General features: G+C 41.6%; 1 protein-coding gene and 1 long non-coding RNA gene across 8 annotated transcripts; both read right to left on the reverse strand.

Annotated features, from left to right (window-relative positions):
- Nucleotides 1-20,438: 20,438 nt before the first annotated feature.
- Nucleotides 20,439-27,233, reverse strand: LOC142072854 (uncharacterized). Its single transcript, XR_012669457.1, has 3 exons — nt 27,182-27,233; nt 24,977-25,056; nt 20,439-20,511 (listed from the first exon to the last, which is right to left on the reverse strand). It is a non-coding gene; the product is annotated as an uncharacterized LOC142072854 (long non-coding RNA).
- A 52,682-nt stretch (nt 27,234-79,915) lies between these two features.
- CNTN3 (contactin 3) lies at nt 79,916-323,922 on the reverse strand. 7 transcript variants are annotated; one of them, XM_075130255.1, is made up of 22 exons: nt 322,584-322,717; nt 288,491-288,585; nt 264,736-264,852; nt 189,475-189,570; nt 156,442-156,645; nt 155,995-156,097; nt 154,883-155,067; nt 142,777-142,913; nt 141,578-141,707; nt 140,099-140,249; nt 118,814-118,941; nt 117,726-117,901; nt 103,583-103,700; nt 102,064-102,222; nt 101,818-101,967; nt 99,814-99,884; nt 98,744-98,978; nt 98,429-98,544; nt 91,630-91,816; nt 86,152-86,264; nt 83,720-83,888; nt 79,916-82,083 (listed from the first exon to the last, which is right to left on the reverse strand). In XM_075130255.1, exons 3-22 carry the CDS (start codon nt 264,788-264,790, stop codon nt 81,980-81,982), a joined length of 2,787 nt encoding a protein of 928 aa, XP_074986356.1. In that variant the 5' UTR covers nt 264,791-264,852; nt 288,491-288,585; nt 322,584-322,717; the 3' UTR covers nt 79,916-81,979. The 7 variants fall into 7 exon arrangements, with proteins under 7 accessions (XP_074986356.1, XP_074986358.1, XP_048712813.1 ...); XM_075130257.1 differs by lacking the exons at nt 264,736-264,852; nt 288,491-288,585; nt 322,584-322,717 and adding exons at nt 224,881-224,967; nt 227,106-227,173; nt 229,219-229,236; XM_048856856.2 differs by lacking the exons at nt 288,491-288,585; nt 322,584-322,717 and adding an exon at nt 323,705-323,922.
- Nucleotides 323,923-576,716: the final 252,794 nt, after the last annotated feature.

Raw genomic sequence — 576,716 nt, forward strand, 5'->3', positions numbered from 1 at the left:
ACTATAAACAGTCTTTCACAGGAATTGATCATATATACAAAATAAATAGGTCCAAGCGAGCCCTTGGCTTCACCATTTCCCCTGGACCTGATCATCTCCTGCCTTTGAAGGGGCATCTGTCCACTAGTTTAATTCAAGTTTTGAAATCTCAGACATATAGACTCCAGTTCAGCAGGGTGGGCACAGTTCTCAGCATGATTATCGCCCTTAACTCAGCCTGTGGTATGATCCAATGGTTACTAAATACACAGCTGAATGCCAGTCCCTCAGCCTGGGATCCTACAAAAGCATAGACCTGTAACCAGCAGTGAGGAGGCTGCAGGACTGGGCAAGGGGGAACTTGACATGGAGCTGCTCCTTCCCTGAGCTTCACCTGATCTGGCTCTTCTGTGCACACAGCAGCAGAGAGATTCTTCTGCTAGACTAGATCTCAATTAATTGGGGTCTGAGTCTCTAACCCCTGCTCACCTGATCACTTACTCATGGGAGTAGTCTCATTAAATTCAGGGGGCTCCCCAACCTGTATAAGAGATGCACACAACTGGGTCTTTAATTAATTAAATTGAATAGAGACTCAATTAACTGAATGTATACATTTCTTTCCCTCACCTGACTTTTGCTTAGAAGCATATTGTTGCCAGATGGATTTTTGTAAGGGCAATATATAGAGACGTTAAAGCTCTTGATAAGGGCAAAACCCATATTAGTTTCCCCACTGGGTTCCTGAACTTTCACTATTTCTAATTCTTTGTATACAGGCTCACTTTCTCCATGCTGCTACTTTAGCCAGGCATTAGTAAAAGAAACTCTTTCTTATTGCTGGGCAGTTTTTTCCAAAAAGCAACAAATGGGTCAGGTCTTTGTGTAGTTTTCCTTTTCTTAGGAGTTTCATTAAGACTATAGTGGAGTGAATCAGTTCACAAAACAAAAACAGCTTCCAAACTGACAGTAGGAAAGGGCAATAGCCCTGGGGGCTATCTGAACAGAAATATTAAGAAATATTCACTTAACGAGGTACTCTACATAGGTTTATACAAAATTTAGTATTGTAAAAAGGGATTTGGAAAGGTAATAACCACAGGAGCATTGTTATGATTCTCCCCTCTCCTCCTTGAAAATTTCAGTGCACGAACATGATACAGTTCTGTGGTGACCTAGAATCCCACTTTCGACATCTCCGACTCAAGGAAGATTTTCAACACAGCTCTGAACAATATACTAACCCACAGAATCCTTCCAACCAACACTACAAAAAGAAGGATTCTGCGTGGACTCCTCCTGAAGGTCGAAACAACAGACTGGACTTCTACATAGATTGCTTCCGTCGACGTGCACGGGCTGAAATTGTGGAAAAGCAGCATCACTTGCCCCATAACCTCAGCCGTGCTGAAGACAACACCATCAACAGCCTCAGGAACAACTCTGGCATCATAATCAAAAAGGCTGACAAAGGAGGTGCTGTTGTCATCATGAATAAATTAGAATATAAACAAGAGGCTGCTAGGCAACTCTCTATCTCCACATTCTACAGGCCATTATCCTCTGATCCCACTGAGGGTTACCAAAAGAAACTACACCATCTGCTCAAGAAACTCCCTGAAAAAGCACAGGAACAGATCTGTGCGGATACATGCCTAGAACCCCGACCAGGGGTATTCTATCTGCTTCCCAAGATCCATAAACCTGGGAATCCTGGACGCCCCATCATCTCAGGCATTGGCACCCTGACAGCAGGATTGTCTGGCTAGGTGGACTCTCTCCTCAGGCCCTAGGCTACGAGCACTCCCAGCTATCTTCGAGACACCACTGACTTCCTGAGGAAACTACAATCCATCGGTGATCTTCCTGAAAACACCCTCCTGGCCGCTATGGATGTAGAAGCCCTCTAGACCAACATTCCACACAAAGACAGACTACAAGCTATAAGGAACAGTATCCCCGATAATGTCACGGCAAACCTGATGGCTGACCTTTGTGACTTTGTCCTCACCCATAACTATTTCACATTTGGGGACAATATATACCTTCAAGTCAGCGGCACTGCTATGGGTACCCGCATAGCCCCGCAGTATGCCAACATTTTTATGGCTGACTTAGAACAATGCTTCCTTAGCTCTCGTCCCCAACACCCCTACTCTACTTGTGCTACATTGATGACATCTTCGTCATCTGGACCCATGGAAAAGAAGCCCTTGAGGAATTCCACCATGATTTCAACAATTTCCATCCCACCATCAACCTCAGCCTAGACCAATCCACACAAGTGGTCCATTTCCAGGACACTAGTGTGCTAATAAGCAATGGTCACATAAACTCCCATCCTACACCGGAAACCTACTGACCGCTATACTTACCTACATGCCTCCAGCTTCCATCCAGGACACACCACACGATCCATTGTCTACAGCCAAGCTCTAAGATACAACCGCATTTGCTCTAATCCCTCAGACAGAGACAAACACCTACAAGATCTCTATCAAGCATTCTTAAAACTACAATACCCACCTGCTGAAGTGAAAAAACAGATTGACAGAGCCAGAAGAGTACCCAGAAGTCACCTGCTACAGGACAGGCCCAACAAAGAAAATAACAGAACGCCACTAGCCATCACCTTCAGCCCCCAACTAAAACCTTTCCAGTGCATCATCAAAGATTTAGAACCTATCCTGAAAAATGATCCCTCACTCTCACAGATCTTGGGAGACAGACAAGTCCTTGCTTACAGACAGCCCCCCAACCTGAAGCAAATACTCACCAGCAACCACACACCACACAACAAAAACACTAACCCAGGAATCTATCCTTGCAACAAAGCCTGATGCCAACTCTGTCCACATATTTATTCAAGTGATACCATCATAGGACCTAATCACATTAGCCACACCATCAGGGGCTCGTTCACCTGCACATCTGCCAATGTGATATATGCCATCATATGCCAGCAATGCCCCTCTGCCATGTACATTGGCCAAACTGGACAGTCTCTACGCAAAAGAATAAATGGACACAAATCTGACATCAGGAATCATAACATTCAAAAACCAGTAGGAGAACACTTCAACCTCTCTGGCCACTCAGTAAAAGATTTAAGGGTGGCAATTTTGCAACAGAAAAGCTTCAAAAACAGACTCCAGCGAGAAATTGCTGAGCTTGAATTAATATGCAAACTAGATACCATTAACTTGGGTTTGACTAGAGACTGGGAGTGGCTAGGTCATTACACATATTGAATCTATTTCCCTATGTTAAGTATCCTCACACCTTCTTCTCAACTGTCTAAATGGGCCAACCTGATTATCACTGCAAAAGTTTTTTTCTCCTGCTGATAATAGCTCATCTTAACTAATTAACCTCTCACAGTTTGTATGGTAACTTCCAACTTATCTGTATGTATATATATATATATCTTACTATATGTTCCATTCTATGCATCCGATGAAGTGGGCTGTAGCCCACGAAAGCTTATGCTCTAATAAATTTGTTAGTCTCTAAGGTGCCACAAATCCTCCTGTTCTTTTTGCGGATAGAGATGAACCTGGCTCCTGCTCTGAATCAGTGCAGACAGATTGTTTAAACTTTGTATTTAAGGGATTTCCCTCCAGGGGTCTGATCTTTCAACAGAGTCACAGGAGGCTGCCTGCAAGGATCAAATTGCAGAGTTGCAGCCTGGCTTCACAACTTGGACAGGACAGCATGGTGTTAGTGCACAAGACCAAGCCACTGAAATTGACTAAACACAAAGTGAAAGTGACTAGTCTATTTTTATTGACCAAGCTGGAGGATTTTTTTTAAAAAAGAAAACAAATAGCACAAAAGGTGCAAAGTAAATTAGATATTTAAAATTATTTCAGATAATATCCCTTTTAGGGGGTTATTGGTAACACATGAAGGATTATTTAAAAAAATAATTGTCTTTTAATTTGATAGATTCTCTTTAACTTTTTATGAATTATTTTTATTGTCACACGTTTGCACTTTCACATTCCAGCAAGTATGAGGACAAGAAGTCAGGCTATGTTTGTGGCATCTTGGACTTCCTGGAAACAGGAAGTACCAGAATTCTTACAAGAAAGAAATATCTAGCTAAATTTTGCATACTAAAGAAGTTAAGAGAAGCATAAACACTTTCAGGCGGTGTTCCAAATGGACTCAAACTGCAAACCTACTGAGATCATTCATTGCTAATGAAGGGGGCTACCTGCTTGTTCATTGAGGCATGTTCTTCATATTTACCTCAGTGAAAATACCCCAAACTATTCTAATTAAAAACATTTTTAAAAAATGTAGTTTGTGTAAATTGGAGCCCTTTTCCTACAAGTCCTCCCTCGGGAGAGGCTAAGAGACACGTGATCCCCACGAGAGAACATCTGTTGTTGTTTCTTACAAGTTTGTAACCACTTTTGAATTAATACATTGCTTATATGGCCTTTGCTACATTTTATAACAGAAATAAAAAGATGAAGGATGAGATAATCAGTGAACTGCTAATTTAATTGTAATCAATAACATCATAACGAGTGCATATTATCGAAGGAAAAACAATGAATCCCTACTCTGTAGCCCATTACTATGTACAGCAATGAGCATTCTTACTCTTAATAAAACAGACAAGAAGTTTATTATAAAGATCTTGAAATAAGTTATATTCACCTCCGACTTGAGTTATTTCTGCTGCCTTCAATTGATATGATAATGGGAGCGTGTTTCAAGGCTTTCAGAGCAGATTTTTATGCCATAGACTAGAAGGTGAATTTAACTGACACTTTCCTGATACTCAGACTTGCCTCATCTGTGCAGCTTACACATGAATTTTCAATCCAATTTTAACCTCAAATGGAAACAGCCACAAATCTGAATACCTCGTTGAAGAGCACAAAATGAATTATGTGGATAACAATATTTCATCAAGCTAGGAACTCAACTGTGTTATGTCCAAAGCAGTAAAACTGTGTAAATGAATTGCTAAGTCACAGAGATATTGAGGACTGATACCTCATCTTTTAAAAGCAAGATGACTAGTGGGAGAAAAAAATTGCCTCTCTCCCCTTGACAATTTTTCTTTTATTTATAAGTGAAAACAAATATCAAAAATTGATCCGTTCTTCTTTGACTTAAGTAACTCTAAATTTTTGCTGCGAAGGTTTCCATAAATATACACGAGAGCAGTAGAAGTTGAAGGTGTGGGATACAGATTATAAATATCAGAATTGTAAAGCCGTCCTTCTTAGTGTAACATAACTATGCCATGTTTTTGATATGCATTATCAATGGAGCTGCATTTCAGAGACAGTAACCAACAAGTTTCTCCTAGCTAAGATCCATACCATTTGCCCATTTGAGTAAAATCTGCCAACAATCAAATCACCAAGCAGCAGGACAATTCAAACTGTTCCCAGCATGGGAACTGCTGAGATCATAAGATAACATTCAGAGTGGGATAACTGCCCCATCCTCGCTTTCGAAATGATTTTTTTCGAAATGTGTGCGAGCCACAGCCTAACTGTCAGACTCAGAGGAAGGGAGGAGAGTAAAGCATCACATTTTTTTTTTCTATTTTTGGGCTTCTCTGTCTCCCATTGACGTCAATGAGAAAACTCCCACTGATAACTAAGCAGCACTGAGCCCCATAAAGCATTCACTACTCTTGACTTTTAGAGCAATTGGGAGCATGGACTGAACTCCAAAAGAAGAGCTTGTAGCAGAAATGATCCAGCAAATAAATCAGTATGTTACTCTGGAAAAACATGGCAGAGTAACAGTAACCCAGTCTGCCTAATTTGCTTAAATGTGCATATGAACATGTTCCGAGTCCAAACTTAAAACCTCCATTGCAGTACTTGAGAAGATGCTCCTTTTAAGAAAGGTGTTCCTGTGTGCGTAGGATGCGTGTGCAACTCCAGGTGCAGGAAGAACACACTTTACAGCCTGTAGATAGAAGGTATAGTGTGAAAAAATAAAAACATATCAGGTCTAATTGTGAATCCTTTGAAGGAATGTTCCTGGAAGACACCTGATATTTAGTTTTGACTTTCTCTTTCCAGGTTGGGCCTAGTTCCAGGCCCATGATAGCTCTCACTGACTTCAGTGGGCTTTGGCTTAGGCCCTTTGGTCTCCCAAAGCTGGTACATTTCCCACACTGTCTCGCAAATAGCTACTTGGCTATTACTTTTAGCCTTATTTTTTCCCTGTATATTATTTCCTCTTTTACCAGCCAGGTCCAGCCTGTCTAAATGGAGTTCTGATTCGCGCTCAAGTCTTGACTGAGCAAACATTGAGCTCATAGTGAGACCATGACGTATTTCCTATGAATGTAAATGCCAAATGTGACTTCAACTTGCATTTTAAACCTCTGTTGGCTCATAAGATAACAGCCGCTCTGTGGGGTTGCCCTTGTGCAATGAAAACAGAGTCAGTCCTGTTTCATTTCGGTCAATCCATGTACCATGCACCCTTAAGGCATAAACTGGCTTAGTCAAATATTATGTATGGAACATGCATCTCAACTTCCTACCTTATAGTGGGAATGCTGCTGCCACCTGGTGCAACTCAAGAAGCGGTACCCTGGCAGCTGTTTCTCTTTCTTTGTGCCACAGAGTGGCAATGATTCTAACCTACTTTTAAAATGTTTAAATTATTTTATTTTCAAAGTCTTACATTTTCCAGTCAGCAAGATTCAAGTTCTCACCCTTTTCTCCCACAGGAAGACATTAGCATTGTGGCTTCTTTTTCTAATTTGTTTTCTTACAATAATAGGTCTGTTGGGCATCAGTTTAGAGTATTTTTCAATATTTCCATCGAAGTAAAAGTTGATGAATTGTATGTTCATACGTTGATGTCTTGCATTTATTGTAGAGCTAATCTTGCAAGGCCCTACGGGCTCATCACCAGCTGAGATCAGCTTAGGGTCTTGCATCCCAAAGCATTTTATAAATGGATTTTAACATCTATTGATATATATATATATATATATAGATGAAGCACTTCAACCATGACTTTAAAAAAATCCCTCTGACTGTGTAATGACAAGCTAGAAAGGTGTCATCTCAAAACCAGAAGGTTTGTTTGGAAGGCAGACACGATCCATGGAAAATTTCCTTTCGTCAAAAATCCAATTTTCCATGAAAAAACAGTTTTGACAGAAAATTTTCAACCAACCCTAGTTCTAACTTCCAAAATTGCCATAGACACTATTCCCACTGATTCCAATGGAGCTGGGCTTTTGCCCTAAATGATTACAAGTTGTTTGTATGCTGCCTTCAGCTGTGTAAAGCCTCTGACGCTGGAGTATTTGCTGGATGGTAACTTTGGGAGAAGAGTTCTATCCCTGAATCACTAATATCAGACTTAGCACAACCAGAACTGGCATAGACTGCATTTCCTGGAGAAGAAAGTCGTGCTTACATTCACACACAAAAAGTTGTGGTAGGATATAAGCTTTTCTTAGCAACCTCTTAGCTGTTGTTTGTAATGAACAAAAAAATTTAATGAAGGTCTAGCATAGCCACTTGCTGCTCCAGGAACATGAAAGAGGTTTTACTTTACTTCCTGCTCCCCTGGGTCTAGAATAAGCTTGTTTTGTTGGGGTGGGGGGAGTGTTGGCTTTTAAAAGGGAATGGGCACTAATTGCAAATTGATTAATAGGTTTTAAGGCCAAAGGAACCACTATCATCATCTAGTCTGACCTCCTGCATAACACAGGCCAAAGAACCTCACCCGTAATTTCCACATCAGGAGCATAACTTCTGGTTGAGCTCGAGCAGATCTACTGGAAAGATCTTGATGTAAAGACTGTGAGCAATGGGACTAGTTCGTGCTGAGTTTAGGTTCTTGATTCAGAGGATTGGGAATCTGGAGTTTCATTACCGTTAAAAATGTCTGCCTTGTTTGAGATGTAAAGCTAGCTCAGACTAGTTCTGAGATCTCTAAACACTGGGGTCCCTACACTTTTAATTAGCTATTTAATGAGCTGCTAGCAGCTAGCTACATAAACTGTTTTTGAACTTTATGTTCTGAAAGTTCTATTGATGTTAACATAACTGTTCAAAACAAAGTGAATTGGGTTTTTCGAAAAGTGGGGAAAACATACAGTTTAAATGAATTGTGTGCTGGGTAACAGTATAAGAGAACTCCATGTCTCTAAAACTGTACTAAGAGAATGATTTACAGATCTGCTGCAACTGCAGCTAACATTCATGCAATGTGCATGATAGCTGATTTCCTGGTGCCCCCACCAACTCTTCCCTTCTGCCACTTGTGCTCCTCCCTCCATTTTCTATGGAAGGTTGCCACATCTTTCCTTTTTAACAATTGTTGTTGTGTCTCATGCCTGCATTTACTGATTTTCTGGGGCCAGAGATTATTTGTACATGGCCCAGCACAGAGACATGGCCTTTGCCATCAGCCTATTGTGGCCAATTAGGCCTCATAGTTCTTAAGTTCTGATCTTTGAACCAGTCTTCCACTTCTTTGTGCTATTCCTGGTGGCGGGGGACTTGATTTTACCCTGTTGCTGCCTTCATTCTGTTGGGTGGCATCCTGCCAGCCCTCTGTGGTGCTTATATACCATGTTTCTTCTGTCTTCCCTACATCAGGCCAGCTGATGGCTGACGTCCTCCTGGCCTTCACTGTGTCCGTCTGGGTTTGTTAACTGGGTTTGTTAACTCCGCAGATGTTTTCTGTTTTGTCTCCCCTGCTGTCCTTAGTCTGTAGCTGCTTCTTAAGACCTGTGTCCAACTTCTGCTTGCACTGTTGTTGCATTTTGCCATTACTTGGTGTGGCTACTTGATGTTTGGGCTCAGACCTTAGCTATGCAGGGTGTCCTCAGTTCTTTGGCTCCTTTATCGTAGTGTGTTGCCTGCCTAGTTTGGCATTCTCTTACCTGCTTCTGTGTCCTGTCAATCACTCTTCCCGTAGGTTGCAGCAGACCATCCCTGATGGGAAGCAGAGTCTCTTGGTTCTCCAGACCATCAGTCCCTGTGTTGGGAGGTATGGATCTCTTGCTGTCTGTTTTGCCTTTGTCATCAGTGTCTTGGCTGTCTTTACATCGGACTCAGTCATCCCATTGCTTTGTGGGTAACTGGGGGAAGATGTCTTGCACTCTAATTCCTTTTTGATGCTGAATCTTTTGATCTTTTGCTGCAGTGTCTGAGCACAGTGTGTCCGGTGTGCCATAGCTTGCTAAGTGTGCCTTCAGTTTCCTGATCACAGTTCTTGCCTCAGTGTTCTCCAGACAATCCACCTCCCAGAAATTGGAGTAGTGATCTACTGTGTCCATGCAGTTCTGGTCATTAAGTGTGAACAGGTCTGCTCTAGTCTTTCCCCAGGCTTGGGTTGGGGTTTCATGAGGCTGTAGTCTCCTGTTGTTGATTACTACACCCTTTGCACATCTTGCACTGTTCTGTGTATGCTGGCAACTGGGTGCCTGGCAGTACATAGGCTTTCTGGGCTGTCTCCAGCATGCCTCTGTCCCCAGGTGTGATGCATGTATCCATTTCATGATGTCAGCTCTGAAATCTGTTGGATTTCTGTGCGTCCTCTTTAAACAAAATCCCATCTTGCACAGACAGCTCATCCCTTAGCTGGTGGTAGAGAGTTTTGTCTCCCCTGTGAGCTGTGACACTTGCTCCTTGCGATCTGGCCAGTCCTGGAGTATGAACCATTTCACCATGTAGCACCCCATTCATTTGGTGCTTTGCTGGATTGCTGGGCGCCTCCATCAGAGATGCAACGGTATTGTAGAATGTTGATAGACTCTACCTTCTGTTCCACAGAGCCACCTGTGTTGCGCTGTGGAAGGTATGCCCTGCTCAGTGTACCTTCCACCAGTTGTGACTTTCCAGGATGATACCTTATCCTTACATCATAGTGCTGGAGTCTCAATAAAGTGCATTGTAATCACTGGGCTTCATTCAGGAGTGTCTTCTTCATGATGTTTGGTAATGAGCTGTGATCAGACGGCACGGATGTATGATACACTTTACATCCAAAGGTTGAACTGATGGAATAGTTCCTTTCCTAATAGCACCGCCAATAGTTCTTTTTCTATCTGAGCATATCCTCTTTCTGTGTCTGTCTGCTAGTAAATGCTGTGGGTTGCTGGCATTGCATGAGTGCGGTTCCTAGGTCTTCTCCTGAGGCATCACACAGTAGCCCTAGCTACTTTGCAGGGTTATAGTGCTTCAGGACTGGTGCTGCCCTTATGATTTTCTTTCCTCTTCCAAATGCCTATTCCTGAATCTCTGACCATTCCCCTGCTGCATCATTGCTTGTTAAAAGAAAAGGAGGACTTGTGGCACCGTAGAGACTAACCAATTTATTTGAGCATAAGCTTTCGTGAGCTACAGCTCACTTCATCGGATGCTGTAGCTCATGAAAGCTTATGCTCACATAAATTGGTTAATCTCTAAGGTGCCACAAGTCCTCCTTTTCTTTTTGCGAATATAGACTAACACGGCTGCTACTCTGAAACCATTGCTTGTTAACTGTCTCAAGGATTTACAGGCTCTGGCAGATGAGTGCAGTGTCTGGAAAGATAGTTGGCCATCCCTGTAAGTTGCTGGGTCAATTCAGGGTCAGGTCAGAGTCCCTCAGAAGTCAACTGATGTTTGATAGAGGGGACTTCACTTCCCTCAGCTTCAGTCTGTCTGCATTCAGCCTAATATTCTGCTTTCGGCACTTGTTTAAGAGTCATCAGAGTTTGTCTGGTGTCATGATCCTGGATTGCCTCTTCCTCCTACAATAAGAACGTCATCAGTTCCAATCTTGGTGCAGGAGAGTGCCTCTAGTGCATCATTTGGTTTACACTGGAACTAGGGTGACCATATTTCTTAACATAAAACCAGGATGATCCGGGGCCCACCCGAGCCACCCACCCTGCATAGGAGCTGGGGCTGATGGGGGTGAGTGCCCAAGCCCTGTGCCACCTGCAGCTGGGGCTGACCCCTGGAGCTCCACTATGCCCAAGGCTGGGGCTGAGCACCCAAATCACCCACATCAGGGGCTGACCCGCCGAGCTCTGCATTGCCCAGGGGGTCAGCACTGAAGGCAACACTGCCTGCCAGCAGCAAATTTCTCCACTGCTCCCTGCCTTCACCTGACCCCAGGGGAAGCAGCCGCTGCTCTCCGCTCTGCCTTGCAGCTGGGACAAATGCCCAGTTTTGGTGAAAAAGTAGAGATGGCTGAGATGGAGCTGAGAAAGGGGGCCTATCCCTGGCCAAAATAGAACGTATGGTCACCCTAACTGGGACACTTCTGGGGCCAGGCTGATGCCCACAGGCACTCATACTTAATAGTACCTGCCAAAAGGTCTGGCAAAGGGTATGAGGTGGCTGGATGGCTGCTCTAGCTCCATATGCCAGAACCCCTTCGTGACATCACAGACAGGGAACACTTTGGAGCAGTGACTTGTGTTCAGTGCTCCATTGAGTGGTTTAGGATCAATGCATATTCTGCGTTTTGCTGCTTAGCAGTGTTGGTGGGATTGCATTGCAGATGGCTTCACGATCTGGCTGGAATTGGACTGCCCACTGGAATGGCACAGGTGCAAATATGTTGATAGAATAGCTGGCAGCCTTCTATGGTGCATGTATATTGAGAGGCTTTGGATCTGCTGAAGTCACACGGCCAATCTCCTCCTCCTCCTCAGCCACTGCATGTCTGGCTGCTTTGTTCTTCCTGGGGTAACTGTGATATTGATACAAAGTGATACCCCTTGCACTGTTGCCCATAGGCTGGGCATTTTTCCATCTGCCTTTCGTGGTTCTTTACACAGTACATGCACTGGACCATGATGTCTGCATTTTCAGTCAGTCTATCTCTGTCCTGGTTCTTTGGTCCCGTTATCTTGAGCCTGTATGCTGCTTCTGCACTAGTGACTCTTATTATTTTGATCCTTTCCCTGGACAGTTTGGCCACCCTTGTTATTTGGAGACATTTCTCTGTGGTTAGATCTCTCAACGGCTCCCATAAGCTGGAATCACATGTTCCACAAACAATCCTTTCTGTAATTAGGGAATTTTCAATGTCTCCAAAGTTACCTGTGTATGTCACTGCTCAGCTGTGTATTGTGAGCATCTATTCCCTCAGCTGCTTCTTGGTTTTGAGTAAATAAAAAAGCCCAAACAATATGTCTCTACAGTCTCATTCTGTCTGGGGTCACAGTGCACATCAAAACCCTTTATCAGCTGTTCCAGTGTTCCAAGCATTATTCCTGGCAACAGTGTTCATTCACTTCTTGTCCTCCTGGCCCCCGCCCCAATATACTAAAACAGCTTTACCTTCATTTTCTCATCTTTATCCCCTGTGGTCTGCTCTTTATACAGAGCCAATTTTTGCATCCACTTTTTCCATACTTGGGCAAGGTTTTTTCTCTTGAAATCCAGCATTCCTCGTGGTCTGAGTCCTTTCGTGGTTCCTGTTTGCTCTGTGTCTAGGTGCTGCTTTGTTTTCCTGTTAGTCACATTCTCTTCTTGCTGCAGAGTCTCACCAGTCTGACCACTGCAGCCATGTTTCATGAACTGCATGCTGGGTAATAAGAATACAAGAGGACTCCATTGTTTGTAAAACTAAACTGGCTTTTTACAAATGCCAGAAATTTGTTAATATGACTTAGCTGAAAACAATGGCTTGCAATGGGCATGTGACCTGCACAGATAGTCACTGTGGAGACAGCACTATTGAAACTAGGTACAATATTATGTGTAAAGAGCAGTTGTCAAAGTCAAAGGGTCACCTGTTCATGTTATGCACTGTGCACCTGTAATTAATGGATATTGACTTCACTCGAGATTTACAGAGGTGTGAGATCAAAGTCTGGCTCTTAGTGTCTTTCATGCAACAATTATGGGTTGTGTTAAACACGTACCCACAAGTAACTCAGCCTTATGCCGAAAGAATACAAGTTATTTTATTGATACACTAATGGGTATTTCAATACTTTTACATGTCCATCAGGCCCAGATCCTCAAAGCTATTTAGGCACCTAACTCCCATGGGAGTAAAGTGCCTAAATACTTTTGAAGATCTGGGGCATAATGGTTAAGACCTGTACTTTAAAGATGTACCATTGTGTAGAAGGTATCCCAATATTACCTTGCTAGAACTTGTGAAGCTCAGATCAGCAAAGCTTTTATTTTCCCTGATACAAACTCTGGGTGTATCACTGGCAGAAGGTGATGAGGACACATACCATAAATTGGAGGTGAGGTTCAGCGTTTGCTATAAGGATGAGCTTGATCCATGCATGTTTTTATTTCCTTCTTAGTTTCTGCCCTTGCGTTAAGTGTGGCACTGACGTGTACCCATGTCAGGGTCCTTATATCAACTGCTGGCTAGAAAGAGGTTTGGACTCAGTTCCCTCTATAAGGAATATGGACCTGATCCAAAGTCCAGTGAAATCAACGAAAAGACTCCCATTGAGGTCAGTATGTTTGAATCACACCTTAAAATCTGAATTTTCTTGGAAGAGCTAAACTCCTTTGTGTCATTAACCTGGTAAGGTGAAATTGAAAGAGGAATAGTGCTACAAGTCCTATAGATGGAGGCTGCTATTTAAATGAAGAAAGGTTCTTCTTTCTCTTTGCCTTTTTTGCTCTGATTTCTGATGGTCACTATAGCAACAGGAACTAGCGAAATGAAGAACTAGAGCACACACACTTCAGTATGACAAGTTCAATTTACAGCCAGCTCAGCAATGTAACTCAAATCTATGTCATACTTAATGAGAATCTATACCGCAGGTAACAGATCAGCCTGGGGTTTCTATGGGCTACCATGTGGGGAAACCTCAGCTTGAGTGTATCCCCTGGTCTTCCTCTTTAAGGACACCAGTAAGGGTTGAAGCATTATAATTTCGTCTGGACTTCTGTCACAACTGTCAGATGTGTCACAGATCACATGAATTTTAATGGCTTTTTTTTTTTGTTATGTTCCCGATTTTTGACACTTTGGGTATTTTTCTATGTGAGTGAGCTAAGGGGCAAATTTTCAGCGAGAAGTATGAAGTTAAACAGACTGGACCCTTATGGGCACGTAATAGTGACTGGAACCTGAGTAGCAGCATTACGGTGACACGAATGACCAGATCAATGGACTTGGACTCCCAAGGGTCATAAAAATTTCACAAAGCAATTAATTTGTAGAGGCAAATCGGGTTTTAAAACATAACTCAATGGCAACACTGTGTAAAACAATTAACTGCAGCATACAAAGTCTCTGTGATCTTTAAAAACAGAAAGACGAAGACAACAACAAATGTTGCATGTGACCAGATGGAGTAGTATCAAGTCACTAGCAGAGAGTCACTAGCTAATGATGGGATTGAATTAGTATTCATACATTTGTGTTGAAGAGACTATGTTAATATCAGTGTTAAAGGTATAGAGCATACTTAGGTACAGAGCATACTTTTCAGAAGCCTGAGCAGACTCAGTGAGCAGAGTGCTTGTGGCAAATAAAACTGCTGTTATTGCATGCTTTTATTGCATGCTACAGTGATGGGTATTTTTTGCTGGGGTTCCATGACTTTTGCCCTTTTTCATCATGCACAGCCAGTGCATTCTTGATGTGGTCAGATTATTGCCATTATGGTCAGGGAGAAGCCACTGTTAGTTTTAGAGTGGGTCGACTGGTGCTGCTGTTGACACTCCAATTTCATACTCATTCAGGCTCTGATCCTGTAACTGGACCTGTGCATGGTGCCTCTGCAGAATCCCATTGACTTTAAAGGGGTTCCACAGGGAAGATGGGATCTGCCCATATGGAACAGATGGCAGGATCAAGGCTTCAGATATCATGGTGAGGGCCATTTTATAAGAAACTGAATAGAATAGAATATTGCTGAACTAAGGAGGGGTTGACTTTAGAGAAAGGAGGTGGTGTGTGTGTGTGTGTGTGTGGGAACATATGAAAATTAAGAGAAAATTTGGCAACCCAGATGTATGATCTTGCCATTCACAAACATGCTAATGTCCCAGTGGCTTCAAAAGAAAGTGTGTGTGCATGACTATGAACCTAAGAGTTGATGAGAGCCCTCCATTTAATTTGACTGGCTCTTCTGGATCAATAACCCCCTTCATATATACAATGACCAACAAAGGAAGAGGAAGGAAACTCTCTTGGAACTGGCTTGTAAAGAATGAAACCAGCTGGAAGTTGAAAGACAGATGTAGAATTTCCTATATTTATGCTGATGCAATCACTTTTCTTAACTGATACAAAAGTATTCTAATTAGGTTCAAATCAACTTGATTTTAAAGTAAACTGAAAACTGTTGGATTCTTAATTAAAGCCCTGCTACTAAGAGGTGCCGTGTACCTTCAACTTCCACTGACATCAGTGGGAATTATAGGGTGTTCAGCACCTTACAAGCTCAGGCCCAGGGATTGGACACTGAGGGTTGGGTGCTCATTTAATGATTAAAACATATATCAGTTTGTTAAATACAATATTACATTCACTGTTGGGCCTGTAATTCATTATGACAAGATGCAACCTGGTGTAATGTGTCGTTAAAAGACAGTGTTTTGCGGGGCCCAGTATTGATATATTCAAATTTAATATGAGGGAGGAGACAATGATCTTAGGGTTAAGGTGATGGACTGGGATATAGGTGATCAGCATTCAATTTCTGGCCCTGTCATAGACTTTGTGTGTGACTTTGGGCAAGTCACCTGATCCCTCTGTGCCTCAGTTCCCAGGCGTCTGTGTGTATGTTGCAGCCCTTTCACCTTGACTTTTTCTCAGTCTTGTATATTAAGATCTTTGGAGCAGGGACTGCCTCTTACTATATTTGGTTAGCGCAGTGAAGCCCCAAATTCAGTTGTTGCCCCCGGGCACTACCGTAATACACATAATAGATATTATATACAGTAATGCTCTTGGGCTAGGCTGCTGGGACTTAGCTTTTGTACATAATCATGGGCTGATTTAAGAGGGATTTTTTATGCAACATTATGTTTCAAATGGGGCTGTTAGACTTCAGATTGTTTTGTGGCAGAATACAATGCCGCAAAGTAGGGCAGGTACTACAGAATCAAGATGCCAGACAGTCAAAGGGAAATCAGTTGTTGTAAGGTAACCATTAAATAATCAGAGCTCAAAAGGGCTTATATAAAAGCTGCACAAAAACAAGAATGGCTTTTTAGAGACTTGGTTAAAATACACGCTGCAAGCACTAAAGTAATAAGGCCTCCGCAATCATTGCAAGACAATGTTTACTATATAAACATGGTTGACGGATGCTGTCTTAGTAACCAGGTTGCTAATTGTAAAGCATACTTATTTCACAGTGGTAGTGTGTTTAGGCTGTGCTGTATGTGATCAGAATTAGGGTTAGATGTTCCATTTAGACACAGCCATGTGCTGCACTAGCTTAAGGGGAGCTGAGGGAAAGATTGCACCTGATTTAAAGCTTACTCACCAGCTTTACATTGGCATAAGGCCACTGAGTTCAGGGGGACCACAGATTTATACCAATGTGGATGAAAGGAAAATCAAGCCCATGGCGCCAAAGGGAGGCAGGGCCCCATGACAGTCTCCCTGCTACATAGGGGGACTGAACATTACACTGATGGCATCTGTCACACTGTGGTGGGGGCCCTCATGTGCAGTGTTTGACAGTGTCTGAGACCACCGTCCCTAGGTGGCTGCTTATTACAAGGCCGACACGATATAATTAATTCAGCACAGTGATTTCCAGCTGTGTTTCGGTGTGTCTGCATGCTGGCAGGTGGGGCTTTGACACGTGAGCGTGAATACATTTTCCTGCGGTTTTGCATGAGAGTTATGGGCATGAGAAATGTACAGGTCATGATTCACCAATCTGGACGATGTCGCTACAAATTGTCTGTCTGCGTGGAGTACAGCTACGCTGCAATGTGAGCCCAGGGTAAGTGGGACTCGAGTCAGATGACCAGTGTTAGGGAACCATGGGCTTGAGCATCTCCATTGCATTTTAACCTTAGGTAAAGGATTTTCTGACCCTGCTCGAAGATGGGGTTCTGGTGTCCACACTGCAGTGCAGAAACCTGTGTCGGAAGTAACCATATCCCGGAGTGCCTGGCAACCCCCCGTGATATGCAATGTTACTGCTTTAGCCATAGGATTGTGGTGCACTATGGGAAAATTCTGCTGCCCACCGTCCATGTTACAAGAAGTTTGAACTGCCCACCAACAAAGCCTGCTTTGAGCAGTCAGTTAGTTCTGTGACCTCCCAGCTACTAGAGCCAGCAACATGAAGGAGGCGCCTTTTGACGAACTTCTTTTGCCTGAGCTTTCACTCCTTTGTCAGGAAACTGGCAGAGCATCCATGAGGTGCTGGTGGACCGTTTTCTATCCCACCAAAGGCACCTGACAGATTTCCTGATGGATCTGCAGGAGGAGGCAAAGGAGGAAGAGGAGTACCCTGGCATTGCAGATTCTCACTGGCAGATGTTGCGCAATATAATTGGCATAGCTGCTGATGCCCCTATGTAACCCGCCAGTTCTGGTAGTAGGGCCACCAGCACAGAGTAGTGGGACCACATCATCATGCAGACCTGGGATGCAGAACTTTGGCATGAAGAAAACAATATTTCTGGCGCTTTGTGAGCAGCTTGCCCATGGCCTCCAGCATAGAGAGACACACATAGAGGTCACCCTTGCCGGTGCAGAAGCGCGTTACTATAACTATCTGGAAGCTGGCTATCCCAGACTGCTATAGGTCTATAGCCAACCAGTCTGAGGTTGGAAAGACAGCTATGGATAAAGTGATGGCCACAGTAACTGAGGCAAGCAGGTGGGTGGTTTACCCCAAGGTTGGAGGTATTAAAGCTACTCCAGAGGTAATTGCTGGCTTTGACAGAATGGGGTGTCTTAGCTGTGGTGGGGCTATTGATGGGACTTGTGTGCCCATAGTTTGCCCTCCTCAAGAAGCGACTGAGGACATAAACCGGAAAGGGTACCGCTCCATTGTTATGCTGGCGCTGGTGGACCACTGAGGCAGATTTATAAATGTCAATGTGGGCTGTACTGGAAAAGTTCACGCTGCCAGAGCTTTTTGCCACCTGGGAGTCTACATTCATGGATCGGCTGGGACGCTGTTCCCACCAAATGACATTGATATTCATGGTGTTCCTGTCCCCACTGTTATTCTGGGGCCCCCATGTGCCCTCTTTTGACCTAGCTTATGAAACAATACCCTGATTTCAGAGACCCTGGCCAAAAAAAAAAAAAAAGGTTTAATTACACTCGCAGCAGGTGTAGACTGGTTGTTGAATGCGCTTTGGGCAGACGCAAATCATGTTTGATGTTTACAAAGGCCTTTGGGAGCCAGTGTATTGAAGGCGGTCCACATTGCTGTGGCTTGCTGTGCTCTTCACTGGTTAATACTCAACACAGTCCTCCTATCGCTGCATTTCCCCTGGCCCCAAGTTCTCCTTTCCCTTCTTTATATGTTTAGCCCTCACTTGGGGGTGGACGAGGGGCAGGGGGGTGGAGGTTTTCACCTGAGAGGTGTGGAAAAAGGAAGGCTGCACAGGGTTTAGTTGCCCTGCCCGACTGCTCGTGAGTCCTGAATACTTGGACCACCCTGACATGGAGTTGTCCAAACTACCGCTGGGCGGAAGTTCCATTGCTGTGGTGTGGGAGAGGCAGCAGGGGCCGGTTGAGCTCTGTCCTCCTCTCTTAGCTAGGGGACCATATTTCCCTATGCTGAATATGGGACACCTGCTAAAATTACTCGTATTCAAGCGAGTTCAACCGCAATCAACCAGATTGACATCAAGTTGACTGAGCCCCTGTTAAAAGGAAATACTGCGAGGTTGGATTATTTTTATTTGCCTTCTTATCTTTAAAGCTTTAGGGTTCACACAGGGAGGGTGACACACACAGCCCTACAACCCGCAGACAGACAGACAGACACACACACACACACACTCCCATACATGTCTCTCACACAGAGGGGGTGACTGACTGACCCAACCCTCCCTGCTTGGCACTGTCTGTCCTCCATACCTGGCTGGGCCCCTGGGACGGACCCGCCTCTCCTGGTGCCGCGCCTTCCCGAGACAACACATGGGGGCAGGGGGAGGAACGCAGGCTCCCATGTCCCGCCCCCTGATTTCTGCCAGGGTTCACACCAGAATGTGGCCAGCAGTAGCCTTTCTGCGCTGTGCGGGAGGGAAGGGACGGGAGCAGGAGCCCCTTCCTCTCCTTGTAGCTGGAAGCATCTTGTCTCTTCCTGCCCGCACAGTATCAAAAGGCAGCTAACACCTCTAGGCTGCTGATGGCCACCGACATAACCCATCTGCTTCCTCTCCCCAGGCTACAGCGCGGGCAAGAAGGGGTTAAGCCCTACATTGTGCACCAGGGCCCAGGGAACCTGACTTCAGGGGCTTCAGCAAAGCCGGCCAAAGAGGTGGCTTAGCAGGGGAGTGGCTTAGAGGACGGAGCAGCCCTGGGCTCCCTGAGGGCAAGACACAGGGAAGGCAGTGTGTGTGTGTGTGTGAAGAGAAGGCTAAGCCACTGCCGTGGAGTCCTGCAGGTTCAGGATGGCAACAGGCTGGAAATCGCTTCCCCCCCCCCCCCCCCGCCCACGCCAGACCTTAGCTGAGGGGCTGAGAAGCGTCCCCATGCCAGCGCTGGGCAGGGCTTTAGCACGGGCAGGGCTCGGCTCCTCCTGGCCAGCGCCCCGGGCCAGAGGGTCTTGGGCTTTCCTGGGGCACCGGCCCAGGCAGAGGCAGTGGGGGAAAGAAGGAGCCTGCCAGCCAGGCTGTTGGTGAGCCGAGCGCTCCGACCAGGGGCTGGTTCTCCACACAGCCCTGGGAGCAGGATGTGCCCCGCTGGTGGGGATGGGGAGGGGAAGGGGCAAAGCAGGGGGAGGACAGTAAGAGGGGGAGCCTGTAAAGGGCCGATGGGTGGGCAGCAGAGGTGACGCATAATTGGCCGCTGCCTGGCACCTGCCCGCACTTACCAGCCACCACAGCGCGCAGCCAGTGCCAGTCGGAAATGGGATGACGGGGGACAGGACCATGCTGGCCAAGAGCGCCTATGCAGCGGGGTTTGTGCTGATGGAGAGAGCGGCCTGGCCCCACTGCTGCATCTTTGCCCTGCTACCAGCCCCATCATCGGCCAGTGGACCCCGCCACTCATCGCTGGTGGCGGGCAGTTCATGGGCAGGGATCCAGCCAGCAGCAGGAGCTACCAGTAGTAGCGGGGAGGAAAACAGAAAATTCAGGACAATTTGCTTGTTTTTAAGAAAAAGTCAGGACACCTTCAGGAGGGCTTAAATACAGGACTAACCCTTTAAAAAGGGGTCATCTGGTCATCCTCCCCTTAGCCACCATTCCTGGGCAACATGCCATTGGTCCAGTCTTTTGTTCCTCTTCTTCTGATGCTGGACCTGCTGGTCCACCCTCTCAAGAGCATCGACCATAACTTCATCATGGAAATGCTTCCTGCTGGGATGGTCCATGAGGATACATCGGGCTAGGGATTGAGTTCCTGACGAACAGCAGGCAGTATGGGTTGTGTGTCCTGAAACAGAGGCTTATTGTTTAACATAGCTACGTGGAGGAACACAGACACAATAAGTCTGGAATCTGAAGCACATAAAATGTAACAGCTCTAAAGTGAGCCTGCACATACTGTCAAGGGGAGACTTCAGTGCTCACGCTGACTCTTGGCACAGCCTTGTTAACCGTAGTTATAGAAGTGCAGAGGCAATGGTAAGTTTAAAATTAAAACCTTTACTCTGCTTCATAAACGTTTCACAACTAATTGCCATCTAGGGGTGTATTGCACCCTGGCTGCAAAAGGCTTTTGCTGTCATTTCAGGCTGTTCATATTGTGGAAGACATAACAGCTCTTGTGGTGGCAGAGGGACATGCTATTCCAAGCTGCTGGAGGGGACACTTGCAGTGTATGCAGCAGAAGTATTCAAATGAATAGTGGCTGAACAGCACATTTGTAAGTGGGGTGGACTAGTCAGCTATACAGAGGGGCCTGAAAGAGCTATACCCTCTTCCCCGCAGTGTGACAAGCTATCTGGAGTTCCTGCTTCAGCAGAAGTTTGCAGCTATCAGCAGCCAGGATTGGGACAGAAGCCAGGAGGAAATTGACATGATACTGTGTTAGCATCTACATGGCTTTCCCTGCAACTTTCCTCCACCCCAGCATGGATTACCTCTAACTGAAGTGGACGAGTTTTGAAAATATAGAATACTGTTTCCCAAACACACACTAACAGGCAGCTGCATAGACCCAGGAGGAGCGATTGCAGAGTGGCAAATTTCTAATTAGTGCAGGGAAAACAAGAATGACTGTAGCAAATCTCTGTGATTTACCAGTTAAAATAACTTTTGCAGCTGTGTATGAAAGTTTGCAATTCCGTGTTGCCATTTTAAATTCCACACGGTGGGCCGGTTGGGGAGATGCCTAGACGTTATGATACAGTCTGCCATTAGTGGCCAAACACTGGAAGCCAGGACATAACCATTTTTCCATTGCTTCTTAAAGCTGAAATCCCGCCCGTTACTGTAATAATAAACTTTGAATTTGAATTATACACTTCCCGGGCTCTGGGGTGGCTCCTGTCTCCATTGGGTTCTCTGTCACCCCAGGAAGGCAGAGGGTCCATGGCTCCCCACAGTTGCCCAGGCTCCCCGCGCTGCTCTTACCCAGGCCAAGCTCCAGTTTCTGGCCTGGCCAGGGGGGTTGGGTCCCTGGGTAGGGGGCCAGGAAAGTGGGAGGGCCATGGCCCCTTGGCCTCCCCATTCCATCACCCCTGGCACATACTCCACACTGGCTCTTGGCACTAAGATTCAGGAGGTTCCAGATCCTGGCATACGCTCACGTGCATAGCCAGCACCCCAGAAAGACTATCACATATGCACAGTTTAAGAGCCATTTCACAGCCTTTCCCTTACACTTACTCAGCGGATACCAGATCACTGTCTCTAAACCATCATCAAAGCATTAGAATCCTCTCGTATTCCACTTCTCTGCTGACAGTATCCTCTCTAATAAAAGCCCTGTGTCCTGCTGTTGACGTAAGCTACGCAATTCTGCACGGAAATGAAGCACACTGCATCCTGACGGCACACATGCGCCTCTTCCCTTTCCTCACACACAAGAGGGTAGAAAACATAGATCTCCTCCTGTCACAGTCACATCTCTGTTACAGACCCCAAAATAATCCATGGATCTCACCTATACACCTCTACCAAGCAGAGCTAACGACTGCCTCCACCGTTCAGTACAGCTATATCTGACAGTGACCATGGTCATTTTATCTGGAGTGCATGCCGAGACGCGCTTAGCCTGCTCTTGTATGCCAGCTTGCAGCTGACAACCTGCTTGGTAATAAGACCCCAGTGCCCTGCTAATGAGATAACATACACAATTCTGCCTTGAAATGATGCATAGCGGCTCCTGAAGGCACACATGCAGCTCTTCCCTTTTCTCATTCACACTGGCGGGTGCAAAATATAGCTCGCCTCATATCCTCCTGACTCCTCAAAGTAACCCACACCTGTCCTCATATCACAAACACGGTGTTACCAAACAGGCCCAGATACTGCCTCCACCATTTAGTGTCCATATGCCTAACATCTAAGGCACTGACTGCAACCGGCACGTGTGAAAATCAGTCCGATTAACTACTGCCGGCTCTAGGAGAACAGGGTGCTGCGTGGCTGGGGTTCACTAGCAGAGTTGGGGGATGCCATGCCTCCCACACTTTACCCCGCAACCTGTCTTGCCTCCCCTACCATCCATCCCCCTACCCATAGCCCCAAGCCCCTCTCCCCTTATTCTCCCACTTCTCCACCCCCTCAGACCTCTCCCCTCTCATGAAACATTCGCGTGGCTAATTTTTTCCCCAGAGACTTTGATTACGTTCCACCCAAAGTGAAATTGCCAGCCAACAGCCTCCAGCCACTTAGTCCAAAATTCTGTTTGTCTTCGGTGGGAAGTTATTTATGGAACCTTTCAGGGAAGGGCGGGGGAAACTGCTGAGGAAACTGCTTTTTTGAGGGGTGGGGCCCGGGGGGGGTCTGTAACTTGGGAACCTCCTGCTCAAAGGACTCCAAATGTAGGTCACTAACCCCACGTTGAATCGTCCAGAGGCATAGCAAATTTCAAAGCACTCCAACAACGCATGCCAATATTAGAGGACGTGGCCCAGGCGACCTTTAAACAGGTATCATTTGGCAGCTTCAACTATCGTGATGTTCCTGTGCCACTATAATATTCATAGATTCATAGATTCATAGATATTTAGGCCAGAAGGGACCATTATGATCATCTAGTCTGACCTCCTGCACAATGCAGGCCACAGAATTTCACCCACCACTCCTAAAAAAGACCTCACACCTATATCTGTGCTATTGAAGTCCTCAAATTGTAGTTTGAAGACCTCAAGGAGCAGAGAATCCTCCAGCAAGTGACCCGTGCCCCATGCTACAGAGGAAGGCGAAAAACCTCCAGGGCCTTCCAATCTGCCCTGGAGGAAAATTCCTTCCCGACCCCAAATATGGCGATCAGCTAAACCCTGAGCATATGGGCAAGATTCATCAGCCAGATACTACAGAAAATTCTTTCCCGGGTAACTTGGATCTTACCCCATCTAAAAACCCATCACAGGCCATTGGGCCTATTTACCATGAATATTTAATTACCAAAACCATGTTATCCCATCATACCATCTCCTCCATAAACTTATCGAGTTTATGGACACACACACACAATTTCTGCCCACCACCTTAAGCGCAGACTCCGTGGGTGCTCTGGGGCTGGAGCACCCCCAGGGAAAAAGTCGTGGGTGCTCTGCACCCACCGGCAGCCAAGCTCCCCGCTCCTCACCTCCTTCGACCCTGCCCCCTAGCGTGCTGCGTCCCGCTCCTCCCCCTCCCAGCACTTCCTGCCCCCCCACCCCGCCTAACAGCTTTTTGTCAGCACTTAGGACTTTCTGGGAGGGAGGGCAAGGAGCAGGGACCTGGCTCGCTCAGGGGAGGAGGCAGAGAAGAGGCGGGGACTTGGGCAAAGGGGGTGGAAATGGGGCAGGGACTTTGTGGAAGTGGTGGAATGGGGGCAGGGTGATGGTGGTGTAGCGGCGGGGGAGGGGGTGTCAATCATCCATTGGGCAGAGGGGAAGTCGGCCCCTATGCCCACCACCACCAGTGTAATCCTTTGAACCAAACACTGATAAATATAGCCTGAAACAATGACTTTAGCGAACTCTTTTTTCCCACATGAGATTATAAACTGAATCCAAAGTTGCTAATTTTACCATTTTTGAGCGTTTCTCATTGCTCCTCCAACCCAGGTTCCCTTCCCTCTGCGCGCTCCCTGTTGTGAATGGGAGCACTACAAATCAAGAGGATAATCGTCTTGAGAACAATATCTCAGCAGGCGGATATCATGCTCTCTCCTTAGCTGCGACTTGACTGTGTGTTAGTTGCTAACCAAAAAGCAATGGCTTCTAGGAGGCCAAAATAGAGCTGAATCTACCATGAAAGTTGCAAAAAGGGAAAAAATAGATTTGTTTCCACACTCAAATTTTTGCCAGTGTTGCTTTTATGCTGCAAACTTTTGAGCAGTAACTGGTACCTATATTTGCAGCTGAGTGCAGGGATTTTTGTTCAAGTAGCTCAGGTTATGTTTAAAGTACAATTATTGCAACATTCATTCTTGTCGTGTGTCACAAAATAACCGATTGTTCGTAATAACTACTGCTTATTAGAAGATTAGCATTCACGGAGATGGTGGGATTTATCACATTTGAAGTTTAATTGGGAGAGGTGAAAAGAGGATTCTGTAAAAGCAGGGTTAGCACAGGGAGGGTAAAACATCTGCCAGCAGCGCTAGCTCACTTTAAAACTATAACCCCAGCAGAATTAGAATCCATCTAATATCACATTTTGGCCTCTCTCTCTCTGATCTCCTCTTGGATAGCCTTGACATTGTCATAAATGTAATGGTGCCAAAGCTGAACTCCTACCTTTCTGACCAGTGTCCGCCTGCATTCTTTGTGTCACTGTTACTATCGCTGTGAGTCTTCCCGTCTCTGAGGTCCGTAACCTGCGGGGGGAAGGGGAGGTCATCCAACTCCTTCCTTTCCATTGGCCCACATGTCCAGGCACTGTCCACATCCTGACACTTCTCCTTGCATCACATTCTAACATCTGATCATTTCTTTCTGTCCATACTACTAAAACTTCATGTAGGCACCCACCACCTCCTGTTTGGCTGACTGTGACCATCTCCTCCTAACACCCACCTCACCACACTCCAGTCTATACTAAATAGATAGCTAAGGCAACTTCCACACCTTTTTGCCTCCTTCCACCTACTCATGTTTTCCACTCCAACAAATTCAAGTTTCTTGTGCACCTTCAAAGGCCGTTGAAACTCTTCCTCTTCCTGCCCTCCCCATGGCCCATCTCCTCTGTAGCATTAACAAAGCTGATCTTAATGCCCATGTATCAGCTTGACCCTCAACTATCTCTATGCTTTCCTCAATGTGGCCCTTTCTGCTTCCTTGAACTAATACACATGGTTCCTTCCTCCTTCAAATCCTCACCTTCCTTAAGACCCACACCTGCTCTGATACCTGCAAGAAGTATGTGAGTAGTTCCATAGTTTTCATAGGCACGTGCTCGCTACCTGGCTGAATTGGATCACTGGACCCATTCTCCTTTCTTCTCTCCCTTCTATTGGCTACTATACTCAGTTGTTGCATCTCATTTCAGATTAGATTGTAAGCACAATGGAGTCTTTACCCTGGTTGGAACCACTGGGTATTATTAATATTATTCACAGTATCATAGGAGCATTTTGAGAATCTAGAATGGGGCCCTTCTATGAACCAAGATCACACAGGAAATCTGTAGGGACTGAAGCCAGATATCTTAAATCCCAGTCCAGTGCCCTAGGACCTGATTTTTAAAGGGACCGGGGCACCTGCACATGCAGGTTGGCAGATAGTAGAATTTTCAATTGAAATTCACAGGAGTTAGGTACCTCAGTGCTTTTGAAAATCTCACTAGGTGCCTACCTGCATCTTTAGATGCCTAAGTTTCTTTAACAATCTGTCTCCCTTAAACACAAGATTATCTTCCTTTCTTGTCTCGTCATAATGGGTTTGTTGCTTTAAATTTGCAATGCAGTGGTGAGCAAAGGATTTCCGGCATGTGATTTTTTCCCCCTTAGTTAATGGGAGGCATGTGACTGAAACCACACATGTTGCTTTGAAAATCCACCTTCCAGGTTTTAAGCTCCATTCTGATCTTCTGTCCGCTTCATGTTCCACCCCTCTCTTTCAGGCTCTATGATCATCAACATGAAAAGCACTCTAAAATGGTCTTTTTTGGCTCAATCCAACAGTCCCACTTTCATTCCTCTGTCTCAGAATCTCTGAGGACTCAAGGGAAAATTTGTTCACCATTGTTCTCTTTTTTATTTTTATTTTTGAGTGGTCTAAAGTTTTCCAGCAAAACCTTAAATCACTCTGTGCACATTTGCCAAAAGACGAACAAGTTCACACATCAGGGGCTCCTTACAGTCCTCCATCCTACCACAAGTGCCCTGTGTACAACCCTCCCATCCCCCTTTATTTCAGGGACTCCCTACAGCCCCTCCCAAACCATACCAGGGTTTTCCATTCTCTTCTTCTCCACATGCCCGTGGCTCTTTATGTCCCCCATTCCTCCCCTGCATGCCTCATCCTTACCCCTACATTTGTCATTTCTTTTTTGGGAGACACATCTTTCAAACTGTTCTGGGACAGGAGGAAGGGCAGACCTGAGATGGGGGTATTGTTACGCTGGACTGTGTAAATATTTGACATCAACCAGTACTTTGATCTATAGACAGCTAAAAAGAGAGTTAAACTGCTGGCTCTGTTAACCAGCTGCCAGGGGTTGTGTGTGTTCTGATTTCCCCTATTGGGGTTTTCCATTTTTCACCAAAATCAATAGGATTCAGGCCACTGATGCTTAGAACATTCCCTGACATTTTGAAATTGATCAGATGCAGCATTCAAAAGTTATGTTACAGACAAACGCATAATTGCCAATAGGTTGAGTATTAGGCTGTGCTTCACTTGGCCAATAACTAACCATCTAAAAGGGGCATCATTAACATTTAATATATTAAAGCAGCCTAGCCACTCAACTGCCTGAGGTACTGACAAACAATGCCTTACCTGGTCTATTGGTGAGCTGATGGTTACAGAATGACAACAAGCTCCATTTGCAGGCTCGCTGCATGAACAATCCAAGTCAAGATGGCAGAACCACCAGGTCAGAGTTCCTGAGGGATGGGAAATGAAAATTCACAACCTACCCATTAATTTTCAAACACCTTTTAGTTTGGAGCTAGTTGCATGTTTCTGAACTGGACCTGCTATTTTACAAAGTAGTTGGCTATTTTATTTTCCTTGACTTTAATTTATATTTGCAATACGTAAAAAAAGAACAAAATTCTGTCAAAGTTTTTGATTTGTACTTCAGTTGCTGACATGGCATTATGATGATATTTTAGGTCCTAGGAACAACTCTGATGTTCTAAGTGACAGTGGTAGACCAGAACTGGTAGGTCCTACCCGTAAGATTACGCCAAGACATTCAGCTCAAGATTTGTTTAGTTTCAGTTTCACCTGAGTTTTACTGCATGCACAGGTACAACACAGACTGACAAGGGCACTGGGCTCGGATTCAGGAGTTCTAGGTTCAATTCCCAGGTCTACCATCGACATCCGGTGTGCCCTTGGGCAACTGTTAGAAAGACAGACCTCCTAGAAAACTACCCCAGGCAATCGCCACCCCCATATAAAACTCCATCCTGACAGCTGCCACTGTCCCATCCCCTATATCCCAACCCAAGAAAAGCCTGGTAAAGTGGATAATGTGGACTTAGGTCACTTAGGCCCAGAACTTTAAAGGCATTTAGTTGCCTAATTCCTATGGAAATCACAGAGTTAAGTGCTTAAATACCTTTGAGGATCTGGGCTTAAACCAAGACTTTGCTGAATGAAGGCAGGAAGCAAGTTGAAGAGAAAAGGATCCTTCTTCAAAAATACCCTGCTTCCAGGAATCTCCCTTTGGCACCATTTACAACTGCTAAACTTGTACTTATACCTTTATTCTGCTTTTGGGGGGGAGGGCAGAAGCTTGTAGTCTAAAACATAGTTAAGCCCCATACAGAACATATTGAACGAGAAGCTGAAAATGTGCTGAGGGACTATGAAGTGGAAAGACGAAAATGATGAGGTTTGTTAATCACCAATAAAAGTAGTGAGGAGCATAGGAGGAAGATGACTGTAAAAGTCCGTCATTCAGTCAAGCCAACTACCATGCCATTTAATGGTATTCATCCAAAGTCACTTGATAAAACACTAAAATTAAGAGCCCAACTAATAAGTAAGTGAGGTCAAACAAGTGAGCTTTCAGCCGGAATGTGATAGCTAAGGCTATGTCTACACTGCAGTCTTAAATCGACCTATGTTAGGTCGGCTTACAGCCACCACATCACATAATTACCACTTCTGAGCCTAACCAATTCACTATAGGTTAATGCTATGAGCGTGGCCACATATCTGTTGTTCAACGGCAAATAAGTGGCTTTGACATTATGTCTAAGTTCCTAAAAACATTCGCAAACCTGATGTGATCACCATTGTTCAGTGTGTCACAGGAAGGGATGGCAGCTCTAGAAACAGGTGTGTTTATTAGCAACAGCTCTGCCTCTGGGTTACTGAATTTCAGGAAGCTTTGTGGTACTCAACTGAGTGCCCCTGTTGTGCTGACAGGATAACTGTTCTGAGACTGACTCTGTCCATCAAGACACCATGCTGAAATGAAATGGCCATCATCAGCTGAACAGTGGTCATTCCTGATTGACTGGATAATTGAAATCTGAATGGCGGAATATTTTACAACCCAGAATTGAGGCACTAGGCCCTGGGATGCTCCATAGTCAATCTTATCACAAGCACACAGTGTTGAGGAAAGCACATGACAGTATCATAACTTCTGATTAGGAGTACCTGTGGCACCTTAGAGACTAACACATTTATTTGAACATAAGCTTTCGTGAGCTACGGCTCACTTCATCGGATGCATCCTTATGCTCAAATAAATTGGTTAGTCTCTAAGGTGCCACAAGTACTCCTTTTCCTTTTGCGAATACAGACTAACACGGCTGCTACTCTGAAAGGTAACTTCTGATTGGCATCCCTAGAGCTCCACTCAGTGTCAAAGAACTGGTGATTCCGGCATGTTTGAGCATCGTGTGATATTTGGTGGCATGTGTGTACAGACATCAAGAAAAATGGCCCTTTTGCCCCTTGAGCACAAATGGCAAAACCCCCCTTCTTCAATGACAACAGCTCTGACCGCACCCAGCAGCCAAAATGTTCTTGGCGCTCCTCCAACTGCCTCTCAAGTTGCCAAAAATGTCCTTGTTCTACCTTAAAAGTCACTACTCCCCCTCATCTCCCAACCCACCTCCACCGTAACAAGGACCCCACTGCCCAAACTGTCTGTCAAAAACTTGTCCTGCTCCTCCCAGTGACAGGAACTATTATCTGGCAACATCCTCCCCTTCTCCCAGAAGACGAAATGCCCATCAGGTCTGTAACATCCCATACGGTCAAAGCTTTGTGCCTTCAGAGCTCTGGCATCCAACTTTGGGAGCTTGAGCATCAGCAGAGGTACAGCCCGTTGGGAAAGCCGCCAATCTTTCAAGCACTGCAGGATGGACCTGGGCAGCATTTCAGGGAGAAACTGAGGACAGGAACATGGGAGTCGCTGCTGTGAGTTTGCCAGCAGTCAACCTAAAAGGAGACCAGCTGCTCCTTTGGGCAACAATGAGCCACTCATCTCCTGTGAAGACATCCAACTCCCAAACAGCCAAAGGTAAGAGCAAAGACATGTGGCAGTAGAGGTAAGTCTTTTGGGATGCTAATAACTCTCTGTTCTTAAAATTAAATGGCTGTTTATATATATTTTTTCATAAGGTGGTTGACATAGTTTTGGATACTAGGCTTAAATACCTAGCTTTTAGCTGCTCTGGAATCTGGATACTCTGGCTTAATTATTCTGGACTCTGCTGTTATATAATTAGAGCTGTCTTGTTTACTAGCTGATGTTCTGTTCTTTGCTCTGGGGCGACTTGTTTTATATTAAATTAAGTACCCAGAGCAATTGGCATCCAAACAGCTACAAATGTCAGCACAGAATGCTTACGGTTTATTCCGCCCCTAGGCAATTTTGACGTGTTTCCAGAATGGACATGGTGACTGTTATTTGGTATAGAATCACGTCTTTCCTTCACAACACATGCTTTCTTTCATTCCATGCTGCATGGGGTTATATTTGGGGTGGAGACAGGGCCGGCTCTAGGTTTTTCGCCCCCCCCCCCCAGCAAAAAATTTGCCACCCCAAGCTCAGGTGGGGCTGGGGCTCGCGGGCAGCGCTGGAAGCGGAGGGAGCGATGTCACCTTCTCCCAGCGCCTGCAGGGGCTTTCCCCCCTCCCCTGCCCAGGCGCGCAGAGAAGCCCCAATATACGGGGTGGCACAAGGCAGTGCAGCAGCCCTGGCTCCCTGGCAGGACTCTCCCTCTCCTCCCCAGGTAGTGGCTGGGCCCTGGCAGCTCTGCATCCCGGGCCTGGGGCTTTCCCTTCCCGCTGCAGCCGGGGGCGCGGAGCCCTCGCCCCGTCTAGGTGGCACAGCTCCGAGAGCACAACTGCCCCGAATAAAAAGGGTGGCCGGAATGCTGCTCCTGGAAATGTGCCACCCGCAGCATGGGCTTGCTTTGCTGCTGCCCAGAGCCGGTCCTGGGGGGAGACGGTGCTGAACTTTAGCAGACTTACTTTCAGCTCACCTCATGCTGTGGATCACACCACAGCCTCGGTGGTGATGCTGGCACGCTATGTAGGCCATCCAAATGGCACCATGGAGATGGTGAAGCTATAAACATTGGTGGACAGCTGCCACAGACAGAGCTGGGCTCGGGATGCTGCTGCAGCCCAGAAACTGGAAGTGAGCTGTAGCTCACGAAAGCTTATGCTCAGATAAATTGGTTAGTCTCTAAGGTGCCACAAGTCCTCCTTTTCTTTTTGCAGATACAGACTAACACGGCTGCTACTCTGAAACCTGAGAAGCACTAGTGCTCAAAAACTCAAGATGGAAGATTCCAGGTTGCTCCCACTGCACCCTCTCTTATCAACACTTTCCCTTGGGTTGGCTGCCAGGTGGAGGCCTTGCCCCACAGGGACAGCAAACTTAAATTGTAGGAACAATAAGGTTTTTTTACTTTTTGTCTGTTTTACTGTAAGCTATTCAGGGCCTGGACTTCACTCACTTTGTACGCTAGTTTAGTGTATGTTTACAGTTCTGTCATCTTTATGAATTGCAACTAATTACAAAAAAATGTGTGATTCTTTTATTACAGTCAATTTTTTTTAGAATAAACTCTGCATCAAACTACCATCCACAACCTCCATGCTGAGGATCTCCCATAATGGCGTTGCAGGGGCTAACCCAAAGATTCAATGCATAGCAGCAGGGCTGGCATGTCTCCTTTGTTAATGTTTTTGGTGGCAATATTTCTGTATTTAGCATTTTAATCTTTTCTCCTCTCCATGCCAGGAACACTGTGCGGGGAGCTCCACTCTGTGCACTAAAGAAAGTCAGGGAGGCATGCTTGAAAGTGCTTTTAAATATCCAAACACATGGGAGACATTAGCCTGCAAAGGAAACATTTTACTGTACAGTAATTTACAGTTCAATGAACTTACGGAAATAAATTGGCGTCCAAGTTAGTCAGGAAAGATATAAAAGTGAATTGCAAGGAGAGGTTCATCAGAGCAAAACCAAATAAAATGACTATCCCAGAGAAGGATCATAACAGAGAAACCAGCTAGCAGGATAATAGTTATTGGGGCAGTGGATCTGTGCATATTGGAGCATCAGCTACCCCCTACAGAACCATTCCCGTCCTCACTATGCTAGCTGAGGCCCTCTCCGTTCAAGAATATTAAAGAAACTGGCACAAGACTGAAAGTCCAATAACAAGGATTTTTAACAAATCTGTAAACTTGGGGGTCATACTCTGTAACTGGAAAGTTGAAAATATATTACCTGTATTTAGGAAAGGAAAAAATTTGGTCGGGCAAACTACAGGCCCACTAGTTTGTCCTCAGTTGTATGCAAGGTGTTAATTAACAACATAGAGGTAAACGGTAATTGGGATAAACTACAACATGGTTTTACAAAAGGTAGATCATACCAGACCAACCTGATCTCTTTCTTTGAGAAGATCACTGATTTTCCAGACAAAGGAAATGCATTAGATCTGATCTAGCTGGATTTCAGTAAAGTATTTGCGAAAAGAAAAGGAGTACTTGTGGCACCTTAGAGACTAACCAATTTATTTGAGCATAAGCTGTAGCTCACGAAAGCTTATGCTCAAATAAATTGGTTAGTCTCTAAGGTGCCACAAGAACTCCTTTTCTTTTTGCGAATACAGACTAACACGGCTGCTACTCTGAAACCAGTAAAGTATTTGATACAGTTCCACATGTTAAATTGGAGAAGATGGGGCTTAATAAGAGAATTGAAAGGTGGGTAAGGAACTGGTTGAAGGGGAGACTACAAGGGGGTCGTACTGAAAGGTGAACTGTCAGGCTGGAGGGAGATTACTAGTGGCATTACTGACTCAGGGATCAGTCTTGGGACCAATTGTGTTTAACATTTTCCTCAATGACCTTGGCACAAAAAAGTTGGAGTGTGCTAATAAAATTTGCATTTGACACAAAGTGGGGAAGTATTACTAATATGGTGAAGGACTAGAATATCAGATAAGAAGGTTTGGATGACCCTGCAAACCTGAGTAATAGAAATGGGATGAATTTAATAATGCACAGTGCAAGGTCATGCATTTATGGACTAACAACAGGAATTTTTGTTATAAGCTGGGGACTTAACAGTTGGAAGCGACAAAGGAGGAGAAAGACCTGGCCAATCACAGGATGACTGTATGCTGCCAATGTTATGTGGCTGTGAAAAAGGCTAATGTAATCCTAGGATGCATCAGGTGAGGTATTTCCATTACAGATAAGGAAGTGTTACTGCCGTTGTACAATGCACTCGTGAGACATCATCTGGAATACTGTGTGCAATTCTGGTCTCCCATGGTTAAGAAAGATGAATTCAAACTGGAACAGGTGCAGAGAAGGGCTACTAGGATGATCTGCAGATTCCATCTTATGAGAGGAGACTTAAGGAGCTTGGCTTCTTTAGCCTAACAAAATGAAGGATGAGGGGAGATATGATTGTTCTCTATAAATACATCAGAGGGATAAACACCAGGGAGGACAAGGAGTTATTTATGTTAAAGGCCAATGTTGGCATAATAACAAACAGATATAAACTGGCCATTCACCAAACTAAACAAGTTTAGGCTTGAAATTAGATGAAGATTTCTAAACATCAGAGGAGTGAAGTTCTGGAACAGCCTTCAAGAGGAGTAGGGGAAAAAAAACCCTAACATTTCAAGACTGAGCTTGATAAATTTATGGAGGCAATGGTACTGTACAATGAGGTTGCCTACAATAGCATATTGCCCATCCATGACTGATATTAGCAAATATTTCTAAAAGCTGGAGATGGGACACTAGATGGGGAGACCTCTGAATGACTACAGAGAATTCTTTCCCAGGTGTCTGGCTTGTGGATCTTATCCACATGCTCAGGCTCTAACTCAGTGATTGGCAACCTTTGGCACGTGACTCTCCAGGGTAAGCCTGGTTTGTTTACCTGTCGCATCCGCAGGTTCAGCTGGGGAGGGTGTGGGAGTGAGAGGCCTGAGGCATGCATCATCTCTCCCTGTCCCCACTGAAAATGCTGAAGCAAGATTTCCTTCACCACTGAGGAGCCCTTAACTCTTTGGAGCCATACCCCCTGGGAGATCAGGCAGAGTCCAAGAGGGCCAGGGCTGGGGCCTTGGTCAGAGCCGATTCAAGAGGAGAAGTCCTCTCCATGGCTGGCCCTGTGAATCTGGTCAACCTCTCAAGATCAGTGGGATCCCCAGGACTTGGGGACTGTCTCCCATTCTTCTGCAGGGGATTTGTGTGTATGCTAATGAAGCTGTACTGTTTTGAGCACTCCCTCCCTGGAGTGGGACTGAGGCATGGGAGATCATACGCTCCCACACCAAGCTTCCCTGTGGGAGACAGTGCCTGCCTCATTGTGCTGTACATTTGTCTCTGCCCCCTCAGTCAATCATGAGATTCACATATGAAACCATCACAAAGAGTGGATTTTACACACTCCAGTCCCTCCTTGGAAGAGAAGCATTAAATGTCCTTAGTGCACACCACACTTATGGTGAATAGAAGGAAATGGCACCAGCAGGAAATGATGGTTTAACCTGTGAATCCAGGAACAATGACAAACAAACACCCCCTAAAAGAAGAACAGCCCAAATGCCAGTTGCACTCATGTGCAGAGTTATTCTCCTGGCTCCAGCTAGGCAATGCAGGCTAACAGTACTACCTATTCAGCTTACATATGCTGGCCGCATATTAATTTATTTAGGAAAAATGGGAAGGAACTATTTACTTCACCCCGCTTCCTGATTTTAGTTCATTCTGACAGACTACCCTGCACAGAACTGTACCAACAGCCCAAATCAGATCCTGTGTGAACTTTTGGTCCCACCTGGACTGAATCCAATTTTGATGAATACCACACACTGTACATGCTGCTTGGATGCCATAGAATTGTTTTTTGGGAAAAGGACTGTAGTAACTGTTAGCAGCTTCATCAGCTGAAATTCATTGTATATCATTTAAAATGATAGACAGTTGGCATTTCTTTATTTTAGCACATTGTCTAATTTATGGGGTGTAAAACAATTTAACAATGAGCAGCACTGAAATGAGAGAACACTATCTTACTTTTGAAAATTCAATGCTATACACAGCTAGTTCCAGATGGGAAAGGCACTATCAATTCCTTCCCCAGCTGTAATGAAAAACATAATTGTTGTGGCAAGTGCCTTAGTTACAGTCCGAAGAGTTTGCCAACTCGTGAGCAGAGCAGCTTGGTCAGTGCCTGAATTATCCAGTGAATCATTCAGATTTTAATTGGGTGCAAGCGTTTAGTAGCCTCATACATTTATGTAAATATCGTATAAACAGAAACCAGCTCCAGTAATCGGCGATATCAGGAGTCATTATGATTAGATCACATTAGATCACATTTACAACTGACCAACTAATCGCCTGAATTTGGTTACTGAATAACATACAGCTCTGAGCACTCTGAGCACATGTACAATGCACTACAGCATTTGAAATATTCTCCCTTTACACTGGCTTTAGTGGTGTCCCCTTTCACATTCCCACATCCCATGACCAGCACACAAGAGCTCTCCATATACTGATCTCCCCCTGCCTGGGTATAACAGAGAGGGTTAGCTGCTCACACAGCATCCTTCTTTTACTTCAGAAGCCCCATGTAAAGTCACTGGTGGGGTTGTGGATCTGCATGTGGGAGCGGTGTAGGGTGGGCACCAGACGGGAGAGGGTACTCAACCCTGCTTCCACAACCCTGCGGCGAATCTGCTGGAAGGCTAATGCAGCGTGAGCATCTCCTCCATGTTGTGCAGTCACACATGAGGCGGCAGTTCCAGGGGGGAGAGAAAGAGGAGGAGTTCCTGCTAACATGTCTTTATTGGACCTGTGCTATGAGGGGGACCAGAGGGCACCAGCACTCATGCGGAGGCAAAAGGGCCAAGGTAATCCACATGGGACTATCCATGGATTTGGGGCACCAATCTCTTGCCCATTCCCTAGAAGGGAACAACTCTGGGCTGAGATGAAATTCCAAATGGGAAACCTCATAGTAGTTTTCTTCCCCCCTCAGCCACCTTGCTGCAAGTTTTCCCACGGGGGGCTGATTTAGCCTTTTGAGTGTTCTAACTTTAGGGAAGATTTGGAGCCTAATCATGCAAAGCTTTGGGCCCTGATTTTCAAGTGATTTCCAGAGCAATGGAACTCTGCCAACAAGAAACAGGCCACTGGACTTCATAGGATTCTGACTCACATGAGTAAGGATTTGCAGAATCAGGCCGCTTATTTTAATTTTTCCAGCTATTATTTTGAATACAATGGGACCCAATTGTCAATAATGGGTGCAGACCCAGGCTTCATTAATAGCTGTCAGAGTAGCAGCCGTGTTAGTCTGTATTCGCAAAAAGACAAGGAGTACTTGTGGCAACTTAGAGACTGACCAATTTATTTGAGCATAAGCTTTCGTGAGCTACAGCTCACTTCATATCCGATGAAGTGAGCTGTAGCTCACGAAAGCTTATGCTCAAATAAATTGGTCAGTCTCTAAGGTGCCACAAGTACTCCTTTTCTTTTTATTAATAGCTGTGTGACTGAAAATGAGTGTGTAGATTTGAAACTGGAAGCAGAGACTGTAGCAAAGGTCAGGAGAGTAAAACACACGGTTATCCCCACAGAAATAACTCTGTTCTTTGTGTGTTTAAAAAAAGCCCCACAAAACCTAATCCCTAATCTGGTGGAGATAATCCCAGCATATGACATAAATGCATATTCAATCATGGCCGCAGATCATTCAAAACAAGAGTTACTCCTGCCAAAGTCTTCTAGAACAAACGCCTGTGAGGCCCCCATCAAAAGAGCTGCCATTCTTACATTGGCCTAATGATAATGACAAGCGACACACTTACACACAGGAAACAAATTGATGCCCATAAATAAATTTAAATCCTATTATCTCCTGAAATTCCAAGTAAGTGGCAGACAATAGCATCGTGGTGCAGGGCTGCCTCTACTGTTTCTATTCAGCCTTTCAGCAAAGGATGCTGCAAGCAATGCGAGACAAAACAGAACCAGAAAGCAGATTGGATACGGGAACAATTTCACACAGGAGAAACTTGAAGACCTTTCTGTTAGTCCAGGCCCTTTGTGGGGAATTTCATTCTAGTGCTTAAAAATGGAACTGAAGCATCAATCTAAGGCCAGATTTTACGGAATGGCTTCAAAGGAGAAAGAAATTAAGGGCTGTGTTACATCTGATACACACCAGCCTGCAATAGAGACTGGGTGAGGCCACAGAATAGTTCCCAGGTTGGAAGGGAGGCCAGGCCTTGCTGCGCTGTCCCTTATATGAGGGTGCAACATGCTCCCTGCCGTGTGGCTGTACAGTTATTATAAATATTATAGATATCCTCTGATTTTTAAAATAAATCAGTATATAATACAGTTCCTTTTTCTGTTTACTGTCAGTTTATGGCTTATCATAAGACACAGAGCAACAGAGTTCATCCTTTTCAATTAAATTGCCTCAAACAACTTAAAGAAAAACAATTAGAGCTCATAATTAGCTATCCTCTGTAATGGACTCAAAGAAACCATACCTGGAATCTCATTCCTGGACTGTGTGTTACTGTACACACATTGTAATGAGTATTTATTATGTGTGTTTTGCTTACACATGTAACCAAAAGATGGCCCCTGCTCCAAAGAGTTACGTTTGCAGTCTACTTGTCTGCTGTTTTCCCTGAGATTAATGGTATGTATTTGCTGCACTCCAAACTCTTTCTTACAAGTCTGATTCTACCCTCGCTTACACCGATATAACTCCATTGACTTTAGTGTAGTTACTCCTGATTTATATCAGCATCAGAAGAGAATCACACTCTAGTTCTCCAGTTTCCCTTAATCTTCCTGCTGCTTGAAACCCTTTCCTGCTTGCTAAGAGTTTCAGCCTCCACTCTGGTTGACGGTATTGGGAGATGCCAGTTTACCTGTGAAGCTCATCAGAAAGTGCCTTATTTATATACATGGTTGCCTAAGATCATGAACACATGGAGAAGGAAACTAAATACCAGTTGGGTTATCCCCCTGTGATGCTATGCTTCTACAGTATTTTGCAAATTAGTAAGCCTCAACTGCAGTACAGTAATTGCCGTGCTATTCAAATCAACAGGAAGCGTTAACAATTTCTAGCGTTTGTTTGCAATAGGCAATGGCTGCTGTAATTCCTATGGTCTTGAAACTGCTAACCGTTACTCATGTGAGGAATCTTCCAGCTGACTCTTCATTAAGTACCTACATGGGAGCTGAGTCGTTTTGAAAATTTGGTCTGACGTGTTAAGGGAACTGAAGTCAAAGAGACTAACCCACAGTGTGAGCCCTATATAAGTTATGCTATGAGCTTCCCAAACTGCATCTAGGTACCAAGTGCTCTAAGGAGACTCAACTACTGTAAGTATTATATAAACCAATCTGAAGAAAAACCCAAACTGCTCATATTTAGAACTGAATGATTCAATATTATCATTTTCAGAACTATCTGAGTTGCTTGGATACAAACTGAGAACAACACACTCATATTGCATGGCATACAAGCTATGGAACTGGCTCTCAGGCCCCTTACTCAGATGAGTAGACCTAATCCAGATGAGTACTTCCTAAATTCAATGGACAGATTGCCTAAGGACTACAGTTTTGCAGGACCAGGACCATGGTTTTTTCGTAGTAAGTTTAGAACCAACAACACAGCTATCTATTTTGCATTGTAGCTGTCATTTTTATATCAGGGGTGTAATTTATGGAGAGCTTTGACATAAACACTGTCACGGATGTGTTTATGATAAAGAATTGTAGCATTCTGTGCCTCTGGATATTAGCAGAGCATCTGAACAGCAATTCTCTAACATTTCCATTTATTTCTTCCACTCTCAGATTTATCTTGTTTATTTGCCTCCTGAAATGTCACAACTAGTGTGCCTTCTGAATGAAGACTATTTTACCTAACAGAGATTTAACTGAGATGCCTAAAAGCGAATGCTCAGGGAAATATAAAAGCCCAGCCTGATGCTAATGTTTTTCAACTGTATCAAGTGGCTCCAACACTAATTTTCTGATGTTGTGTCAGAAGGTATTTCAACGGGGTGTAGCACTGCAGTGTTTCAGGCCAGGTACCAAACTGAGGTTGCAGAGTGACAAAGCCATGGAATCTCAGTTTTACAACCTAATGTTGAGGGGATTTGAGCCTTTGGAATAGATAGAAACAGAAATCTGGGAAGAAGAGACTTTACAAACCCTCCACATAAAATGCTATTTTTGCTTTGAAGGCCCAGGATAATTTGGAGGCTAGAAGGCTTGGGGAAGAGGAGTAAGAGGGAAGCACTACATATAGAGATGAGCTAGAAGCAAAGTGCCTCAATAAAACAATCTCAGCCTATGCAGTTGTAACCCTTCTGCCAGCTGATGTTAACTGGGCTCAAGTTTCTATGGGTTTTGATAAAGCTTTAACTAACAACAGCTGACGCCCCCACCCAGAAACCTGGGAAACAATATGCACCCCCTTGATGAGCAATGCTTTCCCACAAGCACTGAGTGCAATGGTTACAACAAAGAGCACTTTATTGGGGGTGATGGAGAAGGGCAGCAGGAAAGCGGGTTGGGAGGGAGGGGGGGAGACAACAGAATGAATTTGGGAAAACCAGCAATTAATAAATCAACACATTTTATGAAGTAAGACTCTCGTGCTATAGTCCCGTGCAATTGTAAGTGGGTGGTGATTCCAGCCACTTTCCCCCGCCCCAGCTCTCCGCTCACAGTTAGCTCTCCAGGGCTGGAGAAATCCACAGATGCTGGCAGGCCACTGCTGCCTGGGCTGCTTTTTTTTTTTGGGGGGGGGGGGGGGGATCTATTGCCTGACCCAGCAGGAGTGATTTCAGTTTTAATTGTTGGATAGGGGGAGGCCCAGACCACAGTCACCTAGGTAGGCTGCTGCATTCTTCGCGGTTTCAGCCCAAGTGCTCCGCACCATCCATGATCTCAAAGTTACCACTTCCCTGCACCATCCATGCTCGGCTCTGCACCATACATTTTTCTACAGCAGTCTCAGATCAGCTCTTTAGAGAAAGATCATTATTGCCCAGGACCCTCAACACTATTTTTACCACCTAGCAGAAAGCTGGCACCTTTTGCCCCCTCTTTCAGTTTTTTTTCTAGGCTCCCTTACCCAGCTCTGTCTGACAGAAGTCTAAATCAGGGTGATCCTTGGCATATTCAGTGTCAGTGTCTTGTCCTTGTATTTCCCAACAAGGTCCCATTTCACCCATAGGTGACAGTAGCGAGCTCTTTATTCTGTAAGGCCACAGGGTTTCCACAGTTGTTTGGAATCCAAACCTGGATCCAGATCTGAATTTCACAGCAGGATCTGGTGGCTATAAAGGACTGGACACTAATATGAACAATATCCCAACTTGTGCTGTTGAAATCAAGATCTGACTATTGTGCCAATCGTCCATGACTAATTAATTAGATTTCAGATTTGAAATTGACATACTGCTTTACACCATTCTTACACCAACCATTAGTGCCTTGGTAGCCCCTTCTAGACCATCCTCTTTAAGCTCATGGGTGCGTAAGAAACAGAGGATTTTGTCAGCCCGAATAGATGCCCAGAGAATACTTATATGTTAGTACAAGACCATCAGGAACAAAGAAATTATAAGAAATGTTGCACCCCTTCCTCAGTGCTGAGATGAAATGGAGTTGAACAACTAGTGCCCCAAGAAACAAAAACTTTGTGGATGATGAAAGTCTTGCCTCACGTGAAAAAGACCCAAAAGTAAGAATCCAGTCAATAAGGTATCTTGAGAGAATTCAGTTAACAGTCTTTCTACATTCAATGAACTTTTCAAATATGTAATAAAAATAGATGAAAATTTTTCCCATCTCCATAGAAACCCAAACTAATATCAATTCTAAGTAAAAGGTTTTCATTGATCAAACAGTATAAAGCTTTTGGCTCAGCAGCTTTAATCCTGCATATATTTGCATCATTTTTCAAAAAGTGTCTGTAAAGGTGAATGACATTAATCCTGGCTAGTAATACCATATAATGAGAAGGGTTACTAGATCCATTTGCACATACTAATGCCTCATATGCATATGCAAATAGTCATTCAGTTGCACATATACAAACATATATCGGCCTCAGTCTTTAACTTTCTGAAAAACAAGACCATGAATGACCACTGGTAGTTAAGGCGTTCGTTTTAATGTTTTAACATCCCATGCTGGGACACTGGATTGATACTGCTTTAGAGGGAAGAACATCACCTCCAGTCAACCCGGCCAATATTATCACCATGAAGTTTTGTACAGCATAGTGCTCCTATCCACACCAGAAATGTGTTAGTTTTAGGGCTGTCGATTAATCGCAGTTAACTCACATGATTAACTCAAAAATTAATTGCGATTAAAAAAATTAATCGCGATTATTCGCAGTTTTAATTGCACTGTTAAACAATACAATACCAATTGAAATTTATTAAATGTTTTGGATGTTTTTCTACATTTCAAATATATTGATTTCAATTACAACACAAAATACAAAGTGTACAGTACTCACTTTATATTATTTTTATTACAAATATGTGCACTGTAAAAATTATAAAAGAAATAAAATAGTATTTTTCAATTCACCTCACACAAGTACCATAGTGCAATCTCTTTATCATGACAGCACAACTTACAAATTTAGATTTTTTTGTTACATAACTGCACTCAAAATCAAAACAATGTAAACTTTAGAGCCTAAAAGTCCACTCAGTCCGAATTCTTGTTCAGCCAGTCGCTAAGAGAAATAAGTTTGTGTACATTTACAGGAGATAAATGTCGCTGTCCACTTCTTTTTTACAATGTCACCTGAAAGTGAGAACAGACGTTTACATAGCACTTTTGTAGATGGCATTGCAAGGTATTTACATGCCAGATATGCTAAATATTCTAATGCCACTTCCTGCTTTGGCCATGATTCCAGAGGACATGCTTCCATGCTTATGGCACTCGTTAAAAAATAATGTTAATTAAATTTGTGACTGAACCTCTGGGGAAGAATTGTATGTCTCCTGCTCTGTGTTTTACCCACATTCTACCATATATTTCATGTTATAGCAGTCTCAGATGATGACCCAGCATTTTGTTTGTTTTAAGAACACTTTCACTGCAGATTTGACAAAATGCAAAGAAGGTACCAATGTGAGATTTCTAAAGATAGCTACAGCACTCAACCCAAGGTTTAAGAATCTGAAGTGCCTTCCAAAATTTGAGAGGGATGGGGTGTTAAAAGAACAACACTCCAATCCAGAAACCACAAAACCTGAACCACCAAAAAAGAAGATCAACCTTCTGCTGGTGACATCTGACTTAGATGATGAAAATGAACATGCGTTGGTCTGCACTGCTCTGGATTGTTATTGAGCAGAACCCATCATCAGCATGGGCACATGTCCTCTGGAATGGTGATTGAAGCATGAACAGACATATGAATCTTTAGCACATCTAGCACGTAAATATCTTGCAATGCCTGCTACAACAGTGCCATGAGAACACCTGTTCTCACTTTTAGGTGACATTGTGAACAAGAAGCAAGCAGCATTATCTACTGCAAATGTAAACAAACTTGTTTGTCTGAGCAATTGGCTGAACAAGAAATAGGACTGAGTGGACTTGTAGGCTCTAAAATTTTACATTGTTTTATTTTTGAGTGCAGTTATTTTTTGTACATAACTCTACATTTGTAAATTCAACTTCCATGATAAACAAATTGCACTATGGTACTTGTATTAAGTGAATTGAAAAATCCTATTTCTTTTATTTTTACAGTGCAAATATTTATAATAAAAAATAAAAATAAAGTGAGCACTGTATACTTTGTAGTTTTGGAGAAAACAATACCAATCAAAATAGCTAGTTCTGTGGTATTGTGGTGTCTCTACATCTATTTGGAAGAAACTTAGATGCCAGGAGCACACAACCATGAATTTCTAGTTCATAAGGGAGCAAAATGAGGAGCAGGATGCTTGCCTTTTTTGCTGGAATTGACATGTGCGTATTGGACTATGCCAAGGAAGTTGGTTATTTCTAGTAACAATATTAGAAATATTGGTCAGTTGCCATGAACAGAGTATACAACAATCCAATTAAAGGATTAATATGCTTTCATGATGAGTAAAAACAACTTCGCCTGGGTTTTTAGAAAAGCAAAAGTCCCTTTTGTCTAGTGCTGTTTCTTGAGTTTCCAGTATAAATACGGTGATTTTTCTAAACTTGAAAACCAACACAAGGAAATACTTCGTTGCACAATAGACACATTGCCAAAAGATAGTAATAAGACAGACAACTTAATAAGATTAAAAGGAGACTGGATAATGAGAACATCCACAGTTACATTAATAAAGAATTTTAAAAAGACCCCAAGTTCAAAAGGGATATAAAACTTCATGCTTCTGCCCATAGGTCAGCCTACTACTGTGGGGGATGGGGAACTCCTTTTGTGCCCACTTATTGGTTTTTGCATCTTCAGGTGAAGCAATTTGGTATTGGCCATTGTCAGAGGGAGGCCATTCAAGTAGGTAGGCCAGTGTTTGATCCACTCTGGCTATTCCTATATTTTGAAATTCTCAAAAAAAAAGAAGATTTATTAAACTAAAGAGCATGTCCCCAAAACAGTCATAAGAGATGCCGAAATTTTCATTTTTGTCATGAACATTTTGGCGAAGTATGAACATATTAAATTGTCTGAAGTGATGCAGCAAGTGGATGCTATAGAAATGGTTAAAGCTGCATAAAGAAATCTCAATAGGTATTTACTGGGTCTCTTATTTTCTATTAAGGGCTCCTCCCACACACACAAACAGACACACACACACATCTCTCAGCTACAGTCCAATAGTACAGTAAAAGAAGGGATGAAAAATGTAGAGCTGTAATACTTACACATAAGGTTACACTCTGAGGACACCTATTTAAATGCATAACAATAACTGGGAACTATAAAAGACTGCCAGATATATTCAAAGGTAGAATAAAACAGACTGAAATTCAAACAAGGAAAACCCAGCCTTTGTGCAAGTGAAAGATAAAGTACTTTCCATGTACAACCAGAGGCTCTTAGGTGAAGAACTCTTTGAGTGATCAAGGCAGCTGGCTAAATCTTCAAGAAAAGATTCTAAGACCTGCAGGATATAGATAGTATCAAAGAGGTAGGTCTTAGGAGGGGGCTCCCCTCAGGATTGATCAAAGAGAAAAACACTAGCACTGCGGGAGAAAGTTCAAAGCAGACCACAATCAGGGTGGGCTACTGCTCCTACTGCAATGGTAGCTGTCGTCCAATAGACGGACGAAGGTGGAAGCATCACTTTGGCTAACTGCCACAGTTCCTGGAGTAACCACAGGTAATCAGGGGTCTTCCACGGATGCAACATTTAATGCCCTCCCCCCCAATTCCTATTTAAGTTAGTACAATCAATCCCAGTGGGATCTGGGAAGAGAGGGGAATGAAAAGCAGCTCACTTTTTTTAGGTATCTCATAGTGTAACTGCACATAAAAAAATAGCTAAGAGCATCATTCTGGCTTCAGACACATGAGGAGAGCTCCCACTGACTTCAATGGGAGGTGTTTCTGTGTGCATCCAGAGCCAGGAGATGATCTTAAATATATAATGTATTTGGAAATGCATATAGGAACACACTTTTTTTTCCAGCTGCTCTGATGTACACCAGTGGCATTGAGTCAATGCAAGGTGGGAGACTCCCTGTTTCAGTTTGAGCATTTTAAAATTTAGTCTATCCCTTTTTAAAGAACATTCCTTATAACAGTAGAAGAGAAAGGAACACAGACAAGAGTCATCAACAGTAAAAGTTTGGGTGAGCTTCTCAGCCTATGTAAATTAGCATAGCTCTTCTGAAGTCAGCTGAGTAAGATCTAGGGCTAAATCCCCAACTTATACCAGATGAGGTTCTGGCCCCAAAGCTTTAATACATATTCTTACTGTGCAAGTTTTATATTATAGAGCAAGGTGGGCTAACCTTAGCTCAGCATAACGGCTGAAATGCAAGTCTGAGGATCTTTGAACACAGCCTGTTTTTCTAATGTATCAGAGAGTCATTTGTGCTAAAATTCACAAAGTTTGATACTTCATAGAATCATAGCATATCAGGGTTGGAAGGAACCTCAAGTAGTCATCTAGTCTAACCCCCTGCTCAAAGCAGGACCAATCCCCAAGTAAATCATCCTTAGCCAGGGCTTTGTCAAGCCTGATCTTAAAAACTTCTAAGGAAGGAGATTCCACCACCTCCCTAGGTAACGCATTCCAGTGTTTCACAACCCTCCTAGTGAAAAAGATTTTCCTAATATCCAACCTAAATCTCCCCCACTGCAACCTGAGAACATTACTCCTTGTTCTAAGAAAAGGAGTACTTGTGGCACCTTAGAGACTAACCAATTTATTTGAGCATGAGCTTTCGTGAGCTACAGCTCACTTCATCGGATGCATACCATGGAAACTGCAGCAGACTTTATATATACACAGAGAATATGAAACAATACCTCCTCCCACCCCACTGTCCTGCTGGTAATAGCTTATCTAAAGTGATCATCAGGTTGGGCCATTTCCAGCACAAATCCAGGTTTTCTCACCCTCCACCCCCCCACACAAATTCACTCTCCTGCTGGTGATAGCCCATCCAAAGTGACAACTCTTTACACAATGTGCATGATAATCAAGTTGGGCCATTTCCTGCACAAATCCAGGTTTTCTCACATCCCCCCCACCCCCATACACACACAAACTCACTCTCCTGCTGGTAATAGCTCATCCAAACTGACCACTCTCCAAGTTTAAATCCAAGTTAACCCAGAACATCTGGGGGGGGGGTAGGAAAAAACAAGAGGAAAGAGGCTACCTTGCATAATGACTTAGCCACTCCCAGTCTCTATTTAAGCCTAAATTAATAGTATCCAATTTGCAAATGAATTCCAATTCAGCAGTTTCTCGCTGGAGTCTGGATTTGAAGTTTTTTTGTTTTAAGATAGCGACCTCCATGTCTGTGATTGCGTGACCAGAGAGATTGAAGTGTTCTCCGACTGGTTTATGAATGTTATAATTCTTGATTTATAATTCTCCTTGTTCTGTCATCTGCTACCACTGAGAACAGTCTAGAGCCATCCTGTTTGGAACCCCTTTTCAGGTAGTTGAAAACAGCTATCAAATCCCCCCTCATTCTTCTCTTCCGCAGACTAAACAATCCCAGTTCCCTCAGCCTCTCCTCATAACTCATGTGTTCCAGTCCCCTAATCATTTTTGTTGCCCTACGCTGGACTCTCTCCAGTTTCTTCACATCCTTCTTATAGTGTGGGTCCCAAAACTGGACACAGTACTCCAGATGAGGCCTCACCAATGTCGAATAGAGGGGAATGATCACATCGCTCGATCTGCTGGCAATGCCCCTACTTATACATCCCAAAATGCCATTGGCCTTTTTGGCAACAAGGGCACACTGTTGACTCATATCCAGCTTCTCGTCCACTGTAATCGCTAGGTCCTTTTCTGCAGAACTGCTGCCTAGCCATTCAGTCCCTAGTCTGTAGCGGTGTATGGGATTCTTCCGTCCTAAGTGCAGGACTCTGCACTTGTCCTTGTTGAACCTCATCAGATTTCTTTTGGCCCAATCCTCTAATTTGTCTAGGTCCCTCTGTATCCTATCCCTACCCTCCAGCGTATCTACCTCTCCTCCGTTTAGTGTCACCTGCAAATTTGCTGAGAGTGCAATCCACGCCATCCTCCAGATCATTAATGAAGATATTGAACAAAACCAGCCCCAGGACCTACCCTTGGGGCACTCCACTTGATACCGGCTGCCAACTAGACATGGAGCCATTGATCACTACCCATTGAGCCCGACAATCTAGCCAGCTTTCTATCCACCTTATAGTCCATTCATCCAGCCCATACTTCTTTAACTTGTAGGCAAGAATACTGTGGGAGACCGTGTCAAAAGCTTTGCTAAAGTCAGGGAATAACATGTCCACTGCTTTTCCCTCATCCACAGAGCCAGTTATCTCATCATAGAAGGCAATTAGATTAGCAGGCATGACTTGCCCTTGGTGAATCCATGGTGACTGTTCCTGATCACTTTCCTCTCCTCTAAGTGCTTCAGAATTGATTCCTTGAGGACCTGTTCCATGATTTTTCCAGGGACTGAGGTGAGGCTGATTGACCTGTAGTTCCCTGGATCCTCCTCTTTCCCCTTTTTAAAGATGGGCACTACATTAGCCTTTTTTCCGTCGTCCAGGACCTCCCCCATTCACCATGAGTTTTCAAAGATAATGACCAATGGCTCTGCAATCACATCTGCCAACTCCTTTAGCACTCTTGGATGCTGCGCATCCGGCCCCATGGACTTGTGCTCGTCCAGCTTTTCTAAATAGTCCCAACCACTTCTTTCTCCACAGAGGGCTGGTCACCTCCTCCCCATGCTGTGCTGCCCAGTGCGTGAAGACAGAGGCAAAAAAAGCATTGAGTACATTAGCTTTTTCCACATCCTCTGTCACTAGTAAGGGGCCCATTCATTCAGTAAGGGGCTCACACTTTCCTTGACTTTCTTCTTGTTGCTATCATACCTGAAGAAACCCTTCTTGTTACTCTTAACGTCTCTTGCTAGCTGCAACTCCAAGTGTGATTTGGCCTTCCTGATTTCACTCCTGCATGCCTGAGCAAAATTTTTATACTCTTCCCTGGTCATTTGTCCAGTCTTCCACTTCTTGTAAGCTTCTTTTTTGTGTTTAAGATCAGCAAGGATTTCACTGTTAAGCCAAGCTGGTTGCCTGCCATATTTACTATTCTTTCTACACATCGGGATGGTTTGTTCCTGTAACCTCAATCAGGATTCTTTAAAATACAGCCAGCTCTGCTGGACTCCTTTCTTACTTCAAATTGGATTATGGATAATAGTATCTATTAAGAAAGGATTGTTCTGTTGAGACTTTTGGGATTAAGATTGTTAAATTACAGACTACTTTTCTGTCTTTAACTCTAGTGCTCTGTACTGGGATAATGTTATAGATTGATATGTTATGCGGGGCAGGGCCTAGACTACTACTTGGCCTGCTAAAACTGGAGCTAAAGGTGTTAAATCTTCATCTCCACTAGGTCTAGTATAAATTTGGGTTCAGCTAGTGTCTGTGAATTCAGACCAGCCTAAACTCAACCTTTTTTCTAGTCAAGGCAAGATCTAAAACTAAAGCTCACTCCACTAACGTCCTGACTAATGGGCCAATCTAATCAAGTTCTTCTTCACCCGACTCCACTGGGCCTGATTCTCCAGGGCCTTCACCTTGTGTCATCAGCTACCCCTGTGCAAAGTGAGGGTAAAATGCTATCAAACTGGAATTATAGTATTTTACCCTCATTTGGCATCAGGTATAAACGACAATGCAAGGTGCCAGGTAGTGGGGGAATCAGGCTGACTCAGATGAATGACTGTTTATGTTGGGCTAGATTGTAACTACCTTATCGTCAGTGGAACAGCTCAAGGAACTATATATGTGTGTAACTGCTCCCAATGGCATTAAGTGATATAAAATCTGGGTGCTAATTAATAGTTTCCGTGTAGCCCCTGTTGAAGTGTTGAAGGCTTTCAGCACCTCTCAGGGCTGGGATTTAAACAAGGTACTTACTCTTCAAGAAGAATACTGGAAAATTCAAGGATCAAACATTAAAATAAATAAAAACAGCATATGCAATTACAATAATTAGGTTAATATTATAGGCAATTATCAATGCTTAGGCTTCAAAGCATAAACTGATTACCAGCTGAGGTCACGAAAAAAATACGTCTCTGACATAGTATTACCAACGCAATTGCAGAATGCGAAGAAAGAGGGCAGGGTGTATGTCCTTCTGATGAAGCATTGGCATTGACTCAGCACGGAACTGGCCTGTTGCAATTTGAAAATTGCTGTATTTCTATATGAGCTTTTTCTTGCTGCAAAACTGTAATACTATAATAGTTCTCTTTTCTTTACCTTGTGGATGTATTATACATCTCATACAAAAGACTGCATCTAAGTTAAATACACTGAAAGTATTTGGATATATTTGGACATGTACTATTGTGCAGAATGTATAATTGCATTTACCTACCTGAAATAAAAAAATTGTAAAGGTGAAAAAAATTACATTTATACAGTATTTTGTTCTTTTTCATACAATGAGGTGTAGGAGAGATTACATTCTTGAGATAAAATTGTAACATAAAAAGGCCAAACTGAGCACTTGAATACATTTTCTTTACAAGGAGAACAAATAAGAATGAGAACTGGACAAACTCACTTCAACCATTTTCTCCTTTCTTTTCTTTAGTTTATTCTATAACATTTATAGAACACTTTCATGACAAAAGAAATGTGTAAAATACGGAGAAAAGGGACAATTGGATGAAGTAATCAGATACGAGCATTACAAAAAAATAGGTATACAGCATTTCAAAGAATGTTTTTCCTCCTTAAAATATAAACAACTCTAATTTAATAAACCACAATAACCATTTATAATCCAGCACAAGTGCAACAAAACAAAAATCTTCATTTCATAGGCTCCAATTCAGCAAAGCTTTTAAGCACATGCTTAACTCCATCTCTATACAGCAATGCACTTGAGCAGGAGCTTAACTTTAAATCTGTGGGACTTAAGCACATGTCTAAAGTTAAGCAGGATCTTAAGTGCTTTACTGAATAGGAATGAGCTGCTGAATCAGGGCCATACTGAATAAGGAAATGTGTCATCTTATTGATAATGACACACTCGGGTAATGTTAGATGTTTACTGCAAATATCTAATAACGTAACCTCTTTGACACAAAAAAATTTTCTGCTGGGAGCTCCCTTTTCCATCCCTGCCTTCCCACTTGTCTTCCCGCCTTTCATCCTCTCTAACATCCTTTCTTCTTTTTCCTATCACTAGCTCTGTCTTTAATCTACTCTGAACCTCCAAGCGCTTCGTCTGATCTCGGTCCCACCCAGCTACTGACCTCTCTGGCCCCTGCCAACTCTTGCAATATTTGGTGGTTCTCTTGCAGCCTCAGCTCGTGTAACTCTGAGAGAACCTCAGCTTTGACCTTTTTTTAAGAAGATACGTTTGTAGTCTTCACAGTCATGGAAGAAATGCAAATCAAGCTCACCCAAAAGGCTCAAAACCCAGAAGGCAAATAACAAGAATCTACCATTCATTACTTTAAAAAAACTGATGATTTTTCAATTAGTCTCATGATTTCTGTGGGGAAGACATGGTTTTGGATCACTCAGGGTTGGCCATATGGCTCATCCTTAGCCTGTCTGAAACTGTCCCCTTGGAATACAAGCACATTCTAGTTTCTCCCTTTATATCTTAACAAAGCTGGCCTTTTACTTCAGTTTTACAGAAACAGTACACATATCCTCAGAGTGGCCTGAAAGGTGCTGAGCACTTTCAGATGGGTGAAGTCCCACTGAATGAGAGTTAATGAAGTTCAGTCCCTCCACCACCACCATTTCAATCTCTTGAAATGAAGAACCATATATTGCAAACCTTTTCTCATGCAAATAATCTTTACTCTGAGGAGACTGAGTCATCCCATTGATTTATATGAAACTATTTATATGAGTAAGGGGTATACTCACATGAGTCAACCTTTGCAAGAATGACGTACAACTAATTTTAACCAGACTTTGGAAACATGCAGTGTGAGATCATGCTACTGTTTATCAGGCAATGGCAATTTTAGAAAGAAATTAAGTCAACAGGGATATGCCAGTGCTATTAGACAAACATTATCTCAGTTTATCATATTTCCCTTCTGCTAATCAGGAAGGTTATAGATCTCCTGCAACTGTAAACCATCATTTGGCAATAAATCCCCTATCTGAACTATGCTTCTTGGTTCCTAATTTGGATAATTAAAACATTTATTACCAATTCACAAATTTGGACTAATGTAAAGTAGAGGATTGAAGGGCGTTTAATTTAATAGTGGGTTGTATTTAAATGCTAGCTACTTGCCCAAATGTTCTTCTTGTACTGTAACATTGGATTGTGATCGGAATGTTGTTTTTGCACTACCAAAGAAGGGTGGGGAGACAATGAATGTATATAAGCTTGGATAAGTTCAGAGAACAATACAATACAATGCAGACATATGCACCAATCTATGAGCTACAGGATAACATTCTACATTTGAAGGACATAATCCACTTATTTGCCTTTAACCGGCAGGGCTAGAGCCCAAGAGGCAGCCACTTACAGGGCCAAAGTCCCAAATTTAGATCCTCAGAATCCCTGTGCGGCTGCCACATATCCATGTAGGTGACTGAAGCCCCGTGGCACCTAAGTCTCCACACATAAAGCCTCCTAAACTTCTGCTGGTGGACATGAGCAAAGCTGCCTGAGGCGACAGGTACACTACAGGTGTTACAGCAGTGCCACACAGCAGCTACGTGGCTGTAGTGAAGACACTCTCCACAGCAGAGGAAGGGGTTTTTCCACTGTTGCAAGAGGTGAAAGTAAGCTGGTCTGGTCCGGTCCGGCATACCGGTAAGAAACAGTACCCCATGCCCGACTGGACCGGCTTCCCCAGGTTGCCACTTTAAAGGGCCCCAGGCTCCCCGCAGTGGCCAGAGCCCCGGGCCCTTTAAAGAGCTGCCCGAGCCCCGCTCCCAGAGCCCCTTGGGGTAGCGGCGGCAGGGCTCGGGGGGTGATTTATAGGGCCTGGAGCTCCGCTTAAGTAGTGGCGGCCAGAGCCCGGGGCTGGTAGCTCTGGGGGTGATTTAAAGGCCCAGGTAGCTCTGGGGTATTTAAAGGCTCTGCCTCTTCTGGTTGAGGCCACGCCTCTTCCGGTCAAGGGCACGCTCCCTGCTCAGGACTCTGGAATACCGGTAAGTCCTTTAAATTACTTTCACCCCTGACTATTGTAGTGAATCCACCCCCTCAAGATGTGGACAGAAAAATTTTTCTGTTGACCAAGCGTTGTCTATACCAGGGCTGAGGTTGGGTTAATTATATCTCTCCGGGCCCTGAACTTTAAGGTGTAGACCAGACTTAAGTCCTGACACTGAAAAGCAGCTCAGTGCCTCCACCTTGGCAGGTGCTTCAACTTACATGTTCCCCCGGCTGTCTTGCCTGCAGGGCCTAATCTGTCTACCAGATTGGGCCTTGCACCAAACACAGCTGAGGTAGGGGGTGCTGCCCTCTTCCCCCACATATCCAATAGCCCAGTGGTTAGAGCTCTCAACCAGAATGTGGGAGACTGAGATTTAAATGCTCACTTTGCCTGGTTCGGAGCAAGGTGAATGTGCCAGCAGGCAAAAGAGTCTTGCCTAGATTTCTCTCTGGCTGGATGAAATATATAAGTATTTTATACAACATAGAACAGCTTCAATAGGAGCGATTGAGCAGAATAGCCTATCACGCAGTAGGTAGGGTGTCACCTGGCTTAGGTGCCAAATTCCAGGAGAGAATTTACAGCTATGAATCCTGAACAGAAATAGGTGCCTTTCTCTAGCTCAGTGTTAGGTGCCTAAGTCCCTTTGATGGGTGGGACCTAGGCCACGAGCCTCTCCATAGTGTTTCCTGCTGGCTACTTTAGGTGACTCTCTGCTCAGCTTGCCAGCTTCTGTGAATTTCATTCTCAGGTGCCTAACCCTCCCCATGCATTGTATAGGGAGCCCGGGCACTTAACTCAGGGCTGTGGATTCCACTGGGTGGCAGGGTGCCTAAAATTAGATTTGCCAACTCTAAGCCTAAATTCACTTTGTGAATGTAGCCCACACTGTTGACAGCCCAGAATGGTGTTTACCAACCAGTGAAATAGTTTTAACTGAGGAGATTATGGGTTTTCAGTCTATTTTTGATAGATGAAAGGTAATATATGGGCTAAATCCTGACCCTCAGCTGGTGTTGGCTATTGCGCCATTAAACTTAATGGACTTCAAGGGAGTTTTGGCAAATTTGTGTTTGTTAAAGATCCGGTCTTTTGACTGAGTTTGTATATTATTTCAGCCATTTGCATGATCATCAGTGTGCCAGATGCTCCCCTACCTGTGTGACGTTCCCTCAGATTTTCCACTTGAACATTCCTCCCCCTCCGCCCCATGTTTCCTAAATGAAAGGTGGATGTAGCTGCCTTCCCCTCCCCCTCAAAATGAGAGGAGGGTTTGCTCCCTAAAAGCCACAGATCTCCTCAAAACCAGCACCATCCACAATAAGGCCTGTGCCTCCTCTCTTTTCCCTGTTCCCCTGCTGTAGTTCCACTATCATAAGCTTCCCTATTGTCTATTACCCTCCAAAGCAATGGTGAGTGTGGGTGGGTAGGAAATAGGCTCATTGTGTGACCCACATACACCAGGATTCTCGTGGGATGAAGGAATGATTGCAGAAAAGCGACTGACCTGCAGACTTTGAGCCTTGTGAAAGGGCTACCATTGGGGCAAGTGGATGAGGAATGATTTTATAGAGTGGGCACACCATGCAGAACTGCTGCTGTTTGCTACTCTCTGCTTGCAGTGGCCCAGGGGAGAGCTCTCAGCCTTTGCTTCCTGACATTTCTGTGCATTTAAATGGAGAGCTTCATTCCCTGTTCACTAATGCACATCATCATTCTTTCAAAGATGCTTGATTTCTGTTTAATTGTTAATTATTGTAATAGTTAAGGCACTTAACTTCTTTTAATTGTTCTTCTTAATTAGATGTAGCAATTAGAATATCTTTTTATATTACCCCTCATTGTAGTTTTAATTTGAGATCATAATCTTATGATTCTTCTCAGCTTCCATATCCTTCCTGTGGAAACCTTTTGTCTTTTATGATTTCTTTCTGTTTGTCTGTTCCCATCCCCCACCCACTGCTGCGTCAGTAAACATGCCTTGCAAGGATACGTTCCTGGGAATCCTGGTTGGAGTTATAATTTCTCTTTCTTTAGTGCAGTGGTTATAGGACTAAAAAAAACCATGAAAATGATGCATGTAAACTGTACTCAATTTGTGAAAGTGCCTAAACGAATGGCCCAATCCTGTTTCTATCACGGTCAACTAGTTAGCTAGAGAACAGGCTCCCTGTGTTGGCTTATAGGCAGCGCACCAGAAAATGGCTTTGGTGAATTAGTTGTCTAGCTTGTCTAATTGTACTACCAACACTGCCCCACATTATATTCATAGACCAATATGAATACACAGTATGAGCCGGATTCTGATACTCTCGATCACGTTGAATCATGCTTTATTCTTGGAAGAGTCCCAGCCAAATCAGTTGGATTACTCACGGAACAAGCTATGAGTAGAAGTATCTGGTTCTAAGTGACCGTTACATCTGTTTTAACTGCACAGTTGTGCAAAATGCTCAGGAAGGAAACTTTTCACATCATTAATCTAAAATACGTAAAGGGCTCAAATGTTTGGAGCTGCCAAGTATTCGACCCATAATACGTGTCCTGAAGCAGTCAAACAGCTATTACAACTAAGAAGATATTAACAAATCATGGATTATTGAAATTATATAGTTTATGTCTCTTCTGGCCAATGAGGAAAACCCAGCCAAACTCAAAATGTCTTCTTTAGTTCTATACAGATGTTTTAGATCTTCTCATTGCAAGGTATCAATATACATAGCCCATAAGTCCCCTTCATGTTAAATATTCCTTATCTGCTTCTCATTAGTCTTTGATTAATTAAGGCTGCAGAATCCAGGATTTTGTTAACTGTTCCCTTAAGAGGAGAGTTTGACTGATTCTTTTACGACTGCAAACAATACTCAAAGCATTTATTCTTATTGTGTCCTTTCAGTTGTTTATTTCACACTGCTGTCATGCTTGGATGGATTTATATGATGCTCTGATGACCTTTAGAAATCCTTCTGATTAAATGCTGTTCTACTTCATTATGACATTTCTCTACTTGTACTACCAGATTTGATGTGTACAGCTTAATAATGCAACTAGACATGAATGTTAATAACTTTGCAATTCATTGCATTGCTATTTTTTAATGTAGATGAAATTTAGTACAAGTTTCTCTGGCTGCAGGCGTATATGAATCATTAAAATTAGAGGGTAACAAAAGAACATATTAGCATTTGTTAGTCTGGATGCACAAATTTTGTAGTAACCATTTTAATATGTACTACAACTTCTCCACCCTCAAGTTTAATATGTACTACAACTTTTCATCCTCAATTCCTCATCCAGCATCATAATTGAATTGGTTTCCTTCTTGCCTAAGGATAATGATTTTACATTGATGGAATCTTTATTAGATTCCAAGGATTATATTGCTGTTGCTTGTTTTGCATAGCCAGGACTAAAAAAAGAGTAATAAAGTCATGCAGCCTAAATACTTTCATAGTAAAAAGTGTAGGTTTTAGAGTTTTAGCTATTTAAGCTGGTCATTATAGATAGACTTTTCACAAGGTCCCTGCACCCATAACTGGAGCTAGATTTTCAAAATAGCCCAGCCTGTTGGATGTTGGGCTCTTCTGGAAGTAAGAGTCCCAATGGGAGCAGGTGCAGGGCTGAGCGTTTTTGAAAATCTGGCCTAACGTTATGCCATTAATGGATTTTGAACCGTGAGTTTGACATGGAATAGCCAGATGGCACTGATGAGACAAAGAAAAATTTTATTCCTGAGACTGCCAAAAAGATCCAAGTTTGGAATATATTGATCAGGTTGCAATTCACTAAAGCTCGTAGGGACCTCCTCCTCCACAGGAGTAGAAGTAATGATGTTCTCTTGTGCAAGGAGCATGCGGAATGGGGAGGAGAAGGGATTTGTAGGGGTTGTTCCATGGAGAGACATGTTTGCATTGATGGGAGCCGGCTAAACAGATCCCGCCACCTCCACCCACACACACTGTGATCTCCAATAGGATATGTCTTCAATGCAGTGTAAACCTGGGATTGTGGGACTTGAGCTTGTGGAATCGGTCTTTCCAAGCCAACACTTGAGTGTCCACACTGCATTGTGAGCCTGGTCTTACAATTACTAGACCTATGTCTCACAGCCATGATGATGTGCCACTATGCAGACCTTCTGACTCAGGTCTGTGGTTTGAGCTACATCCACACTGCAGAATGACAGGGCTTGGACCTGAATTACAGTGTGACCCAGGTCCTAGGATCCAGGTCCTGAGTGCTTACTGACTAGAGTCAGACTGATTTGTGTAAAAAGAAAAGGAGTACTTGTGGCACCTTAGAGACTAACCAATTTATTTGAGCATAAGCTTTCGTGAGCTACAGCTCACTTCATCGGAAAAGTACTCCTTTTCTTTTTGCGAATACAGACTAACACGGCTGTTACTCTGAAAACTGATTTGTGTGTGGATGGAAGGGGGGCTTGGGCTCAAACCTGAGTCAGAGCCTGGGTTTAGTGTGCAGTTACACATACATTGCATTGCATTGCAGACATAACCTATGGGTAAGACCAGGGTTAGTAGAATTTGAGTTAGCAGACCCTGGGTTTGTTAACCTATGGCTTGAGCATCTACACTCCTCTATAACTCCAGGTTAGGAATTGTTGAACCCTGGGTCCCAACCTGGGGCTCCAGTGTCTACACTGCATTATGTGGGCCTGCGCACCACCACTCATAATCCCAGACTTCTTAGCAGCCTCCCAAAATGTGGCCACTCTAGCCCTTTGTTTGTGGTGCAGTGTGGGAAAACTTGACTGTCTAGAGGGCAAAGAAAGTCAGCCCATGGGATTGTGGGATACTTTTGGTGGATTCCCAAAGCACAAGTCTAGTGGGGCTGCATCTTCAAAGCAACAGTGCTTGAACCGTGAGTCCCAGCTTGACTCAGGCTCAGATTCTCCACCCCGTGGGGTCCTGGATCTGAGCCCTAGGTTAGCATGATTTGTATGTAGACAGAACGGGGGTTAACCTTAAGCCTGAGTTTGAACCCTGGGCTTACATTGCAGTGTAGACATACCCTTAGTGACTTTTGTGTTTTGTGTGTGCAGTACAGTGAAGATTGTCCTGACTGAGGAGCTGTTTGAGTACTGAAAAATAATTTCCATAGGGTAAGTGGGTAATTACAGTTTAGACTACAGAAATAATCATGTAAAGCACAGACATTGTAGTCACATTCTTGTGGATTCAGTGGGAGCTGGCTGGAGTAAGAACAAGAGGATTGAGGGTCTTTTGAATAGCTCATCACTACATGACATTTAGCACAATCACTGAGCAGCCAACAGTTAGCATATAATGTAAATAGCTAGAGTGATAAAAATGATGTGTGTGCCTGGTAATGTAGAGTTACCAAAATTCATTTTAATAGAAGAAAGAGAAAAATCAACACTGTAGACTTTACATATCTTGAACATCATGTGATTTTGGTTTATAAAATATATCAGTGCCTGGAACTGAAAGCAGATAAAATTAAAACAATTACCATTTTCCCTCCCACTTCAACATAGCTGGAGTATAACATTAATTCAGAAGTCCTTTATCATCCAAGATCAGGTTACTGTAAATGTCACTTTAAAAGCCCTTAAAATGCATAAGGTATGCCAGTCAGCATAACTCAGATATTCAATGAATTGCTGTTTTACGGGATTTAAAAACCTTCATGCTTCATTAATGTGGATGGCATAAATTCTAAGGTCATAAAGCACAATTGCTTTCCTATGCTTATAGTTCAATCAGCTTCATTCACTATAACAAACAGGAGCAGGAGCAGCACAAATTGTAAACGTGCACTTACTCAACAAATTGTGTGTAGAATGATCAATATTGTGAAATCAAATGCAGTATCCCTGGTGCATTAAAATATTATCAAACTACTCTGCTTTTTGGCTGTTTGACGGTGTAGCACACCACTTCAGCGAAACATGGTTCAATAGTTTCATCAAGCTGCGATGTAAACGTGTCTTTACAAAGAAAGCACACCTAAAGCTGCAATGAATTTGTCTAGACCACATGTAAAATGTTGTTGACACAAGTAACCTTTCATTTTGAAACTGCAGACTATTCTTAGCTAACAAAAAAATTAAAGAAAGAAAACTGGCCCACAGTCTAATCCCAACCATTTCTGCTCTTTGTGCTGGCTGTTCAGAGCAGAGGAAACAAAATCCTATCAAGCTTTTCTTAAACGTGACACACAAGTTTGTACCATTTGCTATGCTGAGTTGTTACATGCCAAGTCACAAGAGAACGATTAAGGTGCCTTCAGCTGAGCTGAGCCAATGCGGTTTGAAGCACACAATTGGGCATCAGGAATTCCATATTCTAACCTTGGCTCTGCCACTGATTTGTTGGGTGGCATTTGACAAATTACTTAACTTCTCTGCCTCCATTTTCCCATTTGTGAAATGAAGGTAATAATGCTTCCTTGCCTATCCCAAAGAATTGTTCTGAGGGTTCATTAGTTAATATTTGTTCAGCAATGTCAACATGGAAAGTCCTATCGGCATCATTACAAACTGGAGTCACTTACCCCAAAGGAAGACAGTGCAAGGAATGATCAAATGTCCCAACGAAATTAGAGTCTATCGGTAACTGATAGTCACTGCTTGTTCCTCTGGATCTTTGCTTGTTATCAAGACTATTTGTATCCTACTTATATGCCATAATAGCTTTAATCCCTGGCAAATGTAAAATATTACTATAGAGTCTATTCTATCTAGGTTTTTATACCACACATCACCATAGTATCTGAGAGACCAGGTGATCCTAAAATCTAGGTGTTCCATATTAACATTAGTCATTATTATTAGTTTCTTTGGATTCATATGTCACCAACTTGTACTAATTGAACTATCCAAAATTCCCATGAAGCGGGAGCACAGAATGGCATTTTAATTGCAGAACTGTTCACCGATTTAATGTCAGAAAAGGGCACAGCTTTCAGAATTATGATCACTGTTATTACATAGTATTCATATTACTGTGGCATATAAAGGGCTCCATTATACTAGAAGCAGTGCAAATACAGTGAAAGATAGAGTCCGTGCCAGGAGAACTTACAACCTCAGATGAGCACCATGCAATGGGTGGGAAAGAAACAACGGGAGAAGGCTTAAGATCAGCTATGTGATTAGTGTTCGTGATCACACTTTGCAATAAAGGTACTCCAATTATCGTGCCAGCCTGGGTACTTAGGTGTTGGGATGCTGAGCATCCTGACACCTCACATGTGAGCACCTAAACATCACAGGGTGACAAAGTCTGACTTAGCTTCTCAGGCTTCCTACCCAATGAATGGGGAGAGATAGGCACCTGAGAATGAGATTCACAAAGCTAGTACACTAGGTGGCTTCCCCACCTAAACTAGCTAATAGGAGATGCCAGGGTATGTGTTAAGCCCTGCCCCTTTCAGGAGGTTCAAAAGTCCAGGCTGGAGGGAGGCACCTATCTCTGCCTGGGAGTCTGAGCTGTGAGCCCTCTGTTAGAGTTAGGCACCTCAGACATCTTTTGCAAGAAAGGGAGAGGAGGAGGAAGAGGAGCACACTTACTGGATCAGGCCTTGCAGGTGAGTTAGGTGGAGGAACGCTGGTCTTCCTCTGGTTCTTAGGCCTCCAGATGCCTGGAGGGAGGCGGCAGTGTGCATGACCAGAGACAGAAACATGGGCCCATACTGCAGAAACCTAGGCACTACGGGAGCGTAGGCACCTACAGGGTTCAGGTGCAGCTGAGCAGGTGTTTTGTGAATCCCAGTGGGACCTGATCATGGGATTTAGGTGGCTGAAGTGGCAGTGAGGCGCCTAAATCCCTTTGTGAATCTGGCCCATCGTTACCATATAAAACACTGTGATTTCTTTTTTCAAACTGTAATTGCAATTAAGTCACATGATTTACTTCCTATTACCTCGTGGGCATTCTTCTTAATACATGTGCTATCCGAGTCTCGCTACAGTATATTAACTACATTGTATTTATAGTGCGATTGTTCCCAGTCATGAAATGAACTTCCCCAGTGTATGACTAAGTAGTAATTCCTGGGACCTGAAAGCATAGCCACAGTGTAACTGCCCTGTAATGACAGCACCCTTACGACAAAATGTGACCATGTTTATTTTCAGCTTAACGTGATAACAATTTAGCACGAAAAATTGTTATATTTCTCATCTCTACATGTCAGCATCAATATTCTTCTTTCTAAGTTAGTTTATTTCAAAGTAAGGAAAATAGCCATAACAAAACCCAACATAAAGAACGAATATAAAGGCTCCATGATTTCGAGAACACACATGGGTACATATACATTGCTAAATAAACCCCGTGGCAGTGAGTCTCAGAGCCTGGGTCAACTGGTGGTAGGCTCATGCTACAAAGCTAAAAATAGCAGTGTAGATGTTCTGGTTTGGGCTGGAGGCTGGGCTCTGACACCTGGCAAAGGGAGGAGGTCTCAGAGGCTGGGCACTTACCAAACAGGAATGTCTACACTGCTATTTTTAGCCCCATAGCATGAGCTCCGCAAGCCTAATCTCTGAAACTTGTTATCATGGAATTTTTTAACCATGTAGATGTACCCATATACTCACTCTGCTAACTTCTATGTGAGCTATTACGGAGAATGTCAGCTGTTCCACATCTGTCATTGCATCAGGGAGAGAGACTGCTCTACAGTTAAAGGTGCAGGAAACAGCATAATAGTGTTTCTTTTCAGTTACAGAGCTACATGCACCAGAAATTCCGGGATTAGTTTCAGGCAGTTTTTCAATATTATGAAGCTGATCATTATGGCTCATCAGCAAAGGTGATACAATGAGTGGAATTCTGGGCCCATTAGAGTCAGTGGCAAAACCCCTATTGATTTCAGTGGGGCAGGATTTCACCCATTATTTTCAATTAAAATTCCAAATGCACTGAGAGAACCAAACTACAATCAGATCAAGGCAGACCTGGGGCTCCACACAGACCTAAGGGGTCTGCTTGCCTGGCTCAGTTGTAGGATTGGAGACAAAAATGTGTCAACTTTCTCTAATCTCAGAAGCTCAAATTTAGGTTTCTACCCAACCTCTTCCTCACCATTAATGTGTATTTCCTCTTTCTAAAAATTGCCCAGATTCTATAGCTCTCTAAGGAGGACTGTTGTTGGAGGTTTCCACAATACAGCTCTGGTTTTATAGTCCATCAGACATCAGCTTGTGAAACACATGTCATTGCTCTGTCAGTGAGGGTGGAGAGAGAAAGAATTTGGGAGACACTGAACGTTGAGTTCTGGGGATAAAAGGGAATTGGCAAACTGTGACAGACTTACACTGTGCTGTAATTAAAGGGACACCGGCAAAGTGAGTAGGAATAAAATTATATCTATGTTGACAGCAGTCCCATCTGGATGGTCTTTATTCTTAATTTGTTTTAATTATGTTTAATTGAAAGGATATATTTGATAGGGCAAAGCCCTAGTCCTGTATTATATGCTGCGAGAAGGTCACGAATATGCTAGGCCCAAATGCTGCTGTCTGCTTATTAGTGCAGAAGGGATTCTGAACCTGGCTTGAGTGGGCATGAATGTAGGGAGTGACAGTTCTGAAGCATATTTGCTCTTTCTTCCCCCTCCTCCCCCAATCTGTCAGGATCCCCCTATGGGGAATGTGCTGGCAGGAGGAGGGAGTGGGATGGGTGGTTGACCACCTCTGCCACCCTTTCTGCTGTACCCTCCCCCACACCCTCACACTGAACTCATTAGTCGTTGCTTAGCTAGATAGCCCAGTGTGTCTAAAGTGCATTGAACATCTCATACACTCCATTAGGATCCTTCAGCTGGTCACAATTGTTTTCTGATTGGAGGACCATCCCATTGTTCTCTGCCAAAACTAACCGCAATCAGTTAACATTTTTCAACTGGAATTTCCACTAAGGACAGAATTAGAGCTCTATCCGAGCCATGATGTCACGAGACCAGAGGTGTTCCAGAGCTACTGTAGAAGCACAGGGTTTTCACATGGATCGCCCTGGCCTCTGGAAGATTTCTTCCATTTCTGTGGTGTGGAGAAAACCCTGCCCTGAATCAGAACCGGGAAGAACCTTGGTATACAAACTCACAGAATATCTGATTTACGTAGCTCTATAGAGGGAAGCATAGGGCATTCAGACGGGGATTTACAAAGGAGCGTAGGGCGTTGGGTGACCAACTCCCAGTGAAAGTTACTAAACTTTTGAAAATCCTGGTCTCAGTCTTTTATGCATCAAATCAGTCCACACCTGCAATAACTATAATATAGCTGCACTTGGATGGACTAAGCAGTCGCATGCCTAGTATAATGATAGCTCTAAGAACAGGTTGATCATTCTGCTAATTTCTTTTCCAAAACAGCATATCAAATGGCACAAGTGTTAACAATGACAAGTATATTTTATAATTTGCTAATGAACATTAAGCTGAGATGGCACATTGGTTTTTAATGTTTAATGCACATAGCTTAGATGGCACACATTAATCACATTCCTCATTCCTTTGTTGTGCTCACGGAAGAAACAACTGTTTTTATAAAGGAGGTAGACATTTTTTTTAAAACAAAAAGATGCATTATACATCAGCAGCTAATGAAGAGGAAATAATGATGACTGTGCACTGTACAATGTATTAGAACACTAATTAGTCTACAGCAGAACTGCTTAGAGATATCTTTTAAACACCTGCTTGGTAATTTTCAACCCCATGTGTTATTTCATTTAACAATGCATGCATGACTAGAAGACAGAGTTAATATTAAATAATTAATAAAACCCAGTACAGGTCAGCATGCACTTTTGTTCTTAATGCTCAAGCTCTTATACATGTTCAAAACCAGGATATTTTCCCTCACATACAAACGAACTGAGATAGATTTAGCCAGCCATTAAGTAGCTCCTTTCCATTGGCTGAGCTGGTCTCTGAGATTGCTACCTGTCTAACCAAAAGAAAGGGCATCTGGTTGTGTTCCCTCCCACATCAGACTTCTTTGTGACCATACAAAGGCATCACAACCACCAGGGCGAGAGCTCTTGTAACAATTCTCTTGCATACGTATTAAGCTAGCATTTTCTATAGTATAGTTCCAACAGCTGTTTATTGCTGACATATGGTTCTTTTCCCACCCAGTTTTTTGGCGACCATTAAAAATTGTCCATCAAGAAAAAAGTGTCATCCTTTACATTTATTGTTATATTTTGAATTCTCCCATTCTTCCAATGTAATACGAATCTGCAGGTATAGCTCCCATACATTTTACTTGGTTCTAATTCAGCAGTTCTCAAACTATGGGTTGAGACTCCAAAGTGGGTCATGATCCTGTTTGAATGGGGTCGCCAGGACGGGTGTTAGACTTGCTGGGGCTGGGGCCAAAGCTGAAAGCTCAAGGGTTTCAGCCCTAGGTGGCAGGACTCAGCTTAAAGGCCTTCCAACTGGGGCGGAGGCCTTTGGCCCTCCCGCCTGGAGCAGTGGGGCTTAGGCTTTGTCCCCCAGCCGAGGGGAGAGGAGCTTGGGTGGGCTCAGGATTTCGTCTCCCTTCCTGGGGTCGTGTAGTAATTTTTGTTGTCAGAAGAGGACCATGGTAAAATGAAGTTTGAGAACCCCTGGTCTAGTTCTTTTTCTTCGTTATGTAAATAATTGCATTATAAACCTGAATAACAAATTTAGGGCACTTAGCAGAAAAAAACATGAGATGATGGTAATAAATAATAATACTTATAAAAGTGGTTTACTCAGAATTCTGTGAGTGACCAAAACTTTATTTGTGGGCATTGTTTAAAACTTGCATTAAGAAGAGAAAATTGGATATTTTTAATTCTTTGTTTATAAAAGGATAATCTAAGATATTAACTCTGTCTGCTTTGCATTCTTGGATTATTATTGAAAAACAAAATTCCAAATTGTTGCCACATTACAATGATCAGATAACACCACCTACAACATGAGCTTTTGGACTTACAAAATTTGTACCTTGAGATCAAAGGCCTGATTCCCTTCTCACCTACACCAATTTTACACTCTCTCTCCTCTGACTGCTGTGGAGGTACTCTTAATTTATAATTACTCCTAATTTATATACAAGGCTGTAAATGAGGGGAGAATCTGGCTGAGTGATTTTACCATAGTTTCCTGTGTGGTTTCAGAACTAAACCCTTCCTCAGGAAAGAGTCTCACACGGCAGATTTATTTGTATAGGCTGGAGAATCTTGGCTCAGGTTCACAGAATCCCTGCGTCTAAAGAATTATTTTCGACCTAAGGTTTAGAAGGGCCTTGATAAGAGCTAGTGGATCTTGGTGTTTTCCTGCTACTGTATTTCATTTCAGAAGGCTTGATCCGCTGTGTTGGCAAAACATGTAATGTTTTAAGCTGATGAGACAAAACCTCAAAGGAAATTTAGTAAAGATGCGCAAACATGTTTTTATATGGATTTCGCTCTGTCTTGTGCATTGAACATGTTTCAGTATAAATCTGAAATTTGTTTTTTATTTATAACAGATTGTGAGCACTTCGGGTCTTTATATTTCGCAGTTGTACAGTGCCAAATACAATATTGAACCTCCATAATAAATGAATAATAATAAATACACACCACTGAATATTTACTTTGAACATGTATTTGTGTATTACAGTAAAACCTCAAAGATACGAACACCAGAGTTACGGACTGACCAGTCATGCGGACACCATGTGAAACTGGAAGTAACCTATTAGGCAGCAGCAGAGACAAAAAAAAGAAAAAAAAAAAAAAGCAAGTACTGTTCTGAGCCTGTATTGCATCTTAAAGGTAGGCACATCTGGGCTGCCTGTCCCCGCTCCTACTCCCACTCGGGGGGCAGCCACTGGTCAGCAAGACACAGGGGCTACCAGCCCAAGGCAGCCAGAGGCAGCAGAGCAGGAGCAGAGCTGGAGTCTGTGCAGCTTTCACCCCTTACCCCTCCCCGAGGGGACGTGCTGTTTTTACCCCTTGCCCCCCAGCCAGGACGGGGGTGCGCTGTTACGAACATTTCAGAGTTATGGACAACCATGGTGTCGGTAACTCTGAGGTTCTGCTGTATGGCATTGCTATTTTGTGATGTGGTAGAAAGTAATAAATGAAGGGGAAATGTATCAGTGTAACGTACAGCATTATGACGAACTGTACGGGACAGCGTGTCATTTTGGAACTCGCCAATGGGAGTTAGGCGCCTAGGCACTTTTGAAAATCCCACTAGGTGTCATTGTGTGCATTGTAAGTGCCACAGAAAGAAAAACAACAGTTCTACCCAGCAACAGACAAATAATTAACTAAGGGCTCTTCTCAGTTCTTACAGATTTCAGCGTATGTGTATAGACGTATGCTATATATTCTCCACATTGTTCAGAAGGGAATAGTGCTCATACCTTGCCTGGGTATTTTGCTCATTGACACTTGAAAGAACAATGACACATATCCAGAGAGGGGAGCAGTTAAGCATGCACGTGATTTCACACACATCCTGCAACTATGGTTATGCTGGTGACTTTCACCATAAAATGTCTAGGACAGGGCCCTAGGATCCCCTCGGAGTCCAGGAGGGCTGTCCTCAGGTGACTACACTACTATTTTTAGTGCACTGGCTCCATGAGAGGTAGCGTGAGCGTGTCTGTACAAGCTGGGAGTCACACCCCTAGTTCCAAGTAAAGACCTGTTTTTCATTTGATCTCTTCTGCTGTCTGAAGTAAAGTGTGTGTATGTGTGTGTGTGTGTCCATCTGGCAGGCTGTCCCTGAAGGATTAAACTGTAAATTGGAGTACCTCAAAAGATAGCACTTTTTGGAGGGTGTGCTTTAAGTTACTGAGGAAACTTAGAGGGTTCACAGCACTGGTCTTGGGGCCTAGGGCAGCTGAACAGTGTGGGGTCCTACTTCTGTGTTTCAAAGAGCAGTAAGTGAAAGCATGATACTGAACTTTTAGCGTGCTGTAGCAGTGTCCACACTTACTCGGCAGGCTGGTGCGTGTAGCTTCACACCCTGGCTTGCTGGAAGGTAATGGCTTGTGTAGACAAGCTTAAAGATATGGCCCCTGCCCTGAAGTGCTTACAACCTAAGTAAAAGATGATAGGCAACAAGTGGATGCAACTAACAAACATGAGCTCAAAAAAACAATAAGAGAACACTGCCAGCATGATAAGCAATGGCCACAGCACACCCACTGCTTAAATTTTTAACGAAGAACATGGAGAAACTATAGCATTTACAGGAACTGTGTGGATGGTGTCATGTTCAGTCCATGGTTGGATGCTCAATAACAAAGTAGGGCCTAATCCTGAGATGATCAGTTACCATGCTTATGGGCATGGTATAAGAACCTGAATAGACCAGATAGAGTAAGATAGCGGCTGAGCACCTCTGAGACCTTATATCACTCCCACTGAACTCAGTGTGCGTGAGTTCAGCATCTCTCAGGGGTCCTTTGTCATACAGTGGACTGACACACTGTGATGATGAATTTTGAACTTCTGGGAGGACTCTAAGCTAACCTTCCACCACTGGTAAGTGGAATGTAAAGTTTATCACAGGGAAAAAAGTTGCAGAATGAAATGAGACTGGCTGTTTGATACACTGAGAAATTACATCAGTGTATTACCATTCAGAACCAGTACTTCCAGGATTGATGTCCCATCATCCAGGCTTAGCAGCCACTTCTCTTTACTCCCCCACTCACCATTTCAGAGTTTTTGTAGATGGGTTTGGTAGTTGGAGGATACTTAATGAATATTTTTGTGCTGATGCGCCTCTAATGTTATTCTAGCCTATAGTTATGATTTCTAGACTAAAGCCACAAGGGATCTCTATGATCATCTAGTCTGACCGCTGCATAATACAGGCCACAGAATTTCACCTATTACCCTTTGCTGTGCAAACAATAATATTACCAGTGCTTAGTTGCTGTGTTGAAGGATGTTTTAGTAAGACCCAAGAGGAATATATTTGTATCTTATAGAGAATTAAGAATAGCTCTTATGATGGGTGGTACCATCCAACTGACCTAGTTAACCCTGAATTCTCTGCAATCTGCTCAAATGTCACAAGGGCTCATAAGAACAGCTATACTGGGTCAGACAAAGGGTCTATCTAACTCAGTATCCTGAATTCTGATAGTGGCACACAAAAGTACGCATGGCTAATGTATGTACACTTACTAAAGCTGTGTGTACAAATTAGGCCTTTTGCACACACAGATAGATATTTAGATGCCTAACTGCCCACTTGTGCAACCAAAATCCAAATTTTCATTCACATCACACATGCAACATAGATGCAAAAATTCACAGGAACCTTGGGCTTCACTTTATGAAGTGGCCCTCAGTGGCTGAGAACTGTCATGTGACATATCAATGCCTTCTGAGGCCAACAATTACAGCAATGTTTACTTGGTACAGCAAACATTTCCTTCGGGCCACCTGGGAAAACTTAATTTTCTATCTCTGGAGCAAAGCCCGAGCATTATTGATACCACATGTTTAAAAGCTCTCTCATCATATTTGATGTCAGTCCTGCAACTGCACTTGTTATCCTCTTCTAATGTTAGACATTTCCCATCCTCCATCAAAAACCTTTAAATCAGCCTTTTGAGCATACCATTGATAACAGTGTAAATTTTATTTTTAAGCTTCTCTGGCTGTTTTGACAAGAAATGGACTTCATAAATTATGTAAGCAATTCATCTACTTATGGATGCTAGACCCAGCCCTGTGCTGTCCAGATAAGAGGTATGCTTTGGGAACTGAAAAATTACCTTAAGTATGCCTCTTTAGCTGTTTTTTTAACAAGTGACTATAGTACAGGCACAGGGTAAACTAATACATGCTACATGCATAGAATAAATTATCCCATCCGCTAGGTCTGGATCTGATTCCAGACTCGACGTTCAGATCAGATGGGTTGGTTCAGGCACATCTCAAATATTAGCTTCTGTTTTAAAATACCATCAAGACTGATGTTCGTCTTCCAAAGTTAGACCACGTGGGAGCTTCAGCCAGTGCAGGAAAAGGCAACCCTCCAGCTTAATAGACTGGTTTGATGTGCATGCAATTGCTTTGACTCTGGAAAGCCCTCTGTGGTTTTGAGCTCTTAGGCCCAAATCCTCAAAGGTATTTGGCAGGAGTGAAAGTAACTCCGAAGGCTTACTGGTACGGGGGGGGGGGGGGGGGGGGGCCTCGGGCGGAAGGGGGCCCAGGGCTCCAGCAGCTATTGAAAGGGCCCGGGGCTCGGGCTGCTGCCAATTTTAAAACGCTGGCCCCAGGGTAGCTGCTCCCTTTGCCCCCGTCAGCGGCGGCTGGGGCGGGGGAGGGGGGCAAAAGGGGCAACAAGGTTAAAGTGCTGCCGCGACAGCACTTTCAGGAGGGTCCTTTGCTGTGGCAGTGCTTTAAGGTCGCTGCCCCTTGTGCACCCCCCCCGGCCCCCCCGTCGGCAGCCCGGCTGATAGGGCTCCTACCTTCAGAGCCGCCAACAGGGGAGGCAAAACGGGCAGGGACATTAAAGCATTGCTCCTGCCGCGCTTTAACGTGGGCTGTGTACGGGCCGGTACTGGCCTCTTACCGGTACACTGTACCAGCCCATACCAGCTCACTTTCCCCCCTGCTATGTGGGCACCTCGCTCCTATTGTTTTCAACTGTTTTCAATGGGAGGTAGGTGCCTGAACACCTTTGAGGCTCTGGACTTTAGAAACCACCTCTTGCCATATAAACAATCATCACTGCCTGGCAGAGGCGCTGTTGAGAGCCCCTATTTATGTACTCTTAAGGACTGGCAGCAGGGTATTCAGGGTGGAGGGAATTCACTAGAGAAGCCAGAGTTGGTTAGCTTTTAAAACATGGTGCAAGCCTCATTTTTTTCAACCAAGCCTTTACCGGACCGGTCTATATTTAGGCCTTGTCTTTTCTTACCACTTCTTGGTTGGACAACTAATTCATTGTGGAATGGACAGTTCTCCTCCTTGCTGAGGGCTGTTTGAAGTTGAAACATAAACGGTATGTGAGCGGGTGCCTCAGCAACAGGTTGTCAGGTATAAATGTATGTGGAGAACTTAGCTCTGAGTTAGTCAATACTTACTAGAGCCGGTCCAAACAAAAGGAGGCACGTCTTTTGTGAAATGTTGTTTGGAAAATGTTTCCCTTCTTTCACTGTTTGAAATTTTACATCCAGCTCTCATATTTACCATTCAGGTCAATCAAAGCTTTTATTAATCCTATTAGAATGTTATGCTAGTTCCCCAGTTAGAGCTGAGGAACACACAGAAGGACTCACATGGGGGGCTTGTGAGAGCTTCTTGCTTTCAGAGAGTGCTGGCTGCATAATTTTGGCTGCTTCTTCCTCAGGAGCCCTGTGAGGACTTGTCAAGGAGAAGCAAGTTGGGACAGTTCTAATCTAAGGCTGGCTCCTTGCTAGGCAGCTTGGACCCATCGCTAGTTCTAAACTAATATAATTCTACCCATCGTAGAATAAGCAAAGGGGGGAAAACCCATCAGTGCTCAGAATTTCCTTGTGCTCTCAAGCTTTGATTTGAATCCACAGCTTAGTTAATAGAAGCTGCTTGGAATCTTACCTGTTCTGCTGCTTTCATGGAAGTGCTATCCCTGGGCTATCTGGAGATACTTTATTCTTTTTTCTCTTGTATTTGAAAATGGTTTCAACAGAAGCTTCCCCTGCAGACAGAAAATCTTGAAAACTCTGGAACTTTAATTTAAATACATTATAAGTTAACTTGATTGCCAGTCTTGTCTCTTTTCTCTTCTACTAGCTACTAGCTAAAAGACTCCAAGATCAAATTAAAAATGTCCCATCTTTTTACAGTTCCTTTACAAGCATATCCATGTGGTAGAAATGCAAACTTCTAGCTTATCTTGTTTTATTATAAAGTTTCTTTGTGCTTCTAGGATAAAGGATTTTTGTTTGATCAAACTTTCCTCTAAGAGCCAATCAGTTTATCCTTCTAAAGAGTAAGAAGATACTTACTAAAAACACCCATGGCAATTATTCCAAAGGAAACTTGGATGGAGAAAAGAGAATCCAAATTTCCAGTATAAATAATTCAATTTTGCACAAGAATTATGGCAATTTATAAGTGGAAAGAACTGCACAGTCGATATGAACATTTATAGTTGCTGGGCAATGGCTACAAACCAGTTTCTGGTAAGTTTTTCTATGTGGGTAAATTGTTTTAAACGTGATCAATAATTCTGGATACCTGCCTTGAAGGAGCCTGACTTTCAGAAAGTGGAGCACTTACACTCTGAAAAAACAGGTCCCTTTTAAGTGGCTCAGGACGAGCACTCCAAAATGGAGGCATCCAAATTAGTGACTTTTGCGTGTGTGTGTGTGTGTGTGTGTGTGTGTGTGTGTGTGGTTTCTAATTAAAATAGCACCAAGTTTCCTCAGTAACTGCTACTCCTCAACAGCCATAAAGTTAAAGCCACTGAACTTTCAAAACCTTAATGATCTAGATGAGAAGCCAGCGACCGGAGGGTAGCTCAACGGAACTCCAAAGAGTGCATTGAACCTATCAGAAAAAAATGCACTGAATAGTTCAGGAGATAACGTCCATAGTTCTTGAAAAGAGGAAAATTGGCATTGTGAGGCTAATCCAAAGTCGATGGGACTCTAAACAGGCAGAGCTGTTCACGCACATGCTATCAATTGCAGGATCAGGTCCTATAATGGTGCAGGATCAGCCCTCATATATCTTATGGTACCTTGGGACATTTAAGTCAAGTTACAAGATGTATATTTATTTGGGATTTGAATTCATCCTTTTACATGTAAAAATCCGTATTAATGCTTTAATCCTCAGTGTTTTTGAAGGAGACAGTGTGCTGTTGTAGATTGACTCGGTTTTTATCCCTTCAGCTCTTCCCTTCCTTTCAGAAAGATAAAGGCATCTCTGATGTGCTTTTAGACTCAGGTATTCATTATTTAGACATTGGCAGACTTGTATGTATGACTAATGTCGGTCCCAGGATATTAGAGAGAGAAGGTGGGTGAGGTAACTTCTTTTATTGTAACTGGGAGTGATTCTGGATTTGCATCATATAACTGAAAGCAGAATTTGCCTTACTTTGTCTCTTGTAAGTGATCTTGACTGTATAAAATAACATGGTACCAAACAGGACAATAAATTCATATGACATTATAGAATGAAGGTATTTCAGAAAAATTCCCTACATTGAAATTGTTCTGATAGTCGATTATGCCCAAACATACTCATAGATGAGTAACCCAGTACAGTGGATAGGTTTCCAAATGAATTCACTAATTCCAAGATTCACTAGGTTGACAGATAAGGGCATTATTGTACATCCTTCGGTTGAAGAATTAGCCCTGCTTTCTTTTTCCCTCTTGTTTAAACAGCATGACCACTGAGCAAAGGCATTTTGTTTAACATCCCAGTCATACCACCAGTCTCTCTCTTCAGTATCTAACACGGCCCTTTTCAAGCATAATTGCCAAACAGTTCCATCACAGAAAAGGAATAATTTGAGTTAGACTGGTTATCAGTAACTCCTCTAATGAAATGATGTTGCCAATGAATTCCTCATCTTAAAATGCTAATTATTCTTCTGTAGAATAATGCCAACAGCAAAAGCAGCTCAGGTGGTGAGAATGGGGAGGAGAGAGATTAGACAGAAGTCAGTGTCCAGCACTTTTTATTCCTCATTAACCTTTTATGTAAAGACATTTGAAATATTGTGTGATGCATTGAGCCTAAAACCTCAGTAAGGACACTTGAAATTCATATATAATAATGCCAGCGTTCAGCAGAGATATACCATTATAAGGGCCCACGCACACAATGGAGGTGCTGTGCTATTGCATTTGGAATGGGAGGAGTCTGGATTAAGTGGTAAAGTCGCTGTTTTGCAGAAGGCTAGATTGTGCCGGCTTGGCACAACCCATTGTAAGGGGCAGAATGGACCCTGTGGAAGCACAAAGGACTATTTTGCAGAAAAGGGGAAAGCTTTCTGAAGCTGCCTGGATCACTATTCCACCCCTTTATAGGCTGCAGCATCTCTCCTGCACATTGATCCCACTTGTGGATGGCAGGAAGCGTTAGATATGGTAAGTCTTGACTTCACTAAGGCTTTTGATTCTGTCTCACATGACCGTCTCATAAACCAACTAGGAAAATACAACCTAGGTGGAGCTACTACAAGGTGGGTGCATCACAATTGGAAAACCATTCCCAAAGAGTAGTTATCAGTGGTTCACAGTCAAGCTGGAAGGGCATATTAAGTGGGGTCCTGCAGGGATCAGTTCTGGGTCCAGTTCTGTTCAATATGTTCAGCAGTGATTTAGATAATGGCATAGAGAGTACACTTATAAAGTTTGTAGATGACACCAAGCTGGGAGGGGTTGCAAGTTTTTTTTCAGGATAGGATTAAACTTCAGAATGATCTGGACAAACTGGAGAAAAGGCCTGAAGTAAATAGGATGAAATTCAGTAAGGACAAATGCAAAGTACTCCCCTTAGGAAGGAACAATCATTTGCACACATACAAAATGGGAAATGATTGCCTAGGAAGGAGTACTGCCGAAAGGGATTTGGGGGTCATAGTGGATCACAAGCTAAGTATGAGTCAACAGTGTAACACTGTTGCAAAAAAAGTAAACACCATTCTGGAATGTATTAGCAGGTGTGAAGTCATTCTTCTGCTCCACTCCACACTGATTAGGCCTCAACTGGAGTATTGTGTCCGGTTGTGGGTGCCACATTTCAGGAAAGATGTGGACAAATTGGAGAAAGTCAAGAGAAGAGCAACAAAAATTATTAGAAGTCTAGAAAACATGACCTATGAGGGAAGACTGAAAAAACTGGGTTTGTTTACTCTGGAGAAGAGAAGACTGAGAGGGGACATGAGAACAATTTTCAAGTACATAAAAGATTGCTACAAGGCAGAGGGAGAAAAATTGTTCTCAATCTCTGGGACAAGAAGCAATTGCAGCAAGGATGGTTTAGGTAGGACATTAGGAAAAACTTCCCAGTTGTTGGGGTAGTTAAGCACTGGAATAAATTGTCTAGGGAGGTTGTGGAATCTCCATCATTGGAGATTTTTAAGGGCAGGTTAGACAAACACCTGTCAGGGATGGTCTAGCCTTGAGTGCAGCGGACTGATCTAGATGACCTCTTGAGGTCCCTTCCAGTCCTACAATTCTATGATTCTATGCTGGCCAGTGTGTAAGGTAAGAATCTTGGTCCTGCTTCCTCCCAGTTCCACGTGGAGCACCACAGCTCCCAAGGGAGTAGAGAGAGAGGAGTTTCTGTACGCCCCCGAATGCAGGAAGTGCAATGCTGCCTTGTCTTTGTGAAGGCTGTGTAAAGGGGATGGAATCCTAGAAGCTAAAGGGACTCCAGACAGAGTTTGACTTTGGCATCTTGAGATACCTTGCTCCACATGCGTAGGCTCATTTGATTACAGGGGTTACTTCCAGAGTCGAAGCTCACATCAATTTAAAAAGGTATCTTATTTTTCTCAAATATTCTTCTAGATTCTGATACCCATGGGCAGGGGCATGCGCCGGAATTTAAATTTGACCACTTTTGGAGGGATACATTAAACACGCACAAGTTATCCACATTAAACCATATCACCACACGCACACACACCACACGCATAGAAATAAATAGCTGTACACTCACCATTTCAACGAAAATCCATAAGCCGTGAAGCTATCTGAATAAATGTATCCACAAGTACTTGGCGGCGGCGCGTCACAGAGCTCCTCCATCCCCAGGGTCACGGTGGGGAGAGTTCAAGAGCTCCTCCAAAAGTGCCCCTCCAAAAGTGCTTCTCCCCCTTGTGCACACCCCTGCCCACGGGTATGCTGAGTGACATCTTAATCCACACATGGCCCCATATAGTGCAGTGCACTCTTTGTTGCATACAGACCCATTCAGCGTGACTATGGCTATCAAAATGTAGCTGGAATTCCAAGCTAGATAAGTCAGTTTTACAGGTACGATGGACAGTTTTACAGGTACGATGGACAGATCCATGAGGGGAAGATGCGCTAAAAATTGTGCTTAGGGTGGCAAATAAAGATTAATGTACATCACAACCAGCCATCAGAAGTTTTAACAGATAAGGAAAAAATGTGTAGTCCATAAATTAGCATTAGTTCTTAAGGAAATTCAGAGGCTTTTACCGAGTTACAGTTATTTATTTATTTTTTTTTAGAGGTTTCCCCTACCCCCCTCAAATTTTCCCTTGGAATAATTTTGTTGTGAGCGTTTTAGCAAGTGTTCTGTTATATTGAAAGAATAAGTGAATAGTCTTTCCTAAAGACAAGGTTAAGAAGACTTGAAACTGTTTCTATTACATACAAAAGGGCTTGATTCTCATCTTTACTGTTTTCAATAGTTCCTCCGGATTTACACTAGGCAACAGATTCAAGACCACTGAAGTAATCACCATTTCTCACTCCAGAGGAACGAATTCAATCAGCTGAGAACTCTAGTGATCAAATAGATAATTAGTGTTATGACAAGAAGAAAAGGAGTACTTGTGGCACCTTAGAGACTAACCAATTTATTTGAGCATGAGCTTTCGTGAGCCACAGCTCACTTTATCGGATGCATACCGTGGAAACTGCAGCAGACTTTATATACACACAGAGAATATGAAACAATACCTCCTCCCACCCCACTGTCCTGCTGGTAATAGCTTATCTAAAGTGATCATCAAGTTGGGCCATTTCCAGCACAAATCCAGGTTTTCTCACCCTCCACCCCCCCACACAAATTCACTCTCCTGCTGGTGATAGCCCATCCAAAGTGACAACTCTCTACACAATGTGCATGATAATCAAGTTGGGCCATTTCCTGCACAAATCCAGGTTCTCTCACCCCCTCACCCCCCTCTCAAAAACCACACACACAAACTCACTATCCTGCTGGTAATAGCTCATCCAAAGTGACCACTCTCCCTACAATGTGCATGATAATCAAGGTGGGCCATTTCCAGCACAAATCCAGGTTTCCTCACCCCCCCAACCCCCATACACACACAAACTCACTCTCCTGCTGGTAATAGCTCATCCAAACTGACCACTCTCCAAGTTTAAATCCAAGTTAAACCAGAACATCTGGGGGGGGGGGTAGGGAAAAACAAGGGGAAATAGGCTACCTTGCATAATGACTTAGCCACTCCCAGTCTCTATTTAAGCCTAAATTAATAGTATCCAATTTGCAAATGAATTCCAATTCAGCAGTTTCTCGCTGGAGTCTGGATTTGAAGTTTTTTTGTTTTAAGATAGCGACCTTCATGTCTGTGATTGCGTGACCAGAGAGATTGAAGTGTTCTCCGACTGGTTTATGAATGTTATAATTCTTGACATCTGATTTGTGTCCATTTATTCTTTTACGTAGAGACTGTCCAGTTTGACCAATGTAAATGGCAGAGGGGCATTGCTGGCACATGATGGCATATATCACATTGGTGGATGTGCAGGTGAACGAGCCTCTGATAGTGTGGCTGATGTTATTAGGCCCTGTGATGGTGTCCCCTGAATAGATATGTGGGCACAGTTGGCAACGGGCTTTGTTGCAAGGATAAGTTCCTGGGTTAGTGGTTCTGTTGTGTGGTATGTGGTTGTTGGTGAGTATTTGCTTCAGGTTGCGGGGCTGTCTGTAGGCAAGGACTGGCCTGTCTCCCAAGATTTGTGAGAGTGTTGGGTCATCCTTTAGGATAGGTTGTAATTCAAAGTGAGTTTGGCCAAGTTTTCCTGGCTCTCTATGATGTGCAAAAAGGAAAAGAAATCCTCCCCATGCACGACCTTTGTTATCGTATTCTTACAATGAAAGTAGTCTCAATAAAAGAGAAGTCAACAAACAAACAACAACAAAACCAAAGCAGATGTTTTGAGTTAGGAAAAATATGTTTCTTAAGTGAGAGATATAGGATAGGTGGGTGGGGGTGGGAAAGGCAGTACATTCTAGACCACACAAACAAATGAAGAGCAAATTTTAAAGAAAGAACTAGTGATTCTCTTTTGCAGGGAAGGAGATTTTATTGAGAAATTGTGAGGCAAAAGGAAGAAAAACTAACACAAGACAATGGGGACAGGAAATGTCAACTCTTCTATGTAAATATACAGTACAGGGTATCAGTCGGAGGGCGGGTGATAGCAAAACACTAATAAAAAGAGAGAAATTAAATGGGAAATTAAACACGAAGGTCCTAATCCTATGTGACGCCCCACTGAAATTACTATGGGATCATGGCTTAGCTTTTGAAAAATGTAATTGCTTTGACTAAAGGTTTCATAAACACAATTTGCCAGTCTGGATATGGGGGAAAGACACCCCTTTGCACTCAGTAGATATATATAAAAAGGCAAATTGGTTCGTTAATGTCAAGAACACGCTCTGCCATTATTCTGTAAGGGCCTGATCCAAAGCCCACAGAGGTCAATGTGAATCTTTCCGTTAGGTTTAGATCAGGCCTTAAAAGACATTAAGGAGAAAAGATTCAGGGTATTACAGGCATCCATCACTTCTGTTTATCAGGGAATTTCACAAGCACACTAAACTTCTTCCTTTCGAATAGACAGAACTCACAGTGTGGATGTGTCTGAACTTGTTCCTTTGGCAAATGCCAGTCGGTGTGAATGTGCTGCACTGACAAACTTGGCTAGGCATGTAAAATGAAAACTATTGCTACAAAACAATCCCGTGTTGGCCTGGCAAGCCGGTGGCTGTACTGCTATCCATGAGACCATGGTTACGTCCTTAAGAGGGAGGCCCATTGTGGAGCGGATGCAATCCATTCCTAGGGAATGCCACAGCCTTGTGTCTGGCAGCTTTGAAAGTCTCCATCGATATATATATATATAGGAATGCACACTAAGGGGTTCGAACGTCCATCCCCCATGACGTTAATGAGAATTGGGCATCCAATTGCCTAAGGCAGCTTTGAAAATCTCATCCAGCAAGTCAAAGGTGATGCACTTACTGGTGCTTGGAGAAAAGTTGAAAATGTAGATCTCCACTATTTCTTATGGCTAACACGATATTAGTTTTCAACTTATTTTGTATTCAGAAAGAGCCCAACTTTCCAACCACACATCTGACAGAGCAAACTGTCTGAGAATGAAATGTGGGATTTAAGTTCCCGCAGATAAATCCGAGCTTGGACAGGACCCATGAACAAGACCCTTAGACTGAGCAGGAACAGGGTTTTCAAGGAGAACCTTGGTAGGATGCTGGTGCAGGGCTTAGAGATTTTGGACCAAAGCCTCCTGTGTTGCACCTGTGTAAATATGTAGTAACTACAGTAATTGATTTCAAGGGAATTATGCCAGATTCACACAGCTGTGAACTGGAAGAAGTGGTCCACTACCATTTTTTTTTTCAATTAAATCTGAACTGGAAACTTGGAGTTTTTTCCACCCCTAATTTGTATGTGTCATTTACACAGAGATACGGGCACATTTTATATAATGACAACTTAAAACACATTCCCTCAAAAGTCTGAAGCCTAAAAACAAATGAATTAAGACTTTCTAGCAGTGCCTCTTGCTACTGTACTTCATTAACAGTTTCTAAAGAAAGGGACACTATTCAGACACCTAACATAGATGCCGTATTTTGATGGCTAAGGTTACCGCTGTCCTGCACACCATGCAATCTAAACACTTCAAGCATGGCATAGTGATTGTTAGGTCTGTGACTACATAGTTACAATACAGATTTGCTTCCATGCTTATAACACCTGCATATCAAAGCATGGGCATGTGTAGTAGGGCCTAAAAGCTGACATATTCCTTTGGCAAAGTTGAAAGAACTCCAAGAGCCTGTGTTTGTGATGCCAGAGCTGAGTTGTTGCTGCTTAGCGGTCTTTGTTTCAGGACCCGTCTTCGAGACTCTGTTTTTCAGACTGAAATAAAGACTTGGATTTATCTTTCAGAGCTTTGGCCAACCTCCCCACCTCCTTTATTATTGTTGATTTGTATTACCATAGCGTTTTAGGGAGGCAGTGTGGCCTAATGGATAGACCATGGACCACTCATGGGTCAGGACTCCGTTGCACTGGGCATTCTATTTTTCAATGCTTCTTTTGGCTTCGGTATAATGTTTTGGAATAATTAACTACAGTACAAGGATACAACAGGATGGACAGCTATTCCCCCCACCCATGCTACATGCTGCCTAAATGAATACAAATTAATGTTTAAATGATGCTATTTATAATAGATTTCTGTTTTATAGCTACCACTCAAACTAACTATGCTCCACTGATGGGGCTTCAAATGATTCATGATTTGCACCATCTTGGAATTATTGATATAATGTAGAATTGGCTAGTTTCTTTGTAAATGCTTCCCCCCCCCCCTTCTTACCAATAAAAAAGCAGAAACACTTTCGCATTCACCCTTCGTAGTCACACAGTGATATCAACCATTTTACATAAATCATATGAATAATTTTCCATGTTCTTTAATGTAATTCCTATAGGATAGATTTTTAAATAGTGGTCTACAACATGGAAGGTGTGTAGAACCTGGTTAAAGTCAGGACGGCAATTTGGCCGACTGTATGAAATATTTCAAAATATTTTGAAATATAATGTGGCTTTTTTTCACATATTGTTACATTTACCATCACTGACCATTTCTTCTTCTCTGAAATACTTTCCTGAAGACCCCAACAAATGCTATTTTCCCACCTCATATTGCATATCGAAGTGAGTCCTGCTTGGATAAATAAATATTAACCTTGCCAGACTCTTGAGCTAAGGTGCAGTTTCACAAATGGAGTCCAGCTTAAACAAAGATTCATCAGAGCCTTTGGGAAACCATGGTGCAAAGGCTCTTTTGGATCTCATTCATCACAAACGTACTTGCCAATTCACAATCCTAGGAACAGGATTCAAAAACTTGCTCATCCAAGAAAATGGCCTCTACGTTGCCTTTTGATTTCCTGTCATACAAGCTTGCACCATTTGGAACAACTATACACTACATGGGTAGAGGTCACATACTCTTATTTGGTTCATAATTGGCTCTTTTAATAGACTGAGAATATGTTGGATTTAGAAGCAACTGGCAGGATATGAAGGCCATGCGTTCTTCTTAGTAACATTGCCTAGCTGTGCCGAATGCCATTTTGAACATAAGGTTTAAATGGCAGAAAAGCCCAGGTTGGATTTTCCTTTAGTTTGGCTTGAGAAGGAGCAGCTGAATTTTCTGAGCAGAAGCCACGCAAACAGGTCTTGCTATTGCTGAGATAGGGAGAAGGATCAAAATATGAGCAAATGCAGCTTCGGGAGGGAAGATAAGAAACTAAAGAAGGGAGTGGAAAAGAATGAAAACACAACATTTATGAACTTAGTGGGACAGTAAAGCTACTCACATCCCTGTTTACAGGACTGGAGTCTTCAAACAGTAAATCTAGCTTCTGTCCCCCAACTCTGCATGTCTTGCATGCCAAAAATGGATACTTTGTTGCTGGTGGCACTTAGGGACATAAAAGGGCTGTCACTTCTTTGCATTTCAGAACACATTCCATACCTTTAAATAATAATAATGTATAATAATAAATTCTTAGCTCCTCTATAATACAGTTTATCTGGGGATCTCAAAGTGCTTTACAAAGGAGGTATCATTTTAATTTTACAGATGGATAAACTGAGGCACAGCTAGGTGATGTGACTTGCTCAGCATCATTCACCAAGCAATAGAAGGGCTGGAAATAAACTCAGGTGTTCTGAGTGCCAATCTATTGCTCTATCTTCTAGGCAAGACTGCCTCCCTTGAAAATAAAATATTAGAAAGGGAAGTGGAGAGTCATCAAAAACTAACACAAGTTTAAGGACTAAATGTTTAAGGAAATGGGCCCAGGCAGATCTATATTACAGTATAAGAAACGTATGAAAAGAGTACGTAAACCTAGTAAAGTCAATGAGAATCTTTCTGTTGACTTATATACCCTTTGGATCCGGCCTCATAAGAGCAGAGATGGGGAAAAAATAGAGAACTGGCAGTTAGCAGGAATGCTGCTAAGAATATAGGCAAGCGTTGTGGTTGGACTTCTTTACAATGTGCTCTTCTGAGTACAAATATGTGATATTGAGAGGGCAACATATTCTGAAATATTCCAATATTGCTTAATGTTATAAATATTTTATTAGAATAATAGAAAAAAATGCATACAGATAACCATAGGATACACACACAACTGAAAGTTTAAGGATAAATTTCATACTTTTCAATATGAAACAAGATACTCAGTACATATCTCATGGAGATATATAACAAAGTTAAATAATGCACTAGAATAATCATGAAAATGACACTGCAGAATTTCTTAAACAAGAATAGAAAGATTCACCTTTCATTGCATGAAACTGAACTATATATTTACTAGGAATGTCTGTTTCCCCCCATGTGTGGCTGTTTAGAAATGTCAATGGTTAGCCATATTGAAAAACAACTAGCCATTCATGTTTTTACTATGTATGTACAGTATATACAGATCTTGCTTGGATAGCTAGCAAAATAGTTTGTGTGTTATATTAATATGAATTTGATATCTGAATGCATATTAAAACATTACTACAGTGATGTCAGAATTTTACTGATCTTGGTTCACTTGAGGTTGACATTTTTGATTTTTTGTCTGTGTTGTAACAATTCTTTGAGATTAAACTGAAAAAAAATCATTTTTATGTCACATGAACATCTGACACTGTGTAATTTGCTATTTGAGTGAAAGCTGTCTGAAAGGCTAGAATAACATATGATCTGGCTAAGCTTTGCAAATGTAGAAAATCAAATGTACCAGGTTTGGCATCTCTTTTATATATTGCTATGGAACACATAGATTTAGAACAATCTCTGTAATAACAAGGACAAAAAGTCTTTGCTTATATATATATCTATATATCTATTTCTATATATCTAGTAAAAGCTACTATTGCCATAGTCATACCAAGAATTATACGATGTTTATGGGATTTATTACAGAATGCCAGCCCAGCTTAGACACAGAGGTCCCTTTCAACAACCAAAAGGAGAAATCTGGGTAGCAGCAATGCTAAAAGGGGGCATAGGAATAATAGCATATATTGAATCAGGCATAGTTTGCAGTGTGATGTGGTAGACAAGGGGCCAATGTAATTTTGGGCTGAATATTCAGAAGAAACACATCCCAGAGCAGGAAGACAACAGTACCTTTCTATAAGGCCATGGTGCATCTGCACCTAAAATACAGTGCTCAGTTCTGGGCACTGCATTTTCCAAAACATCTTGGGATGTGGGAATTCAGAGACGGGCAACAAAAATGATCCGGGACCTGGAGAGATCAGGTTATGAAGACAGAATATAGTGCTAAACACGTATGCAATAACCTGGCAAAGAGATGAATGAAGTAGGAGAATGAGAAAAAAAAATCTATAATTAATTCAAATACATATAAATGGAGAGAAAGAACTTGTGTTCTTGAAGGGAGGTATAAAAATGTATGCTGACTATGAGGAAAAAGAGAAAACCTTTGAAGTGTGGCTCCCAAGAGAAGTGCTGGAAACCCTGTCTCCTGGACTTTCAAAGGTAAATGGGACAAAATATTGACAGGAGATGGACTAGGTCTTTTCCATCTCTAATACCTATGATTATCTGGTAGATTTAGAGTAGATTATATAAAAGGACAGTATGCAAGCTTATCTGAATGTACTTGGTAAACACACTGCTTTTAAAAGATCTCATTGTCCAAGATTTGTCATTAGATTCCAGTTAAATATGCATCCATTTTATTCTGTTTGTGTGAATTAGAATTATTCTATCACAATGACACGGGACATACTCAAAACAATTTAGTGTCGCTGCAAAAAAATGGAGTTCATCATAGAGCTAAGGTGTAACTGAGACTCTGTGAAGCTCTCAAACTGTAACATAATACTCTTACTCTCATTTACATCAGATTTGACGAATGTATTATGTAAACTCCTTTGGTTCAAGTATTAAGGCATTTTAGATTCCTTTAAAAGGATTTGCTGAATTTTTATATGGTGGGGTTGGGTTTTTTTTTTTTTTTTTTACTTTCCTCTACAATGGAATATGAAGTATTTAAAAACACAGAGTTGAAAAAAAACCCATGCATAACCACTGCATTTTTTTTTTAAAAAGCACTTTTGTTAGTAACGGATTTAATGTATCCAATGAATGACAATGTATCACCACAACACTGCATTAAAAGTCAAGAAAGGTACTATCCGTATGAAGCTGGATAAGCTGTAGACGTTCCAGATTGATGCACCAGAACCTCTTGCATCCATACCTGTGACAAATGAAAAAGTTTGGGATTAAATTAACGCAAATATATATGAGGTCTCAAAACATGTTACCAGTAAGGACTCTGGGACAGATCCTCAAAGCTATTTAGGTACCCAACTCCAATTAAAAGCAGTGGGAGTTAGGAACCTAGATACCTTTGAGTATCTCGGTCTCTGTTATTTTACAGATAAGATTTATTACAGTTCTTCATTTCAGCTAATCAAGGCAGGGTTTACTAAATAATTCTAAATATTTATAAAGAATTGAAATACATTCACATTTCAGGAGCATTCATGGAACTGTCTTCATCTTTAAGATTATAAATAAAAAAGAGCCATATGAAAAATGAAAATCTGATTTTTTAAGATACATACATACACACACACACTTATGTATATATATAAAACCTCACTCTCTCTCACACACACACACTATCTAATTTACATGGTAATTTACCTATCCAAAAGAAGGAAGTTTATCATGAGTAAGGACATGTGAATGTTAACTGATTTCCTTTTTAACAACTTATTACCATACAACATACAAGCATGGGTTTTTTCCTTTTAATCAGTAAGGACTCCATTCATATAAAGACTGGTTCCCACAACTGCTGTCTGTGGATGTCAGGCGCAAAATCATGATTCAGTTAACTAAAACAAAATAGGCAGTGTGACAAAATACTGGGAACATATATATATATATAAAATTAGTGGTGCCATTTAATGCCTATTGTTGAAGCACTTTAATCCCAGATGTATATATGATTAACAATTTCTCTGTTAATTTCAGATGCTAGTTAGTGTTACTTTGCATTGTGAAACTCAATTAAACTAAGCTCAAGTCACGTTCGTGATCCTTACGGTATTATGTCTGTCTTGTATCCTGTCATCGGGGTATAGAACTTTTATAAAACATTAGCAGAACAAAACCTTTCATAAATTTTTTTCAGGAGGCACACACTTGGCCAAATCCTCAACTGGGGTAAATCAGTGAAGCCCCATTGACTTCATGTTGAGAAACTCTAAAGCCTAAGCATTCCCAGTGTACTATATTAGCGTTACTTAAGGGACTTCCTTTTCCGAACATTGTCACTATCTGCGTTCTTTCTAGATGGCCAGGGAGTTCAAGTTAAGGTTATCTAGCCAGGAATACAAGTGAGTTCCTCTCTCCAGTCCTTTGATCAACCTATAGTAGGTACTTATGTAACAAGATGACGTCACCCTGAGCAGAGCATCAGCACGACACTTACTTGGACTCTCACAACCTGGAGCAACAAAGATCAGAATTTATGCTCCTTCCGCATCCGCTTTGCCACTAAGTTTTGGAATGAAATGTCAGACAATATGTCAACAGAGGAACCACAGCGTTGACAGGACACTGATCTAGGAGTCCGATGACTTGGGTTCTCTTCCCAGCTCTGCCACTGACAAGCTGTGTGGTCTTGTGCAATCACTCCACCTCTCTGTACTTCTGTTTTCCCCTCACGCTTTGCCTGTTTAAAATGTAAGCTCTTCATGGCATGCATCATCTCTTACTAAGCTATATGTATGGTGCCTAGTACTGTGGGGTTCTGATATCAGTAGGCTTCTAGGCATTACTGTAAGACAAAATAACGACACCTCATATCAGTGACTACATACTAGTCAGTTTGGGAATCCTGATCTGATCACTGCTAATGCCATCTCCACCATCAGTTGTTGCTTTTATTTCTATGATGTAATCCTCATTGAACGGGAGTAAAAGTTCTGCTGATGTCGTATTTGTGTTCAGTTCATTCACATGGTTTTGATTGCTAGTCCTGAACAAAACCTGCAACAACAACAGAAAAAAACAAACAGAATTTTTGGTGATGCTGCATGCAGTGTTTCTTCCACCATGTACTGCTCTGAATTTTGTTTTCTGAAAAAGGGTTAAATTCTAAAAAAAAAATACAGGGGAAAAAAATCTCAGTTTTGGTTGACTTCATGTAGCAGAATTATACTCAATATCTAGAAAGGCAATAAAAGCAGATAACATTAATCAAGCTCTTTTATCCCAGCTTTAATCTAAAATGGCACAATATATAATGATAACAAATGAATAATATATTCTCTTGAGTTTCTTAGTAATTTATTGTTCTATAAATTATCCCTCCACTTGGAACCTGTCATTATCTAGATCAAACACTTCAAGCAATAAATAGAAAGGGGACGCAGAGAAGGGAGTTAATAAAAATGTGGAAATTATGGGCTATATACTGGAATAAGTTCAGCAAGTATTGAATGATTATTCTGTCATGGAACTTAACTGCATGTGTCCTGTTGCATTTTAAATTGGGAGCTATATCCAGCTCTGGGTTATGTTGGCTTCCATTGAGGTAACCCAGGGTTACAGCCCAGTGTTAAAAAATTGTCCTTGGAGGAGAAAGGGTTGTTATTGGTGATGGTGTCACAGTAGGCCAATGTGCCCACAACCCCCTTTCTCCCATAAGGTCTGGATTTGGCCAGCACAGCTTCCAGAGTAGGTGGCCTGACTGGGAAGATAGCACGGGCTGAAAGCCCAGAGAATATGTTGATCCAATGCTTCCCCCAGAATAGCATCCATCAGACGAATTCTTGCACTCAGAGTCATCCTTGGATGCCAGTGGTAATTGCACGAGAATAACACAACTCCCAATGGTATTGGTGGGAATGGAGTGAAAAAATAGCACAAGTCCACTGGAAATGTAGGCATGACATCCCACCATAAGTTGCCAGTGCCTATCTACATTATAGGGACAAGTTTACTGGGCCAAATTTTATTCAGTTGGTGAAAGAGACAAGCTTTTGAGCTACACAGAGCTCTTCTTCAGGTCTTGATGGAGAGCTTGATGTAGCTTGAATGCTTGCCACCAAAGGAAGTCAGTCCAGTAAAAGATATTACCTTGTGTCTCTGACTTCCTGGGACCAACACATCTACAACAACACTATCTACATTATGACAGCCTCCTGCGTTGCCCTGTAGGTTACAGTACTGCTCAGAATCTTTATAGCGTTGGCACACCCCTCCCACTCTCAGCCCCACCTCTGAGCCAAGACATGTCCCTCAAAGCACGACTCGTGCGAGGTGGACCTCGGAGAACAATTTTATGGCTTTCTTCCTTTATAATGGCTGTGCTGGGAGAATTCTCCCCTGGCAAATGTAGGGCTTTCAGGGCCTCTTGATGCTGCTCCAGGGCCCTTTTACTTGGCGTAAACAGTCTGAAGCAGGGGTAATGATCTCTCCTCTAAGTGCCTAAGTCACTTTGTAAAATGGGTTTTAGGTGCTTTTGAAAACTTTTACCCAGTGTAACAAGACTTCAGTAGTAGGTGTTTGTATTGTATTTATTGAAGCTACAGCCAAGGCAACCTAATGCTGTGTCAAATACTGCAGAAGAGCTAGGGTTGAATCTGTGACTATGTATATTTGCAATCCAACTATGACCTGCAAGCCCAATGACCTAACTTTCCAGGTGCCTTTCATAGGCTGTAACCAACCATCAGTCTCTTGTTAACACAACCCAGAATGGTTCGAAAATGCTGCCAGAATTCAGACGTGTGATACAAGTACTGTTTACAGTAATAACATTGAGGAGTGCAAACAAATGTAGCTCTGTAGTAGCATCCTCTGTAATTAACTAAAGAGATAGCAACTGTACAGGGCACATATAGATTTATAGAACTCTCTGAACATTGTTTGCTGCTAGAATACTATTAACAACAAAAGTTTTATCAAGGCAGTGGAAGTTTTCCCACAATAGTTAAAAAGCCATGAAATTATCAGTTTGACACATGGCAATACTAAATCAGTTGGGCCAGCATTGCAGTTGTGACAATTTCCACCAGCCAAGGATCTGGCTCACTTTGTTTTGTTTCAAAGGAAATAAAATAAACAATGGCTATAAAAAGGAGGTGCGGTAAAGATTTTTGGGAGTGGTATCATGCACCCCATGATCAGGAGTTATGCAAAATGGCTGCATCCGCAAGCATTTTAAACTCTACATTTGCTGCCTTGGAAATGAACAAGCTTAAAGTGTGTTGCCATAAAGTACTCTAGCTATACTGTTTTTACCTACCTTATATCCAGTTACTTCGGATTCATTCTCCATTGCTTTCACTTGCTCCCAGTTCAGTACTACCTTGGAATCTGTAACATTCCATATAACGTTTCCTGGAGGCTGACTGGGTGCTTGAAATACAGAATGAAAGCATGATTTTAATTTACTTGGCATTAGTGATTTATTATACATCAGCAAATAATAGTTCAGGTAATTGACTGTCATTACATGTTAGATGTAAAAGCAACTCAAATAGAGCATCATCATTTGTAGACTGTATGGTTCAGAGACTAAATTGGAAAAACAGAAGAGGAGATAAACAGAGACACACAAAAATGTTATTTCTGACTTATTAATCTATGGTCCTTCATTGAACATGGCCAGATAAAAGCTTTTGTATCAAGATATAAAAATAATGAATTAGAACAAATTATAGTAAGTGGAATGATGATACAGACCTTTTACATCTTTAACATTTTGTTAAGACTACAAATATTTTGCAATGAATAACTTGACAAATTTAGTCTTTCTTTATTTGAATTTATTGGTTATGGCAAAAGTATTTGATATTTCTTTTGCTACTTTTTTTTTTTAACTCTGTGGTATGATTATGAAGAGTTATTTGTAAGTTTTCAATAATTCTCATTAGAGCTGCAGTCAGACTGGTCATTGGTCAGATAAATCACATAGTATTCTCTCTGATCCCTGACAGGATAAGGCCAAGATTTTCAAAAAGGACTAGTAAATGTTGGGTGCCCAAATTTTTGAGACAACTCGAAGGGCCCAGATATTCAAAAACAAGCTCACAACCTCTGAAAATCAGGATCCCTTAGTGTCTCGAGTTGTGAACCTAAAGAATGAGGCATCTGGAGTCACCAGTCATCTCTGAAAATCTTGTCCTGAGCACATAACACACTTGAAAAGTATAACAGCCTACTAAAGCTGCCAGCTAATAGAGTTAGCTATTGCTCAAGGAACATAAGTCTAAGCTTTGGTGCAGAACGGCCAATATCAAACTATGGTAATGACCTTTGGTGGAATTTGTAGTATGAGCATTTTGAGTGCAAATACTCACTGGAACAAAACTAAAATTGTTTCACATAAGAAACTTTGTAATTTTTCTATGAACATGCATATCAGTAAATCTGGACCTCACATATGTTCATACAAAGCAGACACAAAAGGTGTATAGATAAGGCTTGAGAATTCATTTTAAAAAGTCAAGCAAATATTCTCTTTTTCCAGTATTTTCCTTGCTCTGATTACTAAGTAGGATTTACCTTGATGAACTAATATCCAATTTCTATATATATAAAAGGAGTTTGTCAAATAAAGTTTTTTATACCCGAGAGCTGAGTGTTATAGCATATTTTCGTGGTTCTCACACATTGATATTAAGATTGGATTTGAGAATAAATAAATTGTTCCTTTAAACTCATAGCAAAATAGTAATATGACATCTGCAAACAAGTGGAAAAATACACAATAATTATGCATGAATGATAGGCCTCTACCACTTGACTTACCGAAGTAACTCACAAGTATAGATGGGCCAATAATCAATTTTTTGGTTCAGTGGATGAACCAAAAAAAAAAAAGAAATTGGCTGAACTGGATCAACAGAAACAATTTAAAAAATATCCACTGACATTAGAAAAGTAAAAAAAAGTATTATTTCAGATCAAATGAAATGTTTTGTGTGACTCAGAACAGAACATTTCATTTTTGAGGGTTTTAACCTTTGTAATGTTTTCATAATAAAACCGAGTGAACTTCCAAAACAAAACCTCTTTCCAAGACAAAAAAATCAAAATATTTTGTTTCAGAAATGCCAATATGAAGTGTTTTGACATTTCTGATTTTTTTTATTTGACCAAAACAATTTGCCAAAATTGACCCAAATCGATGAATTCCTTCATGACCTGAAACAACTGGAACCTGCATTTTGTGCACACACACAAAAAATTGCATGACAAATTTTGCCCACCTCCAAGCATGTGAATAGTTCCACTGACTTCACCGGGACCACTGATATACTTAAAGTTAGTTACATGCTTAAGTACCTTGCTGAATTAGGCCTTCAGTGCAGAACATATGTTCTAATGAATTTTATAAAAATTGCAAGTAATTAAAAAATGTTAAATTGTTTTATCATTTGGGTCTATGAGTGAAGACTTGCACAGTTGTTTATCTGAACTTTTGCATAATTCAAGGTTTTTAAGGCAGAACAGCCATTCTTGATTTTTGGTTTAAAACTATTAATTCGCATAAAGATAAATGCACAATGTAATGTTTAAACCTAAAATATGTTGCAAAAATATTCTGTCAAATATTTGGGATAAACAGACTATAACTTACTGAAAAAATTCAAAACGCTTTTTTCTGAAGAAAAATTAATTCTCCCCAAAACAGTTAATGTCCAACAGCCAGTGTTTGGAATGTGATAGTTTTAGTCCACTATTCCACTGACTTCTCTCCTATGCAAATAACTAAAATGTTCCCTTGCACAATGTCCTTGACTTAACCCAACCTCTATAAGCTGAATTCACAGCTTACTAGCTTTATGTTAAGTTTATAATTAATAGAACTATGGTCGTTTGAAAACGATCTCTGCCTCTCCAATGGCTAGGACAGTAACATGATAACCTAAACAGGAGTATTCTGCTGCAGGAGATATTACAATAACTGATTCCTTCTTGCTTCATTTCAGGACCTTCTTTACCAGTTGCCAAGCCTATACAGAAACTTATATTTGCATCTCTCTATACCACATCAAGAAGTTTCAATTAAGAGAGAGCATCTAATCATTATAGACCAACTGTGAGATAATTGACCATGATGGGAATTATGAGTCCCATGCTGAACTGAAACCTATTAAAAATGAAATGTGACTGGTTGACTTTCCCTCAGAGAGTTTTAATTAGGTTTATTCCTGGCATGGTGACACAAAATGAATTTTACCATTAGATTTATGGGAATTAAAATAGGGGAGTTGCTCTGATGGATCAATATATTGCACCTCTGCTTTTAGTTCTGCCTGATGGGATTGAAAACAATGAAGCTATTAGGGCAAGTTTTAACAGCCTTTGCTAGGAAGTCACCTTCAGTGATACTCTTGCAAGGTTAAAAAAAAAGTGATGATACTCTCTTCGAAATATGAAAGTGTGCATAATATTTAACAAGGGGAAACATATTTTCAAAGGTGGTTGATACAGAACCTGCAATGGAAACAATTTAGTATGGCTTACAGCAGTGTTTTTAACCGGTGCTTTCAGATCCCCAGAAGCAATCAATCACTGGAGTTGTGAGGCAAACTTTATAACAATCTAATGCAAAGAAAATCTTGCTTTCCCCCTTCTCTGAACAGCCTTACCCATGCAAGTCAAGTTTTCTGTCAACCTCGCAAAACACACCCACAAATACATTTATATAGGCTTAGCACTGAAACACTGTCTTTTTACTCTTACTTTTATAAGATATGAAGGGGGGGCACAATTTTTTTTTCTTTGAATAAGGACTTGCCAGCCTGAAAAGGTCGAGGAACATTAGCTTTAGGCATAATGCAGTGATTATGAAGAGAACATTGACCATTATATAGACTGTGAAGTTGAACTCTCATGATCCATGACTATGGTATGTGACTTGTATGTTTCATGTTAGAGGTTAATATTAACTAATATCTTAGAGGTTCTATGCTAAAATGTGGGAAGTGCAATTGTAACATATATAATCATATGCACAATAAGAAGTGCATTATTCAAGAAGATCTGAGGGGGTATTGGTGGGAATTAAAAAGCTTAAAACTGATGGAGCTGATGGAAGAAAGGAACACTTATTTTCAACAACTTTTAATGAAAAATGTGTCCACGTTTCACTGAAATTTTTGAATTTTCAAATTCTTCAAACAGTTCTGCTCAAAAGAAAGTAGAGAATGAAAAGAAAGGGATAAGATGGTCATTCTTCTCTGACGAGGAATGTTTCATGAGTAGAAAGTTTGGAGCAATTCTGAAAAAGCCATGTTTGAATTAAAGTTTTCCTTAGAGAAGATGAGAAGACTTGAAACATTAAAGTTCTTTACATGAGTACTAAAGTTGTGCAGAAAGCTGTTTACTTTCACTTAATCTGAGGGATACAAAACAATCTTAAATTGCCACATACTTCTGTTGCAGCATAATTTATTTACCTTCATTACTCACTACCAAAATATCGGTGTGTAGCTAGAAACTTTTTAATCAGCCCATTCCATCTACCAGATGTATTCATTCAGGGCCAAATCAAAGCCCACTGAAGTCAATGGCATGAGGCCTTAATTCAATAATTACCACAGTCAAGTGGTTTTGTATCACATATATTCTTCCAAGACACCACAATGTCACAAAATTAGGACTGCAGCATCAGTGAATGGGTCAGGCAGTAATCAGCGGACTTAGGGAAGAAAACTTGCACAAAAATATGAGCAAGAACACTCAGTAAAATGATATTTAAACTGGCAGTGGTGTTTTTACTTAACACTTTTTGATACGGGATATAGTAGAATCGACAATACTATAATCTAACCATTCTAATAAAACAATAATAGTTAGCATTTCTATGGAACACTTTTTTAATTCTAATGGGCAAAATCCTGCCTGCCTTACTCATGTGAGTAGCCATAATGATGTTAACTTTATTGGTACTATTCTTCAATGGACAGAGTCTGATAAACTGGCTCACATAATGGCATTGGCCATGGGACTACTCAAGGTAGAATTGCATTAGTAAATATATCAGAGTCTGGCTCTGAGTATATATTTGGCCCTCTATTCAGATTTACTTGTGGATTTATGTTAGTTAAAAAGCAATGCTTCAAAATGTATGGCTTTGATTCTGAACTGTGTTTAAACATCAGAACACACACAAAACATTTCCTGTTCTGTGGAAATTATCACAGCCTTTCTGATTATTTGTGTGTTCTCCGGAGTTAAATCTTGTTTTGGTAGTAAAGTGGTATCTTGTGAGTAATTTGGGCAAGAGAACACAAGAGTCAACATGAATGATTGTTTTGCGTGAACTGCAGTCCACCTCAAAAGTCAGGCTCTAGAGAACTTATATTATAAAGCCATGAAATATTCAGAGAGTCACTTGGTTCCATATAGCAGAAGCTTGTTTTTCAACATAATAAAATTAAACCTGACTTTTGAAAATTCTCCGTCAGTAAGAAGAATTTAGCAGCCCAGATTCACAAATGTTTGGAAATCAGAGGTGGTGACTTTCAGTGAGTCAAGTCCATAAGCATGTTTGATTTTTGCATAACCATGATCATGCACAACATCCACAGAAGTGGGTGTTGGTTCGGAGGTTGAATTTGAAAAATGGTGAGTGTTCTATTTTATATGAAAGTCTGGTTCATTTGTTCCTCTCATCATTCCCAATAATGCACACATTCTCCCTTTTGCCAGTAAATGATGAAAATCCATTATGGCCTTCCCCTCATTTATTTAGACTGATGATACCCACGTGTCTTTTTTGTGGTGGCATTTACTGTAGCGCTAAAGGGTCCTGACCCAGCACTGTTGTATGCCCGGACAGCTGTGTAATACACTAAGTTGCTCTTCAAGCCTGTTATTCTTACTGATGTCTCATTCCCTGTAGCTTTTACTTTATTTGAAGATTCTTCTTTTCCACCATTATTCCAGTACCTGACCTAGGATACAAAACATAGTGAGTTAAAATGCTTTTGTGACATAATGTTCATACACAGTATTATGTTTGATTCCTATAAGTGCTTTTTTCTCTCTTGAAAATGGTGGAATTACCTTAAAGTTCCAGAAGTAATACATATCCTATGAAAATAGCATCCCTATTGCCTATCTGGTTTTACCTTTCAAAGTAATATTTCTCTCTTAGTGTGGTTATAGAAAAGAGGAAACTGAGATGTTAGAGACTATTTGAAGGAAAATGATGACAGAGGAAAAGCATTAGTTCATCATTACATTCTCTGCCCTGTGCCGATTGGCTGTTTGCTCCACCCACTCCCTCCCTTACAGTCTCTTCACCTCAACTTCCCTCCATATGTGCCCCTCTTATCCTCATCTTCCTGCCCTGTCTCCCTAACCTCCCTTTCTCTTCAATGTCACCTCTCCCCTCACTTTTCTTTCCATGTAGCTGGTACCCTCCTAACTAGGCCCTCCACCCCCAAAAATCATAGAACTAACATGACGTTTGCTGCCAACATATTGTTCACTCTGTTTGTGTGTTCTACCCCTTCTCCCACCCTATGTCTGCCTCATTTATTTAGACTGTAAGCATTTCCGGGCAGGGGCTGTCTAGTATTTGGTGTTTGTACAGCACCTATCACAATGGGGCCCCATTCTTGGTCCTTAGGCACTATTGTAACAAACATGATTAACAATAATAAACAAAAAATAATACAACACACATTAAACTCATTAGAACACTTTATCGTATACAACAGTTCCTTTGGAAATTAAAGCTGTCATTCAAAAAATATCAGCTTGACACAGACGGAGAGAGAGAGAGCCAGGACTACCATCACAGGCATTGCTATACAATACATGCCCATTCTGGTGGGCTCTCAAAGATATTCGGAACGAGACACCAAGCTTAGTCAGAGCAAGAGAAAATAAATCATCTCCTATATATAACCAGTACATTGGACATCAGTGTCCCTCGCCTCTGTTTTCCAGAAGCTGGGAATGGGCAATAGGGGATGGATCACTTGATGATTACCTGTTCTGTTCATTCCCTCTGGGGAACCTGGCATTGGCCACTGTTGGAAGACAGGATACTGGGCTAAAGGCTCTTTGGTCTGACCCAGTACAGCTGTTTTTATTTACTACAATGTCAGCTAGAACTGATCCAGATTTTCAAGAAATATTTATAATTTTTTTTCAAAAGACCAGTAAAATTTGCATTCTTCCTTTTCTACCAGCACTAATATAGGCAAAGATTGTGACTAGCACAACTCGGGAGAAGGAGCCATGGTGGCTGTATGCAATCTTTTGTAGCTCACAGATACTGAGGCCAACTGGGAACCAGCCAAGCCCTTGTCACCCTGAATGTTGTTCCAATTAACATCTGGCTATGTGAGGAACCAAGGGCCCATTCTGACAAATGGAGCATCAGCCAGGTGGGATACCCAGCCACAGCTTCTTTCTCTTGTTACTCCTGAGGGAATTCTGCGCCAAAAATTTAAAAATTCTGCACCAAAAATTTAAAAATGCTGTGCACAATACTTTAAAATTCTTCAAAATTCTGCAAATTTTATTTGTCAAAAAAAATGTGGAGGCTCCAGCATGGCACTGGGGAGCACGGGCCACTGGCTGCACAGAGGTGGGAGATCACTGTACAGCTCCCTATCCTGGGACATGGACTCAGTGGTGACTTAGCGCAAGGACCCTGACATAGCGCAAGGACCAGGCCTGCCCCAGAAACACCCCAGAGCCCTGACCCTCTGTGTCAAGTGCACCAGGTGTGGGCAGACAGGCTCAGCAAGGCAGGATCCAAGTGTGGAGAGGCTTAGTGTGGGGGAGAATCCAGGTTGAGTTGAGAGGGTTCTGTGTGGGGCAATCTGGGTGTGGCCGGCTCAGTGGGGGATCCGGGTGCGGGGGGATCTGGATGCACAGGGGCTTGTTGGTGGGTTATGGGTGCAACGGTAATGGGACTCTTCATGGGGGGTCCAGATGAAAGTGGATGAGGCTCAGCAGGTGGGGTCTGCGTCTGTGTGCTGGAGAGACAGAGCTCAGCAGGGGGGTCTGGGTGAGAGAGACTCAGTGGGGGGATCCAGATGCTGGGGGAATGGGGCTCAGTGGGGTTGGGATTCAGGTGGAGCTGGTTGCGGCTCAGTGTGTGTGGAGGGGATCTGGGTGTGGGTGGCTTGTCGGGGTGGTCCAGCTGCAGGGGCAGTGGGGCATGTTGGGGGGGATTTGGTTGTGGGGGGTTGAGGCTTGGTGTGATAGTCTGGGTATGAGAGGGTCTGGATGCACGGGGGTTGGACGGATGGGGGAGCAGCTCCCTGTACAGAGATTTTTCTCCCCTGCAGCTGAGGAGCAATGGATGCAGGAAGCACGGTGGGGGAGGGGAGTTTGCAGAGCTTCCTACAGCCGTGGGAGAAATCTGGGGGTAGGTCTGACCTGGCCCCAGATGCCGTGCAGGGTAAGAGGAAGTACCATCCTCCCCTGCCCATCCAGGACTAGCAGCTGAGCCCGATGCAGGGTGGGAGCCACCAGCTGGGCCTTCCCCAGTACCGCCTCCTGCACCACAGTGATTTACCTCTCTGCTGCATGCCCTGGGCACCTGAAACATACTTCTGGGGAGAGTCGCATGACCGCTTTTGTGGATTCCCTTTGCTTTCCCATCAGAAAGTCATTTTTGTGCAGGGAAACAAAGACATCTGCGGGGGACATAAATTCTGTGCCTGTGCAGTGGCGCAGAATTGCCACAGGAGTATCTTGTATGCATATCACATGCTGGGGAATTCTCAGGGACATAGTTAAGCTAGCTCTTTAGCTGACTGGTACTTCTGGACCATTGCATTAGCAGTGAGAAGAAGGATCAGGTTCTGGCCCCCAGGATCTCTGCACTTTGAATCTCATTACATATATACATTTACACACTATACAGATATCTCTTTGTTCTAATACTGAATCACACACAGCACAGTATAGTAAAAATCCTTTGTCAGCATGAGTTTGGGAGGGCCATAGTCCTCGTTATTGGCAAGATGATTATGTGGGTCATCTTGTCTCTCTCTGAAACAGACCAGCCTCCCCGTTTCTGCTTGAATAGGATGGCCATCTCAGATAGGCTGGACTACCAAACTGGGCAGCTAGATAACGGCAAAAAAATGAAAGGACAGCTCTGCTGTGAAACTTGGGTCCACAGCCAATCAGCTGCTCTCTACCTTGAAGACTCAGCAAGCTATATCCCCTATAATATTTCAAACGGATTTTGGGCCTGGTTTATTTTGTACTCAAATTTCAATGTCAGTTTAAATAAAGATGATACGTACCTGCCATTTTATATATTCCTCTCCAAAGCAGTAGGCATATAATCAGATATATACAGCTGAAGCCAGACCCACATTTGACGAGCTTTAGTAACTAGAAGTTTGTCTTGGCTAGACGAGCATTCTGTGATTAGCAGGAGGTGCAGCAAATATCAAGGCAGGGAGGTATGCAACACCAACAAGTATGGACTGCCAGAAGTTCTCATTCTGGCTGCAGTTTTTGTGAGCTTGTAGTAATTGGTCTGGTGTAGTGCAGCAAATAAGACAATGCACAAGGTCTGCACAAAAATCGGTGACTATTTTGTTCTTGCATTCCCAATACCAAGATTATATGTGATGATAGCATGTGCCCATTTAGACACAGAAGCATAAAGTAAACCCTAATGTATTCTGGCTTTGAATAAAATGCTTCTTAGGCACCTTCCCCTCAGAGATCTAGGTGGAGGGAAGAAACCACAGGATACTTGAGTTAATCATTTTCAAATAAAGAGCTGTTAATGAAAAAGCAGATTTCAGACATAAGGATGGCCTTACTGGGTCAGACCAATGGTCCATCTAGCCCAGTATCCTGTCTTCCGACAATGGCCAATGCCAGCTGCTTCAGAGGGAATGAACAGGACAGGGCAATTATTGAGTGATCCATTCCCGGTCGTCCACTCCCAGCTTCTGGCAGTCCAAGGCTTCGGGACACCTACAGCATGTGGTTGCAACTCTCACCATCTTGGCTAACAGCCACTGATAGACCTATCCTACACCAACCTATCTAATTATCTAGTTATAGTTTTGGCCTTCACAACATCCCCTGCAATCAGCTCTACAGGTTAACTGTGGGTTTTGTTAAGAAGTACTTCCTTATGTTTGCTTTAAACCTATTGCTATTAATTTCCTTAGGTGACTCCTGGATCTTGTTTATTTGAAGAGGTACATAGCATTTATTTATTGACTTTCTTCACCCCAGTCATGATTTTATAGACCTTTATCATACCCTCCCGCACTTAGTTGTTTCTTTTCCAAGCTGAATAGTCCCAGTCTTCTTAACCTCTCCTCACATGGAAGCTGTTCCATACCCTTAATCATTTTTGCTGCCCTTCTCTGTACCTTTTCCATTTCTAAAATATAATTTTTGAGATGGGGTGATCAGAAGTGCATGAAATATTGAAGGTGTGGGCGTACCATGGATTGATATAGTGGCATTATGATATTTACTATCTTATTATCTAAACCTTTCCTAATAGCTCATAACATTTTGTTCGCTTTTTTGACTGCCGCTGCACGTTCAGCGGTTGTTTTCAGAGAATCATCCACAATGATGCCAAGATCTCTTTCTTGAGTGGTAACAGCTCATTTAGACCCAATCATTTTGTATATATAGTTGGGATTATGTTTTCCAGTGTGCGCTACTTTGCATTTATCAACATTGAATTTCATCTGCCATTTTGTTGCCCTGTCACCCAGTTTTGTGAGATCCTTTTGTAGCTCTTCGCAGTCTGCTTTACTATTGAGTAATTTTGTATTGTCTTCAAATTTTGCCACCTCACTGTTTACCCCTTTTTCCAGATCATTTACGAACACATTGAACAGCACTGCTCTCAGTACAGATCCCTGAGGGACACCGCTATTTACATCTTTCCATTCTGACCATTTATTCCAACCCTTTGTTTCCTGTCTTTTAATTAGCTACTTAACCATGAGAGGACATTTCCTCTTATCCCATAACTACTTACTTTGCTTAAGAGCCTTAGCTGAGGGATGGTGTCAAAGGCTTTCTGAAAGACCAAGTACACTATATCCACTGGATCACCTATGTACACATCTTTGTTGCCCCCCTCAAAGAATTCTAATAGATGGGTGAGGCACGATTTCCCTTTGAGAAAGCCATGTTGACTCTTCTCCAAAAAATCATGTTCACTACGTGTCTGATACTTCTGTTCTTTACTATCATTTCAACAAATTTGCCTGGTATTGAAGTTACGTTTACCCGCCAATAATTGCCAGGATCGCCTCTACAGCCTTTTTAAAAAATTGGCATCACATTAGCTATCCTCTAGTCATCTGGTACAGAAGCTGATTTAAGTGATAGTTTACATAACACGGTTAGTGGATCTGCAATTTCATATTTGATTTCCTTCAGAACTCTTGGCTGAATACCATCTGTTGCTGGTGACTTATAACTTTTTAAAACTTCCTCCATCAGCACCTGAATCTGGACCAGTTCCTAAGATTTGTCACCTAAAAAGAATAAGCTCAGGTGTGGGAATCTCCCTCAGATCCCCCTCAGTGATGACCAATGCAAGAATTCATTTAGCTTCTCCACAATGGCCTTGTCTTCTTTGTGTGCTCCTTTAGTACCTTGATCATCCAGTGGCCCCACCACTTGTTTGGCAGGCTTCCCGCTTTGGATGTACTTAAATTTTTTTTTGTTATTAGTTTTTGAGTCTTGCTAGTTGCTCTTCAAATTCTCTTTTGGCCTGTGTAATTATACTTTTACACTTGACTTGCAAGAATTTAGCTCCTCTCTATTTTCCTCAGTAGGATCTGACTTCCAATTTTTAAAGGATTTCTTTTTGTCTCTAACCTTTTTGCCTCTTTTAGTCTGTTTAGCCATGGTGGCATTTTTTTTGGTCCTCTTACTATTTTTTTTAAAAGTTGGGGTATACATTTAATTTGAGCCTCCATTCTGGTGTGTTTTAAAAAGGTTTCATACAACTTCCAGGCATTTCACTCGTGACTGTTCCTTTTAAATTCCGTTTAACTAGCTTCCTCATTTTTGTGTAGTTCCCCTTTCTAAAGTTAAATGCTATGGTAGTGGGCTTCTTTGGTTCCCGCCACCACAAGGATGTTTAATTTCATTATATTATGGTCACTATTACCAAATTGTTCAGCTATATACACCTCTTGGACCAGATCCTGTGCTCCACTTAGGACTAAATTAAGAATTGCCTTTCCCCTTGTGGGTTGCAGGACTAGCTGATCCAAGTATTAGTCATTAATGGTGTCTAGAAAATTTATGTCTGCATCCCACCCTGAGGTGACATGTACCCAGTCCATATAGCCGAAATCCCCCTCCCATTATTATTGAGTTTTCTATTTCTAGACCCTATCTAATCTTCCTGAGCATTCCACAATCACCATCCTGGTCAGGTGATCGGTAATATATTCCTACTGCTATATTCTTATTATTATTTGAACATAGTGCATGACTGCTAAGCCACAAATCAATGATTAGGAAATAAAACATAATTATGGTCATGCTACCTTACTGGAGGGAGCATAGTTAAAAGGGTTTACCTCATAACCCAGTAACCGTCCACTACTCATTTTCCAAGGAATGGCATTCCAGGAAACTTCAATTACTGAAGATGACAAGCTTTTTGCAGAGACACCAGAAGGTGCTATGGTAGGCTCTGTATTTGAAAATAAAAATATAAGAGAACAATAGTAAACAGGAATGGTAAAAGGTAAAGAGGAAAATAAAAATGTCAGCACGGCTTTTGAAAATGGCCTTAATGATATCTGCTAAGCAAATATTCATTCAGCTGTTGTAATATTATCATATCAAACACACATTAAGAAAACCATTCAAGAGATGATTCAAACACATACCCTCTTCAGCAGAAAACACTGTGGTTACTGGGCTAAATGGTCCTTCTCCTTTATTATTATATACACCAACTTTGACTTCATACGGTGAAAATGGCAGGATGCTTTCATTTCTAAAGACATATCTTGGAGTATCAGGAGATGTGACTACAGTCTGTATCCATGTTGTAATGCCAAGAGGTCGAAAAGCAACAACATATCCAAATCCTTCACCGTTTTGTAATTCCTCAGGAACAGGCTGTGCAAAAACAAGGATACAAGTTCATGGGCTATGTACGGTATATTAAAGAGTGCTCCCCTGAGGCCACCTCACAATTTGTACTGTAAGACTGCCTTTAACAACAGAATATATTGTTAGTAACGTTGCTTGTTTTTCACTAAGTAAATTGGATTGACAGACACTGAGTAAATATTTTAAAAAAATGTTGGTCACATTTTATATTAAGGTTCCATTTATAAATTTTTTATAAAGGATTAAAATGATTAATTGATATTTGTATGAAAAATTAATAAGTTCATGAGGACAACACTTGCTTATTACTATGGGTTATAACTATTTAACATCTACTGAAGTGAGAACCATCTATAACACATAGTTCTTATGAATGTAATGTGTTTATAACATTTATTAACCTTTTATAAACAATTTATAAATGAAACCCTTAATATAAAGTGTTACCCAACTGTCTTCTTTACTCTTATATGCCAGCCTGGGAAGTCCAAAACTAGCAGAATCAAGGAGAAGCTCCAGAATGCCACTGGGAGTGGACAAAATTAAAGGCATACTTCTTCTGCTTGACTCTTCAACAATATTTCTACACTTCTCTTAACATTTGTGCTAAGCCAGAAGTAGTCTCAGGCATGTTAACTATATTTTCTGTTGATTCTGTTCTAGGACAGTAACTAATGGAAGTGAAAGCGGGAAGGAAATATGCATTGCTCACATTATAGAACATTACCACACTCATATGTCCTAGATGAGATGCTGCTGAATGCAAGGGGGCTGATCTCTGAATGGGAATTTGAATGAAAAGAGTTATTCTTGGAAGAATATCTCTTGCCAGAAAACTTACATCCCATGTTATGACAAGTTCAGACCTGCTGCCTCCTCCCCCACTTACTTCAGATGGAGCTATTTCAGGAACTGTGAAGAAGAAACACATAGTTTAGATAAACATATAGACACATACTAAACAGATGACATTGTATGACACTAATCTATGCTTTGAAGGGAACTCAGAGTTTTACTCAATTTTGTTGCTCAAAACAGGGCAGTTGTTTCTCCACCGTTGTGAAAGAAAGCACCAAGTACTTCCTGCACTCATTTTGCTTGGCACAGAACTTACAGGAGGAGCTCACTGATCTGTAGGATTGCACCCTATGTCACATTTGTGGTTTAAAATTTAAGAGCCCCCGAACAACTTGAGACATGCTACAAGCCATCATGCTGGGTACGCGACACAGACCACTTGTGCAATGCTCTTACTTAGTGTAACTACCACCTTATTGGAATTCATCAACATATTCTCTTGGGACACATGTCTTATATGTACCAGGTGCACCAAGATCAAAAGGGAAGAAGAAAAGCAAAAGTGACAGAACTAACCAAACTAACTTGATCTATGAATGAAAAAAAATTACAACCTATACCTAACCTCAGGATAAAGAAATTAGCAGTAACCTTGCCAGCATGACAGCATTAGATTTTCATGAGAATGATGATTTTTGAATAATTCCCTCCCATGTCCTGAGCAGAAGAATATTACTGTTAGATAATCATATGTGCATAATTTATGCTCCAACTCTTTGTATACTCTATAAACATTTATGATGCTGATTAAAAAGAAAATCCCACTCTTCACTTATACTCAAGTTTCCAAGTTTCTCTTCACTTATACTCAAGTTTCCTTGTGTTTCTCAAGCATTAAAAACAGGTCTTGTTGGATAGAGTAATTTTCTAGCCTTGTGCTTTGCTTTCTTCTTTTTTTTTTTCTAAAGACTCCTTTAATACTTCAGTGCTTCAGAGAAAATGCAACTATTTAGTGACTTTCTCTAGTAATTCCATCCTGTAGTGATTAAAATTGGTTTTCCTTATCTTAGCATGTGAGCACCAGACTGTGTGCTTTGTTATCCATCAGCTGTGAGTGTTCAATAGCGCTAAGGGCAGAACATTAAGTGTGTGAGGAAGGCAGCGCTCCCATGAAGTACTGTGTAAACAACTGGTTACTGTCTAGTACAGGGGTGGCCAACCTGCGCCTGAGAAGGAGCCAGAATTTACCAATGTGCATTGCCAAAGAGCCACAATAATACGTCAGCAGCCCCCCGTCAGCTCACCCTCCTGCCCCCAGTGTCTCCCACCTGCCGATCAGCACTGAACCGTTCATCCCTGCGCCTCCCGCCCACCGTGATCAGCTGTTTTGTGGTGTGCAGGAGGCGTGGGGGAGTGGGAGGGGGGGAGGGGGGAAGGAGGAGCACGGGCACAGCAGACTCAGGGGAAGGGGCGGGGGCCTTGGGGGAAGGAGTGGAGCAGGACCAGGGCCTGGGGCAGAGCCAAGGGTTGAGCAGTGAGCACCCTGTAGCACACTGGAAAGTTGGCGCCTGTAACTCCAACCTCGGAGTTGGCGCCTATGCAAGGAGACGCATATTCACCTCTGAGGAGCTGCATGTTGCTCCAGAGCCAAAGGTTGGCCACCCCTGGTCTAGTACAAATGATGCTTTCTTCTGGTTGAACTAAGTGCAAATGTGAAGCAACCCCCATGTTGAAACTTGCACTGTTGTACTCCTTTATTTAATGAAATAAAGAAATCCCCTCTACATCCATTGAAATCTTTAGCCTCTACATAGCTGACTGAATACAATGAGATCTCAGCATGCTGTAGCATGGACTGGGATTTTGGTTGATGATAGCAGTGGAGCAAGGCCACTCGTTTAGCTGCATGGAAAAATCACAAACAAATTAGTTATGTGCCTTTATATTGGACAGTTCAAAATTTGTATGAAAAGGATCATAGGTCTGAATGCTGTTTTGTAGCCAAGTCATTTTAATTATAAACAAACAAATAGAAAAACCCACTAACCTGCCTCTTCAGTTCTTACTTTTTCTGAGGGTAAACTAGGTTCTCCACCTCCAATTTTGTTATTGGCAACGACACGAAATTCATATTCAACCCAAGGATTTAAATCCACTACCGTGGCTGTGTAAGTGTTTCCATCGATGACATCAGGGACTATTCAATAAAATCGTGGGGCATTAGAAACTTCTCCCTCCCTTAAACAACCATTTCAAATGGATATAGACACTACAAGAAGATTTCTCGTTTTACCTGTTGTGACTCTCTGCCAGCCCACTGAAAATGGTGTTCTCGCCTGAATGGCGTAAGTAGTGACTGGGCTGTGATTATCTACACCCTCTTGCCAAGAGAGCTGAGCTGTGGTATCCGTTATTTCATCCACTTTCACATGTTCAGGAGGGCCAGGGGAGCCTAATACAATCAGAAAGCAGACTGAGAAGTTGGTGGTATGTTGTGAAGGTAGCAAAACCCTCAAATACAGCCCCAACTGATTCCTATTTTACCAGCACTGTGGGAGGAATAAAACAATTTAGCTTGCAATAAAAATACCAGTTTTCACATTTCCTGAACTTCTGTCTGGTATTTTATAGCTGTGAAAACCAAGTTCTGAAATAGTCATTCCAAAACTATAACACAGATGATTGGTTCTTTCAGGGACTTTTGTTCAGCAGGATTCCTCTACCTTTCCAAACACAATGCCTTTTTCTTTAGTCCTTGATGTCCCCCTTTAATTTACTAATACGGTTCTGTACTCCTCCAATTTGTTATCTAAAGCTGTTTTCTGTATGATGCAGTAATTTTTCAGCACAACATCAGATCAGCACCCTGGACAGCAATTCGCCCAGGTAGCTTCTTGCAGCATGCTGGAAAATCCTGATTCTATGAGACCCTGCAAGAGATGCTGCTTTTGCCTCACACACAACTAGGGTGACCAGATGTCCTGATCTTATAGGGACAGTCCCAATTTTTCACACTTACTCTCTGGTCTCCCTACACACAACAGGAGAGGTAATTATTATTATTATTATTATTATTATGGTGGTGGTAGCACTTAGGAGCCCTAATCATGGACCAGTAATCCATTGTGCTAGGTGCCGCACAAACAGAAGATGAAGACTGGCCTTGCCGAGGGGGTGGGGTGATGAAATGCTCAACAGTTCAGCCACCACTGTAAAATGTCGAGTGCATTTTAAAATACACTGAATGAATATAGATTTTTGAATTTTCGTCACTCTATTATAGCTGTTTTTCTTGCAATAAGTTCAGCTGGCTAACCAGTAATGAGAGTTTATATGGAGCTACAATTCAATCTCTAACAACTAAAATAAATCTTGAGTTAAAATCAATGCCATCAGATTCCATAATTTGGACTAAATTGTGTCTAGAGGACAGAGCCTAAGGAGTGGCAGGTGTAGGAGTGGGACACAATTGCCTATCTGCTCCTTTGGTGGAGGTACTGATTCACAACTGCATTTCTACTTGCAAGTTTCTACACCCCTACCCTCCCCCACTAGCTCAACTACCCACTGAGCAGGTGTGAAGCCAGTACTCCTCCCATCGCTCGCTCCTACAGACTCCAAGGAGAGTGTAAGTGGGCGTTCAGAGGTCCAGGCAGGGCTGTGTGTGAATGCACATGGCAGGGGGGAAGTATTCATACTCTCCCTTCCTCACTTACATGTGTGTATAGTCACAATCTAGCCCCTTCTATGTTTCACAATGTCAGCTACGAAAGTCATTAGAAAATAAGATCAGCAAAATAGCTAAAGTTTACCTCGTACTATCAGATCTGCTGCCGATGATACACTATCCACTTCTGTCTTTACCATGCAAACGTATTTTCCACTGTGTTTCAGTTGGATGTTTCTAATCATTAAGTCTCCTGATGCACTCTGTTGAATATATAAAGTTGTTATATAATTAGTTGTTAATATCATAGAATCATAGAATATCAGGGTTGGAAGCGACCTCAGGAGGTCATCTAGTCCAACCCCCTGCTCAAAGCAGGACCAATCCTCAATTAAATCATCCCAGCCAGGGATTTGTCAAGCCTGACCTTAAAAACTTCTAAGGAAGGAGATTCCACCACCTCCTAGGTAACGCATTCCAGTGTTTCACCACCCTCCTAGAGAAAAAGATTTTCCTAATATCCAACCTAAACCTCCCCCACTGCAACTTGAGACCATTACTCCTTGTTCTGTCATCTGCTACCACTGAGAACAGTCTAGAGCCATCCTCTTTGGAACCCCCTTTCAGGTAGTTGAAAGCAGCTATCAAATCCCCCCTCATTCTTCTCTTCCGTAGACTAAACATCCCCAGTTACCTCAGCCTCTCCTCATAACTCATGTGTTCCAGTCCCCTAATCATTTTTGTTGCCCTCCGCTGGACTCTTTCCAATTTTTCCACATCCTTCTTGTAGTGTGGGGCCCAAAACTGGACACCGTACTCCAGATGAGGCCTCACCAATGTCGAATAGAGGGGGACGATCACGTCCCTCGATCTGCTGTCAATGCCCCTACTTATACATCCCAAAATGCCATTGGCCTTCTTGGTAACAAGGACACACTGTTGACTCATATCTAGCTTCTCATCCACTGTAACCCCTACGTCCTTTTCTGCAGAACTGCTGCCTAGACATTCGATCCCTAGTCTGTAGCGGTGCATTGGATTCTTCCGTCCTAAGTGCAGGACTCTACACTTGTCCTTGTTGAACCTCATCAGATTTCTTTTGGCCCAATCCTCCAATTTGTCTAGGTCCCTCTGTATCCTATCCCTCCCCTCCAGCGTATCTACCTCTCCTCCCAGTTTAGTGTCATCTGCAAACTTGCTGAGGGTGCAATCCACACCATCCTCCAGATCATTTATGAAGATATTGAACAAAACCGGCCCCAGGACCGACCCTTGGGGCACTCCACTTGATACCGGCTGCCAACTAGACTTGGAGCCATTGATCACTACCCGTTGAGCCCGACAATCTAGACAGCTTTCTATCCACCTTACAGTCTATTTATCCAGCCCATACTTCTTTAACTTGATGGCAAGAATACTGTTGGAGACAGTGTCAAAAGCTTTGCTAAAGTCAAGGAACAACATGTCCACTGCTTTCCCTTCATCCACAGAACCAGTTATCTCATCATAGAAGGCAATTAGATTAGTCAGGCATGACTTGCCCTTGGTGAATCCATGCTGAGTGTTCCTGATCACTTTCCTCTCCTCTAAGTGCTTCAGAATTGATTTCTGGGAATATATATATATATATATATATATATATATATATATATATATGTAATGCAAGGTTCATGTTCTATTAACTAATAAACAAGCTGTCCAAAATGTCCAGTGTTTCCAAAGTACAGCCACTCCGTAAGAAGGAGAAAACGTGCTCACCACGTTATAACTAATATGCTTCTGTTGACCTCTGACCTCGTGAACTGATTTTGGGAGGTTTGTATCTAATGAGTTTATCTAATTTATATGTTAAGAAATGTTAAAAATGCCAATTAGGAAAACAAGTAAAGCTGTAATTTAAATAGGGGGAAAGAGAACATTTATAAAAATATTTGTTACAGACTTTGCAAAAGTATGAGGCCTAGTTAATTAGACAATAGTTCTTGGCTTAGGGTTATATGACTAAGCAATATGTAACTTGTGATAAACATGTAATCCACAAAAAGTCTGTTTACGCTTGAAATAACAGATTTCTAAGGGATTTCTGGAATACGTACGCGTAAGGTTAACCACATTAATGTGCTGGAAATATTAGCGAATGTATTGACACAAATAGTTTATGTTAGCAATCAGAATGCCAATTATGGTTCCTCGGAATGACATATATGCAAAAGGGGCTGAAACTTAAAAATCAAATACGGTTCCAGAATTGTGGGGTTGTAAGGTCAAGGTGTAGAATAGAAGCGTATGCTCAATCTCTAGTTGGGACATCAGGATGACAGGATTGTGGAAACTTGAATGTCATCCACTTACAGTGCTTCTCCACTTACTTTTCCTTCCATCTTCTCTTCGGATACATCTGGTGGTCTCCATAAGGTTGTGAGTATACACAATGCAGGGGTTGTTTTGGTATTCAGCATACTGCCAATTGTCCGAATAGCAGGGGTGGGGCTAATAATTGGATAATTGGGAGTTCAGACAATCGAGAAGACAGGAGCCATTGAGCAGTGGGGTGCCCTTCCCCACAACTGGAGGTTCCTCCTCCTTCTTTCAGTCTTGCTCCGCCAGGAGAACTAGACTCCCCTTCCTCGGCCTTTACACCTGCAGGGATTGGGTGTCATCAGCCCTGCAGCAGCACAGTAAGCCCTCTGCAGCAGCACAGTAAGCCCTCTGCTGACACAGCCCTGCTCAGTCACTCCCATGATTTTACTTGTGATTCACTAATCTCATCTCCTATAATACATTAATGTAGTTGCCTGACTCAAAGGACCTCTTATTAGTCACTTGTGGAGTTTGCATTTTAAATTAATAGAAGGGTACACTCCTAAGCAGACTCCTAGTATAGTCTAGATATAACAGACTTTTAGAAAAGGTAGCCATGTGAAACTGGTATGAAAAAATTCAACTTCTTCTGTAGGTGTGTGAGTAAAATAGAATGCAACAATGCAAGAGTGGATTGGTTTTAGAGAGTCAATTTTGCTCTCCCCCCCATCAAACTGTTGTGTCCTTACATATTATAAAATTGTAGGTGAGAATCACAAAACTATTTTTTTCTTTCTGCAGACTTTCCATGGTATGTGTTCCATATTTAATGTCACATGAGTACTTTTTTTTTTTTAAAAAGGAGTTGTACATTTGTAACTCTTTGGCTGAATTCACATGATTTTAAGATTCCCTTGGTGTTATTTTTAGTTTTTAACTGAACATTTCATCCATAGTGCATTCGTCTTTCCTCAGACTGCGCTGTAAGCACTTGTTTTATGTTGATTTCCTCCTTGTGTTGTGGAGAGGGAAGACGTGAGTCTTGACTGATAGCCGTAATTTCAAAATGCACCGGGAAGTGTTAGGTTTGCAACTTAAATTTATTCCTGCAGTACTGCTTTAGGGTTTGATCTTTCATTGGATACACTCTTTTCCTTTGTACAGCCACAGAGGAAGATTCTTCAGAAGAAGGGACATCCCCTCTTGCTAGCTGCTGAGTAACTCTTTATAAGGCACTGCATATCCCATCTTCCCAAGAGATGAGTCTCTAAGTCAGTTTCTAGCCTCAGTTATATGGAGGTAAATCTGGGGTCAAACTGACTCCAAAGGAACTATGCTGGATTTATACTCATGGAGCCAAAATCAGAACCTGGTATCCGTGACTCAACCTGATTATAGCCTGGAAATCCTGCCACTTGCAGAAGAATTTTAAACAGGCTGTCCATGGATCATTTACCAGGTAGAAAAGTTCACTACTTGAGGCCCTCTATTCAAGGGTTATTACAGGAGATTCAGCATTGTCTAGAGAGGTAAAGTGGTCTACTGGAGAGGACTCTGGACTGAGAGTCCTAATCATGGTGCTGCTACTGATCTTCTGAGTGACTTTGGGCAAGTCATTCACTTGACCGTGCTTCTGTGTCTCTTCCCACCTTTTGTCTTGTGTACTTAGACTGTAAGCTCTTTAGAGAAGGACTGCTTGACTGCGGGTTTGCATTAATCTTGGCTGAAACCTCTAATACCAATACAATATATTATTATTATTATTTATTATTATTAATTATTATTATTGACGTCAACCAGGCCTTAGACAGAAACAATCCAGACGGAGAAGAGTAGTAAAGTAGTTCTGAATGGCTAGAACATTTAATAAAAACACACAGACCAATTAGGCCATTGTAATGCTTTGAAATTAGGCCATCAATGCCTTAGAAAACATGACCTGTGAGGAAAGGTAGAAAGTAGATGTATTTAGTTTACAGAAGAGAAGACTGAGCGGGGACATGATAACAGTCTGCAAATACATAAAAGGTTGCTAGTTTACAGCAAGGGAGATTTAGGTTAGATATTAAGAAAATTTTTCTAACTATAAGAATAGTTAAGCACTGGAACAGGTTACTTAGTGGAGTTTAAGAACAGGATGGTCTATGTATACTTAATTTGCCTCAGCTCAGGGGGTGGACTACATTACCTCTTGAGGTCCCTTCCAGTCCTGCATTTCTACGAACTTTCCACATTTAGAGCTGATCCTGAGCGGTGTCCTCAACTCCCATTGACTTCAGTGGGAGGAAAGGGCGTGGACCACATCTTGTGGAGAGTTGTACAGCAACCTGCAGGACTGAGGTTGTAGGACCGTAGACTTTTGGACTACCTGCATCTTTAATAGGAGATTCCTCATGGACAGCGCATTTTCAGAGTGTCTAAGTTTGGAGTGCACTGGTGAGAATTAAGTGTTTTATGTTGCAAGAGTCAAACTCATCTGTAAATGTTCTCCACCTCTCAATAGTTATGCAATGTTTTTAATACACCACCTCTTCCTCCCATTTGGTGACTAGCTTCCTCCTCAGGCTGACTTTTATTCTGAATAAGTTGCCCTTCCACAGAATGAAGATATGCCCCCTTTTTCGAACAGACACATCCTGGAGGACTTGAGAAGTTTCCTTCTTGTTTACAAAAATCTGTTGACATTCCAGGCATGCTTTAAAGCCCATTTGTCAGGCAGAGGAGTGATGCATCTGAGGGTGGGATTCCTGTCTGGTGGGACCTTTCAGTTATATTGGTCACATGGCTGGTGATTTAATGATGTGTGGGAGATAGGAGAAGTGCCTCTGCTTTGGATGATTGTTGTTTTATAACCCTTATTGCACTTACAGATGTATGCCAAAGTCACTCAGAAATGTACGTGAGCACTCTTTGCTAAGGGTTTCTTTGAGACTGCAATCTGAATGAATCAACATTGAAACTCTTTGGGTTGTTTGTTTTATGTTCACAACCATTAGCACTTGTATTTTGATCCTACTATTTCAAGGATCATTTGTTTCCAGAGAGACTGCCCAATATTAAAATACAAGACTCTAAAATAAATTTTACATAAATTTGCAATATTGTTACCGGCTTGTCTCTCAGGGATTATTCCTGCTTCATTCAAGTCAAAAGAAATTTCACTGGTGACTTGAATAAGAGCAAAATCAAGCCTTTACTTTTGATTTTTTAAATTGCTGGTCCAAGCAATACTACCCACAACCTCTTTGTGTAACACAACCTAAAAGCATGTTTTTAACAGCTCCTCTTACTGTACAGGAACAAATAAATGTAATGTTATGTTCACTAATATAATGCAGATGTAAATCATTACAGGAAAAGAATTTACAAGACAATGTTAACACTGGCTGAAATTCCCCACAATATACTGACGGTATGTCTACACTGCAAACCGGGGCGCATGACTACAATATGTGTAGACATATCCAAGGTAGCTTTAACCTACTCAGCTTGGGAACCAATAGCAGTGAAGTGATGGCAACACAGGGGCTTCAACATGGGCTGCATAAGCCCACCTGGGACCCTGCAGATGTACTTAGGTGGCTATTGCTGAAGTACATGCAGCTGTGACTTCACAGCTATTGGTACCTGAGCTAGCTAGATTAAAGCTAATTTGTGTATCTCTGTATGTGCTGTAATCACATTACCAATAGCAGATTAGACATACCCTGAGACTGAACAATGCAAAGGCAACCTGGAGTACAGAAACAACCTGATGTGAAGTGCGCATTCAGCACATATTCTCAACATTGCAATTTATCAGCACAAACTAATCTTGTACTAAGCCTTCTACACATAAATTTACCCAGAGGATTGTCAAATAGAATAATTTTACTTTAAATAAAAGTCTGACTGCTCCCTGGATGACAGTTAGAATGGGCTAAACCAAATCCTCTTTTTAGTTGTCGTAAACAATAGAGTGCTGTAGAATAAGTTCCAATATTTTCCATACATTACCTCCCAAATAATAGGTTGCTATCAAAGTCCTGAAATTTCACATAAATCATTCTGGGATACCTTGAAAATACTGGGCCAATATTGCTGCAACATAGTTGGTGCTTTCTACTGTCTTTGATCCTTAGAGAGTTTGCAACAGAGTAAGTTTCACTGGCATCTCTGGCCAGCACAATTAAATCTTTGCTAGCGTGGACAAGTTAAGGTGACAGGAAAGTCACCTTCCCTGCTGCACACTACCCTAACCTATGGAACACAAATTGGCAGCCCATACTATACAAGCACCTGTAATGGCATTGTGCTCCACGGAAATTATAAGATAAGGCCAGTGTGGAGTGAACCAGCATGGTAAGGGTTAAAAGGAAATACATGCTTCAGCTTTGTTCTGTGTATGTCTGCAAGTGTAAACGTGTGCTTACTGCTCATGGATGGAATTGGACTGAGAACATAAAAAACTAAATCCATCCTTGCATTTCATTTTGCTGGCTGCAAGACAATTTCAACTGCTGCTGGATTGTCTGAACAGGTGATATCTGACGCAGTTTACAGGCAATCTGTTCACAGTTTCAAAAACGGCTTGATTCGCCGTGCTGCTGCTATGACTCATCTGTCTAACAGAAAAGAGATGTATAACAATGTTATATACTGGTATTTTTGGGGTCCATATGGAAGAGCTGTGTGTTGCATAACAGGTGCTACCATAACATTTCCAAGCGCTGCTATATGTCAAAGATTGAAGGCATGCCACTTCCCTCAAGAATGTTCCAGGAACTCCCACTACATTATTACATCATTGCTCATCTCAAAGAGAAGACATCAATTGAAAAGTTACTTTGCATTTGCTGCAGTCACTGCCAGCCACCACCAAAATTGGGATCTCTAGCTATTTTTTCATACAGTGAATAAGAACATATGAATAGCCACACGGGGTCAAGCCAATGTCCATCTAGCCCACCCAGTATCCTCTCTTCCAACAGTGGTTGGTGCCAGATGCTTCAGAGGGAATGAACAGAACAGGGCAACTTTTTGAGTGATCATTCCCCTATGATCCAGACCCAGATTCTGGTAGTCAGAGGTTACGGACACCCAGACCATGGGGTTGCATCCCTGACCATCTTGGCTAACAGCCATTGATGGACCTATCCTCCATGAACTTATCTAATACTTTTTTGAATCCAGTTATAATTTTGGCCTTCACAACATCCCCAGCAATGAGTTCCACAGGTTAACTGTGTGTTGTGTGAAGAAGTGCTTCCTTATGTTTGATTTAAGCCTACTGCCTATTAATTTCCTTGGGTGACCCTTGGTTCTTGTAAATAATAAAGGAGTAAATAATACTTCCTTATTCACTTTCTCTACACCATTTATGGTTTTATAGCTCTCTATCAGATCCCCCTTAAGTCATATCTTTTCTAAACTGAAGAATCCAAGTTTTTTAAATATGTCCTCCCACAGAAGGTGTTCTGTACCCTTAATCATTTTGTTGCACTTCTCTGTACTTTTTCAGTACTAACGTATATTTTTTTGAGATGGGCGACCAGAACTGCATGCAATATTCAAGATGTGGGGGTACCATGGATTTATATGGTAGCATTACGATATTTACTGTCTTATTCTCTAAACCTTTCCTAATGGTGCCTAACATTCTGTTAGCTTTTTTGACTTCTGCTGCACATTGAACAGATGTTTTCAGAGAACTATCCACAGTGAGTAGTAAAAGCTAATTTACACCCCATCATTCTGCATGTTTAGCTGGGCTTATGTTTTCCAGTGTGCATTACTTTGCTTTTAACAACATTGAATTTCATCTGCCATTTTGTTTCCCAGTCACTCAGTTGTGAGAGATCTCTTTGTAACTTCACACGCAACTTTGGCCATAACTATCTTGAGTAGTTTTGTACCATCTGAAAAAAACTTTGCCACTCACTGTTTACCTCTTTTTCCAGATTATATATGAACATACTGAACATCACTGGTCCCAGTACAAATACCTGGAGGACACCTCTATTCTCAAAACTGACCATTTATTCTTACCCTTTATTTCCTGTCTTTTAACCAGTTACTGATCCATAAGAGGACCTTCCCTCTTTTCGCAGGACAGCCTACTTTGCTTACGAGCCTTTGGTGAAAGTCCAAGTACACTATATCCACTGGATCAACATAGTCCATATGTTTGTTGGCCCCCTGAAAGAATTCTAGCTAACTGGTGAGGCATAATTTCTTTTCACAAAAGCCATATTGACTCTTCCCCAACATATTGTGTTCATGTGTCTGATAATTCTGTTCTTTACTACACTTTTAATCAAGTTGCCTGGTACTGAAGTTAAACTTAGTGGCTTTAATTGCCAGGATTGCCTTTGGAGGCCTTTTTAAACCTCGGCGTTACATTAGCTCTCCTCCAGTCATCTGATTCAGAGGCTGATTTCAGTGATAGTTTACATACCACAGTTAGTAGTTCTGCAATTTCATATCTGAGTTCCTTCAGAACTGTTGGGTGAATACCATCTGGTCCTGGTGACTTATTACTGTTTGATTTATCTTTTTGTTCCAAAACCTCCTCTACTGACACCTCAATCTGGGCCAGTTCCTTAGATTTGTCACCTAAAAAAAATAGCTCAGGTGTGGGAATCTCCCTCACATCCTCTGCACTGAATTCATTTAGCCTCTCCACAAAGGCCTTGTCCTCCTTGAGTTCTCCTTTAGCACCTTGATCACCTTGATTGTCCAGCAGCCCCACTAATTGTTTGGCATGCTTCCTGCTTTTAATGGATTTTTTAAAAAAACGGCTATTTGTGTCTTTTGCTAGTTGCTCTTACAATTTTTTTTTGGCCTGACTAATTATCCTTTTTACACTTGACTTACCAGACTTTATGTTCCTTTCTATTTTCCTCAGTAGGATCTGACTTCCAATTTTTAAAAGGCATCTTTTTGTCTGAAACTGCCTCTGTTAAGCCATGGAATGGGGAAATTAATGAATGGGGAATGGTACTTTTCTGGAAAGCTTACTTTTTTAAATTTGAGTTATGCATAGAGTTGGAGCCTCTATTATGGTGTTTTAAAAAACTTTCCATGTAGCTTGCAGGCATTTTCACTCCTATGACTGCTCCGTTTAATTTCCATTTAACTAGCCTCCTTGTTTTTGCGTCACTGCCCCTTTCTGAAGTTAAATGCTACCAGAGTGGGTTTGCTTGGTATTTTACCCCCTACAAGGATGTTAAATTTAATTCCATTATGGTCCCTATTACTGAGCAGTTCAGCTAGACCATATCCTGTGTGCCATTTAGGATTAAATCAAAAATTGCCTCTCCAGGATTAGCTGCTCCAAGAGGCAGTCATTAATGTTGTATAGAAATTTTATCTCTGCATACCATTCTGAGGTGACGTGTTCCCAGTCATTATGGGGATAGTTGAAATCCCCTATTATTATTGGGGAATATGAACTTCAAGTGTATGAATAAGCCATCAGATGCTTTATAAATCAGTATACTGACTCATTTGCTCACTAAGGGCCCTATCCAACTCCCTCTGAAGTCTTTCTATTAAATTCAGTGGGAGCTGGATTGGGCGCCTGAGGTAATTTAGTTTGTCTTGTGGATTAACTTCTGTAGTCTCCAGGTAGCAGAGCACCAGTACCCTACCTTGTCCAAACATTAATGACAAGGCTCCTGTTTCCTATACATACCCTCAACTGTTGCTTCCTTATGGCAAATATTCCAGTAAAAAGCTATATATTTTAGAGTTATGAGTTAGCCAATGAAGAATCACTGGGATGAGTTTTGAGAGGTGCTGAACAGGGCTGACTGAAAATTTTCCATCAAAACTGCTTTTTGATGGAAAATTGGATGTTCAACACAGTGAAAAATTTTAAAGAAAGTTGTCTTCCACTGAAAATTTTGACCTTTTCCTGAAAACCAAAAACTTTTCAGCTGGTTTTGATAAAAAACTTTGGGTTCTTGATTTATCTTTTTCGACGAAAGGTTGAAATTTTCACTGGAAAAAAAAATCAGTTTTCCAGTCAGTTCATATCTACCACTGAAGTCCTGTATATTGGAATAACTTCTTTTATCAACGATATTTAACCTTTCCCTTGTAATTTTAATGTGTTTATGTAGAGCCTGGTTAGGTATTTTATTTGAAACTTAGTAAATAAATAATAACTATGCAGCAATACGGCAAGGTAACAGACTGTGAAATCAGAGGATTCAAATTGTGACGTGACAGATGGTCAGCCCAAATTTCCAGAAATTTTTTAATAAAAAATTATAAGATCTACAAAGGTCTCTTTGCTCTCCAAAAGAAACCTAACTTCTCTTGCATGCACTTGCATTTAATCAAGTGCCAATCTGTATATGGATCCTCTTTTATGTCCACTGATTAAATGCTATGCCTTTTGAGAAAATTTTCAAAGGCACAGAAGGGTAGTTCGGCACCTAAATTCCATTAACTTTCAGTGGGAGTTGGACACCTAACTGATCATTGGTTTCATCAGCAAGAAGACAGAGCTGTAGGAAACAGAACTTTAATAAACCTACCGAGAAGCCAGTGTTACCTGCTGAGGCTGTCTACAACCACCTGGCTTTGGCAGTTATGGCAAACTTTACCTTTTATGCTTGGATTAAATGGATAATTCCAAAGAGCATTTAAAAAACAACAACCTTTTAAATGCATTGCATTGTCCTAAATAGCATTTATTATAAAAATATTTACAAGTGGACATGACCCCTGTCCTTCACACAAAAAGATTTTGATAGTATGGTGATGGCCACACTATAAATACATGAAACAAACAGACATAGGAAAAATAAGGGAGGAAGGATGACTTTGGCAATGGACTGAGACTCAGGAGATCTGAGTTCAGTTCCTGGCTCTGCCACAGGCTGCATGTGTGACCTCAGGCAAGTCACTTTGGGTATGTCTACACTGCAGTTACACCCGCAGCTGACCCGTGTCAGCTGACTCAGGCTCACAGGGCTCAGGCTATGGGGCTGTAAAAATCACAGTCTAGACATTTGGGCTCAGGCTGGAGACTGGGCTTTGCAATAGGGGAGAGTTCCAGATCCTGGGCTCCAGATCCCAAACCACTTAGACTGCAATTTTACAGCAATTTGCAGTCCAAACCCCACAAGCTCAAGTCAGCTGACGGGCCACCTGCAGGTGTTTAAATGCTGTGTAGATGCCTTGGGAACCTAGAATATCACCGGGATTCACAAACTTGAGTAAGGCTTCTACGCTCTCTATACAATGAATGGGGAAATATAGGTGCCTCAGAATGGGATTCACAAAAGCCAGCATGCTAGGCAGCTCCCCACCGAAAATAGCCAATGGGAGATGTCAAGGCAAAGGGTGTTTCCTAAGCCCTGCCCTTCTCAGGTACGGTGCCTCCCTCTGCTTGGGATTCTCAGCTGGAAACCCTCTCTTGGCATTAGGTACGAGTGCCATTTTTGTAAGAAGCTGGGGGTGGAGGAGAAAGAGAGCGAGCTCGCTCATAATTTTTAGCCGAGTGTCTAGGAGACTTACCAGGGATGTGGGAGATCCCCAGCTGAACTACTTTATTATAACAAAACGAAAAGTAAGCTTCAAGCAGTGAAATGGAAAACCTGGAACTTTTCTCGTGTGTGACTAAAAACTAAATAAAACAACTGATTTTATATAGAACTCATCCAAATATGAAGCAATCCTCTTTTGTTTTGTAGAGTCTGGAAGCTTAAAATTTTAGAAGCCAAGTTTGCTCATTCACTGTAATCAACCAACCACTTTGCTAACAAAACAGAGAGCATGACGTTCAGAGACTGACACAATTCAGCGAGTGTCTGAAAATATAGACAAGTATTTTACAAGAGCCAAATGTCTCTGTTAGAAGCCCAGACTGTGGCTTTTGTGATACAGCCCAAAGCAGGGAGTGCTGCAGAACCATATATCAGGAGCATTGGAGAACGTGAGGGCTCAATTAACTGCACTGAGTCCTTAGAAACAGCTTACATGGGCCAGATCCTCAGCTGGTGTAAATCAGTATAGCACCATTGACTGCAATGAAGCTATACCAATTTACACCAGCTGAGGATCTGGCCTCAAACTTTTAATCTATTTTCTTATTTACGTACCTGTATCATTCAAATAAATTATTTCAAATTAGGCCAAAATATGCAGATGACATGGGGTCTTATACTGCCTGCTATGTTTATAACATGTCCCAGCACAGACATAGCTTTGGAAAGATCATCCTGGATTTATGCCATGCTTTAGTCTGTACTGTTGAGGGAATATGGTCCTCCCCTATATGAGTTACTGGGGCAGTAATTTGCACATTCCAGCTTTAGTCTTGAAGGGAGCTCAAGTTGATAACTGTTGCCTTTGCCTGGGATGGAGAGATGTTTAAATCCTCGTTTAGTTCTTTTGGGGATATGAAGCTTGATGACGATTTTACGGTTACGAATTGGAAACGCCTTTCAGATTTATCAAAGGCTTACACAAACCTTCCAATCATCTTGAGCCCATTTATGAATTTTCCTTTGACACTATGTAATGCCCTTGCATAGTGACTGGATGCAAAACCAGGTGACACTCAGCAATTTTTATTAAGAGCTGACGTAGAGCTACACAGGGGAAGCCATTTGCAGGGCACAGCAAATTTTATCGGTCCTACAAAATGCAGGAACTCTGCTACACATTCTTGAGTCTCTCTCTACTAGCACCTTCATTATTTACATATATACAGGTATAGAGCTCTCTTGTAACAGTTATGTTAAAACTTTGTGTGGGTTTAAACCCAAACCTCAGGGTGAAATTTGAGGTGGTACAAATCTACACAGACAAACTTGACACAAGGTTCAAACAAACTTCTTACCAATCTTGCTCTGTAGAACCGCACAGTTGACACATCTAACTCTGATATTGCTCTCTCTTAGGTGGACTGCATAAGGTCAGAATAAAAGGAGCCCTCTTTGATGCTTATTAATGGAGACTTCAGTAATTACAGGCATGAATCAAAGTGACATTGTTTGGAAAAATATATTTGATGGTTAAGTCAATTGGTGGTTGACTGTGGCAAAGACTAGAACATCAAAGTTGCGCACCACTGAGGAATGCAAACACTGCAGATAACACGGGATACGTCTCATGAAGTACCTATTTAAACAGATTTCTGCTTGGCAGCAAACAACTTGTTTTCAATTTATCTGGATCCTCACCTATGGTTCAAAGAGATATTGTGGTTGTGGACTGTAAATAACTTCCTTAAATTTTTAATTCTTTTGTATTACTGGGCTTCAGGTATCTAATATCTGTATTATGGAATATGTAATTATCATGTATTATGGAATACAGCTCTGTATACATCTGATGAAGTGAGCTGTAGCTCACGAAAGCTCATGCTCAAATAAATTGGTTAGTCTCTAAGGTGCCACAAGTACTCCTTTTCTTTTTGCGAATACAGACTAACACGGCTGTTCCTCTGAAACCTGAGCTCTGTGCCTATAATTCTGAACAACTGATCTCCTTTGGGGAAGGCAATTCTACAATACTAAGGGTATGTCTACCCTGCAGCTGGGAGTGGGCTTCCCAACCGGGGTAGATGGACACGTTTGCTCTGCTCAAGCTAGGATGCTAAAAATAGCAGTGTAGCTGGGGGCAGCACAGGTGGGGACTCAGGCTAGCCAACCAAGCATGTGTCCAAGGAGTCCAGATGGGTTTGTTCTCAGCTGGCAAGCTTGAGCTGGCAACTGGGCTACCCCTAGCTACATTGCTCTTTTTAGTGTGTTGGCTTAAGCAGAGCTAGCATGTATCTTCCCAAGGTGGGAAGCATAGTCCCAGCTGTAGCGTAGATGTACTGTAAGAAGAGAAGAACTGGCTATACTTTGGTTACCATGTTAAATTAAAAAAACAAAACAAAAACAAAACCGAAGTCACAAAATGTGCAACATTTTTGCTCTTTTAAGTCAACCTTGTCTTTAAGATCCATGCACCTATAATCAGAGAAACAAATGTTCACAACTTACCCCACCTACTTTCTCAAAATGAGAAGCATCTCTTTTGAAATCGGTGAGCGTTCCATTAAAATACCAAGCAAAGCTAATGTCTAGCAATGGATCGTGCTGAACTTGGCATGGCAAGATTACACTCTCTCCAACAGTAACATCCATGTTTGAAGGTGCCAGAGTTATCCTTGTTGGCTCTGTGGAGAGCAGAAATAGTCATTTTAGCCATCTCAGCAGCTATCTCAACTTTCTGTGTTACTGAGCTTTCTTTAAACATTCATTTCTATAAGATGCACTTGACCGTGGCAGTCACTTTAGGCTAGTCAAATTCTATATTGTAAATATTATTGATTGAATTCTGTTCCTGAAGTATTGTGAGAGCTTATTAACCTCAACAGGAGTTCCTTGTGGCTTAGAGTAGAATGTGACCTGCTGCATAGTTTGTCGTGCTCAACAAATTGCAATGCACACAAAAAAGTACAGTTCTATAGAAAATCTAATACTGCTAATAATTAAAGGAAAAATCTTCCTCTCTGATCCATACTGTGGATTTCTGTTGGATTTTCTTGCATGCTTTTTGTATCATTAGTGGAAGAGCTACGTGTCAAGCAAGTACAGAATGTACTTTTTTAATTTTAAGAATTAAGAATCTAATTTTAGTGATTAATCTCTGTCAATCTCAAAGTGCTTTACAAACATCAGTTAACTCTCAAAACAGGTTGGAACTGCAAGTAAAAATAAACCCATTTTACAGATAGCCAAACTGAGGAAGCATGGTTTAATTTTTTGCCCTAGATTATACAATGAGTCAGTGTGCAAGCCAGCAGTAGTATCCAGATAACCTTACTCCTTACTGCCATGGTCTAGGAAGTATTTCACAATATAGATGAGAGATTTCCCCTCTAAGTTTAAAAAAGAACCAGAACTGATCTCTTTTTATTTAACTATTTTTAAACATACAACTCCTCAGACCCTTTACCTCCAGTCACACACAATAAACGAACTAGAGCCCAAACTTTGAACTCCTATGCTTCTTGTAGATTCTACTTGCTGGATTTATTGGAATTTACAGCCATTTCAAATAATCTTAAAAAAAACCCCAAACATACCTGTTACTATTAAGCTTGTTGTTCTTCTAGCTGTTCCAAACTGATTCTCTGCCAGGCAAGAGTAACTTCCAGCATCTAATTTAGTCACATTAGCTAGTCTTAGGCCTCCATCTTTTAATAACGTTATTCTAAAAAAAAAAAAAAAAAAAAATGATGGAGAGATGAAAAATGCATCACAGGTTTGCAGAAGACATAAATGAACATTCACCTTACTACATCACGACAAAATGGATCCATCTCCAAAGTGATGTTTTAAAATGTAACTGCTATCCAGCGATGATATGCAGCAGAAGAAGCTGGCCCCCTGTGTGTTCGCATGCTACAGAAAACACATTAACAAATCTGTTCTCCTTGGGGAAAATCCAGAACCTTGCCCGTCCCCCAAAACTGATTCCAGAGCCTGAGAGAGGCACGTTTCCTGTTGTCTGCATGAAAGGTTCTTCCCTAGCTCTCCACCCCCCCTATACTGCAGAGCACAGCTCAGTGGGTGTTCTCTGCCTAGGTGTTTGGTTGTTAATTTGGGGACCCTGCCAAAGGAGGCAAGATGGTTGCAAGGGATAGTGCAGCCCTGAAACTGCAACAGTAGTTACTGAGAAGCTCTGCTGCCACTCTTTGCTTGGAGAGAGAAGATCTGCATGGCAGATGTGAAGGAAAGATGTTCTGAGTGCACTGCCTGGTTGTTTCAGCTGTGTATTGGAAACAAAACTTGTCCCTTAGAAAGTGCTTGTTTCAGTGGGCTGCACTGTCATTAATAGTGTACATGGAATTTAGTTATCCTGTAAATAATACACAATACAAAATGCATTGTTTTCTAGGCGCAACAGGGTAATATTCGCTATAGAGTGAAAAAATGTAGCATTTCCAGACTACAACTTATTCTTCTGGTTTGATGGAGTCAATGACCTTCATCTCTACTATGGTTGTATAAAACCAACAATCGCCCGTCATAAAAGATCATGACTAAAGTACTGTAGCCACGCTCCATACCATTGCCACACTGCTCTTAAGCTTAAAGTGGAACAATTGCTCAATTAACCATTAAAACCACATACAGAGGCTGTACGTGTTTCAGGAATGCTCTTCTTTTAGACTAGCTGAAAGGAGAGAATATTTAAATATACTACAGTGCAAACAATTAAACTAACAGGTTTATCCACTAGTACAATAAATAACGAAGCAGCTTTGGATTACAAGAGACACTTTGCCTTGTTAATTTGAGGATACATACAGACAGATGTTCAGGGTAAAGAATATGAAAAGTACTTATGACTAATGCATGGAAGTTTAAAAGGCAAGTGTGATGATGATAATAATGCATAAGGAAATACATGCCTGCAAAAATTAGAGCTTAAATTTATCACTTTAACATTCTCTTGTAATAACATGAAAATGTCAAAATGCATCTGAGAAGATAAAAAATTCAAATTCATTTCTAACTCTAATGAGCTGACATGCATCCCCAATACAAGTTTTATCATTTGACTTTACTCAGGGTCTACTCTCAATTTGAAACAATAATACTTACCTATTCCGACAGGAGCTCCTTTATTGCTATGGCAGACGCTCTCAGCCACATAGCATGTGTGGTGCTCACTGGCAGTATAATACGCCAGAGGCAGTCTGGCTGGCTGGGACCTGATTTGGTTAATGTACCCACACAGTGAAGATAGAGTTAAGGTACCCTTCCCCTGTGGCAAATGTCATGCAGCCATACAAGGAGAGTGTCACTCTGAGGGCTGCAGAAAGATGTGAGTTTATGCAGCCAGAGGATATAGGACGATGACACTGAGCAACCACAGTAGACACCTGGCATCCTTGCAGCAATAGGAAAGGGGAGGGAGAGGAAGGAACTGAATATTCACTGCTGGCCCTGTTTTATAGGGCCGTGCGTGTTGCTGATAGAACTGGTTAAAAATGTTGTCAATTTCCCTCATCCCCATTCCCAGAAAAAGAGGGTGGTTTTTTTAAGTAAAACTGAAATTTTTTGGTGGGGGGGTGGGGAGGGATAGTTCAGTGGTTTGAGCATTGGCCTGCTAAACCCAGGGTTGTGAGTTCAGTTCCTGAGGGGGCCATTTAGGGATCTGGGGCAAAAATAAGGGACAATACTTGGTCCTGCTGTGAAGGCAGGGGACTGGACTCAATGACCTTTCAAGGTCCCTTCCAGCTCTATGAGATAGGTATGTCTCCATATTAAAAAAAAATGTTCATGGAAAAGTGTCAGTTTTTGTCAAAAATTTTCAAATGTTCACTGAAAAACTTAAAATAAAAAACTAGTATTTTTTTGGCAACCAAACAAAAATAGGTTTTAAACCAATTATTTTTGGTTTTGGTTTTTCAGCATCTCAACAGCACCTTCAAAAAATCCTACAAAGAAAAATAATGAAAACTAAACAATGAACATTTCATTAACCTTTTTCTTTGTGGAAGACAAAAATCATTTCCTAATCAGCTTTAGTTTCCACCTTATTGTGAGAAAAAATTATTACCCTATATCATGCTTTCATAATGGCTGTTGCGAGAGCAGGGTTGCAGCGTAACCTGGCATATCTGAGCTAGTGTAGATACTGCATCAGTCCAAACATATTCACATACGAGGGTGAAAATGGGTGGCAAAGAGGCTTTAATTTGGACATTTGGGTTAGTTTCCCTCTACAATACTTTTGCCCCTATTTACATAAGCCACATCTCTTTTCCTGTCTGCATACCCTCCTCACTGCAACTCCAGTTAGGGGATTTAGAACACAGTGATAAACACAATGAACAGCACCAGTATGCAAATGATATTTCCATATTATTTACAAATCCCTTCCATTTAAATCCTTACATAACCCTTTACAGAGAGTACAAACAGAATCCAAAATACTAGTGGACAGACAGATGTAGTCTAAAAACAAAATTAGGATCAGAAAAAATGTCAACAAAAATGGGAAAGAGAAAAATAACTGATTAATTTGTAAAAAGATGTGTAGAGGGGGATATAATAAGAGGATTTTAAAGAGAAGGAGAAAGCATATATTAAACAAATTCGGATTTTTAAGATGTTCACTTAGATTCAGAACACTTTATCTGGCAAAAGCAGTATCACAAATATATTTAGATTCTTGAAATCACGTAGCGCTTGACTACATATTTGTGTGTTGGGGAGGTGGATTGGGACCATGGGTGCCGACTTTTACTTTTGCCCAGGGGTGCTCCAACTCCCACTCCACCCTGGGGCCCTGCCCCACTCCGCCGCTTCCCCAAGGCCCTGCCTTCGCTCTGCCTCTTCCCACCCCGAATTCACCCCCTCCCTGAGGCCCCCACCCACTTGCCACTCTCTGCCCTCCCCCAATCCCTTCCTGAGCCCCCCATCAGCTATTTGGCGGTGCCCCCGATCAGCTCTTTGGCGGCACCCCCAATCAGCTAATTGGGGTGCCACCAAACAGCTGTAAAAGGTGGGTGCTGAGCACACACTATTTTTTTCCCATGGGTGCTCCAGCCCCAGAGCACCCATGGAGTCAGTGCCTATGATTGGGACAGCTACCCCAATATAGCTGCAAACCTTCAGTGGTATGTACTGCTCCTGGGTAAAAAGCTATTTGCACTAGTGTGGCTTAACTTGGTGTGAAACTGGAGTGAGCTGCACCATTGCTAGTTCCTTTTGGTCACACTTCATATTATATGGCACATACATACTTATTAAGGGTTAATACATGATTAATAGATTTTTAAGCATGTTACAGACATGATTCATTGGTTTTATAGATAGTTATAAACACTTCAAGAGAATGTGTTATGAGAATGTTCTCAATCATGGTTAGAAGCAATCTACTGAACTGTTAGACTCTATAACAATCTGTGTCTTCTACACAAGGGGTAGATGTAGATATCCCAGTGCAAAAAAATCCAGTGTTGACAAGGCCTTAGATCAAGCAAAAGAGAAAATTGGATCAGGGTGTAAAAAAAAAAATCTCTATTGCTTAATTAAAACAAATGACATTTAGAGTGCTTTGAGCTATTTGCAAGTCAAGCTTGTCTGAAATAATGAAGGAACAAGCTTATTAAAACTGGATATATTTAAGAATCACATTATTTTTCAGAATTAAACAAATCAATTCTTGAAAAACTGTATTGTCAAAATAAAATCTTTATTGGTAAATTAAAAACCGAGCTCTTTACTTTTTCAATGACTAAGGTAGCAGATACAGCTCAGCTGATGAAGAGAACAGACCCTGAAGTATCTGCTAACCTCCACCACCATCTCCATGTAATTCTAGACAATATAAACATATATATATATATATATGTTTATATATATATATAAACATATATATATGTTTATGTCTCTCACAGAGAGAGAGAGAGAGAAATCTACACTTTCTAACAAAGCAAATATCTTTCCAGCAGGCTGGCTTTCAAGAAGTGACCTAGATTTCTACTTATTAGCTTCAGGTATCAGGGGGTAGCCGTGTTAGTCTGTATCCACAAAAACAACAAAGAGTTCGGTGGCACCTTAAAGACTAACAGATTTATTTGAGCAGAAGCTTTCATGGGTAATCTTACAGTTTAGTGCGGTTTTTACCCATGAAAGCTTATGGTCATATAAATCTGTTAGTCTTTAAGGTGCCACCGGACTCCTTGTTGTACTTATTAGCTGTAATACATAAAAATGAGACTGCTTTCTAGTGTTCCACATATTTATAGTATATTTCAATACAGCACAATAGAGAAAGGCTTGATCCTAATTTTCAGAGACTAGATTCCATTTTCAAATATCTGCACATGCACTTTTGGTGCATTAACATTCTGCCTTTGCAAGTGCACAGGAAAGAGTGCAGTCAAAATGCGCACACTTGTATATATACGTGCAAGCTTGCACAGTCACAACTGGAGGCTAAGTTGAGGTCTCACTGATAATCAAGCCCAAGGTGTTAAAATATTAGAGGTAATTTTTTTTTTTACAAAAACAAAAATGACAGCTCTTTCCACCTCCATAGATATAGAAGAAATGGCTCTTTGATAGTAATCTCTCCTCCAAGTACCAGGGAAGGAAGGAGAAAATGCATAGCTGCCAGCCCATGCCCTTTATGAGACAATCTGAGGCATGGCTTTGTATGGGAAAATATGGCAATAAGTCAGGGGATAGGAAGGTAGGATGGGAACACAGGAATTACCACACTGGATCAGTCCACATAGTTCATTATTGTCTCTCCAGAGGCTTCAGATAAAGGTATAAGAAACCCTTAGTGATCTATCCCCAACATTAGTTGTCATCCTGATCTCTGGTAGTTAGAGACTGGCTTAAGCCCTGAAGCATGAGGTTAAAGATCCCTTCCAAAATTCATTATGATAACTCTCGATATTCACATAAGGGTCCAATCTGTTTTTAAATCTTGCTAAGTTCCTGGTCTCAACAACTTCTCGTCTCCTGCAGGCATAGAGCGGCTACACAGGAGATCTTACAGCAGTGCATCTGCAGAGGGGTAAAAAAGGCTGATGGACCATTACCTGCTAAAGGGCCATTCTTTGGCAGGAAAAGGGGCTGGGGCAAAAATCTATATCTTAGCAAAGAAACAACATGGAGTTTCCTTCTGCACAGACTGCCTGTCACCTTGCTCCCAGCTGGAAATGCTTCTCAAAGGGGGGAAAGGACTATAAGAGGGGGCAGACATTGCAAGAGATCCCTCTTTCTCTCCTTGCCCATCACATTCTCTGCATCCAAAAAGAAAAAGGAAGCAGCCATCGGACTCTGGGGGAGGGGTCCTAACCCAAAGAGTTTGGTCAGTGAGGCCAGGTCTACACAACAGACCTATATTAGTATGACTACATCACTCAGGAGTATGAAAAATCTACCCCCCTGAGCAACATAGTTATAACGACCTAACCCCTTCCCCCCCCCACCATGTGGACAGTGCCATGTTGATGGGAGAGCTTCTCACAGAGGTGAATTAGCTACACCAATGGGAGAGGCTCTCCTGTCAGTGTAGGAGTACCTTCACTTAAGTGCTACAATGGCACAGTTGCATAGGGTCAGTTGTGCTGATGCAGCGTTTTAAGTGTAGACCGGCCCTGAGACAATTGAAAGCATGTGATAGGAAATCTTTGTTTTGAATCTAATATCGTTTGTTAAGTTAGGCACCAATAAGCATTTTATCTTGATTTTTCTTGTAACCATTTTATGCCTCATTACTTGTACTATCTCTGTGCAGTTCATGAACTTGTTTTATTATTTTAGCTAATCCAATGTGTTTAAGTTGAAGTGTCTGGATAACTATTTAAAATAATAAGACGTGTTTTGACAGGTTTCAGAGTAGCAGCCGTGTTAGTCTGTATTCGCAAAAAGAAAAGGAGTACTTGTGACACCTTAGAGACTAACAAATTTATTTGAGCATAAGCTTTCGTGAGCTACAGCTCACTTCATCGGATGCATTCAGATGCATTCACCTGCACATCTACCATATATGCCATCATGTGCCAGCAATGCCCCACTGCCATGCACATTGGTCAAATTGGACAGTCTCTACATAAAAGAATAAATGGACACAAATCAGACGTCAAGAATTATAACATTCAAAAACCAGTCGGAGAACACTTCAATCTCTCTGGTCACTCGATTACAGACCTAAAAGTGACAATTCTTCAACAAAAAAACTTCAAAAACAGACTCCAACGAGAGACTGCTGAATTGGAATTAATTTGAAAACTGGATACAATTAACTTAGGCTTGAATAGAGATTAGGAGTGGATGGGTCATTACACAAATTAAAACTATTTCCCCATGTTTATTCCCCCCCTCCCTCACTGTTCCTCAGACGTTCTTGTGAACTGCTGGAAATGGCCCACCTTGATTATCACTACAAAAGGTTTTCTCCCGCCCCCACCCTCCCCCCCCGCTCTCCTGCTGGTATTAGCTCATCTTAAGTGATCACTCTCCTTACACTGTGTACGGTAACACCCATTGTTTCATGTTCTCTGTGTATATAAATCTCCCCACTGTATTTTCCACTGAATGTATCCGATGAAGTGAGCTGTAGCACATGAAAGCTTATGCTCAAATAAATTTGTTAGTCTCTAAGGTGCCACAAGTACTCCTTTTCTTTTTAAGATGTATTTTGTAATTCCCTTAAAGGAACAGCACACTTAATACATTTGTATTGTCCAGGAAAGGGCTGGGCAGTACAGGACATACATTTCTGGGGAAGATCTGGGACAGGGAGTGTCTTGGGGTCACTCTGCAGCATAACCAAGGCTGGCAAGAGCCAAGGTGTGGCTGGCTGGCTGGCTGCAATAACACAGTCATAGCTGGGGGTGACTTACATGCTGAAGGCTGTTTGTGAGCAGTCCAGGTTGTAGGCTACAGCAACAAGGCGTTGTGAAGGGCATGACAGGTTGCAGGGCAGAGGTAACACAGCTACTCATTAGTCTGGATTGTGCCCCAGTATGGCACAATAGGTATAACTTAAAGGGTTTCAATAAAATAATAATCAGGTCAGGACAATAATGGACAATGCAATAAATATAAGCTCATCACCAACTCCTCAAGACACCCTAAGTAGTTCAGTATCCGTTTGATAAAAATCAGGTTGCTAATCACGCATGAGAATTTCATTACAGCAAAGAAGAATTCAACACATAGGGCCTGATCCTCTACCTGACCAGGGGTATGGCAACACAACCCATCTCTAAAGCCTGTTGATTCATCCATCTGAGGATTCCCCCTGTGTAATCCCTGGGTAGCATGGAGTTCTTATAGCAGCTCTGACAACAGCATTTCCAGCCTTTGGCACTGGAGGCATTCCTGGCAGAAAGCATCTGGGGCCAGGGCATTTCTATCTCACCAGGCTGCTCAAAAATAAACTATGTCCAGGATTAAGTCGATAGGGGTCCTCAGCACCAGCTGAAGCCACTTTTGTGTTCACCCACCTCTCCCCTAGGACCAGTGTGGCTTGCTCAGGGAATCTGACCCATACCATAAAACTAGGTATAAACTGCATATTTTACCCATCGAATTCAAGTTAAATTAGATCTAATTATTCACTAGACCACCACCCTCCCCCCTGCATAAACACACATGATTAAAGCCCTGATCCTACCTCAGCATTTGCTACTGGGGACCCTATGTTTATTCAGTCCCAGACAGGACTGTAGCATGAAACCAGGACCCAATAATGAGACAGTAAGTGAACACAAGCTTGTTACTCTTCAGATCACAATGTTTTATTACTAAAATAACAACAAAGCTAAATCCCAACTGCTTTTTTGTATTTATTAGATTATTCAGCAAAAAAGCAACAAAATTAGACCCCTATTGACATGACAATAAACACAAATGTATTACTTCCCTAGTACACAACACTTCAACACAAAGGATCAGTAGGAAACTAGGTCAACACTGATTTTTATATATCAGTCAAGTTCCAGCTAAATTGAAGCAGATTATTCAACCAGAAAGCTAGCATCATTAAATTCATATTGATGTCCTGGTAAGTAAATGCAAATACATTACCTTTCCAGATCACACAGAGTTTCAAACCATAGACCAAACATAGATAAAAGTTACTTAATTCAAATTTTACTCAAGATGAATCCAGTCACTGATCCCCATCAGATTCATTCAACTTTTTATCAACAATTATCTTATTTTCCTTAATTTGATACCACATCACAATTGTAAGACCCAACTTTTAGCATCTTTCATGAGACTACGTATAGCAGGGAAAATTAAATGTATCAGCCAGTTCCAGGAAAGGCAACACTCACAATATACAGCTTTTATTTGTGTGGTTTTTAATCCCCTTCTTCTAGTCTGGAGAAGCCTAGAAATATCTGGAGAAAAAAAACAGTTACCCATATTTTTCGCGACTGTTGTTCTTTGAGATGGTTTGCTCATGTCCATTCCTTTCAAGGTATGTGTGTGTGTCCACATGCACGGTTGTCGGAGATTTTTGCCTTAATGGTATCCGTAGGGCCAACTGTGGCGCCCCCTTGAGTGCCATGCTTATGCGTCTGTATATCAGACACCACCAGCCCTACACCCTTCTCATTTCCTTCTTACTGACAACTCCCACAGAGGGGCAAGGGGGGCAGGCACTGGAATGGACATGAGCAAAACATCTCAAAGAACAGTTATGAAAAGGTGGGTAACCGTTTTTTCTTCTTCGAGTGCTTGCTCATGTTGATTCCATTCGAGGTGACTCACAAGCAGTATCAATGGAGGTGGGCTTGGAGTTCACGGTCTTGCAGCTTGCAGCACTGCTCTGTCAAAGCCAACGTCGTCTCGAGCTTGCCGGGTGAGCACATAATGAGGCACGAACGTGTGGACAGTCGACCAGGTAGCGGCTCTACAGATCTCTTGGATTGGTACCTGTGCCAGGAAGACCGCTGACGACACTTGTGCCCTAGCCGAGTGTGCTGTCACAATGACCGGTGAAAGCACTTTCGCCAGCTCATAGCAGTAGTGTATGCAGGCCGTGATCCAGGACGAAATCCACTGAGCAGACATTGGACAACCTTTCATTCTGTCTGCCACCACAATGAATAACTGCGTCTACTTACGGCACAACCTTATTCTATACATGTAGAAGGCCAGCGCCCTCCTGACGTCCAGGGTTTGTAGCCTGTGCTCCTCACCTGATGCATGAGGCTTTGGAAAGAAGACAGGAAAGTATATGTCCTGGCCAGTATGAAACTGGGGAATGACCTCGGGCAGAAATGCTGGGTGCAGTCGCAGCTGGACCTTATCCCTGTAGAAGACCGTATATGGCGGCTCTGAAGTAAGTGCCCTGATCTCAGACACCCTGCGGGCCGACATTAGCATGACCAGGAATAAAACCTTCCAGGATAGTATCAGGAGAGAGCAAGAAGTCAGATGCTCAAATGGAGACCCCATGAGCCTCAACAGCATGAGATTCAGGTCCCCGGGGGGGGGATGGGGGGGATGGGATCCCAGACGTGTGGGTAGAGATGCTCCAGATCTTTCAAAAACTGTGCCATCATGTCGTGAGAGAAGACTGACCTGCCTTGGAACACAGGATGGAAAAGGTGAGATAGCAGCCAGGTGGACCTTGGTCGATGACAGGGACAAACCTTGGAGTCTGAGGTGCAGCAGATAATCCAGGATCTTCTGTAGTGGGGCCTGCTCGGCCTGAATATGCCATTCTGAGGCCCAGCATGTGAATCTTTGCTATTTGGCCAGGTAAGTCGCTCTGGTGCAGGGTTTCCTGCTACCCAACAAGACCTGCTGGACATGGGCCAAGCATGCCCGTTCGTCCGCGCTCAGCCATGCAGTAGCCAAGCTGTCAAGTGCACCGCTACCAGGTTCTGATGCAAAAGGCTGCCAGAGATCTGCGAGAGTAGATCTGGCCAGAGGGGCAGCTGCAGCGGGACGGCTACCGAAAGGCTCAGCAATGTGCCGAACCAGTGCTGGCGAGGCCATGCGGGGGCTATTAGGGTAACTTTCGCCCTGTCTTGCCTGATCTTCACAAGGACTCTGTGAATCAGTGGCACTGGCGGGAAGGCATACGTCAGCGCCCCCGACCATGGAACGAGAAAGGTGTCTGAAAGGGAGCCTCTGTCCATTTCCTGAATTGAACAGAACATGTGGCATTTTCTGTTCTGCCTGGATGCGAACAAGTCCACCTGGAGAGTCCATCACCTCTGGAAGATTATGCTGACCACCTCTGGATGGAGTGCCCACTCATGGCGAGAGGAGAAAGTCCTGCTGAGGTGATCCGCCAGGACATTTCTGGTTCCAGGCAGGTGTGCGGCTATCAGATGAATGGCATGCCACACACAAAAATCCCAAAGGCGAAGAGCTTCTTGACCAAGGGCTGAAGACCTGGCACTGCTCTGCCTGTTGATGTAATACACCGCAGCGGTATTGTACGTGCCCAAGACCGCCTGATGGTTCACCACCCGGAATTGCAGGCTGGGAGTGGAATACATTTTTCTCCCAAAAAGGTTCAGTCTTTTGCCCTCTTTATTTCTGGGAGTTGACCTGGTGTGCCCCTGCTTGTCTTGTTCATTGGCTGCAGAGACAACAAGCGAGACCAGAGGTGAGTGGGTATAAAGGTACTCGAACCCTTCGGCCAGGACAAAGTACTTCTTTTCGGCGTTTTTCGAGGTGGGAGGGATGGAAGACGGGGTTTGCCGGAGGGCTTTGGCAATTTTGAAGACCCAGTCATGCCTTAGTCATGCAACACGGATCAGGGTAGAGGATGAGAGGATGTTGAACAAGGTGTCTGCCTGTTTGGCCATCTCCTCCACCTCTAGGCCCAAGTTCTCGGCCACCTGTTGAAGCAGGGCCTGGTGTTCTTTAAAGTCATCAGAAGGGCTGGCCCCCGAGGGTCCTGCGACTACCTTGTCCAGGGACGAAGACAACAACAACTGTACCAGTGCGGGAGGCCTTGGGGCATCGTCCCCCACAGGGGAGGGAGGTTTAGGGGTGGGTGCAGTCTCTTCTACCACGACATCCGAGCGCGCCTCATGCACAGAGCCCTGTGCCATCGGTGCCGCCAACCATTGCTCCAAGGCAGTGGCAGATGAGCAGTGTGAAGGTGGCACTGCCATGACCAGCATGCCCCATGTGCTCCAATCCGGCCACTGCGCTGGCCTCTGACTGTGCTGCCAAGGTGGTGCTATCGATGTTGATGCGGCCACAGGAGCCCAATCATGCTAGTGGAGTCCGGGTGAGGAGCTGAACTGCCCTTATGTGTTGGAGGGATCCCCTTCCAGTGACCACGGAGGGACCGTCGCTGCCTGAGTCTGCCTGCTGACTGTCACCGCCGGAGACCAGTGCCTGGAGTGAGCGGATCGTTGCCGGTATGGAAGGGGCTGGTGCCGGGCCTGGGGGGACCGGAGTCGTGACAGGGAGCACTCCCCCGGGGCGGGTGACTGAGAGGTGCGCCAAGAGGACAACCGGTGGGAGGGCAAACAGTGCCAGCAATATGGAGACTGGTGCCTCCCCTTACGCAATCCGTGTCAAGACAGCAGGGACTGCAATCATGGTGCCGGTGATCAAGGGCGAACCCCAGGGGATCTGGGCTGCAACTGTGGATATCTGTGGTGTGGAGGAGGGCGCTGCCTTTTCTTGGGGGATTGGCAGTGCTCTACTACCCCCTGAGGGGTCTTAGCTGCTGGCTTGCCCTTGTGGGAAGCCTTTGACGTTTCCTGCGGCACATGTCGTACTGGCGGTGCGAGAAGAGGCCTCTGCTCTCTTGGCACCGGGGGAGCTTGGGATGGTGTTGATGCCGCCAGGAGTTTGGGTCCCCTACCACTTCCGGGAGTCAGTGATGGATTCTTTAAAGCGCTAAGGGCCCCGACTGGGGAAGCACGTGTACGTGGCTCCAGAGTGGCTGGGCGGCCTGAACTGGGTCCTTTGCCCAATGTCCCACGGCCCTTCTTGCTCGGTGCTGGGGACCATGCTTCTTTTTCTTCTTTTTGGGCACTGGCGATGGGGAGTGGTGCCGGGGATGCGCTGCACACTGAGGCCGAGATAATAGGCAAGTCTTGGCGGGATGGCTCAGAAGCCAAATGAAGGGCAGCCTCCATGAGGAGAGCCTGCAAATGAATATCCTGCTCTTTCTGAGTCCTGGGTCAAAAACTTTTACAAATATGACACTTGTCCCTCACATGTGATTCCCTCAAGCACTTAAGGCAGCTGCTGTGGGGGTCCCTTACAGGCATAGGTCTGTTACAGTCTGCACAGGGCTTAAACCCTGGAGACCAGGGCATGCCCTGCCTGGGGCAAAGTCCCTGTTGGGACTCAAACTTCTAACTACACTTAACTACCTAACACTAACTACTAAAGCTATTTACAAGGCCCTAAGGCTCGAAGTCAGAAGAGACAAAACCTCTAGCCCTTGCAATGCAAGGAAAGGCGCTCCGACTAACCACCATGGGCTATAAGAAGGAAGCGAGAGGGCGTAGGGCAAGTGGTGCCTGATATACCAGCGCACAAGCGTGGCACTCAAGGAGGCACCACAGCTGGCCCTACAGATACCGCTAAGCAAAAATCTCTGATGACCGTGCACAGACACCTAGAATGGAATCGACATGAGCAAGCCCTTGAAAAAGATACATTTGTTTACTGTTATTACTCTGCTCTTTTTCCCCTTGAAGCCACCAATATTAACACTTTTCCAATCAAAAGATAAATCAAAGTTTGCAATAAACAGTGAAGCCAGAGGCTTAGAACCAGCTAGTAGTACTGATTCTAGAATGATCCTAAGAATCTGGGAACACCAGACCTGGATACAGTATTCCAGCAGTGGTCACAACAGCGCCAAATACTTCTGAAATGTAATCTCCCTATTCTTACTCGGTTTTCCTGTTTATATATATCCAAGGATCGCATTAGACCTTTTAGCCATAACATTGCACTGGGAGCTCATGTTCAGCTGATTATTCACCATGACCCCAAGTCTTTTTCAGAGTCACTGCTTCCCGGATAGTTCAGTTGTTAATCTAATAGAGACAATAAATCAATCCATTTCTCTTGTTTTATTCTGATTGACTACATTTCTTTAGAGGAGAGAATTTTTTGTAGCCATTTATTGGCAGCAGTCACTAACATTTCAAATGGTTATTTATCATTTTAAAAATTCAACAATTCATGGTATTTTCCAGAATGATCGGATTCCTGGGGGGTGGAGTGGCGAGTGGATGGGTGGAAAGCAAGAGTGTAAACCTGGAGTAACTTGCATGAGTTTTCTAACATCTGAGTAGAAGCCTTTCATCTGGGGATGGACCAAGAACATATGAAGACAGTTTCTTATTCCATGGGAACTCTACCAGCATTATGCTGTGTCTATTTTATTTGGAAGACTTGTGGGTGAAAATAATTTTTCACTACTATTCTCTTATACTTAGATTCACAAAGAAACATAGGCTTCATGATGCTGAGTGTCACAAGGCCTAAGTTTTAGGCACCTAGAAAATCACAGGAACTGAATGTGATTCATAAAGCCTCAGTTAGGGACTTAGACTCCCTATACAATGTATGGGGAGAGAGATGCTCCTTAGATTGCAATTGACAAAAGCCAGCACACTGAACGGGGAGCCACCTAACCTAGCCAATGGGAGATGCCAATGAGAGGGGTGCGTGCTAGGCCCAGGCTCTCTCATGGAGACGGATGCCTAACACCAGGCTGCGGGGAGTCACCTACCTCTGTTACCAATTCTCAGTTGTGAACCTTCTTTGGAGTTAGGCACCCAATGGGTTTTTTGCAAGAAAGTAGGGGAAAGGGGAGGAGTGGACCTCCCTCATAACTTTTAGACTGGTGTTTCAGGTACCTGGGATGTAGAAGCCCCCCAGTTCAAGTCCACCTGCCACCTGAGGGGGAGAAAGGATTTAAATAAGGACAAGCTATCTCTCAGATGAGTGCTCTAACCACTGGGTTATGGAATAGTCTGATGTGGGGCTCCCTCAGTCTCTCCTCTTGAAGCAGTTCCACTATGGATAAACAATTAAATAGTCACTGGTGCAGGGGGCTGGACCCTGGGTCTCTCACATTCCGGTGAGTGCTCTAACCATGAGGCTGTAAAGTCATTCTCATTCTTGTGCTCACTCTCTCTTTCTCTCCGGCAAACATTTGTCTTCCCGGATGCCTAGAGTGAGGCAGCACAGTGCATGCCCAGAAACAGAAACATAGGCCCCAAGGGAACATTTTACCACCAAAAAAATTAGGTGCCAAGTGAATTTAGGCACCTACAGGATTCAGGGAGAATTCTGTGAATTGTAGTAGAGCCTAAAACTGGGACTCAGTGTAAGGCACCTACATTACTTTGGGAATCTAGGCGTTAGACTCTAGCTATTTCTGTTCCCTTCTGGCTCTTTCCCCCTCCCCCAGACTAGAGGCAGGGCACTGATCTGCCCATGGTCAGTTGAAGTGGCTCCAATGCAACCGAAAGAAGAGCCAGACTTTTTATTTGTAACTATGTTTAACTTTGAATCAAAGCGGCCAAGTCTATTGCTTTATGACTGAACTGCTGATAAAACAATCTCTAAGGAAGTTTTTACAGGCCTTGTCACCAAAGTTGTCCCGTACCAAATGTATAGAGTAAGGTGATTTTGTCACCCACTGCAGGAGTTCTCACTGGAAGACCTAACTGACGTCAAATTGCACAATTTGTACAAAGTGCCACCAAATGGTTTGGACCGTCCAACTTCTCCAGTTAACACCACACATCACAAGACTTGCGATAAAAATCACACGAATTGGCAACATTGCTTGTAACATGAGATAATTGGCAAAAGACAGAGCTCTTGGCTGCCCATAGCAGGCTAGGGCCCAGCAATGACTGCAATGGGGAATACAAACTGACCTGTGCTGTTATACCAGATAACCACAAAATCAACCAGACTCTTCCTCTCCTAGGGCCTGATTCTGCACCACTGAAGTCAATAGGAGTCTTGCTATTGACTTAAATGAGAACAAGATCAAAATTTTTATGCCCATTGTGCAACTCATTGTGCAACCCTTAAAAAGATTACATCACTTACAGCAGAGGAACACTTCACTTTAAAAAGGGAAAGGAGTATGAGGTTTAAATGCCAGGATCACTACTAGGTATCACACTCCTCTTCTGATCCCACCACGGGATCCCATTTAGGCACTGTATCAATTTGGAACTGCTCAAATTTGCCTTCACTATCCCTCACAGCTTTACCGCCACCTATCTGTCAGAATAGGTCTTCCACTAACCCCTCTGCTCTGGCAATAATGCCAGACTCAATGACTCAATTCATTTAATTCTTCCCATCCCATCCTGATCCATTTTCCATGCAGAGCCCTGTGCCTTGAACACTTTTCTCAATCCAGCACGCCAAGGCCCTGCATTCCTTATTCAAGTCACTCTAAAAAGGGACACTTTTTTAGAGGCTGACAGGAATTTATTTTTTCCACGCATTTTGAGTGGTTTTTTGGTACAGAAGATATTAATTCATTTTTAAATTGTATGCTTTTTCTCCAAGACATTTTTAGCTATTTCAATTAAACCTACGAGTTGTTCTCCAAATCTCCCATGAGCTGAAAATGCAGCAACAAATATTCAAAAATATTCAAAAAATATAAGCAACGATGACATCAAAGTGAAAATCTCACATGTTTAGAAAAGGAATGTGGCTACAACTTCCAAAGAAATATAAATTATTAAACCACAAAATTCTGAGAACACTTTGAAACACTATCAGCGTATTTTTTGATTATTCAAGTATAAGCTTTATTAAAACATATTCACTCTAAACATGTCACTCCAGATTTACCCCAGTGTAACAGAATAGAATTTAGTCCAATATATGTTTAACACCAGGCAAGGTTCTGCCACCTGCACTCAAGCTGAGCGGCCCTCTTTCCACAAGACCCACTGAAATTAATATGGATAAGGTTCTGATGAGGGTGGAAGGATTAGTTGCCCTATTTACCAATATGGGGTTATAATGAGCCTTTACACTCAGCACCATGTAGAGGGGTAGTGTATAGTTGCTCCCAGCCTCCCAAGCAGTTTCAGGAAGGGAAAATAGTGTACTGCATCCCTGGGAAGGATCCAGCTTACTTACCAGCTTGTATCTTACCAACTAATTTGGCCAGTAGGGAGATATGGATGGGGACACAGCTAAAGCTCTGCCTGCTTCCCACCTTCTCTTTCCTCTCCCAACATGCACTAGTGGAGCATATTTGAAGAACAAGGGCTGCACTCTGCACCAGACCTGGGCCCAAAATCCAGGTTGGCTTGTCCTGCCTGCCTCCCCTATGTTCACCAGCTTGGCAAAGAGCAGAATCTAGTCCTGATATTAGCATCATCTTTTTTGCTTGTTTGTTTTAATATAGACTTCTTCATTTGAAGAGAGTGAATGAAAAAAATTTCCACTAATTGGAAACCTTTTCTGAACTGCAATTTGTATATAGTGACAACCCTTTCATGAATTGCAATAGATTCCTGAATTGCAATTATTCACAGGAGACAGTAATGAACTAGAGTGTCTCCTGCAAAGATTCACAATTCCACTCTACTCTGAAGGCAAGTTCATTAGATTAATCCAGGGTTATTGGCTTGTTATTACATTTATTCTGTAAGCCATTTAGAGCATGCTGTCAAAAATGAAGTTGTAGATACCCTGGGCTACAGCTGAAATCAGTTTTCACATCTAAGAGCCATGATTTGTGTTTTCAAGTAGGTGCATAAATCTAGGCAGGCAGTACTTTGTACACAATATATTTTTTGGTGATGGGACATTTTGTATGTTCAATACAGGCCTGGTCTTTTTTCCTCAATAAAATCAATGGGACTTTTTCTCACAAGAACAGTATCAGGCCCTGAGTTTGTGCATGCAAAGCTGTGCTTTACAAAAATGAGCAAGAAGGAGGTATAGAAAACATGCAATAGTTGAAATACGCCAAATTATGAAGGGGACCTCGCAAATTTTGGTGGATATTGAGGTACGACGTTACAAACTCACAGGACAATGAGATGCTGTGACATTTCGAGATGATGGGAAATTGCATGTGGAAAGCATAAGCAACAAGAAAAGAGACTGATTTGAAAGGAGATCATGATCCCAGGTGGGTGTGCAGCCAGCTAAGCAAACGTATGGGGCTGTACAAAGCTGTGTAAGGGTGTGCGCTCAACATCATGCCATACTCCTACACCTGTCAATGTTTAGACTTGACCACAAGTAAGAACAGTGTTTGATGTAAAGAGAGGAGTGAGAATTGCACAGACCAAAAAGCTGCTGACTCTTCAAAGCTCATGGGTGTTGGGTTTTTGGTTCTGGTCCATCTCGAGTTTGATGTATGTAACAAATAATAAAGGTAACATCTCTGAGCCACGTCCACAAAATAGCTATGAAACACCTTGCTCAATTTTCTGGGTTTAAAAATATTTAAATTAATTTCCCAACAAAAATGTGACAGTACTAGCAAAGTTTTATAGGAATAAGACCATGTGATTTTCTCCTGAACTAGAATACCTTGCCAGCAGCAAGTTAAGCTCTGCAAAACCTAACACAGTAAACAAGGTTCCCTGGACGCATACGTACAAGAAATTAGAATCAGCATTCTGAACCACCCCATAAAATCAAAGCCATCAGCACAGCTTCCCTATGCTCATCTAAGGCCTCTCAAGTGCACCTCCACTGACAGTCACATCCCCTCCCTCACTTGATCGAGGACATTTGATGCCAGAACGTTACAACAAACGCATTCTGCAGCCCACCCTTTTTCATGGCTCTCAGCCAGCCCAGAACTCTTTCTGCTTGTCACTAAGTGTCCCACAAAGGTTTTCTTCCTGCCTGTGATCACATCTTGGGGCACCTGCTATACGCAAATGGTGAGGTGTAAGGGAGAATGCTGAGGTCAGCAGTGCTCCCCCAAGGCTTAAGAAACACAAAGCAAATGTACCTCTGCATCTACTCTCCCAGGGTAGAAAGAGCTGCATTTTCCTGTGCTCTGAGTCAGTGGAACTGAACCACTAAGCATGTGCGATTTTTAACTGAACACATAAAAGATCTGGCAAATGCAAACTGATCTGACAATTTTTGAATACCTGTTCTTAGGTGGGGCCTTTATTTAACTATTGTAGGAAGCAGTCTATTTTCTTAGCAAAGTATAAATGAACCACAAAGCTGTCACCAAGAAAGTATAAAAACTCCCTCCCCCTGCCCCACATTTAGTTACTTAGCTGGCACTGCTTATTGTTAATCATTTGGTTTCTGTATAATCTTGTACAAGGGGGCACAGTGATTTTTCTTATTGTTTTGGACATGCTTTTGTTCCATTTTTCATTTACAGTCAGTTATATTTATTCATCCTGTATTTACAATAGTAATAGTACCACTACTGAACTAATTATTATTAATACCCAGCATTTAGACTTCACAACACTTTGAGAACACCAGGCCATATTCAATGCTGTTATAATTGGGCAAAATTCATTCATTTATGTCAGTGGTAAATTTAAGCCCATGTACTAATTTATATATGTAAAACAACTGTGTACATTTTTTCAGACTTTTTTTTTAAATGCAGATTATGTGCACATGGAATTCAGCACATGCATGAACAATTCTGAGTATCTCAATGCTGTGGGAGTCCAATAAAAGAATGCAATATTCGGTTTTAACAGGAGAGGTTGAAATATGTAAAGCAGGAAGATAGTTTGCTCAGGAAATGTATCTGGTCTCTGGAATATTTCAGTGCATCCTGCTAAACTAGTTAGACATCAAGCATTTACAAGAATGTCTGTTGCTTCTAGACTGATGGTTCTTGACTCTGTTAAGTCTGAATGTAGTAAGCAGAGCCACTTGTCACACAGTGAGAAAATGCTGCCTCTTTAATTACTCATTCAGCAGGGATGGCATGGGAGTGGTGAGAGACCTTGAAAACTTAAAATTCCATAACTATATTTCAACTCTCTCCACACCCATCAAAGGATTAAAGGGCAAACATAGGTGAGGGCTCTGTCTCCCCTACACTATGACAGACAGACTGGACCTCTATCACTGAGTCAAATATAACTCCTAATTAAGGCTAAATTCTGTCTTCAGGAAACAGGGACGTTTACATAAGAACTGCCACACCGGATCAGACCAGTGCTCCATCCAGTCCAGTATCCTACCCTCAACCATGACCAGTGCCAGCTGCTTGTGAAAAGGATGCCATAAGGACATTATGGAATTACCTGCCCCCGGGGAAACTCCATTCATTAGTTGGTTTCTGCCCAAAAGCATGAGGGTTCACGTTCTTTATGCATTAGATAGGATAAAAAAAGGTAACTGTGGATGTTCTCATTAGACGTTTATGATACAATGGGATTTTTCAAAGCATTTAGCATTGGCCTTACTCTGTCGCCCTTGAAGCAAATTACCATGGACTTCAAGGGGAGCGGAGTTAGGTCAACGTTAAAAGCTTCTGAAAAAATTGCACCCCTAATTTTTATTTGAAATCTGCTTGATCTCAATGACATTCTGTGGCAGGGAGCTCCACAGGCTCGTCATGTGCTGTGTTAATAAAGTATTTCCTTTTATTGGTTTTCCATTTATTGCTTTTCAATTTCATTATATTATGAGAAAGGGTATACAAAAGTGCCTGATAATCCTCTGCTCACCATTCATTATGTCATCTACTTCTATTCTGACCCATTTTGTTTAGCTCTTCTCTAAATCAAGCAGTCCTAATCTTTTCAGTCTCTGCTCATATGAAAGCCTTTCCATGCTTCTAATCATTTTCATCAGCCATCTCTCATCCACTTCTATTTCTGCGTATATTTTTATGAAAAGGTGATCAGAACTGAACACAGTATTCATGGTAAGGGAACAACATCAGTTTATGTAACAGCATTGTAATATTTTATATCGCATTCTTTACACATCATAATTCTGTGGGGGTTTTTTCTTTTGATGGATGGTGCACGTTGAACAGATTTTTTTCATTGAGCTGTAAACAGTGATGTCCTCATCTTTTCCCTAAGTGGTTATAGTTAAAATTTACAACATTGTGTATGAGCAATTCGAGTTTTCTGTTCCAATGTGTATTAGCCTGCATTACTTAACAGTGATTTTCATCTGCCACTGTTCAACCCAGCTGCCTAGCTTTATTAGCTCCTTCTGGAGTAAAATGGACTAACCTAATTTTGTGTCATCTGCAAATTTGAACCATGCTGGTCACTCCCTTTTCCAGATCATTAATAAATACGTTAAACAACAGCTGTCTTAAGTGCAGGACCCAAGGCTACCCCACTATTAACCTTTTGCCATGATGAAAATCGACCATTTATTCCTGTTTTTTGTTTCTGAGCCAAATTCTCACTGTTACACTACTTTACATTTCTCACCCCAAACCTCTTTTCTTACCCTCCACTTGTGAGAGATTTTGTCTAAAAGATTTTGCAAGTCCAAATATTTGCATGTTATATTACAGGTTTTGTAATTACAGTACATTTCCAAGTCTCACATAGACTTGCCAAGGTGCCACTGCCCTGGGCCAAAGTCCGTTCTCCATTACTCCTGTGAAACAGAGAGCAGAAGTTGGCCCACTGACTTCAATGAAAGCTGCATGCTTGTATCCCAGAGCAGAATATTCTCAGATAGAATGGCAATAAACACGGTATAAAGGCTATATAAAAGCTAGATATTGTTATTATCAATTATTAAAACCTAGACTGATATTAGATAAGATTCTGCCCAGTTACTGTTTGGATTTGAAAGTGATACCATTACTTAGCTGTCCTTAAAAAGGAATTTGCAGGTTATAAACAAATAATCTTTTAATTTGTAAGATTAAAACAAATACACCATTATTGATATAATACCTTTCATTTTCCTGTAGCAGCTCGCCTCCCTTCTTCCAGGAGCAAATTGCCTTAGGGGAAGCTTTTGGCTTGCACTCAAAATTTACTGTGCTGCCTATCTGAACCTGAATCAGTTTCTTCATTGGGTTCTTGGAGAAATCTGGAGCAGAAGCTAAAACAGAGGGAATGTTAACAGTGAAATAAAATTGGTTGACATTATATTAATGATACTACTACTGAGCATTTATATGGCACTTCTCAGCTTCTAAGTGTATTTACAAACATCAATTAAGCAGTTAATTCAAACAGTACTCCTGTATTATTTCTCTTTTTTACAACTTGAGGTACTGGGACACAAAAGTTAAGGCCTTGATTCTGCAAAGCACTTAAGCACATGCTGAGGTTTAAGCATGGGTTTAAGGTCCCACTGACTTAACTGGGACTTAAACATATGGTTAAGTCCTACTGAAGTTGGTCGTGTTTAAGAACATGCATAACTTTAAGTATATGCTCAAGAGCTTTGATGAATCTGGGCTGAAGGGATTTTCCCAAGATCCCTTGGACTCAACACCAGGACCTGTATTAGAACTCAAAGAATTTCCTGACTCCTCGTCTTGTGTCAGATCACTAGTCTGGGCCTCAGGATTATGAAACCACTTGGACTGTAGAAGTATATTCCATATTAATTAACAGTTCAATAAATGGGCATGACATAGAACAATACTAATCACTGAACTTTAAATGGAAATCCAATTTTTAGGAAGCTGAGGCTGGGTTCAGTGATTGACTATGAACCTTATCATTGGAAGGGAACTAGTTTGTTTTCAGAAAACATACATTTTTACATAGGTCTCATTCCAATTAATTTTCCAAATCACTCTCCCTCGCCTTAAAAGTAAAAAGCATGAAAGCATTTGAATTCCCTATGACACTTTGCAGTGTTCAGTGTTTCATTCTAGTAAGTGACTGTCATTTGTTTTTAAAATGAGCACAGACCACCTGAACCATAAAATGACAGACCCTTATCCTGACGATCAAGGAAAGTAGCACATACAACCAGCTTATTGCTTTGAAATGACATTTATCTCCTGGAAATAGTGGAGTCCGGATGCAGAAGGTCAGTGTTACTGACTAATGTGCTGAGCCAACGTGGCTTCCAGATCGTGTGATTAGTTTTAATCTTTGGGCTTGCATCCAAGCCTTTGTCTCTGCTCTCCCCCTAATTAATAATTTGTCTCCGTCTCCTCGGTTTAAAGCAGTGAATGACTGGGCTGTAAATATGGTGGCTATTTCCAGCAAATCCTTTAGAACCAGGTGAGTAAACTCCTCAGCACTGTGGATAAGAAGTTATCTGCTGTAATAAAAATGTTTATTTTGTTGAATGCATCTGAGGGGTTAAAAATTTGAGATCATGTGCATGTTACTCGCTGCAGCAGTAATGGCAAAAAGTTATTTTTCTGTGCCCTCCACCTGCCCCGTAGAAAGAAAAATTAATCTTACCAACAACCCTAAGCTCTGCACTGGAATATATCACTCCATGTTTGTTTTCAGCTATGCACTGGTATATGCCAGAATCTGTCAGATTTAGGTTTGTTATTATAAGTGTACCACCTTCAGTTTGGATCCTCCCCTGGATATGAAGAAAAAAACCTTTAATGTACATTACGTTTTACAGGAAATAAATAAAAGGGGTGGAATTCATTGATGTGCAGAGAGTTTGCGTAAGTCCCATTACGAGGTCCAAAGAGGGATTTATGTAGGGCATATGATCTCTGCATATGGAGGGGTGAACTCCATACTTTGGAAATGATGTAATGATGGTTTTAATGAGACAAATAGAGCTTTATGGTGCCATCTAAGGAGAAAAAGGCCTGAATCAGACACCAAATCTTCCCCACATTAAGGAAATCCAGTTATGGATCTTAACTTTGTCACTTGTGATTATGACTAGCAAAGTGCCCTACTGCCAATGGCAAGTACTCAAAAATTATGAGTTAGGCCTCCCAAATCATGGGGTTTTTGCAGTATAACACATTCCCCTCCTAGTGGTGCAAATACTGTATTACTATTTTCCAGCAGTTAAGGTATAAGTATACCATAAGTCATTTTTAACGCTTCTCTGGACTGTTGGGTTGCCAGGCATCCTGTTTTTGACCAGAAAGTCCAGTCAAAAAGGGAACCTGGCAGTGTCCATAGCAACTGGCCTCCGACACTGGGGGACAGGAAGAGCCACAGCTGCTGCTGGAGCCTGGAGGAGCACTCAGCAATGGCTCCGGTGGAGAGAGGTACTGTGGCTTCTCTGTCCCGCCCCACTCACCCCTCCACCTCCAGAGCATGGCTCTCCCTCCCGCATCCTGCCCCAGTCACCCCTCCATCCCTAGAGCCCTGCTCAGCTGGCAGAGGGAGGGTGGTGGAGAGAGAAGCAAGCAGTGGGTGGGGGGGAAAGAGGAGCGGGGGGCAGGGCCTCGAGTAAAAGAGGTGGAATAAGGAGTGGGGCCTTGGGGAAAGGCAGAGCCAGGGGTGGGGGAGGTTCCGGTGCTCAGTGTCTAGTTTTCATAAATTAGAAAGTTGGCCACCCTACTGGCCTGGTTAATTCCATAGACCTCAATGAACTCTTAGCAGTTAATATGTAGGGATCTTAATTTCATATGACTTTACTTAAAAAAAGTCAAACAAACAAAGAAAAAAACCTACTTTACCTCTAATGCTAGAGTGTTTCCATTCTTTGTCCATCTGTAGGATGGTTTGGGCTTCCCATTTGCCCTACATTCCCAGTATAAACTGTCCTCCACTGCAGCTTCAATATCTTTTATAATCTGGACCCAGTGAGGTTTTGCTACATAAGAAATACAAAACAAGAAAGCCCAAACAAACTGCAAATTACTGTTCAATTATCTAACAAAAGGGTTAATTTAGAAACACTGGATTAGGCTCCTAGGTGGATCAGCTGGTGCCCAAAGATTCTCTATGGTTCTGACCTGGGTTGCTTACTGAAAGAAATATGACTCAATGTCTTTTTTAAATTAATTTGATTAAAGCTGATAAACAAACAAAAAATAAAATTAAGAAAATGCATCACTAAGGCTAAATATATCACTAAGTACTAAAATATTACTACAGTAATTAAGTGTTAAACAATACAGTAAGAAATTGAGGTCAAAATAAGTGTAAATAGACAAATTAGCAGCAATATTGGAATTCAATAATCAGTTTAGTTAAATCATGAAATTAATACACATTTAAACCAGGAAATCTAAAGAGGTGGCTGTCCATTTATTTCTAAACTCCAAGTGAAGGCTTTTTCCTATGGCAGTGTACTCAAAACACAACTGGGTGAATATTTTAATACAGAAACCAAATGATTGTTTTCATGTAAATCACAACATCAAAAGCCAATTTAAACTTTCTTCTCAGATTTCACTATTATGTATGAGGAACAATCCATTTCCTCCTAATACAAATGCAGACTTTAATCAAACTTTCTAATAAGCAAAAGTTTCACAGCTCTCATTTAACATTATATTGCTGACAATTTAATTTCTCTGGATGCTTTTATAGAACTAGGAACACATACAGTCAATGATTTTCAGGCAAAATTTTAGGGCTACTTAAATGTAGAAGATTATTCTTTCCCCATGTGGTCTTTATGGATGGTTACACATACATTCATGCACATAACCACATACTCACACCCTAAAATAATAAAAAGCTGGGACGTCTCTCAATTAATAAAAACAAACGACAAAAACAGAAAATGGATTAAACAAGATATGTAAGATACAAAGGGCTCTGAACTCCCCAGTTCTCATAGTCGTGGGAGCTGTAACTGCAGTCAAGCACCAGACAATGACATTGCTGTCACAATGTTATATGCTTGCAAGCTTCTTTAGATACAGGGAGACAAGTCATGGCTACATAACCTGTTGACATCATGACTTTTTTTCTCATAGTTGATCAGTCTCAGAGTACGGAAACGTTTAGCTTCCTGAACTGGCTTGCTGACCCAAAATGCAAGGCCTTCCACCTTTACCTTCATCTTTATGGTTGATAATGCTAGCTTGCTTCACCTTACAGCACCTCATTTGGGGCTCTCAGGCAGGCATTGTGACCTGGATACAGACAGCATGGTCCAACTATACTGTAGTGAACAAGCTTTGGACTGAATATCAGTTTGGAAAGTCTTGCTTAGACCAAGTAGTCTCCTTAAAATATCCATTGTTGCAACCATATGCAATGCAAACCCCCAAAATAACAAGAACTGGAAAAACACAAGGCATAAGAATGGCCATACTGGGTCAGAACAGAGGTCCATCTACCCCAGTATCCTGTCTTCCGACAGTGGCCAATGCCAGGTGTCCCAGAGTGAAGGAACAGAACAAGTAATCAAGTGATCCATCCCCTGTCGCCCATTCCCAGCTTCTGGTAAACAGAGGCTAGGGACACCATCCTTGTCAATCCTGGCTAATAGCCATTGATGGACCTATCCTCCATGAACTTATCTAGTTCTTTTTTTAAACCTGTTATAGTCTTGGCCTTCACAACATCCTCTGGCAAGGAGTTCCACAGGTTGACTGTGTGTTGTGAGAAGAAGTACTTCCTTCTGGTTGTTTTAAATCTGCTGCCTATTAAAGGCAAGTTGTGAGGAAATTGCCCTACCCTAATGCCCTGGGGTAAACCGCCGTGGGTGACAAATGGCACGCCATCCAGAAGGTGGCCTTAAGAAGGACCGTAAAAATAACCAATTATCTCACAAAAGAAAGGAACCATTCACACTGTATCCTCTTCAGCATTTCTTGAAATAAATTTAGATATCATATGACAGCTGTCACCCCTTTCCTTTGTAAACAAGGGAAATGGGGAACTGCCAGTTACAAGCTATAACTGGGTAAAAGGTAATAATAACCTGGCCCTTTAGCAGCTCTCCACTGAAAAGCAGAAAGTTACTTGTCAGGTTATTATTATGAATTCCATTTGAAACAGAAATAAGTAAAGTTTGTATTAAGTCTGTATTCTCATATATGCTATTTCTCTCACAACAGACAAACCCTGGACTTTGCATTTGCAAAAACCAGATGTAGGGTTGTGTAATACTTAGCTAAAATAAGACTGCCAGGGCTCAAACCAATAACTTTCTTGATTTTATGGATTTTCTGCAATTGTTATTTTCTTCTGAAAAAAGAAGGTTGTCTGGAATTCTCCTTCTTATAATGTTCTGCCAGAACCTAAGTTTACAGAATTGGTACCTTATGTACTTGTCCAGTCTAGCTTTGATTGACTGCTAACAGGAAGGGGATAAGTAATTTACCATTGGAAGATGGCTATCAGTGATAAATGAAAAGTACTTTCATTTTTAACTTCCTAATGTACTCAATCTTACTGGGTGAAAGCTGCATTTTAAAAAGTGAAGTACCTCACACCTTCTTCTGAGCATTTTACATAGAAAATATAAACAGAGTCACTATTAACTTGTTGACCCAGACCCCTAGAGAACCCAGCATTACTGCATTCTGCAGTATAAAATAATGATGGGTGAATATGAAAAGGTTCAGATAAACATCCGCACCAGAAATGTTATGAAAAGAGCATTGCTCAAGATAGATACATCTTTCCACATTCAAACAATGCCAGGTTGTGGGGAAACGAAGAATAACAGTTCCTGGAAATGTTTTGACTGTTGGAAAAAGATTCGGGGTAAAGTTTTTGAAAATGCTGAATGACCTAGAAGCCTAAGACCCTTTTTCAAGAATGATTTGGGACCCCAAATGAGCACCTCACCAACATTAATCTTCACAACTCCTTGGCAAGGTAGGGAAATATCCACATTTTATAGATGGGGTTCTGAGTACAGCTGGCTGGAAAATGGAAATCTATTCCTATGAAATATTTCAAGCTTTTGAAAAAAATCTTAAACGGAGATGAAACATCAACAATTGCAAAATTTTTCATAGGATGGGTTTTCTAAAATAATTCTCTTTTGGGAGAAACAAAATGGGATGTATTGGTCTCCCGGCTGCCTTCTGCCTCTCTGTCCCCAGAGCTGGAGGAAGACCGAGAGGTCAGAGTTAGGATGCTCAGCCTCAGCAGCTTTCTGGGAAAGATTTTGTCAGTTTCATTTGTAGAAAAATAAAAGTGACACAAGCCTCCCAGGTGGGAAGCCATCATTTGGATTTTCCCAATAGAAACATCAAAATTTTTAGTAAAAAATGAAATGTTCTCACAAAAAAAAATCAGTTTTGCAAAAAGGGCACTTTGGGTTGGAAAAATTTCCACTCGCTCTACTACTGAGGCAGAAAGGGCCTAATGAATTCCTGTTGAGATTGTGACTATAATGGAGCTACACCAGGGATGAATTCAGCTCTGAGAAATTCATAACTTGCCTTTGGTCACATAGGCAGCCTACAGGGCAGCTGAGAACTGAAACCAGATCTTCTGATTCTCAGGCCAGTGTCTTAGCCACAGGATCGGTAGTCTGCCATTTGGATGAAGATTTGGGTTGGTATTCTTTTTATACAAAGCAGTTCACCCGTTTCTGTAACATAATATATCTCCAGGTCTATATTCCTTAAAAGATGTTGTTTTGACAGTGTATTACATTGGACTCATTACAATAATTAATTAAAATAATACAGTATAATGTTATGCTAACAAGTGCTAATATCATACCTGTTACAGGTCACTGATGTATAAGTACATGGGATGAAACTCTCATGTAAAGAGTTAAAATTAACCACGCAGTACACATCTGGCAGTTAAGGGGATTATGTAGTTTAAACCACTCTCTTCTGTCTCATCCTCTGTGAAATCTTTCTGAGGTTCATTTGTTTTGCAGACTAGCTGTGCAAACAAGAGTTAATGACCAGACCATCTTTTAGGACTATGTGATGCTAGGTGAGCAACCCTGAAGAAAGGAGTTTCCCAGGTGAAAATCCCAAGGGCTGAGACAGGAACAGTGAATGGGGCTTTTAAGCAATGAGATTCCAGGGGAGTCCAAGGGAGAACTGCTACTGGGAACAGAGAAACTGAAGATCTTGTTTATGCCCTATCTCAGCAGATACCGTTCTACTGAAAAACCTCTTGTAGCCTAAGGAATGCACTTTCAACTGTCCTCTTTATTGAGGCATTCCTCAAATATAACACAGGTTCATCTCTGCTTCACACAAACTTATTATCTTACTATCATCACATTTATATACATCACAAAAGCTAAATTATTAAACTGAAGTTACAAAAAGAGCCATTTATGCTAAAGCTTCTTGCACTATGAAAGCCTGAGCATAGATGTCTGCATGGTTCTTGCACTTTGCATACCTAAATATTTATGTAAAACAGGCAACAGTACTTGCATTATCGATGAATCCATACATGTGCAATATTTCACATCTGCTATATACCCTCATTTGAAAGCATTCCTACAAAGTAGGTTTAAAGTAGCCAAGTTCTTTGATGCTTATAGCTATAAAATTAATCATTTTCTGAATTCCCGAGAAAGGGAAAGTTCTGTCTTGTCTGTAAATTTTCATTCTAGGACACTCCACATCAGTTTTCACCGCAGCTTGTTGTCTGTCTCCACAGCTATTGGGAGCAAACCAGACCTTTACTCTGAGCCTGGGCTCAGGATGACCCCGCAAGGAAGAACTCTTTAGAACAATAGATTCCAAAGCTGAACAATACTAACTATAAGTTCAAAGGCACTATTCAACTCACACCATTTGCAGCAGAGCCTTAACATGAAATTTAAGGAACACCCTCTTTTCTTTCAAACTATTTAACAAATGAGCAATAGCAAGGGGAAAAAAAGGACATAATGCAATCCTCTGAGGGAGGGTCAGACTGACATAGAGGGTCCTAGAATAAAAACTTGCAGGTAAGACAGAATTTTCCCTTTCTGAGTCCCCTCCATGCCAGACACTCTACACAGTAGGATACAGAAAACAGTACATCATTTCTAGACAGGGCGAAGGATTCAGTTTAACCATGTAAGAATGTAAGGGTTACTAGGGTACCCTTTTCCATAATACCCTTCCACAAAATGGTGCATTAGCAGGTGTGAGGGTGTGAACTCCATAAGGTTTGAGAAAGTGTGGATGTAAGACCATGGTAATAGTAGTCTTACGTACTTCCTCATAGCATGAATATGATCTCTCCATCCCCACCCCCCAGAAAAAAACACTTTTTTTTTAATAGTGTCTGGTAATGAGAGGAGTTAAACCAAAAGATTTGAGTATCTCAGCTACATACATCTTTACTCTCCTCTAGGCTCTGTTTGCATTAACTTATGCATTTTACTTGTTTAGGATATTCAGATTCATCCAGAAGGACAACAAACACCACTTCCTATTATAGGAGATAGATTGTGGTGACCTTGAGGATGGAGGCCTGGTTAGTTCACAAAACTACCATGTTTGATAGACCATGGTTTCACTGAGGTTTCACTGAGAACAAACGAAGCTCTGAAACCCCCTGGGACAAGGAAGCGGTGAGTAGACAACACCTTTTCAGTGAGACAAGTAAGAGACCATCACTGTGAAGCTGAAAGTGGGTTTTATTAGGATTTGTAGTATACAGATCAAGATCATGATAGCAATCTGCGTTTTGTCAGAGTTGTGGTCCTCAGGAATTTGTTACGTGACAGTGATGAAAGACTCTTTTGGGTATCTTACGGTGCAATGTACCTGCAGTCTGACTTGTCTTTCCAAGAAACATTGGCTTTGAGCCCCATCATCAGTTGGCTTATCCCGATGTGTGCCCCTTGTTACATCAAGTGATAAATTGATATCATTTGTGAATTTCCCCTGAAATACTAACAGGCTGTGTATCACGTTCTCAAATGCATGACGGTAGTTCAAACCTTCCTCTTAGCTTCCCAGATGATGGGTAAGGCAGTGCTAGATTTTGGTCTGGGACAGGGATAAGTCCCTGTTGCACTGTTATGTGCGAGTGTGTATTGGGAGTTTGAGAAGCAGTTCCAGATATATTTAAATCAGGACTGAGAATCAAGACCTTCTGAGGGTTAACAAGAAGGTGAATAAAATCACTTTGGCCTGTTCCTTCACAATATTCTTTACTCTCAGTGGCTGAGAGGGGAAAAAGGCAGAAAGGAGGCCTTTTAGCCCACTTCTGAGATAACAGAACCACTCTTTTCCTCATGCAATACCTCTTTTGGTTTTCTACCTGGATTTGAATGCAAATAGATTCATAAATAAACTTCCCTTCTGGCCCATGATGTGCCAAAAGGCTGAACGGGACTCTGTCAGTTCGAAGTGCATTTTGCTGAGCCAGCTGACTGTGAGTTTCCTTTTTAGTGCAGAACCCTGAGGAATCAGGTAATACCTTCTTCCATTTCTCTTCTAAAATAAAGTTTTTCTTAGCTGATAACTCAGATGGGGAATTTTGTGAGGGCTTTAATTGGCCCATCCATTTCTTTGCTCACACTTGCTCCCAAAGGCTTTCAGTGTTGGCTGCTGGGCCATGTGTGACATGATGAGAAGTTTGTCATCTGAATGGAGGTATGAAAGGGCATTTGAGAATACCTGTATACCAGTTACAACACTACAAGGGAAGTATTCTATATTGAAAATGCTTCTTGTTGTAGCAAAAGCTAAAGTATCTCTGGCTGACTCTCCCTGATCATATCTTCAATAGATCTCCAAGAAGTTTATTTCCACTTTCTGAAATTTTGGGAAGATAATGTAATGATGGATTTCCACCTGGAATATTGATCTTGTTAGGAGATCTGAGATCTAAAATGGACTACATCACTTTGTTTTCTCTTTGGTACCACAAAATCTTGTGACCTTACCAAAATATCTGTCTCTCTACAGAACTGGTTCTATCTTCCATTATGCAGGAGAAACTATTGGTCCCTACAGGTTTTTCTTTTTGGTACCACAAAATCTTGTGACCTTACCAAAATATCTGTCTCTCTACAGAACTGGTTCTATCTTCCATTATGCAGGAGAAACTATTGGTCCTATGAAGGACTTGTTGATAGTGCTGTTTTATTTTAATTAAAAATTCTGGGGATGGATAAACTTGCCCCCCAGGACAATCAATGAGTTCTATTTTATATCCTCCCCTGATTATGTCAAACATCCATTTTCTGCAGTAGTTCACACCCAGATGAGGGCACACCATGAAACTCCACACATAAACAGGGAAATCTGCCCAGACTTGGAAAAATCAAGAGGAGCTTTTGGAGTCGGATGGTTTTCCAGACAATCTCAGCCTTGGTCTTCCAACTCTCAAGACAGCAATGGCCTCCTCCTAATGTGTAATGCCCCTGCTGGAACCTCGAGAAGCAGTAGCTTCATAGGGAACATTTCCCAAGATAAGGTAATTTGAAGATTCTCCTCTTGGACAAAGGGAGGAACTTATTCCTCTTGTCTAAAACCTCATGAAAACTCTGTGACAAAGGGAGCCATGGAGCCAAAGCAGAGAATGGTAGGGAGTTCCTCCTGAGGGGGATCTTAAGACCAGGCTCTGAGCAAAGATCTGGTCTGTTCCCAGTTGCATAGAGATGGGGAACTCCCTACAGGGAAGACATGGAGGGAACTGGGGTGAAAAACTCAACTGTACTGGCCTGTGTTTTCTGCTGACCCAGTAGTCAGGCAATACGTTAGTAGAAAAATTAGTTACAACAGTTGAACCAAAATTACCACCTTATGACATTTGGCAAAATGGAAAATTTCTTCTCTGCTTTTCTAGATAACAGTGCAATATTTTTCCCAATCTCAGGCTCTGACTCTCAAGCTACTTTACCACCATGTCTATGGAAGTGATGAGCTTATTTGTATATACAAAACTAAATGACTAAGCATTAATTTGCCTCTTTTTTTTTGGCAAAATAAGTGAGATTTTGGGGTTACCACCTGGAGGTGCCCCATCCTCTGTAAACAAAAGCACACCGCAAAAAAACCCCATAAACTGCCTTCAATACCTCCAGCAATCAGACTTATCTTTTGTAATTTTTAATAACTGGGGAAAATGTTAGTACATAAAAAGATTAACAATCTGTGTCAGTAGCAAAGCAATTAAATCATTAGATACCATTGATGATTAAGTTTCAAGTTGATCAAGCTCAGCAACTCACCAATGTTAATTTGTTTATTTCTAGTTTTGTAATTAATGTTGTGAAGAAATCTCTGTGAACAAGACAGAGTGAGGTTATCTGACAAAAGCGCTACTATTTTAGCGTGTCTCTAATTCGATTGCTCTGGTAAAGCTCTATTTTCAAAGATACTGCAATCTCAATGTAGCTTTACCATTACGTTACTGCAGACCCAGATCACCAGCAGCTTATACACCAACAATTTATAAGGGGGTTGACTGTCTCTTGGTCTATACACCTGCATAAGGGTGTAAATCCTCCTTTCACCTTACGCTTGCCAGACCTTGGGTCCAGGTGAGCAGAAATAGGGAGGTTGCTGTTCACCCATTGCTCTCCTAAGTGAGTGGCCAGGGAATGGACAGAGCCTTGGTTTTGCTGCGAATGTGCTGGCCAGCACAATAGTAATGTATTGCTATTATAGACCAGCAGAAAAATGCCGAACCTAAGGAGCAAGAAAGGAAAAGGGAGGGAACTGTGCCCCTCCATTAAGCTCTTTGCCTCAATAATAGTTGCATCAGTTGAGTTCCACTGGCTCATTTTGTGTTTAAAAATGCATTTCCTTTGATCATTTTAAAATGTGTTGGCTACTAATTTTATTTTGTAACTTTTTTTGCATGACGAGATAGGGTAAAGAGGAATTCACAGACATCTATACTTATTTTAGGTACTTTTATCTTGTCACCTCTTATTTATCTCTAATCTATATAAAAAGTAATCTTTTTCACCTCTCCTCATCTGGAAGCGTCTCCATGCCTCCAAACATCTTAATTGATGTTTTATGGGATGGGGGTGATCGTAACAGAGCACAATACTGAAGGTGCGGGGAATCTATCTATGTCATGGTGATATAATAAATTAGAGCAGTATCTGACCTAAGTTTTCAATTTTTAAAAGACAAGGACTGTAGTGTGGAGAAATCAGGTATTAAACATGTTAGAACTATGGAAAGAAAAATAAGTTGTTAACTTGATGCTGGATCATCCCCTAATAAACTCCTTCAGGAAAGAAATAATTAAGAGAATTAATATGATCTTAGTGACATTACAAAAGAGTCAAGAATATTTGTTTTAGATATCTATTTTAATTAGCAACTTCAGAAAAGTGTTGAAAGTAGTGATTAAGAACCCAGTGCTGAATTAGAATAACACCACCTGCTCCATTATTTATACAGTTCCACTGGTGTGCATGGCATTTTTAATAAGCACAAGGAAATACGCTCACCCCTCCAATATAGTATTTACAGATAAAACAGGCCCAGACTCAGAAAAACACTTAGAATATACTTAACTTTAAGCCACAGTCCAACCTTATTCAGCAAAGTACTTAAGCATGTGATTAACTTCAAGCATGTCCCTAAATCTTATTGGTCAATAAGAATTAAGCACATGCTTAAAGTCAAACACAAGACTAAGTGCTTTGTGGAATGAGGGCCATAATTAGTAAAAACATCAAACTTTTTGATGAGAAAAGAGGGCAGGTTAATGTGGTGACTGTGTGAGAGGAGGATATACCCCGCCCCGTGAATCATATTAGATTCTTCATTCGTTATGTGCATATTTCACCACATACGAGTAACAGAAGCATCTCAGAGTCATAAAACCTTTAAACACCAGCCAACCCGCACCACCATGCATTATAATGTATCTTACCAGAGTTGGTGCTTTCTAGCAGATGACTGATCTTTTCTGAATCCTTAATATATTGCATTAGTTTTAACTAAATTTCTCACCCTGTGCTTCTCAGACTAACTTCCTCAGGAACTCCAAATAACTGACACAGGAGTTTACTGGATGATTAAACTGCATATACTTTAAGCTTACATTTCTTTACCAGAAAGATTTCTGACTTGTGATATCACAGTCTGTGACAAGTAAATATCAGAGTCACATGAAGGTAGCATCTTCAGTTACGGAACAGTATTAATCTACAAACAATCCCCCAGCTGTCAAAAGAAAAAAGTTATATAAATACACTTTCCTTAATATAGACTGGTTGGTTTGCTACTTATGTCAACAGAGCAACAGAGTTATTGTCTTAACCATCAATAATAGGGATGAACCTATCCCCAACACTGTAGCTGAATACTAACTCTGAGAGAGTTCAAATTCCCACGTGGATACAGAGTTTGCAGTGAGCATTTTCATCCTTTTATGGTTCTAAGATCAGGAAGGTCAGGACTCTGTTCTCAGTAGTCCCAACCCAGTCCTGCTATCCTTTGTGCAGAAACTTTCTTTGATTCAGGCCCGGTGTCCTCTAGGAGCCCCAATGCAACATAGGAAACAGTGTCCTGTAGGTTAAATTATGCCAAGTAACCAATAAATCAGTTGTCTTGAACCAGTGTGTTACACCAGGTTTGTGGTGGTGTGGCTCATAAATCAATGTGTTTATTACACTGTTGTAAAACTGCTGTAAACAAGTGACAAACTCAATGGATGTACTGTCACTTAATTAAGACTTTGCAAGTTGCTAATGAAAGTCACTCTATGAAAAGCAGTGCATAGAGCCAAGTCTCAGATGTGGTGCTGGCAGATGATTAATCCTAGCCTTTTTGTACTGTATTTTATATATATAATGTTTATTGTAGGATTCATAACTGCAACCTGCACATGGAAAATCAGTCTATCCTTTTTCATTTAATTGAAGACGGGGGAAAATTTGCCTTTCCACTTATTTGTAAAATCACCTTTATATAAATTGAATCAAAATTCAGGAAATCTATGCTGTAGCGCTTTGTGTACTGTATCAAAGAATAAACATCTGAAAAGAATATTTCTGTGATCTTCTTTGAGTCTACATTCTGTCCTTGTATATACAACTTTTGTATCTTTGTTAAAATAATCTTACATGAAGTAAACATTTCATAGCATAAAGTGAAACAATTCGTTTAATTGCTACTCCTAAGGAAAATTACATTTGCTGAGATTTGACTTTTACAAAAGTTGTCAATTGCCAGTTTGCTTGTAAATCACTTTACCATTAAGAAAACACCAATATGCATTGTTGATTTTCAATTGGCTGTATAGTTTTAAATGCACAAGAGACTGTAGCTGTTCTCCAGCTATTAAATTCCACGTTTCTTAATTTTCTAAGTTAGATTACATTCCCTAATTTATTTATTCATTTTAAAGCCTCATTGGCCCTTTTGAACAAAAGGGATTTGAGAGTTTTCTAGAATCATTTTTTCCAAACCAAGATGGAATTTAATTTTCCTGTAAATATGATTTGATAATCCCAAAAGGATCCTCAAAAATCTGCTTATTTATTTAAATGGAAGTATGGCTTCCACATGTAGTCTGCAAAACTATTATGGCCACTGGAAAGCTTTGACGTATGCATCGATGACAGTATAAAAAAAAATTAGAGTTTTAGGTAACTAACTATTCTGTTGCAACAGGCAATTTATTCAATGTAGTTCCTCCCATACCACTTCCAGGAGTGCTCTGAACATGAACTGTTCTTAGCAGGAGAAAACCCTCATTTCCTATTTTTGAAGCTTTAAAGACTGTTTCTCTTGGAATAAAGCCTGTTTAAGCAAAAAACTTCAGAACGGGATGTGGGGATTCTCTCCTTCTCAGGTAGCAATTAGATGGCACCTGATTTTTAACTGCAGGAATTCTATGGTACTGTATTAAATCACATATCAATAGTCTGTCCTACGTAAATTGCACTCTTATTTTGTGACGAGGAAAGCTTCCTACCATAATAGGTGAGACGTCCTCTTGCAATGTTTTTCCCTCTTGAGTTTTCAGTAATGCACTCATAGAGGCCTGCATCCTCCTGCTGGAAATTTGGAATTTCAATCATGCCACTGAATTTCCTCAACTTTACTTTACTTGGAAATGGCAGGCCATCAGTTCTTCTCCAGTTTATCTGAGGCACCGGGCTAAAAAGAAATTTATGGGATTAGTTACTTTTAAAAAGTTTGCTTAAACACACTCATTTGACAACATTATATACATAATATGAAATTAAAATAACCTCAAAACTGACTAAAGAAAAAAAGATTTGTAGTCAATTTTTATCTAATATACAACATATATTAGAGATGGTGGAATACTGAAGAAACTGATCTGCAAATCTATGCATTGTGTTTGGTTCACTATTATTTGTGTTGGCAAATTGTCCATTATTCACAATAATTTGGATGACTGTTCAGTGTTTGTAAAACTTTCTACAAATCCCAGTACTTTCATTCCAGAAATACTTTAGAATAGGATTTTCAAAAAATCGTAGCGTTGGTTTCCCACTGAAGTCAAAGGCAGTTTTATGATTGACTTCCATGGGAAGAGAGATAGGTTAAGGCTCAGCACTTTTGAAATTTGCATTCTTCTATTGCTGTTCATTAATTCTCTGATTTTAAAAGTTTCAGTCACCTATTCAATAAGCACAAGCAGTATTATGTGATTTAGGTTGCCAATCTCACACTCTAATTAATGAATACTTGGCAAAGCTCTCATCAAATTACCCACAGAATAATTGGCAAATACATTTGCATAAATTAAGACTGGTTCTCAAACCATTTGTGAAGAGCAGAAGGGATTAAGTTTGGATAAGAGGAAAGAACCATGATGATGTGGTAAGAAACTGTTTTTATGGATATTTACGAAGTCAAAGAAAAGAAGTATTATGACAGCATCAGTTAACAGTATAATGAGAATTCTATGTATGTGTGTTGGCATGCCACGGATGGTTTGAATAAATTTAATATAACATCATATTGATTTTATTCAAGGTAACTTGAAGTCATATTTAAATTGCTATGTTGCCTAAATACATGTTTTTAAGTATAATAAAGTATATAAGAACTTACTTTCCTAGGGCAAAACATTCCAGTTTCACTGTTGAACCTTTAGCTGCAGGAAGTGTCTCAGGAAACTGAACTTCTATTTTGGGTTCATATTCACCCATAACACCTGTTAATTATGAGAAGGACAAAAGATCAGTAGTTTTTATTTGTATAGCTCTGCCTTTTTCTTTAGCATTACAGCAAGTTAGGTTCAAACTATCCATCTCTTCTGATCAAATGCACACTGTTTTAAAAAAAATGCGTGGGCCTCAGGATTTTCTTCCTATGAGACAAATAATTTTAAGTGTACAGTAGAGTAGTTCACAGTCAGCACGAATCTTTTGATTAGAAACTACTATTCTTGATATGCATGGAAGATTACTCTACATATGACAAAAATGCATGGTCCAGATACTATGTGTATGTAGATAGCAGTTTTAATCAATATACAGTTTCAGATTGAAGTCATACCATCTGTGCGCAGCACTAGAGGGGTTGGTGAACTGAGAACTCTGGTATTTGTTACAGTGCTGGTCCCAACACAGGTGTAATTTCCTACATCTGATGGCTCCACTTTAGCTATGTAGAGATGCCCAGTCTCTTGAGACACAAATCGACGACTGTCCTCTTGTACAAACGATGGATATTTATTGAAGATCCAAGCAAATGACAGTTCTAATTTGTGTTGAAAAAAAAAAAAGAAATATGAATATAATACACACAGTCTGCCTGAAAGCACAAGAAGTGGGCTTCATACTGGCAGGTACAATATTCTCGCAAATACTGGTATCTGGGTGTAGTTAGTTATGCCTCAATCAGGAGGGATTGGCCATTTTACCTGGGAAAACTTATATAGAAATACACCAGTATTTCCCTACCCCATCACCTTCCACAGCTCCCAAACAGTCACAGGCAGGAAACCTTATATCCACTGCTTCACATATGTGGTGTGGTATCCTACTTTACACTGTAGTGAAAATGATATGGAGTCAGTACTTTAACTAGTGGCCCACACAATATTTCTTCCTTAGCTTTTGATGAATTCTGAATACCAGGGGTACACACGCTTGCAGAGAGAGTAAGAGAATAGAAAACCTATTAATATATATGTGTTTGCATGTGTGTGCGTGGGGGATGAAATCAGAATTGCTCACCGGTGTGTCAGAAGCCCTAGCTATAATTACCTATAATTACAAGCTAACAGATTCTGAAGTGATCGGGATTTGTGCTTTTGTAGCAGGAGGGTGCAAGTTCTATCTTCACTGTCACTGAAAAGTTTCCCGGGTGTGCAGAATAGTAACACCTGTGAAATCCTAGATGACCACAGATTTATAAAGAACAGTATTTTAGAACTGCTCCTCTGAACTTCAGGGTTGGATAAGACTTACAAGTAAATTTCCATTGTTTTTGTGGTTTTACATATTTTAAATGTAGTTTGTTTGTCATTTATTAATAGATGTTTATTCTTAAGCCCTGGTCTACACTGGGGTGGTGGGAGGGATCGATCTAAGTTACACAACTTCAGCTACGTGAATAACATAGCTGAAGTCGACGTACTTAGATCAACTTACCGTGGTGTCTTCACCGCGGTGAGTCGACTTTGCTGCTGCTCCCCCGTTGACTCCGCCTGCGCCTCTCACGGCAGTGGAGGACAGGAGTCGATGAGAGAGCGCTCAGGGGTCGACTTATCGTGTCTAGATTAGATGAGATAAATCGATCCCCGCTGGATCGATCGCTGCCCGCCGATCCGGTGGGTAGTGTAGACATAGACACTTCCAGAGCACTATAATTCTAGTGCAGCACCATCCCCAAATTATTTAATGTTTCCATCAATTATTTTTTAAAAAAATCAACTTTTCAAATGGTCTCTTTCTAGATAGGCAGCTTTATTGTACTTAATCATGCAATATGGTCTCCTAACTTTTACCCTATGGAATTTTGTGTACTATATGAATGAGGAGCAGACAGCAAAGACAGGAATATGCCTGGTTGTGTTAATGTGCAATCTGTAATCTCTCACTGAACTGCCAGATTTTGGAAAGAAACAAATATCTACACATAAATAAAGGAGGAGGAAAAAGATGAAAGGAAAACAAATGATTTAAGTGCAATGTCCTGCCCTATAACTCTTTGTTTTCTAATGACCTGGGGTGAATGGAAGGAGGTGCAAATAGCAAGAATGACACAAGCCTTAGCTGAAAAGTTAAATACTAATAATTCAGAATATGGGTCAGATCCTTAAGTCATGTAAACTGGCATAGTTCCACGGAAGTCAAAGGAGCTATGTCCATTTACCTCAGCTGAAGGAAAATACACATCTGTCCAATAGCCAAACAAAAAGTTTGCTGGGCTGGCAGTTATAAAATAGATGGATATGCTTTATAGCAAAGTGAGCAAATTTGACCTGGAATCTCATAATGCCAGTTTCACAGTCACTTTAAAGCACAATTGCAATTTAAACATTAAACAAAAGCTCAGGACTAAATTTGACAAACATTACAATTACAATGTAATTGGTTTACTGATCACCACTTTTAGAGAACATTCTGCTCTGTGTATTAAATTTTACTTTGCAAAACACATTTCCTCGGCAAGCTAATGTACTTGCCTTTTAGTCATATGCCTCAGAATCAGAATTGAAATTAATTATTTTTAATTGTTTTGCAGGCAGCAAACAATTTTTCACCTGAGTGTCACCTGGCTGAAAGCTTTTTTAAAAAGTTACAGCTTCTGTGAGTGCTAATTAGAGCTAATTATAATGTGATTGACCTACCCTGGTATTAAAATACCTTATAGCACTTGCCCTGCCTTTGCAAATAGAGATTGTACCTCTCTGCACGCAGCTAATTAGAAATCCACAGCTGTGCACGTAGTGATCATTTCAATGCAGCTATCAAAAGAGAGAATGTGAATTTAACATAATTTGTAGAACTAAATTCCAACGAGTTCCAAGAGAACAGGGAATCAGAAGAACAATGTCACAACACTGGAGATGATATGTATGGCAAAAGTTGGAATAAAGCAAATTATAAAATATTTATGTACTAAGTAACACAAAGCAGACATCAAAATGGGACGGATTTCCTAATTATGTTTAATTTTCTTTTATTAAAATTTAAACTCCCTCCATTAGCAAAGTCATAGACAATGTTAACAGCAAGACTTTTTGCTTTCTATTGAGCCTGAATGTTGTTTTCAAGTGTTAGGCTTTTGTTATATTAGGAGGCATTCATTACTGAAAGAATATAGCCATGAAACCTAATGAACATTTAGTATGTCTCTTTATATGACGATAATCCCTCACCTAAACAGAAACGTTTTAATCGTGAATTTAAACCAGACTATTTATACCAGTATAATCCCTGCCCCCCACCTCGTGTGGACACTTATTCTAGCGTAAGTGTCCCCACACAGAACAGTTATACTGTAGCCCATGGGGCATTTAGAACTTTAGCCTGGATCCTGTCAGACACAGGTTTCAGCAGTTAGCATAAGGCTTGAGGCCCATGAACTTTGTAGATGGATGTTCAGATGTACATGCTGTATTATCTCTAAATATCTTGCTGGGTTAGAGTGTTTGTAACTTTGCTAAATGTATTAACAAACTACTGTAAATACAGAAGCGTTCTTAAAGTGTGAGTGTTGCAATTGTGCATGTCAGGGTTCCCAACTGAACATTTTTTTTAGTTTTAATAGTTTTAATAACACTGGGCCTGATCTTGGGACAAGAATCTGTCAAACCTCAGTGTGATTACTGTGAATTCTTAAGTAATCAATATAAGTAATACATAATCTATAGATCGGGCTACAAAACTGATATAATCATATGTATATAATACATCAGTATAAATAATACAACTTTTCTTTGTAGAGAAGGATTGAAAGCCTGATTCAAAAGAGCACGGTGAAGCAACAGTCCCACTGATTTAAAAAGGAATTTTGATTAAGTGAGGAGGGCAGCTAACTGAGATTGATGCAAGAATATACTGGGCAAAATTCTATGATCTGTGTCATGCAGGAGATCAGACTAGCTAGTGACAATGGTCCCTACCAACCTTAAAATATATATATGGGCTCAAACTTACCTAAAAGAGCCTAGTTCTGCTCCCAGATTTAGGCAATGGGAACTTTAACATTGACTTCAAAGAGACCAGAGTTAGGTCAACACTGAGCGCCTCTGAAAACGTCCCCCTCTGTATATTTAGCAATTGTTACATGATACAATATCATGTATCAAAATTTATGAGAAGTGGGGAAGAAGGGTAACCTGTGTCCATTAGGCATATAAAATGAGTGCACCTTACACGATAGGTCAGGAGACCAGAGTGGGGCGGAGGAGGTATAGCAGGGAACGCAACTACAAAGAGAGTGCAAAATATTAGAAATCAGCCCATGCATCCCCCACCTTATCTTGTGGAAAAAGGGGACGAGATTAAACCCACTGTTGTGGAGTGCCTCACTCTGTGCCTGCTCAACTACCACTTACAACACACACTTTGCTTCTCTACAAAAGAAAAAGGACACTAAATTATCTAAACCACTACATGCCACAAGGGGCCACAGCAATGGTTCCCTTAACCCACCCAGCAATATTGTTAATCTATCCAACTATACTCTTAACCCAGCAGAAGCATCTGTCCTATCTTGGGGCCTCTTCTTCTGCCCCTCCACCCCCACGAACATGATACAGTTCTGTGGTGACCTAGAATCCTATTTTTCGACATCTCCGACTCAAGGAATATTTCCAACACACCTCTGAACAACATACTAATCCACAGAGACCTTCCTACAAACACTACAAAAAGAAGGATTCCACCCCCACACACAAATTCACTCTCCTGCTGGTGCTAGCCCATCCAAAGTGACAAAGAGAGTGAGTTTGTGTGTGTATGGGGGTGGGGGGGATGTGAGAAAACCTGGATTTATGCAGGAAATAGCCCGACTTGATTATGTAAAGAGTTGTCACTTTGGATGGGCTAGCACCAGCAGGAGAGTGAATTTGTGTGTGGGGGTGGAGGGTGAGAAAACCTGGATTTGTGCTGGAAATGGCCCACCTGATGATCACTTTAGATAAGCTATTACCAGCAGGACAGTGGGGTGGGAGGAGGTATTGTTTCATATTCTCTGTGTATATATAAAGTCTGCTGCAGTTTCCACGGTATACATCTGATGAAGTGAGCTGTAGCTCACGAAAGCTCATGCTCAAATAAATTGGTTAGTCTCTAAGGTGCCACAAGTACTCCTGAACTTTCATGATATTTATTCCCTTTCGGATACTGTGGCTCTTTAAACCTGTTCTGACACTTACATATTTTCACACTGCCAATCTTCCTGTTGGGTTCGAGCTCGGCATAATGTGAACTTTGGAAGTGAAATGCAACGCTCCTAAGGTGAAGCTGCCTCAGCTACACCTAAGGTACCCCCAAAAGGACTAAAGAGGGGTCCCAAAAGTATGCTGAACCGAGGCCATCCGCACCTTTCCAGAAGCCAAAGGGTTGCACCAGTTTGTATACTGATATGCTTAAAAAAATTAAAATTAAATAAACCAAACGAGTTCTGATTTTACAACAGGAGAGCAAAATAAAACAAATAAAATCAAACGGTTTGTCCTTTTATCTATTTGATCTCTTCATTCCTCACTCTGCTTGAGCTGCCATTTCCCCTTTTTGCTTTGCCTTTTTATCCTCATTCCATTTTTTCACCTTTCCCCTTCCTTCTGTCTCTGGTTTGAATTATTTTCTTCCCTTTTTCCCTTTCTCTCTCTTCACCAATCTGCGACACCCTCCCTTTCTTACTGAGAGTCTTGGGTGTATTGCCTTCCAATCCTTATTTAAAACAGCAGAGAAAATTCTCATGTTCCTTTGCTTATATAGTTTAATGCTGGAGATGGGCAAGAGACACAGACTGTAGATCAGACTCTTCAATTTACCCAGTGTTCAGGAGTGTATGCAAAAGTCCTATAGGATGAGATAAAACAGTGAGAGTTCTGCAATTATTTTTCAAAAGCACCCTATAGAATTTTATGAAGAATTATATAATTGCTATAGAATTCTATAGCAGGATTAATAAAACTGATAAAAACAAACAGTGACACACTTTCTATAGAGTAATTCCTTCAGAATCTTATTTCCATACAGCCCTATTGATTTCAGCCCTGTTAAATACTAACATTTTTCACAATAGGGAGGGAATAATGTCTAATGTGGGGAAATTTCTATTTAATAAAGGGTAGGTGCATAAGTATTCATTTTGTTAAAGCAATGAATTTACTCTAACTTTATTATCACAGTATAGCTTGTTTTATACTGAAAGCTGCAGAAGTTAGATAATTAGTATGACGTAAAATCATTCTGAAGAGTCTCTTCAGATGTGAGTGTTTCTCTTCAGCAGCTCAAGATACTAAACACAGCCACCTACATACTATCCTTAAAAGAAATGTTGTTTAAAGTAAATTATAACACAGATTCTTCTGTGAAACTGTTTTCTGTTGACTTTGCTTTAATGCATCTGTTGTATTTTTTCTCCAGAAAAAAGACACCAAAGCAAAAATTAAGGATTTGGATATTTGGTGTAAAAAGCAGAGGCTTGATTCGGCTCTCATTACCCTGGCATAAAGCAGGAGTAACTTCAGTCAAGTCAATAATTACTCCTGCGACAGAGGACAACAGTCAGGTCCAGTATATCCCAGTCTGATCAGACATATAGACATACTATGAATAAACCCTAACTGCCCTTTCAACAGCAATTTTCATTGATTCTTTTAAAAATGAAGTACAACGTTCCTTTTCCCAGCACCCCATAGCCAATATTTCATTTATATTCACACTACCTAACAAAACTCTATTTTTCCCCAATAAATTCATATGAAACAACTTGTTCTGTGACTTATTACATTTACTCGGCTTGCCTTTTGCTGCTCTTACTGTACCTGTAGTGACATAAAATCTCTTCTTTCCTGTCCATTATATTTCTTCAGTTGATTTTTCTATTATAAATTAAAGTAATGCATCCTTTTTTAGGTTTCCTAAGAGATCCAATCCTCTGTTTTCAACCATACCGTTTTTTCTTTCTTGAGCCCACAAGGGGCATAAGGCACAGAGAATTATAGCTACTACTCAATTTTTAATTTTTATTTGCTTAGATCGTGGCTTATTTCCACAGTTTTTCTCCAAGTATGATTACTTCAGTCAAATTTTCAGCATTATTTATCCCTATTTTATTATTATTCATATTACAATAGCATCGAGACGCCCCATCTGGGATCAAGCCCCTCTGTGCTAGGCACGGCATACACATAATAGTTCAATTACAAAGCTTCCAAGTTTAAATTTGTACAGTCTAGAGAATTTAAAGATAAAATAGTCTTAATCAGCCTAATATTTCTAGTCTAGCACTGTCATTTTTGGTCACTTAGGAATTTAAGAGTAAAATTTTCAAAAGCACTTAAGTGATGGGTATGTCTATACAGCAATAAGGAAGTGAGATTAGAGCAGCTCATGTCTGCCAACCCGAGCTAGCTTTGATCTACTGTGTATAGTCAGGTTCTGAGTTCCAAGTACCAACCCTACACTAAGCTGGGCTCAGACTACTAAGAAAGCAAGCTGAGGAAGTGACTGAATTTCCAGGTCAGTGTTTTAAGGCTGTGACATTCCCCAGGGTACAATCTGGACCGATGGACAGCTGTGCTCCCTCATTTCACCAACCTTGGGTGCCTCTTACATTGCTTTGCTATGAGAGCAACCACTGCTGGTCTGCTCACACATAGCCTCCAGCATGTAAATTATTCTCAGTTATATTTTATGAGTGCTATAATCAGTCATTTATGAATTACATTGCAGGGTAACACCAGCAGACTCTCAGTCCCAGACCTTCCTCCGGAAATGTGCATCTTGTACTGCCCAGCACCCTCCTGGACAATACAAGCTCATATAAAGTCTGTCATTTCATTAATAGAAAATGATAAGCACAAACCTTGTTATCTCAAATGAAGTTTGCTAAATTCTTAATCCAAACACACACTGGTTTAGATAAAACAATAAAACAAATGTATTAACTACAGAAAGATTGATTTTTAAGTGATTACAAGTAATGAGCCTTAAAAGACAGAATTGGTTACAAATAAATAAGAGGTAAAATGCAAACTACTACCTAATTTAACAAGCTAAGTGAATTCAAATAAATGGTTTCTCTTGCCACATGCTTTAGCAGTCTTACTGGCTACAAACTTTTCAGCCAGGGATCTATCCCCAGTCTAATGATGCTTCCTTTGAGTTGTTGATGCCATGAGTAGAGATGAAGGGAAAGATGATTTTGGGCCTCTGTTCCTCATTTTCATCCTTTCCTTCTTCTTTAATAATCATCTCCAGGATTCAGGAGACAGAAAGTCTGGGGAGACAGGAACTTCCAGCTGCTTCTTTGCCAAGATGTAAATTTCTTGCCCACACCCTTTTTCCTGCCAAAGAATGGCCACTTAAACGGGTTAGAGCCCATTTGATTTTGTTGACACCTGGCTGATGCATTAGTTTGTCTTTTGTCTTCGAGGGACTTGTTTGTGCCTGTTTTTCTAAACTTGGAATGTCTCAGTAATATTATACAGTAAAATCTTATAACTTTACACACAATGGATGCATCCGATGAAGTGAGCTGTAGCTCACGGAAGCTTATGCTCAAATAAATTTGTTAGTCTCTAAGGTGCCACAAGTACTCCTTTTCTTTTTACCTAATTGTGTATTTAATCCACAAAGAGAACTAAAATGAGGCACCTGAATTTAGCACAACTCACCTAATTTTCCTCTGCTCTCTTCGAAGCACTTTCAATAGACTATTCTAGCCATGACTTTTCCATCTGGTACATAGCCAGCTTTTCCATATGAGAATGTACCCAGACAAAAATTAAATAAATTATTAAATAAAAAATTTAAAAAGTTGTCTCTGGTTGGTTTCTTTATCTAACATCAACATAGGAATTACCATGGATCAGACTCATCTTGTGTCCAGTAACAGATGCTTTAGAGGAAGATACAAGAAACCCCAGAGTAGACAGATGTGGGATAATTTGCAACTCTACTCCATCCCTCCCCCTGCCTTGCAGGTGCAGACTGGCATGAGGTTTTATCTCCCTTCCAACATCTGTGTTTTTATTCCACGTGCCTCCACTGTTTTCGTATCACGACAATGTGTTTTCAAGACCGTATGGAGAAAGACTCATAATGGATTAAGGATGTGTGAGGTGCAACCCCCACATATCCTTGATGCAGTACAAGATGAATTGTAACAGGCATTTGGAAGACACAATGCACAGTAAAGAAACAGTCAATCCTCAGGGAATAGTAGATTTCACTATTTATTAGAAAGCAAGCTAAAATCCACAGAAAAATCAGGTCAGACCTGACACGTTTTCCTGTCTACAGATGCACCCATCTGTCTTTTACATTTTGGCAGACGTTTTTCTGATGCTAACTGCAGCATAATCACAGTGTTAAGTGGAGAAACAGCAGGAGTCAGATTTTCCATATAAACCAGCAACTGCAACTGGAATGGAGAGCTCAGAAGAAACAAATTACCTACCGAGATTGTGGAATCTCAGTCATTGGAGATTTCTAAAAACAGGTTAGACAAACACCTGTCAGGAATGTTCTAGATCAGTGCTTCTCAAGCTATCTGATGTGGGGGACCGGTAATTTTTTTCCCCAATGTGTGCGCAGACCAGCAGCCGATGGCTCGCGGACCGGCACCGGTCCGTGGACCACCACTTTGAGTAGCACTATTCTAGATAATATTTAGCCCTGCCCCAGTGTAAGGTACTGGGCTAGATGACCTATCAAGTTCCCTCCAAATCTTACATGTCCATGATTCTATGCTCTGCCTTTATATTTTTAGTTACTGGACTCAGGAAAAGCTGACAGTATATTATTGATGTAAAATACAGTGCAAATTCCTGCACACTTCCTGTAGTCATTACAGCTGTAGACCCAACTACCATAGACTGGATATGTAAAGCATAGTTATATGTAACTTCAAAATAGTTTTAATCCAGCTGAAAATCCTATTAAAGCCACAGCTGGTTCCACTGACACATTGTCAGACTCTCTCATGCAACCTTCCGAAGGATGTGTGAAAATTGTTTGAAGGCCTGGAGGGGTGACAACCAACTTGTCTGCATATCAGCTTGAAAACACTGTATGATAAGTAGGCATGTGGCAATTCTCCAAAAAGGGCCATATATGTAGAGTTTAATGTACCCATTGTACACACACTCACATCATATCTCAACTGGAACCTTATTTTATGTACGTTTAGATAAGGTATGATGAGGAGCTGTCAAATGGTGCCATAAGCCCATAGGCAAGGTGAAACAATGGTATCCAATATGAAAAAGTTTCAGAGTAGCAGCCCTGTTAGTCTGTATTTGCAAAAAGAAAAGGAGGACTTGTGGCACCTTAGAGACGAACAAATTTGTTTGAGCATAAGCTTTCGTGAGCTACAGCTCACTTCATCAGATGCATTCAGTGGAAAACACAGTGGGGAGATTTATATACACAGAGAACATGAAACAATGGGTGTTACCATGCACACTGTAAGGCGAGTGATCAGGTAAGGTGATCAGGAGAGTGTGTGGGGGGGACCTTTTGTAGTGATAATCAAGGTGGGCCATTTCCAGCAGTTGACGTCTGAGGAACAGCCGGGGGGGACGGGGGACGGGACGGGGACAGACACCACGAGGAGGACAACAGGACCCAGGTTCTTATCAAGTGCTGGAAATGGCCCACCTTGATTATCACTACAAAAGGTCCCCCTTCCCGCCCTTCCCCCCGCTCTCCTGCTGGTAATAGCTCACCTTACCTGATCAGTCGCCTTACAGTGTGTATGGTAACACCCATTGTTTCATGTTCTCTGTGTATATAAATCTCCCCACTGTATTTTCCACTGAATGCATCCGATGAAGTGAGCTGTAGCTCACGAAAGCTTATGCTCAAACAAATTTGTTAGTCTCTAAGGTGCCACAAGTCCTCCTTTTCTTAATATGAAAAGGTGTCATTTTTGAACAGTTCCAGAAACACTGCAACGTGACTATAACTACAGTTTTTATTGTTTACATTAATTTCAACCCCTTAATGAGGCGTTTATTAGTCAAAGCTACCAAACAACAATGTATTAAAAGATTTGCATGGGCGTGGTCAAGTATTTTTTTATCTTCAGAAATGATTAAGCTGTTTAGCACATGGCAAAAATGGTGAATATCAACATTTTGCATTATACAAATATGAGTATTTTCACATCACATATATTTGTTAATTATAATAACTGTCTATATTTTCCGTTGAAGTTTGCTGACCAGTCTCTCACTGAAGGTTGTGCAACAGTAGTAGTGGATTGCGTACCCAGTTTGTACTGCATAGTGGATAGATATAAATGTACACGAATTCAGAGAATCATAGCAAAAGGTCATCTAGACCAGTCCCCTGCACTAATGGCAGGACTAAGTATTATCTAGAATCATCCCTGACAGGTGTTTATCTGATCTGCTCTTAAAGATCTCCAATGGAGATTCCACAAACTCCCTAGGCAATTTATTCCACTGCTTAACCACCCTGACAGTTAGGAAGTTTTTCCTAATGTCCAACCTAAACTTCCCTTGCTGCAATTTAAGCCCATCGCTTCCTATCCTGTCCTCAGAGGTTAAGAATTTTTTTTCTCCCTTCTCCTTGTAACAACCTTTTATGTACTTGAAATCTGTTATCATGTCGCCTCTCAGTCTTCTCTTTTCCAGACTAAACAAACCCAATTTTTTCAATCTTCCCTCATAGGCCATGTTTTCTAGACTTTTAATAATTTTGTTGCTCTTCTCTGGACTTTCTCCAAGTTGTCCACATCTTTCCTGAAATGTGGCGCCCAGAATTGGACACAATACTCCAGTTGAGGCCTAATCAGCGCAGAGTAGAGCAAAAGAATTTCTTCTCATGTTTTGCTTCCAATACTCCTGCTAATACATCCCAGAAGGATGCTCGCTTTTTTTTGCAACAGTGTTACACTGTAGACTCATATTTAGCTTGTGGTTCACTATGACCCCCACATCCCTTTCCGCAGTACTCTTTCCTTGGCAGTCATTTCCCATTTTGTATATGTGCAACTGAATGTTCCATAATGCTCTCCATTTGTAAGCTTTTGCACACACAATGTAGCATTTAGTCTGTCTGGTAGAAGGTTTAAATTTGTAATTGCCTATACATGAAGTACTAGTCTTTGAAATATTCTAGAAACTATCTTTTTAATTCAGTGACATTTATACACAGGTCAATATTAGTGTTACAGATGGCAATACACAGCTTCATATTGGGCTTCAATCAAAGTGCTCACTAAACAAAAACCTAAATTTTGATACTAACATATAGATCTAATTTAGCACAAATCTGTACAGTTGTACAAAATGAAAAATGGCAGTAGTGGTGGTGCTATTGTTAACAATATACTTTGGGAATTTTACCTCTACAGGGAAGTTACAGAATAGGAAAACATGGAGGATATAAACCCCTTAAAGGTTACAACAAAGAGCAAAAGGCTCACCACAAAAGTTGAAAAAACAGAAAAGTTTCAAAAACAGACTCCAAGGAGAAACTGCTGAGCTTGAATTAATATGCAAACTAGATACATTAACTTGGGTTTGAATAGAGACTGGGAGTGGCTGGGTCATTACACATATTGAATCTATTTCCCCATGTTAAGTATCCTCACACCTTCTTGTCAACTGTCTAAACGGGCCATCTTGATTATCATTACAAAAGTTTTTTTTCTCTTGCTGATAATAGCTCATCTTAATTAATTAGCCTCTTACTCTACCTTTTCACTTCTCTTTATCTATCTATCTATCTTCTTACTATGTATTCCAGTCTATGCATCGATGAAGTGGGCTATAGTGCACAAAAGCTTATGCTCAAATAAATTTGTTAGTCTCTAAGGTGCCACAAACACTGCTGTTCTTTTTGAAAAATGTCTTATTTGCCAAGAAAATCAAAAGAATGCAAGTATCAAAAGTCACCAGTAATGGACAGAATTCTGTGATGTTGTCAGCTGGAGCCAGGAGAGATGAATTGTATAGGCAGCTACTGAATGAGTTTAGATGATGGGCCACCAATACCCTACCACAGGGGTTGTTTCAGAAACACAAAAGCAAGTCGAATTTTGCACATGTCAGAGCTGTACTGAACTCAGGAAGAAAATTACTCAGAATCTGATCAGAGAGTATCACGCTCACCTACTTCTACAGTCACCAGAGCAAGCATGTCCTCCACTGACTGGTCTTGTTGTATTGCTTGCTTGAGAAAAACAACACAAACAAGACAAGAAACTTAATAAAACAGTTATGAGAGAGCAACCAATTTAAGGGAGGCAGCATTTCAAGGAGAAGATGATGACATGTTACACAGAATACCTGTGGAAGACTTGATCGCTAAGGATGCAGTTTATCACTCAACATGCCTTTTTTCCTACTTAATCTTAAAGCAAAACCATCTAGTTACTCTGCAACAATACAGTCACCTTATGACACTTCATTTTATCAGCTGACTGGAGAGGTAGACAATGATCTTATGTACAACAAGAAGGCTCTTCTCCTGTCCAAGCCGCTACAAAGCTATAATGCCCTACTTCCCTCAGATAGAGAAACTACAAGCTATTCCAGTAGCAAATTACAGGCAAGATTAGAAAAAGACTGGTTCTGCAATTTCATTCCATAAACAGCATGGCAAGGCAAGTCTACCGTTGTTCTATGCAGCACAATAACATTAGCTGATGCTACCCTAGCTGCAAGTAAATGAATGCAGATGTTCTTCTGCTGAGTGAGCCTGATAAACAGCTTTAAAAAATGAACAAGTGGTTTTATATAATGCTGCTTCAATTCTTCAATCTGAAACAGCCAAAGTGAAAGCCTCAGAATATTATCCAAAGCCAGGTGATTGTAATTTACAGAGGTCAGCTACTTTTGTGCCCCAACTGGTGCACGAGTTTGTCCTTTGGTTGATAGATAAAGAGACATATAATTCAGCTAGCAACGAACATCATCCTTCAGAAAACATTTGGAGAATGTGGTTCTCAGCTGAGGAGTGCACAGTACTGCACAGTTCCAAAGTTATCACAGCACTGCACTGAAACAATCCATGAGCAGAGAGCATGCAGGAAAGTGTACATGAAAGATTCCACAGCTTTCATACAGATGGAGGCAAATTCCACATATTCTGTGAATAGGCTGCCAAGTATTTGAGACAGGTCCTAAAAGAATCTGACAAAGTTAATTTTATAATCAAAATCCTTAAAATGTTTGAAAACAATTCTGTGAAAATTTTTCTATAAATATATGGTTCAAAATGTACCTGAGTGTGTAGGAACACACCCAACACAAACATTCCTTCCTGCTGGAGGCTTTTCCAATGGTAAAGTAGCAAAGTTCTTCACCCACAAAGGTGTGAGGAAGACCAAGCCTTGTGTAATACTCGAGAGGAAACAGACATAAGGATGTTTCAGCATGTTGTATGTGCCAATATGGCTTTGGGGTCTCTTGGTGTCAAAGGATCCATAGCAATTAGATCACCTGATACACGTTTTACTCCTTGCTGTTCACTACTTTCCAAAAATGAAACACACAGACAACATGTGGATTGAAACAGGCACCATTACCAGCACAAGTGACAAATATCTCTTCAGACCTATGCATGCAATTTGTGATGCACTCACTCCTGACTTCTGCAACATACTTCCTGCTGTACGTGCATTTCAAAGATTCGACCCTGTGTCATCCCTATCCAGCATTGTGGAAAAAAATGTGTTTAATGTTGTCAAAACAATAGGATCTTACTGCTTCAGAGATCTTGCCAAATTGGGGGAGAGCTGCAATTTCCGCTGCAAGGAACTTGGTAGCAATGCTGTATGACCAGAATGAGAAAGAAAAGGAGACCAACAGAGACCTGAATTGCTTGCACCACAATCTAGCCATCAAAAAGGACAAGTCAGAGGCCAAACTCCCACCACGCGAGGACAGTTTTGAAGAGCATGTCAAAAGAGCATCTTAAACAAAGATTTGGATATCTTTGCACACAGGCAAACCAGATATTGGATTACCTTTGCAACATAGATGGAAAAAATGTGATGAATTACTTCCTGTATTCTTCAAGGACCCAATGGCATCAGACCTTCTATGAGACCTTAATTATGCCTCTGACTGTAGGGGCTGCTGCAATATCAACTGTGCCTGTAATCAGAACAATGGTCCCTGCACAGAACTGTGAACATGCCAAGGCAGCGAAGACTGGAGTAACCCACACACTCTCCAGAGATTATAGTGATGAACAAGATGATGATGTCACCAGCACTATTAGATTTCAATGATACCTGTACAAATTCTTATTAGATTTTAAATTGGTGTTGCAATGCTTTGAGGTCACAAATAAACCAATTTTATGTCTTAAAATAATACACAGAGTCATTAAACTAACAGAAACTAATGTAAATATGGAAAAGTCATTTTAACATATTGATAGAGTCATTGTTTATGCCCATTTCTGTGGTAAAGGCACCACTTGACAGATCCACATCATAGCTCATCTTAAAGTAGACATAATAAGCTTTCAAGTGATGTCTGATGTGTGTGTAGAGAGGTTACCGGTCGTGTCTGCCGCTTGCTTAAATGAGATGCCCTGTGTAATTGCATATATGACAAGGACTCACAACAGGCTGAGTGCAAAGAAAGGGTATTTCCACTCAGGCCCTGAGACTGCATTCCTTGAGCACTCATAACTCTTAATGACAGAAAAAGGAAAACAGATCCAATTACTTTTAGTTGGAAACTGAATTAGCAGCTCTGTGGGGCTTCCAGAATAGTTCTCGTGCATGTAGTTATTTTATCAACAATAAAGTGAAACAGGAACCATTACTGGATACCATCCCCACTCACATCTACCAAATAGAAACCCTGTGTAGTGTTTTCAAAAAATTTACCCTTTTAGGAACAAAAGGGGCACAGATTAAGTGGATAAAATAATTGCGTCCTTTCCCCTTCTCGTGACATTTTTACAAATTAAATAACTTTCTTTTGAAAGCCTAACAACATTATTTATGCTGCCCTCTACTTTTGGTTGATTTCATTTACATTTTGGATATACAAAAAGAAAAGGAGGACTTGTGGCACCTTAGTCTCTAAGGTGCCACAAGTCCTCCTTTTCTTTTTGCGAATACAGACTAACATGGCTGCTACTCTGAAACCTGTCGTTTTGGATTTAGACTCACAGACTTTAGGGGAGAAAGGACCATTGTGATCACCTAGTCTGACCTCCTGCATGTCGCAGGCCACAGAACCTCACCCACACACTCCTGTAATACATCCCATAACCTCTGGCTGAGTTACTGACGTGCACAAACCATGATTTAAAGACTTGAAGTTACAAAGTCTTCACCATGCTCTACTTTAAACCACTATGTGACTTGTGCCACATGCTGCAGAGGGCTATGCCCTCCCACTTTTTAAGGGCGAGCGGCGAGAGGGATGAGGTGGAGTGGGCGCTGGGGTCTCGGGAAGCAGGGCCACGGTTCAGGTGCCAGTGCCCCCCCCCCCCCCCGAGATCCTAATTCTGTTTCCCTCACTCCTGCCTGGTATTTATCCTCTGATGTATTTATTGAGCCCCATCCTATCTCCCCTCAGGCTTTGTTAGGCTAAAAACAAGCCAAGCTCCTTAAGTCTTATCTCATAGAGTAGGTTTTCCATTCCTCTGATCATTTTAGTAGCCCTTCCCTATATTGCATGATGGAAATTCATATCTGATCATTCCGTGTTTCCAACTATACAGAATATGGAAATTGTACACTGAAATTCCCCAGAGTACCAAGGAAATGTTTTGATTTGAAACTAATATAAATCATTAATCTTTCTGGCATAAAAAGTGAATTGTTTTGCAGATAAAATGTAAAAGATGAATTTTCAGCATGTTATGCAGATTATTAGGCATGCAACTCCCACAAAAAGAAAAACAAAACAATGAAAGTCATGTGAGCAACTACCCATGAAACCTGCTGAATGTTTAACCCTAAATTCTTAGGAAGAATGTTAAAATGCATTTTTTGGTTGAAATTGAGACTTTTGCGTCAAACTAAAGTGTTACGTAAAGTGAAACTGAAGAAATATTCCAGCCTCCTGTCTGATCCTGGGGAAAAGAAGGAGCTGATCTTGGTTTTCCAGTAACAGCACTACCCATCTGACCTCTAGCACCTCCCCACTCATTCATAAATGGGTAGCAGCACACTCATCTTTTCAGAGCTCGTTTAGTGTATTAATCAGGTGCCACAATATAAAACATCATAACTGTATTCAAAAAGTGCCCAGTCCCCATCTCCAAGCACATGGTATGCTCCAAAAGAGCTAGAACACAAAACTATCAATAACAATTAAAACATCCGAGAAGATAAAAGTCAAATGAAATACTAACAAGAAAGCGAAAGCATGGACACAATACACATCCAGCCAAGGCATTGTGAAAGAGAGATCAGGACTTCGGAAGCTGCTTTTAGCTCACAACAAAACTGACTTAAACCTAGTTAGAAAAAGCCATGGAGAGGCTGAGCTCAAATTGCAGTGAAGAGATGGGCAATTTCGAGAGACTGGATTCTGCTTGCACATGGGATATGCAGAGGCTGTGATGTGATTCAACCAAGTGCCCATGTGAGCCCTTCACAAAACAGACACTGGTAGGGCTACCCGTAGAAGAGGACATGTGTTGCTAGTAGAATAGCTTGGTGCTGTACAATCACACAGTAGAACAGGGATCATCAACCTTTGGCACGCAGCCCGCCAGGGTAAGCCCCCATGGCGGGCCGGGCCGGTTTGTTTACCTGCCGCGTCCGCAGTTTCAGCCGATCGTGGCTCCCACTGGCCGTGGTTCGCCACTCCAGGCCAATGGGGGCTGTGGGAAGTGGTGCGGGCCAAGGGATGTACTGGCTGCCACTTCCCACAGCCCCCATTGGCCTGAAGCAGCAAACTGCGGCCAGTGGGAGCTGCGATCGGCCGAACCTGTGGACAGGGCAGGTAAACAAACTGGCCCAGCCCGCCTGTGGGCTTTCCCTGGTGGGCTGCATGCTAAAGGTTGACGATCCCTGCAGTAGTAGGTAGTTCCTGCTCTGATTAGCTCACAGTGTAGGCAGACAAGACATAAAAAGGACAGGGAAAAGAGGTATAAAAGTGATAGTTTGCAAATGTTAAGCTAGTGCTGTGGATTTTTTGTTTGTTTTTGTTTCCTTTTAAATTTTCTACGTTGGGTTTAGTTGGGAGTGGACTAGCTACACAGAGAGACACAGAAAGAAAGAGGGTGTGAGGGAGGATAGGTCTGGGGGGAAGAGGATGAAGGGCAAGTAGAGTGAGGCTAAGGTGAAAAGACTGTGAGGGAAGGGATTTGGAGCAGACAGCCAATTAGCGCAGGAGAGTTGAACATTCACAGTGAAAACTGTAGAAAGCAGCCTGATGACATTATCAATCCCTGTTGCAAAACCTTCTAAGACCAGTTCTGTGTCTGCTCTGTTGGAAGGATAGACTTGCTTAGCAAAAGCAGCTGAAAAAAAGGGGTGGGGGAAGAGACTCAATAATAACAACATATTACAGTTTTTTCCCCAAGTTTTCTTACAAGCTTCAAAAAGCAGCATGTGGCTGCAATTAAAAACAATACTACCACATGTCGATGCTAACCCTCATTACACATGTATCTCCAAGAACCATCTTTTCATTCATTTAGAGTATTTATTAATGCCATATGCATATAGCACAAGGTAAGTAAAAATCCAAACATAAGTGGACATAAGCACTTGGCAATTTGGCACCACTTGTTCTCCTTTGCGTCCTTCAGACACATGGGGGATTTGATAATTAGCTAGCATTCATTTAAAACGGAATGCCCACAACATTGTGCTTTCCTTGTATTCTAACAGGAGGAATAAGATCTGTGAGTTTTCAGTGCTTCCACAACAGTCATTTAGACGTAGGCCAGGAATGAAAAATCCCAAAGAGGGATGAAACTTGTGACCTTGTAACATAGAAGTGCTCCTTAGCTGACAGGTTAAATGTTCCTTGCCACTTGGAGAGAAACTAAAATGCTAATGAAAAGGTCTAACAAAATGCTTTTATACATTTGGGTTTCACCACTGAATAAAAACCCAATTTCATTTACCCTGTAGCTGTGCGTGGATGATGCATGAGTTTCTCTTTATCACATTTCTGAACTAATTGTTTCAGACTAGCAACGCCATTCAAAATGTACTGGCTCTGAGCATATTATTCTTACTTTTGTGCATACTTTTAGCGTAAGAAACTGCTTCGCAACGCAATATTTAAACACATACCCATTAGCCATATCTATTTCAAATGACAAATTGTTCTTTTAATCACCTCCCCACAATTTTATATTTTAATTCCTCCAAGCATTGTGGCTTTTTTTTAACAACTCTGTTGTGCTTTTTCAATGGTTGAAAGTATTTCAAATGACTTCCTACCTATAATAATTTTGAAGGATAAAAAGAGACAATGCTTTGGATCATTCCTCAGCTAAAACACATCTGATTTCTTATTAATTTTAAATGTTAGCTGTATAAAATAATGAAAATTACCTAAGGGTAAATTTTCAAAGGGCTGCTGTAGTATTTAATAGGACTCACATGGCAAACGTCATTTAATAATCCTGTATTGATTTAATAGGACTTGCTTGGCATAACCCCAACAAAAACCACAGAAACTGTATCCCCTATTTTACTCACTAGTGGTAACTGATGCCCTAAAATCAGTGGTAGGGCTGCAGGCTGTAAGCTATCCTGTCCTAACCTTCCCTATAGAGAGAAAAAAGACTGGGGCACTATATTGGAGTGTTTAAAGGGGGTGAGGAAAGCCAAAGCAATCTGCAGGGGAATAAGGGATGCTGGTGGGAAAGTGGAAGAAAAATGGGTACCTCCTCCCACCTCCTCTCCTTTTCAAACAGAAAAAAACGAGGATGCTTTACAGCAAAGGGCAGGACAAGAGAAAATGTTTTTTATTTGACTTCTCTTTTGTGTGATCCCTTCACTGTTCTCTCCAATTCCCAACCTCTCCCCCTCCAACCCAGCTCTTACTCTACAGTCTCTCATTCTCCCCCACCCTGCCCCAATAAAACATCCCAAGCTCAGAAAAGTTGCCCACAGCATCAGAACTCTTATCCCATCTACCTCACACCCACCACCCTCAGGAGCCCCACACTCCGACATCTAAGAAATCATCCCTACAAGCTCCTGAACCTGGAGAAGCTGGACAGAGCCAGCAGGGAAGGACTCTGGGAGCAGGCATCACGCAACGTGTGCCATGGAGACCCCGTGGTCTTCATCCCTGTGGCTACAAGGATCCCTGTACATGTCCCCTGACGCCTGTTCCCACGGAATTAGCCCCACAGAAGCCTATGTGCCCCACTCCTTGCCTCCTTCCTCAGCTTTGTGCAGCTTGTGCTCCTGGGATTCTAGATGGAACCTTCTATATTGCAGCCTCCAGGGACTGAATCAGGTCTCATGCCACCAGCACTCCCCTAATGGCAGCTGATGGTACTGCACCCTGAAGTGCACACTACACAGCGTCTCCAGCGTATCTGACCACCTCAAGTGTTCAAAAATCATGAGTCAAGCACCCCAAAAATCATTAGATGGGCTTAAAAATCATGAAGATTTCAAAAGAATAATAAATGTTGGGTTCTTTTTGGTTTGCATTGTGGTTAGCAACTGGAGTGAACTCAGGTTATGTTTTCAATTTTCCTCAACAAACACAAAGGTTAGAAACTTGCTTTAGTTTTTTTAAATGAAAACTGAAATTCTGATATAATCATTTGACTCCAGGAGGTGGAACTTTAAGTTCAACAAATAGCGTGAGACTCCCAATAAAATAGTGAGAGTTGGCAACACTGGGCATTATTGGTGAGTCTTAGCACCAACAACCTCTAATGGCCTATCGATCCACAAAAGCATCCTTCACCATCTATACATAATGTACAAACAATGTCTTGTGAAAAGCATGGGAATGTAGGGTATCCAATAAGTGACATATTCCTTTGTGCAATGTGAGAGTAGAGATTTTATATCAAACATTTTAATATTAATGTACAAAACGGCCTCTGTGAATTTCAAATTTTGTAAGCATTTAAAACAGTGTTACCCTCTAGTCCCCCTTCTCCCAAACTTGAAATACTCATCCTGTGTCATAAGCTTTTATGGACAGGGAATATATCTCTATGAGTGTAGAAAGTGTCTAGCACATAGAATAATAGGATCATAGAAATGTAGGGCTGGAAGAGGTCATCAAATCCAGCCCACTATATTGAGGAGAGAACACGAAGTCTACCTAGAGCAACCATGAGAAGTGTTTGTTCTTAAAAACCGATGGGGATTCCACAGCCTCACTTAAGCCTATTCCAGAACTTAACTATTCTTATAGTGAGAAAGAGTTTCCTAGTATTTAAGCTAAATCTCCCTTGCTGCAGATTAAGCCTATTACTTTTTGTCCTACCTTCAGTGAACATGGGGAACAATTGATCAGCATCATTTTCATTACACCCCTTCACATATGTGAAGACTTATTAGGTCCCCATGCAACCTTTGTTTCTCCAGATTACACATATCCAGTTTTTTTTAACCTTTCCTCACAGATCAGATTTTTTTGAACCTTTTATTATTTTTGTTGCTCTCCCCTGGACTCTCTCCAACTTATCCATATCTTTCCTAAAGTGTGGTGCCCATGATGGTACATAGTACTCAAGTTGAGTCACCAGTGCTGAGCAGAGTGGGACAATTACTTCCCGTGTCTTACATAGGACACTCCTGTTAATACACCCCAGAATGCTATTAGCCTTTTCACAGTTGCATCACACTGTTGACTCTTATTCAATTTGTGAACCATTATAATCACCCAGATCCTTTTCAGCAGCACTACTGCCTAGCCAGTTATTCCCCATGATGAAGCTGTGCATTTGATTTTTCCTTCCTAAGTGTAGTATTTTGAATTTGTCTTTATTGAATTTCATCTTGTTGATTTCAGACCAATTCTTCAATTTGTCACAATCATTTTGAATTCTAATTCTGTCCTCCAAAATTCTTACAACCCCTACTGGCTTGGTGTCATCCACAAATGTTATAATCATACTCTCCACTCTATTATCCAAAACATTAATGAAAATATTGAATAGTATTGGATCCAGGACTGAATTCTGCACTCAGCCAGGCACTCAGATACCACAGAATATGTTCAGAGAAGAAAGTCCGGGATATACACAATGGCATAGTCAAAACCACCTTCATCAAACAAGGACACTCCACCAGAGAAGTAGATCTCATCATGGAATGGGCCACCCAAATACCCCAAGAGAACCTGGTTCAATACAGAAATGAAGCCCCCCTGACCGTACACCCCTAGTTGTCACCTACCACTCCACACTGGAACCCATAAGGGTTGTCATTAAACAACTAAGTCCCATACACATTGGTGACCCCATCCTGAAAGAAATTTTTCCTGACCCCCCAATTCTGGGGTTCACCAACTCCCCAGTCTCTCCAAGTTCATCAGAAGCAAGCTCCCCACAGACCAGGACACTTAACTCAAAGCAGCACCAGAACCTGCCAGAACAACAGATGCAAAACCTGCAGACATATCTCCACTGCTCAGTGATCAATACCCTCCACTACTCAAATTTCAAGATCCCTGGGTCCTACGCTTGCCTATCAAAACATGTGGTGTACCATATCCAGTGCACTAAATGCCCCAATAGCAACTATGTGGGTGCAACCAGACAATCACTACGCTCTTGAATGAACTCACACAGGAAAATGATAAAAGACAAAACCACTATATCACCTGTGGGCATGGGCGACTCATGGGAAGGATACAAAGGGGGGCACCAGCTAAAGGTGGACATGTGACTCCTCCCCGCCCCTCCCTATCCCAAGTTACCCAAGGAGGAGCTGCTGGCTCTGCCTGTGGGTGCACACTTTTCACCCATCCGATGAAGTGAGCTGTAGCTCACGAAAGCTTATGCTCAGATAAATTGGTTAGTCTCTAAGGTGCCACAAGTCCTCCTTTTCACTTTTCACAAAGTGATCGCTCTCTATCTGCCTGATCGGGCCTCATCCTCAAAGGAAACCTGCATAACATTTTCAAAACATGAGCCTGCCAGCTTAAATTCATTACTCTGCGAGACACTAAAAAGCATCGACTGAACAGAGACCCTGGATTTATGGCTTATTACAACAATCTGTAACCCATTAACTCCCTCTTTTTGTCCTATGACTGCAAAGGTGTTAACAGGCCACTCTACCTTGAATGGACCCTTACAATATGTGCTAACCACTCAAGCTAAAAAAATCTTTTCCACCTTGCATTTTGCTGTGAAGCTGTGAATTCCTTTCCCAGACCTGAAGCAGAGCTCTGCCCGGCTCAAAAGCTCTTCTCTCTCACAGAGGTGAAAGTAAGCCAGTACGGATCGACTTCCCCAGGCTGGTGATTTAAAGAGCCCGGAGCTCCAGTCGCTGCAGGGAGCCCCTGGCCCTTTAAATCACTGCCGGAGCCCTGCTGCTGCAACCCGGGGCTCCAGCAGAGGGGCTCGGACAGCGATTTACAGGGCCCAGGGCTCCCTGCTGCTTTAAATCACCGCCCAAGCCCGGCTGCCAGAGCAGGACCGGCTGCAGGACTCTGGTGTATTTAAAGGCCCCGCCTCTTCCGGTTGAGGCCACGCCTCTTCTGGTTGAGGCCACACCCCCTGCTCAGGACTCCGGCGTACCGGTAAGTCCTTTAAGTTACTTTCATCCCTGCTCTCTCACCAACAGAAGTTGGTCCAATAGAAAGTATTACCTCACCCACCTTATCTCTCTAGTGGGTACAACCATCACTCAAACAAATAAAGATGTGATGATTTTGGTCAGATTTACTTTCAGTTCTACCCAGTGTACAGTTTTGTCAAAGAAAAAGATGATGAAGGATTGCATTAATGCAAGGGAAGAACACAGCTAGAGCGTGTCTCTTTGTCAACACTGATTTGTTGCTGGTGAGGAGAAAAAAAACACGACACATAGAATCAATGTAAATTCTAGCTGTGAACATTGTACCTTGTATGGGCCAATATCAATTTCTCTTGGGTCCCATTTGATTTCAGGCTGTCACCTGAAATTTATGCAAATGATGTTGATACCATCAGGGCCACTGCAATTTATATTTTTAAGTAGAACACAATTTTTCTACATGGCAGAGGCAGACCTGCTAAAAAAGTGCTACAGAACACAATTTTTAAGGCCTTGGTCTTTGATTTTACTTGGCCTTTGATTACTTAATTTACTACACTGGGTGTGCATGCATTTTTGTGTACAAAAATGGACAAGGGGGTGCCCCACACCATGATTTGTATGTGCCAAGTGCAATTTATTCTAGGTTCACCTACAGTTGGGTGTGAAAAATTGGCTACAAGGGTGTAAGTGGGTGTGTGCAAAGTCAGGCCAATTTGCAGCGAGCTGAACGTTTGACCTTTTACAGCCCAAATAACAGTAATGGAATTTGCATTAAATTCTGCAGTTCTATCGCACACGCATACATGCACACACACAAAAAAAGGTCTGAGGTGTTTAACAAATTAAACAAAAATATCCTGGATTGTACTTTGTTGCAAAATGGTATTTGAGCATTCAAAAGTTAGGTAAAATAAAGGTATGAAAATATTCGCGACACATACTTACTCAGCACAGGAGAGTTTTTACACTATTTTATTCATGAAGAACAATTTTGTTGGAACTTATCGGTCTCCAAATGGCAATATGGAGACATGAGAATCAGTTTGCATGTGAAAATACTAATTTGCAACAGACATGACATTATTCATTGAACGATTTGTCACACTAACTAATGAGTGGTAAATTATCTATTTTCAGTGATCTCACATCATTTTGAACTGACATGCCAAGTCTTTAAAATAATGAGCCATGAGCGAGAATGATCAATATCATTCAATATACATTCATTTATCAATTAAGACTGCATCTATCAGTGCTGTAAGTGAGAGGCAGGGCAAACTCGTACTTGCCTTATTCACAAGAGTAGTCCCATTGCAGAGTATGAATGAAGAACAGTGCCTTCAACAGGGCTAATCATGTGAGCAAGGCAACCAGAATTTAGCCCTAAAACTGCACTCACAAAAGTATTTGAATAGGACTAATCATGTTTTAGCAATTTAGCAGCCCAGTGGATTAAAGTAACAGCAACTGCTGTTCAAATGCTAATTTGAGATCATAATCAACAAACCGCCCACCCACCACATGCAATCAAATGCGTCAGGATCCCAGAGGTATCAGCAGGTGTCTCTTACTTATGTCATTGCCTGCAAGGCAGAAACATATCTGCCCAGAGGCTAATGAGTAGAACTGTCAACATCCTCTTGTATACATTTGTTGGTTCAATTATGTTTGCAATTTATTCAAGTTGTCTTGGGTTACTCGCATCCTCCATATGCTAAAGATTATTTGTGCAACTATAGCAATACCAAGGTTATGCAGAGTTATTGAGACTCCTTACCCTCTCCTCCAGCATAAGATCTTAAAGTCTGACTTTTCCACACTAGCATGTACTCCTTGAACAGTTTAAGCAGGGAACAAAACTAACCTTCGTCTTTAAAAATGACAAGTTAACGTCACAAAACAAGATGTGTGCGTTCAGTTTGTTGACACGGCCTTGGTCTCTGACTGGGTCGCAGCAGTTCTGCCCATCTGATTGGGACAATGTGGAAGGATCCTGCTGAAGAAACTGCAGCAGCACCACCATTTATCATAGGGAAAGGCAACATGCAACTCCTGGTGCATAAAGATGATATGTGCAGGGCAGGAGGAGAGTGAGAATGGTAAAAGCAGATAGAAAAACTCTGGCATCACACCTTCTACAGGGACTACCTTACCTCCCACTTTAAATCCCAGGACCAAGAAATAACTCCAGTGAGATTACATCCTGTATCCTAGCTCCCAAGCTATGACCGAATCACTGCTCTTGCATATACCTGGCAGGGTGAGGTTGCTCTTCCAGCAGTATGTGCTTCTTAATGGTTGGCACCAGCGACTCTCCTCTCCACAAAAAAGGCTATAGGTTAGATGCTCTCAGAACAAGGATGAAGATGAGTCTGTGTAGGAACCTTCTAGGGGTGAAGAAACCACTAATGGCAGAAATTACATCTACTGTTCTCACTCCATTACTGTCTTTTCGTGAGCTACGCTCATGCTCAAATAAATTAGTTAGTCTCTAAGGTGCCACAAGTACTCCTTTTCTTTAAGTAGAGAGAGATTTAAATGAAGGCCAGTGCATCTAACTTATCAACTCACACATTCTACAAGAGCTAGTTATTTTCTCTCCTCCATTTCCCAAACCTTTGGCCAGGGCAACATATCAGAGACCCAGCCTCTACTATCAGACATCTTGTTTCATTGTTCTACCTATACTGACTCAAGTCTCTCTGTTATCTCTCTCAGATTATTTTGGCCTTCTCCCTTATGACCTTCCAACTAAAGTACTTCCACTGATGTATTCTCAGTGGAACGAAAGTCTCTCACGAAACATCCTTTGTCCAGTTCCCAAATCCATTCAATATTCTGGTAGTTGCTTGGATAGACAGCAAGCAACTTTTCCTTTTCCTTAGTCACACATTTAAAAACACTTTGGAAAAAAAAATATATGCTCAGTAATGGTCTCCCATCACCACCTTCCCATCTTATTTACAAATCATTGTTGCACACTCCAAAGGTCATTCGATCTTTGTTCTAGCTCAAGGACCATGTTTTTGCATGTTAGTGACTGTAGCTGGAGATGCAGCTTATAGTCTTCCTTTAAAAAGAGACAGGGTTTATATTTTATTATAATTCCCTTTTATCATTAGTCTGCTTGGTGTCGAGTAGGTATTATTGACAGATTAACGTCAATGCATTACAGGTATCCTTGTGTTTTTCCATACCAAAAGCCTGGTGTTTTATTTTTTGGGGACTATTTATTCCCAGCTTTTCTGGTGTTATGCAATATATAATAAAATATAATACAAATATATATATATATATATATATATATCCTTTTGACACCATCTGCTGGCTGTTTGGATCCTTAGAGGCAGAGAAATTGAAGAGCGAGCCTATTTGTTCAACTAATTTTTGGCTTGACCTCTCTCTCCTCAGATGAGCAATGAAGAGAAGCTGCTTGTGCTCAGGAGAATGGCACGAGTGAACCCTGCAGCTATATAAAACACTAACAACTACATTAGAATGTAATTGGAGTAACCAACTTCGTTTTGTTACACAGACACTTTTGTCTCAGTTTTATCAAATTTGTCCAAAGGGGAAAAAAAAAAAACAAGTCTGTAAAGTCAAAACAACCTTCCTGCGTTCCGAACATGTTTGCTTCTTGAATCTGAAACACGTATACAGTGGATAGGAACTGCAACGGCGAAGCTGAACTACGATACACATGAGGCACATACAGTCAACAACACTTGCTTGTACACTTATAATTCTCAATCTTAATCTTCCAGTCATCAAGCTGCAGACACAATGTGCGATAAACACTCAAAATGAGAGACAAAAAAAAAGTATTCATGCAGGAGCCTTTGAATGCTGTAGGATTCACTTCTTGAGTGCTAATAATGCTTTGTATATTCTCAGTTACGTAAGTCTTTATTACTGCAACAATAACAGTGAGGGTACACCAAATTTGTGTGAAACATAGGAGAAACTGGCACTAAAACAAATGATATCACTCCAAATGATGTATATTTGACATGTATTATACTAAGTTGATTGAAAATTTTCCACGTAATTATTTTTTAATGAAAAAACAAAAACCAGGGGTTTTGGAATTATTTTATTTTATCTTATTTTTGTGGAGAGTGTCTGCTTTCCTCTAAAATTTTCAGTTTTCCCATCAGAAGAATGTCCAAAAATCTTAAAGTTTCCAGATGTTTGACAAAAAGCTGACAGTTTCTGTAGGAACACCCTCACCATTCCCCAAGCAACCATCACATTTTCCCAACCAGCTGTAGTGCTGTGTACAATATAATTTAGAATCATAGAACTGGAAGGGACCTTGATCAATTTACGGTCTAATCTGACCTGCCCAAATGGCAAATGCCAAAACACCAAAATTACCCTAACTATAGTATAAACATTCTTCTCCTCTTTTCCTAGTCCTTGATAAGAGACATGAAGTATCCTCCCACAAATGCTAGTGAGTATACAATTCACTAGCAGTTCACGGCACAGTTTAGCTAGCAAACTAAGTCCAGAAACGTAAGTGTTCCACAGTGAGTCTGTTAAGAGCATTTACTGTAAATCACTCCCATCCACCCATCGTAATCCAACAGAAATAATTCAAACAAAACTAGAATGTGAGTCCAGTCCTGCTCCCACTGAAGTCTTGGCAGTCGCTCCACTGGCAGCAGGATCAGTCCCTATGGAACTCCACTCACAAATGCGAAAGCACATACATAACTTTGATCACATGAGTAATCTCATTAACTTCATAAGACTACTCCTGTGAGTAAAATTAGTTACATGCTTAAGAGTTTGCAAGATGACTCAGGCTTTTTAAAAATTAACATGGGCTGTGTCATGGTAAAATTATTAAGTTCTTCCTGAGCTCTAATCGAAGCGAGGTGATACTACATTTAGTCCATGCAGACAGTGTTTTGCTCTTCATCCCTTGCAGGATTTAATAGTTCTTTCCTCAATCTCTTCTCAACATCTCTGGGCACTTAAGTTAATTACTAAGAATACAGGAATAGTTTCTGCAGGGACCTGGGGAAAGAAACCCTAAAAAACGATATTATGAAATGTTTGATGAAGATTTCTAAACCGTTTTGTATAGAATTAGTTTATTTATTTGACAGATCAATGGGAGAGAAATGCTGACACAACTGACTGACAGAGATTAAACTTTTGGCTTGGAGAGCTGGATCAATAATTCATGGATGTTCACAAATCTAACAGAACACCATGATGTTGTGTGAATAAAATAGTCAAAGGTAATGGTTTCATTGTTCACCTGACTTTATTGCTACCTCATGTTTGGCTTATACAATACATTTTATATCAATTGACTCCAAACAACTGTAGATTGAGTGGCAATTCAAGAACCTAACGCTGTGAACGTGTGCTTACCCTTTCTTGATAGTGCCATTAGAGCCAACAGAACTACTCATATATTTAAAAATGTACATAAGTGTTTGCAAGGTCAGGATCCAATTCAAAGGTGGAAAATGAAACTGTTCATGCTTGTGTGCTTCTTTCTACTCTATAGCTTTTTTGGATGTGTGTGTATTAGATCAATTGGTAAAACCTTATTAACTTTGGCTGTGAATTTAACAATATTTATTTTTAAAATTCATTTATCTTGGCACAACTATATCACACAAAAAATAATGGTTACTGGAGTGCAATACATTAACCTGGCTTCACAGAGACATGTAACATAGATTTGCTGGAGATGCAAAACTCAGATCCAGATCTTGACCATCCCAATGTTCAGGTTTGTTTGTGGTCTGGAGCTTAGATTCAGCCCATTCAAAAGAGACCCTGGTCCTATGGCTGTTCCGCTTTGTTCTCATACCCCCAACAACTTTAGACAGTGGTCAGTTCTTCACAAGCCTGGGAATCCTAAATGGATGTCAAGAGCCACTCCTGATTCCATTGGGGTATCTCACTGGCACCTCAGCTGTCTTTCCCTCCATTTTGGTGAATAACATTTATAGTTTGGATGCAAGTCACATCCCATCTGTGGATGATGACAGGAATTCTCACTTTTTCTACGCGTCATTTTGGACAGCGATTCTTAGCAAAATCATCTGGTTTTTTATCACCTTCTGTTTGGCACCTCAGACTTTCACATTCCTGAAGTTCCACAGTGCTGTAAAATACTGGAAGCCAATACACATGGCCTTGTTGAATGACTGACATCAGCAATAAAAGCACTGGTCTATCTGCAGGAATACGTTTTCATTCGTCTATTTCTACAGAGAGATGGGAGAATGCGCCATCTCCTCAGCAACAAGAAAGGGGAAAATGGGTGGGAGGAATGAACAGGAGTTTAGAGTATACATCATGTCAAAGACAGAAAAATTTAACAAGCTCAGCCAGATGTAAAATGGCCCCTTTAAGGCTGCATTTGCTTGGCCCTGTCAAACACAGAGCAATAGTATCTAAATCGCTGCATTACCAATGCCAGCCATTCGCCCATGTCTCGTTTATATTCACCTTGCCTGGGAAATAGCATCCAATATTTAACATTGCAGTACTTCCAAAATGTGATTGCACATCAATAATTAAAACAAACAAGCAAACAAAACTAGTTTCTTTCAGAATCTTAGGGAGGCCCAAAGCCAATTAGTCAAAGACATTTTAAAATACAGCATGAATTATAAAATGCACATAGCCTTTTGCCTCTAATGGAACTTTGTTTTCATGTCTATGTTTGCATGGTCCATCAGAATATTTGTTTTAGCTCTGGTTGAGCATCACCACATTACAGTTTCTCCTCCCTAGACAGAGTCAGATTTATTATTTTATCTGTCACGAAAATAGATACATTCTAGCAAAACTAAGACCAAACCTGCTCTTTCGGGTAATTACAGCTATGTAACTACACAGGCTTCAGCAATGATGCCCAGAAGGCAGAAATTAACCATAAGGGTTATCAATCAATGATTAGAATTACTGTAGAATCAGAGCCACTGAACTCCAAGAAATTAGCTGGAGGTTGGAGCATACTTCAAAATCCCCGTAAATCCATCCTCCTTTCCCTTCCTTCCACCCCTCAGCCTCAGTTTTCTGTGATTTTTCTTTCTCTCCTCTACATCCAGTTCATACATGGGGGTCCTTTCTCTCTCAATTTGTTCAAAACAGAATGAAATGTACTAGATTCTATATTCTGAAATTCCAATACAGAGTGACTCAGACTGGAATTTTAATTAATTTCTCTATGCACCCTCCCATCCACCTCTCAATGGAGTGACATGTTTCAGGTCTACAGGCAAGGCTGGAAAGGCAACCAGGTAAACAATTACTATTTGACTTTTGTTAGCAGTGCCCTTGGGATCACTGAAAGGAACTAATCTTGTTCTAATAAGAGGTGAGTGACTCTTCCACTAAATAGTGCGCCCACAAATAAATTTGCATTAAATCTGAAAGATAGAGTTTTACACTACTGCTTTCAGCTAATTAATAGGCCCAGTGCTGCTTGTAGGATCACCAGGAAAGGCTGCCAACTTAATAGTTGCTCTAAGTTTCCAAAGAACATAATCAAAAGGCAGCCAAGTCTTCTCTTGTGTTATGAGAGGGTAGTTCAGGAGCAGAAAAAGGGATATAAACAATGTTTGAGGCTGTGGACTTCCCTGTAGCAAGAGTGCACATTTTACTTCTTATGAGATGGGTGTCATCTGCCAGTCAGTGTCGCAGGTGTTTATTGTCTGACAGGCAACCATTTAAACAATACTGAACAGAAGTGGGAGACACTAGGCCATTTTATTTCAAAATTTCGTGTCTGGCTAAACCTGATCCTCATGACTGGCCCCATCCAAGTAAATCTGATTCATGTGTTATTTTTGCATCGAGCATGTGTTACTTCCAGTGAGAAATAATACTTACATCCGCAGTAAATGTTACGTATTCAGTGTTTTGGCAGAGAATCAACTGGGCCTGTCAGTGCCAAGCATGAGAGCAACTGCAGGCCTCAAAGGTGAGAAGAGAGACAAAGGTGCATGACACGTGTGTGAGTGGGTAAGGCAAAGCCGTGGAACCCACCTAACAAGTACCCCCACTGTCATGATGGGGTTTATCCCCCCACCCCCACACACACCCCAAGCTAGGACAGAGAACAGGAGTTGACACATACAGACCCTCAAGCTAGCAGAAAGAAAGGGAGAGAGAAGAGAAGTTAAACAGTCCCTTCCTTCCCAGCAGTCAAAAGCCAAGTGACCTTTCTATCCAGTAGCTGGAGGGGAGCAAGGATATGTATGTTTGGCAAGGTGGAAGTGTGGGAGAAAAGGGGGAGCAGAATCTCCTTCCCAGAAGTGAAGAGGGTGAAGAGCAAGGGGGCTTGACACCTAGCTACCAAGATGTGCAGAGCAGGAAAGAGGACATTACTGGCATAGCTGGTTAAGTCAATAAATATCTTCTTGGAATGGACTCCTGTAAGAACAGCCATACTGGGTCAGATCAGTGGTCCATTTACCCCAGTATCCTGTCTCCCGAAAGAGGACAATACCAGATGCTTCAAAGAGAATGAACAGACCAGGGCAATTTCGAGTGATCCATCCCCTGTCATCCAATCACAGCTTCTGGCAGTTGCAGACTTAGGGACACCTGCAGCATAGGGTTGCATCCCTGACCATCTTGGCTAATAGTCATTGATGGACCTGTCCTCTATGAACTTATCTAATTATTTTTTGAACCCAATTATACTTTTGGCCTTCACAACATCCCATGGCAACAAGTTCCACAAGTTGACTGCGTGCCCTTCCTTTTGTTTGTTTTAAACCTCCTGCCTATTCATTTCATCAGGTGACCCCTGGTTCTTGTGTTATGTGAAGGGGTAAACAACACTTCCCTATTAGCTTTCTCCCCACCAGTCATGATTTTACAGACCTCTATCATATTCCCCGTTGGTCTTCTCTTTTCTAAGCTGAACAGTCCCAGTCTTTTTAACCTTTCCTGTTCCATACCACGAATCATTTTTGTCACCCTTCTCCACACCTTCTCCAATTCTAATATATCTTTTTAGAGATGGGGCAACCAGAACTGCACACAGTATTCAAGGCGTGGGTGTACTATGGATGCATATATTGGCATTACGATATTTGTCTTATTATCTATTGCTTTCCTAGTAGTTCCAACAATGTTCATGATTTGGCTCATAAGCTCTCTGGGACATGAACTGGCATTTCCTGTATGTCTGTGAAGTGTAGGATGCATGTAGGAGCCCTAACTTGGTTAACGTCCACTACAACATAAATACATATCAAACAATAATCAGAAAATAATAATCATAATTGACTAAGCACATCTAGCTCACAGAAGGATTTTTAAAATTGCAGGCATCTAAGACAAGTTATAAAGAATGGAAATTATTGCTGAGAGGTATATTAAAAATGTCTCCCAGTATCTACTAGCGTGTATGTTCTCAGATGTTCATTCAGGTCCTTCAAGGTTATCAAATGCTTGTTCACCTGGTACTAATAAGATAAACATGGTTGGGGGGAATCATCTACTAGCATGTAGAGTCCTTACATGGACTAGTCCTAAATTTTTTGTGGAATAGGCATTTCAAGTGGCATATTTATATATGGAACTTCTACTGCAGGGGAATTCTGGTTGGTTACTCTAAGATCCCACAGTGCTGACACCTTTAGTGTAGGGGCTCCAACCTGGCATCATTTAACTATGGCAGCAAACAACAGAGCTGCAAACATTTCTTACCTCCAGAATGAGGTGGTGGTCTGCAAAGCAGCACAACTCCTTGACCTTCTCGAACAGACACTGTAGTTCTCATTTTAGTTTTAAAGTTTTCAGGATCTGTTTTTGAAAGAAAAGAGAAGTGGGTATCAGAACACATACAATGACAGAAGAATACATTCATAGAGGGCCCAAGTCTATCACTCTTGTGCAGGACAAGCAGCAATTTACTACACAAATTAGTTGCACTGATTTCAGTGGACTACTCAGTACAAGCAACTACTCTACATGAGTAAGGATGACAGAATAAGGATCAAATCAGGAATTATTTATGCAGAGATATGAGTAAATAGATACTGAACCTGAATCTGATTTCACTGATGCTGGGTTTAAATCAGCATAACTCAGTCAACTCTAATGATGTTACAACTGTAACTTGGGTTAGAATCAGGTCTCTAATGTGCAGCTATTTGGTACCTAGAGTTTCATCTGAAATAAAGCATTTGATATTTGGGAATAACATTAAGGATCTGATTTGAACGTCCTCTGATCACCAGTAAATTCACACTCAATAGCCAATAGCAGTTCAGAAATTGGAGGGTGTCTTTTTGATACTACTACCTTACTCAGGCAAAATTAGCTTTGAAGTTCATGGTAGTTTAAGTAAGGACACCAGGACTGGGCCTCTGTATATTGGGCTGGATTCTCCACTGCCTTGTACCTTGTACAGTCATTTAAATATCTATGTAAAGTGGGTGTAAAATACTGCTAACTCTGTGAGTAAATGCAGAATTTCAGATCAGTAACATTTTATACCCACTTTGCAATGGTGTAAATGATGACACAAGGTCCAATGGACAGTCAGGCCCTGTTATATTTATCCGTGATGCCAGAAACATCATTTTCTTGTGGAAATCATAACTCGGGGCAGAAGGCTTTCTGTGGATGAAGGGAAAGCAGTGGACGTGCTGTTCCTTGACTTTAGCAAAGCTTTTGACACTGTCTCCCACAGTATTCTTGCCAGCAAGTTAAAGAAGAATGGGCTGGATGAATGCACTATAAGGTGGGTTGAAAGTTGGCTAGACTGTCGGGCTCAACAGGTAGTGATCAATGGCTCCATGTCTAGTTGGCAGCCGGTATCAAGTGGAGTGCCCCAAGGGTCGGTCCTGGGGCCGGTTTTGTTCAATATCTTCATAAATGATCTGGAGGATGGTGTGGATTGCACCCTCAGCAAGTTTGCAGATGACACTAAACTGGGAGGAATGGTAGATATGCTGGAGGGTAGGGATAGGATACAGAGGGACCTAGACAAATTGGAGGATTGGGCCAAAAGAAATCTGATGAGGTTCAACAAGGACAAGTGCAGAGTCCTGCACTTAGGACGGAAGAATCCAATGCACCGCTACAGACTAGGGACCGAATGGCTAGGTAGCAGTTCTGCAGAAAAGGACCTGGGGTTACAGTGGACGAGAAGCTAGATATGAGTCAACAGTGTGCCCTTGTTGCCAAGAAGACCAATGGCATTTTGGGATGTATAAGTAGGGGCATTGACAGCAGATCGAGGGACGTGATCGTTCCCCTCTGTTCGACATTGGTGAGGCCTCATCTGGAGTACTGTGTCCAGTTTTGGGCCCCACACTACAAGAAGGATGTGGATAAATTGGAGAGAGTCCAGCGGAGGGCAACAAAAATGATTAGGGGACTGGAACACATGAGTTATGAGGAGAGGCTGAGGGAACTGGGATTGTTTAGTCTACAGAAGAGAAGAATGAGAGAGGATTTGATAGCTGCTTTCAACTACCTGAAAGAGGGTTCCAAAGACGATGGAGCTAGACTATTCTCAGCGGTAGCGGATGACAGGACAAGGAGTAATGGTCTCAAGTTGCAGTGGCAGAAATTTAGGTTGGATATCAGGAAAATCTTTTTCACTAGGAGGGTGGTGAAACACTGGAATGCGTTACCTAGGGAGGTGGTGGAATCTCCTTCCTTAGAAGTTTTTAAGGTCAGGCTTGACAAAGTCCTGGCTGCAATGATTTAATTGGGGTTTGGTCCTGCTTTGAGCAGGGGGTTGGACAAGATGACCTCCTGAGGTCGCTTCCAACCCTGATATTCTATGATTCTATATTTCCTCTCCACATTGAGGGAGGGGGCGAATTTCATGTGTTTATGCTGTACACTTCTCTGGGCAGTGCAAGATGGTATAATTTTGGGTTTACACTCCAGAGAGGAGTGAGTGAGTGCCTTAGGAACTGGGAGTTGCCCTAACTGTGCCACCCCATGAAGAGCTAATCACAGCATCTGTATGTAACTGCAGCTGGGTATGTACCTACCTCTCTGTGTGCTGGTGCAGTGCAGGCTGGAGCCTGTGAGAGGGATTGGCAGGCTGGTCACAGCAGTACAGTGTAAAGGGAGCCCAGGCTGGTGGGTCAGGGGAGACTCAGTGTTACCCCAGTTCCAGATGGCACCCGGGGGGAACCCATCACAACATGTTTTTCACAACTGTCCCCAGGAGGAAGATCTTGTGGTTGAGATACATGAGAGGGGCTCAGGAACTGGGTTGCCACAGAGTGTGTGTGTGAATGTGGATGAGTCATTGAGGCCCAAATTCTCAGAATAATCAAGTAATTTTTGTTACTCCAGTTGTATTCACACAGGGCCTGATGTTCAGCGGTGCCGAGCACCTATAACTCTGATTTACTCCAATGGGAGCTCAAAGGAAGCTCCAAAGCCCTTCAATCTCAGACCCTCCTATGTTTGTCTGGTTGCCCCTTCCCTGCCTCCCTCAATGTGACAGCACAACTCATTAGCCACCCTAATATTCTTGCACCTTTACTCCTTACACAAAGAGGGGACAAGATGAAGTGAGGGTTAATAATACTTTTCTAAGTTGGGTGAAACCTTGTTATGGGTTGAGTTAAAATCTCATTCGAACTGAATGCGCCCTTCACCCAAGAAACACTTACGGGGCCACACTTAAAACAAGGCCTAATACAGTCTGTCCAGAAACTAGCACCACATGGACAGAATGTTGAAATGGGTATTGTTCTGACTCGGGGTGTGCGTGAGAGCAGAGCACATAAAAAAAGAGAATTACCAGTTTCGTAACTGGTGTTCTTCGAGATGTGTTGCTCATGTCTATTCCATTGTAGGTGTGTGTGCTCACCACATGCACCTGTGCCGGAAGTTTTTCCCTCAGCGGTATCCATAGGGGACTGGCTCTGGTGCCCTCTGGAGTGGCGTCCATATGGCGCGGTATAAGGAGCGCCGGCAGCTCTCCGCATCCTCAGTTCCTTTTTGTGGGAAACTCCAATAGTGGGGAAGGAGGGCGGGTCACAGAATGGACATGAGCAACACATCTCGAAGAACTCCAGTTATGAAACAGGTAACTGTCTTTTCTTCGGGTGCTTGCTCATGTCCATTCCAACTCAAGCAGTGCCACCGGAGGCAGGTAGGAGTTCATGAACGTGTCGATTGCAACACAGCTTGGCTGAATCCAGCGTCACTCTGGCCTGCTGGGTGATGGGCTTTAATTTTGGTAATGGCTACAAGGAAAGCTGCTTTCCATGACAGATGTGAAAGGGAGCAGGAGGCCAGGGAGGCCCCGTGAGCATCGAGAGGATGAGGTTGAGGTCCCATTGCGGAATCGGGTTCCGGACTGGTGGGAAGAGCCACTCTAGTCCCTTCAAGAACTAGATGGACATGTCATGTGAAAACAACTGTTTGCCCTGGACCTGTTGGTGGAAAGCTGACATGTCAAATGCACCTTGATGGCAGGAAGCACAAGGCCTTGTTGCTTAAGGTGGAGCAGGTAATTGAGGATGGCCTGCACAGATGACTGTGCCAGGGAGATGCCATGCTCCTCTGCCCAGCAGGAGAACAGCTTCCACTTTGCCAGGTAGATGGCTCTGGTGGAGGGCTTTCTGCTTTCAAAGAGGTCCTGCTGTACCTGGCTGGAGCAGGCCCTTTCCTCCGGGTTCAACCTCTCAGCAACCAAGCTGTGCAGTGGAGGGAGGGTAGGTTCAGGAGCAGGAGCTGCCCATGGTCTTGCAAGAGGAAATCCGGACAGCTGGGCAGTGGCCATGGGGGCACCATGGCTAGGTTCATGAGTGTGCCGAACCAGTGCTGGTGAGACTATGCCGGGGTGAACATGATGACTCTTGTCTTGTCTCTTTTGACTTTTGCTAAGACCCTGCTGACCAGTGGAATCGGCGGGAATGGGTACATCAGATCCCCCTCTCACAGCAGAAGGAAGGCATCGGAGAGGGAGTCCCTGTCTAGGCCCTGGAGAGAGCAGAAGTACTGGCACTTCCTGTTCTGCCTGGTGGCAAACAGGTCCACTCAGGGAACCCCCCACCTTCGGAAGAGCAACTGGACGACTTCTGGGTGGAGGGACCACTCATGGGGAGAGAGGAAGGACCTGCTGAGGTGATCCGCCAGGGCATTCCGGATGCCAGGGAGGTGCGATGCGTCCAAGTGGATGCCATACTGGATGCAAAAGTCTCACAAACAGAGCACTTCCTGACAGAGGGCTGACGAGAGAGCTCCCCCTTGCCTGTTGCTGTAAAACATTGAAGCTGTGTTGTCCAGGAGTATCTGTATACTTTTATCGGAAATGTGTGGCAGGAAGACTCCGCAGGCTAAGTGAACTGTCCTGAGCTCCCTGACTTCTATGTGCAATGTCAGCTCCACTGAGGACCACATCCCTCGGGTCCACAACATGCCGAGATGCGCTCCCCAGCCAAAGGTCAGTCGGAGGCATCCAATATCAAAGATACCGAGGGTTGGGGACTCTCAAACAGAACTCCTTCCAGGTCCACCCTCGGATTGGTCCACCACCTCAGGGATGTAAGTACCTTAGGTGGAATCATGATGACCTTGTCCAGATGGTCTCTGGACGGGTTGTAGACTGTTGACAGCCATTGTTGGAGGGATTGCAGCCTGATCCTCACGTGGCGGACAACATAAGTCCATGCTGCCAAGTGGCCCAGCACTCTGAGACAGACCCAGGCTGTGATGAGGGGATATGTAGAGACGCTGGCAATGAGACACGCTATTGTCTTGAATCTGTCCTGCGGCAGAAATGCTCTGGCACTGGTGGAGTTGAGGACTGCTCCGATAAATTCTATCCTTTGTACTGAGACTAATGTTGATTTTAACTTTTTATCAACAGGCCCAGAGCATGGCATGTGAACTGCAGCACTGAGATGCCAAGATGACTTGAGACCTGGAGCAGACCTTGTTGAGCTAGTCATTGAGGTACGGGTAAACCTGGATACCTTGCTGTAGCCAGGATGAATGGGAGCACCCCGAACTGGTAGTGAGTGGGACCCACCATGAAGCACAGGAATCATCTGCGTCCCTGGAATATTGATACATGAAAGTACGCAACTTTCACGTCATGGGCATCATACCAGTCTCCTGGATCCAGGGAGGGAATGATGGAGGCCAGGGAGACCATGCGGAACTTCAACTTCTTGAGATATTTGTTGAGATCTCGCAGGTCCAGAATGGGTCTTAGAAACTCCACCCCCTTGGCTTTGGGGATTAGAAAGTACTGGGAGTAGAATCCCTTGCCCCTGTATTCCTGAGGGACTTCCTCCACGGCCCCCACTTGCAGAAGGCCCTGAACCTCTTAGCGAGTAGTTACTTTGAGAAGGGTCCCTGAAGAGGGATGGGGAAGGGAAGTGAGAGGGTATAACCCTGCAACACCGTGCTGAGGACCCAATGGTCCAAAGTTATAGAGGCCTATGCAGGCAGGAAAGGAGACAGGGAGTTGGAAAAGCACAGGGAAGCAGGATCTGGGATACAGGCTGACAGGTCGCCCTCGGGCACACCCTCAAAATGTCTGCTTGCCACCCTGTTGGTTGCGAGTAGAGCTCAACTGGGCAAAGAATGCTGGCTGGTGACCTTGCTGGTGTCTGTAACCCCTGCCCTTTCCGACCTGGGTTGGCTCCCAGAGCCCTGGGCCTGTTGTGGCTTGAACCGCTTTCTGGCCACGCCTGGGGCGTAGAGTCCCAGGGTCTTCAGCGTCACCTGGGAGTCCTTGAGTCCATGCAGTTTTGTTTCTGTTTGTTCGGCAAACAGAACTTGGCCATCGAATGGGAGGTCCTGTGTGGAATGCTGGACATATATTAATGGCACGACGACTGCAGCCAGGATACCCTCCTCATCGAAATAGCTGAGGCCATGATTCTGGCCGCAGAGTCTGCCATGTCTGAGGCCGCCTGGAGGGGTGCTCTGGCTACCGCCTTGTCCTCTTCAAGGATCACGTGGAACTCCTCCTTAGGGTCCTCAGGCAGCAATGTGTCAATGGACTGACACATATTAAAATCGTAGCGGCCAAGCAGGGCCTGGTGGTTGGCCACCTGCAGCTGGAGGCTCGAGGACAAATAAATCTTTCTTCCAAACAAATCAAGCCTCTTCGAGTCTTTCAGGGTGGTGCCTGGCTGGCCTTGCCTTTTCCGTTCATTAATGGCGGAGACCACCAGGGAACTTGGGGCAGGGTGCGTGTATAAAGGTACTCATGACCTTCAGTGGGCACATAGTACTTGCGTTCTGCCCTTTTTGAAATAGGGGGCAGCGATGAGGGGGTCTTCCCCAGGGACTTTGTGATCTTTCCCACCCCCTTGTGTAAGGACAATGCCACCCTGGCTGGAGCCACCGAGATAAGGACATCAAATAGGGAATCCGAGGGTTCCTCCAGCTCCTCAGCATGAAGTCCTAAGTTTGAGGCGACTCTTCTTAGAAGCTCCTGATGGGCCTTAGCATCATCCTGCAGGACTGGATGGGGGGCCCTGTAATTGCCTCGTCAGGAAAGGATGTGGTGGAAGCTGGCACTAGAGGATCTGCTGCCTCTGAAGGTTGCTCAGCTGGTTCCTCCATGGGAGCTGGGTGGAGCTGAGGGTTTTTCCCCCAGAGCCCTCTGCATCAGGGGGCGGGTGGGAAACCATGGCTGATGGTTTATCTGAGGCCCCGAGGCCAACCTGAGGGCTGCGGAAACCCCCACTGGCCCCGGGGCCATGATGCAATGTGCGGGGCCACCTGTAGACTGCCCTGTAGCGGGCCCTGGACCGCTGGTATGGACTCCTGTTCAGTACCGGAGTCCAAAGAGAAGGAATCACATCTGGGAGACCAGGACGGTGCCAATCCCAGTGCTGCGACGGAGATCTGTCCGAGGGTGACGAGTCCCAGAGCCAAACTCCCAGAGACCGACGGCATTCAGCGGATCTGTGACGGTGGCCCAGTGATCGACGCTTCACACTTCTTGAGCAATGCCAGGCCATCAAGCGGAGCGGGAACGAGTAAGCCATTGAGGCGGGGAGCGGCGACCCCTACCAGCGCTCCAGTGACTAGTAATGAGGCTCTCAGGACTATTGGCTTGTGTCCCTGGAGTGGTGCCACGCACTCGGAGAGCAGCTAGGTCAGTCTCACTATCGGGGCTGCAGGGATGGGTGCACCTGCATGGGCCTGCACCAAGCCACCGGCGAGCTGCATCTTGAGCACCCCTTATATCGCACCATACGGGCACCACTCCAGAGATTGCCAGAGCTGGTCCCCTATGAATACTGCTGAGGAAAAAACTTCTGGTATCGGTGCATGTGGCGAGCACACACACCTACAATAGAATGGACGTGAGCAAACACTTGAAGAATTGAGAATTCACAGAAGACCTAGACAGACTGACAAGCAAAGAGACAGACAAAAGAAGGAGCAGCTGAAAACATAGTGTCTGACCCTCCAAGATATCTGAAGAGAGGTTTTCAGGTCAGGGGTGCAGGCTGAAAAGAGTGTTCTTGGTGCCGTAAGCAAAAGAAGCTATTTGATTCCCTATGCATTTAGAGACAGGACTTTGTATGTTCTTTGTAAAGAAACAACACTGCATCAAAGAAATACCTATCAACAATTTCTACTCTCAACTGGAACATCCCCAGAACCCCAAAGTTTGCCTTGTCTCTTGGGTCAAAAAAGAGCAACAATGCTTTTAATATCACCATGTCTCGTTTTCTGGCAATATCTCCACGGGGTCTGAGAGACAGCATGCTGGGAAAGCACATCCAGAGTAAACTGGCTACTGAGGAGCTTCCACCGGTAGGCGTGCAACATACCCCATTGCTTCCACTCCCACCTTCTGGACTTTTTTCTGTGCTGTTTTACTATCATTAGCATCCATCCATACCTCACAGCAGAAAAGGCTGTAAATTATTCTCATAGGTGTTAAAATAATTAGGCAATTTAAATATAGGGATATATTTAAGTTTACACAGAATTTGACCACTTTCGTGCTAAAAGAAATATATATGAGTTGCATTTAGGATCCTGTTCTGCCCTATTACGCCAGTGCAACATCACTTAAGTAATACATTTTATTTTACTTTTACACACTTCAGTATTAAGTATATATTATTGCTTGTAACTGCATATATATACAAATACGTTTCTCTTAGCTCTAAAATGATCACATTCTGTGCTCTCTTACACCCCATGCAACTCATTGCCATCAAAGGGGGATTGTGCAGGATGCAACTCAAAACAGAATATGGCCCACCATAAGTAAGAATATAACACACAACCATCAAGACAGATAGATTTTCATTATCCTGTGGGAACCTAACTGTGGCTCATCACAGTTCTCCAGCCTGCTCTATTGCAATTTCATGTTGCAGAAGGTATTTATCGCTCATTGCAGAAGAGGTGCGTGGAGACAGTGGAGAGGTTCTTAAAGAAAGTAAAGAATAAAACAGAAGAGCCGCACATTCTAATGGAAAAGCTATTTTCACTCAATCCCAGGAAATTCTCAACCTCAGACTTACACAGCAAACACTAGTTAATCACCCAGTTGTAGAAATGGCATCTGTGAATTCCTTTATAAATCTTTAGATTCTCCTTTTGCACTTTTTGTTTGATGTCAATTTGCAGTCAGGTAATAATTAAAAACTACTACATGAAATAAATGTTAAAATGAGCATTATTGTAATGTATGCAGTGTAGCTGTAGCCACGTCAGTCCCAGGATATTAGAGACACAAGGTGGGTGAGGTAATATCTTTTACTGGACCAACTTCTGTGGGTGAGAGAGACAACAGAGCTATACAGACCTGACAGAGAGCTCTCTCTAAAGCTGTCTCTCTCACCCACAGAAGTTGGTCCAGTAAGAGATATTACCTCACCCACCTTGTCTCTCCATTATTGTAATGCACTTCTTAAGGCCAAAATCTTTGATCTTGGGAAACATTCCCCCTGATTAGGAGATTAACTGATCTCAGTTACACTAGAATCAGTTCAGAGTGCAACCAAGATCAAAACCTGGCCCTGTCCTGTGGAATAAGAGGATAAGTTCCTATAAAGGCATCATCCCTGTTCATTCTAATAGTGAGTGTTATAACAACTCCTAAACCAAGTGGACTATTATATGATTTTTTAAAAAATATAAATGAGATGCAGTTCATTAGTTTTGGTCTCTCTCCAACATTAAACATATTATAACATATCAAAAAAATCAACCTTTTTAGCACTCAGAAAAGATAAGAGGGAAAAATAACCTTTATTTTTGCTGTCTTTTAATTGCAACGTTCTGGAAATTTTTTAAGCTTCATGTACCTTCCTGGAACTGTAATTTGTTTCTTGGAAAGGGGATATATTTTTGGACAGATGAACAATTGTATATCAAGGGTCAATAGTAATACCCTTATGATGCAGATATTGTTTGTAAATCTGGGGTCAGGTAAGGAGAATGTTGGGGATTATATTATTCCTATATTAAATTGTGAATTGCATGTTCAGAAATAAGTTACTTTATAAGGGGGTGTCTCTTAATAGAGGCTTTGCTGGGAATATAAATTTGCAGAAAAGAAGAATTCTTGAATTCAAAAATAATCTTAAAGATGATACAGAACTTGAGGAAAAGCCCTGTCGATATTTAGTTTAGAATTAATTGCATTATACACAGGGCCAGAACCTCTATTAAAATGCACAGGACTGTTGTCAGAGGCTAACCATTCACTTGACATTTCCTGTGAGCGAGTCAGCTACCCAGTGGAGCTGTGTCCTCTTCATATTTTGTACTGCATTGCTCCACACTTGCTCACCTGCTTCATCAACGTTCGAGGGAAAGGGGGGTTATGTGGGTGGAAAGTGAATCCATCCAGGGAGGTATTGGCAAAAGTAAAATAAGCCACATGCTCCAATCCCAAACCAGCTATCCTACAGCTATTTGGGAGTCCAACTATTACGTCACCTTCAAACCAGGAATCTGTTTTGGCACTGCTGCTCCCACCAGTGCTGCTCAGGAAAAGTTGAGAAGCCTGTGGTTACAGGGGGAGATCAGAGTTGTCAAAGGAAGAAATGTCATTGATGAGCAGCGGGCAGAAATTCATCTGTCACAGAGCCTACTAATCCTTCTCAGTGTGCCGTGGAATTGGTGGATACAGCTACCCAGGCCCCCTACTCCAGGACTCTTTGATGGCAGCCTTTCTTGACAAGTTCTGAGGAAGAGAGATTTGCTAACCATTCTTACATACAAAAACTATGTTAAAGTAATGTTAAAGCTACAAAGTTGATCATTCAGAAGTTAGGAAATATCAGAATTAAGGCTACTTGTGCAACCTTAATTTGGCCCCTTTCTGCCCATGGCCCCTGCTGCCTGTCCCTGTTTCTCTCCATTCCCACCTGTGGCATCTCATCCCCAGTCCCAGTCGCCTGCTCTGGGCTGTCTGAGTCCCAGACTTCCCCTCATCCCAGCTCCCAGTCGCAGTACCAGTCTCCTCTCGGGCTTCTCAACTAGTTAGTATCAGTCTCTCGGACCCTAATCTACTCCCTACACCCCTCACCCCCCACTCTGGTTCTTGTCACCTCTACATTCCAGTCATGCTTTTTCTTTTTTCTCCTCCATGTTGCCTGGACACCAGCAATGGAAGAAGCTGAGAACACACACACAGCCAGTCTTCCTAGTTTCAGTTCCTCTGCTCCGTGCCAGAGCAGCTCCTGGCTGCCAGTAGCAGCAATTTCAGAGAAAATCCTGTTAAGTCTTTGCACTTGTGGGTTGGAGCGTGTTCTGTGCAAACAGAATCTCTGGTGAATTTAGCTACCAAATTCTCAAAAGTCTCTACTGAGCATGTGCAAACTGAGATTTTTTTTTTCCTGCAAAAGCTTATAACTTGTCCAAATTTGGGCATTTTTTCACAAGACCAACAAATAGCACAATCCTGACACAAAGCCCACCCCTCCATGCCAAATGTTAAGGCCATGTTCCAAAGCATGGCGGTATTAGAATTTCTCAACAAAAAGACAGAAAGAGTTTTCAATATGACAGAAAAAAGTCTCATTCTCTGTAGCTGCGGTGCTATTTTTTTGCTGAAAATTTTCCCAAAAAATTCAGCCTGAAGCAGACACCCAGCATGGGAAATTTCAGCCCAGTTAAAATTTGGCGAAGTTATAAGCATCTCAACACAGCGTCTTATAATGGTGAAGTGTCAGGCCCTCTTAACTACATTCTCTGCCTATAATGCTTGACATGGTTTGACTCCTGTTGTTGTTTGACTCCCACCATTGAGGGATACAATTCTCAGGAATAACTGAATTAACAGACCTTGGGCCCAAATGCATAATGCGGTATAAAGGAAAAAAAACCTTACACATGCGCCATTCACTATCAGCTACAGGTATTGGACTTGAGTGCACTGTATCTGAGCCAGGTTACATGCTGCTTGCCACCTCCTAGAGCTTCCAATGCCCTCTGACAAACAGATAAGAGCAGGGTAAGGACTTGCAAAAAGGACCAAAAAAAAAACCCAACGTTTTTCATTCGCAGAAATCTAAGCCCTGATTTTTTCTTAAACAATGAGATCAGGTCCAAAATGGGGTTTTCATCTAACTAAACAGAAACAAGTGTATATTTGTATACACCACTTTTGAAATGGTCATCTTCTGATGGAATACAATGAATTGTATGGTTCTAAATTAAACCTGTGCTTGGAGTAATATAATTGTCTTTGACCTTGTTTATATAATATCAATTAATTATATTAATTATATAATATGGGGGGGGGGAGGAATAGCTCAATGGTTTGAGCATTAGCCTGCTAAACCCAGGCTTGAGAGTTCAATCCTTGAGGGAGCCATTTAGGGATCTGGGGAAAAAATTGGGGATTGCTCCTGCTTTGGGCAGGGGTTGGACTAGATGACCTCCTGAGTTCCCTTCCAACCCTGATATTCTATGATTCTGTATATGATAGCGGAGCAGCAGAGACCACCTTAATGTTGCAAAAAGCACAGAAATTCTAATTTTTCAGTTACTTTATGACTTTTCTTTCATAGAGTGAAATTTTTCAGGCTTGGTCTCGGTCTAAATATCATGTTTTGAGTTTTTTAAATTATATTTCAGTAAAAAGTGGTTCAGCCAATTTTGAATAGGAGGTGAGTAAAATGCTTGGTTGAAAAACAGAGTGCTTGAACTGGATAATTTGCAAATAAAAAGCAGTTTTATTGCCTTTTTATTGCCTGCAAAATTGAAGTAAGTTTAAAATTAATAACAATCAAGGCAAGGGAAGAGATATACACTTTTCTGGCTTCCAAAACAGCACTCTCCCTTCTTTCTCCATGGTAATATATACATTTTTCATTTGCTTTAGCACTCAATACATACACTGATATCAGTTAGAATACACATGCCATTTTAATAAAATGGTGTAAGAAAATGGAATTCAGCTTTTTGGAAGAGTTTCTTACTCTGCATGAAAAGGAATGCATCAATCAATCAAATGTGTTCTTGTAAAATAAAGCATAAATAGTAAGCATAAAAGATCACATATTCCACTGGCTTCCCTCTATTTAATAAAGTAGGAGTTCAAGTCCTAAGTACATTGCTCAGAAATTGTTGCCAAATATCAAGTTGAATTAAGAAGAACATAACAATCATTTTCATTTCCTTTACTCAGGGAATAACTGCTTATCTGCTTTGGAAAGCAGAACATTAAAAAGTTCATGTGATACGGTTACCCACGATCATTAAATGATACTGATTTGTGAATGGAGAGTGTGGGAGGAGGAAATCAATAATATACTGCAACATGTGAAAAATCCTATACAAGAAATAAGCAGATATATTGCCTGTATTTCCTAATTCTTCTCCTCCTTGACATGTGACCATCTGGAAAGGTTCCAAGGGCAATGCAACACTGGTATCCTGCCCAGTGCTACTAATCAAATGGAAATCTTTTAGAGAATGTGTGGCTTATGATGAAAAGGAAAAATATTATGCAGTAACTAATCACAAGGAATTCTACGATGGTCATCTTGGATGAGATGGTCACAAATCAAAATTTCTGTGTTAAGCAATGGTTATTAGGCATACAATAATATCTCCAATGTTTTTGAAAATGAAACTGTTACTCTTAGCAACCCAGATTACCAGGATCTCATTAAACAAAGTACTCCAGTGTTTCATACATATATGCCATTAACTTTACAGCTAAAACAACTGTTAAAAGATTAAAAAATCACAATTAATTAAAATTAGGAATGACGTAAATAAGACAAACCAAGCACTGTCTGAAATTTTGGATGGTAGCAGCTCATATAAGGTATTCACTCTACCAAGAGAGATGAAAATTGGATGGAAAAATGAATTTTTGTCCACAGTATTATCACTATGTGTACTACTGCATTAATCATTGCTGGATACTGTCATGTAATATGTATGTGACAGGGCTCTTATTAGCTAATCATCAATGATAATGAGATAACACTCACCCTGTCAAAGCGGGGAATGTAGCCAATGGTTTTAGTTTAGTATCCATTTATTGTGAGATGTTATGATCGATTTGTTGTTATATATATTCATTGTATGCTATTTAGAGTTAATTTGTAGGATTATAAAAGTATAAAACTGATCAGTATTTAGAGGCAATAAGTATTAGACATGAGTAAGACAAGCTGAAACGCACGACCTGTAGGTTGAGGCCTGCAAGACTTTAGTTTAGCTATTATAGGCCCTGGAGACAAGAAACGAGGACATAAGTGACCGAGAAATAACCTGATGCCCTAAGATTATGGGAAAAGAGTTATCAACTGGTAAAATTGTGCAAAATTACCCCGAAGAAGAATATCAGATCACAAAAATACCGTAAAGGCGCATCTGTCTCAGACATGTGTCTTAATCATGGGATACACGTTGTATCAATGCTAATGAGAAGAAAGGGAACTTACACCTATAGAAAAGTTTCCAGGGGACACAGACCAATAAGAGAAAAGAGGGTGGACATTTTTATGGACACATGCAGGATGCATTATTACAATCACATTATAAAAAGGGGATACCCACAATGGGAAAACTGAGCTCCCTCTGGGAAACTCCAGCAGGAATCATCCCTCTACTGATGATCAAGCCATGAGAGTCCCATCAGACCCTAACACTGTTAAGACTGTGAATATCACTATATTTGTAACTTGTGCATAGGTCTGTAAAGAATTACTATATGCTGTAACTTTAATAAAACTTATAAAACAGACTAGACTTTGTACTGGTGAGTGTATGTGCTGTTGCTATGCGTGGTCGTTATGTGTTCGTAGAGACTCTAACTCTGAAGCAAGTAGCAGAGGTGACTTTCACTCTGTTAAACCTGAAACTGCAGCTGCCAGAGCTGAACCCACAGTGGTGTAAAACCACATTACATAATTCTCTTTAAATAAAATAAAGGCTACAGACATCTGTTCAGGAGAGGAGTGGGGAAAGCTTTTAATCTGCGAAGAACATGTCTGCTAGTTCCCTTAAGATACCTACTGAAATATTCTGGTTTTCACAAATTTCTGTTTACAAGAGAGAGAGCAATTGGATGATATAACATCAGACCTACTATCCTGTCTTTGTTCGGCAAAGCTGGATGATGCTGTACATGAGAAATCCTGAGACTTTCATTCTTTAATTATGAAGTAGCTTCAGAAATTTGGTTCAGTTTAAAGCTTTCTGACTGGCTGAGAATGCCAAGCAATATCGCCATGCTATCTGGGCAGAAAAAACACATATGCCAATAGTTCTCCATAAATATATATCCATATGTAAATTCCATTGCATACCAGCAGTAGGACTCGTTAGGCAGTTCATTTCTGGATGATGATTGTATTGTACTGATGACTGAAGCTACACTAACTCCTACCACCACTAGGGGAATTAATTAAAAAAAATAGCCACATACAGTAACTCCTCGCTTAACGTTGTAGTTATGTTCCTGAAAAATGTGACTTTAAGCGAAACGATATTAAGCGAATCCAATTTCCCCATAAGAATTAATGCAATGGGGGGGGGGCAGAAATTCCAGGGAAATTTTTTTCACCAGACAAAAGACTATATATATATATATATACACACATACACATACACACACACACACACGCACCAGTATAAGTTTTAAACTAACAATTGAATACTGGTACACAGCGGTGATGATTGTGAAGCTTGGTTGAGGGGTGAAGTCAGAGGGTGGGATATTTCCCAGGGGATGCCTTACTGCTAAATGATGAAATAGCACTCAGCTGAGCCCTCAAGGGTTAACCCATTGTTGTTAATGTAGCCTCACACTCTACAAGGCAGCACGGATGGAGGGAGGGGAGAGAGCATGGCAGACAGAGACAGAGAGAGACACACACACACCGTGTGTGTGAGAGAGAGATGCGCATTGCCCCTTTAAGTACGCTCACCGCACTCTAACTACACTGCCTTTTTAAGCATATCAGCAAGTTGAGACAGAAGCTGCTGCCAGGAAGCTCCCTCCGTCCTGAGCCCTGTCCTGTCCCCTCACACTCTATGGAAATGGGGTAAGCGGGGTGCAGGAGCAGCGGGGAAGAGAACACCCTGACATTAGCCCCCCCTCTTCCCCCGCCCTGCACAGCAAGCAGGAGGGCTCTGGGGAGCAGCTCCAAGGCAGTGGGGGGAGGGACAGCAGAACTGCTGGCAATTGGTAGCCTGCTGGGTGGCTGCTGCACAGAGAACTCAGGGGAATGGGGAGCTGATAGAGGGGCTGCCGGTCCACCCTGGTTCCAAGCTCCCACCAGCTAGCTCTAACAGGCTGCTCTTCCTGCAAGCAGTGGACAAAGCAGGTGGCTGCCAAACGACGTTATAAGAGAGTACTGCACAACTTTAAACGAGCATGTTCCCTAATTGATCAGCAACGTAACAACAAAACAACATTAACCGGGATGACTTTAAGTGCCGAGTTACTGTACAATATACACAATAGCTCCACACTAAAACTAGCTAAGACTTGGATTTTCAAAGTTCAGAATCCAATTCCTATTGAATTCCGTTTATTTTTTAATCGCAGCCTTCACTAATATTGAAAATTAGGTATAACAAGTGCTCCCATTTTTACAAAGATGAAAAAAAGGTTTCAAAATAAGTGCAGTTACACACTGTAAAAATCTTAGAAGTTCTTCTCTGAGGCACGCTATTTTCCCTTCATAATATTGTTCACCAAATCAATACACTTGAATAACAGATATAAATATTTATATCTGGCCGGTGACTTTGGCAATGTGCATACTTTTTATCTGCATTTTATTGAATTTCTAGTCCAGGCAGCAAGAACAAAGCCTTAATTCTTCTTCTGAACCAGCTGTACTAGAGGGGAAACATGAGTGTGGTTTTATCTTCAATAAGTTCACCATCATTGATACAACTCTATGTCATTACATTGGCATGCGTTATGCTTGGAAGCAATTCATCTGGTATGAAATAGATTTTAAGTATGATTTTGAAAACTTTAAGGCTGGGATTGTTAAAGGACCCTAAGGGAGTTAGGAACCAAATCCCACTAACCTTTAATGGGACTTGGGTACCTAAATTGTAAGTTCTTTGGGTGTTTGTACAGTGCCTAGCACAATGAGATACAGGTCCATGACCAGGGCTCCTTGTATGTGTCTATATAGCCCGTGGCAGTGAGCCTCTCAGGCTAGGTCGATAACCTAGGGAGTCTAGGGAGGAGTGTGGGCTGTGTTTTAGAGTCAGAGGTCCCATGTTCACTTCTTGCAGAAGACCCCCTTCCTAGTGGTTTCTACATTGGCATAAACTACTCTACTGACTACAGTGGCATTATGCTCACAGCGAATGTGATTCATGACTCTGAAGACTAGGGTACAATAAAATAAAATAGGGAGAATGATACTCAACCATTGATCAAAAATATTACAGCAAAGATTGCTGCTGCTGCCCTTCTGAGTCATCCTCAGAATTAAAATAATGCATACAGCTATTATGTTGTCTGGAAATGCACCCATGTTGGTTCTGAGCATTTCCCACAAACTGACTTCAGGAAGCCTCTCCAGTGATGACTCTAAGATGTGCAGTAAATATGCCGAAATGTCTGGTATAGCATTGTTGTTCTACGGAATGTAGCTCATGGAACCATAGTGGGTGTTTCTGAGAATGGCATGCAAGTCTGTCTGGGTCAAAGGCAATTAAGTCATTTTCACTGCATATTCTTTACGCTCTAAGAAATATGTATTGAAGTATAGTAGAACATGACAAATTTTAAACTATGAATTTCAGATGTAATGCTCGGGTAACTAAAGTGACCCTTCAAATCAAAGCATTCGGGGGTCACTATGAGGGTTAGTCACTTTGCTTGCTATAAGCTAGCTAGTCAGTCTTCACTTGGCCATGCATGGGAGTAAGACCGAGTAGCTCCCTGCCCACATACACATGCCTTACTCCTCCTGCTTAGCCCTGATTAGACTGTTGATTCCATACAGAATAAGTTTTCAATAAACAATGTTCCAATAGGGGACTGAAAATTACGTTAAACAAAAAAAGACAGAAATAGCAGGATTTCAGTTTCTTTTTGTGTTTACAAAAACCAGGAAAAACTATGCACACAATTAAAGGTCTATTAGCAGTGGACTATTATGCAGTGATGAATGCTGCCTTTCTGCATCCTTAGTCATAAAATCAACAATATTTACAATGTTTAATATCAGTGACATAGTTAACAGACCAAATACATTTTTCAGGGTGCCACTTTCCACTTACAATAATGTCTGAGTTGTAAACATCTGCTCTGAGGGACATGGATACTTAAAATATATACCTTACTGAAGTACAGCTCTAACCAATAATGTACCTAAGTAGACAGTGAGAGGACTTCGACATAACACTATAAGGTATATATCTTCTCTGCTCATTTGCAACACATCACTCTAATATTGGCAAACAGTGACATTAAAGTACCATCAAGGTAAGTTCGCCAATAGTCCCTTATTACAAGGGATGTCCCCCTTATTTTTTCATCTCTGTACAACAAGATCTGGAGTTGCTGAGTGCTGTAAGAAATACCTCCTAATGAATGTAGGTGACTGCTTATTCATCATAATACTAATAATGATAATGTCGGGAGGAGGGGTGGAATGGGCGTGCTAAGAAAACAGTCCCTTATTTTTAATATATTTGGCAACCCAACTTCAGGGGTATGACAAAACTTTCAAACACATTTCATTGGGATATACATTTTCATACAATTTTAGAACCAGGAAAACTTTAATAGTCAATGTTTACATTATATATGCAAAGTTTAGAAATCTTCCACTGGTAGATCAGTACTAAACATAGCTGTCCCCGAGCTGCTGTTGTAGAAAGTGTTAGTAACTTTAATGCTGAGGCTGTTCAGGTGCAAGCTGTTCATGTTGGCCAAATTCACATCCTCGACCAAGGTTTTTTGCATTATGTTAGCAGCACAAAGGGTAGCTGTGGAGCTTCCATCAAGCTGAGGATTGACTCTGAAGGGGGGGGAGGGGACGACTCTTGGATGGTGTAGTCCCTACTAGCTCTCTCTCTCTCTCTCTCTCTCTCTGTAGGCCCTCTCCCTGTGAAGGAGGCATGACAGAAACAGGAAGAGGAGGAATGAAATGTTCAGAGTTCTGCTCATCCTGGGTAATCCCTTAAACTTCTTTAACTTATACCAGGGAAGCATTTCAGACCCTTGCAGACTGAGAAGGAACAGAAAGGTAGACTCTTCTTACTTGCCTCAAGTCCAATCTCAGCATAGCTAACGGGGCTGGTTTTAGTTTAAAATGTTGCTCATGCTACACCACATTGCTCTATTCATTACTGTACTGGGTTACATTATTCTTAACCTACAAAATCTATTTAAACCAGTGGGACCACACTTGCATCCATGGGGCTTTGAACACTACTACCAATAAAATGAAGTAACATTGCCACAGACAAAAGAAAAGAAACATTTTCTATGAATTGCTTCTGTTGCATGCAGACCAATTTCTATTATGTTTCACAAATGACTCACACAGGGATTAACAGATGGTGTGAACTGGGAGCTGTGAACAACGACAAATAATAATAGCAATAAACTTATTTATAAAACTCTTTCCCCCTCCAACTCCATTACGTCACTTGAGTTACGACAAAAACAATAAAATCCGATCATAATAATTAACTGAGAATAATTAAAATATCACAAAACAAAGTATAAATAGATTATAAACAGAAACAACACTAAAAGTGAAACAAATTGGCATAAAATCAATCACCTGAGATGCAGAGACACATGATGCCAACAAAGTGAGTGAAATCTTTCCAGTAACAAGGGGATCAGGAGAGAGAGAAAATAAGAGGGAGGGAGACTGTGTATGAGCTACACAGAATGACCAGATGGAATAGAGAGAGAGATCATAAGGTCCAGGAAAAGGATCTGTATGACTATGGGGGGTTGGAAAGTGTGCACTGCAGGAATTAAGAGGAGGAGGAAATAGCCAGGAAAAAAACATCTTGAAAGAGAAATATTAAAAAATGGTCCTACCCAATCTGGAGCCTAAGAAGAGAAGTATTTCAAAGGAATATCACCCCAAAGCTAATCTTTTCTATGAATTATCCTATCATGCAAAGCAAATATTGTTCAGCTTTGGGCTAAAAAGTTCAAAAGATGCTACAGTAAGGGTCCTTAAAGCAATTAACTCCCCTATAACTGAGTTCTTTGACTTGTTGCCCTCTAAGACTCCCATCCAGCAAAGCATGTGAATAATCTTTGAAGTTCTACAAAAAACATCCATATCACTTTGATAACAGATGTTCTGAAGGCAGGTTTTATTGTCAGTAGAACATGGGACTACTCACTTGCATATAGACAAGCACATGTCTACATGCTTTCCTAGATTTGGGCATAAGTATGAAGGTCTTTACAGGAGATACTATTCCCGAATGAGAAATTCATTGTTAGATGCTGGGAAGAATGAGACATTTTTCATGTGGACATGCTAAGTGAAATCCTGCCCTGCAGAAGTCAAGTGGAGTTTTACCATTGACTTCAATAGGGCTAGGATTTCATTCCTTAGTTTTCCAAAGAAGTCTGCCGTCTTTAAATGCTGGTGAAATGACACTGTACACTAGAGACTTCACAACACGATTGGGTTCTCATTCACCAGAGAGCACTGCCAGGACACTGCCAATGAGTTATATAGCAAAGTGTCATTTGGACCTTGCTTGGTTTGGGACACCTAACAAAAAGCAAGCCTGCTTTGACTAGGACCACATAATTTATAACAACTCAAAATATTCTATCAGCTAACAGCTATGCTAAGCTGTTTGTTAGCATAGATGCCAACAAACATCTGAGTTCTGTGGCTTTAAAGATTAATAGTTCCAGTCTCAGAGAAACTCATCATAAAGCCAGCTAAGAAAATTGTGTGAAATGCACCATTTTAGTGGGTGCTGCAGCAAGGATATGGAACCCGCCCTGAATGATGATTAGCTACAGCAAACCCAAATACAATCATCCAAAAAGAAAAAATATATTTTCAGATATTGCATTTAGGCCGAATAAGACCCAGCTGTGTTACCTTTATAGTTTATATGCCAATTCTACTCCTGTGTAAGACAGATGAGAGTGACTAAATAAGGAAACCTATGGACGCATCTATGTTAACTCTAAGACAACTATGTTAAATAACTGTCCATATAGTTTCATGTACTTGAAGTGGGGAAACATCATCAGTTGGTAGGATGTATACAGTTAACATAGGAGTAGTTCAGGCCCTGAATAAGGAAAGCAATCCCACTCAAGAAAGCACTTAAGAACATGTTTCACTTTAAATATTGCTTAGGAGTTTTCCTGAATAGAGAATGGACTTATGCATGTACTTAAATGTTTTCCTGAATCAGGACTTCTATAAGCGTTCTGCATATAGAGTTTCTCAATAAGCAACAAGTTGGGGCAAATATTGCAGAAAAATGTTCTGTGAATATTCAATCAAATTTTAAGTGAATTTCTTTCTGTTGTGTTTAGACCTACACTGTGACTGCTTCTGATGAACAAACCACACAATTACATTTTACTGGCATGGAGTTCAGGGAAAGAAAAATGTCAACCCCCCCAGGAGTAAATATTGTAAATATCTTTCAAAATGTAAGTTTGCACATGACTATTCATACTGAATTGTTAGCACAATTTCCCATTCAGAGAACAGTAATAACTGCATATCACTTTATCTGACCAATCACAGATCATCATCAGAAGCAAACTTTCCACAGATCAGGACACACCAACTCAATGCAGCACCAGAGTCCTTGCCATAACAACAGATGCAAGACCTGCAGACATATCTCCACTGCTACAATGATCAATATCCCCCACAACACATCCTGGGTTCTGTACATGCATATCACAACATGTGCTGTACCTCATCTAATGGAGTTAATGCCCCAACAACAACTATGTGGGTGAAACCAGACAATCACTACATTTTCGAATGAACTCACACAGAAAAGTGACAAAAGACAAAAACTCCATATCACTTGTAATCACTCCACATCTGACTTCTCAGTCCTTGTTCTCAAAGGAAGCCTGCAAAACACCTTCAAAAGATGAGCCTGGGAGCTTCAAATCATAACTTTGGTAGATACTAATAATCATGGTCTTAATAAAGACACTGGATTTAGAGGGTTTATTACAACAATCTGTAACCCAATAACCTCCTCCACACCTTCCTGCCCCCGCTTTTGACGCAGAGGAGTTAACACCGTGAATGGTGTTCTTAAGATGTATTAACTACTTATGCTAAACAATATGTTCCACCTTGTCTTTAGTTGTGACACTAGGGTTTTGTCTACACTACCAAGTTTTGTCAACTCCACTTATATCGACACCCAAAAGTCAACTTAATAAAAAACAGAAAATCTTGTTCACACTAGCCCCCTCTGGCGACAGATCACATCCACATTGGGGGCACTATCATCAACAGTGTGAGCAATGCACTGTGGGTATGTATCCCACAGTGTAGGGCAACACCTTCTGTTGCTAGGTGTTGTGGGAAGGAGGAGTGGGTTGCAATGCATCTTGGGACGTGGCTAAATGTCCCATGATGCATTGCTTTGTGTCCCAGCACTCCATGGGCTTCTGGCTTTCTTTCATGGCATTTTTGCAATAGCCATTCTCTTCTGTGCACCCTGGCATCTTTGTGAGAAGGGATGGATCCCGCACTTCTCTCCTATGTTCTGTTAAGTATCACGAGGACATCGCACATGGCAGTACAGTTAATCATGAAATTACTGACAGAGGAAGACGCACAGGTGCCCGACTTTCTGCGTGATATGGATAGCAGCAACTTGATATTGCTTTTGGCATTCACAGAGCAGCTGCATAGGGTAGACCATCACTTTTGGGCTAGGGAAACCAGCACTAAATGGTGGGATCGTACTGTCATGCAGGTGTGGGATGATGAGCAGTGGTTACAGAACTTCCGGATGCATAAACCACCTTCTTGGAACTGTGTGGTGAGCTGGCCCCAGACCTGCATCACAAAGATACCAGAATGAGAGCTGCCCTCTCAGTACAGAAGTGTGTGGCAATCGCTGTCTGGAAGCTGGTGACTCCAGACTGCTACCGGTCGGTCACAAATCAATTTGGAGTGGGGAAGTCCACCACTGGGGCTGCATTAAGGCAAGTGTGCAGGGCAATAAATCACATCCCGCTATGAAGGACCGTGACTCCGGGTAATATGCATGAAATAGTGGACGGCTTTGCAGAGATTGGTTTCCCTAACTGTGGAGGGGCAATAGATGGCACACATATTACAATTTTAGCACCAGACCACCTTGCAGCAGATACATCAATAGGAAGGAGTACTTCTCCATGGTGTTGCAGGTGCTTGTGGATCACCATGGGCATTTCACAGACATCAGCGCAGGGTGGTTTGGAAAGGTGCATGACACACACATCTTCAGGAACACCGGCCTGTACAGAAAGCTGCAGACAGGGAATTTCTTTCCAGACCACAAGATTACAGTAGGGGATGTGGAAATGCCCATAGTGATCCTGGGAGACCCGGCCTACCCCTTACAGCCCTGGCTCATGAAACCTTTCACGGGACACCTGGACAGCAGTAAGGAGCATTACAACAGGCTGAGTAGGTGCCAAATGACAGTGGAATGTGCCTTTGGCATATTAAAGGCATGCTGGCATTGCCTTTATGGCAGGTTAGACTTTAATGAGGAGAATATTCCCATGGTCATAGCCACTTTCCATAATCTCTGTGAATCTAAGGGTGAAATATTTGCTCTGGGGTGGAGTGCTGAGGCAGAGCATTTGGCTGCTGAGTTTGAGCAGCCAGATATTAGGGCTGCCAGAGGAGCTCACAGGGAGGCAATTGAAATCAGGGAGGCTTTGAGGAAGCACTCTGACAATGAGCAGCAGCTACATATAGCTTTCTTAAAGTAGCTTCCATGGTGCATTCCATATTTTTTTCCTAGGAGATTATGTTGACATTTGGGGCCGCATATCGCAGTAAGAAAATGATTAAAATGCCTGTACATCTACTTGTAGTGATTGCAATGTGAATTTGTAGAAAACAAAATAAAGATGATTTACCATTACAAAACTTAGCCTTTATTGATCAAGAAAAAGCACAGTGACACTCACAAAACACAGACGCTTGCTGTGAAAGGAGGGACCGGGAAAGGGCAGACCCTCGCAACTGAGTGTAGGTCCAGCTGTCATTCTGAAAGTTGTGTGAGGGGGTGGAGTGATGGGGTAACTGAGAAGTCCCAGACAATGGAAAGGAATATGCAGGCGGAGTGGGTGGGGGTTAAAGAATTGTGTATGTGCTGCTGTGGAGGTCGAGCACAGACCTGCTCACTCTGCAGCATTATTAAAGACTTGAGTATTTCTATTTGCTTCTCCATTACTGTTATCATCCACTCAGTTGCGTCCCTAGCAAACGCTTGATTCTCTTTTCTGTCCTGCCTTTCGGCTTTCCAGCACTCCTTTTTTACCCTTTTCTCTGTAGTGGAGCACTGCAGTACCTCCTGGAACATGTTTACTTTGCTGCGTCTTGTCCTCTTTCTTATCTGCTGGTGATGGTTGGCAGGGGTGCAGGCAAGCAGGAAATGGCAAGCAAGAAACGGCAAGCAGGAAACGGCAAGCAGGAAATGGTCGGCAGGGGTGCATGGGGAGCCGGCAAGCAGGAAATGGAATTTAAAATTCCCGGGGTTTGCCAAGGGGAGAGGCAGATTGTTGTTTACCTGGCTGCAGGGCAGCCGAGTTCAAACTGCTGACCAGAGCGGTCAGGATGGACATTGTGGGACACTTCCTAGAGGCCAAATAAAGTGATTAAAGCAAGTGTGGTGTCTACACTGGCTCTTTGTTGATAATAAAATGAAGTGAAAAAAGTCTCTTGTAGGGGTGGAAGTGTTTTCTCACCGAAACTGGGCATTTTTCCCAACAAAAATTGCATCTCAGTGTGTACACACTCACAGCTTTGTCGCTAAAAGGCAGTTTTTGGCGACAAAACTTGGTAGTGTACAGAAAGCCTCAGAGTACCTTTTCCAGACCTGAAGAAGAGCTCTGTGTAACTTTAAAGTTTGTCTCATTCACCAGCAGAAGTTGGTCCAAGATTACCTCACCCACCTTGTCAATGATAGGCAAGCAATGCAGCTCAAATAAAATGCTTGCAATCAATCTATAGAGCTTAAACATTTCAAATTAATCAATTTTTTTTTACATTGAGGAAATTATCTTCTCAGAGACATCCTGCAACCTTAGAAGAAGATGAATTTGTCAGATAAATTATTCATTGAAATTATTTACTCAACTGTAATAAATAAAAGAAAGCCTGAGAGAGAATATTTTCAAAGTAATAAATCCAAACTGCTGGTATGTTACAAACAGGAGTCAAGAAAATAAGACTTTAATATTATGAAGAGTATAAGTATTTCACAGTGGATTTCAAAGCATATTAGAGCTTTTAATTTTCTGTCTAAGCTTGTGTGAGGTGCCAGTATGTTTGGTATCTGGGTATGATAATTTTTCCATGGAATCATGCTTATTTGGTTTGTAAGGCGTCTAAGACCTTTGTTTTGCTAATTACCTGTTGCATGACAATTGTCAACATGTTAAGTGAATTTTACATTTGACAAAACACAACTCACACTGAACCACCTGAAAACAGCATATTGTACAAAAACATATAGTACTGAAACAAAAGTAATACGATGTTAAAATGTAACATTTCTCAGATGGAGAATTAATACTCTTGCTCTTCAGGTTCTCTTAACAAAAGGAATAGGAAGGTCTCATATAAATGCTGCAGTATCTAAGTTGACTACAAAGATGTCTCAAACTTATAAAATATGTAGTCTGAGAAACCACAGCAAGCAGTTATTAATATAAATCTGTTAGGTTACTAGCTAGAATTAGACTGCATTAACAGGCTCAGAAGGACAGGCTAGGTAAGGAAAATGATCTATTTCTATCAAGGTAATACAGCTAAATTATAACTTAATAGAAGTGTAGGAGCACATCAAAGAGAGGCAGACTATATTTTGTTCCTTTACATTCCAGAAGTGTAAGTTGGCTAAACCATGTGGACTACACAATACTTTTCTCTCACTAAAGTTTTCAGAAAAGCAGTGTTTTGAGAGGGTTTTCGACCAAAATGAGTTTAGTGCCATGATTTAATTTGCAGATAACCAACAGGTGTTGTAGATAATCAATGCCATTGACTGTGCAGAACAACCGACTTTGGTCGACAAACGTGTGACACGGATTACTTCCATGTGTTTACCCATTAAAAAAAGAAATGATCAAAATCATATTCCAAAAAGTAAAACAACAAACAATCTAGTTTGATCACTAAGGAAATTAATGATTCGGTCTTAAGAGAAGGATTTGAATAGTGTGCAGTAAATAAAATATGGAGCCACACGTTGACCAATGAGGATAAAACTAAATATTGTATAGCTGTTCATTAAGTCAGTGCCGTCTATCCTGTGCACCGAATGAGGCAGGGGTCCTGTGGAAAAAATAGTATGTGATTATGTAATTAAAGACTGTATCATAATGTATACACATAAGGTGGCTGAATGAAGGTTGCACAGGCTACCAGCACCTATGGTATTTTATAAGCTAACCCTTCAAGCAAAGTTGCAAAATACTCTTGCATGTGGCAAGTTAAAGGCTTCAAACACAAATTCTGAAATGAGAGAAGTGACAACTCTCCTAAAATATGATTAAGCTATGTTGCTAAAATAGATAAGACTGATAAATACTATCATACCAAAAATAAAATGAAGGCTTAAAATTTTCACTTAGTACAGATGGTAGCGGCTTAGCAAGGGGAGCACATGATTTGTATCTATCATATTCTACTGCTGCTAGAACAGGCAGTTCTCTGTTTCATCCAGGAGCCTTTCCCCTTTTCCAGTGCTGCTCAGTGTAAGACGTTAAACTACCTTGCCCCTCATGCAGATGTATGTTCCTGCAGGGATGGGAAACACATTACAATCCTTACCTAGCACTAGCTTTATCTCCTGGTTGGTCACATCAGCAAACTTGGTAAACAGGGGCCTTGCAAATTGACACCCCTTTTAACAAACTCAGCAAGCCTTATTCACACCCAGACCAACTGTTTCACTAACCCCAGACAAAATATGATTTTACTATAAGCAACTTTGTTTTGCGTTTGCTTCTCTCTTATCAGTAGAAACACAAGTCAACAAAAATAGTTTTGTTTAGGGCAGTGATTCCCAAGCTGCGGCCCAATCAGCACACAGTTCTGTGACATCCTCAGGGCCATACAGGTAGTCTTGGATGCGGCCCACAATGGTAAATAGGTTGAGAACCTCTGGTTTAGAGTGAATACTTGCCATAGGGTTAAGCAAACAGGACACACCTGTCTGGCTGCTGAAGTTCTCAGGACAGATTCCATGGTGCACTTTCACAGGGACACTAACCATGATCTAAAATGGACATGATGTTGCCTACCTGTAGCAGACCTTTCCTTGTGGTGTCTGCAGCTATGTAAAAGTTATCCTTTATCCTTTCAAACAACTGCACTGTACCCTTTTTCCACACACAGCATGTAAGAAAATGCCTGAAACATGAAATCACACAACCTTGCCAAAATCCAGGTTCCACTGAAGTCAAAGCTCCCATTGACTTCAATGGGGCCAGGATTTCACTTCCTCTGCTGTATACCTACTCCCACTCCTCTTAAGATGGAAATAATAAAAATGCCTTCTGGTCCTTGTAATGTAGTTTCCAGACAGTCTGGTCACAAAATTCACCCCTTAATAATAATTGTTGCTTTAGCCCAGATACAATCCAGTTACATTTAAAATCAAACAATGTAATACTTATGTGGAAGATAAATAACAACTGAAATACAAAAAGCATGAATCAGCCTGTCGCTCTGTGTCTGGAAAGATTGACAAGGCAAGGCCCCGTAAACAACATTTTTCTCTTCCCCAAACACTTGATCTTTTCCATAACCAATACCTTTTAAAAAACACGAGGTTTTGATAGTGGGCTAAGTGGGCTGTCTCGCACTCAAACAGCTCTGACAGTCTTCTGGCCTACATACAGCACCAATACAATACACTGTTTCTAACAGTCAAATTCCCACCTTCCCAAAAAATCTAAGTCAAAAGCAAGAAACGGTTATTGGTTTTGTTTTTAAATGCCTCTGCGTACCAAGGACAAGCTCAGAAAGTACAGTGATGGCATCCAAAGTAGATGGTGAAGTGAGGACTAATGAAATAGCTCACAAGGCACCAGAGTGTTCACACTTTAAGGCTCATGATAAATTTTATATCACTGGGTGTCTGTTGGAGAAGACTTACAGCAAAGTATTTTGATTTTTCGATGATGGGGGCATAACAAAACAGAAGACAAATGGATCTAGTATTGCCCCAAAGGAGTTAGTCATGGACCTAGGAGGAAAGAGGAACCTGGGAACAGGTGACTCTGAATTCAGTTTACAATACCAAGGAATGAGCTTGTGGTAAGCAGTCACACAGAGGAAGCTCTACTTCAACAAGTCACATATTTGAAAAAAATCAGGTAACTGAGCTGGCAGAGTCCTATGGGCAAAATTACCAAATGATAAGGAGATATCACGAGGGACAGACCATTCAAAAGATTAATTCCGCTGTATCCTAAAAAGCAAAAGCAAAACACAGGAAGGTCAAAAGCAGGACAATGTAATTTCAAGAAGGGTAACAGCAGCTGTAAAATGAAAGGGAAAGGAAAAGTAACCCATGAAATTAAAAAGGGTAAATAAAAGCAGCAGCGTATGCTCTAAGCAAAGCGAACGTCGTAGTATTAAAACTGGGGTAATAAGAAATATCTTCACAAACATGTGTAATCAAAGAAAATATATGGAGAGTGTGTGTGTGTGTGTGTGTGTTAATTAAGGAGCGAGTACTTTAGGAACAGCTGCACAACTATTTTGTTCTATTTGTTAATAAAAGGGATGATGAGAAAGAAAATTGTCTGGGAATGGTATGCAATTGATTATTTGTGTAAAGCAAGGCAAGTGATTGGTAAGAGAATGCAGAAAAAAGAACACTTGGTAAAATTAGTTATTCATAAATCAAAAAGGAGCAGATGATACAGATCTAAGGTTCTCCGGAAATTAGTGGGGAAATCTGCAGGGTTGCTGGCAATCATGTGTTAGAATTCAGCAAGAAAAAGATAGGTGAAAAGCAACTGCACCACAGAGCCAATCTTTAAAAAGAGAAGCCCAAGGAATGACTGACTTGTTAGATTAACTTAATTACTGAATAAAACATATAATACAAGGAATCAATAAATAAGCACTTGAAAAAGAACAACACTGTAAAATAAAAACCATCAGTTCATAAAGAGCAATCATGCTAGACAAAGAGGATAGCTGCCTTCTTTCATGCAGGGAGTTGGGATAGATGGCCCAAGAGGCCAATTCCCGACCATCAGCTATAAACATTCTTATTCTCTCCAATCTCTCAATTTCTCATCACGTTTCCAAGGTCCCAACACAGCAGTAATTCCAAAAAGAGGCAACGCAAGAAGTTCTGTTTCCGTGAGAGGTTTCTCCTGGAATGGTGGGTCATGAATGTGTATGAAAGGGAAGCATATAAAAGTCACGTGGCTTAGTCATGTGCCCATTGCACCAGGCTTTTCTAAGCATCGGTAAAATGGGGAGCGCTTACAGGATTAGCAATCTTTCTGCAAAGTAGTGTTACAAATCAGATATCTGTGCATGCAAGGCAGAGTTCTCAGTTCTTTAAAGGCATAAGTAGAACATTTTATATATACACATATATGTGATTAGGAAATCCTTCGTGTAAACATGGCTTAATGAACACTAATATGCATGACACTGTTTAAGTGAGGCTTTGCTTTGGTAGTTCACAGTGGGATGGAGAAGGGGAAGGGAGGATTTAGATCAGTCCTCTGCTACTGAATTGAGGAGGAGTGATTATCTATGTGGGGTGGGGGTGGGAGGACTTATACCCCAGCAGTCAGTCATTTTCTCCATTCCCCTTAATTCCCCATGCTGATAGTAATGGATTATTCAATACATTTCTTTTTCTCTCTTTACTCCTCTTGCAGTGACAGAGAATGGAAAAACAAAATGATGGGATGATTCGAGCACATTAACCTCTTTAGATCAGAAGGGAATGAGACAAGATCTTTAGAGAATTGTATTCTGCCCACTTCTGCAGTAATAGCATTACACTTGAATGAAAGCAAACTTATATGAATACTTTTAGTTTACTGACAGGTCAAAGAGATGACAGCTGTGGAAGGCTTTGGTAAACCTTTAATGTACCACGAGGTAGCCAATGTGCACACTCTCCAATTGGTGAATAAATGGGGCTGAGTCCGGGATTACATATGACCAAACAACTACACAGATTAGAAAACTTTCAGCATCTAACCACTCCAAAACAGAAGCTTGAGGAAAAAATGTTCAGAAATACACATTTGCTCCTTTTGTATTCTGTTCAAAAACAGCATTATTGAGGAGGAGGAGGAATTACTAGACTGAGACATATACATATTATCTATCTATCTATCTATCTATATATAAGAAAACAACCTAAAAACCCTATAGGATTTCAAATCTTTCTATTGGTACCTAAACAGAAATCTTAAGTGACGGATGCAGTATGTAATGATTGATCTCCAGCGTTCGCCAAATTGCTCCATGTAGGGTGGCCTAAGCCTCAAAAGCATATTGTTATCTACAATTTTAACTGAAAAAAATACTGGTTCATAAAAAAGAATGAAGATGTCTTAGTACACAGTGCTGAGCCAACTAATAACACAGAGGAAAATAAACACCAAGTATTGCATCTTCTGTCATAAGCAGTGAGAGCGTACTTGTTTATTAAATGACATTCTTGGCAATTCAGAGTCTGTGTGAGTAGTTCTCCTTTTCCTTTCACTACCCTGGAAATCCTATTAACATTTATGTTATGCATTGTTGATAAAAAAAACATGACCAATCCAATTTAACAGAACAGTCTTGTAAGTTCTCTCTCTTCGGTATTAAAATGTCTGTGTGGTTATAGAGTGGTTCAAAAGGTAACAAGCATCAAGACAATAAAGCAAAGCATAACAGGAGCAAATCAGGATCCCAAACAGCCATATATAAGGTAAGCAAAAGATATACAGTGCACCCATCAATGAAAATCACTCTTAGTCCTTCCTACAGCTATAGTTAGGGACACAAAACAGTTGTCATTGTTTTTACAGACACAACTTTTGGTAACGTTCACCTTTTCTGTAGAAATTTTTTCCATGTTGGAAAAAAGTCCAAAGCAAATATATTTAGGAAGTTTGAGCAAATCCCACACCAGGAAGGCTGCCGATGACACCTGCGCCCTAGTTGAGTGAGCAGTCACGATCACTGGCGGTGGCACCTTGGCCAACTCGTAACAGTAGCAGAAGCTGGCTGTGATCCACGATGATATTCTCTGGGTAGACAGTGGGCAACCCTTCATCTTGTCTGTGACAGCAACGAACAACTGTGCTGATTTACAAAACCACTTCATTCTGTCTATGTAGAAGGCCAGCGCACATCTGACGTCTCGAGTATGCAGCCTGCATTCGTCATCCATCACACGAGGCTTGGGACAGAAGACCGTTAAGTGTATGTCCTGAACAGTATGAAACTTGGAAACAACCCTGGGTAGGAAAGCCGGGTGCCAGTGTAACTGGACCTTGTCCTTGTAGAATACCGTATACGGCAGCTCCAAGGTGAGTGTCCTGATCTCAGACACTCTGCGGGCCAAAGTTATAGCGACCAAGAAAGAAACCTTCCTGGAGAGAAGGAGGAGGGAGCAGGAAGCCAGGGAGTCGAATGGAGGACCCATGAGCCTTGACAGCACAAGATTCAGGTCCTAAGGGGGAACTAGGTCCCGGGCATGCAGACAGAGGCACTCCAGACCTTTCAAGAACCATGCTGTCAAGGGATGGGCGAAGACCGTCCTGCCTTGAAACAGAGGGTGGAATGCCAAAATGGACACTAGGTGCACCTTGACTGAAGGGAGCTACAGGTCCTGGAGCTTAAGGTGCAGCAGATATTCTAGGATGTCCTGCAGCGGGGCCTCTTCAGCCCAAATGTGCCAATCTGAGGCCCAACACATGAACTGCTTCCACTTCGCCATGTAGGTAGCCCTTGTGGAAGATTTTCTGATGCCCAGCAGGACCTGTTAGACATCACCGGAGCACACCTGTTCGTCCAGACTTAGCCAAGACATCAAGTACAGTGACACTAGGTTTGGGTGCAACAGATTGCCATGATTCTGGGACAGCAGATCCAGCCGAAGAGGCAGCTGCAGCGGGATGGCTGCTGAAAGACTCAGCAGCATGCTGAACCAGTGTTGGCAAGGCCACGCTGGGCCTATGAGGATGACATTTGCCTTCTCTTGCTTCCCCTTTAGCAGGACCTTGTGGATCAACGGTACCGGTGGAAAGGCATACATTAGCTCTCCTGATCATGGAATCAAGAAGGTGTCTCACAGGGAGTCCTTGACCCTGCCCAGTGGAAGATCAGCTGATACCGCTGGATGGAGTGACCATTTGTGGCGAGATGAGAAGGTCCTGCTGAGGCGATCTGCCAAGACGTTCTTGGTTCCAGGCAGGTGGGTGGCTACCAGATGAATGGAATGCCACACACAAAAGTCCCAGAGGCTAAGCTCCTCCCTACACAGGGCGGAAGACCTGGCACTGCCCTGCCTGTTGATGTAATCATGACATCATGGCGGTATAGTCCGTCAGGACCTGCACCACCTTGCCTTTTAGGTGGGGCAAGAAAGCCTGGCAGGTCAGGCAAACCACTCTGAGCTCCCTGATGTAGATATGAAGGGCTATGTCATGCTGAAATCAATGGCCCTGGGTGCTAAGCCTGCCCAAGTGGGCTCCCCAGCCCAGATCCAACGCGTCTGAAACCAGGGTAAGCGACGGGGACTGGATTACAAAGAGAACTCCTTGCAGCACCGACTTGGGATCCAGCCACCAGTCCAGGGACAAAAGGACATGGTTCGGCACCATGACCACTCGGTCCAGGGTGTGCCTCCTGGGGATACAGATGGACCTAGCCACACTTGCAGAGGCCGCAGATGAAGTCGAGCATGGCTGACCACATATGTGCACATGGCCCATCAGTCACAGGCAGGTGTGGGCTGTGGTGAGAGGATGGCTCCCTACATGGAAGATCAGGTCTGACATAGCCTGAAAACACACGTCCGGAAGGAAGGCCCTGCCCCGCGTGGAGTCGAGAACTGCCCCAATAAACTCTATACATTGAACTGGTGTTAACGTGGGCTTTTGTGTGTTTATCAACAGGCCCAAGTCGTGGCAGGTGGAACGCACCAGATCGAGGCTACTGTGCACCTGCCCTGGAGACCTGCCCTTGAGGAGCCAGTCATCAAGATACGGGAAAATCTGGACCCCCTTGACATCTCAGGTAAGCCACCACTGGCACGCACTTTGTGAACACCCTGGGTACTCAGAACAGGCCAAAGGACAGCGCTGTGAATGAGAAATTGTGCCCGGCCATGATAAAACGCAGAAAATGCCTTTGACCTGGAAATATGGAGACATGAAAGTAAGTGTCCTTTAAGTCGAGAGCGGTATACCAGTCTCCCAGATCCAGGGAGGGGATGATGGAGACCGAGGAGACCACAGGGAACTTTAACTTCTTGAGAAACTTGTTGAGGCGACGCAGGTCCAGGAGCGGGTCTTAGGCCCCCTTTTGCCTTCGGGATTAGGAAGTAGTGGAAATAGAATCCTCTTCTTTCCATGTCCCAAGGAACCTTCTCCACAGCCCCCAGGCACAGGAGTTTTTCGACCTCCTGAACAAGGAGATACTTGTGAGAAGGGTCCCTGAAGAGGGATGGGGAAGAGGGTCAGTGGGAGGCAGGGGCGGCCGTAAATTGCAGGGTATAGCCCAGAGATACTACATCCAGGACCCAGCAGTCCAAGGTTACCCGCAACCAAGCTGAACGGTAGGGGCGAAGATGGTTGAGGAAGAAATGGGGAGGATCCAGGTAGCTGACTGGGGCGTTGCTCTCGAGTGCACCCTCAAAATAAGTGCTTTTGGCCCCCTACATGTTTGGCAGGCCCAGATCATGCAGGCAAGCGGGAGGAAGAAGGGTGTCGACGGCTAAAACTAGTGTTCCTTCTTCTCAAAGAACCCTGACGGGGCTGCCAGGGCCTTGGCGGCTGGGGGCGGCTGGAAGGTCTTATGAGCAGACAGCGGCATGTGCATGCCCAATGAGCGAAGGGTGGCTCTAGTGTCCTTCAACCTGTGCAGACTGGCGACTGTCTGCTCGGAGGAGAGACTTACCCCATTGAAAGGAAGGTCCTGAATCAAGGTGTGCATCCCCTGGGAAAGGCCTGCTGTTTGGAGCCAGGAGATGCGCTGCACAACCACCACCGATGCGACTACCCGAGCCACTGAGTCCACCACATCCCATGCCATTTGCAGGGAGCATCTGGTCACCACGGTGCCCTCCTCCACCAGGGTGCCAAACTCCTGGGCCAGACCCTGTGGGAGGGATTCCTGGAACTTTTTTGAGACTGTCCCAGAGATTAAAGTTACATCTGCCCAACAGGGCTTGATGATTCGCCACCCAAAATTGTAAGCTGACAGTTGAACACATTTTTTCCCAAAGAGATCGAGCCTTTTGGTCTCTTTGTTCTTGGGAGTCAAGGAGGTGTGACCCTGCTTGTCCTTCTCATTGGCCACAGACACAACCAACGAGTCCGGGAGTGGGTGCTATAAAGGTATTCAAACCCTTTGGCCAGAACAAATTATTTACAAAAGGCCCTAAGGCACGCAGTTCATAGGAGAAAAAAACTCTAGCTCTTGCTAAGCAAGGAAGGTGCTCCAACTAACCACCATGGGCGGTAAGAAGGAACTGAGAGAGAATAGGGCCGGTAGCGCCTGATATACCGCTCCACGAGAGCAAAACTCCAGAGGGTGCCACAGCCGACCCTATGGATACTGCTAAGGCAAAAATCTCCGATGATCACGCATGTCAGTGCACACACACCTAGAATGGAATGGACATGAGCAAGCACTCGAAAAAGAAACATTCACCAGAAAGAGAACTTTTAGGTCCCCTTCTCCGCACTCCCTACACACAGTCCCCACTTCAAACTACACTAGGCTGTATTGCCAATGCACTCCATGGGCCTGATTATCTTAAAATTCTGGCCCCTTTATACTGCTTTGGCACTGTAAAGTGGCCTTAAAGGTCACATCTTCGCTAGCGGAAACAGAAGCGTTCATAACTTGTGGTAGCTAACGCAAGGTAAAATCTGAGTGAAGACTCAGCCTGAGTTGCTAACTTGTGTTAAAATTACAAACTGCCTCATCTCCCCAAGGATTTTACCTCGTTAGTTACCATATGTTCACTACCCTAGTGAATGTAAGGTCACAGTGAGTAACTAATTAACTCACTTTCAGCCTCCCTACACTGCCAGAGCAGTGTAGAGGGCCCTTAGTGTAAATGACAACCAAGTCCCATATTTTTTCAGGAGCAGTGAATGGTTATTTCCAGCAAACTTCAGCTTAACACACTGGTTAGCCCAATGAATGCCTCCCTGCTTCATGATAATTGCCTCATCCAGCACCTCACCCCTCCGTAAGTGCACACACTCACCTTGTGACGTAGAGATCGTTGCAGAAAGAACTAGAGTGACTTGAAATGTCCTGAAAAAGTTGTTTGAAGGAAAAATGGCCTCTGTTCCTAAATGAAAAATTTGTATTGCTTTAGAAATGTTCCAGATTTTCAATGAAGAACTGATTTTTTTTTCATTTTCAAAAGCTTTACAAAAATATTAGAAAAGAAAATTTGTATTTTTCTTTCAGAATGTTTCAGCAGAAATCATTTGCCATTTCCATACAGCTCCAGGCAGATGGTACAGAGGGGGGGCCCTTCTTAAGATATTGGCAGCACATCTCACACATGTACACAGGGACTTTGATCCTGAAAAACCTCAAATGCTTCATATGTGACACCACTGAAATCCTGCCACATCTGGTTTGAAGAACAGACAGTGTAGCATCACCAGAGTATGGAAGAGAGAGGAAATTCTGGCCAAGGACCTCAGAAACCATGGCAACTCTTGCAAAAAGGGGGGTGGGATCTTCAGAGAGATCAGAGAGCAGAGAGAACACAGTTTCTTAAGATTTCTTTAGCAAATCAAAGTAATTGTGCTGCAACAAACCAGGATAATTAAATATATGCTACTTGGTGTGTCCCAAAACAAAATGGGAAGTTGCTTCCCATAAAGCAAACATTGGAGCTCCCAATTTCTCTCCCACCATCTCAGAAGTCAGTTTAAATGGGAAGTTAAATCATTATGCTACAAATGCGTAGGGACAACATTTCACTCTAAACATAAAACGCTCAGTCATTTAGCTAAAGATTTACTTTTCCCCCCCTTCTTTTGGCAACTGTGGCTACAGAATTTAAGGATGAAGTTGCACCTGTTCAATGAAGAAAAAAATCACATTTGTAGATGGTCAAAGACATGCAGCTTTAAAAATCAAATCAAAGCCACTATGTTCAAAGACAAAAAGATACCTTTTATGTTTTTAGCTGCACTATTAAGTTGAGGGAAAATGTTACTTTTTCTAGTTACAGGGCAGGACATGCTCTCATTGCTTGTGGCACCATGATCACCACTAACTAGGCTTTGGCAATTTTTCTTTTCAGATGTGCAGTAATTAGATATGCTGTTCCATTCAGGTTCTTCTATCCATCACGGTGGCACCCAATGCAATTCTGGACCGAAACTCTATGGTTCAGAGCCTCGAATGGGGTAAATTGGAAGCTGGAATCTGAGCACTGTGTTGGATCCAAACTCCACAATTAAGGACTATCACTAGCTGTAACTACCAACTCTGGGATTTAGGTTCTCAGATGAAGACCAAAAATGACTAAGAGTAATATTAGATGCATACAAATGATTCAAAATTTTGATTTTCTGACTTCTTTTTTGGTTGAAATTTGAAATTTCAGCAAAGGAAAAAATATTAGATTTTTTCCCCCCCAAAGGAGTTTTTGTAATACTTACAGGTTAACAACTTGCAACATTCCCCAACTGGAGAATATAGTGTGTTATTTTAAGTAAATATTCACAATATTGCCATTTTCACTGATTTTGTATCTGAGTAAGTACCGTTCTGTTTAACCGATATGGTGGGGATGGTGTTAAATTTTCCCATTGTAACCTGCCCCCCCATTTGCCAGCTCCTGGAACTCTGGACTGAGCCTCTAGGGGACCCAACCCTATGGACTAGGACAATAACAGCTAGAGAGCTCTCTGACACCATTCCCCAGCATGCTTGGAACCAGGGGTGGGGACAGAATAGATTGGAAACTCCTTCTGAGGCCAATAGGGAGGCTACTGTATGGGATGATCTGGTGAAGGAGTTTGCACGGCCAATGATGAGCCAGGGCTGCTCAGCCCCCTCAGTGGGCAGGGAAAGCCTGATTCAAAGACAAAGAGGCTAGTTTTAGTTTTGGTGCTTGTTGAGCTTTGAGGTTGTAATTGAGAGCGGAGAAGCGTATGTATGGAGAAGTGGATGATTATCCGTGAATGCCAAGTACTCTGCTGCCTGGGGATAGAAATGAGCAGAAGGCCATTCATGTCTGCTTATTTCGTTTTAAGATACTGTTGTTATTCAGAGACAGTTGTCAATGTACAATAAGGTTAAATCTAGAGCTCAGTATGAAATGACAAAGTTAAAGGATCATGCTTCTTTGGCTTGGTGCTCTGAATGCAAAAAAGACCACCTCAAATTCTAAAGCAGAAAACAAAAAAAATGAGAGAAGTTTAATTTAGTTTTCTTTGCATAGAAGCCACGAAAACCACTTACCTTCATCAGTTCAAGGTTTCTCACAATCGGTTGCTGAAATGTTGAATTTTTAGCAGTGTACAATTTAACTAAGAGAAAAATGGGAATTTGTTATTTATAAGAGATCTTGTTTACATAGACTCTCCACCACCCTTTTGTTCCCCAACATTTGGCCATGGAGTTCTGGTTTAAGGCTTCCATCCCAAGCCCACTTTTTTTGTTCATGCAAACAGCCTCATGCAAAGACAATATCCATGGCCTTCTGGGATTTCTAAGATAAAAGGCTGATGCTCACTTCAATCAAGGTTTGAACCCTACAGTAGAAAGTCAAAGAACCAAATAGTTTTAAAACCCAGAGATCAGAGAAGTGAATAAAAGACCACTGATTTTGTTCTTTGCTGCTGCTCTAATATTAACCTCTCCCTGCCACTATTTAATGTTTAAATGCGATGGAACTTTATTTTGTTTGGCTTCTTAGATCATATTCATTACTGCAGCATCTGATTGATACATAGTTGTGTCCATTTAATTACTTCAGGGAAGAGATTCTCTAATTTTGGTGCCTGAAGTTAAGCACCTAAGTAAGAATGGCTTGATTTTCAAATGCCCCGATACCTATAGCTCTAATTGACTTCATTGAGTGCCAACAGTGCTCAGCACTTGTGAGAAGTCAAGCTACTGATTTAGCTACCTAACTTCTAAGTTTGAGCCTCAAGAACAGCTCTGCATAGCACGAAAGTTTGTCTCTTTCACCAACAGAAGTTGGTCCAATAAAAGATACCACCTTTCTCATCTTGTCTGTCTGATATCCTGTGACTAACAGGGCTACAACACCACTCAAGACAAATTTGAAAATGTCAACCACGTGTCTTCCACTAAAACAGTTGCCTGTGTATCTGCATCATCAACACCATAAGCTCAGCTCTTGGGATAATGTGAAAGTTTCCTGTGTTGGCCGTATTGGCAACAGTTAACACAAACATTCTCCTCTTTATGCACAAATATGTAATTCCCTTTAAAATCAGATTCCGCCACATACTCTGTGGCCAAGAATAAAAGATATCAAGTATATTTAGGATATAAAGGTGAAATATAAATATTAATGTTGCACCACAGGGGCTACACAACCCTTAGGCCTGTAAAATATTCTGCTTAATAACACAAGTCCTTAGGCCTGAAATAGGTTGACACAACTAGCTCACCGAGTAATCACCCTATATCTGTAAACAGCTAAATTATAGTAAAAGATGTGCTGATGTTTTGGAAACTATTGGAAACTATGTCATAATATATCAGTTAATATCCCAAGATGACCAGTGGTAACACCTTAGGGAATTTTCACTTTATGTTATTATAGTAACTATTTGCAATGTTAATGAGTTAAAAAGGAATGAATGTGGCAACCTAAGAAAAATGGGGTGCCCCAAAATGAGTGGAACGAGGGAGCACGGGTAAGGCAAAAGGGGATGGAGCCATTGTATGAGCCTTAGTGGGTGTAAGCGTAACTCAGGGGGAAAAAGGTGTTGCTCTCCCTGCGTGCTGGGTGGGTTTGGAGAACACACAGGACGACGACAGGATGGCAGCCAGAGGTGATGGTGACACCAAAGATGATGTTGAGAAGGAAGACAATGACTGACACTCTGGGGGTCCCCCACCACAAGTTGAGAGAGTTGCCAGTCACAGAGGTAAACACTTCACTATCCCTCTATCTGCTTCTGTATTTCAGTGTTTGTTTATTTCAGTGTTTGCGATTGTGTATCTGCTTAGCGGACTGGTTAGTAGAGGACTTGTGATATAATGCAATTCTTTCTTCTGTGTTTCTAGTGGTTCTCTCATTCTAATGATACTGATACTAATATGCGTGATGCTATAGACCTCAGGGGACCAAACCTTTACTGACCATTGCAGTCTAAGAGATTAATCAATACATCAACCCATTGAGAAGGCTACAGCTCATATTAACAAGAGAAGACAGGGTTTTTTTGTAGGTCCCGCCAAAAATATGGCTACTAATTTCTTTAAATTTCTCAGCAACTGAGTGGTAAATTTAGGTATGTACAATATTTATATCTACAAAGGCAAAGCTACACTTCAGAAGATACCCTTTAGAAAGTTTCATCATGAACATACTTACACTGGGCACAGAGCACATTAAAACAATATTGTAGATTCTGTGTTTTATATAAAAATTCCATTCCTCCCTCTCTGATAGAACAGCTATCATGTACACAACACAAAAGTTGGCTGGAGCTGATTCTTTGAAGATACTCAGCCACCAGGCAAAAATATGTACCTGGAAAATGTGCAAAGAAAAATTCAGTTAGAGAAGATAATTGTTTCTTAATTCAAACACGGATAATATGATAACCAAACTGCATCTCTGGTTTATTGCAAGTAGTGGCCTGTAGAAGCTAGGTAATAGACTGTGGATAAAGTTCAAATTCCATTATGGCTAGAGAACAAAATGTTTACATACAAAGAACTACCAAACGTTCTGATGGTCAACTTGGAGACTTGTATGTCTTTTCCTAACACACAGAAATGCCTTCCAGCTTCATGCAGTGTTCCACTCAAGATGCACTCAGTATGCATCCGATGAAGTGAGCTGTAGCTCACAAAAGCTTATGCTCAAATAAATTGGTTAGTCTCTAAGGTGCCACAAGTACTCCTTTCCACTCAAGATGTCATCCTTTAGCATCCCTTGGAGTCCTGCTGAGACTATGTCCTAATTAACCTCCGAGTACAGGCTTCCAGGCACGAGTGGGGGAAACACAAAATAGCTATGTCCACACAAAATAGTGTGCCAACAATGCACCCAATTAAAACTCTCAAAAAGTAAGTTTCACCTGAGAGTCTCTGAATTTCATCTGCAGCACTTATATGGCCAATTAAGACTTCTTTTCATTCAAACTGACATCAAGATAAGTTATATAAGCCGTCTTATTACAGGCCATTAAGTTTGTATTTTAGTCTCTGTAGGGGTTTTGGCCTCCCAAGCTCTTTGGAACAGATTTAAATGTTGCTCCAACATCTTGCTAAAACAGGTAGAATGTTCTCACTCTTGTGAGGAATTCTGCTGAGAAAATGATGTAATAAACAATGACCTGTGAAGAACATGTTGAGTTTATTATGCATATAATGCATTCTTTCCTTTATTTCCTCTTACAGAAAAAGCTATACCCTCTCCTCACCATACCATGATCTTCATCACTTGTGTATGCTGTTCATGTACAGGCTTGGGAAGATAATAAAAGAAGAGACAAGAAGATTTACATCAAAAAGATTGGGTTGCTATGGGAATAAGATGGCAAAAATGTTACATAATCCAACATTAAAAACCCCCCGACAACTGGAGAGGACTCGGATGGAATTGAAACTGTTGCTTCAGCAGATAAGGTTATGATTAGGAACAACTGCTTTCTTTCCCTAATATACTCTCCCCACCCCCTCTCTCTCTATCTCTCTGTGGATTTTATTTTCTATTTAGACCTCATTTATCAAAGAATGCAAAATGGCATTGCCCTTAAAAAGCATGATGCAACAATATGACAAAGAACTACACTAAGTCGTAATATTTTCCAATATTTTGCATGCTATAGTAATTCACTTGTATAATCAGAGCGAAATCTTGGTCCCACCGAAGTCAATGCTAAGACTGGCATGGACTTGAATGGGCTTAGGATGTTCAAATGGACTTTGACACAAATGGCTGTGATTACTACTTTAAAAAAAAAGTACAGTATTTAAGCTTGAGTCTCCTGTCTCCAATGTTTGCCACAAGCTAGTAAGCAGCTGATTATAAATTCATTATCCCATAGCAACAGTCAGCAATAGCCATTCTGATTACTTTTAAAGGTAACATGCAAAATGAGCTGTCTATAGACTGCTGAATTAACAAAAAATCCAAGCCATTGTTAATGCTACTAGTTTATCTCAAACAACACTGTATTCTTATCAGAACTTGTTGGAATTTCTCAGCAGTTGGCACAGAGTGGCATGTTAAAAGCTGTATCTTTCTTGTTTTTAATCAGCCAGTACAGTGATAACAGTGCTACATTTCTAATGTCAGAGGAGGATGAATGTTGGACTTTTTTTTTTGTTCAGGAAAACACGAAGAAAGTTGATTTCCTCTTGCTATACATCCATGATGGGCTTGATTCATTACTCATAAGTCACATGATTTCCTCCATGCTAAACTTGGAAAAGGTGTGGAGCGCAACGCAAACAACTAAAAAGGTCCAAGTCACAGAATCACTCTTCCTATGAAAAAAAGAAAGGAGGACTTGTGGCACCTTAGAGACTAACCAATTTATTTGAGCATAAGCTCACGAAAGCTTATGCTCAAATACATTGGTTAGTCTCTAAGGTGCCACAAGTCCTCCTTTTCTTTTTGCGGATACAGACTAACACGGCTGCTACTCTGAAATCTTCCTCTGAACAATCCCTGGAAATATGTCTGAACAAAAAAGGAGGAGACTGGCTTAGCTAGCAGATTACAAAAAGAGGTGATGCCATTTGAAAAGCCTGCTTTTCATTTACACTTCAGCCCCTTCACATCACTACCGTGAGGTAAAGATGCCATATTGAGAGTATAAACTATATTTCCACTTCAAGACACTTTTCACTGCCAGGTTGGTGTAAAAGATGGCTTGAAGAATCAGGCCTTAAGTGTCTCTTATTATGAACAATTCTAACTTTGCAACTTGATCAATTATTGCACGTTTTATGGTATTAAAAATGCTTATTTGCCATAGTAATCCATTTAGCAGCCATCTCTGAAGTACCAGGGCATTCTTAATTGTAATCTTACATCAAACTCTTCTGGAAATTACTGTTGCTTCCACAATTATAACCGTATTTATAAGAAAGCAGAATAAAATATTTGTAACAGATGCTTTGGTCTTTATAAATAAAATACTTTTGTTTTTGATTTAATGGGGGAAAGGACATCATTTCTATTTTGGACACTTTCATGGCACAGCAACTGTCAAAGACAAATGGAGTGTGTCTGATGCTGCATTTTTCTTCTGTGCTGTCATTTTCCCCCAGCTGCAGAGGCAGGTGCAGTGGATTATTTGCAAACTATAGTATGAAGCACCACTTTTGGCATACAAGGGATAGGATGGCATTGCTGCATTCCCCAATTTAGGGGGTCGGGGGCTTGTGAATTTTTCAAGATTTATTAGCATGCTTCTTTATTGACCCCACTAAATAAAAATGGTGCTTTGAACTCAGCCAACAACACTTCATGCTTTGCACACCTGGCAGAAATCTTAAGATAATAGACATGAATATTTCTACATGTGTATTCAGGGCAATCCTAAGGTGGCATCTCATCATATTGAGCTGTATTTACCAAACATAACAATTCTTGTTACTTACATAGCTCTTTTCAGGTAGATCCCAGGTGCTGCACAAAGGCATGCACATGTTATTATTCTCTCTCTCACTTTGAATTACACAGACATGGAAACAGAGTTGCAATGATGACAAATGACCTGCCTATAGTCACAATGGAAACCCAGGTCTCCTGATTCCCAGTCTCGTGCCCTATGCACTAGTTCCTTTGGACCAGGGTTTTGGGCATTGTTTTAACCATAAAACTTCCTTGCTTCTGCATCACCACCTTAGCATCACTTCACCATATTTGTCAGTAAAGTTCTTTACCTCTATTAGATTAAAATATTCCAAATAGCTACAGTGATTAATTTGGATCACATCCCTATTCCACTCAAATCTCTTTTCCACTGTCTTCACTGTTATTGCACCTTTTGACCCTCTAAAGTTTTGTGAAAAACTAATGGATAAGAAGTGAATATCTTGTTCTCAGTCTGTCATGTTAAACTATTGTTTTGTTTTCTTTTCCATGACAGCAAGTAGTGCTTACCTGGAAAAAGGTCTCTTTTCCTGCCAAGATGTGTGTGTTTGAAAGGCAGTTTAGCTTGTTAGAAGACTGCTAAAAGTTCCTAAAAGTTAGCATGATTTTTTGGATCTGGAGAGGAAAAACCATCAGGAGACACTCAATTATTATTTTATTATTCTGTTTAATAATACAGAAGTTTGATTGACTGTACCAGTAAGGAGTTCTGGTTGTGCTAATCGTTTGGCAAAATATAAATGGGTCTTTATTTGCTTGGGTTTTCAAAAGCATACCATACCTGTAATGGGATGACAGATAGCCTTTTGCTGCACAACCTTGGGTTATCTATCATCAGAACCAGCAGGTTCCCTGATGAACACTGGCCCTTAAAATACATAACCAGTATGTACAGCATTTATTTCAAAGAGTTAAAGAGCAATATTATTCTATACATAATTAAATCAGAATGAAAATAGTGAATTACTGCACAAAGGAGCTTCAGTTATATAACAGAGATATCTAACTAACTTGTTCAGAAAACAGAAAAGCAGGAAAGCATTCTAATCACATTCATTATGGACCATCAAGAGCCAGAACAAGGTTTGTGGGTTTCTCCCAAAGTCTCTGATGACTTCTTCCTAGCCAAAACTCAGAACTATTACTCCATCCTCATTCTCCTAGACCTGTCAGCTGCCTTTGATGCTATTGACCGTGTCTTTCTTGTACTCCCTTGCCTCCAGTGACTCTGTCCTCTCCTGATTTTCCTCCTACCTCTCTAATTGCTCCTTCAGTGTGTCCTTTGGAAGATCCTCCTCATTGCCCATCCAACTTTCTGTAAGGGTTCCACAAGGCTCTGTCCTTGGACCAATTCTTTTCTCCCTCCTCATTATCTCTGGGTAATCTCATCCACAAACACAAATTCATGACTCAGGCTCCTAAGTGCTACAGAAATAAAAATGATAAAGTTTGCAATGTAGGAAAGGTTGTATTTGTTTTGGGCTTGGTTTTCCTGCACATTTGCCAGGTTATTTGGTCTTAGATTCCATCTTCACTACACCTGGCCCTCCCTTAAATAACACCACTAAGGTATATTTTTCCTTTACAGGGTCTTGAACTTCACCATTTCCCCAGGAAATTGACACTATCTTTGTGTTTACCCTCATGCTGGGAAAAAAGTGAAGTGACCATACTACGAGCAAAGGTGCTTTGGTAAACCTATACTTGCACTCACAAAGTGCTTTCCACCAACACACCCCTAAAAACACTTCACAAACGGGTACATATCAATATCCCCAATGCAAAGGTTGGAAAAGGGTGATTAAAGATGTTACAGGAGATCATAGAAATGATCACATACTGGATCAGACCAGTGGTCCAGCTAGTTTAGCATCTACTCTCCAACGATGGATAGTACCAGATACTTCAGAGGAAACATCCTGGAAAATAATTATGTAATAGTCTGCTTTTAATGAAAGTTTGTTTCTAACCCCCCATAAGTTACCAGTTGGGTTTTGCCCTGAACCATGAGGGCTTAAAAAAATAAAAAATGATTGTTGAATCTAATATAACTGGACATAAGCCACCTCTGCAATCACATAGTGAGTCAGTGCCAGGGCCAGGATAAAACTCAAGGCCTGTTTCCCAGCCCAGTGACTTATCCATCAAACCCTACCGCCACAGATAATCACCACTCTTCCTATTCAAAGCCAAAGCATAACCAGGTCTTTGGTAAGGCTCTGCCTTTAGTGGCTATTATGAAATAAACATTATGAAATATAAATATTTTGAAATAAACACCCCCGTTGCTTTGATGTGTTACAGCAATATATTGGATTTATGTACGGTTTACATTCTGTGGTACTTTAAACTGCAGTGAAGAAAAGTATGGTGTAAACTCTGATCCACAGCTTTGTTTCCCAATGCCATTTGCAAGGAAAAAGGTTTTTTTGGACTAAATTCTTTATTCCAAGTTCTTGTCATAATAGTCCCATGTAAAACTAAAATTGCCACTAGCCAAAATTATTCTATTTAAACCTCATAAAATCTGCCAGGGGTGTAATTTATGAAAGGGGACATGGAGTGTGTGTCATGTTGAAGTGAAAGCATAAGCATTTTGGAGGTATTCTGTTTTAAAACTGGACATTACCTTAAAGCAGAAACAGCTGCTTTTCAGGAGACAAGGTTTCCCTTCAATCAGAGCACACTTGGAAACAGAGAGGGTTTTTCGACAAAGTTCAGTATTAAAAAAAGTCAGCATTTGCCAAGAATTACCTCACAACGGTATCTGAGATTCCAAAGGGTTCCCCTACACTTAGAATAAGAAAAGTCTTGAAGGGAACGTGTCTCTAACTGCACCTATTGGGGTACATGTATTGTGTTTTTTGTTGTTGGTGGTGGTTTTTTTTTTTTTTTTTTGCTGGGGGTGGGAAAGGGGAGCATCTGTAACAAATGCATTTTCAAATTTGCTACAGCAGCCTGGCATTTCTATCCAATGACTGTGCTATCAGCTGGACTGCTGTAATGCAATGAAGACATCACAGTTCTTCATTCCTAATGGATTTTCGGAGACAGGATGCTCATTGTATAGCTCCAACAAGCAAAATTTGCATCAGATTAATAACTTCTTTCAATACACAGAGCATCACCTGAGCCAATAATATGCTGCCACTTTACTATTAGCATATTCCTACAAAGGGTATTTCTGTATTTATCATGATACACAAAAAGCCATATTATTAGCCTGTAAACTGTCATGCACCTTGATAAAGAACAGCTCTCTTTGCACAGCTTAATTCTTGATGGAAACTTAGTTTTAACATGACAATTTTTATATAATTTCAAGTAAGTGGTAGTGACAACAATCCATAGTCCTTTATTTTTAATTAATAGACTCTCACCCATGGAGAAACAACCCCTTCACAAGGGATAAAGGAAAAAGGGACCATAATTATTCTGAATGGCAGCCGTGTTACTCTGTATTCGCAAAAAGAAAAGGAGTACTTGTTAGTTAGTCTCTAAGGTGCCACAAGTCCTTTTCTTTTTGCATAATTATTCTGTTGGCTATAAAAATGAAATACTATAAATAATACCCTGTGGGAGCTGCCACCAGTATTCGGCCATATTCCAGGAAACACAAATCTGCTACTTCCCTACATTTACATTTATGATTGCAGGTATCCCCAAAACAGGGCACAGTTTCAACTTAAGAGGAAGAATTTACCTCAACACACAGGTTATTCTTGGGCTGTGCTCTCACACATATTGAATCAAAAGTGACTTTTGGTGCATTAATTTATTTCAGAGAAATGCTACAGGAACCAAAACTAAGGTACCTCCTAAGAAGTGTAGCAAAGAGGAAGCTGTCTTGCTACACAAGCTGTATTGACTGTCTTATACCTAACCAGCTGCATTCAAGGACATCATGTGACTATGTGACCGACGCCATAAGAAAACTAATGGATATAGATTGCATTCATTATGGAGATCAGATACTACAGTGATACCCCAGATGAATACATGTCTTGTTCCATCAGTATTAGATACAATATTGTGCTGTCCCTGGACCTTGCTGAGGAGACTGTTTTCCATATCAGCCTCTGGCTAGTAAGTGCCTAATGAAACTGAAGTCCTCCACACCACCATCATCCTTCACATCTGGCTGCCAGCACAAAGAATTCCTTTCACTCTCTTCCCATGCCCCATTCACATCACATCATCCTGAGTGTGAAGGAGCGGGTCTGAACTGCCCCCACACCTCGCATCATCTTCATCGGTGAATACCTCCAGTGTCTGTCGCTGCCTTGGCCAATAACCTTCCAAAGTAGCAAAAGATACTTAGTTTTGCTGCTGCCCACAGTAAACAGCAGCAGTGAAACTCACCAGTCTGTTCAGATAAATTGCATGAAGTGGGAAAATAGTATTCTAAAAAGAGTAGAAGCCACTGCTGGCCCCCTTAAATATAGCTAGCAGCCATTATGTCAGTCTCTGCTACATTGTCTTTAATGTGGAACCACTTTATGCAGGTAACGAGTGCATTAAAACGTGATGGAGACTGAATAGCCAACAGCTGAGTCTTTGTGTATAAGAAGGAGAACCACTTGCATTTCAATGAGGTCCCAGTTTCTCAGGTACCAGCTCAAGAATATTCCTCAGCACGGAGTGATACCCCAAGCATATGATCATAAAATAAAATGTGTTGATGGTTTTACTAATTAATCTTGGTCTTAAAATCACTTTAGAAACTCCACTCTTGTATTTTATTTTCAATCCCGGTCATTCTATATTTACTCTCTTTCACAAATGAAATAACACATGCCTTGAGTCTCAATCTGTTTGACTACCAGCAGATCATGACATTAACACACTAACTGAAACTGCTGCTGTACAGAAGACTTAAACTGACACTTTTATGAACAAGCAACTTTTGAAAAAAATGCTAGCTTGGGTCCCAAATGCCATTTTAAATAAAAGATATATAACGCTTTCGAACAAATCTAAAAATCCAATCCTAAAATAGTTCTGAATACCCAGAGGCTACCAGAAATAGTTGCTTTTGTACACAAGTAAAAGCTTCACGAGATCCTAAGGTAAAATCAAATGGAAGACCAAACTGTGGCAGATCAATTCTAAAGGCAGCATTCTACACCACTTTTATGATGTCTGACAATGTAAAACAGAGATGGGAACCTCAGCAGCTGCATTATTTTGCCAAATAGAGATAATATTCCCAAGAGATCAAAAGTTTTCCTTTGAGAATTTGCAGGGCGTGGAGGAGAAGCAAACAATTCCACATGCATTCACTGACTAACACAGTATTTCATGAGTATCCACAGTCACAGAAGCATAGCTTTGTGTAGAGGTAAACTCCAATTAGCAAACACATCAATGGGCAACCAATACTTTAGAGTAAGGAGAGCACTGGATAACCAAAATTTAGTTTGTGAATGAATGTTAGATTCAGGGGAACAAAGGAAATAATGGAGAAGCTTAAAATCAAATTTTAGTCCTCCGAATCAGGGTTTTCCTGTATTCCAAAGGCTGCAAAAGGTGGTTTAAGCTACCCACTGATGAATTCTAAAACAAATGTTAAAAATATTTGTAATTGTGTAAAATTCCATAAAAAAAGTTACACACAAAAGTGTTAAGTGCCCATGAACCTCCAGAGCAATATTTTGAAAGGGTATTGCTGTGATAATTGGGCCTACAAGTTTACCCTATTTGGAAGCTTAATTGTAAAAAGCATTTGAAAGTTTATAAGATGATATAAAAACCTATACAAACAAATGTTAATGGGAAATAGTCCCAAGTTGCTTTCAATAATGAATGTTATAAGCAGGCGCAAGAAAACCAGACAGAAAGTCTAAATTAGTCAAAAAGGCCATATTGATATGATTGAAAGACTGTGTTGAAATCATGCCCTTAACACCCCTGCCCAAAATACAACAAACAAACAGATGTGGAACTGGAAATTGACGAACCAAAAGTTGGTGTATCAGATATTAGGACTAAACTGGTGAACAAAATAATGAGGGGATGGGCTATTCCACCCATCACTCCCTCTTTGGTTCCTTAAAGAAAGAAACTCAGGGAGGAAATATGGAAGAACAGAGTGAGGCTACTTAGACAAGCTTTACCAACATGGCTGTCAACCCCACCATCTCCTGGGACCGTGAACCTTCTTCATCCAACTCCTAACAGATGTTCTGACCTGACCGGGCCAAAGGGACCAAATAACTTAGCCGTCTCCACCAGCATTATTTGAATCCCATGAAGTACCTGGGATGAAATGGGATTGGACTTAAACAGTAGCAACTTATTTCAAAAAGTGGGAGTGTATTAATAAAGTTTGCGGATGATACAAAGCTGGGAGGTATTGCCAATTTAGAGAAGGACAGGGATATCCTACAGGAGGATCTGGATGACCTTGTAAACTGGAGTAAGAGTAATAGGATGAAATTCAATAATGAGAAGTGTAAGGTCATGCATTTAGGGATTAACAACAAGAATTTTAGTTATAAGCTAGGGACGCATCAATTAGAAGTAACGGAGGAGAAGAAGGACCTTGGAGTATTGGTTTGATCATAGGATGACTATGAGCCGCCAATGTGATATGGCCATGAAAAAAGTTAATGCGGTCTTGGGATGCATCAGGGGAGGTATTTCCAGTAGGGATAAGGAGGTTTTAGTACGATTATACAAGGTATTGGTGAGACCTCACCTATCATACTGTGTGCAGTTCTGGTCTCCCATGTTTAAGAAGGATGAATTCAAACTGGAACAGGTACAGAGAAGGGCTACTAGGATGATCCGAGGAATGGAAAACTTGTCTTATGAAAGGAGACTCAAGGAGCTTGGCTTGTTTAACCTAACTAAAAGAAGGTTGAGGGGAGATATGATTGCTCTCTATAAATATATCAGACGGATAAATACCGGAGAGGGAGAGGAATTATTTAAGCTCAGTACCAATGTGGACACAAGAACAAATGGATATAAACTGGCCACCAGGAAATTTAGACTAGAAATTAGACAAAGGTTTCTAACCATCAGAGGAGTGAAGTTTTGGAATAGCCTTCCAAGGGAAGCAGTGGGGGCAAAAGATCTATCTGGCTTTAAGATTAAACTTGATAAATTTATGGAGGAGATGGTATGATGGGATAACATGGTTTTGGTAATTAAATATTCATGGTAAATAGGCCCAATAGCCTGTGATGGGATATTAGATGGGGTGGGATCCGAGTTACCCAGGAAAGAATTTTCTGTAGTATCTGGCTGATGAATCTTGCCCATATGCTCAGGGTTTAGCTGATCGCCATATTTGGGGTCGGGAAGGAATTTTCCTCCAGGGCAGATTGGAAGAGGCCGTGGAGGTTTTTCGCCTTCCTCTGTAGCGTGGGGCACGGGTCACTTGCTGGAGGATTCTCTGCTCCTTGAAGTCTCTAAACTACGATTTGAGGACTTCAATAGCACAGATATAGGTGTGAGGTTTTTTGCAGGAGTGGTGGGTGAAATTCCGTGGCCTGCGTTGTGCAGGAGGTCAGACTGGATGATCATAATGGTCCCTTCTGACCTAAATATCTATGAATCTATGAAACTAACAACTTCTTTTTTACCCCAAAGGACAGTTATTATCATTACCATTTAGATACCATCTAAGAGACTGTCAAGTAAGGGGAGGAGGAGGAGCAGTTTCCTTCTAAAACTCTCTCCAGCTAAAGGAAAACAAAACAAGAAATGTTGCTCAAATGAAAGTCTGACTTAACATTTTACAGTTCAAATCCTTTAACTGATTTTTCCTTCTTTTCTATATCTTTAATAAAAAGTTACAAGGATTTTAATGATGTTTGCACTATGGTACTAAGCAGGCTGAGGTCTCTATATACCAAACTGTAAACCTTGTTTAACACTGTTTAATGCTGGACAATGACTGAGCTATGTTAACACCTTTAACCCACATAATACATCTAAATTAATAAAACAGTACCCTATACTGACTGTGGGTGGCAATTTCAAAAGCATTCAGTGTTGGCCTAACTTGGCTCTACTGGCGTCAACAGATGTAGAGTTAGGCCAATGCTGAGTTTGTTGTTTGTTTTTAGCAATTCCATTCTACTTCTGTGGTAGTGACAAAGTCCAATCACATATTTAAGTACATCACACAATTTAATCATTATAGTTTTTGATGACGAGCACACTTTGCCTCGTTTTCAATAGCTCTCCAGAAGGCATGGATCAGAGTTCACATTACACTCTCCGTCAGTACTCAGCCCAGGTGGGGGAAGCTAATGACATGGGCGTCAGGTTTGTATAATTTTTGGTGGTGCCCAGAACGGGCCCAAGCAGAGCCATCCCATCCATAGGTTGGCCCGGGGCAACTGCTCCAAGCCCTGCGCTTTGTGGGGGACCCACACTTCAGGGGAACACAGGGTCCAGGGTGGCCTGGAGGGTTACCGGGGGACCTGGCGCCGGCAGCAATGAGCAACCTGGCCCCAGTCCGCCCCTCTCTGCTCCACCCCACCAGCTCCTAGTATCATTCGGGGAAGGGGGCGGAAGCTGGAAAGTGCTGGGGCAGGGGTGGGCGCTTGGGAGAAGAGGTGGAATGGGGGCAGAGCAGGGGAGGGGATTTAGGAGAAGGGGTGGAGGCGGAACAAGGGTGGGAAGAGGTGGAGTGGGGCAGACTGCGGCCAGGTCACTCGCTGCTGCTGACACAAGGTCCCCTGCTAACCCCCCTGGACCCAACTCCACCCCTGAACCCCACGTTCCCCTGAAGCGTGGGGCCCAGGGCAGTTGCCCCGGTCCGACCTATGGATGGGACGGCTCTGAAAATATAAGCCCAAACATTGGTGGAGCCAGGCCCACCTTCCTGCATATTGGTTGAGCAAGGGCACCACGGTCCCATATAACTAGCCGCCGATGACTAATGATCCAACCTGCAGACCAAATTCAGTGAATCCTGGTCATGTGCCACCTGAGGCACGTTGTGCACATGCTAAGAAGAAGAACAGCTCTCCAACTTTATCCATATTTTTAATAAACAGTCTTAGAGCCAGTTGGGAATTGTCCAACAAAACAAGGTTTTACTAGAAAACACCAATTTGAATCCAAAATGTTTCATGGGAATATATGGGGTTCAACAAATTCCACCAAGCCAGAGTCAGGGCTCCAGGTGGGTTGCTGGGGAACTCAGGCTTTGTGGATTTGAGAGAGCCATACCATGCAGACTACCATAGGGTCAGGGACCACAGAGCTTCAAGGCTCCTGAACCAGCTTTCTTTTTGGGATGCTTGACTCCCACAGCCTAGGGAGCTAGCTGGCCTGGGAATCAGCTGGCCCAGGAGCCTGGAACCCCTGGAGTCCCTAGCCTGCAGCAGCCTGCATAGTGGGGCTACCCTGGAGCTGCGGACCTTGAGAGCCCATCCTAGGTCTTCCCAACTCCTGTCTCCATTTCAGAGAGCCTTCATCTTGACAGCTTAACTTGAGCCATAGCTCCTAGGTCTGCCAAGCTACCCTGCTGCCTGGAAGCCTTGAGAGCCCCCAGTGTTTCCAGGCTCCCAGACCTTAGAGGTTCCCAGGGATGCCAAAGCTCCTTGGCCAGCTGGCTTCCGAGGAGTCAGCCAACCCAGGAGTCTGTAAGCCCCAAGGCAGTTTACATGGCTGGGTTGCCCTGGAACCACAGATTCTGAAAATGCTGGCAGCGGCTGACTGAAACTGACAAGATTTTTGTCAGCTTCATGGCTACCCACCACTGAATAGCAGGGGGTCAGCTGCCCAGTTTCACAGCTGGTACTCAACCATGGGCAGTGATGAAACTGACAAGAATCATTTTAATTGTAACAAGCAGCTGCAGGGGTTCCAGGAAGTATGTTTCCGAAGAACCATGTGTTGGCCTTTATGAAATGAAACTTTTACAGGATTTCCATTTTATGGAAAACTTTTGGAAAAAAATATGATTTATTCTGAATCAGAACGAAGCCAAATTTTGAAATGTTCAAGTTTCCTGTGAAATATATGTCCCGAGACCCAGCCAGCTTTACACTGTACTGTGCTTTCAGTGTGAATGTACAGAAAGAGCAGGTTGCATTTTTGCCTTGTAACTCACTAAGTAGCAGGCCTGTCTTTGTCATTGGCAGCTCAAGAATTCTATTCCTCTCTGCTGCCAGAGATAAGCTATCTGACATAAGGTCTAAGTTTTAACTTGAGTTTGTAACCTTCCAACTAATTGAACATGCCCTTATGCAGGGGTTTGTAGTTTTTAACTGGGGAAATCAATGCTTATTTCATTTCAAAACATGAGGCATTTGTTCCTCAGCTTTATACTATAATGTGATGTATTAGGAGAAGTGCAATTATCTCCACTACATTGTCTCTCCTTAAATGTTTATTCTAGAATCACTGAGCTAAACTCCCTCTTTGACACACACATTTTTTTGAGACAACTCTTTGCGCTGTCCTTGTCAGATGCCTTAATAGCAACATCAGTAGGAGGTTAGAAGTTATGGGATTCTCTTTCTCCATTCTGTCTTTTCTAGAAAGAATTTCACGGTACACACAGTGTGGAAAAAATTTAAAAAAACAATCAATATAGCTATTTACTCATAAAGAGAAAAGTCTTCCAACTGCCTTCCTGTTATTTTATGATGCCTGCATGTTCAGAAGGTGGAAACCAATAAAGGTATTGTGAAGTTTACTGAAAAAATTGCATTAATCATCGCTATAAACCTCTCTTTTCATCCATGTCTTTCAAATGTTTCAACAGGATTTCTCATTTTATGGTTTGCAGTAGGACTCAACTTAAGTCTTTTCATGTAATGTGTTCGAACGGGCATCAGTAGTGACCACCCTAGCTAAGGTTACCAAAACCACTTCCCATTATAATCCTCTGCTTTCACATACCCATTACTTTCTGAAACCTGAAATTTGGACAGGTATTTTCTCTGTTAGGCATCTCACCGAAAGGGAATATTTGTGTAAAGAGCAAACTAAATCCCTTCACTTACAAAGGTATAAGAAAGTGGAAAAGTATTCTTTTTTTCCGTCCCCAGTTTGTTTCCTGATTTCAGCCTTCCAGCAGCACCTCCTGGTGACATTAGAAAGGGAGCCCTAAATGAGGATTCTTTAGGTCCCTGTCTTGCAAGTTATTCTATTTTGGTACAGAGGTTTGACAAAATGGAGGAGGGCCTTATTCTGGTATCTATAGATAATAAAACAGTATCTATCTGTGCCAACAGACCTACACCATTATGATATCAGAGGTAACAACAAATCATCACCTTTACAGCTAATTTGTATGCACCAACTTAGAATCATAGACTCATAGAATATCAGGGTTGGAAGGAACCTCAGGAGGTCATCTAGTCCAACCCCCTGCTCAAAGCAGGACCGATCCCCAACTAAATCATCCCAGCCAGGGCTTTCTCAAGCCTGACCTTAAAAACTTATGAAGAAGGAGATGCCACCACCTCCTTAGGTAACGCATTCCAGTGCTTCACCACCCTCCTAGTGAAAAAGTTTTTCCTAATATCCAACCTAAACCTCCCCCACTGCAACTTGAGACCATTACTCCTCGTTCTGTCATCTGCTACCACTGAGAACAGTCTAGAGCCATCCTCTTTGGAACCCCCTTTCAGGTAGTTGAAAGCAGCTATCAAATCCCCCCTCATTCTTCTCTTCCACAGACTAAAGAATCCCAGTTCCCTCAGCCTCTCCTCATAATTCATGTGTTCCAGTCCCCTAATCATTTTTGTTGCCCTCCGCTGGACTCTCTCCAATTTTTCCACATCCTTCTTGTAGTGTGGGGCCCAAAACTGGACACAATACTCCAGATGAGGCCTCACCAATGTCGAATAGAAGGGAACGATCACGTCCCTCGATCTGCTGGCAATGCCCCTACTTATACACCCCAAAATGCCATTGGCCTTCTTGGCAACAAGGGCACACTGCTGACTCATATCCAGCTTCTCGTCCACTGTAACACCTAGGTCCTTCTCTGCAGAACTGCCGCCTTGCCATTCGGCCCCTAGTCTGTAGCGGTGCATTGGATTCTTCCGTCCTAAGTGCAGGACTCTGCACTTGTCCTTGTTGAACCTCATCAGATTTCTTTTGGCCCAATCCTCTCATTTGTCTAGGTCCCTCTGTATCCTATCCCTACCCTCCAGCGTATCTACCTATCCTCCAGTTTAGTGTCATCCGCAAACTTGTTGTGGGTGCAATCCACACCATCCTCCAGATCATTTATGAACCGGCCCCAGGACCGACCCTTGGGGCACTCCGCTTGATACCGGCTGCCAACTAGACATGGAGCCATTGATCACTACCCATTGAGCCCAACAATCTATCCAACTTTCTATCCACCTTATAGTCCATTCATCCAGCCCATACTTCTTTAACTTGCTGGCAAGAATACTATGGGAAACCGTGTCAAAATCTTTGCTAAAGTCAAGGAACAACACATCCACTGCTTTCCCCTCATCCACAGAGCCAGTTATCTCATCATAAGCCAGTTATCTCGTCATAACTTCATTGGTTGCAATGAGTCAGTGATACAGGGGAGATTGCACAGATTACTTGGCCCAGCAGCCATACTTCTTCAAAGATTGATTCTCCACCCATACAACAACACAAACCCCCAACACAACCCACACCCCAAACAAATTAACACAAAATCCCTCAGCACACTAGTACAGCCAGCACATACAATAACCCCAAACACACACACAGCCCCTCTCACTAGAATACACGCTCCTCATTCATCACCTATACAATCCAACACAAGTCTCCCAGCACAATACACACCCTTGCTCAGACTTACCATAAAGCCATAAATTTGAGAGGCAAAGCCGCAGGTCACCACTAGTAACCAAATACCCAATCAGTGATTGAGAAGAAACATTAACAGGGTAATACAGTATGGTATATGTACAGTCCACAAGGAAATTAAGTAATTCGTTAGTATTTTAGCTTTCATTGTGCATACAGTGTGTGTCCAGTACTATCTTTAAAATTTTCATTTTCAAGTACTAAACATTACTGCACTATTTGCTTTGTAAGTGTAACTCCTGTTTCTCCTCCTTCCCTCCCACAATGGTTTTTATCATTACTTCTTGACTCAGACCTAAAATTAGATTGTAAGTTCCTTTGGGCAGGGACTGAGTCTGTATTTGTTTAATAAGACAGCCAAACACATTTTAAGCACCATATAAATATTAATAAATGACAAGAAATTGAGCATGCAGAACAAATTAATCTCACTCGCTACTAGAGAAGATAAAACTTGCAAATTTATCCTACCAACTTGTTAACGTGCTTTATTTCCCTAACTGAAATGACAGTTATTTCAGCACTTTGGTTCTGGTTTTCCCTCTGCGTCAGTACTGAAACCCACTGGTCAGAGTTTGTCCTCCTCAGTGCCTGATTCACAGAAGATGTGCCTGTTACAGCTACTAGCTACAGAGTCTCTCCGTTTACTCAGACTGAAGAAATGCTGCTTTTAGGTTTGGTGGGATCCTCCATTCAATTCCCAGCCTCAGCCAAGGTTGTGGTCATTATAAGCGGCAGCTTGTTCAGAATTCAAACCGCTGTGGGCCTCAGACACTTAGGATGAACTTTCCCTGTCCAATATTCTCCAGAAAGCCTATAGCCCACTGATCACTGTGTGTTACGTATCCCACTCTGTGCTTAGTGTACAGAGAACCTGGCTCTGTAACAGGCCCCAGGTTAAGAAACTGGCTCTTTAGCTGTAGCTAGAGACTCATGCATTCAGATCTGGAGGTCCCTGGATTAGAGCTAAGCAATTTTTTTTCTTTTTTGGAGGGTGGGGTAGCAAAAACATTTCACAGAAAAACACAATTTTTATGACTCTGAAAGTATTCATAAATTTGGGTCAAATCTGATTGATCCTTTTGGCTGAAAAAAATGAAAAATAACAAAAAAAAGTTGAAATGTTTCACTTTGACTATTTCAAAACATGTGACTTGAATGGCATTTTGTTTTCAAATTTTGCCAAGTTAAAAGCAAAAGTGAAAACACCCAAAATTGACAGAATCACAACAAAAATCTGAGGAAAAAAAATGTTTTGGGTCAACCAAAAAGTCTCAGTGAACCTGAAATTAGTTTTAAAAAAAGTTTTGTTTCAAGTTGACCCACAAGTGTTTGAGTAGATTTGAATAAAGTTTTTCTGACTTTTTCAAATTGACCAAGAAATTCAGTTAGAATCAATCTGGATTTTTCAGTTCAGCTGCCAAACCCAAAAAATCCATTGTTTCTCAGTTCTACCCGGGATCATTCCTGAGTGTGTCAAGCAACACAGCTGCCCTTACATTACATAGCACTGCTGGACATTCTGCTGCTGGAGCTGCAATGCCAGATCCTTGGCTCCACTAACCAGCTTTTTCAGGTTTGCCCCTGCGTATGGTGAATCTCTTGGTGGTGTAGAGCAGTGGTTTTCAAAAAAATTTTCTGGTGACCCAGCTGAACAAAATTGTTGATAACCGTGATCCAACGGAGCTGGGGAGGAGAGGTTTGGGTGTGGGAGGAGCTCGGGGCTGGGGCAGAGGGTTGGGGTGCAAGGGTGAGGGCAGCGGGGTGGGGCCGGGAATGAGGGGTTCAGGGTGTGGAAGCAGGCTCTGGGATGGGGCAGGGGGTTGGGTGTGGGATGGGGGCAGGGCTCTGGGCTGGGGGGGCAGGCTCTGGGGCACAGGAAGGGCTCCAGGTTTGAGGGGGGGGACTCAGGGCTGAGGCAGGGGCTTGGGGTGCAGGCTTACCTCAGGCAGCCCCTGGTCAGAGGTGCAGTGGGGGTGCTAAGGCAGGCTTCCTGCCTGTCCTGGTACCACAGACCACGCTGCGCCTCGGAAGCGGCCAGCAGCAGGTCCAGCTCCTAGGTGGAGGTGCACGGCTCTCTCCCGCAGGCACCACCCCCGCAGTTCCCACTGGCCACTTCCAGGGCACAGCGCAGTCTCAGAACAGGTAGGGATTTAGCCGGGCAGCCTTAGCCAGGCAGCACTGCCAACAGGACTTTTAACGGCCCAGAGCCACCATGACCCAATGCCTTACATTCCACAACCCAGTACTGGGTCACGACCCACAGTTTGAAAACCACTAGTGTAGAGAGCCAGTATAGCATCTCCATGACACCCCAACTCCTGGTCAACTGACACAGCGGGTGTCCTTGAAGAAAAAAGAGTTATGGCTGAAACACTGCGACACTCTGATGGTGCTAGCTACTAAAGATATTGCTTGTTGATGTGGGCAAATGGATGAATTTCAGAAGGGCCTGGGGCTGCTCTCAGAGCCCAACAACACTGGTCACACCCTGAGAACCTAAAAAGTTTAATGAAGGAACTTTGGCTCATACTCTAGACTTGCTGTACCAGGCAATCTGAGACTCAGAATTTAAATAAACTACTAGATACTTGGTTAATTAAATTCTGCTTCTCCAAATCCCCCCACAGTTTCAAATGGACAATATTATTCAATTACTTTTTTAATCTGTTGTGCAGCGTGTGCTGTTAACACAGCTGCCACGTTTCACTCTGGAGAGGACAAGAGAAGTCCTGGATGAAGCAATTCTGCTCGGTAGTGTGTACACGAGTTTGTTACATTTATAAAGTGTTTTGCTATCCCTCAGCCTGGAGGGGTACTGTGTATCCGATGAAGTGGGCTGTAGCTCACGAAAGCTTATGCTCAAATAAATTGGTTAGTCTCTAAGGTGCCACAAGTCCTCCTTTTCTTTTTGTGAATACAGACTAACACAGTTGTTACTCTGAAACCTGTGTAAAATAGAAGATTATTAAACCACTCCTGTTCCCTCCTTCCTCTAATGTAATGGAAGGATCTATTTGCAAGCAGATAAGAGACGATTACTGACAAGAAATGGAAAAGATCTTATCAATTCCTTATAGCATTCAGTTCACTGTAGCACAGTTTGGAGACAGATTTTTTTTTCCCCAAAAAAAGCCCCACTTCCCTTTGTGCCTTAGAAATAACGGTGTGCTTTTAGTGCCACTTGGACACTTCCCCTTAGATACCGCTTAGAGCTGGATTTTTCTCAAGGACTCACTGTTGGCCTAACTCATCTCATATTAATCTCACCCTTAAGCAATACTAGCTGAATCCACAACAATGCCCAGCGAAGTGACAGGCATAACACAGGATACCAGACTGGGGCTGTGCTGGGGAAGAAGTTAAATGAAGTGAGGCCCTTTCTCTCGTACTAGAAGAGTAGGGCTCCCCAAGACACTTGCCAGCTCATGCCAAGGCCCCAAGGTCTCAACTGAATGCTGACAAATACAGTCTGGCTCACCTGCATCTCAGTATTGTTAAAACAGGTATTAGAGTTTTATAAAAATGTGTTTTGTTTTTAGACTTTATGGAATGCTTGTAAGTTGCTACATACACTTATCTTGTTTATATCAACTATTACCTTATAACTTGGGATACAGATAGGTGTGTGCTCTGTAACTGTAAATCATCAAACAGGAGAGGAGCATTAACAAGTGTTAATACTAGTTTCCAACAGGAGGTGTTATCTTCTGCCCAACAAAAAAGGCCCATCAGCACCAGAGGAACCACTGCAGAACATCAGAGGACAAAAGACTGTTGATTGCTCTCCACTCCCAATTCCCCATGAATTGGCAAATTCCTCCTTCCTGCTGAAATGGCAACTGGAAGCAGAATGGGGGAAGGAATAAAAAGGCCTAACAAGGAGGAATTTAACACACCCTGAACCTTTTGTCCTAATCTAGACATGTCATTAGTGGACTCCCCTTACCCCTTCCTCACACCTTGGAAGCCATGCTAATGTTTAGGTCTCTCATGGTAGCACCGAAGGATACCCGATACCCAAGGTCACCAAGCAAGAATTAGGGTTGACTATGCTGGATACTGTACAACCAACCAACCAATGATTCCTTGCACCCAGATCATTCAGAATCTAAGATGTAGGCAGTACCTAGGTAGTGAATAACCAAACACGGGAAGGGAGCAATTGTAACAAACACAGATAGATGAACTTGCATAGAAGTTAGTAGGCTTAAATAGGCCATGTGGAAAAAACTCCAAAGGGGAACATCAAATAAACAGCTAGATTATGTTCTTCACACAATATGTATATTTCTGACCCAGCTGTTAACTCCTTTTCAAATGGGTTTGAACCTGTGTACACATTGCAGGATTGCAGAGGCAAGAGTTAAAAATGCATTCTCCAGCTCCCCTAGCAAGTCTTCAGTGCTCCATCCGTATGCAGCAGCATCCATCCATAAACACTGCCAGAAGTGGTATCAAAGTCTACCCACCCACTGGCACCTTGTGGCCATTCCAGCAAGTGGGTGGCAATTAGGGAGATTGCTTCCTCTTCAGAAACAAGTGGTCCCATCAGGGGACTCTTGGCACTACTGCTTCTTTTGCTGCTTCACTGCTCTTTCCAAAATGATGAATTTCCTCAATTCCAGGATGCATCCTGTTGTCACTAATGATGATGTCAACAATACCATCAGATCTGTTGTCGTGCCAACCATGGTACTTGGCGAATTTTGCTAATGTCTTTTTAGACATCTGTTTCCCTTCCTTCGCTTTCTTATCTGGAATACAAAGATATCCCTCGCTCCCTGTATATGGAACATCACCATAGCCATTTCACAAGGATTAGAAGTTACGCAATCAAATACAAGTTGCCCTCAGCCCCCACTCGTCATTCCAGGGCTTAGCATATCGCTAACAAGAAAAGAAAGTTTGATGAGTCTCCAATCACTGCAGAATCATAGGACTCGAACGGACCTTGAGAGGTCATCTAGTCCAGTCTCCTGCATTCATAGCAGGACTAACTATTATCTAAAACATCCCTGACAAGTTTGTGTCTAACCTGTTCTTAAAAATCTTCAACGATGGAGATTCCACAACCTCCCTAGGCAATTTATTCCAGTGTTTAACTACGCTGACAGTTGGGAAGTTTTTCCCACTGTCCAATCTAAACCATCCTTGCTGCAACTTAATTAAGCCTGTTACTTCTTGTCTTATCCTCAAAGGTGAAGGAGAACAATTTTTGTCTCTCCTCCTTGTAACAACCTTTTATGTACTTGAAAATTGTTATGTCCCTTCTCAGTCTTCTCCTTCCTGACTAAACAAACCCAATTTTTTTCAATCTTCCCTCATAGGTCATGTTTTCTAGACCTTTAATCATTTTTGTCGCTCTTCTCTGGACTTTCTCCAATTTGTCCACATCTTTCCTGAAATGTGGTGCCCAGAGCTTGGCACACTATTCCCGTTGAGACCCAGTCAGCATGGAGTAGAGCAAAAGAATTACTTCTCATGTCTTGCTTATAACACTCCTGTTAATCCACCCCAGAATGATGTTTGCTTTTCTTGCAACAGTGTTACATTTTTTATTCCTACTTAGCTTGTGACCATTAGGACCCCCAGATCCCTTCTGCAGTACTCCTTCCTAGGCAGTCATTTACCATTTTGTATGTGTGCATGTATTAATTTGTGGACAGACTAACACATTTGTGCCTAAGCATCAGGCTGTGCCTAAGCTCGTTTTTTATATCAACAGCCTTGCTGACCAAGTATTAGTACATTTACTGTTCTATCAAAGTAGTACACAGGGGTTTGGTTTGATTATTTTGGTAACGAGATCCTTTAAAGGGAATACAATGTACTTCTATGGTACATCTAGTTTGGTTTCAGTATATTTTAGTCAGTATGAAGCCCATGTATAAGGTCTGCCCCTTAACAAAACCGATATGCAAGCATTATCAAAGTAATACAATGTTGTTGGCTCTGAAGGCCAGGATGCCTATGGGATTCTTTGCAGAGTTTCCTTGATCAATCACTGCCTTTTATATTGTACCCTTAGAAGCCCAGAATGCTTTACTACAGAACTGCAGTACAAAGATTCTTTGCAGAATCCATGATGTGAATTTCTGCAATTTGTGAAAGGTCACCATTCATTTTAGCAGACACCGCTAACTACATTAAAAAGCAAGACGAAAAAAATATATATTGCTCTTTTGATGTGTTTTGGATTTACATTTCTAATTGTAAAATAATGGCAGCTAAGGTTAGAAATCCCCTTATAAATCAGTAAGAACACTTAGGGTTTGATTTTGTCATTTGTTTAAAGAACACAATTAAAATATAGAAGAGGCACTGCTGTTTATGAAATTGAAAGGCAACAAATATAATACTAATAAAAAGAGATAATCTTTACACAACACTATCAACCTGTGGAACTTACTGCCATATGATAAGCTTAAGGCAATGAGAAGAATGTTTAAAAGGATTAGATAGACATTTATATGGATAGTGAGAACATCTACAGTTGTGCATAGAGGATTACATGTACTTTAATTTAATATAAACCCTGATGTGACTATCTGATGAGGTTAGGAAGAAACACTCCTTAAGGACAAATTATTCCATAAGAATTCACTATAGGAGAATGGATTCTGGATTAGATGGACATCTGGCCTGATCCTATGTTTGAATGGAATCACACATTATACTACATATTGTTTATTTTGACAGTTCTGTATTTGCGTACATGGGCAAACATTTTCTTATCTGGGCTTCTGGAAAATATGATCAATGTTTCACACCCCTCCCAATATTTAGTCTCACCATGTTCTTTTAGCCTTCAAATCTGGAAGAAGTGCATCATCATTTGTGCAGTTCTGTCTTAACCAACTGTTTAGAAGGCAGCATGAGTCTAGTTTACCTCCAGATAGTCCTTGAGCAATGGCAAATACATTTGAGTAATAGAGGACAATTTTAGGATGTTCTCAATCTGATCATGCTGTTCCACTTTTCACTGATCTGTATGGACATATCTGACATTTATAGATTTTAAGGCCAGACGGAACCATTGTGATCATCCAGTCTGACCTCCTGCTTAACAGAGACCATAGACCTTCCCCAAATTAATTCCTGCTTCTGGTCCAATAGTTGTGGATGAACTAGAGCATAGATCTAGAAAAACATCCAATCTTATTTAAACATCACTAGTGATGGGGAATCCACCACAAAATGGTGGATAAATTGTACCAACAATTAATTACCTCACTGTTATCTGAGACCAGAATGGAGCTCTTGGAATCAAATTCCATACTGACAGGCATCTTGTTCCATACTGAGAGGCATTGCTTCAGTTGCATTACAAAGAGTGGAAGTCATGACAGCCTAGGGTGACCAATGTCCCAATTTTCTAGGGACAGTCCCGATATTCAGGGTTTTTTGCTATTTAGACACCTCTTACCCCCAAACCCATCCCAATTTTTCCACACTTTCTATCTGGTCACCCTATGATAGGCACTCAAAACAATTTAGCTTTTAGTGTTTCACTGACATATTTAGCAATGCACGGGCACACACTCATTTTATCAGCAGCACCACAAATTGAGGAAAGTCAAACAGTACTCTAAAGTTTCTCATTTCGAAAACAGCTTTTATTTCGTTTCTCAGATTTCACACAAAATGAAAACGAGAGCTGAGACGATTATCTTATCTATTTCCGGGACTATACAGAGCACAATGGCTTTCAACTGCAAAATTCAAGGTGTGTGGCTCTTCTTTTTTGTACTTCTCTGAAGAGTCATCCAAAAAGAAAATGAACTAAAAAGTGCATCTTTCTGCTTCCCAAAATGTTTTGTTATCTGGGTCTGGTGATCTATATAACATGATCTTTGATGGAGAGTAATGGGAATGGACTTCAACATGTCAGGCACCATTAAACTATTAATCAGTGATGTGCCCGTGAAACTTACCAAATACAGAAGTATAGTGCAATGAAAATGTTCAAACTCACTAATTTAACCAATATTTCGAGATTATGGCCTAGTACCCCGACGAAGGTAAAGACGTGTATAGTGCAGCTCAGAGAAGGAATCACAAAGGTGCCTTTTGAACTCTCCTGAACCTGGGTTTGTCTCCCAGGATAATTTCGTGTAGTCAGAAGGCTGTTCTAAATTACATCAGCTGCCAATGGGACCCTGGGCCATTAAAGCAGCTAGGAATCAACGGGCACAGATAAGCCTTGGTCAAATCAGTACACTGGCTGAAGGAAGGAGAGTGTTATACGACATATAATGCCAGTTCTATGCCACCAGAAGATAACTCTGCAATTGGATGATCATCCCATGGCCAGTTATGCCAGCTCCTCACCCTGGTTCTGCCTGTGATGCACTTACATACAAGATGTATCACCCCCCACGATCTTGGCCAATGCTGCTGCATGCGAGTTTCTTTTAAGCACGTTTCTCTTTTTAATAATTCAAGTTAATGCAGTCATGACTATAGTTTAACTCATGCTGCACAGAAGATTTCTCATAACACGATTCCTTTACTAGGTACTCATGTTTTATTACAGTAGCATATGGTCTCTGTATTCAGGCTGTTTTACATTCACTAAATGTAATAACTGTGCTTTTGGCTGTGGTTGTTCCTTCCAATTAAGCTACAGGCTATTGAATCCTACCCAGAATTCAGCTAACATTGTGCAGCACTTCAGAGAGTGGAACGGAAGGTTAATAGGTAAATAACCGGAACATCTAAAAAGTATGATGAAGGAAATCTAACAATTTATAGAGCTTGTACTAATAATGAATCATTCTTGCCCACAAGCACAAAATGCTTGATTCCATCCAGTAATGACAATCTCAGTTACAAGGAAATACTTTAGCAATGTAGTTTGCCACGCTGGGGGTAGGCAAACAGAGGGGGTCTTCTAAAATTAGTGAAGTAAAATAGTCTTCAATATGTTCGGGTTGGTCTCTTCAAACGGAAGCTATTTACTCAGAGTAGTCTTTTGTACAGGATTCACTGTATTGTTGTCCTAAAATACCTTCATCATTACACTGAAAGTTGCCTCCTGCAGGGGCCTTTTACAAAAATTCCGACAGCCTTAAAAAAAAAGTCTTAAATTGAGGTCAAAATGAACGCTTGAAAGTTCCAGAAATCAAAGCAATCCTCAGAAAAATGAACTGAATAACTCAAGGGATTGTAAATGGGACACAGATCCTTTCAGCTCCACATCCTTGGGTCAAATATGGTCCAGGTTAACAATGGCTGAAAGTCCAATTTAATGGTTCTTTAATGTTCTGAGTGCAGTTTCCTGGAGAGCTGTGGTGAAATCTCAAACCTACTGAAGTCAGTGGGACCTTTTCAATGAGCCGAGGATTTCACCTGAGGCGTCCACTGCACTATGCCACCTGTGGCAGCAACTAACATGACACTGAGCTGGCTGTGTACTCCTTGAAGTGGCTTCTCCATATCTGTGTTGGGGCACGCTGGCAGGATAGTGTTTTGTTGTTGTAAAAAGTCTTCTCTTCACCCTCTTCAAATTTCTCTTTCTGGTGCTTTCTCCCTGTCCCCCACACCTCCCTCTTCTTCCCAGCCTTTAATCCCTCCAAACAGGCTTCAAATCTTGCCCACTTCCTTTTAAGGGTTTGGTGCTGCACCAGCTCTCTCTCCTCCCCTTTCTTACACCTTGTGCCTACACCTCCACTTTTGTTCTGCACTGAGACAGAATAGGGATGTGAAGCCAACAGTCAGCAAGAAGAGGAGGGAAAGTCAGCTGCCATGCATCCCACACACACTGCACAAACACTGCAAGAGCAAAACTCTAGTGTCAAATACTATTTACTTTTTATTTTAAAGTGAACTTCCCAATAGCCCTACACCAGGGAGCAAGACAACCATGCGAAAAGGTAGCAAAGTCAGGAATCTAGTCAGTCACTCTTAGCACAAACACAGGTTTTCTCTAAGCAAGTCCTCTTTTATTTCACTGTCTTAGATACATACATGGTCCCCATCATTGTACTATCTAGCACCTCACAATCTTCATGTGCATTTACCTTCACAACACCTCTGTAGAGAAGTACTATTATCCCCACGTCACAGACAAGGAACGGTGCTACGGAGAGACTAAGTGACCTGCCCCAGGTTACACAGGCAGTCTGTGGTGGAGCATGGAATTGATCCCAGGTCTCTCAAAACACAGGCTAGCACCCTAACCACTGGACCATCCTTCCCCTTTTGTCTCCTTCTCTACACATTTTAACTCAGTCTTATTTTTGGAGAGGTTTACTTTGGCTTTTTTTTCTTCCTGCCTCTTATTGATTTTGTAAAGCACCTTGTACCTTAAAGTGCTAAATACCCATCACTGCCCTCCCTTAGGTAAACTGCAAAAAAATACATACACGTAACCGATGAGATGTTGATATAGCTATCTATTTAAAAAATAAGGGCCCAGGGCTCTTCTTTTCTCTCACTTGGGCATTCTCACATCACCACTTTGATAAACTGTCAAGATTTCAATGGGATAAACCAAAAGCAATTTAAGACTAAGGATATTGCAATAGCAGAGCTAATTTGAAATAAGTGTATCTGTACAAACAAAGAATCTCAAGATTTATAAAGCCAAGATCAATGACATCTTCATTTCTCTAGAAATGATGCTATCACAATGCTAAATTGCAAAAAATCTTTGGTGGTGGTGGGGGGAATTGCAGTGATTTCAGTTTATGGACAAAACACCTAAAATTGCTTCTTCCAGTAACATACTCAGATTCCTCCAATATCTGTCTTAATGATAATTAAAGGACAATTTTAAAAATGTGCTTAATCATGTGCTTGATGCTTATAGTTAATTTTTATTAAAGTCTGTCTGTATATAATCTAAATTGCAGCATTACACAGAAGGTTTTTAAAAGTTCACTTTAAAGGCTATCAAGTTTTCTCAAACAGTTCAAATAAAAGGGCGATGTTAGAATTAACACACAGTAGCCCAAACTCCAGGACTTAGACTTAGTTGAGCTCGGTTACAGCAAGGAAGCTTGAACTCAGCCTTCCCAAATTATGCCTGGCTCTGCCTCAGGTCTTCAGAAATACTGAGGATAAACAGATGCAGTATTACTGCGAACAGCTATTCAGCAGCATTAGGTCCAGTGCTTCTGCTACTGATGCTCAAGGATCCCAGCAGATCCACTCCATCACACCACTTGGGATATGGGAATGCAAAAGCAGTACAATTGCAGGCCAAAGAGGGGCTCAAGTGACACCACCAACACCCACCACTATCCAATTGACGTTATTCGCTGGACACACTCTACAGTTGACTCCACTTCCCACGTTGTGATACATGATGGATTAGCAAACTGCAGTAGGCAACAGTTGTAGAAGAGGCGAAGGAAGGAACAAGTGGAAATGAGACATGGCATAGGGGTCACTGAAGGGAGTCTAAGGGTAACAGGAGGAGGAAAAGGAGAGAAAGGGAGAACAGGAAAGTGGAGGAGGGAAAAGGATTAGTGTCATGTTGAATACCTTTCCTTCTTCCTCCCACCTTTGTCTGGATTATATTTTGCCTTAGTTTATGAAGTCATTCACTCAGGGACCCGCTTTCTAACAAGTACGTAATTTGTATAGAACAATTAATGAGTATAGCATCTGTATTATCAATCCTTTAGGAGCAGTCTCATGCACTGAGGTGGCTATTTGTGTTACGGTGGCACCCACAGTCTTCAGTCACGATTTAAGGCCCCATTGTGCTTGGAACTGTACAAATACACAGTCTCTGCTCTGAAGAGGTAACCATCTAAATGGACAACATAGACAAAGGGTGGGTGAAAGGAAAGTTTGTTTTCCCCTTACAGGGAGGGCACTACATCACAGAGATTGAGTAAACTGCCCAAGGTCACAGAGGGCTGTGGCAGAACTAGAAACTAAACCTAGCTCTCCTGAGTCAGTGGCTTAATCCAGACATGAGTCTTCCTCCCTGTACATCTCAGCTTCCAATACCAATGAGGTAAGAAGTGTCAGTTTTGCATTTAGCTCTGATTTAGATGTAAAGGGCCAAGTCCATTCCTGCTTACCGTAACTCTGCTGATTTCACAACTGCAGCAATAGAGTTAAATTAAGGAAGAATCTGAGCAAATGTAATTGGAGAACACAAATTACACAGTGCGCCACTAATCCGAATGGAACACAAGTACATGCCACGAATGCTGATAGGGCCAGGTTTTTGGTTTGGGCTTTTATTTTTTTTAAATTGATATTGTCAATGAATTAAAATTGAATATAAAAAGCAATTGCTTATTTAAAAGTCTTTTTATCATACCCAGATGATTACTTATAGAAAATTAAGGACTTGATTTTATCTGTCATCAATTTTATTCATATGCTGTTAGAGCTAGGAACTAAAAGAATTGAGTGGCTTAAAAAAAAAAAAACAAGAGTTTCTTCTAAGTCAGTGTTTAATGCTGCTAAAGTTGACAATAAATTAATACCGTAAAATGTTTTTGAAGATGAATAATTTGTAAAAAGTATTAGCTAAAATTGCAGTCTGCAAGAGACATAATATTCTCCACATTAAATCACTTGCACCTCAAGCACTAATGGTTCATTCATTGGCATTGCACTCATAAATTGTAAGTTAAATATTTCAACCCAAAACTTAATTGATTAATAACCACATGTTGCAGTCTGTGGCTAGGATATTGTTCTGTGAAATAACAGAAAAAGGCCCATTGCTGTTGATATAAACTCTGCAAGTCATTGTTTTATTCAGGGAATTGGCTTATAAATAGCACATTTTGGCTTGCTCCTCTCATACTGCATCTTTTACTGAAATTCTCTTTGTACAGAACTAGAACATGCATTTCTATAATTATTCAGTATGCGAGTAGGTATGTCCATTTGAACTCAGAATGCTATATACAACATGGATTAGAACAAATTACCTTGCAGTTTATGCTGAATCCTGAGAATTATAGTTCTCCATAAACAGCAAAACTAAGACTTGCTTTCAAATGTCAGACACCTTTAAAGATAACCCAAAGGGCTAAGATGACATAAAATAACCTTTTTTTTTAAAAGAGCACAACGTTTTTCAATAGATGGACTCCTTTCACTATATCAAGAGGCCATGTACTTCTCCAAATGAAGTCAATTCTAGGGCTAAAAAGCTCAGTGTGTAGTGCTGAGGATGCTAAAGGAATAGCTGTAGAGGATTAGGCATTGAGTTTCATAGTTATTGGAATGTTCATTTGCGCAAGCTATTTAGCTGGTTTTCTCTGCAACTTTCTGCATCTTGAAGCTGCGTGAAGCCAAATAAAATCATCAACAAACAGTGTTGCAGACCAACTGATTGTACCCATTACCAGCTTTCTGGATGATAAAGACAAAACTTTTAGGAAAAAAGAAAAGGAGTACTTGTGGCACCTTAGAGACTAACCAATTTATTTGAGCATGAGCTTTCGTGAGCTACAGCTCACTTCATCGGATGCATACCGTGAGCTGTAGCTCACGAAAGCTCATGCTCAAATAAATTGGTTAGTCTCTAAGGTGCCACAAGTTCTCCTTTTCTTTTTGCGAATACAGACTAACACGGCTGTTACTCTGAAACTTTTAGGAGTGAGTTTATTTTAGGTGCCCCAATTATGGGGGCAGCCAGCTCCAGTCACCTTAAAAGGGCTTAATTTTCAGAATTTTCTGTTTGCTTTGTGAAACTCGTGCTCCCCTCTTCTGGGCATTGTCCTAAAGTGTTAACCTTCGTTATTATGTGTGACGGTCCCCCCCCCCATAAGGCTTTATGGAAATATGCTTATGAATGTATAGATGACATAACTGGAATATGCTTTATGCTGGATATGCCATGTAACATGCCTATGTAAAGGTTATGATCTACTGAATAAATCATCCTATTTGTATGCATGTGTCATTGTTGTATTCGGACTTGTCTGATTTTAAATAACCTTAAGAAGGCATTTGGTTAGCTTCTTTAGAAAGGAATTTGCAAAGTTAAGTGCCCAATCAAGAAGCATTTAATGAACAATGAATGTTGGAAGGCTCCAATCCACGTAAGAAGTCTTCCTGGAGACTTTCAAAATACCATGTGGGGAACGGCTGCTGCCCGTAAAAAACTGAGTCATGCATGGACGTGTGACTTGCCCAGGTGACTCCAAAACTCCATCTTGGAGCTGGACTTTGCACAGGAGAGAGGAGGGGGTCTCCACCCACAAGAGAAAGTCTATTTAGGCCTGTGAAAGACTCCTCCATTTTGTCTTCAGCTGGCTAAAGAGGTAGCCTCTCCACCCCCACGGATACCTGAAAGAAACTGGGAGAAAGGACAGTAACTGCAGGGGGTGTGAGTGATTGCTGGACCAAGACTAGAAGGAGACTAGTCTGTAAAAGGAAGCTTACTGGGTGAGGTTTTTAACTGTATTCAGTTTTCTTAGACATAGACTTGTGTGTTCTATTTTATTTTGCTTGGTAATTCACTTTGTTCTGTCTGTTACTACTTGGAACCACTTAAATCCTACTTTCTGTATTTAATAAAATCACTTTTTACTTATTAATTAACCCAGAGTATGTATTAATACCTGTGGGAGCAAACAGCTGTGCATCTCTCTCTATCAGTGTTATAGAGGGCGAAGAATTTATGAGTTTACCTTGTATAAGCTTTATACAGGGTAAAACGGATTTATTTGGGGTTTGGACCCCACTGGGAGTTAGGCATCTGAGTGTTAAAGACAGGAACACTTCTTAAGTTGCTTTCAGTTAAATCTGCACTTTGGGTCACGTGGTTCAGATCCTGGGTCTGTGTTGGAGCAGACGGGCGTGTCTGGCTCATCAAGACAGGGTGCTGGAGTCCGAAGCTGGCAGGGAAAGCAGAGGCGGAAGTAGTCTTGGCACATCAGTTGGCAGCCCCAAGGAGGTTTCTGTGATCCAACCCATTACAGTATGTCAATGTTATCTCAGCTGTAAAAGAGTTACCCTTCCATTACAACATATTTAAATTCATATTTGATCCACAAAATCTGCATTTGGGCACACTTGTGCATATTAACAAGAGATTGCCCATTTCAGACAATTCCTTTAAACCTTTATGAGGTGTTATTGAATACGTTATAGATATGTTGATCATACTGTAACATCTTGCATTTTTTCAAGCATTTCCCTACTACAGGAGAGCATCTGAGTAGATATTTTCCATAGGTAGAACTCTTAGTAGTTTAATTAACTTTTCCCTTTGTTTCTTTCCTAAGTTTTGGACAGTAGCATACAGTACCTTTTAATGCAATATCCAATTCTTTAAAATGGACAATCAATATAGCATGTGTAAGAAGCCAAGGCTATGAACATTCTTACTGCCTATCTATAAACCATTAGACAGGTGCAGCCAAGGACATAATATATATGAATCACAAATTAGCAGTGTTACTATGGAGCACGAAGTATTCATTTAAATAAAGAGAGTTATTTAAACTTGGACAAACTTTAATCATATTAAACACAACAGCATTGTACCTGCACAGTGCTTTTCCATACACTACACTCTACTGCATGACATTAATTATAAAGCATGAAAGAGATCCCTATGGTACTCTTAGACCTTCTCAAGCCATTCCAGAATCCAATACCATTTATATTCCTGAAAATTAGGATGTAAAAAGAAAAATCAAATTTAATTATCATTTAACTAACATTAAAATCAAGCAGCATAAGCATCATTAATTCCACAAGAAGAGACGCCAGGTACAAGCAATGCAGCAAACAAAGACTTTAAAGCCAAAAATGACTAGTAATTGTGGAACAAAAGGAAAAAACCTAGCTCAGTTGACCTGAAAGCACCACTAGTCCACACAGCAATGCTGTAACTAACATGAATTCATTCATTATCCTATAAACAACACATGTTTCTGTTTCAGGAGAAGTGTCATTTATGACAAGACAGACATTCACGCATAGTTTGTATTTACATAAGAAACAATTTCCTAATGACAAAACAAAATCAACATCCATTGGGAATATGAGGCTCAAACACTACAGTAGGGATACCACTTTGGAATATGCTTAGATTGCTAATAAAGATTTTGAAAACGTTTTGGTATTGACTTGTTCTTTACAAAATCTTGATTATTTAGAGTAAACAGGGTAATTGTAATCTTTGTTTACTTTGTACATGAATTGATAACATTCTGCCTTTGAACGTTAACTCTGTTAAACAGAGAACCTGTAACGTCTTTGAATGTTAACCCCTGTTAGACAAGTTACTGATTATCCACGCATATTGCAGGTTTTTACCAAAATACAACGGGTACTGTTGCATTTGACCCTGCAAGTAATTCCCCAAAAGTAGCAAAGGTAAAAGAATCCTGGAATGAGTTGGCAGGTGGGTAACACAAACTGATTGTTTTAAATTGTAAATATATTTATAATCTTAAAATAGCTGTACATACATTGATTAGACAAATCCTAGCAGGTAATATGCCTAGGGGAGAACTGGTCAGAAAGTGTCTCATCCCATCCCCCCACCATTCCCTATGGGAAAAAAATTGACAAATGAAAAAAAAATTGATTTTATAGAAATTTTGCAGGGAAACTTTTGACTTTTTATTGAAAATGCCAGAAATCTGAAAACTAAACATTCTTGGCTGAAAAGTTTTCAATTTTGGAGTTTTTAATTAAAAAAGTCAAAATTTTCCACACAAAAAACCTTCCTGCAAAAATTGTTAGTAAAATCCCAAACTTTTGGTTTGACATTTTTGACAAAACGCAGCAGAGGGAGAACAGAGAGAACCAAAAAAGGTTGTTCAGATTTCCCCTACCCCACTCAATGAAAAATGACCTCCCCTTAATTTCTTTTGACATTTTCCAGTTTCTCAATGAAAAATTGGGAGGGTTCCTTGATTTTTCCTTCCTTTTTCCTCCTTGTTGCCTCCCCCACTTTTCCAGGGGAGGAAAAGTGGTTGAGGAGGGGGAAAAGAAGGGGAAAGAGAAAGAGAGGAAATGGAAAAAATCAGAACATTTTCATAGACTTTTTTTTTTTAAAGGAAATTTTTAATGGATAAATGCTTACCTCTTTCCAAACTGCTCTTGGGGATAATCCGATGGAAAATTAGCTATCCATACCCTGGCTCCTCCACCCAACCTTTGCGGTGGATGGTCTTCAGGGTCTAAAGATGGGAACTGCAGAGGGACAAGCTAATGCAGACCCCAGGGATAAGGGGGCAAGCTCCATATGCTGGTTTTGAATAAGTTAGTACCCGACACAGTGAGAATGTGGGCCCCACAGCAGAGGATGTGGTGGAACCTTCGGCTGATGGCTTTGGGTTGTAGTTGCAGCCTTTGGCCACCACAGGCCACTGCTCCCAGCTTGATGAGCTCCTCCAGGGCAGAGCCTCATCTTCCAGGTTTTGAACATGCTGCTGAGCAGCAAACCAGGCAGGGTAAGCAGTGAGGAGATCCACACAACAACATCCTCCTCAGCAGCTTCCCAAGATTTCCTGCAGTATGGAAGTGACTCCCTGCAGCCCTCTCCCTTCTATCCTAATGCTATAGGACTTCCTGTGGACCCCAAGGAAGACAGATAGTTGTAGGGCCCCAGACCATGAGGTGGAGAGGAGAGTGTGCCTGGGGGAAGCACTAGAGACACAGGAGAAGCTGACTGCCAGATGGGAACTAAGGAGAAGAAACAGAGAAGGGCAAAGTTATACCCATTGGTCTGCAGGTGATGAGGGAGGGGAAGGCCCCCTAATTTGAGTGTTAATTCATAACCAGAAGGCAGCCCTAAAAAGAAAGGCAGTTCGTATTTCTAAACATCATGGGATTTTTCTTGTCTAATGTTTGAATTCATGGTGTTCGTGCTACTGGTACCCCCGCTTTGCAAATGGGGAAAAATTGAGTCCCAGGGAGGTTACCTGAGTTGCCCGAGGTCACACTGCAAGTCTGCAGCAGCGTCAGGAGCAGAACACAGATCTCCTGGGTCTCAGTCTCGTGTCCTGAAGTGCTCCAACTTCTTATGTGCCCACATCCCTAATCCAGCACACCCTTCTGCACACCAATTAGCACTGCCACCAGCCAAAATATAGGCATATGTTAATAGTGCTTTTGCAGAGAATAAACGCCCTCTGTTTGGTGTAGGTCCCGAATCTGGCCCATAGTCTGCTTATAGATTTTGTTTAGAGCCGCCTTTCATGTTTTAAAGAAAAAACAACTGCATTTCTCCTAGAGAGAGTTTTTGTTCCAGATGTAGGAATTTTGCCTGCAGACATTATTTCTGCAATTAATACACCACTTCAGAAATAACATATTTCTTCTCCTCCTTCACTTCAACAGGCATCAATAGAGTCAATCACCAGATCTTGCTCCTCAGAGGGATCGTCTTTAGAGGCCCAGTTTAGCAAGACAAATGTCTCTAAATCCACATTCATGTGTCCAGATGTAAAAGCCTATGAGGGAGATCATCCGTTTAGGGTTTTCAACAGGGCAGGAATGTGTTTGCTGGAGACTAGCCCCCTGCCACTTCAGATCTCTTCTCTACTTCTGTAGTCAGTCTCTTACCTGTGCTCTGCCTTGACTTGCCAAGTGATTTATTGAAAAGGAATTTGTCTTTTCTCTTCTCTCATTGCAGATTCGAGTACATCCAAGAACCTTACTGAATGAGGTGGCTCAAAATAACACTGAACTTCTTTGGGATGACCACTGATATTAGAACAATAAAAACAAACTGACACTACAATTGTTGGACGGAGAATGTGTGTGTTGGGTAGGAGGGTGGCAGGGCATCTATGGGCACTGTGGGCGAATTCTGATTTTTGCAATCCCAGTGAAGTCAAATAAGCAGTGAAGTCACTGTGGATGTGGTTACCAGGATGTAGCTACAAAGGACAAGATAGGGCTCTTTGTTCCTTTCCACCTTCTGAAATGATTAGAGATTGTAAACAAGAACACACAGAACACAAGACCACAAAGCAAAATTAGGAGCCGCTGCTGACCTCAATGAAGCAAAGAATGAAATGGTAGAAAAGTTAAGGTCACAGCAGAAGAGCAGAACTCTAAGGCATCAAAAGCTCCAGGCACTGTGGATTAGTTAGGCTACCAGAGTGAAAAAAGCCAACCTACAAGTTGTGAACTGGTGTGGTGAGAGTAGTAGTATCCTTCGTGAACAGACCCATTCTGAAGTATATGGAGTTGTAACAAAAGCTGAAGCAGTCTGCCTGGGTAATATACTGAAGTGCAACATTTCCCATCTAAATTTAATACCCACAGGATTTTTTTTCAAAATATTTGCACAGCTACAACATAAGCATAACTAATAACATCAAATCTTTTACCTGTTTGAATAGTGTGGCCCAATGTAACAAATGAATAGAGCAGTTATTTAGAATACTATTGACATTTTAAATTCTACAATGCATGTTTGACTCCTATATAGTTTAGCTTGGCATTTTCAAATTTTTTTTTCCTTAAAGAAGTGACCAAAGTACAGTTCTAATTTAGAAGTTAGAGATTATCATATATCATTACCTCCAAGGCAGCCAATGAATGAAAGCAGGAACAACTGTTTCCACGGTAGCACCATCTTCAATTTCCAAAAGTTAGTAACTCTTATCCAGCCACAGTCTTCCACGCAAAGCCTTTAATCTGTTAAAACAATATATACACACACAAAGTGTGATCACAGGATTCAAATGAAAACCTCGCTTCCTTATGAAAGCACTTTTTAATAATGGCAGATTGAGTCACTTAAATCCTTAGAAATTACTCTCTTTTCTATTTAGGGCTCAATCATGAGCCATAGAAGAGCACAAACCTATAATTAGAAGTGCAATATAGCGCAGAGTTGATTGGAAATTAAGAAAACACACGGGTACGCATGTGAGTTTGTCCCCCCCCCACGTTCATGTAAATAGCATGCTAATATAGAAGCAATATAGATGCAATAAGGCCCCAATCCAGCCATGCAGTTAAATATGTGCACAATTCCAATCCCAGTTTGATTTAGTGGGACTACTTGAGCACAAAGTTCAGTGTGTGCTTTAGCTGCTTTGCTGGATTGGAGCCTAAAACTACACAGACAGATTACACGGGATGCAAAGAACAGCAGAGCTGCCCAGTTCCTGTCACAGGCTGATGGGGGGTGTGCTCAGTTTTAGAGGTGGTTTGGGATTCTCTCCCCCCTCCCCCCAAATTTGCTTCCATCCATTTCTTTCCTTCCACTTCCTCATTCCTCACCTCCTGCTATTCCCGCCACTGGAGACATGGGAAAACTAGCCAGCACCACTCCTCTCCCTAGGGTTAGTATGATCTTCAAGTGTTCTTACCTCTGTCTGACTCATGATAAGAATGGGAAACCAATCCTCACTCAGAGGACCATAGGAGAGGTAAAGGAAAGAACCCTCCACTGATCTGTGCTGATCTCACTAGCATTGGGGTCTCAAGTACTACCAGAGGTTACTTCATTTCAAAGTATGAAAAGGCACGAGAGGCAAATAGCAATGAAACTGAATCAGTGTCCAAGCTGCTGTTACATGCACCGCTCTTATTCCACTTGTATTGTCACCATTATGCTGGTAATCATTGTAACACATGTAAAAAAACAATAAAATTGATGTTGCCAAGGTTTTATTTATGCTTATGTTGCAGAATTTTGCACTGAGGATACATAACCACACTGTAATGGTTGTGGAGGGGGAACTGGAGATTTTAGCAATTGAGCAAGACACAACTGGGGTATGTGGTTCCTTTGACAGGCAGTTTAGATTGCAAGATACATTTAATAGTGCCTTCATCAGGTTTCAGCACCAACATCCCATCTGAGATGGACAGGGCAGTTTGCAAGTCTCCGAACTATTGTTTTAGGATGTCTGTACACTCTGGCAGACAATATCCCATCAGTTTATTCTCTGCTCACATTTGGAAAAACTGTTTGTGGCAATAAGCACCATTTGTTGTGTTCCATATGGACATTACTTTAACGTTGCCAAGTCAAGCACTCAAATATTAGGTTGCCAGAGATTAGGTCCACTTGTGCGCATGTATTATTACACGGTCTTTAAATTCCATTATCACTGACTACTTTTTCCATGGGATCCCTACCTCATTCAGGGCATAGGATGAAGATGCTTTAGGTATGAGTCAGGGCTGTGTAGTGAAGGAGACTTGTCTGTAGGACCCATTTTATTTGGTGCAGAAGTTGCAAGGTATGTAGCGAATGAGGCAGGGGGCTATAAGAAGAGAAAGGATGGTCCTGAGTGATTGACCGTGCAACCTTAATAACTTTCTTTTAACATAGTTCGTGTAACTTCCTAGGTTTCTAAGGGGAAAAAAAAAAGGCAAACTAAAAAACCAGAAATTCCATCCTGTGGCATCATATTGACATCGACATGGGGCAGCAACAGGGTTGGGAACTTTAAATCCACCACACAGACTTCTGCTACTTGAACTAGCAGCATAATTGACAGAGGAGTAGGGTGACATCCTCTGTGTGGACCAGCACTAGAGGGGAATGGGACACATCACCAGTGGCTTTCAGAGATCTGCTGAGAGCAGATGAATGGTGCGACTCAGGAATCTTGGGTTCCAATCTATGCTCTGGCTCACAAACCCTTCTGCCTCTTTCACCCCACGCTTTTCCCCTTCTGCCTACTCCCCTCTAACTTGTCCCTGTCGTTTCTCTTTCCCATCCATCTTTTCATCCCAGTCCTAGTCTCCTTGTCTAGCCAGTTCCAGTCGTGTCCCCTCCCCAATCCACCCTGACTCCTTGTCCCCAGACTCTTTGGACAGCCAGTCACAGTTGCCTCCTCTCCCCACAGCTCCTGTGCCAATCACAGGTGTCCCTAATCCCCCGCAACTGGCCCCTAGTCCCCCGCACTGTTTCTCTCACCAGCTTCAGTCCCCCTGCCTCCCTTGTTCCAGCCTTGTCACCACCACCCCCAGTTCCAGTTTCTCTCTACTTTCCCTCCCACCCCCGGTCTCACCAGGATCCTTATCCCAGTTTACTCCTTTCCTTTCAAACCTCACCCTATACCCTGCTCTTGTGCCCAATATATTTGAGTCAAGCAGATTTCACTGCCTAGGCTCCAGCAGGGGGAGATGTCACTGAGTGCCCAGCAGAGAAAGCTCCCTTCTTTCAGTTCTAGTTCCCAGCCGCAACGCAGCGGAGAGTATCCAGGAATAGCAGTTACAGGGAAAGCCCCGCTGGACCCCCTGGGCTCAGGTATGCTCGATCACTCTGTGGGAACGTTGCATGTGCAGTTTGGTCAGCAGTAGGAGCTGAGATAGGTTCGAATGGGCTCTGCAAGGATGCCATCCTCAGAGATTTCAGTTGTTAAACTCTAAGAAGTTCTGCTGAGCATGTGCAACGGGTGACTTTTTCCAAAGGCTGATAACTTGGCCATATTTGAGTGGTTTTTCACAGGAACAGCAAAAGGCACCTCCCTGATACAAAGGTGCCCTGGCAAATTTCAAATTTCTGCTCTAAAGCATATGGCACTAGAGCATCTCAAAGAAAAGTTTTCCATAATATTTGTAAAGGGCAAAACAAAGTATTTTCCCCTATCCTTGTTCTCAGAAACAGCTCAAACATTTTGGCTGAACTGTTCCAAGACAATTCAGCCTGAGGCAGACATCTGGCGTGGGAAATTTCAACCTGAATGGTTAAAATTTGGCAAAGCTACACAAGCAGCTGAAAATTTCAAGTAGGAAGTGTTGAACAACCTTAATAATACGCAGTGCTAACAGCCCCACCTATAATAAGCTTATATCCAAACAAACAACTCTCCAGCAAGGGTTGGATTCTGCACAAAGCCCCAGACAGGCTTGTGGAACAATCGCCCTCCCATTTATGATCCCTGCAGAGAACCTCCCCTGCCTTTCACAACTGCATGACATCTGTGTGGCAACTACAGTGATTGTCCACATATTCAGGGGACACCATCATAGGGCCTAATCACATCACCCACACTATCAGAGGCTCGTTCACCTGCACATCCACCAATGTGATATATGCCATCATGTGCCAGCAATGCCCCTCTGCCATGTGCATTGGCCAAATTGCAAGGACTCTACGTAAAAGAATAAATGGACACAAAGCAGACGTCAAGAATTATAACATTCAAAAACCAGTCGCAGAACACTTCAATCTCTTTGGTCACTCGATTACAGACCTAAAAGTGGCAATTCTTCAACAAAAAAACTTCAGAAACAGACTCCAACAAGAGACTGCTGAATTGGAATTAATTTGAAAACTGGATACAATTAATTTAGGATTGAATAAAGACTGGGAGTGGATGGGTCATTACACAAGTAAAACTATTTCCCCATGTTTATTCCCCCACCACTGCCCCCCGCTGTTCCTCAGATGTTCTTGTCAACTGCTGGAAATGGCCCACCTTGATTATCACTACAAAAGGTTTCCCCACCCCGCCCCGCTCTTCTGCTGGTAATAGCTCACCTTACCTGATCACTCTCCTTACAGTGTGTATGGTAACACCCATTGTTTCATGTTCTCTGTGTATATAAATTTCCCCACTGTATTTTCCACTGAATGTATCTGACGAAGTGAGCTGTAGCTCATGAAAGCTTATGCTCAAATAAATTTGTTAGTCTCTAAGGTGCCACAGGTCCTCCTTTTCTTTTTGGGGATACAGACTAACACGGCTGCTACTCTGAAACCAGTGATTGTTATGTAGTTCAGGCTAAATTCTCATGCTCTGACACTGAAAGCAAGTTACTCCATGAGTTGTCCCAGTGACATTACATACAGAGCAAGGTGCTGCTCAACGTGAGTAAAGATACCAGAATGTTGTCCTATCTTAGGAAAATATTTAATGCATTTTCATGGTTTTTAAAACAATTTAGAAGTTGGATGTTAGGAATGTTCCCAGCAGCTCTCTGTGGGCCACTACTTATCCTTGACCACAGTTTGAGAGCCACTGATCTAAACTATGGTAGGTACCATATGTAGGTTAGGCTAACGTATGAGGAAACAATTTACCAAATGGAAAAGCCACTAAAGTTTTAGGCCTTATACTATGCTCCTCACTGTGGCATCTGAAAGCAGCCAGATAAATATTACAATCCCAGACAACTCTTTGTAAGACAAAAAAACCTAATAACTCTTTCTACCTCTGAAGCTACAAAATTAAAATCAGATGTAGGCACTGAAGGTACCATATAAACAATCACAGACAAAGAGGTGATCAATTCCAGTATTAATATTTACAGTTTTAAAACCAAGAAAAGAATCTCCTTCAAAGAAGGAAAATCAAAACTTTTTGTTCTTTTGTTGCAACAATGTATTCACATCGTGTTTGCCTTTAAAGTATTCCCTAAATACAATATATATGTTGACAAGCACATCCTTCCAGATGTCAAGCAAACTGAAACACTGGTGACCAAATCACAAAATCCCAACCACGCTGCGTTAGGACTTCCTGTTCTTTTGTGGCAGATGCTTTCTGTACTTGTCCTATACCATGACATACTGTACTGAATTTATGCTAGGGAAGGCATACATAATATATTGAAACGCATTCATAATTGTAATGATGTGGAAGGAATTTGAAATTCAGAATGGGCAACAGCTCAAATGTTTGAGCTCACTTGACTTAGAGCAACCTCCAGTAAAAATGAGCAAAGGGATTAGGGTTTGCTTAAATTCTATTGATGTGACAGTTGCATGACAAACATATTTTTTTTGTACAAGCCAAAACCCTGAAGCAATGTTGTGTGGCAAGAGAATTTACCACACATTTGACTATTTCTCCTGCCTATAAAGGAAATCCCCAAGCCCCATGATTAAGAAACAAATAGCACGGGGAACATTAAGTTATAGAAGAACCCCCTCCTCACGAGAAACACGAGAGCTACGAAACACTAATAGTACTGTGCCATGTACGTTGTTGCTGCAGTGATTTTACACAAATGTATTGAAAAAAGTGGACTAAATACCATTACACATGGAACACTGTGGTACAACAGCATTCACATAGGTCACCGTGCTGTAACTGCATAGTAAGTTTGCAGCGCACAACGAGCTAAAACAGTCAGTGGGTCTGATGTTGTGCAGGGTGAATGGGACTTCAGGCTGCTCAGCAACTTGCTGAGGTTCTAAGACAGTAAAATCAAACACATGACAAGCACAGTGTATCTGGTTCCATGCAGGACATAGGGAGATTGAGGAGGAGGAGCAGGCAGGAAGGACTGCTCAAAGAGGTGCTTTTAAAAGTGGGATATTAAAGAGGACACCAAGCGCTTTGCAGGCAGAGAGAGGGAACTGTTTCAGGCATAGAAGAAGCAGAGTATTTCTGAGGAGGGGCAAAGCAATGAAGGGAAAAGTAAAGCTAAAGGATTGGGAGAAGCATAGGGAATGGAATGGCTGGAGAGGAGAGCTTAAGTCGGTGCTTCACACGGGGGAGGTGGACAGGAAAAAGTGACAGTAACCATAATAAGAGGTGAGCAGAGCATGGAAAACAGGTTTTCGAGTAGGAAAGGGAAGGAAGATCTTCCAAAGAGGGAAACAGAATCAGCAAGCCCTGGGAGTGGGAAGGAGAGGGAAGGTTAAAGGTTACACAGCTTGTGTGAAAGCAAAAGATAATGGAGTTGTCAATGGAGATAAAGAAGGGAGAGACAAACGTTTAATACTTTCCAGCTAATCTTTGGGGAGCGCTCATTTCCAGGGTTTTGGATGGGTTGGACCACGTGGGGAGAGGGTGCAGGGTGAAGATCTGGTAGGCAGAGCGGAGTCAAGGCCATGCTTTCTCCTCCAGCACACATATCAATGATCCTGATTCCCTACTGCTACCTGGTAGCACCTCATCTGAGAGGTTAGAAAACAAAGCCCATCACAGCAGCAGTTGTGGCCGGGAGAAAGGAGGGACCAGCATAATGTTAGCCAAGTGGGAGAGCAGGTGGCTAGCAAGCAAAGAAAAGGAAGGATGGGGATGCTCCCTGGTATGGGAAACTTTATTAGTTTTGTAACTATGGTCAAGAGAAGGTCAAGGGAGACAAAAAGAAAAGCAGTACTTGTGGCACCTTAGAGACTAACCAATCTCTAAGATGCCACAAGTACTCCTTTTCTTTTTGCGAATACAGACTAACACGGCTGCTACTCTGAAGGGAGACAAAGTGAACCCTGTGGGTATGGGGTTCCTATTAGGGTGAGTGTAGAACAGAGGACAGGGAGATAGGAACAGAATTCATTTGGTCCCCACCGCTCAACATGAAAGCACTCACGTTTGCCCTGGGATTTGAAGAATGCTATTAAGACTGGAAGATTTGAAATTAGGCCCACCATGCCAGCTGTCCTTGGGAGATCATGTGATGTAAAAGCCCAAGAGGGAGCATACAGGAGGTAGGACGCTGTGCCTTGCATCTGTCCTTGCTCCTAGCTGTGTTGCCAGTCAGCTGAGAGATTCAAATTTACAAGAATCCTGAACTCGAAAACTCTCTCCCCTGACAAAAGAACAGCGCCAGTGGAGAGAGTGGAGGGATAGTAAATGTGCCCATCGGCATACTGCTCATGTTAGCACACTGGGTTTTGTCCTTGCTGACTTGATTTGCTGAAATAATACCCACGCTGGAGCCCAGCCTTCTGGAGTGATGAGAGCTTTATACAGCATCAGCCAGCTTCTAATAAATCTTACAGGGATTACGACTGTGCCTTTCAACTTCAGCAACTTGCTTTTCCATTTAGCAACAGTGATTAGGGACAAATTCTTATGATGAAATAATTTTACTAGTCATGTAAAATTATACACTGTACAATTATACCCCAAAAAAACCCTCTGTGCTGTGGCACTTTTAACAAAGACTGGAAAAGGGAACTCATAGATAACTCAGAAATGGTTGCCTGGATTCTAGAACCTTTTTTAAATGCTTCGGGAAAGAGGAAAGCATGAAAACTGCGTGAGGTCCCAAAAGCACTGTTTTGAGGAAATTAAGAAATGAAACTAGAGTTTTAGGAAGGACGAGTCACTCTAAACCTTGACTACAGTGCTGCTAGTGTCCTGCAGAAAGCATGCTAGCTTGTCAACTAATTAGCCCTTTGGAGCTGAAATGAAATTGTCATGCTTTGCAGGGGTGGCCAACCTGAGCCTGAGAAGGAGCCAGACTTTACCAAAGAGCCACAGTAATATGTCAGCAGCCCACATCAGCCCACCCCAGCCCACCCCAGCACCTCCTGCCTGTGGCAGCCCTGCCAATCAGCACCTCCCCCTCAACCCCGTGCCTTCTGCCCGCCGCAATCAGCTGTTTCAGTGTACAGGAGGCTCTGGGATGGAGGGGGGAGGAACAAGGGTGCAGCAGGCTCAGGGGAGGGGGCCTTGGGGTAAGGGGTGGAGTGGGGGTGGGGCCTGGGGCTGAGCAGTGGAAAGTTGGCACCTGTAGCTCCAGCCCCGGAGTCAGTGCCTATGAAAGGAGCCGCATATTCACTTCTGAAGAGCCGCATGCGGCTCCGGAGCCACAGGTTGGCCACCCCTGTTTTGTTTGGTCTGCCCAGAAGCATTTTTTTTTAAAGCTTGGCCATCTCTGTATTACCTAAAAGTTCACCTCTCCAGTGTTTCTGCTATTCAAAATGTTGCACTTAATATTGCAGCAAGGTACAATTTCCTGCCATATAATTGCACATCCATGTCTACTAAAAAAATAATTACTTCATATGCATTCATTATACTGTATATTTGCTTGCCTATTTCCCTTTAGCAATAATCTCCCAGTAAGATCTTTTGACAAATAATGAGACATCATGGTAAAAGTCTCTTGAATCTCCTCCTCCCTTTCACCAAAAATAGCAGTTTTCAGATTTAAACAGAGATGTTCAAGAAATCTGTGCTCTATTAAATTTGCCAAGTCAGTGCACTGTTGTTCTGCATATTACAGGGTTCTAGAAGCATGGACATCACATAGCCACTTTGTTCCTACAAACTAACAACACTGTAGGCTGGATTAGACCTTTTAGGAACAGCCCTGATCTGGAGGCAGTGCAGAACTACCCCACACAGAGGTTGCGTGGGGAAGGATTGTGCCTTTAAGGTCAAGGAGAGGTGTGCGGTATAGCCTGCACAATACATAACCCTATCTGAAGGTCAGTGTGGAGGGAGGTGAGGCCCTCACTTCCTTCATGACCAAAGAAACCCAAAAAACAGTCTATCTTAAGCAGGAGGCATTAACTGAAGAAAGCAGCTACAATTACAACAACTAACTGGCTTCCATACAACTCAAGTTCCAGCTTTGTCTTCCTTGTTTACCAGGGGCCACATCTTGTCTGGAACCCTGAACAGCACACGAGACCTCTTACAGCCAAATGATATACAGTGTAAACATCATTACACCTCCCACCGGTCCCTTGTGCAGCTCTGGTCATCCCCAAGGCATAGAGAAGGAAACATCCTTGCACTTCTTTTAGGAGGGACTGCAACTGCCCGTACGTGGGCCACATATGGATAAGGGTCAACAACAATCCAGCACTATTATGTGTCACATTAAAAAGTTATTCTCTTTTCCTCAGCTGAGTAGCAGACACCAATAAGGGGAGGAGAAGAATATTCCAGTATGTATTTCAGTGTAAAGTTTCACAAACTCTGGGCCAAATTCTACTCATTTAGGCCTGAGTAGGTCTATCGAGGAGTATGTCAAATGTACACTGGTGGGACTGCACAGAAACCACCTCTATTTGCTCTTCACTCCACAGTTCTCATTTAATGTTCCTGAACAGTCAGCTAGGGAACAGCATTAGCTTAAATGTCTTTTGTACATTACCTAAGAGGGGCAAAGGAGGGAAAGTCTGGAAGTGACATGACACTCCACTAGTCACAGCTGCAATTGTCCATCTCCCAAGCCTTATCTCGTTCTCCTGGCTTAACTTCACGTCTGTCTGACCCTTATCAAATGCTTCCCCTTCTTTGTCAACAACCAGAGTTTTAAAGATAGCAGGAGCCCAGAAGTCTTTGTTGTGTATTTGCTCTCAGTCGCTCTGTCCTGGCTTCCATGCTCTTTGCTGCTCCTCTCTATGAAGAAGAAACATTCCGACATAAAAAATAAATCCCTATTGGTTGTTTTTCTTTTCTATTGTGTACACTTTCAATCTGAATTCTATTTCATGAGCAAACTCTAGGGAACCGTTTGCCTGAATAGCACACTTTAAAGAAGGTTTAGCATTAGTGTACCCACAGGGCCAAATTCAAGTCAAAGGGTTTCACTGATGCTAACAGAAGCAGAATTTTGCTCAACAGATCTTAGTGGGACACTGCTAGATAATAGTGTATCATGAAGGTGTTTCTGGACTTTTTCCCTGCCCACATCTGTCAACAAAATAGAATCTGTTCTCAGAGATAATGCACATCATCCAAATTCAAACTGAAATAAGGGTTTATTCTTATTGCATTAAACTGAACAGAGTCTTGTATTTATTGTTTTAAATACGTTGGGGTATTTTCATTGGTACATGTTCAACCTAGCCCAGTTTTACAGTGATTGTGTCACTCCAAAGCACTGTTGGAGAACCATCTCCTTTCACCTGCTATTGTTTCCTCTACTGGCATTTCAATTAATTCTGCTGAACAAATATTTGCCCACTGAGAAGCAGTGAAGTAAACCTGTCGTTCAGATGCTACTGGAAACACTGTGCATGTAACTGACATTAATTTGTACAGCTGCATTTTTGAGGAAAGATGGGAGAATATTTATTAATGACTCTACTAAATCACAATAAGCAGTTATGGCCAAAACCAGTAAAAACAAGACTGTTCAGAATTACAGCTGAATCTCTGTTTCTAACTCTCTTCCATTATTAGCTTTTGCCGAGGTCGGAAATATGTGTATCATGTACTATACAATCTCTTCTGCAACAGCTAAAGGCAGGAAGGGAAATTATGGACAGCTCTGCACTGAAATCAGTGTTGTATTTCAACCAGTATTTCATAACTTCTTGGTTTTTGTCACAATCTTATTATCAAAATATTTTTCTTTGTGTTTAATAGTGGTCATTTTGGGGCTTCAGATTGTTCAGACAAAGATTCCAGAACCGGGTCTAGGAATGAGTTTAAAAATATAGGTTTCATTTGACATGGAAAATTGGGTTTGTAAACATGACACTATACTAGGTGACTTACCAAAAGGAAAAAAAAAATATCAACGCACATTCCCAGAGAAGTTCCTAATTTACAGGACAACTACTTTCTTGCTTTTCTGGAACTTGAAAATGTGACCTCTAAATGCTCAATAACCAGAAAGTAAATGAAGATAATCCAAAATGCACCCTTTTAAATGGAGATCTCATGAGTCATGAATTTTGACTGTTAAGCATTGGCCATATTGAAGGGTGTAAACAAGTTTGTGTTTGGGAAGCTTATACACATAACAGAATAAGTCCTTTATGAACTTGATGACACCGTGGTGGCTTTTTCAAAAGAAAAAGAAATAAATATATATCCCTCCAGCAGTGCTGTTGGTTCACATTTCGGTACATAGTCACTCCCTATTTTCAGTTATCCAGCACAAAGAGGTGTATGTGGGGATGGGTGGAAGGGCAGTTAGTTTTATATTTAGAACTCATTTTTCTTTGTTAAAAGACAGACAATGGGTCAGATCATCAGTCCCTGTGGGGCTGTACTGCTCTACCCTCACTGGTACAGAGCCAGCAGTCACTTGTATGCCCCACATTCCAATTGTCTCTGGGGCAGACGGTGTGTTGGAGGATAGGGCCAGCTATGTCCAGCCAGCAGAATGGTCCTTAGTGTGCCATTCCTTCTGAACGTCCCTTGGGCTCTTTTAAACTATGCCTGCCGCTAGCTCAGCCCCAGGATTGGGGGAACAAAAAGGTGACGATCACCTTTCCCCTCCCAGGTCCTCCACAGAAAGCAGCTGTGCCAGAATAGGGGATGCACCACACTTTGACTGCATATTTTTATTTAAAGGTTCAGCATTACAATAAGCTGGCTGCTCAGAAACTCTAAGTGCTCTAGGTTTGTGAAACATGTGGCACTATTCCAGGTCCGTGACATGCTCTGCTGTGAAAAACGTTTTCACCGTTATTCAATTACTTGTTCAAGGAATAGGAGCGTCATCATCACCAGGACACGGCGTTCACAGGTAAAGCCTGCGACATTACAAACATAGGGAAAAATCACTGATTCAATTACATACCGCATGATTACCCAGCTCATGACAAACAAGCAGTTTGCCTTAAGCTGTTAATTGATACAAGTTGAGGATTCCGTACTTTACAAAAGGTTGAGCTTCCTTCATCCTTAACAGGAAGAATAAATATGTCTGTAATTTAATGCTCCAGAAACTACCAAAAAGGAAATTTTAGGTAGCCCAGCATTAGCCTGTAGAAGACACGAACTTTACCAGATAGTGTGTCTTGGAAGTTGAATAATTTAATCAGATTTCCTCCTACAGCACCTGATGCAAGGTGTACAGCAGACTTTGTAACCATGCAATAAGGTGATCTGCAGCAAATTATTAATCCTTTGCCCACTTCTAGCAGCTTCCAGGCAAGGATCTAAACCTGCTTTGCCAACATTAATGAATTAAGCCTCTCAAAACCCCTTTGTGAGGTAGGTAAATATTATTAGGCCAAACTACAGGTAGGTAAACAGACATACGGAGAGAAGAGTGACTTGTCCCATGTCACATAAGCCTCAATTCAGAAAAGCACTGAAGCAGGTGTGGAACTTTAAGCATGTGCTGAAGTCCCACTAACATCAATAGAATTTCAGCGCACATTTAAGTGTTTTCCTAAATAGGGATGTTTTCCTGAATCAGGGCCATAATGGGTCAGTGGCTTGCACTCAGGAGGTTCTTCAAGCCCCCTGCTTTATCCATTAGACTGCATTCCCTCCCTAGTCTTAGTAAGCCGTGTGCTATCAAACTACAGGTGTGGTTATCTTTGTGTTATTTAGAATGATGCTGACACTCTCAGAAACCTCTTTTTTGGATGCTGCATCTGTGTATGCACAGACAGAGCTGTCAAGTAAAATAAAAACAAAAAACTACACCCCAAACAACCTCTTCTGGCCTCCATGGGCTGGCTCTCTCTAACATCAGCATTTCATGATTATTCCAACATTGCACTTGAGGGAGAACATCTTCTGTCATATATTTTCTAGAGTGTTGTGCGTATGTCTGCCACTTCCATGATCTCTTTCCCCAGGGCTTTTACAATTTAGTATATAACCAGAACTGTCACGCTAACACATTTCTCTCTTCAACCTGTCTTCTTTTTTTTCAGCTATTTTATCAGATAATTAACCTAATTTTTCCAAGAGCTATTTGTGCAGCTGAAGACACACACAAACAAACAGGCAGGCACAAGCCAATCATGCAACAATTTCCAGAAACACTTCCTCTGCAAGAAACTATTTTCAGATGCCAGATGCTTTGGGGGCTAGTGCTTTCAAGACTGATGCAAAACCATGTCCGTTCAAACCACGTTTATCAAATTGCACCTCCCAGTTACCAGCTGGCAGGCAGCAGGTGTTAAAGAATTAAGTTAAATGGCCAGACTCCACTTTCCTCACATCTTTGGTCCACTCTTTGCCTCTTGCCTGATGTCGTACAGGATCCTCAGTAGCCAGTGAACTTTTTGAGGCTCATTTTTGTCTGCCTTCTTGTTCAATAATTTTGCTATATCTTTTATTTCACTATCAGTAGGTTATCTGTCACACAGACAGACTGCCACCAAAGAGAATAGTATACAACGAGAACAATCTGGAGTGTAAAATTCTGGCTCCACTGAAGTCAATGACAAAATGCCCACTGATTTCAATGGAGCCAAGACTTCACCTGTCTTCATTAGCGTTTAACTGGTTGAAAACTATCACAAGCAGTCACACAAAAATTAATTTTTATTTTTCTTCTCATTATTTGATTTTGCCCTGTATGTTGCTCACTGTTTATAGAATTCATGACATTTAGTTTGTTTACTTTTAAATCTATTCAGCACCTCTTCTCCTTTTTTCAAGTGATAATTTAATGCCATCTGCAGTACTAGGGCTCATTTTTTTCTATTTTAGCTACTTGATCAACGAACTCTCCGTTGACAATATCCAGCTGGGTTCTTTGAACATTTGATAACCTTGCTCTTACTCTTTTATACCAGAATACAGGGTTCAATACCTGAATAACCTTTTTTTTTTTCCCCTTGTCACTTGATTTTCTGATCTGTCTGAAGAAATATCGGCTTGTGTTTAAATGTGATTTTAACATTTTCTGTATTTCTGACCAACATTTAAAACAAAAGTATTTCTATAAGTAATTCTTCTTGAGTCCCACTTTTATTTTGCTCTGTTTCTAAAAGATAGCCACTCCATAGAATCTAGTTTTTCCCTTCCTTCACCTAAGCTGAACTACATCCTGAAAAGCCAACGACCCAGCCGCTCATTTCTCTGATCTACTGTATCCTATGGAATCACTTTGTTCAGACAGAATTTCAGAACCCACTGATTCCCAGAATGCTCTGTTTCTTAATACCCTTGTAGGTAGAGATACCTTTGTAGGTAGAGAGGAGACTGAAATCCTGGTGTCCCAGTCCAGGGTGTTTGGACAAGGAGAATTCTTGCTCCGTAGCTTGCTTTTCACCTTCTTCTTACCCTCAGGAACCCCATCAGCCCAAAACCCATATGCACACTGCACAAATTGATCTTGGCCAGTGGTGAGAATTAACCTATGTGAATTCTCACACTGTATCCTCTACAATCCTCCACCGATCTCAGTAAGGTTCATTATAAGGCAGAGACAGCTGGGGGAGCATTAGGTAGCATAGCTGAACAGGGCCTCCATGCAACTGACCCTAGATCCTGCTGACCTACTGAAGATCGGTGTCTGAGTCTCCTGCCATTTCCAAGTGGGGAAATGCTTACCACCAGCTGACAGACCTCACCAGGCTGCCATGTTTGGATCCCAGGGCTAGATCCTGTGTGTTTCTAAGCCCACTATATTTGAGCAGTATCCAGGCATGGTCTCTGGCTCTAGCCTCTGAGGCTCAGTCCTGGAGTGCAGACACCCTGTCTGCTACTCCTTCTCGGAAATGGAACCTGGCAATTGAGCTGCCGTAGGCTCAAAGACCAGGGATAACCTCCCCTCCCAGCATCCCGACCATCACACTTGTGGATACCCTGGTTTACAGTTTAACCCTTCAGGGACATATAGTCCTGCCATGAGTGCAGGGGACTGGACCAGATGACCTCTCAAGGTCCCATCCAGTCCTACAATTCTATGATATGTAACAGATAAACCAAGTCCCACAGAGGCTTTGCAATGCAACTTCTTGTGTGCATGCATGCATGCACACACTCTCTTTATTCAGGGAAAGCATAGAAGACTTACTGATCCCTGCAAAAGCATCAAACAACTACATGCCAAAAATTTGCTTGCCAATGGCTTCACCCTCTGAGAGCCCCCTGAGTTTTGGTCCGGCTTTCCAGAGTCTTAAGACCCATCTCTCCTTCTTCCCAGTTTTGCCTTCTTGTTCTGATGGATAAGCGCAGACCTTCTATACATTTCCAGTCCCCTCTGTCATGTGATCCTCCTGGTCAGCCTCAAATTCCCCCTCAGGTGATCAAGGTTCCCCAAACTGGGTAAGTCACTGCTTGGTTACCACACACCTGAAGTCCAGACTGGAAAAACAGGTTTCTTGCAGCTTGGACACCCTCTTTAGCATACCTACTGAACTGCCAGGGTGAACTCATTCCCTGTAAGCAAGCCCTCAGGGCTCTGAATTGTTCATCCTCTGACCTCTTGGAATGCCAGTCCTTTCGACCCCATCTTGGAAAAGAGGGAAGGCACAGGATAGTCTTACAACCCAATACTGCTCACAAAATCAAACAGAGTTTGTAGTTTGATACAGATACGCACAGATATACACTAAATTGTCACACTGTCACAGGCATAGGAATATATTTTTAGTGGGCTGCTACTGAGTGCAAAACACACTGATTAAGACAAGGAGAGAATATTTCTCATGCTTTTTGGGAAAGAGTCTAAAGGTACATCTATGGTTGGGAATACCCTAAAGAAAAAGGAGAACAGTGGCATTACAACATGAGATGTGAACTGGTAGGAGAAAGTAAGAACATGGTTTTAACTGGAAAAAGCTTACAAGGGTTAGAAATATTGTTGATTTTAGATGAATGAGAACTTGAACATAATCCTTGAAGGAGAAAATGAGAATGTGTCCTTTTGGAAGGAACTATTTCAGAATGTTTGAATAATTATTTTATGTGCACAGAAAAGTCAAGTTTAATTCTATTGCTATGCATTTCTCATAATTTTGGAGACAAGCAGTTCCTCAGGAGTTTAGAAACATTCTTCTGAAAACACTAACAAAGAGCAAAAGGAAGAATTTTTGAGACTGATATTTTTCTCTCAAAAATTAGCTATCCAAAAGCTAAGACCCTTGTTTATTAATTAGTTTGTACACTCTGAAAGGACCGCAATGTGGAAGACAGAGAGAGAATAAAAAGTTTGAGAGAAAGCGCAGAGGGAGATTCAAGGTGAAACGGAATTTAGTTCAGGGTCTCAAGATATGACTTTGGGTGGCAAAAATAAGATCAAATACAAACTCAGTAGTTCCTCATAGCTGGGTTTTTATTTGATATATCAGATCTGGCTGATAAATTCAAGTTAAACTTTTAGCTTGTACCGGAGGAATTTGAAGAGTCACTGAGTCTAAATTAATCAGAAACTCCAGGAACTCAAGAGAGCTACACAGAACAAGAACTGATTTTTCTATATTGATCACAAATCACAAAGCAGAAAATAAACGGAGGGACTGACACTAGAGGTCAGCATGTCTTTGGCAAAGGGAAGAGATTATTAGAATCTCATCTTGATAAATTATGAGATGAACTCACAGCCTAACGATAAAATGACATATACACAGGACAATTCAAGAATGAGACTCCATGACTGAATGCCAGGTATCTGTTAGAAATTTGAAGCAGTAGATACTATTTTTAGGTATGATGTTCTGAAAATTTCTCTGGCTAGAATAAACTGAAGTTTATTAAAAAAAGAAGATTTCCCTCCCCACGTTGCACCCCCTCCCCACCCCAACCACCTCTGAAAACATGAGATCAAGGGGGCGGATGGGGCTAAAGAAGTGATCTGGTTTGTAGAAGAAAAGCTTTGCAAATTAAACCCACAATAATTAACGGTATGGTCTTTATTTTACAAATATAAAATTTCTGCCCTTAATTCCAGCTTTCATTCCATAAATTTTGCAAGATCCAAATCAGACAATAGCAAGAAAAGCAAAGTCCTCTATCTTGGGGAGGCAACACATTTCAAATTGTCAATTCCAGATCACAGACCAATTGAAAGTAGAGGCATAGCCCACGCCCCCACCAGTGGAGAATTATTCACACAATATTTCCTGATGGTCTGTCCTGTCTAGTTTTAAGTGTCTCATATGATGCAGTCTCCATTCCCTCCCACAGTGGGATATTCCGCGGTGTAACAGATCTCACTATTACAGCATTTTCTCTATATTCAATCTAGATTTTCTATTTCTTGATTTTATCAAGAAATTTCTATTCGTTATAGCTCCTTGCACCACCCTAATAATTCCTTCTCCCTCCTTGCTATTTATACAAACATTTGTAGAGACTTACCTTTCTACTATCTTCAATTATCACTAACCCAAGTTATTCATACTGGGCCAGATTCTCAGCTGGCTTACCTTGGAATGGCGCCAACTGGCTCCAGTGCACTTAATTCTTTTAACATGTCTTTCTGAGCCAAATCCCTCTTCTTTCTATTGCTGTGATTTCCCCTAAGTCTCTCTTCCTCTCCAGGAAGAGATTGCTTACCTAGTTTTGTTTTTATTAGTGGGAGAGGGTGGATTGTGCTCACATTCTTTCCAGTGTGTTAAGGAAAAGTTAGCATAGGTGACTCCATTTTGGTCTGAGGCCCACCATTGTCTAAAAGCAAGCAAATCATGCACCAGGAGGAGTGTTCCTTAGATACTGCATTCCTGTGGAAACCTCCCTCCCCCCCATTGTCTCCAGCCTGTCTCGACTCCCGGTTTCTGTTCTTTGGCTATTCCTAACTCCCTGCCTCCTGGCCTTTTGATGTGGGCCTCCCATCCTGATAAGGAAAGTTACTGATGCACTGCTTTAGGGCCACGTTGTGTAGTTGAAGTGATGATTTAGCACGGGGAATGTACCTAGCAGGATACGTGGTAGATAAGAAAAGGGTTTGTCTATTGGCTAAGGTTTCCAATGCACGAGGGCAACATGCTTTGCTAAAAGGTATATAACCTTTGTATAACCTGCATTCGGGGTCCCCTTCTGACTAGCAAGGGGGCACCAAGCTCGAGCGTAATAAACTTAATATCTTTGGGAACTCTGCAGTTGTGGTTCGTGTGCCTCAGCCTAGACCCGAACTGCGCATAACCTATCAGGTATAATTCGCAACAAGTGAATAGACAGTATTTCGGATCATAAAATGGACGTAAGTGAATTCTCTAAAGGTGGTTCTGTTGGTTGAAGGAAAATAGTCCATGTACATTTTCAAGTCCATGCACGAACATTTGTCCCTAAATAGGTATATCAGGAGATAAAGGTACTGAAGGTGTTTAAGATGGGAAAGACTTGAAAACGAACCAGTGGCAGAATTTTCAAAAGAACCACCGAATATTACAAAACTCACAAAGTTGCTACTGAAAGAAATGTAAATAGATCCCATGCAACTGAAACACAGGGACTCAACGACCACTAACCAAATATAATCACAACAGATTGAGGAAGTCTACCACTAACAGTGTACAAGGTAATATAATGGTTTACTCAAAAAAAAAAAAAGCGGGGGGGTGGAAGGTTTGCGGGGAAGAAATACTGGCTGCTCTGGTTCCTTTGGGGTCTCATTAGATCTTTACTCCACAGCCACATCACAGACTCGCTCATTAGCAGGTAGCAGTTGTGGGGCTGCCTGTGGCTTACTCAGCCAGCCTATCCCAGCAGGGCTCTCCGCTGTAGACAGATCATTTGATGAAGCTGAACAGCAAACACAAAAAAGAGGAGGAGGGAATTTTAAAAAGAGACTTCAAAAATGGCAAGGACAAAACAGGAGTAAAATCATCTTCAGTGTGTCATTAGCAGCGACTTAATCAAAATGTAAATCAGAGGAGAGCTTTGCACCAGCAAGATTGGATTTGTTTAAAAACAAAAACCTCAAATAAGGAACTAGTAAAAATTAAACATAAAATTATATTAGAAATTCTCTCATGCTATTGCTTTGTTACTGACTGTTAAATATATTCTCTACTGTCGCTGCTGCTAACTTGGCTCATGCCCGCCTTATCTATTATTCACCCCTTGTGCACTGTCTAGACCTTAGACTGTGAGATCTCTCAGGCTGGAGGTTATTTGTTTGTACAGTACCCAGTACAATGGTGGCTCCAATCCTTGTTTGGTCCGTATACACTCCCGCAATAGAAAGAATAGTAATAATTTCCACCTTCTTTATGTACCAGTCTCTCCATTCATGATGTCATGGTTACTGAGCTAGCAGCACCTCTGCCCCATTCTTTTGTCTCTCTGAGTGCACCCCCACAGGTGTTGTGTCTTGTACCTCTACATTTCTGGGGTGGAATCCTCATGCTTAGACACAGTGCTAGGCTTCAGTACTCTGAGCACAAACCACACTTACCCGCAACAGTTCCTACTGGATTTAGTACCTACACTTTTTCTCTCCAGGAGCTCGTGACCAGTGGTGAATATAGTGAACAAAAACAGCCTTCTAACCCAAAGTATTGTTTAATCTTAACAGTAGGAACAAAACAAAAGAAAAAAAGGGTTTCAAAAAATAAAAAGTCTCCATGTATGTCTATCTATCTTCCCCCAGGCCTCTAACCTCTGGGAGTCTGTCCATTCCCCAGTAGTCTCTCTCTCCCCTGTCCTTGAGGCTCTCTTTAATCCACCCAAAGAGATTAGTTCTCTCAGCCTATGCACTTGGACCAGCTGCCTAAAACCAGTTCGGTGAGCTCCCACAGTGATTGAGCCAGAGCATCAGTGGTTCTCTCATTTTCTCTAGTGTCTGCAAAGAACTGTATATCAGGATATACCCCCTTCCTTCTTGGGTGCATTTCCTGACAAATCTGCTATTGCTGTCAAAATAAACATGTACATGGGCCAACCTTGAAAGCATAATTTTTCTTTAACAACAATTCCAAAATTGCTTCCCCATGCACTAGCGGAGATAAGTGTCAGCTGACTACTGTCAGTTAGGTGACAATCAGAGTCAAAGCTTGAGCCCCAGGTGTGTGCAAAATACTACTACTAATAATAATAAAAATAAAAAGAAGGTAGAATCTGTGAACTTTATGAAATGGTGTTTTTTCAGGGGGTGGGGGCAGAGGAGGAGGGAAGGGAGGGGATATATTGCAGCAACTCCTTGCTCAAAATGACCCCATTTTAGGATCATTATCTCTCTACCCCTGGGGTCGGCAACCTTCAGCACGCGGCTCATCAGGGTAATCCACTGGTGAGCCATGAGACATTTTATGTTGACCATCCACAGGCACAGCCCACTGCAGCTCCCGTTGGCCGTGAATGGCGAACTCCGACCACTGGGAGCTGTGGGGGCCGTGCCTGTGGACGGTCAACCTAAACAAAATGTCTTGCGGCTCGCCAGCGGATTATCCTGATGGGCCGCGTGCCAAAGGTTGCCGACCCCTGCTCTACCCCAAACTACCAAATTCAAGACAAATGTCAAGAGTTAGCATGCAGATTTAGGGCACTTTGCAAAGTTAACATTTAAACATAAAGGTCTCTCCTCTATAATATTATGTGAAAGTATTGTATGAAATTAATCAGCTGCAACTGCTTTTTCTATATCTAGAACCCCAGCACAGTTAAAAAAAACTGGGCAAGATTTACTTGGTCCTGCCTCCGGATAGGTGGCTGCACTAGATGTTCTCAAGGTCCCTTCCAACCCTACATTTCTATCCCACAGAGATGAATACAGCCTGAAACAGAAGCTCTGAGACATGCTAACTGCTCCTCTAATTTCAATGGGCATTCTCATCCCCCTCGCCACTCACAGTGCTTGTGCACAATATGCACCAAGCATGCCCATTCTCAACTAATCACCCTGGTCTGACCAACCTGTGCTTGGAGCATGGCTTCCCATAGGCCTGTGCTCAGCCCCTCCACCCAGAGGAGCACGGCTTCCCCAGATGCTAGCTAACTTGGAAGGGCAGGGAGGGGGGCTCAGACCTGCTAAAGAAGCAAGGCCCTTACCAGCTCCCAGAATAGGCAGTGGGGCAGGAAAATGGGCTCAGAGCCCTCCAGATCCCAGCTTACATGAGGGGGTTCAGGGAAACAGCTCAGCCCACTCACCCAAATGGTTAGGGAGTCCCCTACATCCCAACTCATATCAGGAAATCACGGAGAGGGGTTCAGGCCCTCTCTCCCCAGAGCGGCAGGCCACCAGATGCTGACACATACAGGAGGGGGCAATGTGAGGCTGACAGGTAACCCCATGTTCAAATGTCCCCAAATTTGGACTACTAGTCTTACTCCATACCTCCATGAGACATAGCAAACTTCAGGGCAATCTGAGTAAGTGTTGATTTTAGCACATTGTAGCAGAGTTGACCATTCAAGAGAAAGGGCTTCTCAAACTTCATTACAGCAGAGCTGGCACTCCATTAGAATATGCATCCAGTAAATCTCCACAGAATATTCATAAAGTATTACAAGCAGCTGCAAATCCACCACAGGTGGAAAACAATTGTTTTGAGCGTAATTGTTGTAACAAGTAAGACAACCTGGGTTACTTTCGAGCAGTTGAAAGCTAAGTTACAGATGCTTTGGTGCTGGGCAGCTGGCGTGTAACAGATCTCCGACTGCTAACTAGATCTAGATTAATATTTATCTGCTGTAACATTAGTTTAATTTTAAAAATCTAGGATATTACTTGCATGATATTTATGACCCTTTTATATTATTTTTCAGTCAAAATTCACAGGGAACTCTTTGCAAAAGGCAAAAGTAACAAACGCTGATAACAGAAGGGTGCTTGCATATAGGTTCATGCTAGAAGCTTTCACATCATCTTCAAATTCTTTGATTTTCCCCCTCCCAATCAAGCAACAGAAACCATACTGTTAAACATAGGCAACCAGTTACATGCCATGAATAACAAGTAATTAGTCAAAGACATAGTCACAGAAAACAGCTCACGAAAAATATTTGAAACATGTTCATATAAAAGTGTTCCAACAAGTTTGAATAAAAAGAAAAGACTGGCAAAAATCAAACTCTACAAACAGATAATTTGCAAAGAGAAAAGAAGAACCCATACATCAAATAAGGTATTTGCAAGGGCTGCTGCAGATCACCCAGCTGCACAGATGGTAGCGAAGAAGTTTCTTTTTGAGCTCAAGTAGAAATACCTGTGCTTTTGAAAAAGAGGGAATCCAAGCTGTATCCTGTTGCTTTTAGGGACTACTGTCAAATCCTAGGAAGCCACAGGTCCATTAAAACGTTTATTTCCTTGGATCTATGTAACAGGTGTCCTATGTCATTGTCAGAATCAAGCTCACTTCCTCTTTTCACAGTAAAAATGTTCTTTTCCCTCCTGGGCGGCCAAAATTACACTTCAGTTTCATCAGGAAAAAAGAAAAGTGCATGAACCTGAAAATCTGAAACAATGTATTTCTTTCTCTCTTTTACTTCTTTTAAACAGGAGGAAAGTCATGTTGCTTGTGGCAGAACTAGAAACGGTTTTACTTACAAAGAAAAAGCCTCCTTGTCTTATAGAAAGGAAAGCTCAGAAATTCTCACAAATGGTATTAAGAAGTGCTGTGCTTTATGCAGAATAATTTAGTAGGCAGTCTCACACTTGTTCTGTTATTCTGATTACGGAAAGAGAAATTAGTCGACCAGCAACAGCAGGACAAGCCAAACCAGTACCACAAAACATCCAGGCCTAAACTACAATACTGCCAACCCCAAAATCACCAGTTTGACGCAAGAAAATCATGAGATTGGCCAAAATTAAAGTATTTTTAAGGAGATTAAATTACGTGTTTTGTTTTCTTTTCTGATTTTTGAACTCCCGTGCCCACTTCCAACATGTTTGCTAACTTTTGCCAATTGATCCATGCTGGGGTGCTGGAACTCGGGGTGCTGCCACACCTCCTTGCTTGAAATGGTTTCCATCATATAAAAGGTTTACAGTTTGGTTCAATGGCTCTCAGCACCCCCACTAGACAAACTGTTCCAACGCCACTGTATCCGTGGGTAACACTATTTTGACCCTGGTGCAAGAGCTCTGGCTAGAGGACCCAACAGATCTCAGAACTCCACTGTGCCAGATACTGGACAAACATAATAGAGTGTCCCTTCCCCAGAAGGATTTACAATCTAGTGTAAAGCTTCTGATGAGTCTGTGAGGTGGAAGCTGGAACCCTTCGTACTCATTTCGACAAACATCTATTACATGTGTCAGCACAACTGAACTGTGGTGCTAGAGAAACACATTCAAAAGCTTTTTCTTTTAAAGATACCTGTAGGGCATATGAGAACTTACCTCTAGGCTGTATTCCAATATGACTTTATAACAGTAATAAATTTAGACACACACACACACACACACACACCCCTTAACAACTGTGTGGACAGCACATGCTTAAATAGTCTTCCAAAAATGCATGATGATACAAACCTGCACACTCCAATACACTTATGTGTTTAGTTCATTCTATGCATTCCATACACACTTGTTCGGTAATATCCATATGAAGTTACAGATCCCAAGAGATGAACTGAAATCATCATGCCCTTTTGACCACATTACCATGCTCTTGACCACTAAACCCTCTCCTCCGGGATTACCACCAACATTCCAGACCTCAGACCAGCCTCAAAGAGCCTTATTTTTTCAAAAGAGTAGCCTGTCACAAAAATATATCCTCAGTTACTTTCAGTCTGCTATTCCCATTACTCCTGCTCCTCAGACATACCCTATGCAACCCTACCAATGTCACACCACCTTTCAATAACACCTATAAGGTTTCACCTTCGACTGAGTGCCACAGCACAGGTACCATCCCCAGAGGTATTTTTTTTATCATCCTGAAGGACAGAATATTATGAATTATCCCAGAAACAGGCTAAGACTCAAAAAGCATGTTAAAAAAAAACAAGGTTATTAGAAAAATCAGAAGATCAACAATGATATAGCTAAACTATACCATGTGTAGCACCATCCTGAACAGCCCTCCTATCTGAAGTTATAGAAATAAAATCAGTAAATATGATGCTCGTACCATTAGCGTTCTCTCTTTCAGGCTGCCAGAATCTTGCTAACCTTCAGCACCATAGACTTGGAGTGTCAGCTTGTGATGTCAGTGAGCTTTCATCTCTGAAAGTAGGATGGATGTCTGTCAATTATGCTCTTCAGGTTAAAATAATGTAGCCATACAAGCATCCTTTGGATTAACATTCGGAGAGTAAGCTGTTTGCTTTTATTACTTACAGGCTCTTCTGTGACCAACTGCAAACAATATTTTATTTGCTTCCCTGGGCAGGCAGTTTGGGTTCCTATCTCCTGTAACCTATCATTTCGTTGCTTTTATTTGCATAGTTGCCAACTCAAAATGCATAAATTTTCCATTGCATACATAATCTCCCTTTGATATTCTTTGGCTGGAATGAAGTTAATTTGTATATCTTTTCTTGTCCCAGCCTGAATTAAGATCGCAGTTCCCCTCAAGGTGTCTGTCCTCTCCTAGCGGACAATTCCTTAGAAAGCTAATTAGTTTTTTACTGACCTGACCCAGAGGGTTACCTAAAGCAATCTGTCAGTAGCTCAGTCTGCATCATAATTCAGAAAGGGGCTATATTTTCAATAATTCCGTAGCTGTCCATAATACCATCTAGTTCAAATAAGATTGGGAAAACTCTGTTAAGAAATCCTTCTCCTCACTTCCCCCCAAAGAAGTGGAATTTCTTCCTAAAATTACATTGGCCTAAGGTACAAATCCAAAATATTCACTCTTGGACCTATCAGAGCTTTAAGTTCCAATAAATGGAAGCCAATTTAGGCTAAAAATGGGAGATTTATATCCTCAGAAAACCAAGAATCCTCGTTTGCTGATAGGATAATGATTTCAAACACTAGTATGAGATTTTGTAGTCACTCTACCATGTATAAAAGAGCTGTTTAATGAGAGTTCCAAGAAATGTAATAGTTATCATAGAATCAGAGAAGATTAAGGTTGGAAGAGACCTCAGGAGGTCATCGAGTCCAACCCCCTGCTCAAAGCAGGACCAACCTCAACTAAATCATCCCAGCCAAGGCTTTGTGAAGCTGGGCCTTAAAAACCTCTAAGGATGGAGATTCCATCACCTCCCTAGGTAACCCATTCCAGTGCTTCACCACCCTCCTAGTGAAACAGTTTTTTCTACTATCCAACCTAGACCTCCCCCACTGCAACTTGTGCTGTCATTTGCCACCACTGAGAACAGCCTAGCTCCATCCTCTTTGGAACCCCCCTCCAGGTAGTTGAAGGCTTATCAAATCCCCCTTCAATCTTCTCTTCTGCAGACTAAACAAGCCCAGTTCCCTCAGCCTCTCCTCGTAAGTCATGTGCTCCAGCCCCATCATCATTTTCATTGCCCTCTGCTGGACTCTCTCCAATTTGTCCACATCCTTTCTGTACTGCGAGGCCCAAAACTGGACGCAGTTTACAAAAAAAAGAGATTTAAAAACAAAAAGATTTATTAATTTCAGGCTGATTAGGTTAAACGTTAAAAATATATATAGCAACATTTTATTTAATAACCTGATAATGACAAGGAATTGACAGTGTATATAAAACACATGCTTATATTTGAAGAAAGATCCCCCCGCTGCTTCCAAACACATTAATACTTATGTTGAGCAAACCATGGAAGAAAAAAATCACATTGCTATCATTTTATTACACATGACAAGGATGTCATAATTCAAATAATATGTGCAAGAATTTGTCAATGCATGAATACATCTTCTCTGGTTAATTGAAACAGCTCCCCAAACATAAAATGTGACCTTCATGTTGTATTAATCATTTGCTGGTAAAAGCAATCATTTCACACTTGTTCCTCTTCCTCCCATGGAAAGAAAAAGTCCCAATTTCATAACAATGATTTGAGGATGAAAGCACAGAAGTGCTTAGGCTTCAATTACACCTCTCCGGTCGGAATGCCATTAAGGGCCCTCAAGGCTCTAAGACCATTTGGACTTTACTTTTAAATGGGAAAGGCCTCCACATTATACATTTTAAAAGATTTAACATGCTTTAATGCAGTCTTTTCTTACCAATTTACTCATACAAAAAGGGATAGTTTTTCCTAAGTTATAGCTCAGAATCTCATTGCAGATTTGTGCACTAAGTTGACTCCCCCCTTTTGTGTAAATCAGAGGGGAATCATGACAAGGGGTAACAGTTAAAGTATTTTGTAAAATTCCCAAAAAGTTTTAATAATAATCCTAATTATAGAATATGGGCCCTATATGAAAGAGATGGTGCTACCTTTATAACCTAGGAAGCTGGGTGTGAGAATGGGATCTGCCAAAGAATCTTTAACTAGGAGGTTGCTTCCAGCAGGGACATTTCTCTCTATTACTTTCCCGCTCCTCCCTTTGCCCCCTCCCCCATCACTTGATTTTCTTGCCCATCTCCCTTTCTTATGGCAAGGATTCCAATCCGCAAAACACAACCCAAAACCCAGGAAAACCTTGTGTCCTCTGTCACCAAATTGCAACATATCTGCACTGATGCCACAGAGAAGACACGCTAGTGTCATACGGCACAGCACATGTCCATGGTGCGGGGAAGGGCATAATGTTTCTGCTGAAATTCTTTGGCCAAGATCAGGCAGTGTTCGGGGAACTGAGCTGTTTGCCCCGAAGTTACTGGGTGTGACAGACTGAGGTGTGGGAGACAGAGCAACAAGGGAAGCGAGGATGAGATGAGCAGAGGGTCACTGTGGTTGAAAGCAACTATCATATCTAATGAATGCAATGGCCACAAAATCCTTCATTATCTTGGATACAGACACCACATACATTTTAAAAGGAAGTTTTCACGGCTTCTCCATTATGTGTCTATTTCTCCTCCTCTTTCATCGATATCAAACACCATGATCTACGTAAATCTGACTGAACCCCAATGTAACATGACCAATCATAGAATCATAGAATCATAGAATATAAGGGTTGGAAGGGACCCCAGAAGGTCATCTAGTCCAACCCCCTGCTCAAAGCAGGACCAATTCCCAGTTAAATCATCCCAGCCAGGGCTTTGTCAAGCCTGACCTTAAAAACCTCTAAGGAAGGAGATTCTACCACCTCCCTAGGTAATGCATTCCAGTGTTTCACCACCCTCATAGTGAAAAAGTTTTTCCTAATATCCAATCTAAACCTCCCCCACTGCAGCTTGAGACCATTACTCCTCGTTCTGTCATCTGATACCATTGAGAACAGTCTAGAGCCATCCTCTTTGGAACCCCCTTTCAGGTAGTTGAAAACAGCTATCAAATCCCCCCTCATTCTTCTCTTCTGCAGGCTAAACAATCCCAGCTCCCTCAGCCTCTCCTCATAACTCATGTGTTCCAGACCCCTAATCATTTTTGTTGCCCTTCGCTGGACTCTCTCCAATTTATCCACATCCTTCTTGAAGTGTGGGGCCCAAAACTGGACACAGTACTCCAGATGAGGCCTCACCAATGTCGAATAGAGGGGAACGATCACGTCCCTCGATCTGCTCGCTATGCCCCTACTTATACATCCCAAAATGCCATTGGCCTTCTTGGCAACAAGGGCACACTGCTGACTCATATCCAGCTTCTCGTCCACTGTCACCCCTAGGTCCTTTTCCGCAGAACTGCTGCCTAGCCATTCGGTCCCTAGTCTGTAGCTGTGCATTGGGTTCTTCCGTCCTAAGTGCAGGACCCTGCACTTATCCTTATTGAACCTCATCAGATTTCTTTTGGCCCAATCCTCCAATTTGTCTAGGTCCTTCTGTATCCTATCCCTCCCCTCCAGCGTATCTACCACTCCTCCCAGTTTAGTATCATCCGCAAATTTGCTGAGAGTGCAATCCACACCATCCTCCAGATCATTTATGAAGATATTGAACAAAACCGGCCCCAGGACCGACCCTTGGGGCACTCCACTTGATACCGGCTGCCAACTAGACATGGAGCCATTGATCACTACCCGTTGAGCCCGACAATCTAGCCAGCTTTCTACCCACCTTGTAGTGCATTCATCCAGCCCATACTTCCTTAACTTGCTGACAAGAATACTGTGGGAGACCGTGTCAAAAGCTTTGCTAAAGTCAAGAAACAATACATCCACTGCTTTCCCTTCATCCACAGAACCAGTAATCTCATCATAGAAGGCGATTAGATTAGTCAATCTGTGTAAATGAAGTAAGAAGGGAAGACAGTTTCTTCTATCAGGCTCACACAGAAGCTGTGGCATACACATGTGCCCTCTTCTCTCCCATATACAACCCCGATGCAAAGGTAGAGGCAGAAGACATATGCTACAAGCAGACAGACATGAACAAACCTTGCTCAGTGTGAAGGGGTCCACCCACCACACGTGCACCTCCTTGTGGCTAGGACAGGGAATTAGTTCTCTCCCCATCTGCCATCAGTTATTCATGCTGTGACACGCCCCCCCCCATGCGCACATTCTTTGCAACTCAGCCCTCCAGCCGAGTCATTAAATAGACCCCCCGCCCCCTCCCCCAGGGTAAGAAAGTCCCACTGTACAAGCTGTCCAGTGGTTCCTAGTCTCAGTCCAGTGCCACTTTCTCAGTGGCTGGTAAGGGAATCCCAGCCCACCTCTACTCCAGGTTCCAGGGCCCCTATAGCCAGCAATTCAGTTCAGCTCAGTCCCTGTCCCTGTTTCCCTGGGTTCCTTCCTATCCAGCCTCTCTCTTTTCCCTTGCCTGTTTCTGGGTTTCATACAGGAACCTACTCTGTGGCTACCTCATCCCCTCCTAGCCTCTTGCTAGACTCCTTACTCCAGGGCAGAATCCCAGGGCTCACTCTCCCCTGGACTTCTTCCTGGTCCCTGACAGTCTCCCTACTCCCATGGAGTGACTGCAGACTTCTAGTCCTGCAGTTCCCTTCTGCTTTCAGCCTCCTGGCTGTAGAGTGTTGGCCCAGCCCTTCCCCAGCTGGGCTTCACTCTCCATTAACTCTGGTCCTCCTTCTCTCAGGTGAGATCAGATAACCTAAATGGCCTCTCAGGCCCTCATTAACCCTATCAGGGCTGATGTGGGATCTACATCCCATCACACTAAGGTACTTCAGCTATCTTGTCTTGCGCCTGATGCTTACATGGGCAAAGGATGAGGACTACTGGCGTACAAAGGTGCTGCACTTGTTCTGCAGCTGAGCAAGTATTTGTTGCCATTTCAAGCACAAAACAAATAGTTATCACACAGACACTGTGTTATTTATTTCTTGTGAGTTTTTAGTGCACTATCACATTCTCTAGGTGCATTATAAAGTGCTACCCTACACCCTTGGTTCTGAGTAAAGCTCCTCTTTATTCTCAATAGGATTTAAACATACACTACTTTGTGTGGCAGAGGTCATCACAAGTAGTAGTGAGAATGTATTTCTGAAAGTCTTACACTTCTGAAGTTTTTAAATAATTATCCAAACCAAACCGCTGCACCTAGACTCTCTTGGTCACTTCCCCTCAGTACCTTGGTGGTTTAGAGAGCTCCCGTCCAAGCTAAGTCCCCTGCTCATAGGAACAGATCCATGTCACCAGTCTCTAATGCTTCAAGAGAAAGGAGATAAAAATGGGGTTAAGACAATATCTGAAAGATGCAAACATAATTACTCTCTATAAAAATAAAGGGGACAGAGCATTCTGCAACAACTATTGAGGAATATCTTTGCTCAGCATGGTCGGCAAGGTGCTTGCAAGTGTCCTTTTGAAAAGACTTCAAGTCCTTGCTGAGAAAGTCTACCCTGAGGAGCCAGTGTGGGTTCAGAGCTGGACATGTCCTTCATATTGCATTTGTTGCAAGAAAAAAACAGTTGTGAACTGGTGCCTCTCTATGTAGCATCTGTTGACCTACAAAAGGTCTTTGACACAGTTAGCTGGAATGGCTTCTACAAAATTCTGTTAAAAATTGGCTGGCCACATAAGGGGCTCTCCCTAGTCAAGGAGTTTCACAAGAAAATGAAGGCAACCATCCAGTTTGAAAACGAAACATTATCCGAGTTTAATATTGATACTGGTATGAAGAAAGGTTGCGTCTTAGCACCCACTGACTTTGGCATCGGCTTCTCTATTCTTTGTCAGTACACTTTTGGAAATTATCAATCTGGCATACTTGAATCGAGGACGGACAGCAGCTGATTCTAAAGCAGAAGGCGTGTCTCTCAGCTGACCATTTGGGATCGGCTTTTCACAGATGATGCTGCATTTGTCTCCAGTTCACCTCATGAACTGCAAGTTATGAGGAATAAGTCTGTTGATGCATGCACTAAGTTTGGCATGGTAATCAGTATCAAGAAAACATTTGTCACATGACAAGGCACCAACATCCCACCTAATACCTACGTCAATAATGAAGCGCTGGACAGCATGGATCACTTCTGCTATCTCGGCTCAATTCTCACCAGCTCATTCAACCTTGAGAGGGAACTTGATGCTAGAATCAGCAAAGCTTCTGTTATCTTTGTCAACCGTCTCTGGAACATTATGTGTCTGGAACAACAAGTTGCTAAACCTGAACACAAAGGTGTCTGTTTATCAGGCTTGTGACCTTAGTTCTTTAAGATTGTGAAAACTGGGTTATGTGCTCCAAGCAGGAGTGGGGATTGAACCATTTCCACCTCTCCAGTCTTAGAAAAATCCTTGGATTTACTTGGTACCAATGGATCACCAATAAAGAGATTCTTGAGAAAACCATCATACAGTCTATGCAGGCTTCACTTGTTGGGACAAGTGAAGTGCATGCCTCAAGATCATCTCCCAAAGGCTGTGCTCTGTGGCCACAGAGGAAGGTCAAAGCTCTGATACAGTGACAAGGTTGAGCAAAGCCTCAAGGAATTCAACATTCCCATTGACCACCAGGAAAATCCTGCCTACAATCGCTCAGTTTGGAGAAGCTGGGTTAAGTCTGATGCAGTCACTATGGAAACCCTGAGAGCCCAGGCTGAGGCCCACAGGCGAGCCAGGAAGCAGAATGTACTTCAACTTCCATCTGACAAGTGGAAGTGTAGCCACTGTGGGAAGGTTTGCCGCTCACGCATTGGGCTCTTCTTCCATATCACTGCTAAGACCAACTTTGTTGTGTCTCCTTTCATGTGTCAAGATGTTGGATGGATGGATGGATGGATGGATGGATGGATGGATGGATGGATGGATAACAAGCATTATCTGGTCCTCACTAGGACCTCCAGAGCAACATTATCCGAGACAACGAGCATGAGACACCAAAAACTGAAAAGAAGGACTATGTCCCCTACCTAGAACCTGTAGCAGAACTTGTCTGTGGATCTGACACAGAGAGAGAAGCCATACACTAAACAGTGCATTACACCAGATGCACATATTTTCAGGATTTTTTAAAAAAATGTTGAACACAGAAAATGCAGACCAAAATGGAATCACTAAGGAGAAGGAACAACTCCTATATAAATAATATTGAAATAAGAAAATGCACAGGAATAGAAGAGAAAAGTGAAGATGACAAAGGGAGAGAGTAGGAGTAATATTACTTTGTAGAAATTCTGCAGCCACACCATTTTCATTACATTTTAATACATCAATAGTCTGGAGAGAGAGACAGGCAGGAGGTAGAATCTGTCGGTCTTAGAAGTCCATCAGTTTAGTGTTGAACTGAATACCAGTGAATGCAGACCCAGTAAGCCATAATCCACTCTTGCCTCCGATCACCTCATTCAATCGAGATCCACACACAGGCAGATAATTTTCTATACTACACAACGCATAAAACACCTTTCTTCATAATACACAATGTTGATGAGAACAGAAAGTGATGCTGAAATGAATCCACAAATGTGGATCTCTCAGGCAATTTCAACTGTTTTTTTTTTAAAACAAAGCACCAAGGTTTACTCTATATCAATGTCTATGAAATTTCAATTTTAAGTAATAAAACTTTGAGAGTTCTCTATCCTCCACTTAAAATAAAATAGACAAATAAAATTGCCTTTTCTTTTTGTTTTAATAAGAGTGAAAAAAGGGAAGGAAACTATCTTACCCAAGAACTCGAATTCTCAGTTTCAGCTAAATGCAATTAAAATGGCAGAGGAGTTAAACCCCCAAAATGAATCTATAACAGGAAAGACACTTAAACTCAGCTAGCAGGCAGATTAATGCCCATTTGAGAATATTCTAAAGCAGTTACAGATGTTCAGTCAATTAGCTGAACGTTCCAGTGTGCCATATAACAGAAACAGACTGTTTCATGGTTACTGTTGAGGAGACTCCTCACACAGTCGTGTGATTTTGTAAACAGAATAATACCCCTATCCCTTGCTGATGTTTACGTTTCCCCTTCCTCCCCCAAACTCGCCTCTTCTCATTCCCAATGCTCCCTCTCTCCTGATTGCCTTTTCATATTTGTTACTGGTAAACACAGTGGGAAAGGAGCTAAGTCGGCTCCCACAATTAACTCCTCACTGTTGAAAAATATGTTTTTGAGGTGTCGTTTTTTATCACTGTTCAGGGCTAATCTCCACCCACATCCTTATGATGGGTCTATAGAGATATTTTTCATGGCAGGCTTTAGAAATTGCCTCATTCTAATATCCCCAAAACCACCACTGGTTCGACTGTGTTATTGTTACTGATGCTTCCCCACAGGAAGTTTAATCAGATGACGCAGGGCCACAATCTTGGGATAGCTGATGATTATGAATATTCTTCTCAAGTTTTCTCCCACTAGCTAGGTGCTTGTCTCTGGGGCTCTCTAAACTAGAAAAATGAGGGCTTTATAAATGAAAGGTTATAATCTTCAACTCGCTCAAATATATGTCCCTCTAGTGTTAACAACAGCCAACTAATACATTTTTAAAACACTGCTGTCTTTATCTACATTAAATGCTAAGTGGTATTCACATGTCAGCTAACCCATTTCCTAAACATACCTTATTTTCCCATTGTCACAAGGCCTTGCTTTCATACCACGGAGAGGAAAAGACATGATGGTTCAAGTGGTCTTGAAATTACTTAGCGAGAACTCTTTAAATATCAGTACAAGGTTTGATGTGACAAAGATAACAGAGGCTATGCTTGATATGTTGAAGGCTTTGGTTTAAAACTGCAAGAAGCTAAGAGCTAAACTGAAAATATGAAGATAACATTCAATGGGTATGCAGCTATTCCAGGAAAGAATACCCAAGACAAAAAGATACTGAAAAAAAAATGTTGACTTAGATTGGGAAATATCTAGTTGGCAGAGGTTCTTAAAGGCACGAAGGCTGGAAAAGTTTGGATTTTTTTTTTATTTGATTTGCAAAGTACTCAGAATAATAACTTTAAACTCCACATCCAGAATTTTATGGCAGCACACTAGGTGCCCAGAAATGCCAGTCAGCCACCACACTGCATGGTATTTGTACTTGGTGGTATAAGAAACATTGCGGAAATATAAATCTGAATCTAGTTTTCAAGGTTCAAAGAGTTTTATTTCATCCCAATTACAGTCCTGTTCTGAAGTCATTCGTGGTCGCTAAAGTAAGTTTGAAATAGGTCTATATATTATTTTAACCTACCCAGATGAAGCTTATATTATTAACCTACCCAGATGAAGCTTTTCTATGCAAGGCAGGTTTCATTTTTCTTTCCCCCAAAGCCACTTTTATTTTCTAATCTCAAGGGAACAAAACACTTATCCTGTTTGTGCCTGATGGGCGGATGTAGCAAGCTCTTTACTCTGTTGACTATAAATTCCAGACTCTGGAACATTTGGAAAGAGACAGACTCTTCTTCTGCTACTATCCAGCCATCCAGGATCCAGGTATAATATTCACTTTGTTCTTTCTGAATGTACTTGTGTGCCACTCTCACTCATTTTTAATCAAAAATTGAATAGCTGGTGGTAGGCCAAAAGGAAGTGCAAAATGCCAGGTAACCTGTCCAGAAATGATCCTCAAATTGATTCCACAGTTCATTAAAAAAAAAAAAAAAAAAAAACACCACCACCTGGGCTGTCAGCCATTGCTGTCTTAGTTGACTATATCCAGAAATGGTTTGCTTTAGCAAAAACATGTTAATCTAAGGAGCAAGATCAGCTACATTCTTTGAAGCATTCAGGGTGAAAAACATGTATCTTTGGGCCAAAAGACTCTTGCTCTATTGTGATGGAGTAAGCCTTTGGCCAGTCAGGACTTTCATAGCAAACAAAGGGCGAGAGGACCACAACCTTAATTTTATATCAACAACTTCTAACGTCTACGCAACTGATATATTCTTTCACCATGAAATACCCTACCAAGCTCAAGGACCAAAACAGAAAAACTTCCCTCGGTGAGGAAGATGATTTGGCATCATCCATAACCATAAGCACAATCAAACCTACTATACAGGAGTTTTATCAGCTGGATTTCTGAATATATTTTCCCTAATATAAGTGGACCTGAATATTTAACACTGGTGTTAGCCCAAGTCTTTGAAGTAAGGGGTTGCATGGCAGAACATACACCACAAGAAGAGATTTATCATTCTGTGCCCACAGTGCCTGACCTAAGACTTAGGAGAAGCAACTTTTAACAGTTTTTCAATGTGCCTACAAAAAAAATTGAGACCTTCTGCATTACATCTTTTTGTCTCTGTCATAAGAATCAGGGTCTTTGTCAGAAAGCACTTCTTTAGATGACAGAAAAAAAGAAAGAAAGAAGCCTTCCCCATACATTTTTAGATTGCCTTTATTCTTCTTGGTCGGGAGAAGTGATTTAAATTGTCTAACCAATCTGAATAGTCAGACACCTGGTATTTGGGGCTGAAAGGCACTTAAATTGCTCAAGTACTTGGAATACCATTAACATCTCTCACTTGGTAGGAGACAGAAAGGAGAAGAGGGATCCATACTCTACCTGGCCATAATAAAAGACAAATACATTTTTGTTAATGAAAAACTACTTTAAACAAATACAGTTTGGTTGCCTGTCTGAGTTGGCAGGCAGGTACCAAACATGGACACATGGGTGCTATAAAAAGTCTCAGTCACAGAAAGGATTGCCTTAATTCTTTCAACGCAATCAGAGCTTTGTCTCTCTCTCTTTCATATCTAACAAGGGCTTCAAAAACAATTCCCCACCCCCAGTGAATTTGGAGAGCAGGACCTTGAAGAGCCTGGTCCTAAAGGAGATTTTCAAAGCCTGCCTTACAGGTCCCAGTGATACTGTAAAAGTGTAGGTACTTAGGCTATAGAGGAGTGCAAAAAGACAAGACTGCTATGGTTGGTCCCCTCCTGGGCATTTATTCCAAACTGTTTGTTTTTCATAGACTCAGAGGAACCTGAGGCATGGAAAAACTGCCATATGAAAAACAACTGAAAGGACTGGAACTGTTTACCTTAGGAAGGAAGCAAATAGTAGGACATATAGAGACATACAGAAGGTAGATTGTGTCCTTCGATTCACTCCCTTTCATAATACATAATTAGGGGGCATTCTGTGAAACTGAAAAGAAAATTTAAAATCATAGAAGGAGTTCCCCCCACCCGCTCCACATACAATATACAGCTAGCCTGTGAACCTCATTGCTACAATGTATCATTGAAGCCAGGATCTTAACAAGACTTAGAAAGAGATTGGACAATAACATGAATAACAAGCATATCCACAAAAAGAAAAGGAGTACTTGTGGCACCTTAGCGACTAACAAATTGGTTAGTCTCTAAGGTGCCACAAGCACTCCTTTTCTTTTTGCGAATACAGACTAACATGGCTGCTACTCTGTAACGAAGCATATCCACAGTTACAATAATAAACATGAAAAATAAACAGGAGAGTTGGAAGGAATATAAATGCTCATGCTTCAGGCAGTAAGCCAACCTCTAACTACTGAGGGTTAGGAAGAATATTTCCTGGCTGGGGGGGGGGGAGGAGGGGGAGACAGGTTACCCTATTAGTGCCTATTACAGGGTTTCTTGCACCTTTCTCTGAAGCAGCTGGTACAGGCCATTGCTGGAGAAGGGACCCTGATTTTATCCAGTATGGCAATTCAAATTGACTCTGGAGGTGAGTAAGGTGGAAAGGTGCTGCGTTCAGGATGACAACCGGTACAGGACAGACAGTACTAAAAATAATTCCTTCCTACTCCAGCTGCCAGTCAGTCAAAGAGAAAGGAGAAAACAGCGTCTCAGTCAAGATCAAGACAGAAATAGCATTAATTCATATTTTTTCTTATACATTAACTCAGATGATAATATTTACTAAGTAAAATCCATTTATAATTCACATTTATTTTGTTGTTACCTAGTCATATAATATCTCCATGTAATTAGCAATGCATTCCCTTTTTGTGCAAGTAAGATTAAGTACTCCACAGCTAGGATCCCCAATGTAATATTACTTCACAGCTAAGATTATACTGAAATCAACTCATGCTGATGTGTTAATTACCACCCTAGTTAATCTTACAGGACACGTCACTTAATATTGTTCAGGGCTGGGGAAGGGCTTAGTACCTGTGAAGGTCTGGGAACTAATAGGTTTGGAAGAGATTTGGGAAACTGCATTTAAAGTTTAAGGAGGCAGGGTGAATGGCAGATTTATTGTCATTAGTTTTAATTTGTTAAGACATTTATAGGGAGATTGGGAGGCATGTTGGGGAGCAAAAGGATGCATAACCTGCTTAGATGGCCTGTGATAGGTGGTTCGGAGGGCCAGGAAGTCTAGTGGTTAGTGCCCCTGACTTCTAGCCCCTTGCCTCTCAGTCAGGGTGGTAGAGATATCTCTTCCTGGCCTTAAGCCAGCAATCTTCAGCTTCCCTCCCCTGTCCCTGGTGAAATCTGGATCTAGGCCCTTAAGAGGATGTGATAGGGGGACGCAGGCCCTCCCTCTCCACTAGGTCCCAGGCCCAAGACCCTGTGGGAACAAACACTGGCAGGGTTCTCTCTGCGGTGAGTTTAAGTTGCTTCCCTGGGCTACTTCCTACCTATAGAATGCTCCACATTTGGGCACAGCCCCCATAGTCCAACCAATCATTCAGTCACCTTTTGACAAAAGATGCCAAAGGAGCAGGGCTTGAAGGGGGTGGTGGATGGAGATGGCTCTGCCTGAGGGCCTCACCCACTCTGTGTCTCAGGTTTACTCTTCTGTCTGGCTTTCTCTCTCCCACAGCCTATCCATCACCCTTTGCCCGGGCTTCTGAGCTCCCTTTAACCCACTCCTCCAGGTGCAGCATGCTTGGCAGGTCTGCGGGGTGGGGATACCTGAGCCCAGAGTTGATTTTTAACCCCTTTAGGCCCAGAGTGAGATTTGTATACCCCATCACATGACCTTTTTGACAGGTCCCTATTCCAGCTCCAAAAAACACTTAAAACAACTAAGAAGGTGGAAGGATGCTGGAGATGTTGATTCCTGGGAGTAAGGGGGCTGGGAATTCAATTATGGAAGCTTGGACTCCTTAATCCCAGTGGTAGTGAGCAGGGGAAGGGAGGCAGGAAGGAATCATTTGTCCAGAGTAAACCATGTTAAAGATATTTAATTTCTATTCTATTGGTTTTGCCTGCTGATCAGTCTTTGGTTTATGCTGTCAAAAGCCCAAATCTGTGTTTAAAGTTTAAACTGTCCATCATTTTATTTGGAATGAGACCCCCAGTCTTGCAATCATTGCCAAAAACTGATTGGATGATACTGCTGGACTTCTTTGGTGGGCAAGGGCACAGCTGGTTCCAGCCAAGTATTAAGTACAGCATGAACCTGAAGGAGATCAGGAGAGATGAAGAGGCTGTGCTTGGTGCACCCAGATCTGAATCCTGGATTGGATGTAGCACATTCACCTTAAGTGCAAGTTCCAGGGTGGGATTACTTTGGATGTAGCCACCATCCTCTGAAATGCAGTCCCCATGGGAACAGATAAAGCTCCTCACCATGGTGGTACTGGATGTACTAAGGCTGAAAGAATTTAGTAGATGACAAATCCTCTGGATCACGTCATAATTCACTCTCCCAGGTAGTCACTGGTTCAGCTTGCATATCTGGTTACACTCTTCATCTTGGATTGGATTGGAATCCAAGCAAAAAATTCTAATTGCTTATGTCCTTAAACAAATGTTACCTCCTGGAGGTATGTTGTTGTGACATAAGTGGCACAATGAAAGGCCAGTGTTGTCTACCTTCAAAACATATGGAACTAGGGTACGGTGCTTCACACTCACAGATCATCCTGTTTTACAGCTGACCTTATGGGAGGACAGATTGCCAGAGGACTGGTGACCAAACTCTCATGTTGAATCTGATCAAATGTATGGAACGAATTACTTATTTTTAAATTCGTATGTCATGGCTCAGCACAGCAGCTTTCTCTACCTGCACCGTAATGCGCATGCACAACTGGTTAACAGTGCAGCTATCTCAGTACAGGAATTCAGAAGATCAGCTGCTGAAAGAGCAGGAGATTGTAAGGTCAACAAGCTTAATAGGTTGGAGCAAAGGATGGTGGAACTTGGAAATGCATCTAAGTGCTTTGCTCCTGATAAGGAGCTTATGGCAACTTTGCTAACCATAGAACATGAAAAATCACAAGCTAGGCAAGTTTCACCAGTGAACTTACTCAAGCTTGATACCTCCAGATTCTCAGTCTCCCTGACTGCTTTACAAAACCAAGGAAATTCTGTGCTACATAGGTGTGAGTGTGAGAGTGTGTGTGTGAGAGAGTGAGTGTGAGTGTGAGTGTGAGAAAGTGTGTGTGTGAGAGAGTAAATCAAGCAATATGCTAACCCTACTACGATCCTCAGGACTCTCCCTCAGAAAAGAGGGCTGTTCTTTTAACTATAGAACCAGCGGTATTGCCACAGATGTTCAAAAGTTGAAGCCATAGAATCAGCTGTGTGTCGTATAGATCTCCAAGTACTATGCATTCTAGCCATGGCAGATGAGAGCTTCAGTGTATTAATCTAAGAATACTGATATGCACTAATGGTATGAATAATCTACGTGACCCAGTCATTGAGGTAACTGCAGTGGTATTAGGTATTAGAATGTCCTGTAGGAATGTACTGATCTATATTAATTGGGGGCTATGGGAAGAGCAAACAGGAAAGGAAAGCAACACAACAGAGCTATACAAGCCGTCTCAGGCTCACATTGGAAGAAAATGGGGAAAACCGAGTTGCAAACCGAGTTAACTGCAAACAGAGGAGAAGCAAACAGAGGTAGTTTGCCTGGGAGTTCGCCTGCGGGGAGTTCCAACAGAGTTTTTGCCTTTCAGGCTTTGGTAAGCAGTAAACACAACATCTGAAGAGGCTCTTAGAAGGAAGACAATATGGACAGTGAGCAATCAGCTATTGTGACCTACACAGGATGTGCCCTGTTTGTCTCTCTCCCAGAGCATAGAAACGACTTCGTCTGTACGAAGTGCAAGTTGGTCTCCATGTTGGAAGAGAAGGTTAAAAGGACTAGAGACCCAAGTATCCACCCTGTACTGCATCAGAGAAAAAGACGACTTTCTGGATAGAAGTCAGTGTTTGGTACTGCAGGCACAGCATGCTGAAGAATCAGAGAGGGCAATGCAGAATGGGGAAGAAAATTGGCAGCATGTGACCTCCAGAAGAAAGAGGAGAACCCATGTACCTCCAATGTAGATAGAGGTAAGAAACCATTTTCAGGCTCTCTGCACAGGTACTACAGTGGCGAATGGTTTGGAAGAGTCATCTGAGGGAAGGAATCAGAAGGAGACCCCATCGACCGGAAGGCACGGGATGCATTGTCCTAAGGAGGAGATGGATGGTGGTGGTCGGGGACTCCCTCTTAAAGGGGACAGAGTTTTCCATCTGCCATCCTCACTGCGAAACTCGAGAAGCGTGCTGCTTGCCTGGAGCTAGAATTCAGGATGCGATGGAGTGTCTGCCGAGACTGATCGAGCCCTTGCACCGCTACCCCTTCCTACTTCTCCACGTGGGCACCAATGATACTGCCAAGAATGACCCTGAGCGGGTCACTGCAGACTATGTGGCTCTGGGAAGAAGGATAAAGGAGTTTGAGGTGCAAGTGGTGTTCTTGTCCATCCTCCTGTTGAGGGAAAAGGCCCAGGTAGGGACCATCGAATTGTGGAAGTAAATGTAAATATGCAGGTGGTGTCGGAGAGAGGGCTTTGGATTCTTTGACCATGGGATGTTGTTCCAGGAAGGAGGATTGCTAGGAAGAGATGGGATCCACCTAATGAAGAGAGGGAAGAGCATCTTCGCAGGCAAGCTTGCTAACCTAGTGAGGAGGGCTTTAAACTAGGCTCACGCAGGGATGGAGACCTAGGCCCTAAGTGGAGAAGTGGGATACCAGAAGGAAACACAAGGAGGAGGGTGCAACAGGGGAGGCCTCTTGATTCATACTGAGAAAGGAGGGCAATTGGCTAGTTATCTTAGGTGCCTGTATATGAACACAAGAAGCCTGGGAAAGAAGCAGGAAGAATTGGAAGTCCTGGCACAGTCCAGCAACTATGATGTGATTGGAATAATAGAGGTGGGGTAACTCATATGACTGGAGGGCTGTCATGTATGGGTATAAACTGTTCAGGAAGGACAGGCCGGGGAGAAAAGGTGGAGGAGTTGCACTGTATGTAAGAGAGCAGTATGATTGCTCAGAGCTCCAGTATGAAACCTGAGAAAAGGCTGTTCAAAGTCTTTGGGTTAAGTTTAGAGGTGAGAGCAACAAGAGTGGTGTCATGGTGGGCATCTGCTATAGACCACAAGACCCGGAAGATGAGGTAGATGAGGCTTTCTTCGGACAACAGAAATTTCCAGATCACAGGCCCTGGTTCTCATGCGGGACTTCAATCACCCTGACATCTGCTGGGAGAGTAATACAGCAGTGCACAGACAATCCAGGAGCTTTATGGAGAGTGTTGGGGACAACTTCATGGTGCAAATGCTGGAAGAACCAACTAGGGGCCGTGCTCCTCTTGACCTGCTGCTCACACACAGGGAAGATTTGGTAGGGGAAGCAGAAGTGGATGGCAACCAGTGACCATGAGATGGTCAAGTTCAGGATCCTGACAAAAGGAAGAAAGGAGAGCAGCAGAATACAGACCCTGGACTTCAGAAAAGCAGACTTTGACTTCCGCAGGGAACTGATGGGCATGATCTCCTGGGAGGCTAATATGAGGGGAAAGGAGTCCAGGGTTTTATTTTATTTTAAAGAAGCCTTACTGAGGGTGCAGGAACAAACCATCCTGCTGTGCAGAGAGAATAGCAAATATGGCAGGCAACCAGCTTGGCTTAACGGTGAAATCTTCGGTGAACTTAAACACAAAAAGGAAGCTAGGAAGGAGTATAAAAATATTGCTCAATCATAAAGGGAGGTAATCAGGAAGGCCAAAGCACAATTGGAGTTGCAGCTAGAAAGGGGTGTGAAGGGTAACAAGAAGGGTTTATACTGGTATGTTAGCATCAAGGTGGTCAGGGAAAGTGTGGGACCCTTACTGAATTAGGGAGGCAACCTAGTGACGGATGATGTGGAAAAAGCTGAAGTACTCACTGCTTTTTTTGCCTCGGACTTTACAGACAAGGTAAAGGCCTGGAACACAGGTGAAGCTGACAACTGCTCTCCCTAATGATGCTGCTGTCCATGTCACACAGACACACAAAAATTATCTATTGTTGTAAAGCACCAGAGGATAATCAGCACTGCCTCAGAGGAACAAAACAGGACAGGTGAGCCTAAAATAGTCTGTTATTCTCAGTAATATCTAGTTGCTGTCTCTTTCCATGCCACCCCTCACTCTTCCGCAGGGAGATAACTTGGTCTAGTGGATTGTGTGTTGGCCATCAACAAGTTTTAGTCCTGGCTTTGCCATTGACCTTCTGCCTCTGTTTCCCTATTTGTACAGTGGGAATAATGATACTTACCTTCCTTTGTAAATTCTGAGAGCTCTGGATGAAGAGTCCTGTTTAAGGTCTAAATATTATCATCTTCATACTGACTAGGATACATATTTGTGTTAGCAACAGTCTTGAGCAGGTTTTATTGTATTAACAGACATCTAGTAAATAATCACCTATCAAACCAAAATCAGATGATTCATACATTCACTGGATGATGCATATTTCATCATACAGAAACACTTGGTATCTCCTTAAGTTATTATAAATTATTCATATTTACTAATACTCAGCATCCTCTGTGCACTCATTCATAGACAAAGTGACTTGTGCCCATTTGCAATCATTATTACTTGTGTACTCCCACTCAATCAGTTATGCTCCCTTAATTTAAGAACACTCATATTCCAAACCTCATTTCCAATTACTTTATGAAGTCAGTGTCATCTGTGGTCATTAACTACAGCCCAAAATGTTACCAGAACTCATAGTTACGTCGCTTTTCCTTTCAACAGAAGCACTGGGCTAATGTGATGGATTGAATTACTCTTTTTAAAACATTTTTTCCAAGAAGATACAAGATATTATTTGCCATTTCAGCTATAGTGCTATTTGTTTTTATTACGTAAGCAGCACAGACATGTTGGGTGTAGGGAAATAGCAATATTTTGCACTTAGAGAGTGCTGATGATCTGGAGTACTTTACAAACCAAGGATGAAGCTGCACACAGGCAACTGTTTCCATTTACACATGGGAAAAACAAACATCAAGAGCAAGTCTGGAGTCCAGTATTCTATTCCTGACTTTGCTATTGATTCCCTCTCCTCTGCTCTAATCACTAGGCCACACTGTTTTTAGCTCATTAACCTTCTGAGATTAACAGCTTTTAATGAAAATCCCAATGTGACTAACTTTATTCCTGCATTGGCCTCATTTCCAAAAAAAGTTTTCTACATCCTCAGCTTCCACCAAAATTAGGGAAACTACATGTGTACAGCACCTCTGAAAATCAGGCCAATATATGGCAGTCTGACTCTGGGGAAAAAGGTGTGGGAACGTTTGGTTAGAAGAGGGAACCAGGAGTCAGAAATGTAAGTTCTATCCCCCCTGCTATGGGCTTGTTCTGTGAGGTTGAGTAAACCACTTAAACTTGTCTGCACCCTAACCTCCTATTACGGATAGGTAAACTAATATTAAGGCACTTTCAACCCCAAATAAAGCACAAGTATTATACACTTCTAAGCAATAGCCTGAGAGAACCAATGTAAGATTCCTTAGGAGTCAGATAAAACTTACAAACAATCTGATCTTCTAAGGGGGAGAGAGACAGGTACAAAATGCACTCCTGTCACATAACACCTCTTGGAGTAAGTTCATTTACATTCATTTATGTGCACAACAAATTTTATTTATTTTTTTAAAAATCACACTTTTCCTATTTAATCAAAACAATCAGAAATTAGGACAGATGGGAAGGAAAAATAATTGGAGCCAGCACTCATAAAAGGTGAATGCTAATTCATGGACAAGAACATTTCCTAGAGAGCCAGATGGATAAAGTTAGACCGTCCAAGGGCAGGACCGGTGTCTCAAACACACACTTTACATAGTAGGTAACCTAGACCATACCTTTCAAACTGGCAAGGTCATTATCTTATTTTAACTTAACACTCCTTGAATAAATTCCCCATTATATTGGCACAAACATATTTTCCTTCGGTTCAAGCCACATTTCTTAAAATTAATATATTCTTAAGGCCAAATTGAAAGAAAACCATGCCCTGATCTGTCTGAGATCATCTGTGCCCTCATTTTAGCACACTGGCTGTTATCCATTGCAGGATCTATTTCAAACTCAGTACTTTCTCCTTTGTAATTCCCTTCTAAGATTACAGTGACAGAGCAAATGCTAGTTTTTAGTTACTTTACACAGAAGTGCCTTTGAGATAATGCAAGATGACTCCCCTGACAATACATAAAATAGTCTAGAGATTATTCAGATGTGAAACATAGGGTCTAGAGAGGGTGGCCCATTTCACCAGAAATATAACTCCCCAAAGTTCTCATATCCAGCCCAGTAGATTGAGCATGCGACTTGGAAGTTGGCACTCTACTACCCCTCCAGCTTGCTATTCATCTCCCTGAGCATTCAGGAAGACAAAGTAAAGTCCAGAGGTCAAAACTAAGTTCAGATCTTCCTGGAACAACTTTCCTACTGCTTGCATGCCCTGGCCTTGTCCTTTTGCTGAGCTACAGTTGGCAACATTAGAGGAAACAAAGATCACCAGCTGTCCCTTGTAATATGTTCTAGTTTCTCCATTTCTATAATTTCTATCTTTATTTAAACTATCTTAGAGTTTTACAGTAGATGGGACCACAGAGAGTAGATGAATGCAGCTAATATCCAAAGTACTCAGGAGGCACCACTCTCGCACCTAGAAAGATATTAGCTGCCAAGATGATATTCTAAAAGAAAGCTACCCAAGTCCTTTTTCGTTTTAAAAAACCCTATTTTCTTACAGTTAGGTACAATTTTTGGAGGTGTGGGGTTTTTTTGGTAACAATGGAAGATTCTATATCATGATGTGATCCGATTACGGACAGCCCAACAGAGAAAAGCCACAGTAAAACAAGATGCAATCGAGACTACTGAAATTCAGCTTCCTCGCCCCCTCCCCCCCGACATTGATGACCATTTACTCACAGAAGTAATCCCATTAAAGTCCAGGAGTAAGGGTTCCACGATCTCGCCCTGTGATTTTTTTTTTTTTTTTGGGTAGAATTATAAAAAGTGCTCTCCCATCGATTTAGCATGCCTTCACCAGACCCGCTAAATTGACACTCGCTGCATGGATTGCAGCAGTGCCAATCTACCGGCAAGTGTAGATATGCCCTAAATCCTGCAGCAGTAATTTGTTAATTTATACAGTAAGCAACATTCCCTCCCCCTAATGATTAGTTTAAAAAGAGCAGAATTTGAAAACTATGCAGAAACTGGAAAATAAAGTTTATTTTTAGAAGTAGAACAGAACTCTAGCTTCAGTTTAGATTAGAGTTTAGAAGATTATTCATTATAATTCCCTGATGTTAGACACTCATGACTTGCCACAAAAATATCCTTTAAGACAGGGGTTCTCAGAACAAATTTTTTGGTGGCCACTCTCACACTTTTTCCTAAAATACTTAATTACCTTTAGGAAAACCAAATACATATGCACATATACACGTCCAGATCATTGTAATTTGTTTATTGTTGGCTAGAAAGTCTGTTATGAAATGTGATATTAACAAACATGCAAATATCACATTCTACAGAAGACCTACTAAGCCCTGGCAAGCCTGGTGGTAAATTAAACCCTGGATGGAGGGTCGGGGGAGGCAGTGGGTGGCTGGAGCCTGAAGCCCCATGTCCAGAGACCGAAGCCCTGCAGACGGGGCCCAGGGACAGAGCTGGGTTGCTAGGTCCTGCCACTGCACAGCCTGAGCCCATGGACCCCAAAGCCTCATGGCCAGAGCCTGCTGCCCTGCCACCACAGGGCTGATGCCCAAAGCCTGAGTCCCACTGCCCCTGGGAAGGTGAGGAACTCACCAGCTGCCAGCTTCTCCCAGCGTTGTGCCTCAGGTACCTCTGGAGGGTGGCAGAGCCCAACCCCTGCTGGCAGCCCCAGCAACCAACACCAAGGTAGTGCAACAGGAAGGGGCTGCTACTTTGCTCCCACCCCCACAATCACAGCCCAGGAGGCTGTGGCCTCAAGAAAAGCCCCTGGTGGCCGCATTTGAGAAACACTGCTTTAAGATGAAATATCTAATATACACACACACCAGCACTATCTTAGAAAGGGGGCATCAAGTTCAGGGAGGGCAGGGGCAGAAAGAGACTCACCATTGAAAAAAATATTAAGATGCTGTTTTGTCTTGTCCCCACCCCAGTTGGATAACAAAATAACTGAGCATACCCGAGTTGGATAACAAAAGCAGTTTCTATTCTGAAATATACAAGGGAAGTAAATTATTTGACTGTGGGAAACATAAACGTTTGAATTCCTGACTTCTGTGTGAAAAAGTCCCCCCCACACATACTATATTACATTTACATGACATTTTCCATCTCACACATTTTACTTTGAATTCCAAAATATTCAACAAATGGAATCCCTTCAAATCCTGGGCTGCATAGATTTACTGTAAATGAACTGTGGAAATCAGTATCCTTGTAAGTGAAACAGAATTTATCGTTTACTGACCTACCTAATGTTGGATTAAACTGGATTGGTCCTTAAGCAGTCAAGTAGTGTAAAACACAGCAAGTGACTGCTTTGACCTCGCGCATAACAAAAAGGTACACTGGCCATGCTTTATATGAAGTCAGACTGTGGAACGCTATTTGATTATTTTCACTGACTTATTGCAAAGAGATCTACAACTATAAGCAGTTGTGATTGATTATATTGTAATTTCACAAAAGAGCTAAATGTGTGTAGCTACAACGTTGCTTTGGGAGCATCAAGCTCTATCAGACTGAAAAAAACGCTCCCAAAATCACAAACATGGTAATGTAGTTTCAAAAGCAACACTGTGTACTCGAGTTAGAGAGACTTAGGGCTTGTCTACATTATCCGCTGGATCGACAGGCAGCGATCGATCCAACGGGAGTCGATTTATCACGTCTAGTCTAGTCTAGACGCGATAAATAGACTGCCGAGCACTCTCCTGTTGACTCCGATACTCCACCAGGGCGAGAGGCGCAGGCAGAGTCGATGGGAGAGCGTCAGCCATTGACTTACTGCAGTGAAGACACCACTGTAGATAGATCTAAGTACATCGACTTCAGCTACGTTATTTACGTAGCTGAAGTTGCATAACTTAGATCGATTCCCCCCCAGTGTAGAACAGGCCTTAAATATGCATTTCAATCACACTTCTCCCAAAGATCCACACTGACTTTAATAGGAGATCCACATGTACATCTGAGGCCACTTGTACTGTATAATGCCTAAGAACAGTTGCATATGTTGAGCTGTAGCTCACGAAAGCTCATGCTCAAATAAATTGGTTAGTCTCTAAGGTGCCACAAGTACTCCTTTTCTTTTTGCGAATACAGACTAACACGGCTGTTCCTCTGAAACCTATCAAACAGACAGGCTTTTAATTTCAAAAAAATTCTAATTTTCTACTTTCTACTGCAAATAAAGAAAACTGAATGAGGCACATCTTTGAAAATATTCAGAAAAGATGGATGAAAAGCCTCCATTTGAGTCAATTTATCCTTTTTGAGGGTTTCACAGGGGGCGGGGGTGGGGGAGAGTTGGGTTCCCTTGCCCACCAGGCAACATTAAAATAGATCTACAGTAGAATAAGCAGAAATGGCATTCCATTACTTTTTTCTTTCTTTTTTTTGCCTTGCTATGCAGATACAGTATAAAAATCGTATTCTATCCTCAGCTTCCTTGTTAAAACTACAATGCATCAGGCAGCATATTGGCCCACTGGGATAGCGGGAAAATTACTGGCACCATATTGGCATTCAGACTTCATTTGCACAAAGGTTTTACAAGCTGTGACAAGCAGTTATAAATCTACAAAGTACAAATGCGTAGCCACAAAATGCGGCACTCTTCTCAAATTGCAGTCGAGAAATGTAAAGGCTATGCAGTGTAAGAAAAAAGTTCTTAGTCACCATCCACTATCTATATTTCAAGAAGGTGCACAATCAAAATAAGTTCACCACAGAGAACCTTTCTTTCAGAAAAAAAAGTATACAGGAACCAATATTTTATTGCACTCTTACTTCATCTGTCTATTTATGTAAGTCCATATTAGTCACTTCAGCATTAGTCACTTTAAGAATCACATTAAGGAAAGCAAAACCTACTGCCAGAAGAAATAAACAGGATTACACACTATCTGGAGAGAATGTCAATTTTGCCAATTGCTAAAGTCACAAAGTAAGAACACTTTTCATAGTAATAAGTGTTGATTTGAATAGTCACAGCTAATCCTGTATACTTACAGTTTGCACATTTCCAGTTTAACAGAAACAAAAAACAAAGAACAGAGCATTCAAAGTGCCTTGTATTTCATAGCATGCGAGCTAAGAGAAATATATATTATTTGGTTTAATGTAATTCAGAGCCACTCACGGTATAACTTTCTGCAATATGGTATAACTAGCTTGGCAGAATTCAGTTTTTGTATACAACTTTGACTGATAACATCCATGTTTATTTTAAGCATTTTTTTTCAATTTTTATCAATTTACATTTTCACTGTTGTGAGAAACTATAGGGGGGGTCAATTATTTAACGACTCAAAAAATTAAAGCTTTATCGTTGTTATAACACAAATTATCAAAATCTCATGTCAAAATATACAAAGTAAATATCCTTAAATTCAAATCCATTAAGCTCTGGAGCAGCGTTTTTCTTACTCTGCTTATTGTAATATCATGTAGCTGACTTCCAAGCGCCCCCTCCTGGCCAGGGGTACCTTGACATAGCTCTGTTCTGCTTTTCCCTGATTTAGGGTCCTTTTAAGAACTCTTGCTGTTCAAAAGATAGCTCTAACAAATCCCCTCTTGGGGTCCAATTTATTGAATCCTCCAGTACATACTGGCCTTCTACGCCTCAACACTAGAGTGTCTCTCTTCTGATTAATCCAGAACAAAACACAAACTCACAGAGTTTTTATCCCAGTTGGTCTTTATAGGTTATGTCTATGCTGCAATTAAACACTCACAGCTGACCCATGTCAGCTGACTGGGGCTCAAGGGGCTTGGGTTATGGGGCTGTTTAACTGCAGTGCAGATGTTAGGGGTCGGACTGCAGTCTTCCTTACTTTTAAATATCTACACTGCAATTTTACAGCCCAGTAGCCTGGCCTGAGTCAGCTGACACGGGCCAGCCACGGGTGTTTAATTACAGTGTAGACGTACTCATAGTCTCTCCCCTACTTCATCAGCTTTTCCCCTCCTGATTCAGAAGCCTTCTTGCTCCCCACTGTATCTACAGACCCAGCTGCAGTTTCCTGGGCTTCCTCCCCTTTGCTGCAAGTTCCTGCACTTTTTATCCTGGGATCATCTGATTCAACCCAGGTGTGGCTCATCCTGCAATCAGGGCTGGCTTAGCTCTCCAACCCAGGGGCAAGCCACCCTTTTACACCGATCTGGAAATCTGATCATCAATGGCAATATTTTTTGTCAGTTTGTGTGTGTATTGTAAAAATTGACATTTACCAATATGTAATGATAAAAATCTAATTCTTTCAAGCCTAAGTCTGACTAAAGATATTTGTGGTTTGAATTGCTGTACAGCATTATTTATAATGCAATCTTTAGTAGGCTCCAATGAAATCAGCGTTCCTTGTTAAGAAAGCTGAGGTGAGTTTCTTGTTAAGAACAATTTAAAACTACACAGTAGATTATAGAATCAGAGTTTACTTTCTTTAGTGTTATTTGCCTCTAGCCATCTGTCACCGACTCATGGGCACAACTTAGCATCAAATGGCCAGTGCAAAGTCCAAGGCAGCTCTCAGTGAATCCTGACCTGTGGAAAATATCTTGCCAGAGGGAAAGAGAGAAGATACTGGGGTGTTCGGAAGACTGCAGAGGGAAGAAGTCCAGTTACTCTGAAAATATATTTATGCCAGGCTGTCACGCTTCTTGGGGCTTGGTTTACTGCTGTGGCTCTAAACACCTCACTATTTCCCTTCAATGTCTTTTGAAAAGATAACACTTGACTAGAAAAGCAAGAAAATGTGAAGTTAATGGCAAAGGGTCCTCTTGCAGCACTTGTATTCTATAGAATCTGCTGACATGTTAATGGAACAGCCGTAGATATAAGGTAAGTTGTGCAGCAGAAGTTTAATAACCCCTGCTTTAATATATAAATACATTGCCTCATATTGGCATATGCCAATGTACAGCAGGTTTGGAACTGGCCCAGAATGACCGGACTGGAGCAGAAAGATCAAACTGTGTACTAAGAATAGGAGCGGAAAGTTCTGCTACAAACCTACACATTTAAACAGATTGTCGCTGGCTTTTTTAAGGTTGTGGTTAACACAGTGGCTACTGTCTTGTGTTTATCGTCTCCAACAAATTATAAATAAAAATTCTAAAACAACTTAAAAATTCAGAAACCGGAGAGCAACTAATGCATTTAGGAATATGTAGTAGCTTTTAAGAACAAAGAGGCTACAGAGGAGTTGTGAATAAATGCATATTTTGGAATGTATACTCATTCTTACAGATCTGCATTATTTACTCAGAAGCTTATAATGGTTCCCTCTGTAGGAAACGTGGATTTCTGACATCATAAAAATTCCTGCGCAATTTCAGTAAGTTTTCTAATAAATCCTTCTTCAATTTTGGATCAATTACCTATTGAACTTTAAAAATTTTGAGCTGTATCAGTCTAGCTGCATTACATTCCTGTTAGTTCCTAAAAGAAACAAAACAAGAATTACGTGCTAAATACTTTCTACAGAAGTGTACTGGAAGTTAGTGCACAACATGGCATCCAGGTGTGAAAACAAGAGTTCATGCTAACAGGTTCCAACACATCATGGCAAGTTCCAAAATACCTAACCCAAATGAAGAGCCACTTAGTTGGGGCCTCCACTTGTTTGTGTCCCTGTCATCCCGCATTTAAACCGTACATTGTATGTGTCTTCCTAAAATAAACAACAACCATTTGGTGCAGGAGAAGTAAAGAAAGGCAAAGGTAGCCTGTGGGGAAAAAAGGGAAAGGCAGTTTCGAAAGGCTGTATGTGTGTTTGTAGGGACAGACTGACAGGTAGGGGAAAGGATCAGATAGGAACAGCAGGCAGCATTAAGTGCCCCAGTGGGGGAAGAAAGGTTCTGTATGAAGGCAATAGGAGCTGACAGGAAGGAGTCAGAAGGTCAGCTACAAATCCAAATAGTAGAGTCACCAGAGCAGATTGGTTTTCTCCCGCTTGCTGGGCCGCTGTGGTGCATCAAGGGAGTCCCTGGTCATCCTGAGCGATATAGGCCAACCAACGAGCCTGGCTCATGAAGAAGAATGGGAGGCATAAGGCATCATTTCCAAACTTAATTTTTTTTTTCATCCTAAAGTTGAAGTTTTCCACAAGAAGGAGAGGGGAAGACCCATAAAACCACATACACTCATGGATCTTTTGCATCCCATGTTGCAATGTCCTGTTTTCTTGGGTTCACATAGCAAGTTATTCCACTGATTGTGAAGCATGAAGATACCAGACACTGGGGACACATAGCCTTGCGGCTGGAAGTCATTTCTTGCCACTCACATTCCATAATCCCACTGAATTATGTGTGTGGATCATCATCAACCATTATCCAGCTGAACATAAGGTGAATTCTTCTTGAAAATTCAGACTGCAGTTTGGAACAGTCTCTGGCTTATTCTAAATGTTATGAGGTAGGAATAATAATTACTAGAGTGGATACAACGCACAATACAACAACTATGTTATCAGTCAGTAATTTATTTTTAAACACATATAGTTTAAAGAGCAGCAGCCTTATGCATTGTCCGTAGGAAGAAAATTTCTTCTTATGTAACCTGTGTTCCTTTAGACTAGGGCATCAGTTTTTTTAAAGATACAGTACATAGCTTAAAACATTAAATGGTACTACAAATTTTTTCAGCTTTAGATTTTTTAGAAATCTAGATCTTTATTCCTGAATGTTAAAAAAATTAAGATAACCACATTTCTAATTCTTCTACCTGTTCTAAGCTCAACCTATGAGCTTCTTATTTGGGATCAGTCATGTTGGGTAAGTAACAGAAAGGCTGCATAGATGCTCTGAATTGGCTTGCTATTTAAAAAAAAGTTATCCCTGTGTGGTTCCAGTCCACTGTCATTAATTAGATCAACCTACAGTTCCACAGAGACCGTGCAAGTCATGTAAGCCTGTAATCTGTCAAGTCCTTCCAAAAACATTTTAGTAGCTCTCTCAGGAAGCCCTTGTTGTGCAAGTTTTGTGCTGTGTTCTGATCTAAATTCTCCTCATTCCCAGTGCAAATTTCAACATATGCATATTCTCTGGATTAAAAAGAAAACAATCTACCTAAGAGTTCCACCAAGTGTCATTGAGAAGTTGGGGTATTATTCTTCCTTTTTCCAATCAACTAACCATTAGGTAGTTGGTGCATGCAAAAGAACCCTGGAAGATCTGCAGCTTGCCTTAGGGCTGTGTTAGGTATTCCTTGGTACTCAGGATTAAGTCACCTGCTGCATAGCCATACATCATAAATTTAAGATGATTGGAGTTGGAAAGTTCTCTGATCATTTGTCATCATGTCTACAATATGTCTTCCTTGTCATATTTTGTCAGGATTTTGATGGTTTAGACACAACAGTCTGCATTTTTCTTTTTGCACATAGAATCCATATCATGAGCTTTCCCCCCGTGTGGATGCCTGTCGCTATTATTTGGTCCTTTCTTATGTTCAGTAAAATATGTTGCATTCACACTAGTGATGTTTCATTTAACTTTTCCCTCTATTCACTTACAGCACCTGCTACAGGATGTGAGAGTGTAAATCTGACCCAAAAAGTATATCCCGTGCAATGTGCTTGAATAATTTCTTTGACTGGACATTTTATGATCAAATGAAGGCATTGGTGTTGGCATAAAGATAATTTCAATCTTGTCAAGTTCAAGTTTTGGCCTTTTAATTGCTTTTAAGTGGCCTAATCACCAATTGACCTTTGCCTTTTTTTCCCTCTCTCTCATTTGAAGGAGACTGTTCTTGAGTGAAATTAATATTGAAGATCTGCTAGAAGGTCTGGGAGAGGGACTTAAATTGTAAGTGTGTTTTGATGGCAATACTGGTGGCACTGAACACACTTCAGTTACAGACTCATAAAAACCCATATTCTGCTTTTCCATTTCAGTAGACTGATTCCTGCAATAGTACATTAAATCTTGAAGAATCCCAAGAAACAGGTTTTCTACATGTTTTGAAATGAAAATGGATCTGTTCTATCTTACTATTTAAAAACTCTCAACAAAAGCATTCCGTTAGAAGAGTTATCTATTTTCATTACATCATTCCATTCAGCAAACTGTTTCCTCTCTCTTCTTTTAACTTTAGGCCCATTGAATCAGACACAATCACGCAATCTGGAGTCACCCATTTGCAATATCAATTAGCAGATTCCACCCTTACCAGTGTTTGAATAAGAAACCACCACCTAGTATATAGTACAGCACTAGGAACACTGGAAAAATGTGGACAATCAAACTAGCTTTATATAAAATCAGATACTAGACTTCCCACCTTCCAGAAGTGCCTAATAAACCAAGCCCCACTTCCTAATGAATCCAGAGCTCCACTCACTTCCCCTTCTGATATCCAATGAGGAGCTTACTCCACCCACTTTCCACACTCTCTTTTGATAACGATTGACTCTACCTCTTCCCCTTCCCCCTATGTTTATAGGTTCCTCACACACAACAAGAATAGTGGTAATCTCATCCCTTCCCTTTTATTTTTTTTAGAATAGCGACATTTTTATGTGCAAATCGGAGCTTAATGTTTCTAGTACCTGCAAGTCTACATTACGTTCATGTCACACTGATAAAATCCACTGGGTTGCATTATTTCTGCAGACAAGCAGTTATTCAAACAACCCACTTTGTGGGATTGAACTGAGAGGATTAACTGAGCCACTGCAGCTATAAAGCTAGAGCTTTCAGTCCATTTTAGCACTGCAGCAGAGCAACATGACCTGATGCACAATAGATAGAGATAAGCCAACCTCCCAACAAACACTGGGGAGCAATTACAAGCAAGGGCATACTTCCAGACTCCCAGACTGCCTAAATAGCTGTGTCCCTTTGGGCTGGACACTAAACAATTAAAACGCCCTCTTAGGAGAGGACAATGGGAGTCATCTGTCAGGAGCTGTCCAGAGGGACACACCAACACACCAAAAGACTCTGCAATAGGTGTCTGAAGATCTAGACCTAGAGAGTAAGCTTGAGGGAGAGGCAGCTAGGCACACGGATTGGTTTGTTGTTTTAAGATCTGTTTTCTCTAGGTTTCATTCTAAATAAGTAATATTTTGCTTTAAGAAGGCTGTCTGGTCACTGATTACCACTGTCATTGCTCTTGGAGGGAACAGATGCACAGGCACCGAAGGAAGTCAAGCCTGCTGAGGTAATCACAGTTGATCACAGGGGAATGAGCCCAGGGCTAGTCTGACAATGGGATAATCATGCGATTTCATCCCAAAAGAAAGGTGAAAACTAGAGGCACAGTACCAGAGGGGAATGCACTCAGAGACCAGGAGAAGTCAGAGATCCAGTTAACCCATTCACTGTAGCCACCAACACACATTCACATCCAATATAGTAAAAATCTTTAGGCTAACGTCTGCAGCCCTTACATTTACATTGACTTCAAGGAGAATTTTCAGAGATATGACATTTAAAGACTGGAAAGTGCTTTGAGATACACTGATGAAAAGCACTATAGAAAAGCTAGGTATTATTATTACACCATATTTTTAAAAACAGACTCTTTTTTATACTAATCAGATGCTACATTATACTTCACATCAAAGTGTTTCTCAGTTATAGGAATGCACAAATTCATCTGAAAACAAGAAGTGCCTTTCTTTGTTACTCCTATTAGGAAGCCAAACGATTTTTAAGTGGCAAATAAATTTTGTTCCAGGTTATGAACTCTGCATATCTAGTTTTAGCCCACAGTGAATGCACTAGTTAATAAATTATAATATTTGTATCTCCTAATAGCTTTGAACAGAACTATTATAGAATCAGTGTAATTCATCTAAAACCCAATTCTGCCCTCAAATACACAGATGCAAAAAGAATTGGGCCCCTTAAATAGGTTCTCAATTCAATAGTATTTCTTCAATAAAAATTATACATATCTATTAAATATTTCCTTCAAAAATGCCTTTAAAAGTATCTGTTCCAACCTCCTTTGCAACAAAGCTTCTTGCATAATAAATAACTTTCTAGCAATGTTTGCATGCAGAGTAGCAACACCATTTGCAATGCCATAAAATTCTGTCAGCATTTCCATTATAAACCCTTATTTCTTGTTTCTACTTGCCTATAAAAAAAAATTAGAAATCAAATCACTCTGACCTGAAACTTGGCACATAATTTGAGCCAAAGATTACATTTCTCCTGTAACAAGTTTCCAATCCGTTTGACTACTTGATCTCTTCAAGTTCCTGATGTTTTTCTGAGTTCCTATATAACTTCAACTATCTACAAAGCTTCAACCAGGACACTCCACACTGAGTGAAAAAGCATATGTTGAATATAGTGCATTTGGTACCACCTCTGTCATTGGTAGTAGGGCAAGTCTCAAACAGGTTACATGCAGGTCAGTGGATCTACAGGTCTTGCTAACATCACAGATGGTCTAATGAAGTGGAAACTGAAACTAAGGTCTTGTTTACATGGTGGGATAACATGCCTTATGAGGGAGGGTGATTTCTAAAGTGCACTAACATGTTGCACATTAATTGGTCTATACAGAAATTGCTGGTGCGCACTAAACGTTTCCTAGTGTGCTTAAATGTAGTATTGTTTCAGTACTACATTAAAGTGCACTAGGGAACTTTCCGTGTGCACAAACAAGGTCTGCACAGACCAATTAATGCGCAACATTTGAGTGCACTTCAGAAATAATACCCCTACCCCATAATGCACATTGCTGCTCTGTGTAGACAAGCCCTGAGTTGGGGTCTGGCCCACGAGCAGCAGTGGTGAGCATACACCACAGATCTCTTGGGACTTCACCACTGGCTCAAGCTCTTGTAGATTAATCTGAATCTAAATTTCGACTGCAGAGAGCTCAAAAAGCCTTTACCCACAACATCATTGCAGAAAGTCCACAACTGCAAAGAACAGCCAAACTACAGTAAACTGAATCAAATGCTTTAAAAGTATATGGTGGAGGACAACTCTGCATGGGAAGAGAAATGGACTAGATGAATCAAAGTCTTCTGTCTCTAACTGCTGAAATGTTGTGTAAAATTACTGTAATATCTTGCAAGATGTTTAGGCAACATGGGTGAGTCCTATGATTCTCCATGTTTGAGGGTGGAGGTCTTTAAAAAAAATTTGCAACCACATGATAGAAATAAACGAGCAAGTTTGTATGAGGAGAAGAAAGTGTATTTGTTCAAGTTTGATCCAGTAAATAATTAATGAGACTCTACTGAACAATATTTTGCATTTAACACCTGATACTGAGAGGTGCCACATATATTCCTCAGATGCTAAGTAGAACTGGATGAAAATCCGTTCTAATTTTCCAGGGGGGAAAATCATTGATATTTCAAATTTTTGAAAATTTTCAGCCATTCTATAAGATGGTCAAAAAACAAAGGAATGTTGTGTGGAAGATGTCACAGACATTTTGCAAAAAGTTTCATTGGAATTTTGAAAATGTTGGACTAGCTCTAATGCCAAACACCCTCATCTCCATTGACGAGAAAGACGGTGGCGTAAAGCAACTCACATTGGGGCCCTTCAATTGTTAGTGGATTTTAAGCATTCAGTATAATAATTGAAACAATGATTTGCACTTCAGAACACATGACTGAGCAGATCTTTAAATGAAATGGGAGAGAGAAATTTAACTTTAGTAACTGAATACACTGAAATTATGTATAAGAATGAGTTGTAAACAAAACAGAAACTTTAGCGCAATTAAATGCAAATAAACATTTGAAGTTTTTCTATAAATGTATTGCTATGGTATTTTTGAATGGGGCTGTCACAGTGCATAATACGCATTTGCTAAAGACTGCAGAACAGGGGCTTTACAGTCACATTTTCAAAAGTGATTTAGGCACCAAAGAGCCTAAGACTCATTGAAAGTTAATGGAAGTTAGGCTCCCAAATCAGCCAGGCGGTTTTGAAAATATTACCCCTTGTTTCTATCCCTGCAGGAATAGGTTGGTGCTGCAGGAAATATAACTTGTAAACATTCCACACACACAACTTCTAAAGAAAGAAAAATAACATGAAAAACCTCTTTGCTGTAGTGCATGCAGAAGTAAAAGTGAAGACATTTGTTTAGTGAAACTAACACAGACCAGTTCAGCCAGAACAGCAGCATTATGTTTCACAGTTCACTGTTGCTAAAGAAGATGACTGTACAACCTATGAAACTGCCAGCATCATATTTTGTGTAAAAAAAAAAAGTAATTATTTCGTTTTCAGTAATGTGTTTAGCATGGCACAGTGGAAAAATAACTCCAGAGTATTTTTTTAAATAAAGGCACATGGTCCTTTCAAAAGGATGAATGCAACCGATGAAGTGAGCTGTAGCTCAGGAAAGCTTATGTTCAAATAAATTGGTTAGTCTCTAAGGTGCCACAAGTCCTCCTTGTCTTTTTACTAATTATAATCTATATCCAAATCAGAGTTTTTGTCAATGTGTGACACTGATCTCCGTTGGGATGGCACAGCCAGGGCTCTGGTGCACCGGTCTCCCACTTCTTCTTAAATCTATTTTACTGTGATTAATTTACGCACTGCATCTGTCAGATTTTCTGACCTCATTCTTATCCTTGGAAGTATTTCTGTTGATTGTTACAAACTTCTCCTCCTCATGCTTTTAACGCTCACAAAGCTGTAGCTCTGATAAAACTTCATTTGCCGTTGCTTACACCCCAAGCTCAGCAATATATGGATGTTCTTCTGACCGCTCTGCTTTAACCATAGCAACGCAAGAACTTAACATTTTTAAAGATATTAACACCAGGGGAGGAGGGAAAAGATGAGGAGACGGAAGCAAGCCCAGGCTGCATTCATACAGCGCCTGGGAGAGCTTCCACCTGGAAACCCCTGCGGAGGATTGAGTTTGGGTGGGAACAAACGAAAAAAAACAAATAAAAGAGGGGGCTTTGGCCGCAGGAGCGTGCGGGTTTCGCTGCCGCCGAGCCGAGCCAGAGCGCTGCCCCACGCGGGAGATAAACGAGACGCGCCGCCCGACCCAGACAGCCCTGCAGAAGCGGCGAAAGGCGCGGCGGCACACCGGGGGCACCGCGTCAGGCCGCCAGAAGAAGCAGGCGGGAGAGAACTTGCCCTGCCAGCGCGCGCGCCGCTCTCCCGGGAAGCCGGGTACCAGGGCGAGGCGAGCGCCCCGCGGGATCTACGCTTCCCCGGGACGTTAGCCGGCACCAGCCCAACTTTTGTTCCCCCGAAGTTTACACCCCCGCAAGGGCCCTTCCCGCCCCCGGCCGGGACCAGCCCGCGGGCGACCCCCCCCCCCCAGTCCCCCTCTGCCCGCACCCGGCGGCAGCAGCAGAGCCACCTACCTTGGCGGGTCCCGGGGAGCAGCGGAGTGTAATCCTGCGGCGCCCGCCGCCTGCTCCGGAGCCCGGAGCGCCGCCCCTCCATCACCGCGCGAGGTGGGGAGGGGCAGGGAGCGGGGAGGGGCGACGGCGCCTCGAACCCGCACCGGGCTGCCCCCCCCCCCCAGCTTCCCTTCTCCCGCCCCCGGTCGCCAGCCGCTGCCTGCGCCGAGCAGCCCCCCGCCCGCCGGAGCTCTGGGCCCCCTGCGAGGGGAGGCCTGCTCGGCGGGGGGCCGCCCCCCCCGCACACACACACACACACACACACACACACACACACGGGCTGGCGGCGAGGGGCCAGGGCTTGCGAAGGGCCGGGGCCAGCGCGCCTTCGCTGGGCTTTGCCCCCACGCCGGGGCGCGGGCGGAGCGCCGAGGCAGGAGGCTGGGTTAAGGTCGGGGGAGGAGACGGGCAAACGCCCAGGTGCCCTGCAGCCGCCGCGGTGGGCAGAGGATGGATCCCGATGGGGGTGAGCCTGGAAACGGCAGCTGCTGCCAACCCCCCTGCCCCCCCCGCCAGCCCGAACCCCGCTTGAAGGGTGCCGGGGTGGGGGGGGGGGGCGTGTAAAGGGCCCTCCAATGAAGATACTTCGGCCGGATTGGGGAGAACTGGGCGGGGGGACTTCAGACGGCAGGAAACTTGCTCAAGTCCTTCCCCGCGCCTTTCACGAGCTCGGTCGCCCTGGTAATTTCTTGTCGCAGTCTGGGCTGAGCTGCGGGCGTTTCTCCGGCCCTCGGCATCCCTTCGCGCTGATTGCCCTCCGCGTGCGGGTTTGGGGAGGGAGAGGAGGTGGGGGGGGGGGGTTGAGAAAAGGGAAGTCGTTGCTTTTACTAATCGTAAGGGCCCGTTTGCTTTTTTTTTTTTTTTTTTTTTTTTTAAAGCCGCGCAATTGCATCCGAGCCCCTTGCTTTGCTCTCTACGGAAATCACCTGGCTTGCGATGTGGCAAATGTGAGCACCCAATCCCATGCTGATTTCGCCCTGGTAAACAGGAGACCGGGACAATCCGGTGTTCCAGCCGGGTGCCTTCCCCGCCCTCCGGGTACCAAATCATTCTGCACCCCGCTCAGACCGATCTTTCCTTACCCAGTGCCGCCCCCCCAGCAGCCGTGTCGATGTCGTCCTTCGGCACGGAGAGAGACTTAAAAAGAAGTGCACAGCTATTTTCAAATAGCAAGAGGGTTAATTCCTTTGAGCCCCTGGCTGCACATTCTGAAGGAGGGGGGGGATAACTAGACTCTGCCTCCTGCACGATAAAAAGTAAAACCTCGTTCGCTTTGCATGTTCTGGTAAAAGCTGATTAGTGCTGGGAGGGATTTAAGGCAATTGAAAGTCCAGGGGCAGCGGCGCGAGGGAAGCGTTACTAGAATTTACCGGCGCAATGATGAACCGACTGCATTAGCCAACGTGGTGCAACATGGACAGAAGCAAGAAGGGAATGTCTGCGGGTGCCATGAGGAGATTGCCTTGTGGGGCTCATGTCTTGACTCTCCGTTCCTAGACTCCGAGCAAACGAAAACCTTGATATTTACAAAAAACCTTGACTCATCCAGGCTTAAATAAAAAGTCCATCGAATTTCTGGGCTGTCCCCCAAGAAAAATAAAATCAAGTTCATGGGTGTTACCTCACTGGGGGAGCTAGATGGAGGTTTTATTGAATCTGGCTCCGGCTGATTATGCTTTTATAGTAATGGTGCCTGTAATTAAGGCTGAGTCTCCATTAGAAATCTCCATTAGAAATCCTATTTGAGGGTGTTATGCAACTAACAGTAATAACTTTTCTATAATGCTTTTCACCCTGTGGTGACTGTGGCTTTAAGAGCTGAGCTTTTCCTGCCAGAGTGCCAGGGCAGAGCACTATGAGTGTCTTGTTATCCACAGCCAGTTGGAACCAGGCACAGAATAAAACAGTTCTCTTACAAGCACCTTGAGGCACCCAGTGATCACTGAACACTCCATGGTCCCACACACTGGGCAGGATCCCAAAGTAGAGTAGGGTAAATGTGGGCTGGAGTAACTTCTCCTGGAGTTATACCAAAAATTAATTTGGCCCTGTGACCTCAAGGGGAGTTTATATGAGCACTGATTGCAAGTTTAGAATCTCTGTGTAAGAACGGCCCAGCACTGAAAGGCAGCTGCCTCTGAAATGAAATGCAGCAAAAACACTACAACACAATGATCACATAGAGGAGGGGAAGGGAAGAATTACTCTTATATATATATACATACATACACACACACAACGTCAGGCTAAATTTTCCCTGGGCACAATATGTTTACCTAGTTTGGAGTTTTGGCCTACATGCTGACGTTAGCTCTCTTATACTTGCACAAAGTCCTGTGAGATCTTCTAACGGCCACAGGTGGTCAGGCCTTGGTAATAGATCTTTGATTCAGTACTGATGCAGAGGGAAGAGAATCATAGAATATCAGGGTTGGAAGGGACCTCAGGAGGTCATCTAGTCCAACCCCCTGCTCAAAGCAGGACCAATCCCCAGATTTTTGCCCCACATCCCTAAATGGCCCCCTTAAGGATTGAACTCACAATGTTGGGTTTAGCAGGCCAATGCTCAAACCACTGAGCTATCCCTCCCCCTAAGACTATTACCTATTATTGAAAGAACCACTTCATAGACTGTGAACACTTAAGAGGCCGAATAGTATGCTTTCACATGTATTTGTACAGCACCTAACACAATGATGCCTTTCTACTGTCTGGGCGTTCTGGATGCTACCATTAATATAAATGTTTAATAATAACAATAACTTAATTGAATGTCCTGCACGCCTTCCATCTAATGAATTTTTCATTTCCACTAGTCATTCAAGAGTCACTTTAGACATATCTCAGAACTTGTATATGCAGATATGCGGCTGCTGTAGTGCTTTCTAACTAATACTTCCCAAACATTAAACAGGCAACAAAAATTAGCTTTGATTTACAAGCAAAGCCAGCCTGAGTGCAAGGTGAAAGTTGATGGGTATGGGTGTGTCAGCATTTTAATAGCTCAGCCAAGAAACTCCCAAATTTCATGCTTAGTGAGACCAAACTTTTAAAAAAAAATAACTCCCCTGACATCCATTATTGGCATAGATCTACAGTATGTATTGAACAAAAGCATTCCTTAATGACACTTGTCCCTGTCACTGCCTCTTGGGGTGGACTCTCGAGGGGCCTCAGCTTCTCTTGACTGACCTTCCTTACTTTGCTCTCAATCAGGTCAGTTCCTGGCCCCTCACCTTCAATTAAGCCTGTCAGCCCTTCACTTTTTGGGCTTTCAATCTCTCTGAGTCTCCTGTTTTCTTGGAGGCAGCCTGATGCAGAAGGCTATCTCAGGCCTTTCTGCCCCTCTGATTGGCAGCAGCGAGCAGTTGTGATCAAGCTACTTGCTTGTAAACAGGAGAGACTCTCCCCCCACCCCCACTTTCTATGTTCATTATGGGGTTTGTAGACTCCATTTTACACACACACACTTACACCGCACCAAACATCATGGCTGGCTTTCCTGATTTCACATGATTCTCCTCCCACCATGCTCCCAAGGTTTGCAGCCTGTAGGCTGTACCACCACCAGTAGAACATGCACTGCCCCTGTGCACTCAGTCACTGGAATCAGGGATTCCTGCTGCCTACTCCTGTCATACAGTTTTCACAAAACCTATTAGTTCAGTCTTCAGGGGTACATTGCACTTCCAGTGACAAAATATCTGAGTGACAAAGTTCACAGCTGCCACAACTCCCCACGTGAAAATTGCTCACAACCTTTTTTGCAGTTGCCATTTCCATATTCCCCCTCTCATATGCCAATCTCTCCTCCATTGACAGAAGCACTGATTAATTAATTCCCCCTCCTAGTGCCCAAACCTAATTATCCCCCTACAAAAATCATATATAATCCATTGGCAAAAATGGAAACAGAAAGTCTGTGAGAGGCTCCTGGACCACTGGACTGACAGTGGCTGATGCTTCAGAGAGAGAAGAATTTATTGCCTTTAGTCTCCACATGGAATGCCAGATGTTGAGCAACTCAGAAGTAAAGGCCACTTTTGAAAATGTGGGCTTCTGCTGCTCCATGTCTCAGTTTCCCCATCTGCGAGATGGTGGGTGGTAACACTTTTTGTAAAGTTCTTTGAGACTGGTGGATGGAAAGGGCTACTACATAACGTGTGCTAAGTTACCAACAAAATACACGAGGCTCTGGTTGCGGTTAAATCAATGGCTCCAAAGACATTGCAATGTTGTTTGAAAGTGTTGCACTTTCTGCCTTGGGTTTTTTGTTTGTTTTTGGTGTTGTATCGAATGTGTAGAAGTCTTCTAATTTTTAAGAAATTTTCATCTCCTTAAATCACAGCGAGGCCCATTTTTGCAAAGCCTTACCCAGCTGGTATTTACAACATCATGCACAAAGTAGAGACTATGTATTCTCTATCAAAACCAAGTATTACTAGAGCATATTGTCATCAGTGTCTTCAGTGGCCTATGGAAACAAGATCGGAATGTTGAATGTACACATCTTGATGACGGTACGTGCTCATTTTTTAAAGCACAGGAGAACTTGTAGGCTGCGTGTAGTGGCAGTGTTGAGAACTAGCTAGGACGACTGCAGCTGCATCCCACGCTGCTTCTTGCCCACAAAATCATTTCACCTCATTGCTCTTGCTAACGCTGCAGGAGCACTAGTGCGAATGCAGCGCCTGCTGCCGCCAGTGGTTTTACCACCAGGTGATCTAACCCTGCTCACGACAGGTCGAGGGGATACTTCATTAAAAACAACAGTGGGCATAGACACCCAAGGTGGGATTTTCAAAAGTGCTCAGCGATGGATGGCCTAATTCTCCTGTTACCACTAACTTCGGTGGCAGGAGAATTAGGCCATCCATCGCTGACCACTTTTGAAAATCCCACCTTGGGTGAGGCCTTTTGAAAAATCCTATACTGTTGTTTCCACTAGTGCTTCCATCATTGCAACCAGTGGGTCATCTGAACCGGTGATTGTAATGGGGGTGGGAGAGTAAGAGGGGAAGGCTAATGAAGGGCCAATACAGTAGGATAAGGAAATTCATTATGGTACTGAATTAAATTGCACCAGTATAAGCCCTGCCTTGCCCTGGTGTAGCATCCCCCCATTAGGGGTTTGCACAAATGTAATAACTAATCAGTTATATTGGTGCAAATTGGTCCAAATGTAGAAAGGACCTGGATCAGACCAGGGTGACTAATATGAAAATAATGAAAGGGTGTGAATGACGTGCAGTTGTACTGCAGAGCACATGGTAGAGAAAGAAAAGAGTAACAGGAAGGTTGAGTGCTGAGTGATTGCAAACTGATATACAATATCTTGAACTCCTGGAGAGAGAAAATTAAAATGGTGGGATGATTTAATGTGTAGTTAGATGGAAATTTAAAAGCAATCGGGGAACTATGGGATAGAGAGGAGGAGGATAGCATTTGTTATCAGGAATAAGTGACTGAGAGAACCACACTAAAGTTTTAGGTGTCTTGTGTGTTTTTACTTGTACATTAGCAAACACTCATTTTTATAACATGTGGGGTTAATCAGATCAGCAGATATTAGGCATTAAAATATGATCCATTTCCTACATACCAGAGTTTCTACCTGCAATGGTCTTATCTATGAAAATGCAGGGATCAGTTCTTAGCATTTGCTCTTAATTGGCCACCTTGAGCAGAAACAACCTTAGTATCTAGGGCTGACTGGCAAGCTTGTGGAAGGGACAGACATTTTACAGCAACCTTAAAAGCTAGAGGAAAGGGCATGTGATTTTTTTCTAATCTAGTAAAACAGGTTTATTACAAAATTCAACTTTTCTTTTATTCTTCTCTTGTGCTAGTGGAGTGACAGTTAAATAATCCAACCGTTTACTGAATACAGGAGTTTTTCTGTATTAATGGCTCCATTTCTTCAAAAATGCAGCCCATATTGTTAGAGCAGCTGGTATTGACAATGGCACAGGGATATACTGAAGTTCTAAAAGGAGAGAGGCGATATCATATGTTAGTAAGACAAACTTCTGCTTTATGTAGTGTTCGTCTTCCCTCACCATTTCTTTTAAAAAGACATAAGGACTCAGACTATATCTAAAATATTCTTCTGCAGGGCTTATTGTGCAGAGCTGGAAAGCAGGAAAGGAAAGCTGTGGATAGCCATTGCAGGTAAAGATTGGTGGTCAGTAAATTCTGATCTGTGAAGAATTATTCTTAAAAAGCAACACACTCTCGAGTATGATCGATGTCATTAGGTGATTGTGTTCAGCGTAGTTATGGCTTGCCTCTGCCCTTGTTCTTACCACCACTGTTCCCTCTAAGCTGTGCACATGTGTGCACGCACACAGATCCTAAACCCTGTGCACACGGCGAAACACCGCACGCACAAAAATTTGAACAGAAGAAATTTTTTACGCACACAGCCTGTCAAAAATTAGAGGGAACATCGCTTACCATGCTTGTATATTCACTGACTCTTCATTATACTAAAAAGCATTTACCAGGAACCTTATTTTTATAAGTATTTCTGCACCTGTGCAATGCTTCTTTCCATGTGAAATGCTAAATATTAAAAGGTAGACTTGAGAGTGAGTTGAGAACTATTAATCACATGCAGGTGATTTATCAAAACCAATACAGTCACTGGGGGATATAAGCATTGGGGAGATTTCTTCATCAATTCAGCCAATCAAGCAATTAATCACTACTGATGCTTATTAAACAGCACTTTTGTTCTCATGCAACCAGTGAATGGTGCTACAACAATGTGGTAGAGTTCTTAACATTAGAAAATCCAGGTAGTAACATCAAAAAGGTCATTATTAAACACCTCAGGTGTTCCAAAGAGGTTGAAACAAAAGGCATAAAACAGTTAAATCTAAACTTTGTATCATCCATATACATATGATACTCAGACAATGAGCATAAATAATGCTGAGCAATGGGCGCCTGAAATGAAAAACAGCATTAATCCCAAATTAGATGGGTGCCTGAGAAATTCTCAGGTTAAATTAACCATTGGAAATATTTAAATCACGATTGGATGTTTTTTAAGATATGCTGTAGTTCAAGCAAGAATCCATTCAGAGAAGTTCTGTGGCCTGTGTTATGCAGGAAGTCAGAGTAGATCAGGGATTGGCAACCTTTGGCACGCGGCCCGTCAGGGAAAGCCACTGGCTGGCCGGGCCAGTTTGTTTACCTGCAGCGTCCGCAGGTTCGGCCGATGGCAGCTGCCACTGGCCGCAGTTCGCCATCTCAGGCCAGTGGGGGCTGTGGGAAGTGTGCTGAAGGTTGCCGGTCCCTGGAGTAGATGATCACAATGATCCATTCTGGCCTATAATCTAGGAATAAATGATGCAAGAGGGGGAACCAGGACACCCAGTTCAGGAAAATGTTTAAGCCTGTACTTAAATCTATCCCTATAGAAACATATACTTTAGTCTGTCCTGATTAGGTAGGCTTTTTTGAATTAGGCTCTAATAATGCTGAAAACTATACAGTTAAAAGAAAAACAAATCTGTGCCAGTAATAACCGATACAAATTGCCTCATTGGTGCAAAAGGAGTTTATAGGCAACATCAGGGAAATCCAGACACTAATTCAACCGAGATAATAAGGAAGGTGGGTTATTAATGACCTATTTGTCAAACATCATTGCATCCTAGAGTGAGGGCAGTTTTGGTGCCGTGCATCAGGAGCTAAATTATTACAAATACAGTAATTTAAAAAAAATCCCTAGGAGATTAAAATAAAAAATTACCTGTGAGGAAGTTAAAAGTTACTGCTACCACCACCACCACCACTAAAAAACAAACAAACACACACCTTAAAAAACAAGGGAATTAATATTAAGACTTGAACAAACATTCTCCAAGAAAAATCTCAAAAGATAATACATGTTCCCTACAGAGGACATACCCAATTCTGCAAACTGAGTTCCAACTGGAAATTGCACCCTGAACTCTGACCAGCATTCATGAATATCTGTTTTAAACTTAGTGTCACTTTCCTCATTACATTTAAATGATCAACACAACCCCAATTACAAACATTCTTCCAATTCCAATTCACCGTAATACTCTCTACAAAATGGTTTTTAAAAAGGACATTAACTTCCACTTCTTCCGTGGAGAATGAGAAAACTTAAATGCTCCCTTTTAGACTGGTTTATTTTTCTCTTACTGCTGTCAGGCCATAAAAATTTGCCTTCCATCTTATCGTTTCTTTGGAAATTTAGGCCATTGGGTCATGATCAAAAGTTGATTGAAGTTAATGGAAAGATTCTCATAGATTTCAAGGTATTCCTGATTAATGAACATCTTCCATCATCCACCCACTCATTTGGTACGGTGTCCTGCTTCCTGCACTATGTATTTGGTGTAAAACTTATGCCAGAATCCGTGCCAGTCATGGAAAGTCACATTTACACATCACCATAATTACTTAGCCGTATAAAATAATTAGGCTTGGCAAAATTTGTTTTATATATAACAGGTAATATTGATATTTATTTTAAAGGATTCTTTCAATTTATATCAATTTAAGGAGTCATACTTGCACAAAATGATGGGTTTTATGCTTCCACCCCATATCTATATAATTTTTCACAGTTGCTGGAAATTATGCAGATGGAGGGGGAAATTAGACAATAATGATTTAATGACAATAGACACTGAGATTGAAAAAGCTTGATAACCATTAAAAAACAAACTGCCAACATCACATGTCAAAACATATGAAGTAAATAACCATGGATCAAACTTCAGTAAATTCTCAAGCAGCATTTTTCTTATTTTGCCTATTTGTAAATTACAATTATCAATGGAAATATTTTTGTCAGTTTTGTGTGTTTCTTGTGAGATTGGCATTTACCAAGGAAAAATCGAATCTTTCCAAGCCTAAAATAATTAATAAACTATAGAGTGTCTCAAATCAGGCAATACCCTGGAGACCAAAGTGAGAAATTCTATTGTGAAAGGCAAAAAACCAAAACAAAGAATTCCTTCAAAACCCAAACCAACCAACCAAAAAACCCCAACAATGTATGGCTGTGGATTATCAGGAAAAGGTTACCAGTTGTTTTAAACATAAAACATATCTGCAACTCCAGAGTTAAGATTTCAGTAGTCTTGGAGGTTCTGCCAAGTGAATTCCATGGAATGGCATTAAGTTCCTGGGCGTGTTAGGAAAAAAAGTCTCCCCTTCTTGCGGATTAGATGCAATTTAATATCCTGGTATAACTCCTTTTTAAAATCGGTGTAAATACTCCCACTGTCTTCAGTGGGGGTTATAAGGCCCCCATGTGTAAATATTCTCCAAGATCATGGGGCCATCAGGTGCCGGCCGAGGGTCAGGCACAAATTAGTGTAGCCTGTGGGCTCCTCTCAATTACACTGGTTGGTAATGGCCCCCAACCATGGTAAAGGGCCATTCCAGCAGCCAACCATGGACTGGATACAGCAGTTTGCTGGCCACTCCCTCCTTTTCCCAGCTGTCACCCATATATCAGGGGCTGTAAGGAGGTTGCATAGAAACTGTCATGCCAACCCTATACCACCAGATTATTCTCCATATTAAAGAATTCTCAGGTAGCTGCTTAAGACAGTTGTATCAGCTGTATGCTGCTGGAGAGGCATAAAGCACTCAAACTGCCTTTTCTTATATTTCCAAACTTACCTTTTGGAAAGGGAGAAAGGGTACCTCCTCTACCTCGGGATGAGATATAGCATGTGGAATTTCAGGGGGATTTGGGAAAGTTGTGATGAGCTGGGTTAGAAAGTAGAGGTTGAAAATTCAGGTTTTTTCTGGACGCCAGCTCCATGAAGAGGTTTACTCTGCTCCTAGGTATGCAGGCACTTGGCAAAGTTTAAAAAGTAACTACAGTAGCCAGAAACTCTGTCTTTCTCCCCTACTTCACTCCTCTTTGCCAAGGGCCAGAGGTGAGGAACATGGGTTTAAATTACAGGGGGGAAATGTTCACAAAGTTGTGAACCAAAAATTAGTTTGAAAAGTTTGCACAGTCTTAAACTCTACCAGAGCCAGCTATTCTGTAATCCATGCATTACTCACTCGCTTTCTGTATTTTTTCTTTATTATCTATTCTAAGCCCACTGCCAAGCCAATGGTCCCTTGGTACTATTCCTGCTACACTGCAGAATGATTTGACTGGAACCTTGCTTAGTATGATTTGGCAAGGTCTTGATACTTTTAGCTGTTTTGATCCCTCTTATGACCTTACCACCAAGGTTGGCCCTATCTGGGGCTGTCAGTTTTATGCATTGTTCAATAATTTCATTAGGCTTTTTGCAAGCACTGTGCTGGCTAAGACACAGTGTCTCCAGTTTGAGGGTTAGATTAAATCTATTAGTAGGTTTTCTAGTCACTGAAATCTCACATATAGCTATGTTCAAAAGTTTATAGACGTTGGCCAGAAAATAAACTCTTGGTGTACTTACTGTATTTCATTAAAACCCCATGCTACTTTATATTCTTCTCTTTGTGTTAATTACTTGGTTCCTTTACAACTGCAATTAAATCATTAATCAGTTGAATGTGGTGTCCTTCATAGACTTAGCAAAAGTAAACAGCATAGAGACAACATCATAATATACACTACTAATAAAATTCCACACTGCTATTTTATTTGTCAATTTTAAGTCCGGTGGGTCTGACTTACCACTGGCTCAGTCCAGTTACACTGGGATCAAACTGGAGTAACACAGTGAGAAATTAGACCAGCATCAGTTTCCCTTTACAGGGGTACTATACAGCTATAGACAATTTTAAATACTTTAAAAAAAATTCTAACACTTAGTATTTAAAAGCAGCAAAAGCATGTTCATAGCTTTATAATCATAATGTGATTGGTCTTATTCTAATTGTTGCTATTACCATTTCTTTATTGTTATCTTTCTTTACTTTAATCCCAGAGCCCAAAATATTCCTTTATAGTAGTGAACTCTCTGATAACTCCCAACCAGTTCAGAAATGTAAAATTATTTAAATAACCTTTCTTGGTATTAGCGACTCACTGATAATACAGTCAAACTCCATGAAATGCTCATTACCAATGACGGATTTTTTTTCCCTGATCCATTTTTATAAAGCTACTTGCTTTTAGCATCACATCCGAGGTACAATAATAATGGGATTTAACAATTTGTGCCCTCTACTGGCATAAAGATAATAATGCAAAATGAGAAAAAAATGATACCTTCTTCCTACACTTTGCATCAAGCTAGGTCTGGGGGGAAAATGTAACACTGATGTTAACATACTATGAAAATGATGTAATCTGAACATGTAGACATAAATTGTACTAACATACACAAATGTCATTTAAAAAGATTTGGGGTTGATTCTCATTTCTACAAAGGCCCCTATACACCATTCTAGAAGTAGTTACAGTGGGTATAACTAATGCCAGAACGATGTAATAGGACTTTAGTGTAAATGAAAATCAGGCCCTTTATTTTTATTGGATTTTTAGGTAGGGACAGCATCAGAAAAGCAATAGAATATGAGTCTAAAACTAGAGATATCACAAAATCCCTGACAAAGTTCACAGGAACTTTGGAATTCTAAAGTACTTAGAAGAAGGTGTGTGGGAGTTGATGAATAATGTGCAGTGAAATGTAGAATTCTATAATACAGGAGAATTAAGACCTAGTCTTCCACTGCAATGCTTCCCACCAATCCTTCATTTTCCATTAAAAAGAAACCCTGTAATTTTCTGTCCTATCCCCTGCTATTGTAGTTGTCAACTGGTATTATACTTGAATAATAAAGTAACAAAAACATACCCTCTGGTAAGAAACTCACATACTGCAACTTCCCAGCATGGGCAGGATTAGTCACAGATGCTAATTGAAATACTAATTGACATGTTTATATCATCATATAAAACCTATCCAACACAGTGGGAATAATGTTCTTATCTAGAATAGCTGCAACATCCATGTGGAAAATAGTGGTACGTTGTAAGTCTAGACTCCACTCTTTAACCTTAAGCTTAACCTAGCAGGAAAAACAAGGCATATTCCAGACCCCTACTTTTCAGTCTCATGCTAAATATGCTATAGTGGATATCAAGCCACATTTGTGAGACACGAAAATAAATTACCAACAATAAATCTTGATACTCAACAAATTAAATCAGTATCTGGTTGCCCCTTCTCCTGACAATAGTGTTGCCACACTGTTAGCAGATGTCAGGAGTTTGAGGTCAACTTCCCAGTGGAGGAGAAATCAGTGATGCACTCCAAGTGTAACTTGCTTTATTTATACATATGCACCAGTCCTGGAACAGATGTGGTCACAAGCAGCATGGAGGACAATCCCTTATTTCTGGAATCTCAGACCATCACCAATGCCTGGTTCCCAGACAGCAATTCTGCCTCAAGAATTAACTCTAATCAGAGACCAAGGCAGACAGCAAACTCTTCAGCTGCTCACACAGTTCTCTCTCCCAAAACCTGTATACAGAATGTTGCATAACAAGAAACAACATCACAGTGTGTCTTCCCAAGATTGAACGTTTTCTCCCATGCTAAGAACTTGGAAGACTATGTATAACAGTGCTGCCTGGTGACTCTGGCCACAAATTTTGTGATGCTATGTATATTCTGAATGTCTTCTTCAGTGAAATTTGTTCATTGTAGACAAAAGAACAATATTTCATCCCTTTAAACAAAGTTAGAAGATCCCTAAAATCTATTATTCATTTTTGATGAGCCAGCTGCGAAGCTGAAATTTTCATTTCATTCAGTATATGATTAGCTGAAAGATGAATAATAGTTTGGAGAAATTCAGTGAAACCAGGAGAGTTAATTCGTATATGTAATCTGATTGGTTAACATTGTTCTAGGCCTCATTCTTGTTCACCTCTGAGGAGGTAAACAATAGAACTTTACTGTCTAGTCACATGACTTGTCAATTATGAGCCCAAATCTCTCATCTGTGATGCAATGATGGTGACTCAGTTTCCTACCTGTAAAAGAGGGAAAATAATGACCTTCCAGGGTATTGTGAAGCTCAAACGTATTAATGCTCTTAAGCCCTACAGCTGCAATGTGCAATAAAAATCAAAGTATTATTATTTGAAATCTTGTTTCTCAGAACAAGAGTTGCATAAGGTCTCTCAATGACCTTCTCATGGGTGTGATATGAATCAGAATGTACAGTACAGTACATTGTTGAAGAAGTAGAGAACCATTCCTGGCACCTTTTATAATTCACTGAAAAAAGAATATCTTGGCTCCAAGGCTTCAGGAGCCCCACCAACCTAATATTTCCTAATCTTAGGTTATTTCCAGATTATCAGTTCAATATCTCAGCAGCTAACAGCTTCTGGTATTGTGAGTTGGAATCTCAGTTTGCACCATTGATTGTTATCTTTATGACTTAAATTTTCCTCTCAGCTTCTTACAATTTGAAAGCAAAGTTTTCAAATGCTGTATCCATTACAACCATTGTATCCTTAGTCGTGACTCCCGGGCTTTTTCTAAGCAAGTCTGACATTGCTTGATAAATCAAATGCATTACCTCCTGCTGGAGTTAAATAAAAACCAGAGGGGCCTGATTCTCAGCTAGCTGCCTTGAGAGCAGAACATTAGGCTCATATTTTTTTTAAGCATTGCTGAGTATTTCCTTGTCCATGGTCTAGCATCAAAGTAATAGTAGCCATAGGCATCACATTTCAGTAATAAAAAGCAAAAGCAGCATGCTCTCAAGTGATCTACTTATCCCTTATAATACAGTAAATAAAATAGTAAGTATAGGATTCTAGATCTTGAAATCCAAGAATACTTAACAGATTTGACGGTAAGCAGCTGGATATATAGCAATCATAGAAATGTACAAATGGAAAGGATCTCGGTACGTCATCTAGTCCAGTTCCCTGCATGTGTTAACCTGTTCTTAAAAACCTTCTGTGATAGAGATTCTACAACCTGCCTCAGGTAATTTGTTCCAGTGCTTAACTATCCTGACAGTTAGGAAGTTTTAACCTAAATCTCCCTTTCTGCAATTTAAGCCCACTGCTTCTTGTCCTGTCCTCAGTAGATAAAGAGAACATTTTATCATCCATCTCTGTATAACAAGCTTTTCATACTTGAAGACTGTTATGTCCCTCTTCAGTCTTCTCTAGACTAAACACACCCAGTTTTTTCAATCTTTCCTCGTAGGTCAGACCTTTAATCATATTTATTGCTCTCCTCCAAATTTTCTCCAATTTGTCCACATCTTTCCTAAAGTGTGAGGCCCAGAACTGGACATTCAATTCCAGCTGAGGCCTTATCAGGGCTGAGTAGAGTGGAAGAACTACTTCTCGGGTCTTGCTTATAACACTCCTGCTAACACATTTAGAATGTTCCCTTTTTTGCACCAGTATCACCTGGTTGACTGATATTTAGTTTGTGATCCACTATAACCCCCAGATACTTTTCTGCAGTATTCCACCCAATCATTTCCCATTTTGTATTTGTACAATTGATTATTCCTTCCTAAGTGTAAAAAGAAAAGGAGGACTTGTGGCACCTTAGAGACTAACAAATTTATTTGAGCATAAGCTTTCATGAGCTACAGCTCACTTCATCGGATGCATGCAGTGGAAAATATAGTGGGTAGATTTTATATATACAGAGAACATGAAACAATGGGTGTTACCATACACACTGTAACAAAGGTAATCAGGTAAGGTGAGCTATTACCAGCAGGAGAGCGGGATGGGGAGGGAACCTTGTGTAGTGATAATCAAGGTGGGCCATGTCCAGCAGTTGACAAGAAGAACATGTGAGGAACGGTGGAGGGTGGGGGAATAAACATGGGGAAATAGTTTTACTTTGTGTAATGACACATCCACTCCCAGTCTTTATTCAAGCCTAAGTTAATTGTATCCAGTTTTCAAATTAATTCCAATCCAGCAGGCTCTCGTTGGAGTCTGTTTTTGAAGTTTTTTTATTGAAGAATTGCCACTTTTAGGTCTGTAATCGAGTGACCAACCGTATCTTACATTTGTCGTTATTGAATTTCAGCCTGTTTCTTTCAGAGCATTTCTCCAGTTTTTCAAGATCATTTTGAATTCTAATCCTGTCCTCCAAAGTGCTTGCAACACGATTTGCACACTTTCTAAAAGTGTACTCTCTATGCAATTATTCATATCATTTATGAAGATATTGAATAGAATTGGACCCATGACAGATCTCTGCAGGATCCCACTTGGTATGCCCTTCCAATAACCATTGAGTAGGGTTTTCTAACCAGTTGTGCATCCACCTTATAGTAAGTTCATCTAGGCTATATCTCTCTAGTTTGCTTATGAGAAGTCACATGAGACAAAGCCTTACTAAAGTATATCCTTTATCAAAGTCAGAGAGGAAAAAAGTTTGTAAATACTCTAAGGTATCCTCTTATTCAGTTCTTTAAATCAACATCAAGTTGAGTTAATAACTGTTGCTATGTGTTGTGGTTTAAAATTTTGGAATTTAAAACTGGAACATGTTATGTATAGTCACTCATAGCCCACTGGAATCAATAGGAGACTTTTCATTATCTTCAGTGGGTTTTAGACCAGGCCCTTAGTGTTTTACAGGTAACAATTTAAACAGTACTTGAGCTTTCCAGAAAAGTCCACTTGCATAAGCCATAATGGATGGACCCATAACTTATGTGCCAGCAAACTTGTGGTAAATGACTCCACCCATTAGGCATTAAACGGTGTACACAGTTATATGAAACTCATACCATTTATGTTACAACATTGATCTCAACAAATCAGAAATATCTTGTAAATTAAAATATATAAACAGACTATACATACATTTCTGTTGAATTGACAGCTAAGATTGATCCATCTGACTTGCTGGCATGGATGACACTAGGAATAATATTAATTTAAGTGTTTTATTAGGGAAAAACAATATCAAAATTTGGATATGAAGATGTGTGCGGTTTCCTCAGGTTTACGATCAGCAAAGTCTTTAATTTCCAAAACAGCATGCTGAAAATGGCAGGATGAGAGATGCCATCTCTGCTAAACAGTGCGGAATAGCTGCTCACAGTGGTCTATAATAGGAATTTTTTTGCCAAAGAAGATTATTTCCAATGAACAGGGACACAGCAGAGAGCATGTGGGTGTGGGCAATCCAGCGTTCCCTGTTACACATTTGTATGCTTGATATTTTTAATCCCTTATCAGTATTTGGGCACCATATGTGGTTATTTGCAAGCCATCTCATTTGGAGTATTCCCATGAGACCCATAAATAAATTTATCCAGGACACATTTTGCAGAGAGACTTTATATTTCCCCAGTGAGAAAAGTATCCCTTGAACGTATGCTGGGGAAAGGATTTTGAGTTATCAGGCGCATCTTTTATTTAACGTCAACCTGTGGGCGGGTACTGGAGAATTCTTGACACATCATGATCTGTGTTCCTCTACAGTCCATATCAGATCTGTTTTGCTGGGAATAACTCTGATTAGCATAAATTTAAACTTCACAGGAACAAAAATCAAAGGTAATTGTGTCAAAGCATCATCATTCCCATGTCTCTTTGTGGAGCAATACTGATTTGTATAGTGAAATGTGTCTTTCAACAACACTTTTTCTTTCTGAACTTAAAATGAAACAGCTACAGTATTACTAGCCACATAGAGATAATTTCTCAAAATGCGCCAAGATTTCTTGCAGATATTAATTTCCGTTTAAGCTTCTCAAAACTTTGGGAGAAAGACAAGTATCATTTTTCTTTAACAAGCCATTTCCTTGTGCAGATGTTGTAGCCAGATTGGCAATACATTTACCACTAAATGGTAACTAAAGTTAGGGAAGGATTTAGTTGTTTAATATTCTGAGCCTGTGATGTCTTTTGAACCTTTTAAAGATAAATTATTTTATGGGTTAAAATGCCACAGAAGTCAACAGAAAATGCACTAGGATATTTTCATCTACTGCAATGCTGCAGTCTGGATATAGCTCTATGCAAATGTTCTGTGTGACAGACGTTGTGATCAGAATCATTGTATAAACAACTATATGTGGGACATTTGCTCATAGTATGATCAAATAAATTTGGGGATAGTGCTGGGGGACAAGTCCACCTCTCAATTAAGTCAATGGAAATTTTGTTATTAACTTCAAGGGGATCAGGATTTGGCCCTAAATAAAAAGTAAATATACTTTTTCCTGCCCTTTTCCCCATCTTGATCAGTTTTATGTCAGTTATGCCTTTCCAATTCTCAACTGACTTTTCCTTTTTCCCCCCGTATTGGCCTGATTCAATGCTTATTGAATTCAGTGGAAAGGTGGTTAACAATGTTCCTCCTTTTTTGGCTGTAATGAGTGCAGTGTTTAAAGACCCGGAATCCACGTTCAAGCCTTCTGCAGTTCAAGTGTTCATAGCAATAGCCACTCTATACTTCTCAAAAAGAAAAGGAGTACTTGTGGCACCTTAGAGACTAACCAATTTATTTGAGCATAAGCTTTTGTGAGCTACAGCTCACTTCACTGGATGCATACTGTGGAAAGTGTAGAAGATCTTTTTATATACACAGAAAGCATGAAAAAATACCTCCTCCCACCCCACTCTACTGCTGGTAATAGCTTATCTAAAGTGATCACTCTCCTTACAATGTGTATGATAATCAAGGTGGGCCATTTCCAACGCATTATTAAGGATCTACAACCTATTCTGAAGGATGACCCAACACTCTCACAAATCTTGGGAGACAGGCCAGTCCTTGCTTACAGACAGCCCCCCAACCTGAAGCAAATACTCACCAGCAACCACATACCACACAACAGAACCACTAACCAGGAACCTATCCTTGCAACAAAGCCCGTTGCCAACTGTGCCCACATATCTATTCAGGGGACACCATCACAGGGCCTAATCACATCAGCCACACTATCAGAGGCTCGTTCACCTGCACATCCACCAATGTGATATATGCCATCATGTGCCAGCAATGCCCCTCTGCCATGTACATTGGTCAAACTGGACAGTCTCTACGTAGAAAAATAAATGGACACAAATCAGATGTCAAGAATTATAACATTCATAAACCAGTCGGAGAACACTTCAATCTCTCTGGTCACGCGATTACAGACATGAAAGTTGCGATATTACAACAAAAAAACTTCAAATCCAGACTCCAGCAAGAAACTGTTGAATTGGAATTCATTTGCAAATTGGATACAATTAACTTAGGCTTGAATAGAGACTGGGAGTGGTTAAGTCATTATGCAAGGTAACCTATTTCCCCTTGTTTTTTCCTACCCCCCTCCCCTCAGACGTTCTTATTAAACCCTGGATTTGTGCTGGAAATGGCCCACCTTGATTATCATACACATTGTAAGGAGAGTGGTCACTTTAGATAAGCTATTACCAGCAGTAGAGTGGGGTGGGAGGAGGTATTTTTTCATGCTTTCTGTGTATATAAAAAGATCTACACTTTCCACAATATGCATCCGATGAAGTGAGCTGTAGCTCACGAAAGCTTATGCTCAAATAAATTGGTTAGTCTCTAAGGTGCCACAAGTACTTCTTTTCTTTTTGCGAGTACAGACTAACATGGCTGTTACTCTAAAATCTATACTTCTCATCTTCATGCCAATGTTGGTCTTAGAACAAGATTGCCTGACTTGATACTGAAGCAAGAAAAGGACACATAACCGTCTCCTGTGTAATCTCCTTGGGCAAAGTTCCCTTTGAAATCAGACTACTGCCTGAGTTAGGCCTGAAGAGTCATCATCCTAACCTTCTTTCCTCTCCTCTCTTTCCCCGAGCATTGAGAATGCAGGTGCATTACCGGGATAATGATACACAAATAAGCATTTTCAGAACCCTATATTCCATTGAAGGCTCTCCCTTCACTTGACTACAGATGTGGGAACCACTGTCAGTGAAGGGTACAGCTGATGAAATATGACATTTAAAGAGCCAGTTGAGGCCACAGGCATTTGTAATTCAAACTGAGACTTTGCAATCTTATATTTCATTCATCTGACCAACAAGAATGGAAAATGGCGGATTACCTATCGAATGTCATCACAACACTACCCGCAGCTGGAATTCTGAAATAGAGCAACAAACGTTTTACTATTGAAATACATAAACTCATGTTCTTCCTGATTAGCACCTCCAAGCTATAGAGAGTGGCTCATTTTTATGGCATTTTTGTATCAGCCTGTCTTGGCATAACGCCTTTTCTTCCTCCTGTAACATTTCAATAAAAGGAGGAACTATCCAGAACCCTAAACAATAGTCACACTTTCATTGGAGAGGATGCCATTATTCGACAACAAATAGACTTACAGCAGGGGGTTAGACTAGATTATCCATGTGGCCCCGTCTAAGCCTGTAGTTCTACACCCCAACCTTTCCTGGGGAGCTTTATGGGTTAGGGGATAATGAATCCATGCTCTGGCCCTCCAGAGAAGCCACAGGACTGCAGTGCAGGCATTCCACTGCCACGATTATGCACTAAGGGTTAGAATAGGAGCTGCGTGATTATGTGTCAGAGTCAGATGTGTAAATTCTGAGGCACCTCTTTTTTCTGCCTCAATGACCGTTTCTTGCCAGACTATTTGGAGACCCCACCACGCATCCTACCCTCCATGGTATGCAGGGGATATATTAACTCCAGTGAGATTTGAGGAGTGGGTGTAACCCTCTGCTCAGATAGAACTAGTGGCAGAGACAAGGAGGCCCTGCAGGAAACCTCAAGGAAAAGCTGGCTTGGGGGGAAAGTTTCAGCAGAGATTTATATCCTGCTAACAGTCTCTGCCCAAAGAACTTCCTGTATAAGACAAGAGACAGCAGGCAGACGGGGGAGAACAAGGAAACAATCAGACAATATGGTCAGCATGGTAGGCTGTGGTCTGAGCAAATCAGCAGCCTAACTGTTGTCAATGTTTTTTGTAGCCCTCACTGCAAAGGAGAGTTTTAAGGAGGGTTTTGAAGGAGGATAGGGAGTTAGTTTTGCAGATGCATACAGGGAGCTTTTCCCAGAGGTGAGGGGCCACACGGGAGAAAGCACAAAGGTATCAGACATTATAAGCTGTGATATGTTTAATGTCCAAGCCTGAATCTTGCCCAGCCTAGCCATGTAATTTTTTTTTTATTGGTGGGAGTGGAGTCCACTTGGGGATCCTGTGAGGAAACATTGCCCTGTTTGTAAGTGTCTGTTTCAGCTACTCTGGGTACCAGCACTTTAAGATCGGTCCTAACAAAATGGCGTAGTGGAAAGAGGGGTTGTGAGGCAGTCAGCGGTGTACATTTTTCACATGATAGCACTGATATGGTACTGGGCAATTCTAATGATTTGTCTGCTCCAAGATATAGCAGCAGTAACTTCATGCTAACATAAAATAGTTCCTTAATTAAGCGCCATTGCTCACCAAAACTTATTACATCTCATTGGAAGGCTAATCCCCATCACCCAAGAAAACATTGGATAAGTTATTCATTAGACTAGGTCATTTAATGGTCGGCTATTCAAAGGACGCCTTCTGTGGCCAGTTTTGAATGTGAGTGGACACCTTTCCTGAAACTCTGCAAACGCAAAGAGCTGTGAGGGCATGTGACACAGGCCGAGCTTAAGGCAGCATGAGGCTGGCTACCATCTGCAGCCAAGCTACATCGGTTTGTTTTTCTCTGACACTGTGCGTGTGTTTGCATTCAGGTCTAGATTAACAGAGGCATAGATTTTAAGGCCAGAAGGGACCACAATGATCATCTACTCTGACTTTGTGCATGTCATCAAAGCCAGGCAAGTTCGACGTTAAGGGGTCATGTTCCATGGCTGAGCGTCTCCTAGTTGCTACAATAATACAAGTAATACAAAACAAAAACAAAAAAACCCCACACACCACACTCTCTCATGGTTAGAAACAGTAGCTTTATTCCATTCCCCAGTGAGACCCAGTACTCAAGTTAGGTTTGCAGTCGTCCAGAAAAGGGCTTGGAAATACAAGAATGCGTCCCAATATCACTTTTATAAACCTCTCTACGGCATCTATAAAATAGGTTTTCTGTGCTGTGCAGACTGTGTGATATCTTGTTGCAGTGCAGAGTTTTTATTAGCACACCTGTACAAATCACTTGTGGCTTTGCCACTTATGAGTAACGGGATCATGCCAAATTCACACTGTCAAAACCATTTCACCTTGCCACTTGATCATGTGCTTCTTACTACCTATTTAGCCATATATTTGATTGCACAAAGAGCAGAAATAGCAAGTATTAATTCAGTGTTATTGCACCATGTTAACACTAACTTACTGAGGTTTATTGGGTGATCTAGCAAAAGAATAAAATGCAATGACACTGAATAAATACTTGCTATTTCCACTCTTTTGTAAAATCAAATATATTATGTGGCTAAATATAATAGGACACATTGGTTTGCATTTTCTCCTGTGAGCAGTGCCCCTTTTTGTTAAAATTGGTTACCAGCCTGGTATATCTGAAAAGCAAATTCCTCCTAACTGTCCAGAGAAGCAGTAAGGCAAAAGCAGTTAAGCTATTGGCAGGTCTCAAATACTATTGTTAACAATTACGACATGACTGTCAAACCTTGTTATCAGCTCTTAAGGAGCTCTGTGTAACTCTTGTAAGCTCAGCTATTTGGCCTTCCTCTCTCTAACACCATTTTCAAAAGAAAAAATATGGTCTGCACTTAGCACGAAACACTCGTCACTTGCTCAAAGCCAAAGCAAACAGCTTGTGTCCCAACCCACAGACCTGTATGCTGCAACCCCTCCCCGCCCCCAAGCCACAGCCTACTACAATCCCAGTTATGGGTCTGATCCTACAAGTCCTCGGTGTTAACTCTATTGACTTCAGTGGGGCTTCTCTGTTCCGAGGGACTTGCATGACTAGGAGCTAAGCTTGAAACAGCAAGGTTCTCCTTATGAAACATCTTGACAATGGCTAACCAGCTGGTGCTCAGAGCACTTCCTGTCATGGTGACAGGTACTATGGGTGGAGGGACAGGGAAAAGAGGGAATACAGTAGATAGAAGCTTAACTAAACTAAGCTAAACAGAATAATTGAAAGTAAAGAATTAGTATTTTAGGCAACAAAAGAAGAGAAAACCAGATATCTCCCTGGTTTTGGCTATAAACAATGACTATAAATAATCTCGATCTTATAGGATCCAAACTTACTTATGTGAAAGTCAATGGGAAAACTCCTGTTAAAAGTGGTCCAAGATTGAGCTCTTAGTCTTATTTCAGAGACTGTTTTTTTTGGGGGGGGGAAGGGGGAGGGGGATATGCAGGATGATAAATTGTACAGTGAAGTTATCTATCTGCCAGCCGAGCAACAGAGCTTTCTAAGTCTTAAGGACCTGACAACATAGTTTTTAAACACTTGCACAGTCTGTGCTGGGACTAGAGCTGGTCAAAATTTTGGTTGTTTTTTCTTTCTTTCTTTTTTATTTATAAAGAAATGGCTTTTGTTTGTTTAAAAAAATTTCATTTTTTTTGAAATGTGGTTTGAAAAAAAAAATGAAAATTTGAGGGAATTCAGTTGTTTGTGGTGTTTGAAACCCAAAGGATTCCCTCCCCCCCAATCAAAATATTTGAGGGGGGGGAACATCCTGAAAAAATATTCATTTCTTTCCAAATTTTTCCAAAGAAAATACTTGATATGAGTACCTATTCCTCAATGACAATAAGGGTTGCAGAATCCAACAGGTCTACACTAGGGGGTTAAGTCAACCTAAGTTATGCAGCTCCAGCTACATGAATAATGTAGCTGGAGTCGACGTACCTTAGGTCAACTTATTGTGGTGCCTACACCAAGCTGGCTTACCTTATGCTTCTCGTTCCAGTGGAGTACCAGAGTCAACCAGAGAGCGATTGGTGGTCGATTTATTGGGTCTTTTCTAGACCTCTAATTCGATCCCCAGTGGATCAATCGCCACAGCGTAGATCCAGCGGTATGTGGAGACAAGCCCTAAGGTAGAAAATTAATTCCCTAAGGACAGACCCTGGTTCCACTGATATTAATGGTAAACGTACTATTGACATCTATGAGACCATGATGTCTGGGTGTGCCTACCCTGCAATCCGAGGTATGCTTGCAGCTCTGGTAGACATACCAGCATTAGCTTTACCCATGTTCCTGTTGCTAAAATAACAGCATCGATATAGTGGGCATGGGCTTCAGTATGGGCTGGCAACACGAACAGGTCTCCAGCATGCTGGAACAGCCTGCGCTGAACCCCATGACAGCACAGCCACTGCAAAAGCAATCCTAGTATGGGTAAAGTTAGCACGGGTATGCGTACCAGAGCTGCAATTGAACCTCAAATTGCAGTGAATTGCCTAAAGCAGAGCACTTCCTCTTGTTTCTTAACTTTACCGCACTGTACACTTGCCAGTTGTACATAGTCTGCAATCATAAACATTCCTTCTGCCAGCTGCTACACTGGGTAGAAAAATGAGCAGTTTCACCAGTATCAACAAATTAATGCTATACCCTACATTTCAGCTTATCATTAACCAATCAGGAATCTGGCATCTCTCGATTATGATGACGCTATGAACTTAATGGCCACAGGGGCAGTATTTCCCACTCATCACTATGTGAAGTTGTGATACCTTGAATGTTGAGAACTATGGCCTGCTTCCAGTGACAGGTCTTCATGTTTAGCTTTAGGAATGTCACTCATTCTTCATTCTCGGTACGGAGGCTTGCATGACAGTTAATAATGATATCTCAAGTTGCAATGAAACTACCTTGGAATAATGCTAGAGAGTGACCAGCTTAAATCTGCAGCAGCAATTACAGTCTTGGCAAACTGTACTTTCTGCCTCAGGATCAGAGACTGGAAAGCAAAAGGGCCTTCCCATGGTGCTAGTGTTTTCATCTGATTTAGGAAGGCTCTTGCCACAAGAAACAAAGCCATCAGAAGTACTGTAGCAACAATTTTTATGACAGATATTTGTGATAAGAGCAATTTCAAAATCCCATCAGGAGTTCAGAGGAAGATTTTCAAGGAAGGATGGGTTAGTTTTTCTACTTTGCCCCTTTTTCTTTTCATGCTTACACTTGTTTACTGAAGCCTCAGACTAGAATGTATAACTTCTCCTATCATCATTTCTTTGTATTTTTTTTCCTCCAAGTAGCACTAGTATGTGGGATGCCTGTGGAGAGCCTATACAGGTGACTCTTTCGCATACCCAAGGGAATTAGTTATAGGTAACTTGTACAGTACAGTTCAGTCCTTGGGTGCAAAGGACTTAGAAGCTGTGAGAAATACTAAAGATTTGGAGTTAAAAACAAAACGGCTATGATGGTGTGATGGCAAGATGAAGTGTCAAATACTGGACTGTATCTAATTCAATTTGTTCTCTACATAGCACCAGATTTTTGAGAATGTGTTCTTGCACACAAACTGCAGTGTGTGCATAACCCCAAAAGCATGTAGGTACCTGCAAATCAGAGCTTGTGGGTGTGCACTGCAGTTTGTATGGGCCAGCAACTTCGTTGTGTACAAATTGCATGGGCATTTCTTCAGATTGAGCCCTGAATTGGTCCTTGTAAGTATTGTTCCCCGAATGCCATAGCCATACTGAACTGAACCGCAAGCTAAAATTATTCCACTGACTCTGGAAGAGCCTGCAAGAAACTGAACCTCTATAAATGGAGACACTGTATATACACACACTTATTTGCCTACTAAAATTATTCTTTTATGGGTGGCAATCACTCTTTATAAATAAAACCCTGTTTTGAATTATGAAATTGTTTCTTTTACGGTTTTGTGGTTGTAGCTTTGGCCCTTACAGTATGAGTTATAGACGATTGTCTACTCTTGTCCTACACCTGTAAGATAAGTCTTCTACAAGATAGTGGAGGATCACAGCAGCAGGTGACATTATATGGCAGGTCACCACTTGCTCTTTCTGTTTAAAATGTTTCATTATTTGGGGATAAATCCAATGCCTCTTTCTCTCCTGAGCACAGTGAGCCGATACAGGTTTGCTCTGTGATGGATGTGGCAGACTCAGCTCTCATGGTTTTGTCATGAGTCTCATGATAATTATTGTTTTCCTTAAAGCCCCAGCTCCTGGAATCAAGTGGATATGTGATTATTTCAGCCTTTGTTTTTAAAGAAAAAGTAAGTTTCTAGCCCGTGTGGTTATGAGAAAGATTCAAAATGAGACCCTAGTGCACCCTAAAGGCTCAAAAAGTAGAAGGAAAATTAAAAAAAAACCCACCCAATCTATTATTTTTACATCATCTCATGATTTTAAAGCCAATCATGATTTCTGGTGAGCCTGACTCATGATTTTTGAACATTTGGGGTTTGCAATACTGCATTGCTGGTCTCTACACTGGGGAGCAGCATCCCTTGTTTGCCAGAAAGCACAAACCTGCACCTGAGCAAGAGGTGGGATTTGGGACATGGAAGGGAAGCCATAGTGGAACTATGGAGTCATGGATCCACAGGACATTTCCTTCTCCAGATGGGGAGCAGGACAGGAGCTACATGGGTTACTGAAACCTTGTGGCTGTAGAAGGAGTGGCTCTACTCAATGGCTTGTGAGGAGAGCACTGCTACCCACCTAGCCCCTGTGGCTCACCCTAATGTATAGCCTAGTTACTTGAGCAATGCACTGGGCATAGAAATTGCTTCTATGCCAGGGGTTTTCAAACTGTGGGTCGGGACCCCTCAGGGGGTTGTGAGGTTATTACATGGAGGGTTGCGAGCTGTCAACCTCCACCCCAAATCCCACTTCACCTCCAGCATTTATAATGGTGTTAAATATATATTTTAAAAGTATTTTTAATTTATTGGGGTTGGGGGGGGTGTCGCACTCAGAGGCTTGCTATCTAAAAGGAGTCACCAGTAAAAAAGTTTGAGAACCACTGTAATCTATGCAATAAACGAATCACATTAAAGCCCTCATCCAGCAAAGTACTTAAGCAAAAGTTTAACAGTAAGCATGTAAACAATGGTACTATTTACTGCTTTAAAGTTAATCATACAGTTAAGTGATTTGCTGGATAAATAATGTTAATCTTATAAAAAACTGCTTCTTGCCTTATAAATATTATCCGAACATTAGTTCCCTTTTCCTCCCCCTGAGCCTTTTGCATGAAAGCAAAACTTGCTTCTCGGGCAGCGGGCTTTTTATTCCATAGGTACTGTGGAGAATCATTAAAAGTTTCCTGTTAGCTGTCAGTAACTTGTAGCAAATCAATGTGATCTGCATTACAATACTTTACCTCATGACTTTGAAGGGGCTCTGCCCTTTTTTGGCTGCCTCTGCATCCAGAATCATTTAGATATTCCAATTCTGACTTTGAAGGTTACGTGTGGACTTGTTCCAATTTTATTTTATTTTGAAATGAAATTAGTGCTGGTAAAAAGGTGCCAAGCTGACAGTACAATGACTAAAACCTTCTGTTCATACAATGCATAGAGGACATGGCAATATACCTTTAAGCCTCCTCTGTTGTGAGCAAGAACTCACCTGAACATGACAGTTGACTAATTTAACAGAGTGACTCCAGGGCTGTCTTATTCCTTGATTATTGATACAGCTGATTGGATATATTAATGCATTTACTCCCCCAACACCCTGGATATTAGGAATTCACTATCACCTCCATTGTACGGTTAGAGGATCCAGGCACAGAAGTGACTTGCCCAAAGTCACATTGGAAAACTACAGCAAAAATGAGAATAAAAACCATCTCACCTGGGTCTCATTCCAATAATTTAATCACAACACTATTTTTCCTCCCTTTCTGAGCTAACTATAGGCTTTAGTAGAGAAAATTATCCCTAATATCAAATTCTCTAGCATGGTTAAGAATACCTATAGAAAAAATATCCTCCTGTCTATTCCATTGTCCTATTTCTCAGAAATACAAGAACACACCTATTCATTCAAGGATCTCATCTGCATACCTCTGCCTTTGCACGGTCTTCATTATTGTCTTGTCTCCAGACATTTTTCATATATGAACACCAATGTGTCAAAGATGTTGCCTACTTGCACTATTATTTCATGGCACACCATACTCCAGACGTTTAGTGCCTAATGTGAAGTGGAAGGGAAGGAACAGAAGCTAGCACGAAATGGCGATAAGCTATTCCTGTTTGTAAGAACATTCAGTCATCAGCAAGCTTATGACTAAGTATTTGGGAGGATTTGTGTTTGTTTCAGATGTAACTCTCAGAGTACGAGGATGTCTCCCAGCTCTTTTATTGTAGCTATATTATCTTCCTCTTTTAAGGTCCTAGTCCTACAAACGCCTATGCATGTTTACATGGTGAGCTTCAAAGAACAGTACACCAAAGCACACTCCAAAACTTTCAGCTTGCTGTAGCATGGTCCACACAGTGAGTAGTGCAAACTGGTATGCTGTAGATTTACACCCTGGCTTGCCATATACTAATTCACCATGTAGGCAAGCCCTGAGTATCTTTACAAATGTGAGTAGCCCCAGTGAACATAACTGGACTGTTCATGTGCGTAAAATTGCTCATATACAAGTTTGCAGGACTGGGCCCTATAATGGGGAGATTTATTTTTGTCTTTCCCTAACAATAGGGATGCCAGTGTTCTATTCTGTTTACCAATTTAGTGTATTCTAATCTCCTGCAGCCAACTAAAGGAGACAATTGGAGGGGAAAACAGGAACACAGTTCAATGGGAGTTAAAGATATCATGGTAGATTATATATTTTGTTCCACCGCTATATTTAAAAAGTAAAGTTTTACTAAAAAATAAGACAAGACTGTCCCTCCTAAATACCACTGTATTTGTGCAAGGTCTCCTGCTTTTAAATAAACTAAATGTTACTTTACTAATCCAGGTACCTCTGTTATTTCCTTTATAAAGAGAACTGGATAGAACGAGCTTGTCTCAACTATTTACTTGTAATAAATTGGATTTACTGAGGCTGAAAACCCTTCTATTGTTCCCCCCTTAGTGGAGTCAAATGCATTAAAATGGTAATTCTCTCCCAGATTTTTAATCCCCTCAACAGGCTTCCTTTGCGTATACAGTACCAACCAAAGACAAAAGGGATTTAGAAGAGTTTGCAAATTTTATTTTAGCATATTGTACAATAAAAACAAAATATCTAAGCTGATGTTCTCTAAATGACAGACCCCCGAAAAGGGAATGTTATCATTTCTGAACCTCAAGTGTTAGAATTGGGCATCCCAATTCTGTAGAATCCTGTTTGAGTTAATAGCAACAGTAGTTCCCCTGAACAGGTGAAAGCTATTACCAGGAAATAGATTTCTGGCTGGGACTAATTATTTGCTGATGCTTTCAATGCACTGGATACATCTGGCCCATTATTTGTATAGTTACCTTTCTAATTTTTTTTTAAAAGAGAAAATCATCTTTTCCTATTGTACTGAAATACCCTTCTTGCTAACACCCTAGCCATATGCCAAAACTATGGAAACATTTTTGTTGATATTTATATAGAATGTAAGGGAGCCAACAGAGTGCTGTCTGTTCAACATGGTAACATTTGGACAAAGATATATCATCTTGAACATTTTATGGAGCTATAGGGTGGAATTCCAAGGAATCCCTTATGGACTCATGCGTTGAGTGTATTTAGAAAAATGTCCCATATTGGCATCTGGTTTAGTTCTCCATCATGGAGCCCTGTGTCTCAGATGTCTGTTTGTGTTGCATTTTGGAATTTAATAACTATTTGAGTTTTAATCAATTTAATTTGAGTCTATTATTTGACAAGATTATCAAAAAGTAATGCAGCACTATACAGAAAGAATACACACTTTACCACTCCCTGTAGGTCATGAAGAGAAGGCAGTTTGGGCCCTTCCTCTGTACCTGGTGGGATACTGACAAATTTCATTCCCAACTTTCCAATCCTCTTTCTTTTTACATGGTGTGAGACAGAAAAACTTATTTTTGGAGAGAAAAATAATTTTTCATGATTAATCTACCATGTGTTCTGTTTTCCCAATTACTGATGGAATTTCTATTCTGGTCTTCAATTTACCTGATTGATGAGTAAAAAGGGAATGTGTAATCTGGTCATTATTGCAAACAGCTGTAACAACTAACAGTTCTTAATAAGTTATAAACATCTTCCAATGGGTAATTATTTAATCCATTATAGAACCCATCTGTAATAACAAACACCTCTTATTAATCACAGAATATAATTGGATCATAAGCACCCTTTATCAATTACCGATTCTTGTTAGAACATACAGCTGTAGACACCTCTCAGTTTTGAGGGGGTCCCTTCCTTGGATGTTTGGGCTAGATTAGCAAGGGCAGGGTAAAAAATAAATGTACCTATTCCATCATTGCCTTCATCCATTAGGTTCAACTGAAGGACAAAGAACTTTTTAGTTTCAATATACATAGGGCAATAAATATATAAATACACAAAATAAAAAGGTTTCAGAGTAACAACCGTGTTAGTCTGTATTCACAAAAAGAAAATGAGTACTTTAGATAAGCTATTACCAGCAGGAGAGTGGGGTGGGGAGAGAGAAAACCTTTTGTAGTGGTAAACACTCATTTTTTCATGGTTTGTATGTATAAGAACATCTTCTGTATTTTCCACAGTATGCATCCCATGAAGTGAGCTGTAGCTCACGAAAGCTTATGCTCAAATAAATTGATTAGTCTCTAAGGTGCCACAAGTACTCCTTTTCTTTTTACAAAATAAAAAGGCTTTTGGTTAGTATATAAAATTATGAGTAACATAAAAATCATACAAAAAGTGAATTTACTAACATTTGTGATCTGCTGACTTTGTTGGTGCATTATCAGCAAGGCCAGCTTATGGAGTGGAGCTGAGAATTTCTCAGAGTGGGGAGAAGCATGTGACTGTGGAAGAATGGAGGGAAAGCATGGGAAATGGAGATGAAAGACATAAGGGATTGAGCTTACCAGTCTATTGCTTCCACTCCTGTAATGCTGCATTTTACAATTAACATTATGAACTGGGTAACAGCACTGGATGACTGTATCTGTCAGTAAATCATCAGATAATACTGGCCACTTCAGTGTTATCAACTCTTGGATAGCCACTGTACTTGCTGAAGACTAACATAGCTAAGGCCAATCACTGGTCGACTTTGATCATTCAAATTCATACTTTCACACACAATTTTCTAACACTACTGTACATTGAGAAGGCTCATTTGCACATTGGCCAAAGGGCCAACACCACAACATAGAACAAAGAAGCTAAAAATCACTTTTACCGACTATGTTAAAATACTCAGAAGTTTGGAAATACTACAATTAAGGTTGCAAAGTTTGGCAAAAGTCATAAACATCTGGAAACAGGGTCTTATAATGGGAAATGTTGGGCAACCTCAACCGTACACAGTGATAACAGCTTCTCCACCAGTAATTAGGTTTGTTTCTAAAATTTTAGAAACATCAGGCCAGTAGAAATTTTAGCTTTCTAAAACTAGCTTATCAAATTAGATATACTAGTAATAGCAATGTTCAGCATTTATATCACGCACCTCCGATATTTTAATGATCTCAAAATATTTTTCAACATTAATCTGTAACACCCCACACAATAGCTGTCATCAGTAATTACCATGCTCATTTGTAGATGATATACAGAGAGCGCTTAAGATAAAAATATATTGAATATAGGTGCTCAGAGTAAGGCAGCTAAATTTATATTTGGACACCTTAATTAGTGGCCTCATTTTCAGAGGTGTGGCATACTAGCGCCTTTCATTAATTGTAGGGATTCAAAGAGGCTTGCAGAGCTGGGAGTGGAACTGAGAAGTTCTGACTCAATAATCTACTGTAAACATTGAAGGACACAGTTGCCCCTTAATTTGAGGGAAGACAAGTTACTCTAGCTAGAATGGTACTATTACTAACACAAGGAAAGGCAGAAACTGCTGAGCAACTTTCCCTCTCTGTTGGCTCTCTTCAACATATTTTCATACAATATCATGCTCCATCTGCTGTAGTTACATAGATTTGAATGGTGATTTTGAATGTATGTGAGGATCAAAGTGCCTTAAGCTGTTCTAGTCATGTTTTCAACCTCTCTTTCTATTTACCTGCCCAGCAGCCTGCCAGAAGTCGCTTTGGCAGACAGCACATAATTCATTTTGCGGACATCTGGTCAAAAATGTTCTGTGAATAATTGTGTGATGAGACACGTGTGGGGCCTATTTAGTGGGGTTGAGCATGGAGAAAGTCTCAGAGGACCATGCTTCTTTGATTCTCTTCCTAATAGCTATTTAAAAAAAATATTGAAGGAACATATTTTATTTAAGCGAGAGGAGCTTCCCCAGCTACAGCACAACACCAGAACCTCTGCTGTCAGACTGCAGTCATTTTCTTGACACATTCAGTTGGCACGTCTGGAGGCAAAGTTCTTCGCAGGGATAGAGAGAGGAGATGATGCTTTAAGGAGAGGGCTATTTATGGGGTGAGCAGAAATAAAGGACGGGTTTTTCCTCTGCAGGGGAAAACAATATAAATAAATAAAAGACTTCCCATTTGTAACTTTAGTCCTCTTCGAACATATTTTGAACCAAGACTAAACATTGAAGCTAAGAGCCTGCACATTCATTTAATAAGAATGTTCCACAAGATAAGATAAGACTTCATTCCCTGTCTCCCTCAGAGTGAAATTCTTTTGATAACTGTCAAGATATTGGGTTGGAGGGTGGCTAGGAATGGACATATTATGTGGGCAATGTGGATTGTGAGTTCTAAGGGTAGCACCGATTAGAATATTGGAGCTGGGCAGAGAACCAAAAAAAAAAAAAATCAATCAGTTTTGCGGAGATTTCAAAATCTGTTTTTGTTTTGATTCAGAACAAACCCCCCCCAATCTGAAACTTTCTGTGAAACAAAACAAACCACAACCCCAAAACAAAACAAGCTACATTTCAGAGCAATTAAAATGTTTCATTTTGACAACTGAAATATTTTATTTTGAAATATTTTTAGTTTTATAATACATAGTGCACACATTTTCTGAAATGAAGAGTCATTTAAGGAGGAATCGTTGAAAAGTTTCATTCCAAAAGTGTCAATATGGGACATTTCAACATTGGCAAAATCAACATGATGTCACAAAATATTTCCGTTTTGATGGATCTATATTTTCTGATGTAAAACCGCTCCAGTTTTTTCCCAAACCAGAAATAGTTATTATGCATGTCAGACTTCTGCAACCAGTGAAGACAGTTACATAAGTGAGAAACAAATGTACAATGTCAATTCTGCTTCAGTAATTGTTCAGCATCCCTGAACTCTGAGGGACTGAGACAGTTCCATTACAGCACAGTGCCTCAAAGGAGGAGCACCCTCCGGTTATCTTAGAAATCATTCCAATTGCTTTCTTATTAACACAGTAATATTCACCCAATGATGTGATTCCAGGAGTTGTTCTGGAATGACAGCTTGGTTTTGTACTTTAGTCTAAGGCCAGGTCTACACTACACTTTTGTCAGTATAAGTTATGTCGCTCAGGGGTGTGCAAAAACACCCCTCTGAATGACATAAGTTTCACGAACAGAAGTGCTTGTGTGGACAGCGCTGTGTCAACAGGAGAGCTTCTCCCACCGGCACAGAGCATGTACATGAGCGATTTAACAGTGGCGTACCTGCATCAATAAAGCGGTGCCGCTGTAAGCTCACTAGTGTAGACAAGGCCTAAATCAATTTGGAGGCTATTTGGTCTGCTTCCTCCTCTAACGCTGGATTTAATACCATGGGCATTTCACTCTATTTACTTGGATGTAATTATTCTTGAATTACGCAGGTGTAAGAATAGAATCAGGTAGAATACTTTTATTGCTGGGCGTTTATCTGCATATTTGTCACCAGCAGATGCCACGCTTCCTCCATTTCTCCCCTTCCCTCGTCCTTTTGAATTCTCTTTTTTTGCCCACACCATCATATTTCTCTCTTTTTTTTAAATATAAAAATGCTATCAAAGTGTATAACAAACATCTGTTTTGGAAGGACTATGATAATGGGAATATCAGGTTCCACCTTCAATATCTCATTTTTGTAGATAAGTCAGTGTCTACAAATCTATACATACACGTACACATATTCTTAACCTTTTGAAAACACAAAATTTATAATGAGGTAAATAGGTACCAGAGAAAAAAGGATACTGTAAGTGTCATAGCTGTTATTATCAAAGTAATATATGTTCTGGCCTTTTTATTTATTATTATATTATTATTATTATTATTTTATTATGAACATAAGTAGCTCTTCATAGTATCCACAACTGTACTGAATCAGGCCTCTATCCTGCCCCTTACTTTTGCTGGGAAGACAGAGAAACTGTGACTATTTATAGTCAATATAATCTTGCACCATGGAAACAGGCCAGAATCATGCAGGAGAACTACCAATTCAGGCCTTTAAAGAGTAACAGAGTAGACCTGGGAGAAGTTTATTCACTGAAAAAATGCAGTTTTGGGTTGACCATATCTGTTCACGAAGAGAGGTTAAAATTTGGTGAATAGTTTCAGCCAAAAAAAAAATAAAATAAAAATGATTTTTTTCTGATAAAGTCATAATGTATCATTTAGATATTTAGCTTGATTTAACAAAGCTAAAAAGGATAAAGCCCCATAAACAAAATAAAGTTTGCTTCAGTGAAGGGGAGGAAAGGAGTTCCTTTGAGTCAACCCAAAGCAAAACTGTTTTCAGATTGTTTATTTTGGTGGATGTTTATTTTTGGTGGCTGAACCAAACTAACAAAAAAAAGCACCCTATTATTCACCCAGATTATGAGAGAGATGATCATATCATTAAAATTGAGGATCGCTTGGACTGAAGTGCAGGTGCCTGTAGGATGAAATGCAATAGCTATTTAAAAGCACACTGCAACGTTATCCATCTGTTTAGGACAGGAAGTGAAGAACCACCTTATATCCTTGTGAAATTGCAGTATGAATTTTAAGTTAGCAAAATGTAATTACCCAAATAGGAACTTGACTGGAGCACCTGTCTATGACATTTTTAACACCTTCAAATGGCAAGCAGTGCCTGGCAACATCAGCGACCCTGCACCATGCTGGCAAATCATGTAAGGGTTTCCTCATGTGGTGAGTGACACCTATTGAATCAGCAATTAAAAATTCCTACAACACCATGTGTTTCTTAGAGGTCTCCCACCTAGCTACTGATCTGGCCCAATTCTGCTTATTTTATGAGATCAAACAGGATGACTGCACAAAGGAGGTATACTTACGACCTATAATCTTAAAATTGCCTCAGTAGCACCCTCATCACTGTAACCTCTCTGTGCTTCCCAAACATTTTAAAATAGCAGCCACCACCACCACTCCTCAGCAGTTGGCATTCATGTAGCATACCTTAGCTAATTGCATGGAATGAGAGAGTCAGAAGTCATAATTTCCAAAATGATTGGATGGATTTTTTTTAAATTATTAGTTCCTTTTATCTGCCCTATTCAGAGGTGACACAAGCGAAGGAAGTTTTATATATTTTTCTCTAAAATTTGAAAATAGGCACACAGACTAACTCCCTTACATGTGATGTAACATCACCCCCCCCCCTTTTTTTTTTACTCTAAGTCACATCTAACTCAGGTTATTAGAAATACCTACACGCTGATTAGCAAAATAAATAAATAAAAAATTCCATGAGTTGGAAATTGAGCTTGATTGGGCGTTTCACTAAGCAATTTATCTGGAAAAAAACAAACAAACAAAAACAACCATACATTTGAAGTCAATATATAGAAATACTATTATAAGAGTTTACTGTACAAACAGACTATATCTAGGATTTAATTTGTTGTCCGTTTAGATGGTGAAACATACATCATCCTGGTTATTGACAGTCATGGTAGTTATGGCCTCATTGGTCCATTCTCCCCATTGGTCCATTCTGCTTCCACTAATGTTAGTTATGGTCTGGATCTCCATCGGGAAGCAGTAGGGGTTCAAACTATGGTTCAAATTTCCCAGGACTATAGGGATAAGAAGGTGGGAGAGAAAGGACCCTCTTCACATGGTCTTCTGCAGCCCCATTTCTAGAGGTGGTTGTCAAGGAGCTGCATTAAGGTCCTGAACTTGTACCACTGAAGACATTGTCAGTTTTCCATTGTCTTAACTGGAAGCAGGATCCAGCTCTGTGGGCTGCACTGCAGCTGGGAGTGTGCCTTCTAGTCCTGGCAGACAGATCCATGCTTTGCTTGAGCTAGCTCACTAAAAATAGCAGTGTGGATGTTGTGGCATGGGTGACTAATGTGAGCCAATGCCCAAGTCTCAGCCCACCTGGTCTTTCCACAACTGTGCCCTCAGGAGAGAGGGTTCATGGGACGGCTCTCAGTCCCATGACTGATGTTATCACTTTGATCTGTAATTCAACTTTGTTTCTAAGGCCAGATGCAATAATCTTGAACTTTCCCTCTCCAGTTCACCATATATCTGTTAACAAGCCTACTACCACCTTTAGGACGTTTTCAGATTTCAGCTGGACTTCTCTTCTCCCTGAAGAAATCCTTATTCACTTCCAATGTCAACTATTGCAATTCCCTCTTTTGTGGTCTTCCTAAACATGGTCTACTTCAGCTTTGGAGGATCCAAAATGCTTAAGCCGGGCTACGTTTTCAAGTCAGGAAGGATATTACCCCCCCCCCTCGCCTTCATAATGCTCACTAATTTTCTATCTATTAAAAAAAAATCCCTACTAGCTTTAAAGTTTCTCCAAAGACTTGTTTCACTTCCTTATTTCAGATCTTACCTCAGAAGCCAATGTTAGCTTTTTATCAGGACTAGCCACCCCCCATTCTCTTACCTCCTCCCTCCCCGTTGATTGCCATTCTCTTGCCTCCCTCCCTCCTTCCTTTCATTATATTTTTCTTTTCTCCTACTCCCATCTATCTTTATGCATTGTTTTTCCCTTGCTCTCTGTATAGCATTCACTTTACCCAATTCATTTAACGGGTTAGGTCATTTTACCCCTTTGTAAAGCACTCAAGTGGTTTATTATTGAGACAATAAATTGAATTATTTCTTTTAGAATCATAAGGGGAAAAATAAGAATAGCAGCAATAATGCAGAGTCTAATTATGCTAAGAACAGGGTAGGAAAGGGGACCATATTAACCTATATATTCCCAATTCTTTCTCAGAGGCAGAATTCTTATTCTCTGAACAATAAGACAACTCTACCCTCTAATCTTCAGTGAAACTCTCTTCCTTATAAGATACTGTAAGTAAGTACTAACTGCAAGACTATACAATCATTGATTAGGAGTGTCAGGTATAGGGAGAGAGATTTGAAGCATAGGAGGGTCAGGTCTTCAGAAGGCTCAATAGCAAATCTGTTATTGGAGAGATTGTATCACAAGACTTTCTATGAGTGGAAAATATTTGAGAGGTTAAAAGTGGGTCAGAACTGGTCTCCTCACCAAATTTCACTTTGAATACTTACAGCTTCTCTAGACAGTAAGGTCTTTACCAGTTGTATCAGTATAGTTCAACCAATGTAGCTATACCAGTACAAGATCCTGTGTGGCACTTATTCCATAATAAGAGATTTTTTTGGTTTAGCTCAAACCGCTTCCAAAGTGATTTCAAACAAACAAACAAACAAAAACGCCTCCATACCGTATAGGAGCGTCCAGGAATTATATCAGTATGACAATGTTTGTTTAAATTCACACCTTAACTTAAATTGGTATGACTTTCCCATGTACATAAGGCCTTTACCTGACTATTTTTAGCCTCAGCAGTTTTATGTGGATTTGTTCTTCTTCCTCCCTTCCTACTCTGAAGAGGTATGGAATATTACTGGTGCGGAATGACTTTGTGAAATAACTTTTTAAAGCTTTCAGGGTCCTTACTGATGAGGAGAGGTGCTATATATGTCTGTTGCTATTATTAGTCCAGCGGGGAGGAGCGGGGGGAAGAGGAGAAGAGAAGGGAGAGGTTACCACCACCCCAAACATAAGTTTCCCCCCCTACATTTAGCCTATTTGTGTGTTTGGGAATTATGTACAGGCAGATTCAATTATTTTTATGGATGTATTGATTTGGGATTATCCAATACAACAGTTTATGGGATTATTGTTCAGCCTTTGGGTAACCATTTCATGGTGACTATTGCTTTGGAGTATTTCCAATTTGTAATATGTTATTGGTGCTGTGTGATTGGTCACTTAAATCAAATGGCTTTGTTTTTGCTCCCTGACTGAATGACTACCAAGGCCAAATGCTGGTTGTAAGATACTCTCAAGTTTTTGACTAGTTCTATTTGCCACTTTGACTTTAAATCCTTTAGTTCAACCTCAGAACATAGCTTCATGTCATTCTTAATCGCTAGCTATTTGTCTAAATAGAAAGGAAGCTGTGGTAATGTCTTCTTGTGTGACACGCAGGGGAAGCAGATTAGAGAGGGACATGGAGACAGACAAAATTTAGGAGTTCCCTGAGCCAGATACTGGGGGAGATTCTGGGCTGCATCTTCAAGGCACAGCCCAGAACTCTCAGCCCAGAGGATGCGGCTTTAAGCCAACTTTGCGCCCTCCCACTCTTAGGCTGTTCTGGGCTCTGGAGTGGCCCCTGGAATGACCCGCATGGCCCCACAGTATGCCAACATTTTTATGGCTGACTTAGAGCAACACTTCCTCAACTCTCATACCCTAATGCCCCTACTCTACTTGTGCTACATTGATGACATCATCATCTGGACCCATGGAAAAGAAGCCCTTGAGGAATTGCACCACGATTTCAACAATTTCCATCCCACCATCAACCTCAGCCTGGACCAGTCCACACAAAAGATCCACTTCCTGGACACTATGGTGCTAATAAGCTATGGTCACATAAACACCACTCTATACCGGAAACCTACTGACCACTATGCCTACCTACATGCCTCCAGCTTTCATCCAGGACACACCACATGATCCATTGTCTACAGCCAAGCTCTACGACACAACCATATTTGCTCCAACCCCTCAGACAGAGACAAACACGTACAAGATCTCTATCAAGCATTCTTACAACTACAATACCCACCTGCTGAAGTGAAGAAACAGATTGACAGAGCTAGAAGAGTATCCAGAAGTCACCTACTACAGGACAGGCTCAACAAAGAAAATAACAGAACGCCACTAGCCATCACTTTCAGCTCCCAACGCATCATCAAGGATCTACAACCTATCCTGAAGGATGACCCATCACTCTCACAGGTCTTGGGACACAGGCCAGTCCTTGCTTACAGACAGCCCCACAACCTGAAGAAAATACTCACCAGCAACCACACACCACACAACAAAACCGCTAACCTAGGAACCTATCCTGACAACAAAGCCCGTTGCCAATTGTGTCCACATACCTATTCAGGGGACACCATCATAGGACCTAATCACATCAGCCACCCTATCAGAGGCTCATTCACCTGCACATCTACCAATGTGATATATGCCATCATGTGCCAGCAATGCCCCTCTGCCATGTACATTGGGCAAACTGGACAGTCTCTACGTAAAAGAATAAATGGACACAAATCAGACGTCAAGAATGATAACATTCAAAAACCAGTCGCAGAACACTTCAATCTCTTTGGTCACTCTGTTAGTCTCTCTAGACCTAGAAGTGGCAATTCTTCAACAAAAAAAACTTCAGAAACAGACTCCAACAAGAGACTGCTGAATTGGAATTAATTTGAAAACTGGATACTATTAACTTAGGCTTGAATAGAGACTGAGAGTGGATGGGTCATTACACAAAGTAAAACTATTTCCCCATGTTTATTCCCCACCACCCCCTACTGTTCCTCATTTGTTCTTGTCAACTGCTGGAAATGGCCCACCTTGATTACCACTACAAAAGGGCCCCCACCCCGCTCTCCTGCTGGTAATAGCTCACCTTTCCTAATCACTCTCTTTACAGTGTGTATGGTAACACCCACTGTTTCATGTTCTCTGTGTATATAAAATCTTCCCACTCTATTTTCCACTGCATGCATCCGATGAAGTGAGCTGTAGCTCACGAAAGCTTATGCTCAAATAAATGGGTTAGTCTCCAAGGGGCCACAAAGTCCTCCTTTTCTTTTTGCGGATACAGACTAACACAAGTACTCTGACCTTGTCTAAGCTTTATCAGTCTCCCTGGACTGCCCTATGGCCAGCAGTGCTTTGTAAAAAAAAATCTCTACCGTGCTGCATGCTGTGGCCCCATTCCCAACATATCTCCCTCTGTCAGCCCTGACCCTTGCTCGCCCCCTATATCAGGGCTTGCAAGGGGATCCTCAGAAGGCAGCCTTCTGCCGCTCGGGTAATCCTCCCCTGGAGGGCACCAGTGCTTTCAGGGCTCCTTTATGCCGGGTAAAAGGGCAAGCGTGGCATGAAGGGGCTAGAGCAGGTGTGAGAATCCCAGCAACTGCCTCTAGTTCATTCATTAGGTTACTGATGCAATGGTTAAATAAAAGCACTTCAGAAAGCATGGCATCTCCAGCTGTCAGTGGAGACTGATAGGTATCGGCTCATTATTCTAGTAAGCCCTGATTATCTGTGATCCTCAGGTGACCCCACATTAGCTTGTAAATGTTACAAAAGTTACATGGAATAGTTTAAAAATCAAAGTAAGTTTCAGGGACATAGGGTTGTTGTCATTGAAACTGCATGGTCCACCAGACATAAAAGGGCAATAGTCCACTTGGGAAAAATCCATCACAGCCTGTTTCAGAATCAGACCCAATTAAAAAACAGACAAAGAGACTGCTATGGGGTAAAAATATTGCATTTCACACCCCTAGTATAGGTGCTGAGCTAAATGAAAAGCCAAATTAAGGAGCGTGAAAGGAACCTGTGAACAAAGATTGTAAAGGTAAGATCTTGCTTCTTTCAAAATTCAATATTTTAAATGAAAAATCTCCCTGAAATCTCAAAAGGTTCGTCTCACAATACCCAGAGTGAATTCATATTACTAGTCTGACTTTTAATCCTCATATGGATGCCATCCTCCAACCATTTTAATATTACTTTTTTCTGGACCTTATTTTTCTTCCATGTCTTTTCTGAGATGCAGTGGCCAGACATGAATGCAGTAGTCAAGGTGACAACACAACAGCAATTTAGCATCCTCCGTATTCTTCCTCTTCCCCATTAAAATATAGCATCTTATCCACTTATAACCAATGCTTTGTATTTAACAGACATCTTCACTAAACTAACCACAATACTACCTGGATCTTTTTGCAATGATGTTATAGCTAATTCAGATCTTGAGCAGTTTAATCATTTCTTTCAATGTGCATTGCTCTCCATTTGTCTGCACTGAATTTCATCAGTCAAAGAGCTGAAGACTTTCAAGTTTTGATAGGCCTTTCTGGAGATCCTTGTGGTTTTGAGTATCTTTGTGTTCTCAGGAAATAATGTAGCCTTATATGAAAATCTTTTCTAGTTTCACAGGCAGGTTGTGATCCTTTTCATAACAGCACCTCTAATTTATACTTATTTTCTCATTGAGAGCAGCCTAATACAAAGCTCCAGAACTAAACAGATGATACTAAACTGGGAGGAGTGGTAGATATGCTGGAGGGCAGGGATAGGATACAGAGGGACCTAGACAAATTGGAGGATTGGGCCAAAAGAAATCTGATGAGGTTCAATAAGGATAAGTGCAGGGTCCTGCACTTAGGACGGAAGAACCCAATGCACAGCTACAGACTAGGGACCGAATGGCTAGGCAGCAGTTCTGCGGAAAAGGACTTAGGGGTGACAGTGGACGAGAAGCTGGATATGAGTCAGCAGTGTGCCCTTGTTGCCAAGAAGGCCAATGGCATTTTGGGATGTATAAGTAGGGGCATAGCGAGCAGATCAGGGGACATGATTGTCCCCCTCTATTCGACATTGGTGAGGCCTCATCTGGAGTACTGTGTCCAGTTTTGGGCCCCACACTACAAGAAGGATGTGGAAAAATTGGAGAGAGTCCAGCGAAGGGCAACAAAAATGATTAGGGGTCTGGAACACATGACTTATGAGGAGAGGCTGAGGGAACTGGGATTGTTTAGTCTGCAGAAGAGAAGAATGAGGGGGGATTTGATAGCTGCTTTCAACTACCTGAGATGTGGTTCCAGAGAGGATGGTTCTAGACTATTCTCAGTGGTAGAAGAGGACAGGACAAGGAGTAATGGTCTCAAGTTGCAGTGGGGGAGGTTTAGGTTGGATATTAGGAAAAACTTTTTCACTAGGAGGGTGGTGAAACACTGGAATGCGTTACCTAGGGAGGTGGTAGAATCTCCTTCCTTAGAAGTTTTTAAGGTCAGGCTTGACAAAGCCCTGGCTGGGATGATTTAATTGGGGATTGGTCCTGCTGTGAGCAGGGGGTTGGACTAGATGACCTCCTGAGGTCCCTTCCAACCCTGATATTCTATGATTAAACATTACTGAATTTGGAAGGTTTAGATCCGAACAGAAAGAAAGTATCATGGTCAAATCCTGAGCTTCCTTCTGATCATATTTTTACTGGTGTAGCTCTACTGCAGTCTATGGAGTTACCTCCAGCATAAGACAAGCAAAAGTGAGATCTGAATCAACCTGCAGTTTTTTTGCGGGGATTAACCATCCAGATCCAAAGTTAGTGGCTTGGATCCATCTTTAAATCATCATGAGCCTCAACCCACATCTGGTCCCAGCAAGTACAATCTGTTAAACTAATACAATTTAATTAATCAAGTTAGATTTTTTCCCCCCTCCACACTTACCTCACCTCTATATCAGCCTGTGCATTAATCCTACAGAACAGTATTGCATACAATTGAACACCAAAAGAATTCAACATGATTAATGTGTTTACAGCAGAAACTCAACCAATGCAAATTTGAGTCACAAGATCCTTAGAAAAAGTTTGCAACAAATGGTAAACATATTGCAGCAAATGTTAAACTATATGTTGTAAGAGGGTGGCAACAAGCCTTCAAGGCATTGGCTGCCATCTCGACTGACACAGCTCCAGCCAGGGACCTCCAGAGCTAAATTCTGTAGTCTTTACTGCTTTACTGCCAGGCTCAGTAGCTGGCAGCTGTAACAGATTCATCCGCTCTGGATCAGGCACAGAGGATAATATAGTACACACTGACCAGTGGGTTGCATATGCTCTTATTTCCCAGACAAGCCTGATGTTTTTATTTTGATATAAAGAGGTCTGGATTAGACCACACTCTCCCATAGAAATACCCACATCACAAGCCCCTGAAGCAGAAATGCCAGGCTTTGCCCTTCCCTTGGAACTAGCAGGGATTGTGCCATCAAACTCCACAGTTCCTGGAGGCTCCACTAAGAAATATCTGACTTTCAATGTGGTAGCCTTATGTCTCTAGATCAGTTCCAGGACTGCCCAGGGCTCTCTTTAGCTCTCAGAGAGCATGGAATCTTGAGAGTAAAGGTTGGAATATACAAAAGTGGCTACCGCTCACAAACATGCCCCATCCTCCCAAGAAGGAGAGGGTAGACCAGCACAGAATTAATCTAGGCTAGGGGAAACTGTTCCCCACCCCCAATAAGAAGACGCCATGACTTGGCAGGTCATATTACACACATCTACTGTTCTTGACATATCATGGGATAAAGTGAAATAAAACCAAAAGCACATTTTGGAAAAAAAAGTTTTCAAATGAAATTTTAATATTTTTCAAAACAAAGTTTGGCAAGTGGATTCCTTCCTGCCCGGTGTTTCCATTTCATGGGAAATTTCAATTATTTTGTTGTGATTCAAAATGAAAATAAGTTTCAAAAATATGTAATTTCCTACAAAAATGCAAATTCCAGTTTCTGACCAGCTCTGATTATGCTCTGTCCAGGGGTCTGGCGGGTCGAAGGGCACTCCTGACTGGTGCTTAGCATTCATGCAAAGTTCTGATCCCCTCAGACTGGATCTCCTGAGTAAGACTCAGTGAGGCTGCTGGTAGGGTCAGGTGAGGCAGCAAGGTCAGGACTGGGTGGGGTCAGACAAGACAATGAGGCAGGGTCCAAGTAGCAAGCAATGGCTTGTTGCTCAGACAAGGCCAGAAAAGACACAGGAAGTTTACATTGGCTCACCAGCCAGTCAGGGAGCAGACTGCAGAACCCTGGAAACTAGCCCACCCATGTCTGAATTCAATGGTAATCTAATGCAACATCCACAGCTGCTTCCTGAGAAGCCAGTGGGTGTGGGTTCAAGACCAGGATCCTGGCAGATTAGATCCTCAGTGAGTCTAATACTGCCAGACTAACTGGCCCAGAATTCTCAGCACAGTAACTGTAATATTTATCACCCTTATTACCATCATGCCTTAAGACCCATTGTCCTAGGTACTGTACAAGGAAACAAAAAGATCATCCCTGCCCAAAGAGCTTACATTCTAAGTATGATTGTATCACCTTGACTTTACAATCTATAGCTTTGTCCAACACAAAAGCTCCCAGGTGGCTTAATACTTAGAGAGAGGATTCACTTCACCTTCCACAATACTAGTACATGCTTCATTTGAGTCGCAGTGTGGATAGCTAGATGCCTTAAGAAAGTGATCTACAGTTGCACTAGTTGCTTGTGTAACTGCTCTCCTTAGTTATTGCACTGTCAGACACAGCCCAAAAGATTTAGATAATATATAATTTAGTGCTTGCAAACAAATGTCTTCTGCATGGTCTCAAGATCTGGGTAATATTTTTTAATTCTACATCTCAGTGGTGGGTTGAAGAAGAGAATTAATCATGTCAAGGATACCAGATGCCTGTGTTTTACAGCTATCCCGGTGGTGGCACAAACAACTGTGAAACTGCAGTGCAGGATCAGACCGTATCCGCTTTAGAAATGTACCACTTTAATAAGGGATTATAATATGAACAAGAAGGATTCCCGCCACCCTCCCCCGTACCCTTCCCCCCACCCCTACCCCTGTGTGGTGTTATCCGTCTCAGGAGGCTATTACTCCAGGGAAATTAGTGGGTTAAATAAAGCAGAAACTGGCTATAGGTGTGCAAGGGATTAGTGAAAAAAGTATCAAGTGTGGTCGGTGAAAAGTAAAGACAAGAGAGATCAAAGAATTATAGCACTTCAGTATAGGAATTACCACACACACAAAGTCTATGTGTAGACAGCAGCTGAGAGGTGTAATTGCCAAGCTCTGGTAGACATACATGCCCTAGCTCTGATTGAGCCAGCTCACCAGAAGTAGCAACGGGTGACCTGGGCAGCGGCTAGGGCTAGCCACCTGAACAAAATCCCATCTGAGATCCTAGGTATGTACTTGGCTGGCTAGTTCTAGCCGCTGTGGCCACACTGCTGTTTTTAGTGTGCTAGCTTGAAGCCCGCTAGCCCGTGTATGCTTACTGCAGCTGTAGGTTTACCCACCAGATTTACCTGGAGTTGTGGGAGATGCTGTCCTTCCCGGATCTACAAGGGGAGAACACATGCACAGAGGGGCCCCAACTGCTACTGCTGAATATGGGGATGAGACGCAGATGTGGGCCACTGCTCCCAATCCACAGCAGGCATTACAGCAATGGATCTGCGCTGTGAACCGATCCGTTGGTCATGCCCCTTGCCTACTAACATTCACCTTCTATGGACTTCTATAGGGTCACGTGGAGGATTCCCTGCTGCCCAACAGCCTGTACAATGGAAGTGTGGTGTTTGTTATATTTGGGGCTGACCACATCTGTGGAAAAGGGGTCAGATTTGTCCCATTATTTCCCAGATCTTAGCTAGCTACCAAAAAATTCCAGTATTTAAAGATCAGGTTCTGCAGGCTTAGACTGTTTGTTCATATCCTCCTTCCCTCCCCATTACGAAACCTGTCCCCTAATTATGCCATCAGATCTACTCCTGCTAGAAGGGACTAGTACATTCTCTATTGCTTTGTGACATTATTTCCATCTACAGCACAGCACCACTGGAAAGTTTAACCTATTTGATTCTGTTAAAAGAAGGCTGGAAAAAAAAATAGAGGACATATTGCTGGTAGACAAATTATTTTTGCTTCCCCAAGTCTGTCTCTTTTGCCCGCAAGATCACCAAAGCTCACAGTTAGCACAGACAGACCTCAGCATGGTTCACCAGACAGGCATTTACATAATCAGTGCCAGAAATAACAAATGGAAATGCTAATTAAAATTCCCCTTGGATAGGCAGATATCATCCGCCCGTGCGTCTTAGAGTCCTGTGTTCATTATCATTGTGTGATACATTCGGTTGTGGTCATGGCTGGGACAAAGGTGAGACAATGAAAAAATAAAGAGGAGCAGTAAGGAGACAGCAATGCAGGCAGAAAACAGAACGTACAGAAGCCTTCACTTTGTTCTGGTTGCAGCAAGAAGCCAAAGGCAAGTCTGATACTGCAGAAGCAGCAAGCAACACCTCCTCCCACTCACAGCTTTGCAAAGCACCTGCCCGGTGCTTCACCAGAATGTTCCCAAGCAGGCCATGTCTTCTCTCCAGAGTAGCAACAGATCTGTAGTTACTGGCCAGCAACTTATGTAGCCACCTGGATGCTGACCCCTAAGCACAGGCAAGGCCAAGCAAGCATTTACATCAACTGGATTAGCTGAGGCTTACCCTGATAACAAATAGGCATACAACACTGCATTTGGTGCAAAACCCTACAGTTCAGCAGCTGTATCAGGACCATCCTTGAATGAGGACAAAGCCAGTCACAAACTACACACAAAGGGCCAGTTTCTGCTTCTTTACTTATGTAAAACTTCTGTCAGGTGGAGTTGGCAGCAAGAAGGCCCAGGTTCAATATCTAGGGTTCCTCTTATAATACAAAACAGAAACAGTTTGATCCCCCACCCAGTAACTTGGGGAAAACTTCACCACCACCTTGAGTGCCTTGAAGAGGCAATATTTCCCCTCTTCTAAGCATTGGGTTTGCATATAACAAAAGAGAATTTTCCCCAAACTAATGCTTGGTTCCTTTTCCCTTTTATGAAAACACCACAACCACATTCAAAGGCATGCAGCCATAAGCAGAAACCGCACCCCACAGAGCACTGGGCAGTGTCCTTTGCTTCAGTTTCCCACCTTGCAGAGGGAAAGTCCGACCAAAGAATGTACCTTAAAACACATTACTCCCTCTGTTGCATCTCACTCGTGGTTGGCTGACCTTCATTAGTGAAGACTCAGAGTTCAGAGGTGCATTCTTAGGAGTTCACCTCCCATCTCAGAGAGGAAGAGGCATTGAACAATGTCTCTGTGATCGCTGTGCACCTCTGTTACTGGTCGTTACTGCCACATTTTGAGGCTCCACCATCTAACACAGGTTTTTAGTGATTTCATCTCTTAGTGATTTCACTGGGTAGGAGGGAACTTCACTGCCAGTACAACCTCCATGATCTTTCCTTTCATCACTGTCTCAGCACCAGGTGTAAGACATAGCCCCTAGTTCTGCGCTTGTCAGCGATTCAGCTCTAGCAATCACTGAATAACAATAGACTTAGCTGAGAGTCAGTTAGCTCTGGCTTTAAACACTGGAAAGAAGAAGGTCAAACAGTGCCTAGGATTCTTTGGGCAGAGTCCACACCCACTCAGTCACTGGGATTTGGCTTCCCTACCCATGGCTTAGCAAGTAAGGTTCAGTTTGGGTGATCCCCTCAATCAAGGCAGTCCAGTTCTGCTGCCCTTTACTCCTACAATAAGGATAACATTTCATCACCCCTGCACCAAATACTAGAGTGATTTGTAACACAGCACCAGCCAAACGTGATCATTTTGGCAACATGCTCAATCATGCTGCATACTTAAGCAGAGTAGGCATGTCTATGCAAATGTAGTCTCTTCCTGAAGTCTTTTCCCCTAGCTCATCACTAGATGTCAGGGGAGAGCTCATTCAGACCCTGCTTACTCTTGCATGAGCGGAATCTGAGCCAAAGAAAACAAATTTTGCAGAATTTGTGAATTGGTGGAAAACTAAACCTAACCCCCACACCATCTTCAACTTACTCCTGCTTCCTGCCCTGTGGCCAAATTCTGATCTCAAACTAATTGTATACCCATTTTACATCAGTGGCTCCTGATTTACACTAGTGTAAGTCAGATCTGATTCAGGCCCTTGTGGCATGAGTCATTGCTGCTTTACTCCTTGTGTAATCATTTACACCTGTACAGAGTGAGCTGACAATACCTCCTTCCCTCCACCCCAATTAGAATTGGGATGTTTTACATCCACTTTACCCAGTTGTAAGTGACAACACAATGCTCCGGGCCGTGGAAAGTCAAGTCCCATGGGACTTTTTCTCTGCATGGGATGAGACCAGTTTAGAACACCACCAAAGTGATTCACATGGATTAGACTGCCAACTGCATGTCAAAGCTGATTAGTGAAAAAGGAGGAGATCCTTCCTCTGGGGACTGCAGAAGCAGTTAAAGGACAGACACTAGCTACACAGGTTCACCACACAAGTCAGGCAGACTGTATTCCACATCTGGATTACAGCTCTGCTTCTCTACCCACAGAGTTACAAAACAAGTTGTTGCTCTAAAAAAAGGTTGTTTTTTGTTGGGTTAAAGTGACTTGCCACTCCCATAGGAGTAAGAGAAAATAGATCCAACTCTCCTATCAGACTGGTGTAGCTCCATTAACGCCAATGTGTTTACTCCTGATTTCAGTAGTGTTACAGTGGGGAGGAAGGAAGGCCCACAGTTTAGACGCTGGCCTGGGACTTGAAAGATGCAGCTTCACATCCCTGGTCCACCACAGACTTCTGTTGTGAGCTTGGGCAAACCACCTCGCCTCTCTCAGGTCTCATCTGTACAATGCAGATAACAGCACTTCCTAGTCAATTCACCAAGCCATTGTGGGTGAAAAAAAGGAAACCAAAAATTGTTCTGAATTCTGAAACAAATATTTCATATTAAATTTTATTTTTAAAAAAATTGAAACAAATCCTTTTGTTCAACCAAAAATGATTTTTAAATTTTTTTTTCAGTTCAGCCAGTGAACCAAATAGCAGTTGCTTGCACATCTCTGTTAGTGGTACTATTGGCATTAGATACTATTTCTGCCATCACACAGCTTTGTTCATTTTGTTTCCATGTTGCTGCAGAGCAAATAGCTCTGGATGTTCCTCCTCCCCGCATCTCTGTGCACTGTATGCCCCATAAGTGGCACTGACATTTGCTAAATTACTAAATTTCATATCTGCACAGAACTGCTGAAAATTCTGCAGTTCATAATTTTATAAAACATTGTGTGTGACTATATTATACACACACACACATACACAATTTGTTGTTATTCATTAGACATACAGATACATTCACATTTGTATTACACACTGTGGAAAAGTTAACTCTCTGCAGACAGACCCATGTGGACACAGCAGGCTCTCCTTTTCTTTGCCACCCTCCTGCTGATAGTTGCTGTGGCCCTGCAATGACCCCCTCTCATAACTCAGCCCAGGGCACGCATTCTACATCTGCCCCTTTTGGAGTAGGCCAAGAGCCCAACTACGCATAGCCCTGCAATCAGGCAAGTGAGTGGCTCCTGGCTTGAAAGACTTCTTTTAGTTACATTCCTCATAACAGGGGTAGGCTTTCCACCTTATGCCCCACAAAAGGGTTGGTAGGGAAACCAAGGCCTACCCTCTCCACCATATTCCAATCCAGGACCCTGTGGCAGGCAACAAAGGTCTGCACCCCTAACACGCTTCCCTGGATTGCTTCCTTCCAGGACCCTTCTACAAAAGGGCAAAGTGAAGACAATAAACCAACAGTGAGTCACAGACCTTCTGAAGGTCCAGAGCCCTTTTCTCCTCAGCAGATTTGGCAGAGTCCCAATAGCCAGAACCCCTAAGCAGCTGGACCTCCCACAGTGCTCCTTCCAAGGAGCTAAGAGCACAGATCTATTGAACTCCATTGTCTGCCTACAAGCCAGCTGTTCTGTTCCCTTTTTAAGCTCTGCCTCCAGCCCATACGTGCTTTGCTTTGGGGGAGGGGAAGGCTGTGGTGCCCAAAGTAGCTCTTTAACCTCTTCCTTTCTGGTGCAGGGATTGTACACCCTGTCACACATACATAATTATTTATACATGCAAACACACACACATATGTATTGTGCATGCTATCGAAATGTGGTGAAACATACTTCATGTAACATCAGTATACCTTACACTATAGAATTTGTAATCTAACCTTCACATCTAATTGTATTTGTTGTTTTTTTTAATTCTGCCACTGTAGCAATGAAATGGCTTTCATCAGAAGAATAAATAAAAATCCAGTTTCCCTTTGAATGCGGGATCAATCTCTCTTTCTCCCTTTGTGCAATTTTGCCTTGGTCTTTCTCCTACTGATGATCATTTCATTTCAGAATACCTTTCTTCTTCTGTCAAGGGGCTTTGGAGATCTCTCTATAAAAAAGAGTCAAAGGAGGATGGGCGGAGAGTTTCTCTGATTAAATCTGCACAATTTAGAGATCGTCTTGATGAAACTCCCACGTAGACAGCAGGGTCCAGTACCCCTACTCCAGTGACTCTTTATCCAAAGGGGAAAAGCTTCAACAAGAGAGATGGAAGGAGTCCCACCCCGATCAGATTATCCCACAGCCCAGTGGTTAGCGCACTCTCCAGAGAGGTGGCAGACCCCTATTCAAATCCTTTTGCCCCCTCAGCAGAGGGGGGGAATTAAACATATATCCCAGGGGAGTCATTCTCTGGAGGTTTTGTCTGGAGTGAGACAGATGCCTAACTCGCTCTTGCAAGAAACAATGTAGGCACCTAAGCTGTCTGACTCCAGGAGAGGGGTGTCCAATTTGTGGATTGCTAAGCAGAGATTGGCTCCTGTCTCCATGAGAGGGGTGGAGCTTAGGACACACCCCTCTTTTTAGTATCTCCCATTGGCCAGGTAGATGGCTCCCCACCTAGTGTGATGGCTTTTGGATGGATCACATTCATTGCATAGGGAGCCTAGATACCTAACACACACTTTGTAGATTGCAGTGTTGTCTTGTTCCTTTGATTTTCTAGGTGCCTAAAAGGTAAGCTTTGCAAAGCTCAACATCACAGCGCTTTGTGGATTCAGACCTCTGTGACTGTGATGGCCAGGGCAAGCTGTAGAGGCAGGTAAGCTGGGAAGTTGTCAATTTCCAGGGGGCACCATCGCACTGCCACGCTATTGGTTGGCTTTTTTTTTTTTTTTTTGCTCTGACTCTTAGGGAGCATGCTGAAAATACTGTCCACTAGGGTCACTCCTGATGATGATAGCAGCATTAGGCTCCTTATGCAGCTTGTCCCATAAGTCCCATTTGCTCCAGATCTTATCAACCACTTTTACAGGCACACATGGCCTGATTTCCAGACACTGAATGTCTTCAAATACTGTTAGGATATAGATATTCAGGCCTGTCTGTAAAGGCCTGTACTCTAAGAATTTAGGTGTATTCTTATCACTTGGCTAGTTAGATGTATAAAAGAAAGAATCAAAATCACTGTTTGCCGGTGTAAGGTCCTTCTTTTACTGTGACAGTCTGAGGCCCTGTTCTTAGGCTAAGGCCTTTGGCTTAGCAACAGAGGCAGCCATAAGCTGGGAAGCAACCTGTCACCTCCTCACATTCCAAACTCGTCACATTGAAAGAAGGTGCTATTGGGCTGTTAGGAATACAATCCTGTCCTGATCGTGTCTATCACCTCCAGAGAAAGGGAAGTGCCTAGAAAATGTAAAAGGAAACTTAGTTTGATAGCATCCTGTCTGGCAAGAACTCACTTATCAATAGCTGGGATGTGAAATCCTCACTTCTGTATTGTTTTGTCATTATAGTTCCCACTTTGCTATTGTTTGTCTGTATAATCTCTGTCTGGTTTTGTGATTGTTCCTGTCTGCTGTATAATTAATTTTGCTGGGTGTAAACTAATTAAGGTGGTGGGATATAATTGGTTACATAATCATGTTACAATATGTTAGGATTGGTTAGTTAAATTTCAGTAAAATGATTGGTTAAGGTATAGCTAAGCAGAACTCAAGTTTTACTATATAGTCTGCAGTCAATCAGGAAGTGAGTGGGTGGGCGCGTGGGGGGGATAATGGGAACAGGGAATGGGGGTGGGGAAATTGGAATCATGTTTTGCTAAAGGGGGAAATGGGAACAGGGAATGGGGGTGGGAAAATTGGAATCACGTTTGGCTAAGGCCAGGAATGGGAACAGGGACACAGGTGTAAGGCTCTGTGGTGTCAGAGCTGGGAAGGGGAACACTAAGGAAGGAAACTGGAATCATGCTTGCTGGAAGTTCACCCCAATAAACATTGAATTGTTTGCACCTTTGGACTTCGGGTATTGTTGTTCTCTGTTCATGCGAGAAGGACCAGGGAAGTAAGTGGGTGAAGGAATAAGCCCCCTAACAAATACCATTGAAAGCAATAAGCATCGTAGGTGCTCAGCCCCTTTAAAAATCAGAGAATACCGAACATTTAACTGATTTTTTTTTATTTGAGGGTATAAAGATACATGCAGATAAATCTCCTTTTCAAGTCTGTGATGTTTTGAATCTTGGCTGTTGTTCTCTGCAAGTCAAAGACACATCTTTACCTACAATGGCACCATTGCAGTTACATTAAAGAATAGTGATGGGCTCAACTCTACTAGTACAGAGGAGATAAAACAGTAGCCCGTTTAAACAACATTTACTGAAGGATAATCTTCCTGTTCTTAGAAGAGGCTAGGCAGGTCAGTTAGCTAGGTCATTGGAAAAGGCAAGATCAAGAGATATCAATTATTAATTATTGTCATCATTTACCATTTCTACAGTGCCACAGGTTTTCCTGGTGCTCTATATACAAATAAAGGGGTGCCAGGAACTACACTAGATTTTATCTTTGCATTCAGGTCAAATTTGCCTCCTAAAATTCCAGCTTTTGTTTCCTACAGTCTGTGTTTGCTCCAGCTAATTATGGGCTTGATCTTACAAACACTTGCTCACGTGAAGAGTTTTAATCATGTGAGGAATGGTCTGTGCAACCAGGCCCTATGTTTGTCAATAAAGGTCCTGATTCTACAAAGACTTAACTCTGCACACTAGATGTGAAATCCTGGCCGCACTGATGTCAATGGGAATCTTGCCATTGACTGCAATGGGGCCAGGATTTTCGCCCACTCACTACTCTTGTACAGTTAAACAAGTGAAGAACTAGGGTCTAAGATAGGGTGATCAGATAGAAAGTGTGAAAAATCGGGACAAGTGGTGGGGGGTAACAGGTACCAATATAAGAAAAAGCCCCGAATATCAGGACTGTCCCTATAAAATCAGGACATCTGGTCACCCTAGCCCAGCGGTTCTCAACCCTGGTCCACCGCTTGGTCAGGGAAAGCCCCGGCTCGCTAGGCCAGTTTGTTTAACTGCTGCATCCGCAGGTTCGGCCGATCGCGGCTCCCACTGGCTGCGGTTCGCCGCTCCAGGCCAATGGGGGCTGCGGGAAGGGCGGCCAGTACATCCCTCGGCCCACGCCGCTTTCTGCAGCCCCCATTGGCCTGGAACAGCGAACCGCAGCCAGTGGGAGCTGCGATTGGCTGAACCTGCGGATGCGGCAGGTAAACAAACCGGCCTGGCACGCCAGGGGCTTTCCCTGAACAAGCGGTGGACCAGAGTTGAAAACCATTGCCCTAGCCTAAGACAATATTCCTTAGTATTGTTCATTGAATTCTAGAGATCTAGCTAAACCCTATAGCAAAATATATAGACAACTTTGAGGGAAACTATTCTTGGTAAGCTTACTACTGGTGAGAAGTACAATACTTTTTGTCTAGTGTAAATAAAGGATATCTGAAAGGACTGATGAGTTTTTGACTTTTGCTTTAGGATATATTCCTTTGATCAGCCAAAAATAACAGCAGTTCAGCTCCCATACAACAGCCAGACATGCACCAATCCATTTAACAGGCCACCTTCTGTACTGGTGTAAATGGGCAGAAGCCCATGAAATCCATGGAGCTGCATTCACTGACATCAGCAGGGAATTTAAACATGGAGTGCTGACAAAATGTCAAGCATAATAACATGTGGGAGGTGAAGACAACATAGATGCAGAGCATTATTTGTCAGTTTCATTAATAATCAAATTACGACATGATTTTTTTGGAGATCAGTAAACACTTGGCATCCCCGGAATGTGTTATGGAAGACAATGGGACTGTTCACAGTTCTAACCCTTTGGAAGCAGTGCTGTCAATCCCATCAAGATCCAGAAAATTAAATCCAATTGCTGGAACTTTTCATACTATTACTGAGTCAGGACTCAGATGTTTGACACCGTTTGCAAACCCTGGGATAGAAATATCCACCCTCTATAATACAGATTTAGAGTGCTGGGTTGTATGAAGTGGATAATCAATCATAACAATGTTTTGCATGGGAAATAAAGAAAGAGGGAACTAGTACATTCACCCCTAAGTAAGGGGTGCGGGAAGGGTCCAATATTCCTCAGTTATTAATGAGAATTCTGCTCATTTTTATGAGTCCCTCTGCACATCATACCAATCTGCTGGTGACTGAGAACATACAAGGTATTTACAAGGTGGGGGAAATGAATAGCCTGTCAGATTCTGACAAATTTTCCCTGGAGAAGAAAATAATTCCTTATGAAATATAGTTGGTGTTAAATTTAATAAAAGCTGTCCCTGACAGATAGCGTTTGGAATTCTGAAAGACCTTTCATGTGTATTTTATCCCCACTGCTGTCAGAGAGCATCTATGAAGTTTTAATATCTGAAGATATTTTCCCAGCTGTTAAAATATAATTACTTCCCAACTTGACCTGAAAAGAGGGAAATCTAGTATCTAAGCCCCTAGCTGATAGACCAAAACTATTTGATACAGACATTATAGCTCTGGTTAAAATGTTAGGAATTAAGCAAATTCTCCACTTTCCAGTAATCAGACTGTATTTGTTAAGTAGAGTTTGTTGCCCTGTATGCTCTTTTGTGACACACATTTAGCAGAGCTCCCACAAGAAAAATCCATACTTGCTATTTGGAGTCACACAATAGCATTTGAAAGGGTTAAGTGGAGATATTGAGTATGCTAAACATGTTTCTGAATATGTACTTCAGACCTTAAATGGGGTGGGAATCTCAGTTTGTCATAAAAGAGCTTTCCATCATTCTTCGTTTTAAGGATTACTCATACTGGTGATTAGCTACTCCCAGGGCAGTTTCTATTAACTACTCATGGGCATAATTGATGTCATTTGGGAGTCCAAAAGGTCACAATCCAGCCTTTAGGAAATTAATTTCCTTTCTGATTGGAGGCAGGGAAGAGCATTATCAAGGGTTACTGTGGTGCACTAAGACCTGGCGCAACAGAGGGCGAGTGAAGTAGAAGATGGGGAGACAGCAGCATGGATGGAATCTGTGGATACCAGTTCAGAAAGGAAAGGTTTGTGTTTGAAAACACTGTTGTGGTTTTGTTGGTGTAGGCACTGCAGGGGCAGGGACCAAGCTTTAGAATATGCTCATTCAGCATGCAGCCTATTTTGGCTTTGTTGTATTATAAGTCATAAGAGCAATATCAGGGTGTGTTTATGAAAGGGTAGGATAGCTGTGAAGGCTATAAAAGTAAAAAAAAAAATTGCTTGAACCCCGCACCTCTTTCATTACAAATTAAGTACTGTGCAGAACCTGGGCTCCATTCTCTGTGCAGAGCCCAGCACAGCTGAGATGGCGCCGCACGGGGACTAATCTGTGCCAGGGAGGGGGGCTGGCACAGAGTATGTTCCACACCTGGAGCACGAGCAGCACCAGAGACCAGACTGTGACTCTCTGAGTCACAATCAAGCTTGTTGTTTGCTGCTGGGGTATCAATCAAGCTCTTTGTCCCTCACCTGAAGCTCTTGGTAAAGCCACAGTTTAGCCCATATTGGGGTCAGTTGTCGTTATTGTTGTTACTTTTGTTGTTTTAACACGCTTGGGTCATTTTGATGGGTTTAGTCTTTCAAAGATTTGCTATGAAGCCCTTTAGTATTTGGGTCAAACAAATGACTGGACACAAGCATAAGTGTGTGGCATAATTCAAATTCACACTTGCCTGCAGTTGCTGTTTTGAAGTTCCTGGGGTTAGAACTTCTGGGTTTTTCTTGTGGTTTTTTTTTTGAGGGGGCTGGGGTGTGTGTGCGTGTTTTTTCATTTCACTTTGAAGACAAAGCTACAAGAATTTTCCATCCTGTTGTGCAGGCAAATGTGTGTAGTTCATTCCCTATAGAATGTGTGATGCCACTTACGTGGTGATTGATAAACCAAGGAAACAAGCACATATCTGACCTGAATGCTCACTGACTTGTTTCCCCCCTCCCTATCCATAGATTATACTAAACCCTGTTAAAATGTGTGTAAATTTCGCTGCAAATCTGTCTTGGTAAAAGTCTCTTTTGCATGGTTTATGGAGATTGAAAGAATTTATTTCTTCTAGCCAGGAGTTTTTCCCCAACACACAGAGATTTACAATCCCCCAAACCAGGAAAAAGTCCATTCCTAGCTTTATTTAAATATCTGTGGATAGACCATAATTATTTTACTATGAAATCTCAGCTATACCACTTGCTTCCTTGCTTGTGACAGGCACTATGTGACTATTGTGAGTTGGGAAAGAAAAAGCCCTCTCTGCATCTTAATGTACCTTGCATTCATGGATTCAGGAATCTAGTGATAGAGAGGACTAGATGGTGCAGGGGCTCAGAGCCTATATTTTGGGATATCTAGTTCCCCACAGTAATTTCCTTCCTAAAAATCAGTTGATTTACTTTCTGCACAGTACATATACAGAATGTTGAATTCTGGATTATCGCCCATGCAAAAATTCCAGGCTCAGGTTGCCTACTAATTACAGAATAATGGCACATTATATAATTGATTTTCCTTTGGTGTTGTATGGGGTATCTCTTCTCCTTTGGTCTTCTAGTAGATAACATCACCTTTGTATAATAACTCATGTACACCTGCATCCATTAACTGGTTTATATATTATTTGTGTCTCTATTGTTTTGCTTATGATGTAGGTGTGTAAACACTTGTTTTGCATCTAATGGAACGTTCCTCAATAGTCAACAAATGGACAGGAGGGCTAAATACAAATGAAAGTATTGTTCAAGTGCAATGAAATTGCTAGGTCAGTACTGATGTTTTAAAAATACAAAAGGAATACAAGACATAAGGCACTAATAGTAGCTGAACTTAAGTTTTGTTTAAAGGAACTACAGATCAGCACTAAGAGTTTGATTCAAGAAAGCATCCCTATTCAGGAAAGCACTTAAGCATGTGCTTAACTTTAAGCACGTGCTTAACTCTTATTGCAGTCATATGGCCTAAAGCACATGTCTAATATTAAGTACGTGCTTTAGTGTTTTCCTGAATCAGGGCCTAAACATGTGAGAAGATTCATGTAGGATTCCATCCTGCATACGTTGTGGAGCTGTGTCCCATACTTTGATAGCACATTTTTATCCACAAGGATATAGAATTGAGCCCAAAGCAAAAACTTTATTAATCAAGATATTTTAGTTAAGTGTATTAATTTATACCAGTAAAACACTTAGTAAGGGTCTGATCCAAAAAGCCCATTGAAATCAACAGGAGTCTTTCACTGGACTTCAGCAGGCTTTGAATTTGTATCCTTACTCAGGATGTATTTTATAAAGATTATTATTGTGCAATATGAACATTTTAATACTAAAGGGGTCTCAGAAAAAAGGGCCAGATCTTTTATGTTGATTAGACCAATTTAAATCCTTAAAGTCTGATTCTCAGTTCTGATTGAGCTGTACTCTTCTGGCTGAAATATACCACACTCTTCCACCTATATACTCCTTAGATACCTGAGATTCTGTGGGTTGATTTGGTCCCTGGCATAAGCGAGAGCAGCCCCATGGCTGCTCTAACTCAGGTTGCTCTAATTTACACCAGCTTAGAGTAGGTCCCCCCCTCAGCAGCACTATGGTCCTGTTCTACTCCCATGGCTGTGTCCCCTATACCAGGAAGTCAGGAGGCGGCAGAGCTCTAGGCCAGCCATGTATTTCCTCATGTATCCTCAACTAGTTATGACACATGCGTGGCCTCTTTGCACTGCTGGAGCAACAGACAGGGGCTTTATTAAGGCTGAGGATATGTGAGTTAGTAATGCCATTGACTTAAATTTTTGCTTTTAATTTTAGATTCATGGCTAATGTTCCATAAGCCTCAGCTCGATTTCTTTTTGGATTTTATCTTTAAGTGTTTCTAATTTTTAATGTAGCATTTGAAAAGACATTCAGCCATGTTTAAATGTTAGATGTCCAAAGCACCTATTACCTCCCTCCAACCCCCTAACATCTATTACTACACAGTAATGTGCAAGCCAAGGAATGTTTTTTTTCAAATATGCAACACTCCATATTGTGCAGCAAAGCTTTAAACTGGGGATGTTCCAACAATTATATTTCAATTTAACACTGCCTGGGATCCTAGCAGAGAGGCTAATAAAACCCTGCAAGGGGAATTTTAAAATTGTGATGGTGGCAATTGGGTTTATGGGAGGAGTGCAGACTGGGGGAGCTGAAGCACACTAGAGATGGATGAGAAGGAAGGGGCAGTTAGGACCCAGTCCAAAGACCAGTGAATTCAGTGGAAAGATTCCCATTGACTTCAGTGGGCACTAGATGAAGCTTTTAGAGGCTGGAAGTCCTGGATGGAAGAAGGGAGTTGTGGGGACTCTTAAAGTACGTCTACACTGCATGCTTCTTTCGGCTCATATGGGTCTGAACAGCAGTGGGCATAAATAGCAGTGTAGTCAATGAGGCTTAGGCAAGAAGAGTAAAGACATTCCTGAAGAGGGGTGGGTACGTGTGCAAGTACATCCCTTATGCGCTATCTATTCTCCCAAGATATCCTGCTGTTTCTCTGCTTCTAGAAGCTTTCCCCTCCACAGAAAAGACTCCCCGAGTGGGGAAAGGCTCTGGCAGTGGGGAGACCATGGGGCAAGGCTTGGTTAGCTCTCCCCTGCTGTTGCAGGGAAAAGCTTCTTCAGTGTGGGGGTAGGAAAAGGCTCTGGCAGGGGGGAGGCCACTGGGAAAGGCCACTGGGAAAGCCTTTCACTGACACAAGTAGCTACACACTGTAGTGTGGACACAGCTTTTCACTGAGGTGTGTAGCTATCTGTACAGTGGTGTGAAGTGTAGATGTAGCCTTGGAAGCTGAAGCATATTGGAAAGTAATGGGGAGGGAGGTATTAGCGAGTATTAGAGAGCGGGGAGGGAGTGTAAAAAATTATCCCAAGAAACTTTGGAGAAAATATTGGATGCTTCTTCAAATCGCCCTGATCCTCTAACTCTTAGGGTTTGTCTACATTATGAAATTAGGTCGAATTTATAGAAGTCGGTTTTTTAGAAATCGTTTTTATATATTCGAGTGTGTGTGTCCCCACAGAAAATGCTCTAAGTGCATTAAGTGCATTAACTCGGTGGAGCGCTTCCACAGTACCGAGGCTAGAGTCGACTTCCGGAGCGTTGCACTGTGGTAGCTATCCCACAGTTCCCGCAGTCTCCGGAAATGAGATTCGAAAGTTCGCGGTTCTTTTCCTGTCTACCTGGCCAGTGCATCTGAGTTGAGAGTGCTGTCCAGAGCGGTCACAGTGGAGCACTCTGGGATAGCTCCCGGAGGCCAATACCGTCGAATTGTGTCCACAGTACCCCAAATTTGACCCAGCAAGGCCGATTTAAGCACTTAGGGGGTGAAGTAAGGAAATCTTAGTCAGGGGTGAAGTAAGGAAATCGATTTTAAGAGCCCTTTAAGTTGAAAATAAGGGCTTCGTCGTTTGGACGGGTGCAGGTTTACATCGATTTAACACTGCTAAATTCGACCTAAAGTCCTAGTGTAGACCAGGGCTTACACTCATCACTGTTGCAATGATAGCCCTGTAATTGCACTTGGGAAATGGGAAAATAGTTTCTATCAAAATCAACATAAGTTTGAATCCATGGCACCGGGATTCCCTATAATGTATTCTGCTCTGCTCACATTCTACAATATCTTCCACCATTACCTAAAGCTGACTGAAGGTTGTGTCAAGTTCAAATTAAGTGTCCATATGTAAATTTTAGGTTTCCTAGCTGGAGTTCTGAGTGTTAACCATTAATATTAAAGATGATTAATATTCAGTTCAGACTCAGAGACAATCCTGACTGATTGGAGACTAACCTAAAAGAGGAAGAGTTATTTTTCAAACACAAAGTTTAACTGAAACTGACATTCCATATTTGAAACTACTCATTTAATCTTCTTTCACTGTTTTTTAAAAAAATCCCTTATGGAATTATTTCCATAATATCAGACAGAACAATGCTAATAGTCCAGGTTCTCAACAGATCATACACCAGAATCTCACTGTGCCTAACTTCAGGGCTAATTTAGACATGTTAAGCTCTGTGTGGCAGAGCTCCGACCTTGTCCCCATGAGTCCCGTGCTTCCAGGTGGTTTATGCTAGCTTCAGAGGCTCACTGCAATCCTCCACATAGCCGTTCTCTCTCTAGGGTCAGGGATACAGTCTACTGAGCCCTTTTCATCATAAGCCAGCAATGGAGGTTGGTGAGAGAATTCCCACAGTCCTTGTTGCTCCTACGGCCTCATGCCAAAACAGTTTAGCCTCCTGTTCTGACAGGGGCCTGTTTTCCCCTCCCAGGAGGTGTTTCTGTAGTGGTGCGTTGGGGTGAACCCGAGCCCGCCCCCTACTCCGGGTTCCGGCCTAGGGACCCTAATGGTTGCCTGTGTTGGCAGCCAACCTTTTACTGCAAGAGTTGCTACATTTCCATGGGCCACTTCCCCACAGATCTCCTGCTTCTCCCTTCTTCACCCTTACCTATGACTTGAGGGTGTCTTCATTAACCAGCCCTTCAGCCACACTTCCTCCCCCCTAGCTCCTCCCTGCCTGACTGGAGTGAGTCCTTTTATATTATCATATTATTATATTAACAAAAGTTTCCATCATGTACTTACACATCCATTTGTCATCTTCATGTATATTGGAACATGTTTCTCAGCTTACTCTGAGTATACGGAATGCTCTGTGGAATTAAAGTTCAGTTCAAGAGACACACAAATTAAGGCTCTGCTCCTGCAAATACTTATGCCTGTGCTGAAATTTACACACAAGTACTCCCATTGGTTCATAAAGTTAAGCAGAGGCATAAGTGTTTGCAAGATCATAGAATCATAGAATATCAGGGTTGGAAGGGACCTCAGGAGGTCATCTAGTCCAACCCCCTGCTCAAAGCAGGACCAATCCCCAACATATCAGGGCATATGGAAATAAATAATCATCCTTAGGTGATGTTCTTTGCATGTGAAAATACACATTTCAAATGAAAATGGAAGCAGTCATTTCAACTCTAATGTGAGAAACATGCAAAGATATCAGTTATTCAGAGAGGTCCGTGCATTCAAAACCTGAGTTCTGTAATTCTGCTCTCCATAATAATTTGCTGATGCCTTAAATAATTTGTTTCATTTATTTTTAGGAGATAAGTAAGATTTTAAATCGAACTCATGGAGGCAAGAGCAGCATCTTAAATAATGGAAAGTAAATCCAAGCAAGCAATCATCATTAATTAGAGCGTAAGTAGATGAGAGTCAGGAGTGAGAGGAGGAGACAAAAGAAGCAACAAGGGGAGAAGAGTGGGTAGAGAAGAGGAGGCACAGTGGGCTACAACAGAAGATGAGATGCAGGGCAGAGCTGTGGCTGGAAGGGGAGCAATGTTACATAGGAGGTCAGGGGCGGGAATAGGAACTCAGCAGTCCTGACCCCAGTGTATTGCTGTATCCACAGCCCGCCGGCAGTGGTGTTACATCAGCTATTGGACCTGAGGGAACTCAGCCTATCTGTGCCCCTACTTCGGGCTCCAACAGCTGCATGATCATGAACCATAGGGGTCACAGACTTTCCGGTTTACTTACACAGCCAAACTATGCAGCATGGTGACCTCGCTGGACTCTTGCTGTTCATATGGAAAAATTAGGGGCCAGGTCCTCAGTGGATGTAAATTGCCATAGCGATGCTGACATCAAAAGGGCAATCCTAATTTACACCAGCTTAAAATTTGGCCCTATAACTTTTATTTCAAACGATAAAGCTCACATACTCTGACCCTAGCTTCAGAGTAAAATTCCTCTGGGGAAAAAATTCCTTTGGGATGTTAAAAGAAACAATATTAAACTCATTTGTTTGCTTTTCGATGGGTCATTCCAATGCACCAAGAAGACATGCTTGATCCAGATAAAGGAACACAAACTGATCTGAGAATCAGCATAGATACATTCAAGCTAGATTATGGCAAAAATGACTCAGAAACATGCTGCGTGTTCTCTTTTCATCCTAGGCTTCAGTATGGTATAATTCAAGTCTAAATACCGCAGCATGCATTTGTCTTTGACATTGAACTACTGCGCATTGTTTGAAAATAGAAATGGGCTATTTTTCAAACTCTGAAAAGATGAACAAGTAAGAAAAGCTTCCCCGGGCTGTTTTATCACACAGGTTGTTCATCGAAACACAATTAATGAAAATATACAGACCTTTAGAACTAATTGGCAACAAAAGGAGAGCATGGGCCTGATTCTCCTCTCCTTTACATAGCTATAAAGCAGGAGTAACTTCTTTGAAATCACTGGGCCATATTCTCAGCTGATTCCAATGGAATTACATAAGCTGCAATTTTTGCCCAATGGCGTAAAACTGATAGAAACAAGAATCAGGCCTTTTCTGTTCACAGATACATGCTCTGTCACATTTGAAACTGGGATGATACCTTATTGACAAATTTGTGTAATCAACAGAAAAATAATTCTGCTGCCTGCATCTAAAGGCCTTGATTTTCTATAAACATGATATATCATTTTATAAGTAACTTCAGCCTTTCCTGTACTCTTCATTTTGATTAAGAAGAGTTATTTCTTTACCTGTCAATATTTCCCTAACATTCTCAGAGTTGCTTTTTTTATTAAATTACCAGATACCAGATGTGGCTCTGTCTCTGATGCTTCGCAACCTAAACTCAGCATTAACAAAAGGTAGAAGAGGATCAAATGGAAAAAAACCCCAGTAAATCCAGATGTCATTTTTACTTGATAAAGGATTCCTTTAGAACCAAAGTAGCATACATTGTAAAAGCCACTTGCAAAATTCAATCTTGTAAAACTCAGGGAAAATTATTTTGACACTTTTGCTGGTTGCTGGAAGTGAATCTGAAAAGAATTTTCCATTGCTGTGTGTCCCAATTTCATAGACTGCCACTATTATGTTTATATGCTTGTGTTTTTCACTGTGTATTTTGGAAAACATTCTCAATCTATTTCAGTTGTAGCTGTAGGAGGATGTAAAACTCTTAAAACTCTATGGGTTCAGACTTAGTAGTTATTACCCTTGATTCTAATCCACAGGCTTTTTCTATACTTGATTTTCTCAGTCTGTTCCAGCTTTTATTTCATAATATTGGATGGGATTTTCAAAAGGGACTATCTCATATTCAAATCCAATGGGATTTTGATGCCTAACTTCCAGAGGGTCCTTAGAAAAATCCCAACCGCTGACTAGAAATCATTTCCAAGATACACCATACTGAAAATATTTGGGTTCCAAGTTAACAAAAACCAAGAATCATCCAAATGTAAAGTCACAAATTGCAAAGGATTGTTAATTCACAACTGCAGAAAATGAAAGCGGGCCTGATCTTGGTAGGTACTGAGGGCTCCCAGCTTCCATTGAGGTAGTTAGGAGGAAAGGCCACTAGCACCTCCTAGGAGTTGAGGATGGAGTACTATGGAGGATCAGGCTTCTAATAAAGTGCAATTTAAGTGGCAAAATATTGATGGCCCTCCATACATACACACAAAAGTATTTGTCTGGAAGATTCACCCTTAAATAGCCCCATGGGTCTGTTGAGTTGAATTATTCTAAAGAAACGCAAAAGGTGTGACATTTGAGAGACAAGGCAAACACAGTGTAATAAAAGGGGAGAGGGGGAGAGTGAATGGTCATTATTTATCTAGAGATCTCAAGGGTAGTGCAGCAGGCACACTGGGGTGGGCTCCCAGGGACCCCCTATATGGAATTATGATCTAATCAGCCAGCATTCCGCCTGAGACTCTGATTGTTGTGAGACCCTTCTACACCCCTCTAGAGTTCCCACCAGTGTACAGAGCAAACATCCAGCCTTCCACACTGAATAAACGGCAGAGGTATAGGGCACGGCCTATCTTTAAAATACACAAAAGACCAGAAGATATATTAAATTGTTGTTACACATTACAATGTCTCATTTTGGGAGGACTGTATGACCATTTGGGGAGTGGAAAGAGGAGTGGGGAGGAGGGATAGTGTGACTATCTGTAGTGGAAACAAATAATAGAGCCAGTACAAGTTTATGAGCTGCATGCATAATGTTTTCAGCAAGCTTGGAAAAAAATTGGATGTGTTAGTTAAAGCAGCCAATAACCGTTTTTAACTTAGGAGACCAGTGATTACACTGCAGATTACTCAAAGTCTAATTTACAGCAACCTAACACCGTATTACATTGGCTATATTTTCACGCTGATGGACTGTTTTTTGAATGATTTCTTCCAACTCTTAAGCAGAGACAGTCCCAGGCATGCAGATATTGTCTTTTTATTTTTCATCCGTAAACATAGTCGCTACAGTTAACACCATGAAAATCCTAATTTACATTCTTGTCTGTTCCTCTCTCTCTTGTACAGCATCTTATTGATACCAGGCAGAAGATTTTTCCCTACTTTCTGAGCCATTTCAGGGAGCTTACTGCAAGACTAATGCTGTAGAGCGGCTGTAGCAATAAATAAATGATTATTGATCATAATAAGCTTTGATCCGACTCCCACGGAAATCAGTGGCAGGACTCCCATTGACTTCCATCAGACAAAACCAGATTTTTGTTCCATCCTCAGATCTCAAAGCTCTTTGCAAAGAAAGGAAAGAAGCATTATCTCTTAATATTCAGCTTCACGCAAGACAATTCAACCTACAAATGGTTTCACATTTTGGTTAGAACTCAGAAATGGCCATAGCAGAACATTTCTCTAATGCCCTGATCCTGAAGATACATGAGGTTGTCCAATTGGCCTTGTCTTCATGACATAAAAAAGGTGTGTTCTGAACTCGAGTTAACAAACATGAGGTAAAATTCTACTGAAGACAAGGCACTTTGTAATTTTCACATGAATTAGCTGGTCTGATGGAATACACCCCTGTATTCACACCCTACACACCATTGTAATAAAGTTTGTACAAGGTGTGACTTTTCATTTGAAAAGTCATAATTTGCTGGTCAGTGTTGTCCTGATAAAATCTGTGTGGCAACATTGAATGTGACATTATAAGATTCCTCTGAATGGTATTAACTCATTTTCCAAACCGCACAGCCCTGCCCAAACAGAAGCTGGCAAATAGGTCTGTCCTCAACAAAGAAGTATGTGCTCTGCTTCAATTGCATTAAAGCAGTGAACAGAATCACCAGGCAGGAAGGGAAGGCAAAGGAAGTTGAAAGAGTTTTAAAAAAGAGCCGGGAACATCCTTTCACATAGACTCTTTGGCTCCTGGGTCTCCGCTGGAAATGTTTTTCAAGAGGGGGACTGAAACTATAAAAAGAATGATTTCAGAGTAACAGCCGTGTTAGTCTGTATTCGCAAAAAGAAAAGGAGGACTTGTGGCACCTTAGAGACTAACCAATGCATGCATCCGATGAAGTGAGCTGTTGCTCACGAAAGCTTATGCTCAAATAAATTGGTTAGTCTCTAAGGTGCCACAAGTCCTCCTTTTCTTTTTATAAAAAGAATGGACACCTCTCTCTCTCTCTCTCTCTCCCTGCCCATTGCATTTGCTCCACCCAAAAAGACTAAAGAAGCAGTCTTCGGACTCTGGGGGAGGGGTCCTGACCTGAGAGTTTGATCACTAGTCTGCCAGAGCATGTGGTGAGAAAATTTGCTTGAATCGAATATAGTTTGTTAAGTTAGGCATTAGTAAAAGTCTTATCTTTCTTTGTTGTCAGTGTAAAAATTTCCACTCTCATTAAATTGTGAGTAGAAGGCAAAACCTTATGCAATAAAAGAGCAAATACTCATGTGAAATTCCATAATGCAAACATTTTGAATTTCAAACACCTCTAAACTGCAAATATTTTTCTCTCTCTCTCTCTCACTTAACTGGGCTGCAATGCTGCTTGGTTGTTTTCTAATGTTTTTGAGGGGAGAGAAACTTTGATTTTCCTGATCTTAGCATAAGATGACCCAGGATGTTCATTTGCCCCCTATTATTGTTTATGCCATTATATTAACCATACGAATAAGGAAATGAGGGCAGTGGGATGATGTCCACAATATTAGGTTAATATATTGGACTGAGAATCTTTTAATAGAAATGGGAGGTGATGGTTTTATTGTTTAGAGTTTGCAGTACTCTGTCCTTTATAGTAGAATCCTTGTGTGTGCAGCCTGCTATTGTCTTCATTAAGTGGTGTTCTAGCAAATTAAACCACAGTTCACCATGAAGGGATAACCTCTTCTTAAGAGCACTTGAGGGGCCTATCTCTGAACAATGACATTAGAGTAATATTCAACTATGTAAAGTAAAGTGTTATGTTCGGAAGTACATGAAAGTAGGGAAATATGATATTCTACATAAATACCAGAGTAGCTCATTAACTAAATTACAGTCAAAGGAAAATAGCTCAAGGGAGTTTACTAAGTGTAATATATTCAGAGTATGTTTATTGTTTTTATTCTATAACAATATATAATCATTCCTTCCCCAAGCATTCCAAACTTATTATCAAACTATGTACACAAATCACAGATTCATACATTTTAAGGCAGAAGGAACCATTATAATAATCTAGCCTGACCTCCTGCATAACACAGACCAAAGAACCTCACCCACTAATTTCTGTATCAAACCCATAACTTCAGTTTCACCTATAGCAGCGGTTCCCAACTGTTTTTTCCCAAGGACCCCTTTGGTATCTGATTAAATGACCCAGACCCCTTTCATTTCCGGTATTACTGGAATACCCCCACTGGTGTGACCTCTCACACATGGCGCGTGCGAGGTCACGCTGTGCAGAGGACACCCATTGAGAACAGAATGGTGTCCTCCATGTGGCAAAAGTACTGGAATGCTGTTCCAGCCCTGGTTCAAGGTAGGACCTCTGCACAACTCATGGTGGACCCCCAGGGGACCCCACTTTGGGAAACACTGAGCTATAGCATATCTTTTAGAAAGATGTCCAGTCTAGATTTGAAGACTTTAGGTAATGAAAAATCCACCACAACCCTTGGTAAGATGCTCTAATGGTTAATTTTCCTCCTTGTTAAAAATGTGCACCTTATTTCTTGTCTGAATTTGCCTAGCTTCAGCTTCCACCCATTGGATCTTGTTATGCCCTTTTCTGCTAGATTAAAGAGCCACCTACTATCAGAATTACTTCACTCGCTACTGAAATGGCCACCTCTGATATGAGGGGGGATATGGGGGCAGGGGGAGATTTTCAGCTGGTGCTATTTATCATAGAACTATTGACTTCAATGGAGCTCTGACCATTGACATTGGCAGAGGATTTGTCCTGGGACAGGGGAGTTTGTTTAGCTACCACATTTTGTACTAGCTCTTGTGTTCCAGTTTAAGATAGAAAGGGAGAATACTCATTCCCTTTGACATCAGTGGGCATGCTCATGGACTTGAAGTCAAGCACGTGCTTCGGTGCTTTGCCCTAAGTCTGCAGTTCTTTCTAGACGTTTGCCTCTGAAGAATCCGTGTGCATTTATTTGCAGAGAAGGGAATTCTGCTGTGTCTCTGCCGTTATCAGCCATGTCTTTTAGTCTGGTGACAATCAGGCTCAAGCCCTAAGGAAGGGAACACAACAATCACATTTTCTTATTCTGACATTAAATATATTGCACCTCTGTCTAGTAAAAAAAGACTTTGTGCCACTTATGTGGATAAATAAGCATGTTGTATCCTTACTCTGCAAACACACTAATTTGGGAATGATAGAGATGCACTCATTTTAATCAAGTGTTTGCCTTAGACTGCTCTTGGCCTTGATTAAGTGGCACTTAAATGAAATAATGGATATTAATGCATTGTATACTCTTAAAGAGTATTGCAAGAAGAATGCTTGAAGATTTGAAGAGGAGGATTTAGAAATATGTGAATTTGAGCAAAGGACTAAGAGCTGGATTTTTTTTAAAGTTTCCATTATCATACCCATAAATAATTGCAAGAGCATAATTTTGCAGGCACAAAGACATGTAGATATATATTTGATTGCACTCACAAATCAGGTACTTAGATGCCTAAAGGTCCCCTTTTGAACTTGCAAATAATTGTTCCTACAGTTATTTTCAGGCACAAATCTGCAGGAGCAAAGAGGGAGACTGAGTTAAGGCATCTTTTAAAAAAGTAGGTCTGAGACAGCGCATAAAAACTGTCAGAAATTATCACCAAGGAAATTCAATGCATGTTCAAAAATTCACTTTTCTTTCTTTCTTTCTTTCTTTCTTTCTTTCTTTCTTTCTTTCTTTCTTTCTTTCTTTCTTTCTTTCTGACTGTGCTTATGCAAGACTCACATAAAAATGGTCTTCAGAAATCAGAACTGATGGCCTTAAATAAGTAAAACTTCTACTTATTTCAAAAGTTTTGGTTGTGCAAAAACTACACGATCCATCCTTGTATTTAGGAGACTCACAAGGATAGTGATGCACTGTTCAGAACACTGAGTTCTGAAAAGTAATATATCTGGTTCCATATGCCATGTTTTAACCGGTGAGTCATTTGCCAATTTCAATATGAACTCTATTTACTATGCAATTTATTTATTTCAGTGTATGGTGATGCATTTCATCCAGTAAAATATGTTTCAATTACATTTCTGTGTGAAATGCATCCACAATCTTTGAACTGAAGGATTCTTCATACTCCACGTAACTATCTTGAATAATGAAACATTTCCGCTGCTAGAGGGCCCAGTTCTGAACTCTTTATTCAGGCAAAACTCCCACAGACATCAAACATTTCTGTGCAGTAGTGATTTAACTGATCCACATCTCAATACCAGGAACTGAAAAAGCACTACCATGGAAGCTCAGAGTCCTCTTTTCGTATCAGTAAAATGTGTAATTGAAATATTATTCTCATCTCATTAGATTCCAATAAGATTGTTTCGTTAGAACTCTGGCAGTATTCATTTTATATACATAGGGGCCAGATCCCAATCAGATTGGCTTCAGTGAGTGACATGGAGCTACACTGATTTACATCAGCTGAGGTTCTACATGATAAAAAATCATTTGAAAAGATGTATTTTTTTAGATTTAGACGCCTATTTATTGTGCATACTTGCGAGTGAATTCACTATTCAATCTGTACTCCAAATAATAAGTTTGGTAACAGTATCATCTTAGGAGGTAGGGGAAACCAAAAACCTCCTGCTGTTTTCTGTGGCCTAGATTCTCCCTCAGAGAATCTTGTCTGGTGCAAGATCTGGTTAAGCAGATGGGGCAAAAGTGGCTTTAAACTACCTTTGTTGCTCTGGAGCTTTGGGATGATTTGTACTGAGTTGTTGCTGCTCTAATTTACCCTGGGTGCATCTGGCCCCTCAGGGTATATCTACACTTCAATTAAACACCCATGGCTGGCCTGTGTCAGCTGACTTGGACTGGCAGAGCTTGGGCTAGGGGGTTGCTTAATTGCAGTCAAAGGTACTGTTTCTGTGGGTGCTCCAGGGCTGGAGCACCCACGGGAAAAAATGGTGAGCACCCACCAGTAGCCTCCCCTGATCAGCACCTCCCCCTCCCCCCGCAGTGCCTCCCGCCCGTCCGTGATCAGCTGTTCAGGGGTATGCAGGAGGTGCTGGGGAGCAGAGCGGGAGGAGCAAGGGCAGGGTGTGCTCAGGGGCGGGGGTGGAGCGGGGACGGGAAGCGGCAGGATGTTCTGAAGCTGAAGAAGGATTCTAGACTAAGGTCTTGATTCTCTACTGGGTTACACCAGTTTATGCCACTGTAAATCCACTGATGGCTCTAGGACTGTGAGAGCTACGAAGAGAACGGAGGAAAGTCTTAATCTAGGTTGTTCCAGTTCCCAGCTCCTTGTGTCATGTCTTGATTTTACTTCAGAGAATTCTTTTCTAAGACTGATGTTGAAACTGGGTACTGTGAGTATGTGTTAGGAAGGAACTCTTCATTATTAGTACTACCTACTAGTGGAGCTAAATCTGAAGAGAATCTGGTTTATACCATGGATCAGGCTCCAGAAATTCAGATCAAAACATTTGCATAAGTGCAATTCTTTCTTTTTAATCAACTGTTTTGTAAAGTTCAAGTTTAAAGTGTTGCATTCCTTGTGTGGACATTTGCTTTTAATTTACAAAGGACATATTTGCCCTACTAGAAGTTAAATCCGGAACCTAGTCGAAATAAGTTACCACTGAAACACATGGCAATAGATGTACATGTTTTCTGCATTAATGATGCTTTTCTTATAACATAAATCCCTGTTAATCAGGCATCCCATAGGTACAATTTTTCCATTAATTGCCTGAGGAACTCTGCAGAGTGCAGTCATAATCCTTGTATAACACAGTGCAGTGATGCCAGCCCTTCTATCTATCATCTATCTCATCTAGCTAGCTAGATTTTTTTATTCTGTGCTCATCACTGGAGTCGCTGAGCTGTTGATTGACGGAGTGGAGCTAAAAAAATTCTAACAAAAAAAAAGTCCTAGTCTAGCTCTGATTTTTTTTTTAAAGCAAAGCCTGCAATATCAGAGCGGTGAATTATACCTTTCACTGTATAAGTTTGCTATTTTCTCTGGCCCACAGGTCGCTGCTTTAAAAAAGTGTAGCTTTTTCTAACTCACATTTTTCATCATCAGAATGACAACTGGACACTTTGCAAGCTAGATATTTGGTTAACAAAAAACAAAAGTGAGATGTTGTGTTCTGGATGAGGAATTGTTGAAAGTGTTGGTTTTGCTAACAATATTTTTTTTTTTGAGGGTTGCTTCATTTTAGAACAGCTTTGTTCTCCAGCGGTATGGTTGGTGGGAAGGAGGGCAGGAAGGAAGAGACAAAAGAGAGGAAAGGGACAAGAAGGAGCCCTTCTGTTTCCTGCCTCACAATAAATACAATGCAGTGCTATGCAGCAAAATCATATTTATCTTTACAGTATTGTGTCTTTGAACAAACTGTGTCCCCAAGAAGCTTTACAGAGTTACATGCTACAGTCAGAATTGGATCATGCCTGAGAGAACAGGGGGAGAAATTAAGCATTATAGTATAGAAATTCAGTATAGCAAATATATCCATTAGCACATCCCCCATTCTAACGCACTGCTTTCTGTGTGTGTATTATAGCTAAAACTCTTAGACCCTTAAAAGAGCAGTACTGTCTTTCTTTGAAGTCTGGTCTTATCACTTTCAGCATCTGCTAGTGAAAGTACAAACCAGACAAGGATTAAAGAGGGAGGATGGTCTTGTGTTTAAATCACTGGTCTAGGACTCAGAAGATCTGCATTCAGGCTATGGTCTACACTTGAAAAACACTACAGTTGCACAGCTGCAGTGCTTCAATGTAGACACTTCCTACAGTGATGGGAGGGGTCCTTCCATCGGTGTGGGTAATCTACTTCCCCAAGAGGTGATAGCTAGGTTGACAGAAGAATTTAGCATTGTCTATACCTGGGGCGAGGTCCACGTAACTACATCTCTCAGGGGTGGAAATTTTTCACACCCCTGAGCAATGTAACTATGTGGATGTCAGTTTTCAGTGTAGCCCAACCCCCAGTTTCCATCTATGTCGCTGATTCCCTGTCTGACCCTGGGCAAGTCACTCACTTTGTGCCTCAGCTCCCCATCTGTAAAATTGGAATATTAATCTTTCTGCTCTCCCACGCTTTGCCAGTCTTGCCTATAACTGGTAAAGTCTTTGGGGGCAGGGACTGACTGCCTCTCACTATGAGTATGTACATTAACTAGCATAAAGGAGCTGTGAGCTTGCTCAGAGCCTCTAGGCACTACCCTTACCCAATAGCTTTGTGACTAACTAGGATGCCGTCTGAATGTTCAGGGTCGTCCTAGATTTTGCAGGGTCCTATGGTAAGATGTGGAGGATCTCTGATATGATTCTTATTTGTATTACAGCAGCAGCCAGGTGCCCCAGACACATACATACAAAAAGATGGCCACTGCCCCAAAGAACTTTCAATCTAACAAATTCTGACAGCTTTCTCATCACCTGTGACTCTCCTCCCACTTCTATGTAGCTACAGCTCCCCCTAGATGATTTTTGGCTCCCAACCTTCCGTTCTCAGGTTGTGATACCTGTCCCTCCCTTTAATGCTCCACAGACTCTCAGCCACCTCCTCCGCATGGGCTGGACGGATGAGTCGGGAGGCTCAGATAAAGCACAGCTTACGTAGTGGGAGAAGTAGAGAGTTAAACCTGCTGAAGTGAGATTCATGGGAGACAGAAGAGAAATTAAGCATGCAGTTCTAGTTGTTTGTGAGCTACAAGGTCCCATGTAACACTGTTGTATGGGCCTAAAGTTGTGAACACTTTCACTGTTATAAACAGAGACAGATGGACATAGCATAAAATATAAGAGATGACGTGAAGAGGTTGGAATCAATTTATTTTCTTGTTGAAGATGATCATGCATGCTTGACTCAGATGAGTGCTTTGCTCTGCCACCCGAGAGTAGTGAAAGCTATTTATTTAATCCACCTTCCATCTTATGTATTCTCTGTGTGTGTATAGACAGACAAGCACAGATATTGATAGGCAGATACAATATTATACATCCACTCTATTAATGAGTTAGCAGATCTGAGCTTGACTGCCAGATCTAACATCATAATTATATCCATCAGGTATAACTGCAGTGATGCAAAAGGATTTCAAGAGAAGGGAATTGAAAAAGGACGCACGGTTGAACAGCACAGATGGAATCCAGTATCTTTGTGCAGGGAAAGAAACCTCACCCTTTCCTTTATTTTCTTTTCACACTCTTCTCACTGTGCATCTCTAGACTCCAATGCAGAGAATAAGCCCCTTATTTAGGAAGGTACTTGAGCACATGCTTAATTTTAAGCATATGAGTAGTCCCATTGTTTGCACCTGGAATACTTACATGCTTTAGGTTGGGCATATGTTCAAGTACCTCCCTGAATAGGGACCTAAGACACTTCATCTGACAAATTGTGTCCTCCTGCATGTTCCTCCTTCAAAGCTAATGATGCTTACAGATTTACACTGCAAATACAATTAATCTTCTCACTGATCCTCAGAGCAATGCATTAGTCCCTGGGAAGTATCTTTCTAAGGCTTTGTCTAAACTAGGATTTTAAAAAGTATGTTGTTAGAAGGTGTTCACCATACCTGCTACTCATACTTTCCAGACCTCCAGCACAACCAGGGCACTGTAGACTTTACTTTTAACATGTAATTGGTAGAGTTGATGCCTCAGTTCCCCTCCTGCAATTGCATCTTCACTGGGGGGTGGGGGGAAGGTGTATTTTAACTCATATTATCTAATGCTATAAGGTACGCAGTGTAAACATAGTGTAAGGGGCAGCCTAGGGTTTACGTCAACCTACTGAGTTGTGTTAAAACTACAAACTGCCTTTGTCTTCACTAGGCTTTTAGCTCATGTTAACTAACACCCAGTAACCATAAAAAGCTTGAGAGGTTTTGCATTCATCTCCTATTCCCTCTTTCCTTCCAGATCCTTTTTTTCCACTTTTGCACAAGTGTTGCAAGAGATTCTTCCTGGTTGTGATTCTCTCTTCTCCCCTTCCCTCCCCCCGCCGGCCGCCACATCCCTTCAGCTATCAGGACTCCTTGATCATATACTTTCTTCAACATCCGTAGAGACATGTATCAGATGCTGGCACCTGTCCCTCATTGTCCCCTGTGAACAATGAAGCAAATAATTCCTTTAATTATTTATTAAGGGCTGCTTCTTCTGTCAATAAATTACCCTTGCTGTCTCCTGGAGGCTTTGCTTTCCCCTTATGTACTTGAAACATGTTTTATTATTTATCTCTACATCTTTTGCAAACTTCCTTTCGTTCTCTGCCTTTGCTTTTCTCATCAATTTTGCACTATTTCTTGACTTCATTCTTTGAGCTTTGGGTTCCTTTTTCTGTACCTAACAGTTTATGTGCTATATGTGCCCTAACTGTCAGGTAATTCTTATATTTTCCTTGTCTTGACATTGGAAAGCAGTTTGCACCAGTATTATTTTAATTGATCATGAAGCCATTTCAAATCCCACTCCAATGTCAGAATTTGACTTGGGGGGAAACTGGGAGAGACTGAAAAATACCCAACTCCATAAACTATTATTCAGCATGAAACATCTCCCAGTAAGCAAATTTGGCAATAATTTTATGTAATATTTTATCAGCAGCTGCGTTTTCTGCCAAAGAGATGAATATTTTCATTTTGGTGTTGTGTAGTTGGAGAATAAGTGTTCAAATGTAAAGAACCCGGTTTGTCTTACTCAAGCAGTGCCTCTGATTTTAATGTACTGAATTGACTAACCCACAATCATATATATCATTAACCATACTTTTCCTTGCCTCCCCTTTCTGACACAATTTAGATCCACCCTTGTCTTTATTTAATTATTTAAGTTATAAACTTATTGGGGCCAGGACCTGTTTTCTTTGGCTAGGTCTACGCTGCAATCCAAGGTGTGACTGTGGCACATGTAGACATACCTGAGCGAGCTTTGATCTAACTAGCTCGAATAACAACAGCAGCGAAGTGACCGCAGCATAGGCAACAACATAAGCTGGACACCCCGACTGGGACCCTTGTCTGCACTGAAGCCGCTAACCTGCACTGACACAGTATCACTGCTATTGTTATTCAAGATCGATCCATTATAAACTACCTTGGGTGTATATCTCCACATGCTGCAGTTGTAATTCCGACAGAAGCCAGTCGGCGGCGGGTGGGATCGAACCTGGGACTTCTGAAGCTTAGTATATGAGCCTCTCCTGCATAAGCTAAAAGACATGTGGTTCTTAGCCAAGGTTGTAGCAGACTCATCAATCACTAGCTGGGCCAGGTGCGACTAGAAGGGGACAGAGCACCACACCAAGCAGTCATGGGTTACACAGTCACACCTCTCTTTGCAGACATAAGTGACTGGCACACCTGTGGGATGGTATTCAATGAATAACATTAATATTCATGTGAGGCAAGGAGGATTTGGCCATTGGCGTCTTACTTTTGAGGGTCTAATAATCTGATGGAAAGAGGGAGGATGACAACTAAGAACAAACAATGGTTATTAAAATGGGTGTCCCTGAGAGCTACAAAGACTTTTATGGCAGTGGGGTATTGTGGCACCCTGGAAGATAAATCAGGGGTCCCATTGCTTGATCTTATTTCATAAATTGATAAGGGTCACTCTGACATTCTGTGCCCCAAAGCAACACCCCGGCACCCCCCTATTTACCATGGTGATATAATTATGATATGTTTTGTCCAAAAATATGCCTTGTGAGGTATCATTTTAAAGTCTTAATCTGTTGAACATTAATATCCTGTTAAGTTGTCTGTGCTCTCATTGGATGGAAAGTTATACAGTGTGGCTATGTATGTGCTTCTGAAACATATTGTGAGGTTGGGAACACCCACAAGCAGCCTTTCTACAATGAAAAGTCCAAATAATGTTGATGGCCCATTGAGGAGAATACAAAACACTGCCAAGGATTATCCCAGGAACTGTGAACAATGGGAACCTCTCAGAGATAGCATATACCTAATGGAGACTGACTCATGTCTCAGCAAAAGATCTTTCCAGCAAGCTGAAAGAAGATATAAAAGGGGGAAATGACATCATCACAGGGCCTCACTCCCCCTACCACACAACACCTGACAACACCTGAGGAACAAAAACTGAACTGGGGGAAGGGGTCGTCCCAGGCTGCAGAGAAGAATTCCTGCCTGTGTATGCAAAAGCTGTAACCTGCTTGTACTAGCTAACAGGATGAGACACTGCTTGATTCAAATCCTCCCTAGTTTATAAAGCTTAGATTATATTTTTGTTTATTTCTTAGGTAATCTATTTTGATCTGTATGCTATTTACTTATAATCACTTAAAATCTATCTTTCTGTAGTTAATACATCTGTTTTATATTTTTACCTAAAACAGTGTGTTTTGCTTGAAGTACTGGGGGAATCTGCTTGGGAACAAAAACTGGTGATATGGACTAGGTAATAAACTTATACTGGTAAGGCTTTTGACCAGGCAAGATGGTACAGCTGTGGGGTCCCAGGCTGTGGAGCTGAGGGAGAAGCCTTCATATAACTTCAGCTGGGTGTGTCCCTGCCTGTGTAAAGGTTTGTGTAAGTGCAGGACCGGGAGCGGTCTGCAGCTTGTCACAGCATTACAGTGAGTAAGGGCGCCCAGGCTGGTATGCCAGAGGGGTCCCTGGTATTCCAGTTCCAGGTTGGACCCCGGAGGGCCCATCCCAGTCATCATGTCTGCTGATTACACAGGTGTGACCAAAGAGGAGGGAGTGTGATGGGAGCAAGAGACTTCAATCTCCCACTGCACTCCTTCAGAGAGGTCTAAGGACAATCACTTGTCCTGTACTCAGCAGAATGCAGGGACTACTACCTTTATAGCATCCCTAGCTCACAATCCAGCTCACATCATTAGGGGCAAGGAAACATCCCTACCTCCTTTTCACCAGCTCATGGAACCCAAAGGATGGTGCATCTGCTGCACTCTGCCTACATGCTCTGCAGTGCCCATATTAGTAAGGGTTTACTCATGAGGTTCCTGGTCAGATGTACAGTTAGAGTCAATGAGTTTAGTAGGAGGAGTAAAGATGACTAATCTGAAATAATACAGTTTAAGGCCCAGAAGGGACTACAAGATCTCCTGTACAGCACAGGCCACCAATACCACCCAGCACTCACATCCTAAACTCAACAACCAAAATGAGACCAGACTATTATAACTCACATGAGACTAGACTATTATGTGCCACAGGCAGAGAATAGGCAGGATCAAGATGCACCTGTGCCTGAGGCCCTTGCAATGTCAGGCAAATGATTACATGAAATATACCTAAATAATCCTAGCAAGTGACCCACACCCAGACATTCCAGCAGAAAGAGAATCAGAAGGCCATTACTCTGTGAACCTCAATTACATAAAAGTCAGAAGGCAGTTAGTTGATTAAAAACCTAAAAGCTAGATCATGCTGCTATTATCTTGGTAATCATTTGTCCTGGGTTAAAGCGTGTAACATGGGACATTGTTTTATGCAGTGCAGAATACTCCTCCTGCATGGCAAGCCAGTTCTGCAGGCCAGAACATAGTTGGAATGGAGCCTCAGTTTCTCTTCTTACCTGACCAGGAGCAATGGGAAGAAACTTGGGCACAGCTGCTGTATTCTCCCATGTCACCGTCACAATAAAATGCCCCCCTCATAGGGTCCCCTGGGTCAGCACCAGCGTTGTATATTGCTGACACCTTTATATGCATTGGAAAGTATCTTGGGGAGGGTTGAAAGTGTGAGTGTGGAGTGGAAGACTCCTTTAAAGGTTACAAGAGACCGAAGGGGGAGGAAGGGAGAAAGGAACAGGTTAACTCGACAATCCAGCTAGGCCCGAAGATAAGGAACGGAACTGCAGCCCAAGGCCAGTGCACACAAACAAGCTCTCTGCTACCAAACAGCCAGAAGCCTGTATCTCAATCCCGGCCAGCTGTGAGAAAGGAGAACTGAGCCAGACAGAACTGAAGGAGTTGCAAAACTAGTAAGATTGTGAAGGTCAGTGAGTTGAAAAACAACAGTCTCGTGACCTTGAAACCGGTGTGTATTGGGGAAACTAAGGGAGCTGCAAAAGGCCGGTTTGGACTGGTACCGAGAGCATTGTGGGATCAGGGTCCCTGGATGAAAATGCTCCCCATAAGAACCCAGGGCGTAAAACTCTCCCGAGAGCTGAAGCAAGTCGGAGATTTACAGCGGACCCCAGACGACATGTTCACAGGGCAGAACTCTTGTCTACCCTTTCCCGCCTCTTCTTCTGATGTTACACCCAGGCTTGGCCAGCCTTGGGTTGCACATGTGTACGTATGAAAGTGGGTTAAGGCTTGGGCACTAACGCTTTCTTCCTCCCTCTGAGTGACATGGGGTGCGCCCAGCACTCACCGCTGTTATTTGGTTAATAAAGCTTTAAACTTAGCCACTTGGTGTGCTCCTTCATCTCTTCCCCTAAAGATCCTGTGGCCTCAGCCTGATCACCTGAAGCCCCAGGCAGATTGGTAACATAAATCTGTCACAGCACCATATAGGTAGCTCTAATGGAGACTGCACATGGAATCTTTATGCACTCCTATATGTTGTTATAACATGGCGCCAGGACTAAATATGACCCAAAAGAATTACTGATCACTGTCTTTGGGTTCTGCGTATTAAGGTTTTGCTATTTTCAACTTTAATGTTTCAATGTTACACTCAAGCTTATTTAAGGTTTAACTTGAGCCTTGGTAGAAAAATCTCAAAGTCTATACACCTATCCCTCTTGGTGTATGTAATATTACAATACATTCTTTACAGCTGTAGCTTTTGCTTTTCTAATCAATGTTATATAATAATTCAGCCTGGATCATTCTTTGGGCACAAGATGCTTATTTTTAACCCATTTCCATACACAGCGTATAGGCTTTGGGTTTTTTGGCTCAGAATTCCAGGTTGAAGTAGGAAAGCAGTCAAATTCAAGAAAAACAGACATAGAAAAAAATGAAGTTAAGTATATCCTACAAATAGAGTGCAACATTCTATGTTATGTCTATGCAGAAGAGAGTGAAAAATTAATTACACCCTTAAGAATAATACCATCTGTTGTAATACAGATGATACTTTTCATCATACTGCTGGCATAACAGAATTTCTATATTTTTCAGTAGATGGAGCTATATCTTTCATGGTTAGTGTCCTGCTAGGAGTGCAGTATGAATATGAAGAAAACCAGTGAATGATGTTAAGTGTATACAATGAGCTTTCTGAGCTATGATGGAAATATGAGAGTTACTCTGGAATAATTTGGAGTAGTATTAACAATCAAAGATAATACACCAGTTTTGCTTGTGTATTCAGATGTTATTCCACTTAGCAACAAGCTATAGTACATTGTGCTTTCATATTTGTCTCCAGATAATTCAATCAGCTTTTTCAAGTATTTTATTGTTCAGCAAGATTGGGCAGGGTGCATGTTTGAAAGAACCAGCATTTGTTCTTTCTTTTACACAAAAGAAAAAGAAATTGCAGCTCTAAATATAAAATAATAAAAAACCACATCAGTTTCACCTATCCAGAAAGCTCATTTACATTCCCCTTTAAAAGAAACAAGCACCAACATTTCAGACAGTATGGCCTTCCGCAGGGAACCCTCAAAAGAAAAATGAAGCTTTTTGTGTCTCAGTATGAATTGTATCCATGTGATCAGCAGTAATCAGGCTCACAACAGAAAGAGACAGAGGCTAAATGGGAGATGTTGAGGAAAATATAAAAAGAATACCTGGGAACAAATTTCAAATTTATTCATTCTTGTATGTGAGAGAAAACTCTTATTTTCAAATTTAAATTGAGGAGAGAAAAGACAGTGGGTTAGCTGAGGTTGATCCTTGAAATAAACTTGATGAGAGAAATGCAGTGCTGTGATAGCCTTGTTGGTCCCAGGATATTAGAAAGACAAGGTGGGTGAGGGAATATCTTTTTTTGGACCAACTTCTGTTGGTGAGAGAGACAAGGTTTCCATACACAGACCTCTTCTTCAGGGAAACTTATTCAGAGTGTCACATCTAAATGTGGTATAGATTGTTTAGCATAAGTAATTAACACATACTTCAAGAAATCATTTAAGGAGAAGTGGCCCCTTAATGCCCTTCCAGTGATAGGGAGGAAAGGAAAGTGGGGATAGCAGTTGGGGGGTTGGTTGGGTTGTTAGTGGGTTATAGATTGTTGTAATAATCTATAACCCATTAGTATACTAAAAGCCCCAATAGATACTAGGTGGGTGAAACCAGACAACCACTACTCTCTCAAATGAACTCACTCAAGAAAATAATAAAAGACAAAAGCACCATATCACCTATGGGTGAATGCTTTTCCAAAGCGATCACTCTATATCTGACCTATCAGTCTTCATCCTCAAAGAAAACCTGCACAACACTTTCAAAAGTTGAGCCTGGGAGCTAAAATTCATAACTTTGCTAGACATCAAAAATCATGGACTAAATAGAGATACTGAATTTATGGATTAGATAGGGTGGGCTATCACAGTCTTCAAATATGTTAAGGGCTATATAAAGAGGATGATGACCGCATGTTCTTTATGTCTACTGAAGGTAGGACAAGAAGTAATGTGCTTAATCTGCTGCAAGGGAAATTTAGGTTAGATGATAGTTAAAAGTTTTTCCTAAGGGGAGTTAAGCACTGGAATAAGATTCCAAGGGAGGTTGTGGAATCCCAATCATTGGAAATTTTTAAAAACATGTTGGACAAACAGCTCCCAGGGATGCTCTAGGTTTACTTGGTCCTCCCAGCATGTAGAAGGCTGGACCTGATGACTTCTTGAGGTCCCTGACAGCCCTATATTTCTATGATTCATTGCAGGATCAAGGTTTTAGAGGCCATTTTTGAAAACTGGACTCACTACAGTGGATGCAGTGATTTTTTGATTTTTCTCTGACTAGTGCTTTTGAGCGGTGCTATCAGTATTCCCTTCACAGACCAGTAGTAACTTTCAATGGTCAAAAAGGTTAAAGAAAATATTTTAAATGCACCCACTGTATCTCAATTCAAATTGGAAATAAAATGTACATTGACACATGAGTGCTAGTAAGTATTGGATCGAATTATGAAAGAATTCTCCATTACTTGCCATCTTTGAATCAAGATTGGGGGTGAAATCCTGGCCCCACTAAAGTCAATAGGAATTTTGCCATCAATTTCAGTAGATCCAAGAGTTTACTCTGGACACCTATCTGAAACACATACTCTAGTTCAACCACAAGTTGTTGGACTAGATGTAGGAATCACATGGCAAAATCTCTGGTTTATGTCATGCCAAAGGTCAGATTAGGTTATCATAATGGTCATTTCGGCCCTTAAAATCAATGACTCTCCAGTACTGAGTTCTTTCTTTCCTTTAATCTGAGCACTTCCCCTTTCCAATACATAAAACACACATTTTCTGGAGAACAGATTAAGAAACAATTCCATGGATATTACCGTTGCTTTTGCTATCTTGGAAGTGTGTATAATATGCTGCTGCTATTAATTAGCATGATATAATATTTATATTTTTGTAGTGACTAGAAGTCAAACAGGTCAGGGTCCCATTTTGCTAAGTGCTGTATAAACATAATAAATGACAGTCCCTGACCCAAAAAGCTTACAGTAGTGAACAGTTATTAACCCAGAAGGTCTGTAGATTCATCAACAACCCATCCCTAGTCATTTGTTTTTTCCATGTTAAACTGAAACAGCTTTTTAAAAGGGAAAAAGTAAATTAAGGATGGACCAGCTTTAACTTTGAATGCCCTAGAAGTTGTGAGTTTGTCTCACAACCTTCATGTGACTTAAAATCCTTTTTTTTTTTTAGTGTGGTAATTTGGTAAGTCATTGTGCTAAATCATTTCAAATTACCCACCTTTGTTCTGCCTGATAGATAATATCTTCTAAATGAGGGTTTATGTATCAGCTACACACAGCTGCAGCTGGTTAGACAAATACTTTTCAATCACACATCTATCTCATTCTTTGCGGATGAATCGGCAAGAATCCCCATACGATTCTTTACCAGGTGCCAGACTATTTCTATGGAGTTGTAGACTAGTGATGTTTAAAGGACATATGTAAACAATTAGAAAAGTTCTGTAATGTCATCTTTCAAGACACAGTCTATTTGCAATGAATGGATTAAACAGAAACATTCATTCAATTACACTTACTTTGGTAGCATGCTAACTCATTTAATTTCCCGTTCTTGGATGAATCTTCCAGCTATGTTTTGGGTGGTTTTTCTTTTTCTCTATATAGAGGACCCAATATTCAGTAGGAAGCCATATGCATTGTAAACTACACACATAAGGCAATACTGTAGTAGCAATTCTATGCACCACCTTGCAACAATCAGGGGTCTTCCAAATTGTTTTCATAGAATCATAGAATATTAAGGTTGGAAGAGACCTCAGGAGGTCTTCCAATCCAATCCCCTGCTCAAAGCGGGACCAACACCAACTAAATCATCCCAGCCAGGGCTTCGTCAAGCCGGGCCTTAAAAACCTCTGAGGATGGAGATTCCACCACCTCCCTAGGTAACCCATTCCAGTCCTTCACCACCCTCCTAGTGAAATAGTTTTTCCTAATATCCAACCTAGACCTCCCCCGCTGCAACTTGAGACCATTGCTCCTTGTTCTGTCATCTGCCATCACTGTTGAATGTATTACTTTGCACGCCACGTGTGTTTTATCCAAAGAAGGCTGTTTGTAATTCCCTGAACAAGGACAAGGGAAGAGTATGTCAAGTCTGCATGTCAAGTTTTCCAAACTCCTTCACATTTTCTCCAGTTCTGTCCATCATGTATGGAAGTAAATATCTTCAGAGTCACCTCAAATCCCTCCTAGATCTGAGGAGGAGTTCTGTGTTGCTTGAAAGATTGTCTCTCTCATCAACAGAAGTTGATCCAATAAACAATATTACCTCATCCATCTTGCCTCAAGCATGGAATAGGCATGTAGAATTAAATTTCAGCTATGAGACCCTTTGGGCCAACATCTGACGCTTATTGAATTCAATGGAAAGATTCCCATTGGCTTCAATGGGCTTTGGATCAGGCAATAGGTAAAAAAATGTGGGAAAACTTCCACTGCCACTATCATGTACATATTCTGGGTAGACTTCAGTTTCCAGGACTGCATATCGAGTAGATTTCATGAGCAATATAATCACACATGTTTTTTCAGAAAAAAGTGAGAACAGTTAGGAAACTGAAGCTCTGCATTAATATGGAGCTACGAATTAAAAAATTTCTACTGGCCCACTACTTGCATAAAAAATATTGTTGTGGATGCAATAAACTGTTACAAACCAGGGTGAAAAAAGTTAAGGAAACCAAAAGAATTCTAATTTGCTTTGTGTTTGTCATCCTTTGTCAGGGTTATATGCGACAGATTTTCTTCCCTTAAGAAGTCTCTGTACAGACAGACAGTTATTGGTATAATTCACCCCTATGCAGCACATTTAAGATATCTTGCCTTTCCTTTTGTGCAATTAATTTAAAATCCCTAATTCAATCAATCAATCAGATTGCTCAGTCAGTGGATTTCCTCCCTCTTCCCCAGACAAAACCTTTGTTTACCACAGAAGCATTGCCAACCAGCCTTCTGGATCTACAACAAAAGGCTACTCAAAAAGCTTTGCACTATCTCCCAGAACAAACATTGAGTGACAAATGGAGACAATGGGAGCAGCTCCAGTTGCCATAGAAACAGGTCTTTTAGTCTGAGCCATCCCTTTCCTGGATCCACAGTACAAAGCTTTCAGAAAAGTATGCTGATCTGACCGTCCCCTCCCCCCACGGGTTCCTACAGTCCTTCAAGACAAACACTGCTGAGTTGATTGACGCCCAAAAAACAATAGAGGCTACCCTCATTGCCATGGTAACACAGGTTTATAGCAATTTGTGTTGATGGAATGTTAGAAGACAGGAACATGGGGAGAGTGAGCGGTTTGCAATAGTGCAAATTAAATACCACTTAACGTGATGAAATGTAATGGATTTGATTGGCACACAAACTAAACCCTGCTTATTGAAGTACAATGGAGAAAGGCACCCTGTAATATAGGTTATTTAACACCTCTCAGAATAAAATATTATACAGGGGATGTTATATAGCAATGGACCCTATTTTACCCTCAGTATAATTAACAAAGTAATATAATTTACGCTGAAAGAAGTAGGAAGCTGCAGTGATTTCATAACTGAGTCTGTATGGCCTCAGCTCTGCGGCACAGTGCTTAGGATCCAACCTGCATTATCTAATTCAGACTTGCCGATGCTCATAACCCACCCACATTATGGTGGGGAGCCCAACATATTGAAAGTTATGAAGAGTGGTAGTTCGTACGGGTGTATATGTTTGTCGAGAACCATGGTTAACAGGCTTTAAATTAAAGGCAGGTTTGTTTTCTTGAGACACATCCTGCATTTTCTAATTCTAGCTAAAGCACGTTGTTGGCTGGGGAGTATATACAGTAAGATCTGAAATTAAAAATCCTGCCCCAGTTTTTATTGGAACATGGAGGCTCTTTATTTTTAGCATACTTTCTGCCCTCCCATCTTAGAGGCTAACACACTGTATGATCAAGAATGGAACACTCAGGGTTGTCTCACTAGGACTGAAAGATGTGATGATGTTAGCACGTGCTAGCTAACATTTTAAAAGTCTAGTGTATATAGGATTAATGCTGCCTTTAACACAAGCTATGCTGTTCAAGTTAAGACTTGTGTAGACAAGGCACTTTCAAACATGTTAATTAGAACATGTTAGCTAACATGTTCTAACAACCACCCAGCCGACACAAGGCCTTAACTGGCTTGCAATTCTTGAGGGTATCAGTCTAAGCTGCTCTTTCCAATCAGTACTACCTGCTTTGGTTTAAGACATAATCTTACCATGTCTAAAGATGGGCCCAAAATTATTGGCTTTGTAGCCTTTCCTTACCACTTTTAAAATTCTCAGTAGTCCAGTTATTTTAGTACTGTCCTTACTGTATGTTGTAGGTAACTTACGTTTTTTCAAAAAGAAATTGCCTGTAATTCCTACCAGTAATTGGAAAGAAAGGAGATGTCATGTCCTGAGGCATTAGTGCAACTCACACTATTCAGAATGCCTCTAGAAAAGGAAACACTTCATGACATTTTCCAGGCTTGCACACCTAATATGACTCACTGTCTAGCCTCCATTTACAATACAGCAAGCAATTAGTTCTGTAATTCCATTCTGAGTCTTTCATTCAGTTTAATTCTTTTGATCAGGGAGTTCAAGGTTATAAGGGAAGGCAATAGAAGAGGATAAGGCGGTAGGCATTTCAAACATATAATTCTGAGTACTCTTCTAATTTCAGCTTTTGCCTACTGTGAAGCGTGCCGTCTATTAACAATTTTTGCAGAACGAGGACTGAACTATAAAACAGGGAAACACAATCATAGATTTCCCTTTAATCAATCCAAACCACTGACATACTTTCAGAACTGTAAAGTAGAGTAAATCTTGGCACTGGACTTACCCATAACACAGTTTTTCCTGATGGATGTCCTTCTTTAAAACCTTTCTGCTTTTCAGATAGTTAGTTTTTTTGAGTTACATTTTTTTTTTTTACAAGATAGACAATGCTACTTTTTACATGAGACTTAAGAAAAGTAATGAGCTTGCAATCTTTAGACTGGAAGATATCTATCCGTTTTAAATTACAGGTAGGTTATTCCTATATCAGCCACCCTGGTAAAATTCAGTTCCTCATGGGTTTATTGAAGCACTGCCTCATTGGTTCTCATGTGAAGAAGGTGGTTTACTTAAAAATTTGGTATAGTAACAGGATACAAGCTTGTTCAATTTCATTTTAAAATACTTGTCAGCACTGGTGGTTATTTATATTATTCAGCCAATAGGGAATCTATTATTCTTCCCTACAATCCAGGCTCTTGCTAGAAGTGATAAGCATTATATCAATGATATGATGCTAATGTTTTAATAAGTGGCTCCCAGAAGCATTTCCCCCCGAGCTTGTGATATGCCTTTTTTTATTAGTTAGGAGAGGGGTGCAGAAGTCAGAAATCTACGAGAACAATTAAAACAAAAATACTTTTTTTTTTACATGCTGGATTCCATATACCTCACTCCAGAAAAAATATAATTTTGTTTGTGAAACTCAGAATTCTGATTTATTTCTTCATGGTTGGCATCTGAAAATAAACATTTTGCTTAACCTGTCTCATAGGACAATCCCATCTTACCTTGCTAGCTTATTTGAAAGAACGCATGAGGTTTTTTTTGTGAAATTTGCCTTCTTTTGGTCCAAATCCCCTGTTTAATCAATTTTGAAGCAATTTTGCAATTGAGAAATATCACAGTATTTTTTGGTAAGACAGATCTCTCTATACCCTGATGGTCTTCTTATTCTCTCATGGTTCCCCATATTACCTTATGTTATCCTGACTGCTTTCATCTTCCTTCCATCTGTGTGTGCTGCTATTTTGCTTCTGGTTATCTAGAGCAGTGATATTCAACTCTCAAGAGCTGGAGAGATCCCAGTAACTCCAATCGTCGTCTTCAGCACTTCCCTGTTAGTTCCCATGGGTCTGCATCCTGCGCTACAGTCCATAACTAGTATTCCGTTCCTTCTGCCTTTACAACTGGTAGCATATGAGGCTTTCCTATTAGATCCATGGGCTCTGCAAGTATTACATGAGAGTTCCTGAAGAACCTTTGATTAACGTTCTTTGGATGAAGTATACATTGTGCAAAAGTGATTAAACTAGGGAAAATATCAGGAAAAACCTACCCAATACAAAAAAAAATGTCATGAGTGTCATTAGTGTACATGGTACCTTACAAACTCTTCATTAAAGCCTGTATTCTAAGGGAGTTATCCCCCCAGTTCTCCCTCATGCAAATAAACCTGGCTAACCCAGGGGCTACTTGATCGATCAAACCATACTTCTATGGAGGCTACCTACTAGTCTCTGGAATAGTATCCCAAGGGAAAATCCACCATTTGGTGTAGTGATATACTCAGGCAGGATAGCTCACACAATACACAACAGTCCTTCAGCAGCAGAGAGATGACCCAAAGGGCTTTTTCCATCTCTAGATTTCATAAATTCTTTCAGTGGGCTCTAGAATCAAATATTTACTTCCAGCTCCTTAGTATTTAAAGAAATGTGTAAACCTGTGAATACTGGGGGTGGTTAGGGACCAAGCTTCTTTTATAGAGTTGGTGGGAAAGTGTCTCCCTCCGCTTCCTAGGAAATTTCAGTTTTTCAGAAAAAAGGAGAGGTGGGGCAAAACCGGAACTATTTTAGCTGAAAACCAAAATATTTTGGTACACAATGGCTGTTGTGGCGCGTCTTGCTCCTAGCCTTCTCTATAGACCAGGGTTCCTGGTCAGCCGGTATCTCATGACACACCAGAGCCTCCCCTCTTGGAGGGAGGGGAAGTAGTACATCACGGAACGTGTTTGCCTGATGAACCCATTTCATTCTCAGTGGGCAGGGCTCCGCAGCTGAATTACTCCACCATATCAAAATATTTGAGTTTGGGTCAAATATTTCACTTTCAAATTTTCCACACAGAACAGGCACGTTTTCTGAAAAATTTCATGTAACCAAACCCCCACTTTTTTGATAAGTCGCTTGTCAAAATTTTCGCTAGTCTTACTTTTTAAAGTGACAGACTTTGATGGTGGCAGTTCAAGTCTGAGCTTAAGTTCACTGAATTAGACTGGTAGAAAGAGCCTCAGTTCCTGAATACCCTGATTAGAAAATAAAGCATTAGGGTGACGGAGAATGATCTAAAGACATATTTCTACATCTTAAGAAAACATGATGAAGAAAGAGAGAGACAAGAAAAGAAGAACTTAAAGTCGGAAAAGAGAAGAGTGTATCAGATGAAGAAAGAGAAAGCTAAAAGTGAAAGAACATGAAAAAAAATCTAATTGGACAATATTGCATAATGGAGAACCTCCAAAATACACCCACTGCTCTAGTGATTAATTATGAAAAATAGCAACACTTCTATATCTGTGAATTATGGAAGGGTTCAAAAATTAAAATAAAAGTACAGGGTTGTATCTTATAATATTATTCATATTAAAGAAAACACGTTTGTACTTCCTGTATTGAACCTAACAGGGTATAACTTTACATTTAATGGATATTCGCAACTGGAGTCCTATTTGTGAATTAGAGGGAATGCTATTAATATGCTGATCAGTTCTGCAGAGTAAATTGGTTATAAAAGTGTGGGGTAGTAGGGAAAGGTACAATGGGGTAATATTTTTTAATTAGCATACGATGAAGTCTATTCTCCCCTTGATGCCACCGAATTCCTATTCAAATCGGTAGGGGCCATATGCAACCTTAGAACATATTAATAACAAGTAATGAAGGTCGTTCTTTACCAGAGCTGTGGTTTGATGATTTGGTTCAAAACATTTTTTTGTTTCAAGTTCAACTCAGACAAACATTTTTTGAATTTTTCTGATGAAACAAAAAAAAATGTTTCATGCCAAATGTTTTGAGGGTTTTTAACTTTTTAAAATTTAAGAAAAATTCAAAACAAAAAATTATTTTGAATAAAATACTTGAAATGGTATGAAAATGTTCAAATGAAACTGACTTTTGGGGGATTCTCTTTTTCTTTCCCAGACAAAACAGTTGAGCAAATTCAAGAAATGTTTGTTCACCAAACTGCATTTTCCTGGAAAAAAGGGTTTTGCCAGCTCTACTCTTAAATAGACAGTTGCAAAAGGTTCTGGTACAATACAAGGAATGTTCTGGGCATGGCTATTACTTTGTTTGAAAGTGTGTTGAATCTTGCACACAGTATATTTAGGGAGGGGAGTTCAATTTCAGTTTCAAACAACCTTAAATATTTAAAGACAAACTCCAGTGTGGTTTAGTGCTGGGAGAATCTTTGCTTTGGACATCAGTGGCAATTCATGCTGCATTACAGATAAACTCCACAAGGTCATCATTGGGCCCTGGAATTCTTGGGAGAATCACCCCAGCAAGCAATCTTGCTTTTTATTTGTTTTTATGTTTCTCAAGTTCACAAGACTTGAATGATCTTTACCAGATGTCAATGGAGAAAATAATTAAAGCACCAGGAAAACTGATGTTGTGGGAATCACAGTGTGAATAAATCAAAACATGAAACATTCAATTATTTGTGGGATGTTTTATCACTTATATCACACTCGTGGCCCCCCTCTTTTCTTCTCCTTCAATCGCTGATACCCTTAGTAATAAAAATGCTAGTTCCAGTGTTCTGGAAATCACTGCATGAGCCTCCACTTCTCTTACATTGTCTCTCACTGACATAAATAATCCTGCTCTGGGACATCTCTGACACGGCCCTCAAATTATTAAACACCAATGTCCATGCTTAGCTTTTCTCCTTAACAATCCTATTAGGTCTTCCACTAAATCATAATTACAATGTAGAAAAGAGACTTTGGAATCACTTTAATTACAAGAAAGAAAAAAATGCTAATTTCTTTAAACAATGGTTTTAAATAGAATTCATGCAAAAATACAATGTGTTCTAAAACTCTCCCAAGATTCCTGCAAACTGAAGACCTTTGTAGGTGAACCTCACCCCCTATGCACCAGAGAGATTCTACTTCCTCCATGAAACAGTGGCTCAGCTTCATCTGTGCCACCATGCACAACCTTAACTTTATTTCCTGATTGCTCAGGCTGTAACCATCCAACCCTGATGTTCTTTTAACAGAATTCCTGAATGAGCAGATAGAGTGTATGTTCACATATATGCACACAGTGGGGTCACTAGTAAGTATGATATATCATATCAACTGTGATATATAGCATGGACTGAAAGGCAGATTATACAGGACTGACAGAGGTGCTGTATCTACGTGTACATTTGCTTTGGCATAATCACATTTGGTGGTCTGTGGGAGAAATCCTGCCCTATTGAAGTCAATGGCAAAACTCTGATTAATGTCAATGGGGCCAGGATTTCACCCCATATACATTTTCATCTCTTTTTAAAATAAGAATTCCTGTACAATGATGATTTAGGGTCAAACTCTCAAAAATTCTCAGCTCCCTTAAATTTCCTCCCTTAAATCTTGGCCAGATTTTCAAAGGCACTTAGTGGATTGAGTTCTAAAAAATCTGGCCTTTAGCTTCCTCCATTAGAAATAAGTGGCAGGTGAGAAATCATCTTTAGGTTAATAGTAGCAACATAACTTAGCATAAGCTAATTTCAATCTATGAAAAAGCACAAAATGAAGATAAATTTAATAGTTTTGTGCCTCAGAATGACAATGAGTTAAGTGTCTGCTAAGTACTGCTAAATTAAAATGAAACACCAATAGAACTACATATGACAGCCTAGTATATATTAAGTGGATTAATTATATTCTACGGTATTTATACCGAACACCAAATGAATCAGAAATGGATGTGATTTTTTTCAAAAGTGCTGCCATAAAATTAAGATATGATATCAGGTAGAATTTGTGTTGCTACCTGATATAATTTTTACCAGTGTATCTGTGACTCTGGAACCTTCTCAAGGCCAACTGGCCCAGCCACCCCCTCTCTCCCCATGCTGTAACTCACATGTATTGCCCCAACATACTGTTGTCATAATATATATCCCAAAGGTATCACGTACGGTATCATATGTAAACCGGTCACACATGATGGTCATGAAAATCATTACATGATGGATGTATGGGTTGTGCACAGTCAGTTATAAATGTATGCTGGAAATATGTTCTTCAAATGTCGTTTGAGAGGCACAGCCCACCTTAGGCAAAGGAATGTGTATTTACCCATCTAAATGGCTTGGTTGCAGGCAGAGAACAATGAAAGTGTATCACATATAAGCTAAACAACTGGGGGAGAAGACTGTCAACAATCACACCAGGGACAGGATCTGTATACTAGGAAGCCTGGCTCCTGAGGCAAAAACAATATCAGGGAGAAAAAAAAAGAGACATTTGAGTTATGCCCTTTAAGGGACATAAGGGGATGGGACTCTTTGAGCTTATGAAAGCTGGATCCTGTTAGCCTGGAAATTTGATGTAAGAGAAAAAATGCCTTAGGCAAAGAATATCACTAAATTAAGTTTTAATCACTAGAAAGCATTTTGTTTCATTTGTAACCATACCTGTCTCATTGATTCTTGCTTAGTAGCACTTCAATATCTGTTCTTTAGTAATAAACTCAGTCTTATTTTATTACAAAACCATCTGCATATTAGGAGTGAATGATGAGTCCTCAGCCAACCTAACAATTAATACATATGCTCTCTCTTTAGAGGAAGCAAAGTTAACTTTTGTAAGTGAGAGGGACAGAACCCTGCAGGGAGTCATCTTTGGGGAAATCCGGTTCCATGATTGTTACCTGGAAGGAAAGGTTTGGACTGGCAGAGTCGTGAAGAGTTTGCAGGTAAGGCGGACAAGCTGGTCTCAGGGAGCGTTCACACAGTTTGGCAGCAGCAAAGTTTACTTCAAAGGAGGCACAGCAGTAACAGTGTCTCACAGGGCTGGGTGTTCTGAACAAGACATCACAATATCACAATGTGTGAGATACAGACAGTGTCTGGTTATCTACATTTCTGAAGTACCATAGTTGCTCATATAAAAAACTTTAAAAATCCACATTAAATCAGGGGAATTATGGAAAATAGGAAGTGTAGCAATTGTAAAATATCAGTTAGAAGGAAAAAAATCTGATACAATTGATGTGGCATATTTTCATTAAGAAGTTTTCCAATTACTTAGTAAAAATAGCCAATATTGTTATAGATCATGCTGTTTTTGTATATTTTAAATAAATATTCTTGAGGCAGAGCCTTGGTGTCACCAGTTTTTAATGTTAGACCTGAAAGATCACTATAAATTAAATTTGTACGATGGATTTTACTACTGAACAAAACTACTTAAATATCCCCATGAAATCTGTTAGTACTTGTAAAATTTAAGAACAAGAACACACAAAGACACAGGGCAGATAAAGTGCAACTTAGCACAGAATGTTATCATTAATAACACTGCAATCAATCACCTTTCTTATCTACTCCAATTTCCTAAGATTAAATTTGAAAAAAAAAAAACCAAACCCCAACAACCTTCGTTAAAAAAAAAGACTAAGGATTGTCTGGGATTCTTAACACAGCCTGGGGTTGTTGCTTTGGTGCCTAACTTCCTTAGGCTCCTTTAAATTAAGATATATTGAAAACTTGGTAAACTGGACATAAGTATATATTTTTAATAGTGAGGGTAATTAACCATTGCAACAGATTACCAAGGAGTGTGGTAAATTATCCATCACTTGGAATTGTTATGTCAAGTCTGGAGGTCTTTCTAACTGTATGTGCAAGGCACTCAGATGCTATGGGTGATGGGTGGCAGTACAATCATCCTAATATAGATAGAAAATAAATGCTTTAGTTTCATCACAAATTGTTATGCTTTATGTAGGGGAAATCACTGGTGAAATCTGTGGCCTGTGTTATGGTGGAGGTCAGATTATATGGCTCTAAAATATGACTATGAAATTTGTGGTACCTTGCCTATTGCATTCTAAAGATATCCTTATATGATTTATGCAAGAGGATTATGATTCTTGGGTACTTTATTAGGGGATGATTGCTGTCTACTTTAATGGTGTTGGTATCATGGCTGAGTAGGTACAGTTGTATGAGCAAACAAGCTTTCTTTTATAGGAAATGGCTTTCCCTGTGCCAAACTAAGATTTTGATTAGGTTTTGTTGGTGTCTAAAAAGAGAAATTTTGTAGTTCCCCAGGTGTTCATTTTTTGGCAAAAGAAAAGTGAACATTCAGCTATATATATGTATACTACTGTGTATGCTGAATTTAGCTACTTGTTGTCTAAAATTCCTTCTAGTGTTCTTTCATCTTACAGTAACACCACAGGAAGCTTGAACCACAGCCTGAACTATGTTCTATTGTTGGGGTGGCAGGCAGATGTGGGTGGTTCCAGAGTTATCCATGAAGGACCACCCATCACTCACCATCCTTTCTGTGCTCTTCACAAGATCCACCTGGTTTGCATGACAGGGTGAATCAGCAGAATAGCTCTGCACATTAATGAAAGCTCTTGGACAATGGGGCAAAAACATTGTTACTTAGTTGTGCAGTGTTGAGTCCAATGGGTCCTGATCTCCAATTATGCCTCAACTGGTCAATTGCTAATGCAATAGAAAGTATATTAATAAACTTGATCGATAAACAGAGTGGTTCCCCCACATCTTATAACAGTTGGGGCACAATTAGAAAAAAAAATACTTGTCGCGTGTAAGTGCTTCACATAACATACCCTGTCAATGGGTTCAATGGGATTTGAAGGAGTTCTCAGCACACAGGTTTGGTCTTTAGTGACGGTCTGAGTGTTCTGGATGTTTAATGAGCATGAACCAGTGGTGAGGTCAGGCATGGTGTTAAATGTACACCATAGTGCTTTCTTCTCTCATTCCCTTGCTCATCAAGTTTTCCATTAGGGAGCTACTGTTTTTGTCTAGGAAAATACTAGCTACCCAATATATTCACACTGGATCAGACCCCGAAGTCAATATTTAGTCATGCAAAACACCAGTTTGTCTTCCATGAAAGCTTAATATGGGTAAGGACTGGCTTCAGTATTTAACCACTTAAATACATTGGTAGCACCATTCTGGAAACAAAGGCAATTAATAGAAATGATTCTATTACCATGGATTTTTACATGAGCTTTTCTTTCAGTGTATTTGTACATAGACTTACTGGCTCACATTCATTATCTTTTTTTCTCTCTCAAAATGTATGGCTATTACAAGAACTAAGCTAGGGAAATACAAAAGACCTGTGAAGCTTTCAGCAGATGTCTTAGAGATAGTTTAGAAAATCAGAACATAAGAAGTATTTGAATATGCTGCACACATACTCAGCCCTTGGTGAACTGGGACTTTAATTGTGGGTGAGCACTGACTTAGGTCTAATTCCAGGAGCGTGTCCAAGTGCACAGCACAAGACCTGCTTCCCACCCATCTGTAAAATGGGGATGATGATATCAACCTCCTTTGTTAAGTGCTTCGGCGTCTGAACAGCTAAGTATTAGGATAAGGATTGTCTCTGCTTTTTTACTCTACTGTGCTTTCCACTGGGTCAAGAACTGTAAAGGAAAATGGGTCAGAAGTGCAGGGACAACATTATCATGTGATAATGTGATATTTATCATGTGATATTTATTTAGAAAGCTGATGGTGCTGGTGCCAGCAACATAGGGAGAGGAAAGAAAACAAGCCCTCAAAAAATGTTCGAATATAAACGAACAAAGACATTTCATTGTAATTAACCTGATGGCCAGAACCTTTGCTACATAATCTGGTGATTTGGCAGCAGAGGGTTAGCTGTTGACAGCTGGGTGAACAGGTTCTGTGCTTTCTCACTAGCCCCTTGAAGGAAAGTGCATTGTTGTCAGAAAGGTCTTGTTTGCTGTGAAAAGTAGTCAGATTGACTTTGAATTTGGACTTGCTGGCCTGCTTTGTGTTACAATCCAATCAGTGACCTGCTTCGTGAATGTTACTTTTGGGACCAAATGATTTTTTAGACACAGTCAGAGTATCTCCAATACTTAATTCCTTATGCAACAATTCTTTAGTGTTGTCCCTCCCCGGCCCACTAAATGTTAATAAACAGTGAGATTAAAAAGGAGTGCTAAGAAACCCATAGTCCACAGGAACTCAGGAGGAACTAGAGAATATTCACTACTGTTTGTTAATGTGTGAAATGTAAAGTCCAATTAAGTTACATTTTTAATTTCTTGATAACATTTTTCTCCTCCTCCTTCCCCTCCATCCCTCTTCCGTATTTCCTCTATGAAGGAGCAAAGAAGGCTAGCCCAATGCTTACCTGGCAGGCTTAATAAATATTTTGTAGGAGTTTATAGTTTATATTATCTATCTATATTCACAAGAGAAATACTGGAATTCAGAAAGACCTTTTAGATGTCCTAGACCAGCTCTCTGCCATTTCAAGATTGTTCCCTTCTGTACATTTTCTAGTGTTTATCCCTTGATTCTAGGATACGGCCCTTCCCCACTTCCTCTCCTTAGCACTTCTATAGTGATGCTATGCACATTCCTCCGCAGAGGTGGCTGCAATAGAGTTATGCGTAGAGTGATCACTACACATTACTTAAGTATTGTCTCAAAAGGGGAGTTAGAGGGATCTTCTCATCTTTCATTGAAAGTTAGCTTGTAAAGTTCTTTGAGATGATTGGATGAAAGGGGTTGAGTAAATGCATATTATGGTTTGTCCATATCTTAGCCCTGAAGCATGGAGGTGACAAGAGTGGCATGGCCCTGAAGTCATAAAGGCTTCTACACATTGTGACTGCAGACCTCCATATGACCAAATAACCCTACCTTTCTCCAAGGCATTGTGTCCATGACTGCCTCTCCCAGTTAGTTGAAAGTGGTGTTGCTCATGCACAGAACATTCCAGCATTATGGATTTTTGTTTAGATGTCTCGTGATAAGCAGGTCATGATAAGCAGTCAGAGGGTCTCAAAAAGGATGTGCAGCATGGAGTATGAGTCCTCCTGGTAGGAGAATAATACAGTATGGCCAGCAGAGTTAAGTGAACATGAATAAGTACTCCGTTGAAACATGCAAGAACACAAGCAATCATAACCAACATGTTATTTAGATGAATGATACTGAGAAAGGGCATTGAGGATTTCTTATAAAAGTTTAACAGCATATGATATTACATTTTTTTTGTCTTATCCATTGGTAAGACAGTTCAGGCACTTATCCTTCCCCCTTTACATACTCTAAATAATTCTTCCCCTTCCTTATTATTTCTGAATATTTCAGCTAGGAGATAGTTTTAAAAAAAAAGAAAAGTATCACGCTGTAGTCATTCCTACTACTGGCTACAGTTTCTGTTGTCAATCATTGAAATTTGTATCTACTGTTTGACTTACATTTAACTTAGGAGTAAGTTTGAATTGTGAATTTTGCAGTCTCATCACTCTGAAGTGAGCATAATTCATGACTGAACAGAACAGACCATATCAGCAGAATTTCTTCAGCAAAGGCACTACAATGTCTGTTCGGTTTATAGGTTTCAGAGTAGCAGCCGTGTTAGTCTGTATTCGCAAAAAGAAAAGGAGTACTAGTGGCACCTTAGAGACTAACCAATTTATTTGAGCATAAGCTTTCCTGAGCTACAGCATCCGATGAAGTGAGCTGTAGCTCACGAAAGCTTATGCTCAAATAAATTGGTTAGTTTCTAAGGTGCCGCTAGCACTCCTTTTCTTTTTGATAGGTTTATAGTATCCCTGCTTATTAGTATAAAGACAAGAGTAATCTTAGATCAGTTGGACATATGCAGAATCCTGCACTTAGGATGGAAGAATCCCATGCACTGCTACAGACTAGGGACTGAGCGGTTAGGCAGCAGTTCTGCAGAAAAGGACCTAGAGGTTACAGTGGACAAGAAGCTGGATATGAGTCAACAGTGTGCCCTTGTTGCCAAGAAGGCTAACGGCATTTTGGGCTGTATAAGTAGGAGCATTGCCAGCAGATCGAGGGACGTGATCATTCCCCTCTATTCGGCATTGGTGAGGCCTCATCTGGAATACTATGTCCAGTTTTGGGCCCCGCACTACAAGAAGGATGTGGAAAAATTAGAAAGAGTCCAGCGGAGGGCAACAAAAATGATTAGGGGGCTGGAGCACATTATTTATGAGGAAAGGCTGAGGGAACTGGGATTATTTAGTCTGCAGAAGAAAAGAATGAGGTGGGATTTGATAGCTGCTTTCAACTACCTGAAAAGGGGTTACAGAGAGGATGGATCTAGACTGTTCTCAGTGGTACCAGATGACATAACAAGGAGTAATGGTCTCTAGTTGCAGTGTGGGAGTTTAGGTTGGATATTAGGAAAAACTTTTCTACTAGGACGGTGGTGAAGCACTGGAATGCGTTACCTAGGGAGGTGGTGGAATCTCCTTTCTTAGAGATTTTTAAGGTCAGGCTTGGCAAAGCCCTGGCTGGGATGATTTAGTTGGTGATTGGTCCTGCTTTGAGCAGGGGGTTGGACTAGATGACCTCCTGACGTCCCTTCCAACCCTGATAGTCTATGATTCTTATACATGAGGCAAGCAAGGAGATCTTTACTGGCACTGGGGGACACAAGGCACTTTTTGAAATTCCACTCATAATATCCACTCTGTTTCAAGTGCACAAGTCCCATGGAAAGTCAATGCGAATTAGGTTCCCAAATGCCTAAGTCACTTCTGAAAATTGGAGTTTGGGATCTTTGCAAATTTTACCCTTAAGCTTTGTGGAAAATCTTACCTTGAGCTAGGATGCAGACAGGGTTCCATTTCAGTTTACAGTTTCTCCTGAAATTCTCATTGTTACTCATATTTTGGCAATCTTGAACGTTTCCACTCACCTGAACTCCAGCATCAGGTCACTGAAAATCAAGGTGGATGTAATAATGGACTCTCCATTTTGCTGTTCATTAACTGGCTTCAGCTTGTTAGTAGGGTGCTGCAACCTCTCTATACTAAGAGTGAGGGAAAGCGTGTGCAAGTGGACTGTTGCCCCCTTACTAACATTCAGTGGGGGAGTTTTAGCTGCTAGCTCCCAGTACTGAAAAGGGGGAAGGGTGGAGGGGGAATCAGGACCCTGAGACTGACAGCCCCCAAGAACAATGGGGAGAGGCCAATGCTCCAGGTCAGACTGAATGACAGAGCAGGCAGGCTAATCAAGGAGTCAGGAGGCCAGGGAGGTCCCGTCCTCCGTGTGAGCTAGAATTGCCTGGGTCAGACAGAGTGGGGCTGAGCTAAGGGGGAAAGCAGGGGTCCAAGCTGAGCTGGGGGGCAGAGCTGTGTCAGATCCAGAGAGAGCAGACCCTGTCCTGGGAGCAGAGCTGCAGCCCCAAAGCCAGAGCCACAGCCCAGAGAGAGCAGACTTGCCCTGGGAGGAGAGCTGCGGCAGCCAGGGCCAGAGGGGCAGCCCCCGGGGCAGGTCAGTGGTGGGAGCAGAGTCATGGGGGCAGCCTGCAGAGCAGACATGTCCTGGGAGCGGAGCTGTGGCAACCAGAGGCAGAGGGGCCAGAGAAGCAGCCCAGGGAGCTGGAGGCAGAGCAGCAGCAGCAGTGCAGAGACAGAGTGGTGGAGCTGGGGCTGGAGCAGTCTGGAGCTGGGTGCGGTGAGCAGCTGGGGAGAGCGAAGGGGGACCCTTGGCAGCGGGCCCAGCACAGGGAGATGCCTCAGCCAAGAGGCTCTGCAGGCCAGGCTTGGATCGTAACCCCGACAGGGCAGGGGCGACACGGGGAAGAAGGGTCCTACCCCTTAGAGCCTGAGAGCGTGTGGCCACCACCAGAGCAAGTGTCCAACCCACAGCATCCCTGCAGCACAGCCTGGGCCGGAGAAAAAGGCCTGGGACTTACAAGGAACAGACTGTGAACTGCCCTGACATTCCAGAGACACTGTTTGTGATGTTCCCTGCCACAGAGTGGGGTGATGTGTTTCCTTTAACCTTTCCCACTTTTCCTTATTCTTTTTAAAATTAATTGTTGATTAAATAACTTGCATTTGCTTTAACTTGTATGTAATGGTCAGTGGGTCAGAGGAGTGCCCAGGGCAGAGAGAGTACCCCAGAGTGGGGACACCCTAGCCCCTGTCCTAGGTGACCACAGCAGGGTTGGGGGGCGAGCCCCCCTGGAATCCTGGGCCCAGCCTTGTTGGGGTTACGAGGATTCTGCCAGACAGGAGAGTGGAAGGAGAGTCCTCAAGGGCAGGGAGATCACTGGGTACAGGAAGTGGGAGCGAGGACTCAGATCCTTTCGCTAGCCCACTTCACCGGGGTAGTGCAGAAGCCAGGAAAGTTCCCACAATAGCAGGACTATTCCCCCACTTACAAGTGGACGGAGAAAAGGGTAGTGGGCATGCCTATACACACACAACACAGCCGGAAACCAAGAGACAAATGAGAGTGTGGAAACTTCATTTTCATCCCTTTGCAGCAGCACATTCCCTGTGCTCACAGGCAGCCTGTGAGCAGAGGTATTTTATTTGGTATTGCCTACAGAAACTGTAGGGGCTTTTCTCTCACCTGACTGATTAGGACAGAAGGAGATCAGCCTGGTGGTTTTTAAATGGACTATCTGATGGACAGTACTATGACTGATACCAACTTAGTAGTCGAGGGTGATGAAAAGAGCCCTCCAACAATCCAAGGCTTCAGGTTTCAAAGATAACTTGTCTGATTTGTCAAATTAGGTATATAGCTAACTGTCCCCACCTCGTGAGCTTCATCCTGCAGGAGGTTTTTAAGTCAATGGGATTTAAAGGCACTCAACAGTCAGAAAGCAGCAGCTCATAGAGAATAGTTGGTGCAAGAGGTCATCTTTCCACAGCTACCTCTTTGGCTCTAGTAGATCTATGTATTTGACTGATGCAGCAAAGGATGGAGGCAGAAACAAAAGGGAAGTTAGGGGCTTAGTTACATATTTGGGGCTAGGTGTCTAAATCTCTTTGCGGCTCTGCCACTTTGAGAATCTATATTATGGATTTAGCCTCCTAAAACTCCCCTCTAAGATGCCACATAATCCTAAAACTTCTAGACACCTAAATTTGTACCAATTAATTCTCTAAGGGGCCTAAAAATCTGCCATTGAGCATGCTCACAGCCACCTCTGTCCTGGGTACCGAGATGCCTCAGCCCCGCTGGAATCTTCAAACTAGGCCTTCCCCTGCCTATCTCACCTGCAGAACCTAATCTGGTACATGTTCTCAGAAATCACCTAACAGGCCGAGCCCTGCACAAAGCAGCGGATGAAATGGTGATGGTGCTTCTCACCTGCCCCTCACTTTCGGTCCAGCAATTATTAGAGCATTCATCCAAGATGTGGGGTACCACTGGTTCAATTCCCCCCGTTGCCCAAGATGGAACACTGATTTGATCCCACAACTCCTGTCTCTTAGAGAGTGCCCTCACCACTGTATTATTAGATATTCTTCAGCAGGGCTCTCTCTCTTCCCCCTGTAGATACTCTTCTACTTCGTATAGTCATTTGACCAGGAACTTTAGTTTCCCACATCCCAAGGGCGTGCCTTATAGTCTCTCACAATCTTTCTAGCCCAATTTAGATCATAAACCTAAATAGCCCCTGCAATGCTGCCTTAAGCTCCAAAGAGAACCAGTTAGAGTACACAGGTCCATCTGGAGACCAAGAGAGGCAAACAAGACTTCCATTTTCTCTTTTAGAAATTCTAGCCTTCTTTCTTCTCAAGAATATTTTTCTCTTTACCAAGGGTCTTCTTCAGGCCTATAAGGTGGACGTAAAAATCCAAGGAACATTTTTACCCTTATCTGCATAAATGCTGTTAGTGAATTCCACAGGTGAAAAAGTTTTAAACATAATGTCGGCATGCTTAGGTCTTAGCTACATTCTCAGGTCCCTTTCAGTGGGGATTTTCTAGGCACGGAAGTTTACTTAGGACTAAGAATTTTATTTCAGAACTGAAACAAGAAGAACGATGGTTAGGTGGCTTGGGTACTAGCCTAGTATTTGGGAAACCCAGCTTAAATTTCCTGCTCTGCCACAGACTTCCTCTGTGATCTTGCACAAGTTACTTAGTCTCTTTCAGACTCTGTTCCCCATCTGGAAAATGGGGATAATAGCACTTCCCTACCTCACATGGGTGTTCTGAGGCTAAATAAATACATTCAGGTATTGTGGGTAATAGGGACCATATAAGTACTTCAGAGAGACTAATGAATGGGATTTTCTATTATGAATAGATCACAATTTCCAGCAGCAGCTGTTCCTCTCCACAAAAATTTGTCTTCCTTTAAAAGGACATTAATGGACCATAAGCTAGGCAGGAGTCACAGTACCCTCTGCTAGCTATACAGATCATCTCCCTGAAGACCTTCAGAGGGGCCCCTCCTTTGCACAGACATGCAGTGCAGCATGCAAATGCCCCCAGCTCCATTTGAAGGTCAGCTTCTGTTCTGTGCATAGAGTTAAAAATATGTATATTCAACAATCAAGCAGTTGTTACAAGGAATGCCTGTTTTGCTTGGCAAACTGCTTTATAAGAGTGATGGAGTTGAGGAATGAGGTCATTGAATAAATTGTATGTTAATCTTTTACTCAAAGGATGGAAATAGAGAAATATCATTAGAGTCATGTCATATTGTGCTGCCGGGGCACAGTGGTGTTTGCATATGCTTAACTTAATGAGCAACAAACTCTTGTCTTGAGGCAAAAACTCCAACAGCCATTTTACAGATCATACATATGAACATTTGAAAGCATAACAGAGGTAGCGGCTGGAAAAAAAAATCATGGTGATGTTGCAAGTTATTTGAATGTTTATACTGTAAAACAAGTTTCCAAAGAGATTGAACGGTTTCAGAGTAACAGCCGTGTTAGTCTGTATTCGCAAAAAGAAAAGGAGTACTTGTGGCACCTTAGAGACGGTTAGTCTCTAAGGTGCCACAAGTACTCCTTTTCTTAAAGGAGTACTTTTTTTCTTAAAGAGATTGAAGTGTTCTCCGACTGGTTTTTGAATGTTAAAATTCTTGACGTCTGATTTGTGTCCATTTATTCTTTTACGTAGAGACTGTCCAGTTTGGCCAATGTACACGTCAGAGGGGCATTGCTGGCACATGGTGGCATATATCACTTTGGTCACTCATTACAGACCTAAAAGTGGCAATTCTTCAACAAAAAGACTTCAAAAACAGACTCCAATGAGAGCCTGCTGAATTGGAATTAATTTGAAAACTGGATACAATTAACTTAGGCTTGAATAAAGACTGGGAGTGGATGTGTCATTACACAAAGTAAAACTGTTTCCCCCTCCCCCCCTCCCCCGCTGTTCCTCAAAAGTTCTTGTCAACTGCTGGAAATGGCCCACCTTGATTATCACTACAAAAGGTCGTTGTCCTCCTCTCCCTCTACCCCCCGCCCCCGGCTCTCCTGCTGGTAATAGCTCACCTTACCTGATCACTCTCATTACAGTGTGTATGGTAACACCCATTGTTTCATGTTCTCTGTGTATATAAATCTCCTCACTGTATTTTCCACTGAATGCATCCGATGAAGTGAGCTGTAGCTCACGAAAGCTTATGCTCAAATAAATTCGTTAGTCTCTAAGGTGCCACAAGTCCTCCTTTTCTTTTTGCTACATGCAAACCAACATGGCTGCTACTCTGAAACCTGGCTGAGGCAGGATGCAACTGAGTTCCCCTGAGTCCACCACACCTCCTTGCCCTCAGTGGTTTATGTCCCCTGCTGGAGCTGCATTAATTACTGCACTTGTAGGACTTAGATATCTATTTTGCCCATTTCCCTTGAACAGGGAGAGAAAATAATTTTCTGTTAATAAAAAAAAAAGTGTCCTGGAGTTGGAAGAAGATAAAAGACTATCCTTCTTCCTTAGTCAGTTTCCTGCAATTTCTTCTTAGAATAAGAAGTATGAGCATCATCCCAGTTTATCCCTTCTCTCTTCTAAGGCTAATGATGTACTGGGGAGGGGAAGCCACACACACCTATATAAACATCCAGAATCCCCCTCCCCCACCACAAATACCCACACCCACCAGGAAGTGTTTTCCTATGGCTGTAATACCCTGGGGATAAACTCCTCCACATTGACTGGTGCAAAGAAAGAGATTACCCTTAGACAACTAATGTCAGCTTTAAACACCGACCACAATGCATACTGGGAAAGAACTTGTAAACACAGCATTCATTCGGTTTGCACAATACAAACATGATCAATATAAATGTTAAGCTCAGAGTTATGCACCTGTCAAGCCTCAGTGCCTTGATTTTAGAAGCACTTAGCAACAGAGCACACAACAATAAAGCTACTATCTAGTCATTGGCATCTTCTTTTGCTTCTCAGAATACGTGCAAGCCATCCTTTGCATCCGAGTGTCTCTCTCGGAATATATGCAAGTGTCTGCTTTCTGTTTCCAAACTCAAAATCACATTAGTATTTGGAGAACTAGCTGGTGTTCTGATGAATGTTTATTTGGCACCTCATTCATACTGTGATGCACAAGTGCATAGAATTAAAATAATTTCTAGTTGATTTCATGCTTCTGTGGCTTAATGGTCTCTGATGTTTTTAGCAGATCCATTATACATACTTAAATATAGAAAAGATACTAAAAAAAAAAGTCAGCTTCTGAATAAACCAGTGGCCAAATTTACTCCGAGACAAAATTGAAAAGAAAATTGGAAATATGACTTTTAGAAGGATTTACTGCTATATCTTTTCTGGGTAATTTGACACTGCGCAATTCATAATAATCAGTGATGTACTGAGGACAATTTTCTGCTTGTCTCTACAAGAACCTGACACCTCCTGTTTTCCCTTTAAGTGTAGCTGAATGTAATTAAAAAACAGCTCAAGACTTGATAAAAATGTCATATTTTATAAATCTGTGATATCTTAGGCTCCTTTCCTAAAGCCATTTGCTAACAGCTCAGCTTGACCCGTGCACCAATCAAAGATTTCTTGTTATCACACAAGTGGGAAATGGTTTATTTTATTTTTTCCCCCTTTGCTGCTTGACAGCATCCAGTAGCTTCCCTCTAGCACATACAAAATGGTGGGAACCCTCAGGAGGGTCCTTTATTCAGTGCCAGCTAATACTCCTGGAGAGCCCAGGGACTGTCATATTTTGGATGCCATTCCCAAACCAGGGCCTGTAAAAGCATTTGTTTTTGGGAGTGACAGCCTGATGCTATGAAGTGCTAACTGACAATGCAGGGGAAATCTTAGCACTGAGCTTTGAGAGAGAACTCAAGGAAGGGGACTCAAAACAATGATAAAGGATGTTTAACAGATACAAATCAACACTTTGAGCTGGGTCAGGGCTTGCTGTTGCCTCAAGCTTTACAGACGTTCTCTACCAGTTTGTTCATGATTTCGTTAGGGATTCAGGCTAGAGGTTGAAAGCAGGGTTGAAGTCATTTCAATTTCCATTAGTTGTGAAACTGAAACCCACTGTGAGAGTTATGATTAAGACAGTAACATAAAGAGACTCTGTGTGAAAACTTCAGCATGTGTGTGTGTGTGTGTAGACGGATGGTATGACACTCCTCCAAGAGGACCAAGACTTGTGGGACAGATTAAGAGTCTCTGCTCCCCGCCCCCCCTCAGTCTGTATGTTCACTGCCAAAAGAGATGTGTGTTTTTAAGGTCATTAGCCATCTCAAACTGTAATATCCTAGTGGAGACAGGGCTTTGTGGCTTACAGCAGTGTACCTAGGTTAAGTCAACTCCAGGTGGGAGACGTGTATAGTGTTGACCTTTCTTAGCCACACTGTGGTAAAAATTACCTGTGCCTTGTCTCCACTGGGATTTTACAGCAAGGTAGAGAACACATTATTTATCTCATGGTAACAGATCACTGTTTTTTTTGCTAGTGAAGACACAGTTTTACCTAGCGACCCTCTACTTCCAATCAGCAACTTTTCCCCACCCATTCTCATTCCCTCCTTCTAACCTCTCTTCCACATACAGGTTAAGCAAAAATGCAGCTTTAGTTTTAACATGTTAATTGGTTGAGGTAAACCACCTATTACATGTTAGAACTACAGCTTGCCTTGTCTACATAGGCTTTTAACACGTTAAACCCATATACCCTTTTCTCCTAGTGATGACGTGGCCAGAGTTTCAGCATTCATTTGGAATTCTCATGCACCAGTGTGACGTAACGAATGCTAGTTGACAATTTTCTTCATTCTCCTGGTATAAACACATTTTAGGAAAGCACAGGATCTTTTACAGCATTTGTTTTGAGTGATCTGTGTACAACTGAAATAGATTCAGGTCTGCCCCGGAAAAAAAAAATTCTAGGGAGCAATGAGCTTGGCATATTTGATTATCACATATGCAATTCCTGTTTGGTGTTATTCCAGTCGGTCTATTTTCTTCTAGACCTATGATGGTTTAAAATAATAAATGTTTGTTCAGCAACAGCTGGTCTCAGATTGCTATGCTATCAGGAGCATGTTTTGTTTATTCATCCATCTTCATTTTTAACCCTTATGTATTTCCCTTTCCAACTGCAGTCACAAAAACATTTTAGCTAGAAATAAGTCATGTTCTCTTTCAGGTTTATTGTTAAATTAAGTTCTTCAGTAATTTAGACATTACTTAGGGCTTGATCCTAAAAGGTACCTTACATTTCCTGATAGGTTTCAGAGTAACAGCCGTGTTAGTCTGTATTCGCAAAAAGAAAAGGAGTACTTGTGGCACCTTAGAGACTAGCCAATTTATTTGAGCATAAGCTTTCGTGAGCTACAGCTCACTTCATCGGATGCATACTGCCCACCCTGCATACTGCATCCGATGAAGTGAGCTGTAGCTCACGAAAGCTTATGCTCAAATAAATTGGTTAGTCTCTAAGGTGCCACAAGTACTCCTTTTCTTTTTACATTTCCTGAAAGATTTTGAGTGGCCTCAACACACATTGATTGCACTGGTAGTTGAGGGCACTCATAACCCACCCGCCATCCCATGAAGTTTTCAGCATGGGACGTATGCCTATGACAAATTATTCTTACTTCTTGCCATTACTCAGGGCTGGATGCTGCTCCACTGATGTCGGTGGGAGTTATGCCATTGATTTTAGTGAGAAGACTAGGCTTAGAGTTTCTTGTGAAAGGGATCAATGTATTAATTCATGAACAGAGGGAAGGGGCACTGAGATACAACACACAATTACCTTTTTGATCACTCACCTTTAACCGTAGATGAGGATATCATGATCCTTGTTGATATTTTTTGAAAACAAAACAAAACGAAACAAAAAAAACTAGTGGTATGATTTTTGTGGGTTTTACTATAAAGTAACAAAAGCCAACTTTGATTAAACAAACTTCTAACTAGTTATAAGTGTTACTAAACTAACTGAGAACTGAAAAGCACAATCAAATCAAAATCATAATTGGAATTGAATTTATAAGTCACTTTGTCAATATGGATGTTACGCTCTGGGGTGCAATCCAGACCATTGAAAAGTTGGGTCACCTCTTACCCTATAACCCTGAGTGCCTCACAATGCCTTGCTACTGTAGCTCTCTCCCCTGGGACAGTTAGCAAGAAGCATGCACTATGTATTGGGCAGCCCTGATCCAATGCTTTGGATTCTGGAGCCTGCTGACAATACCACAGTCATCAGCTGGTCTCCTCCAGCCTTGGTGAACAACTGTTAAGGTGACTCTACTCCCACCAGTCCCAAATTTTCCCAAAAAACTTGAGTTCTGAAATGTCTGGCCCTGACCTGGAACAACCAGAAGAACGTTAAGGTTTATTACCCCTTTAAAGAGTCAATATCCAACAGTCTGTAACTTTAACCAGACTTACACCTAAACAGTTTTGTTCTAAACTTACACCTAAACTGAGCACTGGATTGGTTTAGATTAAAAATACAGCAGTTTTTTCTCATTTTACAGATATACACTTGTACTCACTTAAAAATCAAAGGATAAAACCCAGAAATGGTTATAAGAAAAAAGAAAGTTAAAATGCATTCTGGTAACTAAAACTTAAACTAGACTTGGTTCAAGGTAAAATTCTCACCACATGTTTTCAATCAAAATAGCGGATTGAACTCGTGGGTCAGGATCCATCCTCCAAAGTCCAAGGGTTGGTACCTTTGTCTTGGTAGGTGAAAGACAGATTACAAGAGGAGCAAAGAAACTGCAATTTTAATCCAATGAACCTTTGAAATGGATTCTTCTGAAAGATACCTCGAGTCCAAAGTCTATTTCCAGCAGTGAGGTAGGCAACATGGAGTTTGTCCTGAAGAAAGAGTCCTGCTGGAGTTGTGTCTGCTAAAATGAAAGTTATTTAGTTCTGTCCCCTTTGATGCAATTGAATGAACATTACACGCAATTGTCAATCTCCTCCCCGGTGTGATAGTGTAAGGTTTGCCTTGTTAGCTTGATGCACCTGTTTACGTGATCTATAAATACGTTCACATTGTCCTTCGAAGTACTTTGGAAATAACTCACAGGTGGGGAAACTACATTTCTTTGGTATAGGCCTGTTGAACAGCTTTAGCTGGGCAACATATATTAATGACATCCTAAATGGGATGAAGGAGAACAGAAACTCCTCCAAAAGTTAACTCTTTTCTAATCAATCTGTTAACAGAGTTATTAGCAACCCATAGAATTCAGAGTAGCAGCCATATTAGTCTGTATTCGCAAAAAGAAAAGGAGGACTTGCGGCACCTTAGAGACTAACCAATTTATCTGAGCATAAGCTTTCGTGAGCTACAGCTCACTTCATCCGACGAAGTGAGCTGTAGCTCACGAAAGCTCATGCTCAAATAAATTGGTTAGTCTCTAAGGTGCCACAAGTCCTCCTTTTCTTTTAGCAACCCATAATCTCCCTTTTGAGGCAGATTAGTTTTATGCAGGCACTCTGACAACCCAAGGTAACAAATTGATTACACTAGGATTTACTTTACAATCAGAGTCAGCACATGGTATTTCTTTAAAATACACACACTTTTATTCACATATTAAAAAGTGTTGGAGGAAAATCAGTTATAAAGGTGCCAAGTATCTTTGCCATGTAAGTTATAAGAAGAGGAAACAAAAATGAAACAGGTTACTTGGAAAAGGAGTTTGTCTCTCTCACACCCACAACCCACCCGCCATCTTGTTGTTATCTTGGCCTCAGTCCTACAGGCTGCTCCACATGACTGGTTGACTGGAAGAACCTGGGAACAGTTGGCTTTAAGTGATGTATTTATCACCACAGCTATTTTCCTGTTTGTTGTTTTGGTATTCTCATTATTCTTGCTGCATGTTTTTACATTTATATTGAAAATAATTTAATATGATACACAGAGCACTCTTCATAGTAAGTTCCTTTTATAACTGGTTCCATTTATAACTGGTTTAGAAAGCATTATTAGTGGTTAATAGATGGCACGAGCATGTTACAGATTGAGTGCATCAGATGGCTATACAAACATTAGAAGGTGTTGTAAGAAACCTATTAATTTGCTGGACGAGCTTTCAACAATTGATTAACCGTTTATTAAAACATGGTTAACCTTTTGAGCTATTTATTAATGGAGCCTTAACAACAGGTGTGACCAATAAACGGGTATGCCTAGTACTCATTCACTTCATTATGGTAAGTATAAGGAGCTTTAGAAAAGACGGAAAATACTGCTGTAATTGCATTTAAAGCAAAATATGTAAATTTTTAAGGACAACCAGACTGTGTGTGTGAAAAAGAGGGGGAGATGATTTAGGGAACTACAGTGTAGGGGTGGACATGATCCCTTTAAGCAGTTTGTGAGCCATCTAACAGTGCTCAGTGTTCTCGAAACTTGCCAGACCACAATATACATTTTTGTGTAAAAATGATTTCAACCCCACAAAGCCTATGTGTATTATTCATACTTATTATTATGAGAAGGGCAGGAGACACACCAGGGGTACTTTAAGGAGATTAAAAAATTGCCTCTGCTTGTAAAACCACTAGGTTCTTAGGTTACTAGGAGTCCATTTGTGAAGGAGTTGGAGGGAAACATAAAAGCCATAGAACTGCTCTTTTAGATCTAGCAATGTCATAAGAACAGCCACCCTGGGTCAGACCAAAGGTCCAATTAGCTCAGTATCCTGTCTTCTGACAGTGGCCAATGCCAGGTGCCCCAGAGGGAATGAACAGAACAGGTAATCATCAATTGATCCATCCCCTGTCGCCGATTCCAAATTGTCATAACTTTAAAATCTAATTTCTTAGAATCTTAGAGAGCAAGAAGTGAGTGCTCAGAACTCATAGTAACAAAGAAAGCTAGCTAGTTGCAAGAAGAGATACATTCTTATTTTGCTGGCTATACCTACACCTATAGCTAGGTGCAGGTTCACCATACCTTTACAGGCAACAGTAGTATTACAGGCCAAACTAACAAACAGCATGTCCATGAAGCTTGTATGCAAAATTATCCCTCAACTGGGATTATTTTTAGTTTCTTTTAAGGCCTGCACAAAGACATATCAACACAACAATTGTCTAATTAGCTAACTCAGAGATGCCTGATTTCAAAACCAAAATAAAAAAACATAGCAAGGTTTACATACCTTTCAGTATCTTCAGCACAGCGCAACTCTCTCACTATGTCTAGAAAGAGTAGGATTTACATACTCCCTTTATTTCCCAGCATGCCTTGTCCCAACCTAGGATTGTACCATGGCTGCCCTGATGGACTACATTTCCCAATCTTCCTTGCTCTCCTGATTCTGAGAAAGAAAGATTGGCTGGAACTGTGAGGGGTTAGCTTGAGCCATTGCCACAGAGGGGAAAGAGGAGGTATACTGCCATTAGAAAAGGTTCAGAGAAGGGCAACTAAAATGATTAGGGGTTTGGAATGGGTCCCATCTGAGGAGAGATTAAAGAGGCTAGGACTTTTCAGCTTGGCTATGATAGAGGTATATAAAATCATGAGTGGTGTGGAGAAAGTGAATAAGGAAAAGTAATTTACATGTTCCCATAATATAAGAACATGGGGCCACCAAATGAAATTAATGGGCAGCAGGTTTAAAACAAATAAAAGGAAGTTCTTCTTCACACAGCACACAGTCAACGTGTGGAACTCCTTGCCTGAGGAGGTTGTGAAGGCTAGGACTATAACAGGGTTTAAAAGAGAACTAGATAAATTCATGGAGGTTAAGTCCATTAATGGCTATTAGCCAGGATGGGTAAGGAATGGTGTCCCTAGCTTCCGTTTGTCAGAGGGTGAAGTTGGATGGCAGAAGAGAGATCACTTGATCATTACCTGTTAGGTTCACTCCCTCTGGGGAACATGGCATTGGCCACAGTCGGCAGACTGGATACTGGGCTGGATGGACATTTGGTCTGACCCAGTATGGCTGTTCTTATGTTCTTATCCCATCCTGCTAACCAAGTGCCATTCTTGGCTACTAAAGGGATCAGTTTTACTTCCAGACTGTTTCCCTAGAATCACTTCCTTCCTCTTAGGAACAGTGTTCCCTGTCTTGCAGGTATTTTTAGGGGCAAACTTGGAAGGAGATACTGCAAGCCCAGGAGGGCTCCCCTCACAACACTTTAAGAGCTCATACACTCCATCACAGCTGCCTTTTCCCAATCGTATTAAATCTATTAATTTTCACAAATGGGCTTCTGGTTTCCTTATTTCTCCCTACATTGGCAATTTAATTCTACTATTACACATAATTCCTCAGTCAGTTAGGAGTTCAAAAGTTCCAAATTCGAAATCAGTGTTTCTCAACCTTTTTGATACCAGGGATCGGTTTGCTGCCTTCCTAAATGATGTCAGGGAAATCTCAGGGACTGGCCATTGAGAAACACTGTTCTAAATACTATTTGCAACAAGTGTTGAGCCATGTTCAGTTATTTTCCCCATGAGTTGTCAGTCTCCTTTTTTTTTCTTCTTTCATGTCACTCTTTTCATGTCATGTTATGACTATAACTCCCATCCATGTACAAGGGCTATGGCAACGGGGACAGTAAGAAACGAAATTGATAGCACCACATTGTTTCGTATTTTCTTGCTATTTTTTTTTTCAATTGCTCCTGGCATTGTATTTTCAGCTCTTCAGATCCCCACTGAACTAGTTCCCAGATATATTGTCCAGGTTCCTCTAATAAATCTCAGCATTCTTCATTATGGATCCTCAGTCTTAGTTTCCTGACTCTGAGCAGTCAGGGTAGGAGCAGCAGCCTGGAGCCGGGTCACCTCTGGGGCTGGAGCATCGGCCACCACAACTGGAGCAGGAGCAGTGGCCGGGGCCAGGTCAGCCATCTGGGGCTGGGGCTGCCCCCAAGGCTGGAACAGTGGCTTGGGGCTGGAGCAGCGGCCAGGGCCGGGTCAACCCTTGTGGCAGAAGCAGTGGCTGGTCTGGAACAGCGGTGTGCCCTGACTGTTAATCCCCCCCAGGGTATTTTTCGTAAAAGTCACGGAGAGGACACAGGCTTCCATGAATTTTTATTGCCCGCAATCTGTCTGTGACTTTTACTAAAAATACCTGTGACAAAATCTTAACCTTAATTATAAGTATGAAAACTCTATTTCAACAGCATGAGAAATCCCAGTTTATAAATCCTAGTTTATAAAAATTGCAGAGCTAGGATTCAGCTAATTGGTGTGTCATGCATATGAATGGATCACAATGTAATGGTAGAAAAATGTAATGCAGTATCTCTGTGTTTTGGTTTCTGAAGGCATTGTCTGTGAGGTATTCTTCAACAAGAAATCCTCTTCAGTTTGTAAATTGACCGGCATCTGCGTGGGAATTTTCTAAAGATGTATATACATAATTTAATAAAAACAAACTTACATTTTGAGTCTCCTGGGCTTGGGAAGTACTGCTATATGAATACTAATTGGAGCTAATGATGGTCTTACATCTTGTAATCTGCATCACTGCATTATCAACATCACCTATAACACTGAAAATAAATAATTTTTCTACTAATTTACAGAAAAGTTGATTCTACAAAAATGTTTTAATGTGAAATTTTAATTTCAGTGCTTGTTTAATATCAGGTTAAAGGAGGCAACAGGTTTTGTCTTCTATCTATTTTAAGGTGAGAGATATATGAAATAAATAAACAATGTATTTGCAACATGAAGCTGATTAATTGTATTTCAGCTTCTCTGAGCTATCTCTTTTATGTCTCTCTATTAATGCAAGTATGGCCAATGTTAACTCTTTGTCTTCCTTCTGACAGGTGTCCACTTCCCCAGTCCTCTCTCACCACTGATAACCACACCATCTTCATTCTCACTCAGGACCCTAAACTAGGAGTCATTTTTGCCTCCTCCCTCTGTGCTGCCCCACACATCCAAGCTATGTACAAATCCTGCTACTTCCTTCTCCAAAATGCTTCAAAGATCTGTCCATTTCTGTATGTCTGTACACTAAAACTCTCTCATCACATAGCATTAGAACAACCTTCATAACCACCTCCTCTCTAGTTTCCCACAGAACTCCAGTAAACCCTCTCCAGGCCATTCAAAAAGCTGCCTCCAATATCATCTACCTTTCCCAAACTGATCATGTCAATTCCACCTCTACCATGAATCTTTTCCCTGGCTCTGCTTACTCTAACCCATCAAAGTCAAGCTTCTTCTCTCTTAAGCCCTGCATAAATCATCTTCTCTCTACTTATTTGCCCTGATTTGGTTTGTGGTGGTCTTGTTTTATGGCCCCCCCTGCATTCTTGCTAAAAAATTGATATCAAATTATAGTCCTAAACTATTAGAGAGTGGCCAAATTCTGCCTTCACTTTGATTCCACTTGATTTCAATGGCTTTACCAGGTGCCATTCTCTCTCTCTCTCTCTCTCCCTCCCTCCCACTGTGTATTTTTATCCACAATGGAACAGACATTGGGCTAGAAAGAGAGAAATGACCCTGAAGTTCAGTGGTTAGGGACCCACCTGGGAGGTGGCAGATCTCAGGTCCAATCCTCCTGTTCCAATCACTCTTTCATTATTTAATCCACAGTGGAACAGCTTGAACAGGAGACAGTGCTCAACAGCAGATTACCTCATAGCTCAGTGGTTAGAGGCCTCCTCTGAGAAGTAGGGGTCTCCTGTTTGCATCCTTTCTCTTCCTCTGCCTGAGGGGGGAATTGAACCTGTGTCTCTCACATTCCAGGCAAGTGCTCTAACCCCTAGGCTAAAAGCTATACAATGGGTACGGCCCCGGCTGCTTCCTCCTCCTTCCCCACCCCCCCGGATTTTGAGTGGGACCCAATCCAGTCAATGGGGATCTTTGAAAGATGGTTTAGGTGAATACTGTAGAAGGTATACATATCACATGGAATTTAAACAGGTTCTTACAGCCATACCACAAATTATATCAGATGCACCCCTGCTAGTGTATATGTTATTTCCATATGTACAGATTCCAGAAAATACAAATACAAATGAATTGCTTTAGCTCAGGTTGTCCCTTTTGGCATGGTCAGCATGTGCCTTTGCAGTGCTCCGCTGAGTCAGCTTAAGTGGAACAGCAGGGATCTCATGGAAGGCAGGCTGCAACTAACTGGATCCCCCTGCAGCTATTCAGTAATATCTTCAGAGGAGACCCTTAGAGAGTTAATATGGCCTTGAGATGTATTTTAAATGAGCATCTATAGAGTGTTAGGTAGGGGTGAGGTGGCCATAAGTTGACTCTATGCTCCAGAGAGAGCTCTGTCTTTGGAGTGATCATCTGGGATTTTCAAAGAGCAGCAATAGAGAGATTTCATCACATAGTATTATACCTTTATATGAGGTGTAATGTTCACAATTTAGATGAACATGAGTAAGTGCCAAAACAAACATTTATATGAGCATTTTACTGAAATTGCTAAAAGGAGAGGATTGATTCTGTTATAATTTTGTTTCACCATTCTTCCCCCTTCGCCCCGCAAAAAATTCCAAAATATTGCTTCTGTCTGACATTGACTTTACTTTTACAAAAGTATATCAGATTTTATTTGAATGTGAAACAAACAATATATTTTAAAAGCCTACACATATATTTTATCTTAAAGAGATCTATATCATTACTGACTGTTTCTGCAATAAGAAAGTTAATAGAATGAATTACAAGTAGTTGCTATAGTAACTACCATTGGTCTATTTCTCTTGAACAGGAAGCATACAATTAATTTATCTTTTAACCTACTTTATTGCTGGAAAATCCATATAACTGCAGTAGCACAGGTCCGGATTCAATATGTACTTTTGTGCCATTGTCTTCTTAAATCAGCTCTTCAGAATTTTTTGAAATGTTAATTGGAAGAAAAGTTTTCAATTTATATACTTCCTGTAGTCTAATTTGCCAAGGATAAAAGCAAAGATTCAGGGATTCAGATTTTCTTTCTTTCTCTCATTTGTCCAATGTTTGGCAGCTCACATCTTTCCCAACATATCCCCCCACCAGAAAAAAGAAAATCCAATTCAGAACAGAAAACAACATTATTTAATCTGAAAAAAGGCATACGGTCTGAAACGTAGTATAATACATGCAGTTTTGGGTAAGATGTGAATTGTTTTTCAATAGATTACTGAAACCATGTTATTTTGTTTTGCATAGTGTACTTTGGAACTGATCCTACTGGTATTAGTGAGGCAAATCTGCCACTGAAGTTTTGAGAGTTTTGCCTGAGTGAGGACTTCAAGATTTAGCTCATTATGGGTTCAATCTAACTTCATTAAATCAATGGAAAGACAACCATTGGCTTCAGTGGGAATGGGAGCTGGTGCTATTTCATGAACATGTGCATGAGGTAACAGCAAACCTCATTTAAGGAGAATGAAGCTAATTCTGATCAGGTTTGCATTATTTTTACATCAGTGTAACTCCACTGACTTCTTGTAACTTCTGATTTGCTGCTGGACGTGAGATCAAAATAATATCCAATGTTTTTGATTTTAAAAATATACCATCTACGTAAGTGTTTATGGATGATTCAAGATGTTGGAAATTAGCATCTTACGGATATTTCAAAACTAGTCGTTTCAGACACAAAAAAAGGAACAAAGTATAGCATAATCCCCAACATTTATATTTGTCATTAAAGACTCATTGTAAATATGGCTGTGTTTTTTTCTCCCAGCTCCCCACCACATATAGTATTATTAAATATTAAATTCTTGAAAGTTTCTTCCTATACGTCTGCACAATGAAGTATTAAATACAAATGAGCTGCCTCATGTAGTATAATATTTTACTTGCACAATAAAAAGAAAGTGTTTGTAGAAAGGAGTAATAAAACGACAAACTAATGGCATGATCCCAAAATGTTCCATATGCTTCAGCTGGTGTAATTCCATTGACTTTGATGGGAAAAAGCCAGTGGAGGATCAGATCCACTGGCAGCAGGTTAGCTATTGTCCAGGTTGAAACCAAATCATATAATTAATATTTGTATTATACTGAGATCAGGAGCCCATTGTGCTAGATGCTATACAAATACATAGTAAGGGATAGTCCCTGTTCTGAGGAGCTTATTATCTAGATCAGTAAGACAGGCAGAGGGTTCAAGGGAAATGGAGGCCAAGAGAGGCAAAGTCATTTGCTCAAGGCAACACAGGAAGCCAGTGGTCAAACTATGACTAGCCCAGGTTGCCTTAACCCCAGCTAGTGTGCTAACCACTAGACCATGTTGCCTCAAGCATTGATCTCCGGAACACCACTAGTGACATGATCTAAAGAAAAGTCTGTATATGGACCGATATACATGGGTATAGATGGGTGTCTCTGCTATGTAGACTAAGGTTAGTTAGACAAACTAGAAGTAGGATAGCCAGACAATTAAGGGATATGTATATCAGGTAGGGTGACCAGACAGTAAGTGTGAAAAATCAGGACAGCGGGTGGGGGGTAATAGGAGCCTATATAAGAAAAAGACACAAAAATCGGGCCTGTCCCTATCAAATCAGGACATCTGGTCACCCTAATATCAGGAAAGCGAGATATTGAAAAGTGGGGACTGGTGGGTAACAATAATCAGATTCCTTGTAAATGTTATTAAAAAACAAGAGGAAAAAAAATGTAAACTACCCAATGCACTCCTCCAATTACACATTGACCAGATGTCTCAGTGGCAGATTTTTAGGTTTGTAAAGCTTGAGTGAGCTTTCCTCTGGTTCCTCTAATCCTAAATCCTCTGACAGCATGCAGAGAAACAGTAAAACATTCTCATCTAAAACCTAAAATTCTCGTACACTTATAGAAAGAACATTCCATTTTAATCCAAACATTTTGAGGCAAAGTGCAGCAGTGTGTACCTGCTTCCGGGTTCAAGGGACCAAACCAAATGGGCACTGGAACCACGGGAAAGACTTTTGGGTTTGGTGAGCTTTGGAGCTCTCCCTATTTATATCTCCCATACCTCCTTTGTGTGGGAATCAGGGAGAACATATACTCACATAAAATATAACCATATACTTAGATATGAACTGTCAAAGATATGTGCAATTCGGAGTCATTAAATAGGAGGTCAGTTTATATGCAAGTTAGTCTGCTGGTTCATTAGGGGAAACCATTTACCACACTGTCAGATGGACACAAAGAGGAGCAGCAGAGCAGGGAAAAAGCTGTATGAAGCAAATCAGGAAGGAGGCTGGGGAAAATACTGCAGGGACTGAGACAGCAGAAAAAGCTGGATAAGTAAATAGGCCAGCAGTCAAGCAGAGGGACCCTTGAGAGACACAGTTAGGTGAGAGGCGTTTTAAGCAAGTTTCATTTTGTGTATGGGACAGAGGGAAGTCCTTCCGTGAAGATCATTCATTTCTGCTAGTTCCTACCTTATACCCTCACTATTAAGGGATCATCTTAAATCCGATTCATTTAAACACAAGTATTTATGGTATTTGCTGACATTTGCATCTGAATCAGAAACATTTTCTTTCCCAGCTTATAAAGAGGTTTGTGTGATGAACATTAGCAGAGAAGAGCTGAGTTTTAGTTCTTCTTCTAATGGAATTACTGTATCCAGAGTGGAGACTATTTGAGAGGAATGATCCTTTTAAAGAAAGTTCACACTTGAAAGAAAATACTCTAAACTAAATACATAAATGAATGAAGTAAATGAAGATTATTCATTTAGCGACATTGCTCCCCATGTTTCTTTTGTGTTCTGTCACAGTGGAATCCCCTCCCTCACAATCTCTTCCATTATATCACTGTAACATCAGATTTATTATTGAGAATGTGCGGTCCTTGTGGTAGGTACTGTACAAAGATAGAATAAGAGTCCCTGCCCCAAAGAGCTGAGGGGCTTTAGAGGGACAGAAAATACAAGCAGAATGAACAATGCAGTGACTGCAAACATGTTATGTCCAAGTTTTGAGTTTGGTTGGTTCTTTAAATCTTCTCAGGGGGTTTATGTCAGAAGAGGATTAACTAGTTGGAAAGACAAAGGAAGGGGGCAGTAGGAGTGGGTTAAAGCAAACAATCAATCAGCACAGGGGAGAGAACATTCAGAGTCAAGACTGCAGAAAGCTGTGTAATAGGCCTCGTTTTATAGATACCTCCTCCTGCAGTGCAGTGGTACCAGCTTGAAATGCTTTCTGCAGCTGCTCTGCCAAATTCTTCCTTGACCTTCATCATGGCAAATCCCAAAGGGACATAGCCTCCTTGCAGATCTAGTGCCATGCACTGTGAGCTCTAGGGAAGTCCGTAAGGTGGTCTGGCTGCTTATTCAATTTGTGTCCTTCACTGGAGATTTTATCGTGCCACAGAACCTTTTGATGCCCATGTGATCACCAGCCATGTTGCAGCATTCTTTGGTATATGTGCTTCATAATTCATTGGTCTTTCATGTTATTAAGATGGAAGCCAAGAAAGCCATTGAAACTGAACCAGTGCTGCTGGAGGAGGTTGCTGGGTTTGTCTATGTACATCCTCATTGTTGATTTTGTACCACCACTTAATATGGAGTAGCTAATGACAATAATGAGAACTGAAAACATCAACCCTCTTCAGCCTTCCTCGGAACCCATATTTCATTGCCATGCAAGAGAGTTGGTGTGGTGTAGGAGGTATGCAAGAGTGTACTTCAGGTGGAATGAAATGCAAGACTGCAACGTGATTTGTAACTCAGAGCTGAACTTGCCTCCAGATTCACCAGAGATTAGGTCAGTGCAAAGGTGGCCTACAGTCACCTTCACCCCTCCCCTGGCACACTTCTGAGTGTGCTGAACGGAGCACTGATGTAGCTGAGAACCTAGCCCACACTGTGTAACTTAGGTCTGGTTTCCACTGAGCTGGGGGGAGGGGGAGAGGCAGGGGAATCAATCTAAGTTACGCAACTTCAGCTATGTGAATAATGTAGCTGAAGTCGACATACTGAGATCTACTCACTGTGGTGTCTTCACTGCGATGAGCCAACAGCTGACGCTCCCCCATCGCCTCTGCCTGCGCCTCTTGCCCTGGTGGAGTACCGGAGTCAATGGGAGAGTGCTCGGCGGTGGATTTATCACGTCTAGACTAGATGTGATCAATCGACCCCGGCTGGATCGATCGCTGCCCGTCGATCTTGTGGGTAATGTAGACAAGCCCTAACTGGAAGAAACACCTGGCCTGTTCATTAGGATAGTTGATTTCTGAGACAGAGACTTATCAGTAACCTCACTAGTGGCTCCTATTGACAATTATTTTGGAGGGCAAAGGGAGCTGAATACCATTTCTGGGCCTGAGGTCTGGACTTGAGAGAAAGGCATGTGCAGCAGGACCATAAACATGACTTTTAAAATCCCTAATATTTCTCATATCAGTAATGATGAAGCAAGCTGTTTATTCACATTACTATAAAAATGGAAGACTCTCCCTAAAAGAAGGCGGCTGCTCCCAGCACTGACATATAAGTCTGAAACCATTATTTTGCTAATGCCATTAATGAATTTGTGTAGCTGGCTGCAGCAGTTCAGTTCTATTATCATTGTATTTCGGGGGGGGAGGGGGAATCAAAACTGTGGAAAGGATAAGCTTGGGGGGAAAAAAAATCAACCTGACTTCTCAGCTAGAAGAAAACTACTGCATCTCAATTGTCCATTAACTGGGCCATGTGCCACTCCAAGGGACGTGAACTTTTGCTCCACCTTTTTTTAAACTCCCTAGATAGTTATGTATTTGTCCTTATTCTGCTCCTTCTTTGCAGGTCTTGTTACTTTTTTTTCCCAGTGAGAGCTCATTTAATATTCAAACTGATACGGGACCAGTCAATGTGCTAGGTTGTGGAAAATGGAGAAAATCCTCGGCTAAATCCTCAGCTAGCGTTAAATGATACAGCTCTGGTGAATTGCACCATCTAGTGGAGTGGGGGAGGCAGATGCTGTAGACATGATATATCTTGATTTTTGTAAGGCTTTTGATATAGTCCCACAAGACATTCTCCTAAGCAAACTAGGGAAGTGTGGTCTAGACCAAATTACTAGAAGGTGGGTGGCAAAATTGGAGGCAGGATACCATAATTCATTTGACAGTGTGGTATATCTTATGCCTCTGATTAAACTCCATTCGCTGCACATGGTTTGGACTTGTCCCATTAGATGCTGTTTGTCTGCAGTCAGGGGACTTCACTGTATTTCAAACGATAGCTCACACAGACCCAAGGAGAGTGCAGTTTTGCATGAAAGTGCACAGTAGGTTTAGTGAAAAGCAGATTATAAAATAAAAAAGTCATAGTCATATTCTGCAAGGTAAATTTACCTTATTGTCTTCTGCACAATAACAGAATTATCACGGCACATGGGAAGAATGAAAGTGTCTCCACTATTGCATAAACTTCCCTTTTTTTGGGTTCGTCTCGAGACTGCTGAGACAAATCCTTGTGCCTAAGAAAATCACCCAATGTGACTAGGCCTTGGATTCCTGCTCCTAGATGAGCCTAGAGGAGAATGTCCAAGATCTTTGAAGCTGAAAATTGAAAAATGAATAGCAGTGAGAAGCTAGATCTCGCAAAGCTCATGTACAGCATTTCAGAATGCTTCACAATGCTTATGTAATTCCAGTTAGCATATAAGCTGCTTGTATGGTAATGTAGTCATCATTTGCGGTCCTTTTAAAGCTGGTGAAGGAAACAGTGAGAAATCAAGTCATAAGCATGTTTGAACATCTACATTACCCTATAGTTTTAAAACTTGAAGTTGCATCAACCTTTGCATCAGTACATGAGGACATAATAGTTGATAATTTATATGTGCAATTGGAGAAAAGCACAGTTCCATTTGGTGATTACTGCAGTAAATAACGGAAGTAGGAGGTCATCGACCCAGTGTAAACTAACTTCATTTTTCCTGGCGCTGTGCTTGAAGGTGAACATCCTAGGAAAAATAAAAGGAGCATAACCAACAGGCATGCGTAATCTTTCTGCTGAAGTCAAGAAAAGAGACAAATAGACCTTAAGAATGGATCACATCAGAATAAATCTTGGCCGCATATTAGTTATTTGAGTTATGGCAAGGTAAGGACTAAGAGGCTAGAAGAGGAAGAAGAGGGTTTTTGCTGTTGCACATGAAGTTGATGGCCTTTAATAAAAATGTTTGGCTTTTAAAAACAACTAAGTAAAATGTGTATTTATTTGATTTAACAACAGCCCTACATATTAGGAGCACCCATCCTGTGCTCTGACCCCCGCTTTTCAATGGCTACAAAAAATAAGCAACGACTACCCCTCCCTGTGCAAACTTTACCCTGGCTCGAAAAACCTCAGTACAAAAGGTACTCCCTCCTTGCAGTGTGTGCACAAGATTAACAAATCCCGGTGCTTGTGGATGAATGGGGAAGTACATTCCACAGCTGAGGGGCCCTCACCAGGAATGCCCTGGCAGCAGTTCACTCTCTTTTGCATTCAGGGAACTTCAGAGGGTAGCAACTGCAGCTGGCATGAGGAGAAAGGTAGACAATCTCTCCAGTAAGCGAGATCCTAATCATTAAGGGCTTTAAAGTGGAAAAACAACAGCTTGAATTCCACCTGGAAGCCCAAAGGCAGCCAACTCTGCTTAGAGAGCAATAGCGTTACATGCTCCTCAGAAAGAATTCTGCCTGACAAACAGGCTGCTACAAACCCTCAGCTTCTAAACAGTCTCAAAGTGTAGCCCCAAGTAGAGCATGTGACAGTAATTTAATGTGACACAGGCAGGAATGAGTAGAGCAAGGTTCCCATCCCAAACAAAGTGTCTTGCCCACCAACTGTAGATGGAAATGTGCTCTTGTTGCCACGGCTGCCACTTGAGCATCCAGCGAAACCCCTGCATTGTGAACCCAATTTACAAACCAAGGCTATGTAATTCTAGCCAGTTCTTTTGCCTGCCTCCCCCAGTCGAATAGCACTACCATGGTCTTTTTCAGCCTTAGCCATCAGCCTACAACCAAGACCAGAATCCAGATGCTTCTCAGTCCCTCCTTCCCCTGCAACAGTGGAATGAGCCATATTGGAGATAAACAACTTGGTATTGCCCACTGTATACACTGTAACCCATGAGTCTAACTAACCCTTCTAGTTGCCTTGTGTGCACTGAATGAGGATGGGGATATAATAATATTCTATTGTGCTGTGATGTGAAAGGATAATCTGTCCCTGAATTCAAAAACTATGCATTCTTGAATTTTGAGCACAGAATTAAAGTCACTCACTGAAAATCTGATCCCAACCCCCTAGGTATTTTACAGCAATAAAAGCAGTTATACCGTGTAAATGGGATTGTGGTTCAATAGGATGTGTGTTTGTTACAATAGCATCTGTTGGAGTTGTGCATCGTTTAAAACACAAAAGCCACCATAATCTAATTGTGTTATACCAATATGTCTACCTGAATGAAGAAACTAGTCTTCAGTCTTAAGGTCTAATGAATTGTAACTAGCATTTTTTGCACTCAGTACTTTATGACATAGTTCATGTCAAAAAGATAAAACTACTGAGATTATAAAAAGATGTGAAAATACTCTGCCTGTCATCTGGATCCATTCAAAGATTTTATTAGCCTAAGGCTTGGATTCTAGTGCAGATCAATTTAGATGTGAAATGAGCTGAATGTGACTCTTCGTACGCGGTATAGAGCACCTTTGTATTTAGAGGCAGGGTATATGTTGAAACTGCCAAGTGAAATAACCTTTAACAGTCCTGTCCAAAGCAGGGTGTGGTTAAACATATAGATTTTGCCATCATGACCACAGTGCCTTTCTATGCCATTCTGCAGATTTATGACCAACTACAGGGTTAGCGCTTCAGCCAATAAAATGACCCACATTTTTCTGTTTTGCTCAGCCCTTCAGTGTGGAGTAGGTCAGCCACATTGATCCAAGAGTGCCTGCTGGTGGAAGAACAAATCAGCTGGTGGAAGTGTGAACTGTTGTTGATTTTAGTGGGGGACACAGTATTTAATGGAAAAATCCCTTATGTGAGGAGATGCATCTAACTCCCTAACCTGACAACATTGAGATATGCTCTGACCACTGCCTATCATGTTGACCAGTGCTATCTCATTGTTTCCTTGTGCTCTCCCATTGGTCTATCTGTATCCACCTATTGTCTCTTGTCTTGTAGGGTAGGCACTGTGGCCTGGTGGATAAAGAACTAGATTGGGACTCAGAAGACCTGAGAGCAGGGCTCTGCCACTGGCCTGTTGGGTGACCTTGGGCATGGCACACAATCTCTTTATGCCTCAGTTTCCCTAACTGTAAAATGGAAATAATGATACTGACTTCCTTTGTACATCACTTTGAGATCTACTGCTGAAAAATGCAATATTAGCATTTATATAGTTGTTATACTAAGGTTGTAAGCTCTTTCTGGCAGGGACCACCTTTTAGTTCTGTGTTTGTACACATCTAGCACAATGCAGCCCTGGTCCATGACCAGGGCTCCTAGGCACTACTGTAATACAAATAATATCATCATCATCATCATTTATATGGTGAATTTACCAAGCATTACAAGTACCATACAGAGGCATCCTACAGTCAACTTGATGGTATGTAAAACTGGAATGTGAACAAATTGCCAGAAGCACTCTTTTATTATTATTACTGGTTAGTTTACTGTAGATAGAGGTTTCTGAATATGAAGCTAGAGATGAAATTAATACAGCTGATGGGGTCCCTGTCAGTTATGGAAATGTTATGCAATAAGCAACTAGCTAAGCAAGGGTTGTACATTATGATTGGAGAAACTGCACTAGGAATAAATTGCATTGTAGGTATTCTGTAAGATACTGATGGACTAATTTAGAGTTACATTCATTTTCCAGTTAAAAAGTAAATAATATCAAAGGCTGTGTTTATGTTTACTTCCAAACACATAAACAGTTCTTTTATTTCGCATTTTCCCATTACTAGTGCTAATGAAGAGATGAAACTATTAAGCGTTATTAAATATTTAAATGACAGGCAGGCAGCAGGACAAAGACGTGCTGTATAAGACGACATACCACAATGGGGATGAGCAAAATGTCCTCATGAATGCTTTAGTGTCCTCATTTCATGCGATAAAATAGAAGGGCTGATACTGAGCTGCTGTGAGTGGCTGTGGTTCCATTGACTTCAACGAGTTTTGAGTGTCTAGGAGAGATTCTTTGCTTGTATAACTGCACTGAAGTCAATGAAACTACAACCGTGTCACACCTTCAGTAACTACAACAGTGTTATACCTTCAGTAATGAAGCTTTTGTTTCACAAAGGATAGCTTTATTACCACCTGAGTTCAGACCTTTGTCAGGCAACTTTTCCTGTGGGCTGGGCCATTGCATTTAGAGCTCTCAACATTCACCTATATTCTGCTCACAAATCCCTTCAAGTGCACACTCCATCCAGTGCCCTGCCCTGATTTTAAAGGGGCTACCTCCATTTTTCTACTTAATATGCGGGATCCATCTAATAACCAAAATACAAACTAATATTTAAATGGCATTCAAAATTGCAACATTTTACAATATAATACTGTAACAATCCCTTTTCTATGGTCCTCCCACCCATAGAAAATGTGTCCCTTTACATTTACTGTTTTTTTTAAAAAGGAAGAAAAGTATGTTTGATACTTTGATTTGGGGGATTCACCTCAGGATGTCTGCCCTTTTTGTATTCACTAAGAGGGTGGTGAAACACTGGAATGCGTTACCTAGGGAGGTGGTAGAATCTCCTTCCTTAGAAGTTTTTAAGGTCAGGCTTGACAAAGCCCTGGCTGGGATGATTTAACTGGGAATTGGTCCTGCTTTGAGCAGGGGGTTGGACTAGATGACCTTCTGGGGTCCCTTCCAACCCTGATATTCTATGATTCTATGATTCTATGATTCTATTCTGCTTTAGTTTGTTAATAAAAAGAAACCAAACAGCATCTGAGAAACAAACTATTTCCTAGAACAACATTTTTAGAATTGGTTGCTTTCTCTCTGGAGGGAAACAACTTTGATTCCATTCATGGGCTAATTTGTGTAATATAACTGGAGTCCTAGATTTCTTAAGTCTTGAGTTTTGTTTAGCGCTAACAAAAACATTGCAGTGGGAGGGAAAGCAAATTTACAATGAAATGGATTTGAAAAGGACAGAGATTTTTGTTTGTTGGGTTTCGTTTTTGCTTGTTGAAATCGTAGTTAGTTGTGGAGATAGGAAAGACTGGCTCTTGAAGGATCTGAAAACCAAGGTGTTTGAGTTGTTGAGGAATAGACAGGGCTAGAGCAGCACATGGGACTTTAACAGTCAGGCTTCCACATTTGAGAAGAAAAGATTGGCTATTTTTTTATTAAAAAGGTTTGTCATGGTGGCGAGCTGGATGTGATTGCACACTCAGTATTTCTATTTATTTACTTGACACTACAGTGATTTTCATGACTGATATTTGTTTTCTATTGGTTGAGCCCATAAATACTGCATGGTTTTTTTTTTTTAATGGAAGTTGTTACATAAAGCTAAAATTAGTCTAGATAGAGTCGTACTTCAGGAAGAAAGTCTAAATACAGTTCAGCTGAAGTGACATTTGGTTATACTAGAAAGAAGGAATAGCTGATGGTTTAAAAGCCTCTCTGGAGTACGAATGATGACATTTTGATGAATGCCTTTGTTATGGGCAAAGATTATTTAGCTAATGATTTGTATAGTTTCCTGTTCCCTGGCTCCTGTGGTGGGAAAAGAATGCCAAATCCCAGAAGGGGAGGAAGCAAGAAGCTTGAAATCAATGGGATTATTCATGTGCTTAAAGTTAAGCACACACTTAAATGCCTTCCTGGATCAAGTCCAGAGCACGCAGCACTTTGAAGATTCGAGCCCACGATGCACAAAGAGGAAGAGAATCTAACTCATACTCCATTGGTTTTGCAGGGCTAAGAGGCATAAACAGCAGCAGAGGGCTTGTCTACACTGGGAAAAAGTCTGCAGTTGCTGGTGAGCACTAGCTAGAGTGCACTGGTGACTCCACTCTAACTGCTTGTGTGATCACACTGAGCACTGCTTTTGTGCACTAAGGGCCTTGTGTAGACCAGCCCTAAGATTCACTTTTGTCAGGAAAGACAACAGCTACAACTCTGAATATATACAAGGAACAGCTCTGTGGTGTTGGTAGGTGCCATTTTTAGTCACTTTTCTGAGTAAAACGTGATTTTGAAAAAAAAAAATTTGCCTAGCTCCTTATGTGGAAGACATCTGTAAAGAATGTAAGAATTTTACAAGTCCTGATGTATACCTCCACATAGTCTTTTGTCCTTGCTGTACACTTCCTCCATTCATAGTTTTCAGAAAGATTGAAATGGAAGCATTTGTGGCTTAAGCAACTTAAGCAGTTACTTTTAGATTATTTTAACAAGCTCAGAAACCTTGCCAGATTTACCCTGTGGAAGATAATAAAATAATTTGAATAGAAAGTGACAAGATAAAATGAATGTGATTATTCATGAATACTTTAACCTGAGTTCTATATTAAATTATGGTGAAAGATAAAACTGTCACCCTGGGATTTGTAGATTGATATTCCCTATAGAGTCCTCTTATGTTTTTCTTTTAACTCTCCCCATGGATGGTAATGGAATTAGTCCTTTGATACCTTTCGTCTTCTTGTTACATTTTACCACTCTATTGATTGCTTCCAATCACCTTCTCTGGTTGGGAGGTTAGCTAGCTCATGTCACAGCTGATGCACAAATAATCTTGTTCATTCCCACCCACATGCAGTACTTTTGTATCGAGTTTGCTCTTTCATATTTCTCCTCTTCTTTATATTTTCTCTCCAGGCAATTTTTCCCCCAGACATCATACTTCAAGGTATATTTCCTATGTGATGTTCAGATATTTAGCTGAGACTCCCATTAAAGTTAATGAGATATGTGGCTAAATGACTGTGCACTGCATTGGCAATTTACCCTTTACTGTTTATCATCTGGCTGAAAGAAAAGGTCACACTGGCTCCATGATCCTGGCTTTTTTACTTTCTGCCTAAGATCTCAGAGGTCACTGTGCCGAACAAGAATGTGCAGCTCAGGGACTTGCAGCAAAGTTGTTCCTTTAGCTCAGTTTGCTTTTCATATTTAACTACGGAAATAGGTTGCAGACTCGAAAAAAGTTTTTTATCCCCAAATCACCAGGAGCTGAGTAATGACAAGTCTTTCTGAGCCAGCACAAAATACCCAAAATGGAGTATCTCGCAACTATTCTATGCAGAAAGACAGTAATTCTGCTGGAAACATGGTGACTGTAGAGGTTAGGTCTTTGGGCCGGAACACGTTTTTGTTCTGTGTTTGAACAGCACAATGGGGCCTGGCCCATGGCTGGGCCTCTTAGATGCCTCCTCCACATGGATAAGAAATACTGATACTACTAATGTGTGTGCATGTTGAAGGCATGCTCATGATAATGCAAAACAAACCAAATACCAGCGCCCAGCCTGAGAAGGTGTTGGCTAGATGCGCAGTGAGGGACACAGGTAGGATGTAGTTCAGACATGCCAAACCCGCAAAAAAAAAAAAAAATGCAGAAATTGGGCTTGTTTTTGGCTTAACTGGCTTGTGAGTTGCTTGTTGGATAGTTTTTGGCTTGTAGCTTGTTGCAGCTTGTTGCTTCTTCTTTTTTTTTTCTTTTTTTGATTGGCTCCCGGCAAGCAGGGGCGGGGGCAGGAGGTGGCAAGCAGAGGACAAGGGGAGAGAGCGTCAGGGGTGCACAGCGGGTCCACTACAGTCCCAGACTGTATGCTGTGAGGATCTAGTCACAGAGTGTTGGGGTTCTTAGGGATGGGCTTGTTTTGAAATGGGATTAGCTTGATTTTTGGCTTATTGTGAAAGTCGGGGTGCTTATTTACCGCATGAAAGTTGGCAACTGTGATGTAGTTGTTGGCTGAAGTAGCTGTCCGTGCTTGTTATGCAGCCACCCATTGCAGGACTGAAGACTGGCGTATCTGTGCTGCAAAAGTCTTCTGGTTCCATTCCAGCTCCTCCTTGGTACTGCCCCGATCATCTTCCAGCCCCACCTGCTTTTGCACAGGGAACCCCTGAGCCCTCTTAGTGACATAGGTGTGTATATCTTCAATGGTCCTCAGAATCCTGACCTCCTTTGAGGACTGGAAGCACGGCACTTCTGTGTACCTCTATGGCTGTAGAGGCAAGGTCGAAGTCAGTATGGTCTTACATCCTGAACAAAGGAACAGGAGCCTGGGGAGTTAGGTTCTGTTCCTGACTCTGCCACTGGCTCACTTTGTTGCCTGGGGCAAGTTACCTAAACTTTTGGTACCTAAGTGTTTCCGTGAAATAAAGATCCACCTTTATAAAAATGGTTAAAGATCCTCAGATTAAGTTTATAATGTGAGCAAGATGCCAGCTTCAAATAATCTTTTTGTTAGTCTACTTTAACCAAGACTAAACTGTGTGCATCACTATGGTCAAAGAGACAATGGAGCAGTTGGCTACTTGACCGGACCGTCATTGACAATCTGTTCCCAAAAGTTTCAAAGCTCAGTGACAAACTGCATTATACACTTTGTGGAGTCAAGGAGCTGAAGTACAGCTCCTGAAAAACCTTCATAAAAATTAAAATGATAAAATAGATAATTCAAGAGTAGGGAAAGGGTAGATATATAGAAAGTGGGGAAATGAAACATTAAATTTAAATACCTGGCATGGGTGGGTGAAGCTCAATATAGGCAGAAGTGTGGAAGATGAAAAGTCTTTTATCCAACAGTGAACTGGTTGATGATAATGCTAATGTGGGATCCTATAGTCCATTAGCGAGGTGCGTGTCTGAATACAGGTTACTGTCCTAACGTGGTTCCTTTGACAACTATAATTACAGAAAAGAGAACATGTCATTCATCAATGTATATAATCTCCCAGTGTACCTACTCTTTTCTTTGTTTCTCATAGCTATGTTTCTATTAACTTTTGTGAGCATTTACATGGTGGGGTTGGAATGTAATATTTATGTAAAACACTGATTCAGAGATAGTTGTAGCTTAACATTTGACAAATATGTTTCTTTACAACTATTCATAGGTGGAAAAAGAGGAAAAGCCCTAACAGGGATAGGTAGACATGACAAATAAATATAAGCATCTGACCACTGCTCAAAGTATTTTTAATCAAGAATCAATTACCAGCTTTCCCAGGCAGGAAGAAGAAGAACTGCAGTTTTTAATCTGCATGGACATGAGGATTGTGTTGACTAATTCAGTACCCTCATTAGAGTGGAAGCTCATCTCTCCCACTGACAACTGGCTACAGGGGTGAACAAAAATATTGAAAGTAGAATTTATTTGTATTGTGGTAGCACCTGGGGCTCCAGCCAGAGTCCAAGGCCCATTGTGCTAGGCACTGTACATGCACATAATGAAAAGATGGTTCCTGGCCAAAAAGGATTTGCCGTCTAAGTAAAATACCTTGAAATGGCTCGAATGCTTCCTCCCCCTGATGTTCACTACAGGTGACTGTTCCTTCACTGCAAAGCCCTCCCCTACAGAGTCCCATAAGTCTCAGTCCCTCATGCTGTTCAACCTTTGGGGTGATCTGGTGAGACAACATGGGCTGAAGTGCCAAGAGAATGTAGACAGTATCTAGCTCTATGTATTGTGGTCAAATGTACAAAGCACCCTCGCAGCTTTCTGAGTTTCTAGCCAAATCAGCACCCGTATTAAGATCAGAGGGCTAAGTTTCAACCTAGGTGACAATGAAGACAAATCAGAGGCTTCCCGCAGGGCAGAATTCCAATGCTCACATATTAGGTAGTATTAGCCAGAGAAGGTAAAATTTTCAAAAGCACCTAAATGGTTTGGGAGCCCATTTTCAAAAGAGACTTAGGAGCCTAAGGCCCAGATCCCCAAAAAGTGCCTAAACTCCTTAGAGGGTCTGCATCTTAGGAGCCTCAACCTCATTGAAAGTAAATAAGATTGAGAATCCTACATCACTTAAACGTCTCTGGGGTAAAATTTTCAAAATCACCTGTTTTCTCCAGTAGCTGCACTGGCATGTTATTAATTTATGAATGCCGTTCAAGCTGTTGTCTTTAAACTACAACTCGTCCATGGCTCCAGCCTTAGCTGTCTCCACTTGTACTGCCACAGCAGCTGAGGGCAGCTGCGGCACTCCAGCTACATGTCACTAGATTTAGTTGTCTGTGGGGCTGGTGACAATGTTCTTTGGGGAAGTCCCTCAGCACTGAAACTTACATCCCTCCCTCTCCCACTTCAAATCTATTGATATAGCATTTGATCAATCTACTTTCTCAAGATGGCTGGGAGAGGGAGTGTCCATTTCCTTTTTGCTTCTTAGTAAAAACTATTTGCTACTTTAGTAAATTGCAGTGTGTCCTGAGACATTAAAGCAGGGTGCGCCTGATAGAAAATAAATTAATAAGTAATAATAACCATAAATAATATATTATATGACTAGCATAAGAGAAGCATTAAAGTCTCCTCACAGGAGTGCATATCTGATGAGCCCTGGTTAACTGAACTGTCCTATTTGCTCACAGATTTCTGTGTTCTTAATCCTGCATTTTACCAGATGCAGCTACCAGTGGGATGTTAGATGGGAGTTTGGAGCACAGACCTTTAGCCTTTTGGGGGCTTCCGAATAGTGGGCAAGAGGCCATCTTTGTTTTCTGCCAGGCATAATGGATTGAGTGTCATCTTTGCTCCTTTCTCAGTCATTCCCCGTGGTGATCACATCAATCTTTCATCCTCTCTCCCTTTATGTCTGTACTTTACCCTTTTACTTTCTTCTCCCATTTTGTGAAATGACTCATTATTATGCCTTATTAAGCATTGGCCCACTGGAGGAGGAAAAGAGCCACACAGCCACAGAGGGTATTTTCCCCATCTGCCCCCCAGCCCTTCCCCCGACATGCAGAATGGTATGCTTTTTGCTATATCCTTTTAAGAGGCTCCTGCATTTACTCCCCTCCTCTGCCTGCCATCTCTGGCTCTTCCTTGCTCCCCCTAGCATGGCTAGGATCCATAGGGTAATAGTAGGGAGCAGTCCTCACACTTGCGTAGCATAGAAGTGGTGGTGCTCTTTGGTTAATCCCTACTGTGTGTTCATGCAGAAACTGGCTATACGCTAACCCTACAGTTTAAATGCCATGTCATTTCCCTATTATTAATGTAAGGATGTTGAATTAAAGCCATATTCCACATGGGTTGTAGCTTTTTAAGATACTGGAGAGTTCACTTACTTATTCAATCAAACCCTACAGTATTATGACCGATTCCTTTTAGAACTAACACATTCCTTCTTAGTACCATTTTGTTTCTTTTCAGAGGGCCAAATTTTGCCCTCAAGTATATGGATGCAGCTCCTTTGAGTTTAATCTTTCGGCCCTTGCTAGTATGAATAGTCCCAACTGACTGTTTCATTGGGGCCATTCATGTGAGTATGGGCTGGAGGACTGAGCCCATAAACATTACCCAAATCCTGGGGCAGATCCTCATCTGATGTAAATTGTCATAAGCTCCATTGACTTCAACAGAGTGTGATAATTTACACCAACTGAGGATCCACCGCATTGATGTCTGAGTGACATTAAAATGAATTTTATGAAAATAAAGATGTATATTTAAAGGTATATTCTCTTCTTGATACACTACGAGTTAAAACCCAACCCACTGAAATAAACATAGAATCACAGAAGTGGAGGACTGGAGGGCACCTTAAGAGGTCAGCTAGTCCAGTCTGCTGCACTCAAGGCAGGACTACCTAATAGACCGTTCCTGGCAGGCGTTTGTCTAACCTGTTCTAAAAATCTCCAGTGATAGAGATTTCAGAACCTCACTAATAAACATATAAGCGCCCTCTTACTTTTCATGAGTATTGATTCATTCCCCAGAATTACAGCATTGGTGTTGCGTTGCTTCCTGTTACCATCAGATACTCCAAAAGTATTGCTAACCCTGTGATTGCTGTGTAGTGCCGTTATTATGAAATAGGATGTGTTGTTTTCCAGTAAATTGGAAACTATAACTTGTGCCTCTCTGCATCTCTTTCTATGACACATGAAGGTCATCCCTAACTTCTCGATATTTTTGTTCTGCATGTATATTAATTTCTAATAGCCTGGGGTTGAATACAAATGTTCTCTGAGTTTCATTTGCACAATTAATGGTTGTAAGACAACAAAGATAAAAATGCAAATGAACAACTTATTTCTATGCTATTGAATTGGATGTGTATAATAATGGTTACAGTGTGCTTTTAAACCTGTCCAAAAAGCTTCTCCAAGGGACTTGAAAATTACAAAGAGACCTTTGAAATGATCGTTTATAAAAAATATGCTGTGTTTTCCCCGGGCCTATATTTTCCCTGTTTGTGTAGAAGTTGTTTTCCAGTGTGAGTGTAGCATCATTTTTCTTTCTTTTAGGTAACTCCACAGTTAGACACCACCTCAACATACAGAGAGGCTTTTTCAGGTATTTAATCTTGCCTTCGGGCAAGATTTTAGGGAAGAGATCCATAAAAGCAAACATTTCCATACATTGTGCTTCTAAGCTCACCTCCCCTTGAATGCTCTGCTTCCCCAGTATCCTGGAACAAAAAAAACAAAAACCAAAACAAGCTATGGATCTTGTCAATGACACAGGGCTGTTACAGCTGCAGAATGATGGTAGCATCGGGAAATTAAAACTTTTTAGCGTTCCCCAAGCTCTCTTTCCACAGCTGGTACTGAGAGCTTCATTTTTAGTTGTGGGTTACTTAAAAAAGAGATGATACTGTCCAAAAAAAAAAAAAAAGTTCATACACCAAGATATGGTTTCCATCGACTTTCCTAAAACTAAAACAAGAATCAAACCAAAATGAAGCTATTAATGAGAAGCTACTGTACTTATTGTAAATCCACCGGCTTGAATGGAGATTTTTAAATGTGTTTTTCCCCCAGAAATGGACTGAACTAAATTTAGTGCCAGATTTTACTATACTCACCTTGAAGTTTTACCACTGACTTCAACAGAGCCAGGATTTTATCCAAAAAAATAGTAAGTTACTCCCAGTTAAATGAATGGGACTAATATTAGATTAATGAACATAAGGGCAGCAGATTCTAGCCCCATGGAAATGGATAAAGGCAGTAAACAGTCACAATACTGCAATATGTAGTTCCTCTGCTTATAATATCCCTAACCACAGTTTAGCAATACAGGTTAACTAGACTGTGACACGATGCCATTCTTATAAAAGACTAATTAATTTTTAAACCAACTCTGAGAAGGGGCAGCAATTTGGGTATCCTGTGTCACTTCAACCACACACAGATTTACTTGCAAAAAGTGTTTCTGAGAAACAAATGGAAAACAAATATTGTTTCAGGGGGAAGAGTCAGTTACTTCCCAGTGGTTTCTTTTTTGCTTGCGTGCACCATTCACAGAAAAACAGATCAATTTGACCTACAGCTATGATTAAAGAAAATTTCTGAGAATAACTGAGAAAACTCAAAACGTGGAACCAGAGCGCTCTGTTACCACATTCAGTATGGCAGTTACTTAATCCCAATGATAGTATGCAACTACTTGTGTGATTAATTGCTCTCCAGTGGGAGTAAGGCATTCACAATCTCACCTCTGGATGTTTGTGAAATTAGAATCAATAGAATAAACTCTTCCCTGACCTACACAGTACAATGCCACTGCATGGGCGATTATTCAGGCCCAAATTTGGCCTCCTGTTTTAATCTCTCAAACTGTTTCATAGGAAAGGAAGTTGCTGCTATCTGTCTATCCAGATGGTTAATTATCCTACTGTGTGTTCCTGAACATTTGTACATTCACTCATTTTACCTATTAGCCAAGGGATTTGCTTGCCCCACCCTTCCCAGCAGTATCTGGAAAAAGTAAGTATAAGTGTTGGGAGCCCTGTTCATGTATATACAAGTAGAGTTTAGCCCTTCAAATATATCACTCCCATTACAAATGAACATCCTAATTTTAGAGCTGAAACTAGAAGAAAGTTGATGTTTTGAGGTGAAAGAAAAGAAAGCAGATATAGGGCATTGTTCTGCAGACATCTGAGTAGCTAGAAAAAGGCAGAAAGGAGTGCACAGATTGCATGCTAGCTGGTGAAAATAGACGAGCCATGACAAGTGCTCTCAGCAAGCTGCTCTGTGGAAAGAGAAACAAAGACAGTGTGTTTGATGTGGAGGCCATTTTGTGCGAAGCATTGAATGATGCAGCATAGTCAACAATACTCAAACCGAATTTTACATGAAAAAAACAAACCAAACAATACAGTGGCTTTAATTTTCTTCAGTGACAAACAAGTGTTTGTACCATCGTTTATGCCACAAATAGACTGGCCATCTTTTCTTTAAATGTTGTATAGATGCAGCATTTGAATCATATGAGACTGATGTATTTATGCAGGCTCTAACTTTGTTTGTCGTGGCAAGCACAGAACAGCATCCAGCATGATCTTGGCACCAAGTAGCCGTGAGTAGCATTTGCCTTCAATTCAGTTTTGGTTCTGCATCTTGTTCATGCATGTGGCACGGTTGCAGGACTAACTGTGCCTCTCATCCCTTTCTGTTCTCTGAATGATCCACCTCAGGTATTAGACCTTGTGCCTTCACCTTTTCTTGGGTGGAATTCCACAAGTATCCCACTTTTACACCAGGCCCTGGGCTACAGCACCCTACATATCAACTGTGCTTACCCCGCAAGTCTGGATGAGTTAAGGTAGGTGCAGTTCTTCTCTTTGGGATTCTGTGGCCAGTAGTGTACAGTGACCAGACACCCTTCTTAAACCAAAGTATTGTTCTTTTAACACTCAGATTTTAAAACAGTCTACATGCATGTCTATCTTACATACAGATTTACCATTCTTGGTTGGTAACCTAGGCAAGTCTAGCTTCTTCAGTCACTCCAGAGGGTGCCCGTGTCTCAGCCTGGCTCTCCCAAACAATTACTCGTCTCAAGAGAGGATTTCTTTTTAATCCTTCTATAATTCTTTCATTGTCTTTTGTTTGCATGCCTTTTCCTTTCCTACTTCAAACCAGTTCTGTAGGTTGGCTAGAGAGGAAAAGCGAATCATCGTTACATCATTGTCCCTTCACAACCCCCAAGTGTTCACTGAGGGCTGGCTTATCTTAGACCATTTTTACCTTTCCTGTTTGTTTTTTCAGTCTCATGATGAGTTAAACTAATATAGTCATACAGAAAACACCATGATAACCAGGACAGTATTCATAAATTCATAACCATGGAGTATTCATAAATTATTGCTAAGCAGCTCCATGTCCATCACTGCATGTACAGAGTATCTCTCAGAAACCATAAAAGTAACTTCAATTCTGTTCTATACATGGTCAGTCTGGCATTTGCCAGTATATATGGATGTAGTCCTACTGGCTGAGAAGAATCTGGAAGCAAATAATTAGATTCCCATATTTCCGTCTCAAATAACTCTTGAAACTCTTTTTTTCTGCGATGCAACATTTAAAAACACTTTTAGACTCCTGAGAGTAAGAGAGGGTGAATGCATCAAAGGGGCCATGGAGCCACCCAGAAATGGCAACATGGGGAAATCATTAGCTAGCATAACTGGCTCTGCATCAGTCTGTTCATATGTTCTTAAAACCAGCACAGCAATGGGAGCTTTACACTACCTCTGAACATTACATTCTGACTAAAACTTTGTTCATTCTGAAGTACCTGAGAATCTGGGAAAGACTAATATATCAAGGATGAGCAGAAAAAGAGCCATATTATGTTCCAAAATATTTTTCAAGGATGCATATATTTCAATGTGTTCTGAACGGCACTCAGCATTAGAGAAAGAAGCTAGTGCTTCTAAGAGCCGATTATCTATCTCTTGGCTGTAAGACCTCAGTTCTTTTTCCCCATCAAAATTACATCTCAACTGAGATGAAAAGGATTATCTATTTCATGGTGGGACAAGTGCTATCAAAGCATTAGAAAAAATATACAAAAAGGTATGGGAGAAAGAGGAGGAACTGGTTGACTGGCTAAAGGCAACAGTTGCACCAATCTTGAAGAAAAGAGATCCTTCTGATCTGAACAATTACAGAGGTATACATGTCTTGTCAATACTGGGAAAAATCATGATAAAAGTAATTGTTAACAGATTAAGGCCGGTTTTAGAGGAAATAGTAAGTGAAGAATAGTGCAGCTTTAAATCAGGCCGAAGTTGCATTCACACTCTGACAACGGATGCAAAAAAAGTGAGAATGGAGATTAAAGATGTTTGTTGTTTTCAATTTCATAAAGGCATTTGATTCGGTGTGGAGAGAAACATTATGGAAAGCAGCAAAATCATATGGTATTCCAGATAAGATAATTGTAATTATAAAAGCTATGTACAAAGACTCCTGCAGTGCCATAAAAATCAGTGGAAAATTAAGCAAGTAGTTTAAGTCAAAGTTTGGTGTAAGACAAGGGGGGCATGGAATCACCATCACTTTTCATTATGTTCTTAAACTAGACATTAAGAATGTTATATGAATTGGATGACATGATGTTGGATGATCCAGAATTAAGCTCCTTAGCTTATGCAGATGACATTGTACAACTGATCAACACATTTGAATGAATGATGATACTCTTTGCTACCTTGGAAAACTGATGTAGCTGACTTGAATTTACAATAAATGTCAAACTGGTGAAGTGGGTGCATCTTGGAAAAGTATCAATCGATAAAATGTTGATATACAGCAGTTGGTGAAGTCATAGAACAAGTAAAATTTTACATATATCTGGGAAGCTTGATCCATGCTGATTATTCCATCAAGAATGAGGTTAAAAGGAGATGTGCCTTAGCTACAAGTGCTGCACAGAAATTGAGAAAATTATGGACTGATAAAAACATTACATTTGATACCAAGTGAAAATTTAACAAAGTATTGTAAACAATATTATTCTACGGTCTGAAGCAGCTGTATTAAATAAAACAGACATCGGAAGACTGGAGGCAGAGTTTCTAGAAAGATGGTAGGTGGAAGATGAAATGATTTCAAGACAAATGAAGAAGTTAGAAAGAAAGTAGGATGTTAATTCAGGATACAGCATTGGGTACAGTCAAAAAGATTATGGTGCTGAAGACAAACAGATGATAGAATGCCAAAAAAATAATGCAAACACAGCCAAGTTCAGTCTAACCTAGAGGCTGACCACTGACTAGACAGCAGGACATCATGCACAGGAACATGACCAAGCCGGGCATAACTGAGGAACAAGATTCCTCTTTCTGACCTTATTGGGATCGATGGGATGCTTATGACAGGTATCAGGGCCCCCTCAAGACTCGCACTACTCCTCTCCCCCTTGCCAGGTAGTTCCGCCGGTGTACAAGGCGGAAGAGGTGGAACCGGATCTGCAGGTATGGATGGATGCTGCTTCATCATCCCTGAATGAGGCAGTCACTCCTCTTTCTCCTTCCCCAATGAATGACCACCACCAATATCAGGATTGTCTTACTGTGCATACATACAACAGTATAATGGGGCCCTGATATGAGTCAGAGCCTTTAGGCACTAATCTAATACAAATAAATACTGCTGTGCTGTGTATAGCAGTGAGCACAGTGTCAAATATTTAGCAAGTAAGAAAGAAGCAAACAATAAAATAAGCTTTTTTTTAAAGTCATAATTCTTTTTTCATAATGTACCAAGTAGGATCAAATTGCTGATATTGGTTCCGCACCATTGTAGGGGAGCCATGTTTCTCAATCTTGCATAATGACAGGTTTCAGAGTAGCAGCCGTGTGAGTCTGTATTTGCAAAAAGAAAAGGAGGACTTGTGGCACCTTAGAGACTAACCAATTTATTTGAGCATAAGCTTTCGTGAGCTACAGCTCACTTAGTGAGCTTTACGTCTCCGCTGATACATTTGCCTTGTTCATTTCCTTTCTCTGCTACTGTGCTAACTGGATACTATACTTTTATTTATACTTCTTGCAGGATCCATCCTGAGCGTATAGAAAACCAAGGATATTGCACAGATAGCTTCAGTGAATTGAAGCCCCACTAAGACCAAGGTAAAATAGTCAGACATTATGAAGCACTGGAATGGAGCTCTCTAATGCAGACAGAGTATAACTACATTATTTCCATCCTGGGTCAGTCTCATCTTTGCTTTCTGCCTCTGGGGGGCATTTGTTTTACATTTTGTGTGTAGTCATTTTGTGCAGTGAGTTCACGAGAGTTGAACAGAAAGATTCTGGTCTCACCTGACGATGTGGCTCGTATTCAGGACTAGTTACACATTATAAAGCTATTGTGTCTGTTCTTCTCCTCTTTAGTTTCTCATCCCTGCTGTCCTACACACAGGGCAATAATAAATACTTTCTGAGTTTCCACTGGCCTCTCATCTTCTCTCTTACAACAAAAAGAAATGTATTACTGAACCTGATTTGCTCATGCACTGAGAGGGGGGATCCAGACTCCTGTGCCAAGCTGAATATGTCATCTGAGCACTGGAGTGATCTGGGGCAAATTTCTGGCCCCACCTCCCAGGACTGTAAGTGGCAGCAGTGGAGACCCTGTGGAAGCTACTCCAGCCTATTGGGCCTACCACAACCCTTCGAAAAGGACCAGGGATCTCTTAAAAGGGAGATATTCCACCATGCCTCCATATCTTGCCTTACCCCAGACATGTCCGTTGTGCAGAGAGGCGCCACAGATCTGTTCTCCATGCTACATAGTGGTGCTTGGCAGCAGAGTCACAAAAGTGCCCGTGCCAATGTCTGCCGCACTCAAGGAACCAGCGCAAGATTGCTCCTTAATGGAGAAATCCTCATCAGACGATGTGATTGAAGTCAATGGCAAAACACACAGTAGCTTCAGATTTGGCCTTTAAACTTCACAGACACTCATTCCATTGTACAAAGTTGATAGTTTGAGTTTTGCTATAGCTTTGAATGAAGCAATAAACAAACAAACAAACAAACAAACAAACAAACGTTTGGGATTTGTATGGAAGAATACATTGCTAATAGAGAAAATAAGTGCTCAGATTTCTGCAGAGTGCTCAGCCATTCTGCAAATGGTAACTAATAATTGTTTACTAAACTATTATGATTCTGCCTTTTGCTTTGTATTTTGGCTTTAATATTTTAGTTAGTAACTATTTTAGACAGTTAGTAACTGAGAAATACATTGTATTAGGCAAAAAGAATTACTTATTTTCCTTTTGATCCAATTCAGAACTACAATAGATTCAATTAAAAAACAAGTAATAAAACACACATAGAGAAAACTCTGATATTTTTGCATCACCCTTTTTTCTACCATCTACTGCAGAATATAATTAAATGTATTGTTGTTAGATAAGTGACACTGCTCTTTCATCACACATAAAATACTTGTGTACGCAGCTTGTCTAAAGTTATTTTTCAAGCCAAAAGGTTTGCAGAAAAGATCATTACTTATCTTCATAACAACCTGTGTGTTAATGTTAATACTAGCATTCATCTAGCCAGAAGTCTGGCAAGGTTCTATAGACCTTCTATATGGGAGGAATATATGCTACTTGCTCACCAGTTCTAAAATAGGCTTCCAAGTCCTCTGATGCGTTAGAACATAATAATGGGGGATAATTTTATTTGTTCCTCAGTCCCGCAGCAATCTTCCAGGTCTTCTGGTATTTTGCAAGAAGTGTTCCCCTTTGCTGTAATGTTTGCAAATGTTTTCAGCGATGCCCAGATTCCGGAGCTATCTAGGTTTGCTTGGAGGCAGGAATAATTAGAAAAAAAAAAAACCCACCAGGTTTTCATCTTTCCTTTGCTTTTTTCAGTCAATTGCTTGGCCAAGAGTCATTTTGAAATTAGCAAGGAAAATTATTAATAATTAGCTCACCCAGCATTCATGGCACAAGCTCAGCAACTAGCTCCCACTTAATAGGATGAGAAAGTGATAGTCTGGAATAATTGGAGCTGTCTGATAAACAAACTAGGAGGAAGTACTTTCTTCTCAGTTTGATGTTATGGAGTTGAGGTTTTGGGCTTGAGGGCTAAACGGAGTCCCAGAAGAGGGGATGGCGAAGAAGGACCCAAAACAAATCAGCAAAGGATTATGTTCCTTTAAGAAGGCCTCCGGGAAGAAGCAGTGCCAGCAAAAGCTCATCAGGCCATTACCTCAGAGCTATGCTTCTAAGCTCCCAAATTTAGTGTCAGCAAAACAAAATATCTGGAGCCTGGTCCAACTAGTCCCCGGCAACCTGAGGCAGAAGCTGCCACTCATGGCTACCCACATAGTGTCCAAGCTGCTTTCTCCCCTCCTCAGCTTCCTCTTCCTGTTAATATCGGCTAGCCTCAAAGTGGATCAGGGAGCCTTCTTGTTTACAATTAGACTGTTTTGATGTGACCCTGTGTTTCTTATGATCTGGTCTCAGTTCCCTGCTTCTCACTTAGAAAATTTACTTCAGGGCACCTGTCACTCTGCGCCCTTGTTACAAGGACTCCGTCCCCAGGACCTGGGATCCCCTGGTAGCTGTGGTAGGTGTTCTTCAAAGACTGGTGCAAAAATCATCATTCACCAGAACTCCGCTTCAGACTGAATTAACCAAACATGCAATTTATTATTTACAATTAAAACTTACGAATGATGCCAGTGCTAATCATCTGGCAGTGCCCACTGTCCTTTTCAAGCCCCAGTGGAGGTTTCATTTTCATAAGCCTGATGTTCTCCTGATCTGGTCTCAGCACCACCCTTTTGGGAGCTTGTCCCTCAATTGTTCCAAAAGGACCAATCTCTGGAGTTGGGAGAGACCTTTCTTAGCAACTGCAGCAAGCCCAGACCAAACCACCCGCATCTGCCAGTCCCCACAAGGCCTCCTCCAACTGAAGACTTTTGAACAGACATTCCAGCAACTCCTAGCTCAATGGGTCCTCAAGAGTCCTTAGGTTTCAAACCACTGTCTCACTCCGAGCCACATATTTTACCTACCACACCCAAAACAATGCGAACACGACACAGACCCTATTGTTCTCCACAGGCTGCCTGGTCATTATTTCACCACTGGTCACAGACTCGTGAAGGGAAGACCCTCAGTGCTGACGCCTATCATACCTGCTGGAGAGCCACTCTTGGTACACAAGGTACGGTAGCCCAGGGTCTGATCTAAGAGTGGGAGATTTGGAAAATTCCATTCCAGGAGCGGTAAAAGCATGAGTGTGACAGTTCAGGGCAACTGCACCTGTATTTCTCCACAGTGGTTCAGCATGGGCACTTTCTTTCGGCTTCCAAAGCCACTGCCTTTCTGGGTTTTCATGCCTCTCTCCCCCTTCTGACTGGGGCATTGCCAGGTTGCACAGTTCTCTGCCTTCACTTTATTTCCCAGCACAGACAGGTTGCTCAAGGACATTTGCTTGTTTTCTCTATGGAGACTGATAACAAAGTGATTGTCAACAGTTATAAGGTACCACACAGTTCTTTCTATGCAAGCCTACTTTATTCTTAAGGTAAAAAGCATTCCAGAGAAAACATTAGAAACAGTAAAAGAACCGACACATGTGCTAATAAGGTTACCCAGAACACCCACACAATTCTAACATGGATTCCAGCAGAAGCAGTCTTTCAAATCCATACCTCAGGGATTTTTTTAGATCAGAAGTTCTTAGTGGCAGGAACCATCTCTTACTATGTGTGTATAGAACACCTAACACAGCAGGACTTTCAGGTGTGGCATCCTGGCCAACACCAGAGATTGAACTGGCTACCTCCAGAGTTAAATGCACAAGTTGCTACAACTTCAGCTAAAGAGCCAAAGTAAAGAAAAGTAATGAAGAATAAACACCCACATGCTCACGCATATGTGTTTGTCAAAACACAGTATTATGCAGTTAAATACAGTTCATGAAATAAACCACAGCATTAAACTGCTTTTATTTTCAACATGCTTATTTGTTGCTTTTTTTTCTATCCTTTTGTCCCCCACTATTAATCCAGAAAACCATGAAGTTACTTTTTGTCATCCTTTTTAAATTTTTTGTAATAAACACTGATAAATTCCTGTGAAATTTACACAAAATCAAAGCCAAAAACGAAGGGACTTGAGACTAATGACAAGTGGGGGAGGCAGGAAACCAAGAATCGAAACATGCCATACAAGTGCAGCAAAGGTTTATTAAATACCTCCGGGCCTGAAGGTAGCTTTCACTAAAGACAAGAGGAATGGTGGCAGCCTGTGGAAAATGCGTCTCAATCTGCCAAATTCTAAATGTCTGATGCAATGAATGACACACTGTAGCTCTAGAAGGAAGGAATTAAGAAAAAATAATAATACGTGTAAAGCTTCCTGATGCAAGATTTCTTTCCATCACACAACTGTTTACACATCATGCTGTTTATTCCATGATTTAATATTTCTGGTTCAAATAATAAAGATGACACCGGGTTGGAATGGTAGGGGGAAATGTCAATGTAAAACAGCTTTCTAGTGAGCGATAAATGTTCATCTTGAAAATGATGAGAGGCAGGATTGATTTAGTGCAGGGCTGGAGGACAGCAGTGGTATGAGAGAGCTGGATTGTGTTAAGGACAAAAGGGATGTCTTCAAAGGAGTTAGCAGCAAATTCTACTTGGTTTGCTCTGTAGGTACTTGCTTTGATTGGGGTGATCAGGAGAAGACTGCCTTTTATCGTGAGTGTTAAAGGAAATAATAACCCTTTAGACCAATTCGTGGGAGAACCGGGATAATGCCAAGTCCATGCTTTATGTCTGAAAGTATGAAGTAAATCAAATGAGTTCTGTGACTTACATGAATATATTTTTTTAAACTATTACTACAATGAAACTGCCAAAGCAGTTAATGGTGGTCTAGTTAATCTGAACAGGTCTTAACTCCACTCTGTTAAACTGACTCAAAGTCAATTATCTCAAGCATTCCTGTATATTTAAAGGAAAACATATTACAGAGCCTCATTGACTTCCATCTCCTCCTACCCCATCACAAACAGAGCTGATTAATGTTACAGACAAACAGAAATGCTGTCTTGATTCAGGCTGGTTTGTGTAATAACAATCAATAACACCTTCAACTGGAATTCTTCTCTCCAGCAGTATTGATGGATAATCCTTTTGGGACATTTCTGGACATATGTACTGGAAATATTCTGGCAGCTATGTTGGAGATATTTTCAATAAGTAGTGCAAAATCTTTCTTGCTTTGTTCCTCCCTTCCTTTGAAGTTCCACATTTTGATACAGACAGATTTTGAACTTAAACGATTTAGGGCTAAAGTTTGACTCTGTGCATGGGGTGGCTGTGGGAGGTCCAGGCGTGTGTGTGGGGAGGGGATATGTAAGCTGAACCAACCTCGCAATAGCCCATGGGGCACTGTGTTTTCCAGTTGAAATTCTTCAGGTCTGGCCTATATCAGCAGCAAAGAGCAACATGCTTCATGCCAGTTCAGCTAAGCTGGCCAGTGAGTGGGAAGTGATGGTGGAGCAAAGGCTCCACCCATTTCCTGCCTTTCCCCACCTATCTGCTTTGGCAGGCATGCTGACTCTTGTGTACCAGTCAGCCTGGGTCAAGGTGTATGGGGAAGGAGAGGAGTCCTAACACAGGAACCTAGGCTGAATTCCACTGGAGCCGATACAGCCAATGAAGGAATTGGGACTTTGGGGGATGGGGAAAGGAAGGGGATTAAAATTGTCACTAAAAATAACGGCGCAAACTAGCTGATCTTTCTGCAGCGTTAGAAGAAGACACCAAGAATCACTTTTTGGGGGGGTTAAATGTAGACAGCCGATGAGGTTAACCCTAAAATAAATGTCGGCCAAAGCTGCCCTCAGACTCAGCAAAGAGAGGGTGGCTGAGAGCCGAACATCTGTTCTGGGGTATGGGAAGAGGACTGGACTCAGGGAAGGGGTAGGAGGAGGCTGGGAGGTCAGGAGAGCCTTGCTTTCTGGAAGGTGAACCCTTGTTAAGATCTGCAGGGAAGGGGTCACATGCAATTATGTAAAGAAAACTCTGTAAGTAGAAGATCATTGAGTTTCTGAACCACTTAATGGGAAAACCCATGTTGGGGAAGCATCTGGCCCTTGGTTAAAAAAAAAAGTTAACAGTAAATTCCTTAAAGGTAGAAGTCTATTTTAAGGAAATAGAAGTCTGGTTCAGGCACAAAACTGAAGCCTGGCTCATTTTTTAAATGATAAGAATGAAAAAAATAGAACAATTTACTGGGTTATCTTGTTAGTTAGAATTAGAATGTATTCTAAAAATGTCTAACAGGAAAAATTCCACAACAGGGATTTGACTATTTTCACTATAAAAGGAGTAGGGGAGAGGGGAGGGAAGAAAAAAAATACTGAGGTTTAGAAAGCAGACCAACTCTTCAGTATTATTGATCCACAATAGTCTTTTAAAGGCATATAACTTCTAGGAGGTTTCTACAATGACATACTATATCCCATGAGTGCAGATTTATATAAAGAATTAAAAAAGGGTGATGTAATTAAGCAAATCAACCTGACTTTATGGAAAATAGATCTTGTCAACCAACTTGTTTTTTTTTAAATGAGATTACAAGTTTGGTTGATAAAGGTAATGGTGTTGACAAACTATACTTCTCTAAGGCACTTGGTACCACATGACATTTTGATTAAAAAACTAGAATGATATAAAATTAACATTGCAAAACTTAAGTGGATTAAAAGCTGGCTAACTGATGAGTCTTGTAATTGTAAATGGGGAATCGTCATCAAGCTGGTTTGTTTCCAGTGGGGTTCTGCAGGGATCAGTTTTTGGCCCTACCCTATTTAACATTTTTATCCATTATCTGGAAGAAAACATAAAATCATCACTGATTAAGTTTGCACACAACACAAAAATTGGGGCAATTGTAAACAAGGTTCTTAGTGGATTTTCAATCACCAACTAAAATCAAGATTGGCTGTTTTCCTAAAAGATATGCTCTAGTTCCAAAGAGGACTTAATTCAGGGAAGTCTTATGGCCTGTGTTATGTAAATGGTCAGTCTAGATGAACACAATTGTTTCTTCTGGCATTAATATCTATGGATCCATGAGTTCATGATCTAATTAAACATATTATGTTGTGAATGTACAGAAAGAATAGAACATTCTCTAATATAGAAAAGAGAATACTTACTACATATATTAGTTAATAATAATAATGCATGAAACAACTAAACTTTTACAATCCTGTAATATTAAACCTAAAAAGGGCTAAGCTTGTTAAGAGCTAATGATAATGTATCATATTGAAATTTAACCTTCTTTAAAAGATTTCAGTAAACCTTTATTGGTGATAAAAGCGAGCGACCAAAAGTGTCAGCTATAAGAGCTTTCATCCTTAACTTACTTAGGGGAAGACTGATTTATTCTTCCTAAAGTCCTTGTTCATTCTAATTTGAACACTTAATTTGAACACTATGCCAAATACTTTTTTCACCCTTTTAATGATTTCTTTAAGATTTTGAGGAGGGATTTTTCTTTTTCTAAGTTTGTTCAGACGTCCATCTCTTACACTGCTGATAGTACCAGTCACTTTGATACCCTAGAGGCAGTGTCGGAAGAAAAGCGAAGAGACCATTTTTTAAAAGCCACTTCAAATATTTTTTTCAAAGGTGCTATATTTTTTCTGTGCTTCCAGCAAGGGTGCACGGCATAAGAAAAAACACTTGTGCTTACTTCACAAAAATAGTCTGCTCTTCTTGCTTTCAGAAATGAGTAAGCTGAGCTAGTGGAAACTATTCTTCTTAGCTTTTGTATTTCTCAAAAACTCTTCAAACCATGAGCAAATACATCCAGCCACATATTTACAAAGGGATGATATCCTCTTTTTTAACTGTCTCTAAAATCACAAAGAGGGTCTTTGCTAGTGCTACAGAGCTATATGTTGTATTAGGGCCCTCACTTAGAAGAGACTTTGAAATTTATGAAGGTAAATTGTGTCTGTTCTCTCCCACTTTTGTGAGAATAGCAAGTTCATATGATTAACTTTATCTGATGATTCCCATTCTGATCCTGCACCTATTGAAGACAATGGAAAATATTCCATTGATTTTAATGGAAGCTTGATTGAGTACTTTATGAGTAATACTGTAAGAACTCTTATTTATGTAAATATGTGAGTTTGTTATGTAGAATATTTTTACCCTAAATTGAAAAACATTAATATGTTAGCATAATAGGATTTAAAATTAATCCCTAATCTATCTTGCATTAAGGTTTACAGTAGTCTTTCCATTGACTTCAGTGAGAATTTGATCAGGCTCCTAGAGTTTTTCAAATTCTGATAAAATTAGAAATGACCTGCATATTTTCTCAAAATGCAAAACAATACAAAACCTTTTTAAAAATTGACAGGGGTCAGTAAATTAATAACATCATATGGCACATCTGCATTTTGGATCACATCCTCCTAGATTTTGACACTTAAAGAGGGTTTGATAAATTCTGGAACAAGCTTCCATATTTGGATTCTTATCCAAGTGGTAATAAACCATCAGATTTTGGAGGTTTTCCCACAACTTCTTTCAACACATTTGAAGTGGACTTTCATTATCTTATGTAATAGTAAACCTTCTTGGTGAAGTAGGATTTTACATATGGCTTGCCATATATATATATGGCCGTCGATTAATTGCAGTTAACTCATGCGATTAACTCAAAAACATTAATCATGATTCACTGCAGTTTTAATCGCATTGTTAAACAATAGAATACTAATTGAAATGTATTAAATATTTTTGGATGTTTTCCTACATTTTCAAATATATTGATTTCAATTACAACACAGAATACAAAGTGTACACTGCTTACTTTATATTATTATTATTTTTATTACAAATACTTGCTCTGTAAAAATGATAAACAAAAGAAACAGTATTTTTCAATTCACCTCATAAAAGTACTGAAGTGCAATCTCTTTATCATGAAAGTGCAATTTACAAATGTAGATTTCTTTTGTTACATAACTGCACTCAAAAACAAAACAATGCAAAACTTTAGACCCTACAAGTGCACTCAGTCCTACTTCTCATTCAACCAATTGCTAAGACAAACAAGTTTGTTTATATTTACAAGAAATAATGCTGCACACTTCTTATCTACAATGTCACCAGAAAGTGAGAACAGGCGTTTGCATTGGACTTTTGTAGCTGGCATTGCAAGGTATTTACGTGCCAGATATGCTAAACATTTGTATGTCCCTTCATGCTTTGGCCACCGTTCCAGATGACATGCTTCCATGCTGATGACACTTGTTAATAAAATAATGCGTTAATTAAATTTGTGACTGAACTCCTTGAGGGAGCATTGTATGTCTCCGGCTCTATTTTACCTGCATTCTGCCATAAATTTCATGTTATAGCAGTCTCGGATGATGACTCAGCACATGTTCATTTTAAGAACACTTTCGCTGCAGATTTGACAAAATGCAAAGAAGGTACCAATGTGAGATTTCTAAAGATAGCTACAGCACCTGACCCAAGGTTTAGGAATCTGAAGTGCCTTCCAAAATCTGAGAGGGATGAGGTGTGGCGCAAGCTTTCAGAAGTCTTAAAAGAGCAACGCTCCAATGCAGAAACCACAGAACCTGAACCACCTAAAAAGATCAACCTTCTGCTGGTGACATCTGACTCAGATGATGAAAATGAACATACGTTGGTCTGCACTGCTCTGGATCATTATTGAGCAGAACCCATCATCAGCATGGTCACATGTCCTCTGGAATGGTGACTGAAGCATGAACGGACATATGAATCTTTAGCACATCTAGCACGTAAATATCTTGCAACGCCAGCTACAACAGTGCCATGAGAACACCTGTTCTCACTTTCAGGTGACATTGTGAACAAGAAGCAGGCAGCATTATCTACTGCAAATGTAAACAAACTTGTTTGTCTGTGCAATTGGCTGAACAAGAAATAGGACTGAGTGGACTTGTAGGCTCTAAAGTTTTACATTGTTTTATTTTTGAATGCAGCTATTTTTGTACATAATTTTTTGTACATAATTCTACATTTGTAAAGAGACTGCACTACAGTACTTGTATGAGGTGAATTGAAAAATACTATTTTTTTGTTTTTTACAATGCAAATATTTGTAATCAAAAATAAATATAAAGTGGACACTGTACACTTTGTTTTCTGTGCTATAATTGAAATCAATATATTTGAAAATGTAGAAAATATCCAAAAATATTTAAATAAATGGTATTATATTAACAACAGTGTGCTTTATTGTGATTAATTTTTTAAATCGCTTCACAGCTCATATATATACATATTTCTGCTTATTATATATATTCGTTAAGGTTCCCCTTACAATGTCTTCCATCCACCTTTCCTCCCCCACCATCTGTTTTATTGCTCCTAAATGGCCCATCACTTTGTGATGTTCTAGTCTCTGTTAAGACCTCTTTGGAGTACAAAACCTCATGCATATAAATAATTCTGTCATACTGAATGGGATATCATTGTTAGGAAACCTACTCACCTACCCAAGAGTTTGTATTGTGATAGCAGCCAGAGGCACCATTATGCTAGCTTCTGTATATACACATATAGGGTAACCAGGCAGCAAATGTGAAAAATTGGGATGGGGGTGGGGGGCAATAGGTGCCTATATAAGAAAATGCCCCAAATATTGGGACTGTCCCTATAAAATCGGGATATCTGGTCAACCTATACACATAGGAAAAGATAGTGCCTTGAAAAGTTTATGATCTAAATAAAGATGGACAGAGGGTGGAAAATGAAACAGAGGCAAAGTGATTTGCTCAAGGTCAGACAGCAGGACAGTGGCAGTGCCAGGAATAGAACTAGTATTCCAAGTTTGAATCCAGTGCTTTATCAAATGAACCAAGCTGCCTTTCATTCCTGGTACAGGCACTGAATACACGAAGTGGGTCTCACAGGCATCCAGGAAAGTTAATAGCATCACCAGTTCTTTTGTGGGTCACAGAATCACCGGGTTTCAGCTCACAGAGAATTTTTATTTATAGTTATGAACCAATAGAAATGAGTTTCGAAATAAAAAAAGAAAAAGACCAACTTGCAATGTGCACAAGATGTTACAATACCCAATGATACAACTAGTCAAAAAACAGAGATTTTTTTTTTCTGACCAATGTTTTTGCATATTGACAGAAATAAAGGCAGAGTAAGGAAGCCTTCCCCAAAGAAAGGGTGGAAGCCTCGAACTTATTTTCCACAATGCATTGGTAAAATCCTGGGCTCTATTGAAGTCAATACCAAAACGCCCATTGACTTCAATGGGGTCAGAATTTCATGTCAAGACAGATGTGTTTTCTGGAACTTATTTACAGAGCTGCTTATAGCAAAGATTCAAAAGTGTACCTAAGGTGAGATGTTCTGAAACATAGCAACATTAACGATAATGAGACAAAGACAGGCTGCAGAAAGAATTCAAGAACATCATACCAGATTGTTTCTATCTGGGAATTATTTTCCCAGCGGTTAAGGAGATAGCTCATAATGATATAGCGTTCCCCTCCAGCAGTGAATTGTGCTATGAATTGTGTCTGTTTTGTTCGACTATTGAGCTAAGATATTTTGTTCTGTTAAATTGTTGGAAAGTGATGTATTTCACGATTGCTATAAAAGAGACTTGTACAAATCAGCAGTCACACAGATCTGATGGTATATTTCCACAGCTTGTATGGAAGTTTATTGGCCTAATGTGCTGGTCTATTGTACCTGCATGTGAAGTTTTAGAGCGTTTTGGCAGGTTCTCTGATCCACAGTGGCAATGCAAAGGGCCTTGACACTATCTGCATCTTTTTTTTTTTTTTTAATATCAGGGTTGGAAGGGACCTCAGGAGGTCATCTAGTCCAACCCCCTGCTTAAAGCAGGGCCAATCCCCAATTTTTGCCCCAGATATGTAAATGGCCCCCTCAAGGATTGAACTTACAACCCTGCGTTTAGCAGGCCAATGCTCAAACCACTGAGCTATCCCTCCCCCCCAAAAAAGAAAAAGACTGGCCACCTGGGAATTCCTGGCCACCTGGGAATTCCCCTGGTATGGGGAAAGTCCTCAGTTGAAGTAGATATGGTATAGCCACCTCCTATGCTGTCCTCTGTCCTGGACCTGGTGTAGAAGAGATGCCAGGGGACATGAAAGGGCAAGATGGGCTGTGGCTGGAGGACTACTGTACACTCTGACTATTCTCAACTGATGTGCACTCCACCAGGAACCATTATTAGTCGTCACAGATCAGAAAAGCCCTTGGAAACTCTAGCTTATGTTAGGGCCAGAGTAAAGCCTGAGGACCAGAGACAGGATGCAGTAAAGAATCATTTCTGCTTTAACTTTAAGATTGCTTTGCCTCACATATGCAAAGCTTGAAAACCTCATTGAAGTGCTTGCCTAAATGTTAAGCAAAATGAGCTCATTTCTTTCCCCATATCTGATTTCTCATAACATTTTAAAATTAATTCCCCTGAAAGATGTTTCTTTTCACTCATCAGTATCAGAAAGTAATGCATTAGAAAACAAACCTAAAACAAAACAATGAGTTGCAATTCATTTACATAGGTAGGTTGAGTTAATCATAAAGTTTAAATACAGTTTCTTCATCTAAAAATATAATCAGTATTTTTATTTATTGAAGACAAGTGGCTACAAATATGTATGTTTTTCCTTGCACAACAAAACTGTCAGATGTATTTTGTACTTGTGTAATCTCAATTCCTCTTCTCTCTTTACAGAAATTTACAGTGCTGTTTATTTTTTCCTGAAAGATGTATGCTTTTCAATGGGGGTAATGTAAGGACAAATCAATGAGACAAGTGTGAGCATTGAATCATCAGGGGTTTCAAACTGCCTAAAGATATATTAACTCACAATAAATTATTTTATAAGATATCCATTCTGCTAAATATCTGCCAACATATACTGGATAATGGCAAATTATAAAAACTAATTCTGTAGCTCTTTCTCAGGACTGCAATAACAAAGCCAGATTTATCAGGTTCAGTTCAGTTTTAGTACAATTCATAATAGACATCACACACTGTCCTGATAATTATGAATCACTCAAAAAAGATTTGTTTTTTTTAAAAAGAGAATTATTATAACGCTTTGTAAAGGCATTATTCATGGGTTATTCATGCAAACTTCTCTTTTTTTAATTACCTGTAAATTCACAGTAGGGTATTTTCCAGGAACAATACTTAAGGTTTACTTTTAGTTAGTAGTTTAGAATAATATTTACAAGTGCATCCCCCAATATCCACTTATATCCAATATCCACTTATACACGAGCAACTGCCCACATGAGCTGACATTCATCATGTACAGAGAACCAGTACAAAGTCTATGCATCATTTAAGTCCCACTTAAGATCTCAGTATAGGGCAATTTTTTCCAACTGACTGAGGCTGAGATTTTCAAAAGAAATTTAAGGAACTATTAGGTTTCTGTCTCCCCTTGAAATTCAGTAGGAGCTGGGTCCTTTGAAAATACAAGTACCCGGGACTCAAAAATTTGGAAGAGTTCAGAATCAGGGTTTGAAGTTTGCTACTAGAGCCCATCTGCAAATTTTTGTCAGAATATTGTTCTTGTATTAAAAAAATTAGTAAATTTTAAAGATTTTTTTTTCAAGAATATGTTGTCAATTGTTTTTGATGGAGTGAAATAAAATGCAGTGGAATCCTATTTTACAAACCAATTGGGGATTCAGGAGTTCATAAAATTGAACATCTCAAAATTACAGCCGGTATGGTGCATAAGTTGCAGTATGGTGCACTGCACTACTTATTTCTTGTCCTTCAAACCACTTCAAAGTGATCTTCAATGCACTGAAGGCATGGGTATGTAAAGAGATGTCAATTTGTTCTCTGTCAACATCACTTTTGTTATGTGATTTTTTTCCCCCTTCCATTAGGAAAAATGGTTTGTATAATGGTTGTTTATAAGACAGGTGGTCCTAAATCGAAGTTCTACTGTATGGTGGGCTTGCAAGAAATTTTACAGAAAAGGAAAAAAACAGTGATCAAAGATCGTTTTACATTGGCATTGTAGAAGAAATATTTCTACTGGAAAAAGAGTTGGTTTCTATACAATGGAAAATAAAACGGGAGAGGGAATAAGAGGTGGAAAAATATCACGTCTCACAGGAAAGTACATCAGAAAGCAAATCCCACTTCTGTGTGTCACATTAGTCCTTCCATTAATCACAGTGTAGGGCCCAGTCCTACAAGAACATAGGCATGCAAGTATCTTTACTTACATGATTAGATCCACTGAGTTTCACTCTTTGCTCAACACACTGGGATGCATCTGTCTTCTTCTTAGTTCTATATTTTATAAACTATTACTCCAGTTACCAAGTACATAACAGAGCTTTGATTTAATTATTCTTCATATTAATAGGAGTTTTTGAATTCAGTTCTTATGTCTTTATTATACTGCACTTGTCTTTCTTCTTCTTGTGCTTAAGATGATGTAATGTTTTTCTGAAATATGCCAATATTTCATCTTTCCAGCAATATGTAAATAGTAAGCAGCATCCTTCTTCATTATCATTGGGATTCGAAGTGAGTACATTTCATAGAATCATAGAAAATTAGGGTTGGAAGAGACCTTAGGAGGTCATCTAGTCCAACGCTCTGCTCAAAGCAGGACCAACCCCAACTAAATCATCTCAGCCAGAGCTTTGTCAAGCTGGGCCTTAAAAACCTATAAGGATGGGGATTCCACCAACTCCCTAGGTAACCCATTCCAGTGCTTCACAACCCTCCTAGTGAAATAGTTTTTCCTAATATCCAACCTAGACCTCCCCCACTGCAACTTGAGACCACTGCTCCTTGTTCTGTAATCTGCCACCACTGAGAACAGCTGACCTCCATCCTGTTTGGAACCCCACTTCAGGTAGTTGAAAGCTGCTATCAAATCCCCCCTTCACTCTTCTCTTCTGCAGACTAAATAATCCCACTTCTCCCAGACTCTCCTCATAAGTCAGGTGTTCCAGCCCCCTCATCGTTTTCGTTCCCCTCTGCTGGACTCTCTCCAATTTGCCCACATCCTTTCATACACAATTCTCCAGAGGTGGCCTCATCAGTGTCAAATAGAGGGGAATAATCAGTTCCCTCGATCTGCTGGCAGTGCTCCTACTAATGCGCAATATGCCGTTAGCCTTTTTGGCAACAAGGGCACCCTGTTGACCCATATCCAGCTTCTCGTCCACTGTAATTCCCAGGTCCTTTTCTGCAGAACTGCCACAGTAAGCAGTTATGCAGTTGTGCAGAGAAGCCCCACACCTTTCATTCTGCATAATGAGTCCAAGTTCTACCCAAGATTCTTTTGTCCTTGGAGGAAAATCTTTCAAGAAAAGACAGCACCATCTGCTCTGTCTACCACAATCTAAAGTCCTAAGTTCAGAATCCCCAGAGTTCTGAAATATTCGGATAAATAAAAATTATATTAAGCAAACACCTAAATTGAAATTCACCCATGTGCAGAGTGCCAGCATAAAAGCCACTGCTCAATTTAAGTTCCACTTAGGCAGTCAAAATATGGTTAACGTGGGACTTAAGCAGTGAATGACCTTACACTGATCCTCCTAAATAGAAATGAATTTAACTCTTCATGGTAGTTTATGTAGTTTAAATATTATAGACCTCTAAGGGGACTAGATAGGTGCAAACTGTGCGTGACAAAGATGGTGTAAGGAAGAACAAGTTAAGAGCCTGACAGACGGTATCTACAGCAAGAATCTTCAAAAAGAAAAAAAAGGAGAAACTACGTGGTAGTTTTGTGTGGGTTTTCATGTAGGTACTATATACATGAAATATAATAATGATAATATTTTGCCCAGCATCATGGTGAGACCATCATCTTGTATAATGAGCCTGGATGAACAGCTGGAAACAAACAGCTTCTTTCACAACACAGAGATTTATTACTATTTAAGATTTCTACAGTGTCATTGGTGGGCATGGTGTTTCACATTAAAATGCAGACAAGGTCTCTGCCTTGGAGAGATTATAATCTCAAGCAAACTGTGGAGTGAGTCCAGCAAGTTGCTGAGCATCTTTAACTTTCCATTAGCTTTAAAAACTAATTCACAATAAATGATGATTTATTTCATCTATTCCTTATAATTCCCCTGAACTAGTGTGCAGGGTCCCGCATCTTATTACATATATGTGGCACAGAGCATGCTGTTACCCCCTCAGTTCTAACCATTCTAAGGTCATTAGAAGGCCAACTTGGTCACCAGGGTCAACCTGCCCTTTCATCAAGTACTAAACAAGAAAGTGGGTGGGGAAAGGAAAATAGGGTGGTAACAACTAGTCCCTGTGGATGTTCTGGGACCATCCATGGGTCACACCAAGCTTCATCTCTGTGAATCAGGGATTCTTGTTTTGTGACTATTTCTCCTCATTTGTTTTTTTTTCAAAAAGCAGGAATTTCACATCATAGAATCCTAGAATATCAGGTTGGAAGGGACCTCAGGAGGTCATCTAGTCCAACCCCCTGCTCAAAGCAGGACCAATCCCCAACTAAATCATCCGAGCCAGGGCTTTGTCAAGCCTGACCTTAAAAACATCATGCCGCTCTGTCTGGAAGCAGACAGAAAACAAGCCTGTACTAAGTAACAAGTTATAACCGGTGCTAAATAATAATGTATGGTAAAACATGACAAACTATAGGCAAAAAAGATTTTTAAAAGAAATGTTTCCTTTAAAAGCTCAAATGAATGGTAAAACAGTTTCTTAAAGATCAACACTTTTTACCATTTGACTTGAAGTGAGAGCACAGAATCCATTTGGATAAAAACTGAAAGAAACTGAACTGAGTTTTTAAAAATATTTAATATTTTTAATGCTCAGGGTGAAGAAACTCACAAATCTTCAGTGTAAAAGACTTTCTATTTATTCTGGCTGCTTGAAAGTCAAACATTCCTCTTCTAAAAATGTTCTGCTTCTTTTCAATTTTGAGATGAAGGAATTTTGCCTTTTTTTAAATAGTCTCTTTTCTCAGCAGCAGTCTGGCATTATAATAAATCTTATGTTAAAAGATCAAAATTCTCTCTCAAAATGTAAAAATATTAGCTTTCAAACATCACTCTGCTCACTAGCAATTTCCAAATGAATGAATCACATTTTCACATGGCTTCTCTCTTCCCTTAGCAGCCTTTTAGAGTAACTGTAAAGTCTAGCTGTTAAGCACAGGGAGTAAGGATCACTATTCCCCCATTATGAAAAAAATATATTATTTTAAATTTGTTGCACATTTCCCACTCTGATTTTGATGAAGTGATCTCCCCACTGCAGTCTGTTAGTGTTTCGAAAAGTCATTATTAAAGAACTGGGAGTCAAAATTCTCAAGCTATAAGAATATTAGACAAATGCCTTTATCGTTGCATTACAGTCAATGTTCAAATACATGAAAGGATATTTGATCAAATATTAAATTACAAAATATTTGATTAGCACATGAGAGAGACTTTATAATAAATTCTCTTTCTCACTCTCAATCCCAATGGAAAAACAATCTGAGATTCAAAAAGAACCTAGTCAATCTGGAAAAGAGTATACCAAATATGATACAAATACTTACATAAATATTTACCTCCTTTAGTGTTTGTGGCTCTAGGACTATTACATTTAGCCCTGAGGGAAAGAAATATGACCTGTAATTTGAATATTATATGAATTCATAGTGTGATGAAGTGATTCAACAACAAAATTGCCCCCTTCCTCTTATTTTCCCCTCTAGACTACAAATCATGATAGCTATTGTAAAAGACTCTGGCTAACCTCAAAAAACAATTGTTTGTGCTGGAATTTCTATTGTAGAAATGCATTTGTTACCCTGATATCTTAGACTGCACATTGTTGGGATTTGCAGTTCTTTATTTTCCTATTATTTTGTCTATCCTGTGGAGGGCTCTCTTTAGGCATGTAGGCTATTGTTAGAAGAAAAACTTCTGACTGAAAGTTTCTGGTGACTGATCATGCTCATTAGAGTTAATGGTCAGGAAGATACTAGTGTGTCAAAAGCATCACATTCTGTGCTCTTCACAACCAGGATGTGGGAGGCCTGACCTAGTGGTCAGAACAGGAGCTCTCACATACCAGGAGCTCAGAGTCCAAGGCGGGACAGAGGGGAAGCCGGGGTCAGGAGGCAGGCAGGGTCAGGTTATCAGCAGGTCAGAGGCAGGCAGTAGGAGCAGGTAGCACAAGTGAAGCAGTCCTGATCAGGGAAACCCATTTGCATGGAAAAATTCCTGTTCTTGTGCTTGGTTTTAATAGAAGCAGGGAACCAATCAGGACCCCCAGAGTTCTGCCAATCAGATCTCAGGACTGGCATCCTCTGTCAGGGTTGAGCTTCCAGTTCTGGCAACTATTAGCATGGAATAGGTTACTGGGTAGCAGGTCAGGACTTACTGGCTTCTAAGAACCCTGTAGACTGGCGTTCAAGACCTGTGGTCCCTGATACAGCCTCCACTATGAAGTGTGACTCCTTCCATGCTATCAGACAGTGAGAACAAACTTCCAGCAGGCTACACAGTGAGGTGTATGCAAAGATCACTCATCATGACAGAAGTGCAATGCCTCTTGGACATCACCAGGAATAGAGCTAGGAGCATAAGATGCTAAATAACTAGCTCCCATTAGCTGGGAGTTGTAGCAGATTCACATCCTCTGTGGATTAGGCAAGAGAGGGATGCATAACATACATCAAGCACCGGATTACACAAAGATAAGGTTCAATGAAAGGATCATGCATAACTAAGGACACACCTCTGTGAGCTTTGCAGTTTTGCTGGTATGGGAAACAACCTCTCGGATTCAGAGTAGCAGCCGTGTTAGTCTGTATCCACAAAAAGAAAAGGAGTACTTGTGGCACTTTAGAGACTAACAAATTTATTTGAGCATTACCTTTCGTGAGCTACAGCTCACTTCGTCGGAGTATCTTTCCTGTGTATGAGATGAGCACTACTGCCAAACAAAGTTCAATGGACTCTTTGGTATTAAAGGCTCTAACAGAGTTTTCCTTCCCTAGTTTTCCTTTTCCTCAGCACAGTTTGAAGTGTTTTCTCAGTCACCTGAAAGAGGCAATCCCGGTGGGAACAGCTTCTTGTTAAAATGTTAATCTGCTGACTATGACTGTGAATGTGACTTCTCTGAGATGTTATTAGGCATCCATATGTCATGTGCCTTATTTTCCTCACAGTTCAACGCATAGTGTGTCTGACACAGTCGTTTCTTAGGTGTAACTCCTCATTTGCAATTATATGATAGTGGCTCTTTCAGAACCCCACTTCTAAATATTACAGGGTAAAGAGGTGCCTTATAAATCTTTTTAGTGCAGGAAAATTCTTATACTAATTGCTGCTCTGAAAATTATACAAATTACTGGTCACATGTCATCTGGATTTTCTGCATCTCAAAGTTATCTCATTCAAGGATAGTCCCTCAGCTTTGCTTTTTTAACTAGCCAATTTGTGTGTGTATGAAAACATAAATATTATGAATAGCATCAACTCCCAATGGTTTGAATATGAGTGTAGGGCCCATACAGTATCATGCCTGTAGCATGTACTCATCTCTGGCATCAGTGTCTCAATTTCCCCCCACTGATGCCTCTTTGGGGTTTTACTCCTACAGTAAGCCTTGCTCTGTCAGTAGGGTAATTCACCCTCAGAGTCCCTTCTAGTAAAGTAGTTTGGCCTTCCAAACCATCAGCTCTTCCCTTCCCAAGCCAAACAAAAGTCCAAACCAGACAAAAGATTTCCTTTGTCCCCTGGACCTAAGTCTGCACCCCTACTGTTTCAGGGTTCAATAATCCTTCTTCCCTCCCAGGGTAAAACAATTTTATGCCCTCTGGATACATGTCTCAATCCAAGCTTCTTTGCCCTCCCTGGATAACCAGGTGCTTCCCTCAATGAGTTAACAATTCAATAATCCTTTCTCCACCAGGGTCTTGGCTTTGGTCTCCCCCTGGTAATGCAAGAATTAACTGGAGGCATTCTGCCCATCCTCACTGGAAGACCTGACCTTGAGTCCTCTTGACAAGGACAATAGTAAGATTGGGCCTCCCGCTGACACTTGTACTCTGTTCCGCAGGCCATTTCCTTCATTTGCTACTCCCTGTCACAGTTCAGAACAAATGCACCTGTATTCCCTCTCTAGGGTACAGGATGTACACCCGTGCTCAGGCTTCCAGCTTCCTGGCCATCACCTCTCTTTGGTGGAGACACATATCTCCCCCTTCTGCCCAGGGTACCTCAATGCTGAACAGTTCCCTGCCTTCACTGTTTTATTCCCGGCAGAGACAGGCTGCCCAAGCAGTCCTGTTGCTTTCTCTTCAGAGACAGTACAGTGTGATTGCCCACAGTGGTAGATACCACACAGATCATTTTATGCAACCCTATTTTATTCTTAAGGTGAAAGTGCAACAGAGAAAACTTATTAAAAAAACAACAAAAGAAACTACATGTATGCTAATAAGCTTACTAGAGATCACCCCAACCCTAACCCGGGCCCTGGCAAGAGCAATCCTTAAAACCCCACCCAAGGGGTTCCTTATCACTTCAAGTTCATCAGAGCTTCAGCTCAGAACCAGCATCCAGTCTTATGTGGCCTTAGTAGGCCCAGTCCTGCCAACCCTTCCCTAAGGACTGGGGCCCTCCATGGACCAGGGATCCTGTTCACTTGCTGGATCAGGAAGAAGGCCCTGAGCCTGTTTAAAAAGCAGGCTATTTATCCAAAAATCCATTCTTTGTCTGTTGGTCCCTGGTGAATCCAGTTTGAACTCCTACATGCAAACCTTTCCAAGGGGTGCCTTTGAAGGAGCTGATAATCAAAGGAATTACATTAGCACCCCCCTCCTCCTAAAGGAGTACATACAATTCCACAATAACACATACTCAATTGCATTTTTAATACATTGGACCACAAAGGTATTAAATCTAATTCAGTAAGGTTTAACTTAATTCTATAAAGTCTAGCTTAATTCCATAAGGTTTGTCCAGGATGTTGTAGGTTATTGTCAGTTTCTTACACATCCTACTCTGGATTCTTCTATATTCTGCATATCTATAGGCCTCACAAATCCTTTCCCATAGACTCTTCTGGCTGCTTCTCCAGTGGTCTTCATAAACAGCCCCTCCTCTGGTTTCCCACCATTCTGCGAAATAAGCAGTTATGTTTGCTTTAAATAGCCTGGCCATCACATAACTCCTGTGTCAAATGGTCCAGGAGGATAATCCGACGGAAGAAGTGAGGTGAAGTGGGGAGGAGGGAGAATGCTGAGAGGGAGAACTGGTGTGGATGTTTCCTTACAGACCTCACTTACTCAGTGTCAGAACCCTTACATTAATAATATCATTGTTCAATAAACAGCAGCATGGAGCAACACTTAGCGGCAGCAATAATTAGCAGGCTTTACAATGGAAGATGTTTTGATTTAAGGGCTGTTAGTTCTGCAGACAGACTAAGGGTGGTATATAGCTGAGCAAAGGTCTTTATGAAAAGCTTAGAAATAACAATTTATTTTGCATGGTCATATTATTTTCATTTGACCTGGGCACGAAAGGGATTACCACTAGATCTGTAATAGACCACTTGCCTTTGTGGTGAACATACCATCTCTGTGCTCACAAATATAATGTGATTTGCCTTGCAAGTTCACAGTGGAAAGAGAACCTGTTACAAAGTCAGTCAATGATCCAGCAGGAAATGAAGCCATTTGAAAATGGATGAAACAATGGAGTAAATGAAATAGAAGAAAATTCATAGGATGGGAAGACTGAGTCATTAACTTGCACTAAATATGATTTTTTTTTGACATATGAGATACCAAGGTCTGACCTGATCTCTCTGTTCAAAAGCACAGAGATGGGAGTGCGGGTTGAGAATCAAACAAGATGTTCTACGCACTTTGTTTACCTGAAGAAAGAAAAATGACACCATAGTCTGAAAATGAAAAAGTGAGGAGGAGGGGACGGCACATTTATGACTTCCCAATTAAAGTGAAATGACAGTTTGCTATTATTATAGGGAGGTAGTTTATTTTATTTTATTGGTTCCAAGACTAACCAAGGACAGAAGAGATGTGGCAGACTATTTATTCTGAATATGGAATAATGGAAATGTAGCGAACAAAGATGCACCCTGCATTCTCAAGAGTCCTATCATCAGACACTGTACCAATAGCACCTGAGTTACAAAATCATGATACTATTTCTGATGCTTTATAGCATCCATTGTCATCATCTTCAAAAAATATGATGGAAAAACAATACCAATTCATTGGATATAAAAGCATGCTAGTACTGTAGACCATATGTCAACCCCTTATACTTCATTAAAAAACAAAAACCCACTTTGCAGACATGTGGAATTATTTTACAGCAAATATATCAAAGGTTATTGCCACAAATTAACTCTAATTTTCAGCAATCTGGAAACTCCTAATAGCAAAGTTATACTCCACCACTGTTTGCAACATTGATTTCCTCTGGTACTACACCATGCTAGGGTTTGCCAAGCTGAAAAACCCTAAAGGATTCTACTGGGAAACATCAGGGACCACCTGTTGACTTTCTGTCTCTCTTTCTTCAATTGAGTGAATGGTTAAAAGGATTAAGAATTAAACAATTTAGAACATCAGCTTAGAAGAGAGACAGCTAAGGGAGGATATGATAGAGGTTTATGAAATCATGAATAGTGTGGAGAAAGTGAGTATGTGTTGTTTACGCATGCACGTGACACAAGAATCAGAGGACACACAGTAAAATTAATAGGCAGTAGGTTTAAAACAAACCTAAGGAAGAACTTCTGGGTACAACATGCAGTCAATCTATGGAAATCATTGCCAGGGGATCTTGTGAAGGCCAAAAGTATAACCAGGGTCAAAAAAGAATTAGATAAGTTCATGGAAGATAAGTCCATCAATGGAAGATGTTTTGATTTAAGGGCTGTTAGTTCTGCGGACAGACTAAGGCTGGTATATAGCTGTTAGCGAAGCTGGTCAGGGATGCAATGCTGTGCTCTGGGTGTCCCTAAACCTCTGACTACCAGAAGCTGGGAGTGGAAAACAGGAGATGGATCACTCAATAAATTGTTCTGTTCATTCCCTCTGAAGCATCTGGCACCGGCCACTGTCAGAAGACAGGATACTTGGCCAGATGGACCTTTGCTCTGTTGACCCAGTACGACTGCTCTTAACTAATTGGACACCAGCAAGAATGAAACAATTTGCAGCTTCTTGAACCTCTGAATCCCAGTCATTGTAACAGGATGGGAAATACATTCCACAGAATTATGCTTCTTGTAAGCCAGCCCCATATGTTCAAAATTCACGTGCCATAATCTCAAAACCCAAGAAATTGGTTTAACAATCAAGAGATCTTAGAAGATAATAAGTTTGAGGTACATTTTATTTGCTTTGTGGATTTTGAGCTTTTAGGGTCACTTTTCAAGCTTGTCTTTATAACCACAAGATCTAGAGAAATTTACCCTTTTGTTTTAAATGGAGGCTAAGAATCTCACAAAATCACATGACTCCAGGAGCTGAAGCTTTAAGAAAAACAAACACCAGATATTGTATTGTGATAAAATCACAAGACCTGGCAACATTTAATGTTACCACCAATGTAGGGGGGATGCATTTCTGCATAGTACCATGAGCCTGTAAAATTATCCACTTCTTCAGTCTCCTCCTGCTAGGCCCTCCTTGAGCTTGTCTTCTGTTCTCTCCCTCCCTGCCCCAGGCTCCTCTCCCTCATATCTGAACCTCTGTTGGTAGGGAGAAGGTACTAGTACTGCTGAGAGCCATCTCAGTCTCTTCTCTGGAGCAAGCTCAGCCCCCATCCTGCCCAACTGGGCTCCTCTGTTCTGTACTCTTTGCCCATGTGGGATGAAAGTGGAAAGGCAGGAAGCTGCTCTGACAGACTTGACAATTTCTTGTACATCCTTGAGAGGCTTGACTGAATTAAGTTTAAATATCTGCGGCATCCATTGAACTAAATGCAAAATGTATGTATTATTGTGGGCTGGGATTGTATGTATCCTCTCTGGGGGAGAGAGCGGGGTTAGGCCTGGAAGTTCAAAGGACTATACTGAAAATGTGATGGCCTTTTGGGCCAGTAAGTGGGAAGGGGATTTCCTGGGGAATACCGAAGGAGAGGGTAATGTAAATTACCCATCCCCGGTGATGCAAAAACCCAGCCTTCTGTAGCTACACTCTGAGGAGAGGGTGATTGTCTACTGATTATCTATTCTCAGAGACTGGAGATTCAAGGTACGCGAGGTATAAAGAAACAGCTGAACTGCCCAGTCTGGGTTCTCATTCTGAATCTGAGACAGTGATGAATTTGTGTGTTTTGAAGAATGACACCTATCGGAACCCAAAGCTGGAGTTGGGGATGACCTCTAAAAGCTTTTTAGCATGCATGTGGGTACTTTTATTGTTTTTAATATGTTTTTTCGGTTATGCTTTCACCTTAAAAACAAATGTACTTGCTTAGTTGTAAATAGTTATATATATATATAATAGAAATAGTTGTAAAGTAACTTATAACTATGGGAAATACATTGTGCATAGCCTCTGGAGAGAAAGCAAAGCAAGATACTGGCCTTTTAGGCAGTCTGGCTTGCTGGGAATATCACAGTGTAAATCAGTGAGCTGTGCAGCCTCAACACCCCCATCAGGAGGGAGAAAGAGATGCGGGTCTCTGTTCAAGAGAGTTGATGGCTGAGGAGCTGGGAGCCTAAAGGAGGTGCTCTTGGTGGACCATGAGTGGGGAATAGAGGTGCAGTTGCTCTGAACTGTGACAGATGCCAACCCAGCTCCAGAGATCAGTCACCAGCAGGAGAAAAATGCTGCCCCAAGTGGTAAGAAGCTACAATGCTCCTCTCTGCCCAGATCCAGCTCAACAGCTGATCACGTGGAAGGTGGGAAAATGGGAATATACAGTACTGAGTGACACTGATTACTCTCCACCCCCTACTGAAAGCTGGAGAGAGAAGTCCGTCCTCTAGTCCTTTACTAAAATTTCACTCATGTCTCCTGTTGCAAAACCTCTAACACAGTTTGTAGGGAAAAAAACACAATCATTGGCATCACATGTCAGGTCTGAGCTTGTATATATGGGTCAGGATATCAGAGTATAAAACAGTACTCCCAGTCCCTGCTTTGAGACTCTAAAAACACTCACTTATCTAATCATTGTGGGTAAAAAACGTTCTCCCGGGAATAGGATAGTCTATTGTTCACAGTGTCATTGACCATGTGCTGGTGTATTAAACATTTAATAATTCCTACTTCTGGGGGAATCCTGTGCCAAAAAATCCAAAATTCTGCAAAATTCTGTATATTTTATTTCCCAAAATAATGCAATATAATCTCACCCATTTCATTTATTTTGGCAACTTTTTAAAACTACCCTACAGAAAAAAAAAAAACACAATAACTGTTCAGCATTTCCTAAACACAGGAAAGTTACAAATACTTAGTAACCAATACCTGCATTCCAGTTATAATCCTGGATTTTCATATAAATTACATTACTTTTACTTTGGTGTGTGGTGTTCTGTAAAGCAGAATGTTGCTTTAAATTGCTCTGACTTTCACATATGAAAGTCATACAGTTTGCTAATCATTGTCCTGCATTTTTTTTAAATGGGTAAGTTAAATAGATCCTGAGCTGTAATCTAACCCCCTTGTGCCTCTCTGGCACAGGAAGAAAAGCGAGAAAGCACATAGACATAGCCCATAGATGATGGGCGCCCCATCATCTCAGGCATTGGCACCCTGACAGCAGGATTGTCTGGCTATGTAGACTCCCTCCTCAGGCCCTACGCTACCAGCACTCCCAGCTACCTTCGAGACACCACTGACTTCCTGAGGAAACTTCAATCCATCGGTGATCTTCCTGATAACACCATCCTGGCCACTATGGATGTAGAAGCCCTCTACACCAACATTCCACACAAAGATGGACTACAAGCCGTCAAGAACACTATCCCCGATAATGTCACGGCTAACCTGGTGGCTGAACTTTGTGACTTTGTCCTTACCCATAACTATTTCACATTTGGGGACAATGTATACCTTCAGATCAGCGGCACTGCTATGGGTACCCGCATGGCCCCACAGTATGCCAACATTTTTATGGCTGATTTAGAACAACGCTTCCTCAGCTCTCGTCCCCTAAAGCCCCTACTCTACTTGCGCTATATTGATGACATCTTCATCATCTGGACCCATGGAAAAGAAGCCCTTGAGGAATTCCACCACGATTTCAACAATTTCCATCCCACCACCAACCTCAGCCTGGTCCAGTCCACACAAGAGATCCACTTCCTGGACACTACAGTGCTAATAAACAATGGCCACATAAACACCACCCTATACCGGAAACCTACTGACCGCTATTCCTACCTGCATCCCTCCAGCTTTCACCCTGACCACACCACACGATCCATCGTCTACAGCCAAGCTCTGCGATACAACCGCATTTGCTCCAACCCCTCAGACAGAGACAAACACCTACAAGATCTCTGTCAAGCTTTCTTACAACTACAATACCCACCTGCAGAAGTAAAGAAACAGATTGATAGAGCCAGAAGAGTTCCCAGAAGTTACCTACTACAGGACAGGCCTAACAAAGAAAATAACAGAACGCCACTAGCTTTCACCTTCAGCCCCCAACTAAAACCCCTCCAACGCATTATTAAGGATCTACAACCTATCCTAAAGGATGACCCAACACTCTCACAAGTCTTGGGAGACAGGCCAGTCCTTGCCTACAGACAGCCCCGCAACCTGAAGCAAATACTCACCAACAACCACATACCACACAACAGAACCACTAATCCAGGAACTTATCCTTGCAACAAAGCCCGTTGCCAATTGTGCCCACATATCTATTCAGGGGACACCATCACAGGGCCTAATAACATCAGCCACACTATCAGAGGCTCGTTCACCTGCACATCTACCAATGTGATATATGCCATCATGTGCCAGCAATGCCCCTCTGCCATGTACATTGGTCAAACTGGACAGTCTCTACGTAAAAGAATAAATGGACACAAATCAGATGTCAAGAATTATAACATTCATAAACCAGTCGGAGAACACTTCAATCTCTCTGGTCACGCAATCACAGACATGAAGGTCGCTATCTTAAAACAAAAAAACTTCAAATCCAGACTCCAGCGAGAAACTGCTGAATTGGAATTCATTTGCAAATTGGATACTATTAATTTAGGCTTAAATAGAGACTGGGAGTGGCTAAGTCATTATGCAAGGTAGCCTGTTTCCTCTTGTTTTTTCCTACCCCCCCCCCCGATGTTCTGGTTTAACTTGGATTTAAACTTGGAGAGTGGTCAGTTCAGATGAGCTATTACCAGCAGGAGAGTGAGTTTGTGTGTGTATGGGGGTGGGAGGGATGTGAGAAAACCTGGATCTATGCAGGAAATAGCCGGACTTGATTATGTAAAGAGTTGTCACTTTGGCTGGGCTAGCACCAGCAGGAGAGTGAATTTGTGTGGGGGGGTGGAGGGTGAGAAAACCTGGATTTGTGCTGGAAATGGCCCACCTGTTGATCACTTTAGATAAGCTATTACCAGCAGGACAGTGGGGTGGGAGGAGGTATTGTTTCATATTCTCTGTGTGTATATAAAGTCTGCTGCAGTTTCCACGGTATACATCTGATGAAGTGAGCTGTAGCTCACGAAAGCTCATGCTCAAATAAATTGGTTAGTCTCTAAGGTGCCACAAGTACTCCTTTTCTTTTTGCGAATACAGACTAACACGGCTGTTCCTCTGAAACCGCACATAGACAAGGGTTCTCAAACTGGGGGTGGGGACCCCTCAGGGGGTTGTGAAGTTATTACATGGGGGGTCGCGAGCTGCCAGCCTCCACCTCAAACCCCGCTTTGCATCCAGCATTTATAATGGTGTTAAACATATACAAACATTTTTTTTTTTAAATTTATAAGGGGGGTTGCACTCAGGGGCTTGCTGTGTGACAGGGGTCTCAACAAAAGTTTGAGAACCACTGACATAGACCTCTGGAGCTGAGGATTCCATTACTATCATTTACAATAAAACTCCTTTACACCTCTCTGGCAAGGTAAAGGAGCCTTAATTGACTAAGAACCAGAACAATTAACTAACAGTGGGAACATTAGCAGCCTGACTGCTTAGTTGTTACATTTCTGTAACAGGGACAGAGCCTGCTTCACACAGCCCTAGGCCTCTAAGCCCAGGATGCAGCAACAGTGAGCAAGTGGGTATGCAGGCATGCACTCAGTCTGACCCCCTTAACATCTCTCCATGGACCCAGGCATCCAGGCCCTGCCTTCTCCCCCAACGGTGATCTGCTCTCCGCTTCTGGTTGCTCCCAGCGGATGAGCGTGGGCTGCCGGGGAAAGGGTGTGTGTTCCCCACAGATTTCTTTGCTCCCCCATTTTTCTGCGGAGGAGACAAGAAATCTGTAGCAGGTATGAATTCTGCACAATTCCCCCCAGAAGTAAATTCTCTAATAGGAAGCGTATGTACTTAACACTTTCTTAATAAGTGCCCTGCAATTATTCTAGTTTTCTATCAGTTCATTACATACCTATTTCTTCTCCCAGTTGGAAGCAAGTCTTCTCATTCAGATGCAACAATGATAGGTGGAAATATAAGAATCTGAACAGACTGATATACGGATGGACAATTTGCTACTGTTTTTAGCTCATGTGGGAAGACAAGGTTGTTTTCTCTATGTGACAGATGTTCTCCCAGGCATTCAACAACATAGCTGATGCATTGTGGAGAATACTGTACATTTGTCTCAATGTAGCATTTTAAGCCCTCTCTCCCACTTTAGTGATAGCTGCCAGCACAGTGTTAGTGATAATGATGGCAAACATTTCTTTAATGGGAAATGTTTTGGCCACCTTATTGATAGTGATGCTGCATTTGACTTGGCTGATAAAGAGCAACTGAGGAGTAGGATAGTTTTACAAACAAATTTTGCCATGTGCCTGATTGTCACTTGTTTAGGAACTGAAATACTAATGACAGGTTTCAGAGTAACAGCCGTGTTAGTCTGTATTCGCAAAAAGAAAAGGAGTACTTGTGGCACCTTAGAGACTAACCAATTTATCTGAGCATAAGCTTTCGTGAGCTCACGAAAGCTTATGCTCAAATAAATTGTTTAGTCTCTAAGGTGCCACAAGTACTCCTTTTCTTTTTGAAATACTAATGTCATGCCCTTCTCTGGGACTCCTGCATAGACAGCCACCATAGCACGTGGCCAGCACTCTTTGGAGTTTCTGGTGGTGGTGGTGTTTGTTGCCAATAGGATTACCCAGTAAATGAGACACAGCTGTACATTTTCAAAGGAATAGGCAGAAGAGATGCAGACAAATCCTATTAACAAATAATCGGATTTGTGCTTACACTGTACCTCCCACTCACCACCTTGAAAATTTACCCCATGCTGTCTGAATTGTCTTTCTGCATGAAATCCAATGAATTATAGTCCATTTAAAAATAAGTGCAAGAAACAGAGGAATGATCTGAAGTTTGAATGATGATTCAACAGTAATCAGCTGTGGCTGTCATAAGAAACAAGATTTAATAAATTCATGAAATACAGAGATGACAGAAATGCCACAAGCAATGTAAGCTCAGCAAAACTGTAACTACAATGCAACCTTTTTTTCAGGGTTTGATCCCTTTTTTTCTGCCTTATTTCAATTAGTTGCTATAGGATTGCACAAGAAAGGTCTTAAAGGGATCCAAGGATCAGTGAAATAAACTGAACCTGTCATTAATTCAAATGTGCAAACTAAACACAAGTTCTTCAGAATATATAAATCTGTGTTAACTATCTTAATTTATCTTGCATCATCTGCATCAGAACAAGCCATCTTTTGTGAATATTCCCAACCTGTTTGTACTGGAGTTAGCCAGAAAGAGAGCAATTTAAGGAACTGTACCTAAGTCACAAGCAGTTTGCATCATATTCTACTGTATATTTCAGTCTAAAGTGACATATTCAAAACCTGTCAGCTCTATTTGAAGAAGTTAAGAAATTATTAAAAGTTCCAGCACAAGCCATTATGGATAATGTTTATGTAAATTACCATGAAGGTAGTGGTAAAAAGTCTAACTTATTAACATCAGGCAAACTACCAGCCTGCAGTTCCCCTAAGTATTGCACTGCTAAGTTTCAAGCAGAAAGCAGAGATTTTTTTTCTTTGATTTTGGGGCTTATCATTGTCTTTATGGTTAGGAAAACAAAAAGATGCTGAACAATCAAGCTCTTGGGGTGATATCGCTGGGACTTCTGTGCGTAGATAGAGGGTAGTATATGGCCCATGATCAGGCTAGGAACTGTCAAGAATGATGCGTTCACAAATACAAAGAGTGATTACAAACCTGGTAACAGTAAATAAACTGGTTTCAGAGGAACAGCCGTGTTAGTCTGTATTCGCAAAAAGAAAAGGAGGACTTGTGGCACCTTAGAGACTAACCAATTTATTTGAGCATAAGCTTTCGTGAGCTACAGCTCACTTCATCGGATGCATTCAGGCAGTTTTCCACACAAGTTAACATTCCTCAATCATACAAACAGTTTGTTCCCTAAATATACAGTACATACAAACTGACTGTAATGGGAGAATCTATGGGTGTGTAATGCCAACGCCCCCTTGGTGGGGTGTAAGCAGTGGGCATCAAACTTGGGACCTCTTGAGCTTAATGCATGAGCTTCTACTGTATGAGCTAAAAAGACACACACCTCTTTTAGCCAAAGCTGTAGCAGGCATATCAATCTCTAGCTGGCACACCACGCAGGCATGAATTACAGGTGGATGGTGCATTTTGATTTTGTGTCTTCTAGGCAAATGTTTCATAAACACTGTTATCCTAAGTTTCCAAAATCCCATACAAAAATTTTGATCAACATATTTGAAGAAAGAAGCAACATTTTAGATACCATGTCTCTCAGCTCCCAACATTAGTGCATTCCATCAGCCTTCCATAAGTAAATACAGGAACTCCTCACTTAAAGTCATCCCAGTTAATGTTGTTACCTTGCTGATCAATTAGGGAACATGCTCCTTTAAAGCTGTGCAATGCTCCCTTATAATGACGTTTGGCAGCCGCCTGCTTGACCACAACTTGCAGGAAGAGCAGCCCGTTGCAGCTAGCTGGTGGGGGCTTGGAACCAGGGTGGGCTGGCAGCCCCCCTACCAGCTCCCCACTCCCCTAAGTTCCCTGTGCGGCAGCCGCCCAGCAAGCTATCAATTGTGGCAGTTCAGCTGTCCCTCCCCCCACTGCTGTGTGCTGCTCCTGCCCTCTGCCTTGGAGCTTCTCCCCGAGCCTCCTGCTTGCTGGGGGGAAGGGGGAGAGGGGCTAATGTCAGGGTGTCCCCTTCCCCCCTGCTCCTGCACCCCTCTTACCCCATTTCCACAGAGTTGGGGGGGGGGACACACAACAGGGCTCAGGATGGAGGGAGTTTCCTGGCAGCAGCTGCCATCTCAGCTTGCTGATTAACTTAACAAGGCAGTGTACTTAAGAGTGGGGTCAGCGTACTTAAAGGGGAAATGTGCAGCTCTCTCTCTCTCTCACACACACACAGTTTGTCTCTGTCTGCCATTCTGTCTCCCCTCCCTCCATTTGTGCTGCCTTGTAGAGTGTGAGGCTACATTAACAAGGAGTAAACCCTTGAGGGCTCAGCCAATTGCTAGTTCATCATTTAGCAGTAAGTCATCCCCTGGGAAATATCCCGCCCTCTGACTTCACACCTCAACCAAGCTTCACAATCATCATCACTGTGTACAGTATTAAATTGTTTGTTTAAAACTGTGTGTGTGTATAAATATAGTCTTTTGACTGGCAAAAAAAAAAATTCCCTGGAACCTATCCCCCACTATTTACATTAATTCTTATGGGAGATTGGATTCGCTTAACATCGTTTTGCTTAAAGTCGTATTTTTCAGGAACATAACTACAATGGTAAGTGAGGAGTTACTGTATGCAATTACTGTATGTAATTTCCTTGAATGACATTAGTAATACAAATGGGCCAGATATTTAAAGAGTTTAAGAGTACAATATGGTTTCTAATTAGTTTGCTTAATTACCACTGTAGCACACAAATTGGCCACGTGAGTATGGAAATTGCCAGCTCTAGCTATCGAAAGCTCATGCTCAAATAAATTGGTTAGTCTCTAAGGTGCCACAAGTACTCCTTTTCTTTTAGCTCTAGCTATGTACGTATTGAGTCACCCATTTTGCATGCTTAAGCATAGTGGTTGTGTGTGCAAGTTAAATGTGTAACTGCATACGCATTTTGCCACCTAGACTCATTAAAAATCTTTCTGAATACTTCGTTAGAACTTCAAAAAGTATGTTAATATTGTATTATTAATATTAATAGCATTGTCCTGTATTCTTATGTAAACCCTTCCTACTTCTCATTCAAATCCCTTTAAAGACCCACTTGTGCAATGCCTACAATTAGTTCTCCAGGTAAGACATATCTATTTTAGTTCTTATAAAAAGCAACACAAACTTCTTTTCTAATGGGGTTCAGAGTAACAGCCGTGTTAGTCTGTAGTCGCATAAAGAAAAGGAGTACTTGTGGCACCTTAGAGACTAGCCAATTTATTTGAGCATAAGCTTTTGTGAGCTACAGCATCCGATGAAGCATCCGATGAAGTGAGCTGTAGCTCACGAAAGCTTATGCTCAAATAAATTGGTTAGTCTCTAAGGTGCCACAAGTACTCCTTTTCTTTTCTAATGCAACTGTGCATTAGCCTTTGGTGAATTAGTCCTGATCCAAAGCCCACTGAAGTCAGTGGAGAAGACTCCCATTGATTTCAGTGGGTTTGGATGAGACTCTGTCCATGTAAGCTTACCTATGGTTCTTTCATTCTTCTATCTTAAATCTTTCCCATACTGTTTTGCTCTGTCTTCAATGCATCCCATCTTAAATTACGTTATAAGCCCTTCCAAGCAGAGATCATGTGTTCTTATCTGTACTGGGGGGCTTATAGCTCACACCAGGTGAATGAACAATTAAGCATAAATACGAACAAATATGTTTTACAGTTTTGATTTTAATAGTATTTCTTCCATAAACTCCTACTCTATGTACCCTTCCTGGTGTTTTACACAAGAAAAATACATAACATGAAGCACCAAAGGAATTAATTCATTTCTAGATATGATGTAAACACAGCAAAATTGATAACCTGACAATATTTAAAGATTTCTATGCTCCCAGTTGCTAATGGCCCTCTTGAATAGCCTTCATTCTTGAATTACCAAACAACTTAATGTGAACTTCTCTTGCTATAGTTTCCTCTGATAATTCAATAATAATTCATAGCATGTTTGTAATCAGTAACCCTAAGAGACTAATTTATGTGGGTCGGGTAAGAGTTGCAGGGCACAAAATGCAAACATTATTCATGAAGGCTCATATTTTGAGTGTGAACAGATTAGATGAATGGAGGAAGAACTTGGGCAAACATTATGTTATGAGAAATAAATCTGCGTAAAGACTTAAACCAAAGACCTTCAGATCTGAAATTAGTAGTTCCACTACTAAAGGGAACAGAGTTTTCATAAAGACAATAGCACTCGCAGAGACATAATTTTAACATTTATTAATCTATAATTGTTTTGCTTTGTAAAATACTTTTAAATTTTAAAAATGGTCTGGGATCCATGTATTGTACTTTAAAACAAAAACAAAACAAAAAATGACCTGCAACAAATTGCACGGCGTGAATTCCTTTTTGCATTTTGGAAAAATCCTAAGTTACGTTAGCTGTGGTCTCAGTTCATGGTGTCCCCAGAATCCTTTGATGGAAATATAGTACTGCAGTCTATCCATTAATCTGCCCATACATGAAGAGAAACGCAAACAAAGCTCTCATTAGAAAACAGATATAAAGCTAACTGTGAATTCCTTTTCATTTATACTGTAGCCAAGTCAAGCCAGAAGGAAGTATTACACCGCCAGAGCAGGTAGAGGGGTTGATAAGGAGGAGTGAGCCTAGGCATGTATTTGTAATGCATTCCTTCCAAGGTTCATAGCTGTTTCAGTTCTGGTAGTTTGAAACCAAATGAACACCCTCAATTAAAGTAAGGGAATAACCTAATGAGGGCCTGTGCATTGATATAACAAAGCATGCTAACAGTTAAAGTGATGAGCATTCTAAGAGGTGAGTATATCTGTGTGCTTTCCAGGCATCATCTTACTAGGATGTGCCAAACCCATATCTGTGCACTCAGAAGAGCAGATGACATGCACAAAGCAGATGACATGCACATGCGACTTCTGGACGCAAATGGATGCACCCACAAATGTTGGACATACATTAGTGAAGAACTAATTTATGTGGGTCGGGTAAGAGTTGCAGGGCACAAAATGCAAACATTATTCATGAAGGCTCATATTTTGAGTGTGAACAGATTAGATGAATGGAGGAAGAACTTGGGCAAACATTATGTTATGAGAAATAAATCTGCGTAAAGACTTAAACCAAAGACCTTCAGATCTGAAATTAGTAGTTCCACTACTAAAGGGAACAGAGTTTTCATAAAGACAATAGCACTCGCAGAGACATAATTTTAACATTTATTAAAGGGGACAATTTCCTGGCGCAAGTGCTAGAGGAGCCAACTAGGGGGGGTGCTTTTCTTGACCTGCTGCTCACAAACCGGGTAGAATTAGTGGGGGAAGCAAAAGTGGATGGGAATCTGGGAGGCAGTGACCATGAGTTGGTTGAGTTCAGGATCCTGACACAGGGAAGAAAGGTAAGCAGCATGATACGGACCCTGGACTTCAGGAAAGCAGACTTCGACTCCCTCAGGGAACGGATGGCCAGGATCCCCTGGGGGACTAACTTGAAGGGGAAAGGAGTCCAGGAGAGCTGGCTGTATTTCAAGGAATCCCTGTTGAGGTTACAGGGACAAACCATCCCGATGAGTCGAAAGAATAGTAAATATGGCAGGCGACCAGCTTGGCTTAATGGTGAAATCTTAGCGGATCTTAAACATAAAAAAGAAGCTTACAAGAAGTGGAAGGTTGGACATATGACCAGGGAAGAGTATAAAAATATTGCTCGGGCATGTAGGAATGTTATCAGGAGGGCCAAATCGCACCTGGAGCTGCAGCTAGCCAGAGATGTCAAGAGTAACAAGAAGGGTTTCTTCAGGTATGTTGGCAACAAGAAGAAAGCCAAGGAATGTGTGGGCCCCTTACTGAATGAGGGAGGCAAACTAGTGACAGAGGATGTGGAAAAAGCTAATGTACTCAATGCTTTTTTTGCCTCTGTTTTCACTAACAAGGTCAGCTCCCAGACTGCTACGCTGGGCATCACAAAATGGGGAAGAGATGGCCAGCCCTCTGTGGAGATAGAGGTGGTTAGGGACTATTTAGAAAAGCTGGACGTGCATAAGTCCATGGGGCCGGACGAGTTGCATCCGAGAGTGCTGAAGGAACTGGCGGCTGTGATTGCAGAGCCATTGGCCATTATCTTTGAAAACTCGTGGCGAACCGGGGAAGTCCCGGATGACTGGAAAAAGGCTAATGTAGTGCCAATCTTTAAAAAAGGGAAGAAGGAGGATCCTGGGAACTACAGGCCAGTCAGCCTCACTTCAGTCCCTGGAAAAATTATGGAGCAGGTCCTCAAAGAATCAATCCTGAAGCACTTGCATGAGAGGAAAGTGATCAGGAACAGCCAGCATGGATTCACCAAGGGAAGGTCATGCCTGACTAATCTAATCGCCTTCTATGATGAGATTACTGGTTCTGTGGATGAAGGGAAAGCAGTGGATGTATTGTTTCTTGACTTTAGCAAAGCTTTTGACACGGTCTCCCACAGTATTCTTGTCAGCAAGTTAAGGAAGTATGGGCTGGATGAATGCACTACAAGGTGGGTAGAAAGCTGGCTAGATTGTCGGGCTCAACGGGTAGTTATCAATGGCTCCATGTCTAGTTGGCAGCCGGTATCAAGTGGAGTGCCCCAAGGGTCGGTCCTGGGGCCGGTTTTGTTCAATATCTTCATAAATGATCTGGAGGATGGTGTGGATTGCACTCTCAGCAAATTTGCGGATGATACTAAACTGGGAGGAGTGGTAGATACGCTGGAGGGGAGGGATAGGATACAGAAGGACCTAGACAAATTGGAGGATTGGGCCAAAAGAAATCTGATGAGGTTCAATAAGGATAAGTGCAGGGTCCTGCACTTAGGACAGAAGAACCCAATGCACAGCTACAGACTAGGGACCAAATGGCTAGGCAGCAGTTCTGCGGAAAAGGACCTAGGGGTGACAGTGGACGAGAAGCTGGATATGAGTCAGCAGTGTGCCCTTGTTGCCAAGAAGGCCAATGGCATTTTGGGATGTATAAGTAGGGGCATAGCGAGCAGATCGAGGGACGTGATCGTTCCCCTCTATTCGACATTGGTGAGGCCTCATCTGGAGTACTGTGTCCAGTTTTGGGCCCCACACTTCAAGAAGGATGTGGATAAATTGGAGAGAGTCCAGAGAAGGGCAACAAAAATGATTGGGGTCTGGAACACATGAGTTATGAGGAGAGGCTGAGGGAGCTGGGATTGTTTAGCCTGCAGAAGAGAAGAATGAGGGGGGATTTGATAGCTGCTTTCAACTACCTGAAAGGGGGTTCCAAAGAGGATGGCTCTAGACTGTTCTCAATGGTATCAGATGACAGAACGAGGAGTAATGGTCTCAAGCTGCAGTGGGGGAGGTTTAGATTGCATATTAGGAAAAACTTTTTCACTAAGAGGGTGGTGAAACACTGGAATGCGTTACCTAGGGAGGTGGTAGAATCTCCTTCCTTAGAGGTTTTTAAGGTCAGGCTTGACAAAGCCCTGCCTGGGATGATTTAACTGGGAATTGGTCCTGCTTCGAGCAGGGGGTTGGACTAGATGACCTTCTGGGGTCCCTTCCAACCCTTATATTGTATGATTCTAACTGTAATGCTGCTGAAAATTTAGCTCTTTAAAATGGTTTTACTGTTGGACATAAAGCTTTTCATAGTTATTTTCAATATAGTAACTCTTTTTGGTATAATTCTTGCAGAAAATGTTTGTGAAGTAAGAAGTACTTTCCTCCTGTGGTATCTTCAATACTTGGTGAGTATCTGATTAGGAGTCCCAGGAAATATGTGTTGTGTGCTGAGATATAATCTAGGTTCACTGGATAGGAATAGCAATGTTTCAACTCCTCTTGCCTGGATATTTTCTTTGGCCCAGTTGTCAAAGGAATCATGTAATATATTTATACACACATGGGATCTTGTTAAATTTAAGATCTTAGCACATTTACAATTAATTTATTAGAGCTGGCCACTCTTTCGTGAGGCTCTGGATCATGCTGACCCTGTGTCCGGGTGACACGCTACAAGAGTATGCCTCTTCAAAGTACACATCTCCCCCTTTTAGATTCTCAGCAGACCCCATACTACAGTCAGCCTCCAAAACATATGGATCTCTAGATCTGCAAATATCTTCACTACAGTCTTTCCCCCTGGCTTCTTGCCACACTTCCCTCTAGTGGAGATTTTACCCTTATTTTCAGACCCTACCAATTACCCAGTTCAATAGGTAGACAAACATCTCCTCCTCCTTCTGCCCTGTGTTTTCCTCCTTCACATATGTAATTACCCTCATTCATTTCAACTGCGCCTGGATGAGTAGTATGCATGCTATTGGATTGGTGAAAAACATTCTTAGGCCCTTTAAAAGTCTTATGCTTTAAAAAAGGAACCTTTATTAATGTTACAGGTGATGCAGAAACACTTGTAACCCTGGATATTTCTCCTCCTTCAGTGGTATAGTTGTTAATTTTAAGGTTGGTCAAAATTCTTCCATGTTCGGTAGAAAACAGGATTTTGATTCAACAATTATTTTCATGAGGAGTGTCCGCTTTCTGTGGGAAATTTCAGCATTTCAATTGAAGAACTAAAATATTGTGATTCGAAATGCACTGTGGTCCCTCTTGCAAGTTGTAGTTCAAGTGCTTTATGCGACAGTCCCTGAACCAGACTCTCCTTCTCGACTAAGTCTTCCATGATGCACCACAGACAGGGACTCTTGATGCCTCCTATCCCTGCAATGATAGGAAAAGGCAGCGTATCATGAGACATGTAGTCCAGGCACAGAGACAGGTCTATAGACAAGAATGGGAATTTAAGGAAGCTGAACAACAACTCCAATGAGGCACCACTGTACTAGTTTGAAGTGAGATATTCCATTTTTTTGGAGGGGGGGGCAAATTATGTCATTGAAGAACCAAATTTTTCTTCAAAAAGTTTCAACAAAAACACACATTTTTTCCAAAATTTTCCAGGAAAACCCCTTATTTTCCAACCAGCTGTAGCTGATCTTCCTTCTCTTAGAAAGAGAATCCATAGTGCTCTGGGAAGTAGTGTCAACAAGAGGAGCTATGGAAGTAAGACAGTCTGTGTAGGGGGGACGGGAAGGATATGCCTTGAGAAGTTCTCTCTTTCTCCTCTCAGTGAGCTGTCAAAGATGGAACCAGCAGATGTACACTGCTAAGTTACACTGCAGAAATCAACACTAATGTTGTAAGTCTACCTTGGGTAGGTTCTCTCGTGTTATCTGGGAATGAAATGGTGAATGATTTGCAGAGGGAATAAGATAGTCCAAGATACCCGGGAAGGCCAAATGTATCTCTTTTTTTTTGGTGCCATAAGCAAATGGCAGATTTATTATAACTCAGTCTGACTGATATTTTAGTTTCAAATCTGCTTAGGAAAAGAAGACGGAGCTTTTTATACCAAGGTATTCATTCAAAGTAGCCAGAAGCTGTAATAGGCATGCACAGACAACTCTGAAGGAATCTGCTGGAAGTGACTTCTACTATAGCTTTGTTTTAAATATATTTTTTCTTAACTTTGGTGCTTATGTAACCCACACACCTTGTGGGTGTGGTACTCTGTCCCCTCTAGTGGCACTGAGGCCACTTAGAGGTTAATGAGTCTGCTACAGCCTTAGCTAAGGGCCATGTGGCTTTTAGCTCATGCAGTAGAGGCTTATATACCAAGCTCCGGAGGTCCCAGGTTCAATCCTGCCTGCCAACAGAGATGACCGAGGGTGGCGGGGCGGGGGTCTGTTGGTATTACAGTTACATGGGAGTTTCAGCTCCCAGTCATGCCATGACAATTTCTAGGATGGAGTAAGGTGATTAGCTAAATGAACCATTACACATTGCACCAAAAACTGGAGGTTAAAGACGCAAGTGCCACTTTGCACAACAGCAAAGGACTACTACTTGACACATTAGGAAGTGAATCAAGAATATGTAGCTGTGTTAATTTTGTTGCATGCACATAACAAGATTATTTTTTATATTAGAAGGTTAGAAGAAATTGGATACAGTATGTTTTCTGCATTAAAACAATTTCAGGCACCTGGAAATCTGCTCCTCTGTTACAAATGGAAACCAAAAGTCACAAGTTATTGGAAAGTCACAGCACTTAGTAAAATTTGGGGTGATCCAGTCCACCTTAGTTTAAGGTTATGGCTATGCCATGAGCCCTGTGTATTGGGTGGTTTCACAGGATTTATGCCACCGATAATTGTGCCAAAGCTCCAACTGCATGCATGACAGGGGCAGAGTATTAACCAGGTGCTGCCTTACTCCTGCACACCGGTGTATTTGATGCAGAGGATACTGGATGGAAGTGGTGGGGAAGGAGGGGATTTTTTCTCCTTACTGGGTACATGGACCAATCAGAATCTAGCCCTCTGTGAGCTGGGTTCTGATACCCTGACTCACACAGAGCAGTATCTCATCCATGGACATTACAATGAGGTTGATGAGGATATTTGTGAAGTAAGATGCTATTCAGTGTGAGTCAGGGTATCAGAATCTGGCCCCAAGTTTTCTGACTCTCCCTTGTATTTATATATGTCTGTGTCTCTATGGGTATATTAAAGGACGGTTACACTTTCAAATACATTTTGTGGAGTTATACAGCAGTTTTGTTTCCTATCTTTAAGGATATGTCTACACTTGCAGAGTTTTTGCGCTGTTAAGTTTCACCGGTGCTAGGGAACTGGTGAAAGTAAAGCGCTGGTTTGTGTTCTCACTTAATTCCTCAGGCGTCAGAGAGTGTTTACATTAGCAGCACTTCCATCGCTGATGAGACCAGCGCTCTAGGGCAGCTATCTCACAGTGCAGCTCTCGCCATTCTGACGATGGGTCTTGTGAGAAGTGTGGGGTGGGGTGATCGCGGGGCACCCTGGGTCCCTGCACAGCCTCCTCTCCCCAAACATGGATCAGCTCCAGTAGCTCTGCATTGCTCCAAGCAGGGGATCGTTTGCTCCGTGGAGCAGCCATTGTCACCTGGCCAGATGATAGGTGAGCACTTGCCAAGAAAACAGGAAGGGGAGTTTCAAAGTTCCTGGGGTTTTACAGGGGGAGGGGTGGACATCGGTTTACCTGGCACCAAAGCAGCAGAGCTGCTGGCCAGAGTGGTCAGCTAGGCCCTGCGGGATATCCTGCAGAGGCTAAAGCTGTATAAACAGGAGGAATGTAAACTTGCACATCACCTCAAAAACATCACCGGTAAGAGCTGTACACCTCTCATGGAGGTGGTTTTCTTTTTGTGGTGAAACTTTTAAGTTTCACTGCAAAAAGTCATTGGCAAGTGTAGACACTCCCACAGTTTTTGTGCAAAAAAGGGACTTTTTCCGCTTTAAATTGCAAGTGTAGACATGCCCCCCTAAGAGAATATATTACCGTGCAAATAGTCTCTTATTAAATAAGGAATTAACAGTAATTTTAAATAGGAACAGGGTTCTGTCATTTTTAACAACAAGGCAGGTCTTATTAATAGAGGTGCTGTTTTGACTTTAAACTGCACTGTTTAAATGGAAAAGAAGTCAACTCTCAAAACTTAGATGGAACAATACATGAATGAACAGAAAATTTCACTCAGTGGAATTAGCTGTCTGTCATTTTCTGAGTAATAGAGGGGGAAAACCAAGTTATGGTCGGATTGATTTATGAATTTCAAGTAAGTGGTATTTCAAACCATGTTCAGTTCTTCATCAGTGGGAAACAGCTTGTTTATCACATTCTTAAATGGATGAAAGGAAATATATGCATATTAATGTAAAATCAGACTTCACAATAGTTGAGAGAGAACTTTTTAAACAGCCTCTAACTTGGGTAGGGAAATGAAATGGATACTTACTAAATGGGTTTGAATTATTTTTGGACCCTTCCCAGAAGAAGTGTATACCCTTCCACAGTCCTACATACATTCTCTCTCAAGTTGCAGTAGGGCAACAAACCAAGATGAAAAACCCAAGCACCAAGCTGAGGAGTGGTTGAAATAACTTCCCAGGAAGGAGAAGAGAGCTTAGGGTAGATGCATTTGCTATATCTCACACACTTATCTGATACAGATCCTCTTTTGCCTGCTGGTATCATACAGGCTGTGAGAATTACTGCATCCCTCAAGCTGTAATAAATAGTTTTGGGGAATCCTATGCGGGAGAAAGAAGGGCAATGACATGTGGGGAGATATAACATGAATCAAGAATTTTTATTTAAAAAAAAACAACAACCAACACTATCTCTTGTGTGTAGTTTGCAAGATCTTCCCCTCCCTGCTATAGGCTGTAAAGGGGGAAGAGAGTTGAATGCCATATTTCAACAGAGACAACCTTATGATTGTGGTATAAATCACTGAGAATGGGATTTGTTATGCACACATCAACTTCAGTTGCAATGCTATATAGTTTAATGGTTATTAGTGGTTGAGAAAGAATCTTATGTGTCAATAAGAAATGATTGGACATGCATTTACGAATAGCTGGCATTTACCAATGCCCAATGCTGATAGCATAACAATATGCATTAAAGAGAGATGTTATCCATCCCATTTCATATTAGAGGTAATATCCTCTTTCTAAATCAACATCACCTTCTTACAGTTTTGACCACTAACTCTGCTAAAGTGATGGGCTTGCCTGTCTGTACCATATACTGTCTTTAACGGATTTATTTATAAGTTAGTTCTACTTGGCTACAGAATTCTGCTGTAGGCTGGAATTTGCCACATAGGGCTCTCCCCAGATGGTCTTCTGTGGTTGTTTTCAAATTTTGTTGCCAGGCATAGGCAGTCCCTATAAAGTTTTGGGACATGGTGTGTCTGCCACAGGTATTCTAAACCAACCCATTGCTATTCCAAGAACAAGCTAATAGTTGCCCCTCGGAAACCTTTGAATAACTGGGATAATAATAGTAGCAGATCAAGGAAGTGTGAAATCTGCATTCAGACTGTGAGGGATACATGGGCCTATGAGAACCAAAGGGTAATTAGGATGAGATGGTCAGGATTTCAAGTTGAGCAGCTGGTATCCCCTCAAATCTTGAATGAGATCCCATATTCCTTAATGAAAGAAATGTGACTATCAGTTTTATACTTTTTATTAAAACCACTGAACAACAATCAAGAAAACACAAAAAGCAGGAATGTGCTAATAAAGTTTGCGGATGACACAAAGCTAGAAGGTATTGCCAATACAGAGAAGGACCGGGATATCATACAGGAAGATCTGGATGACCTTGTAAACTGGAGTAAGAGTAATAGGATGAAATTTAATAGTGAAAAGTGAGAGATCATGCATTTAGGGATTAATAACAAGAATTTATGTTATAATCTAGGGATGCATTACCTGGAAATAACAGAGAATGGAGTATTGGTTGATCACAAGATGACTATGAGCCGCCAATGTGATATGGCCATGAAAAAAGCTAATGCTGTCTTGGGATGCATCAGGCGAGGTATTTCCAATAGAGATAAGGAGGTGTTAGTACCTTTATACAAGGCACTGGTGAGACCTCATCTGGAATATTGTGTGCAGTTCTGGTCTCCCATGTTTAAGAAGGATGAATTCAAACTGGAACAGGTACAGAGAAGGGCTACTAGGATGATCCGAGGATTGGAAAACCTGTCTTATGAAAGGAGACTCAAGGAGCTTGGCTTTTTTAGCTTAACTAAAAGAATGCTGAGAGGAGATATGATTGCTATCTATAAATATATCAGAGGGATAAATACCATGGAGGGAGAAGAATTATTTAAATTCAGTACCAATGTGGACACAAGAACAAATGGATATAAACTAGCCATCAGGAAGTTTAGACTTGAAATTAGACGAAGGTTTCTAACCATCAGAGGAGTGAAGTTCTGGAACAGCCTTCGAAGGGAAGCAGTGGGGCAAAAGACATATCTGGCTTTAAGACAAAGCTTGATAAGTTTATAGAGGAGATGATATGATAGGATAGCCCAATTTTCGACTACTAGGGGTAGATACGCCCAATGGCCTCTGATGGGATGTTAGATGGGGTGGGACCTGAGTTACTACAGAGAATTCTTTCCTGGGTGTCTGGCTGGTCAGTCTTGCCCACATGCTCAGGGTTTGGCTGATTGCCATATTTGGGGTTGGGAAGGAATTTCCCCCCAGGACAGATTGGCAGAAGCCCTGGGGGTTTTTCCCTTTCCTCTGCAGCGTGGGGCATGGGTCACTTGTTGGAGGATACTCTGCACCTTGAAGTCTTTAAACCATGGTTTGAGGACTTCAAAACTCAGACATAAGTTAGGGGTTTGTTACAGGAGTTGGTGGGTGAGATTCTGTGGCCTGTGTTGTGCAGGAGGTCAGACTAGACAATCATAATGGTCCCTTCTGACCTTAAAGTCTAGGATTGTATATCAAAGCTAAGTTACTACTAGACTAAGATAAGAAAACACAATACAGCTATCAAAACAACAAGTTAGCGGCATACTGAATTGGAATGTGATGAACAGATTACTTAAGTCACTTAATACAACAAGTCCTTATAAGTCTTAGGTAGGGTTCTCAGGAAGTGGCTGTATGCTTATAAACCCCAATGAAATCTATAAATTGAAGCTGGTTAAATATTTTGATACTGAAATCAACCATCTAATATCCGAGCCACAATTTAAGATCTAATTACAAAGATTCTTCCTTAGATTTAAGTTCTTAGGTAGTGGCTAGCCCTTTCCCCCTTCTCCAAAGATGTTATAAATGCAGGCCTTTAAAGAACACGCTGATAAATGGAAGTTTGACAACTTTTACTTTACGAATCCTACGAAACTTAAAGCTGTAAATTGTGACCACAGCCTGCACTTTAATGAGTATCTTTGTGAGACTATGTTTTAAGGCAGTTTACATCAGAGGAACTTTCTTTCTGGAGCTCTCCTTGCGTGAATTTCACAGGTGTTCATACACACAGCCACTTTCAAAGCTTTAAGTTAAAGAATAAAAAGCTGGGACATCTTCCAACAGACAATAACAGAAAGAAGGAAAATGGTACTTAACGTAAGAGGGTGTTTGGTGAACTTTTCAGTTCTTGCGGTCTTCTGGACTCTCATTGGGTAGGAGGTGGAACTGCAGTCAAGGAGCCAGATAGTATTCCCAGCACATTGCTTCTCCTTGTGGGCTTTCTTTGGGTGCAGGGAAAGACTGGTCACAGGCTGGTATAGCCTATTTATTAATATTGTGACTTCCTCTTACTAAGGGAATTGATCAGTCTTTAGGATTCTGTAACCTCAATCTTCCCTCAGGTGGCTTGCTGACCTAAAGGTGAGGCTTCTCGGCCTTACCCTTGGTTTTCTGTGTGTGTGAGCACCCCTGTGATGGTTGGTCCACTCACTGCTAGCATGGCACCTCCTCCTGGTCACTCTGGGGGATAGCTCATGAGGTCAATGGCCTTTCCCGCAGTTGCATGCCATCCTCTGCCTCTTTCTCTGGGTCTGCAGCCCCTCTCTTGCTTCACGAGTTGTTGCTGCCTCTTTGTGACTTGGTCCTCTGGCCAGGTCACCAAATGGTTTCCCCTCCCAGGATTGGAAAGTCTCTTCCCACACAGAGGCTCAGGCAGTTTTCCTATTCACTGCCCAGCCAGTGCCACTTCTCCAGTGGCTGGTTGTGGAATCCAGGCCTGCCCCTCTTCTCTAGGTTCTGGCTCAAGGACCCTCTAGTCAGCAGTCAAGGTCTGTTCCACTCCAGACCTTGCAGTATTTCCTAGAGCCCTTTCCTTACCTTCTGGCTCTCCCCTCCTTCCCTGGGTCTGCCAGCTTCACCATGCTCTCCTCCCATAGAGTGACTATAGTCTATTCCCAACAGCCCCCTCAGCTGCCAAATTTCCTTCCTTTATAAATCCAGCCCAGCTTGTTCCTCCTCAGCTGGGCTCCCTCACTTAATCAGATTACTTAGCCACTTGATTCCCCTCAGCTGTAGCTTGTTGGGTTAATTAGGCCCCCTTCTTAATCTTCATTAACCCTTTCTGTGCAAGTGTGGAGTGAACACAGGCCCCCTCCAAGCCCTTTGGACAAAGCCATTCAACTTGGTCCAGTCAGGTTCAAATTAGGTCACCCTTAGGTAGAGTCAGCTTGGAAAATTCTTGCTTAAGCCAACAACTTTAAAAGTATTTGATGTTTGCACGTCACAGAAACTAAGTCTGTGATCCCGCAAAATATCAAAAATACAAAACACAAGACCACGTCTGAGGAAGCTGACATATGCCCTTGGGTAAAAACGCCTTGAAGTGACATTGTCACTAGTTTAGGGAAAGTTCAGCTCAGAATCCTATATAAATAACTCTTTGAAAATATCTAGCAGCAATCAGCAACTCAACATTCATCCATCAGCAAAATTAAAAAATAAATTTGAACATCTTATGACCAGATGTCACCATTCTTCTTGCAAGACAAGGCAATTTAGTTATCTTTATATTTAGGAACTAATCCATAAATCAAACAGCTTATCTTTGAAAGTTCTCAGCATGATAGAGAAAAGTTACTTTAAAACCTCTCAAGATATAATCCATTTAAAATAATTAAATCTTACAGATGGCCCGTATTCCCAAGCACTCTTTCTTTCACAGGCCATGAAGAGGCACATCATACTAAGGGAAACAAGTAGAGGCATTGGACTACATCCTCTGCTAGCGTAGATCAGCCATTGCTTCCAGAGCTCTGAGGAGTGAATGGGGAATCATGGCTGTTGCAACACCCTTTTAAATAGTCTGGCATTTGCCATCTGGGCTTACTTCACCCACTTCCCTCTTCCCTGTTTCCTTTGGAAAGATTATTGCTGCAGCAGTCATCAGCCTCATGCAATCCTTGTGTTTCCTAAGTGCAGAAGACATGAATGTTCCCAGCCCTCATATACTTCTCCTTGTACCCCGAGCAAGAAGCCATCTCTTCCCTACACTTGCAGCTTGTGCAGATTCCAAAGTCTGCTGTCTGGTTCTCTCAGCAGAAGGTAGCCTCAACTGCAAAGCAGACATTGCACCAGTCTGACCGCACATCTCTACTCCACAGTGCCATAGGACTGCAGCCACAAACTTCTCTTCAGAGAGTTATAATCATGCCTAGTTGTGGCAGATTGGATAGTGGTTTTATACTATGCCAGGGACCATTACATCAATGTCCAGGTTATCTAAGCCATATTTTAAACAGGTCTCATGGGACAAAAGGTGAGTGTATTATGCAACCTGCCTATTTAATGATAAATGTAGTGGCTTTTGTGGCTTTAAGTCAAATTTCTAACGTTGCTTGGAGTGGTTTCTTAGTATTGTGGGCTAACTTGACTCTGCCTGTTAGCATTAACATTGTTGTGCACACTGAAACTGTCTCAACAGGATATAGTTTGCTTATTTACATGTACGCTGTCATAAATATAAAGGGAAGGGTAAACCCCTTTGAAATTCCTCCTGGCCAGGGGAAAGCTCCTCTCACCTGTAAAGGGTTAAGAAGCTAAAGGTAACCTCGCTGGCACCTGACCAAAATGACCAATAAGGAGACAAGATACTTTCAAAAGCTGGGAGGAGGGAGAGGAACAAAGGGTCTGTGTCTGTCTGTATGCTGCTTCTTGCCAGGGACAGAACAGGAATGGAGGCTTAGAACTTTTAGTAAGTAATCTAGCTAGGTATGTGTTAGATTATGATTTCTTTAAATGGCTGAGAAAAGAATTGTGCTGAATAGAATAACTATTTCTGTCTGTATATCTTTTTTGTAACTTAAGGTTTTGCCTAGAGGGGTTCTCTATGTTTTTGAATCTAATTACCCTGTAAGATATCTACCATCCTGATTTTACAGGGGGGATTTCTTTATTTCTATTTACTGCTATTTTTTATTAAAAGTCTTCTTGTAAAAAACTGAATGCTTTTTCATTGTTCTCAGATCCAAGGGTTTGGGTCTGTGGTCACCTATGCAAATTGGTGAGGCTTTTTATCCAACATTTCCCAGGAGAGGGGGGGGTGCAAGTGTTGGGAGGATTGTTCATTGTTCTTAAGATCCAAGGGTCTGGGTCTGTAGTCACCTAGGCAAATTGGTGAGGCTTTTTACCAAACCTTGTCCAGGAAGTGGGGTGCAAGGTTTTGGGAAGTATTTTGGGGGGAAAGACGCGTCCAAACAGCTCTTCCCCAGTAACCAGTATTAGTTTGGTGGTGGTAGCGGCCATTCCAAGGATAACGGGTGTAATATTTTGTACCTTGGGGAAGTTTTGACCTAATATGGTAAAGATAAGCTTAGGAGGTTTTTCATGCAGGTCCCCACATCTGTACCCTAGAGTTCAGAGTGAGGGAGGAACCTTGACATACGCGTTAGTTATTTATTGAGCATAATCCTATGCATGTGAGTGCTGAATAATACAGAGAACATTCAGTATGTATTACTATAGCGGTAAGGCCCAAATCAACCAGGACATATTTTCTTCTCAGCAGCATGTGTTGCGATAATTTATTCAGCCATTTTGCTTACTTAGTGTCAGAGTTAGGAGCAACTTTCAATGCGGACTTATGCAAAATTCAGTTGAGTAGCTCATTCACATGTATCTATGGTACATCTATAATTAGCTACCACTAACCCAGATGTGCCCCGCATGAACATTTTAACATCAAGACATCATTTCACTGTTATATTCCAACTTGTTAAAACTCCATAAGAGGAATGTAACCTGCCAGACTCACCCACATGGCAGTGTAATTACAGCTGCTGCATAATCACGGAGTGAAATTCACCCCTGTGCAGAAGAGTAGCACAAGGCCTATGCACAACATAATAGGTCATGAGTGGTATTTAAGGTCTTGAATTTTGCCCATCATCATCAGTTTGTCAGAGGGTAGCCTCGCAGTGTAAAGCTCTCCTCTCTCCTTGAGATTGGCTTAAATGCCTTCAAAATATAGCATCAGTTGAAAAGGCATATTATAATCAAAGGGTGAAGAGGCAGAATTCAAAGGTATTTAGAAAAAAGTCTATTGAGTAGATAAGCTTTTAGATTGTTGAAATGAATGAGTTTTAGTAAAAGTCTACTATGTAAAATACAAAGGGATAGTCTGAGTAATGCACTGGAATTTTAGGAGGCCATAGGAGTCTGTTGTCTTCTCTACACTCAGATGAGCCCTGCTTGGCAACAGGAGAAACACTACTAAGCCAGAAGATTATGGACCTACCCAGAGGGTCCAAACAAGGGGTGGAGCCTCAGGTGGCAATTTTGCCCCAGCAGGTTGATTAAACTGTCAAAAGAGAAAAGCAGGGATGCTATAGTCAGGGGTGTCACAGGGAAGTTTTGTTGTGGGATAAGGAAGGTTGATGGAGAACTAGGAAGAAAAAGAGGTGTTTTCTCTCCTTGAAGATTCTGAGGTAATGATTCTGGAGAAGTACATATGCTTGACACCCAGCAACTGTTTAGGGCTGCTATTCTTTGTATCTGTTATATGTTTCACACTGATAACATTTGTCACAGAAAATAAAAACATTAAAAAAATCTTGGTGTGAAAATCAAGGACTATGAATGAGCATTTGGCCTCAGGATAAGGTTGGGAGACAGGAACTCCCAAGCTCTAATCCTGGCACATATTCTATCTGCTGCTACAGGAGAGACACTTAACCTCTTTCCACCACAGCTTTCATGGTATAATGAGATCAGTCCTGTAAATGTGAATTTCCTAAATTCTACTGAATAGCCTACGGAAGAGCACATAGTTATTAAATCTGATAGAGTTAAAAGTCATGTACCACTGTTATTGTATAATATCATTTCATGCTGGCTGGTCCAAATCACCATTTTGTAGAGAACTGTTTAACATTTGTTTGTCCTTTGATGCTGTCAGTAGCACTAACACCTTACTTGAACAATAGTTTTAACCATTTTAAAGGGGTTTTAGTTATTACCTCAGAGACAGAACAAATGAGCTGCTTTGCACACAGCAGTTGTGCCAGGACACAACCTGTCCTGACAAACCTGTCACAAATAAATGATCTATCTAAGACTTCAGAATATCCTACTCTAGAAGGAGAGCTAATCAGTAATTTTGTATCAAATAGACAATTAAAAAATGACACATTATTCACATTGATTTTTCATGTGGTAAGCATGTGTGTCATGAAAAGAGACAATTGCAATATGTTACCTTACCATCGATCAATATTATGACTAAAGTTTCAAACCATGAGGCATGATGGCTTTGACCTATTGTGACACTAATTCCTTTTCAGTCCCTTTTGATAGTTTAGCAAGATGAATATTGACTAAGAATTTAAAGGAAAGTTAATATTGGAGTGTTCCTTTATTAATTTAGGATATAAGTGATTTATAATCTGCCAGAATTCCCAACCTCTAGATAGTTCTTTGGGAGTTTCTACTTGGAATACAAGCTCTCAGGCTTAGAGAACCTATAGTTTTGAATGTTTTCAGTAAAACTCACTGATGATGACGATGATTTTGAGTCATAGGCATTTCAGAAATTATGTAACCTCTCTATGCATTTGTTTGTCTTTAATGCATATGTACATAGAGATGAATAGTGCTCTAATATGTAAGGAATGTTTTTATCAGTAGTCAGGATGGTCAGGATATTCACAAGTATTGACAATTCAACCTATTCATTAATCTATCTCTGCTAGGACTATTACTAACATTTGAAACCTCTTGGAAGTTTCAGACAGCCACAATATATTATTTTTTTAAAAGCTTAATATGTTTCCTCCTTTCTCTCCCAAATACAGTACATAATTTCCCCTAACTTATACTGTCCCAATACTCAGCACAGACAATCGGTGACGGTTCTAGGCGTGATCTCATAACCCAGAGTGGCTAGAAATTAGAGCAATGGTGAGCAACCTGCGGCCCATCAGGGTAATCTGCTGGTGGGCCACCAGACAGTTTGTTTACATTTGCACGGCTCTCCGCAGCTCCCAGTGGCCGCGGTTTGCCGTTCCCAGCCAATGCGAGCTGCGGGAAGTGGCGGCCAGCATGTCCCTGCGGCCCGCGCCACTGGTCTGATGAGTACAGTATTACACAAAATAAGCAAGGGTGCTATCAATCTGACTCTTAATCATGAATCACATTTTAAACACAAAGGATGAAACATTCTCAGCCCGGAGGAAGAAGTCGGGGCTATTGTGGCTTTAGGCCACCTTTGCTCCCTCCTGATTCTCAAGGCTGGTGAGGCCCTCAGTGTAACTTAGGGCTGGTCTTTACCATGGGGAGATTGACGCTGCTGCAATTGATGCAGCAGGGATTGATTTAGCGCTAAATCGATGGCAGAGCACTCTCCGGTCGACCCTGGTACTCCAGCTCTTCGAGAAGAGTAACATAAATCGACCGGAGAGCATCTCCCATTGATGCAGCGCAGTGAAGACGCTGTGGTAAGTTGACCTATGCTACGTCGACTCCAGCTATGTTATTCATGTAGCTGGAGTATCGTAACTTAGGTTGACCTAGCCCTGTAGTCAAGACAAGCCCTTAGGCAGCTCTGAGAACCCGTCTAAGTTACGACAGCCTCTCACAGCTGCTTGGATTCTCTGCTGTACTGTGTACTGACATACCTCTCCCACTCACAGTCTTGCCCCAGCACACCTGTGCTGGTGCTTGCAAGTGAGTCCTCAAAAGGCAGTCTTATGGCTGTCCCGGCAGTGCCTGCTTTCCCTGACTGGAATTGAAGCTTTTAGGCCCCTTTTATGCCGCTCTGATCCTTTCCTGGGTGTTAAGGGGCTGGACTGAGGATATGATTCTCACTTAAAATGAACTAACATTTGACTGAACAGTGGAATGCAGTAAGCCCTTCAGGACATAAAAATGGTGCTAAAGAATTTGAAATCTCTGGAGTTGTTTTCAAGATCTTCAGAAGGAGTCTCTTTACTACTCTTTTAGGAACCAGGAAAATCTTTACAGTCATCATAATGGAAGAATAGGTATTTTTAATTGTCTTTACCCAGCTTGGCGGGATACAAATGTGATGGAGAAAACCTTAAAACAATAAGATTTTTCAGGAGTAGTATTTTTTGTCTTCTAGTCTCTGTAGCCTTAGAAGAATTAGGAAAGATATGGATCTTGCAATCATTACATAAAGTAATCCCTTTCTTCTTTATACTGTTTGTAAATTCTTTTCCAATCCAAAAGTGAGTCAAAAATGACAATTAGATTGAAAGAAAAAATACCCTTGATCTGGCACGCTTATGTTAGTGAATTTTTATCTTGTATCCAAAATATCATTAATATCTGAAGAGAGGGCAGAGTTCAAAAAAGCAGATATTAAATTAGAAACCTCCTTCTCTTGAGATACCTCATGAAATCCCCATATCCTAATATTAGTTACTTTAATATAATTTTGAGGAGGCTTGATCTTTCTGGGTACAAAGGACTTATCTTTTATTAATACACCCATAAGTGTTTGTGTATTGAGTTGTTCAGAGCAATGGTTATTCATAAACTCTTGAAAATATTTCTAAGATAGCTTTTCTGTTAAATACATGACTTATACAGAATATATTATGGTGTAATGTGGCATAACAATTTTAATTAACCCACATGCATGAGTAAAGTCATGAAAATTACAACTTTTATCTCACAACACACTATTCATGCATTTCTCCCTCCTATTTATCTCTCATCAAAATACACACACATGCCCCAAGCTTATACCCATTGATGGCTAAAATTCCAGCAGAAGCCTTCCACTGAAGGGTTGACTTAAAACAACATTGTATCATCTACACAGGAAAACACCTTGGCCCTTAATCCTGCAAACACTTATGAATGAGATTGTCATTACACTTGTGAGAAATCCCATTAAAAACTCAGTAGGACTACTCACATGAATAAAGTTAAGCACATGCAAGTTTGCAGGATCAGGACCCCAAAGTCATAAGACCTGAAACTCATCTGGTGTAATATAGCATATTATTATTTGTATTATTATAGAGCCTGGGGTCCTAGGCCATGAGCGGGGCTCCTACATGCTTGGTGCTGTACAAACAAAACAAGATGACAGTCACTGCCCCCCACAGCTTACAGCATAGCTCCACTGAAGCCAGTGGAACTATGCAAATTTATACAGCTAAGGAATGGGCCATAAAGATGTACATGCACTAGTCTTTGCAGGATCAGCACCTTACATTAAATTCATTTAAAGAATCAGGTAAATACCTGGTGTGTTTATGGATATATATAAATGAATTGGTAGGAATCCTCATTATCACACTCTTTTTAAGGAAAATACAGTGATTTCCATCTGATTTTTATGAAATGTTGTGTGGATGCATGTTTTTTGGTATGAAATAGGGAATATGCTCTCTCCTTTACTCTTTGAATTATTATTTTTTTATTCAACTTGCTTTCCCAAATGATCCTCACTGTTTTGTCAATGTGTTCTTGGAACAATGTGAACTCCCTCTGGTGGCCAAAACAATACCTCCAAATTCTTCCCAATCCTAATGGAGCTGTGCCAAGTACTGACTTAATAGTGGTAACATGTTTAACCCTAATTTATCAGTGTTTGTCTTATACTCCAGTAACTCTCTTCATTTTCATACATATCTCTTTTCAAATCCAATAATTGTCATCATTGTGGTTGCACAGATGTAAATGGGAGATATGACTGCATCAAAGGGAATATGCCATAAAGTTTAGGCTGCTGTTGGGAATGTAAGGTGGGAAACCATCACAAGTCCACCCACTTTAGGTTTAATCAAGTTTTCCTTTATTTATAAAATGTCACTTATAGTGTCTGGACATATATATATGCCAGATGATAAACAGATACGATGGAATAGGTTGGGGCCTACATTTCCAAATTCTGGGGTATTGGGAAGTTTTCCTATACTTCAAGATAGTCATCGCCACCTCTGATCCCTGTTCTGATCATTCAGTTTCTGGCCTAGTAGTTCTCCAATCTGGGCCTTATTCACTTGGCTTCTGATACTTTTCCACATTGTGTACTCATTAGATTCCTCCAGTCAGCATTAAGCATTGTGTTCTGCATAACCCACACAAGACTCATGTGCAAGCTTCAATTTACACAACTTTTGCTGTTAGTACAATTTTCAGATCATTCTCTTTTTCATGTTTCAGAGTAAAAGCCGCGTTAGTCTGTATTCACAAAAAGAAAAGGAGTACTTGTGGCACCTTAGAGACTAACCAATTTATTTGAGCATAAGCTTTCGTGAGCTACAGCTCACTTTATGCATCCAATGAAGTGAGCTGTAGCTCACGAAAGCTTATGCTCAAATAAATTGGTTAGTCTCTAAGGTGCCACAAGTACTCCTTCTCTTTTTCATGTCACCTGGTCCTGAGTTTTCACTGATAAAAGGAGACTTTTTTTCATTACAGGTTTGTATATTATACTAATTAGCTTTCCCTTTTACCTAAAGCCTTCCAATGCAGTGTATTACCTTTTGCCCTGTCAGCATTAGCATTATTTAAGCAAATCTATGTAAGAGGAGAAGAATTGGCAAAACACTCATGCCAGCAAGGTAGGCTGAGGTCTTGGCATAAGTTACCTTGTCTAAACTCATTCACAATTCATAATTAGAAAATATTAAAGCATAACAAAGTTCTCAATCTTACCATTTAGCTATTCTTCATTTTTCTATTTTAACACCATAGGTCAGCATATGTATATTGTTATAACTATCTATAGGGAATGTGTGGGGGTTAGAAAGTGCCATACCCTCAAAATGTCAGTATTTTTTAACTTCTTTACACATGGGTTTTCAGGGATTTTTCCACTCAAAGTCCACCATTATGTTTGTGAATCATTACCAAAAAACATTATCGTGATTTTGCTCATTACATTGAGGGATTTTTTTTTGTCTATTTTAGGGCCTTAATAATCAATTTTTCCCTACAGTGTTGTTACTTTACTATTAATTCTATAACATTTGTACAGATCACATTTTTCTCACCAATATATATGCTAAACAGAGCTAACTAATTTAAGCCAGTCATAAATCAAAATAATATTTTGCCGTTTGAGTATGGCTTTGCAAAACAAAAATGAAACAATCAACGCATCCCAACCCTTAAAAGCAACTCAAATATTCATTGTAGAGCTAATAGTGTTATAAAATAATTCATTATTTCACCATGTACAATAACATCATTGACAGTTGCAACATATCTAGTGGATTTCCTCCCAATACTGAGAGTGTCTTTATTCTCTGTGATATATTCAAGCCATCTTTAGTCAACAGCTCCCTCTTTAGTCCTGCTGCAGAGCTCATCATTACTTTGTCTTGGCAATTAAAGTTGACTGTTTTGTATAAATGGAGGTGAACAAGTTCATTAGTCTGTGCACAGAAATTTGGTGTAGAATAGCGAACATACTGAAAAGTATGAGCTTGGTAACAAACTGCATTTCTAGCCTTCAGAAGCTTTGTATTGTTGCAGGGAGTTTTTCCAAAATGGAATATAACCTCTTTGAGCTATAGACTAGAAATTGATTATGTGATGTAAGTGGAATAATTCAAATTGGTGAAAACACAGACGACTAATAGTCGTCAGAGGGGACTAATATTGTATAACAAATACAACATCCAATAAATAAAAAATGGCAAAACACTTTATTATACAATGCTCTGGCACTATATGTAAATGCCAAAATAGCCATATATAAAAAAGAATGCAGAACATTACAGTCATAATGAGAGAAATACAAGGGAATTCAGCATTAATAATGGTGATTTGACTCATTCTGTCAAATCCTGCTACTGACAGAGGACTAGCACCACAGCAGTCAACGAATAAGAGAAAACCAGGACTGAATTGTGTAGCTCCCATATAGCCAACAAAACCCCAGTACATTCTGGGGAATAACTGACCTAATTCTGGTTTTCCTTGCTCTTTCTTATTACAGGGTAGGGCTCCATTGTACTAACACAGAACAAAAAGCCAGTCCCCACCCCAGATAGCTTACAATCTAAGTATAATACAAACTGACAGAGGAGTTCAAGAAAACAATGAGACAATATGGGTCAGCAAGATAGACAGTGGTTTCAGCACTCCAGCAGCCTAACCATTATCAAGCTTTTTGTAGGCCTCACAGCAAAGGAGAGTTTTAAAGGAGGCTTGTGAGTTAGTTTTGCAGACGTCTAAGGGAGCAGCATGGGAGAAAAAGCATGAAGGTCTTAACTTTCTAAATAAGCAAGTGGCGCACAGAGGCTAGCATCCCTAGCTGATCAGAGGCAGCAGCTGACATCTCAACAGTGAGTGAGAAATGGGGGGGTGGGGGTGGGGTGGGGTGGAAGGGATAGACCATGAAGGGCCTTGAAAGCAAAGACAAATAATTTTGTTTTATGCAATAGAGAAGGTGGAGCCAGTGGAGAGATGCAAAGAGAGGGGTGACTTGATCAAAGCAACAGGCAAGGAAAATGATCTCTGCCTTTTACCAAGTTAGACTAGACCTTGAACATTTTGTGGTGTCTCAAAGCTTGGATCCTCTCATTCACAATCCCCTCCCTCCCCCCGGTGGCCACACACTTTTCTTCTCTTACCTGCAGTCCCCCAAATCCTGGCTTTCCTGCTACATTAGCTTACAAAACCTTCTGTCTGACTCATGTTACTCTGCAATCAGCTGGAGAAGTCCCCTCAAGACCATGCTCAATTCCTCTGTTCCTGTGCTTGGTGCAGGAACATGAATGAGAAGGACACAAAACCAGTGGTGTTAGTGATCTTCGCACTCTCCATAGGCACAGGGCCCACTGTAAGTTATAGCAGCTGTAGTTACTGTTATCTTTCCCATAGTCCTGTATGGGTTCTGGGAAGCACGGAATATTAGGAGTGCACTATGCACTGATCGTGGTCCCTCCTGGCTCACACTTTCCACCCCAGGAACACCCCATCCACCAAGGGCTAAGAGCAGGGGTGGTGTAGAACCTTCATCCTACTCAATACTGGACAGGAATTCTCAGGAGTCTATTTTTGCCCTCTTTATATTGCTAGTATAGTGTAAAGGGCCCTTTGCAGAACTAAAATTTAGGCCCTGTACATGGAACAGTCTACTCAATAGTTTTCCTGCTTATACTGATGTCAGTTGGAAGGATGGATGGAGACCATGACATGAAGCCTTCAGGGTGTGTGTACAGATGTATGTATAATGTAACCAGAGCAGAGGAATAAAACCTCAGAGATAAGAAGCTCCCTCCCTCCCAAAGAAGGAACAAAACACCCCTTTAAACTCAAAAGGTAATACCTATCATTTTAAAGAACACCAAAAGCCCATGAGACAATTTGGCAGCATTGATGTTGTTAAAACCTGCTTTAATGCATCTAACTTAAGTTAGTGACAAGCATTAAAACAGAATAAGAGCAATTCTTTGTTAACAATGAAGAGAAAATTCACTTTCTGCTGCTCTAAATAGCCATTCTCTTTCTATTTTTCAAATGGACATTTAAATATCAGTAGCACTTGAACCTTATTAAGAGAGTTTAAGCAAAGCTAATTAATGCATTAACATGGTCTGTGTATTAACGTGAAACATTCAGAGAAAGTGCTAAATGCTCCAGATGTGCTAAAACCATCCAAACTAATTCAGATAATTTATTAACTGGGAACCTGCCAGCATCTATCTGCATCGTGGTTATGTAGCGATACTTTGTACCTGCATCTAAGCTGCAGGAAAGTAACAACAAATTGAACAGGAAGTCCTGTATGTTATTAACTTGTGGTTTTTTGGATGAAGAAATCCTGTCCTGTGTATTCACCGGCACAATGTGTCCATGTCAACCAGCGTCAACCTGCCTATGCTACCCAATGGGAGATGTCCATGTGATGGATGTGTCTTAAGGCCAACCCTGCTGATGGAGCCAGGTGCCTATGTAGCAGGGGAAGATGGCACTCCTCTGCTTCGCTTGCATGCAGGGCCCAATCCAGTGTGTGCGCTTCAAGGCTGCCTAAATCCACACAACAGCCAGGGGAAGGAGGACCTCTATTGTAGCCTTTATAATGATTTTCACTCTCTCTGGCCCAATTAGAGTTATTCAATTATTTGTTGAAGGGGAACAATTTCAACAGGAGAGATTGAGGGAGGCCCACACTGGACTATCCTTTAGCCCAGTGGTTACTGCACTCACCTGAGAAGTGGCAGGTCCCTGTTCAAATCCCTTCTCCTCATCAGGCAGAGGGTGGACTTGAATAAAGGGACTCCCATAACCCAAGTGAGTACCTAAACCACAGAAATAAAGGATATAAGGGTGGGGTAAGGGCCTCCTATGTCTGTCTTGTGTGGAGATAAGCAGCCTCTGAGCGCACCTACTGGATTGGGCCGCACATGCAAGTTTGGTGGAGAAACACCTGTCTTCCTTCAGTTTGTGGATTGCTTTCGGTCTAAAGGAAGGTAGGGGCAGGCATGGGGAAGACAGGTGTCTAGATGCCTAGAGTGAGGCAGCAGTGAGCATGTGCAGAGAAAAGCAACATATGCTTTGAGGGAACTTTTACTCTGAAAAATGTAGGCACCAGGTGAGTTTAGGCACCTATGGGGTTAGGCAGCAGGCAAGCAGCAGTTTTGTGGATCGTAGTAGTGCCCAAACACAGGTGGCCCAAATCTGGGGGTTAGGTGCCTAAATATCTTTGTGGATCCAGGTCTTTGACTCTATGTGAATAGTACTCCAGTAGATCTAATTCATAGATTCATAGATATTTAGGTCAGAAGGGACCATTATGATCATCCAGTCTGACCTCTTGCACAATGCAGGCCACAAAATTTCACCCACAACTCCTACAAAAAAAACCTCACACCTATATCTGTGCTATTGAAGTCCTCAATCGTAGTTTAAAGACTTCAAGGAGCAGAGAATCCTCCAGCAAGTGATCCATGCCCTATGCTACAGAGGAAGGCGAAAAACCTCCACGGCCTCTTCCAATCTGCCCTGGAGGAAAATTCCTTCCCGACCCCAAATATGGCTATCAGCTAAACCCTGAGCATATGGGCAAGATTCATTAGCCAGATACTACAGAAAATTCTTTCCTGGGTAAGTCAGATCTCACCCCATCTAATAGCCCATCACAGGCCATTGGGCCTATTTACCATGAATATTTAATTACCAAAACCATGTTATCCCGTCATACCATCTCCTCCATAAATTTATCAAGTTTAATCTTAAAGCCAGATAGATCTTTTGCCCCCACTGCTTCCCTTGGAAGGCTATTCCAAAACTTCACTCCTCTGATGGTTAAAAACCTTCGTCTAATTTCTAGTCTAAATTTCCTATTGGCCAGTTTATATCCATTTGTTCTTGTGTCCACATTGGTACTGAGCTTAAATAATTCCTCTCCCTCTCTGGTATTTATCCCTCTGATATATTTATAGAGAGCAATCATATCTCCCCTCAACCTTCTTTTAGTTAACCTTGCTAGCCTTTTAGAAGTGCCTTTTTGCATGAATTATTAACCCTTTCTATGATTTGGTCAGTGAAAAGGGGACATAACCAGGACTTCCCATAAACTCTGGCTGCCAAAGTCCTCGTTGGGGCTGTTGGCAGCCATAGAGAAGCTTTCAGACTGCTTACCTTACACTGGGGGACTGGACAGTATGTAGTGGTCACTCCCAAGTTGCCGTGTACAGTTGAGGATCAGCACCTTACTCTTTTAAACACTAGACTCCTACTTCCAATGCAGTCCATATGCCACTGTCATTCATGGGAGCACGATTTAGTCCAGCCATCTTGACTTGCAGGAGGCTTGAACACACTGGTTTCCAATGACAGGCAACTCCACCACCTGGAACATAGATTTTGTTTTATTTGCTTAGGAAAGAGGATCATGGCTCATGCTCAGATGTGCTTTACCTATAAAAGTGAAAGCCACAGTGTGGTAGGAACAACTCCATGGATATGCTTCTATAGTTATTTTTAAACCAAACCTAGGAGTTTCAAACAGCACAGAAATATAAATCACGTTGGTAAGCACTTTAAATAGGTGTTTCAGATTGGTATTTAATTTGCAGTTAAAAAGCATTTATTACTAGTTAATGAATCAATTGATTGCTTAAGGAGCATTTAATGAGATTTATTACCTTATAAAAGGGAAAGTTAGCAGCTAAATAACAGAGAATGTAATTATCAGTACAAGTGTCATTATGGTTGTATTAATGCTAGAGATGGCCCAAAGATACAAGTAGGTGTTGCAATGCCTGCTTTTGTGTGCCCACTTTTCAGGGACCTTCTTAAATCAAGGCACGAGGGAGGGGTGGCTGGGTCAAACTTGAGTGGCATTGCAACCCGATGCAGGAGGTCACAACCCCACTCACTCAAATTTGGCCTGCTGCTCTCCCCCCATCATAATGGTGGGACTGGGGAGAGATCAAATTTGAGTGGCATGCGGGGGTGGCACACTGAAGTGTTGCCTAGGGCAGCCATTTGCCTTAAGCGGCCTCTGAAGGTCAGGAGTAGAGAGGAACTCTGCCTCCACAGCAGATTTGACGCCACCTCAGCCAAGTGGGCATGCGCACAAGAGGATCTCCACAGCTGCAGGGACTCCTCATTTGAAACATTTGCAAAGCCCCTCAACCATGCCATTCTCTTGTGCAGCACAATAGCAGTGGTTCTGCTACCAGAGGTTCCTCTTCAGGGGCAGGCTTTACCCAGGTATGAGTGGTTACCCATCACTCACTAAGAACTTGTATTCAACATATATTCAAGTCTCCCATAGAAAGGCCTCAAACTCCCAAAGCCTTGTCCCAGAATGCACTTCACTCTGTGTAAAGCATGGGATGGATTCTCAGGAAAGCGGGGGAGGGCAGTGACTTCATTTTTTGTTCCATTGAACTGGTCAGGAATTTGGAGGGAATATCCCCAGGGCATTATACCTGTGTCGCATAATGGGGGTGCTGCGTGTACAGCTGGCTTCTCTGGTTGACTAAAAGCCCCATCCAAGCATCCTGGAAATGCTGTTACTGATGTCAGGTATGCTTTTGTGTCTGAGATTACAGGTATGCAGATCTGGGGGCTGCCTGGAATAGTTATTTTTATTTATTTGTATTGCACTATTTCTTAGGCCCCAGTATACAAAGCACACATAATCAGAGAGCTTACAGTCAAGCTAGAAAGGACAACAGAGACCTGCCCAAGGTCACATAATGAGCTAATGAGAGAGCCAAGCTTAGAACCCAGGTCCCCGGAGCCTTAGTCCAATGTCCCTATCCACTGAACCATGTCAGCTCATTTTAAATTTAACACTTCTGGTGGTATAATACATGCAGCTTGCTTTGCTTCAATGGGAGCAGAACTACCTCCTTCTACTGAGTGAGTCCTAATATCTGCACTCTGTAGCACTTTCTTTTAACGTTACATGCTTTGATGAATCTTAACTTATATTGCACCTTGTGCTGTAACTACTTTTTGCCTTGTGTGGCTACAGTATGTATTGTGAGTAAGTGCCTGCAGATATCTAATACTAATTATGCTATTCTCCCACCTTTGCAGGCTAGCGTTCCTATTTTTATTCCTTAGTGAATATTACTTGAAGCTTCATAGGTTCCGTAGACAAACCAGACATCTCCGCATTATCCCATTAGTGAAGCGTAACAACCCCATCACAAAATTAATATTCTCTTGCTACAAACAGGCTGTGAACAATATCGCCTCTGATAGCAACAAGAACAGCCTTCAAAGAATATAGCCATCAAGTTAGGTGTCCCAGAGTGTTACTAGCCGAGGTCAAAACAACACACTCAAAGAACAAAATAAACCAGGTGAGTTTGTGTGTACACACAAGTCCAGACCAGAGGGCTGAGGAGGTTGCCAAAATTGGCTTTAGACCACCTTTGTGCCCTCAGGATCCTGGACTGTTTGGAGACCAAAATGGCCTCGAACATAATTCAGGTAGCCCAGGGGGCTGCTCTAAGTTACAGCATTGTTGCCTGGCCTGCTAACGGGTGACTTCACAATCCAGAGTTACTCCAGAATCTCCATGCTCTGCTACAGACCTGTCCCCTTCCACCTCATTACATCCCTTCCTGCACCTGTAATGCTCTCTACACTGGGGATTGTGGGGGGAGCCAGAAGAGGGCAGCTTAGGGCTGCCTTACGCCATGCCTGCGTCAATGAGCTTTCCCTTGGTCGCAAAGGTACTTTTGCAGCTCCTTTTCCTGCTGCAGTGGCATATGAGAACTTTGTCAGGATGAAGAATCACTCCCCTCATGCTGATAGCTGCAAGATTGCCCAAACAGGAAGCTGTAGCTGCTGGGATTTCCAGCTTCAGCTAGCTGTGCTTTTCCAAAAGAAAACAAATTATATAGACAGAAATAAAGGTCGCCTTCTTTATACAGCACTAACTTTAATAATATGTTTCTCATGTTCAGACTTTCTCTGGGTTGTGTACAGCGATTACCATCAAAAATCATCATTCCCAAGCAGTCACCACACAATGGTATCGGAGTCACTTACTATTCAAAATACCAGCCTTATTTTAGATAATACTGTGTGTTAAAAGACCAACCTTTTGATTGTCACTGTAGTAACACAGCACTAGGGAACTGTATTTATGTTGACTCTCCTCTCCCCAAACAGCCTCTTTCTGCACTGAAGAGCAGGCTGCCCCATACAGGCTTTAAATATCTTTTTACAAGAAAGGAAGACTTCTATGATACTGTCTCACTCCCTAGGACAGAAGACAGGCTTTTATACCAGCATGAAGTAATTCAATGACTCACTGAGGAAGAGAGAAAGTTTCTGGCCTGCAATAAAGAGAAATGAATTCACACTCATTCTTACCAAAGCCGTAAGTATAAGGCCAGTTTTTCAAGAGAACTCAGTTTCTACTTAGGCATCAAAATAAGTTTCCAGATTTTCAAAAGAGATCAGCACACTGGGTACTTTGGGTTCTTTTGAAAATCTGGCCATCAGTGTCACTGTGGGAACTGCTGAGTTTCCAGTACTTTTCAAATAGGGCCGTTATTTAGATGTCTAAATGGGGGCTGAGCTCTTCCAGAAGACGGCCCCAATTGTGGGTGGTAAGCATTTGAAAATCTAGTCTTCAGTAATTTAAAAAAAAAATCAAGTCCTGAGCTTACTGCTTCATGCACTATTGTCCATCCCCACAGCTTCCTAACTACCAAATGACATGGGCTGGTTGAAATTTTCCAACCACAACCTCTTTCTGATGGAAAATTCAGTTTTCTACATCACAAAAGTTTTCATGGCAAGTGCTTACTGTCTTTGAGAATTTTTGATTTTTTCCCCAGAAAACTAAAAATTATCAGCCGAAAAAATTGTTTTTTGGTTTTTCATTTTTCAATAAGACAAACTTTCAGTGAAAGTGTTGATGAAGACACATTTTTTCCTCTGTTCTTCTATAAATTTTCCATGGAAAAAAATTCTGACCAGTTCCACAAAGAACTAAACAAAAATAGAGCTAAGTGGAGAATATGCACAAATAGTTACCTCAATTCCAGTTTATCATGAGGACTTCGCCAGCTCAAGAAAAGGTGTCAGGTGGTAAGAGGTGCATTCTTCTTGTAACTGGCCTTTTCTATATTCTTGTTAGAAGTGAGCAGATTTAGTAATCTGGCAGTCCTCCAAAATGCCGGACTTTTCAGTTCACTTATCTGAAGAGAATATTCTCCCCCTAACTCTCTTCCCTGTTTCCCAAATCCTTCAAAGTGCTGAGTTCTGCAGTAGGCATTTCGAGAAATGACTGACACATGCTTCATGGCAATAATCCTTGCAGAGAACTAAAGGAGCTACTATAAAATAGCTTTTAATATTACAATAAGTTCGCAGAGGCTGAGTACCTTAACTTTTATGGATCCCTATTTTATATTTGCATTATTAATATTCTAATGGCTGCCATTTAAACGTAAGTGTATGGTTACCTGTATTGTACGTACGGGCAAATGTTGCCTTTATATTTTTTTGTTTCTGCACAAGGAATACAGCAGCCTCTGTATATGCTAAAACATAAATCCAGGACACCTTGAATTTTGAAGTGTACCTGGCTACAGAATTGATGCAACAAGTGCACACTAAAGTTTCTCATTTAGATTTTCTCAGCAACAGCAAATTCTGTGCTGTAGTTATAGGTTATAATTAGTTTATATACAGTTTGCCTCCTGGGCATAGCTTCAGTCAACAATTAGATACCATTGAGCAGCAGCGGCCATTATTCGTAATCGCCCAGATTTTTTTTACTGCAGTTACTTGTACTATAGCTGACAGGCGTTTCATGTTTTCTGTTTTCCTTCCTCATCTTAGGCTATAGACTTTTGAGAACCAACTGGATAGGGTTGTTTGTGTCTGTGAATAGCAGTAATTCACAGAATAATTTAGCAACAACCTGGTCACATATCAACCACTGCCAATCAATTCCTTAGCATGGGCAAACTCAGAACAGAACAATTCAGTCATTTCTGCACAGAGAAATGTCTTCCTTTCCACATTCTGCTATGTCATGTCTGTTCTGCATTGAGAAAAGGAGTACTTGTGGCACCTTAGAGACTAACAAATTTATTTGAGCATAAGCTTTTTTGAACTACAGCTCACTTCATTGGATCATTGGTCACTCTCTCTCTTATACTTCAGTTTGTTTGGCATTACTTAAAGAAAGTCTCCAACAATCTCCTTGTGCAGAAACAACCTCAACAATGGTAGCCAGAAACAAAAATAAATGACTTATTCTTAGCATGCAGTGTAAAATAAGTCTTTATCAAGATATAGCCTACAAAGAGTGCAGGATGGATTCTGATAAGATAGCATGATACCATTGTTACTTTTCCTTTACAATAATGTGCTAAGATGAAAAACCTGCTCGAATGATTCAGACAAATCCGTGCTATAATGCATTTATTTTTTTGAGATCACAAGGACAATTGGGAAAAGATGACCCCAGCAAACTTTCCATAAGTAAGCACCCAGAGAAATCGTTTCAAAAAGCACTAATTACAGAGCATATAACAGAAGGACAGATGATGTTCTGCTACCAACGCCCTTTGTACGGGATGCAGTGAAATCCCCTGATTCTGTACTCCGTGTCCAGAACAATGATGCTGTTTTGTAACTTAAGCTGAACAGCATGGCATCGCTGCTGCTCTCCTAGGACCCTGCAGACTGAGAGTCATTAAATCCTGCACACACTCCTCACAGCTGAAGTCCTGGATGACCAAATCGCTTTTAGAAGCAACCCCCCATGACCATCTTTGAAATTTTAAAGCTTCATTTTCAGTTGCAAAAGCCTATTTGAAACTTCCATGGTTTCAAAAGCAACCACAGGGATTTGCTCAAGATGCTAATTAAGGTGGTTTTCCAAATTTTGGTAAATATCGTTACTGTTCTGTTGCTTTCAGCAGCTGCTTCTGCAAATGCCTGAATAAAGCACCAAGTAAAAGAAATTAAGAGGAGTGATCACACTATCCCAACGTAGAGTATACACTATGCATCATGTATCTAAGGTAATTTTCTTAGAAATGAGAAATTGATCCTAGTTTCAGTCTTCCTGGTTTACAAAACTGAAGATTCCTCCCATGAAAGAAGATTAAGGGCCAGCATGTGAACTTCACGGTGCACATGTGATAGCTACCATCTTGGCTGGCACAGAAAACAGGGACCTCCAAAGCTAAAATCATGAGATGCTACAGCCTGAGCTAAAAAAACAAAGCTTTCTATCTGGGGCTGTCACAAACTCAAATCCTTTGTAGATCAGGCACAGAGGGGATCTGAAAAATGCACACACAACCCCTACCTCTCTTTTTTTGTATAGTTGTGAGTTTTCTGTAGTGTCTCAGACTCTGAGGATGTGATAAATTCTACACTGGCAGACCTTTCTGCCCATGCAGAATTCTATTGACTGCAATGGGCCTCCATACAACTGCTTGCACAGAGCTCATTGCAAGATTGGGTCTTTGCTGATACTGCTGGTTATCTGGAATACTCTGTATATCCAACATGAAAGAATGGTTACAATACTAACTGTACACATTGTATTTTCACGGGAAGAGGCTATTCTAAATTTGGAACCAGTGTCTCTCCCAGAAATGATTTTAATAGCCTAAGATAAACAGCCTACTAGTTAGTATAAAAGCCAGAAAACTGTTGAACGTGGATGTCAACACTTTTTAATGGATTGCCTTTTTTATTGTGTGCTGCATGTTTTTGTCAGGGGAATAGGATAATTATAGAACTGTAACAATAATGAGGTTTTGAATATTCATAAACAATTAAAATATGCCTCTGTGCATTTTAGCAGTACCCAGTGGAAGCGTTACTCATTTTTTAGAAATAACTGGCCTGTAATAATCAAATCTCACAATATTCTGTATAAAAATAGTAGGGAAACAGAAGACACAAAATATTGTGTAGGATATAATGCTGCAGAACGTTTATAGGGGGAGGTGGAAAAGTAAAGGCTACTTCACTGTATTTCAGTTAAAGACTGCATTTATGTCTCCCTTCTGAAGTGCACTGAATTGTGTTGGAGAATAAGGATGCTATATATATATTTTTAAAAAGTGGGACTTTTCCTACCACCCTGTTCTGTGACCCTGGATGGTGGACTGCTGGTGTAGGATTATGACTCCTTGTTACACTGAAAGAGGTTCTGCATTCAAATGCCAGGTATAGACCAGGTGATACATATGAAAACTAAGTGGTACCTTTAAATTTTTTCCAAGTTATTAAGCGGATTCTCCATCACTTGAAAGCTTTAAATCAACACTGGAGGTGTTTTGTGTGTGCTTGTTTTTTTAAAGATATGCTGTACCTCAAATTATTAATTACTGGACTTTACACAGAAATAACTGTGAAATGGTATGATCTGTGTTATGCAGGTCAGACTATTTAATCACCATGAAACCTTCGCTCCTTAAAATCGGTATGTTCCACACATGTAGCAGCACTGGTTTCCAGTGGCTTCTTTGAACAGTATACTTTTCCTTTTCTTTCAATTTCTAGTTTAATTTAGGGGTGGACTTCTCCCCCCCACCTTGTCTTTGGCAATACATTTCTCATCAGTTGTCCTTTCTGATTCAATGTTTCGGAAATCTTCTTGGTGTGTTCATATGATGTGAGACTGAAATATCATGGAACTCATTTTGCTGCAGGGTGTAACACAATGCACGGCCTGTAGTTTATGTATTAGCTGCTCTTCAAGCTATTCAAGAGTTGGTATGAACAAAGGAGAAGGCATCCAGAGTGTCTATTTTAGAAGATTGACAGCTTGTATTGCAATGATATGATTTAGGAATTTTCCTGCACATGGACAGTCCTGAATGGCAATAACCAGAAAAGCAAGAGTAGCATGCTGTTATTCTATTCCAACTCATATTTGATTTGGCAAACGAGAAGAACCTGCATAGCACTTGGGAGAACAGGCTGTAATGTGTGATATGGATAACTTTTCATGTTATAATTTATTGTGTGTTCTCTAAATTTCACTGGAGCCTTGTCACACCCCCTTTTCAGGGGCTTATTTTCTAATACAACTCAAGGAAAAGGAGAGAAAAAACATGAGGTTTATTAAAAAAACCAAACCAAAACACAAAACCTTGCTGTTGAAGTACAACAGATGATGTTATTGGGGTACATCAGGCTGTACGGGTATGCTGAGGTACAAGAGCTACACTTGCTTTCTGTCATGCAGTGAATTCACTCTGTATCCATTATGCCCCAGTGTGGTCAGATCAAATTTTCTAACAAACACAGGCCTGACAAAAACAAACTGCTGCATCTTTTTTCCTATGTACTTTTTGTCAAATGCTCTCATTCACAGTTCAAACAGCTGCTCTCTAGAGATGTGCTGTTTTTAGTCCACTCAATTATCTCTTCAGAGTTGGTGGTAAGGTAGAGGAGTGAAAGGGACAGTGCATATGGAACGACTTGTGTGAAATCCATAGGAAATCTCAGTGAAGGCTCATTTAATCACAGGGCTTCAAAGGATCTTCTGTTGAATCGATGCTGCCCCCTTCCAGCAAAGCATACAAGGCTCGTGTAGGTGCCATGAAGTCATTGGCTTGTTAGTCTCCTTACCATGCTCCTACAGTCTGATAAAGCCATGGAAAGGAAGAGTTATTATAAAGGAAAACAACAATAATATATAATGCAAATGTCATGCAAACCATGACCTCCATGGAACATGCTGTGTAGAATGACCATTCCTCCAACCCATCCTGGTTATTCATCACTCAGACATGTAGAAATGAGCTCTTAGATAGACGCTATTGTGACAGATTTTTGTTCCCAATCTGCCTGGGGCCACAGTTGATCGGGCTGGGGCCACAGGATCTTTTTGGGGCGAAGATGACGAGGTACACCAAGTGTCTAAATTTTAAAGCTTTATTGATAAAATAATAAAGTACCAGCAGAGAGTGCTCGGAACGTTCCCACGTTACTTAGGAGAAGAAAGAAAGCGTTAATGCCCCAAGCCCTAACCCACTTTCATACTCTCACACACACGACCCAGACTGGCTGAGTCTGTGTGTAACGTCAGAAGAAGGGGTGGGGGAAGGTGGACAGGAGTGCTGTCCTGGGCCCAGGCCGTCCAAGGATCTGCTGTGCTCTCCGAGTTGCTTCAGCTTTTAGGAGGGTTTTAAGGCTTCTTTGGGGGTGTTTTATTTCACAACCTTTGTTTCTGGTGCTTTTTGTGCCAGTTCAAACCGGCTTTTTGTGGTCTTTTTCCCTTTTCCAAAACACCCGGTTTTAGGGCCGTGAGACAGTTTTGTTTGTTCCTGGCTGGCCTTTGCCGTTTTGCTTCTTTTCCTGGCCCCTGCATTTTGTTTAACAACTTTTCTTTTTTACGGCTGGTTGTGGGGGGAGGTTTGGACTTCCCCCTTTTCTGTCTTGGCAGGTAGCAGCTGGAATTCGCTTTTTATTTTCGGACTGAGCTTGCTAGCTGCAGTGTTGAATTAACCTGTTCTTTGCTTTTTTCTTTCTCTCCCCCCCCCCAGCCTTTCATACCTGCAAAGGAAACTTTTACTCCCCACTTATACACCTCTGACCCTCCCCAAAATGCTTTGCAATGCTTGCAACAGCATTAGCAATATACAGTGCTGATCTGCCTTCCCTGGAGACTCCCTGAAGGAGGGGGGGGCCATTGGGGTGTGACACTATGAAAGTGCTAAAATGGTGGTGGCGGCAGAATGCCACGTTTCCTCTGCATAGCCAATTTACCCCTGTGTGCAGTCCACTACTGGATCCTCCTGTGTGAAGAGAGCACCCTTCTGTTTCCCTCCATGCTGCCTAATGGCTAGGTGGTCATGTATACCCTTATAACTATATGGTAACAAACTATAGATTTATCCTGGAGAACTCTGAAAATCTTTTTGCTGTATTTAGAAAAAATAATCTTCCTGTGCAGTATCTCGTGATCTTTTTTTGCCTTTATTGCAAGGGAGATGTGCTTGCTTTTAAGTTTTAATCTTATTATGAGCTAATTTGAGGAATGAGCATAATCTTCTGTTTCACCATAATCATGGTCATTTTCACAGCCACCAGCAAAATCCACAAACAGCAGACTGAACTCGGAAAAGCAGAGTCCTCCTTTTGTCATGTAAGTGTCCTAAAAGTAAGGCAGAAGACAAAATGCACCGTGTATATAATATATAAGCAGGGAGTTGTCTCTAAACAGAGTATTTTTCATGAGATGGAGGTCTCTCTCTCTCTCAGGTACGACTAAGACTTCAATCATTGTGTTCTCAAGTATTGCTTTGTACACAGGACTTTGCTATCAGCGTACCTGCAGCACAACAAAACTGTAATAAACTCTCTCACTCTGGTACTTAGATGGTGGTCATTACATTAAAGATTGCAAAGTGTTTGAAACTAAGGCATTTATCCTCACAACACACCAGTGAGGCAGAAAAAGTGTTTTTATTCCATTTTACAGATAAGGAACAGAGGCAAAGGGAGACTAACTGTGGTGCCCAAGAACTCTGCTGCAAAGTAGGATTGAATGTCGGTCTCCAGAGTTTTAGGTCAGTGATCTAACCATGTGACCATCCTTCCTGTCAGGGTACATCTACACTGTAATTAGACATGTGTGGTTGGCCTGTGCAAAAGCTGAGCCTATGCTCATGGGGCTTGGTCTAAGGGGCTGTTTAATTGTAGTGTGCACATTTGAGCTTGGGCTGCAGCCTGAGCACTGGTACCCTTCCACCTTGCAGGGTTTTAGAGCCTGGGCTCCAGCGTGAGCCCGAACGTCTACACTGTAGTTAAACAGCCCCCTAGCCCAAGCCCCATGACCTTGAGTCAGCTGACACAGGCCAGCTATGCATGTAGACATACCCTAAGAGAACTTTTGGGTAAATGAGTGCTCCTCCAACTGACTGCAGTGGAAAGTGTGACTGCTGTTTCTGGGTCTGAATTTGGCCCAATATTTTCCCCCCTTATTCTTCCCTTTTCTTATGCAGTTAAAGATCTGATGGCGGTGAAGCTGCAATGCAAGGAAAGTGAAATACGTTTCCAGTGTATCTAGCTTTCAGTTGAGACAATTTATGTTCTTTCTTCCTTTCCTTTATGGTAAGGTACATATATTGACTTTGTGGGATTCTGTATGACTATGTATGACAATGACAAATCTCTGCTCTGTGCATAGAGATAGAGCTTGTGCTGAGCAAACACTGCTCCACAGTTTTGTTGTTTGTAGAGATGGGCCTGAATCCTAGCTACAGACCCAAATACTTGTGAACTGTGGGGGCTTGAACTATGGAGCTAGATCTACCTGCTGCAGACATAGCCCATCACTTGTTATTTGGGGTCCAGTTATCAGAAGTGCTGAACACCTTCAGTTCCTATTGGCTTCAAGGGGAAATATGAGTGCTGTGTACTTGTGAAAAATCTTAATGTATGAGAACACATAGCCAAATTCTGCTCTATTCTACCTGTGCAATGTAGTACACTTAAATGCACATGTATACCCGACATAAGGAGTTAGGCTATTTAGCAGAGTTTAGGAATACAACTAAAAGAAAAATAATCTCATTTAAATGCAACTTATTTAAGAAGAATGTCACGTTCCATTTTAATAAGGCAAAAAGCAAAATGAGGCATTATATTGGAACATCACAGGGTCATGTTTTCTTTCTTAATTCTTTAATGATTTTTCCCTTGTCTGAAGAAATTACTACACTAAGTGATTTTGAGATCATTGCTACACTCATGGGAGATGAATCAGTACTGTATGTTTTCTTCTTATACCATGTGCTTTTGTAAAAGATGTATAGCTCCCTTTTAAATAATAGAAAATACCTTGGATTTCTAGAGAGTTTTCTATGAAAAGATCTCATAAGCTGCTACAAATATCAGTGAGAGATCATGTTTATTCATTAATATTAGTGTTACCATGTAAAGCACATATTTTTTCTATACTAATTATACCTAGGTGTGTGTTTATCTATCCATGGATACTGGTTTATGTTCGCACACAGAAACAAAGCTTACAGGATTTTATATAGTGGAAAAATCATACTGATATTGATTCCTGTACTTCAGTTTTGCTTGCTAGCATTTTATTCTCATCCTGTCCAGCATAAGAGAGACTAAGCCATTGAAATTTTCACAAAAGAGTAGGTAACATAACAAAAAAAATCTATTAAAAATATCCCCAAATGACAAAAATATTGAATGGCTTAGCACTGCACTGAAAATACTATATTAGAGATATACTATCTCTGTTTTTCCTTACCTAAAAATATGAACCTATAAAACTTAAGGCTGTTCTGACAATCTATGACCAGAAGTCAAGACATGTTGGAAGTTTTGGGTGTGTAAGAAATGCATGGGTGGACCCTGGGTTTTATTTTCTTCATATGAAGATTCAGACATATAGGTAAGAAGCAGAGTTTGTCAGAAGTCACATCAGAGGAGAGCTTCTTCATAGGTTTCATGTTGAAAGGTGCTGTTGGCAAAGGGAGAGGATGTTGAAAGAGTTTTATATTGAAAGGAAATGGTGCTATTTTCAAGGGAAAACAAAATCTCATTTTCAACACTGTTTTACAGAGATACAGTTTCAATTCGCTACCTCCCAGTATCTTTACTATGACATGAAAAGTTGTTTGGTCCATGAATCCCTCACCAAGGTATTTTCTGAAATGCACAACCCCATATCTAGGCAAATAGTAGAAAAAAGAATCTTGAAAAAACAGAAAATGCATGCATACACAAACACACACACACAACCAAATTCTTCTCTGCCCAGGCAACTCAGACTTTGTCGGTAAGAGGTCTCCACCTGAGTGCAAAACTGTAGCCCCTATAAGTTCTGTCACATCTAGGAAAGTTGATGTAGTTTTGACCCACACTCTGTATGGGTCACACGAAATTCTGTTTTAAAGCTAGTTTGAAAAAAAAAAGAATTTTGATTTTTTTGGGGGGTGGGGCACAAAAGGAGATATGTTCATGAAAAAAGCTTCCAATTTTTTAATGTTTCAAAAATTCCGAAAAAAAGATTGTTTGGAAGAAAGGACACACAATGTTCATGATTTTTTGAGCTGCTCTGTTCCCCTTTGAGTACAGAAGTTTGCAAATAAATATATTTCTCATTTGTGCTTAAGCATGATGTTGAACTCTCCTCTAAGGAAACCTCCAGCTTGTGATCACACTGGCCTTTTAACAGCTGAGCGATACGCTTTCTTTATTACAAGTCAACTCATCTTGTGAGAGAAGTGAACACCAGGGGAAATTGGCACATACTATTGGGAAAATAATTGTGCCGTTGTGAAAGATACCACTACAAAGTCACAGAATTCTCAAGTAATCTACTCAAACACTTCAGATACTTCAGCAGGATTTGAGGAACTGTAATTTATGCTATAGGTGCCAAAATGGAAGTGGAAATGTACTACACGTTTCAAAATGAGAAGCTATACTTAGGAAATTCATTAGAAATTATAGAAAGATGGTCCTCTGCTTATGCCATTAAATGGGAATTCAGGAGGTCTGTGTTCAGTTCCCAGTGCTACAAAATTCTTGTGTGACCTAAAGTCACTTAATATCTCTGACTCGGCTCCTATTTTTACAAGGAGGATAAAACTTCCATAGTTTGCAGGGCTGCTGAGAATAAATGCATTAATGTTGATGAGGTACAAAGATAATTCAGTGGTCAGTGCTGCAAGAAGTGTCTGTACACACACAAATAAAAATATTATTATTAGTCCTAGCTCTTATATTGCATGTTAAGTCAGCAAAGCTCAAAGTACTTTACAAAGGAGGTCAGTACCATTATTCCCATTTTACAGATGGGGAAACAGACATGGAGGTAAATTGACTTGCCCAAGATCACCTTGCAAGCCAGTGGCAGAGCTAAGAATGGAACCCAGATAGTTTGAGTCCCAGTGCAAGGGTCTAGAATCTAGGCCACCCAGAAGCCCCATTCAGGGATCAGCATGTCATTGTAGTAGATGCTGCACCAAGCCATAACAAAAGAAAATATCTGCTTGCAAGAGCTTACAACCTAAGGTAAGATGAGAGCTTATGGTGGGACACAATAAACAGGGGAGCCTAAGGTAATGAGACAAATGTAGTCAGCAGTGTTCACCAGACCTCTCCATACTTAGTGACAGTGTGATAACTAGCACTTTCTGGATTAAAATAGCATTGCTAATATCTGACAATATTGTGAGACTCTGTCTAAATGAGAAAAATACAGAATTGGTAACATATGATGGAATGTCACAAGCTTCCGAACAGGAAACTTGGGTTCCGACAGTTCTTGTTGAGGCAGACACAAGGCACAGCCATATGTACGGGAAGGCTTTAAGAAAAGGAGTACTTGTGGCACCTTAGAGACTAACCAATTTATTTGAGCATGAGCTTTCGTGAGCTACACGAAAGCTCATGCTCAAATAAATTGGTTAGTCTCTAAGGTGCCACAAGTACTCCTTTTCTTTTTGCGAATACAGACTAACACGGCTGTTCCTCTGAAACCTGTCATTAGGGAAGGCTTTAGTTTAGTTAAGAAAGGAATGCTTAGAAAACAAATATGTAACTAAGGGATTTCTTTTTTCCCGCACCCTCCATTCTCTTTTGGGGAACATGTGTTAAGGGAATTTATGATGCAAAAATATATGAACACAATATAAAAGAACTAGTGATTATATCTTACTGTATGCAATTTGTTAAAATATTTTTGAAAACATTAACCAAACCCAAGTACCGCTAAACCTAACATTCTTTCCAAAAAGAACTGCCACCATCATGGCAGTGATAAGTCTAAAATCTATAGTAATTCCCTTCACAAAAGTTTGGAATGTCATTTTGTAGCACATCTTTTTGCCTGTTGCAAGTCTGAAATCAACTGCAAAGTCAATCTTTTCCATTTCACTTTTTACTTGGTCCTTGATGCCAAAGCAAGACAGCTTTGAAGAAACTCATTTTGTCAGCAAAAATGGTAACTCGTTCTAAGAAAAGAATCTTACAGCCTATACTTATCAACTCACCAGGGACTAATTTCTTTAATATATTATAATACATTTTTACGTGCCGCAATATTACATTGTTCTTTGATATCCCAGCATGTAGCAAATGATTATAGCTTCTTTGGAGCTGTTTGCAAGATTATGAGTGATAAGGTAAGCCTTGCTTTCATACTTCTTTTGTTTCTACTTCACAGTCCTTATAAATAATTCATGGAGCAAAATTACTGTCCCAGAAAAATACAGTGTGTTTCATCAGTCCTTTCACACTTTATTGATCAGTGCTGTCAAGGTTCCTCCCCCACTCTGAACTCTAGGGTACAGATGTGGGGACCTGCATGAAAAAACCCCCTAAGCTTATCTTTACCAGCTTAGGTCAAAACTTCCCCAAGGTACAAAATATTACACCCGTTATCCTTGGAATGGCCGCTACCACCACCAAACTAATACTGGTTACTGGGGAAGAGCTGTTTGGACGCGTCTTTCCCCCCAAAATACTTCCCAAAACCTTGCACCCCACTTCCTGGACAAGGTTTAGTAAAAAGCCTCACCAATTTGCCTAGGTGACTACAGACCCAGACCCTTGGATCTTAAGAACAATGAACAATCCTCCCAACACTTGCACCCCCCCTTTCCTGGGAAATGTTGGATAAACAGCCTCACCAATTTGCATAGGTGACCACAGACCCAAACCCTTGGATCTGAGAACAATGAAAAAGCATTCAGTTTTTACAAGAAGACTTTTAATAAAAAATAGAAGTAAATAGAAATAAAGAAATCCCCCCTGTAAAATCAGGATGGTAGATATCTTACAGGGTAATTAGATTCAAAAACATAGAGAACCCCTTTAGGCAAAACCTTAAGTTACAAAAAAGATATACAGACAGAAATAGTTATTCTATTCAGCACAATTCTTTTCTCAGCCATTTAAAGAAACCATAATCTAACACATACCTAGCTAGATTACTTACTAAAAGTTCTAAGCCTCCATTCCTGTTCTGTCTCTGGCAAGAGCAGCACACAGACAGACTCAAACCCTTTGTTTGTCTCCCTCCTCCCAGCTTTTGAAAGTATCTTGTCTCCTCATTGGTCATTTTGGTCAGGTGCCAGCGAGGTTACCTTTAGCTTCTTAACCCTTTACAGGTGAGAGGAGCTTTCCCCTGGCCAGGAGGGATTTCAAAGGGGTTTACCCTTCCCTTTATATTTATGACACGCCCCCCAAATCTCAGCTAGGGTGAAACACTGGCTGGGATTTCTTCCTGGAGCTCTAGGAAAAACAGAGTTAATAAGACACATGCATCTCTAAATATACTACCAAGTACATAAAGACTAACAATATTTTCCACATCTCAAGGACGATTTTAACCAGTTGACTCTGGGAAACTTTCACGGGAGAGTGCATCAGCCACTTTGTTAGAAGCTCCTGAGATGTGTTGGATGTCGAAATCAAAATCTTGGAGAGCTAAACTCCACCGAAGAAGTTTTTTGTTAGTTTCTTTGACGGTGTGAAGCCACTTCAGTGCAGCATGGTCGGTTTGCAGGTGGAAACGCCGTCCCCAAACATATGGGCGTAGCTTTTCCAGAGCGTAGACAATGGCGTAACATTCTTTTTCAGTGACTGACCAGTTGCTTTCCCTCTCAGTTTTTTGCTGAGAAACACTACAGGGTGGAATTCTTGATCAGGTCCTTTCTGCATTAAAACTGCTCCCACACCACGCTCGGATGCATCTGTGGTTACTAGGAACGGTTTGTCAAAGTCTGGGGCCCTTAGTACAGGGTCAGACATGAGTGTCGCTTTAAGCTTGTTAAAGGCCTTCTGACACTTTCCGGTCCACTGAACAGCATTTGGCTGTTTCTTTTTGGTTAGGTCTGTCAGTGGGGCAGCGATTTGGCTGTAGTGCGGTACAAATCGTCTGTAATAACCGGCCAAGCCTAAGAAGGATTGAACCTGTTTCTTTGACTTTGGGACAGGCCACTTTTGGATAGCATCCACTTTGGCCTGTAGGGGGCTGATAGTTCCTTGACCCACCTGGTGTCCAAGGTAAGTCACTCTGTTTAGGCCTATTTGACACTTCTTAGCCTTAACAGCGAGTCCTGCCTCCCTTATGCGCTCAAGGACTTTTTGTAGATGTTCCAGGTGGTCTGCCCAGGAATCCGAAAATATGGCCACATCGTCAAGGTAGGCGACTGCATATTCTCCTAATCCCGCTAGGAGACCATCTACAAGTCTTTGGAAAGTGGCGGGTGCATTTCGCAGCCCGAAAGGGAGTACATTAAATTCATACAGCCCGAGATGTGTGATGAAGGCTGACCTTTCCTTGGCAGATTCATCTAGCGGTACCTGCCAGTACCCCTTGGTTAAGTCCAAGGTAGAGATGAACTGGGCCCGTCCCAGTTTCTCTAATAGTTCATCTGTGCGTGGCATTGGATAGTTGTCTGGGCGAGTTACAGCATTTAGCTTACGGTAGTCCACGCAAAAACGTATTTCCCCATCTGGTTTGGGAACTAGAACCACTGGAGATGCCCATGCGCTGCCAGAGGGGCGGATTACCCCCATCTGTAACATATCCTGGATCTCCCGTTCTATAGCAGTTTTAGCTTGAGGAGACACCCGGTAAGGTTGGACCCTAATTGGGTGAGCATTACCTGTGTCAATGGAGTGGTATGCCCGTTCAGTCAGTCCTGGGGTGGCTGAGAACGTTGGCGCGTAGCTAGTGCACAGCTCCTGGATCTGCTGTCGCTGCATACGCCCAAGGGTCATGGAGAGGTTCACCTCTTCCACACCACCACCACATTTCCCTTCGTAGTAGACACCTTTGGGCCACTCAGCGTCGTCTCTTCCGTGGGCTGTAAACTGACAAACCTTTAATTCTCTGGAATAAAAGGGCTTTAGAGAATTAATATGGTACACCTTAGGCTTTCGGTTGGAGGTGGGGAATGCTATGAGATAATTAACAGCTCCCAGGCGCTCCTGGACCATGAATGGCCCTTCCCACGATGCTTCCATTTTATGGGCCTGGAGCGCCTTTAAGACCATTACCTGGTCTCCTACTTTGAAGGAACGCTCTCTGGCATGTTTATCATACCAGGCTTTTTGCTCTTTTTGAGCATCCTGTAAGTTTTCTCTAGCAAGGGCTAAAGAGGTTCGGAGGGTGTTTTGTAGGTTGGTTACAAAGTCCAGAATGTTAGTTCCTGGAGACGGTGTAAATCCCTCCCATTGCTGCTTCACCAACTGCAATGGCCCCTTAACCTCACGGCCATATACAAGTTCAAATGGGGAAAACCCTAAACTGGGATGTGGTACAGCTCTGTAGGCAAAGAGCAACTGCTGCAACACTAGGTCCCAATCATTGGAGTGCTCATTTACAAATTTATGTATCATGGCCCTCAAAGTTCCATTAAACTTCTCCACCATGCCATTTGTTTGATGATGGTAAGGAGTGGCAACCAAGTGATTTACCCCATGAGCTTCCCAAAGGTTTTTCATAGTTCCTGCCAGGAAATTAGTCCCTGCATCGGTGAGGATGTCGGAGGGCCAACCTACCCTGGCAAAAATGTCTGCTAGTGCCTGGCACACACTTTTAGCCCTGGTGTTGCTTAGAGCTACTGCTTCCGGCCATCGGGTGGCAAAATCCATGAAAGTCAGTATGTACTGCTTTCCTCTGGGTGTCTTTTTCGGAAAAGGACCCAGAATATCCACAGCTACTCGCTGAAATGGAACTTCAATGATGGGGAGTGGCTGGAGAGGGGCTTTGACCTGGTCTTGGGGTTTTCCCACTCTTTGGCACACCTCACAAGACTGGACATAGGTAGAAACATCCTTGCCCATTCCTTCCCAGTGGAATGACCCCCCCAAACGGTCTTTGGTCCTGTTCACCCCAGCATGGCCACTAGGGTGATCGTGGGCTAAGCTCAAGAGCTTGGCCCGGTATTTAGTTGGAACTACCAACTGTTTCTGAGGATGCCAGTCTTCCTGGTGTCCACCAGAAAGAGTTTCCTTGTATAAAAGTCCTCTTTCTATAACAAACCTGGATCGATTAGAAGAGCTGAGAGGCGGTGGGTTGCTCCGTGCCGCCGTCCAAGCTCTCTGGAGGCTTTCATCTGCTTCCTGTTCGGTCTGGAACTGTTCCCTTGATGCTGGAGACATCAGTTCCTCATGGGATTGTGGACCTAGGCTTGGTCCCTCTGGAAGCGATATAGGGGATGGAGCTGTTTCTGTTGACTGTGAACCGCTCTCCGCTGGTGCACTATGTTGGGATTCAGGCTCCGGCTGAGCCTCTTGGGTCGGGTTATCGGCTGCTGCCAGTTCAGGTTCGGTGGGGCCCTCTGTTGTTGAGGTTGCAAGTACTGGATTCAGTGCTGACACGGGGTCTGGTGTTGGTTGTTCGGCTGGTTCCGGTTCTGGGACTGGTTCCGTCTGGGTCTCTGGGACTGGATCCACTACTGCTGTTGCAGACATTGGCCTGGGGTCCAGGTCCATCACCTCTGACTGGGTCCTGATAGAAGTTTCCGGAACAGAGCTAGGCCTCACGGCTTGTTTAGCCTGGCTGCGGGTGACCATTCCCACCCTCTTGGCCTGCTTCACATGATTGGCCAAGTCTTCCCCCAACAGCATGGGGATGGGATAATCATCATAGACTGCAAAAGTCCACATTCCTGACCAGCCCTTGTACTGGACAGGCAACTTGGCTGTAGGCAAATTGAAAGAGTTGGACTTGAAGGGTTGAATCGTCACTTGGATCTCTGGGTTGATTAAATTGGGGTCCACTAAGGAAGCATGGATAGCTGACACTTGTGCTCCGGTGTCCCTCCACGCGGTGACCTTCTTCCCGCCCACACTCACAGTTTCTCTCCGCTCCAAGGGTATCTGGGAGGTATCTGGGCCTGTGGACCTCTGGTGTGATTCCGGTGCAATGAACTGTAATCTGTTGGGGTTCTTGGGGCAGTTGGCCTTTACATGCCCCAGCTCGTTACACTTAAAACATCGTCCAGCTGACGGGTCACTGGGGCGAGGAGGGTTGCTGGAGAACGGGGTGGTGGGACGATAAGGGGTCTGGAGGGTTCTTTGGGAGGTAGGTGGGGCTTTGGGCGGCCCCCGGTAATAGGGTGTGGTCTGGGGTGGTCCCTTCTGGTCTCCGCTCCAACTGCGACCAGTTTTCTTCTTCTCTGCCACCTCCACCCATCTGGCTCCAATCTCTCCTGCCTCGATTACAGTTTTGGGCTTCCCGTCTAGGATGTATCTTTCTATTTCCTCAGGAACACCCTCTAAGAATTGTTCCATTTTCATTAGGAAGGGCAAATTTACTGGAGATTCAACACTTGCTCCTGATATCCAGGCATCCCAATGTTTCACAATGTGGTAGGCATGTCGGGTAAATGACATGTCTGGTTTCCACCTTAGGGCTCTGAACCTCCGACGAGACTGCTCGGGTGTTATCCCCATTCTGACTCTCGCCTTGGATTTAAACAGTTCATACTTGTTCATGTGTTCTTTAGGCATTTCAGCTGCCACCTCAGCTAAGGGTCCACTGAGCTGCGGCCTCAGCTCTACCATGTATTGGTCAGTAGAGATGTTGTACCCAAGGCAGGCCCTTTCGAAGTTTTCTAGGAAGGCCTCAGTATCATCACCTGCCTTGTAGGTGGGGAACTTTCTGGGATGGGAAGTGGTACCTGGAGAAGGATTGCTAGGGTTTGTTGGTATATTCTGCTGGGCCTTTATCCTCTCCACCTCCTCCACATGCTTCCTCTCTTTTTCCTTCTCCTCCTCCACATGCTTCCTCTCTTTTTCCTTCTCCTCCTCCACATGCTTCCTTGCCTCCATTTCCCTCTTGTGGGCAGCCTCCTGTACCTCCTTCTCCAGCCGCATGAGTTCTATCTGTCTTTCATGTTCCCTTTGTCTTTCCTCAGCCTGAAATTTGGCTAATTCCAGCTGTAGTCGAGCTGAGGATTTGGTCATTCTAACCTCTCTGTTTTTAACTAACTTTACACCTGAGGTTTAGAAATAAACAAACAAAACTTGGCTGTAAAATTTTGCTGTGCTGGAATAGAATACCTATTCTCTGATAGTGATTGTCAGCCTACAGAAAAAGACAATTCCCTTGTCTCTGCTCTGGGCCCAAATTAAAGCAAAAAACCTCCAACTACTTGGAAACCTGCTTACCCAGCCCAAAGAAAAAGCAAATGGGTAGAACACACACCCCCTATTTACTTTTAGGAAGAAAAGAAAAAAAAACCTCTGGATTGGAAGATTTCCCTGCAGGAGTTAAGTACCCTGCCTCCAGGCAAAAAAAACCTGCAATTCACAAGATAATCCCCTTTTGTCTCTGCTTGGCCACAAAGCAGAGAGAAACCAAGCTGCTTTCAGTTTCAAAGCTGCTTTCTGGACTTTCTTTCCAAAGAAAAAAAAATTTTCCTTTTTAAAATCTGTATTTCTAGTTCAAAAAATCTCAACTGGATCTCAAATGATTTCAGGTTAATCCCACCACTGTGCCACCATGTCAAGGTTCCTCCCCCACTCTGAACTCTAGGGTACAGATGTGGGGACCTGCATGAAAAAACCCCCTAAGCTTATCTTTACCAGCTTAGGTCAAAACTTCCCCAAGGTACAAAATATTACACCCGTTATCCTTGGAATGGCCGCTACCACCACCAAACTAATACTGGTTACTGGGGAAGAGCTGTTTGGATGCGTCTTTCCCCCCAAAATACTTCCCAAAACCTTGCACCCCACTTCCTGGACAAGGTTTAGTAAAAAGCCTCACCAATTTGCCTAGGTGACTACAGACCCAGACCCTTGGATCTTAAGAACAATGAACAATCCTCCCAACACTTGCACCCCCCCTTTCCTGGGAAATGTTGGATAAACAGCCTCACCAATTTGCATAGGTGACCACAGACCCAAACCCTTGGATCTGAGAACAATGAAAAAGCATTCAGTTTTTACAAGAAGACTTTTAATAAAAAATAGAAGTAAATAGAAATAAAGAAATCCCCCCTGTAAAATCAGGATGGTAGATATCTTACAGGGTAATTAGATTCAAAAACATAGAGAACCCCTCTAGGCAAAACCTTAAGTTACAAAAAAGATATACAGACAGAAATAGTTATTCTATTCAGCACAATTCTTTTCTCAGCCATTTAAAGAAACCATAATCTAACACATACCTAGCTAGATTACTTACTAAAAGTTTAAGCCTCCATTCCTGTTCTGTCTCTGGCAAGAGCAGCACACAGACAGACTCAAACCCTTTGTTTGTCTCCCTCCTCCCAGCTTTTGAAAGTATCTTGTCTCCTCATTGGTCATTTTGGTCAGGTGCCAGCGAGGTTACCTTTAGCTTCTTAACCCTTTACAGGTGAGAGGAGCTTTCCCCTGGCCAGGAGGGATTTCAAAGGGGTTTACCCTTCCCTTTATATTTATGACAAGTGCGTATAATTTTTTAATGTGCAACATCACTGGAGTTTTGAATATTAGTGGGTTTCTTTCTATGTTCCACAGCAAATCTTCAGCAATGGCATCAAGATGGCTACGATATTTCCATGCAAATGTTATTTTAGGCCCAAATTAAAAAAAGATTTTTTTCTAGCAGCATAAATTATCCTGTTTAAGATCCACTCTAGTTTTCCTCTTCACCACAAGGACTTCAGTTACTAGAAGAGATGTGAAGGGAAAGATACAGAAGATACTATTTAACACAATTGTAAGAGCTAGAGCCTTAGCTGGTGTAAATCTCCATCACTTCATTAGTGCCAATAGCACTGTGCTGATTTACACCAGCAGAGAACCTCTCTGCTAAATATATAAAATGGATATTCTGTAATAAATAAAAAAAAAGGAAGGAAGGTCTAAAAACATGCAAACAAGTTTTGAAAGAAAAATTTTAATTTGTGTTCTTAAAAACATGGCTATTTATGATTGCCTCACTACTCCTCTTTATGTACACTCAGATGACTGTGTGTATATATTTCTCAGCCATTTTATACAATAACTTGGTGCATTTCAGTCTGAACTCCAGGGCTTGTCTGTCCATTTCTCTGCTCATTATCTCATCATTTACACTGGTGCAGAGTGAATGTAAGGTGCTGCTGTTCTAATTTGGTAGCATTTTACACCCATTTTTGCCTTGGAGGCAATAATTACAGGGCAAGGCCTCAACTGAAGTGAGTGTTTCCACAGATTCCACACCTAGGGAGGTGGTGGAATCTCCATCCTTAGAGGTTTTTAAGTCCCGGCTCGACAAAGCCCTGGCTGGGATGATTTAGTTGGGGTTGGTCCTGCTTTGAGCAGGGGATTGGACTAGATGACCTCCTGAGGTCTCTTCCAACCCTAATCTTCTGTGAGTCACATGAGTAGTTCCATGGGCTCTCAGGAATGTAATACTTCACCTTAACTAAGAAGTGCAGTTATATTTTAATGACTCCAGTGAGCCAGATTCTGCCACGTTTATTCATGCTAAGTAGTACCTTACTCCATAAGTAATCTCACTGAATTCAGTACAAAGGATGGCAGGATCTAGCTCCAATGGGCTGCAGGATTTGTCTCCCTGTGATTAGTCATCATACAGCTAGAACATAGGTTCTGTCTTAAGTATATTTCTGCAGACAAGTTCACCCCAAAGCTAAAAGTGAGCAATTCTGCACAGAATCTAGGAAGAGCCCCAGCAAATGCCCTCTTGGATATTTGTATTCCCTTTATGGAATTTTATCTGGCACAATGGTTAGTGGCATTCCGAATGGTGTGTCCACACACTGCAGGAGATCATTCAGGAGCTAGGATACATGTTATTCAGAACACTTACGCTGCCTACATTAACAGCTCTGTCAGAGCACAGCTTGGTATCTTCTTTGGAATGAACGTGGAAGCATAGCACCTGTAGTGAAATATTTTATGAATATTGCAGGTTCAATATGTTTATCTGCTTGTTATCGTGTGTATTGCTATATGATTACAAGGGTTAATTCAAGCAGGGGTTAGCTCTGCATATGCAGGAACAGTGCCCTGTTCACTGGACTGTATTGCCTCCCCCCCAAAATAAGTTACACATATTCCAGACCATACCGCACTGCATGAGGAAGCAATATGGGATGCCAACAACTTAGACACAAGTAAAGTTATAATATTAAAACACTGCCAACACAAATATAACATGGCCTGTAATGGAGGGCATCCTGTCATACATGTCTCTCCTTTGCACGGACACAGATTTATTCCGCAGTGTATTGTCCTATCCTGCTCGCATGTATACTTAAAGATCCAGGTGATAAAAATTTCCGGAATCTGCATCAGGGGTCTGCCTGATGTATTAATATGTAGCGTAGCTGTAGCCGTGTCAGTCCCAGGATATTAGACAAAGTGTGTGAGGTAATATCTTCTACTGGGCCAACACAGAGCTCTTCTTCAAGTCCTAATCCAGTGTGTTTAAAATGAAGTGTCTGCGTCACTATTTAAGGTAATAAAATGGCATATTATTCCCTGAAAAGAATAATGGACTTTGTATATTGTCCTGTCCAGGAGGGGGTTGGGTATTACAGGACATACCTGAAAAAGAGCTCTGTGTGGCCCAAAAGCTTGTCTCTTTCCTCAACAGAAGTTGAGCCAATAAAATATATTACTTCACCCACCTTGTATCTGTGATTTATTAACAGACCTGTGAATGATATTCATGGGGTTCTTCTCACCTGCATGCTGTTGTAGATGATCCTTATAAAAGTAACCTTAATATAAAGTGTTAATTGTGACTAATAGACATTACAAGCAGATTACCGACATGAGTAATGTATTATAGATGGCTATAAAATCATCAGTAGAAGGTGTTAGATAAGCAACCTATTAACCTGTTGGAGTGTATAAAAGCATATTAATCTTTCATAAACTATTATATACCCTTGTCATAAATATAAAGGGAAGGGTAACCACCTTTCTGTGTACACTGCTATAAAATCCCTCCTGGCCAGAGGCAAAATCCTTTCACCTGTCAAGGGTTAAGAAGCTAAGGTAACCTCACTGGCACCTGACCCAAAATGACCAAAGAGGGGACAAGATACTTTCAAATCTGGAGGGGGGGGGGGGGAGGGAAGGCTTTTGTCTGTCTGCATGATACTTTTGCTGGGAACAGATCAAGGATGCAAGCCTCCAACTTCTGTAAAGTTAGTAAGTAATCTAGCTAGAAAATCCATTAGGTTTTCTTTGTTTTGGCTTGTAAATTTGCTGTGCTGGAGGCATTGTGAATTTCTGGTTTTGTCTCTTTTTGTAACTTAAGGTTTTGCTTAGAGGGATTCTCTATGTTTTGAATCTGACTGCCTGTAAGATTATCTTCCATTCTGATCTTACAGAGTTGTTCTCTTATCTTTTTTTTTGTTCTTTTAATGAAGTTCTGATTTTTAAGAATCTGGTTGGGTTTTTTGGGTCTTAAAAATCCAAGGCTGGTTTGTGCTCATCTTGTTTATTCTCAAGCCTCCCCAGGAAAGGGGGTGTAAGGGCTTGGGGGGATATTTTGGGGAAATAGGGACTCCAAGCGGTCCTTTCCCAGTTCTTTGTCTAAATCACTTGGTGGTGGCAGCATACTGTTCAAGAACAAGGCAAAGTTTGTGCCTTGGGAAAGTTTTTAATCTAAGCTGGTAAAAATAAGCTTAGGGGGTCTTTCCTGCAGGTTCCCACATCTGTACCCCAGAGTTCAGAGTGGGGAAGGAACCTTGACAACCCTAAATATAAAGTGTGAACCTATTTCAGGATTTGGGTCTTGGATTATAAACTCTTTGGACTAGAGATTATGCCACTTTATTTGTAAAGTACTGTATGAGTTTACACTGATCCAAACTGTGTTCTTCAATAATAGTTACATTTGCTAGTGACTGCATTGCATAAAGTCTGCACAGATTTCTGCAAGGAAATGCTGTGATAAAGTCAGATATCCTCATATAATCACTGTCAGCAAAGGCTGATACTGTAAGATACACTGTGGCTATCATTAAAATAATAAGAATACAATGTTTGGAGCAGTAGCTTTTAATAAAATCATGGGGAAGAGTAACTCATTAATACATTTACTGTGGAAGTGAGAACAAAAAGATAAGACCTAAAACCAGCTTCCTAATACTAATAGATGAGGATAAGCAGCCAATAATTGCCCCCCAACTGTAGCCTAGAATATTTTATATTGGAGAGTTCTCTAGTCATACAGCTTATTTGAAACAGTTGAACATTATAATTAAAGATAGTCTTGGACAAGAGAGAAAAATGCACTACAATTCTGGCTTGGGTGGTAGGTAGAGTGAGGTCCCTCCAACAGAAGGCAGCTGCAAGTCTGCACCAGGCGTACTTGCAGAATGGTAAAGGTCTCTAATCTCTGAAAAAACAGTGTGCTTTTGCATTTTGCAAGGGGTAGCTCAGAGCTGACTCTGGCTGAATGAAGAAGACAGAATGGCTGCCATAAAGTAATTATGAAGAGAGGTCACACAGGGAAGGCATGCTGTCATTTCCAGAGTGAGCAATGAAGATACTGAACATCTTCAGAAATAGACAAACTCTCACACACTATTATGCCATTCATGATATATGTCAAATCAATCCAGAGCCTTCGAAAGATATCTTATGCTGAAGGGAAAACATCCAGTCATTCTCTTATGCACATGGTGCAAGTTTCAATTTAAGTCAACCACTATGATGTTTTGCTAGAAAATGTTTCTCTGTCTGTAATGTTTTCATCTCTTATGGCTAGATTATGACTTGGATTATGTACCTAGGGGAGTAAATCCCCCCTTTGAACTGTAGGTGGGCTACGCAGTCCACCTTCAGTACAGTGCCTTCAGTAGGTGGGCAGGGAGGTGAGGGGAAAAGGGTGGAGCCTTTGCTGACTGGCTAGAGGAGCTGAGTCGGCAGCAAAGTACTAATTCCATTCCCCATCAGGACAACAGGAAGCACAGGAGGAAGTGTGACTTGGTGGGGTTCTGAGACTCAGAATGAACTGGGGCTGCTCTTGGGTTGGTTCAGTTTAGACACAACCTTGCACAGGAAGTGTTGTGTAAAGTCACAATCCAGCTCTTTAAATTCAGTTAGAAGTAGGCTTAGGGAGCTTACTTTATTATACTTTGTTGGCCATTCCCTTTGCAAAACCCCCCACAATCCCCAAAAATGGATTTCCCTGAAGCTGCATGGTCTTGAGTTCCTCAGGCAAAATTCTCGTGGGCTTCAGTGGGAGTTTTGCCTGTGGATAACTACAGGATTAAGTTCTAGTCACGCCAGTCAGAAATTTTAGGCACTAGACAACAAATATATTAGGGGCAGCAAACCATTCAGGGCCTCTTTGTGTGAATGGCTGTTGGCTTTTAGGAGTTGGCACTAGGCAACAGAATGCCTACATCCATAATTATTCTTAGTGTTGTACAGAAATGAAGCTTGTATTAAATCCACTAACTCTGGGAATGATGGGGAACACTGCAGATAAAGACGTGCATGTCTAGAAACTTTCTTTTGCAGATGCTACTTAATGAAATATTAGAGATTTACATTGTTGAAGAAACAAAGCATGTGCACATTACATTAACCTTATTAAATGTATCCTGAGAATCACCCATAAGTTTTCATTATTGTATTAGCTATTTGTAATATTTTGGTTTTATTCCTGTACCAAGATGTATGGCCTTTATAATTTTACATCAGATTGGAAGATACAATAGAGAGAATAGTAAATGGGACAATTTATTATTTATCGTTAGATAGTAAATTTTAAGAATCTCCTTTTTTATTCACATTGCAAAGTCTAGCACTGTAGAACATATGTCTTGTTCATTGCCCTATTAATAACACTGATCTACTCTTATCAAACTTCATTCCAATTAAAATTCAGCTCCTCACTTTGACATAAGCAGAATAATTTAAGGCAGGAAAAAAAGTAAGGTTCAGAGCTGTATATTATCACAATCTCACAGCAAAATGCATCTCAGGAAGGCGGGAACGGTATTTGTATACTCCCTGTGGGTAAGCCTCTGTAGAAAAGACTGCCTCAAGTCAGTCAGCAGAGAACATAGACAATATTAACAAGAAAACTACCGGAAATCTCAGCCATGGCATTAAACCATACATAAATCAGGAAATTCAAAGGTTTGGTTTCCAAAGCAACTGTAACTTAGCATCCCTGAAATACGTATTCTGTATTACTAAAAATATACATATATTTTCTTTATACCATACACCTGCTATTCATAGCATCTCTATGCAGACAAAAGAAAAAAAAATTAAACACATAGCAACACCTCTAAGCTACACACTATCAAAATAAGCACAAAGGGTATGTCTACACTACAATTAAACACCCATGGGTGGTCTGATCAGCTGACTCAGGCTTGCGGGGCTATAAAAATGCAGTGTAGATGTTTGTGTTCAGGCTTGGGCTGGAGCCCAGGCTCTGGGACCCTCGCCATCACAGTGTCTCACAGCCCTGGCTCCAGACCAAGCCCAGATATCAACGCTGCAGTTTTATAGCCCTGCAGCTTGAGCCCTGCAAACCCAAGTCAGCTGACCTGGGCCAGCTGCAAGGTGTTTTATTGACCCGTAGACATACCCAAAGTCTCCCCAGCACACAGAAAACCAATACTTTCCCTGCTTAATGCACACCCTCAGAAAAATCCTGGGCAAATAAATAGGTCTTGCAAAATTCCTTTAAAGGTCAAAAGACTCAGGCTCTCTCGAACAAAAGATGGATGCACGAGCTCTATTGAATTCTAGTTCTTATGGTGTATTCATCACTTGGTACCTGGGCCCCTACTATCATATCTGAGCATCAGCCATTGTTAGAGTGGTCCATCAGCTGAGCAGCATTCTTCCTCAGCGCAGTTTGAAACCCAACCAGTTCCATTAGCATGTGAAAGCAGGCTTTCAGTTTGTCATCTGCATTGATGGTAGCAAATGGAAGCCCTGCTCACAAACCAGTATTAGCTTATTTGTGCTATCTGATTGAGTTACATTTCAGAGAGAATCTTAACTTTGTATTTCCTCCCATTTGTAACATTAAAATCTACTTCATTGTCCAGATGTTTCCCCTTCATGATTAACTGGCTGCAAGGATTCTCTCAACGAGGCACACCATCACTGTCCAGTCAGGGGAGAGAAACAGGACTACCCCTCCCATGCACGAAAGGCCTTTGGGATGGTACATGAACCTGGTGAATCTAGACGAGGCCAGGACCAGATCCAGCTCTGGGTGGGATCATCTTTCTACAAGTGACTTTTCCAACACCACACAAAATGAATCAACAGCATTAGAAGGTGGGGATTGCTAGATTTCAGAACTGTATGTGGTTCATGAGGCCACACTGCTTTCCTCCTTATTTTATATAAACAATCAGAAAAGTGCTCAGATATCACAATAGTGAAGCTATAAATGCACAGTGACATTTATATAGGTACAATGTGAATGAGAAGAACAACTTTGGCATGCTCCATCCCAAAAGGTCCCAAAGTTCCTCACAGACTTAAATGGCTACACCATGCCATTGCATTTATGTATTAGCTGCAATTTCACTTCCTGTTAGCCACTCAATACTGCCATTGTCCCTTCCTTTCTCCCTTTGCTGGTCCTATTTCAGGACCAAGATTTCAGTGGCTGGGGAGAAAAATAGACCATTAGTGATGGAGCTGGTTCTCATGGTCTGCAGCAATGTAAAGCAAGCTCTTTACCAGTTGCAGAATTTACCCCTCTCTGGATACTGGTATATGGTTCCTGCCAGTGTTAATTTATCAATGGAGCTCATTAGAAGTATATCTGAACAAAAGACAATTCTCCTAAATACAGTAATGAGCTCATGTCTATGTAATAGACACATTAAGCAAAATGTATATGAATATCCTGCAGACATTTTAAAAGGATTTCATTTTTTCCCATCCCATAAGATGCTTAGTTTTGACATTGCATTTTGTCATATAGTTCATTAAAATCAAAGCAATTTAGAATAGTTTTCATGGTGACCAATCTCTAGTAAAAATACGTGTAAGCATTACTTTCTTGGTCACAGATACAGGAAGAGAATGCTATTTATTTAGGTGGAGTCCAGGAATTCTCACTTTATAATAAGGACCTTATTAAAATTGGAACATGAGAAATTGTCATCTGAAATTATAATATCTGCATAATGTGAACCTTGCAGTAAGCACACAACCCAATTCATTTCATAATCCTGCTTAGACAGGAATCTTCTAAGACAGACAACTACATAGTGTGCATGTAAAAATTCTGCCAGAATTATGGACATTGGTGAAAAACCATTTGAGATTTATTGTACAGAAATGCATGGTAAACAGAACAGTTACATTTGTCAGGTTTGCTGTCATGTCCTTGAGACCGGAATCATGATATTCCCATTTCCCTATTATATACCCCAAATCAATATGGAATGTATATGGAAACCATAAATTGATGCATCTAGAGAGAATTATACTTGTTTGCTTACTAAGTCTGTCAATTCATAAGAGTAGCAAAAAAAAAAAATCATTTCCCCCCTAAGGGATTAAGTGCTAGTGAAATTATGGAATTTCCTGGAAAAGCTAGATAGACCATAACCTTTGGTTGCCCTCAAATAATTTTTACTAAATGTATGCTAACTGTGCACTTGGTTTGGGCATTCTGTTGTAAGCTTTTCAGTACAGATGCCATCTCTGATGTGCTTGTTCAGTGTCATTAGGGATGGGGCCTCAGATGGTAGATCAGTACAAATAAAAATATCAAAAGAATCAATTACTTTAAATAGACTAATTGTATTAATGATAACTGCATATTCCCAACTCATTTAACCAATTGTGAGCTAATGGGGTCAGATGACACCCTCACACTAGCAAGATCTGTGTCTATTTAGGTACTTAAATGGCCCACAGATACTACAGTGTTGAGTGGCTCACTGTTATACCAGGCCTTTATTGCAGGTTTGCCTAGCTTACATCTGAACACATGGGAGTGGAATCAAGCCTCCAATCAGGGCACTTTATGGTATGTTGTATCAATATATTAACAGTTACTATTTTATGTTGGTATGTTTGATGTCTGGTACTATTATTATTTATCATATTTGAATTAGCCAAAAATTCTAGACAATTTTGAAGTATTGTGATAACTTTGATCTTTGTGGAATAATGAGATGTGCTATAGAACTTTTGCTAAAGTCTTTGAAGAGCAATAACTGAATGCAATGCACCACTTGTTTGATTGCTTAACTTTGATCAGATTAAAAAAGGTATAATAAAATTAAATATAAATAAACAAACTGTATTACAACAATGGTTTGACTAGGAGACTCTGAACTAGAGTTAGATAAGCTACACATTTTTCAAAGCAAGCTAATCCAGCTCTATCTTCTGTAATGGGAAAGACAGCCAGTCTGGCTGCTTTTTAAAGAAAACACATTGGAGAGGACTTTCTGAACTATTTGCGGAATTATTGCCTTGTTGAAAGGTATGCCATGCTGCCCTTGAATGAATCTACAGAAAATAAACTAGCTAGTTAACTTAAGGGCCTATTTCTTAAGTCATTTTTCTTTTCAATATATAAGGCCAGATCCTCAGTCAGTGGAGCAGTGCCAATTTATTATCATATTTGACAAACTACTCATTGTACTGTAGCAAAGAAACTTCCCAAGAACAATGCTATCTTTTAACAATGTCCATAGAAGTGTGCATTTTCTCCAGTATAAAGTTATCATGTATTTAGCCATACATGAAAAAAAATGACTCTGAAATAGGATGACAGCAAGGGTATGTGACAGTCCCAAGAAAGTGAAAAATCTTTGAAATGTTAATTTCTTTGCATTTTGTTTGCAAACTCTAAAGTTGCTCATGATGATTGAAAATTTCACTGTGTTGCATTCAGTTCTTCAGCTGAAAAGAGACCTATTTCTGAACAAAAATGGGCCCAGAGTAAGAAAAAGGGGCTGAACCTCAGCTTGTGTAAATTGTCATAGCTCCACTGGAACTTTTTCCTTTCTGGGTTGGTGCGGCAATGGCCTGTTGTGAAGATTGTAATGCCTCTTTTTCTCTGGGCATTCGCAAATAGACACTGAGGAGGTCTCTGCTCAAAAGATACCAGCCTCTATCATGCACTTGTTATGTATGTTGAGTTTTCGAACCTTTTTTCTTTCTCCCATGCCGCCCCTCCCACTTGGAAGGTGCTCCTTGTAAACAATGGCAAAGCTACCTCATTATCCTCCTTCAAAACTCTATGCCATGGTGCCTGTTGAAACTTGGCAATGGTTAGGCTGGTATGCTGTGACCACTACTTATCACCAATAGTCTCATTGCTCCCCTGTACTCCTGTCTGTATCCATCTGTTGTGTCCTGTCTTATACTTAGGTTGAAAACTCCTTGGGGCAGGGGCCATCTCATTGTTCTCTGTTTGTACAGCAGCTAGCCAAATGGGGTTTTGGTCCATGCCTAGGGCTCCTAGGCACTATGATAATAAATAATAATAATAATAATAAATAAAGAAACAGCAACAGCAAACACAGACAATCTTGCCAAACATTTTGGAAAAGATTACTGAGAATCAGCTAAGGCACTGTTTTCAATCTTCATGCCTTTTGATTATGGTCACTCTAGGATTTGACCTGGGTACAGGACTAAAAGTGCACTAGTGGCTTTGATCAGTGGTCTCCCTCTGCCTAGGGATAAAGTTAACATGCTAAATCCTCAGCTGGTATAAATCAACATAGCCCCAGTGACTCCAATGGCACTAAGCAGATTTATATAAATGGAGGATCTGCCAGCCACCTGTTATACAATGACTTTAAGATGCTGTTGACAAGGCTGCGGTCTCTAAGAGTGGGTGGAACAGCTTTGACGTGGTTTCACTTTTTTATGAGGAGAATCCAGAAGGCAATTTTGGGTGAGTGATGCTTCCTTGCATCAACAATGATTTGACAATAAGAAATCTTGCTTCACAGATAGTGTATGCTATATTCAATTTTAGCAGATCATAACTCCCCTGGGAAAATCAAGTGTCAGAAAAAGTTCTTCTGTTTAACGGACATATAAATAGACATTGTTTTAAAATATAGCAACATTCCAATCTGAAAACGAAAAGCAATACACGGTAGGCAAAAAGATACAGTGATCACGAATATTCATGTAGCATATTTAGTATCATATTCCATAAACGAATGCTGTTTTGAAATCTGTTAGTCACAAAAGGAAATATAAAAGTGAAAAAGAGCATCTTTGACACTCACTCAGTTATAGATTGATAACAAAATATATCTTCAAAATAGAAAGACTGTCATTTAAAATCTGTCACAAGCAACTCATTTACATAATTAAGGAGAGCATCTACCTGCTAGAATAGCAAGTAATGGAGAACATAAGAAGCTTAGCTATTGTTCTCAAAGCAGAAAACAGGTGGTTTTTTTTTCTGGCCCTGATTTCTAATTTACTATCACTAAAATCTACCCTTTGCTCACCCTGAGCCTAACCAAAGGCCATTGAAGACAATGGGAAGCTTTCTGTCGACTTGAGTGGGCATTGTATCATGCCCTATCCGCTCTGCTAAAACTCTTGCTCATACCTTTGTCCTCTATTTCCCCAATTGCTGTAGTCTCCTTTCTGGCCTTTCCTCTGCTTATCTTTTCCTCCATCCAGACTACCCACAATATTGGCAGAGTCATCTTCCTCTCCTGTCACTCTGATCCTGATATTTAATTCTTCAAATCCCTTCATTATCATTTTTATCTTGTACTGTATCCAGTTCAGGTTCCTCATCTTAAAGGACCTACATTATCCTGTTTCATCTACCTCGTACTTCAGTGTGTCATGTTCCCCTACTTTCTCTACATTCCTTGCAACAGATCAGATTTGCCAGGCTTCCAAGTTCAATTTTCACCTGTAAAGTAAACCCGACACATTTGGAGAAGGATAGTTAATTCTCCCTGTGAAGGAGGATTCTCCACTGGTATAAAGCTAGCAGGAGCTCTTCTGCCACCCTTAGAACCTACCCGCTCATCCCCACCAGTATAATGGGAGGGAGGGGGCATGTAGGAGGCATTCCAGGAGTGCAGAGAGGCTTTGGGGCATTGGTGCTGCACCTAATTGTTCACTCAAGTATGTCCCAGATGGATTTTATGTCAATGACATAAATTAAAGCTGCCTCCTGCATGATACGATCTACTTCTCTGGTCTATTTCTACTTCTCTCTTAATATCATACATTTCAAATGCTTTGACTGTATTTCCTGGTTTTCTGTATCTATAATAAAAGGTTAAAAGGATTTTTAATGGTGTGTTTGCTATTTTACTAAGCAGAAATCTCTGCATACCAGACCCTGGACCTCTTTAATGTTGGACAGGTTCAGTGTCATGTTAACACCGTTGACCCTGAATTAATCCATCTGAATTAATACAACAGTGGTCTGGTTCTTCCAATGAGTTGGCCCTCTGGCCAGGTCAGATACAGTCTAACCCCTTCCAGGGTATCAGAGGCCCAACATCCAGGTTGCAGAAGAAAACATATCACAACTTGTCTTTGGCTTCTTTTCCTCAGGCTGGGACCCACAAGGCCTTCCCCTGAGGTCCCTCAAAACAGGACTAAATCAAACATAAGAAATTCAGCATCTTCTGCTCAGCGGCAGATTTAAGTCAATACAGTCAGCAAATGCTGACCGGGTGTTAGGGGGCTTATTCCTTCACCCACTTACTTCCCTGGTCCTTCTCGCATGAACAGAGAGCAACAATACCCGAAGTCCAAAGGTGCAAACAATTCGATGTTTATTGGGGTGAACTTCCAGCAAGCATGATTCCAGTTTCCTTCCTTAGTATCCTCCTTCCCAGCTCTGACACCACAGAGCCTTACGCCTGTGTCCCTGTTCCCATTCCTACCCTTAGCCAAACATGATTCTAACTTCCTTACCCCCATTCCCTGTTCCCATTTCCCTCTTTAGCAAAACATGATTCCAATTTTCTTACCCACATGCCCATGCCCACCCCCACCCACTCACTTCCTCATTGACTACAGATTATATAGTAAAACTTGAGTTCTGCTTAGCTATACCTTAACCAATCATTTTCCTGAAATTTAACTAACCAATCCTAACATATTGTAACATGATTATGTAACCAATTATATCCCACCACCTTAATTAGTTTACACCCAGCAAAATTAATTATACAGCAGACAGGAACAATCACAGAACCAGACAGAGATTATACAGACAAACAACAGCAAAGTGGGAACTATAATGACAAGACAATACAGAAGTGAGGATTTCACATCCCAGCTATTGATAAGTGAGTTCTTGCCAGACAGGATGCTATCAAACTAAGTTTCCGTTTACATTTTCTAGGCACTTCCCTTTCTCTGGAGGTGATAGGAATACAATCCTGTCCTGATAGTGCCTAACAGCCCAATAGCACCTTATTTCAATGTGACTAGTTTGGAATGTGAGGATGTGACCGTTCGCTTCCCAGCTTATGGCTGCCTCTGCTGCTTAGCCAAAGGCCTTAGCCTAAGAACAGGGCCTCAGACTGTCACAGTAAGAGAAGGCCCTTACACCAGCAGACAGTGATTTTGGTTCTCTCTTTTATACCTCTATCACTAGCCAAGTGATAAGAATACACCTAAATTCTTAGCGTATAGGCCTTGACAGACAGGCCTGAATATCTATATCCTAACACCGGGTGCCACCTGGTCCAGCCTCCCTGCATCTCTTTCTCTGCTCTGCCAGTGGCAGAGGAAGGAGGGGCCCCAGTGCAGGTTTTTATTGTGGACCCGCCCATACATGTTCCACACCCAAATAAACTCACTTTCTTCACCCTCCCAACTCATCCCTGCCTCTGCATCCCTGCTGTACTCCCCCATTGCCTCACTCTCTCCGCTGCCCAGCTCCATGCCCTGCCACCTGCTCCCTCTGGCCTTGGCCCTGCACCAGGGCTGCTACAGCTAGAGTCATCACCACTGCTCCCGCCAACGCCAGAACAGCTGCCGAGAGAGCCAGAGCCACAAAACCACCACTCCTGGAGCCAGACCCTCTAGGAAGAGCAGTGTGCTGGTTCCTGCTGCACACACTTTCACTGGCCTGAACAATGGGAGGGGAGGAGGGGCCTGCAGCCAAAATGGAGGCTCTGCCATTGACGGTCCTAGTAATCAGAATTCATGGCAGAACCACCATTTTGGAGGTCCCTTCCTCAGGCAAATTCAAAGTTGGGGCTAGCACATTGATCTTTCTAGAGCAGTGGTTCCCAACCTTGTTCCGCCGCTTGTGCAGGGAAAGCCCCTGCCAGGCTGGTCTGGTTTGTTTACCTGCCACATCTGCAGGTTTGGCCGATCACGGCTCCCACTGGCCACGGTTCGCTGTTCCAGGCCAATGGGAGCTGCTGGAAGTGGCGGCCAGTAAGTCCCTTGGCCCGCACCATTTCCAGCAGCTTCCATTGGCCTGGAGCAGCGAACCATGGCCACTGGGAGCCGCGATCGGCCGAACCTGCGGACGTGGCAGGTAAACAAACCGGCCTGGCCCGCCAGGGGCTTTCCCTGCACAAGCGGCGGAACAAGGTTGGGAGCCACTGCTCTAGAGGTTCCAGCAGGTCGCATACAATGGCAGCAGCCTGCGCCAGGCGTATGTTGTGTGGCCAAGGAGCCCTGAGCCTTCAGCGGCCCTCCAAGTGCATGGGTCCTTGAGCAGCTGCATCATCTATTCCTCTGCTTCGGCCATGTGTCCTCTGTCACTCGATTCTGGGGCCCCACCCTCATAAGTAACTGAGTCAGTCACCATGGCAAGAGACCCCCTTGCTGTCTCAGGGCTGATGCAATTGCATGGGTTGCCAGTGTCTAACACTGCTCCTGGCCATCAGCCCCCATTTCTATATGTGTCCCAGGGGACCCATACCCACCTGTCCTGCAATGCCTTTGTAAAATCTCACAGTATTTTAGCATACTCATAGTAGGAGAAAAGTTTCCTACCCATCCTGTAGGGATCACAGCCATTGAGTATTCTTCAGTGCTCAACAGGGTACTGTTGGGAAATGTAGTTTGTTCAAAAGCCTCCATATCCTCCTCTTGCTGTGGGACAACGAGGTAAGTGCCTATTTTCTCTCGCTGCTCCCTACCCCAACAGCGCTCTCTCCAGCCAGCCCCATTCTAGTTCTGCCTCTCTGCAAGATTCTGCACATAAATTTTTTTTGTTTTTAAGATTACCCCACAACTGAAGGATAAAGCAAGCAGCACAAAAATGCACTTTTAGGCCTATACTTCCAACTTAGTTATTCTCATACTGCAAGATATCTGAAAATGAAAACCATAAATACACATACAAGTCTGTTTTTTGACAACAAAAAGACATTACAAACTGCCTCCAAAGATCCTGAGCAGCATTTTGTAAGCTTCCTGATCAACTCCTGCAGTCTGAAGTAGAAAGTCGAGAACTGTCTCCCAGCTCAGCAAGCATAAATCTGTCATTGTGTCAAAGTTTTCGTCAGGACAACGATTTGTGCAGTACCACTGAAGTTGTGCCTGTAGTTATAGCTGACAGTGTTTCCAGTGAAGCTTTGCCTGAAACCAAGAAAACAACTGAAGACCCTGTAGATGACCTGCAAATCAAACAAACCCAGAGAACTCAGATGATCTTAATACCAAAAAACCAAAAGGCCCTATAGATGAACTTGAAAGGAACAAACCACAGGCCCTGTAAATGAGCGGGTTAACAATAAATCAAGTCAAAGCAGTCTTCCTGCCGAAATAGGTTTGATGGTTCCATCTGATAAGAGTCTCTTTCAAGGTTCAGTTTTATCAGCTAAGTAATTGCATATGCTTGTTCAGACTGATCCTTGCCAACCCCCGTAAAAGTGATATGCCAAATGCCTTTCTCCCCTACCTACAAAGCACCATTTTCACCTGCATTTTGCAGAATGAAAAATGCACTGCATGAAGATTTTCATGTCCAGTGGTTTAGCATATATTTCAGCTTATGCATACTGACACATTTGTTGGTTGTTCAGGGATATAGAAGCTCAAAACCCAGCATGGTTAACAGTGATTGGAAGAATATACTAAAGTCAATGCCTGTTCATAGGAGGAGGAGGAGGAGGAGGAAAGAACATGTGCAGTCACATCATGTGGCACCTCTACAGAGTCAGAGTATCACAGCATGTTTTGACAAACAATCTTCTGAAATGGTGAGAAGTCCTAAAAATGTTGCTTGTCAGTCAAAACTCCAGCTTGTTTAGGTCTCCCCTTCTACAGATTCCATGAAGTGCTGGAGAGCACAATTGTGGTATTTACTGAAGCATCCGTAAGCTACTTGCTGGACATATTGCAACTTTTTCCCAGTGTACCACTGAGACCAACAGAATCAAATACTTGAGCAAGACAGTTACTAATGAATTTATAAGTCTTTTAATGTCCAAAACTAGGAGGCACATATTTAATAGCTGCCATGAAGCTAAGTTTTTACTGGTTTCAGAGTAACAGCCGTGTTAGTCTGTATTCGCAAAAAGAAAAGGAGTACTTGTGGCACCTTAGAGACTAACCAATTTATTTGAGCATGAGCTTTTGTGAGCTACAGCTCACGTCATCGGATGCATATCGTGGAAACTGCAGCAGACTTTATATACACACAGAGAATATGAAATAATACCTCCTCCCACCCCACTGTCCTGCTGGTAATAGCTTATCTAAAGTGATCAACAGGTGGGCCATTTCCAGCACAAATCCAGGTTTTCTCACCCTGTTTATTAGCACTGTAGTGTCCAGGAAGTGGATCTCTTGTGTGGACTGGACCAGGCTGATGTTGGTGGTGGGATGGAAATTGTTGAAATCATGGTGGAATTCCTCAAGGGCTTCTTTTCCATGGGTCCAGATGATGAAGATGTCATCAATATAGCGCAAGTAGAGTAGGGGCTTTAGGGGACGAGAGCTGAGGAAGAGTTGTTCTAAATCAGCCATAAAAATGTCGGCATACTGTGGGGCCATGCGGGTACCCATAGCAGTGCCGCTGATCTGAAGGTATACATTGTCCCCAAATGTGAAATAGTTATGGGTAAGGACAAAGTCACAAAGTTCAGCCACCAGGTTAGCTGTGACATTATCGGGGATAGTGTTCTTGACGGCTTGTAGTCCATCTTTGTGTGGAATGTTGGTGTAGAGGACTTCTACATCCATAGTAGCCAGGATGGTGTTATCAGGAAGATCACCGATGGATTGAAGTTTCCTCAGGCAGTCAGTGGTGTCTCGAAGGTAGCTGGGAGTGCTGGTAGCGTAGGGCCTGAGGAGGGAGTCTACATAGCCAGACAATCCTGCTGTCAGGGTGCCAATGCCTGAGATGATGGGGCGCCCAGGATTTCCAGGTTTATGGATCTTGGGTAGTAGATAGAATATCCCAGGTCAGGGTTCCAGGGGTGTGTCTGTGCGGATTTGATCTTGTGCTTTTTCAGGAAGTTTCTTGAGCAGATGCTGTAGTTGCTTTTGGTAACTCTCAGTGGGATCATAGGGTAATGGCTTGTAGAAACTCGTGTTGGAGAGCTGCCGAGCAGCCTCTTGTTCATATTCCGACCTATTCATGATGACAACAGCACCTCCTTTGTCAGCCTTTTTGATTATGATGTCAGAGTTGTTTCTGAGGCTGTGGATGGCATTGCGTTCCGCATGGCTGAGGTTATGGGGCAAGTGATGCTGCTTTTCCACAATTTCAGCCCGTGCACGTCGGCGGAAGCACTCTATGTAGAAGTCCAGTCTGCTGTTTCGACCTTCAGGAGGAGTCCATCTAGAATCCCTCTTTCTGTAGTGTTGGTAGGGAGACCTCTGTGGATTAGTATGTTGTTCAGAGGTATTTTGGAAATATTCCTTGAGTCGGAGACGTCGAAAATAGGATTCTAGGTCACCACAGAACTGTATCATGTTCGTGGGGGTGGAGGGGCAGAAGGAGAGGCCCCAAGATAGAACAGCTGCTTCTGCTGGGCTGAGAGTATAGTTGGATAGGTTAACAATATTGCTAGGTGGGTTGAGGGAACCATTGCTGTGGCCCCTTGTCGCATGTAGTAGTTTAGAAAGTTTAGTGTCCTTTTTCTTTTGTAGAGAAGCAAAGTGTGCGTTGTAAATGGCTTGTCTAGTTTTAGTAAAATCCAGCCACGAGGAAGTTTGTGTGGAAGGTTGGTTCAGATCAGCGGCACTGCTATGGGTACCCGCATGGCCCCACAGTATGCCAACATTTTTATGGCTGATTTAGAACAACTCTTCCTCAGCTCTCGTCCCCTAAAGCCCCTACTCTACTTGCGCTATATTGATGACATCTTCATCATCTGGACCCATGGAAAAGAAGCCCTTGAGGAATTCCACCATGATTTCAACAATTTCCATCCCACCACCAACCTCAGCCTGGTCCAGTCCACACAAGAGATCCACTTCCTGGACACTACAGTGCTAATAAACAATGGCCACATAAACACCACCCTATACCGGAAACCTACTGACCGCTATTCCTACCTGCATGCCTCCAGCTTTCACCCTGACCACACCACACGATCCATCGTCTACAGCCAAGCTCTGCGATACAACCGCATTTGCTCCAACCCCTCAGACAGAGACAAACACCTACAAGATCTCTGTCAAGCATTCTTACAACTACAATACCCACCTGCAGAAGTAAAGAAACAGATTGATAGAGCCAGAAGAGTTCCCAGAAGTTACCTACTACAGGACAGGCCTAACAAAGAAAATAACAGAACGCCACTAGCGGTCACCTTCAGCCCCCAACTAAAACCTCTCCAACGCATTATTAAGGATCTACAACCTATCCTAAAGGATGACCCAACACTCTCACAAGTCTTGGGAGACAGGCCAGTCCTTGCCTACAGACAGCCCCGCAACCTGAAGCAAATACTCACCAACAACCACATACCACACAACAGAACCACTAACCCAGGAACTTATCCTTGCAACAAAGCCCGTTGCCAATTGTGCCCACATATCTATTCAGGGGACACCATCACAGGGCCTAATAACATCAGCCACACTATCAGAGGCTCGTTCACCTGCACATCCACCAATGTGATATATGCCATCTGTGCCAGCAATGCCCCTCTGCCATGTACATTGGTCAAACTGGACAGTCTCTACGTAAAAGAATAAATGGACACAAATCAGATGTCAAGAATTATAACATTCATAAACCAGTCGGAGAACACTTCAATCTCTCTGGTCACGCAATCACAGACATGAAGGTCGCTATCTTAAAACAAAAAAACTTCAAATCCAGACTCCAGCGAGAAACTGCTGAATTGGAATTCATTTGCAAATTGGATACTATTAATTTAGGCTTAAATAGAGACTGGGAGTGGCTAAGTCATTATGCAAGGTAGCCTGTTTCCTCTTGTTTTTTCCTACCCCCCCCCAGATGTTCTGGTTTAACTTGGATTTAAACTTGGAGAGTGGTCAGTTTAGATGAGCTATTATCAGCAGGAGAGTGAGTTTGTGTGTGTATGGGGGTGGGGGGGATGTGAGAAAACCTGGATTTATGCAGGAAATAGCCCGACTTGATTATGTAAAGAGTTGTCACTTTGGATGGGCTAGCACCAGCAGGAGAGTGAATTTGTGTGGGGGGGGTGGAGGGTGAGAAAACCTGGATTTGTGCTGGAAATGGCCCACCTGATGATCACTTTAGATAAGCTATTACCAGCAGGACAGTGGGGTGGGAGGAGGTATTGTTTCATATTCTCTGTGTATATATAAAGTCTGCTGCAGTTTTCACGGGGTATGCATCTGATGAAGTGAGCTGTAGCTCACGAAAGCTCATGCTCAAATAAATTGGTTAGTCTCTAAGGTGCCACAAGTACTCCTTTTCTTTTTAAGTTTTTACTATCATTCCAGATGCAAACCATCTTGATCAAATGGCAATTTGCTTTGGTTTGTTGATATTGATCATATTGAAGGAAAGGTAGATATAAAAGATCATTTTGTAAGCTTTGTGACAGTAAATGAGGTAAATGCTGTATCCTTGTGTGATCAGTTAAATAATATTTTATTCTGCAACTATGCCTTAGTGTGCTCTGGCTTCTTATTTCATTCCTTGCAATTCCCTAGGATGCACTCCTGGGAATGTATTGCTTCCTGCAGACTTCATCAGTTCTCCCTCTGCCTCCTAGTAGGCCTCTCAATAGAGAGGAAAACCCTGCGGTTCTCCCTTCCCCAGCTTCCCTTCCATATAACTCTTTCCTGCCTGACACACCTGTCTTCAAATATAGCAGGAGTAATCAGCCTACATACTCCCATCAACCCCTTCCTAGATCCAACTCCCTTACCAGGCCTCACATTTCGGGTGAGCCTCCTGTTTGGAGGCTAGACTAGCCCCCTTGCCATTAAGGTTCCAGCCACCCTGTGACAGTGGCCAAGGATCAGATAGTGGCAACCCACTCCCTAACAAACAATCCCTCTTCTGCATCTCATCCAAATAGAGCTCAGGTGAAGTGGAGAATCAAGAAAAGGAGGATTTGTGGCACCTTAGAGACTAGCCAATTTATTTGAGCATAAGCTTTCGTGAGCTACAGCTCACTTCATCGGATGCATTCAGTGGAAAATACAGTGGGAATCTTATATACATAGAGAACATGAAACAATTGGTGCCACAAGTCCTCCTTTTCTTTTTGTGGATACAGACTAACACGGCTGCTACTCTGAAACCTGGAGAGTCAAGATCATTCGCTCCTTGCCTTACCCCTCTCTCTCATTTTTCAGCTGGTTTGTGTCTTCTCTCAAGCTGTCTTCCGGACTTAGTCATTGATTTCCACTTTGTATTGTTGTCTTGAGTTTCCGGGGATTTCTGTCCATCGTACATTGGTGGTGATAGGTTCCAGTACACCTGATTTTTCAGTGGAGTAGATTCCCTGAGGGACTTTGTCAGTGACATAAATTAAAGATGCCCGCTGCGGGTTTAACATGTGCATGTGCTAAATGACTTCAGTTATGTGTGTCTTATATCAGCGGAAAAGAACTATGTATCTAGGGTGCTACATAAGGGCCCTAGTCCACTGCTGAACTCAGTAGGAAGGTGGCTGTTGACTCCAGGGGGCTTGCATAGGGACCTAAGTGATGTTTCATAAATTATATTATAGATGCTGTCTTTAGTGATACAAATTCTAGTCTTTCTTGAGTAAGAAAGATCTCTGAATATATGGGAAAATATATATATGTGAATATATGGGAAAATCATGACCTTCGTTCTTTCACCATTACAGGTTACATGACACTGATCCAAAATCTTTGAATTCACTATCATGTTTAATTTGTCTTCTATCATTCCTGGAACACTAAAAGTTTTTCATAAAGACTAGCACAAATTCTAGATATTTAGCTTGTGCTGAACTAATGACAGCAGTGTTCTAATACCCATATTTTCCTTTTAAAAAGAAAGGAAAACGGGTTTCATTAGAAATACTTATCTAGGTGACAAAGATTGTTTTTGAAAACCGACAAGCTTTTTGCTGGTAAGTGTTGTAGTACACCAGAACCCTAAGCACAAATTATTTTGTTTGAGGTTCGGGGTATCAATCCTACCCAACAATTGGTATAAAGAAGATAGAGAGGTGAAAGTGGAGAAGACTGGAAAAGTCTAGAGTCTCTCTTTTATAAGATCATGTCTCTGATTACGTGACTAATGTCAGATTATTTAAATGTTGTCCTTGAAACTGGAAAGAGCAAGGTTGACAGCACAAGGCAGACATTTCTTACCATTAGACATGTTACTTTGAAAAGCCAAAGAGTGGTCTTCTATAGTAACTGGCACAATATTTCTTTTGATTTTACACCAGGTTCACATTTGTTCAAGGAAAAGGCATGAATGGGTAATGCCTGTATTAGCACCAGGCCTAAAGATGTATCATCTTTATCACTAGACCTTTCCTGCAATCAGCTCAGATAGAAAATGATCTATCTATCAAATTCAGCGATTAGAACTCAGGACATAATCTTACCAAAATATTAAGATGTATTAAAGAATAAAATGTCTGGAGCTTCAAGGATTAGGTTCTGGCATTGAAATAATCTAAGGTGGGTGGAGATCATGTTTCCATTGCTAACCTATAAAGCAGTCTAAGCAATAAACCCTTCCTTGCAAGTCTCAGTTAATCAGATTTTTTTTAAACCGTAGCTCTACTAAGAGTATTTAGCCCTTCTAACACTGGTATAAATCATTCTTCTAGTAAAAAAAGACCCCCATTGCAAGTCCAGATGAATCATCGTGCTAATCAGTGAAAAAGCAACCTATACAGAGCAAACTGTGTAGTGGAAAAAATCACAGTTAATACTAATCATTCAAAGGCTTTAGTGTGAAATTAGGGCAAAAAGTAGCAATCACAGCAGTTAACTCATTCTCTATAGTGGAAAACCAAGACATCTGAACTGTGAATATAAGTTACTGTTTTCATTTTAGCAATAGAGAAGATGGGTTCAATTTTGAGACAAAAAGAAGGTGGCCTTGTCACTGGGCATGGCAGGACCATCATGGCCTTTTACAAAGGAGTGCTCATGAGCCAGATGGTAAGGCACATTGATGTGTAATTAGATCAGTGGAGCTGGCTGAATTTTCATAACCCTGCAGTTTTTATTTTGTGGTCTATACCTGAGGCACCTCTTTCAGACCAGTAGGTTGCAAGAAAGGGCATAATCAAAAGATTTAACAAAAGCAAAATAATTGTTTCAGATTTCACTGCTTCCAATTACATTAGTAATGCCATGTGGATACTACTATTTGTTTGAAAGGCAACACATAACAGCATGGATATTTAAAAAGAACAACCCAGAAACCCCTGCCAAAACACTACACTGTACACATTGTCTCCTTGGGAAAGAGAATGAAAAGAACAAACCACAGATGAAAATCATGTTGCTTACGGCACCACTGGAAGACACAGTCTTATATTGCCCTCATCCCCATGTGAGTATTGTATAAGAATGCCAATTCTATTGACAATCTAATTCACAGGGCACAAGATCTGATTCACAGAGCAAACTCCTGCCCTGAGATTGTTTGCAAGGGGCCCTCTGCAATTTATTTGCATAAGCCAGGGGCTGAATGAGTGCTCTGCCATCTAGTGATGAACTAGAAGGAAAGACTTCAGGAGCTGTGTGTCTATTTGTATAGGCACACCTTCTCTCCATTTGACCCTCCCCTCTCCAGGGTTTGAAGAGAGCTGACCAGACTCAACTGAGAATTCTTGTTTCTGTTCAGTGATTACTAGAGCTGCAGTTGCTGATGAGCCGGTCTAGGGGCTAAACTTTAGACTTGGCACGGGGACACTTGCAGTGGAAGATGGCACAGAGGCTGCAATAGCAGGGAGGTTTCCCACTATCCAGTGAAATCACTAAGAACTGGGCTAGGTGACAGAACCTCAGAACATGGCACTGCAGAGGTGCCAGTGAGTGGCAAGCAGTGGAGATACCAATGGCAGTGCGAAGCAGTGGCCGAGACAGCAGCGGCATCACTCGATGTCCACCTTTTGGGGTGGGAGGTGAGCCCAGGTGAATGCATCCCTGAATTGTGGGGCTTAATTGACGGTGGACAACTACTGGTGACGGAGATGCAGTGGAGGGAAAGGGGAGTGGTGTGTTAAAGGGACATTCATCCATCAGGCTTTCAAACTGCCAGGTGGAAAACTGAGGCAAAAGATGCTGCTCACCATACAGTAGGGCAGGTGTTTACTTATGATTTACCAGCTTTGAATTGCTGCAGTGTTTCCCCAAATTAATGCTGAGTTCCCTCTGCCTTTTAATAAATTTCTCTTGTGTTACACACAGACTCAGTGCTTGCAAGTGGGGAACTATTGTCTCAGAGGCACCCAAGGGTGGTGTTTCCAGATTACCAGGTAGGGGCTGGAGCCAGTTCTGTTTTGCAATGGCTAAGAGGAACAGCTAGATATTGAACTCAGTGCCTGTTGCTGCTGACACCACCGAGCAGGAGGGTTACATTGCACAGAAGGAAGCCCCTTCCATTTTCTCCCACCACATGATCTAGCCACCAGTTGTCTTTGAGACAAAAGACTCATTGGCTTTAATGGTGGTTTTGTCTAAGACTTTTCGAATTAGGAACCATTTGGTTTTGCTTCATATTCCTATAGCCTGAAACTAGAGCCAAACAGGAGACATTCAGTTATACCAAAACTCACAGGTTTTGACAATGGAATAATCTCCAGTTCAATACATGTTTAGATCACTCCATTTCCAAGTGAGAGGACTGGTAAAGTTCACAAGGGTGCATGTAGGACTGAGGAAAATATCAGGGTTAGTGTTTTATAGGAGAATCATTATATTTGAGAAGAGAATAGTTCCTGACTGCATCTCTTTGAATAACTTTATTGAAACGTAAGTGTGTAATTTTATTTTGCTGTCATAAGCTTAGAAAGTGTAGATTTTTTCACAATGTGGGTTAGTTTATGGTCTCCTCACTGTCAACGGTAACTTGTAGTAAATTATTTGATGTTCCCTTCATAGTGGAAAACATGCACCACACTTCAGGCATGACTGTGTTAATATCGGTTTGATACACATAGGAAAGAACAACTCTGAACAGTAACATTGTATTCTTCCACAGATGTTTTAGGTGTGGGTCTGACTGGGTTTTAGACCCATGATCAACGACAATTCCTAGCAATTGCTACAATGATTTATAGCATCTATTTTTATAGGTTTTAATTCGTACTTAAACAGCAATAAAGCGCTCAGATGGGAGGTTATTGAACATGATTCATGTACTAGTAGACTGGAAATGCAAACTAAATTGGACACTTGGGTATTATAATTATGGCTAGGAGAACTTAAGTGTTTTTAATCTGAAAAAACTTTAAAACTTTTACAGAGGTATGCTTTGCTAAAGAGCCACTTTTAAAGGTCTTAAAAATATTTCTAATGGAAAACTCCGACTGAAGTAAAGCCATGGGCGAGATCCTTCCCCCTAAATTCACAGGGAGCATGAACACCTGTGCAAAATGTGGGGGGGGGCAGTCAGTTATCACATCTGTGGTATATTAATGCCCCTCTCCAACACACAATCCATTCCTTGGTCCTGTAGAGGTCACTCTCAGAGTCCAGGCATGAGAAGGGGGAGGGCTGGGACTGCATATATGTTATCGTCCTTCCAAGACCACTGAAAGTCCATTTAGGACTTTAGGAATTAGTACAGCAGCATGCTGTGCTGTACTTCAGGATTGTTTGTTTCTTAATTGGATTCTATTGCTGATTGGCCTGCAATGGCAGAAGATTGGACTCCATGGCCCAGGAGATCCCTTCCAGCCCTGCATCCCTATGACTACAGCAGTTTATATATATTTTTTTTATTTTGAAAATTTGAAATTCAAAAAACTTCAAAATGAGATTTTTTTTTGCAATCCCCCCCCCTTTGTTTTCCCACCAGTTGTGGGACTGGTTCTGAATTTTGTTTTAAATGTTTTACAATTTTTATTTTATAAGGATAAATGATTGCAAGAACACTCTGAAATTTACACAGTTACCCTCCCTATATTTTTGTTTGCTAGCTTTATTTAGTGGAAACATCGCTTCTTACATGAGAGAAGCAAATTTCCATCACCAACCCAGTACATGCACTTCTCCCAGTCAGATGCCACACCTCTGTGTTTCTATTACTACATTAATTCTTTCCAGCTCTCCCCTCTCCACCCTGTTTCTCTCCTTTCTCAGGACAGTCAGTCAATCTTAAGGTTCTTTGCAGTAAGCATGGGATAGATAACCTAGCTAGGAGCTACAGCTGTCCACACGTTGGTGACATTTTACCACTGTACCTCCAGATGATCACCCTCATTTCCTCCATAGATCACCACCAACAGACCAGATTAGCTGAGGTTCCAATAGCTGTTTCCAGTCAGAATCAGAGTTTAAGGCCAGAGGGGACCACTAGATCTAATCTTTATATCACAGGCTTCCATCTCTACCCGGAAGCTACACACTAAAACCAACCACCAAAATGAGACCAAAGTATTGTAGCCCACAGGAGACTGGACTTATGTACCACAGGTAGAGAATAGGAGCGACTGAGGGACACCAGTGCTTGAGGCCCCTTCAATTGCAGGGAAATAGTTAAGTGACCCACATCCATATGCTACAGAGGAAGGCAAAAAGGTCACTGCCAGCCTGATCTGGGGGAAAATTCCTTCTCAATCCCAATATGTGGATGAGTTAGACTCAGAACCCTGGCCCACCTTGTCCAGAGTTGGCACCAAGCATTCTTTCTCTCATGTGCTCAATGTCCCATCTCCATCCATGGCCATCCCTGACGCTCAGAGGAGGGAAATGATAATATCGCTCCCAGAATACACTGGGGAAAAAAATCCCTTTCTGATCCTTCCTATTTGAAGCAATAAAGCACAAGCTTTAGGAACATAAGACAAATAGGAAGTGAGCCCCATCACAAGAAACCCATCATACAATCACACTCATAAATTTGCCCAGCTCTCTCAAAACTAATTATGTTGTTTGCCCCCACACCTCTTATTGTAAGGCTGTTCCAGAGCTTCTGATTGTTAGAAGCCTTCTTCCAATTCCCAGTCTCAGTTTGTTTATGGCCAGTTTATATCCATTTGTTCTTGTTCCAACATTGTCCTTCCAGCTTAATTAGCTCTTTACCCTCTCTGGCATTTACTCCCCTAATTTATAGTGAGCAATCAGATCCCGTCAGCTTTCTTTTTTCTAGACTAAACATGCCAAGCTCTTCCAGTCTCCTCATACAAGAGAGGCCCTTCATTCCCCTGATCACCCTGATAGTTCTTCTCTCCACCTGTTCATTTAAATTCATCTTTTTGAACATGGGTGACCAGAAGGGAACACTGTATTCCAGATGAAGTCTTACTAGTGCTTGGTAGAATGTCATTAATATCTCTCTCTCTCCTCTGCCCTTCTGGAAATGCCTTGGTAATACATCCTGGAATCACATTTGCCTTTTTCACAGCTGCATCACATTGGTAGCTCTGACATCCTGGGATAGACACACACACACACACACACACAGGTCTCTCTCCTTTGTTGCTTGCATCTGATGAGGCCCAGATTGTAACAGAAATTTAGACCCTAAGTGCGTGACTTTTCACTTCTCTACCATTGATTTCATCCAATTTCTATCACCTGTTTATCTGCCTACCATCATTGGCAACTTGTTATATTCCTGTCGATGCCTGGCTCTCACTCAGGTCCCCCAGATCTCAAAATATCTGCATACACTGGGAACACTTCAACTCAAAATTTCCCAAAACTTGTTTAGCCGTCTCTTACTAACAGCTGCAGTGCTCAGAGGAGAAAGTTTTTGTTCAAAAACTATGTCAATATGTATCTCACAGACCTCCGGGGTGTGGTGTTCTGTACCACCTAGTGGGACTGAGACCACTTAGCAAGAGAGATAAAATAAGTCTGCTCTACAGCCTTAGCTAACAGTGAGCTTGCTTTTAGCTCATACGGGAGAGGCTCATGCACTAAGTGTCAGAAGTCCCTGGTTTGATCCTGCCTCCCTGATGACTGGGGTCTGTCGGCCTTACAAAGACAAATGTAACTACGCTTCTGGAGGGTCCTCTGCAGAGACTGAACCCAGGACTTCTCTATCTTGAGGCAGGTTCATTAGCTCAGAATCAGTAGCATACTTATAAACCTAGCCATTAGTGGGGAGACAAAGAGCCACACTGCTCTCACCGGTTACATCATTTTTGCGAAAGATGTACAGTGTTTTGACATCCAGAAAAGCTGTTTTCTACAAATATGGAAAATATTTTATAAAACTATCACAACTACTTAGGAATCCCAGTCAAGAATCAGAACCCATTATACTAAGCACTGTACTGATATGCAATAAAGATGACAGTATGCATCTCTAAAAGTACATAGTGTATGCTGAGAAACTACTTCATTCTCTTTGATGGCACGTTAACGGACCACTGAACAGTGTATTTTCCTAGCTCGGTTATGTAACCATTTTACATAAGTAGAACACATCTCAGAGCTGAACTGTCATGCAAAACAGACATGGGGAAGTATCCGACCTTAACGTTTACATCAAACCCTCCTCATCACCACTTCTGTAGACATTTGTGCTGAACTGACGTTTGTTCTGTGCAAAGAAGTTGGCCTAATGCCTGAGCTGCTAGAGCAGGTCACTGAAGGATTATACATTGCCTTTGGCTGACATATCAAGCATTAAATAACATAATAAAAAAGGCTTAATCAATCTTCGATGGACCCTCCTGAAGATGGTGAAATATTGCATCTATTAACTTTGCCCTCCTTAAACACCTTAAGGGTATTCCCCTAATGCTCACAAATAGGAATGCTGGAAATAAGGAGAAGTTATGATGTTACATACAGGGTACAAGGCTAGATTGAGCTTTTACACCGCGGTGTGAGTAAGGCTTGGACACTCTCATCTGAGTAATTCCTCTTGATGCCACTTACTCTCACATGAGTAAGTGTCCACAGACAGGATTAAGGACAGCAAAAGTTAACCCTGAAAATTGCATATGTCTGTGATACAAAGAGAACTTTCCATAGTCAGCCATTACACAAAGGCCCAGCCCCTTCGATGCATCAATGAAATCGGTTTTATCTCCCAAAAACATAGTGTTTCTCCCAGACAAGAAGTGGATGTGATCACACACACTTTTCACTGGGTTTTCCTCAAATATTGTATTCATAAACCAAAGAATGCTGACTAAGAATAAATGATTTATGTGTCAAGTCTTCAGCTGATATAAACAGGTATAACTTCATTGACTGGCTGAGGTTCAGGCCCCCGGTGTCAGTGGAGAACACAGCCAACACAGCCACAGCAGCAACATAAATGAACATGCAATCACCCCCCTTCCCACAAGATATAACATACTAAAACCTATTGATTTTCTCCATTCCTACAAGGTTCGGGGATATACACAGGACAGGATCACTTTGCTGTAAATGAGTGTACCTCCATTTAATTTCATGGAACTACATGCATTCACGGTGACAAACTAGCTCAGTCTTCCAAAAGAAGTGAAACCAAATTATTTCCATATTATTGTCATATCTGAGTCACAGCACCTAAATATCTTCATGTGAGTTCCTTTGAATGTGGGGATAACACAGAGACAACAACAAGAAAAATATGACTTAATAGAAATTGATTGTCTACCTTACAAAAGGTTCTTTAAAATATATCCCCTGAAAGCCAGTATATTTTAAAGGAATACTAGATTTTAGCAGTTTTATAATAGAATACAAACATGTAATTCTTTACAATAGTGTTTGTTATCTTTAATCAAAATTTGTTACTTGCCACATTTGTCAGCTAATCTATGGTTAGCACTGATGGAGGATGGACTTTTCTCCTCCTTGTCAAAATGAGGAATCTGTTTTAAATAATGATTAAACTGTCCCTTTTCCTGTTTACCCTTAACTTTCTTTGATTTCTCCTTTTGCCTTCCCATTCCTCAGTCTTAAATAGATTATTATTTATTATTATTAAGTAGGAGGCAGAGTTAAACAAAATCCATTATGTGTATTTTATGGCAGCTTTTTCATTTATACATCCTCATGACTGTCTCAGTTCTCCTGTGTGTTTTACATGGGAGTCATTTGCACTTTCAGGGAAATTCAACAGCCGGTGATGGGTCAGGTGGTAGGAAGGAACAAATGAATTTTCAGGAGAAGAAATGGACAAAATGCAGAAATAATGATGAACTGATCTCCAGCCTCCTTTGTGCAAAAACAGGAAGGAAGTTGGAAACAAAATCCCTCCAAACAGCAAAAATTAATGAGTCTTGGGGACAGCATTCAAATGAACCTCTTAAGAAATGTGGATCTGCACATTCTTGATAGATTATTTTTCAACAAAATATTCAATGACTCCAGTCTCTCTCAGTTCTGATGCTTGAAGACTTTTGTTGATACTGATTTATTATAGCAGTTAGAGATCCCAGCCTCATTTCAGGCACGTTAATGACATAGCAAAAAGGCAGTCCCTAGCCTGAAGAAGTTACAATCCACCTATTGACTCTGATTTTATATTTGGATACCACAGATAGCAGAGCACAAGGTAACAGAGGGACAATTAAGATCAGTATGATAAGCAGGGTAAGGAATGAAGGATTGGGCCATGAGTTCCTAGTTCTGCCTGTAAACTTCATGAACCTTTAGAAAGTGAGCTTAGATGTATAGCTGACCAGAAAATGAATAATCAATCTTTTGATGACCTCACAGCACAGCAACATGTGTCTTTCTGCTTTTGAGCCTCGATTAGCATTATTTCTTCTTATTATTAGGGCTCCAGGTAACGCAATAGCACAAATTCTGAGGGGGTGAGTTAGCATAATACTAGACCCAACCTGTGTCCTTTATTTTCGATTCCCATAAAGTGTCTGTTTATTAACTTCGGATTTTGAAGCGCTTAATGGTGATAGGCATAGCTTGACTGACAGCTTATATCTGTGCTCACGCGATGCTCACTGAAATCAGAGGCAACTGCACGTCTGCAGCACTGAGCGCTGTCATGTGGAACTGAGTCCATCCCTCCTCTTAAACAGCTTAAAGCTTTTTAAAAAAAAAAAATAATTCAAGGCTATGTTAAGACAAACACTTTTGGTGCTATATTCATTATCGTCCCTTTCAATACCCTTCCTTCTTGGACCCCCTCACCTACATTCTGTATTCATATTGTAAGTCAGAATCCTTTTTATCCCTTTTACATTGTTGCTATATTTTAAATTCTATTGCACAGCACCTCGTGCCCTGTAAATATATTTTTAGTTTTGTTTTATGGTGCTTAAGTTTGATCTAGATGAGTCCAAAGTTAAAACAGCAAAAACACACACATTGTGAAGTCGATGAAGTTGTGCCGATCACCTAAGGAGTCGGTGCTTTACATATCGTTGCCTATGGGTTGTTCCATGCTGTAGCATTACCACTTCTCCAACATGCAGATTTCGCTGGAATGGTGCCAAGAAATTGGTCTCCAGAGATGCCAGCAAAATAGCTCCACATATCAGACTTTGCTTGTTTTAAGTATTTACTCTACAAATATTTAATTCAACTATAAAAATCTTTTTACATAGGCTTGCTTACAACATATTAGCAATAACGGCTGCACTGTCTTTGAAATGATATATTTTCATGTGGATATCTTCAAAATCTTTGATCTCATGGTTTAGCTAATTGTGAGCAAGGTTAATGCTTCATAAAGCAGTGTGCCCTTTTTATCATCGCTTAATTAAAAGTGTATTACAAGAAGTGCATAAACTACAGGGTTTGTGGTATGGGACCAATTTTGCTGAATCCCACTGTGCCTCATAAAGAGTTATCTACTTTGAATAAGCCTACAAGTGACACTCTGAGAATTTGCTATCCTTTTTTAATTTGAGAAATTTAAATTGGGTTTATTGCCTCTAATAATGCTATGTATTGGAGTGAGAGGTTGCTTCTCAACAGGACAGTTAATCTGGGTGTTGGGCTACCAGTAGAATGATCAGTAGCTTGACAAAATACATACACATGATGAAAATTATATATATAAAAAACAACAACCCACACATTCTTATTAGGCATAGACCTCATTGATTTACTTCAAAACAGCCCGTATCTACCTCATCTCCTGTTAGGTAGGTAGATGTTATACCAAGGTTATAGCTGAGTAAACTAAAACATGAAGCGTTTAAGGGATTTTCTTATGATCATACAAAGTGAATAGTGGAGCCAAAAAGCAGAAGAAGAAAGGAGTCCAATTCCTACTTCCATGCTACAATTTTATAATTCCTCGGCCATACTGCTTGTGCCCTATACCTAAAAAAAAATAATAATAATTAAAATTAAAAATGGAAGAACCTGTTTCTTGTTGAGTAGAATAGTCACTTCCCTGCAAATGCTGCAGTAGGTTTTCCACAACTTAAGAGAACATTATATGTGTGTTGTAAACAAAATAATTGAAAGATAAATGTGCACATATAATAGAGTGAATGTCTTCCTTCATAGCTCTGTTTTCAATAGAAAAAATGTGTTTTTCCTTGTGGTTTGAAGAGTTTTGCTGTATGGTTCATTAAAAGAAAAAGCCAAAGGACAAAAGCATCTCTCTTACTAATGGTGCCATGAACCATGCTGTTCTCAGTCGGAGAGTTTGACATTTATATATCTACAGTATATAGATATACAAGAAGAGTTCCAAAATGAAGTAGCAAACAGTATATTGTAGGTATTCTGCAATTATTCTGTCTGTTGGTTTATGAACAAATATAACGGAGCATTTCAGCACTTGCTACTACTATTATATACATTCTTTGAGCAATGTGTTACAGTTAGTAGTTATATGACACTAGTACAGTATAGTCAGGCAACCTATTACTGCCCATCATAGTGATTTGAATAAAAAACAGCACAATCTAGCACCCTTGAGGAATGCTACCAAATTAAGTACTACATTTATCCAAGGAGAAAATATAGCCCCAGGAGAGACAATGGGTTTGCACGCTTCCTTGTCTCAGCCTGCCAATATACCTCAGCCCTGTTCTGGCAGGTTCACCTCTGGGATGAGAGGGTGGTTCATTGCCTTTGTCCATTCAAGTCTCTTTGACCCCAAGCTGTGCTGTCAAACAGAGGTTATTTTGTAGAAAGGGACTGATAAATCATTTTTCCTATTGCCGCTGAATGCTTAGTGGCCTGTCAACATATCCAGATTTTGCCCACAGACATTACAGGGTGAACATCTTTACCTACCCCTCCATAAGTTTCCCTCCTTTATTTGTAAGTGTTTGTGTTAACCCTCAGAAACAATTTGACATCTTAGCTTCCTAAGACCACAGGAAAACAAAGGGCCACTAGCCTAAATACCTATGAACAGCAAGCAAGAATACGTCCCTTTGGGTGTATCTGCACTGCAATTAAAAATCCATGGCTGGCCAGTGCCAGCTGACTAGGGCTAAGAAGCTTGGGCTAAAAGGCTGTTTAATTATGGTATAGACATTCAGGCTTGGGCTGGAGCCCAGGCTTTAGGACCTGTGAGGTGGGAGGCTGCAGCCCAAGACTGAACATCTACACTGCAGTCAAATAGCCCCTTAGTCCAAGCCTGGGTCAGCTAGTATGGGCCAGTCATGGGTTTAATTGCAATGTAGACATTCCCTTAAAATCACATAAGCCCCATCTAGAGTGAGTACATGAGGCAGTTAATGGAGTGCCTGCACATCCTCTGAGACACAGAAAGGGAGTTTGCACCAACACTGCATGGTCTGGCTCCTAAGGCTACAATGGGAGTGCTAGAGGATGACAACATTGTGTCTGGTTGCACAGCTCTGTTGGCCCAGCAGTCACAGTGGGGCAGAGCTAGCTGGGAATGTTTCCTGTCAGAAAAGGCCAGTTCATCAAAAAAACTAAGTGTTCTGTAGGAACATGCCAATTTCATTGAAATTCCAGTGGGAAAGCAGGCAGGTTTCCTGCCAGCTCACCTGCCCAGCACCTGCCTTGCCCGGAAAGCTGAAAGGGGAGCCAGGAAGCACTGGGAGTCCTGGCTGCCAAGCTCCTCTGGCCTTCATCAGCTCTCTTGGCAGGCTGCTGGGAGACGGGTTCCCAGGGTCCCTGGTCCTCAACAGCTCAGCTGATACAGAGCGTGGGCTCCTCAGTCTCTTCTGCCCCAGCAACCAGCCTGCTGGGCTGCTCACATCCCTGGCTCCTCCAATCAGCCAAAGGGTTGCTCCTGCACAGCAGATAGGGAGACCTAGTACAGGTGTAAGGGACACTGGTATGTTCCTGAATCAGAATATTCCCCTTTTTGCAGGCGATTCTGAAGTTTGGCGTTTCGTTCTGATTCAGTGAGGAGTTCATGGGATGGATATTCTGCTTTCCAGCCAGCTCTATGGAGGGAACTGTGGTTGCAGTGTTGGAAAATTGGCTACAGCAGCTCCTTCCTTTGGACTAGAGGGGAGAAGGCGCATGTCGTGCAGCAGCCTCTCTCACTGGCTGAGTTAAGGGTCATGGATTTCAGCTCCCTAGTTCCTTTACACTCAGCCTAGATAGGAGCTTAGTAGTCATGTTCTATGTGCATAGAGAAGATTCCAGCATAAGGGCCTGACCCTGCAAAAGAATCCATGATTGTAAGTGGAGTTTTACATCCATGCACTGCAGGATTTCTCACTATGGTAATATAATGACTGCTACATTAGTGATGGGGAATTAGTGCTAGAAGGATATCCAAGGGATAAATATTCCAGTTCAGAGGGATCAGGCTTCACCATAAAATCTAGAGCTATCTTTTAAAATACTAATGGATGCAATGTACACTCAGCAAGATATAGGAGTCCTTTCCCCTCTGCTATTATATTACTCATTACTGCATCAGAGTGTTCTCACTTCTGTGATTAAAAATACGTTGCATGCTACTTAGTAGGTTTTGGATTCTTTGTATTAAATGACTAGGATTAAAAAAAGGCTAAAGAAAGGTTTAGTTATTTTCCACTTACTCATTTTAGTTATGACTGTGAGATGTAATTTATCAAATGCACAATGAGAGGTTATCAAACTCTTGTTTCAGTAAAAGAAGGAGGAACATTACTCTCAAGAGATCAATCTTTCATTAAACTTTGCAAAGACCTTAAGCAGTTTCTACCCCATTTATCATTTCTAGTCTTTTTGACGCTCTAGTTGCGAGTATTTAGAAGGCAGCACAAGGCAGATATCCAAAGTAAGAGCTGATTTGCTAGCAGAATGGATGAAATTTTCTCTTCCATATCTAACATTTGCTTCCACCTTAGGTTACTGCTAAAATCCATTTTTTTCTGTGTTTCATAAGAAAGTCACAATTTTTTGTTTTGCTTAACTAAGCCATTGGTTCTGTATATGGTTAATTCTTAAAACACAGAGAAGGTCAGAGGAGCTTCTCATTAAAGCGGTGAGGATGAAACTGGGAAGGGATAAGCTCACCTGAGTCAGCTAACAATGGGATTGATCATCAAGGTGCTGAGCACCCTCACCTCTTGCTTAAGCCATTCAGAATTGAGGGTCTTCACTCAGTAGCTTGCAGGATTGAAGCCCTTGTAAACTGTAGTGTCTGGCATTTTGATAGGGAGCTAATTTGTTCAGAAATAACTTTTTAACTTGAAGATGTTGAATAGGGATGGTCAAAATGGCCTGGGAGGGGCCACGGGGCAATAAGCATTTTCTCCCTTCCTGGACTGTCACCCAACCTCCAACTCCTCTACAAGGTTCTGGTTCTCACTGTTATTGGTACTATGGTAGTGCCTATGGACCTCATCGTGCAAGGTACTGCACACATGTGTACGCACAGTGTAAGGGAAGTCCCTGCCCAAAATAGCTCCGATCTAGATAGACAAGGCAGAGTAAGGACAGGAGAGGGAAGAAGAGGCAGAGGAGTGATTTGTCCAAGAACACACAATGAGGTTTAACTATGTGGGCTCCCACCTTTGAGAGAGAAACAGCAGATTTAGCTGTTCACCAGTCCTAACTCATGCTCATTTAGGAAGCAAGTCTTCTTTCCAAGGGAAGTCCAATGGTCTATACTCCTATCCAAGGGCTATGGGGGATGCTTACATGCCTTCTTCCTAATTGAGAATGTCAGGGGCTGTTTGCCCCCTCACCTCCACAACTTCAATGGGATCTATTCTGAGCCACATCTACCCCTTTGAAGCAACTTTGAGGGGACAAGTGGCCGGACTACTGACTCCCTCATTGTGGAGCATTTTTCTGGGAAAGAATGAGCGTCCTGATTATTTTTTAAGACATTAGACTTTTTTAAAGGGGATTCACACCCCCTCTGTGAATGATTTGAGGTGATGATGCAGATACATAATGTAACCTGAGGGGATTAAAGAAAGGAAAAAAATACCCTCTTTCCACATCTAATTGGTTATGTGATATGGACAGTTTCCAAGCTTATGATCTTTCTTTGCAGAATTTATTTTCCATACTTTCACATAATGATGATATATATCATGGATATCTATCACCCTCTTCCTATACAGGTTTTCTAGCAAGGGTCTCAAATTATAGTGAGTTGATTAATTGGTTCTGTCATGAAGTTGTATGGAATTTGCAGATTCTCCTTTTTTCCTGTTTAATAGTCTGATTTACTTTAATGGCTGTAATGTATTCTGGCAAAATCCATTTAATTTTGTAATATCTATATTGAAGGTCTTTAATTTATTCATAAAAAAACTCACCAAGAATTTCACACTGATGACAAATGAGGCTTAAAACTGGCTTCAGGAATCAAGCCCTTTCAAAAATTTATAATAAATTTTAATATTTAAGGTAAGAAATGTTTAGCTTTCTCTAAGAAAACCATTAACTGATCTGGCAGATGTCAGAAGAGAGTAACTGATCTGAGGTAGTTTTCCAGACCTGTGTATCCAGAGTAGCATATCCTGTCATATGTATGGAAGCAGAGATTCCTGTAGATGTCATTGAAAGTTTAGTCCAAGGAGTTAAGATAATTGTGAGCGTGATATGCTTGGGAGGAATGCTCAATAAACTCAAGAAATATCCTGTTGTAGTATCGTTTTTACACTATTTTAATTGACTTAGAATTTAATTGACTTAGAATTGCCTGGGAGCCTCAGTTATGGAGCAGAACCCCATTGTGCTAGGTGCTGTACAAATAGATCAAAAAGACGGTCCCTGCCTCAAAGAGCTAACAATCCATTCTTATTCAAATCAATGTCCAAGAAGCATCAGGCCTATAGTGATAAACGAGGCTCCTGTTAGGCACCATTAAGCAGCCTACATGCTTAGCTAACTGGTTCTTGCTCGCATGCACAGAGTCTAATTGATTTCCATATGTGGTGTTGGATGGGCAGTGGAGGTTTTTCGCCTTTCTCTGAAGCATGCGGTGCAAGTCACTTGCCAGGATTATCTGGCTGTATCTCATTTAATGCATTCCCTGCCATTACAGGTGACTTAGGCATTGATCCCTCCTATACTCTGCTTGTGGCACATAATAGCTTAGTCTCATGGGTCACCCACCAGAGAGGTAGGAAAATCAGGTCCAGTCCCCCTCTCAAATCTCTCTTTCATTAATTATCCACAGTGGAATAGCTTCAACAGGCGAGATGGAGGGAGCCTCACATCAGAATTCCCCATAGTTCAGTGGCTAGAGCATGCTCCTGAGAAGTGCGAGGTCCTGTTTAAATCCTCCCTCCCCTTAAACAGAGGAGGGAATGGAACATGGGGAGTCCTGCATCCCAGGCAAGTACTCTAGCCACTGTGCTACAAAGTTGTAAGGTGGGCACTACCATTAGCTCCTCTTTCAGAAGGTTTTTTAGTGGGTGAAACAGCTGTGAGAAACCCTTACTCCAGGTGCCTGTGGCAGGGGTTCCAGCTTGTGGATTGATAAGCAGAGATAGGCACCTAAGCATGGGCTTCAGGGCAGCACCTACCTCTTCTTGGCATCTCCCATTGGCTAGTTGAGGCAGCACCCCGTCTAGCATGCTGGCTTCCATAGATCCCATTCTAAAGGGTCTCTTTCTCCTCAATCTTTGTACAGAAATCCCAGGCGCCTAACTGAGGATTTGTGAACCGCCGTGTTGTTCCTGTCATTTTCTAGGCGATTTGACAGTTTGCAACATCTAACTTCCTTTGTGATCCAGGCCCCAGTGATTCAGTGGGAGCAGTTAGGTGAAGATAAAGGGCTTCTGAAAATTACCCACCAAAGCTATCATCTAGAGTTCAGATACAGCTAACAAAATAGA

Source organism: Caretta caretta, chromosome 7 (genome assembly GCF_965140235.1).
Source record: "Caretta caretta isolate rCarCar2 chromosome 7, rCarCar1.hap1, whole genome shotgun sequence".
NCBI lineage: Eukaryota > Metazoa > Chordata > Testudines > Cheloniidae > Caretta > Caretta caretta.

Bases quoted from the DNA above. Each gene is read 5' to 3' on its own strand.
- CNTN3 (XM_048856856.2), bottom strand. From the start codon at position 264,790: ATGGTGCTACCGTGGAAACAGTTGTTCCTGCTTTCATTCATTGGCTGC. The intron at 117,902-118,813 runs GTATGTTTGGGG...TGCTCTCCACAG, and splicing joins AACAAGCTTAATAGTAACAG to AGCCAACAAGGATAACTCTG. The intron at 98,979-99,813 runs GTAAGTTTTCTG...GTTTTTGCACAG, and splicing joins AACTTGTCATAACATGGGAT to CCTGTTCCTGAGGAATTACA.